Source organism: Cavia porcellus, unplaced genomic scaffold (assembly GCF_034190915.1).
Source record: "Cavia porcellus strain 051 isolate PalLab524CR breed Dunkin Hartley unplaced genomic scaffold, mCavPor4.1 scaffold_16, whole genome shotgun sequence".
In the NCBI taxonomy this organism is placed as follows: Eukaryota; Metazoa; Chordata; class Mammalia; order Rodentia; family Caviidae; genus Cavia; species Cavia porcellus.
The window spans coordinates 28677192-29251137 of NW_026947499.1; the positions used below are offsets into that span (position 1 = coordinate 28677192).

A 573946-nucleotide genomic window follows, 5' to 3' on the forward strand; every position below is an offset into this window, starting at 1 on the left:
GGAAGAGTCATTGGTGGTAGCCATAATTTACGGAGTGTTTGCCATAGGACACGTGGCATATGTGTGGGATCTTTGTGTTTCTGCAACCTTGTGAGGAACACATCATGATTCACGTTTTACAGACAGGAGGTTGAAATGCTGAGAAGATAAGTGATGTCCCCAGGGTCAAACAACTAATAAATGTGAGGCAAAGTTGGACTCCAGTCTTAGTCACTTTCTGCGTTGCTGAGGCAAAATAGCTGACACTCAAAATTAAAGGAGGAAAGGTTTATTTCAGCTCATGGCTTGTAGAGGTTCCAATGCATAGCTGACTGGTTCCAAGGCAGGGTGGCGTGGAAAGGGAGCATCTCAGAGGAGAAACATTCCATGGCAGGAAAGGCAGAAGGCAGCACCCAGCAAGCATCAGCAGCAAGCTCCCTGTCCCTTTTATCGCATCCAGGCCACAAGCCTTTGAGGTGGCGCTGCACAAACCCAGGACAGGGATTCCCGTTACCCACACCTAGAACTACAATAAACCCATTAGTGAACTAACCCAGTATCACACGACTTAACTCCAATACCACATCTTTAATTCACATTCTCACACTCTAGGCCCACTTCCAAAAAAACCCACCTAGGAGTACATTGGACTCTGGGGAGACATCTAGATACGAGCCATAATGTCATTCTGGCCCTCCCAAAATTCATGCTAAAACTATATTTTTCATCCTCAAGGGATGGCCCAGGTTCTACAACATTTTAAATAAACTTTTATGTAGGAATAGACTTAGATTTCAGACAAGTCGTGAGGATGGTACAAGACGTTCTAGCTGCTACTGCTTTGATTCTAAGTGTTCCCAAAAGACCCAAGTGATAAAAGATTGGTCCTCCGTGTGATGCTGTTAAGTAGTGAAACCTTTAGGGGTGGGGCTTGCTGAGGAGTCTTTAGCTGATTGGCAGTTTGTCCTTGAAGGGCTGGTGGGACCCAGACGCTTCCTTTTCTTTCTCACTTCTTGTCTATGAGGCCAGAGGTGTTGCTCTATTGCTTGTTTCTACTATGAACTCTGCTTCCTCACAGGCTCCAAGCAATGGAACTAACTGATTATGGGCCGGAACCTCCAAAACCATGAGCCCAAACATTTTTATTTTATGAGTTGATTTATCTCAAGTATTTAATATAGTGATAAAAAGTTAACACACAAACATAACACTAGTCTCTCCCTTTATTGTCTCACATTAGCATGATCTACTCGGCAGAAACAATGAATCAATGCATTATTGTCAACTAAAGTCCACAGTTTAGATTTCTTTCATTTTTTACTAAATGTCCTGTTTCAGTTTTGTTATTCCATCTTAGTTACTTGTCTCTGAGACACAATACCTGACACTCACAACTTCAAGAAGGAAAGGTTCATTTTGGCTCACAGTTTGTAGAAGTTTCAGTCCACAGTTGGCTGGCTCCAAATCAGGGTGACATGGCAGGGGGCAGGGCAGCAGAGAAAGAGTTCATGACCGGCAGCAGGAAGCAGAGAGATTGAAAGAGAAGGGAGGGAAATACATCCTTGTAGGCCACACTCCCAGTGACCCACCTCTTCCAATCAAGTTTCACCTCCCTACATCACATTTACCTACAAACTCATTAGTGGGCTAATTCACTCATGAGTATCATGACCCCATGATCCAGTCATCCCTCAGAAACCTCAACTAAGGGAGCATAAAGTTTTGAGGGACATCTAGATATAAACCAAAACACCACCCAAGATACTATAGTCCACCTAACTGCTCATACCTACTTAGAGTCCTTTGGGCTGTGATGATATCTCAAAATTTGTTTCTTGCTTTTTACTCTTTTTTTATCTTTGGAATGTTTTGTTTTGCCAGTAGAGGGTATTTTGTTTTGGATGACCTTATAATTTTGAGGAGTACTGGTCAGGTGTTTAATGTAAAGCTCCTCAGTGGAGACTGAGCTGGTGTTTTCTTGCGGTTATCCTGAGTGCTAGGATTATTTCCAAAAGACGAAAAATATTTCCAAAAGATGAGAAATATAAAATAAGTGGCGGCCTTTATTCTGAGAACACGGACAGAGATGACCGGGACCCCCACCGCTGGCGTCTGGCGATCTCTCTGGGGACACGTGGCATGGGAGCATGTAAATAGCCTCGGTTTGGGGTGGAACCTAAGGCGGGCATTAGGGATGCACAGGTAGCCCATTGGTCCTAGGTTTGGCGCCATATGTAAATTTCCAGGGGCGGGAAGATGGCGTCACAGGTAACTTCCTAGGGGCAGGGGAGATAGGGACTTCCTGCTTCCGGTTGAGGTTTTCCTGGCTACAGTGTCTTGTCTGGGCCAAAGCCCTTTCACTAAGTAGTAGGTTTTTGAGAAGGTGATCATAGAGATAAAGTGCCCTACTTATCCATCAGATCCAGGGGACGTACTACAGCCCAGCCGCGATCGCCTGGCTCTGGCAGTGTCTGAAGGGTTCTCCCTAGTAAGGCGCTCTTCCCTCTCCTGTTCCTCTGTGTCCCCCTTTGGAGAGAGTCACTAGGCACAGTCTCCACTCCTGGAGGGGGATTATTTATGCTCTACCTCCTTAATGGTAGAATAGAGACATACGTCTTTTGGAATTCTCTGCACAGGAGCTCTCCTGGTCTATACTTATTTCACTTGTTGATATCAGTAATGGACTCACGAATACTTGCTTCATATTTTAGCTTAATCTAGTATCACTTTGCCATCATCCCGCTTATCAGTGGTTTTGCTTTCCTTGGTTTCAGTGATCTGTAGTCAGCTGCAGCCCAAAAATGTTACACAGAAAATTCCAGAAATAAACAATTGGTAAGTTTTCGATTGCACTTTTCTGAGCAGCCTGGGGAAGTCTGCCATGATCTAGTTGCCACACACCTGGGATATGAATTGTCCTCTTTGTCCAAACTGTGTGTGCCACCTGTCCACCAGTAGCCTTCTTGGTTATCAGATTCACTGTCAGTTTCCCAGGGCTTGTGTTTGAGTCACCCTTATTTTATTAAATAATGACCCCAACATTCCACAGAAGTGATGCTGACCATCTGAATATGCCAGGGCGAAGCTGTGAATGTTCTCCACTTAATAAAGAAAGAAAAAGAAGTTGCATACTGAGATTACAAAGATCCACTGTATGGTCAGATATTTGGGAAGAGAGACTGAGGAAGGAGAAGAAAGACTGACCACATTCTCATAACTCTTATTACAATATAGTGCTACTATAATTCTCCTATTTTATTGTAATTATTGTTTTATTATTAGTTACCATTTTTAATTTCTACTTTACTTAATTTATAAATTAAACTGTATTGTAGTATATGATGAGGTACCGGCATCCACTAGCATCTTGGATTGTACTCCCCATGGGTAAGTGGTACCTGAGAAGGCTTGACTTTACATCTGAGGCTGCCGCTGAGGCATCAAAGCTGCATAGTTTCAGGCAGACAACTCTGCTCTGCGTGTCTCTCACCATTCTCAGGGTAGGATGCTCTCACTGGCCTGGGAAGTTGTTCCCACAGCAACAGCAGAAGCACAAAAGAGTGAATGAGAATGACAAGGCCTCCAGAGGCACCAGCTCAGAGCTAGTGCTCAGTGGTTTCTGCCTCATGCAGTTGGCCAAAGAAAGTCACGTAGTCAAACTCAACATCAAAGAGTGAGGAATTGGCTCCTTCCTTTTACTGGAGAGGGATGAGCAGCTGGTATTCCAGAACAATAATCTACCAGATTATTTCCTCTTGAGGATTACTTTTAAATGTTCCAGTGCTGGATGTGTAGCTTAGTGGCAAAACATTTGCTTAGTATTCCTCATCCTGTGTATGATCCCAACTCTATCCCTACCCCCACCCAAAAAGATAAACGAAGAGATTTCTGAGGTCTTTGAATTTTCCACAATAAGCATGTAGAAATTCCAGAGGCTAATGATCTGTTGGTCTCAGTATCCCTGTTCCCTCCCAACCTGCGTAGTCACTAGACTATGTTTCCCAGCAACCCTTGTGTAGGTGGTACCACCTGACTCATTCCAGCCAATGAAATGAAACCAAGAGTCAAGCATTACTTCCTGGCAAAGACAGTTAAGGATGAGTATACTTTTTGTTGCTTTCTATCTTCAAGTGTTTGTTGAATGCAGAAAATCTAGTGAAGCTCTCCAAAGTCCTTGGGGATGAGAGGCTATCAGATGAAAGGGCTTAGATCTCTAAAGGACTGTTGGTACAGAAGCCCCTCAAACCCATACTGCTTTGGCTTTCTTTGACACATTATATGGTGCCATGTCACTGAGACTTGGAATAGTTTACTGTAGGTGTTACCATATCATGACTAAAATAATTTTTCTTCCCGGTGGCCACTAACATTAGTTGACTCCTTTGGATTTACTTGATAAAGTGTAATCTCTAAGATTTTATACCTGAGTGTTCATTTTTGACAAGTGATCTGAGAGCCTACTGACACCTATGTACTGACTATTCCCAGCTTTGGCTGTTTGATTGATTTTTGCCTTCAGGAGTCATTCTTTCTCTTAACTGATATGATTCTGCAAGAGGCAACTTCCCTTCCTAGGCTCTAGGGATAGACTATGTGACTTAGGCTAAAACCATAAAGTCTCGTGTTCTTCCAGCCACAGGTTCACAGGTGGGCATGTGACATAAGTGAATTTAAATTTCATCTTAGGATGTTGGCTGGGAAACTTATAATGAGGCTCTGGCTTTCTTACAAGACATTGAGAGAGAAGGTGACAATCAGGGGAAGCACAGGCAGCCATCCCTCAGTCACAAGGAAGCTGGTCTTAGGAGAGAGCTTACACTAAGGATAGCAAAACAGAGCAGGTCCCTGGCAGCACTGTCGAACAGCTGGACGAGGGAGGCCTTGGCTGACATCTGTATATCTTTTATAGTTTAGCCCACTTAGCTCGCTCTTCATTACTTATCCCCAAACTATTTGCAGTGGAGCCAGCCTGTACCACTTTTATAATCAAATAAAGCATGTTAATCATGAAATACTAAATGCCATTAAAATAAGTGTTCTTCAGAGATTACTTCTGGTTGTAAAGTTTGCAGTTTATGAGGCCCACAATGAATCTCTGGCACTTAAAGTGTTTATAGTAATCTATACATAGAAGTAAGTATCTATTTTTCTTGATAGCCAAAGAGGTTCTCTAATTATTTGAAGACTTCAGGCCAGAAGATGATAAATACTCGTTAAAGGAAATGCTGACCCTCCTGTACCAGGGCAAACCCTTCCATGGCTCTCATCGCTTTTCATGGATTCTATAAGTTGGCTTAGTAACCTCTCTGACTTTATTAGATATATGCCTTACCCCCTTGCCCTGGGCTGAACATTAAATTCTCAGAGTTCATTTCTGCCCCAGGACCTTAGAACTTGCTACTATCTTTGTACATATGCTCTTCTCTTAACTTCTCTTTGATATCCTTCCTCCAATCGCAGCTTATTCTCAGAGTTCTTTTGTAACAGCCAGCTAACAGTATCTCTCTCTTTCTGACATACTTTACAAAACAACATTTTATTTATTCACTTGTCATCTCCAGTTCCTTCAAAAATAAGAGCTCTTCAAGAACAGAACCCTTGCCTCTATTCTGATGCTCCCCAAATCCCTAGCACCGGGCCCAGTGCCTGACACACAGCTAGCCATGAGTAAAAAGTAGAACCTTAGAACCAAAATGGAGGTAGCAGTGTCCTTTGAAGAGGGGTGGGGAATGGAAGGGACTTGAAATGTGGTCATGGTGGAAAGACTGGGAATTTATGGGACAGAGGATGATGTGGCAGGGAGCTGGGGGCGGCTGCTTCCTGGGAATTCTTTTCTGGGATTATTCAGAGTATTTCAAAAAGGAATGGTGTGTGTGTGTGTGTGTGTGTGTGTGTGTGTGTGTGTGTGGTGTGCGCGCGCGCGCACATATCTAATCTGCATGTGAAAAATAACAGACCAACATTAGAAACTTCAAGGTGCATTTCACCTCATTTTCTCCTAAATGATGATACTTTGGGGTCTTCCCCAAAATTTTTCTCCCCCCACAGACTACTCCCCAAAGTTGCTGTCTGACAGCATCTACTTGGGGGAGAGGGAACAAAAGGGCGCCAGGCATTTGCAGTTAAGCATCATTGTTACTTTTCACTTCCCCTTCAGAGATGGGAATAAACACAGTTCCCTAATTCAGAAGAAATGAAAACGATTTTTCTTTGTGCTGCTGGGTAACTCCCCAGTGCCCACTCCTGCTAGCTCAGATCCGGTAGCCTCTGTAGATCTGGGGAGACTTCTCAATCAGATGTTGTTATTGTATGCAAATCTCAAAGCAGATATTCCAAAGAACAGATCTGTTGAATCTCTCTTTGGTTTTTTTTAAATTGAGAGTCAGAACATGTGATCTGAACTCACCCTGCTTTTCCCCATTCTTCATTTGTCTGTTCCTAGCACACAGGGGAAACAAAAGGTACTTTTTTAAAGATTTAATTTTCAGGAAGGTAATGCGAGGGGGGCCATTGAAGCTGGAAACTGACCATGTGTGCAAGGCTGGGTCATGGCCGTCTGGAGAACAAAGAGCACCCAGGGAACACCACCTGAAGAAGCTGCCTCAGCCCAGAGAACACCTAGCCCTAAGACGATCTAAACAGTGGGTTGCTAGGACAACAGGGTGTCATGTGACATTAAGTTGCTAAAAGGTATAAATATACGCCCCTGCGATGAGGGTCAGTTCCTTTCCTCCCATCAAGACAGTAAGGACGGCACCTGGCACAGCTTTGTCTCTTCTTTATTTTCTCATCCTCTCTCGGTCCTTCATCCAAGGAACCTCAAAAGCAGCAATAGGTTGCAGCAAAAATAATGTTAGGTTGAACTGATGTTTCACGGAGCTGCGTTGGAATCTGTTGTTCATGACACCTCTTCCTGATGCATTGAAAGAAGCAGTAAAGCGTCGAAGTGGTGTGGAGATAGCAGTCATCAGCCGGCAAGGGATGCAGGGACTTTTTCTGCTTTTCTTCTCCTGATTCAAACCCCTCATTGTCCTCTTGCTGGAGAGGAGTCAGCCTCGCATGTAGCTGCTTGTGCCTGAGGTTGCATTTTACTCTGCCCCCTCTCATCCACCCTCTCTCTCCAGGTTACTTGTCTATTTGTGAGGTCATTTGGCTGATCTGACCCTTGCTATCGCTCGTGGGTTGTTTCTTAAGCTCTTGTTTCTTTGCTGGATCCTGGATGGAAAGAGAAATAACCATCACATTTCATTGAGGAGATTTAATCTAGAAATAGTCAATATTTGCTCAGAAAGTGATTTATTACCTTTCATGCCATGATTAAAGTTTAACTTTCATCGAACAACTGCTCTATCTATATAGGGGAAAATAAACATTTGGGGACATGTGTGACAGCTCTTTCACTGGTCTCCCCACAGTCTCTCTACCCTCTTCCACGAACCCATTCTGTTCAGTTTTTTAAACAAAACAATATAGCCACACCCGATGCCCATCTAGTACATGCAGTGGTTTTCTATTCCCCTCACACCTTAAGGTCTCGCAGAGTCCAGCTCTTCTTGGACATTCCTGCCCTCAACTCAGCTGCTATGTTTGAGGTTGATGGGGCAGACACCAGGCATATCTGTGAGAGGTCAGCTACAGAAACAATACCCCTGGTGTGGAGTGTTGCAAAGTAAGGACATTAGAGGAATCGGAACATGTCCATTTGTGGGAGAAGCTGGGCGGTAAAGGTCTGTAAAGGGACGCTGAGGATGGACAGTGACCACTGGCAGTGAGGCAGAGCCTGCAAAGGATCTGAAAGCACTGTGTGCCCTTCAGGTGCCAGGGTGCCACGAAAGGCTGACATGTGTTGATTCTCCACCACTACTGCCTCTGTGGGTTGGCAGCTGTGTGTCTGGATATAGGTTTGATGTCACTGCCAGTCTACTTGTCACTAACAACCCCTTAAGATCACAATGGCTGTGGTTTCCTGTGAGACCCCCTGCGTCTCAAACAGCTTCATTTTGGGCAGTTTTCATCCAGAACCACGTGGGGAAGGAGGCTTGAGAGACAGAGCTCCTGGCAATAGCTGAGCGAGGAGCTGCAGAATTGTCCCAAAGGGTGGGATGGAGTATAGAACAAGAGACTCGTCCCTGTGTTCAAGGAATGAGGGACGGGCAGAGAGGCCCACAGAGGTCCTGGGGCAGGTCTGATGAGTGTGTGTGACGTCATCTTCCCTTCCCACATGTTCAGGGAGGCTGCCAGCCCTTGACACACAGTGCACAGTGGCTTCCATCGATTCTCTTCCTCCTTTTCCCTCTCCCTGCCTCCCTTCCTTCCTCTCTCCCTTCTTTCCTGCTGGATGTCTTCAATTTGCTGGAAGTTGGCACAGCCCAGCACATATTTGCATTTTATTACAAGGAGACAGGAGTTTCTAAAAGACATCCTGATCTAGCCAACTCCTCTTTTTTACATTAACTGTCAATCTTATACAACAATGCTTCCTTACTGTGAATAAAGCGACCTAGGAAATATATATATATATTTACAACCCACAGGCTCCTTCCAGCTCCACATACTCATTTTGTAGAGAAAAAATAAAAGCAGAAGGACAGAAGTCTCAGTAGGTGAAGGGTTGAGTACGTGCCCGTCTCCCCAAGTATCCTTTGCCCAAGAATGTCTTCACCAGCAACAGCCATCATTGATCTTTGAGGCTTCCCTTTTCACGTCTACATTTCAGAGGGCAAGATGAGGTGAGTCTTCGGGCTGTGGTACAGTTTCTCATGGAGTGGCTGTGTCTTGGTTGGAGTCACCTCTGATCAGGGACTGATTCTGTTCCGGAATTTAATTCTATAATTCATTTGGGTGAGGTCAATATATTCAGGTACCATTGCAGTTACCAAAGTCAAGCTCAGCCTGGGTAATGTAACAAATTAGATCCTGTCTCAAAATAAAATACTAAAAAAATAAAAAATATTTTTAAAAATGGCTGGAGACAGAGCATATGAAGAGCATGTGAAGGCCCTGGATTCAATCCCTATAAAAAAATACATATTTTCAATCAGCCCAGTATACACACACATACACACACACACACACACATGCACACAAACACACATACACCTCTAAAAAATGTCTCACAAAAAAATACTCGAAACTTGCTGTGTCTGATTCACTCTTATGAATTTTATTATGTTTTCTTTCTCTTTATTATTTAAAAATGCAGCTAGCAATTATCTTTGTGTATTCTATGACCTACCAATTGGCGGTGAGGCTCAGACTGAAGAGTATCATGTAGCACTTCTCTATCTACAACCTAGGGGTCTTCAAAAAGAAAACACAAAAAGGAATTTAACCACAAGAAAGTCACTTGTGATGCTCTGGAACTGAGTGGAGAGTGTCACAGTGTATCCAGGGTGAGTTCAACAGTGCCATAGCCTGCGTGGGCTATTCCTGTGGCACCATGGAGCTCACTTTTCTAAGAACTGCAACAATCACATTTGCTAGCGAGGGGTAATTGCTGTCATTACACTGAGCTGAGATGGAGAGTAAAAGAAAAAAAAAATTAAAAGAAGCCTAATAACACGGTGGAAATGAGTAGATGAATGTGGGTGGTGGGAAGGAGTCTTTTGCCAGAGGTCTCGCCCTGAGCACAGCAGAAGGGAGACCCATTATTTTAGCAGCTGGAGGCATCAGCAGGATGAGGAGGGAACATCTGCCACTCATATTGAGTGACCACGGAGCATAAGATAGTTCAGTCATCCCTGGAGGAAAACTTGCACGGGGCTTTTCCAGCAAGGGCTGAGAGGGGTCTGAACATTAGGGTCAGACACCTCTCTCCCTAATCAACCAAGTGTCATCACAACAAATGAGAAAAATCACATTGCAGACTACAAGGGCCCAGGTGGGACACCACCGGCAGAATCCTGTGCCCTGTGAAGAGACAGCAGAGACACAGAAGACTATTTTGCATTTGGGAGCCTCAGGCAGGATGTGGGCTTCTCTTTTCCATCTGCCTTGGATTAAACACATGGAGATAATAAATCACAAGTGCACGTTTGGGTGCACTTGTCTCGAGATGCTTTGATGAATTAAGTGATCATGTTGGGTAGGCCCAGGGCCAAGGAAGTGAATGCAGCTTCTAGGAGCTGAGATCAACCTCTGGTCAATAGTCAGCAAGACCCCAGGCCAGGAGGAACTGCATACCACAGCAGCAAGTCTGCTTGGAAGCAGATTCATCCAACCCCACACCCTCACTGAGACAAAAATCCCTGGCTGACACTTGTTTGTAGCCTCGTGAGACTCCACAGCAACTTTGAGATGACATATGTGTTAGTATAAACTGCAAATGTGTCGTCATATTGTTACACAGTGATAATGAATGCAAAAGTCTCCATGCCCCTCCCCGAGGTGCAGGTTGCAATGAAGAAATTCAATTCCATCAGGTGACAAGTCTCCCCCAGTTTAAGTGCTAGTGATGGATAACTACTCCCACCCCACTCTCAGATGGGAAAAATGACCAGCAGTGGAAGGTTTTTTTGATCTAAACAATCTGTGGCATTTGTATTGAAATTCCAGAGTCTTGGGAAATCACTTTCTCTCATGCACATTTCTTGGTTGTACGCGTGATCAGAAGAGTCACAAAGACTCCCAAGTGGCCTGTTGGTTGTAGCAACATTTCTTGAGCAAGGGTAGATAGGGGAAGTTTCCTGATCGTGCGCTCCATGTCCACATGGATGACAACTGGACTGACAGAGTTACAGAGAAGAGCCAGCTTAGGGGAGAAGTCAGATACCGCAAACAGCCCTGGGGCCCACTGTGACCTCTGGAGAACTTTTGTCCCTGGCCCAGTCACCTGACAAGGTAGCATTTGCATGTGGCTTCTGTTTCCATAGTCCTCACAGTGCCTGGGCCCTCAAGAGGAGGAAGCAAAACAGGCATGCTTTTCAAGGCGTCGAGCATGGAAAAGCTTTTGTCCAAAGCTCTTGTTTAGAGAAATTAAGGCCTGGGTGACCCAGGCTATCATTTGTTTGCTTCCTCTCATTTCTATTTAAAGCAATTTATAAGGAAAGTCTTCCAGCAATGTCCAGACTCCTCCTACTCCCACAAGGGCCTTTTAAAATTTTTATTTTTGACTGTGTTAAAGGGAGGGAAGATCATTATCCAGAGAGCAGCCAGATTCTCTTTCACAAGGTCAGAGGGTTATGTCACCTCCCTGTTTATCCCAGCCTGGTTTCCTCTTGTCCTCAGGACAAAGATTCTGGTTTTCCCACATAGCCTCCAGACCCTCCTGCGTGCTAGACAGCATCTACCGCCACTGACCTACAAGGCTCAGCCCCCACGACCTCTTAAGCTTTTTTTTCTTTTTCAAGTTTGAGACAGGTTCTCACTATCTTTGCCTAAAGGGACCTTGAACTTGGATCCTCCTGCCTCAGTCTCCTAAGGAGCAGGGATTATAGGAATCCACCACCATACCCAGCCACACAGCACAATTTTAATTAAATAATTAATTACTCATGAAGACTCCACTAAGTTATTCTGTGAAGTTGTAGTTATCTGCCTGCTCCCACTGATACAATCTTTCATGTAGGCCCCACGTAACCCCCAGGGGATATTCACTAAGTAAATGGCCACAGGAGTGAAGGGATCCAGGAATAGGCCAGGAAATGGGAATCAGAGTACAGTAGTTGCTTAAGCACTCACTTGGCCCCTGGAGGGACCTTGAGGGGTCATTTCCTCATCCTAAGATAATGACTATGTTAGGTTTAGAAGCTAGACTGTGATTCCCTACAGGGGAGAGATGTCTGGTCAGGTTTAAAGACCAACTCTGCGGAATGTCATAAAGACAGTGAGTTGGGGGGTGATGTTTGCTGGTTACAGAAACAGGAAGGAGGATTGCTGGACTGGAGCAGTTCCAACCCCCAATCTGGACTAACACGCCGCAGAAGTAGCTGAGTGTGTGCCTCTCTGGAGCAGTGTTTTCCACTTGAGAGTGGTAAGGGTTCCAGGACTTCTGGTCTCCCACTGGGCCCAGTGCTTGGTTCTTTCTGAAGATGATTCTCGAGCAGAGAAAGTGCTGGACATGTGTGTGTCTCCAAGCCCAGGAGAGGGGCCGCCGGGCCTGTCAGCCTCACTGTGGACCTCACTCATTTCTGTTGTCTGCAGCCCCCCCTTCTGATCTTATCTACGTCCCATCATCATGGCTGTGGTGGTGAATCACCCCAGCCTTCTAGAGGACAGGACTAAGAGTTTGAGAGAAATAACTTTGCCTAAGACCATGTGAACCATGTTAGAAGTGAGATTCAGGGAAAGAAAGGTTGAAATGGAAAAACAAGGAATTAAGATACATTATGTACAAGTACAAATTCCCTATGAATAATACGATCAATATACAGACAAACATACACTAATAAAAAAATAAAGTTTGAAAGAACTGATGTGAGATTCAGGCTGAGTGTGGCGGCACACATCTTCAATCCCAGTGCTGAGGAAGCCTGAGGCAAGACAACTCCAAGTTTGAGCCCAGCCTGAGCAGCTTAGCAAGACCCTGTCTCAGAATTAAAAATAAAAAGGACTGGGGATGTGGCTCAGTAGAAGGACATGTGTGTAAGTTCTTTCCTTGCAACTGTATTCCAGACCTGAAATCACTAACTTAATGTGGTCCACTTGAGTGATTGTTAGGGTTAGAGAAAAACCTGTTGTCCTTCACACACACACACACACACACACACACACACACACACACCAATCCTGATGTATGAAATTCTTTTAAGAAGAGTGAAACCTTCTTTTTTATAATCAGGCATACAATTTAAAATTCAGGCATTTGTGGGAGAGTTGATCTGCCAACAAATTCACACTAAAATGTAAATGATTGACATGACATCTTTTTAAATGAGAGTAGCTCTGAATTAAAGTAGGAAAATATGGAGAAGAAGAATTTGTGCCTAAAGGGCTGAAGAAGTAAAGGAAGGTAGAAGGGGAGAGGAAGAGAGAAAAGGAGAAAGACAAGAGAAAAATATTAGGAAACGGAGAAAAGAATCCTTCACAGATTGGCAGTATTGCTTAGAAGTGGCTTCTTTTCCACAGAAATGGCAGGTTTGAGCAGAGATCTGAATGGTGAGAAGTCAGAAAATGCCCTCAGAAAACAGAAATCCAGCAAAGGAAACAGGAGAACAGAACTCTGGAGCTTGGTGTTGGCGTAGTCTAGATGACCTGGGCTTGGTGAGTGGACAGAGGGAGGAGCTCGTAGCACGAGGTAAGTTGGAAAGAGAATTTTAATGTTTCTCTTTTGCATGCTTAAATATTTCCTCTGTTATCTTGTTTAATTCAGCAACCCATGGCCCAGAAGACAGGAATTAGGGAACAAGCTCTTGACCCAGAATGGCTGGGTTCAATTCAGTTTCAGGACTTACTTCACAAATGACTTATTGTTCTGCATTGGTTAAAATGAGACCAACCTTCTCCTTCGTAAATACTTGGGAGAGATTTAATGATACAGTTAACACACTTAATGTGATAGTGGGCACACGGTAAGCAGTTAATAAGTGCAGCTTGCTATTATGTTTATTTGATACAGTCTAGCTGCTTATTAGGAAGAGCATTTCGGTGTGGCTATAAACCTCCTGAGACTGATTCTGTGTCTTGGCAGATGAATGATTTCCTTTTAGTGCCTGCCACATTCACAGTACTCAATAAATACTTAAGGAGTGAATGGAAACATGAATGAAGGTGCCAGGACCAGGCAGAAATAGAGAAAGGGCATAAAACCGTGTGTGGAAGAGTGTGAAGATAATTTGGGAGGCCCCGAGGAGCTATGGAAAGTTTCTGAGTAGACAGGATTGTCAGTTGAAGGAGGAAGGACTTGAAAACAGGACAAAGAGTTGGTAAGAGACACTTGTTTTGGGTGCGGAGGAAGAGCGGGGTCCCACAGAAGAGGGAAGATTTCCTTTGGACTCACTGCTGTTTTAGAGGTTGCCATCACCCTAGGCCAGGTGTGATGTGCTGGTCTGCCACCCTCATCCTAGTCTCCTGGGTTGCTCTATTCCTTTCATTCCTTGTTAGTCCCCTTTCCAATTGTCCTGCACTCCCAGCCTGAAGAATTATATAAAAGGCTCCATCTGATTTTGTGAGAGCCCCATGTGATCTTGCAAGGCAGAAAGGTCCTGGCCTTCAGTGACCCCAAGACCACCCACGTTGAGAGCTGGTGAGTTGGCCTTTCCAGTCCTTAGCTGCTTGATGACTGGAGGCAGAGAGCGGAAGAGGCAGCCTCTGGTCAATGTTGTTAGCTCTGGTTTCTTCTGCTTCTCAGCTATTCTTCTATCTCTGCTCAGCTATTCTTCTATCCCTGGCCTGCTGGTGCTGGTCTCTGTCTCCTGGTGCTGAGCCACAGCAAAATCTACTGGTTCTTCCCTTTTCCCTCTAGCAGCCAGAAGGTGGTGTGCTTTGATTGACAGCCACAGCTGCAACTGGCCTGGGCACCAGAAGCTGCCTCTGCCACAAAAAAGCTTGAATTTGGACCAACTTGGACCAATCAGTAGGTTTGAATTTGGACCAATCGGTGGGTTCAAATTTAGCTCACAGGCTTGCTCCAGCCACTGCTCAAGTTGGTTTAGGAGGGGGTAGGACATGTGTGATGATATTCCCTACCTGTGATGCTGCACAACAGTGTTCAACAACAGTGTTCCCAGAACATCTGCAATTCTAACTCTGCATTATTCTGGGTGTGTACACATAATGAGTCTCTTAAAATGAGCTCTAAACAGTCAGGAGCGCCAGCCTGAATAATTTGGGAGATGCCACTGACTGGCTTCCAGCGGTGGCATCAGGAAACACACCGGTAATAACAACTGGAAGGAATCTGCAACATTTGCCTGGGAGCCTCAGAGCTGTAACAGCAAGGGCTGAGAGCCACTGACACTAAAGTCCCCAATTCCTCTAGCAGAGCTATACTTCGCTGATTTGCAGTTTTCATCTACATCAAGCAAAAGAATCCTCAACTGACTGGCAATAGCTCCAGGAGGGGGCATACTTCCCTGCTCCCCTACAGCCTACCATCAAAGCACTCAGCACAAGCCAGGGGTTGGAAGAGCTACTAGACAGATGCAGCATTGCAGTATATAGCAGCAAACAAAATGGCACAGGAGACTTCCTGTTTTGGAATATTCTCTGGACCACCCTCCCTGCAGGGTTTTTCACTGGCTACCCATTGCCTGAAGTGTTTGATCTCAGAACATCTGGTAGCTCTTTCTCTCTGCAGTATCCCCAAGTTCTGTTTGGCCAAGGATGTAATTCTCCATTCTGAGGCCCAGATCACCTCACTGACTTGTGCACAGCCCAAGCTCATTAGGAATCTCAACTGCTGCACAGGCAGCAAGCATGGAGCAGCAGGGACCTGGCAGTGAGGTTTTTGTCCCGTAAAAGGATGCAGCCTTCGAGGAACACTTGTGGTTTTAAACAGAAATTTTTCTTTCTTTTATGCTTGACAGTTTTTTTGCTGTTTTGTTTTGGTTTCTTTCCAGTGCTGGGGGTTGAACCCAGGACTTCATACATGCTAGCATGCCTTTACTACTGAGCTATATAACCCCCCAACCCTTTGCCTTCCTTTAGATTATCTTATGGAAGACAGTCCTAGAGACAATCTTTGCTCCTCAGGCTCTTTGCTATCTTTTTCCCTCATTCATCTGTTCGACACATACCTATAGAGCAGTGTCTGTGACTGAGTGGAGTTGCTGGGGAACACATTCTAGACCTGCCTGCTACGGATTGTGCCATGGTGAAGATCATCGTGCCCTCGGTATTGCCAACGCAGTGAATCCTAAGCCCTCAGATGTTACTGAAGGGCATGTGCTCTTACCTCGCAAAAGGCTTTGCTGCAGGATTAAATCCAGCCACAGAAGTTTAGAATTTGAAAGGACCTAGGGGAGCAGCTCAATCAATTCCTTCATTAATTAGTGGCAGAAAGTAAGATTTAAAAAGCTTAACAGACTTGCCTACAGTTAGTTAGCAATCCCAAAGCCAGCAAGTCACAGCTAATGCTGTTTCTTGTTTTTTACATCCCAGAACCATTCTCCTTCCATCATGCCTTCCGTGATATATAGACCCTTTAATGATGACAATGCTCAGTATTTATTGAGTGCTGCTTACGTGTCAAACTGTTGTAAGTGCTTTTAATACAGTACAATCTTGTTCTCAGCAATCCCATTAGCACTACTGAGAGTGAGCCAAGGCGCAGAGTTCACACCACTCACCTAGTCCTAGTCCTCCTAAGTCCCTTTGACTCCCAAACCAGTCCTCTGGGCCACACTTCCTGGCTTTTTTTTTCTTAAGTGACTCTAACCAGACTTGGTGTAGAAATATGTTCCTACACTTGTATTTAAAGGCTTCTACACTGAACATAATTTTAGGGCTATTAAATTCAAAACATGGTATTATGCTTTCAGCAGGTCTTTTAAAGTGCTGCATTGCTATATATACAGTTGCCATTAAAGTTTGCAAAGCTTTGCTGATGTAACCAAGATGAAAAACCTTACATTATGATGCAAGTAATAATGAGCAGAAACTGCTTCTTGGTTACAAGTTGAGTGTACTGCATGACAGAATGAGCTGTGCAGTTTGCTTTCAAAGCAACCATAGTTCAGGGACAGGAAAATTTAATGGAAACTGATTTCAAGAGTGTGACATGTAATGAGTACAAGTGAGGGGTGTTTTGCTGTTCCAGAAATCTTCCCATTGGGGTTATTGTCATTTTCATTTGTGATTAATTTCCCAGTTTAAACTTCTCTCCTTGCCTCTTTCCCTTCATATTTTATGGTCCAGGGGTTCTCTGAGTAGGAAGTCCCAGTAAAACATAGAATCTAAAACAAGTAAGACCAGTCTGTTCTCTCATTGGTTTTTTTTCTTGGAAACTGCAATCAAAATAAACTCTGGAGAGCTCAAACTTTAATGTATGCTTCTCAGCAACAGCTCCCTTACGGATGGAAAGTAGAAAAGCCAGTAAGAGGAACATTAGGAAACTTCCGGATACTCTGGAGTTTTAATCTATTATCAGGAGCAGCTTGAGCCCAGAGTCATTTAAATCCTCTGGTGGAGGAGGGTAGAAAACACAAGTATTCGCAAGGGATCCCTACAGGGCTAAGCACAAATGGGTTGCTATTTGTTTTCTGTTCGTTGTAATGATTACAGCCTGGTGATAGTATTTAGCGACAGGCTCTAGCAGTTAAGTTATGACAACTTCATCACTGTCATTAACGCCTTTTGTTTGCAGTGAACATGGAAAGCTGTTCAGTATTGAGTCCAGGGATGAAAGGGGGAGGGGTGAAGAAAGCGAAACAGCAAAGGGAGAGCACCAGGCAAGAGAAGTTCACGCATTATTAATACCAGAGGAAATACCCCTGGGTAATTAAGTCAGCTGACCTACGCTGTGTGGGGGTTGGTGAGAGGGCCAAATTTTGGATTGTCCTTTCTCCTAGAAAAGTAATTGCTTGTTTATAAATGTTCATCATTTTTTTGCCATTTTGGTTTCTAGAGATGCCCTCAGGGAGATGGTATTTTTAGTAAGGGGTCTTTCTCTTTAAGTATAATGGCTGTGAATAACTAATTTTAGTATCTTCTCTAGAACTTATGGGCAGAATGCAGCAAAATAAATAGAGGAAGTGCAGTGACCTTTGCTGTAGATCAGGCAAGGCTGAGTTTTGTGTGCATTTCCCCATCTCACTTCTCGACAGTCCGGGATAGATAGCCTCATGGCCACTGAGCCTGAGAACAACAACAGAGAGGCAAAATATGTGCACCGAGCTAGTTATCAGAGAGCAGAGATTTGAATTCCTGTGTCTCCTTCCAAACTTACTTGTGTGGTAAGGGCTGCTGGAAAAAACAAACAGCAAACAAACAACAACAACAAATATATACATACATATATATTAATTTAAAGAGGACCAAGACAATGTAGTCAGGAATATGTATTTATTTTATGATGTTATCTTGTGAAAGCATAGATGATAAAAAAGATATACTGGAAGAATCTGTATTAATTAAATCACAAACATACAGTAAGTTTTTTTTGGAACTTACCCCTCCTTCTCCTCCTGGAATGACCCTTGACAACACATTCTACCTTCCTGTTCTGAGGCCAAAAATATAAAGGGTGGCTTTTACATATCTCTGTTTGATTAACACTGTATATTCATTCATTTGGTGCCTACTTTCTGCGGCAGACCACGCTCCTCTAACTCACATTCCTACTTCTTATAGCCTTCTTGTCCTTTTCTGGACAACTTGATGCATATTGTGTTTTGGATCCTGAGAAATGGCTGGTAAAACTAGCCAATTGGGAGGGCAGGCTTAGCAGGAAAACAGAACAAGGCAGGTAGGTGGCTGGGTGGCACAAAAACAAGGATTCCTGTGATGACAGAATAACGCTTCTGCTATGACGTTCTATGAACTATCCAAAAATTGGCTGTAACCATTTCTCAGGGGTCCTGTTAACGCTCTAAGCAATGGATAAAACATTCACTCTCTTCTAGCCAGGGGTAGACTCGGTGCAATGCTGCCAATCAGAGGAACTCAAGAGATTCCCAGTTTAGACTTCTTCAAAATTCCTGGGGTCACTTTAGCCTGAGGGCCACGTGGGCTGTGACCGTACACCGCTGTAGAAAAACAAGAAGCAACTGAAAAACCCCAGCCAGAGTGGGGAGCAATGAGAAAAGACACCAACCCTGAGGACCAGGAAGCTGGAAATTCCCTGCTGCCTTGGTGTCTGGGCTCTGGCTTTCCCACTTCTCTAAAACCATCCCCTGCAGTAAGAGGTGCTCCCTAATTGTCTTTGGAAATGACTGTAAAAGCACAGGTCCAGGATACGCTGACGCTAAATGATCATTTAACCTAACCCGCTTTCTCACCTCAGTGCGAGCGAGTGGACCTTGAGCAGACAGTGCTTCCAAGATTAGGCTCCCCAAGAGCAGCTGGGCTTCTCGGGGGAGCTCTCAGGGCACTGTGTCCCGCCAGAAACAGAACTTTCTCAAGCTTTTAGATTTCTCACCGCTGGGCTTACAGTAGGGGGTGTCATTCAGGGTCTTTAGCCAGGCTGTGGGCGCGGCCCGCTGGGGAGGGGCCATAGGTGGCTCCGACGGTCGCCAAAGCTTCCGCATCACCTGCGTGGACAGGTGGGGCCACCCCAGTCCTGGCGGAGGATGCTGAAGACCACCGTCCAGTTTGAGGGCGTCGGTGTCCCAGGCACAGAGACCTTCCCGGTGCCCCGGGGGTGGGGTGGGCATCCGGCCCAGAGGAGAGGGCGGGCGAGCGAGCGCCAGGAGCCGGGGCGGGAAGTCGGGGCGCGGGCGAGGAGGAGGAGGAGGAGGGGAAGAGAGAGGAAGTCCCTCGCGGCACCCCGAGAGGCGGGCGGGCGGGCGGGCGGCCGGCGGCTGACGGGGAGCCCGCGGGGTCCGGGTCTGCAGGCGAGGCGCCGCCCGGGCGCTCCCTGCCGACCCTCGCGGAAGGGGCGGGGGCGGCGCGTGCGCCGGGCGGGCGGGCGGGCGGGCGGCGCGCAGGGGCGGGGCGGGGCGCGCGGGGTCCCCGGCGGGCGCGCGGGGGGAGGGGGCTGCCCCGGGGCGGCCCCCCACGTGGTGGCGCGGCGCGGCGGGCGGCGGCGGCGAGAGCGCGTCCCGTGCCGGTCCCCGGGAGCCGCCGCCGCCGCCGCCGCTCGCCAACATGGCGGACCTGGAGGCCGTGCTGGCCGATGTCAGCTACCTGATGGCCATGGAGAAAAGCAAGGCGACGCCGGCCGCCCGCGCCAGCAAGAAGATCGTGCTGCCCGAGCCCAGGTACCGACGCCCGCGGCCCGCGCCGCCGCTGCTCTCCCCCGCGGCCGCCGGCGACCCCCTGCGTCCCGCCCCGCAGGTCGAGGGTCGCGCGCCCCGCCGCCCTCGGCCGGTGACTCGGGCCAGGGCCTCGCCGTGCCGGTCCCTGCAGTCGGGCTGCCAGGGCTGTTGGGAGCGCGCGGCAAAGTGCTCGGCGCGCGGCGAGCGCTCCGGCCGAGAGGCTGGGATGCGGTTGTGACCTGGCTGGACCAGTCGCGTCCGTGCCGCCCTCCCCTGCCCCTTCCCTGCTTATCCATTTAGTTTCATCTCTACGGTCCTCCCTGTTCCGTTGCTGTAGCTCGCTCTTGCCCCAACCCAGAGCTGCTTTCCAGCCCAGCTGGGTTACACTTGCTGCCCCATCTCTTGACCTCCCTCTACCCCCATACTTAGGGTCCTATACTCAGTGCTTGTCCTTCCCTAGAGTGCCACCCTTCTCATTCCTTTCTGGGTGCCTAGTGCCCTCTCTGCTGCCCCCCTTTTCCAACTCCAGCCTCTTCTTGCTCACTCTGACTTCGGAGATGGAGAGTGCAGGCTTGGCTGGTCTTTTGTCCCAGGTGCTTGTCTAGGCATCTTCCCAGTCTCCTGTCCTCTCATACCCTGGCAGGGAAGAGTGGGTTTTGACCCACTCAGTTTTTGGTTTGGGTACAAAGTGTGTCACTTGAGCAGCTTTCTTCAACTTGTGCATCTTCTGTGACACTTTCTTTGGAACGTTGAAATAAGATTCATTTGAACATGTTAAATGGGGTGATGACAGAAATTTAGTGTTAAACCACCAGGAGGGACCCCATGGAATTGGCGAACAAGTTGTCATTTGCTCTCAAATGATTTAATACAGATTTTACTAAGGTTTTGGTTAATTTTAGGGTTTTACCAGTTTATGGTATTAGCAATACCACATGTTCATGAGGTTAGTAGTTTCAGTGAGTGTGCCAGAGAGAATCATTGTTGAGTTTAGTTTTCTAGCTCTTTTACTAGTTAACACTATCATTAGTTACACAGCTAGTGTGGCACCCTGATGCTATATAGCTCTTGGTGGAACCCTTGGTATAAAGAGGCATCATCTTTATAGTGAATTTGAAACCTTGCAGTTCTGTAAAATGTTGGAATTTCGAAAAAAGGTGTTTTGTATTTGAAATTCTCAATCACAAGATTGCCCTAATGCTACCTAGATATAAGGAAAAAGAATCATTAGTACCAAGTGATCATAGATTATTTTCTACAAGTGCATGCATAAGCTTCATTATATAGGAAAAAAGTCAGCTCCTTTGAGTACTTTTATTTTGTGCCACGTCAAATTTTGTGAACAAAAAAAAAAAAACAAATTTTGTGATGAAGACATGCTAGGGAGGTGTTTCTTGGCTTCTTGTCTCTCCTTAGCCCCTGCCTCCTGTTGACTGGCAGGGTGTGTTGCTCTTTACTAAGCGGTACAAGTGGTGAGAATCAGGGAAACGTGCTGACTTTTGTGGAGTGTTGTGAATTAAACACTCTTGGAGTTTAACATATCTGATACTAACTGAAAAGTAAGAGCTTTTAAAAATTTCTGACAAATGGGAAACTCAGAGAACAAAAACAAGCTTCCCCAGATCAAACCTGAATTTCATTTTAAAAACAACAAAACTACATTTCTATACATGTGAAATAAAATGCTTAATTTCTTTTTTCTCCTGCTTTCCTATGACCCTACTCCACCCTCAAGCAGGGGGTTTCTATGTGTGCTTTCTATATATAAGATCAAGAAATCTCAACTCAGGTGCAATTTGGGGGGAGTTGGGGGTTGTATATTACTAAAACTAGGAACTTGGGACTTTTTTTCTGTATTTTGAACTTTATGTGACTTCTGCTTTTTACGTTGTCTTAAGAACAACATACGTATGTGCTTAGGGCATTCACTTTCCTGTATAAATGCCCTTGTGTTTGGTGATATTCTTTGGTAATGCTTTCTTTTTTAGGGAGAATTGGTGATGATGAGCTTTATTTCTCTTGATATTTTAGAATGGAGAAATGTCAGCTGGGGAGTAATTGTAGAAAACAGCCTTTTGGTAATTGTTATCTTGTTGCTGTTTTTTAAATGGACTCTTGAATTTGCCATTGGACTCTTGTTCTGGGATTCTAATTCATTTTGTATTTGTCTCAAGGGCTTTGGCTTTAGTTTTGTAATATAACCATTTACATAGCAACAGTCAGTCCTTGTGTTGTGTTAGGATTGGGTTACATTGAAATTATCAGATAAAGCATCCTGCAAATAGGCTACCTGGTTATTTTGGAAATGGTGTGGTTGGAAGATTTCTAGATCCCATAAGCAAGTTTATTTCATGTTAAAAAGCCTCAGCATTAATGACTCAAAAAGCTAGTGTGACTTCACTCTGTTGGTAAAGGATGCGGTTAGATCTTTTCTGATGAGTTTCTATCTCAGCTTCATTTTGGAATGAGCTATGTGGATCACCAGTCTTTGGTGTTCTTGAAAAAGTTGTTTAGATTTTGATTCCTTGTATTTCAATGAGAAGCATACATTTAACTTGCCACTGGGCTGTCACCATTCATTTTTTATTTCCAGCTAATCATTTGTAGTCACTATAATATTCTTTGTTTTGGTTGTTTTGCCTTTTCTGCAGTTTTAAACAGCAAAGCAGCCGAACTAGATACTATCAGGCAAGTTTAAATGGAACACCAGTCTGCTGGGGCGCTGCCTCCTGTGCCTGTTACAGGAGTCTCAGAAAGTGGAACATTCAGCCCAAGGGAGATTTTGCTTCTCTGAGCTGGCAAGAAGCAAACATTTTGTTATGTTGACACATTATTCAATTAATGAACCAATGAGCATAAATCCTCTAAAAGCTGACTGTTCAAATTATATACCTACTCTAGTTGACTGAAACATGTGTTGAACTAATGGGGCTGATAATGGTACCTATTGGGAGTGGTAAACTGATCTGTGAACTCAGTTACTGTGTAGGATCAGTTAAAACAGAAGCCTTGAGATTTATGTACCAGTTGTGTCCCCCCCCCCCGTGTTAGAAAAGAAGCACTACTTTGATTTAAGTGGAATCTAATTTATAAGCAAGGCATACATAAAGGGTCAATGACTTAAACCTGAGTCTGATTAAGAGTGCTTTCCCTTAGGTTTCATTACCCTATTAGCCTTTTTCAAAAAGAATGAAGTTGAATTGACTGGAAATCACGCATGGTTGAAAGAAGTTGAGTGATTCAGCACTTGATCGATTCACTGGAGGTTCATCTCTGTTTTTTTTGGGGGGGGGGACATTGAAAATTGTGCTTTACCTATTACAAAGCTTGTTATGTCACGTACTCCTACGCTAATAGGAAGATCTGAGAAGAACATGCCTAATAGCTTTATATTGTTACTGTTTATTATCCTAATTCAGTACATAGATGCAGAGCCACTGCTGTGAGCTAGGGAGGGGACACATTATGATGAACCCCATCACAGCTAAACACAAACGAACGCAGAAAGATGCGGTTGAACGCAGAAAGATAGCTTTCAAGTACAGCTACTTGAAGATTCTGTTTAACTACCAGTATGGACAAGTAGCCTTTGGATGACTTTTATGACTCTTTACTCGTGGAATACATAGTTTGCAAAGTGCTAATGATTTCCTTTGAAGAACTATCCAGACATGGTCAAATAGTGATATGGTAGTATGCATTTTCCTTTTTATAAGCCTGTCATGTGCAGTAACATTATAATTTCTATCCGGAAATGGAGTTAATTCTGTAATTTGCTAACTAATTGGTGAGCAAGTGATGGATAATTTGAAGTCATCATCCCCTCTTAGGTTTTAGGGTGTTCCTTGAAGGCACTGTCCTGAGTCAACAGCCTAACTGAGAACTGAAGAGTAGGTTTAAAAGAATGCATAGAGCTGGGGACGTGGCTCAGTGGTACAACACTTACCTAGTGTGTGTGAGGCCTTCAGTTTATCCCCAAGAACTGAAAAAAAAGAAAAGAATATCCTTTAGAAGAAAAGATCTTATCTATCGATCTTTTGAGAGAGAGTCTCATATGTAGCACAGGTAGCCTCAAACTTATAACAGTCTTTCTGCCTCATCCTTCCAAGTGCTAGAATTACAGGCACACACCAAACCTGGCAGCAAATTCTCTTTATTATTGATAGGATTATTTCTGTGTCTCAAACAGCAGAGGTGTTCTTTTTCACTAAGGTACACTTTCAAAAGGCGATTTGTTCTGACCTTTCAGTTATTATTTTGTTCTTGGTTGAAGTTAATTTGTGCCAGTGCCTTGAAGCTGGAAGGGCTGCCTGGAGCTGCCAGTTCTTAGAAACAGATGTTCTAGTACCATCAGTGTTGGACCTAACTTAGCCCCAGTGGAGCATTGTGAAGCGCTGTGAATTGAGGGCTCTGTAGATGTCTTTGAGGTACAGGCAGTTCTGGCTTTTACACAATCTGTTCTTAGACATGGCCTCTTCAAGTGTTTCCCTAGTACATTGAAGTTGGCTTTGGCAGACACCCATGTGAGCAACAGTGGGAACTCTCAGAGGGAAGACAGTGCAGGTCTTTTTTAGTCTGGATGGATGGCGTGTAGGTTAGTGGGCAAAAGATGAGAAGCAGGCCTCCTAGGGGCTAGTAAGGGGAGGAAAGGCCTAACGTCGTCTATAGTATGGTGACAGGGCAATTGCCCTTTCCTGAGAGCTTATCCTCTCTGCCTGGCAGGTCCTCTTTACCTACTGGGTGAGCAGCATTTGTCATTTTTTAGAAGGAGCGGTTGGATGCTCAGGGTAGGTAGAGAAGGAAGCCCAGGTAATAGCAGATGGCAGCAGTGATGAGCTGGAAGCCTGGGTATCCCCAGTCTGAGTGCCTTCCACCTTGCAGAGCCACTTAACCAAGACAAGCAGTGTGTACCCTGGTCTCTTATTCTGCACGGGGTGGATAAAACGTAAGACTTTATTATTTAGGGGGAGATCATATTTCAGAGAATCTCAAGTCAGCGGTTATTGCAGCCTTTGAAAAGTCAAGCCTGTCCTCAGAGACTGATAAAGAACAACAATTCCTCCAGGACCTGTGAAAACAGTAATTATGATTAAGTGAAAAAGCAGTCAGCTCCTTATTTCCCATGAGGAGCGTGAGGGTTAAATGCTTGTTCTGTTTAACACAAGAATGCAATCTTGCTGGTGTTAATGAGAAATTGTATGATAGAATGCCATGTCTTCCAAACAGCCTTTCTTTTTGGCTGGGTTCTTATTCAGAAAGAAAGAGGACCCTAATCTGCCCCCTTTCCATTTTTGAGAAAATAATAAAAAGGAAAAACAATATGTTTGGCTTTATTTGCAATAAAAATCACTTTCTTATTTAGTCTTCTTTTGTTAATAAGGTAATATATCTGAAGACCACTTGAAAATGTATTTTATGAGCGTGATTATCTTTGTCCTTATTCTCTGGACATTGGCAATGAGAAAATGGAAATGGCAAATCTGGCAGATTTTACTGCGTTACTAAATCATTTATATCGTATGTAATTTGCACGCGTATGGGCCTGGGTATCCCAGGCCTACCTTCTCTTCTCTATTTCTCACTTCTTTATTTTCTCCTTTCTATTTTTATCATTGGTGAGAAGTTGGGACCCCCTGGGCCTTTTTTGGTTGTTCTGTGACTCCAAAATATGCAGAAGTAATAAGTTGGTTTCTCATATCCTGTAAATGTCTCTTCTAATTTTGGAAGTCTTCCTTTGGGTTATCTGTGCCTTGGCTGGATCATAAGCAAACATGAGATACTACAACCTTATGCTATTAACATGCAATCTGCCAATATCTGAGGAAAACCAGGATGAATCATTTAGTTTTAGAAGAAGTTCAGTGGAGGATAGCATGACAATATTCTGTCTCTTAGACACTTGGTAACTGGTAAAGGTTCTTGGACCTGGCCTTGAATCTGTATTCTTGTTTGCTAACTTTTCCTTCTTCAGGGGTCTCAGGGACAGGAAGAGGTGATTTTATGGAAGTGGCCAGACAGAATACTGGGTTATCATGGCTGGGCCCTCTTTTTCCTGTGCCATCCCTACTGCCTGCCATATCATAGTAAAAGACAAGGTTTTGGATCAGAAGCCAGCACATACAGATCTAATTCCATGAGCACCTTGTCATGAGACTTTGGTAAATCATTTAAATTCAGTATATTCATTTCATATCATAAGATGTCCTGGTAAAAATCTCTCTTGAGCATTTTTATCCATACATTTGTAAAGAGATGAAGACATTAAAGACTACACATATCGAATTTCACAGACAGGTAAGAAAAAGATTGGAGGAAATATTAGAAAGCCTGATTCTTCTTTACACCATTAGAGGTGGTCATTAAGATTGAGTGCAATATATGTTGTAAATGCACCTTAAAACCGCACAAAATGGTGATTGAAAGAAGGCAGGATTGTGAGGATACCCTGACCCTGTGTGCTTCTCAAAAGCAGATTAGGCTGGGACCTTTGGAAAGCAGAACTGCTGGCTGACTAGGGCGGAAAAGAGCAAAGTTGACCTCAAACCCATATTTCTCCTTGATTTTCTTCCTCAAGCTGCTTGCTATTGCATTGTGTGTCTAGAACCTTCCCTACATAATGCTTTACCTAGCTCCTTTTATTCCTTCTTTCTTACTTCCATCTATCCATCCATCCATCCATCCACCCAATGAACACGGGGCATTGGAGCTCTCAGTGCTTGAGAATTCCCAGACATGCTACTCTTAAGTATGTGTAACCAGACAATTAGGAGGGCTGACTCATTCCCTAGAGGTCTTTGCTTCAGTAACATGAACAGAAAATCATAATGCAAGCACAGCTGGCTCCAGTGTATTGAGCAGGAGGTGATTCATCCTAGTTTTCCTTAGACATTAGCAGATTGCATATTAATAGCATAAGGTTGTAATATCTCATGTTTGCAAGGATCTTGGCGGGCATCCAGGATAGACACACATTGATGAGTGACTTTCTTCAGGTATCACGCCAGGGCACCTTTGATGAGCATCTTTGGGAACTATAGTCTTAGAAAGCCATACCCTAATACATTCTAGGTACTGATCTATAAAATAAGGTCTGCCCTTCACAAATGTGACAAATACCATACATTTGAAAGCCAGCTTCCCTAGCCCCTAGTGGCTTTTATGGAAGGCTATCCTCTAGTCACTCCTTGTGCTCTATTATGAAGTCTGCATACTACTGTATAATCTACTTAGCTCATCAGTCAGAACATTGCCCAGCTAAATGAGAACATTAAAATTCATGATAACATTCAAAAAGATCTATTATTTATTATAATTAATTTATTAATGACAAAACTAGTAATAAACCTTATTTCAAGTGTACAGTTGAGTCCCTCTAAAGCTCTATTTTAGGGAGAATTGTTTTTGCCCTTTGATTTAAAATTCATGATGGCAATTTGATTAGGAATCAATGTTTGCCTTGGCCAGAGTTAAGCATGAGGGGTTACATAGGCACCATGACAACTCTGGCTGTTGAGTGCTGAGTATATGAGCCAAAAATTTTAGGAGGAAGGTGAGCTATAATGCAGTGAAGTCACCTTCTGAAGATGTCAGGGGGTATGGTTCATATATTCCAAAACATGAAATCCTACTAGCCAGGGAAGACAGCAGTTGTCTTTAATTTCAGCAGTAATGTATTCTTGAATAATATACTCTTAATATTTGTGCTTTGTGTGATTAAGTCAGACCATTGATCTTTATTATCTTATATAGGTAAAGTAAGTTGGATTAGGTTTTCAGATTGTTTCTACTAAATTTTCTGCATCTGTTTGCTTTTGATAAAGGTTTATGTTAAAAATGAATGTAAGTTACATGGATTGGTCTTCACACAGCTGTTAAATACAGGAGGCTTTCATTTTGCTTTGTGAATCTCTAAGGCTGTGATGATATTTTGGCTATATCTTCTTTTAAAAATGTGAGGGAGGGGAGGGGAAAAATAAAGGAATGTGATACGGCTCAGTAACAGAGCACTTGCCTTAGCGTGCACAAGACTCTGGATTCCAAGGCCAGCAAAAAACGTGTTTGATGATAGTGGAACTAATCCTAATGGGTAAAGAAGGTCAAGGGTCTTTACATCTTTAATGTGGTCTTACATTTTTTTCCAATAAATTTATTCTTTCTTACATTATAATGATGCCCTAACCGGGAAAAAGGATAGGCAAAAAATCTTGTCATCATATTTTAAGTATAGAAGAGATTGCAAAGTATTTATATTCTCTACTGTATTCCATTTTGGACCGGCTTCGTTCTGTTATTGTGGTTGTTTTTGTTTCCTTCTGGTGGCAGAGAAAAGACGTTTATTTATGTAAAACAACCCAATTAGAATCTAAATGAGAATTGGTGTAGCAAGGAAAAGTTATTTCTGCAAAGATATTTAATACTGACTTTGCTGCTTTCTCCCAATTGAAAACTCTTGACAGTCTTTGTAAACAGGGTGTTTTGTTTTGTTTGTTTTGTTTTGTTTTGTTGTACTGAAGCTTGAACCCAGGACCTTCATACTGAACCCCAGCTTTTTAAAATTTTTTATTTTGTGGTAAGGTATTGCCAAGTCCCTAAATTGTCCAGGTGGGGTTTGAACTTGTAGTCCTCTTGCCTCAGGCTGTAAGAGTGCTGAGATTACAGGTATGCACCATCTTGCATGCCTGGCTGTTAACAAAGATTTTTTTTTAGGGTTAATCCTTTGGGTGACTGACTTTAAACTCCATGTGGAAAACTAGCTAGTATCTCTACATTGCTGTCCTTTAAATAAAATGACCTGCTTAATGTTTGTCTTGGTTACTTTTCTCTTGTTGCTAAGACAAAATACCTGACACCTAAAGTTGAAGAAGGAAAGGTTTATTTAGTTCACAATTTGTAGAGGTTTCAGTCTATAATTGGCTGGCTCCAAGGCAGGGTAGCACATGGAAGACAGTAAAAGCAACAAGGGAGTTTAACAGCATGTTTCTGCTTCTTTTATGTTTTATCTAGACTACCAGGATTAGGGCAGTGCCAAACCAGTCAAAGAACTGATTTAGCAATCACACACCTTTAATCTCAACATCACACACTCTGGATTCAGCTACCTGTGAAAATGCCTACACATCCTTGAGGCTTTGGGGGACATCTAGACACAACCATAACAATGCTGTGTCAAATGTTTTGAGAAAGAAAAAAAATCAGGTTTCTTAATAGGAAAAATTTATTTCAGTGGAAACTCCATCGTTTTAGAATTCTAAGATACACATTATAGTCTACTTTTATCTTGTGACTCACTGGAGTAGCAGGCATGATGATAGAACAGGCAGAAAAAGGCAGACGTGTAAAGTGTTTCTACCAGAACTAGGAAATAGATTCCAGACTCAGGCTGTGCATTAGTCAGAATCATGGTCATTGTGATGTGAGGCTGAGTTGCAGAACTCTATTAGGTCTGTAGATGGACATGTTAACTTGTCAAGCCCAATGATAATTGGTGACAGTTTATTTCATAGATTTGAAATTAGAATTAATTAATTAGAGATAGATTGGTTTTGAATTCCTGGACCATAAGTATTCCACTTTTTTGTTTTAACTAATTCACTTTTATTTTTAAAATTAGTCTTATGGTACATTTTAGATAGACATAATGTTCCCAGACATCATAGCGAATTTGCACCTGAATGTAATGCTTCTTGATTTTTCTTTTTTTCCCAGTCCCCTCTCTTCCAACCTCTCTTTCCCTCTTTATTTACAAAAGCTTTGTTTCCATTTTATCCTTCTCTTTTCTTTTCTTTCCTCTCTCCTTTTCTTATTCCCATTTCTATTTAAACATTAACTTTTTATTTCCCAATATCTATACATTTTGGTCCTTATTTACCCTTTTAGTTTCTCATACCAGAAAAATAATTCACTAGTTAAACATGTGTGTCCTATTTATTTCACATAAATACATTGTCTCAAGGTATGTCCATTTAGCTAGCAATGTCTCAAATTTGTCCTTCTTTATGGCAGAGTAGTAATCCATTGTATAAAGAATTACATCATCCATTCATATGCATTTGGGCTGTGACCAAGATTTAGCTATTACAAACTCTAACATTATATACATGGTTGTGCGTATATTGGTGTGGCATAATGCATTTAATTCTTCTGGGAAGATGCCAAGAAGGGGAATAGCTGGGTTGAATGGAACCTTTAGTTACAGTTTTTGGAGGAAACTTCACACTGATTTTCACAGTGTTGCACCAGTCTACACTCCCACCAACAGTGGAGAAGGGTTTTTTTTTTCCCATAGCCTTTCCAGCATTTGTTATTGGTTGACTTCTTGATATAATAGTCATTCTTTCTGGGGTGAGATGGAATCTCAACGTTGTTTTAATTTGCATCTCTAAATGATCAGTAACATTGAACATTTTTTCATATACTTATTTGCCATTTATACTTCTTTGAGAAGTATAAGTGTTTTTAAATTTGGGGAATCTGATTTTTTTAAGTTCTTTATATATTCTAAATATTAGTCCTTTGAGGAGCAGCTAGCAAGAATCTTTTCCCACATTGTGTTTTGTCTCTTCACTCTGTTGGTAGTTTCTTTTGCTATACAAAAACTTTTTAAAAAGATGAGATCCCAGTTGTTGATTCTTTGTATATTTCCGGTGTAGCTGGAGATTTGTTCATAAAGTCTTTGCCTACACCTGTCTTCAAGAGTTCTGCTTAAGCAATCCTGAGCAGCTGGTACTGTAACAGGCCTGTATTCACTAGTATTTGCTTTATAGTTTTATATACATATTCCTTTTAGTTTTGACAATTTCAAAAAATATTCCAGAGATGTTCTGGGGAAAAACTGGCTTTCTTCTTAGTGTCCTTACTGGATTTGGGAGTGGCTGTTAGACTTTTAGATTTAGAAATGAGATTTTGCTACTGGATTGAGCCTTGTATGTCTGTTATTGCAAAACTCACCTCTTAGGTCCTCTCTTTACAGGACAGTGGTTCTAATTTTAAATACAATTCCTTTTGAGAGTTTCAGGAAGTTAGTGGTCTCTACTCCCCAGTGTACATTAACTCACCCTGTAGATTTGCTGAGAAGCCAGATTCTACTTAGAATGTCAGGTTTACTATTTTACATTAAACATGGATTCTGCCTGTGCTTAGACTCTTGAAGTTCGTGTGACTCAAGGCTGCCCTCGTGGGAAGTGGAGTGGCCATCAGAATTGACCATCAGAAGGTGGCATAGCAATCATGGACCATGGTTGATCGTCAGGTGGTTGTAGTGTCTATGTCTTCAGTGCCATAGTAGAGTGAACTGAGTCATTGCCTCCTAGGGTGGCTTTATGCAGATGTAGAGAGCACTTGAACCCTGATAGTGGGTGGCTTCTGTGACAGCATGGCTTCCCATATTTGCATGGCTCTGTTCTCCTCTACTAGCTAAGATAATACTGTCAGTGACATTACCTCCAAAGCGATCTACCCCAAGGACCCTTGGCATTTCTCTGCCATTTGTGGTGTTATTGATACAATGTTTTTATTCACAGAGGACACGCATTTTCCCTTATTTAGAGATTCTTGGAAATGGATCCATAATAATATCACTATTTCTGGAGGAGGAAACTCAGGTTCAGGGACAAATTCCCTGCACAAGGTCACATTGATAACAAGAGGCACAGCCAAGGCCAAGACCAGGCCTTCTTTTTCCAAATTCTGTGTATTTCAAAAGGCTTCAGAGCCCAGCTACCTGTAGTCCCAGCACTCAGGAGGATGAGGCAGGAGGATTTCTGCAAGTTCCAGGCCAGCCTTAACTAATAGTGATGCTGTCTCATAAACCAAAATAAATAAAATAAAATAAAGCTGTGTGATGATAACCCCCACCCCGCCCATATATACACACTTTGGTACTAGAGGTTGAACCCAGGTCTTTTTGCTGAGCTATATTTCCAGCCCTTTAAAATTTTTTTCCTGGCTGGGAGAAGAACCAAAAAGCCAAACCCCTCCTGTGAGCCAGCCAGCATGTAGGCTGGAAGACAAGAAGAACCAAGCCCTCTCCCTCCCACACCCCCATAAGTGGCCTTCAGCTAATTCTGAGGAACACAGCCTGAGATGATAGCTACTGAAGTTAAAAAAAAAAAGAATAATGTTTGTATTGATTGATTGACTTTGCAGGCCTAAAGCCAGTAGTCTGAGCATCTATTTAGAAAATAAAAATATTCAATATAGCAACTATGGGAATTTCCTTATCTCTTGTTTTTGAAATCCAGTATTGTTCTCATTGTTTTGTTTGGTTTTGTTTTATTGTTTTGTTTTATTCCCTTTAAAAGAAAAAAGAAAAGGAAAAAAAAAATAAATATGGGGCAGAAGTTCTTGGTCTCAGCTCCCAGAGAATCTTGAATTCTGCTAGAGAGTTTTGATCCTTATGGAGCCCTAAAATTATGAAAAATAAAAAAAAATGTTTTTCTTTGGAGTCAGGATTTTTTTAAATTACTAAATTACCCAGGCTGAGCTTGAATTTGAGATTGTTTTGCCTCAGCCTCCCAGAGTGCTGGGATTATAGGTATTCACAACTATACCCTGCTATCTACTCTTATTGTAAGAGAAAAAGTTTGAATTTGGGTAGAAAAACATAATCAGTTTCAGACATTAGTGTCAGTTGGAAAATGTGTCATCTTCATGCAATAAAATTTATTTGTTAGGGGCGGGGGATTTAGCTCAGTGGCATAGAAGCCTGCCTGGCAAGCACAAGGTCATGAGTTCAATCCCCCACACCACAAAAAAAAAAAAAAAAAAAAGTTATTTGGTATAGAAATCTGATCAGGTACTCTGGTAGCATAATTTCATTGTGCACTTTGTATTAGTCATAATAAATAACTCACTAGAAGATAAGATGTCATAATTCCCTAAAAGATAGATTTCATGTTAAATAACAGGATAGTAATACTAATGACAATGTTATAAGTTGGGAAAAGCTAGATGTCAAAGATTATTAAATATTTTAAAACTTAAACATTTTTGTGATTTCAGGTACAGCCATAGTTTATTTTATTTATTTTTTTGCAGTGCTGCAGATGGAACTTAGGGCTTCATACATGCTAGGAATGTACTATACCACGGAGTTATATCCCCAGCCCTATTCTTGTTTTTAAAAACAAAATCAGAATTTTTTCTCTCTCTCTGTCAGTAGGTAGTGGGTATCCTTGACTTGAACATACTTGTCAGTAACTCTAGATACATAAGGGATTTTTTAGTGTTAAATTTGATGCTTCTTAATGGTGCTAAAACATTAATGGGCCATGTTTTGTGTTTAAACTTTATACAGAAAGGTTGTTGAGACTGTGCTGCAGTATTTATCAGGAACACATTAGTGAATTCAGTTGTGACTGGCCTCCTTTACCGAGTGATACTTTTTGAGCTTTTCCTTGTTGGTAATATGCGTGTCTGTTTCTCTTGTCTGGGTTACTGTATGATAGATGTGTCAGGACTATGATTTACCCAGCCCTGTGTTTGTCTCCCAAGTGCTATCACAGTCAAAATTTTTTATATGTATATTTGATCCTAGGTGTGAAACTTTCTCTAGAAGTACTAAGAAATAAATAAAACATGAGCATTTTCAATCTTGCATGACAGTGTCGAATTATTGTCTGTACTTTAAGGATAAGTAGAACTGCAAAGAAATTTGAGGCCTCAGTCAGAAATCTTATTGTTAGCAGTGATGTTATTGATAGTTTGAAATTGTTTCATATAGACTATATGGAAACAGTTGGATAAAGCAAAAAAATTGTTATTGTTAATAACTAAAATTTTAATTGTAAATGAAAAGATACATGAGTTAAGTAAAAACCCTGTAAGGTTAAAGTTTGAATTGAAAAGCCATTAGAAATTTGAATTTTGTTCCTTTTCAAATATTTACAGTTCTAGCCCTTGAAGAGCCCAAGAGGATTGGGGATATTAGCTCAGTGGCACAAGCATCTGCCTGACAAGTGCAAGGTCCTGAGTTCAATTTCTGGTGTCAAAAAAAAAAATATGAAAAGCCCAAGAAATAGTTGCACTCCTCTCCCACTATCCTGTGCAGCAGCAACCTTGTGCAGGGCCTGCACTGCAGGAGGCTACCTGCTGTATCAGAAAACACCAGAGCCGCCAGAGAGTAGGATTGTCATGTCTGACAGACTCAGGTCCCACCAGTCAAAGGTGGGACCATGTAAACATTGAAATAGTGTACTGTAAACATTGAAATAGTGTACTATCTGTAGTTGATTAAAATTCTCTGAAAATATGCAGACCCAAAGAAGATACTGGCATCTGAAAATGCCCAGTGCTAACCCCTAGCACCTGTGAATATGTCATTCAAAGGAGTATCACAGTTGCTGATGGAATTAAGGCAGCTAAAGTGCAGTTTAGGACAGTGATGGCAAATGTATGGCATGCATGTTACTGTGTTTTTCTTTTAAGGATAAAAGATGTTAGTGTAGAGTTGTTTTTTTCTAAACTAAAATCTCAGAACTCAGGTTTAATTGCAATGTAGGAACTTTGTGATAGTAAGTGGGTTTTGGGTTGCAGTTTGGTGCTTGGTCTCTAAAAGGTTTAGGGTAAAGAGAGGTTCCTCTAAGTGTGTCAGAGTGATCCAGTATGGGGCCATGGACCAAAGAAGATGGGCAGCCTCTGGAGAAAGAAGGGAGATGGGATGTCTGGGATGTCCTAAGATTAGCCTCCACAGAGAAGCCCTGACGCTGATGTGAGCCAAGTGTGACCTCTTGCAGACCTTTGACCTACAGTCTCTAAGGTAATAGCTTTCTGTTGTTTTAAGCCACCCACATTATGGTAATCTGTTACAGCAGCCATAGTAAACGGAAATGATCTCAAAAAAAAAAAAGTGATCCCCAAACAAAATGGAACAAAACCCATTATTCATCCCCTCTGGCAGTAACACTGAGCACTGACTCTCTGAAAAGTAGCAATGAAAAGGTAAAGGATTGTTTATCCTACGTCTCCATTCAAGCTACATTAGGGAAACTAAGAAGCTCTAGTTGATGAGAGCAGTTCTTTACTGAAGAATTGCAGCAGATGAATGGTATTTTCAAAAATCACAATTTGAAAACAATATCGATTGGGACAGAGATCATCAATGTGTGAAATCACTAAATGAAATGCAATGGGGAATTTCAAACTGGGAGATCAGATGGTCAATGGAATTTTCTAAGTAGCTTTCATACCACTATTATGAAATAACTTAAGTGCTTCTTTATGCAAAGCCACATAAAATACTCAGACTGCCTCATAAGTATGCCTGCCCACAAAAGGTGGACTTGAACATGACCCAGGCTTTTAGCACTCTCAGTTTATAGGAAATGAGGAGTTAGAATAAACTAAATGACCTCACTAGAGGCACGCAGCCAGGTACAGAGTGGGGATGGCCTCTGGTTCTTATCCTTAAATCCATGAAATGATGAGGAAAGGTAGGTGGTAGGGATAGTGATCAAAACAGGTTTAAGAGATACAGAAGTTAATAACAATCAGATGAATGTGTGGACCTTGATCAGCTCCTGATTCAAGCCTACCAGCTACACAAAAGCCAACTCTGAGAGAATCATGGGAATTTGAACCATGAGTAGGCAGTGATTATGTAAGGAAAGTGTCTACAATTTTTAGAAATATGAACTGAAGTTGTAAGAGTAAAATAATATTTGATCTGAGATTTATTTCAAAATGCTTTAAAAGATGGAGAAGAGGGGTGAATAAATAGAGCAGTCTAAAATCTTAAAAACTGCTAATGACCCATGTTTAGTGATGGGTTAAAGAAGTTTGGTATCTGCACTGTTTTGTGTGTTTGAAAATTCTTTTTTTATTCTCCTAGGCTGGGTATGGAACCTAGCGTCCTATGCTACTAGGCAAATGCTCTACCCTTGATTACATCTCCAATCCCTCGCTTGAAAATAGCAGAGTAGGTGTCTGCTTGTGAAGACAACAGCTTTCTTTCCTCAGGGACACAGGAACCTCAGTTGTCCTGGTAGCACGTGGAAAAGCACTGGTGACTTAGGATATCAATTCCTATGACAGCATCATACACAACTAAAATGTACCACTTTGGAAATGACTTCGGTGAAGGGAAGGTGAATGTGCTTCTTGGAAACTGCATTCAATGACTCAAAAAGAGACTGTACTACTGATCAGAAAAATGTGGGGAGTTTTAACAAACCCATCTGAAAATCAGAGTCCGAATGCAACTAGTGTAGACCCATTTACAGCCGCTGGGCTGTAAATGAGGAAACAAGGACAGCAAGAAGGTGACCAAGAGGAGAAAACAGGAGGTGGCTTGGTGTGAGGCCCTGGGTTCCATCCATGGCACTGTAAGAGAAAACAAACAAAAACCAAACATAGTTAGAAGGAAACTGCCCATTTACGTCCTGAGTACAAGACTTCACTGAATTTTATTCAGGTCATATTTGTTAAATCATAGCTCTGGTGTTTAAACATACTAGGAAAAACAGTAATAGCCTTACTATTCTCCAGATGTACTGTGCACACTTCATAAAGCTTTGCAATATCAATCTTATTAAACATCTTACTAAGATTACCCCTTTAAAATTAAAAATGTTTTCCTAATGTTACTATAAATTACCTCCTCAATAAGTAATTATTACCAGGACCAGTAACTCCCCAGTATAAATGGGGAGTTATAATCTATTACTTGATGGGAAGATGCAGTATTAACTTAGATGAGCTGGGTGTGGTGGCACACTCCTGTAATCCCACTACTCTGGAGGCTGAGGCAGGAGGATCGTTGTGAATTTGAGACCGGCCTGGGCTACAAAGTGAGCCCAAGGCCAGCCTGAACTATGTAGTGAGACCCTGTCTCAAAAAGACTATATATATATATATATTTTTTTTTTTAACATAGATGTCAGTTCCCCTCAAATCAGCCTGTAAATTCTAAATCAAAATCTAAATGAGAACTCTGAAGAATCTAATAAACTAATTATTGTTGAGCTAGAAGAGAAAAGGAGAAAAATAATAAATAGAATTTTGAATAAGTAAAGTAATGGGAATCTGCCCTACCATTCATAAGTTGAGCTAGTAATTATGAGTAAAACAGTAAATATACATATAAAAAATAAAAATTGTGTGAATTTTATTTATGAATAAACACTTGCTTTGAGTATAGGGGAAAAGGAAGGGTATAATAACTGGCTATCACAAAGTAGCCGTATAATTCCTCCACACTGTACATAAAAATTCCGGAGTGTTTAATGAGATCATCACAAGAATATTAAAAATACTAGAGTATGAGGGAATATATTTTGTTGCTCTCAGGCCTTCCTTAAGCAAACCCCAAACCTAGAAACCAAAAGGAGGCGATTAATGGATTTGAAGACACAATTCAACAGTTCTCTTGTGACAAATTTACTGTCAAATTAAAAGACAAGCACAAGTTGAATATCCCTAATATGCTTGGGATCAAGTGTATTGGATTTTAGATATTTTAAAAATTTTGGAATATTTGAGGTACATAATAAGGTACTTTACAGGTGAGACCCAAGTCTAACTAAGAAATTCATTTGTTTTATTTACTTCATATGCATACAGCCTGAATGAATTTTATGAACTATTTTAAATGCATCTGCATTTTGAGTGCTAACTCGTGAAGTCAAGTGACAAATTTTCCATTTGTGGTCGCTTTGTGAGCACCCACATAGTTTCAGATTTTAAAGCATTTTGGATTTTTTGATTAAGGATGCCCAACCTGTAATAGAAAATAAAATTACATTGGCTGATTTTCTGTGGAGCATATTTTAGTTTATAAGTCTTTTACTGTAGAAACTGCTCCTTTATTAAAATTTCAGCCTGGCTCACGTCAGCCTAGAGATGAGAGGTGGGCAGGAGGTTCCGTGTGTGCTCAGGTGTCAAGGATTATGGCAGATTCTGTCAGGTAAGTCCATGTTCATGCTGGTCTCATTTCATCTGTCAGTCCTTGGGAAGGAAGTGATTGCTTTAAAAAGGCATAAAAACTAGATGTGAATGTCATGAGTGGCATTTTAGGAATCCTCACATATTTGCAAAAATAAGTTGAGTCCAAAAGTGGAAGATACCATTGTGGGCTGGCAGTTTTCTCTGTATTTAAGTTGCTGTCATTCTTTGTCCACATGATCCAGGACCGTGGTACAATGATGGAGGACATTTTAGAGACGAGTCCCCAGACTGCAACCTGAAATGCACTTATTTATTGCAAAATGCCAACACTGCAATTAAACCCTAATATTGAGGTGTTAGTTTAAAAAAATAACTCATACATTAACATCTTTTGTCTTAGAGAAACAACACGCACGCCATACGATCGCCACCTCTGCTAATATGGCTGGGGATGCCCTTTGCCTGAGTCCCCCTTGCAGTCTCACTTCAGACCTTCCAGGTGTACACCCTCAGCAGCTGCAGTTCAGCTAGAGTGGGTTGGAACTTGTGGAGCCTACATCCACACTGCATTGGTGCTGTTTCCTTACTCCATGGCCACCACCTTTCACCTGGTCTCCTTCAGGGCATGGAGAGTCAGGCTCAGGGCCAGGAACTAATATGGATGAAGCGTGTGTCATCTGAATGGATGAATAGAGAACTAAATGAATGTCTTTCTTTTCCTTCCAATGAAAATATTAATAATCAATCTAAGGCATAGCCCGTATCTAAAGTATTTGACTCTTCAGAAGTAGTATGGCAAGGGTTTGATTCTTGAGGCTGGCATAGTGCCAGGAATTCCTGAATTAATTTGAATGCACGAAAATATTGTGTAGGTTAAAACATTTTTATAGATTTGGCATTGTAACTTTTTTTTTTAACTACAAAAATAGTTTTCCTAAACAATGCTGGAGTGAGTAGCTTATATGAGATCAATGCTAGCAGAGGAAAAAGCATGATTTACTTTGGATTAATGAAACGTGCAACAAGAATCAGCTGGAGTTAAGGGTGAGAAGGTGGAGGTAAAAGCCTAAAAGCAGGGTGGCAATCCTATGGCATGCATATCACTTATTAAGACAAAAGATGTTAATGTATGAGTTGTTGCTCCTAAACTAAAACCTCCAAAATTTAGGCTTAATTGCAGTGGTGTCAGTTTGCAATGAATACAAGTGGGTTTTGCCCCATAGCTTGGGCACTGATCTCTGAAAGGTTCTCCATCACTAGTCTAAAGTCTTGGGGAAATCTTTTCTGAGACACTCTTGTTTTGAAAACTGAGGTTGAAAGCTCTGCATAGCTGTAATAGGTCAGGTTTGAAATCTGACCTTTCTGGTTTTGAATTTCCTTTTCAGACCAGGATGATTTGAGAAACTTAGATAAAGGAAACTTTGTGTTCTTTGAGATTTTATTGAGAGGCCATTTCTATTAGTTAGGGTGTGGACTAAATTACTATAACAAAGAGATCCCAGACTGCAGTGGAACAAAGTCTAGGGACACACCAGTCGCCCCAGGATCTCTGGGGAAGGGGCTAGGTATCACTATTTTTAAAGCTCTTCCTGGATGACCCTAAAGTTTCCCTAAGGTTGAAAACTACTTGTTTCAAATTGTCTGAGTAGGGAAAGGAGTCCACTCTGCACCCCAGGACTCCACCGTGCTGGGTTCTGCCTTCCAGGTCTGGTCCAAGCAGGCTCCTCAGCCCAGGCTGTTTCTAGGTTGGGAGGGGTAAGGAAAAGGTGGAGAGACAGCAGACAGTTTCCTTTTAGGGAAGTAATGGTTAAGTAGCATACATCAGTTCTCTTTAGCTGCAGTTGGTGAGAACTAGATCACCGGACCTTCCTTCAAGGGAGGCTGAGATCTGTGGGATTAGCCTGCATGGCCACATTGCCTGCTACTTCTTCAGGTGGAAAGGATGTCATTATTGATAGATGGAAGAGTATAATGGGTTAGCACCCATTAACCAAAGTTGAACTTATTCTCAGTTATCAACGACCAACCCTGCAACTGAACAGATTTCCTACCTGTGGTTGTGTACATGTGAGATATCACACACACGGATACATCCAAACCATTGGATAGCTGCAGACACTCAAATGGTTGTTGGATCCTTTAGTTTTTTTTGATAAAGTCTATATCTGACATTCCTTGCAATTGTCGTGGTAGGAGTAATTTGAGGACTGGGGGTATAGCTCAGTGGTAGAGCATTTGCCTAGCATACATGAGGCCCTGGGTTTCATTGCCAAGCTGTAAAAAAAAAAAAGATTTAAGAATGAAAAGATTGTGCTTGGTTGTTTCCTCATTTATTTGGGCTCAGTGGCCCACGCCTGTAAAGCTCAGCATTCTAGGAGGCTAAGCAGCTAATGCAGGAGGATTGTAAGTCCAAACCCAGCTTGGACAATTTAATGACTTAGCAAAACCTTTCTCAAAATAGAAAAGGTCTGGGGATGCAGCTTTGTGTGCAGTCCATAGTACTAAAAACAAAGGTGTAGAATCTGATGAAATGAAGAGTAAATGGGCATATTCTGTTTGATAGGAGCACAGGCTCACATTTTTAGAGCCTCCTTTTCATTATCTCCCTCAGTGTACCCTTAATGTAGAAGTCACTCTTCGCAACAAATTTACTGTTACTGAATAGTATTACTCAGCTTATTCATTCTTTTTTTCTGGTACTAGGATTGAACCCAAGGCCTTGAAACTTAGCTATAGTCCCAGCTCTTTTAATTTTTTGTATTTTTAGTTAGTGCCTTGCTAACTTGTTCCAGACTGGGCTCAAACTTGGAAATTCTCTTGCCTCATCCTTCCACAGTGTGGGGTTTACAGCTGTGCACTACCATGCTGGCTCATCTTTCTGTGTTCTTGTGCCAGAATACTTCTAGACTCACACAGACCGTTAGCAGATATTAACTGGTAAGACTTTGATGGGGCTATATCATTTCATGGAATTTATTTAGAAAATGGTACCCAGTTATTCCCTTCCTTGTGGGCATTTTGTGGTGACACACTGAGTCCTTTGGTGTGGGTAGTGGTGCCAGTGGGGATTGAGTGCTAGGATGGTGGTAATGTCCCTCAGGAGTTCTCAAGTGTTGTGGAGACAAGACTTCAGTGATTATGATGTGAGGGTGGTAGGATGATGAGAGACACCCCGCAGTGGATGGACGCCAAGGGACTCACCCCTGAGGAGCGAGGGAGGCTCCATTGTGTTGGTGCTCCAAGGACTGAATCTGGGAGGGTGAGTGGGAGGTTTTTGTGTTCCAGGGGAAAAAAAAGGCACTGGAGGGAATGATGTTTACAGAATGACCGCGTTGTGAACCAGCCTATTTCTTTCATGGAATGAAAGAATCAAGTGTGGCCACCATGTGAGAAACATAGAGGCAAGATGGGGCTGCCAGGCCCTGGGAAAAGCTCCCTCTAGGTGCTCTAGGGGATTGGGATGTTGGGCAAAACAAGAGGCCCCTGGAATCTTCTAAATAAGATAATTGCATGGTTAGATTTAAATTTTAGAAAATTGCTCTTGGAAAAGAAGAGAAGGCCGCGACCCCCTCCTACGTGTCTTCTTGTCTCTGCACTCTCTCCTTTAATGTTTATTCCATGCAGACAATACAGCCATAGACTAGAGCTGCTTATGCATTATTGCTGCTTTAAAAGGATTTTTGATAAAAAGATGACTGTATCCTAATACGATTATTGTGACCACCTGAAAGAGATAGTTCAAATTATGAGTTTTTAGTATCTTTAATTAAACTGATAACCTCATAAATTTGTTGATCCTTTAACTAGGGTGTGATTGGGGATGATAATTTATATGTGAGTTCTGCTTTTCAGGCCAGTTAAATCCCTTCCATATCCAGTTATATACCTCAAAGAAAAGAGGCATTAAGGACAAAATGTGGATTTTTCAAAATATTGTAGGAACAACACAAAGGAATTTAAAGTCACAGACAACTTAATTGGGTTGTGATCTTCTGAATGTAGATGGACCTGTGCTGAACTGTTTAATGCTATGCAAATTGTATCAGAGATTTTGCTGCCAAAGGCCTGGTGAACTGAGGAAACTTGGGCCAGCTGACACTGATGCTAATGAGATACTTTGACAGACTGCTTCAGAGTCTATGTGGCATAGTCTAGTGATTTAAAGTCTAGTGTGGGAAGTTTTTATTGTCACTTTGGATTGTGCAGCTCTATTCCGGGGGCTTAATGAGCAGTTTTTGGAAAATATCTAGCAACTGTATATGAAAAAAAAAAGCAGTGTCATTTTGAGGCTCTTGAATCTTGGTGTGACTGCTGAGCCACCTTTTAAAAAATCTTCCTTTTGTTTTCATAGTGGTTAGGAATGGTAACACCTCTCATTTGGGACTGCTTGTAGGTTTATAAACCATTTTTATTATATTGCTTGACCTTTACAAATACCTTTGTGCAGCTACATTTTTAAAAATATAGAACATAGTTGAAGTATTTGTTAAGTACATTTTATTTGGATCTTATTTGCAAATTGAAATAAAGCAAGCGTATAGAATATGGAGTCTTTTAATTATGGGTGGTATTTAGTCCTGTCCTAAATATTATAATTTCTCTGCAGTGCTGAAGGTGGACTGCCCAGCCTGCCATCCCTTGGCCATTTGGGAGCAGATGTCTAGTGGCTGGTCTTTCAGCCACTTCAGTTTTAGAAGCTTAAAAAATTATATAAGAGTTAGTTGTTTACCCTCCGTTCATACAGCATTATCCCAGTAGGCCATGACAAGGGAGGATTGCTGTATCTCTAACCAATTGGTGTGTGCAGAAGGAGAGAATAGTCATGTAAAATTGATGTTACCTTCCCCTGGATTATTCAGCTGCCAATACATGGCCTGTTTAGTTTCCTTTAGACTTCCTATTCCCTTGTTTTGAAGCATGCCTAGACAGAATATATTACCTGTGACTATTACTCTAGGTAAGAAGTCTGAAAAAAACAATATCAGATAGTCAATTCATATTTACATTTCTCCAATTTTCTAAGTTTTTGGTACCAGGAATTGAACTCAGGACCTTGCACTTGTCAGGCAGGTGCTGAGCTGCTGAGCTATATCCCTGGCCCCCAGTTTTCTAAGTTTTTAATAATTTGAACTAGTTTAAAACAGAATCCTTATATTTTCTTAGTTATTATTTCTTTCAGGTCTTTTGGATCTGAAGTTTCCACTGCCAGCATTATTCTCTCTGGATATATTTTGTCAAAAGCATTGGGTCAGGGGCTGGGGATTTAGCTCAGCGGCATAAGCGCCTGACTTGCAAGCAGGCAGTCGTGAGTTCGATCCCCGGTACCGATAAAAAGGGAAAAAGACAAAAAAAAAAAAAAAAAAAAGCATTGGGTCATTTGTCATGTAGCTTTCTGCACCTAGGATTTTGCTGATTTGTATCCTACGATAAAATTTTTTTAAAAGAGCAAAATGAAACAAATAGCTTTATTGAGGTACTTAACCTAAAATGAAATGCATGGGTTTCCAGTGTACTATGCAGTAAGTTTTGTCTATAATTATGAAGTCATTATTAAAATTAAGGTAATGAGCATACATGTTAATATCATCTTCCCAGCTATTCTCAGTTCTCTGACACTGGGGGTCCTACAATTCATTTTGATCCTGACACTATCTTAAATTGGTACAGATTTCACAGATTAAGTACTCAGTTCCATAAGACCGCCCCACTTCAGATGCCAGCTGAAACTGGGGTTCCTAGGCTCCCACACTTTTGCCCAGCTAACTGGGTATGGTTTCTTCTGTTGATCCTCTTAGGTATAATATTTAACTTGAATGACACGTAGGACTCAGGAAGGTGCTGCACTTATGATTGGCTTTATCCCTATGAAAGACACATCACAGGAACAGCAAAATGGAAGAGATCCATAGGGCCAGGTCTTGGGGGAGAAGAGGGCATACAGCATCTGTGCCTGTCTGAGCCATCATGCTCCCAGCATGCAGTTGTGTTTACCAACCCCAAACATTTGTAAAACTCTTCTTAGTAAAGTAGACATGATTACTTAAAGAAAGCTTTGGCTCTTGATAATGGAACTGTCTTCAGCACCTATGTGCCTGAGGTCAAGGATAGTCATGGGGCTCTTGGTTCCTTTGACGATCAGCACCATTCTAGAAGCTTTCCAGGGGCTCAATAAGAGTCGGCTCATTAGCATAAAGTTTGATGTGGTTGAAAAGGGCTTCTTGTAAACAAAAGGATCTTCTATCACTTGAAATCCTAGGATTTTAAGAACCCTTGGGTTCAGGAACCAGGAATAAATACCATATACTCTGTACTTTGTACATGCATATGTGTGTGTGTGTATGAAAGAGAGAGCAGCCTCAAAACACTTACCCTGTTTCTTTGTAATCAAGAACTGAGTACCAATATATACCTTTTGGGAGTGGGGCTAGAATTTTGGTTTATTGAATTCAGCATAGTTATTTTGAGATCAGTCTATGTTGTTTAATGTATCAATAGTCAATTCCATTTTTATTGCCAAGTGGTAGTTCATTATATTGATATTCAAAATTATTTTTGCATTCATCTACTGTGAACATTTGCATTGTTTTCGATTTTAACCATCCCAGATAAAGTAGTTAAAATATTCATGTAAAAATATTTATAGGGTTCTATGCTTTCATTTTCTGGGCTGAATACTTGGGAATAGGGTAGTTGGATCATATGGTACATATAGTTTAACGTTTCAGAAACTGTCAAAGCATATGATTTTATATTCCCTCTAGCAGTGTATGAGAATTCCAGTTATTCCATATACTTGCCGAAGTTTGGTATACTCTTGTCCATTTTAGCCACTCTAATGGTGCATGTAGATGTAGTAGAATCTCATGGTGGTTTTAATTTGTTTTGTCCTAGTGATTAAATTTTTTTTTTGTCCTTTTTTTTTTTATCGGTACCTGGGATCGAACTCGCGACCGCCTGCTTGCAAGGCAGGCGCTTATGCCGCTGAGCTAAATCCCCAGCCCCAGTGATGAATATTTTTTAAAATTTTATTTAAGGAGAAAAAAAAAATAGAAAAAGGGTATAGGGGCTGGGGATTTAGCTCAGCAGCATAAGCACCTGCCTTGCAAGCAGGCGGTCGTGAGTTCGATCCTTGGTACCGATAAAAATGAAAAAGAAAAAGAAAAAGGGTACAAGTTATACAGAATTTCAGAAAAAATAGTAGGAACTCACTAGTTAATAGATTACATATTGTCATCTTAGAAATAGTTGTTCAACTTATAAAATTAAAGCATATAAAGTGGATATTTCAGACAGTGAGACTGCAAACAGTTCTGTTCAGTGATTCAACAGAACTCAGTAATATGGTTATCTATCTTATACACTTAAATATACATGCAATTATATCCTTTAGAGCACTTTCTTTTCCTCTCTTTTGTACAGTGACAGTTACACATTTTGGATTTTATTACTCCCACAGTTCTTATTACTTTTTTTGAAGAGAATAAAACCAAACGTGACATAACAAAACAGTCAGTCAAATCAAAAGGATGGACATAATACATAAAGTAAAAACAAAATACAAGGTGATCAACAGTGGTTACCATGTTGCCTCTTGCTATGTTAAAAAGACTTTAGTCACTTATTCCCCTCTCCCATATTCTTTGTCCCTTATATATGCAAGCATATATAGGAGGCCCAGCTTCCTTCCCTGTCGGCCACAGTCTGATTGAATTGCGCCGGCTAGGTGTTCCCGCCCACCGCAGTTTACCAGGGAGTTAGGGACCGGGCAGCCTATGCGGGGGCCCGCTCCTCCAGGTCAACCTACCCCTACCAAAAGGCTTCAGCGCTAGGGTGCACCTTCAGGCACTGGGACCTGCGTTGTGCTAGACCTACTGGGTCTTACCAATCCTGCTTGAGAGGGAGATATGTGACCTAAGTCACTACAGCTCCCTGTTCCAGCAAGTCGGCCTGGTCCCAGAATGTCCTCTGTTGATGCCTCCTAGACCGTGGGAGAGTCCCAGTTTCCCTCACTCACCGGAGGTCCATGCACGGCTCCCCGCCCGCCCAGCTCTTAACTCTGTTCACCGATTCCTGTTCTCAGTGCTTTTGCATGTCTCTCTCCCTGCGGAGCCGATTCAGATGCAGCAGCGGCAGCAGGAAAGCCAAATTACGGCTTTCAATGGCGCAGGCTCCAGCTTCCACGCTCAGGCTTTATCTGTTCCTGTTAGAGCACCAGGATTGCATTCCCAGTTGGTATCTCTCAGCCCAGTTCGTTCTTGGGTCAGCAGGGTATATCTCCTCTTGGTTTGGATTCCACCCTCCGCACCATTCCTGGATTCTAAACTGGATCTCGCAGAGAGTCTGCGTAGCTGCTGCTATCTGTCCGCCATGTTCTCTGGATCTCACCATTCCTGAATTCTAAGCTGGCTAACTCAGAGAGCCTCCATAGCTGCTGTTATCTATCCGCCATGTTCTCCCGGAAGTCTCCTAGTGATTAATATTGTTATGTTTCTTTTCACATGTTTATTTGTTATCCACATACCTTCTTTGATGAAGTGTCTGTTCAAATCATTTGCTCAGTGTCTTAATTACTTTTCTTGTTGCTAAGACAAAATACTTGATATCTTAAGTTAAAGAAGAAAACGTTTATTTGGCTCACAGTTTTTAGAGATTTCAGTCCACAGTCAGCTGGCTCTAAGGTGGGATGGCATGACGGAGGGGCATCACAGAGGATAATAGTATACCAAACTATGTCAGGGAGACAAGAGCACATAAACTCTCTCTCTGTCCCTTATATTTTATGCAGGCTACCAACCCTAGGGCATGTGTAGTACTCATACTCTTAATCCCAGCCAAAACTGTGTGAGACCAATCAGTGCACTGATTTAGTAATCACATATCTTTGATCCCAGGACCACACACTTTAGATCCAGCCGCCTCTGCAAAGTGGTAACTATATGAGGCTTTGGGGGGACATTTAGACACAAACCATAACACTCAGCTCTAATTAGTTTTTTTAGGTTTTTGTTCTTGACTACATAAAGTTCTTTCTATATGTCAGATACTAATCAGATATATTTTTTGCCAGTACTGTCTCAGTCTGTGACATATTTTTTCATTCTCTTAAGTGCTTTTTTAGGGCCAGAACTTTTTAAGTTTTGGTGAAATCCAACTTCTGTTTTTCTCTCATTGTTCATACTTTTACTATCATTTTTTAACCCAGTCACAAAGATTCTATGGTATGTTTCCTTAAAAAAGATTTGTAGTTCTGTGGTTTATATTTAAATCTAATGTATCTCAAATTCCTTTTTGTATGTAGCATTGAATACCAGCCATGTCAATTAAAACACAAAATATTAAAAATGCAAATAAAATTTGAATAGTGAAAAATTCTAGGTAGAATATCATAGTCAAGAATCATAAGAAAAATAAAGATATAAACCGAGAATGGACCTTTCATTATTAGAGAGGAAATTAGATTTTTTGAATATAAAATTCTATTCCGGGCAGACTCAAGTAAAAATACATATTTAAAAATCTAACTATAATGTATAGGAGGGGAATAGTAAAAATCATAACATAACAGGAATTGTGTCTAAGAGGTAAATAAGAAAAACTCCAGAATGGAATAGGTAGTAAATTGCTAAATTTGCTTAGTAGGATTCTAAAATGTTTCTGGATGTTTAGGAGAAAAATGATAGGTCAAGATAGGTGAAAAACCAATAATAATAATATGTGAAATTGGGGCTGGGGATTTAGCTCAGTGGCATAAGCGCCTGCCTTGTAAAGCAGGCAGTCGTGAGTTCAATCCCCGGTACTGATAAAAAGGAAAAAGACAAAAAAAAAAAAATAATAATAATAATATGTGAAATGTTACACAGTAAGTGAAACTTTTAATTCATGGAAGAAGATTGTCAGTCTTCATAAGAAAGTAAGATCATCTACAAATAGATTAGACTTGGGGATTTAGTTCAGCAGCATAAGCACCAACCTTGCAAATAGATTAGACTTAGTTGAACTCAGCCTGTCTCAGTTAAAATAATGTGACAATATGAAAATTGAGTGATGAACATTTTAAAACCTACTTTTTACTTTTATATTACTTGAATTTCAAGCATCTATTTGAAAATCTTATCGTTAGCAGTTTCAAGACAAAATTTAACTCTTAGTTAAAATATCTGAGATAGAAGGATATTTAAAACTAGGTATAACTAAGTAGGAACAGCCACTGGTTAAGGTAGTGTTTCGTTATCATTATTGACATGGCTGTTTCTGGCACAGAGCAACTTTTTAAAAACTATGCTTTGTAGTAGGTTTGAAAAATAAACCCTACATCTTTATACTTATTTTTATTGAACTCATGATTTGCTTAGTAATCACCATGATCCAAATTTTGGTATAAACTTTATGCATATTTGACTCGTGGCACTCTTATCATTAATGTGTGCAAGACTCTTCTATAGTCACTGAATCATTAATTCATTTTCCATAATGTAATAAATACTTCTGGAACCATCATCAAACATACAAATAAGGATATTGAGACTATTTCTTCCTATTTATAAGTTCTTTCCTATTTCTTTTTTTTTTTGTTTTTTTCGTTTTTATCGGTACCAGGAATCGAACTCACGACTGCCTGCTTGCAAGGTAGGCGCTTATGCCGCTGAGCTAAATCCCCAGCCCCCAAGTTCTTTCCTATTTCATCCTCTGGCTTTCTGTTCTTTTCTACCTGATTGCAAAATTTCCTGTAGAGCTGTAGTCATCCACACAGTGCACCAACATTATGCCACAGGTAAGGAATACTTGGCATAAAGATCAATGGACTGATAAAGAGTCCAGACATGAAACTTCATATTTATACTCAGTTGAATGTTGAAGATATGCCAAGGCAATTCAGTGGCAGAAAGGATGGGAATTTCAACAAATGGTGATGGAACAACTGGATATCCATAAACACAAACAAAATGAAACTTAGATACTACCTTCTACCATCCCAAAACAAATAAAACTGCATTGTGGAGCTACATTAAATGCAAAACCTACACCACTTCTAGAAAAAAATTGAGAATAAAATCTTGTGATGTCTGACTAGGCAAAGATTTCTTAGACACCAAAACCACAATTCATGAAAGAGAAATATTAATACATTGAGTTTAATCAGGATTCAAAAAATTTTGCCTTTTTTTTGTGTGTGTGTGGGCTGGCGGAGGTCCCGTCAGCCAGGGAGAAGCAGCAGAGAAGCCATGCGGCCTTCTTGTGTGTCCCTGGAGGCCCTGTGGGCTGGGGAAACAGCAAGGAAGCCTTGCAGCCTCCCTGTGTGCCAGTGAAGACCTTGCCGGCCAAGGAGAAACAGCCCAGAAGCCGTACAGCCTCCCCGAGGGACAGCAGAGACCCTGTCAGCTGAGGAGAAGCAGCAAGGAGGCTGTGCGACCTCCCTGTGTGCCAGCAGAGGCCCTGTTGGCCAGGAAGAAGCAGCAAGGAAACTGCAGACTCCCTGAGGCACAGTGGAGGCCTGGTCAGCCGGGTAGCAGCAGCAAGGGAACCGTGCTGTCTCCCTGTGTGCTGGCACCTCCACCTCCCGCCCCACTCCCTCACCTAACAACCCATAAGCAACCAGATGCCACACAGGCTGAGATGATGATAACTGAAGTAGGGAAGTAACCTGACATTTATGTTGTTTGATTGACTTTGCAGGCCTGGGGCCAGTAGTCTGGGCAACTATTTAGAGGATCACAATATGCAAAACAGTAATGATTGTGGATTCCTTAATGTCCTATCACTGTTTCATTTTATTTCATTTTACTGTTCTGTTTTACTCCCATTAAAATAATAATAAAGGCATAAAGCTGTTTAAATATTCAAAAAAAGACAACATACTGTATATTTTTATGTACATAAGAAGTTTAGAACTAGAGCATGTAATCTGTGGTGATAGAAAGCAGGACAGTGGTGACCTAGATTCTGGAATATGGGGAGATTGACTACAAAAGGGCATGTTTTTGGGTGACAGAGGTTTTCACATAAAATAATACTTACCAGGGTAAATACAACTGTCAAAAACTCATTTAGTAGTATACTAAAACATACATTTAGTTACCTATAAATTATGCCTTAATGTGTTTTTTAAAAAGCAATGCTAAATTGTTCCACCACTGCTGGGTAACAGGGATTCAGTTTTCTACTTATTCCAGTTGGGTAAACACTTCTGGGGCTGTCTTATTAAAAAGTCCATCCTTTCTTCATTTTTTTTGTCTTGTCACTCCTCATATATATCAAAGTTCAGTGTATGGCTGGCTCAGTTTATTTGCTGTCCCTTCCATATCAGGTTGCTTTGTTTTACCTATCTGAATTATTTTATCTTCAGAGTAAGTTCCAGTATCTTTATTCTCTTCTCTTCAGGAATGTTTTGGCTATTCTTGAGCCTATGCAGATATAAATTGCAGAAAAAGTTTATGTTTCTACATTCTGTGAAAAATGCTGCTGGAAAATTGATGGGAATTGCATTGACTTTATAGTTAGATTTCGATTAGATGTTGAATTTTTATAATATGTTTTTCTGTTCATAACTGTGGTATATCTTTGTGTTTATTTAATCTCCTTTAATACCTCTCAATATGATTTGTTATTTTCCCATAAACTTCTTGCACATATTCTGAAAGATTTTAATTTCCAGGAAATTGATGTTTTAAAATTTTTATCTCAAGTGAAATCTTTCTAATTAGATTTCTTGTGGCTTATTGTTGGTATAAAGCAATATGACTTTATCAAATATTAGTTATATAGCTAGAGAACTTTTGCCTTTATCTAAAGAGGTGTTTCTTAATTGAGCATAATTTGTATGGTACATGTTTGAGCACACATGGGGCTGGTGTGCCTGTGTGTATTTATATGTATACACACACACACACACTTATGTATTTGTGGGCATTTTACAGAGTGGTGATACTGAGGGAGAGTTTCAAGGTCCTTAAGTTCTTTTCTGTAGTTGAGTCTTTAAATACAAGGTTGGCCTTGCGTCGCAGTAGAGGGTGGTGGCTGGAGCCATGAAGTTGCCAGCTGTTGGTCTCTCAACTGTTTTGTGCAGCCCTGGTGACCACTGGAGGGTCTCTCTCAAGAAGTTAATTCTCCTAGGGGTGATTACTCATGCTGCGGGCTATGTTGGTAACAGTGTGCCACTCCTGTTTTTCAGTATCCGGAGCGTGATGCAGAAATATCTTGAAGAGAGAAATGAAATAACCTTTGACAAGATTTTCAATCAGAAAATCGGTGAGTCCTGCTTGGTCATCTGGCATACTGTAATTGCATAGTGAAATCAGGTGATGCCATAGTAGCTTGTAAGTAGAGTCCCTAATCCTCTTGATATCCATTTTAGTTAAAGGTAGGAAAGAAGGTCATTTCATGTAATTAGTGTGGTGCTTTATGATTACTTACATTCCTACTGACATATGAATAATAAGCTATTGGGAATCAGACTAGATTGACTCTGAATTTTAAGGGTGGGATACAGGAGCGGGTTTCCCTAATCAAACATACTAGGTTCATCCCTTGGTGAATACAAAGCTAAGTAAGCACACCTTATTTACTCAGGTAAGAGTGAAGAAAGGTTTATTTCTTGTAGCAAGTAAGGAGAGCACTGAGGCTAATTCCCAGAGCAGGGTTCTGAGGAAACGTACCTGGATTCACATTGGAGAGACCCATTGTCATGGCGGGGGCATGTTCCAGGGTGTGCTCTTGGCTGTCATCTTTCTTCATTCCTCACATGTTCAAAGATAGGAGACAGGAATATGCCCCAGGATTTGGCATTATAATGAGATTGTTCGCTTTTTTGCTGTACTGGGAGTTGAACCCAGCACTTTTGCACTGAGCTATATTTCTAGCTCTTTTTAATTTTTAGTTTTGAGACAGGGTCTTCCTAAGTTGCTTAGTTGCTGTGCTTGAACTTGCAGTCTTACTCTTCAGCCTCCCAGAGTGTTGACATAACGGGTGCATGCCACCATGCCTGGATAGTGAGATTACATTAAGCAAAGTTTATTCACTAGAAGAATAACTGGGTATTCTTGTAGTTCCTTGTAATTTTCTCTGGAAGGCCTTATTTGAAACCCAAAAAAATCAGCATTTGAAGGGCTGTCAGCAGCTGTCTAGGGCTGCTTTTATTTTCAACAACCATGCTTAATGGTAAGGTTCCTGCCCAGCAGCTACCAAAAGGATGTGATACTGGAGACCAGATGATCCAACCAGACAAGATGCTGTGTTTGGATCCATTACCAGCCATTCACTTTGGGACCCATGTCCTTGGACTCAAGAGCCCCAGCTTCTCTCCTGCTGCTCTGCCCTTACGGTCACAGGGTTGGCATGGGTTTCTGTGAGCATCATGCTTCTCTGAAAGTGGGCTTCTTCAAAGTGCAGGGCATGGATCCTTTGATGCCATCAGTTTTCATGGCAGGTGGTTTTGCCTGCTGTTCCTTATAATCAAGACTACTTGCTTGACTCCGTTTGTGTGGATCCCTTCAGTCTTGGCTATGCAGGTCACAGGGACTCCCCTTTGAGCCCCAATAAGTGGGGGACCATCTCTCATAGGCCAGTGTGGGTCTTGGACCCTGCAGATGTGTCTTGATGTAGGGGACTTCGTAGTTTTGTAGCAAGTAGTGCTTAGAGAAATTAGGGTGGCCTAGGAATTGCTTTAGTGTAGAGTTTTAAGGCCTATGAAGAAATGAGGTGTTATGTTTTCATTTGACTTCTAAAACCTGTCTGTTTACAAATGACTCTTATCAAGGTTAGGTAAGACCTATAGTTTACATGCTTTGTTTTTCCTTTTTCATTCCCCAAAGATAGTTCCTACTGTCCAGAAATTTCCTAAACTATTTTATTTGTCCATCTATCTGGAGCAATGAGATAAACTCATAATTGTAGGATTTTTGCATGACTTCAGCATTGGGAAATTGGGTGTTCCTTTCTTTGCCCCTTGCTTAGCTCCCACAATCACTTAGGCAGTTTGTTGGGAAGCTGAGGGTCTGGAGTAAATCAGTTGTATCCTAAGAAATTAAAGTTCTCTGAAACTCCACTGTTGTGTATACATAGCCATGGATTCTATATTCCATCAACCATGGATTAAAAGTATGTGTGCATGTGTATATTAAAAGAATTTAATATGCACTAGACAGATATTCTTGTCATTATTCCCTAAACTACAATCTAACATCTATTCTCCTGGCATTTACATTTTATTAGGCACAGTAAGTAATCCAGAGATGATTTAAAGTGTACGGGAGGATGCATGTAAGTTCTATGCAAGTACTGCACCATTTTAAATAAGGGTTTTGAGCATTTGTGAATGTTGGTACCCACAGAGTGTCTTGAAACCACTTCCTCTGGGATAGTAAGGGACAGCTGCCTTTCTATTTCCATGAATAATACGTAGATCTTTTTGAGACAGTATTCTTTAAGGTCTTTCTAGGCTGGTTTTTAATTTAGAAATGAGGAAAAATAGATCCAGGAAAGGGACGTGACTTGCTCTGATACTTAGAATTTTAAATAAGGGATTATGATGGATTTTTTAAAAAGAATTCATATCTACTAGAAACCAGTGTGGAAAGTCTTTGGATTTTTGTAAATTCACTTTATTTTTCAAGAATAGGCCTAGTTTTCAGGAATTAGTTCATGAAGCTACATCCATAGATGTAGTTGCTGTTTCTTCTCCCACTTCTCTTCCTTCTCCTTTTTATTTTTGATGATATTGGAGGTCAAAGCAGGGCCTTTGCACTGAGATGTACTTCTAATACTTTTTAATTTTTTACTTTGAAACTTGCTCGGTGGGGATTTAGCTCAGAGGCACAAGCACCTGCCTGACAAGCGTGAGGTCATGAGTTCAATCCCTGGTGCCCAAAAAAAAAAAAAAAAAAGTATGCAGAGTATAGTTTCACTGCCCTAAAAAGAAACTTCCTTAATTGATGAGCAGAATTTGTATGGTACAGGTTTGAGCATATGTGGGACTAATTGTACATGAGAGTGTGTGTGTGCGTGTGTGTGTGTGCGCGTGTGAATTGCCCAGACTGGACTTGAAGTTGGCAGTCTTTCTGCTCCAGCCTCCTAGAGTCAAAATGAGGCAGAGAAGCAGGTGAGCAATGACCTGTTTGTGTTCTGGGAAAGCTATTGGCCCCTTGCCACATTGAATACTGCATCTGGGTCCTCTGAATGCTGTTGGAATAAAGTAAAAGGCTTTCCTCTCTCTAGCTGGTGCTGATGCTTATTATTTTCATGACGTTTAGCTAATTCTGATTTCTCCTTTTCTTCTATTGGACTGAAGACTACAAAGTAATTTACCTTTGACAGAGAAAGGAAAATTATGCATTTGTTAGTTGAAAATTTCCAATTTATTTTTATAGCTTTATTGAGCTGTATTTCACATCAAATAAAGTCCATCCCCTGAAAGTACATAGTTCTGTAGATGTCAATATACTCACACAATTGTGCAACTCTCTGCACAGTCTAATTTTAGAACATTTTCATGACTCTCAGCAGAAGCTCTATATCCATTACCTGTCCCTGGTTGTCCCTGCCCCTTGCCTCACTCATCTGCTTTCTGTCCTTGTAGTTTTGCCTGGGCACATGCAGAGATGGCCTCATACAAAAAGTAGCTTTCACATTCAGCACCTCTCAGCGTGATGCTCTCAAGGTCTGTCTGTGCGGTAGCATGGGTTGGAACTCTATTCTTTTCTGCAGTAGACTAATACCCTACTGTGAACATACTATATTTTGTTTACCTAATGTCAGTTGATGGATATTTGAATTGTTTCTGTTTCTGGGCTGTTTTGGATTAGTGCTGCTAGGAAAGGAATGGGCTTTTGCCATTACTGAGCAAAGATTCCCTGTGAGAACATAGCTGGCAGACGGTGACAAACCTGCTTCCCCTGCACTTGTTCTAGCTTTTTGCAGTGCACCAAGGATTCTTTCTCCGTGTTTCTGTTCCCCTGTCCCTCCTGTAACCCTTTTCCTGTCTGCCATACCTTCAACACACATCCAGACCCCAAATGTCTTTTTTGTCGTATGGGTTGAAATCTGATCAGACCCTGTCCCCAGAACTTTTGATCTGACCATCAAATGGTGTAGCATGCTCAGCTATATATCCTCAAGAAATTTATCATCAGCAACATTGATAGGTTGTGCATTTTATCTCTAACAAGCAGTTAAATGATTTTAAATGGTTTAAATGCATAATTGTTTCTTGGCTTCTCTCTAGTGTGTGACCACAGAGTTTCTAGGAGAGGCTGAGTCTATACTCAAGTGGTCATGGTCACAGGAGAGGAGACACAGCTGGCTTCATGTCTGCGAGAGCTGTAGACCAAGCCTTCTACTTGGTTGCCCAGCCCCTCCTTCCATTCTTCCTTTTATACCTGGGATTAAGAATGAGGGAAGAGTGGAAGGCAGGTTGTGATAGGTGCATTTGTCTGACTTTGAAAGTCTTCTTTCTGTTCCTGTCCTCCACCCTCCTGTCTGTCTTTCTAGGTTCTTCTGTCTGATTCTTCCAGGACTGACTTTCTACTTTTCCATTTATTTAGCCTTGCTCCTTCCTGCTTTTCTGTTGCTTTTCTGTGGTTCTCTTTCCCCTCTTCTCTCCCCCTTCCCCTCAGCTCCTTTTTTCTCCTGTAACCACCAAGATCTCCCATGCACAGGATCACTGAGATATCTGGAGATTGCCCTCCATGCGTGCTGTGGCTGATTTGTATAAATGTGTTATGACAGAGACATAGTGCATACCTATAATCCCAGGGCTTCAGAAGGCTGAGGTAGGAGAATAGCAGGTTTGAGATCCCTAAGTAATTTAACTACTTAGTAAGACCTTGTCTCAGAATGAATGAATAAAATAAAAATTTTAAAGAGTGGAACAAAGTCTTTCAGGTACTTGGCCTCTGAGACTTCACTGAGAAAACCAGTGATCTGCAGAACTGATGGCTCCTTTGCCAGGGAGTTGCTGATCATTAGTTTCTTTTTCTATAAAAGAGGGAATAATGGTGGTGCCACTCTGTAGACCATGGTGAAGATTCAGCAGGTAATGTGTGTGAAGCCTTGGATAATATGTGCCTCTTGGTACATGCTTGGTGAATGCACTGTCCAGTGGAATTGCTTATTTAAAAACTTTTCCATCATCACAAAAGTGAACCAAAGTATCTGCCCATCTACATATACCCATAACTACACAGATTTGTATCACCTAGATTCAACGTTCTGTTTTTCTGTTCTTTTTTGTTGCTGAAATATTTTTAAACTATCAGCAAATAGCTCATAGCATTTCAGCCCTGCCTATCACTAAAACATGCAAGCACTTTCTTATATAACTTTTATACTAGTGGTAAACCCGTGGCACCAGTGTTATTGTGTTTTTCTTTTAAGACAAAAAATGTTCCTATAAAGTTGTTTTTTCTACACTAAAACCTCAATATTCAGGTTTAATTGCAGCGTTGGCACTTTGCAATAAAGTAAGTGGGTTTGGGGTTGCAGTTTGATACTAGGTCTCTGAAGGATTTGCCATCAACTGCTCTATACTTTCACCCATCATGATGATTTCAGTGTACTCTAATACTGAGTTTATGTTCAAAGTTTTTTAGAGATCTCTAAAATACCCTTTTACTCTTGGTTTGTAATCAGAATCCAAATACCTTTCTCATATTGTAATTGGTAGTTATGTCACTTTGACTGCAAAACAGCCCCAGCACACAAACACATGTTGAGTTATTGTGTCATAGCAGGTTCCACCTCCTGGTGTCCGTCTTTTCTCGTGGTATCGTTAGAATTATACTTCTGTTTCCAGTATTTCCTATGGACTCACAGTCGGCTCCAACAGCTCAGTTAGCTATACTTGGAGTGTTTTTGATGAGGTAGAATCATAGTGGTGCTGGACACTTCACAAATGGGGCATGGGACACCCAGGGTTTCTCTTGTCACTTCTTAACTTGGGCTTAACTTCCTCATTCTATGTTATCTGCTCTTTGTATCGCTTTCATTGAGGGTCTTTGTCTAAAGCAATTACTTTATTAGGGAGTTGCAAAATAACGAGTGTCTTACATTATACTGTTTTCTCAGCACTTGTCAGTTTTACTATTGAGTTGACTTGAAATAATAGTTTTGCTGTAGGAAGGGCAAATGTTGTGGAGGGGGCAGGAGTCTAAAACAACCCCATGGACTTGGCCTCCTGGTGTTACTTTGTGAATAACTGCTGACAGAGAACATGTATCTGTAAGTAAGAATGTTGTTTGGTTGGCTTTGTCTGCTCACATGAGCCTTGAGGAAGTGGCAGGTGTCCTTGAGTGGGCAGCAGAAGAGACATTGGAAGCAGCAGACAGATTCCAGACAGTGCTGCTGGCTTTGTAGTAGCAGGGCACCACACAGGAAAGGAAATGTGGGTATTCAGTAAAAACTGAGAGTTTCTGGCCAGTATATAATGGAACAGAGACCTCAGCCCTGCAGCTAGAGTGGGCAGAATTCTGTCAACAATTTGAATGGCTTTGCAGGCAGATTCCTCCCCAGAGCTTCTAGATCAGTGATGGCAAACCTTTTAGAGGTTTCAGTAATAACAAACAGTCCCTCTGCGGCACACGTTCAATAGGTTCACCAACACTGCTCTAGGTAAAAATCCAAATTGGCCCACACCTTGAAATTGGCCACGTGAGGCCCTAAGCAAAAACCTAGCTAAGAATGGTTGGGCATCTGATCTACACTTGGACATCTGATCTACAAATTGGGAGATCATAAAGGGATGCTGTTTTTAAGTCTCTTAAGTTTGTGGTGATCTGTTACATAAACAGTGGTAGAAAACTACAATGAGGATAAATATTGCATTAATTGTGAATGTTTAAAATAAAGAGATTAAATGATGGCTACTTCTATCTTCCTCTTCTCCACTGTGATAAATTAACTAATGGTCAACTTATAACACCCAGCTGAACTCAATCAGTGCAGTCCCAGGAGTGGAAGGCCCACCTAAGGGTTGTTGCCAACAGCATAAAAAAAAAAAAAACTAGAGAGGAAGATGGTATGCTGTTGATTCTTCTGGAGAGGCTGGATTTCCTGATATGAACTCAGCTATTTTCATCATTGGAGGACCTTGGGTCTTCGCTGTCACTAAGGATAGCTGCAGAGTTGGGAAAGCTCTGGTCCTTACTGTGAGCATCCCTTTCTGGCTCCAGTGTAGATGTCTCAGCCTGGTGGCAAAATTTTTCATCCTGTTGGTATACTTTGTAGCTTCCACCACTGACCTTTGGGCCTCCCAGTGCAGATCCTTGATACAGAGTTGGGTGAGACACTCCTGGGCTCCAGATTTCCAGTTGGACTCGTGCAGGACATTGCTATGGAATCCAGGCCTTCAGCTGGATTATTTGGGTCTCTAGTGCATGGGCAGATCTCTTGCACTCTTCTGCGTTTGGCTTTTTGGGTGAATATTGTAAAATACTCCTATAAATTACATGTCGTGTATTAAATCTATTTCCTTGCAAACCCTTACTGTAATATCTGTCTCATATAGGAATTATAAACCTTAATAGATGTCAATTAAGTTGATTACTAATTTGCTGTCAGTAAAACTTGTAGGTTTAAACATTGATGTGGGATTCTTGGTTTGGCTCATTGAAAGGAAAAAGATGGCTTTAAAGGGATATTGGCTGTGGCATAGACAGTGATATCAATTTGACAGTTACAGCTAAGATTATTTGGTTTTTTCTTCTGTAAAATATGCTCGAGTTGTAGTTTCATCATGTACAAGTGAGGCACATGGCATTTGATAAGTTCCATCCGTTCATGGAAAATCTACTTAAGCTTCTCTGTCTGCATATTCATTCCTGTTAAACAGAAATGTTTCAAATTATAAGGAGATTGTAAAATATATACTTAATACATGAAGTGTACAAATTTATTCTCATGTATAAAATCATAGTTAATGAAATATTACATCACATGTTGCCATGAAAGGCATTTTATCCTACAACCCTGACTTCTGTGCTTAGTCCGAAGTTAGAATATTAATCTGCTGGATTTGTGTGAAATAATTTTGCGTTAGGGTTAGGGTCCAATACAAGATTTTTTGATAGAGAAAAACTGTGATTTTTACTTTTTAAAAAAGACATTTATTGAGATATAGTTTATGTGCTTAAAATTTATTATAGGTATATAGTTGGATGGTTTTTGTAAAATTCTAGAGTTGTGCAACCATCATCACAATCCAATTTAAAAACATTTCTGTACCTTAAATACCTATCACAGTCACTCCTTGTACCATTCTCAGGCCCAGGCAACCATGAATCTGCCCTTAGGTTTACCTTTTCTGGGCATATCATAAAAATAGAATCATATAATATGTACTTTATAATCTGGCTTCTTTAAATCAGCATAACTTTTTTTTGTTTTTTTGTTTTATTTCTTTGTTTTGGAGACAGGGTCTTGCTATGTAGCTAAAACTGACCTTAAACTCACCACGTAGCCCAGGCTAGTCTTGAACTCATGATCCTTCTGCCTCAGCTGCCCAGGTACTGTACCACTGTACTTAGCTTTAGCATTAGGTTTTCAGTTCTCATCCATGTTTTTGTGTGCCTCTTCCCGTACTACTTCTTGTTCGTCTAAGAATAGCATTTCATTACATAGACATAACCACATTTATTTATCCAATCACTAGTTGTTGGACAAATGGATTATTTCCACATTGGTCTATTGTGAACAAAACTGCTATGAAGGCTTCTACGTACAAGGTTTTTGTGATAAAGCGTTTTCATTTCTCTTGAGTATATATTTAGGAGTAGGATTGCTGGGTTGTATGGTACATTCATGCTTAGCTTCTTAAGAAATTACCAAGTTTCTTTCCACAGTGGCTGTATTCTTTCACATTCTCATCAGATGATGGAGGCCAGGATTGATCTTTGTCCTCTCCACTTGCTGTTCCATTCATTTTGACCATAGCCACTCCGATGACATGGAGCAGTAACTCACCATGATTTTGTCTGTAACCCTCAGTTAATGATACTGAACATGTCTGTGTCTGTTAACCATTTGTGTATGTTCTGTGGTGAAATATCTATTTAACTCTTTTGCCCATTTAAAACTTGGTTTGTCTTTAGCTACTTTCTTTACCACTTATGTGATTTACACAGATTTTCTTTTATTGATGGCCTTTTTCATTTTCTTAATGATAACTTCTGAAACATAAAAGGTTTTAATATTGATGAAGTTCAACAATTTTTTTCTTCTTTCATGAATCATATTTTGGTGTCATATCTGAGAAATTTTGCCTAACTGAAATCCATAAAGATTTTCTTGCAGAAATTTATTTTAGCTCTTATCTTGTGTCTTTGGTTGATTTTGAGTAAATTTTTATTGCTAGTGTGACATAAAGGTCTAAAATGGCCCCCCACCCTCTGCTGAGGGTTAAGCCAGAGCCTTCACACTGAGCTACAAATCAGCCCTTTTAAAATTTTTGAGACAAGGCCTTCTTAAGTCCCTAAATTTTTGATCCTCTTGCCTCAGCTTCTCAGAGTGCTGGCTGGAACCAAAGGTGTGTGCCACCCATACCTCGCTAAAACAGTTCTTTTTTAAATGTAGATGTCTAAGGGGCTGGGGATTTGGCTCAGCGGCATAAGCACCTGTCTTTCAAGCAGGCAGTCGTGAGTTCGATCTCTGGTACCGATAAAAAAGAAAAAGACCAAAAAAAAAAAAAAAAGTAGATGTCTACCTCTCTGAAAACTGCTTGTTAAAAAGCTTTCTTTTCACCATTGGATTGTCTTTGACGTTTTTGTTGGAAATTAGTGGACAATAAATGTCAGGATTTGCTCTGAATTTTGTTTTATTTATCTATAGGTTCATCCTTATCTCAATATAATATACTATTCAATTACCACAGCTTTAGAGCAAGTTTTAAAATTGGGGATAAAAATCCCCACTTGATACCATGTCATCTTCCCTCCCCCTACCCCCTAAAAAGTTGTTTTTGACTGTTTTGGGTCCTTGTTATTTCCATATGAATTTTTTTGTGTCAGATTTTCAATTTTTGCAAAATAAATCCTGCTGGGATTTTGATAACAATGGCCTTGACTCTGTATAGCAAGAGAGTTAACAATAATAAGTCAGAAAAAAGTGAGGCATCTCTACTTTTCATTTCTCTCTCCCTGCCTTGTAGTTTTCGGTAGTGTACTTTTTATTAAATTTATTCCTGATTTTTTTTTTTGTAATAGGAATCAGTCTCAGGACCTTGCGCTTGCTAGGCAGCTGCTATGCCACTGAGCCATTTACCCAGCCCTTGCTCCTGAGTTTTTAATCTTTTTTATGACCTTGTCAATAAAATTGGTTTTTTGTTTCATTTTGGTTTATTGCTGGTACATGGAAATGGAAGGCATTTTTATTTTTACATAGTGATCTTGTATCCTGTAATCTTTCTGAACTAGTGTCTTAGTTCTAGAAAGTTTGTGTGTGTGTTTAGTGGGGATACTTTAGGATTTTTTACTGTCTCAATCAATTTTACTTCTTTCTTTCCAATCTGGGATGTTTATTTCTTTTCAATTTTTACTTTTCACTTAATTTCTTAAGTATTTTTTATGTTGGCCTCTGTTATACTTAGCGTGATTTAAAAGACCATTTACCTGACCATGGCCTTTGAAAACAAAGAATGATAAAAAGAATACATTGGTAGAACAGAAATTATTGTCTTACAGTGTTCTTTTTTTTTAACAAAGAAAACAGTTCCTGTAGAAATAAAGGTGGGTATAGATACATCCATATGTGCTTATTTTAAAAAGTGGCACCAGACCACAAATACACTAAAACAACAGGTGCAGAAGGAACACAAATGACACAAACATTTGAGGATTACTTTTTTTGGTCATTTTTAATGAACAAATCTGTGAATCCCTTTTATAATTTACAGAATTATTGCTTGCTATATTTTGTACTTTAAAACAAAATAGTTGGTTAGAATCTGAAAACATGTATAGCTTCAGACTCAGGCTGCGGTTCAGTGATGGCAAATGAAACACTTCTGCACATGACGCAGTGAGGGAAATCCTTTCCAGGGAACCAGCTTCCTTCATTGTTTTTTCCCTTTTGTCAGCACCTTTGCTTAAGGTGCTGTTGGTTTCTGTTTAATGGCTGGTCTTCTCACCCCATCTTATCTATAAAGCTTTGTCCAACTTAGAGCAGTCACCTGCAGGGGAAGGAAAATCTGGGGCCCCATTCAGGTCTACGGCCATTGTCCATGCCTTTGTGGAGACTCTTAGTGTGGGAAAGAGTTAAAGATCCATTTGTGCTTTCAAACAGTAGCGATAAACACTTGACTAAGCATAGCTAATTGGATTTTCAGTTGAAAAGGCAAGGCAGCAACAGGCAGCAAGCCTTAGGGGAAACCGAGGTAAATTAGGGTCACCAATTCTGCACAGTTGCCACTTGAGTTTCCAAATAAAAAACGCTGCCTAGGGAGGAAAGGCACTGGGGAAGAGTGAAAAGCTGTTACTTCAAAACCTCCTGGCAAGGCAGTCTTTCCAGCTGACTTCGTTCTCTGCGCTGGCTTGAGCAAACCCAGAAGTCATTTCCCAGTGTTGGCATCTGTGGAGGATGGGGGAGGTGGCTGGCTGCTTTGTGCTGCAGCCTCTGTACCTCTAAAAATGTAGGACATCTGCAAGATTTAGGGTGCAAAGAGTAAACAGAGGATAAAAAGACTGTGCCAGTTCTATAAAAAAAAACTTGCCTTAAAAAAAATCATCATTCAAGTTTTGGAAGCAGCCATAGTTATTACTGCTTCTAAAAAAAAAAAAAAAAAAACAAAACAAAACAGAAGGTACATTTTATCGGTATAGTCTTAAACAGCCATCTACTTACAGCCAGAACTGTAGGAACACTGGTAGATCATCACTGGACCTTTCCTCTGCAGGCTGCCAAATCTATATTATCTTTCCAAAATTACATTTCATTTTCCTAGAGCTATTATATTCCATGATTGATAGGAATTGCTATTAGGTTAACACACTGATGACTGTCTGTCTACTAAACATCCCAGTGTCTGTTTCGTATGCTAGGAAGACAATGAAGCCAGGTTCATATAACTCCCAATAAGCCAAGCCTAGAGTGGAAGTCATCCTGGATTAGAGGTCACGTATGCTTGCTTGGCATGTGCCTGTAAGCCCAGGTACTTGGGAGACTGAGGTAGGAGGATCTCACATTCAAACCTAGCCTGGGTAATTTACTAAGATGCTATCTCAAAATACAAAATAAAAAAGGCTGAGGATGGAGTTAGGTTCCATAGTCAGTAGCACGAAACAGAATCAGAGGAATAAGCTGAGAATTGTAGCGTGGTGATAGGGTACATGGATATGTGAGGTCCTGGGTTCAATTCCCAACTGGGAAAAAAAAACCCCAAACCAAAAAAGTCATATGTTTCTTGTACCTGTGAACAGCAAGAATTAAATGTAGAAATTGGCATACATGTGGCCTTGTCCCCCTCCCCATTCTTCCTTCCCTCTTTCCATTAACATATCAACGATACAACTCCTATTCAATATATAATGGTCCTGAAATCCAGAATCTGGGGCAGTGCACAAAGATCTCTCTGTAGCCGGTCTACTTTATTTGTTTTGCTGAATGAGACGTTCACTATCAGATATGTTTTCAGTGCTTTGCTGAGAATGACTCATTAAACAAAAAGGCACACAGCAAGGACTGAGCATCAGGCCGCCACAGGTTCCCATGCCCAGCAAGCACTCCCCTGCAGAACATGAGTGGCCAAGTACACGTGTGTGAAACAAACAGACCTCAGGCATTGCAGTAAGTTGCTGTGATCCATGGAAAGGGCTGCTGGTTATTTTCTTAGATCCCAAGGCAGATGTTGAGAAACGTTCTTAGCCAAGAGGTAACCTTACAGAGCAGCCAGCATCTGCTGTCACACTGGACTTGGTAGCTCTCTCCCTGCCAGAGACACGTATTTTAGGAAAAAATGTATATGCCATACCAACGTTAACAAATGTGGGGTTTTAAATCTGCATTGCCAGAAAATGCCAAGCAGCTGTGAGCCATCACCTCTGCTGTTCACACTGACATTGAGCGGTGATTAGACCTTTCCAGGGCCCTTCAGTGGGTTAGGAAATTGAAAGTGGTGGCGGACTGTTGTGAAATATGGCCAGGTTTCAGCTGCTTTGGAAATAACCTTTTCTGAGGACTGTATCCCTTATTACTGATTTATTTTAGTATTTCTGTTTCTAGTCAAAATCAAAACTGAGGGATTTAGAGATAAGTGATTAGTAATTTGGTTTGAAATTTATTTCTATAAATGTAGTTGTTCATTGAAAAATGTAACTGGGCACCACACATTCTTCTGGGTTGATTTTGTTGTTGTTGTTTTAAATTTGTTTTTGTTTTTTGCCATATTGGGATTAAACCCAGAGTGAGCCCGTACTCTTGCTAGTACAAGGAATGCCTTAGTGAACAAAAGATGAAAAACATGCCATTGTGGAGCTAACATGCTGGGGGGTGATGAGGGGAGCAGCAGATAAGCTCTGTCCCCAGCAGGCACATATTTGGAGAGCAGAAGGCCTCCAAGAGAGGCAGGCAGGAGGGCTGGCATGTGTGATATTTTGCAATGGACTACTGTGAGGAGGCATGACTTGGAAAGGGCAGCTGTGCAGAGACCCTTTGTGTTTAGGTAGGGGACACTAATATGCACGGTGCAGCTATGAGCAGGGCAGAGACCTCTGGGGCTCCTGGAGCTGGAGTCAGATGGTAAAGGAATAGTGGGAGAGCAGGGGTCACAATGCTGGCAGCCTCGAGAGAAGGAAGGGCAGGCGCAGCTTTGGGAAAGCCCTGGGCACTGCTCTGGGGATTGTGATTCTCTCTGGTAGTGATAAAACCTGGGATACCACAGTCTGACTCAGCTTCTGTGGAGGACTCAGCTGGAGAGGATGGATCTGGGGAAACCACAAGTAAGCCAGAATCCCAGACAGACCTTGCTGGCTCTTGGACCAGGAGGGTAGTGGGGGGATAGTAAGAAGTCACTGAATTCTAAATTTGGGAAAGGGAACCTGGAGGGTTTGTAAGAAATTATATTACAATACCAGAATTGGTAGTGGAGTAGGGGTGTGGTGGGGAAGTGAACATGGCATTACCAGTTCTGTAAGAGTTGGGAGGTAAAGGAAAGGCTCCCACAAGAGGCGGGGTGTGTGGGGCGGAGATTTTGTTTATCCTCTTGGCATTAGGGTGACTTGATTGGGAGCGCTGTCGTATCTCCTGTGCATTCTGCTAATGCACTGCCTTTGGGTCAGTAGGATGCTAAGAGCTTTGGCTTACCCTGACAACTTTCTGCTCAGATAGAGAAAGAAGCTTCTTTGCCTATAGGTCAGCAGGGCAGGCAGAGTGCTCCTGTCCCTAATAGACTGTTTGTACTGCAAGGATGAAAAGAAAAGTACCAGAACAACTTTATAAAGTAGCGAATGTTCTTACCTTGTAGAATGTTCTTACTTCCAAAGGAGTTGTTCACTGCTTTGAGTGTGGGTGAATGATTACATTTTTTAAAAAAATCATTGTTAGTCTACAGAGTTTGCTCTTTAGGAATTCACTTTTTATCTTACACTTAATGACTGTTAATGACTGTTTAAGAAGATGAAAAATAGTTTTCTTTTGTGGTGTCTACAGTTAAGTTGACCAAAGAGTTCAGAAGAACTTGAATAGAATAACTGAGTGGGAACATTGATTTGGGGCCGTTTGGTTGTTGCTTTTCAGCTTATTATTTCAGAATATGCCTGGTTTCTTCTTCACTAGGAACCAAAGATGTAAGAATCTAATTATTACAGGTTTTTCCTTCTTTACTTAAAAATATGCTCTATATTTGTATTCTTCTTAAAACAATTTTATGGATATTGAATATGCATAAATAAAAAGCATTCATTTGAAGCATAGTTTGAGCTTTGACAAGTGCGTACACCATGTACCTGCCACTATAATCCATATATAGATCAGTGGCATCATTTAAAAAGTACCCTCTGGCCCCAACCCAGGCAGCCAGGGTCTGCTTTCACTCACAGTAGATGGTGTTTACTCCTGCCAGAACTTCACATAGATAGACTCAAACATTATATGCTTCTTTGTGTCTGGTGCATCTGGCTCAGTGTAACAGCCTGGAGAACCATCCACGTTGCTGCTTGTTGGAGGATTTAGTTTCTCTTATTGCTGAGTGATTCTTTTGAAAAATTGACCCTTTTACCATTATGAAACATCCTCCTTTATCTGGTAATACATTGTTTTGAGGGCTGCTTTGTCTACCACAATCACTCCAGGTTTCTTGGTGTTTAATTTGCACATTCATTCTTCTTTATTATTTTACTTGCAAAGTATATCTGTATTTAATGTGTTTTTATTACAGGCAGACTATAGGTGAGACTAGTTTTGTTTTTTTTTTAAATCCAGGCAATCTTTGCCTTTTAATTTAGAATGCACAGGTTGTTTACAGTTAAATGGTTGTTAGACTAGTTGGATTTTACCCTCACATCCTTCTCATTGGTTTCTGTTTATTTCTTCTCTTCTTCTTCTTCTTCTTCCTCCTCCTCCTCCTCCTCCTTTCTCTTCTTCCTCCTCTTCTTCTTCTTCCACCTCCTCCTCCTCCTTCTCCTCTTCTTGTAGTACTTAGAACTGAATATATTTTAGTATGGGAAGTTGTTGCTACTGCTGACTTATTGGATGTGCCTCTTTATTTTATTTATTTTTTGATATTTCTGAGGAGCTTGGCTTGCCCGAGCTCCTGCTACCTTCACTCATAGAGATGCCTTGCTCCATTTGAGTCCCGTCCCAGCCTTGCATAGCAGAAAGTACCTATGAGGGAGAGCCAGGCCAGCCAGGAGCCTCCTAGTTTATTTCCTTTATCATACCACTGCAGTCATTTCCATGCCTGCAGACATCTCTGTTGTCCAGGTTTTCTAGTTGTGTATGGGGGAAGAGTAAGCCTGCTGCTTATTGTCTTGCACCCTGAAATGTAATCTTATTTTATTATTATTTCTGTGTGGTGCTGAAGATTGAATTTAGGGTTTTTGGATTGAGCTACATTCCCAGTCCTTTTTATTTGAGACACCAACTCACTAATGCCCAAGCTAGGCTTTAACTTGAAATCTCCTAACTCAGCTTCCCAGAGTGTTGAGATTACAGATGTGTGCCATCACACCTGGCTTGTAATTTTGTTTTTGAGATAAAATATTTGGGTCTGGTGAGCAAGTAAGTTAAGTATTGGACACTGGGGCTCCATGTAAGGTCTTGGGCATACAGCACCCCTGCCATAACTTCACAGAACACGGAAACAAAGACTGTTTCACTGCCCTGCAGCAGTGCAGGGAAAGCCACGAAACAGCAGCTCTGAGCAAAGTGTGTGTGCAGTTTGTGATGGTCACTGTGTTCAGACTCCCAGGTGCCCAGTGCTCTGCTCCATGTGATCTCACATGGTCTTCAGGGTGACTCTCTGTGTATCACTGTTAGTCCCCTTGCCAGGGGAAGGAGGTGGGGAGGCAGAGTGACTCATAGATATGATGGGCTAGAGTCCACTTTGTAGAGGAGCTAGGAGTCTGTGCACTTCAGGGCTCATGCTCCTACATGCTTTGGAAAGCTACTAATCTGATAACATTTTTGAAGCCTTCCCTCCAGCTCTGTGGATAAAATGTCTTAGGGGTTAATAGAGGATTTAGGCTCCCTAGTGCCAGGACTTCCGCTTGCTGCAGGACCAAATGGTAGGATTGAGCTACAAGAATGGTTCCTCCCCCTCCATCTTTTCCATACCTCTGTTCTTTCTTTCTTTCCTCTTTCCTTTCCCTTAACAATTCATCCTTCTTCTACCTGACCTAAGAGTAAATCATACAGTGACTAAGAAGAAGACAGAGGCATATTTTATGCATGATAGGACCCAGGACCATAGGTAGTAAGGGAGTCAACCAAAACCACACAGTTCACTGGTATACAGCATGGGCCAAAATTTAGGGTGCACCACCATGTACCCTGTAAGAGGTCAGCTGATATGGGGACATTGTGACATCATATCGGTAAGATAGAACCATCTTGTCAGTGCCACAGAAACAGGAAAGAACAGGTGGCACGAAGAAGACCAAAAGACATGACTTAGGGTAGTTGTTGAAGGTACATTTCTTTTAGTGACCAAGAGAGAAAAATTTTCCCATGAAGACCAAGAGAAAGAGTATCCTACTGGAGTAGGGGAAAGTGCCGTCATGAGCTGGGGCAAGAGAAGATGCAATGTGTTGGGAAATAACCACCCAGCCAGGTGACAGCGCCACCTGAGTGAGGTGGAGGGTGGGGCTGAGAGCGAGTGTCCAGGGAGGCCTTGGTAGGTACATTTTGAGCAGATCCAAATTATGTTTTGAAGTCATTTTAGCCACTTCAGAGAAGGGATTGTTGGGGTCTAGGTGGGGGAGTGGAAGCAGGGACCATCCTCCATGACCCATGGAGATGCAGGGAGAGGTGAGTTTGGGATGAGTCCTGGGCCAGAACCTTGGCTGACTAGGGAAAGTGGGGAGACAGTATCCGGGGAATGTAAATTCCATCTGAAGGGGCAGGTAGTTTGGTGGAGGCTGATTAGTTTCTATAATTTAAGGGAATAGATTCTATGAAATGTATATCCTTAAATTATTGAAAACTTTGGAAAGACAGAAACTAGCTGAAGTACAGAAAGCTGTAAGGGAACAAAGACACGGGGCAGTGGCAGAATCCACATGCGCTCTTCCAGCCTTAGCGTCACAGCTCATTTCTGACGCATGGTTCTTCCCTGTACGTGGATAACCTTTTGGGTAACACACTGCCCATGCCTCCACGAGAACAAGTCCTACGCCTCACTGGTTGTCCCTTGGTCAAAAGAAAACTCTGAATGAAGAAACCGACACATACATCTGCATAGGTGAATAATGCACATGTGCATGACACACATATTCACACATATGCAGTCGGTACACACACACAGGCACTTCTGGCCCACTTTCCTGCTTTTCTGGGTGGTGATCTCCATGCCTCCCAGGATCCAAAACACTGGCGCCTTGTTGATACCTCTTTCCCCTTGTCACACTTGCCCTGTCGTTTTTCCTCTCCACTGCTGCCACCTTAGCACATGGCATCGTTCTGCCGACCTAGATATTCAGGACCTTCCTCGCTGGCTATCCTATTTTATTTAATTTTTTCTTTCTGCACCCCTTTCCTAAGTGTTATGCAGTAATCTGAAAGCATGCTCATATTCTAAACCTGTCTTTGGCCTCCACCATGAGATAAAGAACCACTTGTCTCTGTCCTCTGTCACCAGAAGCAGCCTCCACCTTCTTTCCTATGTCTTCTATCCCGGTACTCACCTACAGCTGCCTCCCTGTCTTGAGTCCCGGTACTCACTGCCTCTTGCCTGACTCTTCCTTTCGCACTGTATCTCTCTCAAGCTGTTAACTTCCATCTGGCGCTTCTCTCAAAGACTCACTTCTTGAGGGATGGCTTATAGTCCCTTCTTTCCCACTGTAAATATGATCATCCCCTCCATATCTGCAGGATATTCATTTGTAAACTCAGAAGCAACTACGTACTGAAAGCATTTTTCAAGCATTGCATCTGTACTGAACAGGTACTGACTTTTCTCTCATTACTTCCCAAATAGTACAGTATAAAAATCCTTTGTGTAGCGTCTACATTGTATTCGGTGATATAAGTAATTTAGAGATGAATTAAAGCTTCAGGAGGATGTGGGTAAGTTATATACAGCACTGCACTACTTAATATAAGAGAATTGAGCATCTGTGGATTTTAGTATGAATAGGGGTCCTGGACCTCATCTCTCATGGGTGGATACCAGGGGACAATGGAAGCTGCTTTTCTGATGCTCCAGGGGCACTGTCTGGAGCCAGTAATTTCATTTGGCACTTATTGTGGAAAACAGCATTTCTAGGTTCCTTTTTGATGTCATTTCCTTAACTGAAGAATAAATTCTTGGATGCTAAACATAGTCTCTTAGGCTATTTCTTTGTAATTCCATAGAGTCCAGCTTAGCCTTTTAAAAACACATCAGAAGAACTGACTCTATTTTTGGTTGATTTTCTATTTCAGTATGAAATGATTTTAACTGCCATCAGTATAAAAGTTTTATTTATAGCATTTGGTACAGAGTGTGTGTGTGTGTGTGGTGTGGTTTTCTTAGGTTGAAAACTGCTGTGTGGAGGTGCTAGCCTGTAGGTGAGAAGATGAACATCCCTGGAAGTGCTGAGAAGAGCTGAGCACCTGTTCTGAGTAAGCAGGCCATGGGAAAGTACCTGTGTCCCTTGTCCTCCTCAAAGAGAAGAAGGAATACATCATTGATACGGACTGTGTTGCTTCTACTGGGAACATCTCTACTTCTGGGATATGTAAAACACTAGATGTAACTACTGTACCTTCAAAAGGTTTTCAGCATCTGGGCTCAGTAGTATATGCTTGTAATCCCAGCTTCAGGAGGCTGAATCAAGAGAATTGTTGCAAGTTCGAGACCAGGCTGGGCTACAAAGTGAGCTCAAGGCCAGTCAGAACTACATAGAGAGACCTTGTCTCAAAAAGATAAAGAAAAAAAAGTTTTCACCAAACTCTCTACAGGTGTTCATAGACCACTATGTGACTTTAGAAAAACACCACTTCTGCCATTTAATAGACCAATTACTGTTTTCCACTGGTGTGAGTTAAAATAAATTGGGTCAAAATCATCAGAGATACCTCCTCATCGCTCTAGTAAGTAGTCATTGTATCTTCATTAAATGTCACAGTAATTATGAAAAGATCTCCAGCCTTGAGTTGCTTGAGGAAATACAGTACCAGGGAGGTGGCATGAAACTTGATGTGCACTCAGAGTTGGCCTTTCCACCACTCCCTGGATACCAGTGGCCACCATACCTCCTGCATTCACTGTTAAGATTTTGTTCGAGTCTCACATTGTTAACCTCTTCACATTCTAATAGAAATATTCTGGGGGTGGATGTAAGCAGGCATTACTAGTATGCAATGTCACACTAAATTATCTATTTTAGGTTAGGTTAGGAAACGGGATGAGGTTCAAGAGCCATCTGGGGACAGCCATGCTAGCAGATCAGTGTCATATTGCAGAGAGCCTTAGGGAGGGAGAAGGGGGTATGAAATCATAATACCAAATCTCACCTTTGCCCAGGGCCTTTCGTTTCAGGAGCAAGTGTCCCTTAGCCCAGGATTTGACATCAGTTTTTAGTTTTTATAAAACAATTACTCATTTGTATTAAAAACTATTCCCTAGCAGGCTTTTTGGCACTTGGGGATTGTCAGCGAAGACTGAGTATTGAGTAACTGGTGCACTGGCCCCCTTTTGTGTGATCCCTCTGTGGGCTGGGTGCAGCCTGGCCTCTGGGCACATCGGAGTCCTCCTTAGCAAGAAGCGCCCTGCCCACCAGCCCTGTGGGGACTTGCCCTCTTTGGATGTCCCAAGCTCTCCTTATCTCAGCTTAGGTCTCCGGCCTGTGAGCACTTGTGTAATTTTTCTCTCTCCTACTTCTCTTGGATCCATTCTCTTCATTCAGCTTGCATGTGAACCCTCTGTGGCTGTTCCCAGGCCACACTTAGTACATATTCAGTGTGTGGTGAGCTGATCTGGTGCAGCTAGTCTGCTAGAGGGTGGAGAGACAAGCAGACAAGCGACCCCTTCCCTTATGTGGGCCACCTAAGTTGAGGAGCCTCCCTTAGTGCACACCAAGCTGTCTGTTCCAAGCTGTGCCATGTAGAACAGGATAGTGTTAGAGATGTTTCTGTCTACCTCAGGGACATGCCAGGAAACCAGAGATGGCCACATAGATTACCTAGAATGGGTTGGGGTATCTCCCTGCCAAGTACCTGAGAGGTAGTGTCTTAGTCACTTTCTTGTCACCTGGACAAAATGCCGGCTGCCTCTAACTCAAAGGAGAGGGTTATGTTGACTCCTGTTTTCAGTTTGCAGTTAGCTGGCTGTGAGGCAGAAAGGGCGTGGGGAGACACCTGGCAGAGGAAAGCTGCTCACATCAGGGTGGCCAAGAAGCAGGGAGCAAGGGTCCTGTAGAGGAAACATGTTTATATCATGGCACCTCGGAAGCAGGGAAGCAAGGAGCCCAGGAAAGAGATGCACCCTCCCAGGCCACACCCGTGATGAATCCACAGCTGTGTATAGTGCTTCAGGATCTAGTCACCTTCCAAAAGGCCCACCTCTGGGCACAAGAAGCTTTGGGGGACACTCTCAATGTAAACCAACTACTCATCAACCCCTGCTAGAAGTGACATAGCATGTCCCCTCAAAGATGCAACGAAGCAGTAACAGGATTGCCCTGGTGCAGGCAGGTAGGTGTGTCATGTGACTAGGAAGATTAGGAGGGGCAGGAGGGAAACTTCATTCCTTTTAATGTATTTTTAAAATTTAGAACCATACTCTCTGTTCATAAAATAAAAAGAGTGTTGCACCAAAGTGGGACAAAGTCTTCAAGACAGTAAGAGGCCAGTGCTGCGGGAACACAGATGAGGCATGATGCCCCCAGCTGGGAAGAAGTGTCATTCAGAGATGGCTGCAGCAGGGAAGGCTGCTTGTGGTCCCAAGGGGAAAGTCTGGCTGTAGCCAGGCAATATTTGGCGTAGGGGTAGGGGGGCTGCTATGAGAAAAGAATGGGCAAGTTAGATGGATGAGAATTGCAAGGGGGTGGAAAAAGATGAGTCCCGAGAGCTAGAGTGTCATGCGAAGATGGAGGTGGGGTACACAGTAAACACGGTACCTGAATACAGTGTGGGGAGCACCATGTGCATTCTCACAGGGGAGGCAGGGGCAGAACAAGATGTGTGTCACTGTGGTGCAGACCGAGGGAAATGAGTCTTGGTCACTGTGTTTTTCTGCACTAGTGAAAAGTTTAAAAGCTTGGGAATGGCATGATCAGATCTTGGGCAGCAGCATGAAAGGTACATTGGAAAAGAGCTTGGCCAAGTGCTGGGAGTCTTATGAAGATGCTGTTACATAATGTAAGGAAGCAGTGCTGTTTGTTTGAGGTTTCAGCCTCTCACCCTACAAAGTGAATTTTGCTTTAATTCAAGGCAGCTAAGCGTTACGTTTTCGTGTGAGTCTCCAATCAGATTACAGTGGCTTTATGAACCCCTTTATTTTGCATGTGTAGTATCATGCCATAAATGTAAGATTCTCTTTCGTTTTCAGTAAGCTTTTATTGAAATATAACACGTTTGGAAAAGTGTTCGAACCATAGGTTCATAGCCTCATGAACTATCATAAAGAAATACACACGTATGGGTTGGTTGGCTCCTGCTGTTTCTTCCTTGTTAGGATCGTGGTGAGACTCAGCATGTTCACTCCCTCTCCCTGTTCTGCCCTGGCCACATTGAGATGTGATGTTCACTCCTGCCCTAAGTTTGTTTAGTCCGTGGTTTTAGAGCAATCTTTGGAAATTGTAAGTCAGATGGCTTATTTGAATGATACTTCTTTTTCATCTTAAGTTATTTTAAATCTCTATTTAATTGTCAGTTTGATTTTTGCTACCAGATATACATAGAACAATGACAAATGAAAAAAATTGACCACAATCTGGAAATAGTATCTGCCAGAGATTTTTTTGAGGAAATAGTTTAAGAATCCAGCCCTTGGAAGAGTTTTTAGATCGAATTTTGTACATCTCACATTTCCCTCATAGTCTCAGTTTCTTCTGTTCTGTTCTGAGTTCTGAGCCAGCTGCTTGGAACATTCCATGGATTTTTCTTTGGCCGTGTACATTGCCATTTGTGCTTTTCTTCATTGCATTCTTAATGTTTGGGCACCTGAATCTCTCTATTATCTAAATTGATGATCCGATTAATTTAAGAATATTTTGTTGATACTTTGGAAGAATGTGTGTGCTGAATTTAAATTGGGAGCAGAATGGGTAACTGGAGTTTTAGAAGTCCACACACCTATTTACAGTGTTCCTGTGTTCTTATTTATAATTTTTCATGCTATACAATTCTAAGTGAAAGCCCCTCTCATAAATGTGTACAATTATTATCAGTCAAAAAATTTTTTTTAAAAAGTGAAAGTTCTGATCAGATAAAGTTAAATGAAAATATATTTATAGTTTACATGATTACAATTAAATATTCACTTCAATTTGAACTTACTTACTCCTGTTGGAACTTGAGGAACTGAAAGGGAATTTTACTTATTGGGCAAAACTCAGCCAGAAGGGACATGACAGGCTATGGGAGTTTCCAATTTTTACATCTGTGTGTTTTTCTTTCTTTATTAGTTTACCTTTTCTAATTGTCATTTAAAATTTGCTTTATTTTTACTTCTAAAGAACAACTCTGGGTGCTTCTGCCCTCTATTACCAAGGGCCTTTGTAATTACTGGAGTCCTATGCCAGTGTATGCAAATAACTTTATCTCTATACATACATAACGCACATTTCTGGTTAGATTTATGCCTGGATGCTGCATTTGTTTCATTTTACATTGTACTATTGTTCAAATGTTACATTTTTCATTGTTTGAAGTGAGGGGGAATATTTGAAGGGGGTTAGTGGCAATGTGTCTTTTACTGTAATGTTTTTGCATTTATTGTATATTTTGACTCAACTTCATATAGAGATATACTTGTACTGATTTACTACAGGAATTGACTTGTGCTGTTACAGAGGCTGAAAATTCCCACAATATGTTGTCTGCAGGCTGGAGAAACAGAAGAAGTCCAGCAGTTTAGTCTCTGTTTGAAGGCCTGAGGTTTAGGGGAGTTGATGGTATAACACCCTGTTCAAGATCAAAAGCTTGAGAATGGGGGCAGTCCTGCTGGTGTAAGTCATGGCATCCCAAGAGAACCAGGAGCTCTGATGTCTAAGCACAGGAGGAGGTGGACACTCCAACTCAGGGATACAGAGTTCACCTTTCCTTCACCCCTTATCTCATGGCTACAGGGCCCCAATCGTCTTGAGGGTACACTGATGAGGGAGTTCTTACCACCTGCTGACTCAAATGTTGCTCTTTTCCAAAAGTACCATCCCAGCCACAGCTGGAAATAGTGCCCTGCCACCTTTCTGGGTATTGCTTAACCTAATCAAACTGACATCTAAAATTAAGCATCATCATAAGTATGACATCTTATTGTACTCTGGCAAGCTGAGGCAGGAGGATCACAAGTGCAAGTCCAGCTGGGCAACTCAGTGCAAAAGCCCTGGCTTTAATCCCCAGTACTACAGAAAAATGAAAAATAAATTTAAATAAAGGAAGGTGCAAAAATATAGAATTCCATATGTATGAAATTCTAGAACAGGCAGAATTGATCTGTGCTTTTAAAAAAATCAGAAAAGCACTTTCCTGTATGATCATAAAATTGATCAGGCATGAAACATTGCAGGGATGGAAATACTCTGTCTTTCAACAGAGCTAGGAGTTGTATGGGTTAATACATTTTATTCAGACTTAAATTATGTACAATACTATAAGTAAACTTACCTTCAAAAAAGAACTGAAGACAAGTATTAACCCTAGCCAGTAGGTTTGCTTTTCCACAGTTTGTAGTTCTGGAACTACTTAGAATGTTTATGAGGTGTACACAAGTGAGCCAACACTTGGAGGATTTGAGAGCCTGCTTGCACAAGAGTGTTAAAATGTAGAATGACAGCAGAATGTTCACAGCATTTGAATGGGAATAATGTGAATGCATTGCTTTAGACAGACAGATAAATGTGCACATAGATAAACTCATGGATACCTCTTTACTCGTTTCATTAAGAAGGCCTAGCTGGGTGTGGTGGCACATGCCTATAATCCCAGCACTTGGGAGGCTGAGGCAGAGGATTGGTGTGTGTTCAAGACCAGCCTGGACCACAAAGTGAGCTCAAGGCCAGTCTGAACTGCATAGAGAGACTCTGTCTCAAAAAGACAGAAGAAGAAGAAGAGGGGGAGGAAGAGGAGAAGACAACAACCACCTAGAAGCAGTGACACACCAATAGCAGTGAACACTCTAGTGTCCAAATTTTGGTTTCTGAATACCATTCTTTAGAAACTAGGTGTTGTAGTGAGGGATTGCAAGAAAAATGATTACATAGAGGACACAAAATTTATAGTATTATTTATAATAGTCACCCCAGCAGTCAAATACAAAGGAAGTACAGGATATCTGTACACACACTAAAGACCTAGAAATCCAGCCTAGGGTCTGGATCCCATGGCCATAACCTGCCTGAGTTCAGCTGAAAACCCATACCAATGCCTTCCCTGAGTCCCACTGGAGGCCTAGAGCCCAAGACAATGACTCACACAAGTCCGTTTCATGGATCTGTGCTGAAAAGGCCCAAGGGTCAATAGTGAAAACTAGAAAATCCGTGCCAGCATGATAAAGGATCTGTGCCAGTAGGTTGAGGGAGCCAGGAAGCACTGGAGCCAAGAAGCAATGCTCAAAGTAAGAAACAGGGCTCCCCTAAAAAGTACCACAGCCGTCCTCAGCGACAGTGAGGTCCTGAGCTCCTCTAATGATCAGAACAGCCATGTTCATATCAGGAAGCCAGTGTGACAAGCTTCTCCTGGAGACCTAATAGCACACATCTTCCTCTCCAGAACCAGAAAGTGATGTTCAAAGTAAGAAACAGCACACCCAAAGTGAACTGCAGCCATTCTCAAAAACAAAGTCTCAAGCTCCTTTGATGATAAAAACTATCAAGTTCATATCAGGAAAGAACTTCACAAGCTCCCTCAGAAGAAGCAACAGCAACAAGAGAACCAACACCACCACTGAGAACCAACAAGACTAAATCTTCTCCAGTTCTTCTTTTATGCTGGAAACAATCCTCAAGTGGGCCCGCTACTTAGCACCACAGTGATTCGGTTCCGCAGGAGTTAAGTAGACCACCAGTTTTTAATGCAGTACACTAGGATTCACTGCAGGAAAGGTTGAGTCAGTAACAATTCAAACTTTAAACATGTGATGCCAGAGAAGATGCACTTTAAAAATGATAGAAAGATGGCCAGGAGTAGTGGTACACACCTAAAATCCCAGCACTCAGTAGGCTGAAGTAGGAGGCTCACTGCAAGTTCAGGGCCAGCTTGGGCCACAAAGTGAGTGCATGGCCAGTCTGAACTATAGAGCAAAACTCTGTCTCAAAAAGATTAAAAAAAAAAAAAAAAAGAGAGAGAAAGAGAGATAGGGAGATAGCCACATAAGAACCAGATTATTAGGGCTTCTATGAGAGAAGGCTAGGATAGTTTGAACATCAGAGTAAATAATAGTGGACCAAGAGTGCAGCTCAGTGGAAAAGCACTTGTCCAGTATATATGAGAACCTGGGTTCCATCCTCAGCACGATAAAAAGTAAAATAAAATAGATATGGTAGTAATGGATTATAACTCATTAGCTAACTTAAGGATTCATGAATCCATACCATCATAAATAAACTGGGAGAAGGACAAGCTTATTCTTTTATTCAAATGCCAACCAAAAAATTTAAAAGAAATGGAGTCAGAAAATCAATGAGGCCTGCTGGCTGTCATTGGGAACCCGCTCACCCAAAGGCAGCATGGGCCAGGAGAAGCAGCCAGCCACACCATCATACACCCACCTGGCTGCCATTGAGACCCACCTAGCAACAGCCAGCATAGGCCAGGAGAAGAAGCTTCCCTGATCTTGGACACCCATCAAGGAAGCCTAGTATAGCCATGAGGGTCTGGGGAATCCCACCCCATGCCCCACTGCCTCCCTGGGCAACCTAGGTTCTGAGAAACTCAAGTGCCTGGCCTATTCCCCTAAACTGTTGATGGGCAGCCAATGTGGGAAGTACCTGGGGCCCCACAACCAGCTCATCTGGAGGAATCTAGGAAAATGCCAAGATGAAGGAGCAAAATGCAATCTCAGACCTCCAGCCCACACAGAACAAGTCAAAGATATAGACATGGAAGAACTTGGAAATCACACACCTGAAATTTCTGAAATGATAGCAGCTGAAGTCAAGAAAGAACTTCATGAGGCTATAAAAAATCAGAAATACTATCTCAAGAAGAAATGATGGCCATAATGAAAGAATTGCTGATCACATCTAAAGAAGACATAGATTTAAAAAACAGAGGGACATAAAAAATGAGGAGAACCTTGAATGAACTAGGAAAGAACTAGAATGCATAAAGCAGATTCAAAGAAATATCCAGGAAATTGAAAACTTCATTGAAAGCTGGCAAAACTGAACACAACTGAAGGTAGACTTTCAACACAACTGAAGGTAGATCTTGAAGACAGGATTTCAGAGATCATGAAAGGAAAAGTCTCTTAAAAATAACAAGGAACTAGGAAATAACAATTCAACAGCTGTAAGATGACACAAAGAAAAATAATTCAAGGCTGTTAAGTGCCAGCAAAAAAGCAGGAGTCAACACAAATGACATAAAAAGACTATTTACAGAAGTAATAGCATAAAACTTCCCAAGCATGGGAAGAAGACCTGACATACAGATAAGTGAGGCATATAGCACTCCAACTAGCCATAACCAAAATAAATCTACACTCAGACATGATAATCAAGATCCCAGAAATTCAGCACAAGAACAGAATATTAAAGCTGTTAAGGAAAAGAAAGCCAATCAGAATCATGGCAGACTTCTCAACACAAACCAAGTCAAGAAGATCTTGAAGTGAAGTGTTTCAAGCCCTTAAAGAAAACAACTTCCAATCCAGAGTGATGTATCCTACAAAACTCTTTCATAAATAATGGAGAGATAAGATGCCATAGCCAAGAACTACTGAAGGAATTCATGACCACCAAACCAATCCTACAAAGAGTACTGAAGGATATACTAGAGAGAGTTAAAGATGACCACAGTTCCAGGAACAGCAGCAGAGGGATTACTGAACAGGGCAGGCAACTGAATGGAGGGGAAAGTAGGAAGCTAATGATAGGAAAATAACATGGAAGAGATGAACCAACGCATGTTAGTCATAACAATTAATGTAGCTGGCCTCAGTTCACCAAGAAAAAGAAACACAAGCAGAGTGGATCAAGAAACAAGATCCATCAGTAAACTGTACACAAGAAACACATTTAATTTAAAAGGATATTCGTATACTGAAAGTAAAAGGAGAAAAAACAATGCTCTGTGCAACAGGGAACAAAAAAAAAAAAAAAAAAAAAGAGGGGGTAGATTGCCCATCAACCCCAGAATGGAAAAGAAAGATGTGATATTTTTATACAATGGAGAGCTACTCAGCTATAAAGAAGGATAATCTTGAGGCCTTGCAGGTAAATGGATGCAACTTGAGATCATGCTCATGGGTGAAATGGTTCAAACTCAAAAGGGTGAACACTGTGTTGTCTCCCTAGTATAAAAAACTGAAAGGGTTAGTGGGATTCAAAGTGTACAATAGATATTATGAAAGTGAAAGGGGAGGAAACGGCTAAAAAAGGAAGGAACAACTGGGGTGGAGGAAAGGAGAAAAAGAAGGGAAAAGATAGGTAGATAGATAATATACATATGTGTGTGTGTGTGTGTGTGTGTATATGATAGATAATTATACTGCTAATCTCTGTTAGCCCAACAAAGAGAACCGTTTGTACATGCATTGTTTGATCATTTTTTAGTATGTGTCTGATAATCCGAACAACTACTTTGAAGACAACAGTACACAATACATTAACCATTGTTAATCCCCTAATATTCTGTTGGTATTCCATGTGATCACTTTTACTTTTTTTCTTTCGTTTTGTTTTAAAAGAAAATCAATGAGTACTAAAACTAAGAAGTAAAGTTTGATGATGAACAGAATATTTATATGCTGCCAGAATTAACTCCCACAAGCTGCCTGTTATTTACAAAGGAAAAGTCACACTGGAGAACCTAGCAAACATCCATTTGAAGCAACTGATCAAAATTAACAATCATAAATACTGAGGCAAAGCAACAGCACAACACATTAAGAACAATACAATGTGTCATCTTCAGCCTTCCTGGCGATCACACAAGATCTGAGCCTTAGCTAAGAGGAAACATTAAAACAAAGTAAAGGGACATTTTACGAAATGATTGTCCTGTCTTCTTTTAAAACATTAATATCAAGAAACCCAGGAGATTAAATATATGACAAATAATGTAGGTATGATTCTGGATTAGAAAAATGACCAAGGGAACACTTAGAGAGCCACTGTTGGAATGTGAATTAGATGACAGTAGCTCATCAGTGAAAAATTCCCTGATTTTAAACACTGTACTGTGGGTGTCTAAGAGAATGCCATGTTCTGAAGACATACAGACCGAAATAGAGAACAGTCAAGAGGCGTGATGTCTGCAGCCACCCAAAAAAATCATAACGAAAGAGAAACAAAGCTAACAAGATAAGATGTATACTAAGAAGCAGCAAGATGTACACTAAGAAGCAGCTTACAGTGTGCATAGTTCTTTATGAATAGTCTCTTAAATTAAAGTTACAGTACATCGGGGCTGGGGATTTAGCTCAGTGGCATAAGCACCTGCCTTGCAAGCAGGTGGTAGTGAGTTCGATCCCCAGTACCGATAAAAAAGAAAAAGACCAAAAAAAAAAAAAAAAAAAGTAAAGGTACAGTACATCAAAATATAAAAGTTTCAAGAAGAAAAGATAAGCTAGACATTGTGGTACATGCCTGTAATCCCAGTACTCAAGAGGCTGAGGCAGGATTGCCTCAAGTTCAAAGCCAGCCTGGACTACATGGTGAGACCCTGTCTCAAAAAAAATACAAAAGGAGATGGAGACAGAGACGGAAAAAAATAAAATAAGATTACAAAAAGAAGTGCCACTATTTTATATATGAAAAATCTGATGGAAATAAATCCATCTTTGACGACAGGAGTGTTCATGTCTCTGGATTTATTTTTGCTTAGGATTTTTTTGAGCTGTGGGTATGTAGACTTGTATTAATTAATATAACTTACTCAAATGACAACCTTACATAAGTGTTGGTGTATGTTATTTATTTGTAGGAAAATGGATGCATCTTGAGACCATAATGTTAAATGAAGTAAATCAAGTACATAAGCTTAAATATCACATGGTTTCTGTCATATGGGGAACCCAAAATATAAATAAAGAGTGAAATAAAAGGTAGATAATCAAAAGTAGGAAAGAAATTGGTCTTTCTAAATGGGAAGGAGATTAAGAGATGGAGGGAAGAGAGTGGAAGGGAATGGAAAAAGAACCAAGATGTCGTTACGTGCCTGGACCAACTCCACAAAAGGAGTGTAATCATGTAATGCACACATGTACTAATACAAAATAAAAATAACAGCTCAAACTCTGTTTAGTTACTGGGAAAGAAGTTGTTATGCTAGGAAAAAAATAACTAAACTGTGGCTATGAACAATTAAAAATTTTATGAGACTGGTAATAGAAAGGATTACTATCAACTTGATTTTCCAAATGTTTATATTTATTCCTTTTATAATTAACAATTTCCTAACCACATAAAAACTAGAATTTTTGGTACTGGAAAAAAGCATAAGAGAATCTTAAATCCTTGAACACATATAATAAAGTAGAAATGCTGGTATAATTTAACCAGAGCAATGCTTGTAAAGTTCACTATAAACTCAAATCTGAGAGGGAGGAAAAGGAGCTTAAATGTAATAAATTAAAATTACAAGATGTGACTAAAACATTCAGCGTTTAAATTTTTTAAATATTGCAGTAAAGACACACTGCCAGTAGTCCCCCTCAAAATACTTCCCCTTGCTTCAGACACATTTATTCCTTCATTCTTGCCACTTTGTGATAGAATTCTGGAAGCTGCCTTTGTAAAGTGTGATAAAAGGGCTAGGGATGTTCAATCTCTGGTACCAAAAGAAAAAAAAAAAAGAATAGTTAAAAAATCCTACATACATTCCAGGCATGGTGGCTCATGCCTGTAATCCCAGCCCTCGGGAGACTGAGACAGGAGGATCCTCACAAGTTCGAGACCAGCCTGGGCTACATAATGAGCAGAAGGCCAGCCCGATCTGCATAGAGACCCTGTTGCAAAAAAAAAAAAAAAGGTGTGGTAAAAATACAGTGAAGACTTTGGCCAGGTGCTAGCAAGTGAAAAGGCAGGCTTGTAAAACCATTGCAGTGTGTCCTCATCCATCTTATTCACTGAATCTGGCACCGTATAACTTCTGGCTCTCCCCCAAAGTCAAAATGATCACGAAAGGGAAAGTTTTGAATCAATCAAAGTCTTTAAGGCAGCCATCACAATGTAAATAAAGACATTCATGAGTGAGGACTTTTACAGCTGCTTGACAAAGTGATGTTAATGGGATAAACAGGTAGAGCAAGGGCAAGTACTTTAAGAGAATAAATGGCAATGTGTCTTTCACTATATTTTTTAAAATCTTAAATATACACCATCCTTTTCAATTATACATACCTTATATATCCTGTTGATTTTGTTTCTTGAAGAACCTACTAACATACTTACATGGCAGGCTATATCTCTGATTTATTTTGTTGCAATGCTGAATAACATCCCTTTTTTTTTTTTTGGTCTTTTTCGTTTTTATCGGTACCGGGGATCGAACTCACGACTGCCTGCTTGCAAGGCAGGCGCTTATGCCGCTGAGCTAAATCTCCAGCCCCGAATAACATACCATTTTGTGAAAATACTATTGATCCCTGTTTGAATGTCCACCTTGTGTTCTTTGATACTGTGATTTGAGGAACTATTTTCAAGAAGATAGTGTGTAATCTACTAGCAGGTAATTTCTTACTGTTACGTTTTTTTGTTTTGTTTTGTTTTGTTTTGTTTTGTAGTTCTGTATTGCGTGTACCCTTACGCCGCTTTGGTTTGTTTTGTGTTTTTCTCTTTTTCCTCTTAAATAAATAAAAAAAAAAGAAAATACTATTGATAGACTTATTTCACATTTTCAGATAAGTACCTAATAGAAGAGCTGCATGTTTAGTTTTATAAGAAACCTTCAACTGTTTTTGAAAAAACTACATTCTATGAGTGTTCAAAGTCTGTAGAGGATTGCTCCAAGACATAGAACCAGTAGTGTGTGTATATGCATTCATAAAGAGATTTTAATATGAGTATTAAATCTCCTGTGATAATGGAGACTGGTCTGTCTAAGGTCTTCCTCTGCAGGCCGGCAGGCCTATAATCCAAGAGAACTGATGGGGTAGGTGAAATCTAAAGGCAGACTGCTAGGGAATTCCCCCATCTAAGAGAGTTGGTTTTTCAGTTCTGCTGTGGCATTTAACTGATTAGATGCAACCCACCCACCTTATGGAGGGCAGTCTGCATACTTAAAGTTTATAGATAAATTAATCTCCTCCCCAAACATTCTCCAAGTTGATAAATCAAATTAACCATTACAAGTCTAGCCCATGTCAAATTGGCATTCATCCATATCTCTCTCCATTATAATTAATCTCTAAATAAAGACAATATATCAAGGTCATTCTTCTGCCTAATACAATACAACTGTTCTTCATACAGTCAAAAGTACATTAGCCCTTTTCCCATATGGAGAGAGAAGGTCCTTGGCTGATGTTTCCTTTTCTCCGTGATGATCCTGCAACCTAAAAACTATGATGTAAAGTTAGCAGTACTTAATGCTGTGCTATGAAGTCAGGTTAATGTAACATGTTTATGTTACATGCTAGGAAGGTGCAAGAGGGAAGAAAACAAAGGTGTTTGTTTAATATCCATATATAAAATAAGGAGGAAATACTTGTGACAGTCACAGTGTTTTTTTGTAGCTGGTCACCTGGTCATATCGCATGTTCATAGCTGCCCTTCCTTCACAACCCATTCCGTGTTCCCTTTGCTATCTGAAAGCACCTCTAAGGATTGTGGCTCTGTACCATTAGAGTGATGGCACCTTCATCCCTGAAGGATCTGAGCCATTAGCAGTCCTGCCTGAATTGGATTGTAGTTTTCTACTGGCTTGAAGCACAGGACAAGATCATACCAATGTCTGAAGGGATCCCAGAGGCAATTTTCTTCACCTCTGCTATGAAGCTGAAGTCTGATTTCACCTGTGGTCAGTACCAGCTGCTCAGCTAGGAGAGTCAGTGGCTTCTTTGCTGGCTGATTCAAAGGCAGGAGGAACCCGCAGCCTTGTAGGTCCTCCTGAGCCAACACTGATGGTCAGTATTTGTGACCTTGGAGATCTACCCCATTCTGCATGGGGTAGTCGACACTGACCTGATGACCATATGCTGAGCTCTTTCCTATGCTTACTGGGTAGGACCTTCAGAGCTCATTCCTTGCAAAGTGTCCAAATTTAAGAGTTCTGCGTTTTTCTCCATTCTGCTTTTAGATTTTTTTTTTCTCTTTCTAAAAGTGATTTATAAGAGGTTTTGTTTGTTAGCTTGCTTACTTGCCTGAATGTATACAGACAAGGTACTTTTTCAGATTTAGGTTTTGTAATGTATCCCAGTGTAGGCAAGTCTGTTCTCTTCACAGTGTCTTTGAAAAGCAAAAATTTGTTGGGGATTTAGCTCAGTGGCGTAAGCACCTGCTTGGCAAGCACAAGGTCATGAGTTCGATCCTCGGTACCAAAAAAAGAAAAAAGAAAAGCAGAAGTTTTATACTGTGGTATTATCATATTTACCATACTCTCAAGAAATCCACAAAAATATTTTTGTGAAGATATGTTATATACATACATACATACATACATATTCATATGCTAGAAACATAATAATTTTAGCCTTATAGTTTATTTGGTGATAGTTCTTAGTTTAGTCTTATGCCAATACCACACTATATATTGGTTCCTGTACTATTCCACAGTATCCCTACACTATGGAATCTTGAAATTCCATAGTATAAGTTATGAAGCTTCTTTCTCAGGATATTTTGGGTTATTTATTTGCTTATTTGTTGTGTTTCCATCTAAGTGTTAGAGTCCAATTTGTCAGTTTTTAAAAAAGGCTACTGGAGTTATGATTGCAATTGCATTAGTCACAGATTAATTTGGAAGCAATTAACACAAGCAGTACTGAGTCTTCTTATGTATGAATTTCGTATTTCTATGTACTTAGACCAGTGATATTTCGTAGTGTTTAGTAGAGTGGATCTTGCTTATCTCTTGCTTATTTATTTCCAAGTATTGATTTTTCTTTGACATTATTGCAAACGGACCGGCTTTTTAAATTCTACCTTAATATTATGTACTGTGAGTATACAGGAGTTTCACTGAGTCTTATCACATCCTGTGCCTTGCTAACACTTGTATATATTCTAGAAGCTACTTCAGAGGTAGGGTTTACTGTGTAGCTAACCAGGCTGACTGAGAATGGCATCAGTTTTAACTCTTCTTTTTCAATTTGAGTAAGCATTATTTCATTTCTTACCTAATTGCACTCACCAGGACCTCCAGTGCAATATTCAATAGGAGTAACATTACACATTCTTGCCCCTTTCGCTTCTCCCCTTTTTCCCGCTTCTCCCCCTCCCCTTCCTTTCTTATTAGTACATGTTAGTAATACAGAACAGCAAGGTTCATTTTAGAAATCAGTACATGTGCATAACATATTGATAATTTTTAATCCCTTTGTTTTCCTCTTCCCTACCCTTTCCATCCCCTTCCACACCTCTTAAAGCCTACTTTGTAGTTTCCTGTCATCATTCATTCATTCCTTTATTTATTTATACTGCAGATTTCCTGTAAGCAAAAACATGGAGTATTTAACTTTCCAAGTCTGGCTTATTTCGCTTAATGTGGTGGTCACTTTCCATTTTCCTGAAAATGACAGGATCTTGTTTTTCTTTATGGCTGAATAATACTCACATTTTTCTTTGTCTGTGTTGTTGACAGGCAGGTACTCTGTTTCCACAGCTTAGCTATTGTGGATTGTGCTGCTGTAAATATGAATGAGCACGTATTGCTGTCATAGCCTTTCTTAGCCATATAAATTTTAACTTTCTCATCTCACGACTCAGAAGGGTCTCACTGGTTCTTCTATCTGAAATACACGTCTTCTGCCTAAGACCATCCTCTCAGCATCATATTTAATTCCTTGATGCCTTTACCACAAGCAATATTTGCTGTGCATCTCTTACACTACTCTTTATTTCTCTGGGGTGAAAAGCACCCTCTGTCTTGCCCATTTCATCTGTGGTGCACAGCCCAGTAGCTCTTTGTAGACACTCAGTAGATGTTTTGTAGAATCAGCCAGTATTGGTAGGAAATTTTAGTACACAATTCATCTTTTCAGTGTTTTAATCTCCTGGGAAAAACTGAGAATAGGTATTTTTTGTTGCAAAATATATTTCTCTTTCCTACTTTCTAATTTTTTTTTTTTTGTACTAGGAATTGAACTCAAGACCTCATGCTTGCAAGGCAGGTTGAGCAGTATCACTGGCCCAACTTTCTGATTTTTTTAAAGGAGGTCAAGATTTAGAATTTCTCATAGAAGCTACATGCATTTAAAGCTGGCAAAAGCTCTTAGCATATAATATTTTTAAAAAACAGTATAATTCTTTGTACTAAATTTTGTAAAATGCTATAGTAGCAAATTGAGATAGTTTGCTATTCCCAAGTGTCATATACAACCAGGAAATTTTCAGGAGTCCAGATATAGAAACAAGACACAGCATTTCCACAGTTATTTAGTCAGCAGTACTGAGTCACTATTTTTATTTTTTAAAATCTGGAGAATGTTAATGATGAAGTGAGCTTTTCAGGTGAAGTATAGTGGCACCTTGTTTCATGACTTGTTCCATGATTTTGGGGAACACGGCTGTGATTGTGTTTGTGTAGAGAAGATGGCCATGATAGTGTTTGTCACCTGATGGAGAGTTTGTGAAGGGAAGCAAAATTAAACTGAGCAGTTTTGTTTGCAAACTGAGTTGTTTACAAACAGAAGTGTTAATGAACCAGAGTATTACAGTGTTCCCTTATTTTTACCCTTTAGTTTTTGCTCTGATTTTCTCTTTGTGTAATTTAAAGTTGATGAAGGTAAATTTCTTTCAGCCTAGAACACAGTGATCTAGGATTTATTCAAAGTGCAAAGTATCTTTCCTTTTGCTCCATTTAAACAGCTTCATTTAAATGACTGTTGGAAAGTAAAGCTTCAGTTTATGTACTGACGTGATGAAAAATACAGTTCTTTTTTCCTGTAGTATATTGAAATAATTTGTTGGCTTACTGTATACCTTAGTGGTGGAAATTGTGTTAAAGAAGTAGATGAAAACATTCGCAGGTGAATGATCATTTATTCATTTATCCTACCCACTCCTTCCCTGGTCCCCCCTGTCTCTTCCCTTTTCCTTGCTCCCTTCATCCTTCCATCCTTTGTTCTCTCCTCGTGGTTTTTCTGGGTGCTGCATAAAACACCGTGGCCCTTCATTTGCAGCCAACATTGTGGTGGGGAGGTAGACATCAAGGACGTAAAAGTGTGGTAGTGATGAGTTTTGTTGGTGTAAGTGTTATAAACAGAGAGCGAGTGTGTGTGTGTGTGTGTGTGTGTGTGTGTGTGTGTGTGTATGAGAGAGAAATGAGAGAGCATAAGATTCAGAAAGGCCTCATTTAAACAAGGAGGATTAAACAGAGCTGGGCGAGCCCAGCAGGTCCAGGGCAGGAGTGTGCTAGAGATAAGGGCATAGCAGGTAAGAAACTCAGAGAAGGCAAAGTGCTTGGGCTTAGAGGAACTAGAGTGTGGCCTGTAGGAAGTGATGAGCCCAGGAGAGAGCTGTGGGCTGAGGAAACAGCTTCATCACTAGATCCCAGAGGACATGGTGGGCTGTGACAGGCATCCCAGTGTCATTCCAAGTGCAGTCAAAAGCAGAGGGGCCAGCCAAGGATTTAGCTCAGCTGTGTAAGCACCTGCCTGTTGCAAGTTCCATCCCCAGTACAAAAAAAAATAAAAAGCAAGCAAAGGATCCATTGTGTGGTTCTTTCGCTCTGCCATTTAGATGTTTCAAGAACATTTCTGCTATAATGAAAATACCTAAATCCAAATTTTCACTTCCAAAGAGAAAAAGAAGTACATGAAACAAAACCCAGCAACATTGGAAGAAAGATGAACACAACCCCCGTCACAGATGGAGATTCCAGTACTTGCCAGATGGGTGACAGGGAATGAGTAGTCAGATGTCTAGTAAGAGCACAGAGGATGGGTAAGGGTTAATTACTTCCTGCTGTTCAGCGAAACTTGCACCCTTCAAAAGAACAGTGTGGCTCTAAAATCAAACCAGTAAATTTAAAAGTTTTGACATCATACTGAGTATGTTCCTTACTGTAACAGAGTTAAGTGGAAATCAGTATCTGAAGAATATCCCAAATATTCAGAAGTTAGACTACTCACTTCAGAATGACTCATGCATCAAAGAAGAAATGACAAAGGAAATGAGGAATTCCTTAGAATGAAAGAAAATGAAAAGACAACCAAAATATTAGCTGGGTGGGCAGCCTACCTCTGTAATCTCATACTCTGGGAGACTGAGGCAGAAGGATCGCAAATTTGAACCCAGCCTAGGAAACTTTGTGACTTAATGAAACCCTGACTCACGATTTTTAAAAAGGGGAGTGGGGGCTCTGGACACAGCTCAGTGAGAAGGCCCTGGGTTCAATCCCCAGTACTGAATATATGAACACACAAGCAAAGCACTGTGCCCTCTGTTCCTCCTGTTTCTTGCTCCCTTCCTCTGTCAGGCCACTGCAGTGTCTCTATGAGACTAGTAAGGCCGTGTGCTCCATGCTTCCCCTACCCCAGGGGCAGCCTGGCCTTGCCAGTCTCACCAAGCATCTGAACTCTTTCCTTCAGTCTGATGAACACACACTGACCATTCGCAAAGGTCATGTTCCATAACTGTGGGGGGGAATTCATGGCACAGAAATACACAAGTTCCAATTGAGAATCCCCACGCTAATGTTAATAAAAATCTTGTCACAGTTGCTTCACTTTTCTGAGACTATGCCCAGAGAATTCTCACACACCTTCTCCCTACATTTTAGACTTTTTGTGACTGTTTCTTCAGTTCCCTTCTGTGGCTTCTGTTTCTATTAACAGTCCCTTAGTTGCTATGGCTTCTTAGAGTTTTGCAGTCTTCTTCTGTCCACCAGGATCCTGGAATTAATTTGTTCTGTTCATTTAGGCCCAACATGTGGGACATTTTGCTGGACACTAGTCTTGCAATGGGTGGGAAACTTAACCAGATAATTAAAGAGTGGTGAATATTTAGCGAGGGATATTGAGGAACTGTGGAACGAGATATTCATTCAGTAAGTATTCATTGACCTCATGTGTACCATGGAATGTGCAGTATCATCCAAATCAACTTTACGTGGAAAGGGAAAGGTGGATTTCATTGTGAGGGCTGAGTTAGGCGTCTTTAGGCTTGAGAGTAGGGGTTGGTGTTCTAGAGGCAGGTTATTGTCTCCAGGTAAGGCATGCTGTCATAAAAGAGCAAAGAAGGACATGAGAGTCAGCAGTCTGCCCTGGCTGAGGCATTTGGTGGGACATTAGGGAATGAGGGGCAAGAGAAGGATCTAGAAAGGTCATGAATATTCTCTCTCCTTAGGAAGCTCAGCTCTGCTTCCTCAGGCCCTGTGTTTGTCAGCTCGTGGCACTACTCTCCAGCCCTTCTGCGTTCCCAGTCTTCTTTTCTGCTTTGGTCATTATTCTTTGGCTGTAATTACTACAGTGACCAGGGAGGGGCCCCAAGTGGTAGTGACCTTGAGCAAGTGCTGCTGATGGCGCATTTTTAAAACACAGGCTTCTGAGCAGAGAAGGGTCCCAAATCTGGGAGCCAGAGTATAGACTCTCTTACCTGGAGCCATTAGGTTTCATTGGCCTCTTGAAATCCTGGTTTTTGTTTCATATGTATATGGCAGGGGTGGAGAGATTGAGGCATAAACTCATTGGTTCTGAAGATATACTCTATGGGATAAAATTTCAATTTAGTTCCCATCCTGAATTCTTGTATTCTTTTCCTTCAGGTTTCTTGCTATTCAAAGATTTTTGTTTGAATGAAATTAATGAAGCTGTACCTCAGGTGAAGTTTTATGAAGAGGTAAGAAGTAACTTATCCTGAGATTTTATTTCAGAAAACATATTGTAACTGTGCTTTGGGAAATATTAAGACTATAAAGCATCTTCCACATATTTAGAAACTAATTAAAAGTCATTAGCAATGCAAAATATAATACATAATTTATCTGAGATGCTGACAGCAGCTACAGAGGACCAGGCATGTTATTAAAATCATATTCCTAAAGGCTTTGGCATATAGTGGGAGCAATGAGGAAGAGCTGAATTTCCAGAGATAGAAGATCCTTTATAAGTGCACTAAAGATTACCAGCAACTTTATCTCCAGTAAAGGCTAATTCTGAAGATGTGAATCACACCCCAGAGCTGCTCCTGGGTCTGGGAGAGAAGTTGGCAGAGATTTCTGGTCATACTAGAGTAACAATTATAGACAGGTGGAATGAGTTGGGATTGCAAATACAGAAATGGTGAAATCTGCAGCTGGAGAAGGACTGAAGTCTTTGGAATGCAGAAAGTCAGCTGTACAGAGATAAGTGGGCTTAACAGCTACAAACGTACTAGAGACAGAAGGCCGAAAACAGGACAGGCAAGAGAGGACAGTCCTCAGGGAGTAGTCGGCTGACAGCTACTTGTGTTAGCTGGACTAGCTGTTAACTCATGATGCATTGGGCAGAAGGAAATTCTGGCACAAGAGAATTCAGGCCTGGCCCTGGGCCGGAAGTTACTTTTGGGAGACAAACAGACCAGAAGAGGTTTCTGGAACTAAACTAAAAATCATATGGAGCTGGGTGTTTCGATGCATGCACGTGGTCCCAGGACTCTGGGAAGCTGAAGCAAGTTTGAGCCCAGACTGGAGTTGTGCAACACTTTCACAATAAAAAATACAAAAATGAATAGGGAGCGTAGCTCCATGTGGAGGCCTCTAGGTTCAGTCCCCAGTATGGCTCAGTCAATCAATCAGCCAATCAAACCGGACTGGAGGGATCCCAGGTAGGTGTTTAGTTTCATTCCTAAGACACATGCCAAGGTCTGAAGCTGAGTGGGGTGGGGGACCAAGAGCTAAAACAGGAACTTCTCTATGAAAGAACTGGATGTAATGCTAAGGAGACAGAGATCCATGGAGGATTATGAACAATATGCAAAAACTTTGCCATGTCAAATACACAGCAGAAAATTACTAGACTTGCTATAAGGCAAAATGTCTGACTCCTAAGCAAAGTGACAGAAGATGTTGTTTCTGTGGCTCTGGGCACTAGAGGTAGTTATCAAATACTTTAAAATAACCATGAATAATACATTCAGTAAAAGGTGGGAAAACAGATCTCAGCATAATTTGAAATTATTATAAAGAGCTGAATGGGAACAGATAGAACAGATAGTACAGTATTTGAAGTTGGAACTTAATGGTTAGGTGAAGCACAAGCTAAGATAATACATAGGAAGGGAAATCGGGAGATAGCCTCAGACCAAAGCAAAGATAGGAAAGAATAGAGAAAGAAATAGATAAGAATATTAAAGATATGTTTAAAGGCCTAATGCATGTAGAATTAGAGTTCCAGAAAAGAAAGAATAGGGTAGAAGCGATATTTGAAGAGACAATACTAAAAATTTTACAAAATGGTGAAAAACAGATACTTAAAATTCAAAGAAGCTTAAAATCCATGCCTGCCACTCATCACTAGACAGAATGAATACAAAGGACACATGCCTGTGCACATCAGTGTGAAGCCACAGAAACTTAGAACGAGAAAATCTGAAAAGGATGCCGAGGGAGTCACGTTACTTTTAAAGGAGCAGCAGTTAGAGTGACTGTGACACAGAAGGGAAGCCACAGCACTGGGCTAGGTGATGAATCAGCCACCTTTAAAGTACTGGAAGAAAACTCTTGCAGTCTAGAATGCTATTCTCAGTCAGATTTTCCTTTAAAAGGGAAAGAGAATTAAGAAATGTTCATACAAAACAACAAAAAGCAAACAAAAAAACAAGAGAATTTGTCAGTAGTAGACCTGCATTGCCAAGTAGTGCAACTGAGATACAGGGAGATACTTTAGGCAGACAGGAAGTGATCCTGTGGATATGCAGAAGGGAAGGATGAGCGACATGGGTGAGTCTGCATGTGAAATGTAACTGAGCCATGACATTTCAAACAGTGACATGTTTCTAGAGTGTATAGTGTGTGACAGTCACACAAAAGGCAAAAGACGACTTACCAAGATAAACTATGTTAAAATCCTAGGATTATTGGTGGGAATAATGAAAGTAATCATCTGCATTAGGTTGTACTCAGTATGTCTAATAAGTTAAAAGAGAAAAGTAGGATAAAAGCCATTTGATTGATCAAAAAGAGGTCATAGAGGAATAAAAAGGGCCACAGAATTGATAGCTCAAATTGAAAACAGAACAGAGTAGTATGATAGCTTAAATATAGTTACCTTTCATGTAAATGAACTAAATACACCAAAGTAAAAGACTTGAGTTTTTCAGACTGGATTGACAAATGAATCCCTTTTATATACCACTTGTAGGAAAAATACTTCTGTAGAAGGAAGGATGGATGATTATGCTATAATGTACATACTCTATCAGCACTAATCAGGTGAACTACCTGGTTATGCTACTTTGAAATAAAGACAGATGTCCTTGATGATAAAAGGGTTGATCCAACTGCTTTCCCAATCTTAGGTCTGTATGTTACAAATAACACAACTTCAAAGTATATAATGCAAACATAAGCAGATACAAAACAAAACCACAACTCTAGTAAGAAACACTAACATACTCCCTTAAAGAACTTAAAAGAAACAAAATCATTAATAAAGACTGGGAAGCTCTTAATAAAGCAATGAGTAAAATTGACATATGTAGAAGCTGCACCTAGCAAAAGTAGCATTCATTCAACGTTCTTTTTTTTTTTTTTTTTTTTTTTTTTGAGACAGGGTCTCTCTGTGCAGTTCGGGCAGGCCTTGAGCTCACTTTGTAGCCCAGGGTGGTATTGAACTTGGAATGATCCTCCTGCCTCAGCCTCCCAAATGCTGGGATTACAGGCGTGAGCATTCACATTCTTTGAATTACATGCAGAATAGTTTTCAAAATAGATCATGTGTTGGTTCCTTTAGAAATTTATAAATTTCAAGATTGAAATAGCTCAGAGTATCTTTTCTGACCACAATAAAATTAAGCTCAAAGAAATCCTTATGTGCCTGGAAATGAATACACCTTGAAATAATTTTAAGTCAAAGGAGGAATTAAAATAGAAATTAGGAAATACTTTAAAATATTTTTAATAAACAACATATACTATTATTAACATCATGTGTTTTTACCCTAAATCATTTAAATGATCCAAAGAAAATGTAGCATAGTGATGCCTGTAGTCTTTGTGCATATTTGAAAATTGAGAAGAAATTCCTTTCCTTCAAGATTTTTAGAGATACAGATACAGATAGGAAAATGTCATGTTTTTTCATACTTTAGAAACTGTATTAATGTATCTTCAGAAAAAATGGTCAAATTATGCCATACATTTGACATCATGTAGAAAGGTAATATGAACCCAAAAAGATTTTACTTGGTATAAAGTTAACCTTATTGTTTGCATCTGAATCCTAATCAGGCATTTTATCTAAAGAAGTATCACAGCTTGAACTGTCAAAAAAATTTTTTCTTTCCTATGTTCCTAAAAGCTTCACCTCTCCAACTTCAGCATGTACTAAGTCACCTTGTCAAATGCTGAGAAATCTCCTTAAGCAGATAACTGGGTAGAACAGATGGGCCATCTACATGGTAACTTAAGTACACACTTCTTTGAGTGTGCTGGTGCCTTGTTGGCGTGCATTCGTCTGAACTTTAAGCACTGGTGTTTCACCTTGTCAGCTTCCCTCCCGTCTCTTCTCACCTCTCTTCTGATTTGGCCCATGGTGGACCTGGCTTATCAAATGACTCCCTGGGAAGATGCTCCACTGCTCCTTGGCAGCTTGCCCTCTGTTCTTTGGAGGATGCCATCTGACCTTGGGACTCAAGTACAACTCTGTCAACTCTGAAGCATTGACATTCTCAGTTATTCTTCTTTGGCCCCTGCTTTTGTCACTGTAGTAGATTCTTTAATTTCTGGTTGGTTTTGACCCCAGGTTTCAGATTTTACCTGTGTCTTGATGTGGTACATTTTGTAATTACATTTCTACTTTTTCATGTCCCCAGATTTGTCACAGTGCACTCCCTTTTTCTATACATGAGAGTCCTAGTTGCTTGTTGCAGTGCTTAGTTATCTCTTATATGACTTGTTGCCTCCTTCTTCCTTTCTCTCTCATGATATCCAACATCGAACTTCCCCTCCAGCCAGACCTGACCAGCCAGTGTTCCCTGGGACCTCCCGATCCGTTCTTGTTCTGTCATTGTAGAGTGTATTGTGCCTTCCCACCCTGGATGCTACAGCTTCTTCCAGCCATTGAGATGAGTTGCTTTTCAGAGCCAGCTCAGCAGGGAAGGTCTCTGCACCCTTTTCCATCCTGGTGTGCATCCTTCTCTGCCTCACAGTTTGTGGTTTGTGCTGTCCTGTCCTGTATTCTCGGTCCTTGCTTCTCCTATGCATGATGAATTTTTCACTTCACCCATTATTGGACATGTTGACAAAAGGCCTCACCGGGACCCAGCTATGGCCTTGTCCCTCCCTTACTATGGGATACTGGCAAGTCTCTTGGAACCTCTGTCTGTTTCAGACCTTGGTCAGTACCCATCTCAGAGATGTCCTCCTTGCCCTTGAGGGGCCCACAGTATGCAGACATGAGATCAGAGCTCCAGGTCATCATCTCCTGCCTACCTCACAGGCTAATTGGGGCTCATACTGGACACTGAATGAAAAGTTACTATAGACTGTGTCATGTCTATGGTGTTCTGTTCAGGCATAGGAGGGCCATGTGACACAGGGGTCAAGAGTTCCACCTCTGAGCTCAGACCACCTGGGCTCGAACTCTGCCACTTACTAACTGTGCATCCTGGGTGACCTTTCAGCTTCTCTGCACCTGGGCTTCCTACGCCAGAATCAGAGCAAAGGCTGTGCTGTCCCAAAGTGGTGGCTCATGTGTGCCGCCCACAGCTGCTACTCAATGTATTGGCTTATGCACCCCCAGTTCCAGTTAGATTTTGAAGATGTGTATTTGCACAAATTCATATATTATGGCTAGATTTGAGAATTAATTGCAGAGAAGAGACAAGTATAATATCAGAGACAAAGTTAATGTGTGGACTTCTTGCACTCGCTTAACTAGCATTAATTGAACATCGGTGTCCTGCCAAGCATTGTTTGAATGGACGAGAGATAAAGTCCTTGCTGTCTTTCAATTTATGTGCCAATCAAGAGATGCAGACAGTACACAAATGATAAACAGGGACTGTGTCTGGAAGAAAGAACTGCTGAGCAGCAACTCAGAGCTTGGTGTGAAGTAGTGTGCTAGCCATTCTAGACGGGTGAGTCAGTGCCCATCTGAGCAGGTAGATTGAATAAGGAGGCTGGTGTCTTGAAGGTAACCTCAGAAAGTGTTTTAGGTTGAAGTCATGGCTAAGACAGCCCTTACCACAGCAGGGAAGATACAGCAGGTGAAGAAGATTAGCAGAGGATGGTATAGTGAAGGACAGGGTGGCCAACTAGTGTGGCATGACCTTGGGTTGAAGAGAGACATGGTTATTTAGGGGGTAAGACAGAGTAATGAATTCAAATTTTATTCCAAAACCTATGGAAAACATTGCACAGGGGAGTGTTAGGTGCAGTGTCTATTAAGTCAGGTGTCGATATGATAGATTGAGATCTGGTACTTAACACTGGTTTTTATACGTAGTTAGCCTGTCAGTTGAGGAGAAAAGGTTAAAGTCTCCATCTGTCTGCTACTTCTTTTTATTTTATCACCTTGGTGAGGGCTGGTACTATGAAGCTCTGTGAGCAGATGCATAAATGTTTCTGATTGTTATGTCTTTCCGTGTGAACTGTCCCTCTTTATTTCTGATTGATCTCTGGTAATAAATAGTCTGTTTGCAGTCAGCTTCCCTGGATCATCCTACCATGTCAGTCTTCTTGTGCTTACTGTTTTCACGATGCATCTTCCCCATCTGTCTACTTTTAATCTCTTATATATAAGTTGTTTATTTTAGATAGATACAGAAAAGGCTTGGTTATTTTTCCTTCATTCTGACAGGTTCTGCTATTTTATTTTATTGTGTTTTGTTTTGTTTTGTTTTGAGTGCTAGGGGTTGAACCAACCCAGGGCCTTCATCCTAAACTACATTCCCTAAACTTTTTTTATTTTTTGAGAAAGGTTTCACAAAGTTTCCCAGTCTTGGCTTGAACCTGTAGTCTTCTGCCTCAGCTTCCCAGCATTCTAGGATGGCATGGATCACTCTGTCTGGTTGATAATTCTATTTTTTAGTGGATGAATTTTAGATAAAAGGCATGTTTTACTTCTTTTTTCTCCTCTAGGACTGTATGTATGTTTAATCTTTAACCCTGATGGATCATTCATTTTTTTCCTCCAAGTCTTTTTTCTTATTCCAGATCAAATAATTTCTATGGATCTTTCTTCAGAATCATTCAACTATTTTATTCTGTCTGGGCTGCTGTTCTGTCCATTCATTAAATGTTTTATTTTAGACACAGTGTTTTTACTTCTGAAATTTTCATTTAGTTCCTTTTGTACTTGCTATTTCTTCCTCTGTTTCCCTAAATTTCCTCTGTTTCCTGTATTTTTCTTTATTACATGAATGGTTTCTGTCAGGTCCTTTGAGTTATGTCCAGTTAGAATAGCTGCTTTGAAGTCTGTGTCTAATAACCCTGGCATCTGTGTCTCCTGGATGTTTGCATGATGCTTTGCATTCCTGGATATGGAGTACACTGTGCTGTTTCTTCTGTATAGAATACCATTAGATTGTACCTTGAACAGGGTGACAGGTGGGTAAAGAAGCTCTAAACTCTTGTTATGCTTCTCCAAAGGGAATGAGTATTCTTGCTTCAGCAGCCAGCTGATCTGGCTCACCCATACCCAGGCCTCTTTCCCTCCACAGTAGGTGGCAGCTGTACCTTCTGTAGTTCTTCAGTTTCTCCTGAGCTGCTGGAGTCCACCATGCCCCTGTGTCATCCAGGTCCACCAGAGATTTCAACAGAATTTGCTGATGGAACTTTGGAGCTTCCCCTCTGTGGCTCTATTTTCTTTTCTTTTCTTTTCTTTTTTTAAATTTTATTTAAGGAGAAAAAGAAAAAAAAAAAACAGAAAAAGGGTACAAGTTATACAGAATTTCAGAAAAAATAAACAATAAGAAAGCACTAGTTAATAGATTACATATTGTAATCTTAGAAATAGTTGTTTGGGGCTGGGAACTTAGCTCAGCAGCATAAGCACCTGCCTTGCAAGCAGGAGGTCGTGAGTTCGATCCCTGGTACCAATAAAAATGAAAAAGACAAAAAAAAAAAAAAAAAGAAATAGTTGTTCAAGTTACAAAATTGAAGCATATTAAAGTGGACTTTCAAACAGTGAGACTGTAAACAGTTCTGTTCAGTGATCCAACAAAACTCAGTAATATGGTTATCTATCTTATACACTTAAATATATATGCAGTTGTATCCTTTAGAGCACCTTTTTTCCCTCTCTTTTGTACAATAACAATTACACATTTGGGGTTTTATTACTCCCACAGTTCTTATTACTTTTTTTGAAGAGAGTAAAACCAAATGTGACATAACAGAACAGAGTCAGTCAAATCAAAAGGATGGACATAATACATAATGTAAAAACAAAATACAAGGTGATCAACAATGATTACCATAATGCCTCTTGCTATCTTAAAAAGAATTGGGTATATCATCATTTATAATAAAATTGAACAAAACAGTAAAGAATAAAACCAAAACATTGGAGACATTACAGGACTTCAAAAGAAGATAATAGTCAACCAAAATGGGCGTCATAATGAATCTGATTGTCTTCACAGTTGTTGTCTATGCTTTCGAACTTGGTACTATCAAGCAAAACAGAATAAAGGAAAATCAGTCAAAACAAGATGGTGAGAGCAATACAGGGTTTCAAATCAAGTTAATAGGAAATCAAAGTGGGTTATTACAATATATCCTGCTATTTTTATTTATTTTTTCTTTAATTAAAAACATAAAAATAAAAAAGTAAATAATAAAAAAGGAGATTGAGATAAAAGAGGGCATAACAACAAAACAGCACAGGTCAAAACATAACCATTTAAGCAAAATAGTGTTTCACCACAAGATATCCCAACATAAAAGTACTTACCATAGTGTCTCTTTCCTTGAAATCTTTGAGTATAACTTTGTAGCACCAAACATATCAAGACAATGTAAAACCATTCAAGAGAATGACAGTATTACAGGGTATGTAGAACCAACTATCAGAAAATGAACAATGGTTTCTGTATAATCTCCTTTCTATAAAAGTTTTTGTTTCTATTATCACATATAATAAAATCCAATAAAATACAACCTGTTAAGACCGATGGAGACAGAAGAATAAAAGTTTGATGGACTTCAAAACAAGATGATACTAAATCAGCACTTAGCTATTATGATGTCTTGTTTTCTCCAAAATAGCTGTTCCTACCATCCAGCCTTCTCTGCCTCATTTCTGTTGAGCTCTTTTTCTGTCTTTAGTTGTCCGTTTGTCTTCTTCATTTCGCTTTCTGCTCCATTCATTGTGGCCTCTCTGCCACTGTTTCTGGAATCTTGGTATTTTTCTTTTTTAGAATATCCTGCACTATTCTCTGTAGAGTTGAATTGGTGGTTGCAAATTCCCCCAGTTCCTCTTTATCCTGGAAGCATCTTATTTTTCCATCAATTTCTAGGGACAGTTGTGCAGGATATATCAATCTTGGCTGGAGGTTATTATCTTTCAAAGCTTGTATTATTTCCCCCTACGCTCTTCGTGATTTGATGGTTTGTGCCGAGAAGTCTGCTGTAATTCTTCCCTTGTAAGTGATCTGTTTCTTGTCTTTGACGGCTTTTAATATTCTGTTCTTATATTGGATTTCTGGAATTTTGATTATTATATGCCTGGATGTAGCTCTGTTTGGGTTGTAGGTGGCTGGGTTCCTGTAGGCCTGAGTATCTTTACCTTTTGCTAAATTAGGGAAATTCTCCTGGATTATTTCTGTGAATAGCTTTTGTAGTTCACTTGTTTGTGTCCCTATCTCTTCTTTTATGTTCTTAATTCTTGTTATAGATCATATCATCTTCCAGCCTTTGTATTATTGCTGTTTGTTTCCTTGTTATTTTTAAGAAGTTTTTCATTTCATGCTCCCACATTACAAATCTGTCCTCCAGTTCAGATAATCTATCCTTAGTTTCTTTCAAGCTGTTATGCCACTTTTCGATAGAGTTTTTAGTTTCCTGGTAATCTCCTTGAACCTACTTCACATATTCTATGTTTTCTCTATTTTCTCCATCAAACAATTCTCCCCTTTTTTCTGTTCTTCCATTCCACCATCTGTTTTTTCTTGGGCGGTGCTTAGCATTTCTCTAACTATTCTACTTATTTCTTGCTTTATTTCATTAAATACTTCACTTTTGAACTCATCTATGAGGCTCCGGAGATACCTCTTTTTGTCTATTGGTGCCATGTCTGATATTGCATGTTTTCTGTCCTCATTCTCCTTTGCATTTACCTTTCCTGGATCAGGGTTCTCAGGATTGGGGACTGAGGACCCTTTCTTGTTGCTCCCTCTTCCCATACTTTTTGTTACTTCCATACAAGCATATATAGGAGACCCAGTTTCTTTCTTTGTAGATTACAGTTTGAATTGTGCCGGCTAGGTCTTCCCGCCCACTGCAGTGTACTAGGGAGACACAGACCTGGGCAGCCTCTCCTGGGCCTGCCCCTCCAGGTCAACCTACTGAAGGCTTCACTGCTAGGGTGTACCACCAGGTGCTGGGACCTGGTTTGGGCTAGCCTACTGGGTCTTAGTCCGCGGCGTCACCCAGGCCAAGTGCTCCGCACCAATCCCACTTGAGAGGGGAATATGCGACTAAAGTCACTGCAACATCCTATTCTGGCTAGTGTGCCCAGTCCCAGAATGTCCTCTTTTGGAGCCTCCTAGTCTATGGAAGGGTCCCCATTCCTCTCACTCACTGCAGGTCAATGCAGCTCCCCACCAGTCCTGCTCTCAACTCGGTTCACTGATTTCCACCCTCAGAGCTTTCGCGCGTCTCTCTCCCTGCTGTGCCGCTTTGGACACAGCGGCGGTGGCATGAAATTCAAATCGTGGCTTCCAGATGCACGGGTTCCAGCTTCAGCACTGAGATTTTATCTGTTCTGGTTATAGCACTGGGATTGCATTTCTAGTTGGTTTCTCTCAGCTTAATTCATTCCTGGGTCGGCAGGGTATATCTCCCCTTGCTTAGGACTCCTCACACCACACCATTCCAGGATTCTAAACTGGGTATCTCAGAGAGCCTCCGTAGCTGCTGTTATCTATCTGCCATGTTCTCCCTGTGGCTGTATTTTCAAAAATACCTGCTTTTGTAGCTCTGTTGTCTTTGGACTTGTGGTCACACTCCAATGGCCATATGCACTTGCATTTCCTATATGCCCAGGGTTGCTTATTGTCATCTCAGGAGGATTGTTCGGGTAGGAGCTAGTTGGTTCTTGCCAGAAGCAGAGGCTGGATTTGTACTTTATTTCAAAATAAAGCAAACATGATTTGTTGGTGAATTAGATATAGAAGACAGTGATGTCTTCTACTTGCTAGAGTGTAGGCAAAAGAGTAGAATCAGTGGTGATCATTCACTTTTCTTGCAAAAGGGAGAATGGTTATAGCTCAAAGATGACTGCTGAGGGTGTATGTACAGTAACTGCAGTATAGTAGGAGGATATAGAAATCAAAGGTTTCATTTAGATGTGTTAAATTTCATACACTTTCTATATATTCAACTGGAAATGTCAAATACATGGTTGGATATTTGAAATCTTGAGCTCATGGGTAGCAGATTGAGTCCTCAGAATATAACTGGTATTTGAAACTACAGGGCTAAAAAGCTTTGTCCAGGGAGAGTATGGCTTTCACAAAGTGCTGTCCAACAGTGTTCTCAGAGATACTTTGGTGTTCAGAGGTCAAGCAGAGGAAGAAGGACAACCTGCAGTGGAGATCAAGAAGCAGGAACAGGACCAAACCCCTGGCAGTGCAATCTCAGGAGTCACAGGAGCAGGGTGCATGGATAGCAGGGGTATACAGCTGAGTTCAGAGCCAGTCAGGAGTAGGTGGAACAAAGTGCAAAGGGAAGGGCCTGGAAGCAAGCCCAGCAGAAGCCCTGCGAGAGCTGTGGACCAAAGGTGACTGCCCTCAGGGCCATGGGTATGTCGGCTGCATGGTCAGCCTTGGTCTGTGGCTCCATCAGAGGGGAAGGGACAGCACCATCAGTGACTGTTCATTACTTAGGCAGCATTCCTGTGGCTATGGACCCCACATGCCTGCTCAGGTGTCTGAGCAACCTGACTCCCAGAATCTGAGGTGGTTTGGGCTATGTGTATGTTGCAATAAGGATGTTCTGTTTCAAACTACTTGATAGTTGATTTCATGTTCTTTAGTTGGTGGTCTTAGTGATAGTAGAAAAATAAATGCTAGCTAGGCATGGTGGTTGTACATCCATAATCTCAGCACTAAGAAGGCTGAGGCAAGAGAATTTCCACAAGTTCAAAGCCAGCCTGAGAGTCTATCTCAAAAAAAAAAAAAAAAAAAAAAAAAAAGAGCTGGCTTACAAATAGAGACACTCTAGTCTTTTTTTCTTTTTCTCTTGACTGTAACAAAGTTTTATTAAAACTAGGAAAAGAAATGGGTTCTATATAGAGAGTAAAAGATGTATGTTCTACAGTGTGAAGATGGGCCACCATGGATAGAGAACAGTTACTAAAACTCAGTAGTGACTGCTCTTGTATCACCTACTCCTCAGGCTGATGTCAGATCTGGGACAACTATAGAAACCTCCAGTTCTCACAAGAAGTCTAGTGCAGGGCCTTGGGAAGTATTCCACATGTATGTGTTCAGAATTTTGTAATTAACAGATCACATGTACTTCACTAGCCAGCTTTGCCTTACTCTAACCTCCTGTCTCATTTCCCTCGGAGAGACACAAATCTCTCAGGGTACTGAGGTTATAGAGACTTCTGTCTTCTGTAGCTTCTTCTAACTGCAAGGTGCTGTGGGCCCTACCCACTGGGAATCATGTGCTTTCCAATGCTCTTTGGATATTGTGGCTTGTTGGCTGAGTCAAAGGGAAAAATCTGTCAAAAAATAATGAGAAAAGAATTAGTGACCATTGAGCTGCCTGTTTGATGGGAGCAAGAAATTTTACTATCAGTCCAAATATGATAAGCAGGTCATATTTCTACACTTCTTACAGAGAACAAAATACGGCAAAGAAGGATAAATTATCGAGAGCATGAGAGCAATAGCCTTAGGAAGATCCAATTAAAAATGGAGCCTCAATATAGGTCCCCATTTAAACTATGTGAATTAGAGTCACTAGTAACTGTGCTTACCTGTACCCTGAGCTATATGGAAGTCTTGCTTTTTGAAGAGAAGAGCCTTGAATCTTCCAGAGGTTCTACAGAATAGCTTGCTTCTTAGTCCTTTGAAAATTCTAGTGACCATTTCCCATGTAGAATTTTTATAGCTTGTCATTGCATTCCTTGAAGGACAACCAGAATCATTTCTCAGGCACTGGGAATAAGGATACAGTTTTAAAAAGCTTTAAAGCTGTCCTTCTTGCCTCTCTGTCAGCTTTTTTAATTTCCCAAGGAATTTTAGACATGTCTCTTTGGGATTCCTTACAATATGTAAGTGCAATCTGCTTGGGAAGATGGACTGGCTCTAAGAGTTGTAGAATCCTGCTTGTGTTTTAAAGATGATTGCTTGTTAGTCTGCAGAGTCCTTTCCAGATTGCTGCATGGGCATGTAATACCAGAAAGACATATTTGGAGTCTTTATAGATCAGTGATAAATAGCTTCACCACCATTGGTATAGTTCTATAGCCTAAAATCAATGCCTGAGTAAAAGCTATGAGCTCTCCCTTTTGAACAGAGTTCCCTGGGAGAAGTTGATCTCACTGGCCAATTGGGAACTGACAACTGCATAACCTGCCTTTTGATGACCTTGGGCAAAGCTACTTTCATCAGTGAACCACGCCTCCTCAGTGTCTTGAAGGGAGAGGGCACTGATGTCCTGCCTGGCTGCATAGGTTTGAGAGATTACTTGTTTAGAGTGGCAAATTTCTGGCCCTGTATCAAAGAGGCATGATTAGCAATAGTGCTAACCTCAGGGTTGTCTAAGACCCTGGCCTCATACTTGGCAAGCTGTCATCATGTTAACCACAAGTAATCTTTGGTCTCAAGAATCACTCTGACTTAGTGGGGAGTCAGGAATTCTAGTTTTTGTCCTAAAGTTAAGTTTTCATCTTCCTCCATTAGCACAGCTGTAGCTGCTACTGCCCTCAGTCAGATGGCCATCCAGCAGCTACTTTCTACCTTTTTGAAAAGTATGCCACTGGCAAACTCTGGTCTCTTCCTTTGTGTTCTTGTGCTCTGCTCTAAGAGTTACCTTTTTTGTTCCTCAGGTCAGAGTATCAGACTCAATTCCCTTTATGAAGACAGTATTGTAGTTTTGAACAGTATTTACTTAAGAAACTAGAATTGTCTGTATAGCTGGAATTTGGCTATTCATGGAAACTTACATAGAATGAGCATTTGTTTAACCAGATGTTAGTTTGCTCTATAGATCAAACTATAGTCTATGGGAGCATAGACTTACATCTTATTATACCTGTGTACAATGATATTAATTCCATGAAAGCTCACTATAGCTTGAGATTTTTCATAGATCAAGGCAGAAACCTTTACCTTTCATTCAGTAAATCTGTTTTAGAATTCTAGCATTTGGCATTAGCTTTTGAACCTACCTAAAATAAAACACAACTAAGCCCCAAATCCCTTATTTTCTAACTCTGCTCCAGAGTTTACTGTGTGGTTCCCATTACCTTGCAGTTGACATGTGAAGCTGGCATGGTGCTCATCTCTAGGAACCTGCTTTGCTGAGTTGACTTGGGATGGGTCAGCTCTGGCCCTTTGGTAACACCAGCATTGCTGGATTGGTGCTGCTGAGGCCATCTCTCCTCGAGTGAATATTAGCTCACCTCAGGCTCCCTGCTTTTATGTTGAGCTTTACTGTCTGTTCCAAAGGATTCTGTTCTAAGCCCTTGTAGTAATTCAAGTGTGAGTTTCAGCCATCACTGTGCCACAGCCAGGCCGAGGCTCTTCAGGACAGTTAGGATGATCCCAGTCACGTCCCAATACATAAACCAGCTACTCTTACTTAGGACCTCAGTGTTTCACATTCCTATCCCCCATCCTCCAAACACTCCTGAGCTCTGTCCTTATCTGTATCAGAAATTCTGATAGGATTTACTAGTTTTGATTCAAAACTATCAAAGCCACTCTATAAGTTAAAAAGATAACTTAGTTCTGTTTAGTGTATGTTGTCTCCTGTACTGGTCAGTCCCACCTCTTTTGATTCCAGCATGAAAGTCAATATAGTTGAGTGGCTGACTGTTAGAAACATGTTTTCTTCAAATAAATCATATGTGGAAATGTCATTATGTTGGAGATACTATCATCTGCCTTTGAGCTCCATATTTCATTTATGTTTCATTTTGACTTTTGTATTAAAAGCATTTCTGTAAATAAATAGGAACAATTTTCTGATCTAGGGTCTTCTGTTACCAGTTGGGACTATTTCCATATAAGGCAAATATTTCTATAATACATTTTGTATTTAACCTATCTTAATACCAACTAGATTAATTAATTTAAATTTAGTATTTGAAATATAGCATTAGAAGTAACCTCTGTGTTAATATGTTTGCTGGTATTTCTTTTTAATTAAATTTGTTGGTAAGTATAGCTATACATTCTGATCACTTTCATCACAGGGAATTTCATCATAGGGATACCTGTACATGATGTATCTTGATTCCTCTTTTTTTCTCTATTCCTTCCCCTCCCTTCAACTTCTCTTCCCCTCCTTATTTACAAAGCATCTTTTCCATTTTATCCTTATTTTCTCATTTTTTTCTTTTCCTTTCTTCCCTGCCCCAGTTCTCCTTTCTTTTGAACAATTTCTCCCTCTTTCACAATATCTATTGTATATTTGATTCTTATTTACACTTTTAGTTTCCTCACACCAGAGAGACAATGTGATTTTTACACGTGTGTCCTTTGGGGGAAAAGGAACACTTTTCCACAGCGTAGACTGTTATAGCTACCATGGAAATCAGTCTGGAGATTCCTCAAGAAACTAGAAGTAGAGGTCCCATTTGACCTATCTATTTCCCTTTTTGATATTTTCTGAAAAGAATTAAAAACATCATACCATGGCAATATATGCACATTCATATTTATAGCAGCACAATTTGTAATATCTAAACCTTGGAAATAACCCAAGGACCTGTCAACAGAGGAATGGTTAAAGAAGATACAGGTTTTTTTTTTAAATACAGTGGAGTACTACTCTGCACGAAGAAGGATAACCTTGAGATATTTCTAGTAAATGGATATACCTTGAGACCATACAAGTAAAATACATTGGACCCATTAATATTTTTATAGTTCTGAAAAACTATTGTGTGTGTGTGTTGGTGTGTGTGTGTTACTGGGCAAAGAAGCCTGGACATTTGCACTGAGCTACATCCTCAGCTCCACATTTTTTTTTTTTTTTTTTTTTTTTTTTTTTAATTGTAAGCCAGGGTCTTGCTAAGTCACTGAGGTGCCCTGGCTGGCTTAAACTTACAATCTTTTTGCTCAACTTCTCAAAGTACTGGGATTACAGGCATCACCACCACATCCGTCCTGAAAACAATTCTTTCATCTAGGTATTAACTCCTTCCTAAAATATTTATTTGCTTCAGTTGATTTTTAGAAATCAACTGACTATATTGATTGTCGGGAATCCTGAAAATATTTTTTTCTCCTGTTTTGAAACACTGTAACTGAGTGAGAACAAACCCCATCATAACTCAAAGCTGAATTACAGCCAAATTTAAATTATTTGTGCTTTGAGAAGAGAATTGGCAAGGACAAATGGTCCATGGCTGTGTGTTGTAAGATAATTGTAACCATGGTAGTGTTTGTTTTCTAATGTTATGTGTTGCTATTTTTTAGTGATGAGGTTGGTCATAGATAAAAACCCCATTTGTATGTTTCTAGTTAAATTTAAATCATTCCAACATCATTATTCCAACATTAGAGGTAGTCATTTCCTGTGGAATTGCTGGCTTGGTAATTTGCTTTATCTCGTGTGGAAGTGGTTTCTTGCCTCGATTACTTGTGTCTCTAAATAAAGTAAGTTTTCAGGAAAATGTATTCTAACAGTGATATCTCTTAAAAATCCAGATAAAGGAGTATGAGAAGCTTGATAGTGATAACGACCGCCTGTGTAGAAGTCGGCAGATTTATGACGCCTACATCATGAAGGAGCTTCTTTCTAATTCACACGTAAATATTACTTCTTGTTCAGTTGCTTTTGTATGACAACTGCAAGACTGCTTCAGTGGTTCCAGATTGAAGTCAGACAATAGGGAGATGTTTAAAAATTTTTGAATGCATATTCAGGGCAGAACCTATTTCTTTTTTCTTTATTCTGTCAGGTGCTTATTTTGGATACACAGTATCTCTTGCATCACAGTTACTTCATATATTTTTATACCCTGCTGCTTTTATTACAAAAAATTAATGAAATCATTAATTTAGAAAATCTCAATTCTAGACTTTTGGAAGGAAGTTAAGCTTTATTATTTTCTTTTTTATCTTTTTTTTTTTTTTATCGGTACCTGGGATCGAACCCACTACCGCCTGATTGCAAGGCAGGTGCTTATGCTACTAAGCTAAATCCCCAGCCCCACTGTATTATTTTCAATCTAGTTATGCTTTAACAATTAAGTTAATCAACTGACAAATATAAATCTTGAATTTTTTAAATAAGAATTATAATTACTATGTTAATTTTGTTCATCAAGTTAAATAATGGTTTTCCTTGAAAATCTGATAAACAGTCTAATTTGACCAACCATTAGTTAAACTCAGCTCTTAGGAAATTATTTTACCACCAGTAAGTAGAATAATTAATAATGAACATTTACGTGTAAAAGTCTATGTATTAATGTTGTATTTTCTAGAAATGGACTAACAGTCCTGGCCTACTCTGTCATGTACAGGGACCACTAGCCACCAGTGGCTATCAGAATTTGTTAGTTAAATCAGATGAAATTATACTTCCTTGATTCTCCTGAGCTACATGTAACTCAAGTGCTCCATAACCCCATGTACCATGGCTTCTTTATGGGATGGCACAGGAACACAGCATTTCTGTCATGGCAGAAAGGTCACAAAAGTGATGCACGGTAGTGCTTCTGCCTGTGATGGGTGATTACAGTGCTGCTACTTGAGTAACTGTGGCTAACGATGACACCTCTCGTAGCTCCATTGTTTCACTGTTCTTTGGACTCATGTTTCTTGCACACAAAAAAATTCTAAGCTGGAACTAACTGTTGATCCCAGTGCTTCCCTGTCATGCTGGAAAGGAGTGAGCTCTTAGAGAAGGCCAGTTGTTCACAGCAACTAAAGGGGTTTTGGCAGCGTGGTGTGGTATTAAAGCTGTTCTTATCTGGGCAAGGTGGTGCACACCTGTAACCTCAGTACTCAGAAAGTTAAAGCAGGAGTATCGCTACATGTTCGAGGCCAGCATGTGCTGCAACATGAGTTCAAGGCCAGCCTGAACTGCTGAGCAAAACCCTGTCTCAAAATAAAGCTGTTCTTACTGTGCATTGGTAAGGAGGGTGTAATTTGAAATTTTAGGGAGGATAAGTTTGTAATTCACATCTCTGGAAGTATCATTCTGCTTGCTTCAGCTCTGCTCTGCCAAAGCTGTAGTGAGATTTTCTTGAACCAGAATTTTTTAGCACTGTGGCTTGGCTCTGAAACCTGCCATTTAATTCTTAGGCACATGCTCATTCATTCATTTTCTCTGTTATGGGAGACATTTTTACATTTGTATAACTTTTACCAGCCAATGGAGGAAAGTGTGCATTAGGTGATGGTAGAGTTATTTAACCTTTATACTCACAGTAACCTCGGCCTCATGTGGGATTAGATGTCTCAAAGAGACCCTGTTGTGCTACTGTCACTCTGGGCACATTGACTGAGAACTCTGGACATCCAGATGGATAAATACGTGTGATTTCTCTACAAACAGATCTTAAAGAACACATACTAATATAATTACCATATATTACCATTTAGTAATTGTTGTATTAAATTGTCTGGTATGATATTGTATTATGTACAGAGATTTCTTACATTTCGTTCTTACTTAAAAAACATGCTTTTGATTTTTGAAAGCCATTCTCAAAGCAAGCTGTAGAGCACGTACAAAGTCACCTGTCCAAGAGGCAAGCGACATCAACTCTTTTTCAGGTAAGATAAGATTATCCCATTGGGATTTGGTGACATTCTTTCTTTGCGTGCAAATATACTAGAAAAATTACTTTGTAAGACCATTACATCACCTAAGCTGAAGCTTAGTATGACTTGCATTGAGTACCTTTCAGACTCAGGCTTTGCCTGAAAAGAACTACTGAAGCTTTCTAGCAACAAATGTTATGTGCTAGAAATCAAGTTATTGAAGAAGAAAGCTTTCCTTGTGTAACACTTTAATCTCTGTAATGTTCAGAGACTTTACAAGATTTATTTTGTAAGATAATGGGACTTGCAGTGATTTTCCAGAATCAAGAGTGAATGCTCAAATAACCTTGAGTCAACTGAGGAATTGTATTTGACCTTCACCATTTATATCCTGAGTATAATACAGTTGTACAGATTTAAATAATAAGACTCAGCTAAATGTACAACTAATAAGCCTACATATTTGCTATTGTTTAGATCAACAGAGGTTCTCCTCTTCGTCAAAGCCTTTTGCATCCTGTGTTTTCCATAGAGGAGCAATGATGTTTGCAAGGACATATTCTCCAATAAATAATATGCTTTTTATGTTTCTTAGACGCAAAGGAATGCCACTGAGGAATGTAATGATTTTCATAAGTGAAAATGATCAATTTGTTCTTTTTTGAATCATTCATCTGCAGTCAATTGATTTTTGATTTAATGTTATATGATAGTATTTATGCAAAATGAAGTTGATCGTTCTACAGAAAAAACACCATTTTACCTGTTAGAACATTTGGACAGTATTAAGTTGTGTATTACTCTTGTCAAAAGCACTAGATAGACTTGTCTGTAGAGGCCTGTGGGTTCTAAGCTTGATCTCTGAAGTGAGATGGCCCCAGTTATGTTTCTGCTGCAGTTTTCTGACTCCATGTTCTCACCTGTGAAGGGGAGGTGCCCTCAAGGCCTCCCCCTCGGAATTCTGAGATCTGGTGAGGAAAAGTGCACATGGGCTTCTTTGCCCTAGGCCTACCTACCCAAATGCTCCCCACTGTTAGCTGTTAGTGGGTATCTTTCCGTCAAAAAGTACAATGTGAATATTTGCTTTTTTTATCTCTGTATTTCTACCTCAGAATTTCATTTGTCAACTGACTTTGCTATGACATGCCGATAGCCCTGTAGTCATTGACATCTAACATTGTTAAATTGTACCTTATAGTTTATGCTGTGTTAGTCAGTTCTCCATTGTCCTATGTAAATAAAAATGGGTATATTTAGCCAGTTTGGAGACAAAGTCTAAGATCAATTGGCCTGGTCAAGTCAGCCTCTGAAGAGGGTCCCCTTGAGCTTGTTCGTGGGGGTATGGCATCATGATAGGAGCATGGAAGGAGAGATGACCTGGAGAAACAGAAAGCCACAGAGATAAGGGAAGGACTGGGCTTATTCTTTTGATTATCCTGTTTCTAGAGATACATTAATCTATAAAGTAGGTTGAAGTTTATAGTAATAAAAATGTTCCCCAAGTAAATATTTTTTATTAAATTCATTTTGTCATCAAGCTTAACTTTAGAATTAAGTGTTTGCATAGGTACACTTGGTAGTAGAGGCCAGAAAGGTCCTGGTTCTTGTTTGGATGCCAAGAAGTTCTTAAGGTACCCTTCTAAATGAGATCTAGCTTATTTGCCTCCACCTCCCCTTTTTGTGGTTCTGGGCATTAAACCCAGAACCACATCCGCAACCCTTTATTAAAAAATTTTTAATAAGACAGGGCCTCACTAAGTTGCCAGGTGCCCAGACTGAGCTTGACTTCATGGTCCTCCTTCCTCAGCCTCCTAGAGTGCTTGGATTTACAGGCATGTACCACCATGCTTGGCTTCTCCTTTTACAGATTAAGAGAACAGAGGACCTGAGAAAGGAGCAAGTGCTCATAATCCTACTGCCACCTCTGGTTCTTGCACTGCTCCCTGAGTATGTTGGTGGCTCTTTCTGCTGAAGCAATGCAGCGAGCTGGTTAGGAATTCCCAGAGACTGTTATTTTTACTCTTTAGCAGACAGTATGGGATATTTGACTGAATATGAAAGAAAAATACTAATTGATGTAATTGCTTTTATAAATTAGTCTGTAATACATAAATTTAGCATTTTTATAGACCTTTAAACAACTGATCTGCTTAGTATCTTCAAGTCTACAGAACCTTTTGTGACTTGCAGAGGACTTGGCTAGGATAGATGTGGCGTGGTGCCATGGAATCCTGGTGACTCAGAGCTGGAGAGGACTTCAGAGAGTTCAGTTTCCCTTTATACCAAGGAGGGAGCCAATTTCATGTGGCTTCAGGGGCCAGTCTCAGAGCCTTCTCCACACAGCAGTAGCCCTGTGAGGGGAAGGAGAAGAGGTTGGTATGTTCCCAGGGAGCCTCCTTTGCCAGTGTAGTTTCTTGTCTGCATCAAGAAATGAAATTCCCAGAAGTCTGGTCTTCTTGGTTTCTGAGGTCTTTTACTCTTACTCTGGTACATGCCATGATTGGTTGTTCTTTTTGTAAACATTCAGGATGATCCATAAAGTCACCAAAAAATTTTATGTTTTGCATTGTTCAGCAAACTTGGGTTGTCAAGATGTTTTCCAAAAAGATCTCACTGACTCTCAATTCAACTGTAAAAGAGTGCCTTACTTGATAATTTCATTGTTCCTGTTTGAAAGCTGCTCCCCTGAAACAGTTGGTGCTGCTTATTTGGTAATGGGTAAAATGGCACAGAACTGCAGTAGATTGCAGTTACTCTGAGGGTGAAAGCACTGTGCACATGAACCAGGAGCCTCTGGCTTCATCTCCATTAGCCATGAGCTTGCTCAGAGATCTCAAGGATGCTCCTGCCTGCAGTCCCAGAGCCTCCTCAGCAAGAGGCAGAGTGAGATTAACTCTCCTTCCTGGTTACCTTTAGTTCTATGATTGTAGGATGTAGAAAGTCAGTGAGTAAGACAGCCAGTTAAAATAACTATGGATTTATTTGCTTTGAGTTTTTAAAACTCAGTATGAATATAGATTACAAATGCTTTTAGTAGTTTATAACTCAGAGGACACACTACAAAATGAAAATACAGGGCACCCCTTTTCAAAAATTATCACGAATTTTTAAATAGTGATAGAGGAGCATTAAACACAATGCCAGGATCTTCAGAGTTACACACCCATGAAGCTGGCCCTGGTCATTTAAGAAATGTCTGTGACTTGCCTGGAGCCATGGTAGGCAACAGGGATGCAGTGATCTATGGTACAGACCATGCCCCTATCTTCATGGGACCTAGTAGTGGAGATAGCTATGAAATAAATATTCCCTGATGATGATTCTCCTAGTGAAAACTGGATAGGCAGTGCCAAGGACAAGGACATGGTGCCCTGGGGGTGCATCTCTGAACCTCACCTGGGCTGAGTCACTTAAGTTTGTATACTTCACTTTAATTTAGTTATGTTTATACAGTGTGGGATTTCTTTTCCATCCTTTCCAGCCATACATAGAAGAAATTTGTGAAAGTCTTCGAGGCAACATTTTCCAAAAATTTATGGAAAGGTATGTGATTTTATATACATATATGTATATATACATAATGCAATTTTATATACACATATGTATATATACATAATGGCCGTGACCTGTGTCTCAGCCTTTGTGTTAGACTATTTCCTCTATACTTTATAACTTGGGGTTTTTATAGCTCTGCATCCCTTTTGTCTTCAGTTCTTTAGCTTCAGTTGATCTAAAATTTAAATAGACAAGGGAACCTATGTTTTAAAAGTATTTTACTGGGAGGCCTGTGCTAATGCCAGGATGGCTGTAATTTATCAGATTCATTTCTTTGGATTAGGGAGGCATAGCTCTCAAAGGTAGACAAGCCTGAACACCTTCCTTCATGTACCGATGAAATTTAAGGGCATGAAAGTGTGTTAATGATTGTTTGCCCCATTAAAATACATAACAATTCTGTTTCTGTGGGTTACTCAATGCACAGAAGTGTTTGTCATATAACATTCTGTGATTTGCTGGTGGTATCTGAGGAAACGTTTGTCTCGTGTACTGTGTGGACACCCACCCATCAGTTCTTGTGTGGGGCATCCCTCTGACAGTACACTGTTGGAATTAGACTTCCTACAGATACTCTCCCTTCACTCTGACTATCCGTCTCTCCCTAAATGGGCCCATTTCTAAACAGATGACGCAATGAGTGTGTCTCATTGCTAGTGATGCGTGCAGCTGCTCAGTAATTATAGTTAAAGAATAGACACTGCTTTTCTGTAGTTTTTGTCTCCATGTATTCACAGGGCTAAAACAATTAAAAACTGTGTTGTGATTCTACTAGAGTTCAAGAGATAATTTTATCTTGGAGTGGAGTCAATACTTTGGAAAAGGAATATGCCTGCAAGTGATTATATTCTTCTGAGTCACAATGGAAATGGCCAGAAGGCAGCACAGGAAGGCCGAGGAAAGGGCTGCTGGGTCTGGACTAGCTTCCAGTGCTCTCAGATCTGTGATTGCCCACTTCTTGGGTCACCCTTGTGTTCATGTGATCCTTGGGAGATGGGAGAGATGTGCTAATCCAAAGCCAGGAGGCAGGTCTTCCCCTGATGGGTCGTAACGCCAAAGTACATCCTTCTGCCAACCCCAGGCTAGCTAATGTGTAGCCTTTTCCCTCCCCAAGTTAGCTGTCCCCGGTTCCAGAGTATGCAGGGGAAGGTGCTTGCATTTCAGGAAGCATGCAGTACCCTCCAAGGGTACTGTAAAGAGGGTCAAGGCACCCACGATTCCTTACCACAGCTCTGAGCACCAGGGTCTGTGAAAAAGTCGTATACGTGAGTCGTGAGTCCCGGGAAGTTCAGGGATACACTACAGATTTATAAAAATGGGAGACACCCAATGGCTGCTCCTGCAAGTACATGCCAGGAGAACTTGGAATTTCTCAGAAGATAATGTTAATTCACCACCTCATGGAGATGTTAGGAAAATCAATGAAATGCTCTTTAAAAATCACAAAGAGTTCTTATTTTGAGTTTTAATCTTATTAGCATTAGAAGTATTTGTAAAGGCTCCATATTTTTTAAAGTCCTATTAATTGAAATTTATAGGGAATTTTGGTAGTTGGGTGTTCTAGGCTTTCTCTGTGACACACTTTGTAGATATTCCTTCTGTCCTTTCTCACTTTGTTTTCCCCTTTTTTCCCTTTTTTTCACTCTTAAGTACAGTAAATTCTGTGTCTTTGTAAGAAGTCATGCGAGAGGCTACGTGAGATCCAGTTTTCACAAAGAAGTCTCTGCTTTTAAGGAGAATTCATTTAGGACTCTTTTTTTTTTCCTTTCATCTTTTCTTTCTCTTTATGTCTTGTACCTTTCCCTACCTTTCTGCCTTGCTCTCTCTCTCTCTCTCTCTCTCTCTCCCTCCCTCTCTCTTTCTCTTTCTCTCTTTATATATGATGTTGAGGATCAGATTTGGGCCCTTGTACATCCTAGGCAAGTGCCTTAGCACTGAACTATATCCTCAACCCCATAGTGTGCATTTATTTTGAACATTTATTTAATAATTAACTTACAGATATTTTGCTCATTAATTAAAAAGCAATCAAAACATCGTATTAACTAGATATTGGTAGTTATTTTTATCAATCTATGGTTGAAGAAAATACTTGCTGAGCAGTTTAGAAGCATGTCAGGGTGACACTGAATCTTGGGGTACTAATCTGAGGGCTTCCATTCCACATTGTATCTGCGAAACAATGCTAAATTTCGATTAAGGAGCCTAGGAGAAAAAAAGAAAAGAAGCCTGGAGCCTGTTCATCTGGGTTCACATGGGCTCCACCCTCTCTCTTACCATGTGACCTTGGCCAAGCCACTTGGTATTTGGCTGCCTGAATCTTATGCACTGTATGATGGGATCCCAGTAGTACCTGTCCTTAGAGCTGTAAGAAGGAGCAGATGTGCATGATCTGGCACATGGTAAGCACAGTATTTTAGTGCTTACTACTCTTATTAAAGTTATCTATAAACATTAATTTTTTGATTATTTAGATCTACACTGCCCAGTACAGTAGCCACTAGCCACGTAAGATACTGTGTGCTTGCTGGGCATGGTGGCACATGCCTGTAATCCTAGCACTCTGGAGGCTGAGGCAGGAGGATTGCTGCAAGTTCAAGAGCAGCTTGGGCTACACAATGAGTTCAAGGCCAGCGTGAACTATGCAGCAAGACCCTGTCTCAAAAACAAACAAACAAGACTCTGAGCAAGTAAAATGCAACTAGTCAAAATTCAAACGTACTATATGCAAAAGATACACTAGATTTCAAAGATCTTTGTATAAATTCATATGGGGTATGTGGATAAATTCATATTGATTATGTGTTGAAATGATCATTTTTTCATCCATTGGGTCAATGAAGTACAGTATGCTATATATGTGACTTGTGTTACCTCCCTGTTGCATAGTACTAAATCAGATAGAAATGTCAGCATAATTTATGACAGTTAAGGGAGATCTGAATCTTTCATTTGATTTGTAAAGTAAAGCAGTGATGAATGTTTTGTGAAAAAATGCTTGAGATAACTTGCCCTATTTGAGAACCAATACAAGTAATGCAATTCTAGTTTATTGTTCTACATGTACAGTTAATTTAATATTTCACTTCTCAGTAATTATTTGTGTTCTCTTTTAGTGACAAGTTCACTAGATTTTGTCAGTGGAAAAATGTAGAATTAAATATTCATGTGAGTATCATCTTTTTATTTTTTTTTCTTAAATTAAAAATTCTTTGGCTGGGGTCTGGGGATTTAGCTCAGTGGCATAAGAGCCCGCCTTGCAAGCAGGCAGTCGTGAGTTTGATCCCCGGTACTGATTAAAAAAAAAAAAAAAAATTCTTTGGCTGAACCTCATGAGAAAATATTCTAGAGCCTACTCCCCAAGGGTACACCGCCTAAGCGGATGTCCTCCGTGTAGTTCTGTGGCTTCAAACCCCTCCTCCCTGGCATTGTTGGAGTTTGAACTGTCTTCACACTGATAGATGAATGTGTGTATTTATGTATGAAAGGCTATTTTGAGCAGTAATTGATTGACCCTTTAACAAAAATAGTAGTCAAAATACAAACCTTAATACAACTTCTTGTCTTTTTCCATTCTTACCAAGTCCCTTTTCTTTTTCACGTTATCAAGTGTGATAACAAAAATTGAATGTAATAATAAAAGAATAGTGTCGCTTAGTAGTACAAGGTTTTTTTACTATTATTTGAAGAATGACAAAAAGCAGTCTTGAAACACAGGCGGCTTCCTAGCATGTTCCTCGGTTTCCTCAGCATCAGTACCTCTGGGCTGTCATCTTTCCTTCTCTGCAGCTGCACGTTTCCTCCTGCAGCCCTTCTGACCCCTTCACCAGCTCCCTCTCATAGGCTTGCCGCTGGGCCAAAAAATCAAAATTCAATGAATTGATCAGTTCATTGAATTTCCTGTCTCTCTCTTCCTTCTCTTCCTCCCTTCCTTCTTTGATTTTACTCAAAACAGTACTGTTGGAAGAAGAATTTTCTTTAACCTCCTTTTCCACCCTATGTCCTGGCAAGACTTAGGAAGAGGCTATGACACACATTTTAAAAATCCCTAACGTCTCTCATGGATCTTCTTTGTCTCTGCTCTGTGGGCAGACCTCGGGTGCTTGCAGACTGAACATCACCTGTGCAGTCTGGGGATCAGCGCTGGCTGATGTAGTATAGGATAGAAAAAATAAGGTACGTGAAAAGGAGACAAGGAAATCATAACTTTAAAAATTGTACTTATAAAAGGACTTTAGCATTCAGTAGTCAGCCAGGGTTACCCACGGCTATCCCATGTTAGCATTCCTTTGGTGAAGTTTAGACTTTTTTCCTACCAGACCCATTATACCCCCAAAGAATACCAAAAGTCTATAAATTGACTTAATTAAAAAATAAGGAACAGGAGCTTGATCCAAGATAAAGGAGCAGGTTGAGCAAACCCAGAAAAATATTTAAATTAACTATTTGTTAAAATTCACCCATATCTGTAAAATGGGCTAATGTCCCTTCGAGGGGTAGGCCACTTTTTCCCAGGCTTTTCTACTGTACATACATACATACATATCCCAAACTGAAATGTGTATCATTTCTCTGAACCCTGTAACTATACTCTTAAGTGCATCCTAAAATCTTTGCTAATAAATCCTTGTCATGTCTCTTACTGCTGTGTCCTAAAAATTTTTCCACAGTGAGAGTCACCAAACCTCCTACAGAAGAGTGGGTTAAGTTCCTTATTTTAGCATCAAAAATTTCTCAGATCCAGTACCAAGGTGATACTCTATGATGCTTCAAGTGTTGTGTGGGGAACCCTGAATCTTCACCCTGCATTTGCCAGGATACATCAGCAGTAGACATTTGCGATTGTCTGATGGCCCCTTGCCATGAATATAAGATTCGCTATCTGCCTTTGTGGCTTCTAATGCTATTAAAACTACCCAAGCACTGGAGCATTATTGAATGAGCAATTGCTGAAAAAAGGAAAGTGCCAATGAATAAAGCCTCTTTATGTTCCTTGCTCACATTTGGTCTTGTTTCATGCTCACATGTCCAGCACGAGTCCTCTTTCTTTGCTGATGTTATCAGTAAGAAATTCACATGGCCAGCATCTGTTGGGTTTTCTGATCAGCCAGTCACTGTCCTGAAGATAAAAATGCCCTTGACCTGGACTTTCATCTTCTATCCTGAGAGTTCCTAGAATTGTTGAATTGTTCCAAACTTTAGGGTTCACATGGCTGAAGTTGCTTCTCATTTCAACTAGAAATCCCACATATGCTAATCTCAGGGTATCGCAGTCTAAGATTTATAAGAGTAGAAAAAAGCCAACCAGCTGACTTGGCTCTCACTTTGTCCTCATCCCATTTGCCTCTACTTTGTGCCTCATGTCTTTGCACTGTGCAGTGGAGGTTACAGACAGTCTAACCCCCCTGTGCATTGCATCATGCAGTTTAAGCAGTTAGCTGTGCAAGAGGTCAATGCCCATATCCAAATTGCTCATGTATTTTGCATGAAAACAAATCTTTGTACTGATACGACTTTATGTGACTTCATGTTGTCATTTTGCACTTTGATTTCGCAGTTAACCATGAATGATTTCAGTGTACACAGGATTATTGGACGAGGAGGATTTGGTGAAGTATATGGTTGCAGGAAAGCAGACACTGGAAAAATGTAAGCCTTCCATCTTTATACATTTTACCAGAACTGTTAACATGATTTTATGTTTGCACCCATAGAAAATCCCTATACAGAAACATGGAAGTCCGTGATCTTTCTCTGGAAACAATTTGTCACAGAAAGAAATAGTCTATGCTGTTGAGCACAGTGAATGAGAATAGTAGGCCTGAACCATATCAGGGCTCATGGGAGTTAACAGTGACTATGTATGGAAGGCCCACGTTTCTTGGGCTGTGATCAGGAAGCAGGGCCCCAGAGATGAACAAGGACCAATTCCTAACAGCTGTGAGCCTGTGTGAGAGTTCCAGTCAGATCACACTGAAGAATTCTTTGCTTTGCACAAAAGAGATGACATTCTTTTCTAAACAAAGACCAACCTCTGTGCTTAAGTGTAGGCATTTGGGGATTACCTGCATTTCAGATGACAACGCCATGAATTAGTAATTTGGGTGCTGGAGGTGAGAGCCCCATGTCTGACAGTGGCAGTGATCATGGGGCTGCATCCCTCGCAAAGCCATTACCTGCATGAGACCAAGGTGAGGGCATTGAGTGCATGTGGACTTTGAGGGCATTAAGTGCCTTAGGATCTTCTGGGCAGGGTTCCTAAGCGTGGAGAAAATTGTTCTTTTTTAATTAGAAGTGAGCATATTCCTGAAGGGTAAAGAGAACAGAAACATGATTTGATAGACCCAGAACTACAATTGTGTTTAAGTGACAGGCATTTTGGAAGAATGGGCAAGGTGGAGTGGTAACTGAAGCACGGCTTGTAAGATGATTGAATCATCAAGGATGCTGTGGTGTCCCTCGCACCGGGTCTGCCTTACTGATCCATTCCCAGTACAGCCTGAAGGTTTTCCCCAGCTCTGCTCAGCATGCCTGGCCTTTGTTTTCAGGCAAGTTCTGTAGCAACCATTATTTGGAGTCTGAAATTGTCCTTCACTAATTTGTGTCACTGTTTTGGAGCTCTTTGCAAGGTGAGCAGAGGCCTGGCACTGAGTTGAAGCCTAGTGTCTGGGACAGCTCGGTGTCCTATGCAGGGCAAGGGTCCTGGAGTCACAGCAGCAAAGGCAGGTTGACTTTCCATTCCAGGTGTAGTTTGTGACCTGTGCCTCCACATCCTGGTCTGTAAGGAGGCAAATGAGAGTACTTTGTTGGAAGCATTAAATGAGATGACCAAACTTTGGAGCGTTCCTCTCTCCTAGTAATGCTAGAGCACAAAGCAGGTTTAGATACAGGGTCTTCTTCAACCCTGCCCTCTGCCTGAGAAGTTTTTCCCCATTCTCTCCTGGCTTAGTAGACTTTTGGTCCTAATTACTACAGTTTTCTTTTGCTTTTTTTTTTATCGGTACTAAGGATCAAACTCACCGCGTGCTTGCAAGGCAGGCGCTTAGGCTGCTATATCTTCATTAAGGATTTAGTTTTGCTTCATCATTGCAGCTTATGGAAGTACTTAAAACATCTAGTCTGGAAAAAGAAGATCTAGTCTGTCATATGATATCATCAAAGTAAATACCAGTTGATCTGTTTGTATGAAATTATTATTTTACTTCACCCTCAAAAACTACCAACATGTGGTCCACATTCTTTCTCTTGACCAGGCATGATGATACATGCCTTCTACTCCGGAAGCTAAAGCAGAAGAATTTAAAGCAGAGATTTGACACCAATCTGGGCAACACAGCAAAATACCGTCTAACCAGCAACAGTAAATTCTCTGTGTTGTATAGATGAGGTGTAAAGGGTTATCAGGAGTCACTCAGTAGGAAGTGGTCAGGCGTTATGTAATAGTTTTTCCGTCACTGGGCCAGACTATCTGACACCCAGTATTTAAGGAGGAGGGGTATAATTTGGCTCATGATTTCAAAGCTTTCAGTTCATAATCTCTGGCTGCAAGGCAGAAATAATGTGGAGGAAGACTGCAGTAAAGCAAAATGACTTATATCCCAGCATCTGGGAAGCAGAACACAGAGGAAAGGGTACCAGCAAGAAATACACCCTTGCAAGGGCCCAGTGACTATCTCCTTCAACTGGACCCCACTTTCCTGCAGCACATTCAACTATGAACATCAGTACATTAAGTATAGCACCCCTTGATTCAGTCATTTCTAGGAATCTCTTAATCCAGTCAGGATATCAAGTTTAACTGGCATGCCTTCACTCCTAGAAATCCTTATTTCATTTTTTAAACTTTTTTATCGATACACATTTGTCATACATGTTAATCGCATTCATCATAGGGAAGTTGTGGTGGTGGTGATGGTGGTGGTGACAGGGTCTCACTGTGTGGTTGGGGCTGGCCTCGAACTAGCGGCGATCTTCCTGCTTCAGATCCCAAGTGCTGGATTACAGGATGGCACATGTACACTGCCACACCCAGCAGAAAGTTGTACCTTAGAAACATATCTTAATTCTTTTCTTCCCTTCATTCTCCTCCCCTCCCTTTAACCCTTCTTCCTCTGCCATTTACCAAAGCCTTGTTTCCATATTTTTTCCTTCAATTCTCTTTTTTTTCCCCTTTTTCTCCAGACCATAACCTTAAATCAGACTCCCAAGTTTAAATGTGGCATTGTTTCTTTTGTGTGAGGAACCCGGAGGGTAAATAAAGAGCATAATGCAGGATAGAAACTGGAAAATTGGAAGAATGTGTTCAAATGGAAAAGTGAATACGAGAGAAGGGAGGGGGAAGGAGGAAAGGAGATAAAAAGCTCCCTGGAATCCTACTTCATTTTTACAGGCTGCAGGCTGCCAGGTAGGCCTTGCATGCGCTGGCTACACACCCACACCCCCAACCCAGGGAGCCACCACACACAGCCCCAGAGCTACGCAGTGGCTCTCAAAGGCTTCCTGGAGTGCATTTGCTCAGCTAGGGCCCAGGGCCTGCATGTCCTGTCTTCTGTGGTATGAAAACCGTCCTGGTAAAAGGTGGTACTAGAAGCAGAGTGAAACTTTTTAAAAGTTTCTCATCATAAAAATGAACTATTTAAAGAACATATCAATTCGTATATTCTCAGTATTTTATCTCATAATTAAGTATATGAATGTCTTGCGAATTGATTTACCTAAGAGCTCCTAGAAAAATGGATAAAATTGCCAAATTTGAACGTTTGTTTCTGTTTTTATGTAACATGGTAAGTTTTGATTAATAAAAAGTAAGTGGATTTTCTGTATTCCACCCCACTAAGATTCCTTCAGCCTGGGCTTGTAAAGTGGATCATCAACTTGGAATTTCTAGTTGTACACTGAGTTAGCAGTCCTGAAAAATTTATGGTCATTGCATACATTTCCTATTGGCTTTCTGTGTCCAATTGAAAAGCTTCCTGTCTTCTTTTACCTCTGATTATAGAATGTGTCAAAGAACTTTGTGTTTTCTTAATATGAGTTTGTTCCAAGTTCTTGAAAATCTTAAACTGTCAACTGGTCTTCTCAATTAACTTTAACCAATGACAGATATGAAAATCTTTTTCTTATTATTTAAAATATAATAAATTAAACATCAATTTAGCATCTTACACTTCGTATACTCTTATCAAAATTTGACTGCTACTCAATTCACAATTCCAGCCTCCTAAATATGATATATAGGCCTCCATTCCCAGTAGTATTAGGCAGGAGCAATAAACAAAATATTCATTTCAATAAGTTTACTTACAAGTATATTCATCTACATGTAATGATAGAAATATCTTAAGTACTACTCCTTTCCCATAGTACATAAGTGTCTGTATTTCTTATTTGGTGATTGGGTGGCATGTTATGTTTCAATTGTTTGTTTTTTGTTTGTTTTTTAGCATGATACTTGGGATTGTACTCAGCGCCTCACACTGAGCTACATCTCCAGCCAGTCTATTTTTAATTTTTAGTTTAATTTTTAATTTTAATTTAGGGTCTTTTTAAGTTGCTAGGCTGTGCTCAAACTCTGGATCCTTCTTCCTTAGCCTCCCAGAGTGCTGAGATTATAGGTATGCATACCATATTTGGCTCCATTTCACTTCTTTTAAACATTGCCTAAATCTCTAGGAACTCTCAGCAGTGTGACATGTTTCATTTATATCTTTCTAGATGTTTTAACAGTATAGATTTTTCCATAATCTTTATGCTTGCAGGTATGCAATGAAATGCTTGGATAAGAAAAGGATCAAGATGAAGCAAGGAGAAACATTAGCCTTAAATGAAAGGATTATGTTGTCTCTTGTCAGCACAGGAGTAAGTATCCAGTTTCCAGCTTTGCTTTTAAAAGTTATTTGTCTACTTTATAGAAGGATGTTTTGTTTATTTCTGCTGATTATGGAGCAGGGCAGTTCATAGATAGGGTGAGATTTGGTCCCTCCTTGTACAAGTTAGCAGAGCCCAGCCTCCTTCACTGTACACCGTGCCTTTTTCTTCAGTGCCTGTTGACTTGGCCCTGACTTCCTTCTCCACACAGTATACTCCACAGTACCTCTGTATAGTAGCTGAGATGGCAAAAAATAATCATAAAAGAAAAAAATCACTTTAATATAGTGGGGAGGTACATGACAGGGCGGGGACTTATCCTCAGGAAATGGAAGAAAGTAGCTCTTGTCTTCCACAAGCAAATGGAAAGGGAATGGCTTGGGATGGTCAAGTCTGAATAGAGTTGGCTCTCATCAATGTTCCCTTTGGACATGGCTTCCTCTCACCCTGTGTACTTGCTGCTTGGTCTCGCAGTCGATTTTGGTTTTTCCGTTCCCTGCACTGCATTTCTACCTCGTAGGCATTTTGTGTGTGTGTTGAGGTGTCATTTTTAGTGCAGAACTGGTAGAAACAAACTCTTACCCTGGGTCATCTTTACTTACAAAGCAGCTACCCATTCTGACTTCTCAACTTATGTGTATCATTGTCAGTGGACTCTGACGTGGGAGCTGAATGAATGGCATATTGAATACCCACACCAGCTGAGTTTATACCCAAAGAGATGGGAGTGGGTCTAAATTTTACTGCTAGATTCCTTGTGAGGTCACCTTCACCACAGGTAGAAAGCATAAAATTTTATTGGCTAATCCCAAGAATGCCTTTCAACTAGTAAGCAACTAGTAAGCATTTTAGAGTGATCTGTTTGCTTGCCCCCAGTCCCTAGATGCCCTGGCAGGACTCCCTTCACTGCATTGCTTTGTGAGCCAAGTGCTTTGGGTTTATCACGTGTACTTATTGTGTCATAGTTTGCATTATTCTAGCTTTCATTTTAATGCCTTAGAAGAGCTATTTTCTATCAGAACATGATAATCAAGCAGAACTGTAACAAATGGAAATGCCATGACTATAAATAATTTCTAACTATGTGTTTCTGCCTTCCAATATGTAGCTGTTAAGCCTTTCAAATAGGAGTCATTCTGTGTGTAACCAAGTGTATGCCTGACAGAAATGGGGATAGTGTGGATGCCTTTAGCTCCCAGCCTCTACTGCAATTGTCTGTGTCTTAAATTTCACCCATGCACATCCTCCCTGAAGACTTTTAAGTAATTACTACTGTGTTAATTTTTAATGAGTTATCCCAAGCCTTGGATAAGAAAGCCTATGTGAAAAATGTTTTGATGTGAAAAAAGTTTTTGTGTAACATTTTATTTATTTTATTCACATAAAGGAGAATATGGTTAAGCAGTTGTGGTCTAATTCTTCTCTGGTCTGATCTTAGAGAAGAACATTTTAAAATGAGGTTATGTTGAGCCACTAACTTTGAACTAATTTAAAAGAATTATTTCTGTTTTTCTTCAAACACTGAACCATGCATTATTTTAAAAATGTATACATAGGGAAGTAAATCTAAAGGGTTATAGTGAAGTTACTGGGGACTGTTTATTTGCTAATCAGAGGCCACTTTTGGTAGATTTTTAATGTTGTTTTGTTTAAATTGAGTTCATTAGGTAAAGCCCTGAGACAGCCTAGTCTGCGGAGTCTGGAGTGATGAGATGCTCCACATTCACCCCGATGATTTCTTTTTTTTTTTTTTTTTTTTGTACTTTTGTATTTTTACCGGTACCAGGGATCGAACTCACGACCACACACTTGTAAGGCAGGCGCTTACACCGCTGAGCTAAATCCCCAGCCCCCACCCCAATGATTTCTTTTGCGTTTGCTTTTAGTCATTGTCCCTGCAGGCTCCAGTGTTCCTGCCCCACTGTGGGCTAATAGGAATTACTGTATTGCTTTCTTCTGCCATGCTTGGGTAGTAGGAAGGGAAATGCGTGTGTCTGAGAACCAGGAAAGTATTTCCACAGCTGGGAAGAGCACTCAGCAGGTGCACAGACAAGGTCGTGTGGCTTCGTGGGCGGTACTGCCCAGTCCTTTCCAGAACCACAGTGAGCCCTGGAGGACATGGGTATTTCTGTGTGCTGGGATCCCAACCCCTCATCCAGCTGCCCAGAAGGGGACAAGGTGATAGCTTGCGAATACACAGATAAAGCCTATGAATGATTACTGGGGCTTGAGAGGCAGCTACCAAGGGAGAGGTGTATCTCCTGCAAGGCAAGGCTCTTGCTCACTCCTGGTAGGAAGTCCAGGTGGACCTTTACACCTCAGGGCCTGCACTACAAACTCAAGGGCATGTGCTCACCCAGCCCAGCACCAGGAAGGTCGCCCTGACCATGTCAGCTTTAGCTTTCATACCCTCAGGCTGCATTTTGATACTGGCTGCTGTTGTGTTCTGTTGTCCAGCACCTGTCCAGCCCCTGGAAAGGGGGATAGCGGGCTGTGGGTTTGGGGGGGGGGGCTGGTCTCTCTTCCTTGTTGCACTTTTACTTTGCACCATTTGTTGAGAAATACAATGGGACTCGCACTACAATAAAGGAAACAGGGTTTATTCTGTAGCTAGAGACAGTAGGGGAAGCAGCAGAACCCCATTTCCTCAATATGAGGACTGGGGTGCCTCCTCTGGAGAGTAGGGAGCAAGTGCACCATGGGATTCATGCAGAGCCAGAAAAGGAGAAAGGCGGCTTGTCCTCATAGGCTCACCCAGGTTGCCCTGGTGTTTGTTGAAATTGGGCTCCTTCCTTCCCACAGACGCTGCAGGACAAAGGCTCTGTCTCAATGTGTGGGCTGACTTACATAGTAGGTGCTTTGGCAGCCGTGAGCTTTCTTAAGTGGGTGTGTCACTGAGGGCCAGGAACATCCTCAGAGTGCAGCCTAGAGCTTTGAAAAACAGTGCCCATGCTTGTTCAAGTGGTGAGAGGTCAAGATTGAAGCCTGATCAGAAAGAGATCTCTGTAGAGCCTGGCTAGCTCTGGGCCAAGCAGAGACCTTGGCCAATGGGGAAACTCGCCTCGTAAGGAGAACTCTGGAGAGAGTGAGGAGGCATGGCATTTGTATCTTACTGGCCACCAGCTTTTCATGATCTCAAGCAATTTCTTTCTTTTTGGAGGAACCCTAATTTCCTTACCTGTAAAATAAAGAAGTTGCGACTTTTTTCTTTAAAACACTCTTCCTATTCAGATAGCCTGAGATTTCTAAGTCTAAAATTTATGTCCCATCACAGCGACATGGTGTTTTAAGCAGACTTTGATCTTTTGCTATTGCAACATATACCATCATGTTCAGAAATTTCCCCAGAAGGGTCTCCCTGTCCTCTGGTAATGTGGATGTAGTTGCCAGCTCAACCCAAGAACAATCTTGGCTTTACTGAGTTCTGGACCCACTATTTCTGTGCTCTGCAGATAAATTGCTTACAGATCAGGAGCAAGAGCCTTTGGGAAGCTGCATTAAGGAAAAGCCGTGACATCTGGAGGAGACAGCATCTTCACAGGTCACCAAGAGAGGCCTGGGTGGCACAGATGGGCATCAGGCAAGACAGGCAACCAGAAAAGCCCTGCAATCTTAGCAGAAAGATAGCACTACATTTTCTCTTCTTAGGCAAAATAAGTCTTTTTTAAATTTTTTAAAAAAATTTAGTACATATTTGTATACATAATAGTTGCATAATTCATTGTGGGGAATTGGTATATGTACATAACACCTCTCAATTCTTTTTTTTTTCTTTTTCCTCCTTCCCCTTCCCTCTTTTTTTGCCAGCATCAGAATCACTTACTTACATACAGAGTATATAAGTCCTTATAGAATTATCATACATTCAGATTAGCAACTGGACTAACTTGCCAAAAAAACATAAAAATACATAAAACCACTATGCTAACCAAGGTGCAGTTTTAGATACATTGTTCATACTAGATGACAGTAACTTTTTCTCTTTTTTTCTAGTGTTTGTATTTTAGGCAAAATAAATCTTGAAATTAGTAAATACCCTATCTCAATAGACCTTTAAGGAAAACTACACAAAATGAATTTTGTAATTCATTGGAGTAAATTTCTCAGGAAGATACATGGAAATTGAGATCCAACTTTATAAATCTTTATTATACAGAAATGTATCACCTCTAAGTTACCCTTAACATAGAGATTTTGATGGTCCAAATTCTGTTTAGAAATTATCCTTTGGAAATTTGAACTTTTTCCCTGGAATGTGCTGTATCTACTAAAGGACAGAGAGTCTCTGCTGTTGTTGAGTGAGGGTCACTCTAGTGGCAGTTTCACTGTATATAAAGCACCTCCATAGATTAGCGCTAGGTCTAGCAGTGCTAACAGTGTTCCAGCAGTTCCCCAATCCCCTCCCAGTCACAAGCCCCATCCCCAAGCCAATTGCTCTCCAGGTTGCCAACACCATGACTGAACTGTGCTAATTTGGTTTGAACTGTGTCTGAATGCACTTCTTTGTGCCCCATGCTCTCTGTGTCAAGCATGAGATGCATCTGTGTGGCTGCTCACAGCGGCCACTCATTCTGGTAGCTGAAGAGCAGGCAGCAAGCCCCTTTGGGCTCTGGGCCCAGATTTAGCTTGGGGCCTTATTTTGTACAGCCTACGAATTAAGAACGGTTTAAGGGATCCTAAGGTAAATAAGCAAGAAATAGACATGTGAGACTGCATGTGGTCTGCAAAACCTAAAATACTTGCTGTTTAACGTTTTTCAGACAATGTTTGCTGACCTGTTCTGCAGCATAATGTATAAATATACCACCTTAACCCACCTGTTCTGCTCTTGGTGGGCATCCCAGGTCTTCCTGCAGTCTTGCACAGGTGTCTTGGTACAGTAGATTGCAGGCTGTGCTAGATGACTACCCTGAAGTGGAGCTCCTAGTGCTCAGGGTTTGCAGTGATTCTCAGCCTTCAGGCTGAGGTGGTGGTACCATTGTACACTGCTATGTCCATATGTGGGAAGTTCCCTTCACTGAGGACCTTTCCAACACTTGGCAGATTCATTCTGAAAGTAGGCTGTTTGTGTGAGTTTCTGTGATAGCAGGTGTGGCTTTAATTTGCATGCCTTTGGAGACCACTGAGGTTGAGATCAGAGGCTTGTGGGCCAATTGTTATGCACTTGTGTGAAATGCCTCTGTATGAGTGAATTACTGTGCCACATTTCTGTTGGATTATTTGCCTTTTTCTTTTACTGATTGATAAAAGTTCTTTATATGTTGTAGGCACGAGTCCTTTGCTTATTTACAAATTACAGATACCCTGTCCCATTCTGTTGCTTGATTTTTCTCTTGTTTTCTGCTCAACAGAAATTTGTTTTGTCTTATTTTGTTTTGTGTGTTTTGTTTTGGTGCAAGGAATGAACTCACAGGCTCGTGCTTGCCAGGCAAGCACTGTGCCGCTGAGCTGTATCAGTTTTTAATTTTATTGTAGTCAAGTTTATCAAAAGGTTTATTGATACGGCCTGCTTTAGAAATCCTCACTTACCCTAAGATTTTGAAGATCACTGTCTTGTGTTTTCTCCTAGAAGGTACACAGTTTTATTTTTCCACGTTTACATCAACATCAAGTGGAGGTGATATTAGTGGATGGAGTGCGGTAGAGGTGACAGCTCATGTTTTTTGTATGTCACTTCAGTTGCTCCAGTACTGCTAAGTGAAAAGTCAGTATTTTCGGGGCTGGGGATTTAGCTCAGCGGCATAAGCGCCTGCCTTGCAAGCAGGCAGTCGTGAGTTCCATCCCCGGTACCGATAAAAACAAAAAAGACCAAAAAAAAAAAAAAAGTCAGTATTTTCCCTGCCCCATTGTGTCACCTTATCACAACTCAAGTTCCAGGGTAGGCATGACTCTGTTTCAGGATTCTCCATGCTGCTCCACTTGTACGCTTGCCTGCCATTAGGCCCACCCCACCTTGTCTGAATTACTACTGAGTTATAATAAGACTTGATCACTGCTACTCTTTAGTTTTTCAGCTTTTTCTTTAAGTGTATCTGAACTTTCTTGGTTGTTTACAATTCCATAAATGTTTGTAACAGCTTGTCAGTGTTCTGGGTTTTTTTTGGGGGGGGGGATTGTTTTTTGTCTTTTATTTTTGAGACAGGGTCTCTCTAGGCAGTTCAGGCTGGCCTTGAGCTCACTTTGTAGCCCAGGCTGGTCTAGAACTCGCAATGATCCTCCCACCTCAGCCTCCTGAGTGCTGGGATTACAGGCGTGAGCCACCACGCCTGGCTGTCAATGTTCATTTTAATTAAGATCATGTGGCATCTATAAATTAATTAGGGGAACATTGAGTTCTGATTATAATTAAGTTATTCATTCCCTAACCATGGTATATTTTTCCAGTTTTAAAAGTTAATTATTGGCGAGGCACATGCCTGTAATCCCAGCACTCGGGAGGCTGAGGCTGGAGGATCATTGCAAGTTTAAGACCAGCCTGGGCTACAAAGTGAGCACATGGCCAGCCTGAACTGCATAGCGAGACCCTATCTCAAAAGTAAAAAAAAAAAAGAAAAGAAAAGATAAAAAATAAGCTAATTATTTATTCACAGTGTTGCAAAACAGTAGCATAGATACTATTCCCTCCTGTAGTGTACCTCTAGTATAGTTATTCCAACTTCAGATACAGAGATGGATAAAGATGTTTGATACAGTGCTGGTCCATGAAAAGATTTATGAAATGAAATTTTTCCTGTGGAATCTGGAATCCTTTGAAACAGATGAGATTCTAACAGAGTTGGGATTGAGTGCAGGTGAGAGAGGGCCTTCATGTTCTTCTGCCCCGGTGACTCAGGTTGTGTCTTGTGCACGTCCTCATTACCAGACTTGCCTCACTGTGACCTCTGAGGTGACCACAGGGGTATCATGCATAGTTAGCAGGTGGAGCCAGCCACATCCACAGGGTGATGTCTGGTGTCACGTGTGCTCTCCAGGGCAGCCTTGCCCTGCTCATCAGCTTCTGTTCCTCCCTGCAGGACTGTCCTTTCATTGTCTGTATGACCTACGCCTTCCACACGCCTGATAAACTCTGCTTCATTCTTGACCTGATGAACGGTAAGCAAACCCAAAAAGCCCATCTCCTGAAAGACTGTACCCAAGGCTCCTTCTGGGCAGTGGACATCAAGGCCAGTGTTGAGGTCCTCTGTGGTGATCAGCTCCCACCCCATTTGAAGAAATCTTTTCCTTTAGTTTTCAGTCCAAATTCATTTTACAGCATTGCCTATGATTTCCCTCTAGGCCTGCCACCTGCCAGTCTCTTCCTAGGAAGTTGGATTTTTTGGAAAATATTTTCATAAATGCTGCCAGCGAAATTTGATTTTCTGGAATGCAGCTGGCCTAGGTCTTTAAATTAGCTTATTTCCTGGCCCTCCACTCTTAGGAATGAAACACCTCCCAAAAACATATGTTTTAAAACCAACTTTTAAGGGCTGACTTTTAGACCAGTACATGTTTTAGCTCGATGCTCTGCACCTTCTGAGTTGATGCTCTGCACCTTCTGAGTTGACAGAATCACCTTTCAAACTGAGCTATGGTCCAGATCATGCCAAAATGTCCAACTCGAAACGTTTCTTTCTAAAAGAACTGCCACGGTGCATGTTCAAAGTACAAGTAACAAGAAATTAAAAGGTAGATAAGTCAACCATTCAGATACCTAGTTTTTTTAAGTTCACTTGAAGTTCTAAGCGATTTAAAAACAATATTTATCTACAAACAGGAAAGAATTTCACAGACACAATGGTGAACCAAATCAGCACAGGTAATACATGGTCAAAAATATTTAAATACCATTTATCATAGTAAAAGATACATTGTCATTTATTCCCTTCAAAATGCTCTTCCTCACTTTAAACACACCCCACGGTTCTTGTCACTTTCTGAAGCAACTCTGGAGTCCTCATTCATGAGTGTCTTTATGAGGTATGAACCAGAAATTAAGTGACCACTGCGAAGTGCCATCCAGTGGAAGAGCAGGCCCATAGAAACATTACCATTTGTCTTCGTCCATGTTCTTTACCAGACCTGGCCCCGTGTGATTTCTGAGTCCTTCTCAAAGTCAAAGTGACCATGAAAGAAAAATGTTTTGAATCTATTCAGGACATTGAGGTAACCACAACAACTCAACTAACGGCACTCAAAGAAAGATTTCCAGAACTACTTTAGAAATGGCAGGAACAATCGAGTAAGCGTGTTTGAAGAATGGGAGAGTATTTTGAGGGAGATGAATGGCAATGTGTCTTTTAGTATAATAAATTTTTTAAGAATAAAATTTAAAACTCTCCACACTTTTCAGTCATACCATGTATTTGCTGCTCAGAACAGGAACTGCTTAGGACTGGACAGGGCAAAGAGTTGGGCTGAGGCCAATGCTGTGGCCAGAGAGGTCCTGGGGAGCTTTTGGGATATTGCAAATTCAGTCTTGAAGGAGGACAGGGATGCACCGGTGTTGGCGGAGTACTGCACCTGTAAACCCAGGGTGATGACATTGAAGACATTAATTTTGTAAATCAAGACTTTTCCCTATGGCTTATAAAAATATTCGCATGCTCTGCTGTAATTTGAGTCTGCATGATTATTTCCTTTTCCCAATATTATGAAACATTCCGAACATAGCAAAGTAGAAAGACTTACTGGGGACACTCAGACACTCATACCTGGGTTTTAATTTTGAACAAATTCAAATACTTTTACTGGGGACACTCTGACACTTACACCTGTTTAAATTTCACTGTATTTGCTTTATCAAATGTTTGTTAGTTTACCTGTCAGCAAGACATTCACTAAACTGTCTTGGAATCTCTGCAGAGATCGATTTAGTTATCACACAGTGTAAGTAATGCCAGTAAATCAGCTCGTCCTCCCTTTGATGCTGGGCTGCCAACCCAAGCAGAATTGCTCATTGCTCTGCTGTATCAACTCACCTGTCATTGCATTTAGTCTTCTGACGATCACGATTTCTCCGTAACGTTTAAATTTTGTACTTTACCAAACTACAAAAGGCAAGAACAGCATTCGCTTTCTCTGCTTCTGTCCTGACTACTTAGGATGGCAGTGATTTGTGTTCCCTTCAGAAAAACACACTGTGGATTAACATGTGCACCTGATTCCAGGTGGCGATTTACACTATCACCTCTCACAGCATGGGGTGTTTTCTGAGAAGGAGATGCGGTTTTATGCCACGGAAATCATTCTAGGGCTGGAGCACATGCACAACCGCTTCGTGGTCTATAGAGACTTGAAGGTGAGAATGGCAGATGTGCCGCTTCTGCATAATGGGCCCAGATTCCCCCAAGTCTCCCCTCCCCTAGCTGTGCTGTCCCTTCTGTTGTAGCCCTGTCACAGCCCAGACAAAGTCATTCTCTGTGTGGTGTTTGTCTCTCTGACCCATCTCTCAAGGACAGAACTCATGGGCATCCTTGTTGTGTGGTCAGCTTAGCCCCTGCTCTGGTGCCTGGCATAGCACTTAGGCCAGTCGGAAACTTAATAAGAAGAAATACTTTTGGTGTTGCCCATTTTATAATTACTTGTACTTCAATAAATCAGCAACTGATTTGGCTGTGGCTGTTTGTCAGAGCTGGAGATACTAAGATGAACAGGCTGAGCAAGTACAGTAGTACCTCAGTTCGTGAATGCCGTTATTTGCAAACAGTTTAGTTTGCAAACAGAAACATTTGGCAAAACTTTGTTTTTCTTTGCAAACTCTGCATTAGATGATGAACTCAACCATGACCATCTTTCCCAGACTCGTGGAATGAATTAAGTTTGTGAACTGCAGTGCCACTATTCTTTTGTTGTTGTCATTGTTGTTGTTGTGGGGTTGTTTGTCTGTTTTGTTTTGTTTTTGATACCGGGTATTGAGCTCAATTTATAAATGTACTTTTCTAACATTTTTTTCACAAAATATTTTGTGATTTTTAAAGATTTCTGCAGGATTAAATAATTATTTCATTAGTTTTCATGTGTGCATAAATAAAGAAAAATAGTATTTTTATTGAATTAGAAATAACTAGACATTGGTTGACTCATGACATTTTATTTCCTCATGTGGGTTTTACAGAAAATTGCTGCTGAAGGTCCATGAAGTGCTATTATAATACATTTTAATTTAAACCTATAACCGGTTTCTAATCATCTTTATGTCATATTTTTGTTTTCTAAGCTATTTAGTTGGCCTTGCTATTATTTAATTGCTTTTCAGATTGAATTGTAGTCACTCCTGATTAGTCATACTTCAGTTTTATAATAGCTTGCCATTATTTTTATTGTAAGCAAAACAATAGTTGATCTCCAGCAGAAAAATATTATTAAGATGACAGTAATTCAATGTATGTTAGAGAGAGGAGCTTTTTTTCCATGATTATGCTAAGTCTAATCCTAATAGATGCATTTCATCATAGTGGTAGTGAGAATCATATTTGGTCATTTGGTAGGCCTCTCGCTTGATGATGTACCAATAAACAGAAATGACATTTATCAGGATTGGTGTGGCAGTGTGGAACAGTTTGACTTCTTAGGTTAGCATCTGTATGTTCTTGCAAGGTTCCTTTCTGTTCTGTGCTATGTGACTGTGCTCTAAGGTCTTCTGATTCACCTAAGCCACACAGCAGGTGGCCCTGCTCCCTGTTGCCTGATCTGGCTACATTCTGGGCATGGAGTAAAGCAGTTGCTTGCTGTTACCTCTGATGAACTGTGCCCATGTGTCATTTTCCAAGGAGTAAAGTCTTTCATCTCTTTCACTGTCTTTCTTTGCTGAAATTAACATGAGCAATGTTGTTCTGTGTGCTCCCTGGTTCCATTGGGAGCATAGCTATAACTATGTTTAGGAACAAACTACCTCAAAGAGATATATTAGCAAACATGCATGCTCTGAGAAGGTCTCCAAGCCCCGTGGCCTGATGTGACTTCTGATGAGCGTCTTCTGTTTCCATTTAGCCTGCAAATATCCTCCTGGATGAGCATGGGCATGTCAGGATCTCCGATCTCGGTCTGGCCTGTGATTTTTCCAAAAAGAAGCCGCATGCAAGCGTGTAAGTGGCCCACCACTGTGTTGGCTGCCCTTTTCCTGCTGCAATTTATTTGTTCCATCAGATGCTGGCTTGGCCATTGTGTCCGACCCCCTTTCTTGCCCGCTGTGGTTTTCAAAAAGTGATAATGCCAGGTCAGGGGAGGATTCACCACTGAAGGTTTGGGAGTGGAGGGAAGAGTGGGATGCTTCAGGAGCGTGGGTTGCTCCATAGTGTAACTGGCCTGCTCAGGGAAGGTCAGTGGCAGTGATAGTGAACCTATGGCATGCATATTGCAGCAAGCCATTTGTGTCACAAAGGTTTAGCATCGCTGGTCTATCGGGAGAGTTTGGGCCTCAGGTAAAGAGCTGAATTCAAGCTGCCTGTGTGACCCTAAGCAAGACAGCTCACCTCTTCAACCCTCAGTCTTCTCTAGAGTGGCAGTAATAATTCTAAATCCCTTTACATTGTCATAAGGATAAATGCAGGAACTCAGGTGCCAAGGGAGAGGTACATAGCTGTAGACAGGGTCTAGGGGCCAAGTTTCCCTCTCTATCTTCTTTTGTTTTCTTTTTTTAAAAATGTTTCTCCTCTGAAGAGAAATCGGACATTTTCTTTCCTAAAGTGAAGAAACTAATCATTTACCTGCTTTTAATGTGGGTCACGTTATTGGATTCGGATGTTGCACCAGCCCTCCAGGTTACCATACAGAGGTAATTCCTGTTTTGTAGCTCGAGGCCAGTTCCTGGCACATCAGAGACACTGAACTGCTCCTGCTGGTGGCCCTGTTTGGTCAGTGCTAGTTGTTATGGCCCAAAGATGTCTCCTAACTCAGGAGCATGACAGGAGGCATGTTTAGGCAGCTCTCCAGCTCTACAGACATGAAATGGAGTCTGCCGCGCTGTTCAGTTCTGTTTCTTCGGTGTCAGTTCATCTGGGTGGAAAGTAGACATGTATACAGTTTGTGGTGAAGCAGACAGATTCTGCTTTGTCTTTTTAAATGTCACATTCTTACCGCTGCATCTCTTAAAATTACATTTTATTATCCCTCTTAAGCGAACATTGGTCTCTGTTGAATGGTCTCGAGGAAACTCCCTGGGGTCTCGCGTGCATCCATGCAGAAAATCAACTACAGAGTCATCGCTTTGTGTAACTAGAAGTAAAGTAATTCTGAATTGCAATATCTTATGTGGAACTGCATTAAAGTAAAATTCCCTTTTAAAGCTCTGCTCAAATGTTAATAGTGAATAGCAGCTTTTCTGTAAACATACTTCTTTCTACAGACTCTCGGATATGGCAATAAAAGCATTAGCATTTTGCCGGCACTTTCCAGTTATTAGGCTAGAGCCCATGGTTGTATAAGCTTCTCCCAGGGAGTTCCTCAGATGTTTTAAAGAGAGTCATTTGAATTTTTAATATCACAGCTATTTGGTATGTTAATTTCTTCAATTTACTGTAGTCATAACTATATGAACCCAAGCGTTCATAAGAGTTAATTTTCCAAAAGTATTACCTTCCAGACATGGGGCTATTTATTTCCTTTTACAGCCCAGCCTACTTCTTGCTCAAATTCATACCAGCTCTGAGAGGTGGGTTCTTCTGTCCATCTTGGGAAGCTCAGTATTTGAATGACATCGGTGAAGGGGTTGAATGAGAAGGCTGGTTTCATGTTAATTGTTAAGAGTGGTAACCATTACTTTAAAAAGCTAAGTGCACAATGAGATACTAATCTTTTGTGAGTCCAGGGCCTTCTCACTAAACCTCATCCTCAGCCTTTATTTTTTATTTTGAGACAAGGTCTTACCATATTGCCCAGGCTGAACTTGAACTTTCTATCCTCCTGCCTCAGCCTTCCAGAGTGCTGGAATTATGGGTGTCTGCCACCATGCCCGCCTCACATGCTACATTTTTAAAAGAAGGAGTTTTTTTATGACTAAGGACAAAGACTTCACATAGGGTTTAAATTTCTTCTCCAGGCTGTGTGAGCCTCATTTCTCTCTTCTGTAAAGAGGAGGGCACCATAGCATTGCCCTCCTGGGGCAGTGTGAAGTGAGGAGCCAATAAGTAATTCAGTATTTATTTCACACTCACTCTGGGTCAGGTACAGCAGTAAGACAGAATGAGTCCCTGATCTAGAACTAGAAGCCCAGGAAACTTTGTTCATTAAGTAACCAGCATGAGGGGAGGCAGTGGGGCCAGCAGCATTGACTGGGTGTCAGCTGTTCTAGGCTTCACTAGCAGCTCTAAATATATCTTCATGGAAGTCCCCATAAATCATGGGTCTGTTAACCACTTTCTATGGTATGTGAATTGAAGTCTTAAGAAATTAAGTCACTTGACCAAGGTCACATGACTGTTCATATTGTGAGCTGGAATTACAGCCCACCTGTTAGATGCCAAAGCCCACACTCTTTACTTTATGCGCCTGAACACCCTGTGGCTTTGAAATCATCTACAGTGCTAGGTTAAAGATTTTCATCCAGAATTTCACCTTGTACTTGGTCTCTCAGGTCTATTCAGAGCTATAGCTGTGATCCTCAGACTTCATCTGCTGGCTGTTCCATTGGTAGGGTAGTGTTGTGATTGAGGTTTGTGATCTGAGCTTAGACTTGGTCCATTTCATGACAGGATTACAAATAATTATAAACTTGATTCATTCAACTATGGAATACCCATAAGAATTTAAAGGAAAACTTTTGGAGTTGGACAGATTGTCAGTGACTAATTTGAGTCTTAGCATAAAATTTTATCTACAAACATAAAACTGCATGTCATGTCACAATGTCTTAAATGTTCAGATGTTCATCAGTATTAATAGTAATCCAAATCTTTAGCCAAATGCCATGAAGTATTAGTAGCTGCTGGTAGGCAGAATCAGAAAGCCACAGTGTAGGCAATTCAGTATTTTGCTTTACTTGTATCCAGTGTACATACTTAGAATTGCTCTGCACTAAGTGTTGTATTTATTCTTCTGGGTGTCTTTCTATTTTGAAGTTATGATTTGATCCTGAGAATTAGGGCTAAGTGGTCACCACAAAGGGCTTTTCCAGGCAACACTGAAAATTAAACCTTCGCGAAAAGGGTTTGGATGCCCTTGTAGAGATCCCTGACACACTCAGTGCGGCTCAGTGATCTTACCCTGGAGCTTCCCAGAGCGCTGCACCTTCATGACCCAAAGCCCATTGCTACGTTTTACTAAAGCTCTTTCAAAACATCCCTCCTAGACGGGCTACCGGGCTCTGTGGTGATCTGGGGTCCTTAGTCCAGGATGAGTTCCAGAGCAGAGCCTCAGCTGTACCTGAGCATGAGTATGTCACAGTGACTCTACCCACGTAAGAGAAGGGATTGAATCCCCAACATGGATTGAGCTTACTCTATACCAGCACCATTCTTAGCCTTGTCATATCTTTAATCCTCACAGCACCCCTGAGACGTAGAGGTAGGTAGCATCTTATTACTCGTTCTGTTGATGAGAAAAGTTAGGAGTGGAGAGGTTTCAGGGTATGTGAGAATGGTTTTTCCAAGCCCTCACCCCAATTGTATCTTAGCCCCTGAGAGCTCCTCTTGCCCCTCATGATGGAGCAGTGTGCACCCTCATCTCCCAGTGATCTGATGTAGAGCAAAGAACAGGTAAACAGTGGGAACCATATAAAAATAAGTATTCTCCCAAGAATTTCTCAGCATCCTCCTAATCATCTTCATGTGTACTTAGTACTGAGTCCTTAGACCTTTAGCAGGTACTAGAGCCTGATGTAGCATCGCTACCTCATGTCCTTAGGGCTTATGTCCCCAACCCCATCTCAGTCCCCTGGGCCCTTTTCACCTCAAGACCAAGCAGCCCCATCGTTGGCACATGTGAGCTCAGGAGGTAGCAGAGCAAGGAGTGAATGTCGTCTACCCTTAGGTGCACAGCACTGCAGCACAGTCACCTGCCTGCCTCCTCTCTGTCCTTCCCTAGTCCCCAGATAGCCTGTAGCAGTGGTCTTGAAAAGGCAGGAGAACTTTGACCCTTCATGGTGGAACAAAAGGGGCCAAAGAACTATGAGGTTCAGATCTCACCTCCTAAGTTGTTTATATGAATTTACATACTAACAAAGATAGAGAAGATTGGACATGCAGTGCAGTGTGTGTGTAGAAGCAGGGGTGTCCTCCGCTTGGTTGTTGCCTTCTCACATGGCACCTGTCTCTCCTGGTGGGTTGTCAAGTGTGTTGTCCTAAGGTGAACATGCTCTGATGATCACATGTCTTCTCCGCAGGGGCACCCATGGGTATATGGCTCCTGAGGTGCTACAGAAGGGGACGGCCTACGACAGCAGTGCTGACTGGTTCTCCCTGGGCTGTATGCTCTTCAAACTTCTGAGGGGGTGAGTGGAACCACCGTGCTGCCATATGCTTGGACCAAAATCAAATATGCTTTGGGCCAGGCTAGACTCAGTGCTAGAACACTGCCCTAGCACACTCAGTGCCCTGGGTCTCATCCCAGTACCAAAGGTAGGGAGCATTTAGACATTACTAGACCTTCATATCTGAAATCACACAGTGATACTCAAGCTGTGTGCTGCTCTGGAAGATGCCCTAGGCAGCTCTTTGTACCTTACAGCATGAGAGCTGCTTTGCTATAAGCTCCTAGATCAAAGCACAAGTGTCCCAGTATGGTTAACCCTAAAAAGAGACTGCTTTAGAGTGTTTTCATTAATAGATCATGTTCTGGAAGTAAGTACAATACTGTATTAAAATGTGGATAATTGAGGAAGATGGAATACTTTTTTGCCATGTCAACTCATTGCTAAGATTCTGTTTTGACCAAAAGCATCTTGAGGATTACCCAAAGAAAAACCAAGAACCAAAATAAACCTGCTTTAAAAGTTTGAATTTATTTGTAAACACACACTAATTTTTTAAAGTTGTTTTTAAAGTTAATGCAATACTTGACCTTGTTCTACGGTACTGGAGATGATGGGATAAAGCAGAGAAGATAGGGAAGGAAAACACTAAAGTTTTGTTCTCATATTGAACACTCAAGTTACGATGTTTCCATGAATTTTAAGAAGTTTTAGATTATTTTAAAGGTGAACTCAATCTTAAAAGAACCTAAACGTTTTTCATTCTTCTACACAAGATCCAGAAAGCACTTTACTTTGCAATTTCTTGGTCAGAATTTACCTGTACCGTTTCCTCAGTGAACAGTCCTGCAGAGCGGTTCTGTCTGCGTGCCTGTGGAGTCCTGCTGCATCTTCTGATTCTGTTTGATGTACTCTGAAAAGAGGCTGACTTCCACACACCCCAAAACCAGGGCCCAAACACTTACTCTGTTTCCTCGGGACACTGATAATTCGTCTGTTCTCTGCTCACCATGTTCACTGGGGATCTAAAATCATGTTACTGCTTAGAAAGTCGGGTCTGTTATTCCATAATCAAATCATTGCATTTGTGGAGCCTGCGTGGCTTTAATTCCTGTCTTCAGACTAGCTGACCTGATTAGAGAGTTTATGTAAAGCAAACTAGAGCAAGCCAATTCCCCGCCGAGAGCCTTTCTCCCTGATGGCGTCCATTACAAGTCCAGGGAGACACCAGGAGTCTTTGTTTCTGTCCCTGCGGATGTGGGGTCAGACATGAATCTATGCCTGCGGAGTCTGGGGTGAGGACAGACAGCATCAGCCAGCCCATCAGGGACCGCAGTCAGCAGTGAAATGTAACAGGGCGGTCCATGAAGACTTGCAGTTAGAGTTTTGTTTGCTTCTTTTGTTGTTCTGTTTGTAAAGATTTTGATGCATATAGGAGGATCTGGCATGGCACTACTTTCTTTTCTGAAAGATTGGAAGATTTTACACTTTAGGTCCAAACTGTGATTTGTGGCTGGTAAAGTAAATTTTCTTTTCTTACTTGGCCACAATCAGGTTGGGGGTAATACTGAATTGGAAGATATCAGTCTCCCTATGTAAAGTTCTGGATTGGACTTGTTGGGGGCATTACATACACTCTTCTGTTGATGGGAGCTCTGGCAGGCAAGAAGACACCAGAAGATGGCCCTAAGGACAGGATAGGAAGAGTGGTGACTGAGATAGAGAATGAGGCTTCTACAGAGAGGTTGAATGAGTCAACCACAGAATTTAGAGAACAGAACAATCAACTCCAGCATTTGGAAGGCCATCTTACTGAAGGAGTTGTTTTCATCATGCCTGACTGCAGAGGGCAGGCATGCTACACAGGGGGGAAACATTGCAGGTTGATCCAAGAATGTCCATTGACGTATTTGAGCATTCTCTCACAGATAAAAATCTCCCCATTGCTGCCTAGTGACCATGACCATGGATTGAGCCTAAAGTCAAGAATCCGTCAAGTATCTGACAGATAAGGACCAGGTGACTCTTCCCACCAAAATCTATGATGTTAGGCCATCCTTTCTATTACTTGTTCAAACGGCCTTCATGGAAAGGATACTGCACTCAGACCAATGAGCAGGAAATGTGTGTTGACTTAAGTGATTTAAATTAAAGTTGATAAATATATATTGAATATTTAGACTACACAAGAGACTGCTAGATGGGGGAGGAGTCCACCCACACAGGACAGAAGTCACATGAGCTATGCCAGTATGTATGGATGGGACACTAAGGACCAAGCTGCTGTTCTCCTTGTGCCCAGGAGTGGTGGGTGCCATGTTTCAGAAGGGCGTTTGCTGGGGGAAGAGAGAGGACTGGATCAGGGCCCTGAGGGGCCTCAAATGCCTTTATCTCATGGTCCCAGAGACTGAGGCTTTCCAGCCACGGAGTGACATAATCATTGGGAGATTTGTCAGGAAGAGAGATCAGACAGCAGCAGGCAGCATGCCGAGAGGGGAAGGCGTGGGAACCTTAGGGAAGGCACATCAGTGCAGGGATTGGCATGGGAGCAGTGGCAAAACAGCACTACCGGGTCAGCATCCCCGATGCCAGAGCCTTTCAGGATGCGTGGATATGGGAGGACAGGAGTTAAAGACGGTGCCACGAGAGTAACTGGGAGGGAAGAGAGTGCTAGCATTGCCAAACCAACAGTTGTAAATTGCAGAGGTTAGAGTAAACCAGTGTTCCCTCAGGCCTTTCGGGAGCAGATCCCTGTGATGGGACTGACAGGTGTGGCCACACACAGGAATCTTCATTCCCTGAACTGTGAATGCAGGAGAATACCAGCTGTGCCACTTGTCCCACTTCCTAATAAAAATCCGTGTGGAAAACCTCAACATGGTGTCAAGCAGCGCCCTGTGCATTCATACTTCATCTAGAAGGGTGCCCATCCCAGCAGCTGGCCTTTCTCTGACATGAGAAACACAAATGCGTGAAGCAGGAGGCTGAGTGGCTGGAGCACTGAGCCAGCACCTGTAGGGCTTCCTGATTTCTGGCATGGGACAGCCTGTCCCCTCTGCATCCTGACACTCATGGAGCAGAAGTAGCCAGATACCATACTGACAGCCCCCAGAGCTTGTGCCCAGACTTCAGGGAACATGTGACACTTCTTTGAGATATTTTTGGTTGCCATAACTTGGAGAAGAGCTGGGGTACAGGTCAGGGCTGCTGCTCAGCATCCCACAGTGCCCAGGGGCACCTCCCTGGACCTACCCCTATGTTGGCAGTGCTGAGATAAAGAATCCCACTCTAGGTGAAGACCCATCTCCCTGTTCCTGCACTGTTTAGTGATGTTGAGGCAGTAGTCACGAGGTATCGTTTGCAGTTCTTATTTCCTGTGATGTAGACTCTTCCCTCTGATCCTCTGCCAAACCACTATTCTGCGTAGCTTTTTGTGCCTGATACCCCAAAACAGAGGTGGCAAACCTACAGCATGAGTGCCACAGCAGTCTGTTCATATCATTGAAAACTCGAAAAGGTTCACCATCACTGCAGAAGGACAGCAGCAAGACACTGTCAGGCTCTAGAAGGTAGGTCTGCATTCCTAGGCTCACAGCAATGAATCAGGCCAGCCATACATCCTGTTTATGGATGTGGTCACCACATCTGTCTCACATGATTTTGCCAGATGTTTAAGAGCACCTGCTGCAAATCTGTGTGCATCGCTCTCATTATCCTCCATTTAAATTAAAGGTATCTGTTAAGGAAGAGAACTGAGGCAGCAGTGACCTCAATCGTAAGCTTGTTACTATTGATTATGCATGCCTGGAGATGTTATATGTCAGAAAGAGCCTGGATGGGTAGTGGGTTGAAGAGTTGACAGTTGCCTGGGGTTACTGCATTTGCTCTATCAGGGGGAAGAAAACAGGAATGTTTGCAACTGTTTTGGTAACTGTGGGCTCAGACTCAAAAGCCATGTTTGACAGAACATCCAATCTTTTTGGTATTCAAAAATTAATTTTTGATGTGAGCGTTTTTAATCTCTTGTCTTTAATTGTCTTGTCTTTAAGCTCACTGTGCACTGTGGATTTGATACACTAATGTGGAGTTTGTCTGTATTTCCTCATCCTGTTAGATGGTTTCCCACCCCCTCAGGAGCACATATTCCACTCTCCCACCATCTGTAATGTGGAAGCTGCACTTGACCACTGCACGTAGAACTCTGTTCCCACACTGTTCCCTGATGATGCTGAAATGTTGCTTGTGGTGCCCAGGGAACTTGGCTCTGCACTGAGAGATGGTGACAGGCCTGTTGGTGTCTCCTATTTAAAGCATGCTGCACCAGGGAGCAGCTGCCATCACACAAGATCTGTGAGCACCACGTGCCCCACTCGGAATGGAGATTATTACTATCAGAGGTTTTCTTTAACATTTTCCAAAATAGAAGCCAGATCACTGGCTTTGTTCACAAAGAATAATCAGGACTACATTGGAAACAGATGTGCATCAAGATCTTAACTCGAAAGCCCAAACTTTCTCCACAAGACAGCATAGAGTTGAATAGCTGAAAAGCAGTTTCTGATAATTCCTTATTGAGTAGAACATGGTAGTGCTATATTTATAAATGGAAATTTACAGGGCCTGGCCCCATGTGCTGGCAGTGTTTTTAGCACCACCAAGTTTCTAGTCCGTTTGCAGGCCTCCCTGAGGTCTTGTGAAAGGCTTTAAAGTTAGCCTGCATGTTCTCCTAGCTCAAGGTGTGGCCTTGCCTTCTGGCACCAGAGCAGGTGAAGACAAAAGGCTGTCATCACCCCTTTGTGTTGCTGCAACAGAATGCACTGGGAAATTGATGAGGGAAAGACATTTATTTGGCTCACAGTTCTGGAGTCTGTACTGCCCAAAGAGCATGGCACTGGCATTTGGTAAAGGCTTTTGTGCTGCTTCTTAACAGGATAGAGGATATCCCGGTGGGGCAGAGAGCAAGAGAAAGCCAAGGAAGCCAAACGCACTTTGTAACAAACCACTCCTGCCACAAATAACCCATTCCTCTGATAACTAACCCACCTCTGCAATGGCTAACACACACCTTGATAACTAACCCCATAACTGGCCTCAATCCATTCATGAAGATGGGATCATTGACACCTCATTACCTCTTAAAGGTCCCACCCCTCAATATCACCGTGGCAGTTAAATTTTACCAGGAGTTTTGGAGATGACATTCACATCAGGACAGGATCAAATTTTGGGCGGGGTCCTCTGGCTTTCCACAAAAGAGTCAGGTCAGGACAACTGGCCAGAATTGAAGATCTCCACTGGATCTTTTTTATATCTGAGAAACATTGTTGGTCAGGAACATAAGTATCAAGGAGAGAGACTCATTAATAAGATTTAGTAAACTTATATTCCCTTTCTCTAGAACAGTCAATGTGTTACTATTTCTGTGGATTTCATATAAAAGAAAATGATAAAAGCATGATTTTCTTTAACATTCACAATATCTTATAGATAACAAATAACCTCTTTTGCTTTCTAATGTAGTCCTTGTGCATTTTGCTCCATGGAAACAAAAATGAAAAGAATATTTCCAGTCAAAGTCTATTTTAAAAGACTACCAATGCTTGCTTAGTTCCAATTCTCATTTTGCTTTTCAGATTAATGCCTCTAAGAGATAGAAATCACTTTGTATTTCATTGCATGATGAGGAAAAAAATAAAGTATGAGAGTGCCCTCTGTTGTACAAAGAAAAAATTAAATTATTCTAAGCAATAAATCACCTCCCAAAGGAACAAGTCACTGCCTAACCCTACCAGCCCCAAAGCAGGAAGTGCCAGCAAAAGGACAAGTGACATTTCTGTTCTGTTTTTGAATCCCCTTACTTTGGGTGCTCACTATTCCATTCTATTTGGTGAAGTTAATGTTAAAATACTTCGCATAATACTTGCCTCAGGTTATGTCATAAATATCTTATCAATAGCCTGACAGGATTAGTCCTTCTACAGGCATTTGTTGCTTGCTGTAAGAAAATCACCTGTACCCCTTCTTTAACTTTCAAGTAAATAAAGAGGCTATGTTGTTCTGGTTTGTGTATTTAAAAGTGTCTGTTAATGATAGAATTTTCCTTAAAAGTCAGCTTTTACAGTTTTTAAAACATGACAGAGTAAGAGTAACTTGTTTTATGTAGTTTACCAAGCTAAAGATTCATTTTATAAAGTAAGTTGTCCCTGTTAATTTTACAAGTGTTTAACATAGTATGTGCCTACTGCTTGTCCTCTTGACGACCCACACACGCTTTGGTTTCTCTTGACCTTTTTAATTTCCCTTCCCTTCCTTCTGTGACGTGTGAGGCATGATCCTCATTTTTCAGATAAACACATTAGTACTGGTGGATGTCTCCTGGCTCACAGCCAGCAATCGTCTGGGTCATAACTTTTCTGGTTTTCCTGACTCCGAAGTCCAGGGTCCTGTGTGGACAAAACCTGAGTGGGAGCCCAGGTCCTCGGAGGCCTGGTGGTAGTCATTGTTTATCTCTGTTGCCACTAAAGATCAGTTACCCTTCCCAGCCTCTGGGTTGACTTCTCTTCATCTTGGTCTTGCTTTATTAGTTTGACTGCACTTCTGTGGGTAGTTTCAGGGACCAGTATCCACTTTCCTAAAAGAATTGCATTGAAGTTACTGTTCGCCTAAGCACTGATGACACGTTGTATAAATAACTCGCATTTTCATGATTTTCTGTTGACTGATACTACCCCTAATGATATTTTAATTGGAAAACCACATTCTAGTGCCACAGTTTCACTGACCTGAGGGTGAGGCAGATCAGTGAGATGGAATGTTATTTGTTCAGGCCTTCGTGTGTGTTATGTGGTCACTTAGTTTTTTCTGGAAATGATAAATGATTTTCACATTTCTGTAGTTTCACTTGATACTTTAACTCAAATATTAGTGCATTTGCTAATGTACATGATGCCATATTTTAATAGTGTTCTTTATTTCTACAGTCACAGCCCATTCAGGCAACATAAAACCAAAGATAAGCATGAGATAGACCGAATGACACTCACCGTGGTAAGCAGGTTAAAAACTATGTACTTCTTTGCCTCATGGTGTTTTCATGTTTTATTCCACTATTACTAAAATTACTCTGTTGTAGAAAGTAGGCTAAAAATAATATCTATTATATATAAATGTAAAAAGGATAAAAATTTGCCTTCCTGAAATAAATGAAGATAAAATTACAAGAAGAATTTTAAAAGGAAAATAAAAATGAGCTAGATTCCAGGGTAAAAATCAAAGTTTGCAAACAGAAAGCATAAAAAAGAAATGAAAAGCCAGGGATGTAGCTCAGTGGCAGAAGCACCTGCTTGGCAAGTGAGAGGTCCTGAGTTTGATTCCCGGTACCAAAAAAAAGAAAAGAAAAGAAAAAGAAGAAGAAAAAGAAGTCAAATAAAAGGGACAGTTACTATGATGCAGGCAAGGGAGGAGGCTCCTGAGTCTTCAGATCTGGCTCCAGCCTGTCGACTGGTTTTGAAACCAATTAGTAACCTTTATAAGTTTTTAACGTTTCTTTTTATGTTTATATGGCAGTAACCCACAGTGAATCTGCAGTCTTACAAGAAGTAGTGTCATGTCTGGTTGGTGTGAGAGTTTGTGAGGTCTGTCTCTTCTTTCCCCAGAATGTGGAGCTCCCAGACGCCTTTTCCCCCCAGCTGAGGTCGCTCCTGGAGGGCCTGCTGCAGCGTGAAGTGGGCAAGCGACTGGGTTGCCACGGAGGCGGGTAAGCCTGCTCCTGCCTTGCGTTTCCCTTACGTGGGAAGTGGAGCCATTATTGTTCATATAGCAGAAGGCGCTTCTAGGCCTTCTGATTTTGATCCAAGAGGGGAGAAATCACACAGGGAGTATAGGTATAATTCCCTGTGTTTTACAACTGAGAAGTTGAAGGAGTCAGTAACTTTTTAACTACAAAAATCAAATTTGTAGATGATGGAGATGAATTCTGATATTTTATAGTCCATCTTCAAAAGTTTTAGTCATGCTTATATTTGTGATTGTGGCGTGCTGGTGTTCTGATCAGGTTCCCACATACTTTCTCTCATCATCCATCTAACTACCATCTTACACATGCTTTCCATTCCCCACCACCACACCTCTAAAACCACCCCAACAGAAATACCGGGACAGCTTCTAGAGAAGAGTTTACACCAACTTCTTCCCATTTCTCCTCACGTAAGCTTGCCTTGCCTAGAACCTTTAACAACACGTTACTTATGTGTGCTACATGTTGTATATATGTATTTTTTTGTTATGTGCTGGGGATCGAACTCATAACCTTGGGCATGCCATCCAGGTACTTGTGCCACTGAGCCAAATCCCCAGCCTATATATGTATTCTTTAGAATAGCATGTATGTATGTATGTGTATTATACCTGTATAGTATATGTATGTTTTAGAGATAGCAAAATAATACACTTAAGTATATTTATTTACTTATCAGTAAGAGACTGCCTGTTCTTCCTGTAACAAATGAAGATTTAGCTTACTTGCCACACTCTTTGCAGCCTTCCTTTCCTCACCTCCCAAGAGTTGAAATAGTTTATTTGGTTCTTATGCTTACCTTATAGTTTTAAGTTATATATTTAGCCAGTTGTGCCTTTTCCATCAACAGTGAACAGTGTCCCTGGAAACCCCACTTGATGCTGGGGGAGGAGAGCAATCTTGATATTTTATCATTCATCGTCTGCTTCTCTCATCCATTTTTGTCATGTTATTTTTTATTTTTTCCATGTCAAGTTGACATGGTTTTCTCTCTGTTCTTGAGCAGAGTGAATCAAAAATCAGTCTCTGTGCTTTGCATGCATATCAGTTTGCTTCAGATGAAGAAGTAGTGTGTCCATGTTGTTCGTTCCATAGTTTCTACTTTTGCTTAATCTATCTTAAGGTCTGTGTGTGTGTCAGAGTTGCATGCTTTCACCTTTCCCTTATTTTTCTCTTATGGTGGACTCATTCTCCCAGCTCTGCTGAAAACAGAGCTCTCTCCTCTCTCCTTTCCCCGTCTTCTCCCTTCTCCTCTCTCCCCTCTCTACCCGCCTCACCCTTCTCCCCAGCCGCAGTCGCCATCATTCCTTCTCATGCTCCTCATTTGATTGCCATTTACTTGACCCCATGCTTTCTGGTTTTCAGGGTCCCTCCCTTCTAACTAGGATTTATCCCCAAGTCACTCCTTACAAAGATCTAGAAGAGGACGTGAGGGCGATCTGGCTGCGACACCTGTCACCCCATTGATCGCCAGGGTTGATTCAGCTATCTGGCAGGCTAGGCGGGTGTCCCCTTCCTCCCTCAGTGATCTACATGTGTCCCTCCCGAAGCTGCATGGTTGGCTGAAGGGAAAGACCACCCCGATAGAGGAGGACCATTCTTCGGTCAAGGGTATATAAGTAGCTGCACTCCCCTGCCAGAACCTCCAAACAAGCTCTCAAGAGAGATTATGAGAGACCCTAGTTCCTGAATCTTAGTTACTTGAAATGTCTTCCTGCTGTCTCCAAACATGGCTGCTCTCCACGCCTGATAGAGGATGCAAAATCAGTATTACTTTTACCTCAAAAGTTTGAAGATGGTGCCTTACTGCCCTCCAGCAAGCAGTGCTGGTCACTGAGCTCGGCTAACATATCCCTCGTGACGTCAGGCACTTCGGTTCCAAGACTCCTGTCCTTCAGTGTGAAGAATGCTCTTACTTTACTAACTTGACATTTCATTTCCTCTGTTTCTCTTAGAGCCCCTATTAACCCAATGTTGGGATTTCTTGAATGTTCTCAGATGCTCCTGATCTTGTGTTTTATCTTTTATCTTTCCTTTGGTTCTTTGTTTTGCTTTCTGATTTTTTACAATGTTCATCCTTAACTGATTTTTTTTAATCTTCAGCAAATTTCTTTTCTTAGAAATAGAAGCATTCAGAAATTCTACACCCTCCTAATCATCCCAATAAGGAGGTTTGGCTGTGGGCGTGTATATGTGTGCTGCATGCTCATACATACACCAGGGTCAGAGCCGCCCTTCACTGAGTTCTAGTCCTGTGTCCCCCAGACACACACACAGGCCCTGATGAGTTGGGAAGTCAGTGCATTGACCCTGTCCCCAGGGGAGCAGCTCTGCCACTCTGCCCTTAGTCACACTCCTTCGTCCACACAACCTGACAGCAAGGTGTGTAGGGTACTTGGATACATGGGCTTTCTGGAGCCAGAGTGCTTGTCATGGAGATATGAGAATAAAAAAAAAACAAATACAGGCAGAAAAGAGCCTGGACTGGGCCACATGCCTCAGGGAACCTGTGGAGGATGGAGCTGAGGAACAGCATTGAGCTGTGTGATACAGACTGGCCTGAGAGGAACCTGGTGGGGGTGCAGGGACATGGCCCTTGTCTCAACTTGCAACCTCGGTTCTGCATGCAATATGTCTTAGTTATGACCTAGGAGAAATTTGTTGTTTTAACCTCTAATCGAGTTTGGCATACACCATATTATTAGATTTCTAGTTTGCGCTTAAATACTTGGTGCTTCAGATTCCTATCATTTTCATGTTATTTTCTTCATCAGACTTGTAGTCATTTGCCATAAATTTCTTTAATTTGTGGATCTCCAGTTTAATTCTTACATAAATTACATTCTAACAGCCACATAATTATCATATATATACATATATGTAATTATCATACATAGGCATATTCTGCCCACCTTCAAGGTTTTTACATATAACATGTGTCTCCATGTGATATGTGAAACAGACATATGTATATGTCATACCTGTGAAAACTTCTACATTAGCACAAACTGGAAGAAGCGTCCCACATAAAGGATCATGTTCCAGGTGCAGCCTGCAATATTTCTAAACATTTCAAGACTTCCTGTGCTGCTCAGAAAGAAGCCTTCTTTATTTGCTTCCTTAAAGAGCTGGAAATAATCCCTGTGTTCTTAACAGGAGACCTTTTTTGCAAAGTCTCTGTTGTATTTCCAAATGCACACTCACCACTTTGAGGACTCTCTTTCTTCATCAGCGCACAGGAAGTGAAAGAGCACAGCTTCTTCAAGGGCATCGACTGGCAGCACGTCTACCTACAAAAGGTACCCCTTAGCCTCCCCCTTCTCCTCTCTGTCTCTCTCTCCATACTGCTGGCTTCCTGATTCCCCAGGGTTCCCACTCAGCTTCCCGTTTGCACAGAGTTCTGCAACCTAAGTGGCCAACTCCTAAGGGGCAGCTTTCGTCCTCCTCACTTCCTTGTATCTGCAGATTCCAAATCCACAGATTCAGCCCCATGGTGGAGCACATGCAGGAAGAAAACTGTATCTGTACCCAAGATGTGCAGACTTTTTCTTGTCATTATTCCTCCCACACAATATAGCATAACAGCTATTTACACAGCATTTTCAGTGTACTAAGCATAAGTAATCTAGAGATGATTTAAGTATATGGGAGGATTGCATAGGTCGTATGCAACTACTGTGCCATTGTAGATGAGAGGTTTGAACATGTGTGAATCTTGGTGTCCAGCTTGTCCTGAAGCCCATTCCCTACAATTACTGAGGGACAACTACAAAACTTCCAAAAATATCTTTTCTATAAATTTACCAAAAGTCCATGTAATCGAAACTTTGCTCATATTCTTAAATTCTTTGCTCAATATATAACCATATTTTTACACAGAGCTATGTAAAAAATATTCTGGACACTTCTAAGTTTATGTATATTTGCAAGCCCAGCACCACATAATTTTAAGAATTAGTATGTTTTTATATCCGCATAATTCCCTTTCCTTATTTCTTATTTTTGTATGTGTTTTGTGCTACACATGGAACCCAGGGCTTCGTGCATGCTACGTGCTCTACTCTTGAGCCATACCCCAGCCGCTTTCCTTATTGAAGCATTAATCTCATTAATACAGGAAACACCTCAAATTAAATTTTTTGAAAATATTGATTATCTTCCTGGACTCCTTTCTACCTGAATTCAGCCCTGCAGAGTGAGGACTTTCCCTAGTGAGGGGCACATGAGCTCCAAGTCCTGCTGGATTAGAATTTGTGCATGGCCGCACGTTCAGTGGCACTGCCAGATGACTCTGTGGTGGAGCTCTGTGTGGCCACAGCAGGTCCAAAGCATGTTGCAGCCATTGTCTGGAACCAGGCACTTCCTCAAAACTGAGGTGGGGGTGTGCAGTCTGGAAGTTCATCTTATTTAAAAATGATTTCGGATTTGGACTGAGTCTTTTTCCTTCAGTTTGCCTGCATCAGCAGTCTTCCCGGGGATTCCTCATTACCAGGGCTCATGTGTGACCGTGCAGTGTGGCTGTGGGCACTGAGTGGGGCACTGCTCAGCCAAGCAGATTGCGTAATGGGGAGCGGGGCATAAGGGCCCCTTGTAACTGTGCCCTGCTTCTCTGGCTCTTCCAGTACCCACCCCCCCTGATTCCTCCCCGGGGAGAAGTCAATGCTGCGGATGCTTTTGACATTGGCTCATTTGATGAAGAAGATACTAAAGGCATTAAGGTACATATTGGACAGTTTTTGTTTCATTTTCTTTTTTATTTTATGTGTGAAGTTTTGGTTGGGAATTGGTTAACTTAGTGATTATCTTAGAATTGGGCTCTTTGTAAAATGTAGCTTACAAATGAATATCCCTATTTGAGACTCTGTAATTTAAAGTCCTAAATTAGAATCCTGCCTGGGCAACTCAGGGAGACCTTGCCTTAAAATGAAAAATAAAAAGAACGGGGATGTAGTTCAGTGGGAAGGTCCTGGGTTCAATTCTTGGTGCTAGGGGAAAAAAGAGAAAAAAGATCTAAATTAGCTGGAAACCGTGCAAGGTGTCATTGTACTAATAATTTTATTTTCAGTGAATTACAAAATGGTCCAATTTTTATTGATTTGGAATGTTGTGATTGAAAGAAAACTTGAAGATATATAGAGCATGGAAAAACAACTCTGATCTCAAATATATTACACCTAGTGCAAAAGAGCCAGTTATTTGATCCTTATAGGTACTTGGATCTCCTTGTGTCAGGATGAAAAATGCAGTCGGTATGAATCATTTTGCATTTGTCAATCAAACGTGAAATAATCACCGTTTTTTACATCATCCTCTGCATTTTTCAAACTTCTGTTCACATCATTATTTTTCCAAGTAGAGACAAGACATAATTACATGTGGTGAGTCATGAGAGAAAAATCACTGTCTTTAAAATGGTAAGACAAAGTGTATCACTACATGTCACACTGTCATCTGTCCCAGCCCTGACAGCTTCTTCTGGTGTCCCCACCAGCTTGAACCCCCATCTCTTCTCAGCTGCCTGCTATTATCCTCTTCTGCAGATCCCTGCATTTGTCCCACAAAGAACCTCCTCCCACCAAAGACTGCCATGTTGTGGTAACACTCACCTGTCAGGGGTAAAGAAAAGGAGGGCTGTAAAAGGCAAGGGCCCAGCAAAAGTTGTTGCTAGAAACGTCCAGGACACCACGTAGGCAGTTAGGGGAGAAGTGGCACAGAAATGCCAGGTGCTTGGGTGGGTGGCTGGGGAAAGGGACAGCAGCTGGGTAGGGCTGGTGGTGGCATCACGAAAGGAGGGCTGAGCCAGAAAGACCAGTGGAATAATCTCAGGAGCAGCATCCAGGACATGGGGCTGGGTCCGGGCAAAGTGGGGAGAGCTGAGGGAATAGGGCAGGGGTAGGGAGCTGCTGAGCAGCTCAGAGATACGTGTCATCTGGGACACAGCTGTCCCAGGGACAGCAGTGCCCAGACCTGGCATCACTGGTCATCGCAGCGTCAGTGGTCAGCAGCTGTCAGGAGTGCAAGGCCTGCAGTGCAGTGGGCTGTGGGGAGCAAGCCACTGCCAGCCGTTTAAGGGGTTGCTGCTGTTGTGACAGAACCTTGTCATCATATGTGCTGCTCCCCATCCAGGGGACCAGAAATAAAACTATTATGTGGGATCTCACCTCAGACCTGCCATTTGGCAGCAGGAACCTTTTGGGAGCCTAGGTTTTCCCACCTGTAAAGTGGGTGGTATTGTTGTCAAGCTCGCTGTCAGCATAAATGAGATGACCTAAGCACAGAGTCGGCGCTTGACAAACTGTCTACTACCCCTGTAGTTTGGGGGACAAGGACAGGTGGAGGTGGAAGTCAGAAGTAGCGGGGACACAGCTTTGACTGTGGAGGCCTGTGTTTGTTTATTGTGGAACTTAGGGGTGTTGTGCCACTGAGCTACATCCCTAGGGCGCTTTTCATTTTTTGACATAGGGTCTCACTGTGTTGCCCAGCTGGGGCCAAACTTACTATCCTGCCTCAGCCTCCTGAGAAGTTGACATTATAAGCATGAGCACCACATCCATCCAAGCTACATCTTACAAAACAATCTGTTCATTAACTTTGTTAGGCAACCCAAAGAATATGAAGGTAAATGTGGCTTGGGCCACACCCTTTCCTGATGTGCACCTGTGCATCTGCACCTGTGTGCCCAGCACAGGCACCTGCAGGCTTGATGTCTTCACCTCCCAGCACACACTCACTCCCACTCACACACTGGTCCCGATCACAGACCACAGCTCCAGAGGATCTCTGCTCTGGGCCTGCTTTGGAAAGGGGCAAAGTTCTGCCTGTCCAGTAGACCACAAGATGGGACCTTGTTATGCCAGACGGTCAGACTGGAGAGGGAACGGCCCTGGAGGGGTCAACAGGACAGTGGCTTCTTGTGCTCCCTGATTTGCTGAGGCACCAGGCAGGCACCACCTCCTGTGCTGTCTTTTCCTTCTGAATACCTCCCTTCAGCACCTGTGCCCCTCTGGCTGCTCTCCCAGACAGAAGACAGCGTGTGAAGGAGGACATCAAGTCTCTCAAGAGGCTGTGCTTCCAACAGGATGTATTTCTGTCAGCCTTCTGCCATCCTTCTGATGGCTAAAACAACTTTTTTTCCACTCATTTTCAAAGTGCAGTCTCACTAAAAGGGCAGAATGAAGACTCTTTGAAGAAGCTGAGTAATCATTGAAAAGAAAAATGCTATCATTAAATGTAATTTGTATTACGGCAATTTTTGGAAGCTACGTTGCCTAAATGCCATGTGTTTTCTGCCTTCTATTTATACACATGATTGTGGTGTTTATTTGGAAGATTCAGGGGACATTAAATTCAGCCTGGTTTACTTTGTGTTTTTCTAACTTTATAGATTAACTGGAGGTAGGTTGGAAAGCCCTCATATGATAAGCATATTGTAATAAGTACATAGTTGTTCCTAACACTATCACTATACAGACCTGTTTTCCTGTATTTATAAATAATATTTCCTGATGATAATTAAAATTTTATTTAGTTACCAGAATCTTTTACTACTTCAGTAAAACAATGTGTATGTTAGTTTTCACTGACAAAAATACTGTGAAGATGGAACAGAAGATGAGGCCCAGTCTACCTGACCCACATCGAGCAAGGTGCCAGTGACTTGTGACCCTAAATTCCAGTGGCCTGGGTCCTGGTCAGTGGAGATTGTCACTACTGAAAGCTCTCAGTGATTATGGGCTGTCTGCTAGCTGTCCTCCTGTGTATGGTTGTGATGGTTACCATGGGTGTAGTGCTGCTGACCTGTTGTCTTTGAAAATATGCTAAATCACAAATATTTTGATTTCCTAATAAGCTGCTTGATTGCGACCAAGAGCTCTACAGGAACTTCCCATTAGTCATCTCTGAGCGCTGGCAGCAGGAAGTGACGGAGACAGTGTATGAAGCAGTAAACACAGACACTGATAAAATTGAAGCCAGGAAGAGAGCAAAAAATAAGCAACTTGGCCATGAGGAAGGTAAAAAGAGCTAATGGGTCCTGATACCTTTTAAATGCAGTGAATTTTCACAATTTCTTATGAAGCTAAAAAGAAAATCACTTTGGTCATAAAGTATTTTCCAGCAGAGAAAAAAATGCTGATCATTATTTTAGTTATGTGTGGATTAGGAGAGTTCAGTTAATATTTCAAAGTCTTTAGTCAACATGTAAACAAAACTGTATTGAGCCAGCCAGGCTCCTTTCCTGAGTCACCATCAGAGAGTCCTGGGAGCTAGGTAGGAAGCTCGTTCCTTGTGGATGCAGTGAGGCAAAGTTGGGAACAGGGCTCACCTCGCTGCTGTGTGCCCTGTGCCGCCACTCAGGGCACAGGATGGATGTTCTGCTGTCACCGTCTTGAGTGACTCAGAGTGCAAGCAAGTGCAAGTTTTTGAAGATGGATTTGCACATTCACTTTGCACTGTGCCCCTGACATGGATAGGATCCTGGGGAGGAACTTGGCATGATCTGTCACTTTTCAGGAGGGAGACGTTTGAGTACATTTATGTTACAAAATGTGTTAAGGAGTAGCCGAAGAGAATTTCCAAATGGAAAACAACATCAAGTATCAAAAATCACTCATTCTTGAGTCACTAAATATTGTTACTCTTGGTTTGTGTAAGATTTATTTATTTTCATAAGATGTTTAAATTTACTATAGCTGATGATCAAGGTAAGGTGTCATCTCATTTTCCCTCTCAGCTAAGACTCTACAAAGGTGAGATAACATATGCATAAGAAGGACCAAAGACACTTGCATTCCATTTGGAGGTTACACTGGTGGAGCCTCTTGGTGTCGGAGCCTCTGGTCCTTCTTGACACTTTCCCAGGGGCATTTATCACCTGCCTCGAACAGCGGCTTCAGTTCTGGGAGAGTTACTCCTTGTGTGGTTGCTGCCAGAGTATAACAAGGGAGCACTGCACCCCTTTAACTGCACCCCATCCCAGTTCTAAGCCTTTATGTGCAAGCTCAGAGTACTTGTCCCTTGGGGTCTCCCTGGTATACGCTTGCCGTGACAAATGTCCCAGAAAACTTGTACTGGCAGTCATTTGCCATGATGGTCCTAGGATCCTGACAAATTAAATCTGGGAAAAATATGGATCCTAATGACTGCTAAAATGTATTCTTTAATTAGAGCTGTAATTAGATAGAACAAATGAGTGAACTGACGTTCATGTATTACTAAATAATATAGTAACTACTTTATATATATAACTAGACCTTGGTTGATGATTTCAGAAATTTTTCTACAGAAAAATCTAGTGTAGGCTTAGATCTCTGGGGGGAGGGAGAGAAGATACTTATATTTTAAATACTTTGGAAAGATAAGCATGATTCCAGATTGAAAATGGCAGTGCCTCATGGCATACCTGGTTCCCATGACCCGCCCTGCCCCGCTTTTTCCCGAGTACTCTACCCTCCTGTGACCTAGCATGGCTTTGCCTCTTTGCTTATTGTCTGAAGCTCACACTAGACTGTGAGCTCCATGAGGCCAGGATTCTGTCTTTTTTGTACATTGCTGAATCCAGAATATGCCCAGCACTTGGGCTTTTACAGACTACAGACTACATGTTGAATGAATGATGAATGAGTATGTCAGTGACCAACTGATTTTAATACAATCATAAAGCTTTCTGTGAAGGCTAAAGATTCATCTTTTTTTTAAGAGATAGTATCTCAAACAGGTAGCAGGATTCAACTTGAGCGTGACTTGTCTCTGTACACAGCTGTGTGTCTGAGGAACAAGCCTGCTCTATGGCTGAGGAATGAGCCATGTTTGACCTTGTATCCCCTGGGCTGACTGAGACCAGAAAGTCCCCACTGTAGTAGTATTTATGGCTTGAAAGAGTAAAGGGCCGATCTCTGTGCTCAGAAAGGGCAAAGGTACTTGGAGGGAGCTCAGATTTACTCTCTGTTCTTCATTATTTATGTACAGTAAAAATAAGTTAATTAAAATAAAATTTAAAAGGTTTGGAATGACATTGGACCTCTCCAAGGAATAAATGAGCATGGGAAATTCGTTGGAATCCTGAGGATCAGCCGTGTAACACGTTAGTGGAGAAGGAGTTGGAAACCTGAGTTCCGACGCTCAGTTCCGACACGTCTAAGAGTGGAAACGGTGGTTTCTGTAGCGTTACAGAGGGGTGGCCTTCCCGAAAGCCTGCCGTCCTGTGGACTGAGAAGGTCCGGCCGCGGTAACTCTCGCTCTCTCCGCCCTCAGATTACGCCCTGGGCAAGGACTGCATCATGCACGGGCACATGCTGAAGCTGGGCAACCCCTTCCTCACGCAGTGGCAGCGCCGCTACTTCTACCTCTTCCCGAACAGGCTTGAGTGGAGAGGAGAGGGCGAATCACGGGTGAGTCCTGGGCGCGCCCAGCGCAGCCCCCGGCAGGCTGGGCACGAGGTGACCTCCTGTGCCCGCGCGTTCTCCAGAGCACCCCTTAAGCCCTGTGTCTCACTGTGTATCACAAGATCGTAGCAGCCGTACTTTCACCGGAAGACATCAGGCCGTGTAGTCTCTGGAAACGGCAAGTGTCTTTGAGAGGAAACCCAGTCCAGGGCCCGAGCCCTCAGGTGGGCTGAGAGTTGGCAGGTCAAGCAGCGGACAGCTGAAAAGGGGGCCAGACGGGCTCCCATCCACACTTAATGCCCCCAGACGTGGAGCCCTCTCCACTGCCTCTCTGAGCCTGTTTCCTCTTGTGGGAAACCAGAGAGACAGAAATCAGGAGGGCTACTCTAATTTTTATATGTTTATCTGAGGCCAGGCACTGTAAAACACACACACACCAAAAAAATCCCACAAACTTACGTCTATTTAGTGCACTACAAAGGTCATAGCTGGACAGATGTGAGTGTGAAGGGATGGGGACCCAGTCTGCCGTGCACTCGGTCTCTCATGTCAGTCAGATGAAGTGTCACTCGTGATACTTGACAGGGAGGTGAGGTCACCAAACCATACCTCCCCCTCACCTGGTTGGAATTGTGTGGATGGGTTCCATAGGAGGACACAGCACCCTCTAGGGCCACTTCCAGAGCGCACGCTGATGAACAAGAGGGGAAATTTTCTAATTCTGGCTGTATCTACTGACAACTCAGGTGGTGTTACTAAGTGGCTACCGTGTTTGGAGCCTGGGCTGGTTCCCATGCAAGGAGCCAACCCTCAGGGAGGGCAGTTTGTCTACGCTGGGGAGGACAGTGGTCTCCAGTGTCAGGCACAGAGTTTGTGTACTAGGTGGTGGGAATACTGCCTATTATTTCTCTTGGAAGTCAAAAGTGATGAATGGATAAAGAAATGTGGTTTTTGTATATAATGGAGTACTACTCTGCCATAAAGAAAGCTAAGCTTGGGATATTTCTGGCTAAATAGATGCACCTTAGGACCATACTCTTAACTGAAATAAATCACACCATGTTTAAATACCACATTATTTCTCTGATGTGAGAAACAGAAAGTGTAAATAAGGACCAAAATGTACAATAGATACTGGGAAATGAGAAAGGGATCAAGGAGAGGGGAAGGGGAAAGGAAGGAAAAGATAAGAAAAAAAGAATAGAGGGAAAAATTTGGAAACAATGGTTTTGTAAATAAGGAGAAGGGTTGAGAGAGGGGAGACCGTAACCCACAGTACAAATTTCCCTGATTGTTAACATATATCTTAAAGATACCAAAAATAGATAAACACAAAAGTAGGGAAGTGCGAGGCCCAGATCCTGTGCTTTGGACTTGGTATTGTTTTCTAATCCCTGCAGGAGAAGTTGCCATTTTGGTGCAAATGATTGTGACTGTGTGTACCGCATTCCTTTAAAAAGCAACACGATCTTCTCAATATTACTTGAGCCATAAATGTCATTTTTAAAACATTAATGCCCAGACCCAGATAGGTCTGGGTCTGAGTTGCAATTACTAAGACTGTTTTTCAGGACTCCTGAGTTCTAACTCAAGTGCTAGTATATATTGCGGTAACTCCTCCAAGTTCAGTCTGTACCTGGTAATGAGTGGACCTGGGTGTATTACTCACTTACTGCGTTGTCTAAATTGTCCCACTTTTCAGGATAATTGGCAACTTAAAAAAAACTTTAATATCATGTTAGATACAGAAACTTTCCTTGGTTTTTAAAAGATCCGTCATTTAGTACATAGGTTTATTTGTTAAGTATAAACAAGTAAAAAAGAAAGCTTGAGAGTTTATGATGGTATTGTTTTTCATTTAGGATTCCTGGAGTATTTATCCAAAAAAACATAAAATGGTAAGGAACTCATGACATTATAGCATTTACTTCATGTAATAACACTGACAATCTTTGAAGTATGTCACCTGTATTTCGAGCATCATTTTGATATTATTAAAATATTCTTAGCTTACACAAAAGCATCACCAAGCATTTTCTGAGTTGCTAGGTTACAGCTGAGCCACACCCTGGGTTTGAGGGACTCGTCTGCAGCACGCACTGCCCCCTGCTGACCATATGAAGAACAGCTAGTGAGGGGGGACAAGGAGCTCCTACAAGTCCTAAAATCGCGCAGAACCAGTTTGTGAGGAGGGAACACTTTGCTCTTTTGCCCTCTAGTAGAAACATTGCTTTCTTTGTAGTTTTTTCTGGAATGTTATAATTTGAACTTTTCTACATGTTCCTTATAGCTTTTTTTTCCTCACTTGTAAAATATCAAAGAAAAAATGCCATTTTTAAATTTGTTCTGAGTTCTTGCTGTCATTACTTATATATAACTTAAGAAATCATGAAATCAACTTTAAATCACTTATAATTTTTACTTTTATGGTTAGCAAAATTTACTGACCATGGAACAGATTCTCTCTGTGGAAGAAACTCAGATTAAAGACAAAAAGTGCATCTTGTTTAGAATAAAAGGAGGGAAGCAGTTTATCTTGCAATGTGAGGTGAGTTTTTATTTTTATTTATTTGCTCTTTAGGTGAAAGTTATTTAGTTACATAAATATTCAGTGAGGCTGACAGTTTGGTAACAGCGTTTTCTTACTGTATCATTTATCATTTATAAATTCAGCAAGAAATCCCTGAGGTATAAGATTTTCAGCAAATTAATAGTTACGTTTTAAAGAAGCAATTGTTAAAAAACGGAAGGGAAAAGTATGTGAAATAACTAAGTTAGCTTACCATGAAGCTGTCAGTGTGACTTCTCGAAGGAAAATTACTTTATTTTCCTGAAAATCATGTTCGATAAGCTTGACCTTGGTCCTTGCTTTTGCCTGCACACACCCTGTCCTGGGGATGGAGCCCGGGAGCGCCCTGCCGCGGCCTCCCTTTATTTTTGAGACAGGTTCTCACTAATTTGTCCAGGCTGGGCTCGAACTTGTGACATTTTGCACGTTGTAGCCCCACTTGACACCTCTTTAATAATAACTTCATTACTATCTCACACATGCGGAGGTGCTTTTTACTTGGGTCAAAACTCTCCCAATATGTTATGTTATACAGTGTTTGCTTTAAAAATAAAAATTAATCTGTAATGAAATCCAAGGCAGAGATTCTCATCTGGAGGTTGTAGGGGGCTTGGGGGGCAGGGTCCAGCTGGAGGGTCCCTCCACTCTAGTCACCCCGCTTTGTTAGTCGTGACTGGATCTGTTGGCAAATGGATCAACATGTCGCAACTCTCATGTTTGTGTTTCCCTCCAGAGCGACCCAGAGTTTGCACAGTGGAAGAAGGAGCTAACTGAGACCTTCACAGAGGCCCAGCGCTTGCTGCGCCGAGCTCCCAAGTTCCTCAACAAGGCCCGCTCCGGTGTGGTGGAACTGTCCAAGCCACCGCTGTGTCACAGAAATAGCAATGGCCTCTGACCCCAGGGCCCCAGGGCTTCCAGGAGGCTGCACTGGGTCTGAGCCACAACCAGATCTGCCAAAGAGCTGGCTCTGGGATGGGACAGGCCCCAAGCTGAGCGTGGACCCTGGGCCGCTGATGTCCCTGCAGGAGTGGGACTGTCCTCCACTGTGCTAGCTTCGCACTGCTGCTGGACAGTGTCTGTCTACACTGGGAACTACTGAAGAAAGCACAGCTCTTTTTCTTTGGTACATACCTATTTTGGTATCTATGAACTTAGAACTTGAAATGATTCCTACTTACTACTTAAATTTTTAAGTCTAACATCAAACATACCTTAGACTTTGCAGGATGGAATTAAAACACTTCAGTGTCAGGGAGTAGGTTGCCTCGTGCGTAGCCATATGTTGCTCGTCCGGGTCTCTGCACCCAGCTCCTGGAGGAGGCAGGCAGCAGAGTTCCTGTGTATACTCCCCACACACACACACAAGCCACTCGGCATCATCCCAGGGGCGGAAGCTGACATGTCCTGACAGCAGCTCTGGGGACCTGCACCTGCGCCACCTGCCTCCAGGGTCTGTTCCAAGAGCTGCCCGCCGAGTGGGGCCATCACCCCTGTAAGGGGTGTGGGATGGGCTGTTACTGCAGGACAGGCGGCAGCATTCCAGAAGGAAAGCAGCTTGCCAGGCTCGCAGGCTCCAGTCACTGCTCACCGCGGTGATGAGCTGGCCGTGGCCCCACACCAGCAGCTTGGACACAGGCATTCCGTTTCCCTCTGTGTCACCCGGGAAATGTGTCAGCAGTGTGAAAGAAGGAAAAGAACTGCTCAGTTTCAGATTTGACTGTGTTATAAAATGGATTTTATTTTTAAAAACAGTGCTGAGGAGCGAATGTGTCCAATGGACTAGCTGGATGGACTTCTGTCAGCCATCACTAGTGAGTAACACTTTGCACTGGGCTTTTGCACAACCCTGAGGGCGTTTAAGTAGGATTCCCCCAGCCCCACTGGTGTTCCCTCCTAGAGTTTGATGTCCCCGCTGCTGCTGTGCTGGGGATGCCCCCAAGCAGATACTGGGCTCCCAGAACCAGTGAAGGCCCCCACGTCATCAGCTAAAACATAATCATAATTTTAAAAGTCCATGTATTTGTCCAGTTCTTGGTATGGTTTTATCATATGTTTTTAAATTAACTACTCACAGAAGAAATAAGTGAACCTCATCATTATTTGGATCCTGTCCTCAGTATTTTAATGGTTCCAAACCGTCATTTTTGTATTTGTGTGCTGCAGTCTCTGAGAAAGTATATACTTTTTACTGAAATTATATTGTAAGAGTTTGGAAAGTAATTTAATGTGAAGAGGTCTATTGTTTTATAGGGAAAGACATCTGGGTGTTACTCATTTCATCCAGCTGGGCTTCAGTGCGCGTACTTGTTCTGCTGTTTCCCGTGTTGGAGGAGGGCTGTATTGTGCGTGTGTTCCACCTGTTTAAAAGGGAAGCATAGTATTCAGATTCTGTTACACACACACACACACACACAGACAGGCACACACACGCGCGCCTATGCGTGCGTGCTTATGCCACCGGAAACAGGAAGGCCCTTGCTATTGTGTCTGCCTGGCCCACTTGGATCGGTTGCAGCCATAGCTGCTTTAGAGGTCTTGTGGGTCACAAGCTCAGGGGCTTCAACCTGCGGAGAGAGCTGAGCCTCAGACAAAAGGCCTCCTGTCGGGGGAGCTCTGGCACCACGAGGGACCAAAGAATTTAGAAAAATTACCCAGCCTTCCCATCCTTGCTGTCCACTAGAGCCAATTCACATCTCTTTCAAAACTTATGTTTGCTCTAGAGCAAAAAAAAAGAAGCATGAATTAGAAGATCCCCTGAGAGTCTTCTGCCCCAAGCTTATGCTTCATAAATTTACAACTCCTAGGAGACAGCTGCGAAGTCTCCCTGGGTGTCGCTTGTCAGAGCTCTGCAAGAGACTAGGATGAGCTGTCTCCCTCTCAGGGAATCTGGTACCGCAGCCCCGTCTTCCACCGAATCGTTTGTGACCAGCCGGGGTACTGCAGGGCCCACAGCCAGGCCAGTGGGTTGGATGTATTACTGTGCTTGACTTGTTAAGAGAAGTTTTCAGTGTTCACAAAATGAATTCCCAGATGTTTGGCCCATTACACATTTTGTATCATTGAAAAGTTCAAAAGTCAGCCCAAGTTTTCACGTGACAGTAGATTTCTACAGTTGGGATGTTTTAACCTTGTTAAGGAAAATAATCAAGGTTGATATTTTTATAATGTTATAACAAGACTTGATTTCACAACTCAAATGAATCAAAGCAAAAAGTAAAAATAGGTTACTTGAAGCTGCTATATAACATATATGGAATAAATGAAGTTTATATGAATCCTAGTTCATTCTTTTTCTTCTTTTTTTCTTCATCTTTTTTGTTTTGTTTTGTTTTGCTTATTGTTGTCGTTTTGATAGAATGAGAGATTTGAATCAGTGTTTTTACTCTGAACTCTTGATTTTTTGAGACAGGGTCTAAGTCACTAAGTTGCCCGGGCTGAGCTCAAACCCATGGTCCCGCTGCGTCAGCCTCCCAGAGTGCTGGGCTGACAGGTGTGCACCAGCACGCCCGGCTGTATAATCATTTTAATTGAAAGTGGAGGAATATTGAACGGCACCAGAGAGATGGCAAGCAAAAAACAAAACCCCACCATTTAGGAAAAAGAAACCCAAAAATATGACCCTGGTATTCGAGTCTTTTCTATGCTACAGATTCCACAGGAGGCAACTGAATACTGTAATTGAATTGTGTTTACTGACATATTTTGGGGTCTTGTTGAGAAAACTTGAGCCCAATTCCGAGTGATGTGTTGTCCTTCAGTATTACCACTGACCCCCAGGGACAGGGAGGGAACCACCAGTGGGACAGTCTTGCAATTTGCCTTTCAAATGTTGCTTATATTTATAATTAAACATGCCTGAACCCTGCATTCTAAGCAGGCCATCCCGATAGTTGAAAGACCAGATATGGTCACCTAGAGAGTATATTTGTGAATCAGTACGTTCTACTTGGAAAAGCATATCCACTTTATTTTCAAAAGATTCAGTTTATGTTTAAAAGGCAGAACAGTAGCTCCATTAGACAGGGATTTGTGTCACTTAACACTTGGCACTTGGGCAACAGTCACCAAGTACTGCTGAGTTGCGTATGGAGGAGCGTGTTATTTGTGGGCATTTGAATGTATTTGAGGAAAGTAATAAGGGGAACCCATTGATTTATAGTTGGCAGCTTTAAAAAAAGTTGGCAGTTTAAGTACATGGGAACATTTTGCTACTTTTTTCTACAAAGAAAAAATTGAGAGCACTCTTGACTTTTCTGATTGTTTCAAGTGTGATATTTTGTTCAGGGCACCATAATCAGAAGAGTCTGGAGTAAGTTACCTGAGGCCATCTGCTTTTCCTGAAAGGAGACACATTTTCCTCTCACTTTAAACTACCTTTAAATAGGCCTGAAACCGTGTATGAGAGCTTTTGATTGCATATTCTAGACAGAGTGGTATTTTTGGAGGGGGCAGCGATTTAAATATACCTGAAAGGTTATGCTTGAAAATAATGTATTTGCTTTGATTATATGTTAATAAATTTAGGTTTGCAATCTGAACCTTTCTAATAAGAAATAGAACAAATCATTTAGGTCCCTACATTGTAACCCAGATAACCCCTTCCCAGAATAGCCCGGGAATGATAGAGAGGAAGTTGCAATGTGATTATGGTAACGCTTTTCCAGAAACCTAAAAAAAAAAAATCATTCGGAAAGAAAAAATGAAGGTCACTAAAACTTCTTAAACATTTGCTCATTTGTACAGTCATTTATTTCTAACATTAAACTTAAGATGATGTATTTTAGTAATTTTACTCATGTGAAAAATCAGAATTCAGTTTCATTGTCTTCCATATGATTTTTCATAGCTAAGTGTATAAGTAGAGGAAATTGTTGCTTTTCTAAGATAAATGGAAATTATGCTGTGGCAAGGCCATTCTCGTTTCGTTGGGCTACTTGTCGTTTATAAATTAGGTGAAGAAAGCTGGGTGTTTGTGGGTTTTGTTTCTGTTTTTGCTTTAAGTTTCAGTTGCGTGGGCTGGTTTTGAGCTTGTGATTCTCAGCCTCAGGGCCAGGTTTATTCTCAACCTGAAACCTGCTCTCTGATGCATTTTTCACTTGTGTCCCCAGGCCTGTTTTCTTTTTCCTTCTTGATCATGTCCAAATACAGTTTTTCAGCAAAGCCTCTGGGCATTATGGAAAGTGCCTTGCCTAATATCTGGCAAGATTTAGCTTAATCCACAGTTTGACAAATCTCATAAGACGGGCCCCACTGCCAATTAAAAATACTGTTCACCATTTCAAAATGTGCTCACAGATCAACGTATGGGATTTTTCTTGATATTTAAATTTCACTCAGAATTTGCAGTGGAGCCAAAACAACATTTGATCTTCCATTGGAATTGGTTTTGTAATGAATGTTTCATATTTTTAACACACATCAAGAAAAAACCAAAAGTTCAAAGCATGACCTTTTCCCTGTGCTATAAATCCATAAATTTGCTTTGAATGAAGTGTGTTTTAAATAAGCCTTACTTCATGTGATTGAACCCCACAGTTCTTTGCTCCGTCGTGTTCAGGGACCTGCCTGTGTCACTCAAGGACACTGGCTGCGTCCCCCCGCCCCCTGCGAGGGACTCAGTACTGTTGGCAGGAGAGGTGCTGGGCTCCATTGGGATCCCAGACAGCTGGGGCCCGGGGTGTTGCAGAAAGCAGCTGGGCAGAGGGAGAGGGGAGTGGATTGACTGGTAAAGTCATCCCCTTATACCACAGAGCACCGAGGAATTGACAGCTGGTGGCACAGTCCTTTCAATGACAAGAATGATTCCTGGGGCACGTGGGCACTGCATTTGTGAGGCTGGAGCTGCTGACCTGACGATGCTGTTCGCCTCCCAACAGGACTTTGTGCGGGAGCCACATGGCATCTGCACCTCCTCCTGCTCTGTTGTTGAAGGCACAGGGTCCCTGAGGTGTCCCGGGGGCTGGAATGCATGACCTGGCCAGTCACTGGGGGACCTCGTTAATGGACACTTTGAAGCTCCAGTAAAACCTGGGTGACATGGCCAGACAGTCTCACTGCTTATGCCTCACTGGGCCCAACAATGGCAGCAGCAGTTTAAATTTTTTTTAACTTTTTTTTTTTTTTTTTGGTCAGTACCAGGCATCGAACTCACGACTGGGTGCTTGCAAGGCAGGCGTTTATGCCGCTGAGCTAAATCCCCAGCCCCCAGCAGTTTAAATTTTTAAAGCTGCTTTTTTCTTGAAACTGTTAACTCCATATTGATATAAATTATCCAAGCCACATTTTTAAAAATTTTTGCTATGGAATGAATAAATGAAAGTTGAAATCTACTCCTCGGTTTCCTCGTGGCAGAGTGGGCTTCAGATTTCCGTGTCCTTTTCCAGGAGGGTGACTGGGTGCTCCCTCCTGCAGGTCCACAGGTGGCCAGACACACCATGGCCGTGGCAATGTTGACTCAAAAAGGCAAGACCCCAAATTTTAAATTGCCTTTATTAAAAACAAAAGTCTACAGAAAGTATATTTAAAAGGTATGCATTTCATCCAGAACAGGCAGGAAAAAAAATCTTTACTTTTGGAGTCAAGTATCATTCATGGAACTAGCACTCCAGGACCTAACAGTTTTAAAATCACCTCTGCAAACTACTGTCTCTATTTTTTATTCTGCCCTAAATCCAAAATGATTTTGTTGTCAGGATAAGGAACCAAGAAATATTCCCAATTGTGTGTTCATATTACAAAGGACTTGAAATTTAATATCTTTTTTGTTGATTATGTTCCAGGCTGCATATATTAAATGTGGTTTATAAGATAAACACTGGCCATTTATTTAAATCATTTTTCTGTGCTTTTAAGTATTTGGAAAAGATTTGGCTTATTCTTTGGTAACAAGGGTGGCTGAACCACATGTATATGGGATCTTTAATATGGAAATTTTTTTCTGTCCTTTTGAGACAAGGTCTCTCTATGCAGTTCAGGCTGACCTTGAGCTCACTGTGTAGTCCAGGCTGGTCTTGAATTTGCAATGATCCTCCTGACTCAGCCTCCCAGAGTGGTGAGATTACAGGCTTGGGCCACCACACCTGGCTAGCATGGAAACTTTCTATATTATCGAATCCATAGGTTTGGTTCATCAGAAACATTCCACATACTTTTTATTTGTTGTTTGTTTGTTTCTGGTACTAGGGATGAAACTCATGACTTCGAGCTTAGCAGGCAAGCACTTGAGCCACTGAGCTCAATCCCCAGCCCCTCTCTTTTTATTTGTATAGTTTGTTATTTAAAGAAATTTCTATCTTTCCTGTATTTCATGCAATAAAACTAAAATACTATCAATAGTAGTGTTGCAAATCTGCCTAGGTTTCAGTTGGAAATGACATCATAAATTGTAAGGTGCAGCTCTGCTGGCAGTCCTGACGGCACCAGATGACACCGAGTACTGCTGGCTGCCGACAGCTGACACTGAGCTGCTGGTCACTGCCAGTACCAGCCACACTGTCTGATGCTCGATGTGCCTGACACCAAGGTCAAGTCCGGTGAACAGTCTCCACTTCTGGTCTCCGGAGCTCTTTAGTGCTGAAAGTTCTGAGTGTTTGTTGCTCTTTCTTTTGAAATGACTGCTCTGTCCTCTCAGGATGAAAAATCCCAAATAGATTTATGGGACTTTTGCTGCCTACACTACTCAAGAAGTAAATCACAAGCGGGTCTCCAGGAACACCAAAGCGAGTCTTCATCTGCCACTGGCAAAGCCTCATACCCTCTCCACCTGTGCAAGGGAAAAGTGGGAACCGAGGGTTTCTAATCTTTCTCATTTCACCCTCAGAGATTTCATCTTCCTTAATCTTAGGGGAGCTGACAGGTGAAGCTGCATCTTCTGTAACTGCTTTAAAGCTGACCTGGGACCGTTGGACCCAGAGAAATAAAAATCTCTGGCTATTCCAGTGATACCATATTTCCCTGAAAATAAGACATAACTACAAAATAAGCCTTGGCACGATTTTTCAGGATGCTTGTAATATAAACCCTACCCCAAAGTAAGCCCCAGTCAAGATGTTCAGCCTGATGGGTGCATCTAGTCCATCTGCTGCAACATGTGATGGATGTATTGAATTATAGTATCAGTATATAATTAATATAAATTATTGACAATACTTCAAATAATACAACCTATATTTGTAAATACCTAAGCGGTGCTTTTGAAGAACAGGTATATGCCTATGTAAAGAGGTGAACTCAAGGTTTATTGCCAAATGGCCAGACAAGAAGAGTACAGACACAGCACACACACACCGTGTGCACTTGGTGACAAATGGACGTGCTTGTGTCTAATCTGGATCTTCGTAATTCAGTATGCCGTGTGCTGTAATGGGTGTACCTAGTGTACTCATATGAAATAAATGTTTTTGAATTTTGGCGGCTAGTGTTTTTCATTCTTTTGTGTGGATCATCATTCTTACCTGACGTCATTTTTTATTGCACTCCTGTCTCTTAAGTCCTCAATGTACACTTAATTTCATGGATACGTTGGGAAGCCCAGCTTGCAAGTGGTTGTGACTTGGGCGAAGAATTCGTGGAATAAAGTCACTGACAGCTTTGTGGCCAATGCACTGCAACCAGGTACATGGACCAGAGGCACCATTTTGTGGGACAGGACACCGAGGCTCAGGAGAGCTTAGGCTTCCTGGTCAAAATCAGAGTGATGGAGTGAAGGCTGAACAAAGGGCCTGTCTGCCTCCAGATTTTCTCTGTGTCTCCTCCACAAGGCTGCCTGCCTGGCCTAGGCCCAGGAGCATTTGGGGTGCTCACATTGCTGCTCCCTCCTAGCTACACCCTTCCAGCTACACCCAGTCTCCATCCAATCCTTCGGCTCCCATGCAGCCCTCGGTATGGAAGGTTGTCCTGCTATGCAGCATGGAGGAGAGCTCAGAATCAAAGCTACAGGTGACCAGTATTCTTAGTTCACCTGCCCCCTGACTCAGTTTTCTCATCTGTAAAATGGGCTCATAATATTGTCTGCCTCCCAGCATTCTTGTAAGACTTCCCTTATTTGGTCTGAATATTGAAAGCTCTACTGTTCTTGTTATTCTTGTTTTTATGGGTGGGAAATCCAGCATTTGGAGGAGTTGCCCTGCACAATTTAGGAGGGAAGGCTTCTTGGGCTGGTCTTTATTCCTCCCCATCCCTGTGGTCCTGCAACTCTAGAAGACATGTGCTCCTCCCCAGAAATCAGGCTTTCCACCACCCCACATTGCTTCTCAGAATGACAATAGAGCTCAACCAAAACAGCCCCCAAGATGCGTGGTAATTGCATGGTCACGCTGCCTGGTGTTTTTCTCCAAAAGCAGTAGGGTGCTTAATTGTTTGTCTTCCAAAGGATTTGCCAGCTGCTTCTTATTGACCTTAATTGTCTGAGTTAACCCCCAGACATTTTCTCCTTGAGTTTTTGATTTAAAGTAACTCAACTCATGGGAAGTTATAAATGCCATACTGAGAGTCCCATGGACCCTCCATGGTGTCCCCTGGTGTTGGCATCATTCAGGGTTACAACACATTCACAGCCAGATTGCTGACACAGTGTGTTACTGTCACCTGAGCTACAAGCCGGCCTTCAGAGCTGCACTTAGCTGCCTGCCACACACAGCTGATGCAGGGTCAGTGTGTTGGTTGCTGCTGTTAACACAGTTCCTTCTCATCCTCGTGGTTTATGGTGAAGTCCCTATTTGCTGGCCAAAGAAATTTCCTGGACTGGATGGGCCTCAGTTTATCTAACAGTTTTCCTGTGAGCATTCATATGGTTTCCTGCTGTTTGGGGATCATAAATAGCAGGACCCAGCCTGTCTTTGTGCACAGACGGCTGTGTACACAGGCGAGCATTTGGGAGTGTGGGTCCCTGCAGAAGGACCACTAGATAAAGCCTGCATCTGGTGTTCAGCACTCCTGTGCACACCGCCCAGTTCCCTGAGTGCTCCTGAGGGTGGGCCAGCACATCAAGCCCTCACACGCCTGTGGTAAGTGCTGTGCTGTCATGTCTGTAGAGAGGTGAAGTCACAAACTCATATCATACAAGTTGAAGTGGCATAGAGCTAGATCTCCTGCCTGGTCTGTGCTGTCACTGAGGCCAGGGGCAGGCTTCTGTTTCCCTCAGAGACACCGGGCCAGCCCCCATGCTCAGCACTCTGTCACCATCCCGAGGGGCTCCCTTCCTCCCCGTCCCCTTCCCAGAGGCCCTGGACCAGTGTGAGCCAGCTTCACCCTGAGTCAGGAGGAGTGCGGAGTCCAGGCCTTACCTTCCCCAAGGCAGCTGATGCCCTGGGGCCCGGGCCGACAGTGGGCCCAGCTGTGCTCACTCTTCAGGCTCTGAACTAAAGCGCAGCCAGAGCTCTCAAGTCAGGAGGTGCAGGACGGCGGGGTCCAGGCTGGATGGCTTCCCTGTGCAGGGGGCCTGGGGTGCAGGCTCTGGGCCCAAGTGCAGGCTAGCCCAGGCTTGTTGGTAGTAACTCTGCCATGTATCTGTTCAAGGCAGAGTCTCCGCCTCTCCCAAGAGCCTCCTAAAGGGCTGGACGATGAGTGCTTGAAAGGGCTTGGACTGGGCAAGTCTGAGCTAGTCAATGTACAGGGCCGGTCCAGTGCCCAGAGAGGGAAAGAGACGAGCCCGAGGTCACACAGCAAGGCCATGGGGGAGGAGAGCTCTCCTGACTCCTGCTCCAGGACTCTGCATCTCACTTGGTTCCCCCCACATCCTTTGTCCCTTCTCCCTTAGTTTCTGCTCTTCCACCTCCCTCCCTCTCCTCTTTTTCTCCCTCCCCTTCTTTCCCTCCTTCCCTCTTTCCTTCTCCCCTGTCCTACTGGTTTCAGCATTCCCTGAAACAGGTGCTATTATCCCATTTTACAGGTGAAGAAACTAGGGCTTGGGGTGCACAGCTTGTGATGGGGTGCACTAGGGCTTTCTAGGATTTCCTACTCGCCCTGATCACCAGAGACTCCACCAACTTCCTACTGGAGGAGAGATAGCGAAGGGTCCACTGGTCTGAGACAAAGCGTAACAATGCTAGTAATGACAATGACGACGACTGTGGAATTGTTATCTGCTTATAGTCATTGAGAAGTCAGTCTCTGCTAGATGTGATTTAGCAGAGACTGAGATTTATCCTCAACCCTGTGCAGTAGGCTGTACCCATTCTGTGAATGGGTAAATAGAGTTCCAGAGAAGTGAAGTGCATTACGTAAGGTCAGGGACATAGGAAGGAAGAAGCCCAGTGTGGGAGCAGGAGGCCCTGTCTTTAAAGCCTGTACCATATGCTTTACACCCTACTGGGTTGCTTGGTCCTCGGGGTTGTAATGGGTAGAATTAGCAGTCGTGCCTTTCTGCAGGGTGGTGGCATTGCTGAGACTCGGTGCTGAGCACCAGGTCTGAGGCATGGTGAGGACTCAGATGGGCTGGCTGTGACTGGCCGTCCTCAGGCCACAGGCTTCAGCCTCCAGGGGACAGGTCGATAGGTCGGGTGACCCTTACTGTAGTGAGACCGTTTGAGCACGGAAGGAGCACCGGCCTGGGGCCAGCCGGGCCTGGCTTTGGCGCTGGCTTCTCCCTTGCTAGCTGTGGGGCCTCCGGCCAGTCACTCACGGCCTTTCTGTGGTCTCACTTGGTGCCTTTGACCCTGCAGTTACCCCGTGGGACACCTTCAGGTGAGGTCTCTCTGACCACGCTGCTCCTCAGCTTGGGGACACTACCTGGAAGCTTCCCATCCAATGACCTGTTTCATCCCTAAAGTGTCCCGGTGGGGATGAGCCATTCCACTGTACAGCTGAGGAAGCTGGGGCTCACAGGGGCGATGCCTTCCCCTGGAGATTTCACGGCCTGACTGAGGCTATCTTCGGGTTTCACCTTCTGGTTCCTCCAGCTGTCCCCCTCTTCCACCCCACAGAGGCCTCGTGGTGCCCTTTTCCCTCTGCTGCTGGATCCAGTTAGTGTGGGACACCTCCACACCCAGCTCCTTCCTCTTGTAAATTCCCGCCACGTTGACAGGGTCGAGCCTCTGAGGAGTCCTGGAGGAAGCCAGCCTGCCCGAGCGTGCGGTCGCCCCACCCGATTTGCCCTTAGAGCCTTCTTCTCCCAGGACGTGTGCTTGTGGCCTGCAGAGCGCTGGGAGGGTCTGTTGCTGGCTTTCCAGCTGTTGGGGAGTGGGCATGGCTGCTGTTGAGCTGTGAAGAACTCAGCCGTGATTCATGGATGCCCACAGGTCGGGCCTTAGAGGAAGCACTCAGTTCCAGACGGCCGAGGCTGAGGTGCTATGGGAACTCTCTCCGAGCCAGGCAGGGGAGCAGTCGGTGCAGATGGGGTGCTGTGTGGAGCCCCAGGACAGCGGACCAGGTAGGAGCCATGAGAAGCGGTTTTGCTCCTCTGGGCTTTTCTGCATTTCTCTCCCTGCAGGTGGCCCCAGGCTTTTCGGCTCTTTCCTCTAGGCGGCCTCTGTCTTCACAGGGCCTGGACTGTAAATCTCTGGGTGAGGAAATGGGAACCAGATGTGCCAGTGTTATAAACTCTCATAATGCTGAGTAATTTGGCAACAGCACAGCTATTGTTGGAAAAAATACATGGCTATTAATAAATGCAGGAGGCCACAGTACTTGATAGCAATTGAACTCATGATGCAAAAGGAAAGCAACTAATCTCTCTCTCTCTCTCTCTCTCTCTCTCTCTCTCTCTCTCTCTCAACTGAGCAACAAGGGAAAACTTACCTTTACAGGTGAATTTGAACATCGCAGATTCTAAAGTTCCATAACTCTCTTGCTCTTTTTTTTCCCTCTCATTTCTTCCTTGTTCAAGTCTATTCAGATCCTATCCTGCCTCTTAGAAATCCTGGCTCTGCTACTCACTTCCTGTCAGGGGCCAGGCTGTGTAAAGAAATGGTGGGAAGCCAAGACGCTGTCCTGGTTTATGTCAGTGGCACCCTCCAAGCCTCATACAATCATGGACACAGCCAAATCTATGTTTGCGATTGGTTCATTGTCTAGCATTTGGATTGGCAGTGTGAGTGCTGCACCCACCCAGGGGTGGAGCCAGTATACAGTGTAAGGATGGCAAGAAGGCTTGTTATTCTCTTTTGCTATTCACCTTGCTTTCTTACAGAGGCCCAGCCATACCACCCTGCCACTTGGAGCCAACTAGTATGCACTACAATCTCCCATCTGTAAGAAATAAACATTCCCTTGCCTAACTTTGGGCATCAGGCATTTTGTCTCAACAAGGAGAGAGAAAAGTAACCAAGACAGATGCAGACCTAGGGCTGCATCTTGATGGCCATGTTGGCTTGCTCTGGGAAACAAAAGTATGCAGAAGGCTGTGTGCTCTCTGGCCGTGCAGGGAAGGCTCATAGTCACAGTACTCCCAGGACAACACATCTACTGAGGAAAATGAAGAATGCTACTCCTCTATTAAGCTGTGCAGATACAGGAGAGGGATTGGCCCCCACCCTTTTAACTTGTTCCCTTGTAAAGTTTAACCTGTTCCTTATTTTTCCAAATCTCTTTCAACTGTTTCATGAATAATGCATAATCCCTTCCCCCGTGCTTCATACTGGCTAATAAAAACGGATGAACCAACAGATCTTTGAGCATGTTCACTAGAAGCAAGTCCTTCCCTGCCCTCTTGCACCTTAAAATTTGTCTTTCTTTTATTCCCTGTTGCTCCCCATCTACCCACAAGTACCCAGGAGTCTGATGAGCCCTGGCAACCTCCTGTACCCCTTTAGGAAAGAAATTCCACCTTGCTGGGTGTGTTTCCTGCATGTTTACCTTGAGAGGTTTTGTGAGTTGGTAGGAGGAGCCATGGGAAGCCTTTACTTAGCAGTGTCTGGAACATCAATCACGTACGGTAATGGCTTTGTGAGTAGAAGGACCAAACATTCTCCAGGACACTGTTCCCTTGTACATCCAAGTCCCTCACCTCAGTGGCATCTGAGGTCTACCGTGATGTCCCTGGTTCTGAAGTAGGCTGGTGACAGATGCTGTGCCCTCCTTTCAGGGGAAAGGAAAGGGCCTCAGTTAAGAATCGCCACATCCAAGTGCCCCACCCGCTGCAGGATCCCTTGGCCATGGTCTTTTTCCTGATTATGGACCCGATTCTAGAGAGTGTCCTGCAGACACCAGAGTAGGACAACCCCCTGTGAGTGAAGGGTGCCCTCCTTGGGTCTGCAGGTGGTCAATCTTGACTCTGGCAAGCTTGTCTCAAGACCAGGCATTTAGCTGAGTATTTCCCGTGGAACCATCTCAGCAGTCCTCACAACTCTATGAACAGCTCTTGGAGGTTTTATGATTTCATTTAACAGATGGATAAACTGAGTCTCAGTAAGACTATGTGATTGGCTGAAAGACTGAGAGATGGGCATGTTTGTTCCATTGCCCATGTTCTAGCCCGTTCCGCCTCCCACTGCCTTGTGTGGCATCTCAGGGGTTTTGGCCTCCCTTAGGAAGACTTTGGCCACTGCTTCTGCCTCAGCAAATACAGAGGACTGTGGAGTGGGATTTTGTGTGCTAGCCACGCTTTGGAGGACCAGGGCAGAGGATACATGCTCCTGCTCTGGTCTCCCGAGTACCATCTTAGATTCATGAGCAGGGTGCCTCTCAGCAGCTCTCAGCTGTCCCCCTAATGCAGACAGGATTTAGGGGGTCTACCTGCGCCCCTTCTTGTAAAAAGCAATGGCCAATTCCCTTCCTGATTTTCCTGGGCGTTAGGGAGGTCAGGAAGGTGATGGTGGGTAGGATATTTTACAGAACAGCTGTGGAGAGTGGTGGACAGGAGAGAAACAGGAAACACCCGCCTAGAGAGTGACTTCCTATTTTGTTTTCTGTCCCCGCTAGGAAGAGGGTGGTCTCGTTCAGTGGTAACAGCCCTCAAGGCCTCTCCCTAGTAACTTCTAACAGAGAGAGGACTTCAAGCTCACAGGTAATGCATCTAATTAGAATCTAGTGAATTCTGGTGCTTATTTGTGTCTGTTTTCCAGACACAAACTGTGATAATGGATTCACAGTTAAGACAGTGCAATAATATTTCCTTGAACAATGTATTTATTTTCAAAAAAGAGATAAATGAGTCCATTTAGAAGAAAGCATGTCTGGGATCATAAGGATATGATGAATTTCCTAAAGATGCTATTTGAGGAACTGACTTCAGTGAAAGAACAGTTCTCATTTAGCACAGTCTGTTCACTGGCGCCTTCTCCAAGTCTGTTTTCTCACACACAGTGTACAAATGGTGACAGTAACAATAACAAACATTTACAATGATCATTTATGACATGAAAGAGGCTCAGTACATGATCACTGTGAATTTGTTTCTTTACAGTTCTGGAGCTTGGCAGTTCCAGATCTATGAGCCAGCAAAGTAGGTGTCATTCTGAGGCCTCTCCTCTGGGCAACTGTCATCTCTGCATGTTCACCTGATCTTTTCTTTGTGCAGATGTACAGAGGTAAATAAGTGAGCTGCATGGAATCACCTTTTGGGGGGATCCTGGGAATTGAACCCAGTGGTGCTCTACACTGAACTACATTCCCAGCCCTTTTCATATTTTATTTTGCAACAGGGTCTCACTAAGTTGTCCACATAGGACTTGAACTTGCAGTCTTCCTACCTCAGCCTCCTTCTGGGCTGGAATTACAGCTGTAACTGAGGGAAGAAATGGAGGGGGATGCATCTCAAAGTGTCTGCTCTGCCATGTGCCCAGGATGGGGAGAGGCTGAGTCTGGGCTGACCAGTGGGGTGAGGGGATAGAGAACTCAAGGAAAAGGTTTGCTCTTTGAACTCTGAAATAACCTTAAATCATAAGAAGGGCCTGACTTCTCAAATTTGCCATGCTGGGGAGGAAAATCAGAGATCTTACCAATTAAGGGAAACACTTTTTCTAAACTTTTTTTTTTATTGGTACCAGGGATCGAAATCACGATTGCACACTTGCAAGGCAGGCACTTATGCTGCTGAGCTAAATCCCCAGCCCTGGGAAACACTTTTTAAATTTTTTTTATTTTTTACCCTGAATTACTCAAGGATGCTGTGAATTTTTATGCTCAATTCCTTTCAGGTAAAGACAGAGATACTAGAAAGGACAACCTTGGCCCAAGAGAAAGTGATCAGTCACTTGGTCCATGGGAGACCTGGTGTGGTGTGGGTTTCAGAATGTGGCACTCTGGCTGGCTGCACTCCACTGGCTCCTGCTGCACAATGGGCTCCTGACTCAGTTGCACACCTGGCACAGCCTCTGCATGCCCAGCTGCTTCAGGACTCAGCATATGGTAAGTCATCAGAAGGCTGTGGGGACAGCTTAGAGTAGCTGGTCTACATCTCCAGGACTGAGTGTCCTGACAGGTGAAAAATCCCCCTTTTGGAAAATCTTTTGGAGAAGCCATTCAAGAGTAGAAACTTAGAATCCTCCTGCCTCAGCCTCCTAGAGTGCTGGGATTATACATGTGACCACCACATCCAACCAACCCTACTCTTTCAGTATCCCTTCAAGGGACTTAGTTCATGGCCACTGTTCTACCCAAAATGAATCAGCTTACCTACCGATTGCCTACCAAAGCCCAGTCTTGTACCTCCATGCATTTGTTTGAAATTTGTTCACTTCTAATGGCTTCTCTGTGCCTCCAAGCATCTATCTCTATGAGACCAGTTTTCTTCATCTCAGCCAAGACAACATATGGCAACACATAGAACGCAGAGGCAGACTCAAGTAAACAACTGCCTTGTGTTAAGTCAGACATTACATTTTTCGAGATTTAAAACGTTTCATTTTTGCAGAGGCAGACTCAAGTAAACAACTGCCTTGTGTTAAGTCAGACATTACATTTTTCGAGATTTAAAACAATAGTTTCATTTTTGTAATTTTTGAAAAAAAAATTTACATGATTTTGTAGTACCAGGTACAGTTTAATACACATTTTACATACTGTTCAGTTTTAATTAATTTGGTGAATATTGTGGTATATTATCTACTTACAGTAAAAGCTTTTGGGATCAGTAACTTCTCAAAGTATGAAAGAATCCTGAGACCAAAAACTTTGAGAGCCGCTGAGCTAGAAACGTATTTACACAAAAGGTAAGCAGAGATTTTGCCCAAGTGGTGAGATGTCTGACAATCTACTTCTCACTGTATGTTCCCCCCACCTTCGGTACTAAGGTTGAACCCAGGGCCTTCGCAGTGGGCTACATCCCTAGCCCTTCTATTTTGAGACAAGGTCTCTCTCGCTAAGGCGCTCTGTTGCCCAGGCTGGGCTTGAATTTGCGGTCTTCTTGTTTCAGTCTCAAACTTTTACGTTTGGCAAAGGCAGACCCTCCGGTTGTGTCGGGGTCTGCGCACAGCACTGGGCATGGCCGAGGCGCAGGAGCAGCGGCTGCAGCTGCAGAAGGACAACCGTGACGGCCGCCTGCGGAAGCAAGAGCTAGAGGAGCTGGTGCGCGGGCTGGAGGCCGAGAGCGAGAGCCTCGCCGGACGCCTGCACGAACTGCGCGAGCAGGAGCGCAGGTGCGCGGGGAGCGCCGCTCGGCGGAGCTGTAGGACTCGCGGGCGGCAGCCGAAGGCGACAGGGCCGCCTCGCCGGGCCCGCACGTTCCACCGAGGCTGCTGGACACTCGGACGACCCTGTCAGACGTCCGGGGAAAGGAAGGGGGGCGCCTGGCACGTCCCGAACCTGGCGAGTTCTGCTCCAACCCCGACCGCGCCGGTCCTTCCCGGGGAGACAGAAGTCGCAGGATCCTGAGGGCCCCGCGCCCTGGCTGTAGCACCGGCTTCAGTTTCCCTCCGCAGCCTACAGCGGAGGCGAAGTCAAGCGGCACCAGCCCTAAGAGCGGAGGCGCGCGAGGCGGTGAGGGAGCGCGCGGAGAGGGTGCAGAAACAGCTGGAGGCTGCGGAAAGGCGCAAAATGGAGCTGGTGAGGGGCGGGGCCGGCCGGCGGGGCGGGGCCAGCGGGCGGGCGGGGCGGGGCCTGGGTGAGGCGGAACCGGCGGAGAGCCCGGACCCCTCCCTCGCTCCTGTTCCTCAGGAGCAATGCAACCGGCAACTGCAGGAACAGTGGGAGGAGCTGTCAAGTCAGGTACCGCAAGGATGGGACGGTCTCTCTCTGGGTTCCTCGCGGAGGTTCCGCTCTGGTCCCAGTCCCCTAATACCCTTCTTTAGAACCAGTACGCACCCCCCCTCACAAGCCCCTCCCCCAGCTCTTTTACTATGGCGGGGAACAACTGAGTCAGCAGCGCGCAGAGCAGCAAGTGGGGACCCACCTGGTGGAGCTGCAGGTGCTTGGGCGGGGCCTGAAGGGTGGGACCTGAAGGGCGAGGCGGGGCCACGACCCCTGGGGGCTGGTGTGGGCGGGGCCCTGAGACACCTGTTGGCTGCGGGCGAGCGAGTCCCTGACTTTTCTTGGCTCCTCGCGTAGAAACAGCTGGAGCTGGTGGAGGCCAAGCACGCCATGCAGGCGGAGGGCCTGCGGCAGGTGCGAGTGGACGCGGGACCCTGGGGAGAGGCGCCTTCAGGTGTGAAGGAGCCTGGACAGTGCAGGCGGGTAGGGAGCGGTGTGTCCCCTGGAGTCTGATCGAGGCTCCGGTACCCCAGGACTCGCAGCGGACGGAGGAGGCCTGGGTCAGCTTCCAGGAGCAGAGCGGAGTCCTACAGGTGCGGTCGCTCTCCACCCTGAGAGCGGGTCACCCCCCATGACACTGCAGCCCTTCCCCTCCACCCCCAGATCTGAGGCGGTTGGCGCCGGGAGGCCTCCCCTCGCCCTGAGTCCTCACTCCCGCCCGCTCAGGAGCTGCAGGGGAAGGTGATGGAGGCGGCGGCTGCGCTGGACGCCTGGCGGGGCGGCTCGGAAACGTAAGCGAGTTAGTGCGTGCGGTGGGATGGCTGTCGGGGCCACCAGAGCCGATGGCCCATCTAAGTGCCTGCTTTTGCAGGTGGGATTCGCGGTCTCTCCAGGTGCAGGACTGCGCGGGCTCACTTATGGAGGAGGTGGCCAGGGCGGACTGCGTGAGCGCGGGTCGGGGCGGAAGGGCTGGAGCTGGAATCCAAGTCCTCCGGGGAAACCTGGGCCGCGCCGCTCCCGCCACCCCAGCACGGATGGCTCGCGGGCTCCTTTTCCCGCAGGAGAAGCGGCTGTTCTGCGGCACAGGCCCGGGGCGTCTCGGGTGAGCCGGGCGCCGACCCGTGGGCCGCCAATCCCTTCCCGGACCGTCCTCGGCCGCCCTTTTCTCTCTCCGTGCGCCTGCAGGGTGTGGCTCTGGGCGCGCTGCAGACCCGGTGCTGCCCCCCTCGGCTTCCTGGTGCTGCCGCTGCTCTACTTGAAGCCCCACGCCGTCCACCAGGGACTCTTGCCCTTCGGTTCCGACACCACCTTCAGCCGGCTGCTGCCTGCCTGGAGCGCATCACGCCAGCCGTGGCCGTCTGCACTTTGGTCTCCGACGTGGCTACAGGGGCGCCTGGGAGAGATGGCTGAGGTGTGTCCCTCGCGTGTCCCTCCGGACTGGCCAGGGCACCTCGGCTCAGAGGGTGGCAGTCCTTTCCGCCCGGGTCTCAGGAAGCCTGGCAGGTCTAGGGCCCGCCTTTCCCAGCCTCCTGCCGTTTCATTTTGTTTTTATGTCTTTTTAGTCTCCTGCTGTTGCACCTCAACCAACTCAGACACCGGTCAGCAATTTCTCACTGAACTCATTTGCCCCCGGTCTGAGCCTTGAGGAGTAGGGGTCCCTGGTGGGTGACGTCTTCCCGTGGATTCTGTGATTCCTTTTGCGTGTGGTCGTTCAGATCTTTGCAACCCCATTTCTTCTGGGTGGGTTCCCATCCCTTTGAGTCCCGCACACCTGCCTCCCTGTGGTGCCTTTAGCTGTCTGTGTGCCTGAGCACAGCCAGCAGTGAACACTCAGGATTTCGGGCTCTGTGGGTAATTTTCTTTTTGTTCATGAGAAATGTTCTTCGTGGAAGTGTACCATGAGTTTTGCTTTGCCTACGCCATACAGCTCTGCTTATTCTACAGTAGTGAAACTGTGAACAGGGAAATGCTCAGTGTATCTTTATGCATACACACAGTTTTTGCAATTATGTTTAAACTTTTTTGGAGGGTGGTACTGAGGATTGAATCCTGGATCTTCACATCAAGGTAGGTCCCTAGCTGAAACACGGCTTTGCTAAACTGGTAACTCTATATATACCCTTTCTTTTTGAGAAGAGGGTCTCCCTGAGTTGTCCCAGCTGGCCTTGAATTCCTAGATTTGAATGCTTTTTGCCTCATCCTCTGTAGTCATTGGGACTACAGGCTTGGGCTTCTCATCCAAATTTTTTCTAAGTACTTTTAATGTTGTACTTAGATCACTACAAATAAAGGGACTATTGGCACAGGAGGATGTACAGTATAGCTACCATATTTATTAATGCTTTATTTGATTCTTCTGTTCATTCCTATTTTTATCACTTTTTTTGCTTTTAAATGAACATTTTATATGGCTCCATTTTCCTTCCTTAGTGTATCAATTATACTTTTTTTTTGGCAGTACTGCAGAATAAACTCAGAGGCCTCAGTCATGCTAGGAAAGGGCTCTACCACTGTGCTACATCCTCAGGCTTTTAAAAAATATATATTAAGACATGGTCTCATTGAATTGACCAAATTGATCTTGAACTTGCACTCCTGTATCAGCCTCTGAAGAAGCTGGGATTACAGTCATGTATACCATGTCTGGCTATCCTTTTTTTAAAAACCATTTTTAGAAGGTGGCTATAAACTTTGCAATATATACTTACAACTATTTCAAGTCCACTTTCAAGTAATGCAAGCACCTTATGATAAAATAATCCTATTCTCTTCCATTTATCCCTTGTATTGCAGCTGATGTTTGTTCCTCTTGCACAAAATATAACTGAATATGTTGCTACTATGCTATTCCTATTTTGATTGGACTGTTAGATCAGTAAAAAAAAAAATACTTTTACCTGCACTCACTTACTTCCTAATACTCTTCTTTTCTTTATGTGAATGAATTTCTACCCACAGCAACTTTCCTCTCTCCACAGAACTTCTTTTGGCATTTCTTGAAAGGCAGGTTTACTGACAACATATTCTCTTTTTCCCAGGCACGATGGTGCATGGCTGAATCTCAGTACTCAAGAGACTGAGGTGGGAGGGTTGCTTGAGCTAGGGAATTGGAAACCAGACTGGGCAATAACAAAACCCAAAACCTTCAAATCGTGTCAGTTTTTGTTTGAGAAAGTCTTTGCTCTTTACTTGTTTTTGTTGTTGTTTGAGATAGGGTCTCACTTTGTAGTTCAGGCTACCTTGAATTTGCAACAATCCTCTTGCCTCAGCTCCTGGGTGCACCACAACTGGATGTCCTTTACTTTTGGAAAGTATTATTTCAGAATGTAGAATTCTACATTGGTGGGTTTTCTCCCAGTATTTTAAGCACTTCACTCCATTCTTGTTTTCACAGTTTCTGAAAAGCTGAATGTAAATCTGAACTTTGCTCCTGTACAGGGAAGGTGATTTTCCTCTGGCGTCTGTCAGATTAGTTGGTCTTTAATAGGGTGTGGTGGTACCTGCCTGTAATCCCAGCACTCTGGGAGTCTGAGGCAGGAAGATTAAGTTCAAACCCAGCCTGGGCAACTCAGGGAGACTCTGGTACTCCCCAGGACCATGAACCAATGCAAGAACAAGGAAGACCCACATGTTTTGTCTTTGATATCCTGAACTGTAAATGTGATATGCCCAGCTGTGGACATTTTGGTATTCACCCTGCCTGGTGTTCTTAAGAGAATCTGGGATCTGAGGTTTGTCTGACAGTGTTTGGAAGAAAATCTGTCATCTACATACTGTTTCTGTTCATCCTTTTCTTCCTCCTGGAGCTCCCATTATGAGTGCTATACCATTTTAGTTGACCTGCAGTTTTTGGGTGGTTCAATTTTTGGTTTTGCAGTTGGGAACTGAACCCAGGCTGTCCACATATAAACATGGAGCTTTGCCACTGAGCTATATCCCCAGCTCCTTGGCAGTTTCTATTTAGGGATCTTCAAGCTCAGAAATTCTCTCTTCAGCCATATCTAGTATGCTAATAAGCACATCGAAGACTTTCTTTATAGTTTTTCTCCTACGCACTTTCAGCCTATGCATTGAGCTGCATCCTTAGCCCATTTTTTAAAATTTTAAAGCAGAGTCTCACCAAATTGGCAGAGGAGGCTTCAACTTGCAATCCTCCTGCCTCATCCAGAATGCTGACATTACCAGCTTATGCCACTAGGTTTGGGTCCCATCATTCTTCCTTAGGATTTCTCTTTGCCCACATTGACCATAGGTTCTTGCATGCTGTGTGCTTTATATGTTATGGCCCATAGCATCTTAATCACAGCTGACTGAAAATTCATGTGTGGCAGTGTCATCATTCCTGCCTATCTTCCCTCCTATTTCTGGCTCTGGTTCTGATGCCTGGCTGGACCTGCATTGTTCCATTCTTTTGTCTTTCCTTGTACACATATGTCACATTGCTTTGATTAATAAAGCCCAGTTAAGTCTTGACATATGGGTTTCATTTTTCCTTACTAATGCAATATTTTAGTTTTTACTTTGTGGGAAAACAAAACAAATTTTCATAACAAAATTAAAGGTAACAATATTCAATGTATTAACTATTGTTATTCTATTAGTTAATCAGAGTACAAGATATGGGTATAAAAATTCTCCAATAGATATCGGCACAAATATTTTTTACAAACTAGTACAACAATATGGTATTTTTTTCTTCCTTTCTTCCATTTTCCCCCATCCTGATTCCTTTTTCGTTTTTTTTTTTTCCTTTTTCCTTTTTATCGGTACCGGGGATCAAACTCACGACTGCCTGCTTTCAAGGCAGGCGCTTATGCCGCTGAGCTAAACCCCTAGCCCCTCCTTTTTCCTTTTGAACAGTTTCTTATTTCACAGTATCTAGTATGTGTTTGGACTTTACTCTTTCAGCATTATACATCAGGAAGACAATATGATGTTTACATGTGTGAGTCTGATTTATTTCACTTATGAGTATGGTCTCTAGTTGTATCCACTTACCAATAAAAGTCTCAAGTTTATCCTTCTTTATGGCCAAGTAGTATTCCATTGTATAAAAAGACATTTAAAAAAAATTCCACAGCAGATGGCCATCTTTGTTTCCAAGATTTAGCTACTACAAATTGTGCTACTATACACATGAATGCACATATATTGCTGTTGTATGTTTTTATTTCTTCTGGGAAGATACCCAGAAGGGCAATAGCTGGGTTGAATGGGACCTCTTACCTTTTTTTTTTTTTTTTTTTTTTTTTTTTTTTTTGAGGAACCTCCATATTGATTTCCACAGTGGTTGTACCAGTCTGCATTCCCACCAACAGTAGAGAAGGGTCCCTTTCCCCCTACATTTCCTCCAGCATTTGTTATTGGTTAATGTTTTGATAATAACCATTCTTTCTGGAGATGGAATCTCAATTTTGTTTTAATATGCATCTCTCAAATGATCAACGATGTTGAACATTTTTCATGTATTTATTTTCCATTTGTATTTCTTCATCTGAGAACGGATTGAGCTAAAGACCATTTCTTCCAATTTCCTGGGGGGTTTTATCATTAATGGGTGTTGGACTTTGTCAAATGCTTTTTCTGCATCCACTGAAATAATTAGGTGATTTTTGTCCTTTGCTCTGTTGATATGGTGTATTACATTTATTGTGTATGCTGAACCAACCCTGCGTACCTGGAATGAACCCTATTTGGTCATGATGTATAATCATTTTTTTTTTTTATACCAGGGATTGAACTCAGGATGTCACGCTTGCCAGGCAGGTGCTTATGCCACTGAGCTAAATTCCTGGCCCTCTTGATGACTTTCTGTATTGTTTCCCAGTATTTTGAGGAGTTTGCATCTCTGTTCATTAGGGAGACTGGCCTATAATTCTCTTTTTAAACTGGATCCTTCTCTGGTTTTGGTATCAGGTAAAATACTTGCTTCTAGGAATGAGTTTGGGAGTTTTGCTTCCCTATTTCACTGAAAAGTTTGAGAAAAAAAAATCATCTGCACTGACACAGTCACTGTGCTGTCTCCCCATTAGTGTCCCCGTGGGGGCAGGGAATCTGATTTTGCCCTCTTGCTGTTGCTCACGTGCCCACAGTTGCTCCTGTCTAATAACAGGTGCTCAATAAACATTTGTTGGAATGAAAAAAAAGTTTGAGAAGTAGTGGCATTAGATCTTTAAATTTCTTGTAACTTAGCCCATCAGGACCTGGGCTTTTCTTTGTTGGTAGGGTTTTAAGTACATTTTCAATTATATTGACTGATACTGGATTAGAATTTTTACCTTTTTGATTCAGGTTTGGTAGTTCATATGTATCTAGATCCTTTCATCTGTGTTTTCCACTTCATTAGAATAAAGTTTCTTGAAGTAAGTATTGATGATCTGGATCTATTGTGATTTCACCTTTTTTGTTCCTAATTGCATGAATTTTTTTATGAGATTGGCTAAGGGTTTATCAGTTTTATTTAATCTTTCAAAGAACCAATTTTTTGATTCATTGATTCTTTGTATCGTTTTCTTAGTCTTTATTGCATTAACTTCTGATGTGACTTTTATAGTTTCTTCCCTCATACGAGCTTTGGACTTGTTCTAAAAGTTTGAGATTCAACATCAGGTTGAATTCATTCTGTCTTTCTGCTATGGCTATTCATTGTTATAAATTTCCTTTAGGACTGCTTTTTTTTAATTGATAAATTTGATAATTTGTTTTTGGTACTGAGGATCAAACTCATGACCTTGTGCTTGCCAGGCAGGCACTTACGCCACTAAGCTAAATCCCCAGCCCCCATCCTTTGGCCACAATCCTGTCTTCTAAGTCTGAAAGTCCTGAGGTAATTTTCACCAACTTTGAATTGAATTTTTGATTTCCTGGATATGTTTGAATCTGCTTCATGGATTCCTTGTCCTTTCCATGTTGAGCATTCATGGTTTCCATCATTTTCCTATGATCCTTTTTAAGAATCTATTTTAGACCTGCTGAATAAGTGTTTCATTACAGTCACCACTTTTTTTTACTTGGAAGATTACTTCTGATCTGATTTCTTCTATAGTCTTGTTCACCTGTTTTTGAACTGCTGCTGCTATCATTTCAGAAATCTCAGATGGGTGGCCTCTATTTTACCTCGTTGTCCCTTGCAGTTGTCCTGGATAGGCTGGAGGTCTAGGGTTGGGTTTTGCTTCTGTCTTGTCATTTTCTATTTTGTAATTTTTTTTTTTTTTGAGACAGGGTCTTGCTTATGTAATACAGGCTAGCTTTGAATCCACTACATAACCTAGGCTGGCCTTGAACCCACGGCAGTCCTCCTGTCTCAGCCTCCCAAGTGCTGGGACTGCAGGAATGTGCCACCACATGCAGCAGAAACAGCTATGTTTTGTCTTTTGTGTTCCCGTATAAATTTTATGTCAATTTCTACTACAAAACTTTCAGGACTTTTGATCAGTAATTGTGAAAAACCCACACGTCAATTTGGAAAGAATAGGTACATATACTTTTGTTTCTCTGGTTAGGCCTTCCTGTCAACATCTAGTTTTTTTTTTTTTTTTTTTCACATCTGAATCTTCCATGAGATCACTGATGTTTTCCATGCAGTCATATTCACACACATCATTGATTTTTGTAAAGTGACCTCTAATCTGTAAGCTTGATTGTAAGTTTGTCAGTTACACAAATACCATTTCTCTCAAATTTTTTGAGAGAGATTCTTGCTGTGTTGCCCAAGCTGCCCTCAAACTCCTGGGACCAAGGATCTAGACTGTTCACTCTGACATAACACAACACTGCATATGTGTTTTGTTCCTAGTTCAGGTGCTCTACCACTGAACACCAGTTCCAGCCTCCAAATTCTACCACATCCTCAGCAGTTTATGAATCTGAATGCTGAAGCAGTAATCTTTTAATAGCTCATGGATTTCTAAATGGCATAATGGCATTTTTAGTTCTTCAGGACTACAATTGCTACAATGTCAGACTACATTTTTTTTTTCTTCCAGTCTTGAGGATTGAACTTCATTCAGAGTCACATCCCCAGCCCTCTGAGACAGGGTCTCAAAACTTTCACCATGCTTGGTTCCAACATAGCACTTTGGTGGTTATTTTGTCCACACTGATTAAATCTTAAGAAACACATAATTATTACTTTATTATTTAGACACAAGAAAATACATCATGTACCTATGTAACAAGACAGGTAGGGAATGTGTCCAGTGCAAGGATTCACACCTGTGCATAGAGATGATTGTCTACTCAGTCTCTGGTGACACCAAAGCATCACCACATGTGGTTCTTTTTCCTATAGAACAACTCTGCTGTGTGAAATGGCCAGGCTACTGGTTGGGAGCCTCTTGAGGGCCAGCTGGGGGGCAGAGATGCTCAAAGACTCCATGATTGTAGATATCTTTTGGGAGGGACTACTGGGCTCTAGAAGGACCCCTCTCAGTAGGGGATGTCATTTTGATAGTACTGGATCATGTCGTAGGTCCGGCTCCTGAAAGGTGAGGGATGGAGAGTGAAAGGAAGCTATGTCTGCACCTTTCCACATACCTAGAGCCCCTATGTTCTCCCAGTGCACACATCTGTTTTGCCATAGACAGACCTGCCTCATTCAGCTGCCCAGCCCCTTTCACTGACTTGGCAATGCTGCTGGATGCTTCTATCCCTGGGCACTCCCTGCATTCACCTTGAACTAGCTCCTGTCTCTCCAGCCTCACGGTCCAGCCTGAGCTGGCCCTTCTCTACTTAGGAACAGGTTCTCCACTTCTTTTGAGGCTCATTCAGCAGTTCCACAGCAATATAGCCTGTGGTCCCAGCCTCCTTTGCCCTTATCTTTAGGGGTTCCTTCTGCTGAGAGTTCCCAGATTCTCACAGCCGCTTCCTTCACCCACCTGCTGGAGTTACCTTCCCCTTGTTGTCAAAGCCACCTCTGATTCTCACACCTACACAAGCACAGTCTGGGCTCTGCCTTTAGTACCTGCACCTAGCAGTTCCTCCCTCTCCACATGCCTATCACAGCACTGACTGACAGACTGACCCCACCCTATCTTCTAGTCACTGTTCCTCCCTCCCTGCTCCTGGGTGTAGGAAAGTCATCCTCCCTCCCTGCTCCTGGGTGCTCTGTGCACCCAGACCTCCTTGACCCCAGGTGGGTACAGCTTTCTAACATCAGCTTCTGCCATGTGTTCACCTCAGCATTTCCCCACCCCCTCTAAATCAGCACCTATTGCTCCCCTGAAACTCCCATGAGAGAAGTGGCTTGGGGACTCCAAGACCCCTAATGCCTATCCAGGATTGCTAAGTGCACAAGAGAAGGGCAGGTGAGATGACTTGCCTGTTGCTAAGGAAGCAATTCTGGATGACCTTCATGATGAAATTTGCAGCCTCTCGCTCAGTCATGTTGGGGCTAAATCTGTGCCTGGAGAAAGACCACAAAGGGGTTGTTACTGGCTTTCATTGCTTACCACATGGCAGCCCATCTCAGGTCAGGCAGAATTCTGTGTTTGTGGGAATATATATATCTGAAGGCTGTGTCCTGAAAATGTACCATCCAGAGTCCAAAAGCTGATGGTGTGGAGTGTTATCTCCTGGGCCCAGGTGTCCTATGGCTGGGTGGGAAAGAAGTCAGCAACCACAGCCCTGGGGCTGAGGACTGTTTTGGTATCCTCAAGGAACTAAAGGACAGCTACACATCCCCAGCACAGCTAGAAAAAGCTAGGACATCCCACCAAGATGGCTTGGTACATCCCATCCAGGAACACTATCACTGGAGTGCCAAGGTAGTGACACTCCAAAGGTTCTCATCTTGGGTGAAGCCTTGGCCAATAGCTGTCCTTCAAATTTCCTCTGTATCTGCTGAGGAACCTACTTTAAAAGCTTGATTGTCTGGCCACGGAAGCAGGGCAGGCCCGTATCCAACATGAGAGTGACGAGAGAGACCACTGCGTCCATGTAAGGCCTGTGGAGAGATGGCAAAGGGAAAGGTAATCCCGAGCCCAGTGACCCATGACAGTCCTGCTGGATTTTTCCCTCCATGGCAGCCTGTGTCACATGCAATCTGCTGTTGACTGTTACCACTGCTGTGTGGTCTTGGTCAGGTGACATATCTTGTGAAACCAGCAGAACACAAGTCTCCAGCATGCAGATTTTGGGGGTGGCTCAGGTTATGAAGGGTGAATGTGATGCCCAAAATGAGAGGAGAATGCAGATAGCAGCTAGAGGCGCAGGTTGACAGGAAAATGCTGCTACAGGTGAGCACAGAGAGGCAACTCTGACTCCCTTTTCCTTGCCACCTTTGAGGGGCTGTCCGCCCTGTAGGCCTCCATGCTCACCGCACAGCCAGATAGCCACGGACACACATTTCCATGAACCACTTGAATGGGGTGGCCTCCATCTTGCCTCCCATGATCATCACCATTTCGTCTGTCAGCTTGATGTCAGGTTCCCAGCCCAGGTTGCCACCTGGTGAGCTTTCAAACATGAAGCCAAAGTCTGCAAGACACCAAGGGCTCCCCTGTAACTAGGGCAGATGGGAGGGCAGACAGAGATAAGAGCAGTCTCTAATCAAAGAATGGAAAAGGATTCAAGACACTAGGAATTCCCACAAGCAGGCCACAGGCCGTGCTTTCTTGGGGACAGTGTGGGAGCGGCAGGTAGAGGAAGGAGAGCTGGAAGTGGAGCCGGGTACCAAGCTGGAGCAGAGAGGCAGTGCTGAGCCTGGACAACCCTAGCTCCACTGGCTCTAGCTTCTGACCCAGAGCTCTGCAGGCACACTCACCCCCAGCTTCCTGGCCCCAGGACAGCCGGCTGGCTGAACCTTAGAGCTGGACATGAATGCTCAACCTGACCCTCCCGCCTGGGTGACCCAAGCATGCCCATTCTACTCGGGGGAACCTGGACAGTGAAGGGAGAGGAAGGTGGTACTGTGGCCTGGCTGACCGATGTGGATGATGTGGCCCTTCTTGTCCAGCATGATGTTGCCGTTGTGTCTGTCCTTGATCTGCAGCAGGAACAGCAAGAGGCTGTAGGCGGCCATGCTTCGGATAAAATTGTAGCGTGCCTGTGTATAGAGAACCATGGGCTCCCAATAGCTCTGGCTGGGGGAGATCTCTCTGTGGCTCTGCCCTCCAGCTTGTAGGTGCTCTACCCAGCTGTGCCCACTCTGGAAGCAGAGCTTAGTGGTATGTGGAGTACAGGAGCAGCACCCTTTTCTCCTGTACCAGGATTTGCTTTCTCCTGGGGAGTCCAGCTCTTCCCTGTGATATCCAGGGAAGATGACCTGCTGTGATTCTCTAAACACAAGACTCTGAAAAGGAGGAGAAGGGAAGGAAGCAGGTGCTGACCAACAGATAGTGAGAGGGATGTGACCAGAGTACAGACAAGCTGGGGGCTGAGGCCCTGCCTGTTCCTTACCTGCTGGAAGGCCAAGGTGGACTCATCACCATACTGGCGGGTGAAATAGTCATACATGCCGAAGTCCGTCTGGCGGCCAAGCTGGTCCCGGGAGGTGCAGTCAGGGATGCACTCAATTACCCCACACTAGGGAGGGATGGAGAAGGGAGGAAGGGCAAGTCTTGAAGACTGCTAGATTGAGAGGAACTGGCAGTCTCTGCTGGGCTCCTACTCAGGAAACTTACCCCAGGAGCAGTAGCCACCACACGATATGGAAAAACAAAAAGATCCAGGCCAACTAGCTGGAAGATGTTCTTGAAGAGGTCAATGATTTGCAGGGCCAGCATGTCCTGGGAACCAGAGAGGCACAGGATGGGGTCCACTGTCCCCTCTGAACTTGGCCAACCAAACTGCCACAGGCCCTCGAGGCTCACCTATAGGGCAAAGGCTAAGTGGCCAGAGAAGGAAATGGGCGAGGCCAGGAGTCTGGAGGGCCTTGCCTCAGTGCACCTGGGGCTGTGCTTAGCCTGGAGGGCATGTGAGGAGGGGACTTCCCTGCCTCAGGACTCTTCCCTCCGAGTTGACACTGGAGGGTGACTGGAAGGAGAGGCCTCTGGGTTTGGCAGAAGCCCAGTTTACCCCATAAATACCTGAACCAAATAAGGGGAAGCAAAGATTCATGTTTTTGTATGTGAGGTTCCCCTCTTTGGTGTGCTTGGAGCCTGACCCTAGGCCTGCTCTGTCACCTGCCGGCAGTCGTCCCCCACTTTGAAGATAGCTGCCTGCCAACAGATCTTCTGGCCGTCAGCCTCCTGACTGCAGCCCTCATCCTCCGAGTCTGTGCGGCACCGCAGACCTGTGCATGGGGCAGAGAGGCCATTTGTTAGCCAGAGGGCAGGAAGAAGCCCTGAGAGTATACAGCAACCTCTGTTCATATTCCTAGAAAAAAACCCAGGACGCTTGGGGGTCACTTCTGTAGTTTGAAGACTAAGAGGCCTGGGAAGACCTAAGAAATGTCATGGGTGACATGGGTGAGTCAGGAGCCTTTTTCCTAAGAACATTTTGGCTTAAGTTGAACTAAAAAAAAAAAAAAGCCTGCCCTCCCCCCCCCTTTTAAATTTTGTAGTAGTGGGGACTGATCCCAGACCTTCACATTGATTATTGAGCTCCATCCCATTCAAGTACTAGGGGCGAAATCCAGGATGTTTGCACTGAACTATATTCCCAAATCCTTTTTAAACATTTTTCTTTTTATATTGACACAGGGTCTCACTAAATTGCCTGAGCTAGGCTCTAACATGTTATCTTCATTAGTGTCCCAGAATGCTAGGATTACAGGCATACACCAATACTCTGGAAACAGATGTAATTAAGTTAAGATGAGGTTTGTTGAATTAGAAATCCTTATAAGAAGGAAACTGGGACACAGACCCACACAGGAGAAGGACATGTGGAGAGAGAGGCAGAAGCTGGGGATACAGTGTGAACCAAGGAACAGCAGGGCTGCTGGTAATCGTAAGCTGGAAGAGGCAAGAAAGGATCCTGCCTCAGAGCCGCAGCCCTGCTGACACCTTTTTGATGGATTTCTGGCCTCCCAGAATACTGTTTTGTTACTGAAGCTGCCCACCTGATGCTCATTTGTGCAGCAGTCCCAGAAAACTAGAAAGCCCCCAAAGGCCTGGACCACTTGCCCTCACAAGGAGCCTCCTAGACACACCAGCTAACTTCCAGGACAGGCAGGTCTGTCACTGCACACAAGGTCCCTACCATCTCAAAGGAGCGGTGAGACTGCAGGCAGATGGACAGACACCATCTTTTACAAGGAACTAGCAATAAACTGTGCTGAAAGAAACCAGTGTTGGCAAAGAGTTTACATCTCAAACTAAAGCAGAACTTTTCACTGACCTTCTTTTTCAAGTTCACTGACTCCACATCGTTTCACTTTAAATTTGGCCAGATATGGGGCTTTTGCAGCACTAAAACAGAGACACACACAGGACTCATGATACAGCATATAAAACCCCCCAAGCAGGGCAGCAGGACTGGCACTCACCTCTGCATGGGTGTCCCTGACTTGTAGTCAATGTCTAGCACAATGGCTTCAGGGTTACTGGGCAGGTAGCAGCCTGTGCAGGGACAGAGGGAAGGCAAACAATGGTGCCACATGTGACAAAGGAGAAGCCACAACCAGTTCCCAGTGCAGACTTTACATGCAGGGTCCACCCTGCAGTCACTCTGCTCCCAGAGGAGCCTCTGCTCCTCTGTGACACAAGTAACTTTACTGTGATAGAATAGGTCCATCCTCTGTAGCTCTATGATGGTTCAAGATTTTTCTGGACCTGACAAAGCCACCAATCCCTGGAGATACTTCTCTAAGAGGATGTACTGAATCTTAGCCTCATAGACACAGCCTTGCTGTTCCTCAGTGGCACAAGGCCTTTTCTGCTGTCCCTGAGAGGCTTCCCACCTACCTCTGCCCACCCTACCTCTCCACCACCCCTCCTATTCCAGTTTTGAGCTTGCCTCATAACTAGGGCTCCCCTTTCTCAGTAAAAGCACCAATAGGAGGACTAGAGGAAGCCTATTCCTGTGGCACTGATAGCGCTAGGGCCAAAGTGTTTGTCTGGGAGGCGGGAAGCTGGCCATGCTCTTGTTTCTATGCCTGCCCCACATACCCAGAGAGAGCTGTGGCTCCCCCCATGTTTGCTGGCCTCCCAAGGCCGCCTGCTTACCTGGCTGTACCTTCACTTCAGACAGGGCCGAAAGACAAGCTTTTTTCCTCTCATCACCTTTAGGGTAGGGCCTGAGGAGACAAAAATGCTTCGCTCGCTCTTCTGTAGAACTACCTTCTAATTTTCCAATTCTAAGATTCCCTTCCCATTCTTCTCTTCCCAGTACCAGCTACTCCTGGCCTTGTCGGGCTCAAGCTGCCAGGAAACCATGTGCAGCGGTGCCTGCCCCAGACTCCTCACTAGGGAGCCAAAATGGAGCTGTTGTCAGGCTCTGCCCCTTGTCCATGTGTGGTGTGTGAGTTGCTGTCTGACGCACTGGGCACACAGACAGCAGCAGGGACTGACAACTCTGGGTTCAATCTGTATCTGTAATTTACTTGCTGCATCACTTTGGGCAGGGCCCTCAGACATCCTGCCTTAGAATGAGGATGGCACTGGGTGACTACAGTCATGTGTCTATCACATGATAATGCCCAGGAAATGTTATCTCCTTGCTTTTGTTTGAAACTAGAATGGCCCCCAAAGCCTGGTTGAAGCTTGTGTTGAAGGCTTGATCCCCAGTTTGGTGCTACTGGGAGACGGTAGAGACCTGTAAGAGGAGAGGCTTAATGGAATGTTTGAGGACATTAAAACACCCCTTTGACACCAACTCTAATTTCAGGCTAACAGAAGATGAGCAGTTTCCTCTGTTATGTGCTTACCCCATGAGGTGTTGCCTCATCTTAGGCCCAAGAGTAAAAAGGCCACTGACCATGGATTGAAACCTTTAATACTATCAACCAAAATAAACTTTTCCCTTTTTGTTGCTAGAAATTAAACCTAAACATGCTCTACCCCCACCCCTCTCCTTAAGTTGATTTTCCCTAGTATCTTCTTACAGTGAGGTAAACCTAACACACTTCCCCAATCTTCTGTCTTTGTGACACAAAGGTGCCAGCATTGCTGTTCTGCTCAGTACCCAACCCAGGAAGGGGACACTGAGACATGATCGGGCCTCATGGTTACCAAGATGGGAGCAGCCTTCACATTGGAGACAACCTGAGGAATAAGGCTGAGAAATGCTGTGCTCAGTTCTCCCCTGCCTGGGCCACCCTGGGCATGTGGCCAAATGATTCCAGGGCCCCATGCCACACATGGACAATACCACTGACAACCAAGCATGGTGTCAGATCCATATGCACCGAGTGTCCAGGCCAATGCCGATCAGGACCATGGGCATTTGCTTTTCCAGACTATAGGGAAGACAGAGTGGCCTGAGGGATGAGGTATGGAATGAAACAAAGATGTGTTTCCTTAAAGGCAATGGGTGTGCATGCTTGAATGACCCAGAACACAGCTCCTCAACCTTTGTTGTGCACCAGAATCAGCAGAGGCTTCATCCTGCTCTCCTGGTTGGGGTGGGAAATAAGGGCAGGCACAAGTAAAATTTCAACAAGGAGCAGGAATAGTTAGGTGAGATCCCTGGGAATGGTTTCTGAAGTGCTTTTACTTACTTGATAATTGCTGATACATTGGTGATCTTATTAAAGAAATCAAATTCTCGCTGATAGAAATCCTTAGCTGGACCCGACAGGGAGCCTGTAATCTCTTCCACTAACTGTTCCAGAAGGTCGCCAATGTCCGCTGAGGAGGAGACAGAGAGACTGGGTCCCTGTGGCTGCCACAGGGGTATTCAGGGGAAGCCACATATTTCTGCCAGCACTCAGGCTGGGGGCTTCCCAGCACCCAGCTGTGGTGTGTGGAGTGTAATATGTGGATGGTTAGGAGGCTACCACACACCATTGTCCTCCCTGTTGACACTGCCATGCTAGTGGGAAAGATGATGGGGCCTGCATGGAACTCCAGGCAGGCAGAGGTGTCCCACTGGTCATAGATTCTTCACTGCTGCTTACTTGCAGTAAGAAAAAAAATAATTCAGTGTCACTTGGGCATGTACCTAGAGAAACAGTACAAATTAATTTTATTAAACTCTACCCTAAGGGCTTGTCGTTTCAATATTTGTATGATGAAACAGGATGCATGTACAGTGCTCCTGCTAGATTTGAAGCCCACATGTCCTGAGAAGCACCTGTCACTGAAATTCAAGCGGAACTTGCCCCTTTTTGTATCGAACATCATTTTCTCCCTCTCCCTTCTCGTCTAGGATGGGCAATCAGTAGCCTCACTCAGACTAGCATCACCACAAATGTCTGTGGAGTGTGTTGTGCTATGATGTCATAACATCACTAGGTGATAGGAAGTTTAAGCTCAATTATTATTGTACAGGATCACTGTTGTATATGTGAACTGTCACTGACAATTGTTATGGGGCATATGACAGTACTGCATAATGAAATGTGTTAATATTTCAAAGATTGGGATGCTCACTGTCTATATTTTTATAAATGATCACTGTTGGGTTTATAAACGCCTGCCCAGGACTGGAGGTGTCATTCACTGATAAAACATTTCTTTATCATGTTTGAGGCTGTGTGTTCCATCCCCAGCACCACCACCTGATCACCAACTCACAAAAGCTTGTGTGGGTACAGGTGTGAGGAAAACCAAAGGATCTGAATGGTACACAGACAAAGAGCTCTCAGGTGGTTTTTCATATGCCTCTCTGCCATTAACCTTTAACAAACTACTATGTGTAGGGTTTGGTGTTGCATCAAGAATATCCACAATAATCTGTAAGACTACTAAAATACTCCTGCCTGTTCCAACTGCATGCTTGTGTGAAGCTGAATTTCCATCCTTGCATTTCCTACAATTTCCTTCAACAAAAACAACATACAGTACAACAGTTTAAGAGCAGAAGCAGGAAAAAAAAAAAAAGCGATTTCAGCTGTTTTCTATTAAGCCAGACTGGGCTGGGAGGGGGGTAGAGGGCTGAGACTGAGACTTGTGAAACCATAAAGCAATGCTATTCTGTATCTGTTTTTTAAAAGGAAAATTAATTTTCATGAGACATGTTTTTATGTTAACATGTAATAAATAGACTTAGCTTTCAAAAATTCCTCTTTTATTTCAACATACATGAAGAGATGGGCAGCTGTTTTGAAGAGAACTAGAGACACCATGTTAGCCATTGTTGATTTTCCTATTGTCTGGTTTTGAAGGTCTATAATGTCTTCATCACTCTGTTCAGATCAGTTTTATACTATATTGTTTTGTATGAATTCATTGTGTGTGCAGATACAGAAAACTAGAAGAAAACAAGAGATATTATAGTAGCCACTGTAGATCTCCAGTTGTCTTGCTTTGATGTCTGTATCATTTACATTGTTTTCTTCTGATCTGCTTTGTTCTGTTTTGTTATGTTTAGTTTTACCCCCTTTTAAAATAAAAAAAATTCCTCTTTTAATTGCTAATCCTAGTTAACACTGATAGCTAATGCCCACATAAACCAAGGCTCTTTGAGAGTCTCAATAATTGTAAGGCTATGAGGGGCCCAGAGGTTACCCTGAGAAGCACTGTGCAGGGCTAACCACCCGTCCTCACAGAGTCATAGACTGTATCAGACCCAGGATGACTCTGACAGTATAATGGAACAAGCAGCTGCCCAGCAGGGGACTCACACTCTTGAGGGCTGCAGGTGCCTGGGTGGTGTTTACAAAGGCTGTTAAATGGCGAGAACTGCCTCATCAAAGGCTGGGAAGCAGAATGGTCTACTGAGTGGGTAATATAACCAAGGGCTCAAGAGACCAGAGAAGGGTCAGGGCAGCGGCCAAAGATGGGAAGACAGAAGACAAAGAGAAAGAAGACAAGATACTCACGGTCTTTCTGGTGCCCCTCTTCATCTAGGTAGATGTTAGTTTTCATGTTCCAGATAAACTGGTGTGCCAGAAGCTGGGATCTAGATGCTGCCCACAGAATATATTCACGTACATAGCCCATCTGCAGGAGAACAAAGTCCCTGTCAGCCAGTGCTTGGGCTCCCTTCTCTACCAGGCCAGATCCCTTTATACCAGTGCAGGAGCTAACTCCCAGTGCTTGGCTGTATGGCTCGCTCTGTGTGGGTGACCTCTCCAGGGTCAGTAGCAAGTGTTGTACAGGGGTAGGCCAACCTAGATGGCTGGGACTCAAGGGGGTGAAGTCTCCAAAACAGGCCTGAGTCAGTGTTGTTCTCCTTACTTCTCCTGGATTTAAAAATGACTCTCAAACCAATTTCTGTTCTTTGCAAATACAAGAAACCAGCAGGTAGGTATCAAAATCTCACTTGTGCTGGGTGTGGTGGTGCGCATCTGTAATCCTAGCACTCAGGACGCTGAGACAGAATCACTGTGAGTTTGAGGCCGGCCTAGGTTACATAGTGAGAACCTGTCTCAAAAAAAAAAAGCAAAGCTCATTTGTAAGCAAATTGTTTTTGTTTTTGTTTTTGTCTTTTTTAAAATCCATACCAGGGAAGCAAATTGTTTAGAACGATTTCCTAAGTGAGGGACAGGTTCCAGAAGGCTCTATTTAATGCACAGCTACTTCCTGAAGGAGTTTTGCCCTCTCTTTTTTGTTTTCGGTCCTTTCCTACCACTCAGCTGGTAAGCCTTGTTTTGTTCCTATTTTTCTGAGGTATGAAAAATACTGGGTGATAACTGTAATAACAAATTACTTTTCTGTTTTATCCTATAAATAGTATTAATATCCTAATAATAAACATAGCATTTACTGGTTTCAAAATAGCAGTGCCAATATTGTTATTACCAATATGATTACTGAAAACTGGTTTGAATGATTTTGCCTTTTGTCCTGGGATATTTTCCAGGGAAATACAATCAGATGGAACCCAGTACTGAACTATATCCCCAGCCATTTTCAATTTACTTGTTTTTATTTCAGGGCAGGGTCCTGCTAAATTTCCCAGACTGGCCTCAAACTTCCTATCCTCCTGCCTCAGCCTCCTTACTAGCTGAAATTACAGGCATAAGCTACCACACCTGGCAGGTAACTCTAGTTTTAATGATCATGCCCTATGTTTAAAAAAGAGGCTGGCTTCTCAGGAAAGACTCCCAGAAGAGAGCCTTTCACTCCTTGCAGCAGCTTGTGGCCACCCATCTGATACAATAGTCTTTGGATGTATGTTTCCAGAGTGGATGGGTAAGTGACTTAACACAGGAAATATTTCAAGTAACTCACTCTTATAGCTGCCCCCAATTCTAGGCCAGCAGATAGATCTACAGGTAAACTGAAATACTCAGCCATCAATGCATTTGGATACAGATTTGTTTTATAATAATATAAACACTGACAGAATTTCAAAGTCAAAATACTACTTCTCTATCCTGTTCTCCTTTCTCTGGCTACTTTTTTTTTTTTTTTAAAAGACTGGGTCTTGCTATGCTTGCCATGTTACTCAGGCTGGCCTCAAACTTCTGGGCTTAAATGATCCTTTTTTTTTTTCTTCCTTAAAAAAATAGTGGTTCTGGGGATCAAATGCAGGACCTTGTGCATACAAGGCAATCACACTACCACTGAGCCACATCCCCAGCCCCTAAATGACCCTCTTGCTCCGACGTAGTTGGGTCTATAGGCTCAGATCACCACGCCCAGCTCTATTTTTCCTTGTTAGAAAAAAGTGTAAATAAATATATATATATGTATTTATTATTTGTACAAATATTCTTTAAAAATGGAAAAGAAGAAAGCAATAAAACCAGCTGAATCTTGAGTTGGTATAACTACAAAGTTCATCCTTTATGAGAATTTAAAACACAAACTCTAACTATACATCCAGAGTGGGAAATACTATTTGTTAAGGACAAAATAGCAAACCTATCCAAACTTGTTTTTGGCAATCATACTGGTGCAGTGCTGATATTGTTATTAAGTACTATATATGATAGGATATTAATTACTTTATCATAGGATAAAGAAAAAAGAAGAAAAACTCACATAGTTAGCACCCAACATTTTCAGTATTAAAATACTCAAACACAGAATCAAATACAGTTTTGTTTTTGTTTTTTGTTTTTAAAAACCACCTGTTATCCTACATTGGAAATGGGAGCATCAGTGTAATCTCCTTCTAAGATGGAAAGACCTAGAAAGGAGGACAACTCAGTGGCAGTGAGCAGTCTCAGCATTCAAAGTAAGGCATCTCTGTAACAGTTCCCACTAAAATGAACCAGACTTCTTCATAAACTTGGTTGATTCGAGGTATGTGACACAAAAACAGTAAGAACCTGGAATATCTTATTCTGGAAAAAAAGGAGGCTCTCAAACAATAAAAATCAAAGAGCAGAGCAGACAATCTGAGGTTACCTGCTGTTGGAAAGGTACTTATCAGAAGAGGACAGGATTGTAGCTCAGTGGTACAGCACTTGAGTAACACACAGGTTTGATCCCCAGTACCACAAAACAAAACCAGAGTGATACAAATGAAGAAGTGCAAATTCATGTTTTTTTTTTGGAAAAAAGAAAAACTACTGGTCACCTTTGAGTAATGCTACAGAATTAACTCATTGTTTTGAAAACTAGAAAATAAACAGAAAAATTGAACCCAGGTCCTTCACAGTGAGATATACTCCCAGCCTTTTTGTATTTTGAGACAGGATCTTGATAAGTTGCTAAGTTGCCATGGCTGGGTTTGAATTTCTAATCCCTTTGCCTCTGCCTCCCAGAGTACTGGGATTTAAAGGTGTGTGTTACACGTGGCAAGGTGGTTTTGTTTTTTTAAGCAACTCATGAAGTACACACAAAATGAAGAAAGTGCAGTCTACTGCACTGGCTGTGCTAACTGCAGCAGCTGAGCCCCCGTGTGCTCGATGCTGTGCCCATGGACACGCGGCCATGTTCTAGTGTTCACAATCATTCATACAGAGACCCTGGGCACTGGCGCCTGTTCCATTCCTCCTTTGGATCAGGTCCTTCTGCTAGGCTTGCATGGAAGCAAAGTGCTAAGCAGAAAAGAGAGAACATAGTTGGTGAGAGGGGCAGAAGGGGAAGGGAGGCAGCTTCCTGCAGACAAGATGCCTCTTGGCAGTCCCACAGGTGTTGGCACCAGTGTTAGGGCCCCAGCGAGGTGAATGTGGCTCCATGTGTATCACTAGATTGGAGTGTTGGCAGCCACCTAACTGGCAGCGAGTGGTTCCATGGGACCTTTTCAAAGAGAAGAGGCTGACTGGGCTCTAGAAACTCTTTGGTCTCTGCAACCTCGATGGAGCACATGCCAGTCTGTGGAGAAGACTTTCAGCCCCAGGGCTCACGGCCACTGTGGCTAGTTCAAGCAGTGAGAGCCAGCCTGCCTGGGTAGAGGAGGCTGAGTCGGGATGTGGGAGTCTGGTGCTCACTGAAGCCAGGGCTGATAGCTCCCTATGGGTGGGTGGTAATGGGCTGGTTATGATCACGCTGGCAGGTGATTCTCTACCATGCCCAGTGCTACACACTTTGTGTGCATGTGCTTTTTTATGAGCTGCAGTATGCCCCACAAATTCACATGTTGAAATACTTCTGAATGGGATTATGTTTGGACACAAGGCCCTTAATGAGATTATTAAGATGAAATGAAGGTAGGCATGGTGGTATCCACTTGTAATCCCAGAACTCTGGGAAGTTGGGGCAGGAGGAAGGCAAGTTCAAGCCCAGACTGGGCAATTTAGCAACTTACCAAGAACTTGTCTCAAAATTTTAAAAAGGGACTGGAATGTATCTCAATCCCTTAGGCCCTAGGTTAAATTACTAGCACCTCGAAGGAAAAAAAAGGTGGGGAGGGGTCATTAGGGTGAATCCCAATCCAGGATGACTGGTGTACTTATAAGACAAAGACCCAAAGATGGGCATCATGTGAAGACAGAAAAAGATACCACCTATAAGCCAAGGAAGAAAACAGCCCTGCTAACACCTGGGTCTTACTTGTATGAAAATTAATGACCACCTGCTCTGTGATACTGCTATAGAAGCCTGAGTAGACTAATACATCTGTCTTTGTCTAATCGTCACTTCTGCCCACTAGAGACAGGAAATTTGGTTCAGTGGATTTATGTGGCCTGGAAACAGAATGCCTGCTCTGAGGAAGGGACAGTCAAAGCCCCAGAGCCCATCCACTGAGAGCCTGACTGAGCCCCAGGGTGGGGCAACAGGAACACAGGGACTGTGGTTGTGGCTAAACAGCTTGCTCCAAAGGGAAGTCCCACAGAGCCTGTGACAGCTGGGGACTAGGTTGAGTCTCCAGGGTAGGAATGTGCACAGCTGCAGGAGGCAGAAGATGGCCTGTGTCGGCACAATCTTACCTTGTCATACCGGAGGGCCTGCACAATCTGGGGGATGTAGAACAAGATGGCATCCTGCACAGGAAAAGAAATGATTAGGAACCTTAAGGTTACAACAACCAACACAATCAGTCTAGAGCAGTGATGCGAACCTTTTAGAGCTTTCGATGGTAAGAGTCACCTTACAGCTTGTGTGCTACAGGTTCACCACCACTGGTCTAGTGCCTCACCCAATGCAGTGACAGGCACTAGAATCTGTCTGTTCCTCTCATCCCATAGACGCTACCCACCTCAGAGCACCCTTGCAGGACTGAGAACTGGGAAAGGCCCAGAGGATGGCAAGAAAAGTGATGAATGCTTGAAACATGATAGATGGTAAAAAGCAGAAGCAGCAAGTCTCCCTCACTTACAAGGAGAGGAGTCCATCTCAGGGAAATAAGCTGAGTGAGTTAGAGCAGAGGTGCTGGGCTATAGTGACTGAGACTTCAGAACATTCTGTAGACCCTACCCCCATTCTTTACTATTGGCCCCCAGTGTTCACTATGGAGCCAGGTATGATGCGACATGCCTGCAATTCCAGCACTCTGGGATGCTGAGGCACGAACATTGCAAGTTTGGGCCCAAACTGAGAAACCGCAAGACCCTCAAAATAAAAAAAAAAAATTTTTTTTAAAGGATTGGGTATATAGCTTAGTGCAAAAACTTATATTCAATATCCACTATCAGGAAAAAAAATGAATTTGCTGTTGAGGTAAGAGGCATAGGAACACTGTCAATGGGAAGTCTGCTCATTCCTATAATCAAACTTAAGTAAACTTTCTATTTAACTCAAACATGTAATAAAAGCTAAAAACAAATATGACTAGAAAACACATTTGAATTAGAATTAAATCCATCTTCTATAACTACTTTAACAAAAATGAGGAACCAAGACATGTTCTAGGATGGCAGAGTTAGGTTCCTCCCAGTTTGACAATCAAGTTATGTCTTCTCTCTCCATTGGACAGTGCTACCCAAGACTCACCGGGGGGAAGGACCGCAGGACTTTCACCCCATATTGTGCTGTGAGAGGATGCGGAGGGTACATGCTGGAGAAGTAGGAGAGGCCAGTGGGTGGGTCTGTGGGTGCCCAGCACAGCACATGACTGAGCTCTGGAGCATCGGCATCGATGGTGTGCCAGGTCACAAGGAACTAGGGAGAAAGAGAGGAGATGAGTGGCTTAGGCAGTTCCTGGGGCCATCTGGGAATCTCCAACCCATGGCACAGATTACAAGGATGGACATTAAAAGTAATGATCACAAACCATTAATAACTATGCAGCAAATGTTTCTGATGCACTGTATCATAGTATGATTGCAAATAGGTTGAAGTACCTTAGAATTTTCCTACCATAAACATAATAAATGCTACACACTAGAAATGGAAAATGCAGGAAGTTAAGATACTCCTGACCCTGAGGTCACCCAGGCTGTATTCCTGCCTGGCTCTGGTGTCCATGTGTCCCAGGTCCAGTTCTAGATTCAGTATGAACCCAGGCCAGGTAGGGGGTTATACTACCTTAATAGCTTCAGGGACATCACTAACAGCTCCAGGGTCCAACCGAACAAGACGAGTCACTTCATTCCCAATGGCTTCTGTGTTCTTGAACCTACAGCACACAGGGCATGAGCAGCATGGCCTTAGCAGCAGATATTCCCTCACAGCCATAGAACTGAGAGGGAAATGCAGAACTAGAGGGATTCAGAGCTGTCTCAGTGACATCTAAAGGTTGTCTGCTGCTAATACATTAGTCTGAACACAAGTGTTTGACAAAGAGTAGCATTAATAGGTCAACTATGAGGAAACACCAGAACTTCCTTAAACAGGAATTAACCTATGCTCAGCATTTACAGGGCTTCTTTGTAGAGTCCTTGTCTTTTGAACCCTGTCTTTTACTCCTTTTCAGTAGTATACTCCTATATCCTGGTCCCTCACGTCAGTGTCTTTTTTTTTGAGACAAGGTCTTGCTGTGTAGTTCAGGTTAGCCTTGAACTCACTGCGTAGCTCAAGCTGACCTCGAACTTGCAATCATTCTCCTGCCTTAGCCTCTTGGGTGCTGGAATTATAGACAAGCCACAACACATGGATTAGGTTAGTGTCTTAGTCCACAGTCCTAGGCCACGAGACACATCACATGGTGACAGGGCAGACATGAGTTTGTAGATGTTACTGCCTCTAAGCTACTGCAAGGAACATTTTTCATAAGCACTGTGCTTTTGAAACAATACAAGAGCACCAATCTATGGTTTTGCTGAAGCCGAGACTAGGGCCAGTATGAAGAAGCAGTAAAGAAGTCAGTTTGGGCTTCTAGTGAAGAAACATCTGCTTCAGATGCATCCACAGGGGTTGGGGGACCATCTACAGGGACTATGTCACAGCTCATAGGACACTGGCTGCCAGCTGTAGCACAAGTCTCCTTTGAGTGGCCTGTACTGGAAGATGATTTCTGGGAAGAAACACAAACTCTCTACCAGCCTATTTCTATAGCCCGTCTCTCTGAGGCAGTAATATTCATGAACTGACAGCGGCCCTAAATTCACTCTGACATTATTTCCTCAGGGTCTGGGTGCTCTAGCACCCCAACCAGGACTGTGACAAGAACAAAAGACTCACTATAACTGTAGCACTAAGTAACTATCTTAGAAGTCTGCATGCCTGACGCCTTCCCACATGTCATAATGTGAAGGCCACATTATGCTCCTTAGCACACAGGACACAGCCACTGGGGCCCTGTACTGGACCTCTAAGGAGACAGGGTGACCCAGAGACCCACCTGGCTGGCAGCTGCACGGCCAAGTGAGGAGAGATGCTCCAGGCAAGGTTGACATTGTCCTTCCACTGCTTCTCACTCAGGCTGATGTACTTGGACCTCCAGTTGGCTACGCTATTCTCTCCAGCCTGGTCTAGCTCCAGCTCTGGGGCTGACAGCGGGTTGTACCAAGTGATGAGACGCTCTATCTCAGTAGCCTGGTGGACCAGACACAATTCCCAATGCACCTTCTGCAGGTGCCCACATGCTACCCTGGCCCCAAGGTGCTGTGTTGACACAATGCAAGTAGTGGCTACAGCCATGGGCCTTACCAACAGGGACAGCAGCAATGTCCGGCGCTTCATATAGTACTTGTGGAGCTGGGAGCCCCGGTTGGTTTTCTTAGACATCCCTAGGGAAAAAACGCAAAGCATACAAATGTGATCTCTGGAGGTTACCTGACTGCCCTGTGTTTTTAGAAGCTAAAAGAAGCTTTTGGTCCCACCATCTGAGCATTTATCAGGTCACTACAATGGAGACTCAGATGTGACACACATTGAAGCAAACCTGTCACCAACCTGACTTCTTGGAAATTGTTGACATGCCACTGGACAAGGGGTACGTGTTGATCCAACCTTGTGTGGCCTGTTGTCGAGAGCCCACAGTTATATCCAGGTTGCTCCGGGTATCCTGATTATCTGGAAGCAAATACATCATTGATTCTGGGATGAGCAACTCAAGAAATGGCATCCTGAAGAGAAGCTTGAATTTTTACAGAAGGTAAAGTACAATTGGCAGCATTAGAATGGACAGAGGACTGCAGAATAAACTCTTCCAGACAGCAAGTTTTTCAAACATCTGACACATTTTATTCTAACCATTCTAGAAGGAAATATTTCTAAAATTTATTTCTGGTGGCTTTCAAACTACATAAAACAAAGACAGTGGTACCTCAGTTCACAAACTTAATTCTTTCCGCAATTCTGTTTGCAAACCAAATTGGACAAAAACCAAAATCAAATTCAATGGTTAGGTTCAGTGTTGACCTTACAGAGAAATTTGATTCAGTTCACAACCAATTTGTTTTGCAACCCAAACTGTGGAAAGAATTAAGGTCGTGAACCAAGGTACCACGATACCATCATTCTTTTTTTTTTTTGTCTTTTTCCTTTTTATCGGTACCGGGGATCGAACTAACGACTGCCTGCTTACAAGGCAGGCGCTTATGCCGCTGAGCTAAATCCCCAGCCCCTTAAGGTTTTTTTTTTTTTTTTTTGTCTTTTTCATTTTTATTGGTACCAGGGATTGAACTCACGACCACACACTTGCAAGGCAGGTGCTTATGCCACTGAGCTATATCCCCAGCCCCAGTACCATCATTTTTTTTTCACTCCCCTGGTCACCTAGTCCTGGGGATTGAACCCAAGGCCTGCACACAAGATACCTCCCTAGACTTTTTTAAACTTTGAGACAGGAATTTACTAAGTTGTTAAGTTGCCCATGTTGGGCTTGAACTTGTGATTCTCCTGCCTCAGCCTCCTAAAGTTGGCCACCATGCCCAGTTCCATCATTTTCTTGATAGATGGTGACCTCATCTTGGACTAGAGGATAAACAGCAGCCAGGTAGGCAGCAGGCCACTGATGACAAAGACAGCACACAGCTGGGCCCTAAACACTCTGCTGCCAGCTCCAACAGGGGTGTCCACAGTGTACCCCTGTCCTGCCCCCTGCCCTCCCAAGCAGCTTCACTGCTGGCGGCAAGGCTCACCCGGGGGAACAAGCTGGCTGGCTGTCAGGTACTTCTTATCTGAGAACATTGCCGTCCAGAATTTAATCATTATGCTTATGTCTTCACGCAGCCTCTTTTCTCCTTGCGTAGGGAACTTTGGGGGACAACTACAAATAATCAGAGGATAAGAATTAAGTGTCTGGAGTAAGGAATGCCAGTTTTATAATGTAATGAGAGGTGACATAAGTAATTCCTTAATGTTAATAGGTTGACCCAGAACTGGTTATCAGCAACAATGACCTCAATGATGCCCATGGGAAAGTGCAGTGGTTTTAAGAGAAGCCTCCTACCAGCCCCTGCAACAGCTATAGCTTCTGGCTGAGTAGTGAACTTATGGCAGATCATGACAACTGAACTATGTACAGTAACAGAGCTCCATGCATATTCTATCTCTCTTTCTCTGTCTACTCCCATACCCTTCTCACCCAGTTCCCCTACCTCCCCATCCAAATTACCCCACCCCATTGCCCAGACTGATTTCAAACTCCTGGGCTCCAGAAGTCCTTCAACCTCAACCCCCTGAGGTGCTGGGACAATGGGGACACACCACAGAGTACAGCTGCATTTCATCTTTTAAACTAGCTGAAAGGAAAATATGCATACACCTGGGGAGTCTTAAGTACACACACTTGTGGACACACACACACACACACACACACACAGACACACAGGAAAAGGCCTAAGGATATTCAAATCCTGCAGCACCAGGACTACTGAACAACAAGGTTAGTGAACACAAACTGCGCAAACTGCTGTTCTATGAGTGACCTCCTCCTGTGACAAAAGGCCCTAGGGTAGGGCTGTCCCCAGACACACCTCAGTGACACTGGTGAGTACCTGAAGTAGTCGAAGGCGGTGGAGTAGATCTTTTCACGAAGTACATTGCGAATGGTTGCATTTGGAACGACATCAGCATGCAGGAGGGACAACCCCAGGGTCAGCAGTCTAGGAAAGAGCCCCAGGCTTGGTCAGAGTGGGGAACTTGGCCTAGGCCTGAGCCTCAAGGGATGCCAGGCACCTAAGTAAGCCTTACAGCCCCTGAGATCACAGCATGTTTCTGAATGGCAGAGCGGAGACAGAAGCAGCAGCCAGGAGATTACCATTCATAGATTTCTTGTACCCAAAATGTCTCAGGAAAGATTATTTTTTTATAACACTGGGGGTCAAACCCTTGGACTTCCCCATACTAGGTGACTAATTTACCACAGAAGTATAGCTTTTCCTAGTCAAAGAGAGATTTCTATTTCTTCTTCTTTTTTTAATGGTATGGGAGATTCAACCCAGGGCCTTTGCCCTGAGTTAACATCCCTGGCCCCTTTTAACATTCTTTTTTTAATCTATCTAATTTATCGATCTATGTATGATTTTGAGACAAACTTGTTTTGAACTCATTATGTAGCCCAGACAGGATTCAAACTCATTGGTGATCCCCTTCAGTGCCACCATATACAGCTTAATTTTATTTTTTATCTTGATTCAGGGTTATTAAATTGGTCTAGGCTGGGCTCAAACCTCCTGTCTCTGCCTTCCAGAATGTTGGGATTATAAGCACATGCCACCATACCCTGCTAAGATTTTATTTAAACCTTCAGTTTTATAAAGAAAAATGAATAACTTGTATGCTAGTTTGTTTGGGTTACAAACTTCAGCCTTCTAAACTAGCTGTTGTTTAATTCCCGAGGTAGTTACCTGAAGTTGTGACACAGGGGGAATATTTAATTCAAGTTTTTTTTAAAAAGGAGGTGGGCTGGAACATGCCCATAATGCCTGTACTCTGGGAAGCTGAGGCAAGAGGATCACAAATTCCACGCGGACCTGGGCAACTCTGAGACCCTGTCTCAAACAAAACAAAACAGTCTCGGGGGTGCAGCTTAGTGGTAAAACTGCTTGCCTAATAAGTGTGAAGACCTGAGTTTGATCTCTAGTAGCACAAAAAACAAAACAAAACAAAAAAAAATAGCACAAGAAAATAATTTCCCAAGCACCTGGTTTCTGCTACTCTAGCTCCTGGGCAAGGTGATATGAGGGATGTTGGGGAGTTTCCTGTCTGCAGGGAACTTATAATTCAGGGTGGATTGGGGAGATCAGGAGTCCAGCTGGTGGGAAGACACAGAAATCTTTATATAGTAAAAATCCACGGACTTCCGGGAGAACATGGCAGATAGATAGCAGCAGCTTCAGATGCTCTCTGAGAAACCGCACTTAAAATCCAGGAATGGTGCCGGGCGAGAAGTCCTAAGCAAGGGGAGATATACTTTGCCAACCCAGGAACGAACTAAACTAAGAGAAACCAACTAAAAACACAATCCTGGTGATAAAAACAGGAACAGATAAGGTTTCTGCATGGAAGATGGAGTCCGTGCCACTGGAAGCCATGATTTGAATTTCCTGCAGCCACTACTGTGTCCCAATCGGCACGGCAAGGAGAGAGGCACGAAAGCTCTGAGAGTGGGAAGTGGTGAATGGAGTTGAGAGCAGGACTGGCTGGGAGCCCTGCATCGACCTGCGGGTGAGTGAGCGGATCGGGGACCCTTCCATAGAGTAGGTGGCTTCAACAAAGGATATACTGGGACCAGGCAGACTAGCCGGAACTGGACGCTGCAGTGACTTCAGTCACATATTCCCCTCTCAAGCGCGACTGGTGGGGAGTGCCTGGCTTGGGTGACACCGCTGAGTAAGACCCAGTAAGCTAGCCCAAACCAGGTCCCAGCACCTGGAGGTGCACCTTAGCAGTGAAGCCTTCACTAGGTTGACCTGGAGGGGTGGGCCCAGCATAGGCTGCCCAGGTCTGTGTCTCCCTACTACACTGCAGTAGATGGGGACACCTAGCCAGCGCAATTCAAACAAACTGTAACCGACAAAGAAAGAAACTGGGCCTCCTATATAAGCTTGTGTAAAAGGAACAAAAAATATGGAAAGAGGGAGCAACAAGAAAGGGTCCTCGGCCCCCAATTCTGAGAAACATGCAATATCAGACACGGCACCAATAGACATAAAGCGATATCTCTGGAGCCTCATAGACGAGTTCAGGAATGAAGTTATTAATGACCTAAAGCAAGATATAAGTAGAACAGTTAGAGAAATGCTAAGCACTGACCAAGAAAAAACAGATGGTGGAATGGAAGAACAGAAAAAAAGGGGAGAATTGTTTGATGGAGAAAATAGAGAAAATAGAATATGTGAAGCAGGTTCAAAGAGATTACCAGGAAACTAAAAACTCTATCAAAAACTGGCATAACAGCTTGAAAGAAACTAAGGATAGATTATCTGAACTGGAGGGCAGACTTGTAATATGGGAGCATGAAATAAAAAACTTCTTAAAAATAACAAAAAAACAAACAGCAATAATACAAAAACTAGAAGATGATAAGAAGATCTATAACTTAAGAATTAAGAACATAAAAGAAGAAGTAGGGACACAAACAAATGGACTACAAAAGCTATTCACAGAAATAATCCAAGAGAATTTCCCTAATTTAGCAAATGGTTAAGATACTCAGATGTATGAAGCATACAGGACCCCAGCTACCTACAACCCAAACAGAGCTACACCCAGGCTATAATAATCAAAATTCCAGAAATCCAATATAAGAACAGAATATTAAAAGCCGTCAGAGACAAGAAACAGATCACTTACAAGGGAACATCCATCAGGATTACAGCAGACTTCTCGGCACAAACCATCAAATCACGAAGAGCGTGGGGGGAAATAATTCAAGCTTTGAAAGATACTAATCTCCACCCAAGATTGATATATCCTGCACAACTGTCCCTAGAAATTGATGGCAAATAAGATGCTTCCAGGATGAAGAGGAACTAGGGGAATTTGCAACCACCAATTCAACTCTACAGAGAATACTGCAGGATATTCTAAAAAAGGAAAATACCAAGATTCCAGAAATAGTGGCAGAGAGGCCACAATGAATGGAGCAGAAAGCGAAATGAAGAAGACAAACTGACAAGAAATGACAGAAAAAGAGCTCAACAGAAATGAGGCAGAGATTGGATGGTACGAACAGCTATTTTGGAGAAAACAAGACATCAAAATAGCTAGTGCTGATTTAGTATCACCTTGTTTTGAAGTCCCATCAAACTTGTATTCTTCTGTCTCCATCAGTCTTAACATGTTCTATCTTATTGGATTTTATTATATGTGATAATATAAACAAAAACTTTTATAGACAAGGAGATTATACAGAAACCATTGTTCATTTTCTGTTAGTTGATTCTAAATACCCTGTAATACTGTCATTCTCTTGAATGGTTTTACATTGTCTTGATATGTTTGATGCTACAGTATACGAAGTTATACTCAAAGATTTCAAGGAAAGAGACACTATGGTAACTATTTTATGTCAGGATATCTTGTGGTGAAACACTATTTTGCTTAAATGGTTATGTTTTGATCTGTGCTGTTCTGTTGTTACGCCCTCTTTTATCTCAATCCCCCCTTTTTTTAATTATTTACTTTTTTATTTTTATCTTTTTAATTAAGGGAAAAATAAATAAAAAATAGCAGGATACATTATAGTAGCCTACTTTGATATCCTATTAACTTGATTTAAAATCCTGTATTGCCCTCTCCATCTTGTTTTGGCTGATTTTCCCCTATTCTGCTTTGCTTGATAGTACCAAGTTCGAAAGTATAGGCAACAACTGTGAAGACAAGAAGATTCATTATGACACCCATTCTGGTTGACTATTATCATCTTTTAAAGTCCTAAAATGTCTCCAATGCTTTGGTTTTATTCTTTACTGTTTTGTTCAATTTAATTATAACTGATGATATAGGCAATTCTTCTTAAAATAGCAAGAGGCAGTATGGTAACCATTGTTAGTCACCTTGTATTTTGTTTTTTACATTATCTATTATGTCCATCCTTTTAATTTGACTGACTCTGTTCTGATATGTTGCATTTGGTTTTATTCTCTTCAAAAAAAGTAGTAAGAACTGTGGGAGCAATAAAACCCAAAATGTGTAACTGTCATTATACAAAAGAAAAGAAAGTGCTCTAAAGGTTATAACTGCATATATGTTTAAGTGTATAAGATAGATAATCATATTACTGAGTTTTTTTGATCATTGAACAAAACTGTTTGTACTCTCACTGTTTGAAAGTCCACTTTATATGCTTTAATTTTGTAACCTGAACAACGATTTCTAAGATGAGAATATGTAATCTATTAACTAGTGATTTCTTACTGTTTGTTTTTTAAATTTTGTATTACTTGTATCCTTTTTCTATTTTTCTCCTTAAATTAAAAAAAAATCCATAGAAATTCCACAAAAAGAAGGATCTACTGCTAATGAGGGTTCTTCTCTCAGAAGGACAGAAACTCAGCCATTAAGAGGTTTGGCAGCAAGACAGCCTTGAGGAAAAGCAGTTTCTCAAGTGGCAGGAGCAGAGTACGAGGGGTTACAGGGAAGTGCCTGTAGGAATCAGTACCAGGGGTTGGGAAGATCATGGACAACAGGCTGGGCTCAGGTTTGGTTCAGGGGGAAGGGTATAGTGCAACAAGACTGCCCCAAAGGCCATCTTGGGGCTAGGGATTTAGCTTAGTGGCGTAAGCGCCTGCTTGGCAAGCATAAGGTTGTAAGTTCAATCCCCTGGGAAAAAAAAAGGCCATTTTTCCAAAGACACAGGCACCAACCAGCACTCCTCATGTGAGCCACAGGACCTGTGATAGGAACATTGTTACAGTGAGGTAGCTGCTTGGTGCCAGTGGATGTGGTGAGGGTGAATTGAGGCTGGGTTGTGAAAGCAGGCAAGAGCAGCCAGATATGTTACAGGGGAAACCAAAACTACCTGCATCTGGATACACAAGAAGGGACAGGACAGGAAGCCATCCCAGAGGGCAGGAGGGGAGAACAAGAGGAGGGAGCTGTGTAGGCAAGGTGACTTTCCTATGTGTGTTTTTGTGGGTGGCTCACCCTCCAGGTCAGCTGCTCACCAAGTGTCAGTGAAGGCAGACAGGAAATATGTGCTCATTGCTGTGGCAATTGTATACTGCTGGGGTGGTCAAATGCAGACCATATTCTAATAATTTATTTTTGTTGCCTTTTATAAATGCATAGGATATGACAGATTGCATATTAACAATAACAGAACTGGACTTTCCCTGCAAATGGTGTGAGAAGCATGGACCCCAGAAAGCAGTCAGAAGACTACAGGAACATGGTCTACAGCTCAGAGACAGGCGGTCAGAGCAAGCAGCAGGAGCAAAAGCATGAACTGCAGCTAGGCAAGGGCAAATCCTGGGTACCACAGTTCTGGAACAGAGGCTGGAAAAGGCCAAGTTCTAGGAAGAAGTCCAGACAAGAGGAATCGGGGTGGGAGATGCTGTAACCAGTCAAGAGCTCACTGCCGCATGCAGCTTGGAAGGATGTCCCTGACAAGCTCAACCTGAACATTTTGGGAAACCTATACAAGGTTTTCTCTAGACTATATGCAAGTACCCATATTCCCCATACTGCCTGACATGATACACCCATGCCCTGATGCCAATGACAGGAATTCCTATGCTCCCAGGAGGAAAGCACTCACTTGAACCGGGGCCCAATGGCTGCCACATGCCGATTCATGCTTCCCTTGGCCCCGCCAATGTTTAGGGACATGGAGCGCTGTAGCAGGCTGGAGAAGATCTCTACTTGGTCAGAGCTGCAGTACTTGGCAATCTCAAACCGCTGCACCAGGAACTGGTTAGACAAGAAGAAAAACACTATGGTGACAGAGGTGAGCCAGCCTGACTTCAGGGCCAGTGAGGTCAGCTGGGAATGGAGGAGGGCTAAAACAGTCATGCCCTCTCTCTCAGGTCACATCCCCAGGCTAATAGCCCCAGGCAAAGCCTTGACCCCCACAATGCAGGTGGCAGGAGCATAGTAGAATGCAGGGACAGATACGCACATCAATCCAGATATAGTGGGGGGTGACTTCCGGGGGGCAGGGTCTGGGCTGACTCGCTTCTGATGCTGCCAGAGGGTCTGCTTCCTTTGTCTCTGCAGAAAACAGGCCAAATTTCTGCTCCACTGTCATGTGCCAGGCCCCTGCCATCTCCCGCATAAACTGCAAGTACAAACAAATATAGGTTAGCTCCTCTAGGAAGCATGGGAGATTATTGTTTAAATTATAAAAGGAATATACAACCATTTGATACAATTTAGAAACTGCGTAAAGTATGAAGAATAAAGAAAGTGCATTCATGACCCACTTTCCAGGGCTCAGCCACATTAGTGTCTGGGGTGTTTTCTTCTAGCCTTTTATCAGGCTAGGTTCTTTTCATTCCAGTTCATGGTGCTCTATGGGTTTTGGACAGGATCTATCCTGGAGAATCTTTAACAATCCTGATAACTGCCTGTGATTGAGGAGGTAAGGTTGCTTGCTTGGGGCCTGTTAAGTTGGTAAAGGAAGAGCTGAGTTTCTGGCACTAGATCCTTCTTCTTTTTTCTTCATCCTATAACAGGTCCTACCAATTTCATCCTACCAAATGGATCATGTGATCTAGGAAAGCAAGGGAAGCCTGCAACTCCATGGTTCAAGCTGCTCCCTTGGGCCCACCCACACTCAGGCCCTCTTCTATGCAGAGGGATGATAGGTGCCCAGGTGGAGCAGAGGAGCGGCCTAGAAGACATGCAGATACTGGCAAGAGTGAAGGGGTGCCAGCTCATTCTTGGAAAGCAAATTTTCAGGTTTTTCAGATGGCAGGCAGAAAGAAGGACCTGGTGTCTGGACCAGTAGAGTACCCATCCTTCTGTTGGCCCAAAAATGCCACAAGTGAATGGTAAGGGCCACAGACAAGACATAAGCTACCGATATGGGACACTGAAGAACAATAAGGAGAAAACAGCAGTGTGAGTGGTCGAGTTTGAGAGGACATTTTAAACAGGGTGACTAAGGAAAGCCCTGGCAGGAAGAGGACATCTGGAGACAACCAGAAGGGAGGTATACAGCCACTTGAGATAAGGAACCAGGTGATACAACTCAGGTGGGAACAGGCCCAGAAGGACAGGAGCCATGAGACTGAGTGTGGCCACAATAGAACAACCCAGGGGAGTGAGGGGTCCAAAGGCAGGGTGGGCAGGAGCTCTTAGGTCACAAAATTGAGTCTGCCCTTCAGGCAGCTCAAGCAAAAGCAGTGGGCATGACAGGTCTAAGGAATGAAAGGGACCCGATGTGACCCAGGTTTTACCTAGAGGCTGATGCACGTGGAGAGGGCCAAGGGAAGCAGGGGACTAGGGAATACCTCTAAAGTCCAGGGCATAGATGGAAGAGGCTAGGATTGAGGGACAGCTTGGAATCCTGAGATGTGGCTCATTTTGCGAAGTACAATAGAAAGGATTCAGGGATGGCAAAAAGGCACTTGGTCTGAGAAGAGAGAAGGATGACAATGGCATTTACAACAATGGGGGACGGGTAACCAGGGGGGGTGGCATCTGGAGCAGAGTGTGGGGTGTCTGCTGAGGGGTGCTGGTCAGCTAACCACATGGAATTTAGGGGTGGGGGCCAGAAGAATACCTAGACTAGGATGTGAGGGCTGGGATAGGTGATGGTGCCAGCAAAATTGTCCTGATGGGCAAGAGGGGCCCTAAAACACCTGTGTTATTCAGAAGGATGAGAGGACTACAAAAATTACAGGAGTCCTCGGGAGGAACAGTTAGGTGCCAGAACAAGTTCTTTCAGGATCTAAAGCTCTAAAGGGGGTTGTGAGTCGTTTTCTATCTAATTCTCCTCCCATCACATGGGCCCTATTAGGTGAGAGCAGTGCTCCATCCTCTCTGCTCCATCCTCAGACCTCCTCCAACCACACATCCTGAGGATGGACAGGGATCAGAGGTTCAAGGGCACCACAGCCCTGGGACAATCTGTGGCTTGATTATGGTGGTCAGAAACTGTCCTGATCCTGTCTTATGAAATGGGCTGGAGCTGTTCATAGACACGAATCTTAGGAGAAACAACAGGTTCTTCCTAATTCTTTCCATCACCTCCTTCTCCTCAAGCAAAGTTGGGAGAGGGGTCATGAAAAGGATTCTGATGCCATTTTGAAGAAGTCTTATTCATACCCATTTCTGAGCTATTCCAGGCTTTGTTAAGGGTATTTATTTATTTTAAGACTACCCCGAGTCTTTGGGAAAGGAACACAGCAATGCTGTGAGTTCAATTCCCAGTACCCACCCACCCCCCCAAAAAACATAGGGACAGAGTCCAAACCACTTAAATTAAATAGCTAAAAGAATAAATACCATCTCTGGACAAATAAACTGAAAACACATCAGTGTAATATCTTAAAAAGATTTTCATTACAATTGTAACCTCTCCTCATCCTCCTTGACCTCAACTCTCAGCACCGAAAAAAGATAAAAAATAGAAAAAAATGAAAAAAAGCAAAAGACACACAAACATGGAAAAATTCCTCACAGAAATAGAGAAAACAATCCTAAACTTCAAATGGAACCAGAAGAGACCTTAAATGGCAAAAACAATCTTGGGCTGCAACAGTAAAGCAAGAAGCATCACAATACTTGCCTTTAAGAAAAATGAATGCAACTGGAGGCCATAATGCTTAAATATTGCATGATTTCTCTTATGTGGAAAAGCTGAATTATAAATAAAGAGCAAAATAAAAGAGATAACAGGAAGTAAGGAGATAGATCAAGGGAGAACAACAAGAGATGGAGGGAAGGGATTGTGAAGGGAGGGAGCGGGAATGACAAAAGAATTAAAATGTGTTATATAAAAATGCCAACTCCACACAAGGAGTTTATAAATATTATGTACCATCAACATGTACAATGAATAAATCAAAAGCAGCCAAAAGAAAAATACTGAGAAAGAATGCAAGCCAAAAGACAATTTAAAAATATATAAGCTAATATGCTTTTAGCAATAAACAGCCAACCTAAAATATTAGTCCAGAAAGAATATTCAAATATATCAAAATGAAGGTAATCCATAAGATAAGTGAGTTTATTTCCAGTAAGAGTACATAACAGGAAATACTAAAGAAAATTCTTTAGGGTGAAAATAATTATAAATTTGTGCATATAGAAAACTTCTGAAGACTGTAAAAATGAAAAATATTTGTATAAATTTATGAGGCTTTTAAAAATCTTTTTCTTAATTTTTGAGGGTTTTTTTTTTACTTTCTGAACAAAAGGAACTTTATAATGTATAACATATGTAATAGTAAAATAAATGAAAACAAAACACAGACTGGAGGGAGAAATTAGGTATATAAAGCAATGTGTGAACAAAATGGCAGGATCACCATCCTTTAGAGAGAGTTCCTTTCTGCCAATACCAACTGTCTTGGCAGCAGTGAGCACTTACTGGATGCATCCTTGAACACAGATGCCCTTGTTATTATTCTCACTATGAGGAACCTATGTGACACAGCTCTGGAGTCAGAGCACTGCAAGCCACAGCATGGCTTCAGAGGACCTCCTGCATACTTGGCATGAGAGCAGAGATGGCCAGACTGGAAACCTGTGCAGCCCTTGGTCCCAGAGAGTGGATCCTGTGGGTACACAGCCCAGGACCCCAGTCATCTTCCTCTTCCGAGAAGCAGGACTGCGTCTCACTCACTCACTGAGTGCTCTCTCACAAAAGTTCACTGGACCCAAATGGTTCCTTAGAGCTATGAATAGTGTCAGTGATATGAACCCTAGGTGGCTATAAAATATCAGGCAAATGCAAGGCATTACAATTACTGCCACCATCACCTGCCAGACACATTCTAATGCCACCTCTGGAAACACTTCAATTTCCCTCAAGAAACAAGACAAGAAGACCACTTTGACTACTTATCTCAGATGGTCTTAAGAAAGAGGGAGAGAAAAAAATCCCCCACATCAAATTCTGTTACTTAAAAGTTAACAAGGTCCAAAGATATAGCTCAGTGGCACAGTACCTGCCTGGCAAGCACAAAGTCCTGAGTTCAATTCCTGGTACCACACACACACACACAAAAAGTTAACAGGATCTTTGAAAAATAAATAGTTTTTAGGTGTTCATTTAATCAGCTTGATTGTTTTTAAATGGTTAGATGTTCTCAGCTGAAAGGGGAGTACAGGTTAAGCAACCCTAATATGAAAATCTGAAAAACCCCAAATCCTCAAAAAAGTTTTTGAGTGCTGATATGAAGCCAGTTGAAAATTCTACACCTGGAACTCATGTAATGAGCCAGAATAAAAAGGCAGGTACCCTAACAATATTGTAAAAAATTTCCCTCAGCCTATGTGCATAAGGTATACACAAAGCGTAAATCAATTTTGTGTTTAGATCTGGCTCCCACCTGAGATGTCTCATTATATATGCAAACATTCCAAAATCTGAAAAAAAAAAATCCAGAATCATTTGATGAGGGATACTTAGCCTGTATAATCTTGTCTATAAGTCTTACACCATACAAACTTCAAAAATACAGATTCAGGGAAAGGTGGCTGCTCTCAAAGTACAGAGGCCAAAAAACCCCATCTTCATCGACAAATGCACATGTGCACCATCAGAGCCACAACAGCTTCAACTGACAATCTTCCAATTTCAATATCGAAAGCTTTTGAAAAAACACCAGTTCTACAAAAACCAATCTAACATACACTATGTTCTGTGTTCCCACATTTGTGTAGTCAGACACAAACACCACAATCTGTGAGGAAGACCAAAGCTTCAGAGGATGACAGACTTGCCAGGATCTTGCCAGGGCAACCACTTTCCATCTCACAACAGGCCTGCACTAAGGGTCAGTTTCTTACCGGCACTTCCACTGCGTTCTTGCCAGCCAGCAGCCACTCCCAGCAGGCCAAGGCGGTCTCCATGCCATGCTCATTGAACATCCGAAGTGGACCCCAACACAGATGATGGAGAAGCTGCGGGTCACAATCTGGAACCAAAAGTAGGTTATTCAGAGGCCTTTGACCCTGGCTGAATCTGAAGCCAGCTTCTCCAGGTTGACAGGACAGTCAGCTCCAGCTGGGTCCAACAGTGGCCTTTTACTTACTTTCCACTCATGGGAGAAGTCACAGAGGGCTCACCTGGGGAGCATCACTTTTTCTTTAGCAAGGACTCCAATTTGTTAAGAACCACTTCAGCAAACATTCACTGAGAAGTGACCCAGAATTTCCAGGGCTTATGTGCATTACCTTTGCTACTAATGAGCATCGCAGTCAGCTTGAACATGGCCTGTGTGTAGTGCTGAGGATTATTGTGGTCCAAAGCTGTATTCAAATCCTGAACCATCATTTTGTTCAGGTCAGACATCTGGCCTGTGGCATCTGAAAACCGAATCATTCCATACACCTGCAAGAAGCACATTCATCAGCAGCCAGCATCTGGTGAGGCCCTGGTAGCCACCTATGTTCACGGTAAGACCAGCAAGTGTGTTTGTGCGTGTGCATGCACACACATACATGTGTATTGGCCAGAGATTGAACATAGGACCACATGATAAACACATTTTACCACTGCAGCCCCTCACAGATTTTTCTAAAAGAACTTCTCTTCTAGAAATGCCTATTAGCATCCCCCCTATAGCAGGTGTTCCTTGAGGGTGGAGACTTGGTCTATTTTTGTGCCCAACGTGATGCCCATGGTCTCACCCCTGAAAGGACTACATAAACGTGGACTAGATAAGTGAAATTCTTCTAAACTCAACAATTCAAACAATATCAGCTACGCCTTTTTTGTTTGTTTGAAGTAGAGGGGACTAAACTCAGAGCCTCATGCATGTTAGGCAAACATTTTACTGCTGAGCTGCCTCATTGTCTTTAAAGGCAGATATAACTTTTTCCCAGGTAGTGCAGTTTTCTGATTTATAAACTGTAAAGAAGATCTGACTGTTTCAAAAAAATAATGATCTCCCAAATTTAGACCTCCCTATGCCACCATGGTATTCAAATCAACGTAGCAGACTCTCAGCAATTCCCAGAATGTGGACAACAGCCATTCAGCAAAGAGCCAGGGATGGTGGTACATGCCTGCAACCCCAGCACACAGGAGGCTGAAGCTGGAGGATTGTGTGAATTCAAGTACATAGGGAACTCTGTGCTTAAAAAAAACAAAAACCACAAGTACTCAGCGTGGGTTCTATTTGTGAAGATTCATAACTGAAGAACAGTCATTGGAATAAACAAGTGGCAGAGTATTCTGGGGGTCGAGAGGAGCCACCCTCAGATCAGGCTACTGACAAATCTGCACAACTGTCAATAGTGTCAATGAGTTTCTGTGCTTTATGGATGAGGGAACCGAGGCCTAGAGAGGTGAAGCAACTAGTCAGAGTGAAATAAACTGCAGTATGGTGGGTGACAGCTTTCAAAGTAGAGGGGACAGAGGTTGCTCCCAAAGCTGTTCTGCCTGACTGTGGGAAGTTACTTAAATTCAGGAACCTTTGTTTTTTTTTTATCTGTATAACCATAATCATAGTATGTACATCTCAGCCAGTACTCAGAAGATGTATGGCACTCAACAAGTGTTTGCTACTACTTTAAAAAAAAGCCAAAACCCAGAATGACTCAGCATAGTCAGAATATGCATATGTGAAGTAGATGCCTCAGAATATACTAATAGTGTCAGCCCCATGCTCCTTAAGACCCCTAAAATAAGCATATTTCACATTGCTCAGACCCATTACTTATGTTCCACAAAAAAAGAGCCAACTAGTATCAGCCCAAGAGGATGCTCTAGCCCTTGGACACTGTGGTGACAAAATTACCTCGCCTGCATAGCGGTTGCGCAAATTCAGGGAAGCCATGAAATTGGAGTAATCTTTCTTCACACAGGCCGGGCGCTCAGTTAGCTGAGTTGCCTACAGAAAAACAGTAAAAATTATTGCAGACTGTCAAAAAAATACCTTTTTCCATACACACAATGACTAAAGAGAAGTCTAATTAAGAAGTTGAGTTCAAGCTGGGTGTGGTAACACGCACCTGTAATCCCAGCACTCTAGGAGGCTGAAGCATTGTGAATTTGAACCCATCCTTGGCAATTTAGAGACAGCAAGACCCTGTCTCAAAATAAAAACTAAGAAACAAGGCAAACAGACATAGCTTATCAATCTCTAGTACAAAAAAAAAAAAAAAATGTCTGGAAAGATATGTTCCCTGAACATGAAGGCATCTCTACTTCCTCTCAGGAGCCTCAGTCTCCCAAGTCCTCCCACTTCTGGACCCAGGGCCCCAACTGTTTCTGGGGACTGTTTCTCCTCCTAACACAGGTTTTTCCTTGCATTCTACTCTGTAGCTCCTGGTCAGCCAGTGGCTCACATTTAAAAGGCCAAGCAGCACACATTTTCCCTTTAGCATAATTTACTACAAATTGAAACAACCCATTTTTACTTTATGAAATACAGATGTTACTAAAAAAAATGAAGAATTTCTCAATTGTTACAGTTTGGAGAGATTTTATTTACTGGGAGAGTAGGTATAATGGAGGTTAGGGAAGAAAATACATATTTGGGTAAAAAAACCAAAACACAACAAGAAGAAAATTACATGGTTCTTGTATAGTAATATTAAACCAACTTATTAAAAAACAGTCACATAGCTGGGTGCAGTAGAGGCTAAGGCAGAACAGTAAGTTTGAGGCTAGCGTGGGCAATTTAGTGAGACTGTCTCAAAAAATAAAAAGGGTTAAGAGTATAGCTCAGTGCTACCGTGTCCCTGGTTCAGTACCCAGTACCAAACGTAACAAAAATCAGACAAAAATCTGTATGTTTTTTGCAGACAGTGTGGCTTTTGCCATCAAGCAGGCCTGCACTCAAGCCTGGCTTGACACTGATCATCTGTGAAACTTGGAGAAGGCATTTAGTGTCTCTCAACTTCACTGTGCTCCTCTGAAGAGCAGGATAAAGCCAGATATTGTAGCACATGCTTGTAGTCCTAGCACTCTAGGAGACTGAGGCAGGAAGATCCTGAGTTTAAGCCTGGCTCAGGCAGTTTAATAACTAAATGAGACCCTGTCTCAGATAAAAAAAGAGCTGGGATATAGCTCAAATATGAAGGCCGTGGGTTTAATCCCCAGTACAAAGAAAAAAAAAGAGGTAAGTGGGGACAACTGCCCCTCTCACACAGCTGTCCCAGGTAGTAGGGTCAAGGCAGTAAATTACACAAAGCCCTCAGAACAAATGGCACCAGATGAGCCAAAGTGCACGTCAGATCTCTCCCTTCTGAAGGGAGAAATTGCTCTCTTGTGCCCAGAATCGCCAGTGTAAGTCAGCCAGAGGACAGTATAGTAGGCACCAAGAGACTACATAATGCAGAAGGATTCTGCATAGGTTTCCTGTTGCAGATCTCTGATACCCTGCTGCTGAGACTGCTCTTTGAGAATGTCTTCTCAAAGTATCATATGAGGGGAGATGTTGCAAGGATGCTGCACTCTCTTGTGCTTTCTATGGGGCAAAAGCATCTTAGGTTCTTGAACACAACTAACAGTTGGATGCACAACTAAATGTATCATTCTCTGTTTAGCATCAGAGGGTAAAACTTAACTTACATTTAACTTTTTGAGAACAAAAATTAAAATATTTTAGACCAAATAGGTCTTTCAGAAGTCAGCTGGCCTGCGCCTAGAAAAGCATTGTGTGTGTGTGCGTGTGTGTGTGTGTGTGTGTGTGGAACAGGGAACTGAACCCAGAACCTCTGCACATTCAAGCCCTATTTATCTTTTTATTTTTTGAGACAATATTGATAAGTTGCCACATAGCCAGGCTTACTTACAATCCTCCTGCCTCAGCCTTTGAGGACTGGCACTACTGGTATCCAAATCACTTTTTGAAGGGCTACTCTTCACCATGAGCACTCTCAATCTGTAAGTTCTTCTGGCCTGTCTGTGTCCTCCAAGCAGTAAAGAGGCCCAGGTGAGGGCACTGATCCCACTGTGCACTGTTAACACAGGAAGCCTGTGAGTGCTGGTGGCACATGGCTCAGCTGGCCACACATGCAGAGGTTGGAGAAGGTGCAGTGACCTGGAAGTGAGTGCTCTATGATGAAATGAAGTCTGAAGACAGGTGTTTTCCCTGGCATTGCCTTAGGCCCCCCACACACTCAGGCCTAGGAAAGGCTGCTTTCTTCCTGCCTGGGTTCCAGGGGTTCCTGCCATACTTTCTCCTGGATGCTTAATCTCTATCTCCCATATAAAACCCAAATCTGATGCTGAGAAAGTCAAAGAGCATATACCCTCACAAAACCCTGCTGCTGTTCAGGTTAACTGAGTCCTGAGTGAGGGGGTAATGGGCAGGGGCTGGAGTTGTTAGATGCCAAACACAGAGCTGCCAGGCCAGTCTCACCATTGGATGTAACTGCCTGCTCTAACTCTCATTTAACTTTTAGCTCTAATTTAACTCAACAGTACTTTGTTAACTTGCTATTCCCTAAATTAATCTGGAATAGAACAAGATGAAGCTGAAGTACATGTGTACAGTTCAGCACCCCAGGATTATCAGGAAGTCTGGTGAATGCTCCACATAAACACTGACTATGAAATGATGCTTTCCATGTCTAAGAGAGGTCAGTTGCCTTCTTCTTGGATATAGATACTCAAATCTAAATGTGATCTCAATAAATCAAACTTTGATCTCCATAATTCTATATATTAAAAACATAAGCACAATAAGGAAATGCCTCTTGTAATGGCTGATGTTATCTCCCACCTTCTTCCTTGTCTTCTTTTGTGGTACTAGGGATTAAGGGGGCTTTACATCTAGCCCTTATTTTATTTTTAATTTTGACCAGGTTCTTACTAAATTACTAAGCTGCCACTTCTTTTTTTTTTTTAACCTGGGTTTCACCCAATTCCTGTCAATTCCCATCACACACACATAACGTGTGGCAAAGGGAACTTCATAACATACTACACATACACTTGAGTCCTCCCACTCCTGTAATGCTGTGCCCATGGATTAAGGGAGTCACTGCTCTGCAGGAGGCTCATACATACCCCAAGAGTTGTGTTCTGCTTGTTGTAGCCAGCAAAGTGAAGGATGCTCTCAGTAGCCATGGCCAACCCTGTGTGCTGGGACAGTCCTGATACCCAGTTCTGATGTTTGTTCAGGTATTCCTGAAACAGGAAGAAAACATGCTATTTCACATAGAGGGAAAAATAAAACTTAAAAATAAGGTGTGGAGTACAAACAAAAATATCTGGGTATAATGGCACACCCCTATAATGCCAGCACTTTGGAGGCTGAGGCAGGAGGATCACTGCAAGTTCAAGGCCAACCTAGGCTACAAAATGAGTTAGTTCAAGGCCAACTTGAACATAGCAAAACTCTGTCTCAAAAAGACAAACAAACAAACAGTAAGATGTGCAGTAACAGAGGAAGCACTAAGTTTCAGTGTTGCATCTGCACCTCACTCCCCAATGGTGAGACAGTCAGTAAGGTCAAGACTGGCTGCTGCTCATCTATGAATGATGGCAAGGCCCAAGTCCCAGAGCTGCTGTCACATGATATGTGCACTTTCCCATAGTTAAGGGAGATGATCACTCGTTACTGAGCATCTACCACTTACAAGAGCTATGTTGGCTGCTGGGGACAAGCTGTAAGCTCTTGGTCTTGTGGACAGTGTGCAGCATTGTGGGCTGCAGCCTGCATACAGGCCTTGGTCATTGTCACAGCATCCTTGCTGCCCAAAGCAGCAGAGACAGACACCAAAAGCCCAGGACAAGAACCTGGGCTCCCCTGGATGGCCACTGGAGGAGGTGTTGTGGGCAAAGGGACCCCTGGCTGAGCCCAGAGGTAGAAGGTCGGCCTCCTGCTCTGGGGACCACAGGAGCTCATATCACTATAGCACCACCTATAGGAGGAAAGTTATGGGGTGGGGGGCAGGGTTTGGGAGGCTCTGGGCTAACAGAAACTTAACTCCCCATAGAAAAATACACATGACATGTACACACAAAACTATGCCACAGAAATCCATTCACAGACCCCATGGTTATGTAGAATAGTTAATGATCAAGTTTAAAAGGAAGTACACACACACAAAGGAAGTACACTGACCAGCTCTGCTATTAAAACTGGACCACTGTGTTGGGCACAGATGAGGGTAGACAGGAATTCTGAGGGTGGAGCGATGGGGGAGGAGAGATTGAGCAATGAGAGCTGTGTGATAGTGGGAGTTCAGAAAGGGTTGACTGCTGTGGAAAAGCAAAGTGGGGTCAGGGTGGATGCCAAGGGGGTACCTGGGGAAACAGCACTTCAAGTTCTAACATTTTCCACTTCTTTTCTAGGACAGGTTTACCTGAGAAAATGCTAGGGAAAACAAAAACTGTTCTCTACTGACTTTGTCAACTAAATCTTTTAGGAATTAAAGGGCTTTTCTCTTCTTTAGATTGCAGCCTACATGAAATAACAGCAACCAGACATTTCCTAAATATTAATAGTTGGAAAAGCTGCCACAGTTTGAAGAGTTCCAGTGTGCAAATTGAAAGCTACAAGGTATCAAATGATGGGGTGGCTTATTAACTAGGCCCAGTGGCTTTGTGCAGCTTAGCCTGTGGGTCCACTGGTCCCACCCCACCTCCATGCTGTTTAATTCCTTTGCAGAGAAAGGAAACTCACAGCAATCCTAGACACAGACCCCATGTTCAATGTACAATGCATTTCCAAACAGCCTTAAAGCCTCCTGGAGCTGGCTGCTCTACTGTTCCTGGATTCCACACCCAGAAACTATTTTTATGTTCTTCTTCTTTTTTTTTTTTTTTTTTTTTTTTTTGAGTTGGGATCTCACTATGTTACCCAGGTTGACCTCAAACTTGCAACCTTCCTGTCTCAACCTCCCAATTAATTGGTATTATAGGCATAAGCTATCAGGCCCAGACTCTAAAACATTTTTTGAATTGGTCTTGAAATGTAAGATCAATTTCTCAAGCTCCTCTCAACACACCTGCTCTTTACTAACCTAGATTCCTACTAGTGGTTTTTTTCTTATCTTTGGTCTGCCTCACACATTTTGTGTGAGGTACTAGTGATTGGACCCAGGTTTTCTATACCCTAGCTGTTTTATTTATTTTGAGACAGGTTCTCAGTAAGTCACTGAATTTTTTGGGGCGGGTATTGGAGATCAAATTCACAACCTCAGTACTTCCCAGGCTGGCCCTTGTGTTGCTGAGCTATGTCACCAGCCCTAATAAGTCACTAAATTGCCCAGGCTGGGCTTGAACTTTTGATCCTCCTGCCTCATTATTAGAGGTATGCACCACCACATCCAGCTTTTTGACCCCCTTTTACTCTCACATATTGTGGCATTTTTGTTTTGTCTGTTCGACTGTCTCTAGAACACTGGCTCACCTTTCAGTCATCCACATTTACAAGCCAGTACTTTTGTCTGAAAAAAAAACTCACATGTACCTACTCACGTACCTACATAGTCTTTTTCCAGGAAAAGCTTTACTAGGACACAGGTCCCTGATTCTACGTAAGGTGCACTTAATGCACTCAGCTTTCACACCTCTTCTACCTCCTTGTGGCCTCTCTGTCCACCACACGGCCTCCACTCATCTCACAAGCAGCCTCAAGTCCTGCCACAGACTTGGCACCTCATCTGGCTTAGATGGTCAGGTCTGAGCCTGCCCATGCTGGTGGCCACCTCTTCTCCTGCTGCCCTGTCCAGCACAGTCACTGATCAATGCTTCTAACAGAATAGCACAGTGAGGTCCTAGTATTGGGTATCCAGTACTGTCAGGCTCTAAACTTGACTAATATTCTTGGTCTCTGTTTATTTATCCTAGTGCCATTTGTATTTTGAGTTCACTGTGCTTGTGCAAAAGCTCTCTACACTGCTTAAAGGAGCCTATTGAGATTGCCTACATGTAACAGTACTCCACAATGAATGTAATTATTACGTATTGCAAACATGTATTAAACAAAATAAAAAATGATAAACACACACAAACATTGTCTTTTGATGATTTCAAGAAAGTACCTGTAGGTGGGACTTGGTGACCGTGGGTGCCCACTTCATGGCCTCCTGTAGGATCATTCCACAGCGTGCAGCAAAGTCCTTCACAATGCTCTGGAAGTAGGCGACAATGCTTTTTAAAAACTGAAGTCAGACTATCCGGACTGCTATACTTACTGACATGGGCTGAATTGCTTCTTTCCCCAAAAGATCAATGTTCATAAAACCCTAACTCCCAGAATGGTCATAAGATCAATGTTCATAAAACCCTAACTCCCAGAATAAAACTGCATTTGAAGATGGGACTTTGAAAGAGGCAACTAAATTTAAAAAGGCCTCGGGAATGGTCTCTAGTCTAATCTGGCTGGTATTCTTGTGAGAAGAGAAAATATGGACACCCAGATATAACAGGAATACATGCTCACAGATAGATCACGGAAGGACATACTGTAGTTAGAGGGCAGCCAACTCTGCAGACACCTTGATCTTGGACTTCAAGCACTCACAACCATGAGGAAATAATTTTCTGTTCCTTAAGCTATCCACTCTATATTACCTGGCACTGAACTATTAGTAGCCCTAATAGTCAGGTAATATATTACCTGAACTATTAGTAGCCCTAATAGTTCATGTTCTAACACCAAGGCTCCAGAGGACAGGAAGTCACATACACTGTGGTCTGTAATTCTTGCTCAAGGCTATGTGGCAGGACCTAAATCATGGAGCCACAGTGTGATACATCCTGCGTCAGTAACTGAAGGGCAGGTTGTCGTTGGTGGCAAATATCCTCACATGCACCGTATCACTATACAAGAACTCCCCAGAGACGATGGTCTGGCTCCTGCTCAGATTAACAGCTGAGTTAGGCTATGTCCTGCTCCAGGCTGAAGGAGCTTGGAGCTGAGCTGAGATGAGCTGAGTTGAGATGAGCTTTTGTCCTGCCACAGGAGGGGTTCTGAGTTAACTGAGTCAGGGAGAGGAGACACTCAGTTCCTTATTTGGAGTTACTTACTCTGCCTGTTGGTCAACACCAAAGCCATGTCACTCATTTACCACAATAGCAAAGGTGGTATGTTTTCAAGTGAATGTGTCTGTAAATCACAGGTGAAGAGGCAGACAAGGCTAGTGCTATTCCCTGCCCTCTGCGCAGGACCCCAATGTTGATCAGTTTCCTCACCACAGGGACAGAAGGATCCAGTAGTTGAGTACTTGTCCTGATATACTTAGGGAATAGCGAATACTTAGTGAAAACGGCCCTCAGTGTAGGGACCAGGTGGGGCCTACCTCTCGGGCTTCATATGTGTCAGGAACCGTGATCCGATAGGGTGCATCCGGGATGTCATAGTAGGGTTGGTCCTTATGAATATCCTGCAAACACAGTAACAGTCCTCTTCCAATGTACCTTTCTGCAATGGTTGTGGCCAAGTCTCTGACCAAGGGCAGCAGTACACTTGCCACCCCTTACCACCAGTGTCCCATACACAATGGTTCTCCAGACCTGGTACTGCTTACTGGGAAATACCAGGCAGGATTTGGGCTACTACCCACTCTGCCATGAGCAAATTCATCACTTACAGCATAAATTAGTCTCAGGCAATCACTACAGGAACACCTAATAACACAGGAAGACAGGATGCACTGGGAAGCCCAAGGTCGCTCAGGATACTCACAGCACTCAGCGACAGGGACAGAGTCTGCAGGATGTCCAGCATAGTCTTCAGTACAGTCCCACTCCAGAGCAAGTGGGGAAACCTACATTGAAAGCAGGCTCTCAGGGTCCAGGAATCAAGCTTTCCCAGGTGCCTAGCCTGCCCTGGTGGGGGTGGGGATAATGGGGGTGGACACCTCAGTCACCTTCCCCTGCACCAGCACAAGCCATATCTGCTCATGGCTGCTGAAGGTAGCACATTAGCACACCCCTCAGGCAGGCACCAGCCCTCACCAGGCTCTCACAGGAAGTGGACAGTACCTGGTCAGAATTAATTCCGAGGCCCAGCAAGTCCCATTCCTCAGAGCCAGACACACTCCAAGTGGCCTACCTCAACTCTTGATAATAACCGGCTGTCCTAGTTACACTAGTCAGGCCTTACCCTCTCTTTCCAAAGGAACAGTAATTAGGTAATTATTAGTAATCAGCTAGGGTTTCCTCACTTTCTCACATCATGGCACAAATAGAAAATGTGTGCATGTTACCCTAGGTTAATGATAGTGAACATTTTAGAGCTTTCAATGATACAAATGGCCTGCTGTGGCATGTGCCACAGGTTTGCCACCACTGCCTAGAGTAAAGAGAAAAAGCAACTAAAAGTAACAGGTGAGGATTCTGATGGCCCAGGACTAGAGGAGCAGCACCTTTGTGCAAACCTTAAACATTCATGGCCCACTGCTCAAAAACCCTGACTCAGACCCGTGCCACATGTGTGTAGGACTTGCTCTGGTTCTTTTTTTTTCTTTTTGAGACAGGATCTCACTATGCAGTTCAGGCTGGCCTTAAGCTGATTTTTTTAAAGCCCAGTCAGGTCTTGAATTTGCAACAATCCTCCTGCCTCAGCCTCCCAAGTGCTGGGATTGTTCTGGTTCTTGTAGCTCCTGACTGGCTTCTGCACCTCAGATGTTGCAGATACTTGGACCAAGCATGATAGATCTGTGGCAAGCTCCCAAAGCCCTGGACCTTTAGGGAATTGCAGGCAGGCTTATATACTACCAATGCCTTCACACCTCAGAGAGGGTAGAGCAGATCACCTGTGAAAGTTCTCATCGGAGTGGGGATATGTCCCAAGAGAGTATGCTTTGGTTCCCACCACACAGATAGAAAGAAAAGGTCGGTCTGCACTTTGCTCCTGAGAAGCCTACAGTTTACTCACTGTACTTAGCGAATGGTGACTGGACCCCAGGCTAAGACAGAATAGGATGGATCTTCCCATCATAGGTGGGATTAGAGGCACAAGGAGACGACTCCTATCAGCAAGAGAGGTACTGTAAAAATCCTCACCAGGCATGATGGTATACAACTATAACCCCAGCACACAGGTGGCTGATATAGGAGTGTTGTGAGTTCAAAGCCAGCGTGGGCTACATACTAAGCTCAAGGCTGGCCTGCACTATTACAGACTCTCCCCACAAAATCTCAATAGTTCAGAATTAACAGAGGTTTCTGGAGTAAATTCAGACTCTGAAGCAAACTCACTGACATTCTGTGGAAGGCTACATCACCCTTGAAAGTTTTTGTTCTAACTCCATTGTCTTCTGGATTGATGATGTAAGGATGAGCTCCCTTCACCCAAATCACAAACATTCACATAGAAGCACCAGTGGGAAATGGAACTCACTTGTCCACCAGACCAGAAAGGTACTTGTCCGCCACCCTCCTTATCCTCTTGTGAATGTGGTTGAAGTTCACCAGCAGAAACTGAGCATGTCGCTCCAGCTCCTCTTCATTTTCTTTTGTCTTGGCCTAGAGTTAGAAAAGAAGAGAGAATAGTAGCCCTGTGCGCTTCTCTACAGCAGGTGCTCACCCATCCTCTGAAGAGGCTTACTTTATCTGCCATCATGTTCAGGAAGGCATCAAACACTTTGTCTGCGACAGCAATCACACATTGCATCATCCCTGAAACAAAAAGGTTTCCATGGATCAGGCACAGCCACTCTAGTGTTGAACTCAAAGACTCAAGAGATCCTTCCACCTCAGCCTCCCAAGTAACTAGGAATACAGGCTCACAACGCCATGTTTGCTTTTGAATGATTCTAGACTTACAGCCAAGTGCAGAGACAGCAGTTCCATGCCCCCTTCACTGGTTTTCCTGTATATTAACATCTGCTATACAATCAGGTTGAATTTGGATGAACACAGATAAAACTGCTACTTAAATGTGAGGCATTATCTGAACTTCTCAGTTCTCCCACTCATGTTCCTTTTCTTTCTTTCTTTCTTTTTTTTTTTTTTTTTTTTTTGCGGTACCGGGGATTGAACTTACGACCTCGCACTTGCCAGGCAGGCGCTTATGCCGCTGAGCTAAATCCCCGGCCCTCATGTTCCTTTTCTGTTATAGGATTCAACTCTGGATACCACAAGGGATTTGCTCATCACTTCTAATCTGTGTTGATTCTTGGTCTGTCTTTGAACTTCATGATCGTGGTACTTTTGAAGGTCACAGATATTTTAAGTATCTGATACTTGCTCGTGATTAGACAAGGATCTTAGAGACTTCACTTCTATAGTCATATCAGATAAAGGGCCTATGATATTCATATCTTTATCATGATTGTACTTAACCTTGATCACTTGGTTTGAGTGACTATTTTTCCCTTTCAATGCTAGAATTGAGCCAACAAACTCACACTTGGGATCGGGAATTAAGTACCATCTCCTGAAGAGGATTTGCAGATGACACTTAAAAATCACAATAACTGATTAATAATTAGAAAAAATACTTTGAGATCATATAGACATCCAGTCTCTCTTAAAAATTTTGCCCACTAACTTTAGCATCCCTCTATAGATTCTGCCTATAGTAGTTACTTTTGCTGTCAGGAGGATTTCCTATTTCCCCTGCTCATTCTACTTTTGTTAACTGGATTGTGTAAGGAAAGGTTGTCCCTACTTCCTTTTTATTCAATAATCTGTTCAGCATGGACTCAATACTTATTGTACTCATTAGGTTAACTATTTTGTAGTTCAAATCATTCTAATTGAAGCTCTCAGGTAGGTTCCTATGTCCTGACATGTCTCTTATTAATTCTGTCTTTTCCTCTTTCTTGGCACATCCTTACTTCATGGTTCAGGCTGAGCAATCCTAATCTGAAAATCTGAAACACTACCAAAAACAAATGAAAAGCTACAAAATCTGAACATTGTAAGGGCCAACATGAGATTCAAAAACTTGCAGAGGTAAGCTGGTCACAGTGGTGCACACCTGTAATCCTAGCACTGTGAGAGGCTGAAGCAGAAGAATAGCAGGTTTAGCGGGGAGTGGTAATCCTAGCACTCAAAAGGCTGAGCAGGAGGATCGTTGTAAGTTCGAGACCAGCCTGGGCTACAAAGTGAGCCTAAGGCCAGCCTGAACTGCACAGTGAGACCTTGTCTCAAAAAGACCAAAAAAAAAAAAGAAAGAAAGAAAGAAAAGAAAAGAAAAAAGAATAGCAGGTTTGAGTCCAACCGGGGCAACTTAGTAACTTGGTGAGAGCTTTTGTCAAAATTTAAAAAGGGATGGAGATGTAGCTCAGTGAAAAGGCCCTGGCTTCAATCCCTACCATTCAAGCCATTATCACATGCACATATACACAAAAAAATCCTATAGTTTACACATTCCAGATGTTGGATTTTTGGATAAGGGTGCTAAACCAGTAAAGTCTATGCAAATATTGCAAAATGCAAAAATTCTGAAATCTGTAACATTTCTGGTTCCATGTATTTTGGGTGAGGAGTACTTAATCTGTTCTACAAAGTATTCCAAGCTCATTTTTGTATTTTCCTTAACTTATCCCTCCCTGGAGTCAACTACTTGTCCACGGAGTTCTGGTTCCTTTTACTGGAGAATGACATTTAGAAACCAAGATCTGAGCATGGGTTGTGATCACTGTATCAAGGGTGCAAAGCAGGATATTAAAAAGCATCAGAATGCAGTGAGAATCACAGTATGAATGAAAGAACTATAAGAAAATGCCACTTCATCCTCCACAACACTGTCCCTTCAGCCAGTGCCTTTCAGATGGCTCAACAATAGGCAGAGAGTAAGTAGGTATCGTCAGCATTGTAACCCAGGCCTAGTACACAGCCTGAGACATACAGTCTTTTCATAGCTATTTATTTCAAAAATGAAATAAATCTCAGCACAATGGAAAGTGATTAGTGTCCTAAACAGATGCCCAAGGGTAGATAATTTTTTTTCTTTCTTTTGTGTGTTTGTCGTACTGAAAATTGAACTGAGGGCCTTCTCACTAAGTTGCCTAAGAGTAACTCAAACTGTGATCCTTCTACCCAAACTCAGAATTACAGGTGTCAACACCCCACTGAGATTTTTTTCCCTTTTCAGCCTTCTACCCTTTTTCCCTTCTTTTCTTCTTTCTTCTCTGTCTCTCTCTGTCTCTCTGTCTCTCTCTCTCTCTCTCTCTCTCTCTCTTCTGTGTTTGGTTTGGTTTTTGTTTGGTTTGGTTTGGTTTGAGACCACATACACTCAGCTGGCATCTAACTTGCAGTGATCCTCCTGCTTCAGCCTCCTGAATGCTAGAATTTCAAGCATGTTCCACCAAACCTGGCTCCTTTCCCTCGCTGGGACTGCTTTCTTGAGAACTTGTTCAGAGGTTCTAGCAGAGTACCACATCTATTCTTACACCTTGACCAAAGATCATCCTCCTCTATCTGGGAAGGTCATCCTTTTCAACCAAGTACACAACTTCAAAGAGAAGCACCTGGAGTGGTGAGGGAGGAAGCAGACTCCCACAGAGCCAGCTAGATCAGCCAAATCAACTGAGGTGATCAATGGGGTGACACATCACAGCCAGTTCATCCTTGCAACCTTGAGACTGCCTCCTTAGGAGGCTGACTTGGGGACATGAAATTTAATTTAGGCTATTTGTTTAGTATATTTTTTCATATGTAACTTTATATATGAGGTAGATAAAAAACTGAATCTCTCAGTTATTAATAAATAATCAGATAGTGGTCAAATGCCAAAAAATATCACATAGTAGTAGCTAAGGAGATTTCTGCTTTTAAAAACAGCCATATTTTTTCTTGTATCTATAGCTAGCTCCAGATTACTGGTGAACTAACTATGCAACTGGCAGGTGAGCATCAAGCTCCTGGCTGCATTTCCAGGAGACCTGGCTTACACGTGCATGGGATAGATGGAGCTCACTCCTTCAGTAAGCCGCTAAATGTGTCACATACCCTCACTCTTAGTTAAAAAAAACTCACAAATAATGTGTCTCTGATGTTGTTTCCTTCCCATCTCTTTTAGCAAAGAAAATGAAAAGTAAATTCAATAGCTGCACCCTTATTGGCTTACACTAAGTACCATGCTCAGACCCAAAACAAATGATCAATTTAAAATCAGTACTTGGGAGATTGAGACAAGTGGACCATCATGAGTTCAAGGTCAGCCTAAGCTACAATAGTGGTGAATTCAAGGCCAGCCCGCACTACAAAGTGACATCCAGTCTCAAAACAAACAAACAAAAAAGAGAACAATGTAGAAGAGGATAGCACACTGAAAAAAAATGAAGGGTGCCTGTGAAGGCAAATCATTCTAAGTACCATCTGGTCTCCTCTGATGACAGCAACAGCAACTTGGAGCACAGAGAAAAGGGTAAGTGAGACATCCAGTTTCCAAAAGGGATCTGACTCCATCTGTATTCCCTTGGAAGCTGGAAAGACGTACTAGGCTCTTAGGTCTCTCAGGGGCTGGCAGTTTCAATTTTGTTGTTGTTGTAGTTGTTTGTGACAAGATCTTGCTAGATGATTCAGGCTGGTTTTGAATTCATTTAAGTAGCTCGGGCTGGTCTACAGCTTACAGTGATTCTCCTGCCTCAGCCTCCTGAGTGCTAGGATTATAAGCAGGCACCTACACTTGACTGTTGCCACTTATTCTGCCTCGTAGAACCAGAGTCTTTGAGTGAGCCAACTGTCTAGTACAAAAGAGCAAAAAATTATTGGTTGTTCTATAAATGAGAGTTGGAGTAAGGATGAGGGGAGTAAACCCATGAATAGCAGTTGGTGGTTAATAGCATCTCTCCCCAAAGTGGTCCAAGAACATGTGCATGAGACCTATCAGCATTCCCTGAACCCCAACCCTACTCCTGCTGGGAAGAGGCATCTAGCCTCAAGCAGGCTCCCAATCCCCACACACTGCCCGCAGAGAAAGCTTCCAGAATCCTTGCATTGTCCTTCCTGGCCAGCCCAACTGGCTCATGGCTGCAGAAACAAATGCATGCACAGAATTTCCTGACTGCTGTGAAATGTGCTACAAACAACTTATTAGAAGAAAGTTTTACATGAAGCAATATTTTGACATCTCTGAGATTATTCTTAAAAATATTTCTTTAAACACTGAATTTTCACAAGAGAAAAACAGCATCTAGTATCTGGAGATAATTTTTCCACTGGCAAGAATAAGTTGATAGATTCATCAGTGTCTGATGGCTTCTGGTATAGAAAAGACTGCTCATTAATTTTTGTACTTTATTAATACCAACTTATTAACCTTAAAAACTTGTCAGCATCCCTCAAAAAATTTACCCAGTTAATCAAAATTCATAAAGTCTACCAAATTCCCTTGCATGTTTAAACATTAATTGTTTTTTTGAGACAGGGTCCTGCTATGTAGTTCAGGCTGGCCTCCCTGCTATGTAGTTGGCCTCGAACTTACAGTTTCCTGAGTGCTGGGATACAGGCATGAACCACCGTGCCTGGTAACATAATTATAAACTTAATCTAATTATTCTAAGCATTTAATTTTAAATCAGAGGTCTAATATTTTAAAATCTCTTAAGTTTTCAAAAACATCTTTTAAATCAGACTTACCTGTGCCTTTCCACTGAAACTAGTAAAAATGTTAATTCTATGCATTTTAACTTTTTTTTTTTTTGCTGACTCCATTTTATATGTCTTTTCTTCTGCTTCATCTTCTTGGTTAAATTCTTGCAAAACTCAATTTAATGCTAGCTCTTTGTAATCTTAACAAATGATAGTATAAATAGCATTTAAGAAAACCCACAGATTTTTGTGTTCAATTTGATGACTTTTACATAGTGGTAAGACTTACGCAATCACCACCAAAATAAGATACTGAACATTTGCACTAATTGAGAGTTCCTTTAAGCCTCTTTCCAGTTTTTAATCTCTTCATCTTATTCTCCTCTTCATTTTGCCTTACTAGGAGTTTTGTAATATTTTTTTTGCTTTCCTAGAGTTTCTACTAGTTTTCTGTCTTTCCAGAAATTCGATCCTCTTGGCTGAGACTTGTGACAGCTGAGGCCTTTAGTGCAATCAAGAGTCTGAGAATATGTTGCACTGTGAGACACGTGTTCTGTACAGATTTTTATATTCTGAAATATTTCCAGAAATGATGGAGGTCCTATTTGGACAGGGTCCACTGAGCCTAGTCTGCCATTCTGGCATTCCTGCTAGGACTCAAGGCTTCCTCCAATGGGAGCTCCTCCTAATTGGCATGTGGAGACCTTCATGACAACAGATGTGTTTGCAGCCAGCTCTCTGTAGAGGCTGTGGCTCACAAAGTATCTTTAACTGGCTCATCTGGGGGACTCATCTGTCCATCACCCACTGGATGTTCCACCTACTCGCTCACTCTCTGTGCCACTTCCTCTGTTGTGGTTTGGTTCTGGAATATCTCTCAAAGCTTCAAGTGCTCAGAGGCTGGGCTTGTGGGAGAGGAATGGATTAGGGAGGCATTACAGTTGACCTATTAGAGGTAGAGACCAGTTAAAGGCAGATCACTGGGAGATGACCCAATGGTGCACTTCCTTCCCTACCCCTCCTTTTTTTTTTTTTTTTTTCTTTTGGTCTTTTTCGTTTTTATCAGTACCAGGGATCGAACTCATGACTGCCTGCTTGCAAGGCAGGCGCTTATGCCGCTGAGCTAAATCCCCAGCCCTACCCTTCCTTTCTATTGCTGCCTGTTGGCAGCCATGATGTGAGCAGTGCTTCCACTGTTATGCCTCTCTGCCATGGTTTTCTTCTTCTTCTTCTTTTTTTTTCTTTTGGCTTGGCATCAACTAACCATGGACTTGTCCCCTCCTTTAAATCGTGGGTATTGGGTGCTACTGTGTCTCAGCAACAAGAAAGTGACTAAGACATCCCTTAATGCTGGTGCTAGACATTTTCGTGGACTGTGTGGTTGTCTTCTGGTGTTTCTTCTTTCCTGCTTATGCCAAGAGAAACAACTATATGGCTTCATTTCATATAGTCTTACTGGAAGAAACCAGAACTATATATAAATTTGGCCCTGTTTCTATCAGGTCACCCAGATCAAAAATACTTGGGGGAAAAATACTGCATCTGTACCAAACACATACAGGCTTTTTTCCCCTTGTTATTATTCCCTAAATAACACAGTCTAACAACTATTTACATTGTTGTACTATGTACATTACTACTGTATTATTAGTAATCTAGAGATCATTTAAAGTATATGGGGGCATGAGCATGGGTTATATGCAAATACTATGCCATTTTATATAGGACTTAAACATCCTCAGATTTTGTTATTTGTTGAAGGTCCTGAAACCAGTACCCCTTGAATACAAAGAATGATTGTAATATATATATGTGTGTGTGTGTGTGTGTATATATATATATATATATATCCTTTTTAATAATCATCTTAGACATTTTATATTATAAACTCTGCTCCTTTTATAATATCATTATGCATTCGTAGCATTCCTACTCTAAACTTGCTTCAATCAAGCAAAAATTTTAAATGCTAATATATATGTTTATATTATAATGATTTATCTACTGGGGCTCCCTTTAAATTGGCTTCTTGGTTCTCTCAGCCTGATCCTGACATTCAAAGAGCAAATGCTCTCTAGCAAAAGCAAAACATTCCAGGTCCATCAACGGCCTTCTGAGGAGCTCTGATTCCTTGCAGCAAAGGATAGTATGAGGGTTCAACAGCTGGGCTGAAGTACATCTGAATAGAGATGGCAGGGTCCTTCTGCCTTAGGGCTCCTTGCAGAAGTAGAACAGCCAGAAATACTTATGTATGTATAAACTGACATTTTTTTATTTTTATTTGTAGTACTGTGGATTGAGCACCTAAAGAGTACTGAGCTGTATCTCCAGCCCTTTTTTCTGATGCTGTCACTTGGAGGGTCTTATTAAGTTGCTCAAATTGCCCTTAAACTTGGATCCTCCTGCCTCAGCCTCCTGAGTAGCTGGGATTATAGGTATGTGACACCATTCTTGGCTATAAGACATTTTTTAAAATTGCTATTTCCAATGTAGCATGTAGTTTCATAACTTTATTTTCATTGTGTAGACAGAAAATAGGAAGTACTACTTGCTTTTATTCTCTTATAGATCAATTCGTCATGAGACTACCAAAATAATGAACTTACCAGATTTGTCTTTCTGAATAGCTTTATCCTCAAAGTAGCAGAACATTACCTGGAATCGATCAGGATCTGTTGAACGTAGTACCCTAATATGGAGAACAGCTTTAACTAATTTGGAAAAATCCAGGTCCTTCCTATCACAAGAGACTGGAACTGATATGGATATCGTAGAGTATGGACACCCTCTGCCATTTACAAGGGACTTGGACTTTCCTTGGTGGGGGGTGATGTATGTATACCATCTATCCTAACATTCTCATATTTTTCAGCCCAAGAATCCCACATATCAAGGGTTGTGCACAAGAATTCCTAGTAACAGTGCTGACTGCAATACCCAAAAAGGAAACCATCTAAATGCCCACTGATAGAAAACTGGTCAGATAACTCAAAAGCACAGCCATTCAATGATATATCACACTTCCACTAAAACAAGAGGCAGTCCTGTATGTGCTGCTACAGGAAAACATCCAAGACATATCACTAAGTTAGAAAAGCAAACAGGTACAGCACAATACTAACGGTAGGCAGGTTTCCTAAAGGCCTTTTGCATTTGTTGAATATAGGTTTGCCCTTGCACAAAAAATGTGTAGAGGTTCTGCATAGTAGGAATGAGGGGCTGGCAAGAGCCTAGGAAAGTGAGATTTCCATTTTTTCACCTGTAAATTCTTCTGTACCATTTGTTGGTTTCATTTTTCTCTTTTTCACTCTGTGCATCATGGGCTTTTTAAATAGTAAAATATATCATGGGGGGATATATGAACAAAACATACACACTGAAACCCCTTCTAAAAGTGTGAAACTGGGACGGAATGGCAGAGCCAGGGGACAATGGAGAAGTGTGGAAATAAAGTATATCATGTGCATGCATGAATCTGCAAAAATGAAACTCACCTGTATAACCAAAAAAAAAAAAAAATGTTTAAAAACCCAGATAAAGTTTTCATAGTAAAACAGACTTACTAATAAAATATTTTCATGCATGAAGAAAAGAGCATGAAAGGCTCTGTAGGCAAGAAAGAGCAAAGGAAAAAAATATTTAACCTTCAGAAAAAAGGAAGAAAAGAAATTCATGTGCTTGTCCAACAGTTGCTTTAGAGAGCCATTCAGTGTTTTGGAAGCTCCCCTCAAAAGCAGGAGCTTGGAGTACATGGCCAAGGCTTCCACATTCGCCTCTCAAGCAGTTGCATCCACGATGTGCTCCAGGGGCTCTAAGCCTGCATTCTTGGGTGCTCACATGCATATGACTTTTACTTAACTTCTCACATTTTCCCCTGTATTGTGTTTAAAGTTTTCTTCAATACCAGTGGTTGGGAATCTAATCCAAATTCTTGAATAAAGGCTTCAGGGTTGCTTCTCTATGCTAAAATAGGGGTCTCAGGAACCTGCTGGTAGTCCAGAGTCCTGAGATCCTGAAAATTCTCAGGCATACTTTCAGGGAAGTGGGAGACAGTTCTTCTAGTCACATACACTAGCATTAAAATTACTAGTGGTTTCTTTTGGTTTTTTTTTGGGGGGGGGGTTGCCTGTTTTTTCTTTGAAAATGTACCTTTTGTTGGGGGGAAAAATACTGGAAAGAGCCAAACTAACATTCTACAGGGGATGATGGTGACATCAATAATTTTTGCTCCTCCAATTATCTGGCTGCTTCTTCTGGTCTTCATGTACAAGAGGTAGCAATGCTTAAGAGATCTCTTGGGTTTCAATTCACATCAAGGTTTATCATCTTGGGCCATTTACTTAACTTGTCTCAGTTTCTTATCTGTAAATGGATATATAATAGGACCAATCTATAGGTTTGTTGCACAGGGTTGTAAACTTAGCCCAGTACCTGGCATAGCAGAAGTACTCAATTCATGTCAGCTATGGCCATTATCATGACAGCAATTGTAAGTCACAGCAGTCACAGTGGTTAGTAGTAACAGCTACATCCTGCGCATCAGATCATCAGTAGCACTATTTTAGAGACTGATTGGTCCTATATCACACTAGTTATTTGCACTCAGCTGTGGTCTTGAAAACCAGCTCAGTGAGCATCCTGGGACCCTTCTCAATGAGGGCTGCTCCCCAGAGGGACGTCCAATCAGGTCATGGACTAAGTTTGTACTGTCAATTAAGACCACTCAGAAGCTTTCTTCCTATGAGAGAAAGAGGGATGATAATGGAATTTGGATGTGAGATGTTTCATTAGACATAGCATTTGTGCACATGAAAGAGGGCACAAGAGACAAGCAAAGTGTATTCTGTTAGTACGCTTTCTTTGAGGGGTCACTATGCAATTTAGGCTGGCCTTGAACTCACTATTTAGCCCAGTTTGGAATAGAACTCATGGCAATCTTCTGCCTCAAGCCTCCCAAGTGCTGGAATGGTCCATTAGTATGCTTTTTTAAAAAGCTTTCACATCTTGGAAGGAGTTGAAAAACATTCTCATGTGTAGAAAAGCACAAAAAATGTAAAACTCTGCTCTAACACAGATGGGCAGGACGTAGAGGCTCACGTACCGCATATATTCCAGCCGATACACAGACAACAGGTATGTTGACATGGCAAAGTCCAGCTTGTTGATAAGAGCAGACACTTCAGGAGGAGGGTCCAGCAGGTTGATGATTGTGCTTCGAAGTTCACTCAGCTCAGCCTAGAGGGAAAGAAACATTCCCAGACTCATGAGGGTATCTTCTTAGGACAGAGGCACCCTTGAGGATGGCAACACGTGTTCATAAGAACACTAAAAGGGTTTGGAGTGATCACTACACAAAGTTTGGTAAAAGTGAGAGGAGAATCCTTACAGGGGTGACTGTGTCATTTTTCATGGCTGAGTTGTACTGGAGAACTGACCGCAGAGGCTCTTTGCTAGGAAAGGTGAGCAGAGGAGACTTGGTGGCTATTTCACAGACCCCCTCATACCATTCTTCTGGCCACAGTCCTGCAAGAGAGTGAATATAAATGAGCAAGGGTGAGGGGTTTAGCTCAATGGTAAAATGCTTGACCAGCACATGTGAGGCCTTAGGTGCAGCCACTAAAGGAGAGAGAGAAAGAGACAGAGAGACACAGAGAGACAGAAATACAGAGAGAGATAGACAGACAGATAGACAGACAGAAAGAGAGAGGCTCAGTTGAGAAGCATTGCACTAGCACTGACTTTCTGGAGTCTTGGATCCTTTGTTTGGCATCATTATCCTAAGAGCCAGGTGTGGTAGCACATGCCTGTGATACCAGCACTCAGGGGGGTTGAAGCAACAGGACTGCCAGTTTGAGCTCAATCCTGGGCAAATTAGCAATTTAGTGAAACCTTGTCTCAAAATTTAAAAGGGGGCTTCAGGTGGGTTCCCAATTCCAACTATAATATGTCTATCTTGAAGGTTCACACTACTTTCTTTGAGTGTATACACACCCCTTTATACCTCTTATATAATCCCTTTATACCTCTTAAAAACCTCACGTTCCCTCTGGGAAGTGTAATGTTTATAAATACTTGTAGAAAGAAATAGTTGCATTGGACTCACTTTGAATGTGGTTGCTCTCGTAATTGGATGAGCCCCATCTTACCTGTTTCCCTTCTCCACCCTCTCTTCCCCAAGAGAGATCAGCTCCCTACCTGAGCCCTCCACGGCGAATCCCATCAGTACAGAGTACAGCCAGAAGTCCCGGAAGAGCTTCTGTAACCGAGGCTTAGCTTCCTTGATGGGTGGCAATCGTCGGGTAAGCTGATATGCCAAAGAGAGAGAACAGAAGTTATTTTTGCTCATAACATCCTAATACAAGTTAATATAGAATCAAGCACAGATTCACTCTTCAAGTGCATCCTCAGAGACTCAAGCAGTCAGGATAGGTAGGAAAAGGCACAATGAGCTGTTGCTACTGCCTCTCAATAATTTCATCAATTAGTAGTTAATTCATTCACTCATTGATTATCTAGCACAGCAAGGATTGTGACTGGGAGTTAAAAGCCCTATTCTTGCAGTCTAAGGGTTTTCTGTCTGGTTGGGAGACAGGTGGACAAATAATCACAGCAGGGTAAAGTTCCCAGAAAAGCTGTTAATGGGTTTCAGAGTAAAATCGGAGCCAGAAAGAAAAGAAAAACCTGTCCTATCATCAGGAGAACCAGGTCCAAAGCCTAGAGGGCATGGAGTGTGTAATGAGCAGGGGGGTAGTGCCAGGAAGAAGGAATGTAACCTGAGTGGCTAGAGATATTGTGAGAAATCTTGTGGATAGAGCACAAGAGGTGGCTTTGAAAAATCTCTTTTAGCAGTATGACTTTTTCAAACAATAATTTTGGGTAGAGTCCCAATATGGCAAACAGGTAAAAGCAGAGTTGCTTGGAGGTGTGAGCAGTCAAGTTTCCTTGCACTCTTGCTTGAGACCTGGTATGAGGCATGGCATGTCATCTCAGTTACATATAATGACTAAGTTTGTGCAAAAACACCCAACTGTCCTCACAGCACCTCCAGGACACTGAGCCTCGATACAGTAATGCAGTGAGGTACCCAAACACACAGGCATCAAATCTGGGCCAAGGACTCAGAGTGGGGAATAAATGAGGATACTCATTGTTGAGATACATTCACACAATGAAAGGATTATAGACTGTCAAAACACTTCCTGCAAAGTGACTTGACAATATGCATCAAACATTCTAAATGTCCCCCAAAATACTACACCCCAAATCCCATCTCTAGGAATCTATCAAAACAGTAAGGTAACCAAACAGTGGCACATGCCTGAAATGCCAGCACTCTACAAGGCTGAGACAGGAGAATCAGAGCCAGCCTGAGTAACTTATCAGACCTTGTCTCAAATTGTAAATTAAAAAAAAGTGCCAGGACACATAGGTATACATGATGTTGCACAACCATTAATATCAGTACTGTAAGGGACTGAGGCAAAAAGATCAAAAATTCAAGCCCAGCCTGGGCAACTTAGTGACTCAGTAAGAACTTGACTCAAAACATAGAGAAGGGCTGGGGGATGTAGCTCAGTAGTAGCGCACTTGTTTAGCATGTGTGACATGCTGAATTCGATCCCTACTACCTGCTGCCACACACATTCACAAACAGTTGATTCAAGCACAAAAGTGTTGTAATATTTGTTATAATAAAATAAATAGAAAAACATTAAATATCTACTTGAAAGAGGCCTTTAAATATGTACTAATATATTAGGAATCTTTTTTTTCTAAGACCATTTTATGACACAGGTATAAAAACATGTCAAGGAAAAATGCAAAATATGTTAATATTGATTTTAAAATATATACATAAGGATATATATGCATAGAATAAAAACAGTCATATATTCCTACTGATTCCTACAGTCATACAAAAAAACAGTCATATATTCCTACTGATTATTTCTGAGTGGCTTGATTCAGCATGGACTCTGGGAAGATATTAAGAAGGTGAGGAGTGCTAGAGAGGGCTAAGGGAAAGGGAAGCAGTAGATGGAGTCATAGGACAGGAAGCTGAAGGCTGCACAGGCCACTGATCACAAAAGGACAGTCAAGGTGGGCACGGTGGCCCATATCTAAAATCCCACCACTCTGGAGGCTGACGCAGGAGGATCACAAGTTTAATTGTAGCCTGGGTAATTAAGCAAGATTCAGTTCAAAAATAAAAAAGTAGCATAGTGTAAGAGCCCTGGGTTCAATTCCCAATAGCATAGATAAATAAATAAAGTGTTGACAAGGGGCTGCTACTTTGCCCGGTGGCCCAGAAAGACAGGTGTAAGTGACCAAGGGACTGCATAATCTAGAGATTCCAGGCAACAGTGGTGGTATGAAATTTCCACACTACAGACTTCAAGGTCTTTGTGGCTAAGAGGAGTGAGCCATTCTGCCTGGCTCCTTCAATGAGTTTTACATCAATAAGAGAAAATGACTGAACTCTCTAATTTGGGATCCTATTCCTCACTCTGTGAACTTCTGGGCTCCCACCTAAGTTCCCACTTGAAAGTGCCGTGTGGATGACCCCTAAGTTCCGACTCATCCTGGCCTACCAGTTCTCACCTCAGCTGAGTCTGCTCATGTACCCAAAAATGGAAAGGTAGTTTCAGAAAAGGTCCTAGCATCATACTGACATATTCAGAGATAAAGATAAGATGTGGCTGTGGTCAGCTGGGAGTTTGTTCAGGGAAATATTCCTATGCTTTAATAGAGACAAAAAGGAGCTTAGGGTAAGGCTACAAAAAGACTCATATGAGTTCCCTCTGGCTTCATATGATAGGGTAAGGTCTACAAATAGAAAAGGGGAAAAAATAAAGTTGATGACAAGTGAAAAGAGATGGACTGAAAAAAAAAGTCTAAAGAGATGTAACAGACAGATGCAATGCACAAACTCTAACTATGCTCAATTTAAAAAAAAGTTACAAGAGGCATTTTTGAAGCCATGCAGAAACCTGAGTGGAACTGAATATCTGATACACACAAGGACCATGATTTTTCCAGAAGTAATGGTGGTACAGTACAGGGCACAGAGTCTGCCATTTAAGTGACATATGATCCAAAGCCTAGGACTGAAGTGTTGCCACATCCACTGATCTTCAAATTCCTCCATCAGTGGCCAAGACCTCCACACACATATGTAATTAAGCAGATACAACAAAAGTATTAGCTGTTTTGTAAGCTGTTCACATATGGATGTGCATTATTCAACTCTTCCAACTTCTCTGCATGTTTTCTAAATTTCATATTCAAAAGTTGGAAAAAAATACCTAACCATCAAGCTTTGCAACAGGAACAAAAGCAACAGTGTATGCTGACAGATGGTACCACTTTACACTACAGGCCAAAACCACTCAGAATCTGTTACCTACAAACGGGGAACAGATTGAAAAATGTTAAAATATCAAGAAAGGTTGAAATCTGGTTTTATCAAGTGAGTTACATGAAAGGCTACATATGCATGAAATATCACAAGCTACTAATTTAAAAAAATAATGGAAGAGGGCTTGAAAGTAAACATCTTTGGTACACATCTGCCTAGCATGCATGTAGCCCTGGGTTCAATCCCCAGCATAACACACACGCACACAGCAATATATATTCATAGAAGAAATTCCAGCAAAGAAGTACAGTGTACAAAAGAAAGCCACATCGCCTCTCCAACTTTTTCTGTGAAAACATATGGATTCTGGGAAACGAGAAAGGCTACCATTTACTAACATTCATTCATGCCAGGTGTCCTTCTGTGCTTTCCACTCATTCCACTCAGTTTATTTTCATAATCATTTACTGCAGGAGATGTAATTATCACCTTCATTTTAGAGGAGAGAACCCTGAGTGTGTGATTTTAGCTAGGTGATTGGTGTGGCTTCATAAACAAGAGCAGAACAGCAGCCATGTGCCACTCTATAGGGATGATATGCCAAGCAGAAACAATAGCAAGTGTCAAAGTTCTCCTAGGGGCCAGGCTTAGCATGTGTGAGAACAGAAGAATTTGTGGAGCTGAGCAACCCCCAAGAAGAGTCTGGATGCAGGGAGTTTTCTTGAGTAGCATCATGGTATCCAGGCTGAGATGGATTAAGCAGAACAGATGAAACCTCTGACTAAAGCCAGAGTGCTACACTAAACACAAAGCCAACCACACCTTCCATGTCTTGAACATAATGGCCCTTGAAACACCAGAATCCCTCAACAGAAATATACAAGCTGGGCACAATGGCACATGCCTGCAATCCCAGCTAATGGGGAGGGCAAAGTAGAAAAATCACAGGTTTGTGGTCAGTCTGCACAAATTTCACAAGACCCTGTCTTAAAATAAAAATAAGATAAAAAGAGTTGGGGATATAGTTCAGTGGTAAAGTGCTTTCCTAGCATATATGAGACCCTAGACTCAATCCCCAGTACTGAAGAAAAAAATAGTTCCAATAAACAGTAACATACAGATGCCCACAGGCCTTCATGTATCCAGACTCCTGCTAAAGGCTGCGTTCTCCCTGTAGATGGCCTCCCAAACCAAACTGTGGTGCCAGAAGCAGGCCTCTGTGATAATATGATCTCGTAGTCAAGTAAGATTATTACTTTACCTCATAGAACTAAAAATAAATTAATTATAGCCCCACATATACAATGAATGCCAAGTGGACCTGGGTTTGGGAAGCATAACTGAGTAATATCCCTTTCTGTCCTACAACAGCCAAGAGAGCCGGTCAGTATGGTTTACCAAGGAACACAGTGACTTTTGACTGAAGAGAGGTCTATACCTCAGTCTATTTTATAAGTCATCAATCACCAATCTTATTTTCCCTCTACGTTGCACTAGGTAACAAGTTCATAGAAGGCTGGGGACCCACACCTGACAACCGAACCAGCCATGTCTTCCCTGGGCAAGGTCAGATGCTGCGATCACCCCAGATCAGAAAGACACAGTAGGAAGGCAGATGTGTGCTCTGGTCTCTCCTTTCTGGGGAGCACTACACCTAGCCCAGGGGCAATCTGGCCCCCAGAACTCTGTGAGCACTTTGGTTATGTGCGGGCTCCGGCAAGAACCGCCTCTGCACCCAGGCTGTGAGCGCACTTCCACACTGCAAGTCACATTCAAAACCTCAGTAGAACACAAACTGGAGCCTGGGAGTCACCAATCACTAAACAGTAATCAAAGGCACAGCTGAGGGTGTTTGTGCTGACAAAGCTAGTTGGGTGATGTTTGAATTGGGACATATTTACTTTGGAAAATATGCAATAACAATCTAGCACCAAAGTTCACATAGAAATCCCACTGGTGGCTGTTTTCATCTCTGTAATCCACTCCTCAGAAGCAAGGAGGTAAGTTCAGTTTCTAACATTTCTACAGATTATAAATTCTTGTTTTTGGTAACTATTTTTTCTAACATTTCTACAGATTATAAATTCTTATTTTAGAGATGGGCAACTGGTTCCTTTATTGAAGTACAAATTTAGAAGCTTTCTATACTACCTGAGAAGTGGGAAAATGTTCTTTTTTTAACCTGTCCATTATAAAGTTCTATCAATTCTATTATTGGGACAACTGACAAAACTGGAATAAAAACTGTGGAAGACATTAAAGTTCTACATCTATGTTAAATTATTCAAACTGGATAACTGTTCTATGATTATGTACTAGAATATTCTTGTTTTTTGACATTCCCTCTAAAGTATTACTTAATAAAGGTTAAAAGAACATGATATAAGAATTCTAATTTTAAATGGTTCAGAAAATAATGTGTGTGCATGTGTCTGTAGGAGTATGTATACATTTATATACCCACACATATAATGGAAAGATAAAGAATAAAATGTTCCAAAATATAAAAACATGTTTAATCTGGGGAATGGGGGTATAGACTGCTTTATGGTTTTATTCTTTTAACTTCCTCTAAATTTGGACTACTTCAAATTAAAATGTTTTCAAACTTCAAGGAGCTATTTCTCCAATTTTGCCTATTCTGTCTGGGCCTGAAGACAATGAGCCAGGAGAGATGATGGTTTTCAGGTACTCTGCTCTAATGCACAACCAAAAAGCCCAACCCCACACTTTAAGAAAGTGCCACACATTTCTAGAAAAACAAACTTTATATAATTTATCTTAAAAAACTATTGCTTCTCTTCAAAGACTGTAATCTGAAATTTAATACAACCTAGAGATAGTTTTTAAATGCCTCATAGTATTGTTAGTATACTAAATAACAGTAAAAGATTTACTTTTTAGATCTTTAATTTCTCCATCCATAGAAAATATCAGGTATTTTCTCTTTTCTCTGATAAGGAACAAATGAAAATTTTTTTGGCTTTTCATCAAACAATGCAAGAACAGGGTGTAATACAAATATACTCTCTGAATACTGGATAAGAACATAAGTATCTTCAGCCTGCTTTCTTATGTGGCCTCAGATTCATTTTCCTGAACACCTCCTAATTTGTCAGATTTTGTTTTTTTTTTAACCATATATATATTTTTTAATCTGTGAAGAATACTTAAGTGCAGTTTGTTGGGAGACTTTTACTAAGTTGCTCGTTTTCTCCCTCACCTCCCTTTTTTTTCTGGTACTGGGGACTGAACCTACTGCCTTCATACCGAGCTACTTTCCCAGACCTTTTTATTTTTTATTTTGAGGCACAGATTTGTTAAGTCACTAAGTTGCCCAAGCTGAGCTTGATCCCATCTCAGCCTATCCTACCTAGTATTAGGATTACAAGCATTTGCCATCATTCCTGGCTCTCCTAACTTGAAACTTGACAAAGTGTATTGCCACTGACACCCATGTCTGACTCTATGAGGGAAGTGGGCCCATTTCTACTTATAGGCACACACATTAGGAATCCTTTCTAGAAATTGTTTCACTGGTACAAACTATGTGCATGCCACTGCAGCCTCAGTGCAGTGCTAAGAGGGAAGGTTGGAAAAGATAATACATACTTTCAAAATCAGAAACTATGTGACTTTTTCTCTCCAAAACGTAATTCAAACAATTTTGGAGCTGATAATTTTAATAGTACTCTATATGGAGGACCCACAGAAAGAGATTGGCAGCAGCTGTTCCCCAAACCCAAGCAACTGGGGAGTGTCCAAGGCAAATAAAGCAAAGCATTTGACATAGGGAGTTTAGGATGACTCAACCAACTTGGTTCAAATCTAGTCACTGCCATTCATTCAGTCATTCATCGTGTGCTGGAGATCAAGTCAGGTCTCATGGATGCTGAGTAGGCAAGAGTAAGCTACTGAGCTACACCTCCAACCCAATCCATGCCATTTATTAATGCTAGGAGAGCAAAGCTAAATTATACAAAGTACCATGTAGAAACTAGCATCCAACAGAAACTCCATCAAGTCACTGCCTTTATTAGTATCAACAAAATTGAGAGCAGGGCTGGATGTGGTGGTTTACAGAATTACACACCTGTAATCGTACCACTAGGAAGGCTGAGGCAGGAAGACTGCCAAGAGTTCAAGGCCAGCCTGGGTTACATAGTGTGTTTAAGGCCCTGTCTCAAAAAACAGTATCAAAAAACTGAAATCAGTTCAAGTGGGGTATCCATACAGTTACAATGATTTATGAACTTTGTTTTACGTTTTGGGGGAAGATGGGCTATGTCTGTGTTTGTGTTTATCTAGGGAAGATGAATGTAGTTTTGTTCATCACCCAATGCCAAGTTTGCAAATAGAAGCAAAATTTTGCCACTTTTGTTTGTGAACCAAATTCTTTGCAAACAGAAGTGTTCCTAAACTGAGGATTATTATATTTCCCAAAAAGCTTCCATTTTTACAAGTTCAAATATTTAGCAGGGGCCAGTAACTTCTTTCTACCCGAGTTTGGCAGCAGTATGTAGGAAATGGTCACAGACACACAACAGATTTAACAAAACATAATTATTCTTTCTGGGATAATTAGAAGTTGGGATCATGTATTACCTGAGTGGGTGAACATATAAACAGCTACATTCACTCTGCAGTGAAACAAGGAAGCATCAGATAATAGATCATCTATTCAGGATGAAGATAATAACTTAGAAGTCAGTAAGAGCAAAACAAGGCCATTTAGTAGCCAAAAGTGATTTGACAAGTCAGGGCAAATCCTTCTTTGAACAAGGCAAAGGATGAGTAGAAAAAACAAGCTAACCAGAAATCTACAAGCCAATACAGGATTCCATTAAATATTACTTTGCTTACTTAACAAAAGGGAGTACCCCTCAGACCTTTAGGGAGAGTCTCCCTCCATGGGCCTCACTTCGGCTGCCTGGTGAGACTGAGTAGAAGGGGTAAAGTGGAGCAGCACGCCATGGTACACACCTAAAATCCCAATGCTCTGAGAGGCCGAGGCAGGATGGAAAGCTGGAGCTCAGATTGGGCAATGTGACAACTGAGCAAGACCCTGTCTCAAAAAAATAAAAGCGCAAAGTGCATTTGCAACAAATCATATAACTTAATTAGCCTCTGGGCCAGGGTCTCTTCATATCTCTCACCATACTGTGTTCTTCCTTCTAGTTTTAGCTCTGCCAAAATGAAATATCCATTCCATCTTCTCATTTCTCTCATTATAATATCCACATGTGATGGAAGCAAAGGTCTCAAAGATCAGCCAAATAATAAAAACCTAAGCACGCTCCTGCCTGCAGACTTTCACAAAGAAAACACAGTTACTAACGACTGGATTCCAGAAGAGGAGGAGGATGATGACTATCTGGATTTGGAAAAGTTACTCAGTGAGGATGATGACTACATTGACATCATAGATGCAGTTTCCCCAGGAGACTCAGAATTCAGTGCTAGAAACATCCTGCAGCTTTTCCATGGCAAGAGCCGGATCCAGCGCCTTAACATCCTCAACGCAAAGTTTGCTTTCAACCTCTACCGAGCATTGAAAGACCAAGCCAACTCTTTTGACAATATCTTTATAGCACCTGTTGGAATTTCTACTGCCATGGGAATGATTTCCTTAGGCCTCAGGGAACAGACCCATGAACAGGTGCACCTAGTTTTGCATTTTAAAGACTTTGTTAATGCTAGCAGCAAGTATGAGATTATGACCATCCATAATCTATTCCGTAAGCTAACTCATCGCCTCTTCAGGAGAAACTTTGGGTACACCCTTCAGTCAGTCAATAACCTTTATATCCAGAAGCAGTTTCCCATCCTGGATGACTTCAAAACTAAAGTCAGAGAATATTACTTTGCTGAAGCCCAAGCAGTTAACTTCTCAGACCCTGCCTTCATATCAAAAACCAATGATCAGATTCTGAAGCTTACCAAGGGTCTGATAAAAAAAGCTCTGGAAAACATAGATCCTGCTACTCAGATGATGATTTTGAATTGCATCTATTTCAAAGGTAAAAAGTAGCTTTATAGTTCCAAAAGCAAACTCACAATACACTTTCTCAGCATAGAGGCAAGACTGAATGGCAAGAATTGTATCCCAGCTATAATCTATCCAAGAAAACAAGATACAGGTCAACTCAGAGGCAGGGCCAATCATGAGAAGGTGACAGCTTCTGTATCCTAACTCTGAAAGAGGGCCTCACTAAATTATTAAATTGCCCATTCTAGGCTCAAACTTGTGATTCTCCTGCCACACAGCTTTTTAGAGTGCTGAGATTACCAGTATGCTCCACCATAGCTGGCTCCAAGGGCACTTTTTAAAGAGGTTACTAAAATCCACTCCACTCAACACCCACACACACAATTCCTGGAATCCTAGGAACAAATGGGTGTGGATTTGTCTGGGTTTAGTGGTGCATACCTGTAATCCCAGCCACGAAGTGGGCTAAGGCAAGGGGACTGCAAGCTCAAGGCTAGCCTGGACAACTCAGGAATACTCTGTGTCCAGAAAAAAAAAAAAGAGTAAGGCATGGATTTGTAAAATCCAAGCCTCCTACTGGAACCTGACCAAAAGAAGCCTCTAATTCATTCTCTAAACTTCAGGGCAGACGCATGGATAGCTTAGCACCAGAATTAATCACAGCAAAACACAGCCTTGCCTCCCTTTGCCACCAATGACTCCCAGTAAAATCTTCCTGCCCCAGAAACTGTATAACAAAGGAGAGAGGTCTTCTTGCTTCCTGCTTGATAAAGGTGGGGTCATGGCTCCTTCTGATCTGTTAGTACACCCTCTCTGTACCTAGGCTGAGGGCCTCCCAGCAGCTTCACAAGGCAGTATCCTACCAGGTGGGCTTCCAGGCAGTGCTAAAGAGGCTAAGAGTGCAAAGCAGCCTAGAATGCTGAGATCTGGGCCCTGGGCTTCTCCCAGAGCCAGGTACAATGCCAGCTACACTGTGGATGGAATCAAAGGCTGAGTGACAAACAGACTGGTGACAGAAACATACAGTACATACACATACATACACACACACACACAAACACATATATATACATACATGCATATATATATTACATGCAATATATATATATACCTTTTCATCACTGGTTGTTGTAAGTTTTGGAATGAGCAAACAAGAGACTAAGTCCTGGCCTCAGCCTTTCTCATTTATATGACCCTGAGCAAGACATTTAACAACTCTGTGACTCAGTTCCTTAAGTTTATTATGGAGGTGATAACACCTAGCCTCACAAGGCTGTGAGGAGAACCAAAGAGAGAGCAAAGAAACACATCCCATTGTGTGGCAAATAGGAAGAGCTCAATGAACTCCAAGTGAGTGAAAGTGTAGATTACAATATGAATATAACATTACATACAATATACATGTTATTACCAGTGACATTTATTTTACTTTCAGAAGCAATTAGTCTTTGCTTAAGCATAACTTCAGAATAGGTCAGAACATTTTGGCAGCGCCAAAGCTGTGGGTCTTACCAGTTTGTCTGGCATCCCAGGTTACCCAAGTACTGGCCAAGGTTCAGAAATAGGTGGCCATTTCAGTCAGCATGATGGAGGAATGACCAGGCATGGTCAGTTTATCTCCTAAACACAGTAACCCACATCACACTAAAATCTACAAATAGCAAATATATGCTGCCTTTCTCCATCAAACTAGAATAGTCAACCCCAATGCTAAGATTCAGAAAGGATCAAATGTTTGTGTCATTCAGTCTTTCATTAGTGCTTCTCAAAGGAGAGAAAGGTCTATAGTATAATTTTAATTTCTACTATCTAAATTAGTATTACTAATATGATTTTAATTTCAAACGTTACAATCAATTTGTTATAACCTCTGATGGGCTTCTCATCAGTGCTTAAAAAAAAGTCATTACCAACAGGGCCCAGGGCAGATGTCTGAGATACTGTACTTGTGGTTATACTAACCTGAGAAGAAAGCAGAGACATAGCTGGTTTCTAGGAATGTAAAGGACATGGATGCTACTAAATAACATCCCATACCACACAGAATTATCTGGTCCAAATGTCAAGGGTGCTGCAGCTGAGAAATTCTAGGTGAGCACAAAAAGCACAGCTATAGTGATGTGTAGGAAGAGCTATCTGGTGTTTAAACCTCCTCAAAAACACAGTTGCTACGAGTAGAAAATAAGACAATACAGGTAAGGTGCTTAGATAAAGGCCTGGCTTGTTATCAATTGTCAACTAGTCCCAATTACTGTTAGTTTCAAGCATCTTACAGCTGAAACAAATAGGAATTTACTCCTGGATACACATCTAAATCTATAGGGAAGATGTTGAGGATAACACTACATCACTCACATGTTCTGCCAATTGCTACAGCATCACAGTGTGAGGGACAAAAGCCACAAACACAGAGCCAAAAGAAGCTTATCTGGGCACATAACGAGCCAAAAGGAGCTACTCATTTTATAGATAAAGAAATGGAGGCCTAGGCAAGGTACAAGTCTTGCTAAGGTCAAAGACCGATTTAGTGTCTGATTTAGTGTCAAACGTTAGAATCAACGTTTAGATTGTCAAACAGACAATCTATTCCAGTCTGTTTAACCACTCTTGACAAAAATGCAAATTCTCAGCTCAAACCAGACCAGGGAATCAAAGACTTTGGGAATGGAACCTGTAGAGCCCTCCAGATTTGTACCATGCTGCAGGTGAGGATGACTTCTCAAAGGAACTCTCTAATCACTGCCTTACTCCTTGTGACTTTATAGGAAGCTGGGTGAACAAATTTCCAGTGGAAATGACACACAACCACAACTTCCGGCTAAATGAGCGAGAGGTGGTCAAGGTTTCCATGATGCAGACCAAGGGAAACTTCCTTGCAGCAACTGACCAGGAGCTAGACTGTGACGTGCTCCAGCTGGAGTATGTGGGGGGCATCAGCATGTTAATTGTAGTCCCACACAAGCTGTCAGGGCTGAAGACCCTTGAAGCACAGCTGACGCCCCAGGTGGTGGAACGGTGGCAAAAAAGCATGACAAACAGGTACTTTAGGGTGTTTGTTTTTTGACCTCTTGGAGGCTGAGAGTGTACAGTGTATTGGAATTCTAGTAATGTTTTTTAAAAGAGAAAAATATGCATGACTACCCAAGAACTGCCATATGGGGTCATTCTCTATTATTTCAGTTCAAATATCATCTTTGGTGAGAGAAAGTCAGAGACCACTTATGAGCAACACAGTTGCTCGTCTCTGGGCAGTTTCAGAGTGTAGGGGCAGATGGCTTGTAAATAATCCCCACTCTGCCACATATGGTTGCTCTGTACTTTAAGCACTAGTTTCATCAACCCTAAAATGGGGGGTGCAAGAGTGTTCCATTAAGTCCCAGGGTTAAGATGAGAAATAAATGCAGTAAGTGGTATCAACATCAAGTGTTCCCTTCCCAGTGATTGGAACCTAGGAGACATCCCAAAACTTAGGTTTTCCCTCCCCATCCAGAAATTCTGAGGTCCTCCTAACCCACTGAGGACTCATCGTTCATAATGTTCCTCCATTACTGTGTATTGTTCTATATTTACAACCGCAGATTTTAAAATTACTGAGATTATTATCGGATCATGGCAGAAAAAATGGAGAGGTTGGTTCACATTTCTGTTTTAATGGATAATGGCCAGGCCTATATCAAATATGAATCTGGTTTAGGGCTCCTTATAGAAGAATAAAGAAATGCAACAAAACTGAGAAGCAGGCCCTTAAGAGAAGCCTATCAATCAACAGGCCCTGTGGATGTTTCCTTAGAAATGTTCCTTCTATACCCACTTCCTCCCTAACCTCATGGACAATGATTTCCACCCTCACTCCAGGGAGGCCAAAGCAGCCTCTTGGTTCCGTTCCTAGTCCACCTGTGTACTGATAGGTATTTCCAGGACACCATTTCCATCCTGCTCTTTTCGGCTTTTCAGCCTGGCTCACAGATCCACTCTTCTTCGTCTGGGTTGCTTAGGTCCTCCTCCTTTCCACTCTCCTCCCATCTCTCCAGTCAATACAAAGCCCTATTTTCTTACCACAAGCCACACTCAGAGCTCTGGCTAACTTTTTTGCTCACGCAGTGATTCATTCCTATTGTTTAAACCTGGGCCATCTTACATGGATATCCCTTCTTCCACATCACTCTCCTGGTACAGTTCTAGTACTTACATCTGTTCTAGTCACTCAAATTTGTTTTCACCAATTCATAAATGGTGAGTCTTGGCCTGCCAAAAGGAAAGCAAGCTCTGATTAAAGGGGCTGCATCGTTTATCTCTTTGTCCCCTACTGAATGCCAAAATGGCTCCATGGCACTGTTTTTGTTCACCAAATTATACTACTGAATGGTTTGTTATAAAGACTGAAAATATTTAGCACTACCTGATGCATACATATTAAGGATTCTTTTTTTAAGTACACTGACCAGATATTCAACTTTTAAATTATCAAAATAACAAATGTCTGAAGTCAGAAGACCAGTCTCAATTTTACATATAGTCATCCTTCAGGATCTTCAAGAGGTTGGTTCCACAACCATCCCCCACTTTGGATGCCAAAATCAAATCCCTCATATAAAATGGAATAATATTTGCATGTAACTCTGTATATCCTCTCACAAATTTTAAATACTCTCTACCTTACTTATGATACCTAATAATGCAAATGCCACGTATATGATTGTGTTATATTGTTTAGGGAATAATGGGAGCAAAAAGTCTGTACAGGTCCAGTACAGATGCAATTTTCCTCCTAATATTTTCAGCCTCTGGTTGATGAAACCTGTGGAATACAAAGGGCTTACCATGACTGGAATTATAGTGGGGTGGTCTTTCTAAAATACCCCACTGAAAGTATTAAGATATAAATTTTTAACAAGAGCTACTGTGTCAGTTCTGTGATACATAAACCTATGGTAGGCTGTTCACATTTAATAAGAAAAACATGATTATTTTGTAATTCATGTTTCAACAAAACAAGGCCAAATTATCAAAATAACAAATGTTGGAAGTTAGGGGAACAAAAGCCTCAATTTTACATATAGTCATAAAATTCTTGTCTCTTCTTCCACCACTAGAACTCGAGAGGTACAAATGCCTAAATTCAAGCTGGAGAAGAACTACAATCTGGTGGAGGCCCTGAAGTCTATGGGGATCACAGATCTGTTTGACAAAAAAGGCAACATGTCAGGAATCTCAGATCAAAAGATCACCATTGACCTGGTAATGGCTCTCTCATGTGCACAGGTCCCCAAGCTCTGCCTCTGCATAGGCTCCATCTCCATCTGTCTTTCCCAGCCCAACACCATCCAGTTTGATTTTCCAAGTCAGGAGAGGCTGAGGGTACTCTTCTGGGCCTCGATGTGACACACAATGTAGTCAGTTCCACATGTGCTGGCCAGCAGAGTGGTGTGGATGTCAATTACTTACGGGGCAGGGTGGTCACAGGAAACAGCCTTGCAGTGAACCCCATTTCTAACATCCAAGTGAGGAGAGACACGTATATTAGTTTGCAAAATAGCTATGCCCAGCCAAATTATGGAAGACTCACTAAACACATAAAGAAAACCCACACTATACATGTCTAACTTAACAAACCAACAACAGGCACTTAGCAAAAGAGAAAGAACACCAGGAAAAATGTTGTGGCAAATGCAGACCCCTGTTTTCCTGGTGGATATGTGCCCCAGACTTTTAGGAGATTGGGCTAGGGTGATTGTCTTGGCTCCCAAGCCTTCTCAGACTATTGATATGGCCAAGAATGAACATAGTTCCAGAGTTTAAAGATTAAATACACAGCCTCTAAGCACAATTTTCATACTTACCAAATGAGAAAAAATATTTTCAAGGGTAATTTTGACCAGCTATGTTTTCTGCCTTACATGTGGTTTTAGGACCTTTACCCTAAATGAGATTAGATGCCATCACCTTGTATGTGCAAAACTACAGAATCTGACACTTTCCTTTCCAATTTCAAACAGTTCAAGCACCAAGGCACCATCACAGTGAACGAAGAGGGCACCCAAGCTGCAGCTGTGACCACAGTGGGATTCATGCCGTTGTCCACCCAAGTGCGTTTCACCGTGGACCGCCCCTTTCTGTTCCTGGTCTATGAGCACCGCACCAGTTGTCTACTTTTTATGGGGAGAGTGGCCAACCCTGCCAGATCTTAAAGGGACTAGTTTGGGTGCCTGACATGTTTTGAGAGCACTCTAACTCTGTTTTCATTGTACCAATGAGGGCAGTGATGTTTTGGCATCATTATTTACATGGTTCATAGTACTAATTTGAATTTGAAGCTCATATGGAAAAAGGAATTTTGCAATGGCTAAGAAGCTGGTTGGGATCAATTCTATACATAACAATGGCCTAAACCCACAGTGTTGGTATAACTACTGTGTCAGCTTTTCCTAGACAATCTTAGCAATAGACAGACTGCCTCATAGCAAACCTATGCAGTGCACCAGGAACGGAGGCCCTACTGTTGCATACTGTATATGGCTCTATTACCCAAAACCTTTCTCAATCAGGGCTCCTCAGCTAAACACAGATTACAGAAATAAACTGTAATCAGAGGCAGAGAGGGTCCAACTAGCACCATTCCCAATGCCCTAGGAGATGCAACTTTGAGACATACAGCAGTTGATGGGGGCACTGGAGCTTAATTCTTTCAAGGGCCCAATTTCCAAGTTTATGTAAATGTAATTTGCTTCACTGTTACTAAGAGGACAAAGTGTACACATGACCATGTCTTCTACCCTAAAGATAAATAAATATAGCCACATTTACTACTTTTTTGTTGTAATTTTTGTTTTAAAAGCTCAAGTAACAAAATCCAAACTCACAAGAAATAGCTCCAGGATAACCAAGGATCACAAAGTCACTCAGTGCTACATGGTAACTAATATGCTATAGCAAGGCTCATTCTTGAGACCAGGACTAGTCCTGGATATGATCTGCTCTGTCACACTACCCAATGGTTCCAGTCTTTACCTGGAAAGATCACTTGGCTGTGCATCCCTGAGACATGTTTCTGTGCTGGGTTTCATTTGACAAAGCCAGGAGACATCCTAGGAATATGTCTCTGGATCCTTCACTACCTGGATAAGGTACCGAAAATCTAAAAGGATTGCTCAGAATGCAAAAGCCAAAATATGCCTTCTGTGACAGGACTGTCCACTGTCACAGGAACAGGAGTCACAAGTTCTGTGCACACAGGTTGTTTCACACAAATGCCCACAACCTGGTGAGAGAAACTTAACTTTCCTCATGTCACAGGTAAGCAAGACAGGGCTGGAAGGGTTCTCAACTTTGCCCAAGATGTGGTTGTGCAGTGTGGTAAGGCTGAGGTTCACAGCCAGGCTGGCCTGACTCTACAGTCACCCAGGGAATCAACACAGAAGACTTTTGATCCCCCGAGATCAATTCTAGTAATGGAAGCAGCAGAATGGGAGCAACGGAATTATCTGCAGCAGGTCATCTCACTGAGAACTCAAAAAAACCCTAGGAAGTCACACTTTATTACTCCTTTTTGTAACTAGGGAAGGAAGCAACTAAAGCTCACAGAAAGAAAGTGATCGCTCTAGGCATAGATCTGACCACAGGCTGGTGGGTCCTGGAGCCTCCTTTTCCTTCTAATTCTCTTCACCTGCTCCCTTAGTAATTTCCTGTACCAGCTTCTACTCCAGCACTCTACTGAGAAAGGACAGAAGACTGAAGCCTCTTGAAAGGTGACATGGATGATGAGTTTCTGCTTTCATTTTTTCTCATATGTGCTTCAATAGTATGTTGTTTTGATTGTGGGACCAGCAACTAAATCCAGGACTTTGTGTATGGTAGGCAAGAGCTCTATCACTGAGCTGTATCTCCACCACACTTTTTTCTAGTGTTTATCCTGTATTTTTCACCTTGTTGGCTCCTCTTGCTCCTCCTATTTCTAAATACATTTATCTCAAAATTCTGCCTTTAAAAGCCGGGTGTGGAATATACATTTAGGAGTCCTAATATAGTCATGACATAGATACCACTATCATGGGAACAGAAGACAAAGTCACTGCTGGGCCTTTAACTGTTACTCATTAAAAGCACACTTTTGTGTTTTCTTCTGAGGCAGACAGAACCTTAAGCTGAGTTTTAAACCATAATAATTCTCCCTTTGAGGCTACAGATAGGTTATAATGAGCAACTAAAAGTAGAACAACGCTTGACCTTCATTTTGTATCATTTGTTAGTTAAAATTTTGGGTATAGATATGTTAATCATTCAGGAAAAGTTGACAAAACAAGCTTTACTAGCTCTAAATTTAGTCCACCTATCTCATAGCCCCCCTCCCCAGCAAGACTGAGGACAAGAAGATAAAAATAACTAATATAATTCTCAGGATTTACACAGGCTATTACCCTGCCCAGTTCCAGACCCCCTCCCTGAAGTGATGACTAAGTCTGCAGCCATTATCCTAAACCTAGGTCCCAGGCAAAGCAAAGCCTCACATGACTGAGACTACCACAAACAAATACAGTCAAGTCATGGGAACTCTATCACCTTTCAAGCCATAAAGATTCCTCCACAGCTACACAATTAGGAATAAGACAATAATCAACCAGACTAAAAAAACTGGCTCTGTACATGCTAAAGATTAAAACTGGACCCAAATCTTTCACCATACACTGAACTAAATTCAAAATGGATCAAAGATCTAAATATTAAAACAGAAACATTAAATCTGCTGGAAGACATAGTAAGTAGAACTCCTGAAGACATGGTGTAGGCAAAAACTTTATGAACAAAACTCCAATTGCACAGAACTGTCACAAAGAATCAACAACTGGGATTTCATCTTATTGAAAAGCTTTTGCACAGCAAGAGAAACCACCAACAGACTGAAAAGGCAACCTACAATGTGGGAGAAAATGTTTGCCAGCTGTTCCTCAGACAAAAGAGTAGTATCAAGAACATATAAAGAACTCAAAAAAATCAGTCCTCCCAGATTTAAAGACCCAATCCAAAAATGGGCATCTGAGATGAATACACATTTCTCAGATGAAGAAATACAAATGGAAAACAAATATATGAAAAAATGTTCAACATCATTGGTCACTCAAGAGATGCAAATTTAAGTAACTCTGAGATTCCACCTCACCCCAGAAACAATGGCTATTAACAAGAAATCAAACAATAATGAATGCTGGAGGGCCTGTGGGGGAAAAGGAACCCTTCTCTACTGTTGGTAGGAGTGTAGACTGGTGCAACCACTGTGGAAATCACCGTAAAGATTCCTCAAAAAACTAGGATTGGAGGTTCCATTTGACCCAGCTATTGCCTTTCTGGATATCTTCCCAGAAAAATTAAAAACATCATACCACAGCAATATATGTGCACCCATATTTATAGCTAGATCTTGGAAACAGTCTAAATGCCCATAAACTGAGGAATGGATAAAATATATGTGGTCTTTTTATACAGTGAAATATTACTTGGCCATAAAGAAGGATAAACTGAGACTTTTATAGGTAAATGAATGCAACTTGAGACCATACTCATAAGTGACATAAATCAGACACACATGTGTATAGACAGTTATACTACTGATTTCTCTGAGTTCATTGAAGAGAAAGGTTTGGGCTAGTATTGTTCAAACAATTAAATGCATGGGTAACTGATTTGAAAAAATAGTAACACACAATGTATATACCATTATTACCCCTAATTATTGTGCTTTGAAATTTTGTGGGGCTTTTTTTCTCTCTTTGAAATAAAATAAATTTGAAAAGGAAAAAAAATCAACTAGACCCGAGACCAATACAGTATCCCTAAAACTGATCTCTATTCTTTCATGAATGGGCCAGTCTGACCCATCACTTCAGATCCATGCTTCTTTTAGTTCCTCACACTGAAGTCTTTTTCCTCTCTTCTCTTATTTTCTATTTAGAGACCTGCATGATCTTTGTCAGAGCTATGTGACCCTTTACTTTTTCTTATTTTCCAATTAAAGCATTTGCCTGTAAATTCAAGCTGCTGCATTAATTTTAATTTCCATTATCAGTAAAGCAAGGGCCACACTAGCGAGTGACAATCCCAGCAACTCTGGAGGCTAATGTAACCGAATTGTATAAGCCCAAAACTCTGAGGCAACACAATGAGACTCCATCTCAAAAGAAACACAAGCCTCTGTATTTAGCCTTTTGCCGTGTCTGCCATCTTTCCAGAAAAGGGATCGTTTCACTTCCACTAGCCTACTGTTCCTCTGCTATTGCTGATTCACACCTCTTTATGGGTCATAGCCCTCCAAACTCCATCATTTTGTTCACTTATATCCACCTAGAATCCCTTCAATTCCCTCTTACATAAACCTATTTTTCAAGGCAGTTGAGTAGTCACTGCACAGGTTGTGAGCCAGGTTGCCTGGATCTGAATCCCAGTTCTGACATCTAGTAGCTACGAACTTTGAAACAAGTTTTCTGCCTCACTTTTCTTATCTGTAAAATGGGTATAGGAGCAGCACTCATCCTTCTGGATCCAACTAATGTCTGGAAAGAATCCAGATTAGTGCTTCATATTTACAGCCAGAGGGAGGTAAAGATTTATCTTAATCTAAGATAGCATCTCACCTAGGGGCTGCTAAATGGTGGGGAGGCCCAGGATAGGCTTGTCCCAATTAACTTCCTAACATAAAATGCAAAACCTTAAGAATACACATTTTCTTTTTCTTTTTTGTGTTGCTGGGGATTGAATCCAGTACCTTATGCATTCTCAGCAAACACTCTATGACTGAGTTATATACCTAGCCTAAATAGATGCACTTCTATGAAAAGGGAGTACACAGCTTTTAAAAGGGTACATGACCCAGAAAATGTTAATCCACAAATTTCACTGTACCGGTACTGAGAGTATGACTGTTAAGATTTTTTTCGGGGGGGAACCAGGAACTGAACTAAGGACCTCGTGCTTATCACAGTGCCTTGCCACTGAGCTGTATCCCAAGCACAGGGTATGACTGTAACAGAGAAAAATATTTTTAATTGGTTCATACTTCATTAATAACTCTGATGATCCCTTATTTACAGAATTAGCTGGGTCAATAGCTAACATGGACACGCAGGTTGTAAAACACACTCACACCAGAGATGCTGAAGTAAGAGATAAGTGATAAACAATTTTTCCCAATTATTGTCCTGAGAAGCCAAAAGGCCATAAATAACTACAAAAAGAAATGCAGAGAAAAGAAGGGACAAAAAGGGGAAGGGGGAGAGGGAAGTAACATGTGCTGGTTGAGACACTGCTCAGGATAGACTGTGAACCCAAATCCTAGGCAACTGGTGATGTGGGGAAGAACTCATCTCTGAATTAAGAATAAAAGCACACGGTTTCTCAAGTCTGCTATCTGTGTGTACAGGAACCCTCCGGCAAGAGTACGGATTAATGCCTTGCTTTTGTTGCCTCTGGAATCCAATTTTTGGGGGATCTGGACAAGTAAATTCATTTCTCACAATAAGTAACCTGTCTGAGACCACAAAAGCTGCCATTTACACAGGTAAATCTGCTCCAAGTGTAGTACAGGAACATTTTTTTGAGCAAGCAGCATTTTTTATTAAACCATTAATTTATGACAATAGCATGCTGAGGTCTCTAAGCTTTAGGTAATTTTCAAAATGCTTGTCATGTATAGTCGCACAGGTCTATACTCCTAATCAGCAGGCAAGATGACTGCACGTCTGAGGCCAGCCTGGGCAACAACATTAAGTTCCAGGCCAGCCTGAACTACATAGTAAGACTCTGTCTTACAAAAAAAAAAAAAAAAAAAAAGCAAAGCTAGTAACAATAACATAATTTAATCAATGACATTTCTGTGTATAAGTTGTAAGACAGAAATCAACAAATCTAAAAAGGAAAGGCCTCAGAGAACACATGACCTGACCTCCCAGATTCAGTCACTGGGAAGTAAATAGCTACAAAGATCCAAACACCTGGCTTCCTGTTCCAAATCTATTGGCTCTTTTACTCAACAAAGTAATCAGAGACAATGCAGTGTCAAAGATCCAAAATAGCGTCTTTCTCTTAAAAAAAAATTTTTTAAGTACAAAACATTAAAAAAAGAAAAAAAAAAAAAAAAACCACCACTTTTGCAAATCAGTTTCTCCCAGAAAGTCCAAGGGGTAACTACAAAGTAAATGTAGGAACCCATGAACCCTGTGCTCTTTGTTAAGCAACAAAATCAAATATTTGTTTTCTCCTCCATAATGTAACCATTAACTTTTGTTAAAAATATAATACTTATTCTATTCATATAAAAGTTCAGATGAGGGGGATTATTTGAGTGTTTCTGAGCTGGCACTGATAACCATTATAATTACACTGATTCTGCATGGAAAGACTCGAGCACTCATGCATCATCTACATGCAGGATCAGAAGTCTAACCTTGGCCCTCATGATCCTAAAACTCATGTGCTCCAGCAAACTTCATTCACCATTAAGTCCCAAACATACAAAGTGCTCCCACCAGGCAGTTTAGTGTGCACTTATTATAGTCTAAATGACTATGTCTAAACACATCTGAAAGCTCACAGAATTCTTGTGTTAAAGATTCTGGAACTCATTGACTGTCACCCTAGTCATTCTTCCTATCCTGCCCAAAACCTGCTCCTTCATGGAGTCTGCCTGGCTGATCGTTCTTCAACAGGGCCTAAGAGTGCCATGGGCTTTCATGTCTCTCCTCTTCTACATCACTCACCCTCTCTCCAATCCATGCTTTCAAGGTGTGGGAGTAGTGAGTTCCCCATCTAGATGACCAGGAGGTAGGACTCAAAGAAAGGAAATGATAGCTATACCTGGCTGTCATATGATAGTGGCTGAACCAGCAACATGTACAGAACTACCAGAATCTCAAAACAGCATTATTCTAAGGAATTTGCTGTGTATCACTCAAAACATGAATGCAGTATCCAGAATGTTTAAAACATTCAACTAATGAATACTTACCACAGCTATTACAGGAATAAGCACTCCCAAGTTTCCTGCACTGCTGGAAGCCTAGAAAAGAACAGAATTGATATCATTGGTGAGTATATGTTTTTGTTGTTATTGTTTTGGGTTTTTTTTTTTGTTTTGTTTTTAGGGTTTTGGTGGGGTTTTTTAGTTTCTTTATTTTTTTGTTTTTTGGGTTTGTTTGGGTTTTTTTGTTTTTGTTTAGATAGGATCTTGCTATGTAGCTCTGGCTGGCTGGCCTTGAACTCAGTACGTAGCTCAGGCTGGCCTTGAACTCAAGCAATCCTCCTGACTTGGCCCCATGTTTCTTTTATTTTTTTTAAAAAAAGGTGCTATATAAATCTGGAATTCTCTAATCTAAAAGAAATGAGAGACGTACACAGAGAGAAGTATGAAGATGCCCATTCATGGTATCTTTTTTTGGTGTGCTGAGCATTGAACCCAGGGTCTTATACATGCCAGGCTCTACCACTGAGCATATATACTCCTCGTTCTAACATAATGCTAATACTAAGAACTGGAATCAACTTAAATCATCAAATCAAATCAAATATAAATCATTGATTATATAATCATCATACCATTAACACGACAATTTTCTAAAACACAGTCACCTTGAAAAATTCTCTACAGCAAACATTAAATCAGAATTTATAAGTATTCTATGATTCAAACTCAATTATGTAATATGGATATGCATAAAGAGTTAAGGATGAGATGTGTCAAGATGCACCAGTGGTTTTTTTTTTTTTTTCTGAGTAAAAGGATTGTGGGTGCTTTTAATTATTTATAGGAATAGTTTTGTACAAACAAACATAAGTTCATTCAAACTTAGGGAAAAGTTGGGTGGTACTTAACAATAACCAAATAACTGGCTAGACGAAAAAATGTTGCTAAATTACATTAGATAATGATTTGTGAAAGTTCTGGAAGCATGCGTAAACATGTCCAATGCAGTTTCTGTGTTTATAATAGAGGCTGCAGCTGAGGGTGCTTTGTCCCCACCATGGTCAGGCCCTTTCCTCAGCACTTCCTGTGCATTAACTGCCAGTAAGGAGACTCACAGAGTAGCTTGCCAAAGCATACAGTCACTCAGTGGCAGGGGCAGAATTCTAAGCTGGATTTCCTGGGCTAGAGCTCTTGATTGATGGTGCTGCTCACTCCACTCTGAGAAACAATGGCCTCTGGGCTCCATGATGAAGTGAAACAACTAAGGTGTCTTAGTTTAGTTTATTACTCCTGCTTCTTGTCTTCAACAGGGTGGTTGAGTCAGCATCACATCAACGTTGCTCCAGGCTCCCCTTATTCTGAGAGGTCTTAGCTCAGCAGGAAAGCTCCAACTGCTCAATAAATACTTAAATAGAAACTATTTTGCAAACAACAAAAGTCATGGCTTTGCCAGGTAATACAAAAGGGCATCCCTGAGTTGCCTCCAGCCTGTGAAAGAAATACTGAATCCTGAGCCTTGGGACAGTGAAGAAATATGTAGCAAAAGAGGCAGCCGAGGGAAGGCCCTTAACAGGTTATAGTCTCCACCTTCTCAAGAGCTTAGTACATCCCTGTACAGCTGGCAAATCCCTTTCATCCCAATGCCTAAGGCCCTGCTATAAATGGGAGATCTTGTGTACTACAATGGCTTCATCTTGGAACTTGAGAAATTTATCACCGAATCACTGTCAGTGAGTTGAGCAGAACAAGGCTGTACTAGGACCAAGGGGCTTGGGATCCCTTTTCACATATACTACTTCCTCTTGGCCAAGACTTTCCCTTCATGCACCTGTGAATTTTTTTTTTCTTTTTTGTCTTTTTGCTTTTTATCGGTACCAGGGATCGAAGTCACGACCTGCAAGCAGGCACTTAGGCCACTGAGCTAAATCCCCAGCCCCTACACCTGTGAATTCTTCAGAGGGGAATTTCTGACCAACCCAATCTAAAAGTGCCTCTCCAAGTACAGTCCTGTTCTATTTGTCCATGAAATTCCGCAAGCAGGACCCCGTCTAATTCACATTTCTGTAACCCCCTCACCTCGAAGAAGGCTACAACTATAGACCTGGGTCAAATTCCAACCACTAGTTGTTTTTATCAATAATTTCAAAGCACAATCAGTTCATTCATGTATCGGCTACATCTGCTCTTAGCACAGTTGAGCTAAGTGTTGTAAAAGAGGTTCTTTTAGGCCTAAAGAGCCAAAAGTATTTACAATCTCACCTTTTACAGAAATGATGGGCTGACCTGAGCTATAATACCTCCCACACGGTTAAGTGTCTAGTAATTATCTGAAAATGGGGAGTAAGAGGAAACAACATAAGATGAAAATAGAGATCTATTAAACTGCCTGGCTCCCATATTGGGGTAAGAGACCTCCACTCCTCTGTCTTAACCTACTCACCTCACATAGAAGACATGATTTTTTGTTTTTCTTTGAGTACCTGCCTTCCTTGGACAGTCTGTGAGACTGGATCAAACCTGGTCCTTTTCATGTCACTATGTTCCCATGATAGGCCCTTAAGAGCCTTGCTAGGCCTTCCTTTCATCCCCAGTTTCCTGAGGTGAGAGAAGGGAAAAAGGGTCCAGGAGAAAGCCCATGCTAGGCTGCTGTCATCCTGTCACCTAGGTTGAGGGAGATGGCAGCCATGAGTAAAATGCAACCTTGTAGGGAAGCTGTTCATCCTGGAAATAGAATCCATCCCTTTCCTTTTTGCAGTCTCCAGATGCATTTAAATCATTATCAAACAACGTGTCACATTTCAGCCAAGATGGTGCCTCAAATCTCCAGCTCTGACCACCAAGGAAAAAGGTGCTAACAGAGATGGGCCCACTGACTCCTCCTTCCTACCTTCAGGGCAGGCCCCTTCTCACTCGCCCTCTCGCTGGCTCGCTTCCCCTCCAGCCCCAGCTGCACGAACAACTCCAGCAGGTTCATGAGCAGCTCGTCCACAAGATGCTCCTCCTGGATGTTAGCTGCAATGTTGGCCAGGGCATTAATCACCGCCAGGGAGCAGTGCCTGATGAGGAAGGAGCAAAGTAACAGCCACTGCTAGGCTCTCAATTGTGTACAGGGGAAGGTGCTGCCGTGGTGAAGCAAGCAGACTCCAGATGTGCTCAGCTGCCTCATCACATGGCTGTCTCAGTGCTGCCTGTGAACCAAAGAGCCCTCATGGGTGATGAACATACCATCTACGAACATGCCACCTACATGTCAAATGGCCCCTAAAAGAAAGTTAACTGTTAGAGAAAAAATGACTGGTCCTCTCTCCTGAGGTGCAGTGAGGACCTTTAGGGATCTGTTTCAGGAATCTGTATACCAGGGACCTGTGAAGGGCTCAAGATATTTCCCTCTGAATGTCAAGGGTCTACTGCACAGCCGAACATAAAAGTACTCATTCCCTGACATTTTCTTCTGGGCTCTACTTTGCTTCTCACATACAGGAACACCTTAATTCACCACTCATAACCCATAAAAGCTGATGATCAGCTTCTCCCCAGTGCCCTGGTCAGTATTAACTCACATAGAACACTCAGGAAGTGCTCTAGGGTCTGGGGAACAACTGCCTTTGGATTATGCTCAACCTCCAGTAAACTAAAATGAAGCTGGCATTGACTGTGCAGCCAGATAATTGTGAACCATCAAGGCTCACTAAGCTTCTGGAGCCCTCGAGGCAGCCAAACTCTGTCCATGGTCATATTGCATAACCCTGAATGAGTTGCTCAAGCCTTTAAGCCTTAGCTTATTCCTAAGAAAAACAAGGATAGTAATTCCTTCTCCATAGGCAAAAACTTTAAATAGCATATGAAGCACTAGGCATACTGCCTAATCCCCAAAATCAAAGAGCAAATGGTAGCCATAACAAAAGGTACTCCTTTTCCAGTTAGGTAGACACTTGGCAGGTCAAGGGCAAACAAAGTCAGCAAATGCTTCCAGGGTAAGGAAGAGGACAATTATTTTTGATGGCAGTAAGAGACAGGCTTTATGGAAGAAGAGACAATTTAAGCCAGAAGTTGAAGAACTGGTAGGAAAGAGACCAGGAGGTACTGTATACAGCAAAAGAAAAGAACAATAAGATGGACATGAGGGGTCACAGAGGGAGCCAGCACAAACAAAGACAAACAGCAGGCAGTGCCAGAGCAAGAATGCCCAGCAGACAACTCTCAGAGCAAGGAAGCAATGTAGGAGTAAAGATGTTTCAACTTAAGTGTTAGTTCTATTGCAGAAACCAGGACAGAAAGAAGGAAGACAGGTGAACTTGCCTAGGTCCCCAAAGCAGTCTTTATGTTGCTGAAATAGGTTAGGCTCACAATAGTGGGAGTGGGAAGGCAATGAGGTATAATGGTCCCCCTACTATCCACAGGAGACTGGTTCCCAGGCTCCCAATGATCCCAAAATCTGAGGACACCCAAGTCCCTTATACAAACTCGTATAGTATTTCCATATAGCCTAGGCAAATTCCTTGGAAAATTTAAATCATCTTGAGATTACCTACAATAATACCTAACACAATGGACATGCTATGCAAATACTTATTATGCTATACTGTTTAGGGAATAATGACAAGAAAAAGTCTCTACATGTTCACCACAGATAGAGGCTTTTTACCCCCACAAGTATTTCCCTCTATGGGTGGTCATAATCCTGTTCTCCAGACCACTAAACTGAGTTGGAGAGAATCTCAGAGAATGGCCTGGATTTAACAGTCAAGTAGGGAAAAGTTCAGTGGCCGAGAACAGTAATAAAGGAGCTCTCTTTTGCTGTCACCTTTCTACCTTTGTTTGCCTTTTCTTCCTGTCTTCTCATTCAGTGACCTGACAAGTGCTTGTGAGATCTTCCAAACATGGAGATGTGTCCCTTCCTCTAGGCATTTCCAGGTAAAAACAAGGAACAAAGAAACATCTCTCAGCTATCAGGAAAAGACTTCAACAAATATAGGATGTTCGAGGACATACAATTTTTATTCCTTTAGACCCTCCAAATCCTATTTCTCTGAACCAATAAGGAAAGCATCAAAAATTCTTTCAGATACATAGACTTTAGGTTATACAATGAAGCACTTACTGCCAGGAAAACTAGAAAACTACCTAACATTTAAGTTTGGGACTGGATAGATAAATCTTGACAGAGCTATGTAATGAGATACCATGTGGCCACTGAAGGGTCACTCAGGGGAACACCCATGGCACAGTCGATGTGTCACTCCACAGAGGCTGGTCTCTTGGTTGTGCAGTGTGAGCCTGTTCAGAAAAGGAGGGGTGGGGAATGGGGCTACATGCACAGAGATGCCCTGTGGTTAGCTCTCTAAGATAGCCATATGTGGGTTTTCATTTCCCACCTTGTGTGTACAAAGATTTGTAAAGCATACAGTGCTTTTATGAGCAAAAGAACTTAGTTCAAAGACATTCTGAAGGGAGTTAAATGCTGTCAGGATCCAAAATGACAATGAAATAAGGAAGAATTACCTGTAGCCATGGTCTTTGTAATCTTTGGTGGCTGAATATACAACTGAGCTGGCCTTCACGCTGATCTGCTGGAAGAGATTCCACACTTCCTGATAAATGTATTGCTGGAAGACAGCAAGAAGCACTGTCACCATACCATGATTCCTTCACTAGGCCTCTTCTAGAACACAGAGAAGGCCCCTCTTGTTATCATCCAAAGAGAAAACTCTGGAATCTTGGGCCATAAAACACCATCATTTCCAATGAGGTTTCCATTGGAAATGAGGTATTCATTTCCAGTGACTTAAGAAAACCTCAAAAGCTAAAAGGGAAGCATTTCGATTTAATTCCTATTTATGTCATTTACACTGACAAGATATTAGTTTGAACATGCTTTTCCCAAGCATTCATGGAACCACTATATTATTCTCACTGTTCAGTATTGAAATAGTTGACAGCATTTAGCTCAGCTACAAGACAAATTTACTCTGTGATTTTCCATTTCTTGGAAGGTTAAGGTGGTTTTCACAGGGTTTTATGTCTCTGGTCTCACTGCAGGGCCCTTTCTTACATTTCCAGTGATAACCAAGCAGCCCAGCTGATCAATGATGAGTACATCAAGGGGCGAGGGGGGCTGGCAGAACTTCTGCTGCAGGATCTGCAGAATTGGCTCCATGACCTTTGGGGTGTCCCTCAGAGCCACTGCAATATGTCCCAAGGCCCGGATGGTGTGGTCAGGAATCAAGTGCGCATCCCTACAGCAGGGAAGAACACAGTTGTCTTAGGAACAGTCCTCTGGCATGCAGTAGTAAAATAAAACCCAGGGGTAATGATTTAGACCTTAATTTCACCACAGTCTTGAAGAAACATTCATCTGAAAAGGACAGCCCAAGACTTTTAATCAGTAAAAAACACAAAACCCAGGCACTATGCCAGGGCAAAGTTTTTCTCTACTCTTAAACAATGGTTCAAGGTATACATTCTGAGGTAGGTCATACTTTAAACCCATGAGAAACTCAGTGAAAGATGCTCAGATATACAAAATGTCAGGTAACCCAACTGAACCTACAGCATGTCCCTGAGGGATGGAAAGAACATACTTGTCACTTTCCTGGGAGATGTAGAGCCGGTTGGACAGGCTGGCCAGGAAGGCCTCCACAATCACTGGATCTACTGTCAAGCCAGCCTTCAGGCACCTGAGCAGTGAGAAAACCCACATGACATTAGTATCAGAACAATGAGATGTAGTTTCTCAGTTTTATTTTTCCTTTTCCTACAACACTGAGAGAATGAGACTCAAATTTCTACCCCAAAAATCTGAATGAAAAATTATTATATAGAATGTAAAGAACTGCTGCAGATTTTATCCACTTAATAAATACCTAAGCCAGAAACAATAACTTCAAAATTTTGCTCAGAACAGTTTTCTCCACAGTATCACACTTGCCCAAATTCCAATTTTAAATTTCTCATACTGTTCCTTAACAAAGTTATACACATACGCACACTCAGGATAGAGCTCAGTGTGAAGGCCCTGGGTTCAATCCCTACCAGTGGTGGAGGAATGGGGAGGAAGCTTTCAATATAAAACTTGTAACATTATAAATTCCCTTATTTTGTAATAGTCTCTGTCTCAAACACCATTTTCCTCACTCCCAGGTCAGCCCTCCCTCTACTCTGCCTCCCACCTGCAGATGTTGTCAATGGCGATGTCCCGGAGCTGCTCATACATGGAGGGCTGGCTCTTCTTGCTCGACATGACATTCAAGGTAGACTCGGAATGCTCATTGGTGACACTGATTTTGATATCATTGCCAGCAACTAAATGTAAAAGTTCAAATCTGTGTCTGATTAAGCGTGCACTTTCCATCCCCTTCATTGTCCAAAAACCTTTTAGCTTGTAAAAACAAGCACTCTAAAAACATCTGATCAAATACTTAAAAAATAAGACCAAAGGAAGGATGAAAGGAATGTTTAAGTGAGAAGAATACTTAGTTTACAAAGTGATCAACAGGTAAAAGCAGCAATTTCTTAATAAATCATTCAGAAATACTGACAAGTACCCATATGAATATAGCTCTGATAGTCCTACCTTAGGAATGATCTAACTATCATGCAAAAAGCAGTTAAAGATGGGAACTCCTCCCCAGTATGAAGCCTGGGGAAAGCTTTCAACTGCTCTGAGTTTGGGTTTCTTCATCTGAAAGGAAAAAGTAAATAGGCCCACCTTCACAGGGTCATGGGTAGGATAAGCAGAACTACATTAATATCTCTGGCACACAGAAGATTTTTAATGGGGATTACTGTTACATCACCAAATCTCCTCTGAGCCCATGTCCTCTCACAGGGCAATCGGGACCGGATGAAACTGTGCACATGAAGCTAGCAGTGGGGCATGCAGGACTTACACTTCACTATCACAGTGAGAGACTATGCCAACAAAAGATGTTAACTGGAGGGCAAGATGGGGGATGCAGCAAGAGAAAAGGAACCCAGGTAAGAGGAAACATTTAGGAAAAGACACAAGTAATGGGGAAGAGGAGGAATGGGCTTAATTACAGTCACAAAACTTGTATGGCTACACACTCATGGAGCCCCTTTTTGGGGCCTTATGGACAACACAAGGACTAAATGCTGGAGATAAGACCCTAGCTGCAGTCATCTATTACCTGTATGGTACTGACTGTGGTACTTATAAAGCTTCACCAGCACTGGGGATGGGATGACCAGGAAGTCTCGCAAGGATGGCGTAACAGAATGCACCACCATCGGGAACCTCTCACACAGGCGTCCCAAACCCTGCAACACACATCAACCCATCATGCAGCCCAGCAGAATCTATCTAAGGATAGTCGAAATCCTGATACGTTCAACCTTACAATTTCCAAGTTTGACCAAAACTTCTAAGGTCAAAGCTCCTGGAGGCCACTTGCCCCAGAGGCAGGCAGGAAAGGAGGATGATGTTAACTCCTCTCCAACCAAGGTAAATACATATCATTAAAGTGTTTTCATTCTTTTGGGAAAAAGGGAGAAAAGGTACAATATATGCTTTTTAAATAACTGGGAGATGTAATGACAGTATGATTTGCATCAAGGAAATAGTCTCAGCAGAACAGAGCTAAGCACTGTAGACAAAGATATCTTTCCATGATACCCTTTGGCATAGTAGCCATTTACCTATTGGCCTTAGGCACTGTCCTGCAAATTTGAGGCAGTCTCATAACAAAGAAGGACTTGAGGCCTCCTTCAAGGTCAGCTGCTTCTGCAGATCACTTTTAGAAATCCGTGCACCCTGTAGGGGGCACCCCATGCTCAATGATGAATTGTGTCCATAGCAGGCTCTAGTCAAAAGTTCATAAGGACAACTCAGACTACACGATCTTCAGTCTCTGCTGTTGGCGAATAAACCTGAGGAACATAGTAAGCAGGACACCCTGCAGATGGCTCAAGCATCAGGGACTGACCTGTAGGCAACACATAAGCAAAGGCAAATGTGCAATGATGACTTTGCTGGATGTCTTGGACTGCAGTTTCTCAGATAACTTGACGCAAAGATTTTCAGCACCTTAGTTCAAAATCAGAGGGTAAAAATGATTGGCAAAGTTCAATGTTTACCAATATTTTCTCTCTAGTTAATCACATAATTCACTTTAACTTGAGACATACTTGTTGCAGGTTTATTAATACCAGAAGAAGTCTGAAGGCAAGCATCCTACACTGTTTGTTACTTTTCTCTGCTGGCCCTAAACCTTCTTGTCTCAGTGTTCCACTATGCAAGAATACTTTCTATTCCACTCCTCCCCTGGATATATTCTTTATCTTCTAGCCCTAAGCCTTAAGAACCAGCAAGAAGCAGCAAAGATAACATATAGCCCTGCAGCCTTAGACATTTCCCCTCCTCCCAGGTCCAGTGTCCCCTACTGGAAAGTAGGATAGCACATGTCTAGGTTACGGCAAGAGCTGATACTCAGCTCTGCATGTGCCCAGAAGTGGCTATCCCTAATGTAACTGCCTGTGCTACTAACAAAGCCCCATATTCTAGAAGTCATTTTGGGTAGAAACACACTAGGACATGCCCAGGGCTCACAGAGGAAGGGAAGCAGCTTGGCTTTGTACAGTGCCAGGGATGCAACTCAGGCTCACCCTGCTCATCCTTCACAGCCCACACCATGAGGTCCACACAGGCAGCATTTGCCTGGCAGCGCAGTTTGAGGGGGCTCAGTTCATTGTGGATCCGATCTGCATCATGTAGAATTTTTTGGAGCTCTCCTTGGCTTGTGTTGAACTGTTCCAGCACAAAATCATGAATTTCTTTCACAAAAGAAGTAGGGAGGTCTGTGGCAAAGAGAGCAGGTACCAAAGTTGAAAATAAAACTGTACCTGAAAATAGGCAGTGGCTGTCAATGGCTATGGCCTTTCCTTCTTTAATAAAAAGAAAAGTAATGTTTGATGCTATTATAGTTCCAAGAACACCTTCTGGGAAGAGTTTGGACAGGCTGTGGATATACTCCTACATGCATACTATCCAGTGTGGGTCCTATGACAATTTCCCAGGAATGACAAAGCAATGCTTTATTTTTGTGAGTTTTTGTTGGTGGTTATACTGTTTTTGACTGTTTTGGGGATTAAACCTAGGGCCTCATGCATGCTAGAGAAGCATCCTATCACTTTTTCTCTTCAGGTTGTAACCAGTTTTTGCCCTGATCTTGTTACTGACAACTTACTCTTTTTCACATCAGAAAATATTTCCTATTGTCAGTGGAGCCAGTTTTCGTGATGATACATCCATTTTATATGTTTTTATATACTCAGGTTTTAGTATATTGCTTATAATTCCAGCACTTGAGTGGCACATACCTGTAATCACAACAGGACTGCCATGAGTTTGAGACCAGGTTGGACTACATACTGAGTTCAAGGCCAGCCTGAACTACACAGTGACACCCTATCTCAGAAAAAAGAAGAAGGAGAAGGAGGAAGAGGAGGAGGAGGAGGAGGAGAACAACAACAACAACAAAGAGGAGAAAGAAAAACGAATCGCTGACAGTACTAGATCACAAGATCATGAATGGATTTTTTTTTTCCTTAGTTTTCCTCCAACTTTCAGTCATGTGACCACATTGCTCATCTGTGGAATGTTTTGCTTCTATTTTTGGTTTTTTGAGATATACCTCACTATGTTGCCCAGGCTAGTGCTGCACTCCTGGATTCAAGCCATTTCCCTCACAAGTGGCTGGACTTACTGACATATGCCAATGTACTTAGCAAATACCAGCTTATAACTGAGTCAGGATTCCTACCTCCATACTTATATAAGCAGCTGCCAATATTCCTCACCTTTCATGTAATAAAGAGTGTCACGCAACATCTTGAACATGGTCAAGTAGAGGGGATCACTGAAGGTTGTGTAGTAGAGATCAGCACTGGGGTTGGCCTGCAAAGGAAACAAACATATGACCACAGACCAAAAACTCTTATGAGTGCCTTTGGTCTTGCATATGGAGGCCAAGCCAAGTAACTCTTACATTCATGACTTAGCAACCTAAACAGAGCAGCTATTTATCACGACTTATCACTCAGACACTTTAATTATTCTCTTCATCTCCTTAAGCATCAGGCCAAGGAAAACAGGAACTCATGCTTTGACACTGACAGAGAACAGTCATGTACATCCTCAAAGAAGAGCAGCCCTTGTGTAGCAGCAAGTTCACCATCATCAGCCAGAATAGGGACACGAGAGTGGAAGAGGTTAAGAGGTTACAAAGAAGCCACTAGACTAAGGATTAAACATTGTCTACCACTCTGAAGGTGAATACTACAGCCATAATATCTTCAAATTTACATCATATTCTATAATTAAAACTCATTTTAAACTATTTTCAGCAATCTAATTTGACATACATCACTGGGGAAATTTTTCACAGAAGGTCTAATGACTTAAGAGGCAGTTCCTAGTGTCTGTAGCTTGCCAGTTTAAAGAGGCTGCAGACTGGCAGGGCCAGAAGGAGTATGGTGTGTGAGATTGATGGAAGGTGAATCCTAAGGAGGGGAAAGGGTCACATGAAGAATATGAAAATGATGCAGAAGATATAAGTCACATCAGCCTTCTGGTAAGCACTAATAATAAGAACTCTTATTAAGTATTATCAAAGGGATCTGCAAATAATGTTGTTTTCCTTTAAAGCAATGGCAAAGTTTATTTGAAAAAGTAAAAGTGAAGAATGAGGGAGAAACTGCCTCTGCAGAGTGAGCTTGGGCTGAGTAAAAGAAGAAAGCACAAGATAAAAGAACATCCTGGAGAAAGCAGGGTGGGTTACCATGAGGAAAGTCACAATAGCCAAATTATGTCTTTTTAAACATCATCTCACACATTCCTCACAAGAACCTTGAAGGGCAAAGATGAAATATGAAGACTGGAAGAGGGGAGAGCTGCTCAGAGGTCTGACTCTGCAAGCTAAGGTAATAAAAAATATAAAGCCTGAGCGCTTTAAGTTCCACATCCACATGCAGTTCCTTAGTCAACATCAACCCAGAGGAAACCACACCCAGCACATACAATGACATATGCCCAGTTTTCTGGCAGTAGGTGCAAGGCAGGAGATAAAACAGTCTATAGCAGTGGTGACAAACCTATGGCATGCGTGCTGCAGTGGGCTGTTTATATCATTGAAAGCTCTAAAAGGTTTGTCATCACTGATCTGTAGCATGCATTGCTCCCTAGGATTTCCCTCTTTGCTTCATACCTGAGCCCCAACAGTATTAAGAACTATGCATTTCAGGATAAGGACAGAAAACTCACACTAGGTTTAAATAAGAAATCTGGGCCCAGCACAGAACCATGGCAATAATCAGTCTGACAGACAACAACTTCTCTGGATATTCACACTCAAAACAGGATCTGACTCAAATGTTTACTGAGACTAGGATCTCCAGCACACACACACACACCTAATGTTTTCACGAGTACATAAAACTGTGTTAAAGACAAAAGTTACCCACACATACATCACTTTCAGTTAGAAGCAAGGGCTTATATGTGCCTAGAAGGTGCAGTTACCAGCCTACAGAGGCAACTCTGGAAGTACCAAAGAAACAAACAAGATCAAAAACAGTCAGAAAGACCTGACTGGACTCCCAGATCCCAGTCCCACATGGGCATCTTAGTTAGCTCCCATAAACCTCTCTACCTTCTAGTTATGGAAGGAAACACCGAAAACTAGTCAGAAGCACTGTCAGGTATTTAAAAGAGCCAGAGATTATGCAGGTGCTCTGGTGCCAAGTATATTATTACTACATAGGACTGTGATTATGTTAGGCTGAAAACTCACTGCTAAACCCTTTTAACTCTAACCTGTACATGACTTTTTCCATTTTCTCCCTGCAAATGTTTAAATTAGGCTAATTTAGTGGCAATATCCTCAGAAGCAACATACCTCCATCACATTGGCTATAACAGTATCCAAGGATTTGAGGACAGGTTCCTCAACAATCTTCTTCACCTGTCAGAGAGACAAAGCCTTATGAAGCAAGTGACACAATGAGAGAGATAGGAACCTTAGTTACTTCCATCAAAGGACACATCATTTTGACAGATAAACCACAGTAGATCTACAGATGTAGCTCAGTGGTACCATGTGCTTAGCAAGCCCAAGGCTATGAGTTCAATGCCCAGCATTAAAAAAAATGTGACATAAACAATGGGCCAAAGACATACATAACCTTAAACCACATGCACAAAATGCCCTAATTCCTGGTATCACTTTTCTTACCCTAATAGAAATGACATTAAAAAACAAAGCAAAAGGACCAATGCTCCCAAATTTCTTGACATTTGGTTTTCATCTCCAGGATGTGGAAGTGTACAGAACATAGGCACTACTGACACTTTACGCTCTCAAAGGTAACATGTGCAACTCCCACCTGCTCCCTACTTCAACCTCCAGAATACTCTCAAAGCCAGTCTTCAGGTACTAATCTAACAATTCCTCCCTCTTCTCTAGGACCCTGTGCACTAGCTTGTCCAGCTACTAGATTCTCAAACTGGAGCACACACCACAATTTTTTTTGGAGGGGGCATGCTGAAGATCAAACCTATGGGCCTGGACATGCTAAGTTAGTGCTCCACCACTAAGGTATATCCCTAGCCCTAAAACTTATGTACCTACTTATTTTTTCTTTAATTCAGGCTATATGATCTTGCTATCTAACCCAGGCTGTCCTTGAACTTCCAAGTCCTTGAGACTATAGACACATGCCACCAGGTTCAGATAAGTTTCTAACAGAAGCAATTTCCTTTTACCTGTTCTGTGCACTACATTTAGTATAAGGATAAACTCTTTAGTCAACTGTAGAACTATTCAATAAATAATACCCCATCCCTGCAACTGTAGTACTTCACAAAGGTCATTTCCAAAATGTGTGGATAAGGATTATACACCAGACAAAGAAATGAAAAATTTTCTACAAAAAAAAAATCATAAACTTAAGGTATCCTAGAAAAAATACAATTGCTTCAACAAAGAATCTGAATGGATTTCTGACACAGGGAAAAAAAAAAAGATTTCTGACATAATACTACGAAGATTCTCTCTTTCTCTCCTCTCTCTCTCTCTCTCTCTCTCTCTCTCTCTCTCTCTCTCTCTCTCTTTCTCTCTGTCTCTCTCTCACCTCTCTCTCATTTTCTCATTTGTTTTGTGTTGTGGAGATTGAGCCCAGGACCTTCACAGTAAGCTAAAGCCCCTAAAGCCCTTCCCAGCTTTTTTCTTTTTCTTTTCTTTTTTGTCATTTTGTGATAAGGTTTCAGTATGTAGTTCAGGCTAGCACTGAAGTCACTTTGTAGCCCTGCCTGGCTTCAAACTCACAGCAATCCTCCTACGTCAGACTCCCATGTGTTAGGATCACAGGCATACACTGCCATACCCAGGTCCCATCTTTTTTTTTTTTTGAAACTAGATGTCACTGTTTCATTAAGTTGGCCAGGCTGGGCTTAAACTTGTAATCATGTTGCCTCAGCCTTCCAGAGTGCAGAGATTATAAGCATGCACCACCACACCCAGCTATTGGGAAGTCTCCACAACATTCTTGCTACAAGGATTAAATAAGAAGGTAATACATGACTCAGTGAATATTATTCTCCTTCCTTCCTTTACAAATTGAAAACTTTTAGTTTATTTCGTTTGTTTGTTTGTCTGTTTGTTTTTGAGACAGGGTATCATTATTTAGTTTAGGCTGGCCTTGAACCCACTTAAATACCTGGGTACCAGGCTGGCCTCAAATGCACAGTGATTCTCCTACTTTAGCCTCCTGAGCACTAGGATTACAGATATGAGTCATCACACCTAGCCAGACTTCTAAATTGTGCTTGGCATGTATTCACAAAAAATTTTAAGCAAATAAATTACATTTGGAAATACTGCAATTTAACTGTACTGCAAAGTACAATTTAAGTATCTCTATTTAGAAATCCACAATACTCCAAAGCACAAAACTTTTGTTAATGCTAACATGTTGCCACTAATAGAAAATTCCACACCTGATTCCATGTGATCAATCATATAAAAGTTATTGTGTAAGACAGACTTGGTGGCACACAGCTATAGTTCCTTTTTTTTTTTTTAGTTGGAGAGTCAAGTTCTTTATTTGTTTTACATGAAAACAGAGTATCTGGGAAAAGAAGGGAAAACAAGAAGGGAATAATAAGCCAGCTGCTTAGATTTTTCTAAGTCAGAATGAAGACAGCTGCCTCTGGACATGGGATCTGAGTCCCCACAGCACCACAGTGAGTGTAACTTAAGATGAACCAGTTATTTGCAAGGTTAAGATAGGAGGATGCCTTGAGTTCAGGAGTTTGAAGTCAGCTGGGCAACACAGCAAGACCTCACCTCAAAAAAAAAAAACAAAAAAAAAAAACATTACCTTCAGACTATCTGTATATGGTTTATAGAAAAGAAAAATGAACATGATGTTTACATTTAAATCCTATCACTAAGATAGCTCATTATATACATGTAAAATTTAAAATTCCAAAATCTGAATTCCTTTTGCTTCCAAGAACTTCAAATGGCAAATAAATTGTACTGCAGTTTTTCTCTTAAAAAAGACAGGTTTCCAGTTTTTCTCTTAAAAAACACAGATTTCCACCACTAATTTATATTCCCATAGTCTGTTTATCCATCAACGCTCTGCTTACCAAGTTTAAGAGTTCCCGAAGCATTTCTAGTGGAATATTAAACTCTTTATAGGTGATGCCATTGAACAGAGGAGAGACAGAGAAGCTGGAGCTGATCGTGGAAAAGTAGTACTCAGGCTCTAGGGCAGTCCCATCAGGCAAGCAAGAGGCTAGCAGGAAAAAGAAGAAAAAACTGGAAAGTTAGATAAGGGTACACACAACTGGTCCATTTCCTCATTGAGTCCCCCCAGTGATGAACAAAGACATAGATTTTGCTTTTATTTTTACTCTAGTTCCCTTATTTGTAGCACTACGGATCAAATCCAAGAGCATTCTATCACATAGCTATACTCCTAGCCCTTTTATATTTAGGCAAAGTCTTGGTAAGTTAGCATTTCCTTCAGTCTCTTGAGCAGCTGAGATTTATAGGCATGTACCCCATACCTGGCTACTTGCTTGTTTTCAAATTATGAAGTAAAGACTGGATTGCAAATCTTAGGCGAGTGCCTCACAACAAAAGTTCGAATATTACTGTTGCCTCTTGTTTTCAACAGATAGCATCATAATGTGAGAGAAGTGAGAAAAAGAAATTACATTTTTTAAAGGCTGAGAGATGTGAAAGTTTGAAGTCTACAAGAGCCCAAAGATGTTTCACTACCAAAATCCACTCTACTAGAGCTTTCAAAATCAGGCATTACAGTTCAACTGATACTTTTATAAGATGAAACTGTTTTGGAAATACATGGTGGTAATGGGTTACACAATATTATGAATACATTTTATAGCAGTTCAAATGGTAACATAGTTTAACACAATAAAAAAATAGAAAAAAGTCAAAACAATTCAGTCATCTGATGCTTATTAATAAAACCAAATGCAAATATCTGTCTGAAAATCCATTTAAGAGTCTAATGTTCTACTGACTGAGCTAGCCAGGTGCCTGTTAAAAATCCATTAAAATCTTCTGACATAGGAGTTGGGGATTTACTTCAATGGTACAGTACTTGCTTAGCAAGTGCAAGACCATGGTTCAGTCCTCAGTAAGAAAAAATCATAATACATAAAAATTTTAAAACTTTGAAGGCAAGGGAAAAAAAGTCAGGCAAGGTGGCACGCCCCTGTAATTGTATCACTTGGGAGGCTTGCTACGAGTTCGAGGCCAGCCTAGGCTACAAGTTAGTTCAAGGCCAGCCTGAGCTTTTTCTCTGAAAAAGATAAAAAATAAAATAAAAAAGCAAAAAAAAAAATCAAAACAAGGTAAAACATTTTAACATAAAACTATCACTCAAAAATAAGTATATGTTCATATTAAAAGTGACAAAATATTAATCTATAAAATTCCAATAACAAACTGCGTAACTTTTTCTCAAGTATTACTTTAGAGCATACACAAAAAAATTGTCAGAGCAGGGCATATAGTGTTATAGCACTAGTCATGTGCTGCTGAACTAATGGTAGATATAAACCAGCAACATACAACAGAAAGGGACGAGCAAATGGTACATCAAAGGGTTGAGATGCTGGAGGACCAATGTAAGAACTGATAGAACCAACAAGAGAAGACTAGAAGGTGAGAACAACAGTTTAAAAGCAGAAAACAGGTAATAAAGGAAGGAGATCACGAGCTAAGGAAATATCCAGATGTGTATCAGAAGATGAGGTTAAGTGTTGTATGATTCGGCCAGTATGCAGCAGGCACTAACAGAGGCAAAAAATAGGAACTGCCAGAACCAACAACCTAAAATTTGGGACTAAGTCCCAACTTGCAGGGGTACCACTGCAAGTTGTTAAGCCACGAAGTGCCTTTAAAAATTCTTTTAAAAATTTATACAGAGCTATTAAAGAGAGCCTGGAAAGGGACAGACCAACTATAAGAAGAGTCCAAGATCTAACTATTATAAATTGTGCTACTATAGACATGGACAAGCATATAAGATGATTTTAACTCTTTTGAGAAGATACTTGGAAAGGGAATAGCTGGATCAAATGGAATTTCTATTTTTAATCTTTTGAGGAATCACTACAGTGATTTCCATAGTGGCTATACTAGTTTACATTCCCACCAAAAGTTCTTAAAAAGTTCTTTTCTTCCCCCATATTCTCACTGGCATTTATTATTAGATATTTTTGATGACAGCCAATCTTCCTAAGGTAAAATGGTATCTCAGTGTAGATTTGGGGTTTTATTGTTTTGTTTTGTTTTGATTTTTGAGAGGCTATAGGAATCAAACTCAGGACCTCATGCTTGCCTGGGAAGCAACATGACACTGAGCTATATACCTGACTCTCTCAATGTAATTTTAATTTGCATGTCTCTGATGGCCAGGCCAGAGATGATGAGCATTTTTTCATGTTTTTATTGGCTATCTGTACTTCTTCAGAGAAGTGTCTATTCACTAGAGTTGCAGACTTTTGTCTTTTATTTTTAGGGGTCTCATCATGTATATCTATCAGCAGATGAACAGACAAGGAAAATGTGGTATTTATCCACAACTGTTTTTTTACTGTCATAAAAAAGATAAACATGAGGCCATGATAGGTTAGTAAATGCATGCAATTTGAGAACATAATGATAAGTAAAGTAAGTCAAACACACAAGCTCAAACATTGCACAGTTTCTCTCATATGGAAAACACATATATGCTCACATGGTGTACATACACACAAAGAACAAAATAGAAAAGAAATAAATAGGAGGAAAAAGTTCCTATACATCCTATATGATTTTTAAACATATGATAACTTGTTTCACTTATATTATTAATTTATCTTAGAAAACAAAGTTTTGGGGACTGGGAATTTAGCTCAGTGGCATAAGTGCCTACCTGGCGAGTGCAAGGTCACAAGTTCAATCCTGGTATCACCAAAAAAAGTTTTGAGTTATCTTCTATGTGTTTCTTTTTTGTAAGAATTTTTTGGCTCAGGGCCAGGGATTTGGCTCAGCAGCATAGATGCCTGCCTTAAAAGCACATGGTAATGAGTTGAATCCCCAGTACAAAAAAAAAAAAAAATTTTTTTTTATGGCTCAATCCTGTGGTATAGCCTCGGTACCTCACTCAGAGCCTGGCAGGGCCCCACCCAGCATCCATCATCATCAGAGAACCCCAGGAAGGTCTGAGCCTAGCAACCCCCAAGTGGCCTAGAGCCGCCTGCACGCCACCTCGTGAGCCAAAAGTATGTACAGCATGTTCCATCCTGCAGTGCAGCCTCAGTACTAGCTTGGAGCCTGGTAGGACCCTGCTCAGCATCCCCCATCACCAGAGGACCCTTGGGAATGTCCTTTCAGGCCTAGTTGGGCCCCACCCAGCAACCCAAGTAGATGGGAAACACCTGGTAAGACCTGACTAATGACCTCCACTCAACTGGGGAAAATCCCTGCAAAAGGGATATTCTCAACCCAAGAAACAATTGAAACCTTGCCTTTCACTCCCCTAAGAGAATACAGAAAATGACAAAACAAAAGACCAAAATGCAATCTCAAATCTCCAGCCCATCCCAAGACATGGACATAGAAGAAAATGTAAGCCATATACCTGAAATCTCCTGAAATGATAGCAACTAAAGTAAAGAAACAACTCCAGGAAACTATAAAAGAGTTCAGATCAGAAATAATTTCCCAGGTAAAAAAAGAAATGATAAGCATAATGAAAGAAATGTTGAACACATCCAAAGAAGACATAGTTTAAAAATTAGACGAGCATTGCAAAAAGATGGAAACCTTGAATAAACAAAGAGAATGCATGAAACAAATTCAAAGAGATATCCAGGAAGTCAAAAATTCCACTGAAAGTTGGCAAAACTGCCTCAATGAAAGTGAAAACAGACTTTCAGACCTTGAAGGCAAGATAATGAACAGGAAAGGAAAGATCTCTTAAAAATAATAAGGAATCAGGAAATAACAATTCAACAGCTGCAAGATGATGCAAAGAAAAACAACATGAGATTGATAGGTATACACAAATGATATCAAAAGACTATTTACAGAAGTGATAGACAAAAATCTTCCAAATGCAGGAATGGAAATTGACATACAGATAAGTGAAGCATATAGAACTCCAAAGAGCCACAACTGAAATAAAACTATACCCAGACATATAATAATCAACATCCCAGAAATTCAACGTAAGAATAGACTATTAAAAGCTGTTAGAGAAAAGAGATCACTAAAGGAAAGCCTATCAGAATCACAGCAGACTTCTCAACACTAACAATGAAGTCAAGAAGAGCATGGAGTGAAATATTTCAGATCCTAAAGGAAAATAACTTCCAACCCAGATTGATGTACCCTGAAAAACTGTCCTTCAAAATTGGTGGACAAATAAGATACTTCCACAACAAAGAACAGCTGAAGAACTTTCATGACCACCAAACCAACCCCGCAAAGAATACTGAAAGACATTCTAGAAAGACACAGGAAATAAACCACTAAGCAAGGCAAACAAAGGGGAAAGGTAAAGAGCCAACAGCAACAAGATTACATGACAAAAATAAACCAATATATATCAGTTATAACCATTTAATCTCAATTCACCAATTAAAAGAAACAGACTGGCAGAATGGATCAAGAAACAACACCCAACCATATGCTGTACACAGGAAACCCACCTAACCAAAAGAAAACTCATAGACTGAAAGTCGAAGGATGGAAAACAATACTTCATGCCATGGAAACCCATAAAAAATTGGGTTTTAAGGTCTCCCATTATGATTATGTTATTGCTTATTTGACTTTTCCTTTCTATGAATATTTGTTTTGTATAGCTGGATGCTCCTAAATTTGGTGCATATATATTTAAGATTGCTATCTCTTCCTCTTAGAGTTTTTCCGTAACTAGTATGTAGTGACTTTATTTCTTTTGATCATTCTTAGTTTGAAGTTCACATTGCCTGCAAATAGAATAGCTGCCCCTGCTTTTTTATGGGTTCCCTGTGGTGGGAGTGTAGACTGGTACAACCACTGTGGAAGTCAGTCTGAAGGTTCCTCAAAAAGCTGGGATTGAAAGTCCCATTGGACCCAGCTACTCCACTTCTGGGCATATTCTCAGAAGAATTAAAATCATATCATAATGATATATGTATACCCATGTTTATAGCAGCACAATTTGTAACAGCCAGATCTTGGAAACAACCTAAATGCCCATTAAGTGAGGAATGGATAAAAAAGAAGTGATACTTTTATACAATGGAGTACTACTCACTATAAAGAATGATCACTAAGATTTTTATAGGTAAATAGATGCAACTTGAGACCATATTCATAAGTGAAATAAATCAAACTCACATGTGTAAATATCCTATTGTCTCCCTAATATAAGAAATGGTAAGAGTATATTAAGATACAAAATCCTCAATTAATATAGCAAAATGGTAAGAATCTGCTCAAATGGGGGAAAAAATATCCCCCATTTGAAAAAATATTTAGGCTGTTACCTAAATATCTCAGAGAAAAGAAGAAAAAAGAAAAGAAAAAAATACCTAAATTTGTATAAAGACACTTAAGATGATTGTGCCACAAATTCTGTAAGTTCTTGGAACAAAACAGTTAACATTCATAGGATTGGAACAATTTTGCGTGTTTGTGTCTGGTAATCTGAGGAACTATTCTGAAGATTACTATGTAAAATAACCACCTTAGTTTGTTCCTACCACCTTGTTTTGAAGGCCCATTTCATCGTTTGAGGCTCTTTGCTCTTGATGTCTTTTTTGTTTCTTGTTTTCCTAGTTATCTGTTTTATTTTTATTTTGTTTTTCCCTCTAACGCAGAAAGGATAGATGTACACATAGAGGCTTATACATGCCTAGAACTTCTCCTAAACAGTTTATGAGAATAAATTATATTATGCATGATGACATGAACAGCTACTTTGAAGGAAAAGAGACATTATGATATCCACTGCTGATTTCCTAAACATGCTGTGAAATCCAGTAATGCTTTTATTCTTTGTTTAGCGTGCTTTTAGTCTGTTTTGTATTATTTAACTTCAACATACATGAAAGTATGGTCAGCTATTTTGAAGAGAACAAGACACATTACGGTAGCCATTGTTGATTTTCCTATTGTCTGGTTTTTGAAGGCCTTCATTATTCTGTTTTGATCAGTTTTATACTATTTTTTTATTAACTCATTGTGTGTGAAGATATAAACAACTATTTAGAAAAAAACAAGAGATATTATGGTAGCCACTGTTGACCTCCTGATGTCTTGCTTTGAAATCCTGTGTCACTTACATTGTTTTCTTCTGATCTGCTTTGTTCTGTTTTGTTTTACCCTCTTTAAAGTATTTTTAAAAAATATTTTGACTCATGTCTTGTACTCTGAGTAACTACTCTGAAAATAATGATATATGGTGTATTAACTATTGTTATTCTCTTATTTTTTTGTTATGAAATTTTGTTTTCATAAAATAAAAGTCCAAGTCAAACAGAAGATATACGAGCAAGCATGGAAGAGAATAGTATATAGTCTTCTTATCTCTATGAGGTATATTTCAAAGAGCAGATGCATCTTTCTTCTGCTCACCAGCTAATTGGCAGAGTCTGTGATGGGTCTACTGAAGAGACATACGGTGTGTTCCCATCTGGTTAATTAGTAGATGTGTTTAAAGGACATAGGGTGGGGCAGGGGTGTCCTTCCCACTAAAGGCAGATGGAGAGCTATTTACCAGAGAAAGAGAAATCTTTAAAGATTCATCAAAGCTGTCCTCTGATGCCCCCAGAACAGCCATATGATAAAGGGGTTTAGAGGCTAGAGGATATATTTTACACACTACATACAAGCTGCCTGCACTTATTTGAGTTCAGATACTACCTCTCCCTTTTTAAATTTCCCTCAATATTATCTCGAGACATGTTCTTTTAACAATTGGCATCATCTAAAAATGAGAACGACTACATTATGAGGCACAAAATTCTGGTTTCCCCACTTTCTGTCACTTAATCTAGGTTTCACTTTCCTCAAGGATAAGATAGAGGTACGTTTGGCATGTGTCTTGTGGGAAAACAGGGAATTTTTTCTTTTCTTTTCCTTTTTTTTGGTCTTTTTGAGACAGAGTCTCACTATGTAGTCCAGTCTGGCCTTGGACTCACTTTGTAGCCCACGCTGGTCTCAAACTCACAATGATCCTCCTGCCTCAAGCCTACTAAATACTGGGATTACAGGCATGCAGCACCATAGCTATCTCTTAAAACAGGATATTAACATAAATCAAATTCAGTAATTATATAAAAGTACTTTTCAAGTAGTAAAGCTCTGTAAAAAGTAGTATTATCACATACAGTATCTATATTCTTAATTGCCTTAATAAAAAATAAAAGTAGTATCTACCTTCTGCTTGAAAAACCAGTGTTTTCATAGTAGTTAATACACAAAAATTCTAATGTAGGCATTTAGGGGTTTACAAATTACTTTCTGTACTTTTCTCTATCTATAAAATATTTGGCAATTAAATTTAAAGAAATTTAAATGAAAAAAGAAATGCTTTCTAAAAGATTGTCGCTGTTGGGGCTAGGGATTTAGCTCAGCGGCATAAGCGCCTGCCTTGCAAGCATGCAGTTGTGAGTTCGATCACCGGTACCCATAAAAAAATTTTTTTCTAAAAAGACTGTTGCTGTGGATCCATGACAACAAAGAATACCAGCAGCCTTAACATCACAAGAAGTCACTGTAAACCTCCTGTCCAAGTACCAAGTCAATATTCTTAGCATAGAGGTGGCGTCTACCTTCAAAGTAGTGAAAAGCAGATCCTCCAGGGGAGCTGGGAGGGGGCATGCCACGTTCTGGGCTGACCTGAAACACACAGATCAGAAAAGGCTAGTGATACCCCAGTCAGGTTTGCCTTAGAAACATTCTCCTCATAGACCAGTTTGTACTTTAAGTCCTGGTTTAAGCTTCACCCTCTGAACCCTGCCACATTACAGCATTCTCTGCTATATACTTTATGGCTAGTCTTTCTTTCTAAACTGCATATTTTATAGTAAATTATTAAGCTGAGTTGTTTTTAGTGCTTATGACTTCATCTTTTTTGCATGACCCAAGTAGATACTTTTTTTTTGCAGAAGGGACAATCAAACCCAGGAGCCTGTGAGTGCTAGGCAAGCACTCTATCACTGAGCTATACCCACAGCTCACTGTTACAGACTTCTTAAATGCACCAATTATTTCCTGCTCAGAATTGTTTGGCACCCAAATGCCACAAAGCAAGTACTTCATGACTATGAAATCCCTTATGAATGTTAAAAAAAGGACAAGTCAAGTATTTGTACTAAAGAGAATGCTAATAAGAAGCTTGAATGTTCCTTAAATTTTCTCCAAGGATACACACGTGGTATTTTCTTCATTTACAAAAACCTTCTCCCCTGCTCTTCTCCAGGAAGCCCAGCCTTACCTGAGAGATACTGGACACACTGCTGGTTTTTCTCTTCAGGGTGCCCTCCTGACAGACAGTCAGAAGATTGCTGGGTAGGATGGAGCGGAAGTCATTGAAGGACCGCCTTCGGACACCTTCCAGCTCTTCTGGGATCCGAAGGGAGTGAGGAAGGACTTTGGGAAAGAGCTTCGAGAGGAGAGACTCTTCAGTGTTGCTGTAACGCCCAAAGGCTCTCGAGATTCCTATCAGGCACGGGATCGCATACTTGCAAAGATATTCTAGAAGACCAGGTGAGAATGTAATATGAGATAATTACCTGTGAGAAGCCCACACTGTATTAACTTGTGGATGATGTTTCACAAGCCACCCAGCAACAAATGTAAAGACACACAATAATGAATGGGTTGATCCACAAATAACAGTATCAATACCAAGTGCTGTCACTGACAATAACTTCAGACTGTCTCTATAACAGCTACTTTTCTTGGGAGGTCTTGATCTATTCATAACCACCCAAATCAATAATACAGTTATTACGTTATCAGGTGCTTTGACTCACTTACACAATATACCTCCTTGGATCATACTGGTAGCCTTATTTATAATACGGGAAAATTTGATTTTTGGAAATCAACTGAACTACCCACATATATTTACATGTGAAAAAACTGAGTGTTAGAAGGGAAAGTTTGCCATCAGATATTTGTGTGGAAAACTATGTTTATGACTCCAATGGCCTCTCGATACATTAACATATAACAAATATAATATAGAAAAGGAACCTAATATAGAAAAGTTTTCAACCATCAGGTGCATATAGGTACCAAAAAACAGAAAAAAATACAGTCTAGAAAAAAATAAGGGAAATAGTAATCACTGGAAAGAGTAGAGAACGGGAGAAAAAGAGAGAAAAAGGAAGAAAATAAAAAGAGAAAGGCTTAAAGATCTATAGTCGTACCTTTTTCCTGAATCTCCAAGGCCTGGCACATTCCCAAAAGAACATGCAAAACCTGCAGCAGTGTCTCTAAGATCTGTAACAATCAAGGAAAATAAACAAATTTATAAATAAAACCAGATAAATAAAATAAAAATTCAAGCCAGGCATGATGGCACATGCCTGTAATACCAGCACTTTGGAGGCTGAGGCAGCAAGATCACTGCAAGTTCAAGACCATCCTGGGCTGTAAAGACCAGCCTGAACTGGATAGTGAGACTGTCTCAAAAAGACAGTCAATTAATTAAATTAAATTTGAAAGTTTTAGACATTATCTTGACCAACCCCACTCCTCTACAACAGTTGTATCAAGAATCAACCAGCTGACCTTCAGGGACAAAAGCCCTCCCTCTCTGTGCTGGTATAGGTTCCCTCCTTACAATGGGTCAATATCGTCCTCTTGGGGCTTTACCCTTTGGCCTTTGGAGCCACTTCTTCCTCCATGTTCTATAAAGATGTAATAGTCTCTCAAATCTTCTCTTCTTGCGGCTAAATATTCCTGGTTCTTTTCAATGTTATTCTTTATAATCACAAGTTATTTACAACATTGACTGTCTGCCTCAAAATTTACTGTAATCCAGTTTGTCTACTTCTTCCTGGAAATGTAGTGTTCACAATAAAATACATTTTAACATAAAAAGGCTCCAGAAAATCAAGAGAAATTGGCAGCTGAGCATAGCAACATAAACCTGTAATCCTAGATACTCAGGAGGCTGGTATAAGAAAAACACAAGGTAAGGCCAGGCTAGGCAACTGAGTAAGGCCTTGTCTTAAAGTTTTTAATTTTTGAGCACTTGCCAGGCATGCACAAGACCTCAAGTTCAATATCCAGAATCAGAGAGAGAGATAGAGAGAATCATCAAATTTATCAAAACTCCTAGATATTTATGTATGCACCATTAGCTTTTCAGTAATCACTCTGTAATCACATCACACTGCTAGGTTAAACAGCATATAGTAGATAAAAAATTTAAATGTCTCACACATGCTGCTCTTAAATTTTGAAACCTCTACATATGTAAATGTTTACAAACCCATATGTATGGGTTTGTGGGGTTTTTATAGGGGTTTGGTTGTGTTTTTGTTGTTTTGCTCTGTTTGTGGCAGTACTGGGGACTGCAACCAGGTCTTGTACATGCACTTGTTTTGTGTGTATGGCAGAGTCTCACTAAGTTGCCCAGGCTGGTCTCGAACTTTCATTCCTGCCTCAGCTTTCTGAGTAGCTGAGATTACAAACACACGTGTCCAGCAGCAGTTAGTGATATTTAGCTTTGCATTTATCCCTATAAATGTTCGCAGTACTATAATCCCAGCAACTTGGCAGGCTGAGGCAAGAGGATCACCAGTTCAAACAGTGTGGGCAATTCAGCAAGACTCTGTCTCAAAATAAAAAAATAAGCCAGGCATAGTAGCACACAACTTGAATCCCAAACTCTCAAGGGCCAAAGGAGGCTCACAAATTCAATACCAGCCTGGACAACTAATTGACTTGACAAGAACTTGTCACAGCTAAAAAAAATTTTAGAAGAGCTAGGCATGTTGCTCAGGGCCAAGAACTTGGATTCCACCTGTACTGCTCCCAAATTAATTAATCAATTATTAATTAATGGCTAGGGATGTAATCCAGTGCTAGAGCACTTACCTAGCATATATGAGGCCCTATGTTCAATCGCCAGTACTATAAAAAACAGCTCCTGATATTAGCTTTAGCTCATTCAACTAGTCTTCAATTCCCAATGTTGTATCTTAAACAAATGAGATCAACTTGTTCTATTGGAAGCACTGGCCTATTTTGTTCCAATAGTTGGAGGCAGACACTCAGAATCTCCTACCAGGAAGATACCTTACTGCTCTGGGATGTTCCTTCAGGTAGTTCCAAAAACCCTATAAATCATTTTGGAACTAAGACTATATAATTGATTCAGGATGTTAAGAGAGGCAGTTACCCACTGTTTTCATTAAGATCAAACAGACTGCAACTACCTCATTTTTTCTCAACTACTAGTCTTGAAAACCCAGGCAAAGAAAATGAAATACATCCAATTGCTCATAAGCAACCAAATTCCCCATATTTTCTTAATGTTAAATAAAGCTAAATAACCTCTTAAAGCATAAAAAGAAATACAAGTTGAGCATCCCTACCCCAAATGTTTGGGATTAGAAGTGTTTTAAATTTTGGACTTTTTCAGATTTTAGAGTAATTAATTGCATATACATAATGAGTTATCTTGAGGATGGGACTCACGCCTTAACAAGAAAATCACGTGTAGTAACTTTACACAATATTTTAAATGTGTCTTCATTTTTAATGCAGTCTGTCAAATGAGGTCAGATGTAAAATTTCCCACTTGTTGGAGCTCAAAGTTTCAGATTTTGAAGCCCTTTGCATTTTGGGTTTTTAAATTAGAGATTTTCAACCTGTACTTTTCCCCATTTCATATATTAAAGTCATTTCATAATCTTCATTGACATCTTTATTTTGATATATTTTATTACAAAGCCCTTCATATCTGACTTTTTGATAAAAACACCTAAGTTTAATATATTTAGTTACGTCTTTAACCAACCTATAAATAAATGAAAAATCCAAATTGGAAAGAACTCAAAATGCATTGCTAACTGTGATCACTATATAGGCACACAACTAAGCACTCCTTGGCAAGACAGCATATAAAAAATGGCTTTTGTGCCGGGCATGGTGGCTCACGCCTGTAATCCCAGCACTCAGGAGGCTGAGGTAGGAGGATCTTTGTGAGTTCGAGACCAGCCTGGGCTACAAAGTGAGCTCAAGGCCAGCCTGAACTGCATAGCGAGACCCTATCTCAAAAAGACAAAAAAAAAAAAAAAAAAGGCTTTTGAAATGATAAATTTAATTATTTAATTAAGGAAAAGTTTAAGCTATGGTCATAGTCTTTGTTTAAAAAGGAAAGAAATATGAAATATTTATTGCCATGATTTCCAACAAAATTAACAAAACTAAGTCTGGGCACCCAAGGGTACAAGTTTCAGCTACACAGAAATTCTCTTATACGAATAACTCTAAGTGTCAACCTACAGGAAGACAAATGAGCTGCCTCAGCCTTTGTCTACCTACCTATCTCAGGGCTTTGGGGAGCATTAAGTAAGACTCATGGGATACTGAAAAAAATACTATAAGCTACTTCTTAGGAGTATTACTAACAGTATGAAATTATAAAAACCAATCACACTTCAATTTTCCTTCATTTCATCATTCTGGGACTTTTTTTTTCCCATCTAATGGCACTGTATAAGTTTCTACATACTTACCTCATCCCTAAGTGAAGGGTCCCTATAAGCCACATCAGACAGCAAAGTAACTAGGCAGAAGCTGAAGCTCTCTGCCACTGGGAGCATACCTAAAGATGTGAAGACACAAATTAAATAATCAGAAATAAGACACAAGGTCACACCAATTTCAGTACGTTTCAACTCAGTGTCATGCCAAGGGACTAGTTTATAGTGGCTGCTTTGGGTTTCAATAGAACAGGTAGGAGCCCAACATGTTTGCTGAGAAATATTTCTACCTTTCTTTTATAAAATGTTTTGGGGGCAGTGGATTTAGCTTGGTGGTGTAAGTGCCTGCCTGGCAAGTGTGAGGTGGTAAATTCAATTCCCAGTACCAAAAAAAGGAAAGAAAAGAAAAATGTTTTGAGGGCCAGGATTTAGCTCAGTAGCACAGTGCCTGCAAGTTCTATTTCCAACACCAAAAAAAAACTTAAATGAATGCTTCCTGAGGCAATTTATAATTGGTGATTATAGAACTTCTCAACATGACAGATTGTTTTTTATTCCCTACTTAAATAAAAGTGAGAAATCAATCTTGATAGAGCAAAGATGGCACAAGGAAAGTTGTAAAATACATATTATAACTTTAAATTGATTGAAATATTTATTTTCTTTCCTGCTTTGTTTTGATAAATAGGGAAAATGCTAATAAAGAGTTTCCAAAGATTTGATGTATTCTGCATAAGATTTGTTTTGTTTTGGTTCAGTTTTGTGGTACTGGAAATGAAAGCCAGGTCCTCTAGCATGCTATGTAAGTGCCCTACTACTGAAGCACTCAAGCCCCACCCTCATAAACTTTTAAATTCTTGTAATGCTAAGCCTCCTAACAGGGAGGTTCTTAGGCACCCTTAAGAGCTAGAGGCAGTACTCTGCTTTCTATTTTTTTTTTTTTTTTTTTTTTTTTTTTTGGTGCTGGAGCTTATACTGAAGACCTTTGTGCCCTTTCTTCATTTTTTTTTTTTATTTTCAGACAAGAACTCACCAAGTTACTAAATTGCCTAACTGCTCTGACTTTCAATCCTCTCGCATCTCCTAGAGTTCTCAGAGCACAGGTATTCATCATCATGCCCAGGCACACTAATGTTCTTACACAAGTGATTTCTGAAATTTTTTTATTTTGTTGGGTTGTTTTGTTTTTGTTAGGCAGGGTCTCAAAATGTAGTTCAGGCTGGCCTTGAACTCACTATGTAGTTCAGCTTGCCCTCGAACTCATAGCAATACTCCTGCTTCAGTCTCTTAAGTGCTGGGATTATAGGCATGCACCACCATGCCTGGCTGAAAATTTTTATATCCCTGACAGTGTTACAAATAATATTGAAATTTTCATCCCAATATGAATCCATCTAAACAGAAGTGTTTTGAAATTTTAAAAAAAGAAATCAAGCTAAACACAGTGATACATACCTACAGTCCCAGCTACCAGTATTTGGAAGGTTGAAAAGAGAGAATCCCTTGCAATTCTGTGAGCCCTACCTCAAAAAAAAAAAAAGGCAAAGAAAAAAGAAAGCAGAAAACAGACTCAAAACCTAATGATATTCTGCTCCTCAAATTACATAACATAGTGATGGCTACAGACATCTGACTTTAAGGTAATGACATTCTATCTGACTTGCCATCCTTACAATTTCAGGATACATGTACAATTTGGGATCTCAAAACCCACAGGTTAAAAGGTACAGAGGACCTGTGTGGCTGTTTCAAAAAAGACAGAAGGAAAAAAGGAGGGAAGAGAAGAAAATAGGACAGTGAAAGGAAGCAGAGGCATAGACTAACAGTCTCACTCTGACTATAAATAGGACCAATATAAAAAGAGGCACACATGAATTTCAGTTCTAAAAGTATAAAGTTTAACTGAAACTTAGCTGCAACAAAATGATAAAACTACTTATAGTTAACATCATGGTTAAGCTCAAACATCTGTCTCATCCCTTTGGAACTGCAGTGATGCAATATGGACAACTGAATTCCTCCAGGAGTGAGTCTATAAATCTAAGCTTAGGGGAACAGTGGCAAACCTATAGCACTCATGCCAATAGTGGACTTTTACCATAGAAACCTCTAAAAATTTCACCATCACTGGTTTAGGGGGGAAGCATGTGAACTAATACCATCCAACGATATATGAAAAAAGATTTGTAAATATCCTAAAGTTCTTGCTCACTCTCAGAAGAGTAAAGCAGAAAGCTGCTGGCCCAGCCTCCACTCTCTCTCTCTCTCTACTAAGGGCTCTAGATAACAATAAACTCAGCCCACTCTGCTGCAATTACTTGTTCCATAACCAGCAGTGGGACCAACTAAAAGCTTCCTAACTAGATGTTAGTATAAATAAACACTTGATCTTTGAATATGCCAAACATACTTTTCTTTACATTCAGAGAAATATTACACAAATTACCTCTGCTTTTCCATGCTGTGTTTTCTTCTACCCAATACACTTTTGGAAGACCTTTGAGAAGTCGAAGAAGGTAAGGAACCACACAATCCTTGTGCTTTAAAAAAAAATTATATTTAGTAAGTGATTGATTGGCTTTTTCACATAGATTAAGGTTTATGCAAAGCATATTCACATCCTAATCACCTAAAAGATACTGTTAGAATAATGTGTATATATAAGTTCACATGACATCACATTCTTACTGTTTTCACACAGCAGAATCCAGAGGATGCCACATCAGTCTGCATAACAAAGGCCTAAGAGAAGCACTCCATTCTGCTTTCTGGAGCTGAGTGTCCAGCCTACTTGGGCCTGCTCTACGGGCTTGGCTCCAGTGAGGGCCTCTCCACAAGGAATGTGTGATATACGTAAAGCTGCCTTCAGTGAAAGGAATTTGAACAGCCCCAAACTAACTCATGGCCTCAAAAATAAAGATGTATTAAATTTTTTTGTTTGATGTTTCTTCTTGCTCCTCTCAAGTTGAGCATTAGATTTATTGCAACATTACCCCAATGAAAAAAATTACTTTCCTCTAATTTCCAAACAAGTCAATATAACTTCATATTCTTCCATCACTGATTTTTGGTTATTTCCTTATTTGTAGCTGCTCCAGTTGAAGATTAGATAAGCATGCTCCAGACAAGATGATGTGATATTCTGACTAAGAACACCATGTTCTTAGTGATGGTTTTAAAAATATGGCTACAAGTTCTTTGACGTTCTTCCCACCTAAAGGTAGAATTCTAATTCACTTCCTAGTAAAAAATGGACTGCCTTAGTTACTTCTAGCCTAGCATATATAGAAAGCAAAAATGCAATTCTGACTTCTAAGACTAGACTAAAAAAGGCAATGCAGTTTATACCTGGCCTTTTCTCAGGACACTAGTACTGAGATCCAAACATAATGCTGTAAGAAGGCCTAGGCCATGTAGAGAGGCCATGTACACAGGCATGCCCTGGCCAAAACCCAGGGATAAATCCCCAGACATGAGCCTTCAGGTGATTCCACCCCCAGCTTTCAAGCCACCCCAAGTGACACCCAGTGGAATAGACAGTGACTCATGTAAGCAGATTCATAAGCCAAAAATAAAAAATAAGTAATTGTTAATAAACTATCAAGTTTGGGGGAAGCTGGAGTTTTTTTGGGAGGGGGGGTTATGCCACAATAGATAACCCAAACAAATAGAAATTTTTCTTTAGGAAAAACAGAACAATTTTTCCTCAAAACAATAAAAGGCAGCTGCCTAGAATTCTAATACACCAAAGGACACAAAACTCTAAAGGCCCAGGAATGGTGATACACACTTATTATCTCAGTATGCTGGGAAGCTGAAGCAGAAGAATCCCAAGTTTGCAATTTATCAACTTAGATCTTGTCTCAAAAGTAAATAAATAGGGGCTGGGGATTTAGCTCAGCGGCATAAACGCCTGCCTTGCAAACGGGCAGTCAGTCGTGAGTTCGATCCCTGGTGCTGATAAAAACAAAAAAGACAAAACAAAACAAACAAACAAACAAAAAAGTAAATAGATAAATAATTTTTAAAAAAAATAAAAAGGGTTCAGTTTGTACTTCAGTGCAAAGGCCAGAGAACCAAGCTTATGCTGGGGGGGCATAAAATTATTTCTCAAAGAAGCTTAACTTACTCTTTGGTTAAAACAAAGAATTTTTATTGATTGTACAATATATTATATTTACAGTTTTAAAAATTCCTAGGAAGGTAACATTAAGATGTCTCATTCCCATCTTTCATGTACCTTACCTCAACCTTTCCCTTAAATCTCATTGATTAGGTTGGGGTGCATTCTTCTAGCATTGTATTAGGTAAATATAAGTAGAGACAAATGCAAATTCTCCCACCACCTTTATACCGCAGAAGCTAATTTAGTAAAAGACTTACTTGAAGATCAGATTCAATGAGAAAAATGCCCAATGCGATAACTGCATCTCTTCGTCTTTCATCTAGTTGGAAGATCCCATGGAAATCTACTGGACACATGCAAAGCAGCTTCTGGACCTAGAAGATAAAATACATGTGTGTAAGCCACATTAAGAATCAATCAGGCTCATAAAAGCCCAATGAGTCCATATAACCAATAAAACACTTTTTTTCAATTCAAAAGTCATACTAGCCAGGCACGGCAGTACACATCCATAGTCACAGCTGCTCAGAAACTGAGGCTCCTATGAAGACTGCAAATTTAAGGCCATGCTGGCCAAGTTAGTGAGCTCTGTGTCCAAATAAAAATAAAAAGCAAAGCACCAGGGATACGAATCAGTGGGTTCAATTTCCAGTTCAATTTCCAGTTCTAAAAAAAAATCATAAAAATGGGGCTTGGAGGTATAACCCACAGGAAGATCACTTGCCTAGAATGCAAGCCCTTGGTTTAATCCCAGAATGTGGGGGCAAAATTACGAAAAGGACATTTCCAGCTATTAAAGTAATTATACACATGACCACAAAATACATATGTTCTGAGGAACATGTGCTGATGATTATAATGATGTACATATACATCATTATATATATGGGGGCTCAATGTCTAAAATCTGTGTTTTGGTTATAGCAAAGACCAGGGTCCCCTCAATAGGTTCTCATCCCTACCTACAGTAATTATGTAGTAATAATTTTTCTGAGGAATATTTTTAAAAATTAAGTGTGCTGCCTAACATGCATGAATCAGTAGGTCTGACTCCAAGTACTGAAAAAAAAAGTATTTGAAAAACAATTGGGGAACTATATATAGATACAACAAAGAGTCAATAAATAATACCCATTTTTATCAGCTATATCACAGTAGTGCCTAGCAGAAGACAGCAAGCAAAGCAATTTATTAGATAAATGGAAAAATCAGGACTATCTTCCAAACATAACAACAACCCCTACCCTTGTAAAAGGAACTGAAAATCTGGACTTAATATGAACACAAGTGAAGACAAGCTTGAGAATCTACCATAAAAAGCATAGGAAACACGAGGACCCTGGCCCTGCTCTTCTGCAATAGATTCAATGAAAAGTTATTTACTGACATTCATATGCTCATTGTGGTAACATTTTTAGTTAAGTATCAAGTGTATTACTTATGGCTTTCCTTTGAAAATTCATTAGGAAATTACCACCATAATTTTTTTTTCAGTGCTAGGAATCAATTGCAGGGCATGCAAGCAAGTACTCTAGCACTGAGCTACATCCTCATCCCTTTTTCATTTCAAGATAACATCTCAGTAAGTTTCCCAAGCCTCAAACTGAGATTCTCGTGATTAGCTTGAATTGCAGGCATTCACCACCACACACAGCATACAGTATTTTTAAAGTATACATTTTTAAATGTATACTTTAAATGTATTTTTTAAAAATACATTTTAGAGAAAAATGTTCCTTGTGTAATCAGAAAAAAAGTTAAGTTAAAATAATAGTATCTACATACAGAGAAATCCAAGCTTTTAATGATTAGTGCTTAGACAAAAGAGCATAACATAACAGGTAAGAACAGAAATGCAGTTTTCCTCCATAAGGAAAATGTAATTCACAGTCAGAGAGACAAATAAAATACAAAGAGAGCTAGAGAACAAACACAAGAGTAATAATTTCAGGGACTTCAGCTACTTCCAAGATCTCACCAATGAATCACTATTCACATCTTCATAGAAGGAGTAGTCACTCCAAAAAAAAAAATACAGAGATTTTTGTTTGTTTTTGAGAATCAAACTGAAGGTCTCACAGGTGAGGCAAGTATTCTGAGTTTTAGACCAAGCCCTTCAGGATTTTTTATTTTTCTTGAGACAGGGACTCACTATGTAGTACAAGTTGGCCTTGAACTCAAAGCAATCCTCCTGCCTCAGCCTTCCAAGTACTGGGATTACAAATGTGTACTCTCCAGGGATTTTTAAATCCCTGTAAATAAAAAATTGAAAAGAAGACTCACAAAAGATTAACTAATTCAATGAGATTTAAATAATGTTGACTGAGTCAATATCGAACAGAAGGAAAAAACTCAGGACCCTAATAAGGTCTACGTCCTTTGCTTTGTCCCATGCACTATTTTATCAATACCCTGCTCCAAACACAGAAGATACACTATCCTACATAGTTGGGAGGTGATGCTAACATAAGGAACAGTGTGGAGACTCAGAAACATACCAAAACTGGTGCAGTATAGTTATTAAATATGACAAACGGTAGCTGTACAAAAAAAATAGCTCATCAATAGTCCTACATGCCCAGGCATATCCACCTATATTTTTGTTTATTGTAATACTGAAGATTGAATCTAGGGCCTCACATATTCTAAGCAAGCACTCCATTACTGAGCTAAATTCCCATTTGATATTGACTCACTTATCAACAATAATTTAATCTCGTTGACTTAACCTGTTGTGATTACTATGTATTTTTCAGAAGGGTCTTGCTGTGCTGCCCAGGATGATGTCAAACTCCTGGGCACAAGTGATCTATTTTTGCCTAGAAAAATATGAATCTCCTATGAACTGAGATTCTAGGTAGATACCACTGTGCTCAAATATACTTAAAAGTTTAGATTTCTTTGCTGTCAGTGTTTTTCTCTACCTTTAGAGATTTCTTTGGGGGCAGGGTAAGGGTCATACTTGGGTTTTTGTTGTATATAAGTCTAATGTTGATAACTTTTATTTTGTTTTGTGGATTTTTTTTCTTTTTCGGAGTTGACAACTCTTAGCTAGTAAAGAAATCCACATTTTTTTTTCTTTTTCATTTTTATCGGTACCAGGGATCGAACTCACAACTGCCTGCTTGCAAGGCAGGTGCTTATGCCGCTGAGCTAAATCCCCAGCCCCAAGAAATCCACAGTTGAGTCAGATATCTTGGCTCTGACATAGGCCAGCTGGTGGCAAGCAGATCTTTATGGGACTACAGGGCATAATGTGTCTGATGCAAAGGCATAGCCACTATCTGGAGTTAGTATGCAACATTACAGAAGCATTTTCCAAGCTACTCATCTTCAGTGATATCCTTCAGAGTCAGTCAAGAGACATGACAGTCAGTCAAGTCACTGGGTCTTTTAATTTACTCATTCACTATTTACTGGACACAAATGCCATGAGGCACTGCCCTGGGTGCTGTGGATGCAGAGCAAAGTAGACATCTTAAAGAGGGCCCTGGCTCTCATTCTAGACAAATAAATGAGAGTGTAATGACAAATATAAAATAAAAATAAAAGGTTCAGTTCTCCCTATAGAAAATAAGAGAAAAAAATATCCTTCATTCCCTCTGTAAGCATTTACTTCATAAAACTTAAAATTGTATGAACTTCCTCTTTTCTTTGAAATGATTCTAAATCGTTTTGAAGACTAAGCAAGTCTTTGATCTACAAATGTTTTTCTCAGTGACCTAGGAGTCACCTGTTTGAAATGCAAACATCCCAGTTTCCCAGGAGATCAGAGCCTAACTTCCCTAGATATCTCACTCCAAGATGCAAAACAACCTCATGTCTTAAAGGTATGAAAAGTTTTTCCTCTGGACAAGGCCAAACGACTAACACAGATGGTCACCCCATGTGTTGATCAGTTTTCTCTTATTGCTGGGACAAAATATCCAACACCCAAAGTTAAAGGAAGAAAGGTTTACTTATCTCACAGTTTGTGGAGGTTTCAGTCCATACTCAGCTGGCTGCAAAGCCAAGTGGCATGTGGCAAAGGGCAACAGTTCATGGCAGCAGAAAACAGCAAAAGCAGTAAGAGCAAACAGGGAGGAGCATGGAGAAAAGATTCCTTCTGTCCCTTACATTGTATGTAGGCCACCCATCTGAGGATGGGTACAGCACTCACACCCTTAATCCCAACATTGGACCATGAATCAATCACAAATTCTATAAGTTTTCTCCCATGACTATATGAGGCTTTGGGGAGGACATCCAGACACAAACCATAAAACCCCAATTACAATAATGTTGGGATGAACTATGTGCAACATGTGGTACTCAATCTTGTATTATTTAAGTTAATAAATATATATAACAGGTTGTACCTATTTGGAAAGGATAAGAATTGTTTCAGCCTTCGCACTCTCTCAGCAGACTGCCCGTGGTTGTATCACATTTTGGTTTAATGCTTATTCAGTTATAAAGATATAAAGATGTTTTCTTTTTCTAGTACCTTTATGGACAGTATTCCTGGGTTGGAAGATTTTCTTTTTAAGTATAGTTCCCTATCAATGGTACTTGAAACATTACATTTTTGTTTTTTGTTTTTGTTTCTAAGACAGGGTCTCACTATGTAGTTCAGCCTTGAACTCATAACAGACATCCTGCCATAGCCTCACAAATGCCAGAATTACTAGCATGTGCCACCACACCAAGCAGAAGATTACTTTTGATGGGGTGATCAGAGTGTCTAGAAGCTGTCCATTAAACTGGAGATCTGAAAAAGATGGAAGCATTCAGAATATATCAGGAAAGAGCACTGGATGTGGGAAAGAGTATACGGACATCAAAATATTCAAGTCCAGGCAAAGATAGTCTCCACAGGGCTCCACAGGCCAGACTGGCATATAGATTGTAGTCTAATAACATTGGAGATGGGCAAAGAGGCCTTAGTGACTCTTGAGTTTAGAACTGAGGTTTAAAAGAATCCCTCTAGTTAGTGCACAGAAAATGGATCTTGGAGAACAAAAATGATAGCAACAGAGAAATAGTCAAGAAACCCTAAAGAAGTCCAGGCAAAGATGGTTATGACCTGAATGAACTGAGACAGAACGACCAACTCAAGATGTTCTGGAAGATTTGATGATAAGTGGGAAAGGGACGTGAAGTAAGGATTATTTTACTTGCCTCTTTGTCACACTAAAAATATCCAAAGGTCAACATCCAGGACAGGAAGTGAGGTATAGAAACATGCCATGCAAGTAGTAGCTAAATGAGTATTTATTCTGGAGATCATTGGGTTAATAATAGTAAACACAACTGCTATTTTCAGCTCCTCCTACCAACTACTGGGGACTGAAAGCAAGGCATCTGCACTAAGCTACATCCCTAGCTCTTTCATTTTTTTTTTAATTTTAAGACAGGATCTCACTAAATTGCTAAATTGCTCAGGCTGGGCTCAAATATATAATCCTTCTGCCTCAGTCTCCCAGAATGCTGGGATTTTACACGTTGAGCCACAATACCTGGCATTTCCTTAGTTATTTGAATGACTTCAGTAACATCAACAATGCCAGCTACTCCACTACTAAGGAAAATGACTAATACATGTATCTGCCCTCTCAGTCCCTCCAAGACATCAATCATCACTTACGATCTTTGGATTCTTGTTTGTGACACCATTGACATGAATGAAAGAATGCACAGACAAAAGACATGTTTACTCTCCCCTGGCATTAGATCCTGAGATCTACTCATAGTTTGTAAATAGACTTGACACAGACCAGTGCAACAAGTTCTCCCAATATTCCTCTCTCCTACGGGTGTGGGAGGAACCAGCCTCTCCTGGCACTTACCCAGAGACCAAAGGTTAGCTCCAAGGCCTCCTCTTTTATGTAAGAATAGATTTTCCCTTAAAAAGCAGGTGCTTTGGGGTGGGTTGAGTTAGATTTTTGTTTGCTTATTTCTTTGTTTTTTAGGTATTAGCACATTCTTATCTGGAAACCAACACTGCAAATGGACACAGAACTGAGTAAGAATTCAGTATAAGCCCAGGGAATGTGGTACACGCCTATAATCCCAGAATTTGGGAGCCTGAGGCAGAAGGATCATTGCAAGTTTCAGGCCAACCTGAGCTATAAAATGAGCTATAAACTAGCCTAGACTGCATAGTGAGATGCAGTTTTAAAAAAAAGAATTCAGCATCATCACCATGTCTAAACCTTAAGTTTCTGCAGCTGTCACCCCACCAAGAGAGAGATCTGAAGACAGCACAATTTTTAGGACTCAGATCCTTGTCTCTTTGGAGTGCCAAGGTCCATGCCCTCTAACTTCAAGTATCTAGACAGTACTCTGAGCTACTGTGACTTCAGACCTTCCATACCCACTCAATTAAAAATATTTAAATAGAAATTATTTCTGGGGGCTGGGGATTTAGCTCAGTGGTTTAAGTGCCTGCCTAGCAAGCACGAGGTCATGAGTTCAATCCCAGGCACCAAAAAAAAATTATTTCTGACAATTAAAGAGATTACACTAAAGGTTGAACCTGTGGTTTTAAAATGTAAAGGGGAAGTCAGGCATGATGGTACATGTCTGGATTCCCAACAGTGAGGAGGCTCCCTGCAATTTCAAGGCCAACCTAGTCTACACAGTGAGTTCAAGGCAAGCCTGAACTACATAGTGAGATCCTAGCTCAAAAAACCAAAAAATGAATGAATGGATGGATGGATGAATAATGTGAAGGGAAAACATCAAACAGAATAAACCCAAAGAACTAGAAAATGAACCAGTGACTTATGAACTTAAGAATAGTAGAGTAAGCAGAGAAATAGCCATCCCAAAGATGTGTTAATCCTGAATTGGTAAATACATCATTTTACATGGCAAAAGAGATCTGAAAATTTTACTAACTCAAGCACTCTGAAATGAAGAAACTATCCTAGATTGTTAATGCACATAATATAATCACAAAGGTCCTTAAAAGTAAAAGGCAGAGCGGGCTGGGGATTTAGCTTAGCGGCATAAGCACCTGCCTTTCAAGTGTGTGGTCGTGAGTTCAATCCCCCGTACTGATAAAAAAGAAAAAGACAAAAAAAAAGTAAAAGGCAGAAAGGGAAGTCACAACAATGAGCTATAAGGTCAACCCACCATAGCTGCCTTTGAAGATGAAGGGACCATGAACCAAAGAATGAATATTCTAGAAGTCTGCCTACAGAAAATGGAAAGGCCTGGAAATAAGTTCTCATTTAGAGTCTCTAGAAAAATAAGCCACACACCATCACCTGTTAGCCCTGAGACCTATGTCAGGTTTCTATTCTATGAAATTGCAAAACAATAAACGTGTTGCTCTAAACCACTATGATTATGGCTTTCATTATTAAAGCAGCACCAAGAAACTAGTACCAGTGTCATAGAATACCAAACGAAACTCAAAGCTTGGATTGTCTAAGAAAAAAAAAAATGAGTAACCAGATTACAAGTAATATTTATTTCCTTTTTTTTCCTGTTTTCCACATTTTCTATAAAGAACACTGAAAACTTCAGATCAAAAAAAAAATTACATTGTAGAAATAACATTACCATTATAAATGTTGGGGCTGGGGATTTAGTTCAGTGGCATAAGCGCCTGCCTTGCAAGCAGGCAGTCACGAGTTCGATCCCTGGTACTGATAAAAAAGAAAAAAGAATGCCTCACCATTATAAACGTTGTCATTCTTATTTGTAAAGGGCAACAACATTTATACTTTTAGAGCTCAGAAAATAAGAAAAGCATATATTTTAATAAATAGAATTCAGATAATTCAAGACCAACGAACGTAAAATGGGCAGAAGACCTGGATCAAACAAACAAAATAAATATTTTCTGTATGCAATGGTTCTTTAAGTTCTTTAGTTTCAATATTTTATTATCAATAATACTTCTATTTAAATAAAAACTTCAATCTAAATAGAATGGCATTTGTTTTTTAAACTGGACAAGACATGCAGCTCTTTTGGCCCCAACTTAAGACTTCCTATGGCTCCAACAACACACACTGAGATACAAAATGCCACAAGAGACTCAGATACATAAAGTTAAATCTCATAAAACTATCTTGAAAATATTTCATAGCTCCATGTAGATAAAAAGGCAAATCTGTAATTTATTAACCCCCCCAAATCACAGAAAAAAAAAACAGAATATAGCATAGAGCTTTCCATGGAATAATTTCTACAAAGAAATACAAGTTCAACTCTTACACTGAAATGATGCCCAAGATGTCACATGACATCTCTGAAATGCAAGCAGAATAGGCACTGGGCTGGAAGAGGTCATACAGGTTCACTTACCAAATGTTCATTTTCAGGCAGTTCATGTGTTCTCCTATCCTAGTTTTATAGATTACTAAGCCTACATAGGTTAAGTACAAGTGAGGCAACAGGCTCTTCATTTGACTCTGACTTTTGGCCCTCTGTTCTCTAATATTACTATTTCTAGCTCATACACCTTCAACACTTCTCCAATTAAATCTCAACCCACACTCTCAGCCTGGCAGCTTCTATACATTCAGGTCTCTATAAATCAACTTTCACTTCTTGTCAGGACTTTTTCATGGTTTTCATCCATCTACACCATTTTACCCAAACTCCTATAAAAAAAAGTTTACCCATTCTTCCAAAATCCATGTCAATTGTCTCTTGCTTCTTTAACTTTTTCAGATCCTAGGAACTTCAAAGAATCTATTATATCTCTCAATGGCTAACATGGAATTTTGTACTTCTCTTGGAATAATTATCTTTCTTATAGTTTATTTTGGAATTGCTTGTGTACTTATCTACTGCTCATTTTAGATGGGACTATGAGCTTCTCATCATTGTATATCAGTATACCCTACACATCAGAACTGTAATGTTAAACTACTTAGTGGAATGAAAGTGACCAATGTTACAGATCTTTGATGAGATAAGGAAAGAAAAGAGATATAAGAACATTAGAACTCAGCTTCCTAGTGCAGGGTTAACTATGCTCTGATACCTATCCTGTAATTAGCACAGAAGTCCTCCTTTACTCACAGGGACATGTTTGAAGACATGCTGTGGATGCCTGAAACTGCAGACAGTACTGAAACCTTTAATCGAATGTCTTTCTCATCTTTTTTTTTTTCTTTTTGCGACAAGATCTCACTATGTAGCCCAGACTAGCCTCAAACTCTTGGTGAGCTTCCTGTCTCAGCCTTCCAAGTTCTGAGATTACTAGTGTATACCACACACAGGTTGTCTTTCTCATCTTAACTAAGCACTTATCATGAACTGTGACGATAACTTTTATAGTTTGGAGCAACAGCAAAACTAACAAATTTCTTTTTCTTTCTTCATTTCATGGATAGATTTGATTTATTGTAGGATCTTAGTAGTTACAGCATGGAGGAGAGAAAAAAATGGCGGCTTGCTAGGGGCCTGAGTGCAGAGTCTGCGGAGAAATCAGGTCAGATGCTAGAATATGACAACATGGAGAGGGCCAGGCGAATGGATAACGATTCTTATTAACCAAAGAGGTAACCAAGGGAAAAATAAAAACTAGAAAGAGGAAGGAAAGGTGCAGTGGAGAGCTGAAGCCTGACAGGCTCACTGAGCCCCGTTCAGCGCCTGTACTAGGCACCTAGGAAATCCAAGGTCGCGCTGAGACCGTGGCTGCCGGTAACAGGAGTCGGTGACCCTTAACGGAAGGATGTGGCACAGTGAGCAGTGGATCTAAGGGGAAAAGCTATATTAGCTCTTGGTGACTACTGGAAATTGAGACCTGGGGCCCTGCAAAGCAGCCAAAGCCACCTGGCCGTGCCGGAGTAGACTGCATGAAGCTCCTGGGCCCGTATGCCGGATACTGCGCAGTTTTCTGACTGATCCATGCTGTGCTGGGAACGCAGTGAAGACACACGGAACCATGTGCAGTGAACCCAAGAGGAAGATCTGCATTGAGTCCGGGTGAGTACTAGGGACTGGGTCTGCGGCTGCTGTCACTGGCTGGAGGACATCTTGGAGTTGGGCAGAGCCCTGTGCTGCGGTGACATCAGTCCGAAGCCCCTGGTGCAGAGAGAACTGGCAGAGTCTGCTGGGGCGGAACAACGCCTCTGGTTGGGACCCAACAAGCAGATACAAAATTGTTGAGACTCTGTGACATCTACAAGGTACAGCCTAACTTGCAGATTGACTGGCACAGAGACTAGAGGCTAGCCTGCACCGTCCCTGCATCCCTGCCTATACCTCAGATAACAGCAAATTGGGGAGGGCAGCCAAAACTCTAGTCAGCACGCTTCAGAAGACCCTAAGCAATACGGAGAGGGCCAAAGACCCCCAGGACACACAGTCTGAAAGAAACCAGAAATATGACAAGAGATAAAAATTTTTAAAAATCTCCAGCTGCCGAACCTGGGAAAATAAGCCCAGGAGAAGTAAATACAAAAGAGAACCAGCACAGTAACTATCCAATACTAGACATAGCATCAGCCGATATAAAGAAATACCTTCATGACCTCACAGACAAATTTAAAACTGTACTTCTGATCCAAGTGAGACAAGATATAAAGAGATTAACTAAAGAAATGATAAGCCCCACCCAAGAGAACACAAATGGAAGAACGGAGGAAATCAGAAAAGAAAGAGAAACCTCTGATGAATTTAAACATAACCTAGAATACATGAAACAGATCCAAAGAGATTACCAGGAAACTAAAAACTCCATTGAAAACTGGCAAAATGCCTTGACAGAAACTAAAGTTAACCTTTTGAAAGTTAAAGAGAGACTTATGATATATGGTCAGGAAAAAAAAGACCTCTTAAAAATAACTAGGAACCAAAAAGAAACAATTCAAAGGCTAGAAGACAACAAAAGGATACATAAGTTAAGAATAAAGCACCTGAGCGAGGAAGCAGGAGTAACCAAAAATGAACTACAAAGAATATTCACATATATTAAAAAAAAACTTCCCAAGCATAGGAAAAAGAAATGATATCCAGATAAATGAGGGATACAGAACTCTAGCCACCTACAACCAAAACAGATTTACACCCAGACATATAATAATCAAGATTCCAGAAATCCACCAAAAGAACGGAATACCAAAAGCAGCCAGGTAAAAGAAGCAGATTACCTACAATGGGAAAATTATCAAAATAACAGCAGACTTATCAACACAAACTCTCAAATTGAGAAGAGCCTGGGGAGAAATTATCCAAGCCCTAAAAGAAAATAATTTGCAACCAAGACTGATGTACCCAGAAAAACTCTCTCTCAAAATTAATGGAGAAATAAGATGTTTCAAGACAAGGAGGAACTGTGGGAGTTCATGGCCAGCAACTCAACCCTACAGAGAGTGCTGAAGGACATTCCACAAAGAAAGAGGAAGGGATACCAGGATTCCAGCAACAGTGGCAGAGAGGCCTCAAGGAACGGGGCAGACAGTGGAATGAGGGAATAAGGTAGACAAATTATAGCAGTAAAGTGGAGTAGCAGACATGAGGCAGAGACGGTAAGCTATAATCTTTAATATACATAGCCTTGATACACTAAAATAAAAAAAAAACAGGCAGATTGTATTAGGAGACAGGCTCCATCGAGATGCTCTGAATGGGAAATACAGTCAACCTGAAGCAGGGTTAATAAACTGAAACTCAAAGATGAGAAAGCGAAGCTATATGCAACAGGAAACCAGAAAGAAATAGGGACAACTCATCCAGCAGCCACAGATAGATTGGAAAGCTATGACACTTTTGGGCAGTGTAGAACTATACAGCTGAAAGGAAGGAAAACCCTATGACTTTAGTGAGTAAAGCAGTACAGCTCAAGATCAAGCTCAGGGATAGAAAGGTTCAGCAGCACTCAGACAACAGGCTGGCCCCTAATCTAAAAACTAAAGGGGCTAGTGAGACCCAAAACATACAAAGCATCCTGAGAAAGGGAAAGGTAAAAAAATAGCCTAAAAAGGGAAGGCAGAGGTCATTGTTAATAGTGTATCAGGATTTAAGTCACAGGAGTCTTATAGCTCTGTTTAGTTTGAATTTATTTTGTTCCGGTGTGTCCACTCATACCAGATTTGAGGGCACAGACATGTAACCCAAAAATAACAGGTTACACCATGGTAACTATCCTTAATTTCCTATTAACTTAAACTGAAACCTGAATTACTTACACTGTCTTACTATGACTGATCTTATTTGAATCTGGTTTGTTAGACTGCAGTTTTACCTTGGCTGATTTTATTCGAATTTGGTATGCTTGATAGTATCAAGTCTAAAAGTAGAGGCAACTACTCTAAAGATGACAAGATGTAAAAGATATCCTTTCCGGTTTTGATTATTAACCACTCTCAAGTTCTACAATGTTTTCAAAGTTGTGTTTTTATAAAAATAGCTATGTAATACTATGCTTAACTATATTAAGCCTGATGATCTATTGAAAATAACAAGAGAAAGCATAGTAACTACGGTAGATCACCTAATATTGTAGTCTTATGTGTCTTTTTCATTGCATGTTTTTCTAGGAATTTGTTTTGCTGTCTTGTTGTGATTTGGTTTTCCCTATAATACAGAGAGGATAGATATATATGTAGAAATTCACACATGGGAAGAATTTTTTAAACTATTTACAGGAACAGATTATATAATGCAAGTTTTAATGAACAGATACTCCGAAGATATACTAAGATATACTAATGCTAATTCTGTAGCATTATAATATAAAATCTAGCAATACTATTATTCACTGTTCAGAGTGATAGTAGTCTAGTCTTTTAAGTTCAATTTCAGCATATGTAAAGATAAGGACAGCTACTACAAAGAGAATGAAGGACACTATGGTAGTCATTAGTGTCTTCCCCAATGTCAGATCTTGAAGACCTAAAATGCCTTCATCATCCTGTAATGATTTGATTAGTTCTATAATATGCAGTATGTATTCAATGTGTGCAAAGATGGGGACAACTATTTGGAAGAAAACTAGAGACAATAAAATAAGACAGTGAAGATCTCCAGTGGACTTGCTTCGAAATCTGTATTTCTTTAAATTATTTCTTTTTGAACTGTTTTGTTCTGTTTTATATGTTTAATCTTACCTTCTTTAAGATAAAAAACAAGTGTGTAGGACTGATAACCATATTACTAAGTTTTTGTTGGATCACTGAGCAGAACTGTTGGCAGTGTCACTATTTTAACATCACTTTACATACTTTAATTTTGTAACCTGAACAACTATTTCTAAGATGACAATATGTAACTTATCAACTGGTGATTTCTTACTGTTTATTTTTCTGTAATTCTGTATTATTTCTACCTTTTTCTCCGTTTTTTTTTTTTTTTTTGGTTTTTTTTTTCTCTTTAAATAAAAAAAAATAGACAATAAAAAGTAGTCACAGCACACAATTTTTTTCTTTTCTTATAAAGCCAAGAATTTGCATCTTTTTATTTAAACAAAATACAGCTTCTTTTTGGCATATACAAATTGCCAACACCACTACTCTTGACCTTTAGGGCCATTATTAATAGTTACCCAAACATAAACACTTTGATACTGCAATATTTAACCTGATAACCAAAATGGCTACTAAGTGACTTAGAAGGCAGGTAACATATACAGTACAGAAACACTAGACAAACAGATGTTTCACATCCCAGGCAGGATGGAGCAGAACAATGTGAGATTTAATCATGCAATCCTAGCAGTATAAAATTCAAAACATGTTTAGTTTTGGACATTTCCATTTCATAGTTTTTGGTCAACAGTTGAACAACTGAAACCAAGAAATGGAATACCATGGATAAGGAAAAAAAAACTACATCCACAGGGTTCTGACATTCGACTAGTACTAAATAAATACCTGCTTCACTGAATGAATGGAGGGGTAGAAAAAGCAACACTCAAAAAAAAAAAAAAAAAAAACACTCAAATGAAATGAATCCCTCACAAGTCCTAGAATGTAGCAAAAATTCCAAAATTAATATAAATGACACAACATCTATTGTATAACACAAATCAGAAACCAAATGATTGAGGGTCTGGCATAAGGTCACGGATCTGATGCAAAATATTCTCAGAAACTGGACTCTAATGAGAATATCAGAAAATTAGAATCTGGGCCCCATCAAACTTGTCACACACATCTATAATGAAGAACTAGTTCTGGTAAGTATTATTCTCCAAATGAAAACAGCCAACTCTCATTAAATCTGTATCATATGCCAAGTACTGGTCTACATTAACTCATTTAATCCTTAAAACAACTTATTAGGTAGACATTATCATACAAATGAAGAAATGACTCCCAGAAGTCAAAGTCCTAATGCAGAATAAAGCTTTATAATCCCTTTTTTTTTTGGGGGGGGAGGAGAAAGGGGAAGAGATAGGGTCTTGCTATATAGTTCAGGTCAGTCTTGAATTCACTATGTAGCCCAAACTGACCTCAAACTTGAGGCAATCTTCCTGCCTCAGCCTCAGCAAATGCTGGCATTACAGATGTGCATTACCACACTTGGCTCTTATGTTGGATTTTTGAGGCAAAGACTTGCTAAGTAGCTCAGGATGACCTCATACTAACAGTGACAGTTCTCCTCAGCTTCCCAAGGGCTGGGATTACTGATGTATACTACCACACCTAGCTATAATCTTTTTTAAATGAGAACACCATTAAGTGATTTTTTCAGAATTTTATAACACAGTGGCAAATTGATGTTTTGGGGGCTGGGGATTTAGCTCAGCAGCCTGCCTTGCAAGCACACAGTCGTGAGTTTGATCCCCAGTACCAAAAAAAAAAAAAAAAAAAAAAAAAACAAAAAAATTGCTGTTTTTAGGTCACTATTATGGGTCAGTAAGCTCAAAACCCTCCAGAAATAAAAAAATGAAAATAACTTTGTTTATGGAACATGTTTGCAGGACATGATGATTACTTTCATCGTGGGGAATTGGTACATGCATGTAATACCTCAACTCTTCTTCCCCCTTCTGAGACCTCTATTTTATTAGGGGTTTTTTCCAACATCATGCTTATTTATTTTATAAGTTTCTACCAAATTAATTATCATAAACACAGACTAACGGCCAGACTAACAGGCCAAAAAATATATAAAACACGTAAGACAAATTATAATACTAAATCAAGGCACACTTTTAGATACATTGGTCATACCAGATTACAGTAAGTTTTTTTTTCTTTTTCCCCTCTATTGTGTCTTTTATTTTGACTTTATTTATACATTGGATTTCTCATATAACAGAAACAATGAGATATTTAAGCTTGTATATTGGATTTACTTCACTCAATATTACAGTCTCGAGGTGAATCCATTTTCCCATAAATGACTCAAATTTATGTTTTTTATGGCAAAGTAGTACTCAATTATTTATAAATACCATATTTTCTTTATCAATTCATCTGCTAATAAGACATATAGGCAGCTTCTAAGATTTAGCTAGTATGATTGTGTTGACTATAAATACAGATATGCATGTATCTCTGTAATATATCTTTAACTATTTTGGGAAGATATCAAAAAGGAGAATAGAGAAGTCAAATGGAATTTCTACTTTTAGTTTTTTGAGGAATCTCCATACTGATTTCCACAGTGGTTGTACTAGTTTACATTCCTACCAACAAAGGAGAACGGTTTCTTTTTCACAACAGCCTCTCCAAAATGTTACCATTTGATTTCTTGAAGACAGCCATTCTTTCTAGAGAACGACAGAATCTTAATGTTGTTTTAATTTGTATTTCTCAAATGACCAACAATGCTGATCATATTTTCTTATATTTATTGGCCATTTGTTCTTCTTCATCTGAGAAATATGTGTATTCATGTTAGATGCCCTTTTTTTACTGAGTCTTTAAATTTGAAGGTCTAATTTTTTTTTTTTTTTGGAGTTCTCTAAATATTCTGGATATTAGTCCTTTCTCTGAGGAGCAGCTGGCAAAGTTTTTTTTCCCATTCTGTAAGTTGTCTCTTCAATCTGTTGGTGTTTCCCTTGCTGTACCATAGTTTTTTTATTTGATGGGATCCCATTTGTTGATTCTTGGTATTATTTCTTATACAACTGGGGCTCTGTTCATAAAGTCTGCCTACACCTTTGTTGTTTAAAGAGTTTTACCTACTACTTTGAATTCCAGCAGATTAAGTGTTTCTGTTTTAATATTTAGATATTAGCTTCATTTGTGAGAGATATAGGTCTAGGTTTAGTCTTCAGCAGGTGGATAGCCAGTTTTCGCAGCACTACTTGTTAAAGAGGATACTTACTTCCAGTGAAAGTATTTGGCCCCTTGGTCAAAGATAACATAGCTGAATGTGCCTGTAGTTGTTTCTGTATTCTCTATTCTGTTCCACTGATCCATAAATCTGGATTTTTTTTGTTTTCGTTTTACTCAATATGATGCTAGTTGAATCACTTTGTAGTACAACTACAGCTTTGTAATATAACTTGAAGTCTGAGATTGTGATAACCCCTGCCTTGTCCTTGTTGTTCACAACTGCTTTTGCTAGTCTAGATCTCTTCTGGTACCATATGCAATTTAATATTGCTTTCTCCAGTTCTGTGAAGAATGCTATTGGTATTTTTATTAGGGTGTATTAAATCTACGTAACATAAGATGACAATATGTAATCTATTAACTAGTGATTTCCTACTGTTTATTTTTTCTGAAATTCTGTATAACTTGTACCCTTTTTCTGCTTTTTTTTTCTTTTTCTCCTTAAATAAAATTTAAAAAATAAATAAGTAAAATCTATGTAACAGTTTTAAAAGAATGGCCATTTTGACTGGCAGTTCTGCCTACGAACAGAGGATATCTTTCCATTTTCTGATGTCTTCTTTGACCTCCTTTTCAAAATACTGTCGTTTTCATGGAGGTCTTTTACTTCCTCAGGTTAATTCCTAAGTATTTCATTTTCCTTGGTGCTAATCTGAAAGGTATTATTTCCCTAATTTCTCTCTTGCCGAGTTTATTATCAGGGTATAGGAATGCTAGTGATTTGTGAGTGCTCATTTTATATCCTGCTATACTACTGAATTGTTTTTAATTCTAGGAGTCTTTCAGTGGAGTGTTAAGAATCTGTGTAGAGGAGCATGTCATCTACAAATAATAATGAAACTTCCTTCCCTTCTTATCCACATCATTTTTATTTCTTTCTGTTTTTTAACTGCTCTGGCTAATGTTTCAAGAAATATATTGAACTCAAAACCCTAACCCTAACCCTAATCCTGAACTATACACAGTGAGACCCTGTCTCAAAAAAGAAAAAAAAAAAAAAAAACTATACTGAACAGGAGTGGTGACAGTGGACATCCTTGTCTTGCTGCTTATTTTACAGGGAAAACTTTCAGTTTCTCCTTTAGTATGATGTTGGCTACTGATTTATTACAGATGGCTTTTATCAGGTTGAGATAAAGACATTCTGTACCTATTTTCTTTGGGATTTTTATCATGAAAGGGTTTAGATTTTGTCAAATATTTTTTCTGCATCTATTGTGATAATCATGAGATTTTCTGTGCTTGCTTCTGTTTATGTGGTATACTATATTTACTGATTTGCATATGCTGAACCATCCCTGGAATGAATCCTACTTGGTTATGATATACGATCTTTTTGCTGATTTACTGTTCTGTTTGCTAGTATCTTATTGAGAGTTTCGTATCTATGCTCATTAAAGAGATTGGTCTACAGTTCTCTTTTTTTGGCTGGCTCTTTTCTGCTTTTAGAATCAAGGTAATGGCTGCTTCCAGGAATGATATTGGGAATACTGTTTCCCTTAATGTTTTCATCAAAGAGTTTGAGGAGAGCATTTTGCTTTCAAATGCTCCCTATTCATTGAATAGCTATCTATTATTTCTCTGTTCTTCTTTTTCTCCACCTTCAAATAAACCGACTTATCTTAGTTTAAACTCAGTTTCTTTAATGTTTTACTGACACTAGGTTCACAATCACCAGGAGCTGCATTTCCCAGCACAGTAGAGGCTTCCAGTATGTGGATAAAGATGATGATGAGAGAAGAACAGCAGGTGTAGCTGAGCAGAGTAGATTTAAGGAAAACTCAGAATGCAAGAAACTAAGAGAAGCCAACAGCAGAAAACAGTCACATTATAAGTACCAAGACTGCAGTTGGTACTTATAGGGACGTCCATCCAAGTAATTTCCAAAAGCTGAAGATGGTTGCATGCAATCATCTGATCAAGTTGCATGCAAGCACTCATCAATAGGTGGGCAGACTGGTTATTAGTTGCAAGGAAATATGAAAAACGTATTTCTTGTCTCAAGAAAGCTGCAGCATATCTTTGCAAAGCCATGAAGCTGACACCTTTGAGCAGGCTTGCATGTCCTTGGAACTGCAGAGGGGTAGGCACATGAAACAGCTCCTCCTTATCCAGGAGAAGTGAACGAAGGCCCATCAGAACATGGGCAAAGACACATCTGTTCATCTCCACGCATCTCACAAACCCTCTGTGGAGGATGCAGGGGGCCAGAACCCCTTTTTGCTTAGAAGCAAGCCCTTCTACAGAGATATACCTCCCTGAAATTCAGGAGGTTTTTGATAGGGATTCAGACACACTGCTACATTTACTTCAGCAAAACATGAGCCAATGAAGCCACTGGAAGCAAAGCCCCCAAAAGATGACAAAACAGTTACAAAAGAGCAGGCAACCAAAATTGCAGACTTGAAGAGACATGGAATTCCTTGCAGCTGAGAATGAAAAATTAAGGAAAGAAAATAAACTACTACGGGCTGAAGAGGCCACACTTCTAAAAGGTTCAACAGTAAAAGAGCTGGATATAGATGTTGGTTTTGTGGCAAAATCAGAATGGAAGAGCTTGTGGAAGAGCTGAAAGGTTCTTGCCCTAGTATAAATTACTGTGCATGGCGGAAGCCAAAGTGGGAATGCTTACTGTGAGGATCACTTCCTCCTTCTTCCCTTTCAGCCTTGATTACGACTTCCTTTCCCATGCATTTGAAGAGAATGCCAATCAGTTCCTCACAAATCATCAATGCCCACCCCATCGCCATTTCTAATCAGAGGTCATATAACACTCTGCCCTTTCTGTATCTGGTGCGAGGTGAAAGCCAAACCCCTAAGGGTTGTAGGCTCTGCTCAGCATCCTCAATAAGGGCCACTTTCTCTTTCCTTTTGCTTCTCTATTGTGCCAGAAAACCCTAACAGTGACCACATTAAGAAAATGCTGTAGCCTCTTCAACCTGCCAGAAGTTTGCAGCAAATACGAAGGAAGCCAAGGACATTCTAATACCCCATCTTCCTCCCTTCTGAAAGGATCTGAGTAATTAAAATGGAAGGTCAATAGAGAGGTCAGAAAAGGAAAGAATTCAGTAACACAGTTAATCCAGAAAAAAAAAGTGGGAAAGCCACACACAAGGGCAGTCCTAGAATTGTCATTGTCTGGCTTCTGTGGGAGAGATGTATGGCCCAAATGTGGCAACAATCACTGCAAAGCACACTATGGCTCTGATTCTCTGAAACAGTTAATAATTTCCAGATTGGCTTTCTCTTGATCTAAATCAAATGGCTACCTGGAATAATACTTTCAAGCAACAAAAGACAGTATTTTTTGTATCTTCAGGGTTTAAATATATAAACATATGTATGTGTAATTAATCTATAACACCACAAATAATAATGTGAAACCTAAATAATACAGCGCCTTGAAGGGCTGCCTTATATTTGAAATAGCTCCATTGACCATATGCATTTTGTTGTTTGGGGGTTTGTTGTTGTTGTTGTTGTTGTTGTTGTTGTTGTTTTGGAACTGGGGATCAAACTCATGACCTTGTGTTTGCCAGGCAGGTACTTACGCTGCTGAGCTAAATTTCCAGCCACCATATGCATTTTGATACGTACATTTTGTTTAAAGAAGCCATGTAAGAAGCACACCTTTTAAGATGAAACTGTATGTGCCATACTTGCACTACTCATAATGATAACGGCAAGACTATCAGGAGAAATATTTATATTTATATATTATGAAAAAGGAAACAAATTATGAATTATGGTTTTAAAATAATTTACATAATTAATCAGGGTGCATTTTAAGTCGTCTGTTATATAACACATCATTTGAAAATACCAAAGAAGTGTCCTTTGTTTTTAATGATGTGTGTGAATGGAAGTAACACTAGCTGGCAGTACTTGATTGTAAGAAATCAATAAAGTAATTGTGTTTTTAAAAAAAGTTTGAGGAATGTTGGCATTAGATCTTCTCTAAAGTTCTTATAAAATTCAGCAGTGAATCTGTTGCGAACTAGGCTTTTCTTGGTTGGCCGTTTTTGTTCTTCAATTTCACTAATACTGAATTATTCAGGATTTTTATAAGTTCAGCTTTGGTAGTACATATGTAACCAGGAATCTATCCATTTCTTCTGAATTTTCCACTTTATTATAGTACAAGTTCTCAAGGTAGTTACTAATACTATGGATTTCAGCAGAATCTGTTGTGATTTCACCTTTTGCTTTTTTTTTTTTTTTTTTTTTTTTTTTTTTCCTGGGTAATGGAAATCATGCTCAGGACCCTGTGCTTGCCTGGCAGGCAACACTCTGCTGAGCTGTATCCCTGGCCTTTCCTTTGCATTTCTAATTGCACAGATTTGAGTCTTTCCTTATTTTGGTAAGCTTGCCTAAGGATTTGTCTATTTGTTTAATCTTGCAAAAAACCAGCTCTTCACTTATTATTTGTACTCTTTTAAGTCTCAATTTCATTTCTGCTCGTCTTTATTGCTCCCTTCCTTGTATCAGCTTCAGATTTGCATTGTTCTCACTTTCCTAGGACCTTGAAGTGCATCACAGGTTATTTATTTGAGCTTGCCATTTTTCTGATATGGTAACTCAATCCTACAATCCTCCCTCTTAAGCTGCTTTCATTTTGTCCCAATAGGTTCCAGTGTGTTGTACTGGCATCATCACTTGATTGCAGGAACTGTCTAATTTCTCCCTTAATTTCATCTGTATATTCAAGAGGGTATTATTTAATTTCCATGTGTTTGCAGATTTTTCTGTTCTTTTGCTACTCATATCTAGTTTCACGGACTATGATATGATAATATATATGTGATAATTTTGATTCTTTTGCATTTACTTAAGCATGCCTTATTGGCTAGTATGTAGTCTATTTTAGAGAATCCCATGTGCTGCTGAGAATATATATGCTGTTGCTGGATGGAATATTCTGAAGTTATCATCTGTTTGAAGGTTTGGTTCAACTCTGGTATTTCCTTATTGATTTTTAGGTTAGCTGATTTGTCCATATGTGACAGTGGGATATTGAGGTTCTCCTGTTACAAATGCATTTTTACAGATGTTTATCTGACTTTTCGATATTTATTTGATTTTTCATGTCCGTTATTGTTTATTTTACAAAGCTAGGTATGCCTGTGTTTGGTGCATATTATGTTTATAATTGTTACTTCTTCCTGTTGAATTGTTGCCTTACTCATATGTATGGTTCCTTGTTTCTTCTAATCAGTGTTGGCTTGAAATCCACTTTGTCTGAAATTAGAATAGCTACTCCTGCTTTTTTCCTGGGTTCCCATTGCATAAAGTACAGTAAATTCTTGACTTACAAACATTTGAGTTGCAAACTTTCAAAGGTGAACTGTGTAAGACTCACTTTGTCAGATATGAACAAGTCCAACATACAAAGAATTCTGCCAGAATGGAACTTGTTCATAAGTCAGGGATTCACTGTACTGTTTTTCATCCTTTTATTTTTAATCTATGAATTTCTTTTTGAAATAAATGTGTTGGATTTTGTTTCTTGATCCATTCTGACAATTTGTATCTTGAGGAATGTTGGCATTAGATCTTTTCTAAAGTTCTTATAGCATTCGGCAATGAATATGTTGGGAATTATGACTATTTACATGTAGAATTATCACTAAGAGAAACAGCACTGAATTATTCTTCTCACTGCATTATTTTCCTGTTGTTGATTCCCTTTCATCCTTTTGCTTAAATGCTCATCCCACCAGGTGGAATCATTCTTTTTGACTTACTGACATTATTGGATTCACTTCCTCTTTCAAGAACATCCTTGAGAATTTCTGTAATGCTGTTTTGGTGGTCAGGATTTTGGGGGTTTTTTTCTTTGTTTTTTGTTTTTTATTTTTTTTTTGCACCAGGGATCAAACTCATGACCTCACACCAGCCAGGCGGGCACCTCCAGCCTCCTTCATGAATTGCTTTAAGTGTTCCTTATCACAGAAATAACTTATTTCAGGCTGGGGATTTAGCTTAGCAGCATAAGCACTTGCCTGGCAAGCACGAAGTCCTGAGTTCAATCCCCAGTAACCAAAAAAAAAAAACTGATTTCCCTGTCAATTTGAAGGAACATTTTGCAGAATACCTAAGTCAAGGTTGTAAACTGTTATCTCTCAGGGCTTAAAACACTTCATTCTAAGCCTTTCCGGTTTTTAACATGTCTTGAAAAGTCCGTTGTAATTCTAATGGGTTTGCCTTTATATGTGATTGCCTTTCGCTAAACGCTTTTTTTTTTTGGTGCGGGGGGGGGGGGGGGGGGTAATATGGGGATGAGCTGATGACCTAGCGCTTGCCAGGCAGGCACTTATGCTGCTGAGCCAAATCCCCCACCCCTCACTAAAAGCTTTTAAGATTTTGTACCTGTGATGGACTTCTGGTATGTTGAATATAATGCAGCATGTAAAAGTTCTCATTCATTGTGGCTATATGGGATTCTATATGCCTCACTTAACTGTACGTTTATTTCTCTCCTATATTTGATAAGTTTTCTACCATTATTTCTATCAGTAGGATTTTTTTTATGCCATTTGTGTTGTTTTCTGGGCCAGATATATAGTTCAATGCCACTGTCTGCCTGGGAAGTGCAGTCCTGAGTTTGATTCCCGGTACCAAAACAAAACAAAACTGTGTTGTCTTCTGATTTTTCACTTATTCCAATTACTCTAAGGTTATTCTTCTTTGCTTCACCTAGTAGCTGTTGGTTCCACTTTTCATGTTCTCTTGTTTCTTTTAAGGTGTCTTTGAGTAGATGGCCTTTGAAGGCACCACTGTTGTCTCATTCTGTCCTCACACTGGTTGCTTCTGTTGTCTATACTTTCAATATAATTTTTAATCTTCCAGATTTCTGAATGAAACTTTTTCATAGACTCTAATTCTTGGCTAAACTGATCATTCATGTTTTGTATCATTTTGTTTAGCTCATCTGGCTTTTTAACAGTGTCTCTTGAAAGCCCCTGGATCATTTTAGTTGTTTCCATTATCTGTTTTATCTTCTGTGATCCTGCCAAGTACTTCTTGGACATGTTTTCTAACTTCCACTGTATCTTTCTGAGTAATTCAGGGTTGGGGGTGCTTATGCTACTCTCCCACTTTATGCCCACTGGATGAGCTTCAGGGAGTTGGGAGTTTTGGGAGGCATTTTGTTACCTTGGTTTGTCATGCTTCTACTGATTTTTTTGTTTCTTTTGTGCTAAGGTTTGTGGACACTTGGTAGTGTAAAGACATAGCTGTTAAGCAGGGCGTGGTGGCTCTTGCCTGTAATCCCAGCACTCGGGAGGCTGAGTCAGGAGAATCACTGCGAGTTCAAAACCAGCCTGGGCTACAAAGTGAGCTCAAGGCCAGTCTGAACTGCATAGCGTGAGACACTATCTCAAAAAAGACCAAAAAAAAAAAAAAAAAAAAAAGACATAGCTGTTAGAATAGAGATCTCTTTGGTCACTTTTCAGTGATACATTTTGGGCACTGCTAACTATAGTCCTTTGCCTCGGCCCCACAGTCTGGCCACCATGATTTGAGAAGGGAGGATGCCGTGTAAGTAACCCAATTGAGTCCTCCTAAAGGTAATTTGCTCACTTATAGAGAAGTAGAAACAATTATATGACCCTGGTAATACCAAGTGAATTATACAGTATTATTATGTTATGGCTTATATCTAGATGTTCTCACACTGGATTAAGTGTGTGTGAATGTAGATTAAGGACTTGGTAGCTGGATTAGTCCACTGACTGATTTATCATTATTATGGGTATGGATAATGGAAAACCCCACAGTATGAATGGTACCAATCAAAAAGGCTTATAGCCTGAATGGAATATAAAAGGAAAAGAAGGAAGGCAATCTCGCTACTTGCTGCTGCCTGCCTGCTCTGCCATGGACTGTGTATCCTCTGAAATACCATTCTGCCATGCCACCCTGGCTTGGAGACAGCCAACTACAGGCTGAAATCTCTAAAGACCATGAGCCAAAATAAACCTTTCTTCTTTTAACTTGTGTGTCATGTATTTTTTCCAGCAATGAGAAAGTAAGTAAAACACAGATCAAGGCAAATTGGACATTAACATACCATAGAAACAAATTACGTACCATTCTTAATCCTAGAGAAAAAATCCACAATTATGATGGCAACATTAAGACAACACAAGCATCAACTTACAGCTAACATGTACTAAATATGACAGCTATAGCTCCACTGATAGTACAAAAGAATTCAACAGTCAATGTATGGGGTTAACTAGCTATAGAAAGATTAATAGTTTTTAATGGTTATACTATTAAAGATGTAAAGTTTGAGAATGGGGCAGTGCAAGGAAACCTTAAACTATATGATATGAGAAAATAAAAACATGGCTGAATCAAGGAAGACAGATATTGGAGCTTCTCAGAGAAAATCAACTAAAAACACAGGTAACTGGAAGAAAGGGAGGACATACATCCTGATATCAAAATAAATCTAAAATAAAAGACATGTAGATCAAACAAAACATAGGCACAGGACTTTATAAAATGACAATCCATCCCACAGGGTTGTCCCTGGGTTTACCACTGGTGGGATCAAAGCAAGAACTGCCATCCCAGGAAATTAAAATAAAATAAACAATGGAAAGACTACAAAGGTATGGCAAATTCAATCCAAACAGGACAGACCTAGGATATAAGGTACCTTGCCTCTTCTGATTTCCTGCAAACAGAGGATTCTACACCCTGGCAACAAATTGTGCTGACCACCCAGGGGTGAGTGACTGCTCCCTCCTTGATGGGCTGTCAATTATTTTTTTTTCTTTTTATTTCTCTGTCAAGCACCATAACTGATAACTGGAACCTCTAGCAACAAGGTTAGGAACAGGCTACAGCATTGACGATTGCCACTGAAACATGACCCCTCCTGCCCTAGACTAGTACATGAGCAGAACTTGGACCATCCTGCAGGAGTGGGGACAAGTAGTGGAAATTAGCCCTTCCCTGCCCTGCGAACAGTGACTAGCAACATAAGTACCCTTAGGCCAGGAAGGCAGCACTCCCTCCTACCTGTGACCAACAGAGCAAGCAGCATGAAGTTGCAGGGACAAGGTGTGGGAAATAAGCACTCCCCAGCCTTGTGCCCAGTGATGCAAACACCCTTGGACTGGGAAGTTAGCACTCTCTCAAACTTGCAGGCATTTTAATATAGCATGGGACAAAGAGAGATGAGTGTGAGAGTCAGCAGTGTGGAATGGAGTGGCTGTACAAAGTTTGACAGGGGCCAACTGTAACAGGACTGGCAGCAGCCTTAGGCTGTCTCTGTCTGAGGGTGCCACAGGAACTAGAAGAGCAACACAGAGACCAACAGGATAAGGAGATGTGAGTAGGCCATCCAAACTGACCACAACCCCCACATCAGGAGGCCAAAATCAGCCCCACATCCAGTACTAATCCTACTGCAGACTTGGTGGGCCTCTGATTTGGACACTACCATAGAACAATGGACACCAGAGGAATTTTATTTAAATTTTTTTCCTTCTGTGTATCATTTTCCTTTTACTGTCTAGTTGGGTTTTTTGTTTTCTTTTTTAGGTTTATACATATATTTTTGTTCTATTCTATGTGTCTTTTCTCTCTCTTTCCTCAACTACCTCTTGATCTTGTATCTTCATGTAAATGAACTTTTCTGGTTTGCTTCAATAATCTCTTGCTTTCTCCTTCATTCTTTCTCTCTCACCCTCTTCTCCAGTTTCCCAAAGCTCACATGATCATCCTTAGTCTTCCAGCCTTGCTTCAACTATACTTCTCTTCATCTATCTCTCTGTTTTATCTCCTAAATCTCTTAAATTTCCCCACATAGGGTAAAATCACTCTACTAGGAAGAAACTCATTGCATACATGTTCCAGATTTATGTTAAGTATTGATATATAGCCATAGATCTTGTTCCTATGGTTAAAAGAACCAAATCAAGAATTACCTCAGTTTTTAGGCTATGCTTGATGCAGCTGTTATTGCTAACTGTAATATTTCAGCAAGGATGCCTTACTTGTTGTAATCAGCTGTTCTCCTTTCTGTAACACCACTGTGACGTGAGGTCAAAACCGTCACCATAGTCCAGCACCAAAGGACTGGGTGCTGAGCCAAATAGAGAGCAACATCTCATCCTCAATAAATTGGGAAAGTAGGATCTTGAGACAGACACAAAAACCAAGAACACAGGGTCAGGCATATAGCTCAGCAGCACAGGATCACCTTGTCGAATGTGAGGTCCTGAATTCAATTCCCAGTACCCACAAAAAAAAAAAAAAAAAAAATCCTACACACAGAAGATACTTCTAAACTTCTCAACTATATAGGAAGGAAGAGAAAAAAGTGGTACAAAATATCCTAGTTGGGGAGTAGTAGGGTGTTTATAGAATTAGGTAAAGGTAAGAGAAAAAACTGAAGAGAAATAGAAGATAAAAAGAAAAAATTATATGGGGAGTAAAAATGGTAGAAGAATTAACCAGGAAAGGAGGCAAAAATTTAAAAAAAAAGAGATAAAAAGCAAGGAAAAAATGACAAAGGAAAATTCTTCAAACCCCAATAAACTAGAGAAGGAAAGAAGAAAAAGAAAACTCCAAAAGACAATGCACATCCTCACATTCAAAAAAAAAATTTCTATGTGATTTTGAATGTATGGGTTTCTTCCTGGTGAAACAGTATCCAAGTCAAAACATGGCCTTGCTCATGCTGGTAGATCTGTGCTAGATGCAGATACTATCAAGCAGTGGGAATATACTGAGGGCACCAATTTGCAATTTTCACATCCAGAGCCACTCAGGTTAAACCTGGCCTTCACCTGTAGTGGTAGACCTATGTCCTTGAGCTCAAACCCCTCAGGAGGTCTCTTTACAGCCTGTGACTCCCTGACCACAGCCATCCCTTACAGTTTGTCTCTCATCCAGTCACTATGGGGAATATAACACTTGGAACCCCTAAAGTGAAAATTCTGGTAGCTGCTCTGAGTCCTGGGGTCAAACAATTAACCAGTTCTGTCCCAGAATGGCTGGTGTCCAACTAAGCACTCTCTCCAAGGATATATGGCATACACTTGGACTGCAGTCATTCACCAGGTGGTACCCACTGAAGGACTCATGTGGGAGCAGAATCCCACACTTTCCCTGCAGTTTAAAAACACCTGACACTAGCTCCATCACAACATTTCTCCCCGAAGACCTCTGGAGTTTCCAGCTTTCACTGTGTCCATAGATTCAATCTCCCTTTCCCACAAGCTATGGGCCAGAAGCTGAGGGAGAAGGGGCAGATTGTCCCTTCCCTCCTTTACACTGTGGTCTTCAGTTTCTCTGTAGGTTTTAATTTCCCTTTCAGATCTAGATCCCAGAGATCTAGTCTGTTTCCTCTCTCTCCTCCTTTCTCCCTCTTCCTCTCCCTCTCCCTCTCACTCTCCCTCCTCCTCCTCCTCCTCTTTCTTCTTCCTCTTCCCCAAGTTGTTATTTTCTAGTGTCTGGATTCCAAATCTCAGAGAGGCTAATGTGTTGCTTGTTACTACTCCACCATTTTCTCAGAAGCTTCAAAGTTTTTGTTGTTGTTTTGCATTTTGATTTTTTGAGACAAGATCTCAAATCTCAGAGACACTAAGGTGTTATTTGTTACTATTCCACCACCATTTTCCCAGAAGCTTCAAAGTTGTTGTTGTTGTTCTGTGTTTTGATTTTTTGAGACAAGATCTCACTCTGTAGCCTGGTACTGAACTCCCTATGGAGCCAAGGCTGCCCTCCAACTCATGGCAATCCACCTGCCTCAGTCTCCAGAGTGCTGAGATTACAGGCATGAGCCACACCTGGCATGGTTATTCTTATTTACAAGTAGGATCCACGGGGCTGGGGATTTAGCTCAGCAGCATAAGTGCCTGCCTTGCAAGCAGGCGGTCGTGAGTTCGATCCCTGGTACCGATAAAAAGAAAAAAGACCAAAAAAAAAAAAGTTTATTATAAAAAAGGGCTGGGGATTTAGCTCAGCGGCATAAGCGCCTGCCTTGCAAGCAGGCAGTCGTGAGTTCGATCCCCAGTACTGATAAAAAAAAGAAAAGGAAAAAAAAAAAAAAAACAAGTAGGATCGATCCACTCTTCCTCTCACTTTGATGTCAATAAACCAATTGATCAGAGAGAGGCAATAGGTATACTTACCTAGACTTTGGTAAGAATTCATGACAATATATTGACCCCAGACATATATCTCAATTGTGTGGATTTTGACTGCCAAGGTAAGGAAACAACAAATCAAGGACAAAATAAGATGCCCCTGTAAGTCTGGATGATTGAACAGAAAAATGTAAATAAGAATCAACCATAACAGAAGTCTAAGTAACATATAGAGTCAAAGTTAAGTCACATAATAGGATTATAAAACCTGGCTAATTAAAATTTTAAGAGTACAACTTGGTTATTGGAAACCTTGTTGAAGAGCCTTTCTGGAGAAACAAAATTCCCTGAGAACTAAACACTAAGAAGCTTTAAATATTTGTGGTAGGGTTTTTGTGTTTTGGTAAAACCATTTTTAATTGTTTTTCTCAAAGGTACTGCCCCCTTAAAGAACACTGAGTGTAAACTTAGATTTTCTAAGTAACTCAGAACCACTATGCTAGACAAAGGTGATTGTGACATGATAAACACAGAGTTAGAGACAGAGGTTTAAACATGTTCTTTTGGTCACATGCAGATGGATACATAACCTTCCAAAACATTAACATGGCTTTCTATGACATTCCATACAAACATCTTTTTTTTTTTTTCCTGTCTTTTTCCTTTTTATCGGTACCAGGGATCAAACTCACGACTGCCTACTTTCAAGGCAGGCGCTTATGCCGCTGAGCTAAACCCCCAGCCCCTTCCATACAAGCATCTTACATATGCTTTTTTTTTTTTTTTTTTTTTTTTTTTTTTGTCTTTTTTCTTTTTTATCGGTACAGGGGATGGAACTCATGACTGCCTGCTTGCAAGGCAGGCGCTTATGCTGCTGAGCTAAATCCCCATCCCCTTACATATACTTTTATATGCAATTAGTAAGTCAAAAGAACCCCCATTACTTGAGTCATGCTCAAGCCCCAGACAGGGGAAAGCACAGACAGATGTACACATCTGATTCCCACCACATCTGTTTTAATGGGTAATACTCCAGTAACCAGGAATGCTGCACAGTCAAGAAGTGCTGATTTTCAGTCCAGTTCTACTTTTACATAAATGACAAAAATCTACTTAAATATCTCTGCCTTCTTTCCTTCAGTAAAATGTGGACAAAATACTAAGTATACACACAGACAGAAACACAGAGTATCTTCCTTCTATCACAGAACTGTGCAAAATTGGTGTCATCCTTCCTGAGTCTCAAATTTTCTTACATATAAAAGGATGACCAGACAGTTTTGCAATGTTTGTTTTAGTAATGAAATCCTGTGACCTAAGAACTTCTACCTGCAGCTATGAGGGAATAACAGGATCTGGATTTATTTTCTTAGGAAAAGGGGTAAGTATATTAAATCAATGATTTCCTAATTCATCAAGCAGCACAAGACTGTAATATTTGACATAGAGGAAACAAAACTGAGTCCTACATTATTACCCTAGTTGTCAGCCAGAGATACATCTGGACTTCAAATAGGGAAGGGCATCCCCAGCAGATAGTAATCTCAGTAAACTGTGAAGACAGAAATGGGTATACAACAGCCAGGCATGGTAGCGAATGCCTTATAATACTAGCACTCGAGAGGCTGAGCCAGGAAGATTGCTGTCAGCTCGAGACAAGTCTGGGATACACAGTGAGTTCAAGGCCAACCTGGACTACACAGCTAGACCCTGTCTCACAAGAAGAAAGAAGAAAGAGAAGAAAAAAAGAAAGAAAGAAAGAAAGAAAGAAAGAAAGCAAGCAGGAGGAAGTGTACTGCAGCTGGAAATTCTGAGAAAAGCCAAGCAGAAATAAAACTCTGGAAATCTGCAGTAGAGTTCTCTTGAGTCTTGATGAAAACTAAGATACAAAAAAAAAAAAAAAAAGGAAGAAAGAAAGAAAGAAAAGAAAACTAAGATACACCAAATATGAGGTGACATCCATGAAGCTGAGCAAAGAACAGGGAGTTGTGAGCTGAATGGTTCTCAAGATTTACACAGAGCTGACAGAGTTTGAACTACCCTCAGAGGAGAAAAGCCTTTAAAACACTCAGTAGAGACTTCAGAAGGGTCACGCACACTATCCCCACAACAAAAGCTTTTTAGACTTGACTTAACAAAGTTTAAACATTAGCTTCATTGGGCTGGGGATTTAGCTCAGCAGCATGAGCATCTGCCTGGCAAGTGTGAGGTCATGAGTTCAATTCCCGGTACCACCAGAAAAAAAAAAAATTTAGCTTCATTGATTCTGATGGAGCACACCTGTAATCTCAACACTCAAGACCCTAAAGCAGGAGGATTACTACAAATTAAAGGCCAGCCTGGGCTAGTGAGTTCAAGTCCAGTCTGAATCAATACCAAGACACTGTCTTAGAAAAAAACAAATAATAATAACTAGCGTCAAGGACTGGTGTAATAACTCAGTGACAAAGCACTTGCCTAGCATATATAAAGTCTTGCATTTGATCCTCAGCAATGTGAAAAAAAAGAAAAACAAGCAAAACCCATAAACCATGACAGTAACAGAAAAAGCATTTAAAAAATTGTAAAACTTGTTTCTTTGTCCCTTTTTATGTCTTTTGCCCCCATGAACTGTTTCTCCTCTGGGATGCCCCTCTGCTATGCCACTTGGCTTGGAGCAACTGATTATAGACTAAACCCTTTACAAATTGAGCTAAATAAACATTTGCCTCTTTCAAAAAAATCATAATACTCAATTCGTGATAAAAAACATTCATCAAATGAGAAATATAGAGGATTTCTTCAACTTGGTAAAAGCCAGCTATGAAAAATTCACAGCTTTTTTTTTTTTTAAGACAGAATCTTGCCATTTAGTTGAGACTGGTCTTTAACTTGTGATCACTCTACCTCAGCCTCCCAAATACTAGGAGCTGCTGTCTTTCTTCAAGCTCACACATGGCAGATAAGCATAATCCCCAGCTCCTAGACTTTTTTTGTAGTGATGCTGGGGATTAAACCCAGGACTATATACATGCTAATCAATCAACACTCCAATACTCCCCACAGCACATTTAATAAAATAAAGTTTTCCCAATAACAGGAACAAGACATGGATGTGTCCATTCTTACCATCTCTAAGATTTTAGGCAGGACAGTTAGGAAAGAAAGTCAAATAAAAGACACCTTAAGTGGAAAAGTAGCAGTAAAATTATTTCTATTGCCAATGGCATGATCTGATATAAGGAAAACCCCAGTATAGACACATCTGTACAATAGTTCAGTGTTGGGGCTGGGAATTTAGCTCAGCAGCATAAGTGCCCGCCAGGCAAGCATGAGGTCATGAGCTCAATTCCTGGTACCAAAAAAAAAACAATATTTCAGTGTTAGAATACTTGCATAGCATACATGAGGTCCTGGGTTCAGCGCCCTGTACCATTAAAAGAAAGAAGAGAGATATTACGATTTGTGTCTAGACATCCCCCCAAAGCCTCATGCAATCATCAGGGCACTTTTTCAGAAGTGGCTAGATTTGGAGTATGTGACACTGGGATTGACTGATTCATGGCACAATGCTAGGATTAAACTGTGGCTGGAGGCGCCATCTGCTGAAGTCCAGGCCTCAAGATAAAGATGGAATGCCCAGGGGATAACTGGTATCACCTGGTCCAATAAAGTCCAGCGAGATATCAGTTATACTAGTGGTGACCAAGACCCCCTGACCCATCCCTTCCTAAAGAAAGTCTTAAAGGGGCTGGGGGTTTAGCTCAGCGGCATAAGTGCCTGCCTTGTAAGCAGGCAGTCGTGAGTTCGATCCCTGGTACCGATAAAAAATGAAAAAGACAAAAAAAAGAAAGTCTTTGTTTTTTCCATGTACACTTGCTATGTGATCCGCTTCTCCACTGGAGCAATAATTCCTAAGCAGCTATATTTGTAATCTTATTGGTTGATTTTTGACCCACTTTATACCCACCTCATAATTTTGATGCACAAAACTTTCTTTGAGAACTGTGCTCATTGACAACCTACTTTCTGGTCCCCTCCTATTTCAGGAGCTTTCTTTCTCAACAAAATTTTCCTATTCTTAAAAATACAGAGCTGAATACAGAGCTGGTGTATGGCTCTGTGGTAGACCATTTGCCTGGTATGCCTAAGGGCTTGGGTTCAATCCCAACACTGGACACTGGGTGGGACACTGAATTAGGAAGACAACTGACAACCTCCTCACTGGTTCTGCACCTGTACTTCAAAAATAAATGAATCCATAAATAAAGTTGCACTTAGAGGGAAATTTATATTTTTAAATTTTAGGAAGACACAAAATTCTTAAATCTCTCCAAAGATCTAACAGACTATTTCCCTAAGTGACTAAAGACATCTAGAGAAACAGTGCCTAACACTGATAGTAGGTGAGTTTTTTTGTTTGTTTTTGTTTTGTTTGGGAGTAGTGTTGTTTTGCTGTTCTGGGTACTGAATTTAGGGCCTTCACACTGAGTTACATTACCAGCCTTACCCCGCCCCTTGCCTTTTTTTTCTTAGTGTTGTTATTGTTCTGGGGATTAAACCAGGGCTTTTGCACTGAGCTACATCCTCAACCCTTGTTTTGTTTTTGTTGTCATCTGAGACAGGACCTCACTAAATTTCTAAATTGCCCAGGCTGGGCTCGAATTTGTGACTCTCCTGCACCAAATTTCTACTAACTGACATTTTATTTTATTTGTTAATAATATTTTAATTCTTCTGCAGTCTTCCAAAAGCTCTTAAACTGTTAAGTTGCTTATATGATAAAGTCCAAAACCATTCTTATGACCCACCCTGGGTGATCAGACCCAGCCTATTTTTGTGCTACCCTAGCTCCCACTGTGACCAGTATGGCTTTCTTCAAGATTATCCACTGAGTCAAAATTTTTCATGCTTATTCAAACAGAACTTTCTCAGACACCAGAGCCTAGCACAGTGCCTGGCACACAAGCGAAGACATAGTACATGAATAAATGTTGCAATCTTTTGTTTTCACAACAGCTTAGAGATCCTGAATCCTAGCTCCCAGATCAGCTCTAAACCAAAAACATTCAGAGAAAGAATAGCTTTCTATAGCAGAGATGGTTTCTCAGAACACAACAAATAAATGCAAATTAGACCTGAGAGACTTTTGCATCAATCTTGTCTTATTTGCCTGTTGGGGTCTGTACCTAGATTCCCAATCCCCCAAATGGGTACATAGGGAAGATTCAAAGGAATGAGACACGCTTTAGGGCTGCAGAAGGAGTGAAATCCTTAGCAGAGCATGAAACTCTGCTAGCTGGCTGGCAGACTGACCCTAGGCAGCCGGTATCTACTCAGAACAAGCAAGAACTTGCGTGGACAATGGAGGAAATCTGAACAGGATCTTGGGAGGGGTTCAAGGACCCCTCCTAACAACAGAGGATACTAATTAAGGAAAACTATCCAGAAAGTCCCTAGGTGGCCTCAGCTTCAGCCTATCTTTGCCCCTTGAGGTATCTCCTCATTCTCTGTTCAACCATGCCCAGCCACGCCACAGCACTGCTTCAACACTCTCCAACACTTGCCAGTTTCCAACACAAATGAAGTTAATGCTCTGACTGATCCAGCAATATTCACAAAAGGCCTTTTTCTTTTTCTAGTATACTAAGATATATTTAAAAAGCAAATGTAAAAGTAATACATTTCAAAAATTAAAATCAGTATTGGGCTGGACATAATGATTTATGACTATAATTCCACCAATCATGAAGCTCACAAGTTCAAGGCCAGCCTGAGCTACACAGCAAGATCCTGCCTCACAAAAACAATAAATAAATAAAAATTAAAATCAAGAAGCCACATCTCCATGGAGTATACACTACAAACATAGAAGTGACAGAATCCACAGTTAGAAATCAAAAATAGAACATTTCTATCTCCCCAGATGGTGGAGGGGAGCAGAGAAAAAAATTTACAAAGACACAGAGAAAAGGCAAACATCTACAAGCCAAAGCGAGAGGCTTCAGAAGAAACCAAAACTACTCACATTTGATATAGGACCTCTAGACTCCAGAACTGTAAAACAATTGCGTTGTGGTATAGCATCCCTAGCAAACCAATTTATTATTAATGTGGCAGGATTACAGGCAAGAATGTCTTTTTCTTCTAATTTCTTTTTAAAATATCCTGAATAATCTCTGCCAGCTCTCATTCACTCACCTCTTACTCTATGGATGGCTCTTTTAATATGGCCTCACAAATGAAAGATAGAGGATAGTATACTTTCAGCTTCATGATGCTAAAAACAAGCATGATTTCACTTCATAGCAGTCCATTCTAAATAATAACCTCGATAATCACGAATTGCAGAAAGCACTTTGCCCAAGGCATCTGAGCACACATTCCTCAGATTATAGAGTTAACAAGTTTACTTTCTGTCTGTCCATAATGCCACAGTGCCGAGCCACACTTAGCAGCACCTGCCTATAATCCCAGCTAGTGGCAGAGACAGGAGGACTGCCAAGAGTTCAAACACAACCTGGGCTACACAGTCCAGCCCGAACTACATAGGGAGACCCTGTCTCAGAAAAACAAAAATACTAGACTCTTTAGTCTTCAGACTCAAACTCTGATTTCTACTAGCCTGTTAGTCTTTTTCTGTGTTCCTGGTTCTTACTATCTTCAGAATGTTGCTGAGCTGCCCCAAAGAAGCTTCCTGCAGGGTCAGGGATGTAGCTCAGCAGCACAGAGCCTGCCTGGCAAGAATAAGGCCCTGAGTTCAATTCCCAGTAATTAAAAAAAAAAGCAGTAGCTTCCTCCTGGCTCTACCTGGCTTCCTCGCCTATTAAAATCAGTGACCTGTGCTTGCCTGCTCTCAAACTTATGCCTTAGCAATGGCAGCCCCAATCCTGTCCTAGACAAACCTGCAAAGTAAGCAGCATTCCTTGCCCTTCATTCCAGCTCGCATGCTCACTAGTCTTTGATCAGTCCTTTCCTCATATTCTAAAGTGTCTTCTCTCTTTCCTTCAGTTAGAATTCCAGGAATCCCCAGGTGTCTTAGCTAACTAGTGACCTAAGTTTTGTTAAGACAGAAAAAAATTTTTAATTAAAAAAAAAAAAGGTAAGAGTCTTATTGCCAGGGATTTAGCTCAGCGTCATAAGCACCTGCCTGGCAAGCATGAGGTTGTGAGTTCAATCCCCAGTACCCCTCCAAAAAAAGTCATTGTTTTGCCCAGGCTGCCTTAGCATTCTAGGTAGCTGACACTATAGATGTCTATCACTGCATATGGCTTTTTTTTTTCCATACTGGGGCATTTGCAGTGAACTACAATCTCCAGACATTTTTTAATTTTGAGACAAGGCCTTACTAAATTGCTCCGGTTGGGCTTGAACTTGTAAGGCTCCCAAGTGCTAAGATTACAGGTATGTACCTGGCTTTATTATACTGTTGAGAAGACATTCTTCAGGGCTGGGGATTTAGCTCAGCGAACCTGACTTGCAAGCAGGCGGTCGTGAGTTCAATCCCCGGTACCGATAAAAAAAAAAAAAAAAGGAAAGAGAAGACATTCTTCCTATCTGTTTTTCTCCTCTATATTCCTGAGGGATAGGGCAGAGGGCTTTACAATGTCCTGAGGTAGGATGTAATCCTAGGGGTAAGTCTCAGCAAGGAAATTCCAGCCTTAGGAGCAGCCTGGCAGGAAAACATCAAAACACAGTTATAAATCAAGAGGACAGATGTCCAAAGGTTTAGCTATTTGAACACAGCAGGAGTCTGTTCACCAGGCTTGGAATATAACAATAGATGAGAGAACTGGCAAAAAATCTTCACTCGTGGGTCACCTGAGCAACAAAATTAAGACTAGTATTTCTTCTTTGCCTGGGCTTTAGTGCATACCAATAAATGGTACTTCAATAAACATTTTCCAGGGCCAGGGATATAGCTCAGCAGCTCAAGTACCTGCCAGGCAAGGTCCTGGGTTCAATTCCCAGTACCAATGAAAAAACAAACAATCAAAATTTTCTGAATGAATAAATGAAGTAACTATAGAAAAAAATGTACTGAGTAATGATTGGTGTGGTGTCACCAATTGAGATTAGAGTGGAGACTAGAATAAATAAACACAACTGAGGCATGTAGAAGGACAAAAGAAAAGGTCTGTCATTAAGGTGCCTCAACTGCCACTAAAAGCATTTCTGGGGTGCCTGTATTACCAATCTCTGAACTCAGTTATCACGTACAGACCAGCAAACTGAGCTTCCCCAGGTTAATCCTATCTTACTGACCTAAGCCTCTCTCAGTCCTCTGGCAACTCTCTGGAATAAAACAGAAAAATAGACATGAGGGGGTTCATTTTTCAACACCCATCTCACCCTTAAGTCTCTATCTTTATTAATCCAGTTGAATACTCTGAAATTCCTATAGTCTTAGAAACCTCAAGAATTTTTCCTTAGGAATGCTTAAGTTTTCTGCCAACTGTTTTTGTTTTTGTTTTTGTTTTGTCATTTTCCTTTTTTTTTTTCCGGTACCAGGGATCGAACTCACTACTGCCTGCTTGCAAGGCAGGCGCTTATGCCGCTGAGCTAAATCCCCAACCTTTGCCAACTGTTTTAAAATAGAGAAATGTAGTAAGCAGACACGTATTACAGAACTAAATATATAGTAACAATGATCCCTGGCATAACAAAGTCCCAAGATCCTAGATGGCATAGTGGCACACACCTGTAATCCTAGCACTCAGGAAGCTGAGGCAGGAGGATCCCTGTGAAGTCAAGGTCAGCCTAACCTATGAAGTGAGATTTTGTTAAAAAAAAAAAAAAAGACCCAAGATGAGGATAAGTAGAATTCACATATATTTGATGGTATCAGCCACCTACAGAAGCCCCCTCCACAATATAAACTGTCTCAACCATTCCCCAAAATGCCTATACATATATAATTATAGACATGGCTAATTTTTATTATAGTGAGAGGCCATCTGCAAAGAAAAAAAGACAGATATTTTATAAAGAAATCAATGCCTGTGCTTCACTATGTTCTCTCTGTCCAGTGAGGGAAAACATCAATTTGTTCCTTGCCACAATAATAAAAAGTACAGTAATATGTGTGCAATGTTTGTGCCCAGAGAAGTTCAGCAAAAACTCAGGATCCAAGGTTTTTTTGAAAGCTGGTCACAGTCACTATCTACTAAGTACCAAAATGTCCATTTCCCAGCCAGGTGTGGTGACATACCTGTAATCCCAGCATTCTGGAGGCTGAGGCCAAAGGATCAAGACTTTTGAGGCCAGCCTAGGCTACACAGCAAATTCAAGGCTAGCCTATACAGTGAGACTCTATCTCAAACAAGCAAACAAATCCAAACTTCCAGAAGGAAAGCAGATGTTTGACATAAATCATATTGTAGATACAAGGATCCTGGGCACAGTGAACCACCATTATCAGTTAGAGAATGAAGGGAACAGTTCTGAATTCCCAGATGACAACCAAAGGCCAGACCTGCAAGCAGGCTCCTATAAAGACAGCAACCTCAGACCTGCTCTGTTAACTCTTCTGCACAGAACACTGGTAAATGTTGTCAGTAAGACTAAAGCACTTGCCAAAGTAATTGACATTAAGGAGCTGTCCAACTCAGGCAGCGTTAATTATAAAATATCTTGTAATCTTGATGAACACATGCTCTATTACTAAGCTATACCGTAAATCCCCATAATACACTTGTTACTAGAGGGGAAGACAGCAGGCAAGTTGAGTTCAAAGTGCAGTTCAAAGTGTACTTTTTCTTTCTTTTTTTTCCAAAGTGCACTTTAAGAATGGGAAAGGTTAGTATCATGGTTAAAATTACTGGACCATGATCTTAAAGATCACCCAATTCTCTGAACTCTCTTTTCTCCCTGAATCAAACAATCAAAATTTGATAGGCTTGTTGGTCCTACCAAAAATAAAAAAGAAGAAAATGTGCTCAGTACCAGACACAAGTTTAATTTAATAAACTAGCACTTTGGCCCATAACACATGGGCTCATCTAAAGACACTAGTGATCTTTTGTTGGATACCCAGAGACCTGACTTTATGTCATCTTGTTGATCTTCACTATATTCCAATCTAGTATCTGCTTTTTAAAAAAAGTGAAATTAGAGAGTCAGAATGGGAAACTGACCTGGTTCTATCATCCAAATTCATGTTCTTTGGGTTCAACTGTACTTTTTTTGGAGGGAGGGGGCTGAGGGTTGGACCTGGAAAGTACTGAGCTACCCCACCAGTTCCCTCCTCCACACACACTTTTTTTAAAATTTTGAGACACATTCTCACTAAATTGCCTAGGCTGGGCTTGAACTTGTAACCTCCTAGTTCAGCCTCTAAGCCACTGCATGTAATTTTTTTTTTTTTTTGAGAGGAGGTCTTGCTATGGTGCTCAGGTTGACTCTGAATTCCTGGCCTCATACTAGCCTCCTGCTTCAACTTTATGAGTAGCTGAGACTACAGGCACATGCCTCCATGTCCAGCTTGTACTTATTTAACTAAGAACCAGCCTGGCATCAGTCTCCCAAGACCTGTTCATCCTGAGGTAATAAAATCATACTTGAGACCCTACCAAGCCAAGGACTAGCTCACTCTGTCTAAATAGCTAAAATAACCTTTCAGCTTTATCCATCACCAGAATCACAAAACCACACCCAACTCCGCAGTCGTCTGCAGTCATCATTGCTCTTATCCTGTCAGAGAAGCCCTCTTCCCACGTGCAAAAAAAATTTAAGATAAACCACCCCACTCCTTCAGTGCTAACACTGTACTGAGATCTCATCACAAGCTGGTGAGCAGAGAAAGCTGACTATTTTTCATCTATTCTTGCCTAGCAATCATTAAAGCATTTCATACTTGAACTCATCACTGAGGGGTGGTGTCGCGAATCTCTAATCCCAGCATTTGAGAGGCTGAGGCAAGAGGATTACTGCAAATTCGAATCCAGCCTCGGCTACATGAGTTCAAGGCAGCCTACACCAGATAGCAAGACCCTGTCCAAAAAACAAAACAAAACAAAATACCACTCATTTACTCCTCAAGAACAGCCACACTACCGACAAGGAATCAGAGGCTCTGAGAATTCAAATAACTTGCCTAAAAGGATGTATAGCAAGTGACAGAAAGGTATCAAAATTTGTGTTCTTTCCACCACACCAGGCACAGGTCTGAGTTCCCTTTCATTTCAGGAATAAGGTAAGGATTCCTCCTGCAAGAGTGCTTTCTCTTCTGAAGCAAACCCAGTTCAGCAATGTCCACGACAGTTCACAGTTCCATCCCTGCCACTGTCCCTCCTTCAAACACACGATTTTTTAGCAAGTCTAATAGCTCAGACTCGTATAATAATAACGTGCAGTTGGTTTACAGTTCAGAAAGCACTTTCAGAAACAGTGATTCATCTGCCTTCACCATAATGGGCGAAGAGGACAAAGCATATCACATAAAAGCACCCCCGTTTCACAGAACATCTCCCCAAGGTCACCGAATAAAAAAAAAAAAAAAGACAGGAGAAAATCAGGACCAGAGGCCCAAGAAGCTGAGTGCTTGGCTCGTCTCACTGCTCTCAAGCGCCCACGGTACAGTCACCGCGCCAGCGAAGTCACAAGATACCATTTCACGCCCACCCATCCGCAGCGTCACCGCCCACCCTGCTGCCCCTCAGAGGTCGGCCACCCTCTTCACCAGCCCTGGCCTTATGGACCACCACAACTCCCCAAACCCCCCTGTAAGAGTCCTTCTCTGCCTGGAACCCCAGACTCGGCCTCCCTCAATCCCTCGCCCCGCCTTCCCGCTCCTGCGCCAGGGCCCGCCTCCTGTCAGCCGCGGCGGAACCCGCCCGGGTTACCTTTTCCAAGGATGCCGGTCTTTGCACGGCGAGGGAGCGGGCCAGTGACAGGACGGTATTGAAATAAAAGCCCCGAGAGGTGCTGGAGCCAGAGCTGGAGCTAAAGCTGGAGCCGGAGCCGCTCCCAGATCCCCGGGCCCCGGCCGTCGCCATCATCTCGCGCCCAGCGCCCCTGCCCACCGGCTCACCGGACCCCACCCGAGAGCGCCAGACCTCAGGGCGCAAGCGCATTCGCATCCTGCTTCCCCGCCACGTGACCTGCCTAGTCCTGACATTGGGTGGGGCGTGGCCGTGGGGGCGGTCCCACAGCTCCATGCGGGAAGAGGCGCCGAGAGGTTGGCCGCATTTTAGTGCGCCGGACGTGCATCACCCCCTGTTGCCGATCACTATGGTTGGCCCCAGAGGCGGGACTGTGACGTAATAAGCGCGGAAGGCGCTTGCTGTGCAACCCCAAAGTGGACAAACGGGGCGTGGCGCTGGCGGTTTAGGGACTGATCTTCTGGTTTTCAGACCCCGATTACCGTTGGCGATATGTCAGCGTACCCCAGAAGCTACAACCCTTTCGACGACGATGCGGAAGACGAAGATTCGCGGCAGGCTCCGGGGAGGGACACCCGTGACCTCCCCGACGGACTCGCCGCGCCCACAGACCGGCAACAGTACCTGCGGCAGGAGGTGCTGCGCAGGGCGGAGGCCACAGCAGCCAGTACCAGCCGGTCTCTGTCTCTCATGTACGAGTCCGAGAAGGTCGGGGTCGCCTCTTGTGAGGTGAGCCGGGGGCATGACGGAGCTAAACTGGGCAGCCTCTGCCTTGTCAAACGCGGTCGAAAAATATTTTTTCACAATCTTTTGAGAATCCTTGGGCCGAGGATTTAGCTCAGCGGTGTAAGTGCCTCCCTGGCAAGCTCGAGGTCATGAGTTCAATCCCTAGTACCGAAAGAAAAAAAAAAAAAAGAGAATCCTTGAATTGACTACTAAATGTTGTTATATGTAGTGCCTTGATGATTTGTAGTAATCTCTTAACTATGTAAACAGGTATGTTTCTGGAGTATTGAAAGAGACGGTTTACCTCAGAAATCTTCATGTATTATTCAATTTAGTTTTTCTCCTCTATGTCTAGTTCAGATTGTCCTGTCCAAGTAGGACAAATTCAAACATTAACCTGTAAAGAAACTTTAGACTGTTCCGGAGTGACTCAGAAGGAGTGAGGACTGTGTGCTGCAGATGTCAGGTGATGAATGGCCTTGAGTCCTTACCTCATCCTTCACCTCGTCTCCATAGCACTAGAAAGAATGTTGAAGTCCCCTTTGCACACTGCCGAATAAGCCAGAGCCTGAGTTTGATTGAACCTAAGGCCTTACTTTATTTCCTAAATTCTATACAGATGGCATGTGAGTTGGAACAGTCGCTTGCTCCATTTCATCTGTGTCAAATCTTTCTTTCCATCAGCATAGAACTTTCAGTGAGGATTATTCTTACCACATTCCCACCTTAGCCTACTAATGTTTGAACAGAGGGGGAAAAAAAGTCGTTTTGGTTTGTCTCTGCATAGCTCAGGCTGTCCTGAAATCAAAGATTCTCTTCTGTTTCAGCTTCCAGAGTGCTAAAATTAAAGGCATGTGACACCCTACCCAATTTGGGGGGAAAAGCTTACTAAATGAAAGAGATCTCTGATACATTGGCTAAGTATAATTTTACATATTTCGTAGTTTTGAAACGTAGTACGTGAAATTAAAGTGTCATCTTCCACTTCTCTGACGAAATTCATTCTCATCTGAGCACTCAAGGCGTAAAAAAAGTGTGAGTGCATAGATTAACTTCTCAAATAATCATCTGTGTCATTTCCCCACTTCTGCTTTCTTAGGTTATTCCTTTCCCCGTTTCTCTGGTAACATTATCCACCATTGATCTACCTTCCTGCCTTTAGTCGTCTTGGGAAGTTTTGCTTGTAGTTCTTTCCTCTTCTGTGGACTAGTTTTCTATATTTCAGGCCAAATGGGAAGTGTTGGCTTAGAATTGGAAGGATCACTTGAGGTTTTAAGGCCATGGTGAACTTGTCACTTGATTGAGGACCCCAAGGCCACGGAAGTCAACTAAGAACTATTTGAAGAGACATCTCTGAAAACTATGAGGAAAAAAGTGAAGTAGAAAATCAGAATGGCCAGGTGGTGGCACACACTTATAATCCCAGAAACTCAGGAGGTTGAGGCAGGAAAATTTCCATGAATTTGAGTCCATCCTGGGCGCTGTAGAGGGTTCAAAGCCAGACTGCACTGCATAGTGAGACCCTGTCTAAGAGAGAGAGAAAGAGAGAGAATCAGAGTGATGTAAAGTAGACTATTGTGATAGAAGATGAACTTGAATTGGCTTTGAAGGCTGAGTTTTAGGCACAAGGAGTGAAGATGAAGGATCCAGGGAGGAACAAAAAATATGTGAATGTGTTGGCCCAACAATGGGGTTCCTGAGCTCCTGTGCAGGGACACCATGGACAGGACTATTCAAAGCAAGAAGAAACAAATAAAACTTTTTAAAAGGGTGGGGGCGGGGAGGAAGCAGTTTAGGAGGTTTTGAAAAGAGGGAAAAGTCTGTTCTCATAACTCAGGAGGAAAAAACAAATATTATTATATTTGTGTGATATAAATTGTGGTTATATGTCCCATTATCTTCCAAAGTGGGGACTGTGACCACCAAGGCAGGGTGACACCTCTGATGTAGGGGGCTTGACCTGGGTGTTACTCAGAAAAGTACAGTACAACTAGCCAGGCAGCAGCCTGTCTCCCAAGGTGATTACATGTTGAATTTTTCCAGGATTAAATCAGTTCTCAATTATTAGAGACCCTGGGAGTCAGGAATGATCTTCGCCCCTATCATCACCCATATTCTACAACTGTCTTTGAGTCATTCTTTCATTTCCCTTCAATATTGGGAACCTGAACTTCTCTTGCAGAGTCTGGCACCCAGCAGGCCCCAGTTCCCCTGCTAACCTCCCAGCCTTGGTGGGTGCCTGCTGTATACCTGCTACTATGGAACATGCCAAATGCAGGTCACATTTTTGTAGAACTTTAAAGAGTTTATGAATACTAATTAGTTAGGAAGGTCATAATTCACTCTCAACTTGGCAGAAGTAGGAAAATTACTTAAGTCACCTCTAACAAAAGAGTTTGTTTCTGGAAAAGGCTGTGGCCACCAGTCATGACCACCAAAATCTAGAGGAGAAATAGAACAGGGAAGGTACCTGGCTCATCTGGTAAACAGTTTATGGAACTGCACAGATAATTTGTAGGCAGCTCACTCTCTGTCTGCTTAATAAGTGTCTTTTTTTCCCCTAAAGTTTAATTTTTTTGACGAAGACTCTAATTACATGGTTCAAAGTTCAAGACACAAATGGATTTAAAATCTCCACCCACTCCTTCCTTGGCCTTAGCTTCCTTCTTCCCTTAAGGCAGCCAGTTACCATTAGCTTAGTCAGATAGTCTATAAATAAAAACCACATATTATATAATTTTTTTGACACAGAGTTTCACTATGTAGTTCAGACTGTCCTTGAGGTCACTATGTAACCCATGCTGGCCTCAAACTTGTAGTAATACTCCTGCTTCAGCCTCCTGAGTGCTGGGATTATAGGCCTATGCAGAAATATTTATTTTTTTAACTTAAAGTTAAGCATTCTAGTCTGTATATTGCTTAATAGAATATAATATATAATAAACTCCTTTGTAGGAGGATGTTTTGTTTTGTGCTACCTGGAGATTGAACTCAGGATCTTCTTCATGAGTTCAGTCAGGCATGTACTCTGATGCTAAGCTATGTTCATTCCATCCCTTTTCATTTTTTATTTTGAGATAGGGTCTAGCTAAGTGCCCCAGGCTGATCTTGAATTTGTGATCTTCCTGCCTCAGCCTCAGAGTAGCTAAGATTATATGTGTAATTGTATGTGTGCCAAGCTTTTGGAGTGATTTTTTTAATGGCTACATTGTACTCCATTAAGCAAATGGCTTATATTTAAGAAGCCAGTCCCTTATAATGAGCACTGAATTATTTGCAACTTTTGGTGGGCCCGTTTTCATTCTATATGGACATGGTTTTTATACTTATTTTCACTATCCTGACTGAGGCTGCCCACCTGTGCAGGACACTGTGCTTCCCTTCTTGCTGTCTAGCATACTCCAATAAGGTTTTCAGGAGCCACCAACCAGCATTAAACTGGAGCCTGTATGGCTCTCACAGCAACACCAGTGGAAACAGACTGGTGTTTGGCAGTATTCAAGCATGATATGCTCAGCTCCACATCTGGCAAATCTTTCTTATGTTCATAGCAGTATTTTTCTATTACTTTACTGTCACCAAAGAACACTGAATGTTAGGTTCAGAAAAGAGGAGGTGGTCTGGGATGTACCTCAGCGATCTGGGATGTACCTCAGTGATAGAGTGCTTACTTAGCATGTGCAAGACCCTGTGTCCATCCCCAGTACTATTTTAAAAAATAAAAACTGATGGGAGAGACAAGAGCACTCATCCTAGCTCAGGAGTCATAGCCATCTACTCAGGATATCCCTGTAATTTAGAGTGGACACACTGCTATGAGTGATACCTTCATTTTTTAGAAAGTTGGTCTGGAGTAGCGTACTCCTGATATACTAGATTTCTTAACAAAAGTTGATAGATACTTGGGATGCCAAAACAGGAGGGTAGCAAGTTCTAGGCCAGCCTGGATAACTCAGCAAAATAAAATTTAAAAAGGACCAGAAGCTTAGTGGTAGAGTACTATGTAGCATTCATGAGACCCTGAGTTCAATCCCCAATACCACTGAAAAAAAGAAAGAAAGAAAGAAAAAGGAAAAGCTGATAGAAGGAGAAAGACAGTTGCAAAATCAAGTAATTTTCAGTAGATTTCTAAATGTCATTTGCTGAAGAGAAACAGTGTCTTTCATCTCATAGCCTTATACTCCCACCCTTCTCAACAAAATGTCCTCTTTTTATGCTGTGTGTGTTTGAAGGCAGCACGGTCCTGTCACTCAAGCATGGATGATTTTGGTCTCAGAAATCAAGCTGATACCGTGTGGTCCAAGGACTCGACCCAAAATCACAATGTTAACATAAATTGGCCTAGCCTAAGCACTCTGTCAAGTCAACAGAGATGTCCTAACCAGGCAGAATATTCCAAGGACAAGGAACCTAGCAAGAGCCAAGTTTGGGGTGTGGGGGAATAAACAGCCAGCACCTACTGAGTTAGTCCTTCACTCAGCCCCAGGTAAGCTTGTACATATGCAGTGACTCTGCATCTCCATCTTTGTCCTCAGTGATGTTTGTTTTTCTGATACTGGGAATCCAGGGAGTCCTGACCTGCATTTCCAGCCCCAACCTCACCCCTTTTTCAGACAAGGTCTTGCTAGGTTCCCAGGCCTCCCAGGTGGCTGGGATTACTAGCTTGTTTATTTGTTGTCACATGAGCAGCTTGTTTATTTTTTGTCATGCTGGGAATCAAACCCAAGTCCTCACACATGCTAGGCAAATGTTCTGTCACTGAACTACACCCACAGCCTTCAGTGGTTTTGTTATGTGACCTAAAATCCAATTTGAGTTTGAATCCACTCTGTACCACAACTACCAAAGTCAGACAGGACCCCAGCCTTGTACATGTTCCATGGTGCTCAGGTAGCCCTGCCAGTGATTCTATATGTGCATGCTGCCTTGGGAGGATAGAGACATGACAAAAATAAACCTCAAATGTCTAGATACTGATGCCAGATTAACATCTATCTACTGACCAATTAATACCTATTTAGTTAAAAGCTCAGAACGAGAACTTTAGTATCCAGGGAATAAAGAGGTCCATCTGATCCTGCAGGGTGGATGTAAGCTGTGATTGGGATCTGGTTGTCACTGCTGTCTTTGGAAGATCTTGGCATCATCTTCCTCAGTGTCTCCTGCTGGGGCCCACCAGGGATCCCCACCCTCTTCTCTTCTGTACTCACCGCAAAGTTCTACTTCCCCTCTAAGTTCCTGCAGCTGCCGCAACCTATTCAGGGCACAAGCTATTTGCTCTACCCTACCCCACTCCCTTGCTCTGCCCCCACCCTTTGCACTCCCTGACTACTCAACTTTCAGTCTGTACTCTAACCTTCTCAGGGACCCTCTCTGACACACACTGCCGTAAGCCAGGCCTGGGATCCTCGCCCAGGGACTCACCCTGGGCAAAGGAACAACCATGTATGTGTACAGGACCTGTCTTTCCTGTTACTCCATGAGACACTAAGTTCAATGAAGCAAAGACCCATCAGGACAGAGTGTGGGGGTTGTTTAGTTCACCCCTGAATCATTAGCACCTAGCAGAGAATAGGTGCTCAATAACATCTGTGAGTAGAGATCTTATTGTACTTACTCTTCTGTGGTGGAGTTTGCTTTGGGGTTTGGTTTGCAGTACTGGATATTGAACCCAGAACTTTCACACTGGGCTACACCCCCAGCCCCCTTTTTAAATTTGGAGACAAGATCTCACGAAATCATTAGGTTGCCCAGGCCAGGCTTGAACTTGAGCTCCTCCTGCCTCAGCCTCCTATAGTGCTTTGTAGTGATAGATAGATAGATAGATATTACATATATATATAAAATATATATATGTAATTTTTTTTCTTTTTGAGACAGTCTTGCTATGCAATTCAGGCTGGCCTTGAACTCATTTTGTAACTCTCAGTCTTGAACTTGTAACTATCTTCCTGCTTCAGCCTCCCAAGTGCTGGAATTACAGGTGCCGCCCTGGCTGCTCTGTGGTGTTATTTTTTTTTTAAAGAGATTAAGACAAAACAGGACATAACAAAGCTCTGTGGTGTTTTTAAAAAGCGTTCTACTGGCTAGGATCCCGTGATTTCTTCAGTTCCTCACAGTGACCTTGAACACAATCAGGGAAGGCGTCACCTTATTTCTGGTTCCCTTTGCCCGTGGATCTTTATCTACTTGTTTTCTGCTTCCCCTGCTCTCTTAGAGGCCAGGTTCATTGAGCAAAAAACCACAGCCAAAGAGGATTTAGGAAGCTGAAGATCAGTCTTTCTCTTTCCTCTCTCCCCCTCTCCTCCCGTTGACATACCACCAGCTCAAACAGGTCTGTTCTCTGACCTTATTTTTCCAGTTTTAATGTTAGGAAGCTACTTCAGAGTTCAGAGGAACAAGGTAGAAATCATCTGATCGTGGTAGGCTATATAGCTCAGCAGCACAGCACCTACCTGGCAAGCACAAGACCCTGAGTTCGATTTCTGGCACCAAAAAAAGAAATCATATGGTCACTTGTAAAGTAAGCACTTTATAAGTTGAACCCTAACACAGAGGGCACTCTCCTGAGCTCAGTTCTGTCATAACCACCCTGGTTGCTTCAGTGACCTTATTCTCATAGGGACAAATGGAGATATATGACATGGCCTGCCTGTGGGAGATGGGAGCGTGGCTTGGGACCAGAAGTGTTTGAGGACCATCTTCAAAACGCCTGGGCTGGCAGGGCTTGACCAACCCATTCTTTTTTTTTTTTTTTTTTTTTTTTGGTCTTTTTGTTTTTAATGGTACCAGGGATAGAACTCACGACTGGCTGCTTGCAAGGCAGGCGCTTATGCTGCTGAGCTAAATCCCCAGCCCCAACCAACCCATTCTTTTTTTTTTTTTTTTTTTTTTTTTTTTTTTTTTTTTTTTAAATTTTATTTAAGGAGAAAAGGAAAAAAAAAGCAGGGAAAGGGTACAAGTTATACAGATTTACAGAAAAAAAATGAACAGTAGGAAATCACTAGTTAATGGATTACATATTGTCATCTTAGAAATAATTGTTCAAGTCACAAAATTAAAGCTTGTAAAGTGGACATTCCATCAACGATATTGCAAACAGTTCTGTTCATTGATCCAATAAAACTCTGTGATATCATTTTCTATCTTATACACTTAAATATACACGCAGTTATATAGTTTGGAGCACTTTCTTTTCCTCTCTTTTGTACCATGACTATTACACATTTTGGGTTTCATTGCTCCCACGGTTCTTATTACTTTTTTGGAAGAGAGTAAAACCAAATGTGACATAACAGAACAGAATCGGTCAAGTCAAAAGGGTGGACATAATAGATAATGTAAAAACATAATACAAGGTGATCAACAATGGTTACCATAATGCCTCCCGCTATCTCTAATAGAATTGCCTATATCGTTAGTTATAATACAATTGAACAAAACAGTAAAGAATAAAACCAACAAAACCAAAACATTGGAGACATTGTAGGTCTTCAAAAGTAGATAAAAGTCAACAAGAATGGGCGTCATAATGAATCTCATTATCTTCACAGCTGATGCCTAAACTTTCGAACCTGATACTATCCAGCAAAACAGAATAGGGGAACATCAGTTAAAAACCAGATGGTGAGAGTAATACAGGGCTTTAAATCAAAGTAATGAAAAGTCAAAGTGGGTTACTATAATATATCCTGCTATTTTTTTCCTTTAACTAAAAGGATAAAGATAAAAAAGTAAATAATGGAGTGGAGATTGAGATAAAAGAGGGCATAACAACGAAACAGCGCAGATCAAAACATAACCATTTAAGCAGAATAGTGTTTCACCACCAGATAATTCTAACCTAAAAGTAGTTACTATATTGTCTTTTTTTGAAATCCTTGAGTACAACTTCGTATACTGTAGCATTAAGTATATCAAAACGATGTGAAACCATTCAAGAGAATGACAGCATTACAGAGTATTTAGAATTGACTAACAGAAAATGAATAATGGTTTCTGTATAATCTCCTTGTCTTTACAAGGTTTTTGCTTATACTATCGTACATAATAAAATCCAGTAAGATACAACCTATTTAGACCATTGGAGACAGAAGGACAAAAGCTAGATGAGACTTCAAAACAAGATGATACTAAATCAGTATTACCTATTAAGATGTCATTTTCTCCAAAATAGCTATTCCTATCATCCAATCTTCTCTGCCTCATTTCTGTTGAGCTCTTTTTCTGTCAGTAGCTGTCAGTTTGTCTTCTTTATTTTGTTCTCTGCTCCATTCGTTGTGGCCTCTCTGCCATTATTTCTGGATTCTTTGTATTTTTCTTTTTTTAGAATATCCTGCAATACTCTCTGTAGAGTTGAATTGGTGGTTGCAAATTCCCCCAGTTCCTCTTTATCCTGGAAGCACCTTGTTTTTCCATCAATTTCCAGGGACAGTTGTGCAGGATATCTCAATCTTGGCTGGAGATTATTATCTTTCAAAGCTTGAATTATTTCCCCCCATGCTCTTCGTGATTTGATGGTTTGTGCCGAGAAATCTGCTGTAATTCTGATGGGTGTTCCCTTGTAAGTGGTCTGTTTCTTGTCTCTGACAGCTTTTAATATTCTGTTCTTGTATTGAATTTCTGGAATTTTTATTATTATATGCCTGGGTGTTGGTCTGTTTGGGTTGTAGGTAGCTGGGGTCCTGTATGCCTCATACATCTGAGTATCTTTACCTTTTGCTAAATTAGGAAAATTCTCCTGGATTATTTCTGTGAGTAGCTTTTGTAGTTCACTTGTTTGTGTCCCTACTTCTTCTTTTATGTTCTTAATCCTTAAGTTATGGATCCTCTTATCATCTTCTTGTCTTTGTATTATTGCTGTTTGTTTCTTTGTTATTTTTAAGAAGTTTTTCATTTCATTCTCCCATATTACAAGTCTGCCCTCCAGTTCAGATAGTCTGTCCTTAGTTTCTTTCAAGCTGTTATGCCAGTCTTCTATAGACTTCTTGGTATCTTGGTAGTCCCTTTGAACCTGCTTCACGTATTCTATGGTTTCTCTGTTTTCTCCATCAAACAATTCTCCCCTTTTTTTCTGTTCTTCCATTCCACCGCCTGTTTTTTCTTGGGTGGTACTTAGCATTTCTCTAACTATTCTGCATACTTCTAGCTTCAGGTCGTTGATAACTTCATTCCTGAATTGGTCTATGAGGCTCTCTATATGGTGCCTTATGTATATTGGTGCGGTGTCTGCTATTGCCTGTTTCTCAGAATTGGGGGCCGAGGAGCCTTTCTTGTTGCTGCCTCTTCCCATGCTGCCTCTTCTTCTCTGTTCCTTATATATGCAAGCTTATATAAGAGGCCCAGCTTGTCTCCCAGTCAGCCACAGCCTGATCGAATTGCGCCAGTTAGGTGTTCCCGCTCACCGCTGCGCACCAGGGAGTTGCGGACCAGGCAGCCTACGCGGGAGTCGCCCCTCTGGGCCACCGTCAGGCTCTGGGATCTGGGTTGGGACAGCCTACCAGGTCCGCCGGCAGCGTCACGCAGGCCAGGCACTTTTCACCAATCCCGCCCAAGAGGGGGATGTGTGGCTGGAGTCGCCACCGCGCCCTGCTCCCGCAGGACTGCTCGGGCCCAGAAAGTCCTCCGCTGGAGTCAAACTGTGGTAGAGTGTCAGTTTCTCTCACTCACCTCACCACAAGTCAGTGCACGCCTCCCTGCCGTTCGCAGATTGCTGTTCTCAGAGCTTCTGCGTGTCTCTCTCCTTGCTGAGCCACTGTAAAGGCAGCCAGCCGCCGCGCGGCGGGAAACCCAAATAGCGGCTTACAGTGGCGCGGGGTCCAGCTCCACACCGAGGCTTTTCTGTTCCTGTTTTAGCACCAGGACTGCATTCCAAGTTGGTTTCTCTCAGCCCAGTTCGTTCCTGAGTCAGCAGAGCATATCTCCACCTGTTTATGTCTCCTTAGTCCGCACCATTCCTGGCTTCTGAGCCGAGTCTTTCAGAGAGCCTCCGGTAGTTGCTGTTATCTGTCCGCCATGTTCTCCCGGAAGTCAACCCATTCTTATAAAATATGGTGTTTGATGTCTATTTGTTCTGTCAAGCCTTCCTTGTTGGTTAGAACTAGATCACTGACACACTGAGTTCAGTCATTTCCTCTGCCTGCCAGGGAAGGATTTTAATAGAAGCCCTTCCTCTTTTGTTGACTTCATAACTTCCAGGGAACACCAGCTTCCAGCACACAGAAATTTCCAGAGACTAGGGCAGCAGTCCTTACCCCTGCCTTCAGCGAGGCACCTCTCTATACTTCCGTAATAACATCCACATTAGATGTCTGGTTTCCTCACCACTTACACAGAACACAAAGCCTTGAAAAAAAAAAAGTATCACTTATGAACAGAAGAAAATGAAATGTCGCTGCAAATTGGAGAAGGTTTTGTCAGCTACTTGTTACCCCTGCAACTTTCCAAATGGAAATGAGAAGGCTGAGGTAGGAAATGAGTGAAATGAGTAAGATAAGTCAAGCTGGGAAGTGCTGACTGTTAGAGAAACCAGAGACTTTGCTTGTAAGCTTTGGCCATGCACTAAAAGTCCCAAACCCAACCTCTGCTCTGAGGGTCTTTCCAGCTCAGATTTATGTTTTCTGCCTACTACAAAATAATCTAGCACTGGCTTATTAGAAATATGTCAAACCAGGCATGGTGGTGTACACTCAATCCCGGCACATGGGAGGCCGATGCAGGAGGATCACCTAGAATTCAAATCCAGAGTGGGCGACATAGTTCAAGACCACCCTGAACTACATAAGAAGGTTCTCTTAGAGGGAGGGATGAGGAGGAGTATGTATCAACTAAGTGTTTGGGTGTGTAGCTTAGTGATAAACCCCTTGCCTAGCATGCGTAAGTCCCTGGGGTACCATCCTGAGCAGCACAAAGACACACACACACACACACACACACACACACACACACACACACACGCAGAGGAGGAAAGAATGATCCAGGCATGGTGGTGCTTTCTTGTAATTTCAGAACTCTAGTAGGAGCATTGCAAGTTCAAGTCCAGCCTAATAAACATAGCAAGACCTTGTATCAAAATAGTCTGAGGAAGTAGCTTATTTAAAGGCCCTAGGTGCAATCACCATTACCAGAGGAAAAAAGGGAAAAAATGAGGAAGAGTGAAATCAAAATCAGCTTAAAATTGGTAAGTGGATGCTAGAGAAAATAATTTTCATACTAATTTGTAGCTATGCCTTGTTCCAGAAGAAACAGTTTCAACTTGTGAATTTACAATGACCTTTTTTTAAATTTTCAGCTTATATGTTTAAAATTTGTTTAGAGCTAGGTATGGTACCACACCTGTGTAATCAAGCACTCAGGAGGCTGACTGTTAGTTCAAGGCAGCCTGAGCCACATAGTTCAAGGCCGGCCTGAACTAAATAGTATGACCTTGTCTCCAAAAAAAAAAAAAATCTTCTGACTAGAAGGTGGCTCACAAGGGAGACAGCTGGAATGACTGCAAATCCTAAAATAGGTACTGAAGGGTGGGTGTGTAGCTGAGAAGTAGACTCTTCCCTAACATATATGAAGTCCTGGTTTGGATCCTTAGCACTGCAAATAAACAGGGACTGAAGCAAGTTTCGTACATGTCAGGGAGCCCATTAGTGTTGCTGTTGTGATGAGTTCACATCTGCATCCAGAGCCATCAGCTCTCCAGGAATATGGGTGAGGTTATTCGTGTATCAGTTTAGTTGGATACCTTTCTCTGCCCCTGACTACTACATTAACTTGATTGACATGTGGGCTGTCAATACTGCATAAATTGAGTCCCCACTAAATTACTACTACAGTCCTTGTGACCCCAGTACCTCAAAAGTCACAGCACAAAAAAAAATTTAAAAAAAAAGTCACAGGAAACAGCTGCTAAGTAGGTACCGGAGACTCAACTGAGCAAAAAGCAAGTCCCTGCCTAAGGAAACTTAAGTACTGTAGGTAGAACCAAAGCAAAAGGAGGGTGGAGAGGGGAGAGCTGTTGAAAGGAGTTCTACTCCAGAGAATGGAGACAGCTTCTCTGAAGAGATCCCTTTTGGCAGAGACCTGAATTAAATGAGAAACTTAGCCATTCAGGCAGAGAAAGTAACATTTGTTACAGTTTTTGAAGCTGAAACTGTGGACAGACTGTATCCTGACACTAATAGGACTCAGAAAAGATCATGAGATAAAATTTGAAGTTTTGACCAGGGCAACAGGCTCAGGTAGCCCACTGGGAACTCCTATAAAGGAAGGGCACAAGGGCTAGAGTCCAGGGGGCAGTGCCAGGTCCAAGCCTGTAAGGGTTATCAGGACTGGGGAGACTAAAGAGGGCCTGCTGTCCTGGACTCTGCTACCCACAGGCACACCCCCTCCATCCACTGTGAGCCTCTGAGCCAACCTCTTTGGCAAAGGGACTTAGTATGAAGAAAGCAAGTAGCGGTAAGGTAGGGAGGGCAAGACAAAGGAATGTTGTCAGAAAGTGTCAGTCCCCATATGTGCTTCCTGAATGTTTATGAAGAACTTGCTGGAAGGCAGAGGAAGCTACTGAAAGGCATAATGCAACTACTTGTTCTTCCCAGGAATTGGTCCGGCAGCGAGGAGTCTTAGAACGCACAGAGAAGATGGTAGACAAGATGGATCAAGACTTGAAGACCAGCCAGAGGCACATCAACAGCATTAAGAGTGTGTTTGGTGGGCTCGTCAATTACTTCAAATCCAAACCAGTAGAGACCCCAACTGAACAGAATGGCACGCTCACCCCGCAGACCAATAGCAGGTCAGTTCAGCTTCCTCCATCTGGATATAAGTAGGTTTAGTGTGAATAGCCAAAACTTTCAGGTCTATACTTTACCTGCTGTGGTGCTCAAATTGAAGATTTAGTTTTTCCCTCTCTCTAATGTTTTCATCATTCTAATCATAGTGTTCTTTAGTTTTATAGCCTGTTTCTTCCCTTTAACACAGAGAAATAATTTGTATAATGTAATTACATAGGTTATATAACTATATGGTTTGGTGGGGGGTTTTTTTGCTTGTTTGTTTGTTGTTTGGTGTTTTTGAGACAGTGTTTCACTGTGCAGTTCAGCTGGCCTTGAACTTAGTTTGTAGCCTGGGTTGCCCTTAAACTCACAGCAGTTCTCCTACCTCAGCCTCCCAAGCACTAGGATTACAAGCATGCACCACCACACCCAGTGGTTGTAAAACTTATCTCTTTTTGGGATAGGGATTTAGCTCGGTGGCATAAGCACCTGCAAGTACTCAGTCCTGAGTTCAATACCCGGTATGGATAAAAAAAACTTATCTCTTAATTCTGTAATGCAAAGGGGAGGAGACTTTCTTTTTTAGTGAGGCTGAAATTAAACCCAAGGCCTTCTACATGTTAGGTGAGCTGTCTACCACTGAATGCTCTATATCCCTTGCCCACAAAAGCTATTTTTTTAAAATATTTACAGATGTAGTAAAATTCATGCCTCTTGAATGGAAAGACAATGACTGTATGCCTATGTGTATACCACCCAGGTGAAGATGTAGGATGCTGATGGGAAGAAACTAGGAAAATATTACAAGCCTACAGGCATGGATGAAGGATCCTGTCGGGATTGCAAAACGGACAGGAGTCTTTGGAAGGCCTAGAGAGGAAATTACAAGGATGAGAAACCTCGGATGCATTAGCCAGATTTACAAGGGTTTATTTGTGCATTGGTTGAGTCATAATCACCTTCATTCCAGATTTTCCAGCTCAATTCCAATTTTAAATATTGTCCCTCTTGGGGCTGGGGATTTAGCTCAGCGGCATAAGTGCCTGCCTTGCAAGCAGGCAGTCGTGAGTTCGATCCCTGGTACCGAGAAAAAGGAAAAAGACCAAAAAAAAAAAAAATAAAATATTGTCCCTCTTTTACCCTAATTGAAGTTTGGCTTTTTTGAATTACATTTACCTGTAGGTTGCATGCCCCTCATCCAAAATGCTTGGGACCAGAAGTGTTTAGATTTCACGGTTGTATTAAGTTATGAAATATACATTAGTACTTGAACTTCTCTACACAGAAAATTAAAAATCTGTGAAATCTGCAACTTTCTGAATGCCAGCATTTTGCTCCTAAAGTTTCATGTTTTGGGCTAGAGGTATAGCCAAACAGCAGAGTACTTGCCTAGCGTGCATGAAGGCCTATGTTCAATTCCTAGCACCACAAAACAAACTTCCAGACTTTGAAACATTTCAGATTTTCAGCTTAGGGATTCCTCAGCCTGTAGCATAGGAGAAGATAGAATGTTCACTCATTTTGATCTAAACGGCCTTCTTACATAAAGTTAGGAGCACAGCAAGCCCTTGGAGGCATGGGAATCTGACAGACTTGTGACTAGTATGCGCCACATTCTCTGTGCCTCTTCTTGAGGCTCTTAGAGGACTTTACAGTTCCGAACACTGCTAGATAAGCATGAGTCCGATAGTATTCTTTGTTTTTAATTTTCATTTTTACAAGAACATGTTTGTAGTACATAATGATTACATTCATTATGGGGATTGGAATATGTACATAACACATCCTAATTCCTTTTATGTCTCCTTCAGTTTTCTTCTTTTGGAACATCTGGAAAACTCAAGGCTTTCTGACAAGGTCCTCTCACCAGTGAGGCAGCCATAGTATTTCACTGACCTGGGCCTAAAGGTACCCAAGGTCACTAATCTTCCCTAGCCTTCTGCTCATAGATCAACCCCAGTGAGTTGTAGTGTTCTTGTCATCACTTAGTACAAAAAAGCAAACTAATTATTTATTCATTCACTCATTTGCAGTGCCAGGGATTAGACTCAGGGGCACACTACCACTGAGCAATGCCCCTAGTTTTTTTTTATTTTGAGACAGGGCCTCACTAACTTAACCAGGCTGGACTTGAAATCTTCCTCCCTCCACCTCCTGAGTAAGTGGGATTACAGGTGTATGCCACCCCACCTGGCACAGAACTTTTAAGTGAAATAACTCAAGTTAGCCATTACCCAAATGTGTATCATGTAAGTCTGTGCAGCTTTGTAGGTGAGGCCACTTCAACAGCATTGCAAGGTTCCTTCCTACGTGTATCTTGAATACCCTTGTCTGCACACCTGCTATGTGGCTGGTAGTCAACACAGTGAGAGCACAGTTCTTTTGCTGGTATTGGGAGGCCAATGGTCAATACAGATGCCATAGAGTCCCCGAGAAAAGGAAGGATTGACCTTAGAGGAGAGGGAGATGGCACAAAAAAAGTGACCTTTTACCTGAAATCATGATGACAGATTAGTCTACCAGTGGAAGTGGGGCTTAGCAGCAAATGTGTGACTATCAGGAAAATCCAGGACTGTGAAGGGCAAAGGCTATATTTCAAAAGCACAGCAGCATTTCTAGGAGTAGCGCTGTGCAAAGAGGAAGGCAGAAATAAAGAACCGGGTGTGATAGTGTTCCAAAACTCCCACGGAGAGTATCAATTTAACCATCCAGCAGTTCGGCATATGGATGCAAAATAAAGACAGGAAGCTGTGCAGCTGAGGAGCTTTGGGATGACCCAGTGTTCTCTGTGGAACGAAAAGCATCATGTCCAAATGCTCATGGCTTTTAGTGGTGTCAAATCAGAGAGGTGGGTGGGGTCAAGGCAGAGTGATAGGAAAAAGAAACTTTGCAAGCATCATCTGTAATGAGAAACAGGATTATTGTACCAGGCACAAAGGCCTTTGGTTAACAATATAAGGATAGCTTGGTATATGCAAGGTTGACACCTTTATTGCAAGGCAGGCATAATTCTTTCTCAATCCCATGACCTCAGATGAGATGTTATCTCATATTTTAGCCCTGGAACCTCACAGATTATTGCTTGGGCCCCCATTCCAGTCATCAGCTTGAGGGCTATTCTCACTTTTGTGTTGCTGCTTTAGTGAGACTACCTGTGCCTCAGTCAGACTATCACATTCTTTTAGCCAATTAAGGGAACATCTGGTTCAATATAACCAGCTCTGCATATCTCAGTGAATAGAGTTGAACGAGAGGTTAGGGAAAGATCAAGTCTAGGGGTTTTGTTTCACCAAAGAGTGCATCTTGATGGTCTCCCATAATGGTGCACACCTGTCCATCCTAGCTACCCAGGAGGCTGAGGCAGGAGGATTACTTGAGAGCAGGAGTTCAAGTTTAGCCTGGGAAACAGAGATAGATCTCACCTCAAAAAGAAAAAGACATTAACTGTGGGCATGCTGTTACTGAGTAGAGATGGAGAACAGGCTATGGCTCCCCCCTACTCTTAGATAGAGGCACCTGTCATGCTCCTGTGGGTTCAGCGGAGTATCCAGTACACTCTGGTCAGTGCTTAAGTCCCAAGAGAAGTCCCTGTCTATAGTCAGAGTCACCAATTAAGGCTTGTGGGTTAGAAATTAAAACCAAAGATCTTTTCAGAGTATTTACCATGTATAATGAGAAGGGAAAGACAAAAAAAAATTTAGTGACAAACTCCAAAACATAAATACAGGCAAGCGTAGTGGTATGCACCTATAATGCTACCACTCAGAAAGCTGAAGAAGAATGATTGCCTCAAGTTGAAGGCCAGTCTGGGCTATAATGAATTTAATGTCAGCTTGAACTACACAATGAAACCCTGTCTTAAAAAAAATAGTAATAGTGGAATACAAGTTTTTGGTAATAGAGCTTTATTAATGAGAAAAATGAGCCTCTTTTCTTTTTGTTTCTTTTCTTTCTCCAGCACTGGGTATTGAATCCAGGGCCCTCATACTGTTATATCCCCAATGCTTTTTGTTTTCTGAGAACAGGGTCTTGCTAAATTGCCCAGCCTGGGCTCAAAGTTACAGCTCTCCTGCCTTAACCTTCCTCAGTGCTGGGATTACAGGCATGTGCCTTCACACCCAGTGAAAATTAAATTCTTGAGGTTCAAAACTAATGTTCCCTATTATCCAGTACAACAAAAATGGTGATCATCTCTGTAAAGGCCATTTGTTGCTTGTGGTTGCCCAAAAGCAAGTGATGGAATTTTATTTGTATATATTACCACAATTTTTTAAATTGGATTAAAAAAAGATCGTGGGCCAGCTTTGGCTCACAGGTCATAATTTGCTGAACTCTGGTCTAAAGTACCCATTTGGTGGTTTCATCTACTTTTTTGTTCACTTGTCCCAGGACTCCTCATTTGCCTATGCAAGGAGCACCCACTTCTAAGACAATAATCTTCTGAAGCTTGCCATGAAGCTGACTATGCACCCAAGAGGGGTTATCAAACCCTTGCTTTGGTCGGGAGTTTGGCACAGAGAAGGCATTTGATTTTCAGTTCACAGGCTTCATTTGAAAAGACTGATGACACTGTTGTAGGCATTTTTCCTTTTTAAATATTTTTTCCTTTTATCCAAAGATTGAAAGAAGCCATAAGTATAAGTAAAGAACAGGAGGAAAAGTACCAGGCCAGCCACCCAAACCTCCGGAAGCTGGATGATGTAGGTGAGTGGGGACCCTTGTGCACACATCTACATTTGGATCCTGAGGGGCCTCTGTATTAGACCTTGAGGGCTGTGGGAGCAGCTGCCTCTAGTGTGCAACAACTCCAGCTGCTAGCATCCCATGTGCTGGTTGAAAAGCCATGTGTGCTTTCACAAAACAGGGTATATGTTATATGAGGTTCCTTGTTCCCTCCCTCCACTATGGACAGTAGATTAAGGAAGTGGTGGCCTGTGTCCCCTTAAAAATGAGCCTGCCAGCCATTGGTTCCTATATAGATAGCTCTGAACTATTTCCTAGTGAAAAGCCTCCAACAAGAATAACTTCTCAGGGACCTAGGTGATAGGGCACATCTGTAATCCCAGTACTTGTTAGGATCACCAGGAGCTTGAGGCAAACCTGGACTATATAGAGAGACCCTGTCTCAAAAAAAAGAGAGAGAGAAAGAAAAAAAAAATTATCTCTCTGATTTTTGATGTATTGTATCCAAAAAAACATGACCATCATACAATAGAGAACATACAAAAATAAAAGAGCTGGGCATGGTGGCACATGCCTGTAATCTCAATATTCTGGTGGCCAAGACAGGGGAAGCACTGCAAGTAGGAGGCCAGACTGGACTGTATAGTAATTTCAATGCCTGCCTGAACTACATAGCAAGACCCTGCCTCAAAAATAAATAAATAAATAATAGAAGGGTCCAAGAGATGACAAGAGGAGAAGGGATGAGACAGGAAGAGGGTAAAAAAAGAATTAAGATATGTTGTGTACATGCATCAACTCCCCACAATGAAAGCAATCATTGTGCACTAATAAAAATAAATAAATAAAAGAATAGCCAGGTGTGGTGGCACATGCCTATAATCCCAGCACTCGGGGAGCTGAGACAAGAGGATCACTGCCAAGTTCAAGGCCAGCCTGGGCTATACAAGTGAGTTCGAGGCCAACCTGCACTTCATAGTAAGACTGTCTCAATAAAACAAAACAAAATAAAATAAGAATAACTCCTCTAGTAAGTATATTAGCCTTTAGAGTTGTCTACATCCTACACCCCAGACCCCATGAGTATGTCAGGTTGTAGACAAGGAAATTTACAGTTATAAGTAGAATTATAGTTGTTAATCAGCCAAACTTGAAATGGAAAAATTATTCTTTTAGGCCCAGTGTCCTCACAAAGGTTTGTAAGTGGAACGGGATGTGCAAGAGAGAATATTAGAAAGAGGTTCAAACCTGGTGCACTACTGGCTGTGAAAATCCAGGAAGCAGCCAGGTGCCAATATATGCACATGAAGCTGAAAAAGGCAAGGACTCTGATTCTCCCCAAAAGCCTCCAGAAAGAACACAACCCTGTTAATACCTTGAATTTAACCTGAGGCCCATTTTGAATTCCAACCTCCAGAGCTGAAAGATAAGTTTGTGGCCGTTTTTCATGGCCCCAGAAAGAGACTAATATAACTCCCAAGCTCGAGGAGAAGAAGAAGAAGCAGCATAGACAAGGTATGCAAGATAGGATATGAGCCAAATCATCTAAATAATATCAAATGATAAATTCAGAAACATCTTAAATGGGAAAGGAATTTAGGCCCCTAGAAGCCACCCTAGATTTTAGAAAGCCAGTCATATTGAAATGATGCTAAAACCCAAATACTGACTATGATACCCTAGTGGAAGACAAGACACATCCCAGGAACACCAGAACCTACTGTGGATTCAGGCCTGGTGGCACACATCTGTAATCCTAGTAGCCTGGGAGGCTGAAACAGGAGTATCATAATTTAGAGCCTAGCCTAGGCAATTTAGCAACTCATTGAGACCCTGTCTCAAAAAAAAAAAAAAAAAGAAAGAAAGAAAGAAAAAGATTGAAAATGTAATTCAGTGTGAAGGCCCTGGGTTCACTCCCCCATATTGCCAAAAAGAACCTACCGCATTATTCATAGTTGATAACAGCTGAGGGAGAAACCTGATGAAGAAAGACTCTGAGGTCAGGATAGATTAACATGGGCACAATTCATTCTAGAAAGGTAAACACAGCAGTACAAAGTGAGAGAAAATAAACTGCAAAGGGCCCAAGAAAACACACATCTGTGTTATAACCTGGAGATGTGAAATAAGATCCTGCATCCAAAAGAGTAGTTTTCATTTGGGGATATATGTTAATTTAAGAGACTTTAAGAAAAAAATTGATAGACTGGACATGGTGACACAGGCCTGTATTCTGAGCACTAGAGAAACTGAATGAGTTCAAGGCCAGCCTGGACTACATAACAAGACCCTGTCTCAAAAAAAAAAAAAAAAGAAAGAAAGAAAAAATCAACACTGTATGTGTAGACTAGAAGGTTAGTGCTAGAATAAATGTAGTTATGAAGGTTCCAAAGGTTCCACATCTGGAGATTCAACCAGTCATAAATCCACAATATTCTTACTGGAAAATTTGTGCCATACTAAACATGTAACAGACTTTTTAATTCTTGCCATTATTTCCTAAACAATGCTATTTAGCAGTATTTACATGGCACTTATATTACATATTACTAGTAATCTAGAGATAATTTAAACTACATGGGGGGACATACATGGCTTATATGCATAAGGAGCTTGGGCATCTTCACATTTGTATATCCAAAGAAGATCCCAGAACCAATTTCCCTCAGCTACAGAATATACACTAAATCCAGAAGGAGATGTTTCCTCCAAAAGAGGTAAATTGGGATGACAACTTTTTGTCTGTGTATGGAAACTGAAGTTCAAGGAACATTTTGGGGATCAAATGTGCATTACTTAAAATTTCTACTTTACTTACGTGAAAAGATAGACTACAAATAAATTTCTATACATGCCTTATGCCAGGGTTAAAAAAAAAAAAGAAATAAATTTCTAGAGGGTTGAGGTTATAGCTCAGTGGTAGAGCACTTTCTTAATATGAGAAAGGTCCTGAATTTGATGCTTAGAAAGAGAGTTTCAGAAAAGTAAAAACTCATCCCTATCCTAAACACAGCAACTTTTTGCCAGGCATGGTAGTACATGCCTATAATCCCAGCACTGTGGGAGGCTGAGGCAGAAGGATTGCCACAAGTTTGAGGCCCGCCTGGGCCTGAACTGCACAGCAAGATCCTGTCTAAAAAAGTTTTTTTAATTGAAACAAAGTCTCACTAAATTTTGAATTTGGGATCCTGCTACCTCAGCCTTCCAGAGTGCTGGCATGTGCCACCACACTCAGCTTAACTTTTATTTTGATTTGGTTTGGATTTGGGGTTTCATTTTTCTGTGTTTTGTTTTCTTGACAGGGACTCTCTATGCAGTTCAGGCTGGCCTTGAACTCACTGTGAAGCCCATACCAGTTTGAATTTACACCAATTGTCCTGACTCAGCCTCCCAAGTGCTGGGATATGCCACCATGCCCAGCTAGATTTGGGAATCTGAGATCTCCCAAGGACTAAGACAGAAGCTTAAGGCCTGACCTGCATCCATGGAAATGTCTCCCTCCTAACCACGAATCTGCCCTGGGCTCCTCCCTCATGCATTGTATCCTTTCCCACCCCAATCCCTCTGCATGGTCTCAGACCCAGCTACCTCAATCCTTCCACCCATCTCCCAAATTAAGAAAGAGTCATGAAAGGACTGGGGTAATATGATTGAATGGGGGATGTGGATTGACCATTCTCTTTCCGTTTCTTTCTAAATTCAGATTCCCAAACTAGCTCTTCTGTGAATACTGAAGCTTACCCAAAAAACCCGCACCTTCGAGCCTATCATCAGAAGATTGACAGCAACCTAGGTAAGACCGACAGCTGTGCCAGCCTCTGTAAGTCACTTGTCTTCCATGCACATGGAGCCACTAGTTAGCTGCTCTTGTCGCAGGTCATGCCCCACAGAATCACTCAGAAATCTATCCATTTCTCTGCTTTTATTTTCAGCCAGGTGTGGTGATACACACCTGTAATCCCAGCACTCAGAAAGCTAAAGCAAGAAGATCACTGTGAGTTCAAGGCCACATAGTGAGTTACATAGTGAGCTACATAGTGAGGTCAATCCCAGCCTGAACCAATAGCGAAACTCTGTCTCAAAAAAAAAAAGTCTGTTAGTCCTGCCAAGCCATCCCTACTTCTTACTTGGATTCTGCCAGCAGCAGGGATGAAAGAATCCCTACGAGATCCTTAGCAGTGCATCCTTATCCCACCACTTTCGCTGTCTTTCCCAACTGGCCACATAGTATTCCAGTTTCCTGCTCTGTGAAACCAGCTTCTCTGACAGATAGTGGTGGGAGGATTCCATAAACCAACACCATCAAGCACTTAGAAAAATGCCTGGCTTGGTAAGAGTTACCACTCATGTTAGCACATGGGCAGAGCAATCTTTCAGAAAAGAATTCAGATGGTGTGTTCTTCCAAAACACTCTCAAGGATCCCCCCCACAATTAGAATCCAGATTCCTTGGTCCAGCCCCTCCTACTCCCACCTTGCTTCCCTCTCATCGTGGGCTCCTGTGAGTCTTGTGATGCCAGTTATTTCCTTCTTATATCCCCATCTGCCTGGAGTATCCTGGGGGTTTTCTGGGAGTTTTTTGTCTTTTTTGAGATGGGGTCTTGCTATGCAGTTCAGGCTGGCCTTGAGCTTACTTTGTAGCCCAGGCTGGTCTCGAACTTGCAAGGATCCTCCCTCAGCCTCCAGATTGCTGGGATTACAGGCGTGAGCCACTCCACCTGGCTGGTTTTTCTGTTTTTAAGGTAGGTAGTAAGGATTGGACTCCGGAATTTATACCTGCCAGACATACATTCTAGCACTGAGATTAATCCCCAATCCCCCCCCCTTTTTTTTTTTTTTTTTTTTGTTGTTGTTGTTTTTAATTTTGGGCCAGTGTCTCACTAAGCAGCCCAGGCTAACTCAGCCTCCTAAATAGCTGGGATTGCTGATGTGCACCACCAGCACTGTTTCCATTATGTCACCACTTTATTCACAGGGAGCACTTGATTTTTTATTTTGCTTTGTTTTTGTTTTTGTTTTTGTTTTTGTTTTATTTGAGATAGGGTCCTCTATGTAGCCCAGGCTGGCCTTGAACTCAATGCATGGAGCCTGTCTGGCCTCCAACTCATGATCCTCCTGTATTCCTCCTTCCTTCCCAACTCTTTTTTTCTGTCCTTCTCGGATTAAATGATGGTTGTAGTCTAGTCTTTTTTCTCTTTGCTATGTTTATTGTGTTATATTTTATTTTGTTTTGTTTTGTTTTACAATACTGAGACCTAAATCTAGGGTCTTTGTACTGAGCTGTTTTCTCAACCTGTTTTTTATTTTTTATTTTGAGACAATGTCTCACCAACTCACTCCTGAATCAAGTTCCCAGAGTGCTGGGATTACAGGTGTGTGCTACTATGCCTATCTTTCTTTGGCCACACTTATAATACAGCACTATCAAACTCACAACCTTGTGCTTGCCAGGCAGGAGCTTATGCTACTGAGCTAAATCCTGGGCTCTGGCCACATTTTGTAGCTCTTTTAAGAGAAACAATTATAGTGTCAATAAATGTAATCCCAGGGCTGGGGATTTAGCTCAGCGACATAAGTGCCTGCCTTGCAAGTGTGTGGTCGTGAGTTCAATCCCCGGTACTGATAAAAAAGAAAAAGACAAAAAATAAAATAAATGTAATCCCTTTGAATATAAAGAATAAAAAGAATGTTTACACAAAACCTAGATTATAGAAGGTAGACATAAGTAAGAGCAAATAAAAGAACTGTATTTCCACCACCAGAGCCCACTATTTTTATCTTCCATGGGAATGTTAAAACTTTTGGGTTTGGGGATTTTTTTGTTTTTTTGTTTTTTGTTTTTTGAGATGGGGTCTTACTGTATTGCCCAGGTTACTCTTGTACTCCTGGATTCCAGTCATTGTTCCTCAACCTCCTGAATAAATTGGCCTATAGGCACATGACACCATGCGCACCTGTTAGCACCTTAGGCCTCATGGCAGGCTTTCCCACCAGCACCAAGGAGGGGAGCTCATCTCAGTACTTTGCACATCCACAGGCTTCTGTCCAAGCCTCGCCTACCCTTTGCCTTCATAGCCCAGGAAAACCTAGGCAGCCCTTCTGTCCCTGTGGACTCTACTATCTGAAGCCAGAGACTTCTTTTCTCTAATGCAGAAGGTGTATCTGCCCAGATCTGGCTATTCACATAAACCCAAAGAGGCTCCAAAGCCCCTTGTCCTTCATCAAGAGAAATGGAGTGGCAGCAAACCATATCTGCTAGCCGGGGAAGGGAGAAGGGAGACTAGGAAGGAAGCTGAGTTCAAGGAGTGAGCAAGATAAAGGCCAAGAAGTCACCACTGTAGGCTGTGCATTTGGCATTGAGGACTTGCCATTTACAAACTACCAAAGCACATGGTGCACAGCTAAGGCAGGAGGTAGGCAGCCAGCTCAGAGAACAACCAGCTGGCTCTGCTGACTCAGAGCTACATGAGCACTTCTATTCATACACCTCTTTCTTTCCCACTCTCCCCACCTCTCCACACTCCAGCAAGCCACCTCTGATTTCCACTTCTTTGCCTGGTGACGCTATCGTGATGGTGGTGGTGGTGGTGGTGGTGGTGGTGGTGGTGTTTTAATCTTAGTCTAGTTGTTTTCCTGGACATTGCTGCTTGAATCCTGAGAAACTTCCTGATGTCAGAGGTGACCACACAGATTTTACATGGCATACAAGGTCATGAGTTTCAGTAATCTCAGGAAGCACAGAAGCCAAGAATGGTAGTATATGCCTGTAATCTCAGGATTTTGGAAGCTGAGACAGGAGAATTACAAATTCAAGACCACCCTGAAATACAAAGTGAGTTTAAAGCTAGTCTTGATTTACATAGCAAGTCCTTGTTTTAAAAGGGGCGGGTAGGGATTTAACTCAGCAGCACAAGCGCCTGCCTTGCAAGCACACAGTCGTGAGTTCAATCTGCCCCCGGTACCAAAAAAAAAAAAAAAAACAACTAAACCAAGAAGCATAGAGCCAAAAACTAACTGAATATATAGGCTTGTGGGTCCAGTGATAAATACTTTTATCGTAACTGAGGGGGCTTACTTCTCCCTCACCTCTGGCACTTTCCTAGTATTCTCAATACAAGGACAGAGAGCAGACCTAGGTGCATCCCCCTCCTGAGTACACATGTATGTGCACAAAGGCACTGGAGCACACCCACTCTGTGACAAAACTAGGAAGGAGACTTGCCCACTCCCCTTTGGCAGAGACAGGTAAGACTCATCTCAGCTATCGGCAAGCCCTGCCAGGGAACACCAGAGTCCCTGAGTGTGTCTCCCCCTCATTCCCACCTTCTTTTCACATCATTTTAGGATTATGGATGTGCACTACCACACCTAGCTTTTTTTTCTTTTTTATCAGTACCTAGATTGAACTCATGACTGCCTGCTTGCAAGGTAGGCGCTTATGCCGCTGAACTAAATCCCCAGCCCTACACCCAGAATTCTTGACATCATTTTGTACCAAGTATACCTTTCACACTTCTAAGGCTAGCTAAGTCCTTATAGACATTGTCCCTCTTAAAAATCAATGTTGACTGAGCATGATGGCACACACACCTGTAGTTCCTACACTTGGGAGACTGAAGTAGAACAACTGCTGTGAGTTCAAGGCCAGCCTGAATTGCATAGTGAAACCCTGTCTCAAAAAGACACACACATACACACATACAAAAAAAAAAAAAAAAAAGAATATTAAACTGACCATAATGGCACATGCTATAGTCCCTTAAGGCAGGCGAGTCACTTGAGTTCAGGAGTACAGGACTAGCCTGGACAATATATTAAGACCTCATCTGAGAAACAAACAAAACTAGCAAAAAATGAATATTAAAACTGTGTGTAAGCCAGGTGTTATGGCACACACCTGTAATCCCAGCTCTCAGGAGGCTGAGGCAGGAGGATTTCCATGAGTTTGAGGCCAGCCTGGAATATAGGGTGAGACTTTGTCTCAAAAATAAATAAACAAAACTGAGTGTTTTGGTGCACACATGGAATACTGAGGCAGAAGGATTGCAAGTTCAAGCCCAGCTCAGGCAACTTAGCAAGACACTGTCTCAAGGTAAAAGTTAAAGGGATAGGGGTATAGCTTACTACAGACACTAAGGTCAATCCTCAGTACTACCCCTCCCCCCGCTAAAAGAAAAAATTCTGGAGGGCTAGGATTATGGCTCAGTGACACAGCACCCACCTGGCAAGTGGGAGGTCCTGAGTTCAATTTTCAGTACCAGAAAAAGAAAAAATCTGGAAAAGCCTAGAGAGAGAAGCACAGAAGTCAGAAGGATTCTACCATCTGAGTAGCAACTTACAGTCAGTCCGCTCTTAGGTATCTTCTGCTCACCTCAGCTCTGCTTGAGTCTTGGGCAGGCCAGAACCTGCCTCAAACACAGGGATAGAGTTTGAACTCAAACTCAATGGAACTGACCTGGATCCTCCAGGCTTCATCCTGTACTACCACACTTTACTCCTTTGGAACTAGGCTACTTACTCATCATGTTTAAACTTGAATTTCTATGATAATGGTGTAATCTATTGCAAGAGTCAAACTTTTGAAGGTAGGCGTTGTGGCGCACACCTTTAGTCCCAGCCCTCTGTGATGCTGAGTCAGCACTATCACAAGTTCAAACCCAGACTGGGCAACTTAGTGACTTAACAAGATTGTCTCTCAAAGTAATAATTAAAAAATGGCTGGGTATGTAGCCCAATGCAAAGGTCCTGCTTTCAATTCCGGGTACCACCATCATCAAGAAACAAAAAGAGAGAGTTGATCCTTTGGCAGAAGTTATGTATTTCAGTTAACCAGGGCTCAGCCTACTCAGATCCCCCCGCCCTTGGTTCTTTGACTTAGGGACCTTGAAATATAGATGCCTGTATACCTAGAATACTGTTGTCTTCCTGCCCACAAACTAAGCAAAAGAAGAGGGACTGGGGATGTAGCTCAGCAGGACAGTGCCTTCCTGACAAGCACAAGGTCATGAGTTTGATCCCCGGTATCAAAAGAAAAGCAAAAGAAACAGCCAAGTGTGGTTCCAAGAATTCAAGCAAACTGGACACTCAACATCTGTGTATTAATGAATCTGGAAAGTGGTAGCAGTGAATGAACAGATGTGGGAAAATATGTATTTAATAACAAAGGGTTTCCACAGTATTTGAGTCCTATAGAAACATCTCTAGTTCACTGTTTTCTGACAGAGTAGCCCACATAACAGGATAGGGACAGAGTCACCCTTCTCTTACCGCTTGCTAAGTGGGCTGGGGATGCATCTTCTGAGGAGAGCCTGAGGCTGGAGCAGAAGGTGCAGGGGCTCCAGCTAGACAGGGCTGTCCCTCAGATATGTTTCCAAATGGGGACTCCCCATGTTTACTGCTCTGATTCTGTGCCAGATCCACCTGGAGCTCAAGATGTAAGGAAGAAAAGTAGGCTCTGCTCAGTTCTATCACACTGTGGATTTTTTGGTGGCAAAGAACAGGCCAGCATGACAGGCGTGGTGGCATATGCTTATAGTCCCACCAACAGACAAGACTGAGGCAAAAGAATTTCTTGAGCCCGGGAGTTCCAGACCAGCTGGACAAGACAGTGACCAGTGTTCCTCTTCCATATCTTCACCATGAGGGATGGAAATAGAATGTTATTCAGGCTCTTCTGTTCTCTTTTCCTTCAGTACCAAGGGATCTTGAAATGTATAGCAATCTACTAGATCAGTGATGGCAAGTCTTTTAGAGACCAAATGCCAAATTGCAAACCAAAACCCACTTACTTATTGCAGACTGCCAGCACTGCATTAAACATGACTAGTGAGGTTTTAGCTTATAAAAAACAACTGTTGTCTGTTGCTCGGCTGCAGAGACAACTTTGCTCACGTGCTAACAGAGAGGGCTCTGTGTGCCCACCACAGCACACATGCTTAGGTTCACCACCACGCTACTGTGAGGTCCAAAAGTACCTGAAAATTTTGTACGTATATATGCATTTCTTCAAAACATTGAAAATAGCTGAGGATATAGTTCAGTGGTACAGAACTTGCCTACCAGGCAGGAGGCCCTGGGTTCTGTCATTACTACAAGGAAAAAAAACTAAAAAGACATTATAAGAGTGGTTATCTTGGCGTAGGTGAGCATTCTTTACATTAAAGCACATATTGCTTTTTTACGCCGTTGGTACTGGAGATTGAAACCTTCACAATGAATGACATCCCAAGCTCTTTTTATTTGGAAGAGAGGGTCTCGCTAAATCACAAAATGGCCCAGGCTGAGTGCAAACTTGTGATCTTCTGCCTCAGCCTCCCAGAGTGCTGGAATTACAGCTACGCACTACCATTCCTGGCTACATACTTTTTATTGGGTAAACATCTCACTTCCACATATTTTAGAAAGTGTAATCAAAGCTCTAGAGCTTAGCTTGTTTTAGGAGAAAGAAAACTCAATAATCCAAATGTAACTAATACCTGGGAGGGCCTAAGAAGTACTTCCACGTGCCGTTACTGCATTTGCTCAGACCTACATTCATTTCCTTCTCTCATAGATGAACTGTCCATGGGACTGGGCCGTCTGAAGGACATTGCTCTGGGGATGCAGACAGAAATTGAGGAGCAAGATGACATTCTTGACCGACTGACAACTAAAGTGGACAAGTTAGATATCAATATAAAAAGCACAGAAAAAAAAGTGCGACAGCTCTAAAGATAGAGAAGTAGTTCTACTTTATTATGATAATATTTGAAAGATCTTTTTAAACTCACAAGAAATTTCATTTATTATTTTAACATGCGTTTGCAAATGTTGTAACAGTAGGTCATAAGAGGTTTTTGTTGTGATGAAGAAATGTATGTCCATTTTGTCTTAAGGATGACACCTCTCTAAATTCTTTCAGCAGAATGTTGAGTTTGGTTCTGAGCACAGTAGCCCAGCTCCATGTATCTTAGGCCTTTGACTGCCATGCTGGAATGAGATGAACAAGTTACATTTTCATGGGTGTATGCAGACATACGGGCAGAATTTCAGCCTTGTGTTCACGACCCACTATTTTCCTGTTGGCTATATTTCTCATTCCCAGGCCTTGTGAGTTCAGTGTTATAGGACCTGCGGGTGGGGGTGGTAGGGGTCCTTCCCATGTACAGGAGACATCATACACACACACAAACACTAAGCACGTTGTGCTCCTCTCCTCTCCCTGGGAAGAATCCATGTTAGATCTGGAAGTGGAATGTCACATTCTTTGCTCTTTTGTTAACAGATGTCACCTTTTGCTCTCCTGCCCTCTGTCATTGGCATGCATTTTAGCAAGAGGACTTCAGTATAACACCTGGAAATGTACAGGGAATTGGGCAAAAACTTCCTCCCCATATGCTTTTGTCTCCATTTGTGGTTGGGAACAGATTCTCCACTGGCTCAAGGCCACCTGGCTGATCAGCAGGACACCCTGTGGAGATTTTGGGAATGGGACTATCTCACAGGTATGGACTAGCAGTGGCCTTCCTCCGCTAAGCCCTGCACCCCACCATTGCCAGGCTTCAGTGTAGCAGTGTTTGTTCGGTGCTGGGGCCTCCGGCACCATCAGCACTCCCACTGTTTTGTACTCTTTCAGGGTGACATTTGAATCATCATTTGGTTCCTTCCCACTCAGTTTTAGGACTGGAACTACACAAATAATGCTGACCTTGTGTGAAAGATTCGGCTAAAGAAAAACAAAAAAGCCCAGATATCATTTTAACTAGCTCAGCTGTTCTCTTTTTTCATTTTATAATCATCTCTAAGCATTCATTGCAGTTGACTTCCAGAATAAAATTGAGTTCAGTATCTCTATCAGAACCATTGAAGCCACAGAGCCCTTGTCTTTTTTAAAAAATAAGATATTTTGAAGGTAATAAAAGAGACTAATTTTAATGATGTCAAGAGGCTGAGAAAGGATCACCATGAATTCAGGGACAGCCTAGGCGTATAAGTGAGTTCAAGGCTAGCCTGCACTATATAGTGAGGACATCCTATCTCAAAAATAACAATAATAGTAAGTTGCCACACCTGTAATTCCAACATTCTAGGAGACTGAAGCAAAAGGATCAATTCCAACTTTGAGCAAACTCAGCCAGAGCAAATTAGCAACTTAGCAAGACCCTCTTTCTTTTTTTTTTTTTTTTTAGTCTTTTTCCTTTTTATTGGTATCGGGGATCGAACTCACAACTGCTTGCTTGCAAGGCAGGCGCTTATGCCACTGAGCTAAATCCCCAGCCCCAAGACCCTCTTTCTAAAAGTAAAAAACAGTAATAAAAAATAATGAAAAGGGCTAGGGATATAGCTCAGTACAAGGGGTCTGGGTTAAAAAAAGAAGAAGAAAAAGAACTCATCTTTTTTTTTTTTTTTTTTTTTTTAAGAACTCATCCTTATTGCCAGATGGGATCCACAAGACAAATTTCTATTTCTACAGTTTAGCTGAAAACAAACTGTGCCTTCAAATAAGTAGCTTTTCTAACTTTAGGGTGGTTATATACTAAGTGTGCTACTAACAAAAAAAAGTGCATTCTCTTTCAGAGCAGACTGTTTATAACATCTAGTACTTTCTAACAACAGCAAATGGAATGACCTCATGGATGTCTTTGTATCCTATAGAAATGGAGACCCGAATTTAAGTGGCGAGAAAAAAATACAGCAGTGCATTCTCTCTTGTTTTTGTGACTATATAATTTTAAATGTACCCTACACCAATTCAGTAAAATTCAGCTTTACCTACATAAACCTTTTCTGCAAGATTTTTAAAGTCGCCAGTGTTGTTAAGCATCTTTAGCTCTGATAAATGAAACGACTTGTGTAGAAATCGATGAGCCAGTCATTGGAAGTGCTCATTTTGCAGGGAAGGGATGGGGGGCTTTTTGTTATTCTGTATCAGGACAGCTTATATCTTCCTCCATGTCTTCAACTCTGCAGATGAGCATATTCCATAAAATAAAATGTGAAGTTTTTCAATCAAATTCTATCTCTTCATAGAGTTTTCAAGGAGTTAATGGAGGGGATCCTCCTTTGGGCCTTAGGCCTGATTTAGAAACCCTTTGGCTGGGGGCTGGGGATTTAGCTCAGCGGCATAAGCGCCTGCCTTGCAAGCAGGCAGTTGCAAGTTCAAGTTCAATCCCCTCCCGGTACTGATAAAAAAGAAAAAGACAAAAAAAAAAAAAAAAAAAAAAAAACCTTCTCCTGGAGTGTATAACTCAGTGGTAGAGCACTTACCCTTGCATGCATAAGGCCCTGGATTCTATCCCCAATCCTGCAAAAAGAAAAAACCTGCCCATAACATCAAGAACTTTTTGCAGTCTGTCTTCTAATTCTTCACTCCCTCTCCAGCAGGACCAAATATCTGCATATTTTTTCATTCCCTAGTCATCTGTCATCTATCTTAGTAAATGGTGCTGCCTCTCATCTAATACAATGGCTTGGCAAAAATTTTTGTCTTTTGTACCGGGAATTGGACACAGTGCCTTTGCACTGAGCTACATTCCCCAGCCCTTTTTAAAATTTTTTAAATTTCAAGAGTCACTAAGTTACCCATGCTGAACTCAACCTCGCAATCCTCCTGCTTCAAGCTTCCAAGTTCTGGCACTACAGTGCTGCACCACCATGCCTGACACTAAACAAAAAAAAAAAAAAAAAAACACCTGGCACTAAACAAAAAAACACAAACAAAAAAATTCAGACATAGTCTCCTAAGCCTCTAATTTGCCCTGGTTAGGCTCAATACAATTTTGAGCCTCATATATAGTCTATATGTCTTAGTGTCCCAGAGTGTGGGGATTACAGTTATGTGCCACCACACTTAGCTCATCTTGGAGATGTTTATCTATCAGTTGACTAGCTGCCTGTGTTCCAGAGACAACACTGGTTTTAGTGGATATCATCTTTGGACATCATTATAAATAAAAAATGATGAAGGTTTAAACATGAACACTGGACTTTTCCCTGTAAATTGGGAAAGGTCACAATGTTGGTTGTGAATGAGAAATGACATAAGAAGAGCAGGCAAGTACCTAAAAGAAAAGCATCAGGAGTCCAAGGACAAGGAGGCATTGATTGAGCCTAAATAAGAGTAAACATGGGGCTGGGGATTTAGCTCAGCAGCATAAGTGCCTGCCTTGCAAGCACATGGTCATGAGTTCAATCCCCAGCACCGATAAAAAGAAAAAAATAAGATTGACATGCTGAAATTTAGAATTTAAGAGGATCAAGGCGGGAGATTCTCATTGGCATAAACACCTGTCTGGCAAGCTCGGGGTCATGAGTTCAATCCCCAGTACCAAAAGACAAAAAATGTTAAGCTAGAATTTAAAAGGACCATAAACCTGGACATGGTGGTGCACACCTGTAATTCCAGCACTCAGGAGGCTGAGGCAGGAAGATCACCGTGAGTTTGAGGCCAGCCTGGGCTACATAAGTAAGTTCAATGTCAGCCTGCACTACATAGCAAGACCTTGTCTCAGGGAAAAAAAAAAAGTGTTTAGGCACTGAACTGAAGAAGAGCCCCAAACTAGAGGGGTAATAGGGTAAGAAGAGGAACGAGGATTTCCAGGCTTTAATGATTAGGTGATGAAGGATGACAGAGAGGTAGAAGTTGATGATAACACCCATGTTTCTCGCCAAAGAAGTTAGCAGTCATTATGTTTTTTGTTGTGTTTTTGCAGTACTGGAGATCAAATCCAGGGCCTCATATATAGTAAACATGCATTCTAGCATCCAGCTATTTTGTGTTTTGTTTTTTGAGACAGGGTATTGCTATGTAAATCAGGCTGGCTTTGATATCACTGTGTAGCTCAGGCTAGCCTTGAACTGAGGATTATCCTCCTGCCTCAGCCGCCCACGTGCTGAGACTACAGGCATGCACCACCACACCTGGTTTCTCAGCTCTTTTTTAAAAATTCTTTCTTTGAGACAGGGTCTTACTAAGTTGCCTTAGAGACATGTGCAGCAGCACACATCAGTAGTCCCAGTTGTGCAAGAGCTGACAGGAAGGTCAAGATCATCCTGGGCAACATGGCAAGATCCCATCTTAAAAAACAAGCCAAGCACGTAGCGCTGTGATAAACTGATTTCCTAGTGCAAATGAGACACTAGACTCGATCCTCAGCACCACAAAAAATTTTTTTAAAAAAATAAAGGCAGAATTCCAACAAGAGATGCTCATCATCCATCAACAAAAATACAAAAGTGAGCTGGGCGTGATGCCACACACACCTATAATCCCAGCACTCAGGAGACTGAGGCAGGAGGATCATTATGAATTGGAGACCACCCTGGGATACAAAGTGAACTCAAGGCCAACATGAACTGCACAGTAAGACCCTGTCTCAAAAAGGAAAAAAATAAACTACAAAAGTGCACTAGGGGCTGGGGATTTAGCTCAGTGGCATAAGCGCCTGCCTTGCCAGTGTGCGGTTGTGAGTTCGATCCCTGGTACTGATTTTTAAAAAAAGTGCACTAAAAGATTTCACGGAGTGGCATGGCTGCAGAGTGAATATGCAGCAAGAAGCAGGCAATTACTCTCCAAAATTTGGCTGTAAAGAAGAAAAAACTGAGGTGGAGATAGAGAACAGGATCATGAGAGAGATGGTGGTACGCTCCTATAATTCTAGCACTTGAGTGGCTGAGGCCAAAGGATCATGAGTTCCAGGCAAGCCAGGGCAGTTTAGCATGTATGTGTCTCAAAATAAATAAAAAGGGGAATCTGGGGATACAAATCAGTTTGAAAGTTTTAGGTTCAATCCCCAGTGCAAAAAGAAAAATGGGGGGAGAGAGGACCTTGTATAAGGGGAAAAGGGAAAAACATTAGGGAAAACTGGAGCCACATATTCAAAAAGAGAAAATTCTTTCCTCAAATAAAAGTGAAAAAAGTAGGTAGCCAGCCTGGACTACATAGTGAGATCCTGACTCCAAAAAAAAGACAGTAGGTATATAGGTATATGAGGACACATACTGTGAATCCTATAATATAATGAAGTGTACACACTGGGTGGATTTTGCAAAAGAAATTTGTCTCAGTTTCAAAAGCTGGAAATCAGCCCCATTGGTTCCTTCTGAGTGGAGAGAGCAAGCTCTGTTCCAGCCCTCTCCTTAGCCTGTAGAGGGCAGTCTCTGCCATCTCCCTGTATCTTTACATCATCTTTCCTATCTGTCCAAATGCACCCTTTTTAGGAGGATGCCAATTGTGATTTATTCAAGGCCCCATCACTAATCACAGCCTACTTTAAAACTGATTTTAAATTTTAGCTCAGTGGCATAAGTGCCTACCTGGCAAGCACAAGGTTGTGAGTTCAATTCCTGGTACCAAAAAGAAAAATAAAAAAATAAAATTGGTAGAAGATAGGAGAAATTAATCACCAAAGAATGACTATTGCAGACACAGCTGGGATAGGGGACCAAGCAGGATATGAGTAATTAACACATTTCACACATTTTTTAAAAAGTAATCGGTTTCATGGCTGCTTGGCATCATATATACCAGAAGCTCCCACAATTTGGCTGGAGTTTAAGAGATGACCTCTTAAGATAGGTGTGCTGATGCACACCTGTAATCCCAGCTCTCAAGAGGCTGATGCAAGACAATTGCCATGAGTTCAAGGCCAGTCTGGGGCTACATAGTTCAAGGCCAGCCTGAATTATATAATGAGACCTTGTTTCAAAATAACAACAACAAAATGACCAGGCCTTCCTGTCCCCGTGGCTAACTAGCAAACTCAAGGAAAGAAAATGAGAAGTCAGAACTCTGGCCTCAGGTCAAGGGTCCAGTTCCTTAACTAGGGTCAGAGAGCAGAAGTCCAGGTGCCAGAACTGTAGCTCAGATCAGAGGAAAGAAAGCAAACTACTTGTCACTGATCTTTGCACGTTAGTGCCTTTAATTCTCTCGAATCGCTCAAAGTCTAGGCAGGACTTGAAAGTAGGCTAAAAATTAAAAACAAAAAAAGTAGGCTAAGAGCAGGGAGGAAAGCAGATATGAAAGAAATTGCTCACTTTCAAGAGGCAGCCCTTTAAAGAGATACAGCACCCAGAGTTCAGATGTATACCTTTGAATCAGGAGTACCTCTGGGCCATTTAAAATCTTATCAAAACACTGACACTTTGGCAGCATATATACTAGAAATTAGCCGGATGTGGTGGCTCACGCCTGTAATCCCAGCACTTGGGAGGCTGAGGTGGGAGAATTGTTGCAAGTTCGAGACCAGCCTGGGCTACAAAGTGAGCTCAAGGCCAGCCTGAACTACATAGCAAGACCCATCTCAAAAAAGACAAAAAAAAAAAAAAAAGAAAGAAAGAAATTAAATGAAAACCAAACTATTGTGGAGTGGTTTGGCTTTTTTTTTTTTTAATATGTTTAGTTTCAGTTCTCTGAGATGTGTCTCTTAGTTACTTTTCTCATTGCTGAGACAAAATACCTAGTGCCCAAAGTTAAGAGAGGAAAGATTTATTTAGCTCACAATTTGTAGGAATTTCAGTCCATAATCAACAGACTCCGAGGCAGGGTGGCATAGCTGAGGAGAAGCATTCATGGCAGGCAGAAGGTAGCAAAGCAAGAAGGGACAAAACAAGCTTCTTTCTGTTCCTTATATTGCATCCAGGCTACTGAGATTAACGCAGTGCCAAACCAGTTGGCAGGCTGATTTAGTAATCACACACCCTTAGTCCCAGCATCCTTGATCCTGGCACCATGAATCAACCACACATTTCACATTCAACTACCTCTGAAAAAGCCCCATCTATGACTCTGTAAGGCTTTAGGAAGACATCTAGACACAGCCATAAGAATGGGGTGATGCTGGTCGTGTCATTACACCACTTAAAAACCTCTATTGGCTCCTGTCTTGGTTGTAACAGGTCAGCCAGAGAAGTCAGTTATCCAGCCTTAGGAGCACATGACACAATCTCTGTGGACAACCCCACACATGGTGGTCTCATGTCCACAGGAAGAGAGGTGAGTACTTTTTTACAAATACTAACCAAGATCATAAGAAATTTTCAATAAGAAGGCCGTAAATACACCCTTACAGCAAGAAATAGAATTTAAGGTGGAATGTGAGTTCTCTAAACATGGAAATTCAGAGCATTGTGCTACCACAGAGTAGGCATTAGTGAGTTTTTTGTTGAATGGATAGTAAGAGAAAGAAAGGATCACAGGTGTGTGTCACTGCCCTGGCAAAGCCACAGTCTTATTTGGAAAAAGTGAAATATGTGGTCCCACTCCTGTCATCCTTACTTTAGAAGTGGGTGTGTGACCCACTGTGATGGGGATGTGAAAGATGAGCTCTTACAAAGGTTTCTGAAGGAGTGGTCTTTGCTTTTAAAAAAGGAAACAGGATTTGGGCTTTCTATACACCTGTAATCTCAGCATTCTGGGAGACTGAGGCAAGAGGATCACAAATTCAAGCCTAGCCTAGGCAATTTAACAATTTAACAACACCCTTCTCAAAAAGGACTGTGGTGTGGCTCAGGGCAATGGCCCCAGTTCAACTCCTAGTACTGTGCCAAAAAAAAAAACCAGTCCCCTGGCCTGGACATCTTACATCTGCTACAGATTTTGCTATAGGAAATAGCAAATGCCCTTACTGCTTCAACTATTTTGAATTGGAGTTTCTAATATTGTACCTAAAAGCATAATCATGCTTTGTAATGCTTTTGCATCTTGGCTAATGAAGATGATTGCATAATGAATCCACAGTGAGCAGACTTTTATTAAGATCACTGAGTCACTCTGTTGTTGCAGGTATAGACTGATCTGATTGCCTAATCTCAGGAAGGCTGGGCCCTGACCTCAGTCATGACTTTTTTTTCTTTTTGAGACAGGATATCTCACTATGCAGTTCAGGCTGGTCTTGAGCTCACTTTGTAACTCAGGCTGGTCTCAAACTTGCAATAATCCTCCTGCCTCAGCTTCCCAAGTGCTGGGATTACAGGTTTGTGCCACTATGCTCTACCATGACTACTTTTTAAACAGTTTCGGCATTCATTTGACTGGGAAAAGTCCAGACAACCTGGGACTTTTTTTTTTTTAAACAGGGTCTTACTATGTATCTCAGGTTGGCCTTGAATTGCCTACTGTATGTAGCCTAGGATTGGAAAAATCCTCCTGCCTCAGCCTCCTGAGTGCTGTGATTATAGGCATGCACCATGATCTTGGATTTTATTAATATTTTGTGCTGGTGATCAAACCCAGGGCCTCTTGTTTACTAGACAGTCCAACACTGTGCTTAATCTTCAGCATCTTCTGAGGTTTAAACAAAAAATAAGGCTTCAGTTTTAGAAGGAAAGATATCCAGAGGAACTGCTCTGATAAAATAAAATGTGAATGGGGCTGGGGATTTAGCTCAGCGGCATAAGCGCCTGCCTTGCAAGCAGGCAGTCATGAGTTTGATCCCTGGTACCGATAAAAAGGAAAAAGACAAAAATAAAATGAAATAAAATGTGAAAATAGGGGCTCAAGTGGAAAAAAGAGTTCACGATTTTATACTGGTTTTTGTGGTTTTCAGCCTTAGGAAATTGGGATGGATTATGGAAATTAGAAGGATTTTGGCATGAAATAATGTCTGCTTTCTAAATCATTACAAGATTTTAGCCTTTTAAGAGATAAATACATAATGATCTATTATAAAATGCTTCTCCGGAGCTGGGGATTTAGCTCAGCGACATAAGCACCTGCCTTGCAAGCAGGCAGTCATGAGTTCAGTCCCTGATACCGATAAAAAGAAAAAAGAAAAAAAATTTTTTTAAAAAATGCTTCTCCTTGCCAGGTGTGGTGATGCACACCCATAATCCCAGCATTCAGGAGGTTAAGGATCACCTCGCTTGAGGCCAGACTGGGCTGCATAGAGTTTCATGTCAGTCTGGACTACATAGCAAGATCTTTCCTCCAAAAAATTCTGTTACTGTTACAAAATATTTAAGATAATCAACTATAAAAAGAGGACAGTCCCAGCATTCTGGGAGGCTGACACAGAAGGATAAAGAAAAAGGGGAGACTGTCTGGAGATGTCACTTAGTGTGAAGACTATAGATGAAATCCTCAGTACTGAAAAAAAAACATTTATTTTGGCTCACAATTTGGAGGTTTCAGTTTGTGGCTGGTTGGTCCTATGGCTTTTGAGCCTGTAGCAAGGCGGTGCATCATGGCGGAGCATATAGGATGGAGAAAGCCCCTTCACATCATGACCAAGAAAGAGAGAAAAAATAAAGGAGCAAGATTGCACTATTCCCTTCAAAGCCATGTCCCCAGTGACCTCCTCCCACCACCCTCCACCACCTCCCAAAAGTGCTAAGCTAAAGATATCTTTAAGCCTTGTACCTTCAGGAAACATTTCGGCTTTAATGTGAAGGTTGCTCTAGCAACCTTCACATAGAGATGGTGATCACAGATATTGATGCAGGCCTCTTAATAAATATTGAGCCATGGTTGTTTTTAGGCAAGGATTTCTGGTTATAGCTCTGTAATAATAATGACCATCTAACCAACTGTGGGGCATACGCCTCTGATACCAGCATCTCCACAGCACGGTGGAAAGGTCTGGCCAGAGGAGACTGCTCATGTCATGGTAGCTCAGGATCCTGAGGCAGGAGTTTTACTGAGTTTGAGGCCACCTTGAACTACATAGTGAATTTAAGGCCAGCCTAAACTATATAGCAAGACACTGTCTCAATCAATCACCATCTAGCCATCCATTATGGTATATAAATTATATAGCTTGAGTACTATGGCTTTGTTTTTTGTTTTTTTATTTTTTGCTATGGTTTTTGATCGAAAGGTATTTAAAATAGTGAGTCTCAAACCACTGCTATTACATAAAAGGAGGATCTCTGATGTAGGCAGATGTTCGTGGTGCATTAGGGCTGGGGATATAGTTCCATAGTTCAGCAGGCACAGCACCTACCTGGCAAGCATGAGGCCTGAGTTCAATTCCTGGTGCCAAATAAATAAATAAATAAAACCATAATGCATTAAGTCACTGCTGTCCTATTAATCACAAAGGTGAGAAGATCTATCTCTCAAATGGAAACTTGCTCCCAGGAAGTACAAGACTGGTTCACATTTGGATTAACTAGAAGAGCCAGGCATGGTAGCACATGCCTGTAATCCCAGTACTCAGGAGGCCGAAGCAGAAGGATAGCCACAAGTTCAACACCTTCCTGAACTACATGGTGAGTTCAAGGCCAGCCTGAACTACATAGCAAGACTCAGACACAGGAAGAAAAGGAAGGAAAGAAGGAAAGGAAGGAAGGAAGGAAGGAAGAAAAAGAAAGAAAGAAAGAAAGAAGAAAGAGAGCTGGGCGTGGTAGATCATGCCTGTAATCCCAGCACTCCGGAGGCTGAGGCAGGAGGATCATTGCAAGTTCAAGACCAGCCGGGGCTACAAAGTGAGCTCAAGGCCAGTCTGAACTGCATAGTGAGACCCTGTCTCAAAAAGACAAAAAAAAGAAAAGAAAAGAGAAAGAGATAGGGCTGGGGAATTTAGCTCAGTGGCTCAAGCACTTGCCTGGTAAGCGCAACATCCTGAGTTCAATCTCTAGTACCAAAAAAGAGGAAAAAGAAAAAAGAGAGAGAAAGAATTAACCAGCACTCTGGAAGGTGAGGCAGGAGGATCACAAATTTGAACCCAGCTTGAGCAACGTATCAATTTAGTGAGAACTTGTCTCAAAATAAAAAATGAAATAAAAAGGTCTGGGATGTAGTGTAATATGAAGGCCCTGGTTTCAATTTCTAATGCTGGGAGAAAAACAAAAACAAAAAAACTAATGATAGGCTCACTCTGACTTCCAATAAGAAAAATACAAAATAAAACTAAAGATTTTTTAACGTTTTGTTTTGTTTTGATGAAAGGGTCTCACTATATAGTTCAAACTGGCCTTGAACTCACTATGTAACCCAGGGTGGCCTTGAACTCTTTAAGTTCAAGGAGATCCTCCTACATCAGCCTCCTGAGTGCTGGGTTTACAAGCAGGCCCTACCATGCCTAGCTCCCGTCTCCTTCTGAGAAATGGAAAATACATTTCTCTGCTCCTCCTGAATTTATGCTTAGCTTATGAATCACTCTGCTCCGTGAAATGTGAGCAGATTTAGCATGTTTCTTCTCTGAAGGATTTAATAGCTGGTGCTACTAAATCAGTGTCTGCAGTTCTGCCCCTGCATTCAACTGCTTTGAAAGAGGAGGGCAGATGCTCCATTTGGTGTAGCCTCAGGATGGCAGAGCTTCTAGCTGCCTGGATCTCTGAGTCACTGCTTGGAGGAATGTTGCCCTGCCCCTGTCAGAAATAAACCTGTATGAAGCCTCTGCTCCTTGCCACTATAGATAAGGCTGGGAAAACAAGATTTTATTTAAACAGGGTCTCATTAAAATCCAGGGTAGCCTCGAATGTAACAGTCCTCCTGCTCAGTCTCCTGAGTGCTGGGGTTACAGGCATGTGTCACCATACTTGCTCTCTCAGCCCTTTTTAATGCAGCCCTGGCAGGCACATGTTTAGGTAGCACTGAGAATCACTGCTTTGTGCATTTCCAATGAGATAAAAGATCAGATGGTTTTTGTTGTGGGGTAGATAGTATTTGGCCTTTCCTCTGTTCTACAACCTAATCCTAATGATCAAGTCTTCCTTTATGGATAGCTTAGGGCACAAGATAAGGGAGCTCCGTGTGGCAATATATGTTGATAGTGCTGTGGAACAAATTACTATGGATCAGGCGCTAGGCTGTCTAGGATTGTTATGGTTTACAGCTGGAATCCCACTCCCACCCCGCTGCAGCCCAAAGCCTTCTGTGTTCAAAACTGGGGCTTTTGAAGGATAAGTCAATCAGGGTGGTGCTATAGCTACGTGTGACATTAGGAGGTAGGGCCTGGTCTGAAGAGGTGGGTCCTGGGGTCAGGGGCAGGGGAGGAAGGGTGTAACTAGCTCTCCAGTTACTCCTCTGACTCTGTTTCTTGGTGGCCATGATAGGAGCAGCTCTCCACTGCCCAGACCCTTCTACCATGTTGCAGCCTGTACAAGGACTGAAACTGACAAAAAGGTTCAAGTAATTAGTCCCAGTGATAAAAAAGCAACTAAGACAGGACTCACTACTATGAAACAGAGAATGGGATCAAACAGAAATGGAGTGTCATGCAAGCCAAAACTGAAAGTATCCATTGTGACTGTGTGATTAGTCAAGGCCCTTTTTTTTTTTTGTACCGGGGATTGAACTCACAATCTTTGTGCTTACCAGGGTAGCACTTTAAACCACTGAGCTAAATCCCCAGCCCAAAGCTCTTTTTCTTTTCTTTTTTTTTTTTTTGTATTTTTACCAGTACCAGGGATCAAACTCACCACTGCCTGCTTGCAAGGCAGGCACTTATGCTGCTAAGCTAAATCCCCAGCCCCCAAAGCTCTTTTTCAAGGAAGAGGTCTATCACAAATTGTGGTATGCCAGAGGCTAAGACAGAAGAATGGGAATCTGGACCCAATCTTGGTAACTCAGGAATTTAGTGAGGCTCTGTCTCAAAATAAAAAATACCTCAGTGCAAAATAAAAAATACCTGGGTTTAATTCCTAGTATTTTTTGGGGGCAAACACTGTGGTATATGTACTAGGTGTAGCACAAAGGCACACACTCAATATAGAAGACATTTTATTTGAAGTAAGCAAAAACAGTGACCCTAAGCTAAATGTAGCCCAGCAACATTTTATGTGTGTATGTGTGTGTGTGTGTGAGAGACAGAGAGACAGAGACAGATACAGATACAGGGTCTCACTATGTAAGTCAGGCTGTCCTTGAACTGACTATGTAGCCCAGGTTGGCCTTGACCTTGTGACAATCCTTCTGCCTCAGCCTTCCGAGTCTTCCAAGTGCTGGGATTACCACCACACCTGGCCTCATCAAAGCTTTATCATCATCATCATTATTATTATTATTATTATTAGGTACTGGGAATTGAACTCAGGGACTCACACTTGCCAGGTAGACTCTGTACCACTAAGCTGCATCCCCAGCCCTTTCCTAATCTTTTTTTTTTTTTAAATGCTTTTTGAGGGACTGGGGATTTAGCTCAGTGGCATAAGTACCTGCCTTGCAAGTGTGCAGTCATGAGTTTGATCCCTGGTACCAATTTAAAAAAAAAGAAAAAGAAAAAGCAATAAATAAATAAATAAATGTTTTTTGAATGGCTTGCTCTTTTTTTTGAAATTTCAAAAGACAATGTGAGGGGCTGGGGATTTAGCTCAGCGGCATAAGCTCCTGCCTTGCAAGCAGGCAGTCATGAGTTTGATCCCTGGTACCGGTAAAAATACAAAAAAAAACATATGAAAAAAGACAATGTGAATGTGAAATTCAGATTTCAAGGACCATTAATAAAATTATTGGATTAAAACTACACTTAACAAAAAAAAAGCTACACTTACCTACATCCACTAGGATAAAGTGACTTATGCTACTTTGCCTTTACAGCGACAACTATATGGGGCACTCTCATTCCTTTGTGCTGCAATTTAGCATAATACAAAGTCACAGTGAGGGAGTTATAATAGTGTTTCAAATCCCATATGTGCTAGAGGGTATAGCTCAGTAGTAGAGTGTATTCCTAGCATGTGCAAGGTCCTGAGTTCAATTTCTGGTACCAAAAAAAAAAAAAAAAGAAAAACGGAAGAAAAAAGGAAAGAGGAGAAAAAAGGGAAGGAGAGAGGGAAGCAGACAGGTACGTATTTATCTATTTTTATAGTACTGGCAGGGTCAAAGTGAAGGGTACTCTACCAATGAACTACATGCTAGCCTTTGTCATTCCTCAAGTCCGAGTCTAAATTGCCCAGGGTGGGCTCACACATGCGGTTGTCCTTCCTCTGCTTCCCAAGTGGCTAGGATTTTACATGTAGGCATCCACTATTGCACTCAGCTGGAAGTCACTTTCGTTTGTTTCTTTCTTTTTTTATGTAAACACTATTATGAAGTCCAGGATGGGCCCTAATTTACAATCCTCTTGTCTCACTCTTCTCAGCACTAGGATTATAGGAGGGCACACCATGCCTGGCTCGAAATTCACATTCAAAATATTTTTTTAAATTTACTTTTGAGACTGAGTATTACTATGTTGCCCAGACTGACCTGGAACTCTTGGTTTTATTGATTCTTGCCTTAGTTTCCCAAGTATCTAGGAGTACAAGTATACATTGCCATATCCAGTATGAATGTCACATTTTTTTCCCTAAGAGGAGGAAAATTTATTGGAGGAAAAGAATGATGAATTGGAATAGTTCCTGAGAGACACAGGAGGTCCTGAATGGGTTGCCAATGATGCCACTTCACAAAGGAAGTTTGTTTGTTTGTTTGAGACAGAGTCTCAATATGCAGTTCAAATTGACCTTGATATCACTATGTAAGTGAGGCTGGCTCTGAACTCACAGCCACCCTCCTGCTTCATCATCCCAAGTGGTGGGATTACAGTCATGTGCTACTATGCCCAGCCTTTTTACATCTAACTTTTATTACTATGCTATTTTCATAAATGTTTTGATTATACTTTTCTTCTGGGTGTTTAAGACTAAGTTAAAGGAACCTGTGTTCATCAAAATTAACATTTTGCTGCCTATCAAGGTCAGTTAAGTCTCCACAGGCATTACCTTTAGAACTACATACAAAGTCTCTCAGCTCATCTGTCAGTCTCAGCCATTAGGATGGGACATGATCTTGTCTGACCATGTTGCTTTCTATGAAGAAGCATGGAAGACTTTTCCCTCTTTGATGATCCTCTTTGGGCACATGGTACAAGTTGATTACTGTCCTGTAGGGTCCAGCAGCCTCCTTGTTCAGGAGATTGAGTGTTTCACCAAAGTTATAGATCTTGTAAAAAGGTCCCCTCATGTTCTGGGTCATCATTGACCTGGAAGGTCAGGTCCAAAATATTGGCTGTCTATTTAGCCCAGTTACATCTCTAATTTTAGTCCAATTGTTGAACACCCAGAAGAGATCAGTTACATCAGTATTACAGAAGGAGCAGTGAGTTTAACTGTTATAATCTCATCTAAATATCAAGCACTTTGAAATATAAAGTACAGCCAGAGGGTTATTATTTCTTTTTTTAGTTTTTAAATCGGTACCAGGGATGAAACACATGACTGCCTGTTTACAAGACAGGCACTTATGCCGCTGAGCTAAATCCCCAGGCCCAGGTTATTATTGCTTACCAACAATGGTTGTTTTAGTAGTTGAATCCCCACAGAGTGTTAACAGACAACAATTACAGAGTTTTACAGAAAAAAGTTGAGAGCAAAGGCTGTACATAGTATTTCAGTATGACAATCATGATGACACTATCTTTGCAACACACTTCAGTGTCCATCCTAGTACGAATGGCCTTTCTATTCAAACATGTCATCTGACCACAAGATATTAAATGACACAAAGAAACTCTAACTTAATTTGTTTCCTTCAATAGGATGTCATCCAAGAAGAATATACTTGTCTATAAATGTACCTTATAAGTTTATAATGTCTTTTAATTTTTAGTGTGTGAGCTGGGCACAGTTCCTGTAATCCCAGCACTCACGTGGCTGAGGTAGGATGATTGCCACAAATTTGAGGCCAACCTGGGTTACATAATGAATCCAAGGTCAGGCTGAACTATATGGCAAGGCTGTCTCAAAACACCTCAAACTTTTAGTATTTGACATTGTGTGAACTGCTTGATGCAGGAGCATCTCCAAGTGTAGTGACATATGTAACATACACATCACATAAGTTTTAAAAAACTATCATTTGACTGGTGATCTCATAGTGGCTTGACATGTACCTCTTGTCACAAGTAGCTGGACACAAGAGAAAGGCATATATCTGCATCTAAAAGGTAAGGTTGTCACCATAAACAATCCTGGTTTCTTTTTTTTCCTTTTTATTGGTACCAGGGATCGAACTCATGACCACCTGCTTGTAAGGCAGATGCTTATGCTGCTGAGCTAAATCCCCAGCCCCAGGTTGTCACCATAAACAATCCTGGTTTTACATCTTAGAAGATTTATACAACTGGAAGGCATGAATACATTTAGTACTCCATGAATTTAGCAATAAGGAGTGTCACAGGTACTTGAAAACCTTTGCTTGCCTAGCACATGGGTGAGATCCAGGGTAAGAAACTAAACACCATGAGAAAAGGAAAACAAAACAAATCAAAAAATGTATCTCTGTAGTTGTTCCATGCAGACTATGCAGTGAGGCTTATTCTTTGGTGAGTTCACACTTCGCACTGACTCCTCAAATAAGAGCAACTAAGTAGTATTAACAACATCTTTCTTTCTTTTTTTTTTTTTTTTTTTGTCTTTTTCCTTTTTATCGGTACCACGGATTGAACTCACGACTACCTGCTTGCAAGGCAGGCGCTTATGCCGCTGAGCTAAATCCCCAGCCCAGTAACATCTTTCAGTTCACCAATAAACAAGGCAAATCATTGAAAATCATTTGTCTTTTTTTTTTTTTTTTTTAGTACTGAGGGTTGAACCCCATTCATCCATGATGAGTTGCATTTCCTAGCTTTTTTTTAACTCTAAAAGTCTAAATTGCTACATTGCCTAAGCTGGACTTGAACTTGTGATCCTCCTCAGTCTTCCAGAGTGCTAGGATTAAGGAGGAATGCACATTTAAATTCACCCTGGAAAATTTAGTGAGACCCCTTTCAAAAAACAGCTGAGAATTTAGCTCAGTGACACAGGGCTTGCTCTCATGCAGAAGACCCTACATTCAATCTCTAGTACCATACATATACAAAAAAGTATATATACTCATGGACTGATACTGGTTTTAGCAATACTATCTAATGAAAGACATTTTCAAGATGAAATATATAAAATTTCATTATAGATGAGCATTATTACAACTCTACAAACAATAGGAAATAATATTTTTTTCCTTTCGTACTGAAGGGCTTTTCCACTGATCTATATCCCCAGACCTTTTTACATTTTTTTTTTTGAGGTGAGACCTTGCTATATCACTAAATTGTCTGCGCTGAGCTCAAATTTGTCATCCTCCTGCCTCAGATTCCCAAAGTGGTGGGATTGTAGGCACGTGCCATCTACACCTCATAGGAACATCAGTGTTGAATCCTAATTAAACAGATTGTTATCCCAAACAAAAGAATTCCATTCTTCTCTTTGGTGGGTTATAAAACAGCTTGTTAGTCTGAGGCCCTGAGCTTGATCCCTATCACTGCAAAAAAGAACAAAATTGCATACTCAATTACTATTATATGTTGAATTTAATCAATAAAGATTTGTAGAAAATTTTCTCATTGCACAAATACCTACATAACACCCACCATTTAGCCAGGTGTGGTTGTGGTGCATTCCTGTCATTCTAGTTGTTTAGGAGGCAGAGTGAGGCAAGAGAGATCATGAGTCCAAGGTGAGATGACAAACACATCTCAAAAAGGAAAAAAATGCTGGCCATGGTGGTGTAGACCTATAATCCCAGCATTTGGGGCATTGAAGCAAGAGGATTTGTGCTGAGTTCTCGGCCAGCTTGGGCTATAAAGTGAGTTGTAGTGAAACTATATCTCAAAACAACAAAAAAAATAAAAATAGAAGAGGAGAGAGAAGAAAGAAAGAAAAAAAAATCACTGAATAACATCCTTTATTCTCTTCTTGGTCCACAAAGCTAACATATATAGTAGCTGGCAATAAACATTCTCTGGCCTCTAGTTCAAAGAATTATGTAGAATTGATTTAAATGCAAGAAAGAATCAGTGACCCCTTGTGGAAGGATTATCCAGTTTAGAATTAATAAGGTATGTGTCAGTGTTCTGAAATCTAGGAATGTAGAAGACCAGATAATGAACTTGCATGTTGCAAGTTCCAGGAAAAGTCAATAGCAGAGATCCGGTTGTTTACCTGGGCACATACTAATAGATAACAGGACACAAATGAATCTTGTGTTACTCTAATAGCTTGCTCCCGTGTCTGAGTGAATAAAAGCGAAGTGAGCCAAATGCCCAGAGCTCTCTGTCCACTAGAGGCAGAAGCCCCTGGCCCCCACATTCTAAACTAAAGCTGGACAGCAAAGAAAAAAGAAAAATGAGTACACACAGAAAGCTTTCTCAACCAAGGTAATGGGATAGAATTTGTCAGTTAAAATATAGTATTATATCCCTTTATTGGAAATTCTGTTGTGCCTGTCTGGCGCTCAAATTAGTACCCAGTTGCTTTCTCATATGAAGATATTATCAAACATAATCCTTGATTTCCTCAGATGGGCACATTTGATGTAGAGAGTTGCGAGTGAGTGAGAAAGGAAGTTATACTTTCTTTTTTTTTTTTTTTTGGTACTGAGATTTGAACTCAGGGCCTTGTGCTTGGTAGGCAGGTACTGTACCACTGAGTTACATCTCTGGCACGAATGAGAAAGGGTTTGGAGAGTACCCAGGGCTCTGTTACATCCCCTAACACTTTCTCTATTTGGAGCTTTGTCTGTGTAGTTCTTTGTCCTTTAACTGTGGGAAAACATCTCATACATAGTGCATCCTTGAGAGACAATAAAAATGAGGGTGAAGAGCCCTGGTCCCCCTTCTCTTCTTCCTCCTCCTTCTTCCCCTTCTTTCTTCTTGCCCTCATCCCTAGTTGATATAGAAGTAGTGTACCCCTTATCAAAGATTGGTTAGACAGGCTGTGCTTTACAGAGAGCCCTTTGGGACATGTGCATTTCTAATTAATATTCATATATTAATATTCATCCTGACCCTAACAATCCACAACAAAATGTTCATGAACATAATGCTTTGGAGTATAAATTGCTTACAGGATTAAAATCCAATGTCATGTTCACATTGGGCTTGTTGGTGTCCTAGAAGCTTCACACTTACCATCTTTAAATGTTAAGCACTTGGCTGGGTCCTGACTTTTGCAGGGCAATATTTATTTATTTATTTATTTTTTATCAGTACCGGGGATCAAACTCACGACCGCCTGCTTGCAAGGCATGTGCTTATGCCACTGAGCTAAATCCCCAGCCCCGCAGGGCAATATTTAAATTTCCATGTTAATTTTCAAGAATTAACAGCTGAACAAGTATGACAGAATCAAGTGGCAAGACATCCTGAGATTACTGAAGATGCTATTAGGAACAGGTCCATACTCAGATCTGACCCCATAGTTAACTCTTCTGGACCAGTCTTATCAGCAAATAGCTTTCACAATGAAACAAGCCTAGGTAATTGTTCCTGAGGAAAGTATTCCCACTCAGTCCTTTTTACGCATTCTTCAGGGCTCATGGGAGCCTTATGTCCAATTCATATCTCAGTTACAAGAAGCTGTCAGCCAGGTGTGGTGGCTCACACCTGTAATCCCTGCATTTGGGAGGCTGAGGCAGGAGGATCCTTGCAAGTTCAAGACTAGCCTGGGCTACAAAGTGAGCTCAAGGCCAGCCTGAACTGTGTAGCAAGACCCGGTCTCAAAAAGACAAAAAACAAAACAAGAAGCTGTCCAACAACAGATACTGCATGCCCAAGCAGCAGAGATTGTGTTGTAGCTATCTTCTGAGAATGCTAATCAGTACTGTAAACAAGCATTCAGGTAGCTAAAAATCTTGGAAATTATTTGAAAGTATGCAAGACGTGGGTACCACAGTTCACAAGTTCTCTAGGTTTGCTTAAGCTATGTTTGGTTTAATTAAGCAAAATCAATCAAGCTTCATCAAAAATACAATGTTTTAACTGTGGCTAAACAGGGATTATCTGTAAATAGGACACTCAATCCCAGGCAGGACAGGATGTAACTGTCTCTCTCCTGGAGTGGAATGTGCTGAGCCCTTGTCTTCGATGTCAAAAAAGAAATTTATTGGGCTAATCAAGATTGCTCTAAATATTATCAAGATGGCACACCATTGGCAGAAAATAGGATGCAGGCCTGGCACCAGGCCCAATAAACAATGGAGGCATTCTCAGTGCAGGCTTAAGTGGATCTCAGGAGGATGGCCAAATCCCTTGTTACTGGAACCCTGGGAAATGTAGGAATTAGATCTTCCCACTGCTGAATGGATGACTTTGATTGGTGGAGGTAAACCTATCAAAATCTTCATTGAAATCTGGAGACCTCATCCTTTAGGTAATATGGGTCTAGTCTTTGGAAAAAGTAGATTAAGCCTACAGGGTATTGAAATACTTCCTGGGATTGATTCAGACAATTTGGGGAAAATTTTCTTTGTGTTTCAGTCATATGATGTTTGGGTTTTTGAACCAGGAGATCATATTGCCCAATTGATTCTTTTACCTATTGTCAAAACTAGAGCTTCTAGTGAAAACAGATCCAAGGAAATAAAAACCTGGCAGTCTGTCCATGAGGAGGTGTTCTTTACTCAAGATATTATAAGCCAGGGCTGGGGATTTAGCTCAGTGACATAAATGCCTGCCTGGCAAGTGCAAGGTCATGAGTTTGATCCCCAGTATCAAAAAATATATATATGTTACAGGCCACTGGGCCGTGTGTATGCTTAAGATTAAAGGAAAATGTTTCTGGGGGCTCATGGACACAGGTACAGACGTTTTGGTGATGGCTTCATCTCGGTGGCCATTTGTCTAGCCCATCTGAGCAGCACTCATCTTCTTGGTGGGACTGGAGTCACCCAGACAGGTCATGCAGAATGCTGCATCTCTGCCCTTTGTAGGCCATGATAAATTTAAGGGAGTCTTACAGTCATTTATTGCTGTCAATTTGTGGGGCAGGGATTTACTGAAAGAATGGTGGATTCAAATGACTAATAAGGCAATCCCACCTGTAGAAAGATGCAAAACACATGATATATTCTAAGACAAGGTCAGGGGAAAAAATCTATAAGGCAAACTTGAACTTATGGAAGTCTATCTCACTGGCCCCTACCAAAGGAGAAGCTCCTTCACTTACAAGAGTTCCTATAGAAGACAAACTTGTAGGCTGGTTTCTTACACAGGAGAAATAAGAGAATTTGCCTTTTCAGACCAGAAGTAGCTAACTGACAGGAAAGTAGAGTCGGACAGGAGGATCACTGCAAGATGAGGCCAGTCTGGGGGTACATAGTGAATTATAGGTCAACCTGAACTACATAGCAAAATCCTGTCTAAAAAAAAAAGTAAACATATTGAAGAAGAGATGACCAAACTATTAAAACTGTATTAGAAAATGGTTAGGTCGGCCAGGCATGGTGACGCACTCCTGTAGTCCCAACACTTGGGAGGCCTGAGGCAGGCGGATCCTTGCAAGTTCAAGATCAGCCTGGGGTACAAAGTGAGCCCAAGGTCAGCCTGAACTGCGTGGTGAGACCCCGTCTCAAAAAGACAAAAAAGGAAAATGATGAGGTCAGGCACAGTGGTGTGTCCCACACTCCCAGCTACTCAAGAGGCTGAGGTAGCAGGCTCACTTGAACCCAGGAGTTCAAGACCAGCCTGGGCAATGTAGTGAAATGCTGTATCAGAGTGAGGGTGGAGGGCTGTGCTTGAGGCCCTGGGTTCAATCCCTAATACTGAATAAAGAAAGGAAGGATGGGGGGCTGGGGATTTAGCAAAGCGGCATAAGCGCCTGCCTTGCAAGCAGGCAGTCGTGAGCTCCATCCCCAGTACCGATAAAAAGGAAAAGGACAAAAAAAAAAAAAAAAAGAAAGGAAGGAAGGATGGAAAGAACTTGGCAAGAGATAATATATTAAAATGAGCCTGGTACCAGTAAAAATACAAAAAAATACAAAAAAAAAAAAAAAAGAGCCAAGAGTGTTGGCATACTGAGGCAGGAGAATCACAAATTCAAACCTAGCCTGGGCAACCCAGCAGTAATTTAATGAGACTCTATCTCAAAAAATAGAAAGAACTGAGGATGTAATTTAGTGTGAAGTTCCCGAGTTTAATTTCCAGTACTACATGAAATGATCAGACTAAAGTCCAGTGCTTTTTTACAGCAGTCAAAGAGGCTCCTGGATGCCTGGCATGGTGGCTCATGCCTGTAAACTCAGGAATTCAGAAGGCTGAAGCAGGAGGATCACTACAAGTTCAAACCATCCTGGGCTACATAGTGAGTTCAAAGCCACCCTGGACTATATGGTGTAATGATTAATACACTGCATCAACTTGAGAAGTTTAGAAGCTTAACTAAGTAACTCAGCATTGTACATCTTAGGGTGTAGAAGACATGCTCTAGGGTGGCATGCCTTCTATTTTAGGCTTTAGGATGTTATAATGGTTGATTCATTGTATTAATTTGGACTGTTTAGAAGTTTAACTAAGTGACTCAGCAGGGGGCCCAGGTCCTCACTTTGTAAACATCCTGGGCCTGGCCTGTACAAGAGGAGAGCAGAGATGGTGTGAGTGCTATGCCCACCCTAGGGTGGGTAGCCTGCTTAGAATATAAAGGAGGAAAAAAGGCTTGCTTCCCACCCCATTTGCTCTTGCTGCTTTTGCTGTCTTTAAACCTCTACAAACTGTTAGCTAAATAGCCTTTCCCTCTTTAATTTTGGGTCTGGGAATTTAGCTCAGTGGCTCAAGCCCTTGTCTGGTAAGCATTAGGTTGTGAGTTCAATCTCCGGTAAAAGAAAATAAAAACCTCTTTAATTTTGGGTGTCAGGTATTTTGTCTCAGCAATAAGGAAAAAGTAATTGAGACATGCAGCAAGACCCTGTCTCACAAAACCAAAAGAAAAGAAAAGGACTCCTGGATAAGGTAGCTAAGTCTAAGTCAGAAACAGCATCTGTTACGCTTTATGTCTACATGTTTCCCTAGAGTCTCATGTCATGGCATGGCAAGGTGGGCTTTTCAGAGGCAGCTGAATCTAGAATTTGTGATTCACTCATGGTCCAGTGTTTCATGAGTCTCATACCCTCTTTAGGGCAGGTAGCTTGCATACAAAATAAGGGACAGAAGAGGTTTGTGTCTCCCTCCCTTCCTGTTTTTGCTGTCTTCTGCCCCCCATGAATTGCTCTCCTTTGTGAAGTCACCCTGCCTTGAATTTATGGATTAAAACCTCTACAAACTGTGAGCTAAGAACCTTTTGTCCTAAAACTTTGGGTGTCAGGCATTTTGTCTCAGCAATGAGGAAAGAAACTAAGACAGCATCTATGAAAGACATGACTTTGGCCAGGTGTGGTGGGACTCACTTGTACTACATGCTCAAGCCCAACCTGGACTACACAGTGAGTTCAAGGCCAGCCTGAACTACATAAGGAGACTCTGTCTTAAAAATAAATAAATAAAAGAATTGACTTTGAGGGGTAAAAGGGTGCTAGAGATGTGGAACTCAGGGCCTTAAACATGCTAGGCAAGAGCTAAACCACTGAGCTATATCCAACTCAGAAGTGATCACTGATAGTTTTGTACAGAAAATTATAATTGAGAGTGGGGGGACGCATGGTAGATTATTTGCCTAGTATGAATAAGGCCCTAGGTTCAATCCCTAACAATATACACACAGTTATAATTGGGATATGAATATTGTTTCATATGTATTATAGCAACAAATAATACAGTGAGAGTTAAAAAAGAAAAGCATCAGTGAACTGAATATCAGTTCTGGGGCATCTCAGTGACAGAACACTTGCCTAACACTTGCAAGGTCCTCAGTTCAATTCCCAGCCCTGAAAAGAAATTACTCAAAGTATGGACGAATAACGACGGAGAATAGATGAGTGGAAAAATTTATTGCATAGAAACACAAAGAAATTATGGAAGAAAATTAGTAAATGCAGTAGAAATGGAACAGGTCCACTAAATCTTTCTGTAGAGAGCATACGAGGACTGCTGATATCATCAATTCAATATAAATATATCATGTAACTCACCATCTACATTGTCATGTCTCTTCTATTCTTAGCATCACTGCTGTAAAGAAATCAAGGGCAGAAAGGAGGGACAGAAATTTGTTCTCTATGTCTTCAGTAAGAAAGCAATTTAGGAAGAATGCCAGGCCTTAACTTTGCCTGAAGGATTGGGCCTGGCCAGGTAGGGAGAAGGAAAAAGCCAATCATAGGTTCCAAAGTTGTAGCCTCTGCAGAGGCAGCATCAGGGATGGGAAATAAAGAATCTAGAGAAGCTGCTCAAAAAGTCTTTTTGGTTCAGTCCACACTGTTAGGTAATTATCTTACAAAAGAGAATCGAAGTATAATACCACCTGGAAAACCTAGGAATAAGCAAGGTAAAACAGAACCATAGACCTGGAGGTTACAGCCTTTCTTTCATGCTTTCATGCTGTGTCTCATTTCCATTTTGTTGTCTCTTAGTGTTGTGGTTTGGGATTGCAAAGAAAACAATTACAGATAGGACACATAGTTTATAGTGTTATTTATAATGGTCACCCAAGGAGTCAAATACAAACATAGTACAGGAAATCTGTCCACACACTAAAGACCTAGAAAATCTAGCCAAGGGGCTGGGGATTTAGCTCAGCGGCATAAGCACCTGCCTTGCAAGCAGGCAGTCGTGAGTTCAATCCCTGGTACCGGTAAAAATGAAAAAGACCAAAAAAAAAAAAAAAAGAAAATCTAGCCAAGGGTCTGGATCCCATGGCAATAAACCCTCATTAGTTCAGTTGAAGCCCTAGAGCCCATGACATTGCCTTCTACAAGTCCATCTGGGGACCTAGAGCTCACGACAATGACTCATGAAAGTCTGTTTCACATTTCTGTGCTGGGAAGGCCCCAGAGTCAGTGGTGGAAGCTAGAAAGTCTCTGCCAGTGGGATGAAGGATCTGTGCCAGTAGACTGAGTTTTGCACTGGCGCCAGGAAGTAACACTCATACTAAGAACCAGAACTTCCCCCCAAAATACCACACACATCTTCAGGGATGAGGTCCCGAGCTCCTCCTCCGAAGAGAACAGTCCTGAGCTCCTCCTCCAACAAAAACAGCCAAGTTCACATCAGGAAAGAAGCTTGACAAGCTCCTCCAGGAGAACCCACAACACTATTCTTCCTCTTCAGACCTCCTTTTTATGCTGGCAACTTTCTTAAGGTGAGCCATCTACACTCAGCATCATGCTGATTCAATTCAGCTGCTGTTTAAGTTGACCACCAGTTTTTAATCCACCACACCTAGTAAATACTGAATGAATGAATTTTTTGAAGGAAAGCTTTGTTTTGTTTTTTGTTTTTTTGGCCCAGGGATCAAACTCAGGACATTGCACTTACCAGGCAGGAACTTACACCACTGAGCTAAATCCCCAGCTCCTTTTTTTAAAGCTTGTCTCATGTGGCAAAAGATGACAAATATGTGTGTGTGGTATTGGGGATTGAACCCAGGCCCTTTGCCATGGTTGGATTTGAACTGGTGATCCTTCTGTCTTAGCCTCCCATAGTGTTGCCGTTAACAGCATGTAGTAGAGGGGAGGGAAAGGGAAGGGGAATTAATTAAGAAAAAAAAAGAAAAAAAGAAAGAAAAGAAACTAGCTGTAGTAGGTACATGTACCCACTCCCCAAGATGATTGTAAACTGCATGTACAGCAAACATGTACTAATAATAATTTTTTTTCTTTTTTGGTACCAGGGATCGAACTCATGACCTTGTGCTTGCCAAGCAGTTGTTTACACCACTGAGCTAAATCCCCAGACCCTAATAATTTTTTTTAAGTTTAAAAAATGTACCAGCATGACAAGGAAATATTTAAAATTTTTATTATAGGGGCTGGGGATTTAGCTCAGCGGCATAAGCGCCTGCCTTGCAAGCAGGCCAGTCGTGAGTTCGATCCCTGGTACTGATAAAAAGGAAAAAGACAAAAAAAAATTTTTTTTTATTATAAAAATTCCAGGGCCGCGGGTTTAGATTAGCAGCATAAGCAGCTGTCCTGGCAAGTGCTAGGTCTGAGTTCAATCCCCTGTACCAAAAAAAATAAAAATCCAAACATAATAATACATAATACATAATAATACAATTGAACACACACATACATACATCACCCAACTTTAACAGTATCAATAATACATAACCATTCTTGTTTTAGTCTATATCCTATTACCCTCTGGACTATTCCAGAGGAGTATTTTAATTTATCTTTAAGAAATCTTTTTTTGTGTGCATTGTTGGTACCAGTGATCAAACTTATGACCTGATGCTTGCCAGGCACTGAACTATATCCCTGGCCATATCTTTAAGAAATCTTAAAAAAGAAAGAAAGAGGGGCTGGAGATTTAGCTCAGTGGCATAAGCGCCTGCCTTGCAAGCAGGCAGTCATGAGTTTGATCCCTGGTACCGATAAAAAGACATAAATAAATAAAAAGAAAGATCTATAGTGGCTTAAGCCTGTAATCACAGCATTTGGGAAGTTGACCCAGGAGGACTGCAACAAGTTCAAAGCCTGGGTGCCATAATGAGTTTAAGGACAGCTTAAACTACAGAGTGAGATTGTTTAAAATATATATATATATAAAATCCTTACAGAGGAAAATAGCTATTTTGTCAGCAGAATTATGGTATCATCTGAAATCTAAGTCAACTGTGGGACAAATCTAGCTATCCTATTTATCCTATTTCAACACTAATACCTCTCCATCCCCCTCCCCCCAAAAAAGCTAATACCCTCTTCTGGGACCAAACTTTACTTTGAAAGGAAATGAGGGTGTGTCAGTAATGGAGAGTATGCTCAGCCTGTGCAAGGCCCTAGGTTCAATCTTCAGTCTTCAAAGTTACTTTCTTTTATTGGGAATGTAGACATGTGATACCATGCCCAGCTTCAAAAGTTAAAGGACTTCAGCGTTTTTTTTTTTTTTTTGCAGTAATGATTAGTCAATCTAGGGTCTGCCTTGCACTGAGCTATATCCTCAGCCCATTAATTTATTTTTTTCTTCAAGCCAGTTAATTTATTGTAGTGGAGTGGACTGAACCCAGGGCCTTCACACTAACCTACATTCCCAGCCCTTTTTTAGGTACCGGGGATTGAAGTCACGACCTCATGCATGCCAGGCAGGCTCTTCCGTTGCTGAGCTGTATCCAGCCCCACCAGCCCTTTTTGTGATAAGGTCTCATTTAAATTGCTAAATTTCCCACCCTGGGAAATTTAATTTGCGATTAAATTTGCAATTAATTTGCAATTAAATTTGCAAATCAAATTTGCAATTCTCCTATATCAGTCCCATCAGCTTTCTGAACACTTGAGATTAAAGGTGTTACCACATCGTTATTTCTCTCTCTCTTTTTTGAGACAGGGTTTTGCTTTGTACAGCAGGATGGCTCCAAACTCCTAGCAGTCTTCCTGCTTCTCGTGATCCTCCTGCACACACCTGTAATCCCAGCACTGGAAAGGCTGAGGCAAGAGGATTGAGGTCAGTTTGGGCTACATAGTGAGTTCAAGGCCAGCTTGCACTACAAAGTGAGATCCTGCCTAAAATGAAATAAAAAAAATTTGGGGGGGGTCTTTTTCTTTTTTATCGGTACCAGGGATTGAACCTCAGACTACCTGTTTGCAAGGCAGGCACTTATGCCACTGAGCTAAATCCCCAGCCCCAAATAAAATAAAATTTTGAGACAAAGTGTCCCTAAATCACTGACTTGCCCATGGTGGGCTCAAGCTTTTGATCAGCCTCCCAGAGTACTGAAAATGTCAACTGCCATCCTAAAAAAGTTACCCATGTGTTCAACTAAAGTGACTTTAACAGACTTGTTTTCTTCCCTGCAAAACAGAAAATGGCCTAAATTGTAGGTAGTTGCCAGTGTGAAATATGGGAGTTTGACCTCAAATCAAAAGACCTAGTTTAAGATTGCTAGAAATGCCTCTTATATATTATATAATTTGAACTACTTAAAATGTCTGAGGCTCTAGGTTACCTGTAAAAATTGTACTTCATGAAATGCTGGTTAGAGTAAATAAAACAATGGATTCTGTAAAGTTTTGTGATTTGAAAAGCACCATGTAATTTGGGTATTACTATGGAGTTCTTCAGTTAAGTGAAAGATGACAAATTTTGAGCTTACAAATTAGGAAAACAGTGATGTTACTGTCAGAAAAGGGGAAGCTGGAATGTAAAATTTAAGCCAAATGGACGGTTAAACAACAGGAACTATGGAGCGAATAAACTTTAGTTCCAAATATTATTTATATATATATATATATTTTTTTTTTTTTTTGAGATAGGGTCTTACTATACAGTTCAGACTAGCTTGAACTCACTTTGTAGCTCAGGCTGGCCTCCAATTCATAGCCATCCTCCTGCCTCTACCCCACTCTTCCTGCCTCTACCCCACCCCTGGCCCTAGTGCTAGGATTATAGGCATAAGCCCAGCTACCTTTTTTTGTTGTTATTATGAATCAAACCCACACTTGCCCGGTAGGCACTGTGCCAACTGAGCTATATCTCCAGTCCCCAGCTACCTTTTTAAAATACATATAGTAACTGAAAACAATTGCAGTCACCTTACTTCCTTGCCCTACCTTTGCTAAACTAAATTTTCATTTTTATCTGGCTTCTTCCCATTTTAGTCATCAAAATCCATTTATTCAGCATGAATAATGTGTTGGTTACTGTGGTGGGCACTAGGAATACAAAAAAAATAATAGTATAGTCTCCTCCCAAAATGGTCAGGTTAGGAAAGGAGAGGTGCTGTTAGGCAATTATAACAGATTGGGATAAGAATTAATTTAGGCTGTGATAACAGTGTTTCTCTAATAATCACAGGATATGATCAGTTTTCATTCTACTTTCAGAACATATGTTTTGAGTCACTAAAAGTGACCCTTAAGGTGTTCATAATAATTATTAATCTGAAGACAAAAATGCTACAGTGAATGAGAAGGTATGTTTGGAGAGGTAGAAGAAAATTATGTCAGTGTTACAGGAGTTAAAGGGGAAGGATTCTAGAAAAGAGATTTTCTGAACACATATGCCAGGTACATCAAGGAGAATGATAATTTTTATAAAGATCCCTAACAACCGTCACTAAAATCTTAGTCCTGGTCAAAGCAAGGATAAAAGCCAGATCAAGAAGACTGGGCCATCAGAGGGTGATGATGAAATGCTAGCAGTGAAATTTAGCAGTGAAAAGAAGATAGAAAATCAAGTGGAAATTTCTCTGTTGCTTACCCACCCATAGATTTTTTTTTTTGTCTTTTTCATTTTTATCGGTACCAGGGATCAAACTCACAATTGCCTGCTTGCAAGGCAGGTGCTTATGCCGCTGAGCTAAATCCCCAGTCCTCACCCATAGATTTTTTTCCCCCACTATTAGACTACGAAGTTAAAAACCCAGGTTGAGAGAGTGAATAATAATAATGGAAAACTCTTATAAGACTGCTTAGCATATGACAGCTACTATACCAAGCACTTTACATATATTGGCTTAATACATTTATTTCTACTTTGGAAGTACTGTTAATAACCCCAAGATGAGCCCATAGAATAATTAACGAGCCCAAGGTCACCCAGCCAGTCAACTAAGTCAAGATTTGAACTCAGTAGTGTTTCAAATTCTGTGCTACTCAAATTGCATCTGAGACTAATACAGTGTGAAAGTATCTTTAGGGAAGGTGAAAACGCAGTTATGCTGAGTTCACATTTCCCTTTAGCTTGCCCTAAGATAAGAGCTCACCTATCACCTCTCCATCTGGCCAAAATGAAATTCCATTGGTAGAGGGATGGCAGAGGAATTTAAGTATGATTTGTTTCTCTCGCTTTTATCACTTCTGGGACATGCTTTCTTATTTAGCCAATTGGGGTATATTACCAACAACCAAGTGCCAGTGACTTGATTTTTTTATAGTAGCCATTCATTTAACAAATATTTAGAAGTCCACTCAGAGGCAGACAAGACAAAAGCGAACATGACACGATCCCACTTTCTCAATTTCACCTTCAGATGAAGGCAGAAAGGAGAAAATTCGCTAGGAGAGCTCGGCCTAGCTGAATAAGCAAGGTGGATTGGAGGAAATTAACTGGGAGAGCGGGACGAATCCGGAGCAAGTGAAACGCCACGCCCTAGAGGCAAAAATTATTTGCATTTTACAACAGCAATTCACTACCCAAATTGGCCAGATTATCCCAGGCGATAGGCTTCTTATATCATTTTCTCTGAACAACTCAATCTTCACCTGCCCCTTGGGTCACCTAGCCATCCAAAGGTCACTTTAGTTCCCAGGGTCATCCCTTTCCTGAGCCACTTTGGTACAGTGGAGCCTATCCGCCATTCGTCTCCCTCGGCCAACCAGGTCACCTCAGTGCCACGCCTCCCCGCTGGCCTGGGGTTCAGCTTGCACTTTATGCTTTGTTCCCAGAAGTGGGTTTTCCAAATGAAGCTCCCCCTCCTGGCCCCAGCTGTTTTCGTGCCAGTACTGAGACCCGGTGGCTGCAGCGCCCCCGGTGGCGCACAGTGGCCCAGGAAGGGAGTGCCACCACCTCCTTAGCCTCCTCCCGGAACGCGGGAGGAGGCGCGAGGGGCGCACACCTAGATCGTCGCGATCGCGCTCCTGATTGGCTGCGTGAAATAACGTTACGGGGAGGACCCCGGCGGCCGCTGGGAGTCGGGCCTCGCTCATGCGCAGACAGAGGGCGCTGAGCGGAGGGGGAGGTGGCCGGCAGCTTGTCTCTCGTCCGCCATTTTGTTGCTGTGGCTATTGGGAACCGGCTGGGGAAAACCGCCCCGGTGGCGCGACGCTCTTTGGAGGCCCGAGCTTCGTGTAACAGAGGGATCGATGCAGATTCGTGGGGCTGTTGGAGCCGCCATTTTCCAGGCTGGGAGTCACTGGAGATACGCCGGGTAGCCTAAGAGCTCCGGGGCGGCCTCCGCTGCGGTTCGTTTTCTCCCGTTGAGACCCTTGGGCTCTGTCCCGTGTTTCCTGGACCGGCTGTCTCCGTGAGGCAGTCCCGGAGCAAGCGCAAGGCGGCGGAGGATGCTGCGGGCCCGGAGCGCAGAGGAAGGTGCTGGTCCGTCCCGCTAAACGCGCCTCGAGGTTGCCTAGAGGCCCTTTCACAGCCCTGAGCACTACGCAAAGGAACGGGCGAGAGCAGCCGACGCTCGGACCCGATACCATGTCCTCCGCTAGGTTCGACTCCTCGGACCGCTCTGCCTGGTATATGGGGCCGGTGTCTCGCCATGAGGCGCAGACCCGACTCCAAGGCCAGCGCCATGGCATGTTTCTGGTCCGCGACTCCTCCACCTGCCCCGGGGACTACGTGCTGTCGGTGTCAGAGAACTCGCGAGTCTCCCACTACATCATCAACTCCCTGCCCAACCGCCGTTTTAAGATCGGGGACCAGGAATTTGAAAATTTGCCAGCCTTGCTGGAATTTTACAAGATTCACTACCTGGACACCACCACCCTAATCGAGCCAGCGCCCAGGTAACGCGCGCAAGCCGCATGACCACTGAGGAGGGTCGGGAGTAGCTGGGATCGGTGCAAGACCGGGCGTGAGAATATAGGAAAAACCATTTTCCTCGATCTGAAATAGAAGGCATTCCGAAGGGATAGCTCATGTCAGGATCTGGATCTCTAGATGCGAGGATTCTGTTTATCGGTGGTTGCATAGTTCAGATGCATGCTTTTTTCTTTTGTCAGTTTAGTCAAATACGGTATTAATGCAGAAATTTGTTGTTGAGGTTCTTTTTGTTTTGTTTTAAAATAACCCATTTTTGGATTATTAGACTTGCTCGAGGCTCTGAAGGTAACCGTGGCATGTCTCCTCCCACCATTCCCGAAAATTCACGTACACACAAGTTTGCACACCGTTCGAGGTTCTTGATTCTTCCGCAGATCTCTGAACTGCAGGTTAAGATCTACTTGGAACAGCTGCCGGGTGAAAATGATGTAGCGTTTAGGAACAAAAATCTTTAACTGAAGTATCATAATTATTAACAGTATTAATATTCTGATGTCAAGTTTGAAGCAGCCAGACACCTGTCATCTCTAACTATACATACATTACAAAGAAAAAAAAGACGAATTGGTTTTAACTGGAATATTTTAAGGAAAGTTTGTAAACCACCCCCTCCCCGCGAACCATTAATATGTAGAGCTAAATCTGGGTAATTACAAAGGCACAATGATACTTAACCATAATTTTATCTTAGTTCGTTTTCACGTAATATATTAAATCTGAAGACATTGACATTTTAAAATTGAGTCCAAAGTGATACTGATCATCAAGTGTTCTTTCCCAGATAAAATGCCTTATTTTCTCATAAAATTCTATTGTTTAAATTATACCAAATGTGGGGTCGGGGATTTAGCTCAGCGGCATAAGCACCTGCCTTGCAAGTAGGCAGTCATGAGTTCCATTCCTGGTACCGGTAAAAACGACAAAGACCAAAAAAAAAAAAAAAAAATTATACCAAATGTGAGCAGAAAGATGCCTGAAATATTTAAAAATTACTTGTTTTTGAGATGATGAGGGACTAAAATTACTTGAAAGACCTGGCAAATGCTAAGCAGTTGTACTACAGAGTTACATCCCAGGCCTCCTAGACTTTCTTAAATAAAAGGTATTTTACTGTCCAGTTAATTTCTTAAAATATTAACAAACATTGATGTAGACTTTTCAAGATAAGCTATTTTGACAATAGATTTGCTAATGAGGTTTTTCTCTGGATTTTTACACATTAAAACTGAGGGGATTGTGTAATTCAGTGGTAGAATGCTTGCCTAACTAGCGTGTATTAGGCCCTGGATTCTATCCCCAATACCACAAAAAATAAGTAAATAAGTGAATAGAACTACTATAATTATGGACACCTACTGGAAGCGTAAGTTGCTTTGGTGAAGTAGAGGTAAAGAAGAAATAAAACCTTAACAGTTCAATAACTATAAGATTATCTGCTGTGATCCAAGTGGAGATTAAAAAGGGGAAAGAAGTGAATGTATATCAAATAATCAAGTACTAGAACACCACGAATCTTATTGGTGAAGGTCTTAGCACTACTGGTAGGTGTGGTCAGCTTTGCGTGCCGTGTAATTCCAGGTTGGAGAACATTAGAAACTACTGTAATGAAATTGGTAATATGCTTAACTAAATTACTCTTATTTGTGAGAGTGAATTATGTGATTAATTTCAGGCTTTTATTAAGCCATGCTATGTGCAAGGCATGTGCTTACATTGAAGTGTGACAGGTTTGTTAATACTGGGGTTCCGGGGGCTGGGGATTTAGCTCGGTGGCATAAGCGCCTGCCTTGCAAGCAGGCAGTCGTGAGTTTGAACCCTGGTACCAATAAAAAGGAAAAAGACCAAAAAAAAAAATACTGGGGTTCCAAAAAGTGAATTGATGGGTTGATCCCCCTTCTAGAGGAGAGAAAAGGGATATACAGTAGCTTCCTACTTTCTGCAAATCCAGATTATCCCTGCATATGTCTTCTAAGATACCAAATGTAACTTTCTGGTTTTGTCTTCTCTCCTTCCTTCAGTGAACCTCTACTAGGCTGCCCACTATTTTGGTAGCCATTCTTACCTATTTATACCTTTGCTTGAGCTATTGCAGTCCTGTGTCATGTTAGTAGTCCCTAGTTATGGTGATGTACAACTGTAATTCCAACACTTGGGAGGCTGAGGCAGAAGGATCACTGAGAATTCAAGGCAGCCTAAACTATATACTGAGTTCAAGGCCAGCCTGAGCTACATACAAAGACTCTTGTCTCAAAATGTGTGTGTATGGATGGTGGTGGTCGGGTGTGTTCAGACCCTACCCTGATGATTAGCTTTAATTGTTTGTTCTCAGGTCTGTCCTTGCCCCAGGCCTGTTGCTGTTTTCATTTTCTCCTGAGGATTACAATTCTGGTTGAATTGGCTCCTGATTAGAGTTACCTTGGTTATACAATAAATCGTCATCACTGTTGTAGTTCTGGGGATTAAACTCAGGAATCACTGAACTACATCTCTGGTTCTTTTTATTTTTAAATTTCAGCATCAGGGTCTTGCTAAGTTGCCCAGGTTGGCTCTAATTTGGAATCCTCCTGTGAGCCTCTGGAACAGCTGGAGTAACAGGCATGTGCCACCACACTAGGCTGTACTGAATCTTTTCTTGGCTTGGTTTGATTTAGTTTGGTTTGACTTAGTGTATGCATCTGTGTATTTGGATTGGGTTGGGTTGGGTTGGTTGGTTGTTTGGTTTTTTTGCTTTTGTTTTTGAGACAGGGCCTTGCTCTGTATAGTTCATGTTGGTCTTGAACTCACTTTAGCCCAGGCTGAGCTGGAACTCAACAGTGATCCTCCTTTGTCAGCGTCTGGAATGCTGGAATTACTGGGATAGGCCACCACATCCAGAAGAATATACTGTATCTTTTGATATGTCATTTTCAAGCCTGAAATTCCTAGGTCAGGTTTGACATATTATAGAAAGCTGATTGTGTGGCAGTGGTGCACCCCTGTACATGCAATGCCAGCTACCTAGGAAGCTGAGGCAGGAGGATCAACAGTGACTGCCTGGGCCGTTTAAGGAAACTATGTCTCAGATTAAAATAAAAAAAATTTTTTTAAAGTCTTCCCGTTGTACAAGGGGTGATCAAATTATAAAGTGAAGGTTTCCATTTATTTCAGTATTACAGTAAAGGATATGTTGCCTTTAATGCCCCTCATACTCCCTTTTGCTTCCAACATATGTATGTATTCCACTGTGAGAAAGAGTTCTGGAAGTCTTTTTCCTCGTCTTTACAAGGATGATGACTGCTGCTGCTGAGTGCCATCCAATGGCAAGACAGGCTTACAAAAGACACTGGTGCATCTTCATTCATTTTCCTCCTTGGATCTGGCACTATGGAACTCCTGGCTCTTCCTCAAAGTCAGAATAACTTTTTTTTTTGTCTTTTTGAGACAGGGTCTGTCTATACAGTTCAGGTTGGCCTTGAGCTCACTTTGTAGCCTAGGCTAGTCTCAAACTCACAGTGATCCTCCTGCCTCAATCTCTCAATGCTGGGGTGACAGGCATGAGCCACCACGCCCCGCTCAAAGTAACTATTAAAGATCAGTGTTTTGAATCATTTCCATAACCATGACAGCACAACTAAATACAAAGAAGAGGGCTTCACTGACAATAGGTTAAATGTGTTGAAATTAGGAGGACGGGCTATTTGGAGGAGCTTAATAATGTGTCCTCTACTATAATTTTTTGAAATTTCAACATTTACTATATATATATGTTTTTTTATTGTTGTTTCTTCCCCCTTTTTATCGGTACCGGGGATTGAACTCTTGACTGCCTGCTTGCAAGGCAGGTGCTTATGCCACTGAGCTAAATCTCGAGCCCTTTACTATATATTTTGATCACACCTCATTGCTCAAAGTTCAGTGATATTGGGTTCAATCCTAGTACTACACAAAAAAGAAAAACCTAGTGGTGGTCAAGCCTTGGCAAGTAAGAATTTAATATAATGTATCTTTCTCTTTCTTTCTTTCTCTCTCTCTCTCTCTCTCTCTCTCTCTCTCTCTCTCTTTCTTTCTGTCTCTGTCTCTGTCTCTGTCTCTGTCTCTGTCTCTGTCTCTCTTTCTTTTCCTGAAAGAGACAGAATCTCATAGTGGAGTCCAAGCTGACCTGCAAGTGCAATTCTCCTCAGTCTCCAGTGCTGGAGTTATAGGCTGGGTCACCAACCCAGCTCATATTCATATCCCAGACAAGATAAATTCAGTGGTTTAACTTTTCAGGCATTATTAACTGGGATTTTAAAGCCAGGGTTTTATGTCCCTTCCTTGGGCAGTAATTTATTTTAAATTTTGTTTTGCTTAGCTGAAATTTGTCATTGTGGCATTTTTCCTTACCCCCTGGAATGATTCTTGGTGTTCAATTTTTATTCACATTTGTAAGATTATCTCCCAGTTGGGTTCTATGTGATAGACATACTTTCTTCACCATGGAAATTATATTTTCTTGAAGGAAACAGTTAAGTACAAGATGAATGCATATTGTGAAGGGAATAAACCTAGGTTGAGAGAATATAACAGAAAATAGGATACCTGCCTAATGTAGTGTGACATGAGGCTAAGACCTAAGAAGCAAACTTCGGGAGGGCTTGGGCTGAGAAGAGGGAAAGAACTTTGAGCAAGGGGGTCCTATGAGAAGAGTTCAGAGATAATGGTCAAGTAAGGAAGTTGGATTTTGTTTAAAATACTTGGGCTTCTTGGCAAGAAATAATTTTAAAAGCTGGTGTGCCCTGAGGCTGGTACTGGGTCCTGGAGCAAAATTATGTTGACTGAAAGTAGAGCTGTGACTTGGAAATGTCTGTTTTGGAGATAAAAATTGAAGCTTATCAATAGGGGGCACGGGGGCATGATGGGAAAGGGAAGAAGCAGTGTTGATTTCGTATATTTACGAGGTTTATCTTCTTGTATAGTAGGCATTCCTTCTACCATTGAGCTGGACCCCCAGTGTGTTTATCTGTGGTATTGCTGTGGTGGTTTTAAAATTGAATCCCAGGTCGGGATGTAGCTCAGCAGCACAGTGCCTGCCTGGCAAGTGCAAGATCATGAGTTTGATTCCCAGTACCACCAAAAAAAAAAAAAAAAAAAAAGGAAGAAGAAAAGAAAGAATGAATGGATGAATTTAATCCCAAAAAAGTCCTATGTCAGATGGCTTTAGCTGATTTTGAGTGAACCTGAAAAATTTTTATGTATACGTGAAAGTATTTTAATACTGCACATCAGCTGACAAATAACAATCTTGTAATGATTTTCACCTTTACTTGAGTATATATACATTTATGATTTTATTTAGGACTGAACATGGTAGCATCATTCACCTGTATATAGTTGCAAGCTGCTTGAGAGGCTGAGGCAGAAAGATCTTTTGGGCCAGGATTTCAAGGCTAATGTGGGTAACAATGATGAGACTCTTTTGGGGCGGGGGAGGGGGTGTTAAATTGTAGGGTGAGCTTTAGTGGTTTTTTATTAAATAGGGTCCATTTTTCAGTTTTATGGGAGAATGTTTCAAAGGGTTTCTAGACTATTTAGATAGGAAATACATTTTTCCTGAAACTTGAAAATGAGTTTTGTACAGCTTACTTTCCTTTTAGAATTCTCTAGTTCTAGCTTGTATAGATAAATGCAAGTTAGGGGAAAAAAATAGTGAAAAAAAGCATTAAAAGCTAAGGAAAACACAAAAAGCTATGAGAATTGACCCTTTGAGAAAAATCGTATTACAATAGATACGAGCCGCTCAGTGACACAAGCAACCTGTCTGGCAAGCACAAGGTCCTGAGTTTGATTCTTGGTTCCCCCAAAAAACCCCAGGCAGACATTAAAGCTAGACATTAGCATCATATGAACTTGGTTTATGGAGTTGGATAGTTCTTGAAATGCTCCAGGAAGCTTATGAGTTAGAGTTTGTTTTGAAACATTAGGGGTAGAACCTGAGGTCTTCTACCACTGAGCTACAGCACCACCCCTTTTAAATTTTTATTTATTTATTTATAGTCTTACTAAGTTACTAAGGTACCCCGCAATAGGCTAAAATTTTTGGTCCTTGTTCCTAAGTCTCCCAGAGGTGCTGGGATTACAGGAGTCAGGTCTGATTTTTAGAAGGCCATTTCCATGCGTGGTAAAGTGGCTGTAGGAGACCTCTTCAAGACTGCTTAGTCTAATCTGAGAGTCCTCAGGCCCATTAAACAGGCTGTCACCGTGTCTCTTCCACACATTCCTTTTTCAAACTATTTAAAAACTCAAATCTGGATTTTTTTATCATTGAGATTAGGGAGAGATAATTACCAGTACTGTAATTTGGTCAGTGTAGAATTTGACACTGTGAATAACCCCCCTTGCATTTATCCTTACTGGTAGTTTAGATCATCTAAATTTGATTTAGGTGAGATACAAGAACTTTGTTTTGTCATTAGGATGAGAATAGAAACTTGTCCAGTTGAAGAGTTGTGCTCATTATATGTAAAGTACTAAAAGGCCATTTAACTTGTGACTTTCCTTCATTTAAAACTCAAATCCAGAGCTGGGATATTGCTTAGCAGTGGAGCACTTGCCTAGCTAGCATTTGTGAGGACCTGGTTTCAGTCCTCAGTCTCACACATACAAAAACCACACACACACTCATAGTCATTGAAATCCAGAGAACTTTTGCCTAAGAATTTTCACTTTGAAAGCTGGATATATTGTTCCTGTAGTCCCAGCACTTGGAGGCTAAGACAGGAAGATAGTTTGAGGTCAGTCAGGCAACACAGCATTCCTTGAGACTCAATCTCAAGGAATTTTCACTTTGATCTGAACTTTTATTATTTATAAGGGTCTTTAAGGCTTAAGTATTAATTTTTTCTGGTAGGCAAAGTGGGTCATTGTTTATTAATGGGAGAATAGATGATTATTTGCTAAAATAATAAATAAGGCCACCAGACATGTGTCAGGTGACCAGGAATGACAGTTGAGAATAGCCATGGAAGAATTATGAGATGAAGAGGTTTTGAAGTTGTACCATGTGGCATACAGGATCTCCTTTTTTTTTTTTTTTTTTTTTGAGACAGGCTCCTGGAGGCAGTTCTTCTGCCTCAGCTTCCCAAGTGCTGAGATATTATGGGTGTATGCCACTGTGCCCAGCTAATGTGTCTTTGTAACAGTTAAATTAGCTTGAGATATTTGGAGTGCCTGGACTTTTGTGCTTTCAGAAACAAAAAAAGGATAGAACTGAGTGTGGTGACAAACACCTCCCACTTGGGAGGTTGAGGCAGGAGGAGCACAAAACTTCCAGGCCAACCTGGACTACATAAAGTTCAAAGCCAGCCTAAACTACAAAACAAGACTTTGTCGAGAGAGAGAGAGAGAGAGAGAGAGAGAGAGAGAATGAATTGAGAAATGTTTCTGGTATATTGAAACCTATTATATACAAAAGCCCAAAACTATGTACAAGTCATGCAATGGGAAGAGAACGTATTTTTTGTCTGAGAAATTCAGTCTATTGAAAGAATTAAAAGTAAAAGGCCATGGTGGTAGCTGGGAAGCAAGGGAGAAGGCTTGAAAGAGGAGGTACTCTTTCAACTGATTTTTTTTTTTTCTTTTTCTTTTTTTGGTACCTGGAATCAAACTCATGGCCTCACACTTGACAGGCAAAGCACTTTGTGCCACTGAGCTATATCCCTGGCTCTTTCAACTGATTCTTGAAGGATGAAAACAGGTATATGAGGTGGAAAAGGTGTTGGCAGTGCCTGCTGGGAATGGCATAGAGTTGTCATTAATGTGAGTGATGGACAGGAAACTAAGTGGGAAGGGTAGAACTGATTTGTAAAGGGCATCCTGGACCTCTTAAAAGAGGTTGAAGATGGGACACCTTCTAGGTTCCTGCAAAGAATTGTCAGAATCAATTTCACATTTTTTCCCCTTTGTCATGCTGAGGATCAGTTTTACTTTTGGAAACTTCTTAGGATAGCACAGGATAGGAAGAACCTCTTACCATAGAGGACCATGAAAAGCTGAACTGAACTCAAATGGGTTAGGAATACCAAAAAATAGTAAAAAAGAGAAACCATAAATTGAGCCAATGGGAGAGGAGAGTGAACATGGGAAGGATATTTGTGGTTTCCTCTCCAGTGGCTGAGGTTGTAGCTCAGTAGTACAGCACCTGCCTGGTAGGTACAAAGCCCTGGATTCGATTCCTGGTACCCAAAAAAAGAGCAGCCCCCTGCCACCCTGTTCCTGTCTTGTGGTTTTGTTGTGGGGGTGGGGGCTGTGGCTCTGTTCTAGCCCTACATGCTAAGATGCTAGGCAAATACTCTACCACTGATCTGGGACCATCAGCTCAGAATTGTCGTCTTTTTTTTTTTTTTTAAATCAAGATGCTTAATACAAATGGACACTTTTCTATATTAAAATATTTTTTTAGATCTATGCTGGGATAAGAAAGAAGGAAAACGTTCATTGCCTGAATAAAGATAAATTGGAACCATCCACCAGTGATTAAACAGGCCTGGCCTTTCCCAGCACATTCTTTCAGCAGTTCTTGAATCAGGCTTTGGTAATGGTTCTACTGGTTAAGCCACCATTTAAAGAGGTGCAGATTATAGATGAAGCCCAGGATATGTTAATCTAATATAGATCCTGTGCTTCAGAGAAATTAAGGATTTTGGGGGGGGGGTGAGGGTTTTGGTTTGGGGGGGGTTATTTTTTATCTTTCTGAGACAGGTTTACTTTAGTTCAGGTTGGCCTTGAAGTCACTTTATGGCTCAGGTTGGCTTCAAACTTGGAGTAATTCTCCTGCTTTAGCCTCCCAAGTACTGGTATTATAGGTATGTGCTGTGCCTGGCCAAGGGCAGATAATGGTAAAATAGTTTTTCCAAAACTTTATGTATTTGTCGGGGCTGGTGATTTAGCTCAGCAGCATAAGCGCCTGCCTTACAAGCAGGCAGTTTTGAGTTTGATCCCTGATACTGATTTTTAAAAAAATGAGAAAAAAAAAACTTTATGTGTTTGTAACTTTCCAGAATATTTCTTAGGTGAAAAGGAACTTACACTGCTTTTATACATGGGATGTTTCTGGAGAGCAGGTATGTGTGTGTAGTGCTAGGGGTTGAACCTGGGTCCTTGTACGTGCTCTGCCACTGAGCTTCCAGCTGGGGCTTTTGCTTTTGTAGCTGACTCCAAGAAATGCATTCTACAAGTCAGTCAGCAAATATACACTGGTCTGTACAGCACAGTGAAGGCAGTGGTACCTTTGGGCTGCTGCTTTACATGAAAGAGCTTACCTGTGATTTTCACAGTGAAACTTTCATAGGTATTCATTTAATAGTTAGATGATGATTCTCATACAAGATGAAATGTAGGGTTTTTGGTGTTTTGTTTAATTTTTTTGTTTTGTTTTTGGAGCAAGTAAGCCCTTTTTTGGTTTTTATATTTTGAGGAACCAGAGACAAGTCTGTCAAGGCAAGTTGCAGGACGCAAACCATTAGATTAGACCTGGGCGGAAGAGTGTGTAGTGGTTGTAACAGGATCCAGAGGAAGACAGCTACTTAGCCTACTTAGATTAAAAAACAAATTCAAGTCAAGTAAAACAGTTTGGGTGGGTATGGGCATGCTTGTGTGCATGCATGTGTGCACACGAAGGACATGAAGTTTGCAAAGCTATACTCAGGATATTAATTTGTTATAGTCCAGACTGCAGAAGGTGCAGAGTGCTGCATGACAAAACTTTGGTCAACTCCTGTGAATAGAGAGAGAAATAATTCATTATAGAGTGAACTGATTTATGTTTGACAAACACTGACAATAGAGTAAGATTTTTCATAGAATAATTTTCTTTCTTAAGGTATCCAAGTCCACCAATGGGATCTGTCTCAACACCCAACCTGCCTACAGCAGAAGAAAATCTGGAATATGTTCGGACTCTCTATGATTTTCCTGGGAATGATGCTGAAGACCTGCCCTTTAAAAAGGGTGAGATCCTAGTGATAATAGAGAAGCCTGAAGAACAGTGGTGGAGTGCCCGAAACAAGGATGGCCGGGTTGGAATGATTCCTGTCCCTTATGTTGAAAAGCTTGTGAGATCCTCACCACATGGAAAGCATGGCAATAGGAATTCCAACAGTTACGGCATCCCAGAACCTGCTCATGCATATGCTCAACCTCAGACAACAACACCTCTACCTGCAGTTTCCAGTACTCCTGGGGCAGCGGTCAACCCTTTGCCCTCTACACAGAATGGACCTGTCTTTGCGAAAGCAATCCAGAAAAGAGTACCCTGTGCTTATGACAAGACTGCCTTGGCATTAGAGGTAAAATTTTGTGGTTCTTTTGACATTGGGTTTTTAATTTTAGGTTCTGCAAAGTAATGTCTGTCTGCTCATTTAAAGTTATATTTGTGGAAATTAGAGTACTGGGTGATTTTGGAAGATACACTGTTGGTGTTCCACTGATTTTTTTTTTTTTCCTTCCCATTAATATCCTTTTAGTGTCTATTAATTTTATAGAATACTGGGTTTCAAGGCAGGAATGGTGGTACATCCCCATAATCCCAGTATTCTGGGAAGGCTGAGGCAGGAGGATTACAATTTCAAGCCCAGGCCAGCCTGGGTGATTTTTGTGAGACTGTCTCAAATTACAAAAAGGAGTGGAGATGTGGATTAGTGTTTAATCCTTCTATGTTTAATCCCCAGTACCACAAAAAGAAAAAAAAAGGAGGGTTTTGATGTATTTTCTTGCATGCACATATTTTGATCATAGCCATCCTCTCATATTATCCTCCCTTACATTCCCCTCTCCTCTTCTTACTCTCTTTGCCGTATCTAATGGTCACTATTTTCGTGTCTTTTTTTAGATTCCAAATATTAGAGAAAAAGTACTTTTCACTGACTATCCTTCATATTACTTGTTTCTCTTAAGTTCTCCACTAGCTCATTCTTTTTTCTGCTCCCAAAGCTTTCATAGATTTATTTCAGCAGTTGTTAGTTTTCTTTCCTGTAAGGACAATCAGAAAGACCCATGACTTAGAGGAATATCAGCATACAGTTGCATAGCCACTTACCTGAATCCTTATTTCCAACATTGTGATCATTTGAGAAATAGGAATAAATATCTTAGAATTTATTTTCAATTAGAGGAATGTAAAATGTTATAATGTTTACAATGTCAGTTGTAAAATGTTATCAGCCCTTGCTACATATTTTATAAATTACCATAGCATGAAATAAGACTTCGGTCACCAAGTCATTTTCTTCTAACTAAATATTAACTGATTTTTAAAAAGATTTCAATGATTACTATTTTTCTATGGATCAATTATATTAAAAAGTCCTGAGGATCAGTGTTGATGAGCTTATGATGTCTGTTGAGACGGTTGATAAGTCCAGATAAATGACCGTGTTTGTCACAAATGCTACGGTGGCCTCAGAAGATAAAAAGGGGCAGATCTGAAAAATAGATTTTATTTTTATTTTTTTGTTTTTTTGAGACAGGGTTTAACTATGCAGTTCAGGCTGGCCTTGAACTCGAGGTGACCTTCCTGTCTCAGCCTCCCAAATGCTGGGATTTCAGGCATGAGCTACACTGCATGGCTTTAATACTTTTTTTGGTTAGTTTTTTTTTATTGAGGTATAAAATACATATAGTCAGATGGATCCAGAATATTGTATCAAAACATGGGACTAGATATCAGAAATCCTGACTCTTTTGCTTACTGTTTACATGGAGGAGATCTCTTCACTTCTGAGCTTCTTTGCCCTTTCCTGTAAAATGCAAATTGCTCTGGTTTGCAGTCTTTAGTAGGCTATTGTGAAAACCAAATAAAATGATGCTTGTTAAAATGCTTTGTAAACCACAAAGTGCTGTATAAATATCATAATATGATTACAGTTAAATATTCTTACTTACCATTAACAAACTATATATGTGTTAGAAAGAGATTAAGTTAGTGATAGTTTGCTGTATTCACCCCACAGTCAAAATAGGGAAGGGTTGAGAGCAGCCCTAGCATCACAGAAAGATGACTAGAGCCATTTGTTTCAAAAAAGCAAAACTTACACTACAAGACAGCTTGCGCACAGTTAAAAGTTAGGAATAATGTGTTTTATATATTATCTTTTCATTGGACAAAGAATAATATCTGAACTACACCTGAAAGTTTGATTTAGAATTGATATTACATTTTCCCTTGGTTTTGGCTGAAAGGAAAAAGACTGAATATCTGAGGCTTCCAACTGGCACCAGAGACTGAAGAGGGCCCAGGTGCTTTTATACATCTCAGCAGAACAGGAAAGAAACCAGAACAAGCTCCGCAGATAGAGAGTCCTAGCTGAGCAGGTCTTTCCCAGATTTCTCACTGCCACACAGACTTGTTCCATATAAGAGTGTATATACTTCTAGCCAGGCCTGCCCCTCAATATCTTTGAGTGACACAGATTCTTTGGACTCTTTTAGGCAATACTAGGTGTTGAACCCAGCCCTTTTTATTTTTTATTTTGAAACAAGGTCTTGCTGAGTCACTAAATTGCTCAGGTGAGCTTTAACTTGACAGTCCTCCTACCTCAGTCTCCCAGAGTGCTGGGATTACAGGCATGTGCCACCATAACTAGGCTCTGTAGACTTTTAATGCTGTCCAGTCTATGTAGTACTTCCAGCCTTTTGAAGCATTTTCACTTCTCTAACATTGGTAAGGTTTCAGTGTGTGTGACTTGTGTGTTAAAGTGGTTAGTTGTTGGCATACCAGGCTGAGACCCTGAGGATTGAGGCACCCACTGAGAATTTCAAGCACTTGTCTGGTCACTTCTGGTTCTAATCTAAGACTTGTTTTAGTGACCTGTATCTTCTGAGTGGATGAACATGTATGACAAAGTTGTTGAATTGCTTAGAGCATTTCAGGATACAAGCGGCTTGCTGTTGCATGTGTGCCATAGGTTTGCCAGCACTAGCTTAGAGTTTGGTGAGTAGGTACCTAACAGACTAGAAAAGCCTAATTAGTGATGCATATTTTAAGAGAATCTTCATACTTGGCTATTAGGTAGCCCACCTACTCTCTCAGACCCCAGAGAAAAGTCTTTAGACCTGAGCCTCCTTGTGCTACTAACCCAGTCATGAAAGCTTCATTACAGGCTTTTTAGTTCATTACTGAGAGAGTTAAAAGGAATTCAAGAATTACATGTTTGCCATACTCTACTTAATGGTATTTTTTCTGTGTATTAGATGAGACTTTGGACTCTAATGTAAGCAAATGTTTCTATGGTTATATTATCTTCTGAAAGTATGAGGAGAATTATGCCTGTCTGGCATTATTAAAAACAACTCTTGGGACTATTGCAATTAGGTTATCAGAAAGTATTAAAATTAAAATGAGAAAAAGGGAGATAAGTAGGACAAAATGTGCCAGTAACTGAAGCTTCCTTATTCCCCTTGACTATTCCAGAGACAAATGATAGAGCTTAGATAAACTGTATTTCTTAAATTAATTCGTATGGGGGGCTGGGGATTTAGCTCAGTGGCATAAGCAATTGCCTTGCAAGCGCATGGTCACAAGTTTGATCCCTGGTACCGATAAGAAAATAAAATAAATTAATTCGCATGGATTTTTTTATTAAGATTTGACTTTTGAAAGAGTTTTCCCACAAATAGAAATTTTTTCTTTCTTTTTTTTCCCCCCAGAAGTAGAAGTTTTTAAACTGGTCTATGCTTAGCAATTTTCCTCTCTTGCAGGTTACTTAAATTCTCTGAGCCTACCTAAGAGCAACCTGGCCTACAAGCTGATATTTGGCTAGGCATGGCTGCGCATGCCTGTAACCCCAGTAGGAGGACCCATAAATTCAGTCCCAGCCTGGGCGTTTTATTTTAGCTACTTGGTGAGACCAGTCTTAGAACAAAAAAAGGAGTGGAGGTGCAGTTCAGTGTGAAGACCCTCGCTTCAATCCCTACTACTGTACCACCAAAAAAAATTGATGTTTGTTCGTTAATTACCATCCATGTAACCAGCTGGTGGGGTGCATCTTTACATGCACCAAGAAACTTAACCATTTAGTGAAAGAATAAAGACAAACAAACAATGAGATTGGGAGGGTGAGTGGGGATGTGGGGGTTGGCAGATTGGTAATACTGATCTGAGAAGGAGATTTGAGCAATGAGTATTAACTGGGGAGAACTGGAGAAAGCATACCAAGTCAGGAGACTGGAGTAGCTGCAAGTACATGAGCACTGGGCATGTCAGGAAAAGGACAAAAGTAGCAGAGAAACAAAGCAGGAGAAATGGACTTTTCTTGTATCATAAAAGAACTAAACTGTTTGAGGCAAGAGGATCACCAAGAGTTCAAAGCCAGCCTGAATAAGATAGTGAGAGCTTGTTTTTAAAAATGGGATGCAAGGGGAGCTATGCTGAGGAGTGCACACAATTTTCCTTCATTGCTTTCATTTGAAGCATGAAATAGCCAGTTTCTCATAACTGATGGAAGTTCTGAAGTTGTAGATAATTGCCTATTTTGATTCATTAAAATTTAGAGCAAATGTTTGGTTTCTTTGATCATACTGACTTTTTTTTTTGTTTATTTTTTGATACTGGGAATCGAACTCACAACCCCAGGCTTGCAAGGCAGGCACTTAGGCTGCTGAGCTACAGCAGCTCCTTTTTTGGTACTGGATCAAACTCATGACCTTGTGCATGTTAGGCAGGTACTTAACACTGCTGAGCTACATCCCCAGCCCCTGGTTTCTCTGTAATATTGTCACATACTTAAATTCCAATATAGTTTCCTGACTAAAAAAAGAAACAGAAGCAATTCCTTAGCATCTTTAAAATTGCCAGCTGTGGTGGTGCATGCCTGTAATCCCAGCATTGGGAGGCTGAGGCAGGAGGATCATTGCAAGTTCAAGACCAGCCTGGGCTACAAAGTGAACTGAAGACCAGCCTCAACTGCATAGTGAAACCTTGCTTGTGGTTTGGGCTTCAGTTTGGTTTGGTTTAGCCATACTGAGCTTCATACTGAGTTAAATTCCTAGCTCATTTTTAATTTTTATTTTGAGGGGCTGGGGATTTAGCTCAGCGGCATAAGCGCCTGCCTTGCAAGCAGGCAGTCGTAAGTTCAATCCCTGGTACCGATAAAAACGAAAAAGACAAAAAAAAAAAAATTTATTTTGAGACAAGGTTTCACAGAATTGTCCTGGCCAGTTTGCAACTTCCAGACCTCCTGTCTTTGACTCCCAAAGTGCTGGAATTACAAGACTGTGCCACCAAGCCTATCAGTATATGAAGGTTTGTATCCAAGTGTCTAAATAGAGCCATTATCCCACTTCCCTGTATGATTTAGGGTAAGAAAATGGTGGTGACAGTCAGGAGCAGAAATAAATAAATTCTGTGGAAGAACAGTTTCTCAGGCCGCAAGTGAAACAAAGTGGCTAGAGATAGAATTGATAAAAATCAAAGAAAAAGACAAGTTGTATGGGACCAGGATATTGCTCAGTGGTGCAGCACCTGCCTTGCAAATGCAAGGCTATAAGTTTGATTCCTGGTACCAAAAAAGAAAATAGTTTTTTCAAAAAAAAGAAAAGTCCCTAAAAAACAAAAATACATTGTGACAATCCCTTGGGATCATTAAATCTAGCCATCTTTCTCATGCTTTTAGTCTTCTATAATGTTTGTCTTTCAATCTCAACTCATACACCCCTGAAAACAATTGCTCCTTCAATAAGTATCAAGTGCTTTTTATGTGACAGGCTAGGAATTTGGGATATGATCGCCTGTAATTCCAGCATTCGGGAGGTGGAGTTCAGCCTCCTGTGTGTGAGTTCAAGGCCACCCTGAACTACATGGGGGGAACCTCTGTCAAACAAAGAAATGAAAGGTTTCAGTCCTTGCAGAATTTAGAACATAGTCTTGTAAGGCAGTTTGTCCTGATGGCTCTGGTGGTTAACAACTTCTTGTAGCTCTAGCTGTCTACCAGTGAGAAACAGTTCACACCCATCCCCCTCTTAAATCTAGGAGTATCTGTGTTTGTGGCAGTTTCTTTTTTATTGTCTGGGCTAAGCACAGACTTTTGGGTTTAAGCAAGCCTCCAAAATACCTGAGATTGTAGATAATAGTCATGTGTCCCTATAGGCTCTAATACTTCAGATAAGATTTTTCCTTCTTACATATCATAGTCTCATTGGATCATATGTCAGACTTTTTTATTTTTTATTTTTGGTCTTTTTGAGATAAGATCTCACTATGCAGTTGAGGCTGGCCTTGAACTCACCTTGTAATCCAGACTGGTCTCAAACTCCCAATGCTTCTCTTGCCTCAGCCTCCTAAGTGCTGGGATTACAGACATGCACCACCATGCCCGGCTCCAGATAATTATTTTTTGTTTCGTTTTGTTTTTTGTCTTTTTAAGACAGGGTTTCACTATGCAGTTCAGGCTGGCCTTGAACTCTGTAGCCCAAGCTGGTCTCGAGCTTGCAGTGGTCCTCCTGCCTCAGGCCCCTAAGTGCTGGGATTATGGGTGTGCACCACCATGCCCAGCAGATAATTATTTTTTTAAAAGATTTTTGTTTTTTAAAGTTGGTATACTACCCACCCCCCCACTGCTAAATTTGACTGGCTTAAAAAAATAAAAATAAAAAGATTTTTGTTTTCTTAATGTATAAATTGGAAGAGAATAGTACCATGAAATTTGGAGCAAAGGCTTCACTGTAGTCTGATCATTGTACTGACCTCAGTTTTCAAATCTGGTAATAGCCATGTAATAACAACCATTAGCTAGGGGTGTCATAGTTTATTCTCATTCATGCCCCATGGGCCAGGTGGCATCAGCCACATTTTATACACTCAGAACTTGAGACCTGTGTAATTTGCTGGCGACCCCTCTCCCCCAGTAGTAGAGGAGTAAACTCAGGGCGTCACATTGAACTACATCTCTAGCCCTATTTTTACATTTTGGGAGAGTTCCACTGAGTTGCTTGGGCTGGGGTCCAACTTGTGGTCCTCCTGCCTTAGCTTTTCAAGTGGCTAGTAGTACAGGTATACATTACACCATGTCTGACCCTTGACCCATTTTTGAATTGGGTTTTATGTTTGGGGCAAGTTATTTTTTGTTTTGTTTTTAATTTGTTTTAGAGCTTCTTTATATAACCTGGATATTAAAGTCTTATCAGTCAAGCATATGACTTCCAAGTGTTATTTGTGTTCTGTAAATTAGTTGCCTTTTCTTCTTCTTTTTTTCCCCCTTTTCCTTGAGGCAGGGTCTCACTGTGTAGTATAGGCTGGCCTTGAACTTGCTTATGTAGCACTGACTGGCCTCAAAGCATGGTCCTCCTACCTCAGCCTCCTGAGTGCTGGGTTTATAGGCCTTTTCATTTTCTTGATAATGTTCTTTAATATACATTCTGATTTTTACTTATATCCATTTCATATTTTTTTGTCACTTGTGCCTTTTGTGTCATATCTAAGAGTTTATTGCCTGTGCATTGTATGTACCATTGTTGCCCCTATTGATGTGTTTTGAACTTCGTTGTAATTTTTTTTCTTTTTATCTTTGACATAAAATGGATTTATGGGAGGAAAAAAATTCATTGCCAAATTTAAAGTCAGAACATATACCATGTTCTCAGTTTTACAGTTTTAGCTCTTATATTTAAGCTATTGATTCATTTTAATTTTTTATGCACAGTATGAAATGGTACAAATTCTTTTGCAGTACAGTAATTCAGTTCTAGCACCATTCATTGATAAGAGTGTAGTCACAGTAATCAAGTATCAGTTGGCCATAGCTGGGTTTATTTCTGAACTCAGTTCCATTTTATTATTGTGTTTGTCTCCATATGATGACACCATGCTTTTTTTTTTCTTTTAATAACCCCACTGTTTCAATTAATTTATGTGGTAATTGTGAAGCCAGGAAGTAATGAGTCTTCTGACTTTGTTTGCAAGATTTTATTGATTTATGCCTTGCAAGTCCATAAGAATTTGAAGGTCACAGGCAAGCCCAGTGGCACAAGCCTATAATACCAGCTCTACAACAGGGCTAAGCAGGAGGATCACAAGTTTGAGGTCTGTGAGACCCTGACTCAAAATATATGAAAAAAAAACGAAAGGGATTGGGGATATAGCTCAGTGCTGTCTGGGTTCAGTCTCCAATCAGTACTGCCAGAAAAATTAAAGTTTGAGAGTCATCAGCTTTCCATTTCTGCAAAAGAAAAACTGAGATTAGGCAAGCCCCAACCAGCCTGATCCCAGTTTTCAGTATTAAAAAATCAGATAGTTTTCAGTTGTGAGTGAGACTTGGCTGCTACTCAGACAAGGGTTTGAGACTCTTGATTTGACAGCTTTGATTCAAATATAGATTAAAAAAGAACACAGACAAACGGTAAAAATGGATGAACCTAAGCACTCCGTAAAGGTCTAGGATGTTTTCTAATATATCCTTCCAGGTCCTGGCACATAGGTAGATGCTCAATAAATTTATTGAATGACTAAATGAATAAAGATCACAAATATCAGAATGATACCTGCCTCTTGATTTTATGTATTACATATGTCTTTATTTTAGGTCTTTTTAGAGTTATTTTAAACCGTTTTGTTGTGTAGGATATTGTTGTTAGTGTTTTGACAGGAGTCTCACTATATAATTGAGGTTGGCCTTGAACTCACTGTATTGCTCTCCTGCCTCAGCCTCCTGAGTACTGGGGTTACAGGTTTGCAACCCCCTGTGAGAAACTGATGAAAGCTGAGAATCTTCTATAGGAATGCAACACATACTAAAGCATTTACATACAGTTTTCTTATACCTTTAAGACATTGTGTGTTCAAGACCCATTCACATCACCCGCCATAACCATTGCACTCCTGATCTTCCTTTTATGTAACCTGAGAATCTGTAGTCTCAGAATGTCAGTATGAGAAATGGAGGCTGATTGGGGGAAGTCAAAATTGTTATGACAACTAGTGCTTGGTTGGGCTCTCTAAGGCAGTGGTTGCGAATCTATGACATACATTTCACTGAAGCTCTCAAAGGATTGCCATTGTTGGTCTAAGGCCTTGACTGCTCTTTGAATCAAATGTCAGAAGTTAGATAGTAGAGTTTCCAGGACACTGTCTGGATGAGTAGAGCTGTAGGAAACTTGCTGGCAGCAGAAAGTGCCCTTCTTTCCTTGCCATTGCCTGATCCACACTAGATTTTTTTTTTTTTTTTTTAAAAAGGACTTATGTCCCAAGTATATGTGCTTAATTTTATTTATTTTTATGTGTGTTCTCAGGATCAAGCCAGGGCCTTGCACCAGCCAGGCATATGCACTTATGCACTATACCCCCAGCCATTTTTTTTTTAAAGGCAGGGTCTTACTATATAGTTCAGGCTATCATATCTGGACAGTGGGATTATTTAATGTCTATCTTACAACAAAGAAAAGCTTCTTGAGTATAGAAACTGACCTCCTCCATGCAGTCAATGTTTATTAACCTTGAAGATTTTTTTGTTGTTTGTCTGTGGTGTTGGGGCTTGAACTCAGGACTTTGTGCATGTTAAGCAAGTGGTCCTGAGCTATATCACCAGCCCCTCTTTTCTTTTTTTTAAAATAAGGTCTCATAAGTTGTCCATGCCAATCTTCATCCTTCTGTACCAGCCTCCTGAGTAGTGAGATTGTCAGTGTGTGTTATTCCACCCTGCAGTAAATCTTTTTAAAGTTTTTAGGTAGCAACATGTGGAAAGTATTCTTCCCCCCCCCCCTTGGAGTAAGTAGCTACATTTATTGAAGACCACAGGACCCTAGTTGGAATAGGGAGAAGGGTGAAAAGGTGAAAGGAAAAGGGGATTGATAATGTAGGCATGTATAGACTGCCAGAATCACAAGTTGATTAAAGTGCGTGTTCTCAGAAGGCTTTAATACCTGGCACACCTTTTTCTCCATTTTCCCATTGTCTGTCTCAGCTGCTGTATCCATCACAGTAACTCATATACCCTCTTTTCAGGCCTCCCCATCATCTTTCATTCTAAAATGATATTTTTCCTGTCCCTGCATCGGTTTTTAGAGGACCCTGTTCAAAATCCACCAGTTAATGTGCCATGCTGATCCTAGATCTTCCCTTGGTGTTTTCAAAGGCGTGCTTAGTAGAGGTGAGAAAAAGGGAAGGAAGATGAGGAAGGAGCAAGATTGGTCTTGTAGTGCTGCCATTTACTTCATAGTTACTCTGGCTGAGACTTTCCTATGTGATACTTCATTTAAGTATTACAAGAACCTTCCAAAGTCAAAAGGAAACAGACTTAAAGCCACTTGAGCATTTCACCACAGTCATGGAAGTCACTAAAAATGACAGAACCAGAATATTTGTTCAGTCTGCCACCCTCCAAAGTTTGTGGCATGGACCACTATTCTACTTATACCTGTTTTAAGTAGACGGATCCTGTTGTTGCAGATCTTAGATCTCTGTTGTTAGTTATATCTGATACTCAAATTGTGTCTTTATCTAGACTATACAATATGGAACATAGAGCTTAACTGGGTGTGGTGGCACATCCCTGTATTCTCAGCACTCACGACACCAAGGCGGGAAGATTGCCAGGGAGATCACTGCAAGGTCGAGGCCAGCCTGCACTACAAAGCAAGACCCTGTCTCTAAAGTAAACAAACAACATAGCCCAGGATGCTAAGCAGAATAAACACTGCATTGGGTACTGTTACTGTCAAAGGGCCATCATGTGCTTGTAGCTTTAAAAGGCTGGAGTAAGAGTAGTCTTTAGGATTTGTGTCTGTATGGTACCAGATATTGAAACCAGAACCTGAGCTATATCTCCATCCTTTTTTATTTTTTTATTTTGAGATAGAGTCTCATTAAGTGGCCCAAGTTCATGTAGACTGGAGATTCTCCTACCTCGGCCTCCCAAGTTCCTGGGATTACAGGTGTGCACTACCATATCCCATTATTTAGACTTCTTAAGGATGCTTAACATTTTTTTCAAGTGTAGGAATGGAAGTCTGGTATTTCCTTGGTACCAGCTTGGATATTATAGCCAAAAGCCTGTAATGTGTGTTTTCACGTCTTGTGATGTTAAAAGAATGATACTTGCAGTATATCGTGTCCTTGGATCTGTCTTATAGCCTATATATGGAAAAGAGGTTTGGAAGTTGAGGAAGTGGAAAAGAAGACAGTGTGATTAGAGGGAAGGAGAAGATTGGTATGAAATGAGGCTAGAAATGGGAAGAGGCTGGGCTGGGGATTTAGCTCAGTGGTGTAAGTGCCTGCCTGGCAAGCATAAGGTCGTGAGTTCAGTCCCCGGTACCGTAAAAAAAAAATAAAAAGAAATGGGAAGAGGCAGGAGCCAGGATAAGATAGACTTGAAGATCAAAATTTTGATACTGCTCTCATGTAACCCTCTTCGGTTAGAGAGAGTTTTAAAAGTGGAGCAGCTAGGGACTGGGGATATAGTTCAGAGTTATAAGTGCCTGCCTGGCAAGTGCAAGGTTCTGACTTTGATTTCCAGTACCAAAGGAAAAAAAGGCAGCTAGCTAGATGCAGTGGTGTAAGCCCGTTATCCCAGCACTTGGGAGGCTGAGGCAGGAAGACTGGCGTGAGTTCCAGGCCAGCCTGGGCTACTATACAAGACCCTGTCTTTAAAAAAAGAAAGAAACAAACAAACAAAGGTAGAATAGCCAGCTATAATCCCAGCTGTTGGGGAGGCTGCGGGAGGAGAATCACAGTTTTTAGGTCAGCTTGGGCAACTTAGACTCTATCTCAAAATAAACTTATGTTTTAAAAATGGCCAGGAGTTGAATGCTTGCCTAGTGAGCACAGGCCATGAGTTAGTTAGTTAGCGCAAAGGGCATGAGGGTGGAGAAAAGACCTGTTTCTGTTTCTGTTCTGAAAGGTCAGTCTTACTGTCCTTAGCCCCTTGCATCTGCTACATCTCTCCTCCAGAATCATGGTTCTCTGCTCAGCTGTCTACCTCACTGTGGATAACAGATTAACTTAAACTAGTTTAACCTTTGATCACCCCAGAGACTTTGTGCTATACTAGGCCTTATGATTGTTTACTGGAGAAAATCTTACAAATGCATTGTGTTGAAGGTAATGAGTACAGAACCTTGATTCTCAGTGAAATGCTGCTGGAACAGCACGAGATGTGTTCAAAAGAACAGTAAATATGAAGGCCAGACATAGCCAGAGATGGTCCCTGGAATAGTTAAACAATTAAGTTACCACTTATCTAAACTTTATCCTTCCAACATCTGTTTCTGTTCTATGTAAAAGAAAAGACTCTAATAAAAAGGTAGAGAAAAATGTAATCAGGGCTTCAGTCCTAAAGATTATTGCCCCCTTGATCCCATAACTTTGCCTCTCTCCTGTTTTCTTTTTATCCACCGCACTTCATTTTTAGGACCTGTCTCCTCATAGAAACCAACACCTTAGCATCTTCAGGTATCAGTCTAGAAGTTTTCTTGTTCTCCTGATGCTGCAGACTTCCCCACAGAGGAATTCGTAAGATACTTGTAACATACGTGGAGTATAGAAAGCGCAAAGCAGGTTCCTTTCTTCCAAGGTGAAGAGGTAATGGTGCAAAAGTAGAGATGGAGCCTGAAGAACAGTTCAGCTCATCTTACAGAGGCTTGCTTTCCACAAATGTTGGTAGGATGTGCCTACCTGGCAGGATTATTTTAAGAGTATCACACTGAAGAAGGGCAGGCAAGGGAAAGGAGTGGGTGCACAGAGCCTCTGAGTGCCACAGAAAGTGAGCACTGTGATTGGGCCATCAGAAGGTAAATGGAAGCAGTAGGCAGAGTATGGGTGGAGAGGAGTTAGGATGATTAGACTGAGATAACATAGATAGCAGTAGGTGGCTCAGGGCTGCATGTGGCTGAGCTCGTAAAGACTGGGGGAACCAGATATAGTGGTTAGCAGGAGGCATGGCCCTTTCATAGTCTCTAGGCTTTGTGGATGAATTTACCCAAGTAGAGGTTAGAGATTGCTTGGAGCAAGATGTTTAGGAAGATAAGATTTGTTTTTCTGCTTTCTACCAGTTATCAGACTTGGTTATGGCAGATTAAATATATGCCCTTTGAGCACCTGGAGTCCAGTCCTCAGAGCACAGCAGCTTACTAGAAACCAGGAAAGTCCAGTGTGGCTCTTCCTAAGTTCTCTGTTACAACAACACAGTGGCAAGGGGAAAGCCAACAGTGCCCTTGTTACCAGGCTTGTTCATACTGCACGGCCCCCAGCTATGGCAGGTAGACTTCTAAATGTGCCTCCAAAAGTTTGGGCCCTGTCTGAGTCAATTTAGCAGAATCCTATCTCAAAATAAAAATAAAAGACTGGGGGTATAGCTCAGTGAAGAGCCCCTGAGTTCATAGAGAGGAGGATGTTAAACTGGTATCTTTAGCAGAAGCCCCCTTTCTTCTAAACAAAATATTATATGGAATCCTGGGCTATAAATACAAATGCATTTTATAAGTTACGATTTGTAAAAGTTGCTTTTTATTATTATTATTTTTTTTTTTAGTAGTGGTCGGCATTAAACCAAGGGTCTAGAGCAATGATGGTGAAACTTTTAGAACTTTTAAGATGGCATGTGTGCCATAGGTGTGCTACCACTGGCCTAGAGTGTGCTAAGTACACACTTTACTACTGAGACATGTATACCTCTAGCCCTAAAAATGACTTTAAAAAGCAGTGGAACTATTACAATAGGCAAAAATAAATGACAATAGCATGCTGGTTGTGGTGGCACATGGCTGTTATCCCAACACTCAGGAGACTGAGCCAAGAGAATACCTTGAGTTCAAGGCCAGCACTGGACTACATAGTGAGTTCAGGGTTAGCCTGAACTACATAGTCCCTGTCTCAAAAAAAATATTAAAAAGATCCTAATCAGACATTTGTTGGACCTTTAAAGCAACTCCCCTGAGCTTTGTGGTTTTGAAAACCACTTCCAAAATAAAATTCCTGCTTTTCATTGGTGAGCAGATCATCCTCTAACTGTTACCTATGCTCTGGCAATAGATAAATTCTCCCCACCCTGTGGTTTTAAAATGCTCAGAGCTGGACTTCGAAACCCAACAATTGCCCCACAAAGGGGATAGGGGAATGGATAACTTGGAGCCATCATTACTGCCCAGGGACTTTGATAATAACAGTTGTATCTCATGTAAATTTGGGTAGAATTTATTCCTCCCTTTTCTCCTTTTCCTTTCCTTTTAATTTGATAGTTTTTTTGGGTTTTTTTTTTTGAGACAGTGTCTCCCTATGTAGCCCAGGTTAGGCACAGATCTTCCTGCCTCAACCTCTTGAGTGCTGGGGTTACAAGAGTGTGCATCATGGGGCTGGAGATTTAGCTCAGCGGCATAAGCGCCTGCCTTGCAAGCAGGCAGTCGTGAGTTGGATCCCCGGTACCGATAAAAAGGAAAAAGACAAAAAAAAAAAGAGAGTGTGCATCATGCCTAGCTAGATTTTTAGTACACATTTTTGTGTGATGTGATTTCAACGAATGAGAGTCAAGTGTTCATTTCTCTCTTGTTGGGTTTAGTAGCCAATTGAGCAGGGGGTGCTTTGTGCTCAGAAGCTGCTTCTGGTATGCATTCTTGCCAATTAAATAATGTATTGGGCTCATTGTGTCTTTAGCATTGCATAATTTTTAGGTCATACACTGGGACAAGAAATTGAATAGTCTTTAAAAAATTAATCAAGCCAAGCATGGTGGCACATACCTATAAATCCCAGCACTCAAGAGGTTGAGGCAGGAGGATTGCCTCGAGTTTGAGGCTAACCTGAACTACATAGTGAAACTGTGTCTCAAACAACAACAACAAAAAAACTGACCTGTTCCTAAGTAATTACTAACTTTGTCTTTTTTTCTCCATTCCTGCAGGTTGGTGACATTGTAAAAGTCACAAGGATGAATATAAATGGCCAGTGGGAAGGCGAGGTGAATGGGCGCAAAGGGCTTTTCCCCTTTACGCATGTCAAAATCATTGACCCTCAAAACCCAGATGAAAATGAGTGATTGCTATTGCCCTGTTTTCCAGCTGCTTTGTTGTTCTGCCTGTCATAGTCTCCTTGAAGTGGAAAAGCATTCTCTCTCATAGGCAAGTTACACTGCATTGCCAGCGTCCAGCTTTCTGCAGGCTGGAGGTCTCTCATCCACATTTGGAATGCACACAGCGGCTGCCTTCTGGCGTTTGTATCATAGTCGTATCGTCAAAGAAGTAGCCGGTTTTAGAATTCTTCTGGATAACAAACTGGAAATACTGGTGGAAGCACACAAGTGGAGAGAAGTTGACAAGGAAAAGGTCTTCCTTCTCCTCCCTACCCTGATTGTACTTGGTACCAATTTGTCACGTTCGTCAGAGAAAGCTTGAGGCCACAGCAAGATCCTGTCTTATTGCTGTTTCAAAGAGCAGTGACTCTGCCACCAACTCGTTTTTCCTTGGACAACAGAGGAACCATAAGGAAGAGAGAATTCTGTCCTGAATCCCTCACATAAGGCTTTTCTATGCGTTTTCTTTGTTTTGGTTTGGTTTTGGAAGATGTGTCCTGAACAGATTTTTGAGTAGCAGGTTGGATTTTTGTGATAGCCCAAGGAATGACATGTGCCTCTGAGCTTCTATACTGAAGCTGCTGTAACTAAAAGAATATAGAAAGAACAACTCTGAAGCGGAGGCCTTTACTGTCTTGGTTGCCAGTCGTACCCTGTTTTGCCATGTAGCAAACACAAAATCAGCAGTCATAGTGTGCCAAGCTTTGCACACAGCCTCTTGGATTACTGTGTCCCAAAAGCATGAGAGTGGTGGGTGATTCTGGGAAACCTTTGCTTACTGATCTTGTTTGCCAGTGACAGAAGCAATGAGGAGGGGGGGAGCACTTAGCTAGTTTCTTCTCTAGCTTTTCAGTAAACATATCCCTTTAAGATATAGGACTAAAGTTTCTTGTAAAATTTAGGTTGTTCATAGGATCATTAGATTCATTAGTGAATCATTAAACTGGATCATTCGATCTCCTTGCAGAAGCCCACCCCAGTTCTCATGCTGCCAGAGAAAGATGGTGCTGTTCATGCTGGTTCCATGTTCCCAAGTAAAGGAAATGCAAGCTCAGAAAACTGGTTAGTACACTTGAGATGTAGTGTTGTAGTGAATAGGAAGAACCCTTAACCAATTTACCATTAACCACTCATCAATTTGTTAATCTGAAAACATTTTTCTCTTAGCTGAAAGGGGACTGTTTTTACAAGCCAGCTGGTACAAACGTGTGACCAGTCCCTCATCTGCACATGGCAGTCTAGAATTCTGGAACCTATATAGTTCAGTCCATTCTCCTTTTGGGACCTTGGTGAAGACTACCCTCAGCTCAATATGAATACATCAAACTTGGAAATGTAGCAACAACCTAGAAAGTAATTCTAACATTTATGAAGCGTCTGCTGCAACTGTGATCCTGTCTTTGGAGGTTTTGAGGATTGAAGCAATGTATTCTGGTGACAGAACCAGCAAAACCATGATATTTCTATTTATTTTTTTAGTTTCTCTGTAACTTGATATTTTGTCAGGTTGATAACTGCCATTTTAAAGAATCTTGAGAGCGTTCCTTTGGCAAAATCATGGTGAATTGGAAGAAACACCTCAGCTGCCTATATGTGGTTTTCTTAAAAAAGGCATAGAGGGGGCTGGGGATTTAGCTCAGCAGCATACGCACCCGCCTTGCAAGCAGGCGGTCATGAGTTCAATCCCCGGTACCGATAAAAATGAAAAAAAAAAAAAAAAAAAAAAAAAGGCATAGAGCTCCATGTTTCATTAACCAATGAAAGGTGTTGCCACCTTCTGTGCTGAAGCCAGTCCTCTTGCTCTTGCCTTTTCTGCCAAGGTCTGTTAAGTGGGGTTGTTCTCTTGCAGGCTCAGCCTGATACCCACAAGTGGTAGACATGTGACAGAGTCTCCAAACTCTTAGAAACAGTGCTTACCTTCTGGTAGTAACCTGGTTCATCCCTGCCTTGGTTGTTACTTGTACCTGGGTATTAGTGAAATACCCAGTGAAATAAAGTGAAATACATGTCTTCTTCAAAGAGGGCATGGGCCCTAAGGCCTTTCTAAACCAGATTGAGTTGAATTTCTTGACACCTTTTGATTACAACAGAAGGCTTACAGTACAAACAGTCAGTGGCCATTTTGGAATGCAGGGTGGGATGTCAGCCAGGGCTGCTGATCCACCCCTTGTGGAGCACTTGAGAATCAAAACACCAGATAAACCTAGAGTTTGGTTTTATGAGTTACTTTAAGCCCATGTAAATGTCTCCAGGGCTGCCTGGGAGATTATGAGCTTGGCATAACTTGAGCCTTGAGTTCTGAACTCTCAAGAGGATGTGCCAAAAGTAGTAATTTTTGACTTAGAACTTTATCAGTTTTTTAATCAAGCAGGGAAATTCCTCTTTCACACTAAATAATAGAAAGCAGCATCCCTGCATGGACTTCATACCCAGCTTCCTGCTGGTCTAGGAAGAGATTCATGCTTCATACAGCAGTGTGAATTTTAGCCAGGGGCAGGCTTTCTTTTATGATTGTTCATTGTTGCTACTTGCTCTGCTCAACTGTGTATAGAAAATATCTGGATGTTAAATTAACTCGCTATGGTTTTTCACCTGGAAATGAAACAAATTATATATAGGGGGCATTGACATTCTGATTAAAAACTTGCTTGTCCTGGGAAGAACCTCCAATACAGGAGACTTCCTTGTCATTTCTGCGCTGCATGGCACCACCTAATGACATGTTTAGCAAAAAGGAAGCATTGACCACCTGTTAGATGACCTTGGTCACCCAGACTTGACACCTCATATGCTGAAGGGAAGGAGGAAAAGACTGCTGCCCCTGCTTGGAGCTTCGTGCCCCTGGCCTTCCTTCACAGCTGTTTACAGACAAGGCAGGCCCGAGGTGAACGGCCAACTGCTCTTGTGACTTTGCTCAGAGGATTATGAACATTTTTTTTTTTTTTTTTGAAAAGGGATGATGTGTTTTTGTGCCAGGTGTGTATAATTTAATCCTTAATATTATGTTCATTAACCTCTTAAATGAGTGAATTCTTGATTGTTGTAACACAGTTTCTAAGACTAAATGCTTTCTGTGGACACCACTGAGCTCTGCCTCAAACTCCATCCTCTGGGACTGGAGAGCCATGTCGCCAGTAACTGCTGTCAGTGTGAACACTGAGCTGTTTGTGTGTTATAAAAGAAGTAGAAGGACAGTTCTCTGAGACAGGATCGTTGTCCCTGCAGGAGGAACAGTGGCCTTGCTTCTAGACGGTCTTCACTGTGTGTTTTAAAACAACAACAATGTAAAACTCTTTTGACCTGTAACTTAAAAATCATAAACTTCAGGCAATAATATTTTCTGTGTAAGCTTTTAAAATTATTTTTGGGATCATAGCTTGTTTTATTTTGTGCTATAAAATTAACAGTATTAAATGACTTATATTCTTAGAATACATTGAGTGTCCTTTCTTAACAGATTAGTGCCTTTTTATTTTTGTATTCTATTTTACGTTACTGGTCCCAGCATCAAACCCTTGTCTCCATGGCCTGTTTGTACATTGTCTCAATAAAACTTGCATCAGCCGGTGGTGGCAGCAGCGGCTTCAGTGTTTCAGTTTCTCCTCAGTCAGCCCCCACCAACCTCACCAGTAGTGCAAACCCGTGGCTTCTCAGAGACGTGCTTGTGTTGCTGCTGCTTCCTAAGAGCATCTTTTTGCCAGTCTCGGACATTTGGGGCCTTTCTCTGAAAGAGAAAGAATCTGCTAGTGAGATCCTGGTGCTGGGTCTTGGTCTTCTGAATATGGGGTAGTGGTTCCCACAGACTGAACCATCATAGAGAAATTGGGTGTTTTTCCTTCTAAGTACCCATAGATGAAAGCATCTAAGTATGTGCTGAGCATGGATTAACTAGAATTGTTTCAACCCAAGTCATGGAAGACAAACAGCTAGGTTCCTAGAGGGGCCTGTTTGTTTCGGGGGGTTTTTTGGTACTGGGGGTTGAACTGACAGCCTCGCATTTGCCAGGCAGGTGCTTATGCCACTGAGCTAAATCCCCAGCATAAATTGCCTTTCTTAAATACCTTTTATTTGTATTTCTTTTGATATGGCATCACTAAATTGCCCAGCTGGGCTTGAACTTGGGTGACTGCCTGAACCTCCAGTGTGCTGGGATTATAAACATGCAACACCACACCTGGCTTAAATTCTTTTCTGTTCCTGTCAATATGTGACTCCCCTGATGAGGGATAAATCATCAGAGGATACTTGTATTGGTAGGCTTGCCAAAGACCTCATACACTCCCTAAATTAGCCACCCTGTCCCTCATTTCTGTGCCTCCACTCTGAGCATAGTGTATGTTTGATTTCACATGATTGTGCTGTGTTCCATGCTTATTTCGCTGTGCAGTTCAGGCTGGCCTTGAGCTCACTTTAGCCTAGGCTGGTCTCCAACTCTCAATGATCCTCCTGCCTCAGCCTCCTGAGTGCTGGGATTACAGGTGTGAGCCACTACGCCCAGTGAGAACTCCCAGTTTTTATGGTAAAAACTTGAATAACCTATGCATTTTCCCCCCATATTGAGAAGTGGACACTGCCTTGAGCTCCATCCCCAGTCCACCCACCACCTCCCTTTTGTTTCACCTACCTCCCTTTTGAAATCTTATTTTGAGACAGGATCTTCCCAAATTGACCTTCCTATCTCAGACTCCTGAGTAGCTGGGATTATTGGCAAGCACCACCATGCCTGGCTTTCATACAGTATATAGAACTGCACTGCTAAAATGTAGTCCTTGTCGCCACCTTAGAGGATTCTGCAGAATTTGAGAGACATTAGTCTTAACTGGAAATATCAAGTCTGGAAGAAATTACATCCAGAAACATCTGTGAAGAATACCTTCAAGTTTGAAAAGGTATTAATAAGGTTGGGTCCCTCTATGGCAGGAGTGACCCTTAGGCTGCTGTGTGGGTGTTTCCTCTGCCTACCCCCCGCTAGGTTAGGTAAAACCTGATCTGAGACCAGCAACCAGGTCTAACAACCTACTCTGCAAAAAAAAAAAAAAAAAATGCCACCACCCTCGCCCCCACCCCTACCCAAGACTTGATGGCTCTCTGGAGTCCTCCTAATCTTTCATTCTGGGGGGCTTTCTAAAACATGCCAGCACACACACACACACACACACACACACACACACACACACGCTTTGTTATTTGACACTTTTATGTTTTTTTTTTTAATTAGTACATTTGCAATGTATGATTACATTCATTGTGGGGAGTTGTTATAAGTTGGTACAGGGCCAGGGATTTAGCTCGGCAGCATAAGTGCCTGTGTGCAAGGTTGAGAGTTCAGTCCCTGGTACCCCCCCAAAAAAAGATTGTGTGAGTCGGTACATAACAAGGGTGGAGAGGGAGATTGTTATTTTGTTTTGGGTTTTGGTTCCAGAAATTGAACTCATGATCTCACGCTTGCCAGGAAGGCACTTGTGCCACTGAGCTAAATCCTCAGCCCAGAAGAGGGGAATTCAGACAGGGTCTTCCTATGTAGTTCAGGCTGGCTGTAAACGCTGTATCCAGGGTAGCCTCAAGTTCTGGAACTAAAGCATTGTCCAGCACACCCAACTATAATACATGTTAATTCTTTTTGTATCCCCTCCACCTTCATTTCTTGGTCTCCTTCCCATTTGCAAAAGATCTGTTTCCTATTACCTTTTCTTTGCTCTTTATACTTTGGGTTTCTCATATAACCATGCAATATTTAACCTTGTGCATCTGATTTCACTTAACATGGTCTCAGGTGCATTCATTCTGAAATGGTCATTGCAGTCTTTTGCCCACACACTGATGCTGCTTAGTATAGACGGGACTCCTCTGCTCGCCCTGCCCTGGCAAGCTAGGGCTGCAGAGGTGCTGAGAGCTGCACCAAGTTTCTTGGCAGTTTTGGGAAGACTTCCTGGCTGCACTGAGGACTAGAAATGGAATCCTGGTGGAGGGAGCCTCCCTAGCTGAGGGAGACAGTTTCCTGCCTAAACCCCCAGTAATAGGGAATTGAACCCAGAGCCTCTGCACTGAGCCACATTCCCAACCCTTCCTTGTTTTGCTTTGCTTTGCTTTATTCTGAGAAAGGGTCTCAATAAATCACTGTATTGCTCAGCCAGAATTTGGCATCTCTGCTGCAGAGTAAACTGGGACTGTATGTATCACCACCGTGCTGGGCTTGAACGTTCTTAGTGGCCCCTTCCTCTGCTGAGTCAGGAGTCTAGGTCACCTCCAACCCCCTGAACACAACACCACTGACACTCCACCAGTGCTGCACAGTGGGGCTCTGCCCCCCCCCCAAATTCTGATTTCTTGGGTTCAAGCACTGAATTCCCCTTCCCTCACCCTGGAGATTAAACCCAGGGCCTTACTACTACATCCCCAGACCTTTCTTAAAAATTATTTTTTGATCCTCAGGTTCATAAGCGTGATGATTAGGTGTTCATGCTCCATGCATGATATGTGCCTCCTCTAACCTTGTTACGACATCGGCACATTACCCATCTGACGTGAAAAAAAAATTATTTTTTGAGTCAGGGCCTTGTTAAATTGCCCAAAGTGGCCATGGGTGGCGCCTAAGTTCGAAAAAAATCAAATAATCCAGACTGGGCTTTCGAGGTTGGTGAATCTCCTGCCTCAGCTATCCAGAGTGCTGGGGTTATTGGTGTGAAGCACAGGGAACGCTGAATTTTTTAACTAGTTTGCTCCAGCTTCTGCAAGCCTGGGTTTGGGTCTCCCTGTCAGGACCCTGTTTTCCTCTCTACCTCTGAGGGAGGAGGGCAGCCTGGCTTTACTAGACCCTAGTGCACCTGCAGAGACTTGTGCATCTGAGGCTGGAGGCCAACTGTTCCAGGTCCCTAGTCCTGAAATGTGATGTAGAATCTCCAGCGGCCGCACCCCAGGCGTGGCCCACCCCTACACTGCCTCGTTTTGGCTGGCCTGCCCTGGCGCCCTGGCGTGCTACTACCAGTGGTCCCCGCCCGGGAAGGCGACATTGTTTGAGAAAGGGCTACTGTGGAGAGAGGACTCTGTCTGAATTGGAAGTGAGAATGACTGCGCAGAGCTGAGGTGGGGGAGCGCACCGCTGTCCTAACCCTGTCTGCCCCTCAGACCCGAGAGGATTTAGCCACATTTCCTGCCTTCTCCACAGCCCATGGCTCCGGGTGAGGTGAGGCAGAGCAGGGCGATAGAGGAGGGACTTGGCGCTCCCCTCTCGCGTCCCCAAGAGCTGCCACATTTGCCTAGGCTTTCAGCCCCAAGTGACCTGTGCCCCCAGGAGAGGGCGCTGGAGCGGGGAGCTTTACCGATCAAGGCAGGCCTGGCCCTGGCCACAGAGAGGCCTGCAGGGGCTGGCTAAGGTGCAAGTCCGTGGAGGACCCCGGCCCAGTAGCCAGGGAGCGCCTCTGAACCTGCTGTTCAGGCTCGGGGGTCCGAAGGGCACAGGGAGCTGTGGTGCGACCAAATCCATGAAGGAAGTAGTGGATGTTCTGCTGCCTCCAGGGTGGGCGCCAAGAGGAACAAGGGCCTGGACAGAGCTGGGAAGACAGACCCAAGTGCTGGTGCCAGCGCTTTCTGGATGCCAGGTCACACCCTACCTGACCGCAAAGACCCTGCCAGAGAATTTGAGGAATTCCTCTGAGGTATCTTTCCTCTGGAGGAAAGACATCCATAGGATGCACTATTCAGAAGATGTCAGGGCAGTTGTATGGGCCTACAGTTCCAACTACTGGAAAACGGAGACAGGAGGATGACTTGAGCCCAGGAATTTGAGACCAGCCTGAGCAACACAGCCAAACTCCCCACACACAAACCCACCCCCCAAAAGATGAAAGAGCTCTTTCTACCATCTTGGTTATACTCCTCCAGAATAACCTTTTGTAGTTTATTGTATCTTTCCAGAGTTAGTCCGTTATTCCATTACATACAAGCAAGTACATCCCTGAACATATATATCCTCCTTCTCTCCCTCCCTTTTTTAGTCTTCCTCTCTCCAGGGTCTTCCCACTGAGCTACATCCTCAGCCGGTCCTTTCCTTCCTTCCTTCCTTCCTTCCTTCCTTCCTTCCTTCCTTCCTTCCTTCTTTTCTTCTTCTTCTTCTTCTTCTTCTTCTTCTTCTTCTTCTTCTTCTTCTTCTTCTTCTTCTTCCTCTCTCTCTCTCTCTCTCTCTCTCTCTCTCTCTCTCTCTCTTTCTTTCAAAAGGTTCTCACTGATTTTCTAAGTTCTCCAACTGGGTTTGAATTTTGATCTTCCCACCTCACCCACCCAGAATGCCCGGATTATAGGCATGCATTCAATTTTTTCTCTACCCACAGACAGCATACACTTCACTTTATTCCCCCAATCAATTTTAGAGATTGTTATGTATGTTATATCATATGTGTTTCTTTTTAGAGCTATATAGTATTTCATCTGATGAACGTACTGTCAAAAAGGACCTAAGTCATTAAAATGAGTTCCCCCGAGTGACATTTCTGAATCAACAGCTCTAAACATTTACAATTTTGAGAGCTGCCCTTTGTAGGGATTCCCTTTATTTTATTTTATTATTTTATTTTATTTTTGGTGCCAGGGATTTAATTCATAACTGCGTGCTTGCAAGGCAGGTGCTTATGCCACTGAGCTAAATCCCCAGCCCCTTCAATTTATATGTTCAACAGCAATATATTTTTAAAAAAATTAAACCAGGCCTGGTGGGGCATGCTTATAATCTCAACATTCTGAAGATTGAGGCAAGAGGATCAAAAATTTGAGCCCAGGCTGGGCAATTTAGTGACTCAGCAAAACCATCCCAAATTATAAAAAATAATGCTGTAGTAGTTTTTAAAAAATGTTTACAATGCAGTTATAAACCTCATCATGGGAGAACAGGAGTATTTTACCATTTGGCTGAGGCAACTTAGCCTAGCTCATCTGCTGAGAGTGTAGAAGTCGTTTATGTTTTCTTGTTTTTGTGACATGGTCTCACTAAAGTGGAGGCTGGCCTTGCATTCCCATGAGCTACACACCACCTGCCAATCTTTTTTTTTTTTTTTTTTTTTTTTAATGGTGGTACTGGGGGTAGAACAAACTCTCCCACCAAGCCATATCTCCAGCCCTTTTGTTTTTCACTTCTTTGTTCTTGCGATATTGGCAGTTGAACACTGAGCTATGTCTCTAATCTCTTCTTCTTTTTATTTTGAAAGCTTGTTTGGAGGTTCTAGCAGGGGAGCACAGCTATTCATACACCCTTGACGGAGACAGAGGTCCTCCTCTACCGAGACAGTCATCCTTGTCGACCCAGCGCGCAGCTTTGGGAGGCACACACGTGGGGCACTGAGGAAGGAAGGGGACACGTGCTTAGCCAGGTAGGCCAGCTGAATCAACCCTGGCAAGCAGAGGGAGACAGATGTCACAGCCAGATCCCCCTATACGTCCTATTTTATTTTTTAATTTTTAAAGTAAGATCTTGCTAAATCACTAGCCTCTCAGTGCTGGGATTACAGTTGTTACAGTTGTGCACCACTATACCTGGCTCCCAGGCCTTTTTCCTTTCTTTTTTTTTTTAAGGACAAATTGTTAAATTGTCCAGATAAGTAAGTAGGATTATATGTGACTGCAAGTAGCACTCAACACAGCTTGGATGGTGGCTATGCTGTACGAACACCTCGGTATTTCTTAGGGTTCTGTTAGATGGATTTCTCTCTGTCTAGAAATTCGCTGCCACCTCTGTGAAGTCTGCAGTTTTGCACCCATCCAGAACCCTTACACGTAGACAAAGCTCTGCTGACCCCTAGGGGGCGCCAGTGTAACACCAATATTAGCTATTAAACCTAATGTAGCTCAGGCTGGCCTCAAAACTCCAGACCCTGCCTCCACTTCCGGAGCACTGGAATTATAGGTGTGCATCAGCTAGCCCAATCCCAGTTCTCTCAGCTTGCTTGCTTTTTCTTCTTTCTTATTTTGTTTTGTGTTGTGTTATTTTGTTTTTAGTGCCAGGATTGAACTCAGACCTTCACACTGAGCTACATCCACAACACTTTTTTTTTTGTTTACTTTGTTGTTTCTTTTTTGAGACAGGGTCCTGCAGTTCAGGTTGACCTTGAACTAACTGAGTCTGCCAGACTGGTCTCAAAACTCAGTGATCCTCCTGCCTCAGCCTCCCAAGTACTGGGATTATAGACATGAGGCACCACGCCCAGCCACAAGACTTTTTTTTTTTAATATCAAGACAAGGTCTTATTAATTTTGATTCTCCCTGCCTCTACCTCCTAGAGTGCTAGGATTACAGGTGTGCACTATCTTGCCCAGAGCTAGTTTTTGTTTTGTTTTGTTTTGTTTTCTTAAACCTAAAAAGCACCATCCTGTATGCCCTAACTTGGAGACCCTCAGGAAGGGGGAAGGAGCACAACGGAAAATGGCAGTAGTGAGATGTAAGGAGCGCAGGAAAAAGCTGCTGTTGGATGATACGGTGCTCAGGCTGCTGGGTGCTCAGGCTGCTGACCTGTAGGGCTCAGCTCCTGCCCCTGACTGTAGGCTGATCCTCCCCACACTCAGTATCTTTTTTTTTCTTTCTGGACCCGGGAATCCAGCTTATGACCTCGAACTTGCCAGACAGGCGCTTATGCCACTGAGCCAAATCCCTGGCAGTCTCTCCAACCTCAGCAAACCTCATCATTCCTTTGAAGTCTCCACTGGGTCTGGGGTGGGGGCGCTCAGCCACATTAGGTCAACTCACTGAATTTAGCATTGTCAAGGCTGCTAGACTTTTATCAGAGTCAGAGACAGAATTATTCTGGAGCATACAGGACCTCAGGTCATCCAGGACACAGAACCCTCCTGGGTCCTCCTTCCTTTGACCACATATGTCACCCTCAAGCAAGAGGGCCCTTCGTGGGGCAGTTTTCCTAGCCTGCCTTTGGGTTTAGCTTTTGCTTTAGAATGATTTAGCAGCTTTTCCCTGTGGGGCAGCAGGAGCCCAGAGTCCAATCCCCAGGACCAATTGTATCGTGATGGACTTGCCCCACACCAGGGAGTCTCCACAGGATCGTGGCCTCCTCAGGGTCCCCGTACTGCCCTGTCTTTCCACTTTCATCTCTGGTACTCCAAACTCAGCAGCCCCCACCCAAATTCCTGAGTGCTCCCAATGGCCTGTTCCTGACTCTGCCTTGTTAGTGTCTTGTCAGCGATCCTGGGAGGTGGGCACTGCAGTCTCCTGCATGTGTCCTGGGGAAGTTGGAACAGAAGAGTTCACTGGCTGCCAGGATCACAGAGCAGAGCTTCTGCCTTTTACTGGTGATGCTATGGTCTTGGCTGATCCTGGACGGTCTCTCTCATACTCCCAACCCTCTATTTCATACTCCAGTGCAGCTGAGCCAGGCTGCCAGGGTTCAAGTCCCAACTGTGCCAAGAATTAGCTGTGTGACCTCGGGGAGTCCCTAACTTCTCTGAGCCTCAGTTTTCTCATCTGTAAAATGGATGCTCAAAAAGCTATTGTGAAGATTAAAAATAAAAATGTGTGAAGCCAGGGCCATGGCTATTTATGGGTCCCTGTTACCTTTCCCGATAGGGTGCAACTATGGAGGTGGGCACATTAGCAGCATGTGTGTGGAGCAAAAAGCTGGCTTGTTGGTGCCCAACGGCATCAGGCTCTGGCAGAGTCACCTGCCTAGTGATGAGGCCTTGCCAATGGCAGTGGCAACAATCAACAAGAGGTGGCTATGGAAGACTGATCTGAGTCGCACGTGGCCTCCAGCCATCTGCCCTGGATGTGACCCATGCAGACCTCAGTGGAGCCTCACTCCCGTCTGTAAAGTGAACTGAGAGGTGCAGGAGGGCAGTCCTGCCTCCCTCCCACCCCCAACAGAGTTGGTGGGCACCGTGTGTTTGATGGTAGATGTGACATCACTTCCCTGGTTGTGAGTGAGCCATTGTGTCAGTTCCCACATACTTAACTGCACAGGGATAGATTGGAAGAGATGGACCTAGTCAGGACAATGAAACCCGCCATCAGGTATGCAGAGGTTGGTCAGGGAGGGCTTCCTCGAGGAAGGAGCACAATTCCACGATTTACAGAGATCCAAAAAGTTCTCCTGGCGTAATGACAGGTGGGAAAAAGAAAACAGACTCTAAAACAGATCCTGTCGTGTGTGGGGAGACAGACGGGGCCCGGTGGAGCTGGTGAACAGGGAGACTGAACTCTTGCAAGCAGGCAGGGGAAGGACTCAGGGGCGAAAGGGAGCGATTTGGATTTTCTTTGTTGGAAAGGTTTCACGCAGAGATTCACCGTCCCCTACGCAGCCTGGGGACGGTTCGGAGACAATCCCAGCCGGCGTGTGGCCCAGTTTAGGGTCTCTCTGGGGTCGCAGGAATCCTCGAGGGTCCAGACCCGGCCTGGGCGCCCACGTCCAGAAGGGCAGTGTCCCACGTCCCGCGACTCTGAGCCGCACGCGGAGGTCCCGCCTCACCCCTGACCCCCGGCCACCCGCCGCCGCCCCAGGCCGGGGAGGTGCTGGGCGCCGCGGGCTCCGGCCGGCCGCAGTGTCGCCGCAGCGCCGGCCCCGCCCCCGCCGCGCCTCCCCGCACCCCACCCCCAGCGGCCGCGGCCCCGAGCGGCTCCAGAGCCCAGGCCCTCGCGGCGCCCAGGTGAGCGCCCGCTGCGGGGACCCTGGCCGTGGGACCCGGCTCCCACTCAGCTGCCCTGGCCACGTCGCTCCTTCGCCGCCGGGGCCAGCGGCGTGTTCTCGGATCTTGGACCCCGGGCCCGTGAGTGAGGGACAAGGGTCGTCAGCTGGGACCAAAGAGACAAGCTGGGATCTGGGGCGCCCCTTCCAACCTCTTCCCGCCGGCCCTTCCTCCCGGCTTCCAGCGGACCCTTCCAGCTCCCAGTCCCTTTCCTGGGCTGCCGGGTGTGGTGCGGGGACCAGAACGCAGAGAGCTACACGTGCAAAGGCAGGGAGAGTGGACAGAGGCCAGAGCCAGAGCTGCGCGGGAGGGGTGGCAGCGCAGCCCCCAAAACTTGTATTTCGGGCTGAGATGCTCAGAAGCCATCCTCTGTGCCTGCTACTCACTTAGGGCCCAAGCTGGGCGGGAGACCCCCCGGGGTGAAGAATGGGACCAGGAAGGGAGCGATTGGCCCGCCCTGGAGAGAAAGAGGTTCCTGGGGGCCTAGGAGTTCTTGGGGGGGGGGGAGCACCTGCATCTCTGAGAAGTGGAAATGATTCACTACCTGCCTCTCAGGCCCCTGGGAGGGATCATTGCCCCCTGGCTGGTAGTTAGCATTGGGCACTGTTAGAACTTTTCAGCAGGGGGACACTGGGAAGCAAAAACCCTGGGAACCACTTCCTACAGTGCTAAGAAAGACATTTGAGTTGGGTTGACTGGTCCCAAACTGACCTGGTACACTATAGGTACGAGTGGCCCTCCCAATTTTCCTGCTTCTGGGCACCTGGGAAGGCAAGAAGTGGGGGTTAATGGGCACTAACAGTGTTTGGGGTCTGTGGCCCAGCAGGGGAACCCTGAGTCCAGGCAGGAAGGGGGAGGCCAGGACTGAGCAACAGCTGAACCCCGGCTGGTGAGGGGTTCCCCAGTGCCTGGGGAAGGGGCAGGTGGTCACTGAGTTTCATATACATGCCTTGGTGACAAACAGGGAAAAGAGCAAAGGTACACTTAAATGGCTGTGGGTACCTACTTGCCTGTAATGTGTGTCTTTGGGGCAGGTAAGATCATTGGCCAGGTAGTGGGTGGCCCTTCCCAACCCTTGTCCTTCCTCCTTGGCCCCCTGGCCTCAGTACCTGTCCCCTGCCCTTCCTGGAGTCTTAGCTGGATCAAATGGACCTCAGCAGCACTTGAATTGGACTTCAGGGAGAAATTCCAGGGGAAACAGGCAGATGACAGTGAAGAGATCAGTTGTAAACAAAGTAGCTATACCTTTGCCTGAGCCCTTCCAAAGTCCACCTGTAAGCTGCATCTCCCAGAAGGCCCACCCTGTGGCCTTGAAACACCTTGGCTGCAGTGAGCTTTCTGCTGACCAGGTGTCCCATCCCCCAGAGTGCCTTGGAGGGCCTTAGGGTGATAGGTCACCTCCTGGGGCCCTGCCTATCTTAGAAGGAAGGTGAGGAGGAGGGTGGGAGGTCACTTGGATCCTCCCCATCTGCGGCTTGACTTTGATGAGATCTTGGCTCCTTGGTTCTGTCTGCTGCTCAGCATGGCCTCCGCACCACCAGCCCAGGGTGGGAGGCTAGGCTGTGGCTGCTGAGCACAGGCTGTGGCAGGGTTGTGTGCCTGGCTTCTCTTTCCCCCAACCCCATCAGTCCCAGGCTGGCTGCCTGCTCTTATTCACCAAGAAGCTGGGTTTCCCTGGGGACCAGTGGACTGGCCTAACCCCACCCCCAGCCCCTCATTGTTGCCCCAGCTCACACTAGGAGGAGAGGCGGAGGAGGAGGCTGGTCTGTCTCCTGGACCCCTGCCCTCCCTGCTCTGCCTCCAAGGCCAGGCACCCTCTATCCACTGCTGGGCTGTGAGCAAGGAGCAGTGGCTGCCCTCAGAAGAGGTGGGTGTCCAGGGATCATCAGCCAGGGTGGAGGCCAGGCCAGGGAGAATCCTATGTCCCTCCTATTGTAGGAAAGAGAACCCCAGGGACCAGGCAAGCTCTGGCTTGCCCAAAGTGACCTAGGTTTTAACCCAAGCACAGTGGCCTCCTGAGAAAATGGAGGGACTCAGAGCTTGATCCCAGACTGTGGGATTTGGAGAGAGGAAGTGGCAGGCTGCAGGCTTAGATTAGCAGAATTCAGGGAGAGTTAGGACAAGCCAGCTGCGGGACTGGGCAGCAGGGGTGGAGGTGGTGGCGGTGGGTGGTAGTCAATACTGGGACAGAAGAGATCCCCTTAGCCCACGCAAAGGCAAGAAGGGGCCTGAGGGGCTGAGCTGAGAGGGCCACAAAGGTGGGGTGCTTTCCAGGGTCCCTGGCATGCAACAGTTACAGCTCAAATGTAGGACTATTCTAGAAACTGCCTGTCATCGTTTCTACCTGCAAACTCCATCAAAGCCCTGTCCTTATGCTCCCAGTCTCCCCTGCAGGTCCTAGAGGCAGCCCCAGCTGGGATGGCCGCTCCAGCATCGCTAAGGGTCGCAGGGGATCCAGCCCCATGGGGGGCGCCCTAAGCTTCCCACAGCCCAACCATCTGTTCTTTTCGGCTGCCTGCCTCAGGACACTCACCATGGGCGGCTGCTTCTCTAAGCCCAAGCCAGGTACCTTCCTCCTCTGTCACTACCTCTGCCCTGCCTCCCTCCCTGCCTTCCTCCTCCACTGCCTTCCTCCCCTCCCCCTCTGCACTCAGCCAGCCTCCGAAGTAGGTCAGGCTAGGCAGGAGCCCGGAATGTTAATGCGCTGCTGGCCAGAGGAGGGTAGGAAGACCTCGAGAATTCCTGATCCCCCTCCAGTGGGTGCCCCTCTTTATTTGAAGCTTTGAGTGCTGTAGTGGGAATAGCAGCTGGATCCTTCTTGGGAAGGGAAGGAGATTTCTCTTGTTGCAGGACTGGCAAAGGGACTGTGTCCCCTAGAGCTGGAAGGGAACTGTAGAGATACCTCCAGCTGTTGTGTGACCGCTCTGTGCCTCAGTTTCCTTCTCTGAAAGATGAGCCTGCCTGCCTTGACCTGTCACAGGAGAATGTAGTGGGCAGGTCCCTACCTCTTTACCTCTTCTGACTGTAAGCTGCCACACTGGCCTCTCTGATCATGCGTTCTGTTTTGCACAGGAAATCTGTGCTCTCTATCCCAGGTAGCCCTAGTCAAGGCTAGAAACATTCCAGAGTGATGGGAGAATCCAGCTTTGCTCTCTAGGAGAGAACTATGTGTATGGGGCTCTCCCGCTGACCCCCACTTTTCCTCTTCCCTCCTCATAGCACCCAGGAAGGTAGGGTGTACAGTCATGTTACAGTTGAAGAAACTGAGGCCCAGAGAGGCCTCCAGAACCCAGCCTGTGCTCCACCCACCCCCACTCAGGCCACCTTGGCCTGGCCACCACACCCCGGCTCCCCTTACCTGATACCCATCGGCTCCATTACCTTGGAACTTGTGAACCTTTTCTCCTTTTCCTGGACCTGAGAACTTGAGGGCAGGAGGAGAGCTGTGATGCCCCCTCCCGCAGGGGGACCCACCTGCAAACTGTGCTCCCTCCCACCATGGCAGCCATGGCACCTGGGTCTGGGCTACATCCCACCACCCTCCCTGCTTTAAAGTATGGATTGTGCAAACTGCATCCATTGCCTTGGCCCCAGTCTTCTCCCCCTCAGAAGTGGACAGGAGGTGCTGGCTGGCCCCATCCTGGGTGTCTACAGGGCTGTTGAGCTGGCAGGAGGCCCTGGGCAGAAGATGCCACCTGCTGGTTCTTTTAGAGGACCCAAAAGACTAATCTGCCTTGGAGCCCTGGTCCTCAGGATTATTAGTATAAGGTTAGCTTTTTGTATTGTACCAGGAATTGAATTCAGAACCTTGCACTTGCCAGGCAAGGTGCTTGTGCCACTAAGCTATACCCCCAGCCCCTGGGGTCTTTTATTTTTATTTTTTTGTCTTTTTGAGACAGGGTCTTGTTATACAGTTCAGGCTGACCTTGAGCTCACTTTGTAGCCCAGGCTGGTCTCAAACTTGTAACAATCCTCTTGCCTCAGCCTCCTGAGTGGTGGGATCACAGGAGTGCACCACCACGCCTGGCTCAGGGTTAGTCATTCTTTTTTTTTTTTTTTTTTTTTTTTTTGTCTTTTTCGTTTTTGTCGGTACCAGGGATTGAACTCACGACTGCCTGCTTGCAAGGCAGGCGCTTATGCTGCTGAGCTAAATCCCCAGCCCCCGGGGTTAGTCATTCTTAACACCCAAAACGCAATGCTAAAAATTTGTGTTCTTGAGCCTGAATCCTGCTCTACTCCTTACTGGCTGTGTAGCCTAAGACAGGGAAACACCTCTCTAATCCTCCATGTTTATATGTATAAAATGGCACAATTACCAGTAATACCAGTACTTTGGGAGGCTGAGCAGGAAAATTGCAACTTTGAGCCAAGCCTAATGACTGCAGCTTAATGACTTAGTGAGACCTTGTCTCAAAATACAAAATAAAAAGGGCTGAATAAAAAAGAGACATAGCTCAGTTCAAAGGCCTTCAGTTCAATCCCCAGCACTGCCAGCAGGGTGTGTGTGCCTGCTACCTAATGGCTTTCCCTCTCTGCCGTGGCTGCCAGGAAGCTCGCAGCTAATTGATAAAATACTACTACCAGGTTGGGGGTGTGGCGTAGTGGTAGAGTATATGATTAGCATGTGAGAGGCCCTGAGTTCAGTTCTCAGCACCAAAAACTAACAAATGACCCCCAAAAACACTATAACCCAATTCCATCTGTTGAGCTTCTACTCTGCATTATATATTGTCTCTTTCAACATTCATTATCACCAAACAGGTAGACACTGTTCCTTTTTGAGGGACGGTGGGAGGGAAGTGCTGGGAATGAACTCAAGGTCTGGGGCATGCTATGCACATCTCCTGCCACGGAGCTGCACCCCAGCCTGGTCTCTCCATTTAATGACTAAGGCATCTTGGGGCCTATAAGGCAAGGCAGCTGGGAAGGAAGAGTTGGGGTGGATCTGGTTTGGGGACAAGCAGAGACCCTCCTCTTCACGCACTTTCTGCTGCTGCCCCGACTTGATGGCTTTCTGTTAGACTGCATCAGTCGGTGTGCTTTGGAGCCTTCTGGAAGGGAGTGGTGGAGAACAGCCGACTTGGCTGTCATCTGGTACCCCGCCAGGCTGTTCGATGGGCCCCTACAGTGCTCTTCGCTGATGTCAGCTGAGTCTACAGTGTTTTCCTTTTTAATTCTTCCAAAAACAATCTAACACTGTTATGTAAAGTATGGAAAATGGAGGGGAAATCCCTACTGGACAGGACAGCCTCCCTGAGCTAGAGGCTGGGACATCCAGATGCGGGGGAAGAGGGCGTGGTTTCCATCTCTGGTTTGGGAGTAGCTCAGCTTGAGAGGGGGACATGTAGGGGCCCTGCAGCCAGGAGAGAAAATACAGGAGCAGTGTATGGGTGGATGGGTAGCAGTTAGCAGAAGCTCAAGGACCTAAAGGATGGCAGCCCGGAACAAGCAGACAGCACTGGCAAAGGCCTTGAGTTGTGACTGAGCAGCCATGCAGCTTGTTTAGCGCTTCGTTCCTGGAGTATCAGGCCTGAGGTGGAGGGGCGGAGAGGTGAAGCCAGGGCAGGTCTGGAGGGGCCTGTCCCTTGGGAATCAAGAGGCAGCACCTGCCCCCACACGAGCCCATGCTGTGCCAAGGGCTTAGCCGCTGCCTCCTCAGTCTCCTCTGTGCTGCAGCAGCCCAGGAGGCCAGATTAGCACTGCTAAAAATTCTGTTTACTGTTCCCTTCTAATTAGAAAAATATCCCAGGCATACTGTAGGGAATTTGAAAAATCTGGAAAAGTATAAGAAGAATATGACAAACCAGGCAAAGTGGTGCAAGCCTGTAATTCCAGGGCTCTAGGAGGCTGAGGCAGGAGGATTGCAAGTTCCAGACCTCTTTAAAAAGGTGTGGGGGGGATGCTAAGGATGTAGTTCAGTGAGCTTAATCCCTGGTACAAAGAAAGAAAGAAAGAAAGAAAGAAAGAAAGAAAGAAAGAAAGAAAGAAGAAAGAAAGAAAGAAAGAAAGAAAGAAAGAAAGAAAGAAGGAAGAAAAGAAAGGAAGGAAGGAAGGAAGGAAGGAAGGAAGGAAGGAAGGAAGAAAAGAAAGGAAGGAAGGAAGGAAGGAAGGAAGGAAGGAAGGAAGGTCTGGGGATTTAGCTCAGCAGCATAAGCACCTGCCTTGCAAGCAGGCGGTCATGAGTTCAATCCCCGGTACCAATAAAAAAAAAAAAAAAGAAAAGAAAAAGAGAGGGAAAAAAGGCGATGGGGCCCTGCACCCTTTTTGCTATCCACATGCTCCCATGTGAATTTCATTCACAGGACTCCAACACCTGCACTTGAAGACACCAAAGCTCCAAGGTTCAGTAAATAATAAATCAATCTCAAAGTGGTGAGAATGGCTATTTTGGGAGGAGGGGGTACTTTGAGACAGGATCTCACTGTGTATTCCAGGCTGACCTCAAACTTACAGAAGTCTTCTTGCTTCAGCCTCCCAAGTGCTAGGATGTGCACTACTAAGCCCTTTAAGAATAGCTATTTTGCTGGGGGTTTAAGTGGCATAAGTGCTTGCCTGGCAACCTCAAGGTTATGAGTTTGATCCCCAGTACCAAAAAAAAAAAAAAAAAAGAATAGTTATTTTAAGAAGTGACATTGTGATTTCTTATTTATTTGTTTGTTTTTTGGTGCTGAAGATCAAATTCAGAGCCTTGTGCATGCTTTACAAGTGTTCTACCATTGAGCTATATGTTCTATTATAATTATTATTTTGGAGTGGGTACTGGGAATCAAACTCAGGACCTTGTGCTTGTCAGGTAGGTGCCTATGCTGCTGAACTATATCCCTGGCCTGAGCTGTATGGTCTATATGAGCTATATATAACAGCCCTGTCAACATGTTTTTCTTTCTTTCTTTTTTCTTTCTTTCTTTCTTTCTTTCTTTCTTTCTTTCTTTCTTTCTTTCTTTTTTCCTTTCTTCCTTCCTTCCTTTTTCCTTTTGTCTTTTGAGGCAGGATCTCACTATGCAGTTTAAGCTGAACTTGAACTCACTTTGTAACCCAGGCTAATCTCGAACTTGCAGTGATTCTCCTGCCTCAGCCTCCCAAGTGCTGGGATTACAGGCATGAGCCACTATGCCTAGCTCAACATGTTTCATGTTTTTATTTCTTTTTGTTTTTGATACCAGGGATTGAACCTAACCCTTTGAATTCTTATTTTGAGTCCAGTTGGCTAAGTTGCCCAGGCTGGACTCTAACTTTGCAGTCAATCCTGCCTCAGCCTCCCTTAGTGCTGGGTTTGTAGGCATGAGCCATTGTGCTGTTTCTTCTGCCTCTCTGCAGAGGGTGTAGAGAACTGTCTGGGGAGGGAGCAGGACAGGGTTGAGCGCTGCAGCCGCAGCAGGGCTGGCCTGTCCCCGAAGCTTGTGGGAAGGGAGGAGATGAGCCACTAGAGGGGCTCACAGCATGGCTTTGCCCACAGTGGAGCTCAAGATTGAGGTGGTGCTGCCTGAGAAGGAGCGGGGCAAGGACGAGCTCTCTGCCAGCGGGAAGGGAAGCCCCCGGGCCTACCAAGGCAATGGCACAGCCCGCCACTTCCATACCGAGGAGCGCCTGCCAGCCCCTCACTCCTACCCTGGCCCTCAGGACTGCGTGGAAGCTGCCGTCTGCCATGTCAAGGACCTAGAGAATGGCCAGTGGGTTCTGGGCTGGGAGGGAGGACATGAGGGTGGGAGGCTGCATAGCAGAGGCTACGGAGAAACCGGGAACCAGGTAGGGGCGGGTCTGGAGGGGCTAGGCACGACCAAGGGGTCACCGCCTCTGTGGCTTCTGTGGTCTGGGCCTACTCTGCAGAAGGCTGAACTCTGGGAAGAGGTGTCCCAGGCTGATGTCACTTGTCTGGCTTGGCCTCTGAGTGCAGCCCCTCTCCAGGATGCGGGAAGTGGAGCTGGGCTGGGGGAAGGTGTTGCTGGTGAAGGACAATGGGGAATTCCACGCCCTGGGCCATAAGTGCCCACACTACGGTGCACCTCTGGTGAAAGGTGAGACATCAGAGTGCACATGGAACAGGGGGCAGGGCCTCCCCAGAGGGCTTGGCCTTGGTGCCATTCCCCTCAGGCTGACCCGACCCATCCCTTGGCCCCAGAGTCCTCATGTATTAATGGGGTCTCCTGAACTGGAGACGACTGGGAGGTGCTGGGACACAGGTCTTTTGGGAGGAGCCCTGGCTGGTGGCTTCAGTTTAGCACCACCCTCTTTCAGGTGTGTTGTCGCGAGGCCGGGTACGCTGCCCCTGGCATGGTGCCTGCTTCAACATCAGTACTGGGGACCTGGAGGACTTCCCAGGCCTGGACAGTCTGCACAAGTTCCAGGTGGGGCTGAGAGTATAGTGTGGCTTGAGTGTAGAGTCAGGGGCTGGAATAGCCCAAAGTCTGATCTCGAGTGACATTGTCCTTGCAGGTGAAGATTGAGAAGGAGAAAGTGTATGTCCGTGCCAGCAAACAGGTGAAGGGGTGGCTCAGGGCTCAGGCACAGGTGGGGAGGGCACGGTGGGGTACTGGAAGGGAGCCTGGCATATGTGGCTGGGAACAGAGTAAGGGGCTGCATGGTGGAGATGAAGCAGCAGGACCCGGCCTGCTGGGATCACCCCAGTTGCCAGCTGCCCCACCCTCCCACCACTCAGGCCCTGCAGCTGCAGCGAAGAACCAAGGTGATGGCCAAGTGTATCTCTCCAAGTGCTGGGCACAGTGGCAGTACCAATGTGCTCATTGTGGGTGCAGGTTGGTGCCGGGGTCCTGAGGGTTAGTGTGGGTGTTGGGGCTAGAAGAGAAGTGGTCCCTGGCCCATGGCCCCTCCCTTCAGGCGCTGCTGGCCTGGTGTGCGCGGAGACACTGCGGCAGGAAGGCTTCTCAGACCGGATCGTCCTGTGCACGCTGGACAGGCATCTCCCCTATGACCGGCCGAAGCTTAGCAAGGTGGGGGTCAGGCAAGGGGGGAACAGACAGGGGATAGTCAGCATGCCTGCCTTGCAAGTGCGCAGTTGTGAGTTTGATCCCTGATACAAAAAAAAAAAAAAAAAAAAAAAAAGCCCAGGTCCTGATTCCTCTGATCCCTATCAGGGGACCTAGAACCTCAACTATCAGCTCTGAGAGGGAATGTCCGGCCAGCTCCCCTTTCCATTTACACCAGGTCCTTCTCTGGTACCCCCATAAGATCTGGATTTGTTGAGTTCTGTCCTACAGCCCCTAGTCATCCAGGGCTGGCCTCACCCTCCCTCGGCTCCATATCCTCTTCTGTAAAATGGAGCAGTGGCCACTTGGCCCTATGTCAAGTTGACTGTGTTCTGCAGTCTCTGGATGCACAGCCTGAACAGCTGGCCCTGAGGCCCAAGGAGTTCTTCCGGGCGTATGGCATCGAGGTGCTCACTGAGGCTCAGGTACGAGATTGTGGGTGGGACACAGGCCACGGAAAGTGTTAGTGGGCACCATGAAGAGCAAAGCCACTTGACCCCTAGGGGTGGTGGGGAGGTGCTCTTCCCTTTGAGGCCCACTGCCTGTGCCTGGGAGGCAACACTACCTTCTTCCTGGCAGGGTTCTGGATGCACCAGAGCCCCAGAGTGTAGGAAGCTAGGCAATCTGATCAGTGCTTGGAAAGGAGAGCCTGGTAGCATTTGGGCACATAGAGAGGGCTTGGAAGAGCAGGTGATGCCTGAAGCTTATTAAAGAATGAAGCTTCCGTGGGAACTGCTCAGAAGTCTCGCTGGGCTCTGGGCCTACTGCAGGACCTGGAAGTGGGTGGCAAGGCCCTGGTGCATGCCCAGGCCCACACTCTGCTCCTCGGGATTGCAGGTGGTCACAGTGGACGTGAGAAACAAGAAGGTCGTGTTTAAGGATGGCTTCAAGCTGGAGTACAGCAAGCTATTGCTAGCCCCTGGGAGCAGGTGGGAGGGTGTCTCCTGCCCTCCTCAGGCATTGGGTGGGATGCTGTTAGGATGAGGGGGGTCTCACTGATGCACCCTGTCTCAGCCCTAAAACCCTGAGCTGTAAAGGAAAAGAAGTGGAAAACGTGTTCACCATCCGCACTCCTGAGGATGCCAACCGTGTGGTGAGGCTGGCCCGGGGCCGCAATGCAGTCGTTGTGGGAGCCGGCTTCCTGGGTGAGCAAGGGGGAGTGGTAGGGATGGTGAGCAGGCTGTCTTAGCCAGTTCCAGGGTGCGCCAGCCCTGCCACCCTTGCTCACCACCCCAGGGATGGAGGTGGCCGCCTATTTGACTGAGAAGGCCCATTCAGTGTCTGTGGTGGAGCTGGAGGAGACACCCTTCAGGAAGTTCCTGGGGGAGCGTGTGGGTCGTGCCCTCCTGAAGGTGAGCCTGCCCCAGGCCTCAGCATGCCTCAGAACATGGGGAGTTCAGCCTCGTCCCCACCTGGGCTCTTACCCCCTGCCCATCCGCCATGCTGCCTGGACAGATGTTTGAGAACAACCGGGTGAAGTTCTACATGCAGACAGAGGTGTCAGAGCTTCGGGCTCAGGAGGGAAAGGTGAGCCCCTCTCTTGCCTCTCTGTTGCTGCTGCTTTCTGTCCCCTCTGCCTGTGCCCAGCTGGGTCCCTCTGATCATCCGCCCATTCCCCACAGCTGAAGGAAGTTGTGCTGAAGAGCAGCAAGGTTGTGCGGGCTGATGTCTGCGTGGTGGGCATTGGTGAGTCATTGGGTGAATGAACAGAGGCATGTACACATGCTCACAAATGAACTTGGGTTAGTCCCTTCCCCTCCCAGAGTCTCAGTTTCCACATCTATATAATGGGGACTCCAATGATACCCACTTTACAGAGTCATTGGGAAATGTGTACCCAGCTTAGCCCACTATTGCTGTGCCCCGTGAGGCCTGAAGAATACAGGCAAGCTTTAATTAGTCCCTACTCCGGCTGATGTAGCAGTTTGGGTGCCAGGCCAAAGCTTGGAGGTGGCTGCACAGGGGTTGGAGAGACACGTTGCACTGGCCCTCCCCAAGGGCTCATGGAGTACTTCTTGGAGGAGGTGATACATGAGGCCTGAAGGGAGGCATGAGAATTGGTGGAGGTGCAGGCAGACTCAGCAGGATGAGTGAAGGCTCTAGCACGGGAAGTCCAGGGACCCTACAGAGCAGATACAGCAGGTGAAGAGAATGGGGCATGGAAAGCAGGAGGAGTCCAGAGTGTGGATGTGGTGGTTTCTGTCCTGGTAGGTGCAGTGCCCGCCACAGGCTTCCTGAGGCAGAGCGGCATTGGTCTGGATTCTCGTGGCTTCATCCCCGTCAATAAGGTGGGGCTGAGTGGGACAGACAGGGTGCTGGGCTGGAGGTGGCTCAAGGTCCAGGTCAGCCCCTGTCCCACCCATGGAGCCCTGGCTTTCTCTCCACAGATGATGCAGACCAACATCCCAGGCGTGTTTGCAGCTGGTGATGCTGTTACCTTTCCCCTTGCCTGGAGGAACAATCGGAAAGTGAACATCCCACACTGGCAGATGGCTCATGCCCAGGGTATGCCAGCTCTGAGGCGGGTTCAGGGAGGAAGGTGTCCCAGGTCTCGGCCTTCCCCAGCCATGGCTTAGTTGCTGGTCTGGGGTCCTAGATGCCGTGTTAAACATTCAAGGCTCTGTGGTGGCCAGTCTGGCCAGTCTGGCCAGCCTCATCCAGGTGATTAAGCCAGTGCAGAGTCAATCTATTGGCTCATGTCTGGAGACAGAGACCTTTTTCTAGCACCCACTAGATATTCCACTTAGTCAGACACAGTCTCCCAATTCCGGCTGTCTTTCCATTAGTCTCAGCATTGCTTTCATCCACAGGACAGATTCCTCAGAATTCCTAATCACCCTGTGTAGTTACCCTGGAGAGGAGAGGTATTTAGTAGTCTAGCTTCCCACACAGTGCTTCTGTCTTCCTTGAGCCACTTGACTGTATCTGTGAACTCACTGGCCTCATCCAGTTCCCTGGAGGCAACTATTTAGCCTGTGCTCAGTAGTAACATTGTGCTTTCTATGGAATAGCTATCCCCTCCCTATATTTGGTGGCCATGAAGCTTCCTAAGTCCTACCCACTATACCTGATATGGGCCCCTAAGCAGCAGGTGACAGTAAGTTAATCACCTCAGCACCTCATGGAAAGGAGCACCAGATTCTCAGTCTGGGACACTCCTCCTTGCATTCATTAACAACTTTTTCTTCTACTTTGGTCATTATTTGAAGAGATCTTCTGCTGACTGAAATCCCACTCCTGGTACCAATTTTGGTTCTAGTCCATTTCTGTCCAAGTGTAAAGTTACTGCCAGATTGTAAAGAACCAAAGTTACTTCTCAATGAGATAACAAACAGATTTAGGATTTAATTGTGAGAGCCCAGGGATTCTCGTGTATATCCAGTTATGGGGTCTAGAGGGTCCCTACAGGCACTGAGAACCGACCCATGATATTTTCCTGGAACCCGGCATGCAGTTGTCATTTCTGCTTCCTTCCCGCTTGTGCTCTATTCTCCTCCCTTTTCAGACCTGATGTGTCAGATTAGTTCTCTGCATGCAAAGCTGAAATAGTGAAGCAGAGAATCGTGCCATCCCAACATTCAGATTTTTCGAAAGAGTGATCCTGCAGATGGGCTATGGGCTGAGCAATAGTGCACCTCTGGATCTGCAGGGAGTCCAGGAATAGCTACAGCTGGCAGAGGTCCCTAGAACGGTGGGGTAGGCAGTATTGGGGTGATGAGGGCCAGGGTCGGGGCTCTCACTTCCTGGGTTTCATAGGGCGAGTGGCGGCCCAGAACATGCTGGCGCAGGAAGCGGAAATCAGCACAGTGCCCTACCTGTGGACTGCCATGTTCGGCAAGAGCCTGCGCTATGCGGGTAACCCACTAGCCTTGCAGTGGGCGGGGCCCGGAGCACTTGGGGTGGGGCTTGTGGCTGGGGGGCCTGAAGAATCTTAGGGGTGGGGCCATGGCTGCATTGGAAGAAGCAGGTAAGAACTCTTTCTTTTTTTCTTTTCTTTTTTTTTTTTTTTTTTTTTTTTTTTTGAGACAGGGTCTCGCTATGCAGTTCAGGCTGGCCTTGAGCTCACTTTGTAGCCCAGGCTGGTCTTGAATTCGAAACGATCCTCCCACCTCAGCCTTCCGAGTGCTGGGATTACAGGCCTGAGCCACCACGCCTGGCTCAAGAACTCATTTTTGTATGGATAACCTAAAATAAGAAATAAGGAACCAGGGAGCTTGACCAGAAAGAAGTTAGGCACAGGGTGGGGAGCCTGTGAAGCCTCCAGCCCTAACACATCTCATTTGGGCACCACCCACCTGTCCTGCCCACAGGCTATGGAGAAGGCTTTGACGATGTCATCATCCAAGGCGACCTGGAGGAGCTGAAATTTGTGGCTTTTTATACCAAGTGAGAATGGTGGGGTTCAGGTTGCGGGGGAGGGGGACAGCTGGACCTCAGTGGTGAAGGGAGAATCATTCCAGAAAAGCTCTGCTCCTGAGGAGAAGACATTACCAAAACAGTGGGCCAAGGGCAAAGGGAGGCAGCTGGGCAGGAGGGAAGGTAAGCAGGTGGCAGTAATAACTGTCTGCCATCGCAGGGTTGTGGGAGAGTCAGTGCGTATTCTGAACCGTTCTTTGAGGTGGATGTTGATGCCCTGCTTTTACAGTGAGGAAAGTCACATCTGGAGAGATTGCCAGCTCAGGCCCAGCCCAAACTCTGCTGAGAGCTGGAGTTGTGCGTTGGGACAAACAGAGGACTGAATGCTCAGGGTATTTCTGTTTCCCAGGGCAAGATATTACCCTGGGCCTAGGTGGACAGGAGTGTGTCAGGGTCTTCAAGAAAGAATGTCAATGGGCAGTCTTTAGGCATAGGTACTCTATCTCCGCAGAGGCGACGAGGTGATTGCTGTGGCTAGCATGAACTACGATCCCATCGTATCCAAGGTGGCTGAGGTGCTGGCCTCTGGCCGTGCCATCCGGAAGCGGGAGGTGGAGTGAGTGTGGGTGTGGGAGGCTTTGGGTGGGGGAGGAAGTCCCCTGAAGGACGTAAACCAGCCAATCCATGGTCCTCCAGGGCCCACTCTTCCCCTCTTTGGTTTCCATCAGTCTGAAGTTTCCAGGGTTACAAGGCAGTGTGGAGCATAGATTGTGATCTGGGAGAAGGCTGGTGATATGTGCTCATGGAACAGAAAGGAAAGGGCTGTGTGCCTCAAGGAACAGCCAGTGTTGTAGGGAGGAGTCAAGGCCCACTGCTTGGGTGATCACTTTGCCTAGATACGTCATGGGATTTGCACTAATCCTGGTAGAAACTAGATGGGGAGACACACCTACAGAAGTACCTGGGTATACCCTGCAGAGATGTTGAGATGGTTGCTTGGGGTCTTGGAGGCACTGGCTATTGGCCATTACCCTTTTCCCAGCATGGTGCCAGTGAGAGACCTCCTGAGGCTTGAACTGTTTACAGAGAGCTCCCTGGGATTGGGGAAAGCCCAAAAGCTACTGGCGAGCTGGAGGACAGGGGTAGTCCTTCAGCTGGAAACAATGGAGGATCAAGAACAGACATGATGAATGACATTCTTTTTCCCTGGCCTTCTCTTTTTTTTCCTCTTGCCTTCCCAAAGGCTGTTTATGCTACACAGCAAGTACGTGTATTCTGTGTTCTTCGTGTTGACCATTTTGAGCCTTTACCCAATGATCTACCCACCCCCACAACCTGCCCAAATGAATTTCCCTGCTGGGTACCAGGATCTGACACAGAGCAATGACCCAGCTGTCTTCAAGAGTCAGCTATTCATGGTGCCTAGAGTGGGGAACCTGCTGTATTCTGTCCTGATCCCTCCTCCTCTCTGCAGGACTGGCGACATGTCTTGGCTCACTGGGAAAGGATCCTGAGCTCTTATACAGTGAATTTAGGCATGCACACTGGGACACCAGGGACAAAGGCCAACCCCTGGGAGCAGGTGCCAATTTCCAACTTCCCAGGATTTCCCAAGGCAGAAATGGAACCCTCCCAGTGCTTACCTTTGGCTGCCTGGCTCCTCTCTGGAAAGGCCTTTGCTACCTCCAGAAGATACTCACCCCACAAGGCCTCAGCTGCCACTGACAGCTGGCACTGGAGATGGGACAGGCCCAGCCTCTTTTTTCTTCTATTGGGACTGGTCCCCTGGACAACCCTGCAACATATTAGACATTATTTCAAAATAAAAATGCACACATTTGCAAATCAGTGTGACTCCAAGTGTAATTGGGTCACCAATGTGAGGGAAAAAGTACACCACAGGGAAAACACAACCAATTAATCTTTGCCTGTGAATGCCCAGAGGTAGGTAGCAACTGATTCCTTCCTCCCCTCGAGGTCAGGGAAGGCTTCTCTAGTATCTTTGGATCTTGATTTTTGAAGGAAAAGCACTCCAGGTAGAGGAAAAGCACTACGTGTGCAAAGGGCTTGAGACAAGAAATCCTGCTTCAGAGTTCAAAGTCAATTAATGCTTGAAAGTCTGTGTACATTTTTAGGGTTGTAGGTGCTATGTCCTGAAACAGACCTGTGCATCTCACAGCAGTTAAGTTTTCTGAATTCTCATTTGGGAGGCGAAGAAGCAAAGACTCTGCTGTTAATTAGGAATGAGAAAAGACGCTCATGCCAAGCTGCCTTCCAGCCAATAAGTACACCCAAGGGACAGGGGAGACTCGGGAAGAAACAAAAAGGGGATAGTTGGACCGCCTGCCATCCCGGAACCCTCCACTTGGGATCCTGGGAGAGACGGACGATGCATATGGGACCAACACGCGACTACAAAGCATGCTGGGAACTCCGCGCCAGTGGAGGCTGAGGGTCGGCTGGCGGCGTGAGCCTGGCAGCAGGCGGGAAGTGCGGTCCCAGCGGGTTTGGGGGCCAGACGACTTTACTGCCAGGGACATCCCGGCCCTGTACTTTCCGAAGTGTTATACAATCATTGCAAAGCTGTCCAATAGCCTAACATGTGACAGCAGTGTCGCCAGGGGCGCTAGGCTTGTCGGGACGTGCGGGCCGCTGAACGTCGGCGCTGGCCGGAAGTGCTGAGACATTGGCGCATGGCTTGTCGGGAAATGTGGTCCCTCGGGGCAGCCGCGGGCGGTGGCCTCAAGTCCTGCAGACCGGGCGGCCCATCGGGCGTGGACCCGGGATGGCTGGGCCAGGTGGCTCGGGGGGCCCGATCGGGGCCGGGGCCCTGGCAGGTGGAGCGCGCTCCAAGGTAGCTCCGAGCGTGGACTTTGACCATAGTTGCTCAGACAGTGTCGAGTACCTGACGCTCAACTTCGGGCCCTTCGAAACAGTGCATCGCTGGCGGCGCCTCCCGCCCTGCGACGAGTTCGTGGGTGCCCGGTACGGCGGGGTTCAGGGGATCCTGAAGGCACATGAAGGGCGGGGGTGTGATCTAACGAGGTCTCAGGGTGGGGGTCTGATGTCGTGACCCGAGTTGGGTGGCCCGGTATGGAAACTGCTAATCGGCTGATGGTGTCCCGGGCAGAGGAAGCAGTTCATTGGAGATCCAGAGCCAGGTCACCCTGGGCAGGGTATTAGAGCTCTTGTGTTTCTGAGGGTCCCATGAGCTTCGGTGGGGTAGTGTGAGGCATCTCCATATTCAGGGGTGTGTGGAGTTTAGGGGTCATGTGTAGGTGTTGGCAATTGACAAATGTTACCTAACTTCTGGGGCAGCCTCCACTTGTAGTCCCAGTTCTTGGGTGCCATCTAGTCAGGGCCTGACTTCACCACCTTCCACCCCTTCTTTCTTTCTAGGCGCAGCAAGCACACAGTGGTGGCCTATAAAGATGCCATCTATGTATTTGGTGGAGACAATGGGTGAGTGAGTCAAGGTGTTTAGACCATGTAGAGAGAAGTATTGTGGCCTGAGACTGGGCCTGTGACGCTCCTGTCTTTCCAGACGTTAACTAAGCACTCTAAGCTTTCATTGCCCCATCTGTGAGGCTTCTTTTAGTTACCTCTCAGGTCATGGGAGAGATTGCATGAGATTCTGCCTGCAAGATGCTCAGTGCAGCATTTGTTCAGTAGCATATACTCAGCATAAGGAAATACTCCCTTTGTTTTGAGTGAGTGAATGCAACTTTGAAAGAAATATAACTACTCTTGCTGCCTCCTCTACTAAGAAATTTTGTTTTCCTACTCGACCCTCTGGGCTTTGTCCACATGCTTCCTTTGTAGCCCAAAGGTATGGAGGACACGATTTTATTTATTTTGTGCACTTCTCACTTTTTGTGAGGGTTTTCCTGCATTGCTACAAGCTCCTGACAAATAACCTTCCTGGCAATGACCCTGTTTTCTGTGGATGGGCATACCTCCATTCGCAAGAACTGTCACCAAGTAAGTTGTGACTGATTTTACTGTGCTGAAGGTAGAGTTTACACATGGCTGAACTTCCCTACAAATCTTAGCCCTGCCTCTTAGCCCAAGCCTAAGCCCCAGGAAAGCCCTGGGCTTTTCTGCTTTAAAGCCCAGGAACAGTACTGGCACATAGGTCCTGCAGGAGTCTCCAGGGGAACCAGCTTGGGGTGATGGGGTAATCAGGATGCTACTAGGACGTGAAAACCAGTCAAAAGGGCTGTGATCCCCTGGCATCCAGCCCATCTCCTTCACAGTCTTTTCCCCCAGAAGCAGCCAGAGGTTTCATTTACCAGTGCAAATTACAGCATGACTTCCTTTGCTCAAAGCCCTGTGCTATTTCCCTACCTCTCTGAGTAAAAAGCTCAGGTCCTCATAATAGTCCATGGAGCCTATATGCTTGTTCTCAACCATTTCTCTGTTCCTCCCAGCCCCTCACTGTGCTGGACCATGCTGACTGCCTTGCTGCATTTGGATTGTCCCAAGTGTCCTCTTGCTCAGCTCTTTGCATTGGCTGTTTTCTCATTCTCACACTTCTATCTCTCTTATGTTGTGGATTATAAGGCCTTCCCCCACTTACCGCCCTTGCCTCTTTTCTTTTTTTTTTTTTTTCTTTCTTTCTTTCTTTTTTTTTTTTTTTTTTGTACCAGGGATTAAACTCATGATCTCGCGCTTGCCAAGCAGGCGCTTATGCTGCTGAGCTAAATCCCTGGTCCCCCTTACCTCTTAACTGCTGCACTTGTCTCTGAAGCTCACAGATGCTGGTTGTGATCTGTCTCCTCTGCCAAGGCAAGGCATATGTTCCTTTGGCCCCTGCATCCAACACCCAGACAACTCAATAAATGCTGAGAGATGAGGGAAGAGGTGTCTACCCACAGATGTTTACTGGAGCCTTTACAGGAATCTCCTGAATCAGAAAAGGCATTGGTATCTAGCACAGGACAGTGGGTGATAGGTGGAGGACCTCTCCTCAGATGTGTTTTGTAACAGGTAGTTTGCATGACAGCTACGAAGCATTAACCAGAAATGTTTTTTGCTACAGTGTATCAAAAGATTTTATGTATTAGGGCACCTTCCTTTCTACAGAATAGTCTGAGTTCTCTGGACAAGATTAACAGTGGGAAGCCAGGTAGTACATGCCTGAGAGAGAGAGAGAGACAGAGACAGAGACAGAGACAACAGTGGGGTAGGGTTTGAAAAGTGGGAAGAAAACTACCGTTAAAAAAAAGCTGACTGGTTAACATTAGTAACTTTAGGTTATTATTTTTTTTCCAAAGGTCAGGACAAAGGGAATTTCCATATTAACACAGATGTAGGTAGACTGGACTTTCCTTTTTGCAGGAAAAATTGATCTGTTTTGCAAATTACTTCCTTAAGAGTTTCAGTGTATAAGACATTTGGTGACTTCACTTTGATTTCACCTGAGCTTGTGGAGCCTAGAGCAGGGGCTCATTCCAAACAGTAGCCTCTCATATTTTTGTTTAACAGATGAGACACAGTATATAAATTTGTCTCAGTCAAGTTGCAATTTTGTAAAGACTGAGTAGAAAGACGGCTTCCTGGACAGGTGAGTTGGGAGTAATGAATGAGGAAGGGCAGGAATTAGTCCTAACACCATCTGCCAAGCTCCTGGCTTTTGGAGTGTTTGGCTTCAGACACAGCCTATAATTTCCTAGGCCATTTTCTTCCCTGTGAAATGGAGTGGATGGGAAGAACCTTGCTGCTGTACACTGAGAAGGATAGGGCAGCTGCACCAGGCACAGGACTGGCCTGACACAGGTGCTGGGCTCCAGGTGGTCTGTTCTCTTCCCTCACATGAACAAGGGCTAGGTGGTAACAGGTCAGTCCTGCAAGGTTGTACAGTGGCCAGTGGATTTGTTTCCCATTTTATTTTGTCTTTAATGTAGTTGGTACACTGGTTTTGCGATTAATAGGAGATGGCAGGAAGATCAGTGAGAAGCAGCCTTCCTTGACATTCGGGCCGGGGCCTCCTTGTGGTGGAGCAGCGTCAGAAGAAGGTGTTGAGATGCAGGGGTGGGGATTCTGGAGGCTGGGGTGACACGTGAGTGATAACCTGGCCTGTGAACTATTTCACATGTTCATGTCCACCTGGTGGGCTCCTGGCAGCTGTGGTTATGCTTTGGTCTTGACCCCATTGTCTGGAAGGCAGCCCCAGTGCCTGTATCAATTGGGGAGCTTCCTTGGTGGTCACCACTCTTGTCCCTTTGGTCAGTGGCAAGTTGCCTGGCCCTAGCCAGGCTCCAAGGGTCAGGGAGCCAGCCTAAAATGGTCCTTCCTGCTGCCCCCTCCAGGGGTACACACAGTGCCCATCTCCAGGGTCCTGGAGTGGCAACACACTGCAGAGCACACCCGGTCATCAACACCCTCTCTCTGGCTGCCTTCTAGGAAAACGATGCTCAATGACCTTCTGCGGTTCGACGTGAAGGATTGCTCCTGGTGCAGGTGGGCAGCCCCTGTGCTCCTAGACCCTGTTCTTCTCCCTGGGACACAGCAGCACAGGGTCACGATCATGGAGAAGTATCAAGGAAATAATGGGGGGCACTGGGTCTGGGTGTTTTCCTCCATTTCCTAGGTATCTACTGCAGCCACATCTGTGGTTGATTATTCCAAATCCTGCTAATTAAAGGGACCTGTTTGGTCCAGTTATAGGTTTCAACATTGTGTCCAGAAGAGCCACTCAGATCAATCCAGCCTCTCCAGATCAATCCAGAGAACTCCCACAGGCAGTGGGTCCCATATAAACTCCGCACCCTCACACACATGCTCTCTTCAGCTGTGTGGCCTTAGGCAGTAGACACCTGCTTGCTGTCTCTCAGCACTACCCAGAAGTACCTCACAGCTGAGGGAGCAATGGGGATCCTGGGATCAGGAGATCCTGGGCTTTCTGAGCTTACCATCGACTCACACAGGAACACAGGCCCACTGAGCCCCTTGTGGTGCCACACTCTGTGGCCTGTGGCCCATCCCCTTGGTCCTCTGGTGCGGTGGGGTCTTATTGTCCTTCTGACCAAGGAGGATGTCAGGGCTCAGGAGATCATGTGACTGACTAGGACCCTCAGCCAGCCAGGGCAGTTCCACATGAAATCATCCTCCATCTGTCCAGGAGCCCTAGTGGCACTGGAATGGCTGCAGAAGTGGGTATGTCATTTCTCACACACTTATACTTTTATAAGTGTTTTATAATGCAGCTGTTGATCAAAACTTACTAAAGTAGCTAGGCATGGTAACACATTCATGTAATCTTAGCATTGTGGGAGGCTGAGGCAAGAAGGATTACAAATTCCAGCCCAGCCTGGGCAAATTAGCCAGATTGTCTCAGAGTAAAAAAGATAACAAGAGCTGGGGATGTAACTTAGTGCTAAGGCCATAAGTTCATCCCTTGGTATTCACATCCCCCTGCCAAAAAAGCTAAAGTAGCCAGTTTACACTATAGACCCAGGCCTATAATCCCAGCTATTGGGAAGGCTGAGGCAGAAGGAGCACAAGTTCAAAGTCATTTTGGGCCACTCATTGAGACCCTGTCTCCAAAGGAAATGTTTTAAAAAGAGCTGAGGGATGTAGCTTAGTGTCAGAGCGCTATCTTAACATGCACTAGGCCTGGATTCATTGTCCAGTACTGAATTTTTTTTTTTTTTAACTCAAGCATAAAATTGGAGCTGAGTGCGGGGTGCACATCTATAATCCCAGCAATCTGAAGGCTGAGGGAGAATGAGTTTGAGGCCAGCCTGGGCTACATTGAAAACCCTGTCTCAGGAAACCAAAAGAAGCCAGGCATGGCGGCACATACTTGTAGCACTCAAGAGGCTGAGGCAGAAGGATCTTTGCAGGTCTGAGACCATCCTGGGCTCAAGGCCAGCCTGAACTGCATAGGGAGACCTTGACTCAAAAAGGCAAAAAAGAAAAGAAAAAAGAAACCAAAACAAACAATGAAAAAACACTAGAAATGAACAACCCTGTGGTAAGCAGTGTAAACGGGTTTTTAATTCAGTAAGTAAAATTTAGAAACCCTCTGCTGCAGAATACTGCCTTCGGCTAAAAAAGGTCCTAGCTGATGATCTTAGAGTGATTTGAGGACCTCCTAGTGACATTGTTTGGTTGAAAAAATAAATTACAAAATACCCACTGTATGATTCTTTTTTCTTTTTATACAGGGTCCCCACTGTGTAGTCCAGGCTTGGCTCAAACTCACAGCACTTCTCCTACCTCAGCCTCCTGAATGCTAGGATTATAGATCTGTATGCCTGGCTATTTTAGTTCCATGTTAAGACTTCCCAGCAGCATAGGTATGCCTAAGAGATGTAGAGGGAGGGCCTTCTGATGTTACCAGTGGTTTTCTGGCAGCAAAATTAAAAATTTCAGTGCTTGCTTTGTTTTCTCCTTATTGGTAATATCTTAAAAGTCTTTAGAATGAGAGGTGTCACCTTCAGGAAGCTTAAGTCCCTGGAAGTCAGCAGGCTGAATTGGGAGGATCACTTGAACTTACAAGTTCAAGGCCAGCCTGGCAGCATAACAAGACCCTGTCTCAAAAAATAACAATGTGAGTTCAGTGCAGTGGCACACACCTGTAGTCCCAGACACTAGAGAAGCTGAGACAGGAAGCGTGCAAGTTCAAGCCTCTCCTGGGTAATTTAGCAAGATCCTATCTCAGAATGAAATAAAAAGGACTGGGGATATAGCTCAGTGGTAGAACACTTGCCTAGCAAGGGTTTAGTACTATAAAAAGGAGAGAGGGAAGACATGAGCCTGGCAGGGGCTATCCTGTGGGGATGTGGACTTTCCAGTTGACTCCTGCTGACACTACCCCTGTGCCTACCCTAGGGCCTTTACCACCGGCACTCCACCAGCACCCCGCTACCACCACTCAGCTGTTGTCTACGGGAGCAGCATGTTTGTCTTTGGTAAGCAGCCCCTGCCTCCTGCCCCCTCTCAGAACAATGGATGCCCTAACTTCCCAACGTGGGTCTTCTCACATCTGGTGTTTTTCAGGGGCTCTGACCAGCCCCTCAGCTTTGTCCACTGGATACCCTAAGTTCTCGTACTGACTGCCCTGAGCTCTTGGTTGGTTGTCTGCTTGTGACAGCTGAGGCAGGAATCAGTGTCCTGCTCACTGTGTGGCTTGGAGCCCTGCAGAGAGGCCACAGGCAGTTGGTATCTCAGAGATTTGCAGATGAAGACTTGGGGTGTTTTTTGTTTTTTTTTTTTTGTCTTTTTCATTTTTATCGGTACCAGGGATCGAACTCACGACTGCCTGCTTGCAAGGCAGGCACTTATGCTGCTGAGCTAAATCCCCAGCCCCCAAAGCCTTGATTTTAAGTGAGGCCAGATTGTACCCCAGCTCCCAGGGTGTGAAGACTTCAGCAGTGCCATGGGCATGCCACTTGTACTTTCTCTTTACCCAGGGGGCTACACTGGAGACATTTATTCCAATTCTAACTTGAAGAATAAAAATGACCTGTTTGAATACAAGTTTGCAACTGGTCAGTGGACAGAGTGGAAGATTGAAGGACGGTGAGAGACTTTGCTGAGACCTGTGGGGCCACAAGGGGTCTCGGTGGTAGCTGGCCTGAATCTGGGGGAGGCCTGAGGCACTCAGCAAGTGGGGAGCTGGGAATGGGTGCTGATTCCCAGCCTGCTCCCAGCTGTGGATTCGCTTCTTTCAGAAGAGAGCTGGATGTGCTGCTTTGTGAGCGCCCTCTTGGATAGCATGGTGGCAGCTTGGAGAGGATGCTGTGCTTGTGTGGATACCAGAATTTCTTTTTTGAGGGGGGTAGGGATGGAGCCCACCGTCTTGTGTATGTGAGGCAAACACTCCATCATAGAATTGTGTTGCTAGTCATACATCTGAATTTTCTTTTTTTCTGTTTTCTGGGGACTGGGGATTAAGCCTAGGGCTTTCACATGGAAGTACATCTCCAGCCATTTTATTTATTTATGTATTATTTACTTTTTTAAATTTTGAGACAGGGTCTTTCTAAGTCACTAGTTGCTCAGGCTAAACTCTCAACTTGCTATCCTCCTGCCTCAGCCTCCCAGAGTGCTGGGATTATAGGCATGCACCACCATGCCTATGTATGAAGTTTTTTTATACAGTTACTGTCCAGGGCTCACAAACTATTGCTTGTTCCTGGTGTAGCAGCAGTGGTACTCGGAGCCCAGTGTCTGACAGATGTGACCCTAGTACCCCAGTTGTGGCATCTATTCCATTATGTGAGGCTCTGAGCTCCTAGTTGAGCTGGGGTACCTGTCTCCTCACTTCTTCCTTTGTACTCTAGCTTACCGGTTGCCAGGTCAGCCCATGGGGCCACAGTGTACAGTGACAAGCTATGGATCTTTGCTGGCTATGATGGCAATGCCAGGTAGGTGGTGGCCCAGCCTGTGTACCTAACCTCTGAGTCTACTTAGTTACAGAGCAAGCCTTCCCAGCATTTGAGGGTTCAGGCTGCAAAAGGCTGGCCTGGTGGATTTTGATGCATTCCTGAATTTGGGCAAATAGAGGTGAAATCTCTTGAGTGGAGCCTTCAGCCAATCACATAGCCTGTTGAATTACTAGATGAAAATATTTGGGGCCACAGGGAGGAGGGATGCTGAAGGGTCCAGAGAATGGGAAGGGGACAGCATCAGGGCTGAGACCCAGCCCTGTGTTTCTGCCTGTGTCACAGATTTTTTGCCTTAGTTTAGAAAATGTGTCACTCTGTATTTTTTTATTACAAGATAGTATGTGCTTATTCCAATTTTAGCATTACAGAAATTCCTAGTAACATAGTGGTAGTAGTTTCAGTAATATCCATGGTCTCCTCTCACCTTGGGGGATAGCTCAGTAAGGAGCTGGCCCTACCCCTTTGCCCCAGATACTGTGCATGAGGCTACTCATCCCTGTCTGGGCTAGAAGAGGGCTGGCACAGCTGGGGTTTGGTGTACTGAGACCTCATGACTGCACAATGGTCCACTAACCCACATGGCAGCTTGTTCTTCCCTGGAGCCAGATGCCCTGGCTGGGTACAGGTTAGGCCCACCCTCACAGCCAGACCCAACGCATCCTGACCCCTCTGTCCTAATGCAGGTTGAATGACATGTGGACGATTGGCCTGCAGGACCGGGAGCTCACATGCTGGGAGGAGGTGAGGGTCATAGGGGACCAGGGTCCTGGGGGAGCCCCAAGAGCCAGGGTAGGGTGGTGGCAAAGTCTTCCTTCTTCCCCTCACCAAAGCTTAACCTCACTTTTCTCTCTGAACTATTCAGCCCATAACAAGTTCTAGAAGTGGTTGCATAGGACTAAATATTCCAAGCCCTGTGGCTGGAGGAGCAGCTTAATGGTGCAATGTTTGCACATGCCCAAAGTCCTGGGTTCCACTGTAGTACTGTGTGCTCGTGTGCACATGTGCATGCACACACTCAAATACACAGACACAAACACACACACACACTGCTCTGGATGGACAGAGTGCCACATGTGACCAGTATGGTTTTGGTGGACTCTACCATTACTTAAACATAGCAAGGGCAGCCTGCTGTCCATTGTCCTGCTTCTGGGCTTTCATACCCTTGTAGAGATGTGTCATTAGGCCCTGATTGTTGATTGATTGATTGTGACAAGGTTTCACTGCATACTTAGGCTTGCCTTAAATAAATTATGTAGCACAGGCTGGCCTCACACTCATGGCAGTCCTCATGTCTCGGCTTCCCAAGTGCTAGAATTACAGTCATGTGCCACTGTACCTGAAAGCCCCTGGTGATTTAACCCTGAGGATTTTGACTCTAGCTTGTCAAAACAACTCATGTAAATGGGTGAGATGGGGCTATAAACTAGCCAAAATTTACTCTATCCATCCTCATTCACAAAATAGTTTTTTTCCAAGAATAAAACTTCCACCTCTGAGTGTATAGAAACATGAGTCCATCTGGGCATGGTAGTGCATGACCTTAATCCCAGCACTCTGGGAGGCTGAGGTGGGAGGATCACAAGTTGGAGTCCAGCATGGACAACTTGGCAACTTAGTGAGACCATGCCTCAAAACCTCAAAATATAAAAAGCGCTGATAAAGCCCTTGTATTAAATACACACACACACACACACACACACACACACACACACACACACACACAGAGGTCTTGTGAGGGCTCCGGGCTGAGCTGCCCTCACCTCTACCCCAGGTGGCCCAGAGTGGTGAGATCCCACCATCTTGCTGCAACTTCCCTGTGGCTGTGTGTCGGGACAAGATGTTTGTGTTCTCAGGACAGAGTGGAGCCAAGATAACCAACAACCTCTTCCAGTTTGAGTTCAAGGACAAGACGTGAGTGCCCTGGCCAGGGAGGGACACAGTGAATGGCCATGCCTGTGTCTGATAGCCATGACATCCAATTTTTCTGAGCTCCCACACAGAGCAAGAACATCAAGTCAAGAGCAGGCTCTTCAGGGTAAGGCTGCAGCTCTGCAAAGATGGGCTAGGGTCCCCAGTTGTCCCTCTCTCTGAGTATCCAGGACATGCTCTGCCTCTGGTGAGTGCCACCCAGAGGAAATATGGCTGGCACAGTTCTCATGATGGCAGACGACAAGAGAGGTACAGAGGCCCTGAATCTTCTGGTCTTTCCCCATCTTTGCTGCTGGCTCACTTTCACCCTTGAGCTTGAGCTGACCTCTGACCCTGGGAGCAAATGCAGAAAATGAATGAGGGCTTTGGAGGGGGTGCATGCATCCCTGCAAGTCATGCATCGTGGGCAGAGGGATCCCTGCTGGGTAATAAACAGATGGCCTAGCAAGGATCTGATTCAGTTCTTCAACTAACTTAATAAAAAAGGAGATTTGCTTGAAGGTGCTTGGAAGGTGCTGGGTGGAAGGTAGAGAATGCTATGAGAGGAGCATCAGAGTATGGGGCCCAGGCAGTTCCCAGGGAGGGACTCAGCTGCCAGGTGGCATACATGCAGCAAGTTGTAGTCACCTGTGTATCTCTGTACAGTCCTATTTCTCCAGAGGTTAGACAGTACCCTTCCTACCCTGTCACTGCTATCTGGGTGAATGTTAGGGCTTGGGCCAGCCCCCTTGGTGGACAGGATGGAGCCAGGCACAGCTAGTGCTACAGCTAAACATGGCACAGGACACTGGGCACATGTACTCCAGCACTCCCTTTGAACCCTGTTCTGGTTACCAGAGGGTCACAGGGAGACCTGTTGTGTGGAGGCCACAGGGGCATCACAGCCCTCACCCTTGCTCTGAACACTTATCATGTGTCCTCAGGTGGACACGAATCCCTACTGAGCACCTGCTCCGAGGCTCCCCACCACCCCCGCAGCGGCGCTATGGACACACCATGGTGGCCTTTGACCGCCACCTCTATGTGTTTGGGGGTGCGGCTGACAATACGTTGCCCAATGAACTGCATTGCTATGATGTGGACTTCCAGACCTGGGAGGTTGTCCAGCCCAGCTCTGACAGTGAGGTGAGTGTTGCCAGGCTGTGGGGTAGGAATCCCAGGGGGCTTCTAACTCCCTGGTTGCATGCCAACGGCTCCCACCAAGCTCCCACAGCCTCAGGGCCTTCCACTCCATATAGCCAAGAGGAGCAAGACCGGGATGCCCAGGCCCTCAGTCCTTTAGCCCCTTCTTCCTACAGCCTGCAGGTTTCCAGTGATTCACATCCTATTCTGTCTACTGTGCTACTATCCTGCAAACCTGGGGAGTCCTCTGAGTTCCCCAGCTAGGCTCCCTCATAGCGCTTCCCTTCTGAGTCTACAGCATTCTCTGGCAGGGATGATGGTCCACAACTTGCCCAGCCCTTGCTGCCTAGTCACATGCCTGCATGTCTCTCCCCACCAGGTCAGTGGGGCTGAGGTGCCTGAGCGAGCTTCCACTTCCGAGGAGGCACCCAGTCTGACCTCTGAGGAGCGGGCTGCCTTCAAGAAGTCCCGAGATGTATTTGGCCTGGACTTTGGTACCACCTCAGCCAAGCAGCCCACCCAGCCAGCCTCAGAGGTAAGGGCCAGGGACTCTCCTTAAGGCTTTATTACCCTGTGAAGGTCCCCACAGCCAGCCCATGAAGGAAGGCCTGTGATCAACCCTTCTCACAGATGGGGAGAACGAGGCCCTGAGAATCACTTACTCATGGTCACCTAGCAAAGGAGGCGTAGTTCTCAGAGCTCACACTCTGCTGCACTCAGTATAGCCCTGGGTCCCATCTGTGTCTGTGGCTGCATCCAAAAATCATCACCCCTCAAGGACTGGGCTCTGTGGTCCCTCCATGGCCATATGAAATCATGTCCTCACCCACAGCCTGGCCATGGCCAGCTTTACTGCTGGAGATCTTGCCCATCCCCAAACCCCTGCCTACATGTCACCCTCCCCAGCTGCCCAGCGGGAGACTCTTCCATGCAGCTGCTGTCATCTCTGATGCCATGTACATCTTCGGGGGTACTGTGGACAACAACATCCGCAGCGGGGAGATGTACAGGTTCCAGGTATGTGGCTCATGGGCCCCATGACAGGGAACCGAGGCCCAGCATGTGGTGGTAGGTTTGTCCAAGGGCAGAACCTGTTGGGATGGAAGCTCCCTGGCACGTTCAGTGGTGGGTGGGAGACAATGCTGAGGGCAGGCTGAGCTGACACTTAGGAGTTGGGGATCATCAGTGCAGCATGGAGAGGCATGGCAAGTGTTTCACAGCAGAGTTGGTAGAGAAAGTGAGCCGCATTGGTGTGACAATGGCTTCCTTGGCAGTTCCTTTCCAGGCCTGGAGGAGCAGGTGGTATCAGGGACCATGGGAATAGTGGGGTCAGGGTCAGCTCCTTGGAGGAGATGGGGATATGCTGATAGGCCCAGCAGAAGTACCTGGGTCAAGGCACAGGATAGAGACATCACAGCCCCACCAAAGCATGAGGGTCCAGCTGAAGGCAAGAATAGCAGTGGGAGTCCCCAGCTGGTATGAGCTGATGGGTGGGTACAGCAGTCAAGGTCCAAAGCAGGCAATGCCTGTAGGGCAGGAGGCAGCTGCTCCTCTCCTCAGTCAAGGGCTGGGCTGTGTGTGACACTGGGGTTTCCCTTCACAGTTTTCCTGCTACCCCAAGTGCACGCTGCATGAGGACTACGGGCGGCTGTGGGAGAGCCGCCAGTTCTGTGATGTAGAGTTTGTGCTGGGTGAGGTGGGTGGCTTTCCTCATGCCCATCTCCACTTGCTGTGTCTGCCTCAAAGGTCCAGCCAGTGGAACATTGGTCCTGCCCTGGGTATCGGGCCTCTGTCCCTTTGGGCAAGGTGCTAGTGTTCTTTACTCACATGCTGTTCTTTGCACAGAAGGAAGAGTGTGTACAGGGCCATGTGGCCATTGTCACTGCACGGAGCCGCTGGCTCCGCAGAAAGATCGTGCAGGCACGGGAGCGGCTGGCCCAGGTGAGGTCCCCCCAAGTAGGCAGCTGTGTCCATTGTTCCTTTGGTGTGCTCTTGAGCTTCCTTCTTTTCCCCACAGAACCTGGAAGAAGAGGCAGCCCCAGTACCCAGGGAGGCCTCTGGTGCAGCTGTGAGTGGGACAAGGCCACCCCTGCTGCGTGTGGCCATCCGGGAGGCTGAGGCCAGGCCCTTTGAGGTGCTCATGCAGTTCCTCTACACAGACAAGATTAAATACCCTCGGAAAGGTGTGCCTGGGATGTGGGTGGCATGGAACAAGGCTGGGGTGGGCAGCAGGGCCAAGGGGTACATGCTACTAGGCCTGCCTAACAGAAGGGCATCCTGAGGTTCAGAGGATCACACCTATGATCACACCCAGATATGGTCCAGACTATACCCATCTATAGAGGGAGTCCTAGGCCCTGCTCTAGGCCTGTCCCTCCTGGGTCCTTGAGGCTCAGGGCCTCTTGGGCACAGGCCATGTGGAGGATGTGCTGCTCATCATGGACGTGTACAAGTTGGCGCTGAGTTTCCAGTTGTGCCGCCTGGAGCAGCTATGCCGGCAGTACATCGAGGCCTCTGTGGATCTACAGAATGTGCTGGTTGTGTGTGAGAGTGCTGCCAGGCTGCAGCTGAGCCAGCTCAAGGTGCGGGCTGGGGTTGGTGCTGCAGCTGGGAGCATCTAACAGCTTGGGCCTGCCGGGGTTGGGAGGTTGGTGCTCAGGCTGGGTGCCCACCCTTCTCCCCACAGCAAGCCTCTTGCTTATCCCTGGCTGTGGCCTGACCTTGCTTGCCTGTCCCAGGAACACTGCCTGAACTTCGTGGTGAAGGAATCCCACTTCAACCAGGTGATCATGATGAAGGAGTTTGAGCACCTCTCGTCCCCACTAATTGTGGAGATTGTGCGGCGGAAGCAGCAGCCACCCCCTCGTACACCCTCAGACCAGCCTGTGGACATTGGTAGGAAAACCTTGTTCCTCTGTCCTGGGGAGGAAGGAGTGGTGTTCATCATGGGTAGGAATCTTGGGAGCCAGGGGGTTAGCCCCCATATGCTCTTGGGCCCAGGAACAGAGGTGGACAGAGGCACACAGGCTTCCTCAAAGACCTTCAACCTCCAGAGCTAGATCCCCTGAGCCCAGTTCTGGGATAGACGTGGCAGCTTTTTCTGGCTGGGCATCAGATCTGATGGTCAGCAGCAGTGATGAACTGCTGAGCTTCTCAGGCACAGTGAGGATGTCCTATCTCCTGGTACCTTCTTGTCCTGTTTAGAAAGGACACCAGACTCTTTCATTCACCCAGCTGTATGTGGGGCCTATGATGACTCCATTTGGTGACATCTGGAGACACTACAGACCACACAGTGGGTCATAGGGAACTCTCCCATGAGGGCCAGAGGGAGGGCCATGGATGGAAGGTCAGATGTGGGGGACTCAGTCCTGAGGGCTATTTAGGGACTATGGTGCTTCAGTTGGCCTGGGGTGCTGTCCCAGAGAACCCTTGCAGAGCAATGATGTGGGCAGAGAGGGCAGTACCTGTGAGATCCCAAGGCCACAAAGCAACCCCTTTGCTGAGGGTCTTCTGGGGGATGTGGGAGGGACTTACTCAGGATCCTTTCACATCCCCAGGCACATCTCTGATCCAGGACATGAAGGCATACCTGGAAGGCGCAGGTGCAGAGTTCTGTGACATCACGCTGCTGCTGGACGGACACCCACGGCCAGCCCACAAGGCTATCCTAGCTGCCCGCTCTAGGTGGGTTGAGGACCTATGCAGGGGGCCAGGGCTCAGGTGGTGACTTCCTTCTGCTCAGAACTGGCTGTCTGCCACTGTCTGTCTGCAGCTATTTTGAAGCCATGTTCCGGTCCTTCATGCCTGAGGATGGGCAGGTGAACATCTCCATTGGGGAGATGGTGCCCAGCAGGCAGGCCTTCCAGTCCATGCTACGCTACATCTACTATGGCGAGGTCAACATGCCCCCTGAAGACTCCCTGCATCCTCACACCCTAAGGGCGCTAACCTGGTCTCAGCTCAATCGCAGACTTTGCAAGTCAGCAGAGGACAGGAGGGGACCAACCTCTGCAGTGAATGAGGGCCCCAGCGCCAGCATCACTCCTGGCTCATCCCCTCAAGATCGCTTTGGTACCCAGCTGCCCTTATTTTGGCCCGGTGATCTTGGCCCAGCATCTCAATTCTGGAGAATTTCCCAGTGCCCAGCACTGTGTTTGATGTTCTCTAAAGCATGTGGGCAGCTGGCAGGGACAGGTTGGAAGCCAGAAGGAATGGGTGGTCCTTGAATCTCACAGAATAATGGGGTCAGTCATTGCTGAATGACAGGAGAGGGCAGACAGATGTGGAGTGATTCCTTGTACTCTACTCCTGGGGGGTTTGAATATGAGGTACCATGGAGAAATTCTGCAGATGTGCTATGGGACCGAGGGGATTTGTGGTTTTCTTTGGATTTTGAATGGAGCTTTTCAGCCCCTATGTGGTTTAGAACCTATGTAGAGAGCAACCCATTGTCTGGGCCTTGCTCCTGGGTGAGGAGGCAGCAGAAGGGGCAATTGGGCTTCCTTTGGCCAGAGGCTCCTTAACTAACTCCCAGCTACCTGTTTGCGGCCCCCTACTACTATGGCTTCTACAACAACCGGCTGCAGGCGTACTGCAAGCAGAACCTGGAGATGAATGTCACCGTGCAGAACGTGTTGCAGGTAGTGCTGGTGACACCAGTGGACCATGCCTTCCCCTCTACTGAGGTTGGGTCAGGGGGCCTCAAAAGTCCCTGCCATTTCAGATTCTGGAGGCAGCTGACAAGACACAGGCATTGGACATGAAGCGGCACTGCCTGCACATCATTGTGCACCAGTTCACCAAGGTCAGGCATGCCCAGCCCCAGTGCTCATGGCCTTAGCTCTCCTGTCAGGACACTGTGGGAGGAGGGGAGTCATAGGCCGTGGGCTGGGCTACACTGAGCTTCTCATTCACTGGCCTTTGCTCACCCTCATCCTCAGGGTCAGCCCAAGTCCTGTCCAGGCTGAGCTTCCAGAGGACTCAGCTGCCCACCTTGGCTCTTATGTGAATCTGGTTCATTGTGCAGGTCTCCAAGCTGCCCACACTCCGGATGCTGAGCCAGCAGCTGTTGCTGGACATCATAGACTCCCTGGCTTCTCATATTTCTGACAAGCAGTGTGCAGAGCTGGGTGCTGACATCTGAGGGTCCCTTCGGTACCCCACCAGCGTGGAAAATGCTGCCGCCTGCCTGCTTGGGCCACTGCAAGGACTGCCCTGTCCATGCCTCTGCCTACAGTGGGTGTTATCTGTGGGGCAAAGGCCAGGGTACTCAGAACCTCTTGAAGGGAGCTAAGGGTGGTTTGTAAGCCCCAAACACCTCTTTTCATTGAGGACACAGGATCCACAGGGAGTGGAGAGTAAGCCACCCTCTCCTTTCCTGATCAGGAAGCCAGGGCTCAATGACTGGGATACCACAGATGTACCCTGGTTAACACCCAGAACTGAGAAACCTGGAGTGTGGCTTTAGGAAGTTCAGCCTTGCTCCTAGGATGTGAATGTGTTGTGGATTCAGGCACTGGGTCCTGATACCAGAGGAGCATGAGGAAGGGGACTGGCAGTTGCTGTGTCCCATCCCCTAGGTCACTGAAGTGTCATGGGCTCTTCCTAATAGGAGCTTATGAATGGGAACAAGTGATATATGTCTGTCCTGAAGATGAATTCTGGAATGATGACCCCTGAGGTCTGTGCCCCACACACATGGCAGGCATGCTGGGCTGTGCCTAGCTTGGTTTTGCTAGCTTCTAGTGGGGCTGCAGGCTCCCAGCCTACTCACATGCACATCTGGGGCAGATAGAAGTGAGCAGAGAGGCCCTAATTATTTACTCTGTCACAGATATGCCTCCATTAAAGCCACAGCAATGCTACCTACATATGCCTCACTGGCACAATCTCCACTACTGACCGTTGCCTGCCTGCCTGCAGTGGACCATCTGTGCACCCCACTGGTTTGGTAGACCCTGGATGTGAGTCAGCCACTTCTATCAACCCTGTCAATAATTCCTGCCACCATTTGTTGCCACTCAGTAACATGGGGAGAGGGGTAATGGGAAATACCCAGCCTGGACCCTCACCTCCTGAGAGCCCTAGAGTAGCATGTGCTCTGCACCCCTCCTGTGCATCTCTGTTGGATTCTGAGTTTGCTCTTTCCTGCTACAGTAGAAATAAGGACAGGCCAGTGCCTCTTCCCATTACCCTAGAGTAAGCTCTATGTGAATCCATATTGATATGGGAGGCATAGTTCTGTGTTTCTGGGAACAAGAATGCAGGAACCCATTTTATGTTGTTTACCAGGAAGCCAGAGCTTACCTAAGGGAAATGACTGATTCTTTTCCTGGCTTTAGAGCTCTTTCCATTCCTGCTTGTGCTCCATTGCTGTGGGGCCCCAGATAGCTGCATACAGGTATCTGGCAGGTGGCAGGCTAGGTACCTTTAGCTAAAGGTAGCAAATCCGTAAGGCCAAACAGCCAGCCAATGGCTTGGTGCAAGATAAGGTGGGAAGTGAGTGATGTGTGGAATAGATGTCCCCTGAGGGACGTCCCCTGTGAGGAAGCAGGTGGCTAGGGTTACTGGACAGAGGCTGAACCGAGATGTACTGCTATGGGTGGGCAGCCAGGCCATGATTTTTTGTGTTTCACACAATCACCCACCCAGAGTTCCTGCAAAGCAGCCTCATTCAAATAGCCATCCTGGAGGTATCAGCTTGAAAGCTCCAGGAACAATCTATACCCTGTTCTCTGCTGACCCTCATAACTAGCTTCTCTATTATGTCTTTTGGACATGAGTAAATTTTTACACATCAGGGACCCTAAAAAGCAAATTTGAGAACAGGTGTAAGTTCTGGAACTAGGAAATCAGTAACGTTCCTTGGATTGTGTGGCTGGGGACCAGCAGGGGTTTCCCCATGGAGGGAGAATCAGTCCAGGAATCCAGCTGTTTACTTTAGTCACATCAGTGAAGACTTCCAGGTTCCCTTAAGATGAAGAAAGGACACTGAGGCTAGGCCCTTCATTCCTGTCTCCAGGATCTAGCCACCTGTTCCCATAAATTTTTTCTTGGCAACATCTTACCATCTTCTGAGTACAACACTGCCAGAAGGTTGATGACTGTCATTACTGTCCCTTTTTCTGACAAATGTGTTCAACCATGAGTGGTACAGGGAACTGCCTCTACATAAAAACAGTCTGGAGGGGCTGGGGATTTAGCTCAGTGGCATAAGCGCCTGCCTTGTAAGCAGGCAGTCGTGAGTTCGATCCCTGGTACCGATAAAAAGGAAAAAGACAAAAAAAAAAAGGTCTGGACTGGGTTTTCCGAGTAAGCTTAAAAGGGGCTCCCCTGCCTAAGGCTGTTGCAGGAAACAAGGATAGGTTTCCTGGCATTGTCTCGTGGCCTCGACCATTCTATCCCATAAGAACCCTGTGGAACAGTGTTGCCCAAGCACAGCCAGGGTGGCTGTCCCTTGTGCAGGACTGAGAGGTGGCTAAAAAGTAGGCTCTTCACAGCCTAGAGTTTAGATTACAGGATCTTAGTTCTCTAGAGGTTGCAGCCAGTTTGAGGGAGGGTGAGGAGACAAGCCATCATTCCTTGCTGAGCCAAACAGCAGCACGTCCTTCTAAAATCCACTTTATTATGGCACCTGATGGGTATGCTGGATGCAGTTCAGATCGGTCCCTCTCTAGGTAGATTGTGAGGAAGAGGGTACAGCTTTGATGGGTGGTCCCTCCCTCAGGCCATGCTGCTGCTCAGTTGCATAGCGAAGTCCTGCACATGCTCTTTTAGAGTCTGTCGGGCATCAGCCTGTGCCCGTTTCTCCCGTGCTCGCTCCTGCTGCAGCTTGGTCAGCCGCAGGCGCAGCCGCTGCTCTCGACGTTTACATGCCTGCAGCTGTCGCTGGGCCTTGTCCAGGGCATCAAGGGCCGCTTCAGCCCTCCGCTTCCAGAGCAGAGCACTACCCACCTGATAGCTGTGTTCATTCTGGATGTAGGCTCCAGCAGGTGGTGGCAGGCGCAACATGTAAGCTGAGGGAGAGACAGGCCGTGGCTCAAGAGGAGAGGGCTGCCGCTCGGGTGAGGGTTGGGTGCTACAGCCCGCTTCATCTGCTTGGGCACCTAGAGAGCCCAGAAGATCTGAGAAGGGGCTGCTAAGGCTAGGCTCCAGTCTCCCAGCTGGGGAGGCAGGCAATGTGGCAGGTGCTGAGGCCTCTTCCACAGGAAAGCAGGTGACATCAGCAGGAGGAGGTGGAGAAAATGGAGTTGTGGGCACTCGGCCTTCAGAGCAGCTGGAGGGAAGAGGGAAACAGACTGACAGCCCAGACTTAAGGCCTAGCACCACTTCATGTCCCTAACAGCTGGTCCCCTTCTACAGGGTCTGTACAGCAAGAACCCCATCCAGTCAGGTTGCAGGTAGAGACCCTAAAGCCCACTCCCTCAGGCTTGGAATGGGAGTGGGGCATGACCCCACCGATAGCACATACCGCTTCCTGCATCGCCGGAGCCGGCTGACATCGTGGGGCCCAGGGGGATAACTGTGCCCCTTGGTCTTGGTTGTCCGGCGCAACTTGGAGAAAGATTCAAATATGGTAGGCACTGCCCCTTCCTTCAGCCTGTGATACCCACTGTGGGGAAAAGCAGCCAGGATGAGATGGAGAAAGATGCTGCCTCCCTGGGCCAATTTGGCCTGGCAAGCCAATATGGGTTCCCCAGCACTAGGGCTGTGGGAAGCGGAAAGGCAAAACTGCAAACAGTTTGGAGCATGCCAAGTTAGGCAAAGTCCACTAAGCTTCTCCCTTGAGGCCTCCTCAAAGCTGGGGTGCACAGAAAAGCTCCCCAGTAGGGCTGGGCTGACAACCCAAGAATAAATTTGCTGGGACAACTGAGGCCAAACAGTGCCCGGAAACATGTTTCTCTGCTGTAACCAGCACAGTTATACTGGGAGTGGGTTTTATTGTAAACTGGGAAAAAGAAACAGCACCCTTCACACCAGGTTTGCCTGTCAGTCAGGACCTCCTCATCAGGATGTACAGCTCCCCCAGTCTGCCTCCTGGAATGATGCCCCACGCCCCGCCCCAATGCTGACTTGCAATGAGGCCCACCTGATTCCCACCAGCTCAAAGCAGTTCTCCTCGAAGTGTTTGGAGCAGAAGTAGATGTACTCAGAGGCCGGGTCCCACAGGCCCTGGCCGCTGGGGTCCAGCCGTTGACAATTGGCCAGCCACAAGCCGCGCCTCGGGTTGTCCTTCTTGGGAAGTCTGCAGAGCCACAAACCTGTGAGCGCCAGGCTGCCCGCAGCACTAGGTTCATATGCCCAAGCTCCCCAGGCAAAAAGAGCAAGGCCGGCACAAGCCGGCAGGAGACCTCCCAGGGACCGTGCCTGATAGGCACCACTCGTTTAGGCAAAGAGGAACCTCAGGCCTCGAGCAAACAGCTTGCTCAGCGTTATACAGCAAGCAAGACAATGAGAGCTGCAACTCCTAAGCGTCCGGTCCTCCTTTTCTGGACGGGATTTAGTCCCATCTGGAGTATCCCATTCACTTTCCTAATCTCAAGTCCAGGGGTAGTTTGGACCCGAGAACCGAGGGCAGCAAAGGCATAGCTGCGGCCCAATGCTGAGGGCAACCGTAGCGCATGCGCATGGGAGTCCTCGCGCACCAGCACGCACGCGCGCTGACCTGTGGAAGGAAATGCCGCGGTTGCGCGTCTCCCGTGTATCTCGTGTGCAGCAGCCGGCGGCAGAGCAGTGACGCGGCATCTGGGGAAGTTGGGGGAGGGCAGGTGGTAGGCAGCTGTCTGGGCCCAGAGTGGCCCCTTGCCTTCAGCCGCCACTCCCACCAGACCTCTAATCGGACCACCCCTGATCCGGTGTTGACCTAACCCCGTCCCAACCCGTTCTCTTAACTCCCGCTAGCCGAACTCACGGTCTCGCCATTGCTGCGTCGCTGAAATCTCGCGAGGGATGGAGCGCGGCGGAAATTAGTACCATAGAGACTCGAGCCGGCGGCTCTCGGCCCGGGGTGGGGCGGGGTGTGTGTGGCTGACCGGAAGAGTTTCTGGTTGGCTTACACCGGAGCCCATGGGAGCACGGGCGTGCGGTGTCTGTGTAGCTAGCCCTTCGGATTGCTCCGGCTTTGACCTATGTTGGTATTTTCACTTTCTGTCCAACGCTAATTCTTTCTAAACGCTCTGGCATGCTTGCAGCAGCCTCAACGGGGCATGGGAGGCAATAATGGTACCTTTGGAGTCTCTCAAATTGGCAGCCGGTTCTAGGAAGGCCCCCCGACCGGAAACATTACCGCCAAGAAAATTGGGAGAGAATTTAAAACAAAAAGAACCTGTGCTCGAAACTTACCCCTAGCCGGAGGTTGAGGTGTATACCTGTAATCCCAGCTATCCAGAGGTGAAGGCAGGAGGATCTTCAAGTTCGAGGCCAACCTGAGCTTAGTGACACCCTGCCTCAAAAAATAAGGGCTGGTATGTAACTCAGTGGGAGCATTCACTGGTTCAGTCTTTCGCAGCGGGGAAAAACAAAAAAACAATTCTCCGTCTGTTGGAGAGCAGTTGGTAACCCTCTGGTTCATTTGTAACGTGCAGAAGATTCTTTTGTACCTCCAAGAACTTGTGAAGAGTGGAAACAAACTAAGATGTGCATGAAAATGGAGTGTCAGGAACTGGGTTTGCACGAGCCTTGTGAAGAAATGAACCGGGATGCCACCAACCTTTTTCCTCAAGAGGAAGGTGTCAGCAGCCACTCCATAACATTGCATGTAAACCCCGCTTAACATAGTCGAGGCACTGTGTTCATCCTAATATCACAAAATAAAAAGGAAACCACATTTCTCTACCAGTCAAGTAAGACCCAGAGGACATAATGCTGAAGCTTACAGTATGTGGTGAAAAAAAAAAATACTGTTTTTAAAATTTTTACTAAGAAAGTACGTTGCTATTAATCCTCAATATACTTGCCCTTGCTTCATACACACATTTCACCATTCTTGCCAATTTGTGAAGCTGTTCTGGAAGTCCTTAACTTTAGTTGCACAGCCGTGGCTGCCTGCAAACTGAATCAATTCAAAATGGTTTACCTAAGAGCTGGGAGTGGTGGCCCACTCCTGTAATCTGAGCATGTGGGAAGCTGATTCAGGATTGCCATAACCAGACCCCATCTGGCACCTTGGCTCTAAAAAACAAGAGGTTTACCTTTCAGTCATTTTGACTTGAGGGAAGTCTCAGAAATCCCATGGTGCCAAATTCAGTGAAGATCTAAGAGATGAGGACATTCCATGTGTTTAAGAAACTGTTAGATGGCACTTGGCAGCAGCATTCACCATGTTTTGATCACTTATAAAACTGCTTAATGAAGTGGGAAGAACAATGGGATAAGTGTGTTCAAAATGAGTATTCTGAGAGACCATTTTTTTTTTAAAAGCCAGTCAAATTTAGCAGTGGGGGGGGGGTATACCAACTTTAGTGACACTAATAAGTTCTGATAACCCACTGCCATCGGACCAGCCAAGAGACCATTAATGACAGTGTTTTTTACTGCAATAATTTTGAAAAATCTTTATTTTTGAGACAAGATCTCACTGTGGAATTCAGGCTGGCCATGAACTCACTATATAGTCCAGGAAGGCCTCAAACTCATGGTGATCCTCCTGCCTCAGCCTCCCCAGTACTGGAATTAGAGGCGTCTACCACCATGCCCAGCTTTAAACCATATTTGCTCACAGTTCATTAAACGATTTTTTCCTGATTCCATTAGCCAATCATTTAGAAGTGTTTCTGAGAATGCAGTAATCAAATACATAAATTTGCCTAATAATTTCTTAGATTAAATTTGTCTTTTTGGGACAGAGTTTCAAAGTACAGTTCAGGCTGACCTTGAACTCACTTTGTAGCCCAAGCTGGCTTCAGACTAGCAATGATCCTCCTGCCTTAGCCTCCCAGTGCTGGGATTGCAGGTATGTGCCACAACACCCAGCCCATCAGAATTTTTTTAAGAGCTTTTGCCCTGATCTATACCCGCAACCCTGTATTTGACAGTCATCTCACTGTGAGGGCATTTATAACCACCACTATTTGCTTTTTATTTGTCCTTTTCTCTTTGAAAACTGTCCCCAAACCCTAGTCTCGAAAAGTCACTATTTTATAGTCTATAAGTTATAGCTTAGGGCCTTAGTTAGCAGTTACACTTTAAACAGCAAGTGAACTTGGACAAACCTCCCAAAAAGATCTCTATTCCCTTCATTGGCCATGAACTAGAGAAAAGGAAACAAATGGTTTTATCTCAAGGTGGACAGACTGCCTGATGCCCACCTCCTGTGACAGTTAACCGTGTGTATAAGGTTTTGTAACATTACAAAGCAATGATGGCGCTACAAAAGGTAGTAGCCACGGTAACCCCAACCTTGTGAACTCATACAGGGGTATAAAAGAAAACAAAGGAATCAGTGCCAGCCAGCAGGTTTGGTGGCCCAACATGATTTACCGCTGCAGTTTGAAATAAACTTTACTTGCTTCTGAAATCTCAATGTCTGGTGGGTAACTTTCTTGAACATAGTGTAACATCAGTAAGTCCTTAAGTGCACAGACTGGGCTTGAACTTGTGATTCTCCCACCTTGGGCTCCCAGAGTGATGGAATCACAGAAATGGGCCAGCATGCCTAGATAAGTATTATCCTACCTAGAAATCCACTTGGAAAACGCAGATATCTAAATAGAGAAATTATGTCACAGTACAGCACACAGCACGAACTATGAGTGAAAGCCTCAATATAGGAATTTTAATAGGTAAATACGTTGTGTAATGGTACAGTGAGTATAGGTAAGAAAGAAGACTTGATGGCTGCTCACTCCTCAGTATTCTTCTCCTTCTTCAGCCTCGGCTTCCACAGAATCCACGCCCACCTCTTCATAATCTTTCTCCAGCGCTGCCAGGTCCTCCCGGGCCTCAGAGAACTCCCCTTCCTCCATGCCTTCTCCCACGTACCAGTGCACAAAGGCCCGCTTGGCATACATGAGATCGAACTTGTGGTCCAGGCGGGCCCAGGCCTCAGCAATGGCAGTGGTGTTGCTCAGCATGCACACGGCCCGCTGCACCTTGGCCAGGTCTCCCCCTGGCACCACAGTGGGAGGCTGGTAGTTAATGCCCACCTGCCAGACAAAGAACAAAAACCTATTAGGAGGCTTGGATGACACCCAGAAATGGTGGCTACTTTTCCTCAACCACAAGACACTATAGGTTCCCTCTGATGACCAGCATCACTCCACAAAAGGCACCAAGCCCTTTGTGCTAGGCAGGGTGTCAGGACAGTGGGGTGGTGATGGCTCCAGAAAGAAGCAAACAGGCAAACAAGAGACTTGATGTGGCCATTGTGCCTTAGTCCCAAGTGGCCTGAAGGGCACAGCCCCAGCAGCTGTGACAGGTGATAGGTATTCAGGGAGAAAGGACTGTTTTCCCTCTGAAAATTACACTGCCTTGTATTATCTGTGGAATTTATTCTCCATAAGATTCAAGGAGATGGTGATGAATTTCTGCAGCTGAAAGCTTTCCACTCAAAGAGTCAGAGACCTGAACACAACTGTGGTGCCCCCTGGGAAGCTCATGTTCCCTGCTGACACAATAAAGACTATGGCTACAGCCACATGCAAAAGAAGTCACATGAATGTGCTGCATACTGGAAGGAGGTAGTCGACCTGTGTACTAATGAGGGCAGGAGGAGCATTCTGGTTTGGGAGCAAAAGGACCCATTTCAGGTTGAAGAATGAGAGATGAACATGACCACAGTTTGGGCAACTCTAGCATCAACTAGACCAGGACCAGCAATCTTGTTCTGCAGAGACACATTCTGCACTTCAGAGTTGTTCTTAGTGATGTAACAATTGCTCTACTGTGGATGCACTGTAAAAGCAGCCACAAAGAATCCCTAGGTGAACAGCTGGCATTTAGACCAAATGTTATTTACAAAACTAGGCAGCTGGTTTAACAATCATGAAAATGCCTGATCTGGAAGAAGACAATCCCAGTGCAGAAATGTCCTGGTGAGGAACCTACTGCAGTGAAGCTACCAGCAGCAAGGAGCAGCTAAACCAAAACCAAAGTTGGCATGAAAAACAAAGAACAGTGTCAAGACAAGAAGAATTGACAGGATCAGTACCTACTAATCCTCCGTGAAAAGTGACAGGAAGATTTCTTAGTGTTTTAATGGAAGAGCAGTACAAACTGTATTGGAAGCAAAATCTGGTCACAATTTATAGTGTGACAAGATATTGCTTCTTTAAGCACATATAAGATTTACGACACTTATTTTCGGTCAGGTGTGTGATACTAATTTCCACACACCTAGAGGATAAAGAGATGGATGACATTATAGTACTGCCTCAAATATATATCCCACATGAAGTACCAAATGTCCATGTAATTCCTACATTTTCAACACTAATCCCACCACCAGAGAGGGTCCTAAGGATCACCCCAGTCAGCAGGATGCCAGCTGTGAGGCATGGAAGAATTCAGTGGCACACTCAGCTTTGCCGTCTGGGCAAGTCCCCTGCCAGCCCTTAACAGCCATGGGGGTGCCATTCCTCTGACTCTCTACAGCCCCACAAATGGAAGAGCCCCCATCTCCCCCACAGGCATCCCCACCACTGCAGTGCAGCCTTCCGCCTTCCAGACATGAGCTCTGCCTTCTGCTAGGGAAACCACCTCATCTTTGGTTGTCAAGAGGGACAGCCAGGCGGATGCCACCCTCTGCAGCCCAATTCAGCATGAGTCACAATGGTGACTTCAAGTGGCCCCTGGCACCCTCAAGAAATCCTCCAGCAGAGGGCCCAGGCAGAAACCAGTGAAGCCCTAAGTCCCTGAAGGGTACCCCTACCCCTTGGGCACACCCTGGGTGCTGGACTAAGTACAGCCTGGAGGACCTAGCTGAGACCAGGGAGCAGAGCAATCTGCACTGGTCTTCCTCAGCTCCCTGAACCCCGCAGTTCACAATGACCACATCCCATCCTCCAACCTGGTCCCCCCTGGCTGTGATAGACGAAGACTAGTCTGCCACGCCAGCCCAGGCCAGTAAGTCCAGACCTGAAGTGCATCCTGATGAAAGGAGATTCAGGGTTCACACACTGTGAAGCTGACCCATGGCGGGACACAGGAGCCCAGAGGCTGAGGATCCCTGCTCAGACACAGTTGGTTGTCTGATGTCAGTGTGAACCAAAGCACAAAGTACTTCTGAGCAGGCTCAGCAGCCCCAAGGCTCCCCCAACGTGAGAAGGAACACCCAGCCTCATCAGCCCAGCGGGCTGCAGCCAGGGCTGGCCACAGTCACTCCAACTGGGATGGCAGGAGGACCACTCCCTTAGGAAGGAGGCTACCTGTGGACTACCTTAGGAGGCATCAGTAGCTCTGGGCATCCATCTCCAGAGCACAGACATAGAGAGGGGGGAGGGGAGGGAAGGGTAACAGATGCTAGGAGCCCTGCTTCCCTGAGGTCCACTGGGGAAGAAAAAAATGACATAGGGTCTTTATAAAAAAAAAAAAACACAAAAAACAAAACAAAACAAAAAGGCGCAGCTTTATGGATCATCTAACACTCAGGAGGCTGAGGTAAAAGGATCGCTGTGAGTGTGAGGCGAGAGTGGCCTACATCAGCGACTTCAAGGCCACCTAGCACTACATGAGGGCCTCATAAATACAAAGCAAGCAAACAAAAAACCACGCCCTATTCTGTTAACCATAGTTTTTCAAACATACCATGTCTTATTGTGTTAACCTAGTTTTTCAAACATTCAAGTACTGAAAAGATTTTCACTCTAGGTAACTAACTAAAGCACCAAAGGCCTACCCCAAGTGCAACAGACATTCTGCCTAAAGGATGTGGACCCCTTGGGCAACACAATTCTGCAGGGCTGCTGTATGTTGACAGGCACAATGACTCAACTCGACCCAGTCCTACCTTAAAACCAGTCGGGCACCAGTCCACAAACTGGATGGTGCGCTTGGTCTTGATGGTGGCGATGGCAGCGTTGACATCTTTGGGAACCACGTCTCCCCTGTACAACATGCAGCAAGCCATGTACTTGCCATGGCGAGGATCGCACTTCACCATCTGATTGGCTGGCTCGAAGCAAGCATTGGTGATCTCGGCCACTGACAGCTGCTCGTGGTAGGCCTTCTCGGCAGAGATGACCGGGGCGTAGGTGGCCAGGGGGAAGTGGATGCGGGGGTAGGGCACCAGGTTGGTCTGGAACTCTGTCAAGTCCACATTCAGGGCCCCGTCGAAGCGCAGGGAGGCCGTGATGGAGGACACGATCTGCCCGATCAGACGATTCAGGTTGGTGTAGGTGGGGCGTTCGATGTCCAGGTTGCGCCGACAGATGTCATAGATGGCTTCGTTGTCCACCATGAAGGCACAGTCAGAGTGTTCCAGGGTTGTGTGTGTGGTCAGGATGGAGTTGTAGGGCTCCACAACGGCCGTGGACACTTGAGGGGCTGGGTAAATGGCAAACTCCAGCTTGGACTTCTTGCCATAGTCCACCGAGAGCCGCTCCATGAGCAAAGATGCGAACCCAGAGCCGGTGCCACCTCCAAAGCTGTGGAAGATGAGGAAGCCCTGCAGGCCTGTGCACAGATCCGCCTGTGAGAAAGCAGACAACATGACCTGAAGCCTGCACGAGCCACACGCCAACCTCCAACAGACCCAGCTCACTTCTGTCTGCCTCTGCAAGCTGATATGCACTCACGGCCACTATGAACCTGAATCGCAAACAGAAGTGAGGACAGCCAGCCACTGAAGCACTAGGGGTGCTCTGCAACAGACATGACCCAGCAGGACCTCTGCAGACTCAGTCAGACTCCGGACTCTTTGTCTAACAGCCACCGAAGTCTGACCCCTTCATTGCCAAAGGCAGTGATGGCAAACATTCCAGAGCTTTCAATGGTAACAAACAGCCAGCTGGGCTGTGGCACACATGCTGTGGATTTGCCCTCATCAGCCTAAGGCCTACCCTCCTACCCAGAGCAATAGCCACACAATCCTGTCTCAGGGATCTTACCAGTTTGCGGATGCGGTCCAGAACCAGGTCCACGATCTCCTTGCCGATGGTGTAATGGCCTCTGGCATAATTATTGGCTGCATCTTCCTTCCCCGTGATCAGCTGCTCTGGGTGGAAGAGCTGCCTGTAGGTCCCCGTGCGCACTTCATCTACAAAGAGACCACGTGAGCTGTGAGCCTTGCAGGGCTGCTGCAGGCACCACGTAGACATGCTCGAGGATGCTTCTGCTCTACAAATGCACATTTCCTGACTGGAAGAAAGCACCTGACGGCTGTAATACATGTATACACATTTAATACCAGCACACATGTGAAACATCCAGCATTTGGGAGTCTAAGGAGAGAAGATCACTGAGAGTTCTACACCAACCTGGGCTACAGAGGAACTTCAAGGTCAGCCTGAACACAGGAGACCGTGTCCTCCCAAAAAACACTGCAAAGCACAAATGTAAGTGATGGCTCCCACAAGGTAACATCAACTCACAGTATAAATGCCAGCAGGACCATTTCATGTTGACAGGAAAAAATTACAGATGATTCTACAGGCAGTTAGCCCTTTCTTACCTAAGCTACATCAAAGAAAATAATTTGGAAGTTACAAGCTATACTCCTGGAATCCAAGCACTCTGAACCAGGAGGATCACAAGACAAGCCCAGCCTGGACAATGTTCCAGTTTAGCAAGATCCTGTCTCAAAAATTTTAAAAAGGGCTGGGGATGTAGCTCAATGAAAAGCCCTAGGTTCAATCAGCAGCACTTCAACAAAACATAAACGCTCAAACAAAGAACCTCCCAAATACCAGCTCAGTGTGTGTGTGATTTTGTATGGACAGTCTCATCACCGCACTCTGAATGGCTCGGGTCTTCCAGGCTGTAAAGTGACATTCTTTATCTCTTGGAAGCACTAAAAGGCTTCTCTTGCCCTTCCTCCTTTTCTTTTGTCCTTCCTCTTCATGCCTCTCTCTCTCTATTGAGTCATACTGAACATAAGGTCATTGTAGTGAGCTATATCATCAGTAGTTTTGTTTGTTTTGAGACTAGATTTCAGTAAGCTGTTAGAATTCCCAAGCTGGGGTCAAATTTCAGATCCCCTTGCCTCATCTTTTCTATCTCTTGGACTACTTTAGGCTTCTAACTATGAAGAACCAAATCTTATTTTCACAGCTAAGGCAGGTCCAGACCCTCATGCACTAGCACAAGCATCTCTACAGCATTCAAGAGGGATGTGAGGCCTGTGCTCACTGCACACAGTCTATATAGAAACCACCTGCCCAGGACAGAGGCAGCCAGGAGGGAATCTCTCCATGGCCCATCACCCTGATGGCAAAGCAGCTCTGCCCTGCAGGTCAAGGTTTCCTATGATGGGATCCTGAGCCCCAGAGTCAAGAACCTTTAATTGGGAACCTTGCAGCTTCTCACCCAACAGTGTCATCACGCAGGCTTTTATATCCTGTCCTTCTTGCAGGGTGACTCAAGGAGCCCACCTGTGGTGCTTTTCCAGGGCTCTCCCAACCTCCCTGGAAAGCCTCCCTCCAGGGCCCAAGCACCTACCTACCACCGTGGGTTCCAGGTCCACAAACACTGCTCTGGGCACGTGCTTGCCGGCCCCAGTCTCACTGAAGAATGTGTTGAACGAGTCGTCCCCGCCACCAATGGTTTTGTCACTAGGCATCTGACCATCAGGCTGGATTCCATGTTCAAGGCAGTACAATTCCCAGCAGGCATTGCCGATCTGGACACCTGCCTGCCCCACGTGGATAGAGATACACTCCCTCTGGGAACCAGAACAGAAATGTGAAACCCATTCGTCCCCACACCAATTCAAACTATACAAAATGCAAAGGAAATGGCCTGGGGAGTCAGCTCAGTGGCGCAGGTGCCTGCCTGGCAAGTGTGAGGTTGTGAGTTCCATCCCCAGTCCCCCCTCACCAAAAAAAAAGCAAGTGAGCCCTGATGTCATACACCAACATTTGTAAAATATTTGATTTCTAAGGCGATTGAAGAGGATATTAGAAAGTGGACAGATAGCCTGTGCTCTTGGGTAGGAAGAAGCAATACAGTGAAAATGGCTTCCAAATATGTTTTACAGTTTCAATGCAATCCCAGTCAAAAGTCCAAGAGCATATCTCACAGAATTAGAGAAAACAATCCTAAATTTCATTTGGAACCAGAAGAGACCTAGAATTGCAAAGGCAATCCTGGGCAACAAAGACAAGATGGGGCATCACAATTTCTGACTTGAAATTATACTATAAAGCTACAGTGATAAAAACAGTGTGATATGGCAAAAAACAGACCAAAAGATCAATGGAATAGATTAGAAGATGTAGCAACAACTGAAGACATACTAAGCCACCTTATCTTTGACAAAGTGCCAAACATATTCACATTAATAAATGGTGCTGGAAAAAGTGGTTCTATACAAGCCACAGATTAAAACTGGACCCATGTCTTTCACCATGTACTGGGCCAAAATGAGAATGGATCAAAAAATCTTAATATTAACATAGAAACATTAAATCTGCTGGAAGATAGAGTAGGTAAAGCTCTTGAAGACACTAGTGTAGGCAAAGACTTCATGAGCAAAACCCAGGTTGCACAGAAACTATTGCAAAGAATCAAGAAATGGGATCTCAGCCTAATGAAAAGGTTTTATACAGTAAGAGAAAAACATCAACAGAGTGAAGAGACAACCTAAAATGTGGGATAAAATGTTCGCCAGTTGTTCCTTAGACAAAGGATTACTATCCAGAACATAAAGAACTCAAAAAAAAAAAAATCAGTCCTCCCAGATTTAAAGACCCAATGCAAAGATGGGCAACTGAGATGAATACACGCTTCTCAGACGAGAAGCAAATAAATACATGAAAAAATGTTCACCGTCACTGGTTATTCGAGAGATGCAAATTAAAACAATATTGACATTCTACCTCATCCCAGAAAGAATGGCTAATATCAAGAAATTAACCAATAACAAATGCTGGAGGGCTGTAGAGAAAAAGGAACCCTTCTCCAGTGTTGGTGACAATGTATACTGGTGCAACCACTGTGGAAATCAGTGTGGAGATTCCTCAAAAACCTAGGATTGGAGTCCCATTTGACCTAGCTATTTCCCTCCTGGGTATCTTCTCAAAAGAATTAAAAACATCATACCACAGTGATACACGTGCACCCACGGTGATATATGTTCTGTTTATAGCAGAACAGTTTATAATTGCCTGATTTGGGAAACAACCTAAATGCCCATCGACTGAGGGATGCATAAAAAGATGTGGTATTTTTATACAATGGAGTGCTACTCAAACATAAAAAATGATAAACTGAACACTTTTATATGTAAATAAATGTACCCTGAGACTATACTCATTAGTGAAATAAATAATACACACATGTAAACATCTTGTTTCATTAGTGTGACAAGCTGAAAGAAAAACATGTAAATGTGCATTATATGTATATAGAAATAATTATGATAGTCATACTACTGATTTCTCTGAGTTCACTGAAGAAAAAGATTTGTACTAGTATTGTGTGGACAGTTGAAAGCAGATGTTTTGAGCTCTAGGTGAATGATCTGGGGATAACAATGTGCATTGTTATCCCCTGACTGACGTGCTTTGCAATTTTATTGTAGTTTGTTTCTGTTTGAATAAAATTGATTTGAAAAAAATTTGATTTCTAAAGAAAACACCGCATGAGCCTCTAATGATCATTGTATATAAACATCTGCCCATCCAACATGACTACAGACATACCTAAACTGGGAACAGAAGTAATCATTAATCTTCCTAGAAATTAAGATATTTAAAAATTAGTTCTGCTTATACTCCTCACACTCTGAGGCTGAGGGAGCAGGACTGAAAATTTCAGTCCACACTGGGCAACTCAGCAAGACCCAGTACCAAAGGGGCAAAATAAAAGAAAGCAAGAGGCTCTATATGAGGGTTCTGGATTCAACTAACAATACAGAAAGATATGTATCAATTGAGGAAATTTATTTCCACCCAAGGAACACATTTAACATTCTATCCTAAGCAATGGCTTAGAAAATCAGACAGAACATTTAAAAAGTTTTCACTGATTATGTGACAGGCTGTGCAAGATAGTGATTCCTCAGAGCAGGGAAACAGAAGTAAACCTGGATAACTCCAGATACCTCATGAGTCTCCAGACTACCTCACAGAGAGAGAGGGAAAGAGGGAGACAGAGAGACAGAGGAAGAGAGGGAGGGAAGAAAGGCAAACACAGCCCAGGAATCTCCCTGAATGGAGAAGAGAAACTGGTTGGTGTTCAGATAGTTAGAAACTGCAGGGCAGAACACATGAGACAGAGTGGCATACAAAGAGCTCTGTGCGAATCACTTCAGCCAAGCAATGACTCAGGCCACACCTGCCTTTATTTTAACCCATTGTAAGCCACTCTTGAGTTGACTTTTGGATGTCTTTAAGAGATTTTGATGTGCTATAAGGTTTGGGTTTTTTGCATGTGGATATCCAGTTCCAGTATATTTATTGAGGGTACAATCTTTTGTCCACTTCGTTGTTTCTGCATCTTTGCCAGAATCAATTGTCTGTTTTGTGGCTATTTTGGGACTTTATATTGGTACTTTGGTGATTTGTCTATCTTGATATCAATGCCATTTTGTCATGATTGGTGTAACTTTGTGGTAAGTGCTCGGACTGGGGAAGGTTTGGGCACTAATTTTGTTCCTTTATCAAAGTTGTTTAGACTATTCTGAATCTTTTCTATTTTTTCAGAGATGTAAGAATCAAAATGTTAATCTATGAAAAATGATATTGGCAGTTTGATAAGCGATTGTGTTTTCTGGTCTTTATTATTTTCTTCTATTTGTTGGTTTTATTCCATCTTTTATTTTTAATTTCTCAAGGAAAGATATGAGGATATTTCTTTTTTTGGGGTCTTTTTCATTTTTATCAGTACCAGGGATCAAACTCACGACTGCCTACTTGCAAGGCAGGTACTTATGCCACTGAGCTAAATCCCCAGCCCTGAGGATATTTCTTAACTTTCTTCTTTTCTAATAAATGTATTTGGTGTTAATAAAAAAAAAAAGCTTTGTGCAAATCAGCAGAGCCCAGAGCCCACCTGTTGTCTACAGCTGAAACCTGCTCAGCACAGAGAGACAGAGAGATAGAGATAGAGAGAGACAGACAGAGAGAGGCAGAGAGTGAGAGAGAGAGCGAGCTGCTGAGACCAGGCAGGCTGGGCTATCCTGGGGCTCACCTAAGGCATAGTACAGCTTGTGTTCCCCAAGTCATGGTGTAAAGAACTCCTGCCTCTCAGAGCATTGAGTGGAGTCCTTAGTAGTGGGGCTAAAGGAGCCGTACAGTAAAGGCTGCTCTGACCACATAGGAAAGCAGAAAAGCAAGTCTGACGGATCAAACTGACTCCTGGCAAATCAACCACATCTCAAAAAATGCCCATAAATATTTAAACATAAGTGGCCAAATGTATAACCAGCAATGTAAAATTCAAAATATCTGATATTCAATCTGAACCTCTTTGATACTAAAAATGGAAGGAAAAAAAAAATCACCATAATGAAGAAATGGCCACCAATAAAAACTGAGAAATAGAATATTAGAGAAAAAATAAGAATGACACAAATTTAATATTAAAAAAAAACCCACTAGGATGGGCTGGGGATTTAGCTCAGTGGCACAAGTGCTTGTCTGGCAAGTGCAAGCTCATGAGTTAGATTTTCAGTACCAAAACAACAACAAAAACAAAAAAACAAAAACCATTAAAATAACCCTAGGGCTTTGGATGTGTCTCAGTAGTAAAATATTTGAAAAAATGAAAACAACTACTCATTAAAGTAACATTGTCTGAAATGAAAAATATGACTGGCATTAATATCACACACTGAAGAAGACTGAGACTGATGAAAATTTTCTGGAAATAGTGGTGATGGTTTATGGTAACTGACTGTCATTGAATTGTATACTTGAATATATTTTTAAATTGTTTTGTTTTGCATTGTTTCATTTTTAGACAGGGTCTCTCAATGTAGCTCAGGCTGGCTTTGAATTTACTATGTAGCCCAGGCTGGTCTCAAACTCACAGAGATCCTCCTGTGTCAGCCTCCTGAGTCCTGGGATATAGAGTGCTAGGGTCATGAGCGTGCACCACCATGCCTGGCTGTATACTTTAATATAGATAGAATGGAAATTTTATGTCACTTGTGGCTTAGTTTTTTCTTTCTGCAGTGCTGGGAATGAACCCAGGTTCTTGCTATGATATGCAAGTGCTCTACCACTAAGCTACATTCTCAGCACTTATTATTATGTTTTAAAATTTTGAGACAGATTCTCCATGTCTCCTACTTCAGCCTCCTGCTCAACAGTTTGGGTAGCTGTAGTGGGACATGCCAGTTATCACAGTTACTCTGGAAGGTGAGCATAAAGCAGGCTGGGGAATGTAGCTTAGTGCAAACCCCCTGGGTTCACTTCTTAGTAGCACAAAAAAAAGAAAAAGAAAAAGAAAAAGAAAAAAAAAAAGGCAATGCGTTTAGAGCTATGGTACAAAGCCCTAGGTTTTTTTTGTTTGTTTGTTTGTTTTGTTTTGTTTTTTGTCTTTTTCATTTTTATTGGTACCAGGGATGGAACTCACAACTGCATACTTGCAAGGCAGGTGCTTATGCCGCTGAGCTAAATCCCCAGCCTCCAAAGCCCTAGGTTTGATAAGAGAAAAAGTTTTTTTTGAGGATCTTGAGTCTATGGTATGCCAGGAAGCCTTAAAAACTTTTTTTTACAGAAAATTACAAGGTTAATCTGAATTGTTACAAAAGTCACACGTCTTTTTTCATGAACTGTTTATTGCAGGGCTCAGAATCGAATCTATGCTAGGCAAGTGCTCTACTACAAAGCTATGTCCCCTACTTTTATTATTTCTTTAGGTATCAGGGGTCGAATTCATAACCTTATGGTTACCAGGCAAGTGCTTGAGCCACTGAGCTAATTTCCTGGCTCTGTCCCCTCCTTTTAGAAAACTTACTAGTATATGTATGTGATACATAGTGAACATATTTATCCTAGGGAATTGGGACATATGCATATCACATACTGATCTTTTTCACTTCCTTCCATCTCTCTCTCAATTCCCAGATCCTCTACCCAAGTCCACAAATTCTAGCTCCCTGTCTCCTATATTTCTTTTACTTTGCTTCTTCATTTATGCTTTGGGGAATCACACTTTTTGTAAAGTTTGGAAACCACTCACTTTCTAAGCGTTAGCTTGAAGAGGAAATTGAGGCTGAAATGACTGGCTGTGACAAGTGAACTGGAAGCTGGACATAGTATTACACTCCTGTAATCCTGGCACTCTGGGAAGCTGAGGTAGGGAGATGCAAATTTCAAGACTAGCATATACAATTGAAGAGAGACCGTATGTCAAATTTAAAAAATGGATTGGTGATGTAGATCAACAGGAAGGCTGGGGTTCAATCCCAAGACAAGACAAGACAAGACAAGACAAGACAAGACAAGACAAGACAAGACAAGACAAGGAGAATTCAAGGTGCCAGGGATTTTGTTCAGTGTCATAATAGCCTGCCTGGCAAACACAAGATTGTGAGTTCGACCCCTGGTACCAAAACAAAAACAAAAACAAAACAACAACGAAAACAAAAACAGAAAAGGAGAAACTGAAGAAGAAAAAAGGAAAAAAGGCAGGCAGGCAGGGGAGGTGATGGGAGAGAAGACAGAAAGAATGATGGATGGATAGATGGATGGATGGATGGGTGGATGGATGGATGGACAGGGACTTTGCAAATTCCTATAAAACAGTGTTTCTGGCCTCTCCCCACATAAGAATGTCTTTATGCAACTTTTATTAGATGTACAAAATGACAGGGGTGTTAGATTGGTCCCATTAATGTACAAACTATTAATGCACTGATTCAACAACTACCTAGCAAGTATCTATGAGCAGAGGATATTTAAAAAAGGAACAATGTAAAGGCAGAAACCTAACCTTCAAGGGAAGAACAGGAGTTCTCAAAAAAAAAAAAAAAAAAAAAAAAAAGAACAGGATTTCTCATTTATCAGTATGGAAAGAAATCTGAAAATATCTACAAAATCATCACATGCATTTCTGGAATCCCACATACAGCTACAGCTGCTCACAAGTTACCAGTTTCAGGTCTCCAGGTAAAGGACTAGAAACCACCAATGTATCTGGTGAAACAGGAGAGGGTGAATAATTTAGGGTAAGATGCAGGCACCCGCAGCTGCAAACAATGCAGATTTTCATATGCATAAGAAAGTAGACTTTTCTTTTCTCTCTTTTTTTCCTCCTTGAAACAGAGTCTGGCTTTGCATTGTAGGCTGGCCTCAAACTCACCACAATCCTCCAGGTTCAGCCTCCGAGTGTTACGACTACATGCATGCACCACCATGTCAGGGTCCTTGTTCGTTCTTCTTCCTCTCTACTCCCCTCCCCCACCTCCCCTCCTTTCAAGAAAGAGCGTCTCGCCATGTTTTCAGCTGGCCCCTAACACCTAGCCCACGCTATCTTCCAGCACCAGCGCCATGGTGGTGGAGCAGGTCACCTAGCATGACTTTTTCTACAATGAAAAAGCAAGATGCAAGTGTGTATGTGAGCAATCTCTGGTGCAAAAAACAAAAGGGAGCATAAACATACCTATTATTTTTTGATTAGTTTTCTTTAAAAAAACAAAGAGTAATATAAAATGAGAGCAACAACACAATACTGTAATGCACCTAACGGTAGTAGTTAGATTTTCCAACATGTATGATCTACCATTATCCTTACTTCAAGACCCACGGTCACCTCAGTGCCCTGGACCCACAGTGGATTCCCCCAAATCCTGCTGTCCCTCCCAACCATTCCAGGCCCGCTGTGCATGGCTCACCATGACGGTTCCCGCCGGGTACACCGCTCTGGCTTCTTCTCGCGCTCTTCTCCTCGTGCACGCACTGTGTGCGCAACCGCCCACTGCCACGCAGTATGCTGCATCCTGATTGGCTAATTGTCCATGGGACTGCTATTGGCTCAGACAATTTTAGGGCGGGCCCCATGCCAAAAACCTAATCGTGACTGCCCACTCACCACTGGTGACGTAACTTCTTCTGATTGGCTGTCTTTTTGGCGGGGAAGAGGTAACAGAACGAATTTTCTGGATTGTGTTGACTTGAACAAGTTGGTCTGGACCTGTGAGGTTCTTGCTGAGCAGCAGGAACGGCCACAGGGCCAAAAAGGAGTCCTTTCAAGACAGGAACATGTCAGAGTTGCGTATGCCACCAGACTGCGCTATGTGCTCAGTGTTAGGACAGAGCTTTACAGGACATAGGATGTTATGAAGGTTACCATGAAAGGACTTTGTGAGCTTAGACTCGTACAATGATGTACAAGGGCTCTGGGTAATTTTTTTTTTTTTTTTTTTTTGGAACCAGGATTCAAGCTTAGGACCTTGTGACTGTCAGTCAGGCGCTGTGTCTGCAGAGCTATCTCCTCAGCCATGGGCGCTCTTTTATGGTGTTGATGTTTGCATAGCCAGTTTGTAAGATTTTAAGTTCCGAGGTAACCTGCCTGGAACGAGATCATGGAGGTGGATTATCAGATGCAGTTCTAGGGTCAGGACATTAGCAAACAGCAAGGATTTAATCCTGTCTTCCCAGAGACTTTGAGACTTTTTTTTTTTTAAGACAGAGTCTCACTGTGTATTTCAGGCTGGTCTTGGACTCACTCTGTAGCCCATACAGATCTCTAACACGACTGATCATACTGCCTCAACCTCCCAAGTGCTGAGATTACAGGCCTGCACCACCATTCTTGGCTGAGACTTCTGAATGGGAGCTCCCCAAGGAAGACTTTTAAGATGTTTCCAGGCAACAGAGAGAGCTGGATGGAGAGGGCAAAGCAGGTGAAGACAGAGAAGAATGAGTACTGGAAAGTTCTTCAGGATACATGGACCATGGTGAAGACCATAGTGAAACTGTAAGTGTCAGTGCAGCTGGAGTGACTGTGGCTAGACCAAGGAGTTTGGCTTTGGGGCTGGAGGGTTACATAAGGAGACCTCATTAATGGCTGTTATAGGAAGCCAGACAGTTACCAACCATCTACACACACTTAGGTGAAAGGACAGGCGAAGTTTCCAAAGCTCCTGGAAAGGGGACTGATGGCCTCAATTCACCCCCCAAAACCACAGGACCCTGCCCACATTATTGCTGCAGGTCTGTGGGACAGTCTATTTTTATCCCTATGAGGTGGCACAACTCTTGCATTCTTAAGGTTCTAGCTAAGTCAAATAATTAAACTGACCAACGGATTAACAAAGACAAAGCACAAATTTTAATGGAAGGTTTTTTGTTTGTTTGTTTGTTTTTTTTTGGTCTTTTTCCTTTTTATCGGTACCAGGGATCAAACTCACGATTGCCTGCTTGCAAGGCAGGCGCTTATGCCGCTGAGCTAAATCCCCAGCCCCTTTAATGGAAGTTTTACATGGTACAGAAGCCTCTTAAAGAAATGAAGTGCAGGGCTGGGGATTTAGCTCAGCGGCATAAGGGCCTGCCTTGCAAGCAGACAGTCGTGAGTTCGATCCCAGGTACCGATAAAAAGGAAAAAGACAAAAAAACAAAACAAACAAAGAAATGAAGTGCTAATGAAGTTAAAGGCAGTTACTTATACAGTAATCCCTTTTTATCTTTGGCTTCACATTCTATGGTTTAAATTACCTCTGGTCAACTGTGATCTGAAAATGTTTACATAGAAAATTCCAGCTTGGTGTGATGGTACATGCTTTAATCCCAGGGCTCAGGAAGCTGAGGCAGTAGGATCACCATTGATTTTGAGTTCAGCGTGAGCTACATAGTAAGTTCAGAGTCAGCAGCACTACGTAGCCAGATTGTGACTTAAAAAAGGCAAAACATAATTCCAGAGAAAAGCAAATAAAAGGATATTGGTCATTATCTCATTAAAGTAGTCTGTTTAACATGAGAATAGTTCAGTCCTGCTAAGTACTTGATTGTCATTATTAGAAATGATGTTTAGGTAGGCTCCCATCTAAGGCCTCTGAATGGCGTGAAACATATTAGTATTTAATGAGAGACATATTTACAGAAATAAAAGAAAGAGATTAATAGCTGGAGCCAATATAAACTCAGTTTTGAGTCCAAAGTACCATCATTTGAGAAGGTTTAGGTTTGCAGTATTTCTGAGGCAGGATGTGATAATGTTTTTTTTTTTTGTCTTTTTCCTTGTATCAGTACTGGGGATCGAACTCACGACTGCCTGCTTGCAAGGCAGGCGCTTATGCCGCTGAGCTAAATCCCCCAAGGATGTGATAATGTTGATAAATTTCCTAGTTTGTAGTTTGACTATTTCTGATGATGTCATTGGGTTTTTGGGTAAACTTTTCAAGAGACTTATATAAAAATGGGCACGAAGGATGTCCATACATGACCTGTTGTGATTTCCCTGAAGTTTGTATCAATTTGTTAAGCTTTCATTCAGATTCAGGAAAATGGGCATTTAGCTCAGACCTTCAGGAAAATGGAAGTCTTAATTTTGTTTGTGTTTTGGCTAAGATAGGTCCTAAGTATGTTGCCCAGGCTCATCTACAACTTCTCAGCTCAAGTGATCCTTTATCTGTACCTCCAGAACAGGGATACCAGGCTTGTCTTAAGTATATTCACTAGTTGCACACCACCATAATCAATTTTAGAACATTTTTATCATCTGCAAAAGAAATCTATATTGTTGGCTGTCAATCCCTTATTGATCTGTCCCCCTATCACTAGACCACTTGTAATTTATTTTTGTCCCTTTAGATTTACCTATTCTGGATATTTCATATAAACAGAATCATAAAATATGTAGCCTTGTAATTGGTTCCGTTAATACAGAATACTTCCTCTGTTCTGTTCTGTTTTGTTTTGTTTGAGGCTGGTTTTGAACTCACTATTTAAGTCAGGCTAATCAAATTTGCAGTGATCTTTTTGCCTTAGACTCCCCTGTGCTGGAAATACAGGTGTACATCACCATGCCCAGTATCATGTAGTATATTTTAAAATTTGATCCACATATCAGTACTTTTCCTTTTTTTTTTAAGTATTGGGTATGGTGGCACATGCCTGTGATCCCAGAACTCAGGAGGCTGAGCCAGGAGGCTTGCCATCAATTCAAGGCTAGCCTAAATTACAGTTTTCACCCTGTCTCAAAAAAAGAAAAAAAAAATGCCAGGTGTGGTGGCTCACAACTGTAATCCCAGCACTTGGGAGGCTGAGACAGGAGGATTGTTGTGAGTTCGAAACCAGCCTAGGCTACAAAGTGAGCTCAAGGCCAGCCTGAACTGCATAGTGAAACCCTATCTCAAAAAGACAGAAAAAAAATTAGCATTATTAGGATATAATTTATATACCCTAAAATTTTCTCATTCATAGTTCTGTGTACAAGTTAATTATTTTTAGTATATTCATAGTAACACAACTATCACCATAATAAATTTTAAAACATTTTTTCACCCTATATTTTATCCCTCTTATTGCTGAGTAAGAGTCCATTGTTTAGACATACCACATCATGTTTATCCATTGGTGAGCACCTACTTTTTTGGCTGTTCTGAAGAGTGCTGCTATGAACATTTATGTATACATTTTAAGGTACATATATTTTTTCATTTCTTTTTACTGTATACCTAGGGGTGAAATTACTGGGTCATACAGTTATGATTAACTTTTTGATGTGGCACTAGAAAAACCACATGATATTTGTATCTTGATGTCTTACCTAACATTAATCATGTATGTTTTCATGAAATGTTCAATATTCTTTGAGTATGTGGTTTTTAATACTGGCAGAATTCAGACCAGGTGTTGTGGCACATGACTGTTATCCCAGTATTCAGGAGGGTGAGGCAGGAGGATCACCACAAATTTAAGGTCAGGTTATGCCACATAATGAGTTCAAGACCAGCATGAACTACGTAGTGAGACCCTGTCTCAAAACAAAACAAAACAAAACTACTAGCAGAATTCAAAACCTTAGTTTTTGAACATTTACCTTACTTCCTGTTGTAGCCCCCACACAAAGACCCCCCCCCATGAAAAACGGGGCAAGACTACGTCTTTTTTAAAAGAAGCCATTTTATTTTAGTTGGCCCAGCGACACAATGCAGATGGAATTTGCAAAGCTGTGCAACTGAGTTAGAATTTTGACTGACTTTTATAGTTCATTTATGATTAGCTCATTGATTATTAAGTATATAGGGATGAGAAACAGAAACAAGGTGGGCCTTTGTTCCCCTTTGCTTGAGATCAGAGGCATTTCACAGTGGGTGCCTAGCCAGTTCATAGCCCTTGGTCTGCCAATTCCAGGAACATTTGTCTCTCATAAAGGCAACAATGGTTGACAAAGCATCATTTGTATCTTACAAAGGGAACAAAGGTTGACACAACAAACAGGTTACTGGGGTGGTGGGGGAGGACCATACAGAACAGCATGACAACGCAGCCAGTTAATCTATAACTGTGTGGTTGGTGCTTGTGTAAGAATTTTGGCCCAGACGAGACACTGTAGCAGGTAAAGCCTTGGAGGTGGAACCAAGGAGCTTTATCTTCCCCGCCCCTAGGAATTTGCCTGTGGCATGAAATGAATACCAATGGGCTACCTGTGTATTCCTAATGCCCCATAGGCACCACCCCAAACCTAAGCTACATGTATGCCCCCACACTGTGTGTATGGCAGAGAGAAAGCCAGACTCCAGTGGTGGTGGTGGTGGGGTTGTTTTTCTCTCTCCCCATTCTCAGAATAAAGGCCTCTTTTATTTTATACTTCTCATCTTTTGGATGCACCACAATCTTATCACTTGGTTACTAGGGTAACAAGCTCAGCACAGAATGACAATACTGCTAATAACTATCCTTTTAACTATTTTTGCTAATAACTATCTTCTAATTGACTTTTAATTTTTCAGCATCTTAGTACAACATTTCCAATTTTCATTGCATTCCAGGGCATATTTTCAGGCATCAATCTTTTTTTTTTTTCAGGCATCAATCTTTTTATGAATCTGATTATTTCTATGGAGCAGGTTAATTAAAAGACTAGATCAAAGGGCACAGGTAGTTTTAGGGTTGAGTGCATAATGATAAATTGCTTTCCAAGGAAAGTTGTGACAATTTTCATTCTTGCAAGTAGAGTTTGAGAATGCTAGGTGTATGGCTCCTCATATTTTGTGTATGATGATCACCAAACCATGAGCATCAGAAGCATGAAGATGTCTTTGGCCCTGCATCCAGATTGTTGTGTAGGGTTTGTATTATGCAAATAAGTGGTAGCAAGTAGAGGTCTAGATTACTGCAAAGGCCACGGGACAGAGGAAAACACATGTACCGTGAGTTAAATGGCCCCACATGGAACCTGAAACTTACTGGAGGAAATGAGGAAGCCACAGTCCAAAGTCATTTAGGTGCAGATCCTTGTGGGTACTGTCTGAAGACTGGCAACAACTCTTTTATATGCCACTCTCTCTGAGCACCCTTCTTTATGCATAGCCCTGGAAGAATTACCTTCACCGAGCTGGCAAGGTCATCAAACTTTCTGTTTACCTCGATATCCTAAGAAGAAACCCATCACAAGGCAGTGTATGAATACTTTCTGATAAGTTGCTTATTTTTGTGTACACACACAATATTAAAGAAGCCTCTTTGGGCATTTCCCTCCTGTGCATGACAATCTCATACTACCTACCCTATTAAAACAGAGAAGAAATGGGAGTCAAAGGGAGGTTTGGGGGGGTGCTCTATTGATCTGGGGATCCTTTATATAGGTATATGCTATTTGTAATCTAACCTCAATCTATGTGCACTTTTTAGCATGCTAATTAAATTAGTAAGTCAAAAACAAAGGGATTGAGGACAAGAGAACTAGAACTTAAATATATTCTTGTGATATCTCTTTCCATTAGTCCAAAGCCGGTAATTAGCTTGCCTTGACCATATCCCTTCTGCCTCAGCAGAATCTTTCTCTGAAAGTTGTTCTATAGGGGCTAACATAAAAAATAAAAAATAGTATTATTTGAATATAATTTATACACATATTTTCAAGTAATTTATTATTATTTGAAATGGGGAGGGTCTCACTATGTTACCCAGGTTGGCGTTGAACTCCTGAGCTCAGGTAATCTACCTGCCTCAGCCACCTGAGTAGGTGAGACTACAGGTATACACCACCATACCTGGCTCTCTTTCATCTTCATAATGCCCCTGGGAGGTGTTTGTCAGACTCACTTCAAATATAGACAAGGCTGAACCCTATGAAGAGTTTGACTTGAACTATAAGGATTCATAGCATATCCCTCAAGGCTCAGGATAACATCTGGGCTAGTCATCTTAGACTAATGATTAACATTTAAAGAATAGAAACTAAGGGGCTGGGGATTTAGCTCAGCGGCATATGCGCCTGCCTTGCAAGCAGACAGTTGTGAGTTCGATCCCCGGTACCGATAAAAAAGAAAAAAAAAATAGAAACTAGAACATTAGATGTAGGTTACTGGTGATGATTCTCTGGTTAAGAATTTTTTTTTTTTTTGTACTGGGGATCAGACTTATGACCTTGTACTTTCCAGGCAGGTGCTGTGCTGCTGAGCTCTATCTCCAGCCCTGTTTCAGATTTTTGTGCAATATTTCACATTAATGAACCCAGGATTTGGTCTCAGGCTAGAACTGACTCCAAAGCCCGGTATTCCTGTTATACTACAGGTCTCAGCTAATACCGATGCATTGTACTGAATAAACGTGTACTTTAACAGGAGAGCTTCATATCCCACCCCACCTCCGCCTTTTTAAAGAATAGTATACAATGCTGACAAGCATTTTCAAAGCAGAAGAGGTGTAGCATGCTAATTGCTGGCTTTGGGCTAATGAAGAGATCAGTTGTCCCAAAATCTGAAAGATGTGGGATACATCTCTAGAAAGCCTATGACTCAAGTCTGGATTGAAATAAATCAAAGTTTAGCTCAGCATTTCTTTTAGTAATTTATATTTTTGAGGTTTGGGGTCGTAGCTTAGTGGTAGAGTGCTTGCCTACATGTGTTACATCCCAAGTATCACACATATACAAAAAATTCTAAGATTCTCAGCTTGCACATGCCATAATCCTAGTACTTGAGAGGATAAGGCCTCATATGAGGCCACCTTGGGCTACACAGTGAGTTCAAGACTGACCTGAACTGTATGTAGTGAGACCTTATCTCAAAAACAAAATATCAACACAAGTTTCTCTCATTCTTAGAAAAGAGTGACTTTTTCTGTATTAAAAAGGCAACACTGAACGAAAAGGAGTCCTAACCTCCCCTACAATTATACACATGAATCTCCCAGTGCCAGAATCTACCTGTAGGTGGTTTAGGTCAGGGATGGGACAAGGGTGGAAGGCAACCCTGCAGGTGCTGAGCCAGCAGATCTAAACATAAGTGGACTATGAGCATCAAGCCCCTAACCTCCACCTCTTTCTCCTTCAGCCATTGAAAAACTCAGGCAGGGGCACAGTGTGAGAGAGATCATAGCAAAGCTACCAGCCCAGAGTGGAAGCAGAGCTGGAGCTGTCTCACGACCTACATTTAGGCCTGGATTGGAACACTGACCATAGCACATGCTGTACCTGGGCAGGGCACTTTACTTCTGTAATCCTCACTTTCTGCGTCTAAAATAGAGATGATAGAAGCTCACAGGGCTTTTGGTGGATCAGAGAGAAGGCTTATAAAAGCTCTTACAGAGATATCCAGCAGTTCGAGGGCAGATGCTGTGTTGTCCTGGACAGACTTGAGGAGACCAAAGCAGCCTTCACTTTGCATGGGATTCCTGGATACCTAAGAATGAAATAAACACAAAGAACTGAGAGGAGCCAAGCCTAGGGAGGTTAGAGAACAACACGCAAGGGAAGGTGTACTCCTTATCTCTGATGACATGGTTAATGTGGTTAGCCCCACCATCTTAGCTGATCAAGTATCTCCACAGGGCAGAGTAGGGTGGGTGAGGCTCCTTACTGGATTGAGGAAGAGAGGAAAGCTGGACACCCACCCCCTGCCTGACTCTGTGCTAGGTACCAAAGCTACAGACAAAATATAACTGGCCCTAATGAGCTTACCCACTAGAGAGAAGGAAGGAGAAGGAAACATCAAACTCAGTGTAATAAGTTCAATGAAAGTGTATACCAATTCCAGCTGGGAAGAGAGGACGGACAGTAAAACCCCAGAGCTAAGCTTTGTAGGTGAGGGTACCAGTATTTCAGCAAGGGTAACAGGAGCAAAAGCAGAGGTAGAAAATAGTACAGTATGTGTGTGTGTGTGTGTGTATGTAAAGAATTCTGAGCACCCAGGGATGACATTGGTGAACTTGTCAGAGTCCAGATGCCCCACCATGTGCTATGAGTAATGAACTATGAAGCTTGGATTTATCAGAAGCAACAGTAAAGCAGGAATGCCAGGGGCATGTTTCTGGCTTAGAAAGATTATCAGATAGCAGGTAGACAGGAAGGAGTAGGTCTGGAGTAACTAGGGGGTCAACACATCCCGGACGAGAGGCAGACAGAAAAGGGAGAAGTCAGCGACCTAAGTACTTTCAGGAGGTGAGAGACTGCGGAGGGCAGATGTGGGGAAGGGAAACAGTCCGGCTTCTGACCTGGCTCTCCTTGCCAAGAGACAGCCCTCAGGAAGAGGTAATGTATAAATAAATAGGTACCTGTTTAAAAATGCAATTTAAAAATAAGAAATTGAACAGAACTGTCTCCAGTTTCACTGTATGAATGTCCACTTTATATGCTTTAATTTTTGTAATTTGGACAACTGTTTCTGGGAAGATAATATGTAACCTATTAACTGGTGATTTTTTACTGTATATATTTTTTTGAAATGCTGTATTATTTGTACCCTTTTACTGCTTTGTTTATGTCCTTTTTTTTTCTCTTTAAATAAAAAAATAAAATAAAAATAAGAAATTTTTTAGTGATGCCACTCAGGTTGGACTTTCACAGCTCCTTGTGTTTTGGGGAGCATCCACCAGATGGCAGAAAATGTGAATCCAAGCTTGAGAAAGCTCTGGGTTCCCGCAGTGGGGTGGGGGTGGGGATAAATGAGAAGCAGTGGGGACCCTGGAGTTGGGGAGCTAAGGGCCAAGCACAGACAGATGCCAGCCGCATCCAGGCCTGTGTTGTTGGCACACAGTTCTCTAGCACCTCCTTCACTTTCACGTAGCTGCCTCCCTTGTCTGTCTCCTGCACTGTCCTGCTCTGTGGTTCCCTCTGTCCCACAACCCTGGAGGAGGGGAATAGTGCTGGGTACACAGTCCTCAGTAGGTCCGGGCAGTGGCCATCCACTATACCTAGGCCAGAGGAAAAGCAGGGAAGAAGACAAAGGCAACCCTAGAGGTGCTCGGGCCCCTTCAGCAAACATCACTCATGCAAGACAGCAAGGAATTGTGGGCCAGCTTCCGGGAGGGGGGGGGTAAGGAGTAGTCTGAAGCTTGGTGTGAGCCAGGTGGGATGTGAGAGAGTGAATAGCAGGGGAAGGAAGGGTCAAGAGAGGAACCTGGAGGCCCCTCCCATCAGAGCTGTGAGGCCTGTGTGTACTGCTGCGCATCCACTGCCTCTGGGGTGGGGGCTGCAGTGGGGAATGAATCTAGGGAAACGGGCAGAGATAGGGCAGTTATGTGCTGGGGCCTCCCCCTTACCCCCACCATAGGAGGTCAGCACTCACGACAAGAATCCTTAGTGTCTGGTTGACCCGGAGATCCATCCCCAGGCTTAGTGCTCCCGCAGCAAAGATGCGGTTATTGCTGCAACATAAAAGACCTGCATCATACTGAGATACAGAATCCATCAAGGTGTCCATCAACAGATGAAAATGTGGTATACATCCACAATGGAGTATGATCCAATCATAAAGAAGGATAAAATTCTATAGTTGCCATTCACATGGGGGACATTATATTAAGTGAAATAGGCCAAGCACAGAAAGACAAGACCAGAGTATTTTGGGCTGGGGTGTAGCTCAGTGGTGGAGTGTTTGCCTAGCATGCACATATCCCTAGGTTCAATCCCCACCCAGTATCCCCCAAAACAAAAATCCCTGCATAGTCTCTCTCATATGTGAAAATGAAAACTTAAAACTAAAACTAAACCTGGGGCCAGAGATATAGCAATGGCATAAGTTCCTGCCTGGCAAGTACAAGGTCTTGACTTTAATTTCCAGTGGCAAAACAAAACAAAACAAAACAAAAACCCTAAACCTAGGATAGTGATTATTAGAGACTGAAAAGGTTATGGGGAAGAGGGAGGGTGGAAAAAGGTTGAATTTGATTGGTGCACATTACACGACGATATGAAGACATCATACCAAACCCCATTAATATAGATAATAAATATGTATTTATTTTAAAAGGACTTACACATCTTGCAGCCTTCCAAACATTTTCTCAGGGCTGATTTCTCCAGAGCCCTTGCTGGAGTTGCTGTTCCATCCTACAAGTTGAGCTTCACATACTAGCTTTCCACTTTTCCCCATGTGTAAAGATACAATACTGCCTCATTGGTCCTCCTAGTGTTACAGGAGACCATGCAACAAACAGACCTAGAGTGTGCCTCCTCCTGGTAGAGGCCAGCTGCTACTCCCGGGACCTTTAAAATTCAGCAGGTGCTCCCATGTGTTCTACCCAGCTAGCACCTCATGCCTATCACCATGACGTCTGTTTTAGAATGTCACCCCTCTCCCTTTCCACATCCTTTCCTCCTCCTCCTTCTCCTTCTGCTGAACCCAAACCCTGGCCTCATCTCTGAGCCACTCTGTCTCCAGAACCAGTCCACTCCTTTCTGACTTCCTACATCCAGCTCTTTACCTCTTAAGGCTGCCTCTAGCCTTGGCTTTTCCCATGGGGAAGTAAAGTGAGCTGGACTGAATGGGGTCTCCCTGTCCACAGCGGCAGCCCCCTGGGGAGGCAATCCATCATCTTCCTGGCCTCACCTCTTTTCACTGTGCTCGCCCCTGGCCTATTATCTACCAAATCTCAAGACACTGCCTGGTCTCGAGAAGCACCCTATACAGAGCAGACTCCTAGTAGCCATGTGCTGACGAAAGCATACCCACAGGCCCACCTGCCAGACTCTGCCTTGTCCTATTCAGACTGGGCTGCACTGAGAGGGCTAAAAGCTCACACAAGGAACCCACCCTGCACCAGGCCCTCTGACCCTGCTTTGTACACTGGTCCATGATCTTCAGCCAGCTGCCTGCACCATACGAATGATAAATGTCAATATACAAGTTATGATCTTTTTTTTTTTTTCGCGTACTGTATATTGAACTCAGGATCTCTCCATGACTTGTATCCCCAGCTCATTTTTAAATTTTGGGATAGGGTCTCGCCTTTAGAATACTGGGATTACCTGGCTATAAGTGATCATTTTAAGAGAGATGGGCAGAGCTGGGTGCTCTGGGATTGTGGCTCAACTTCCATCCTGGAGACATTGTGGTAGGTTCAGAAATTAAATGGAATAGCAGTAAAATTATGGTGCTTCTGTCTCTGGGCAGGGTAATCCTGTGCTTCTCACCTCATGTTGAGTTCCTCCAATACATTGTTGACTTTCAGGGCCTCAGCCACAGCCAGTGCTCCAAGGTCACCAAAGCCATTGTATGAGATGTCCAGAACTTTCAGAAAGATGTTTGCCTAGAGCAAAAGAATGAAGCCATGGGACCACATCTGATGGGGGAGAAGGCCACAGCCTCAGAGCCTAAAAGAGGTCCAAAAGAGGAAGACAGATGTGGGTGTGAATGACCTCAGAAACCAGGCAGCAGCAGGCCACAGACACAGTGATAAGATCCACACCCCTGTGGGAGCATCTCAAGTGCAAGGAACCCTCAGACAAGGAGTAGTCCCAGGGGCCCAGGGGCCAATGAAAGGCTACTGGATGAAACCTCTCCTAGGGACTGCTATGGGGAGAAAGGTACATCCTCTGGCAAGACTGAACCTGTCTGCCACCCTGTGTGGCAGGGCACCCATGTCAGTCCTTGTTCAAACAGATGAGGCAATGGCTAGTTTATCCTGAGGGGGACCACATAAAATTAGTTGGCACTGGAGACACTGAAGATGCCGGGATACACTGGTAAAGCTTAGTTGCCGATTTCTAAAACTGCTTCATAACCCACAAGGGAGTAGGTCAGATGTTTGAGGCGCACTAGCATGCAAAGGTGCAAGGGTGTCATTTCAGGAGAGCGTGTGTGTGTGTGTGTGTGTGTGTGTGTGTGTGTGTGTGTGAACTGTAAGCACACCAGAAGCACAGATGTCCCTACCAGGTGTCTATGATGTCTGGAAAAGGTGTTTGACCTTCAGCTGTGGACCTTTTAGTAAATGATATGAGAGTGGACATAGTGTATCTAGTCATTAAATGAGGCCAATGAAATAAAAGTAACCTAAAGAAATATCCTTTACTCTCTGTTTAAAAGATCTAAGGTTCATTTCTGGAGAGCAACAAAGACAAGGAGCTGGCACCCAGGAGACCTGCCCCAGGGGCTGACTTGGTAGGGGTCTCATACCTCCAATCCCCTGGCAAATGCTATAGCTCCTGGGCCTCGGAGGTGATTCCAGCTTATGTCAAGTTCTGTGAGTCCTGTGTTTTCTGCCAGTGCGGGTCCAAGGGTCTCTCCTTCAAGAACACCAAGAGAGATCTTCTTATTTTGTTTATTACTTCAAATATAGATACTGATGTCACTGTATTCCAGGGACTCTGCAGGCAGGAGGGTCACATATATGAACTTGATATGAGCCTTCCCTCCCCTCAAGGAACCCACAATTAAAGGGGAAGATTTAATACAAATTAAATCATACAAATTAAATCTATGAGTTCCTACAAACAGAGAGGAGTGGGAACAGAATAGTGACCTTGGTGGGGTCAGAGAAGTAAGGAAAGGAGCTAAGTTTGAACTGAGAAATCCATCACACATTCCACACACATGATGGACAGTAGATGCAGGAAAGTGGAAGATGTGCAGGCATGTGTGGAAATACACTCATGTCTGAAGCTGTGAGAGGAGGGAGGAAGCAGAGGCAACGAGACAGGGAGCGAGGGGCACTTCTTTTTTTTTTTTTTTTTTTTGGTCTTCTTCCTTTTTATCGGTACCGGGGATCGAACTCACGACTGCCTGCTTGCAAGGCAGGCGCTCATGCCGCTGAGCTAAATCCCCAGCCCCGAGGGGCACTTCTTGAGAGAGGCTGAAAGACCTTGAATACTGTGCCAAAGGAGCTCAGGCATGAGGAATCAGGGAGGGCTTTAGAAGTGACAGGCTAGGGGCTGGGGGTTTAGCTCGGCTGCATAAGCGCCTGCCTTGCAAGCAGGCAGTTGTGAGTTCGATCCCCGGTACCGATAAAAAGGAAAAAGACCAAAAAAAGAAGTGACAGGCTGGGATTAGCATTTCAACAAAATTTCTAGTTGCTGGCAGGCATTGGTAGAGACAGTGGCTGGGTGACTCAGCAGCTGGGAAGGGCTTATACCATAGGTCAGAGAAGAAAAGACTGGCACAGTTATGGAGAGGAGGCAAGAGTGACAGTGAAAAGAAAGGGGTGGTATGGGAATCCCTGGGATAGTTAACATATAAAATGGGGAAGAATCCTACTCCCAAGCCTTTTCTCCGTTCTGTCAGCACAAGACAGTCTGACCTTCCATTGCTCCCGTGCTCCAGCACTAACATGCCTTCCAGCTGACATCCTACTTAGGAACTTGGAACTCTATTCTACACCTGGTCACAGCTCCTCATCTTTCCAATCTGGGTTCACAGGTCAGGAAGCCTTGCTTGCCTGGTCAAGACCTCTTCCAGACTCTAGCCATTAGATCTCTTTCTGCCTGGCTGGTCTTTGTTAGCAGTTTAGGACTCCCATAAGGATTGGATTTGAACTTTCTTCAAAATCCAAGCACCTAGCACAAATCTAGTAAGACTGGTTTAGAGAAATATATACAAGACAAGTGATTGAAAGCTGGTGTGGTGGTACATGCCTGTAATCCCAACACTTGGAAAGTTGAGGTAGGAGGGTCAATGCAAGCCTGGCTACATACTGAGTTCAAGGCCAGCCTGCACTGCAAAGTGATAAAGTGAGACCCTGTCTCAAAAGAAAAGAAAAGAAAAAAACAAAACAAAACAAAAAAACCTAATGGATTAACTGATCAGGGTGCTCAGGGTACCTACTCTGCTGGCTAGCACACACTGTAGCAGAAGCATCTAGCACCTTGGAGAGCTCCCTGAGCAGCAGCAAATACTTCTAGCACTGCTCCCCTCTCAGATCAGGACTCAAAGCCTAGGGATGGATTTGATGCCCTTATCTTGTCAGATGTGAGTACTTCCTCCTTCCTCAGGCACTGCTGGGGCTAAAAGGGAAGGGAATGGCTTCCCACTTCATGGAGCATCACTTTCTTTGCTGAGCAGCTAGAGGTTGAGGAAGTTTTCTTTCATAGGTCTCCAACGGCCAATCTTTGGTCTCTATGACCCCTGCGGTTATCCTGTAAGGTAGGTGATATTGATGCTATGGACTAGGTGAGAAATCTGAGACCCAAAATTCTTCACCCTGCAAGGGAGTCAGGCATACGCTCATATCTCCACTTGGAGAAAAAATGGATTGCCTGAATCTGTCCTTTCCCAGGGCTCACATTGCCTCGCTTGTATGTACTGTGTGTTTGCCCACTGTTGTAGGGTCTTAGCTTTTGGCTGCTCCACTCTGGGTGCCTGTCTGGCAATTGTTCATTGCTAGTTTATAAAATAATTTTTGAGATAGGGTCATGCTAAGTTGCTAAAGTCCCCAGGCTGGGTTTGGACTTGTTTCTCCTGCCTCTGCTTCCCAGAGTGCTGGGATTCAGGCATGCACCACCTTACCAAGCTTTATACTTGGTATTTAAGTGTCACTCAGAAGTTCATGGGTTACAGGCTTGATTCCTAGGGTGCACAATTAAAAAGTGGTGAAGTCTTTAGATGGAGTCTAGTGGGAGGTTTTTAGGTCATTGATTGTTTGGTGGGTTCTAGAAGAGGATTATGGGATTCCATTATCCCTTCTGTTCCCCAGCCATGAGTTGAACACCTTTGCTCTGCCATATGTTCCAGCCTTGCCACAGCCCCAAAACGATGTGGCAAATCCATCATGGACTTCAAAACCACAGGTCAAAATATTCCTTTTCTAAGTGAATCATCTTAGATAATAGTATAGTACTAGAAAACTAATACACCCTCTGACCTCAGCGTCTTAGAGAGACACCAGTGCTTAGCCTATCAAAGTCTGAAGTGAGCCTCTCCTTGAATTTCATTGGCTTTCCACAATAATTTCCCTAGAAGGCATATTGGCTCTGGTAGTTAAGCTCCAGGACCAATTTTCATTTGCCAAGGCGGGTGTCATCCCAATCACTCTAAGTGGCTTGAGACACCCAAAAATTCAAAAACTTTCCAGATCAGACAATTATTCTGGGATATCCACTAAAATGAACAAGTATGTGCATTCCTCCAAGAATTTGGTCCATCAGGTCCAATGGCCCAAGGATCTGTATTTCTAAACCCAGGTTTAGGAGATGATCTTCTTTCTCCTCTTCCTCCTTTTTGTGGTATTGGGGATATAACCCAGGACTTTATAGACCATAGGCATGTAGTCTACTGAGGGAGACAACTCCAGTGACTTCCTTTGAATCCAAAACTTTGAGTGTCTGGAGACTCATTTCCTTATACTGATATGTAAAAAGTTGGCTAGGGTATTTTCTTCTCTCTTCAATTGGCTATAAGATTGCAAATAAGGCCAGCCAAGGTGCTAATATGCAATATCTATAGCCAACAGACAGTCCTGTTTCCTTGCATAGTGTTCTCCACAACACAGGATTGAGCACTTGACATGGTAGAGTAAATAGCTCCAGGAATGTCATCTGGGTAGAAGCCTCAAGATAAGAGGCTATGACTCCCCAGGACACAAGAGTTTGCATATCAGAAACCAAAGCAATTGCCCCCAAAACAATTCCACTGCTACCTTAATTGGATTATGTAAATTGATCCTTCTGCATATCTTTGTCTCTGCAATTTACAGAGATGCCAATCTAACACCTGGCCAGACAGCTCAAATTACTCACATCCTGCCACCCTATCACCCATCTGAGCCACCCTCTTTCTTCACAAGATAATAAATGCTGGGAGAGGCCTAGGATCAAGGCCTTTGTCCACATGTCCTTATGGGGATTGGATTTAGGTAGGACCCCTTGGCTGCCATTAACTTGGAATATGTCTTGGTGTTTTTATTCTCACGATGGGTTGCATTGGTGGTTGTAGACTGGGATTAATTTGGTGGGATTCCGATAACATTTCAATAGGATTACAAATATAACTTTTTGGATTGTGAAGAAAACTAGAAAGAGGATTACAATACTTGGATGATTCAACTCGATATTTGGGTTTATAATAGTCTATCACTGAGTTACATCTTAACCCTTTTTTCTATAGTTGAGAATGCATTTTGCTAAGTTGCCCAGACTGGTCCCGAACTTGTGATTCTCATGTCTCAGTCTTCTGAGTAGCTAAGATTACAGGCATGTTCTACCATTTCTACCATGCCTGGCTCTTGTTTATTTTTGTTTTTGTTTTTGTTTTGAGACAGTTGCTGTGTACTTCAGGCTAGCCTCGAATTCACTATGTAGCCAAGGCTGGCCTCAAATTCACAACAATCCTCCTACCTTAGCCTTCTGAGTGCTGAAATTACAGGTGTGTGCCACTATGCCCAACCTGGCTTTTGTTTTTAAAAACAAGGACCTCACTATGTAGCTCAGGCTGACCTTGAACTAAGGGGCTCAAGCAATCCTTCTGCCACCCCAAACAGCTGGGACTATCTATAGGTGCATACAACTACGTACACCGTCTAGGTGATTCTCATAACCGACAGGAACAAGCACAGGTGGAAGTTCATATTCGTGACAAAGCAGAAAACCTGTGCCAAGGCCCAGGGGCATGACAGTGCTGATATCAAAGAATCCCACGCATGTTTTTCACAGCTCTTAGAATAAAGTCATCGTGTCCTTACCATGATCTTCAGCTCAGCAGCCCCCTCTTGGCTCTCCATGCCATAGACTGGTCACTATCTTCTGGATCATGATCCACTCATGCTCGTTATTGTCAGTTTGGGAAACAGGCCTATATACTCATATTTCTCTCCTTGAAATTCCCTCCCTCTGGCCTTGCCACAGCCAATTTTTTCCTAGCCCATATATTTCTAGCTTAAATATCATTTCCTCATAGAGGTCTCCCTAGCCATCTCTAAACCAAGGGTCCCTATTTTTTACTAGAACCACATCTTGGGTTTTTTTTAACACCAACAATTACTGGTAATTATCATGTTAACATGTGCTTCTTGAGGTTTGGGGCTCTGTATTATTAGCAGCTAGACTTGTAGTAGCTAAATTGGTGTCAAACAGGGATAGCAACAGGCAATGAGATAGTTGAATGGATTAAGAGTTTTGGGTGGTTCAGCTGGGAGGGGAACGAGACAAAGTGGACGTGGGGAGCAGAAACCAGGCCACAGATGTTCTCTAGCGGATGCTCAGTGTGCTCCTTCTACTTCCCACCCCTGCCACCAGAGGAGGTTGACCTTTCATGTTCCATGGCAGTCCAGGCCAGGTATTACCTGCTTGGTCATTTAGCTGGTTATAGCTGAGATCCAGGGATTTCAGACCGGTATGGACCAGCAGGAGATCAGCAAGGTACTTGGCTGCCTGTTCTTCCAGGCCATTCCCTGCCAGCTTCATCTTCTGCACTGCCTGGTTCACTGTGAGGGCAGCACAAAGGGCCTGGACCCCTGGTGCTCCAAACTGGTTCTCCGACAGGTCAACATCTGGGGAACAGCACCACTCCTTGGTCAGTGGGAGCAAAAGGAAGCCACTTCCCTCCCACCACTTTCTCCATCTCCTAAAATTCCAGGCTGGAGGCAGAGGAAGAGGCTTTGTATTGGATAGTCCTGGGGTTACAGGGTAGCACCTTTGCTACCTGTTGGCTGGGTCCTCTTGGACCCCTGACTTCAACCTTCTTGTACCTTTATGAACTTCTCTGACAAGGGTTAAAACCACCTAGTTTGTGGTGCTGTGGGGAGGGGGAGTCATCCCACTGGTGCCTGGTGTCTGGCAGCGATATGATCTGCTCACAAGAGAGCCCTCTCTGCCCTATTGCCAGGGACTGGTAATACTAGTCCAAGTGGCCATCCAGAAGTACTTATGTGGGACCAAATACTCTGCTGACCTCTTCACATGTGCTGTTTCATTTAATGTTCACCACAATCCCAAGGGCTAAGTGGTATTGCTGGGGCCATCTCAGCGACTGGAAATGATCTTGGCAAAGTTGAGTTGGTTGTTCAGGTCAGTCTACTCTTCAGCAGCAGAGCTGGCATTTGGGTCCAACCTCACTAAATTCCCATGGTGTCCTCCCACCTCGCTGTCCATCCTATCTCTTTGCAAAGAAAGACTCTCCCAACCTGAATTCAGGTGCCGACTTTTACAAGTGTGTGTGTGTGTGTGTGTGTGTGTGTGTGTTTGTATGTGTGTCTGTCTGTATGTGCTCACCAGCAGAGCACGGAAGACATGTCAGGTTAGGAAAGGAGCAGAATCCAGCATTGGTCAGGATATGTAATGGGTCTAACTTCACCCCTATGTGCCCCACCCCATATCCCAGACATACTAGTTGGCCCCAAATCAGAAGGCCAGGTTTAGAGGAAGTGCATCTCTGGGGATAGGGAAGGCTCAAGCCTGCCCACTTGCCCCAGACTTAGCACCTACCAGATATGCTGCTGTTTTTGCTCAGGACATCTGCCAGGGCTTCTGCACCAGCCACACAGAGTCCATTGTCCCGAAGATCCAGTCGCTTGATATAAGGATTGGAGGTCAACATAGAAGCCAGAGCCTGAGCCCCCTGAGACAAAGCAGAAAATCCTGTAGTTTTGGTTCTTTCCAGGGCTGAGGACCCAGACACATCTGGCCACTTCCCTGGATTATGTTCCCAGGGCTCAGCCCACACATGTAACTTCCAAACAGAAAGCCTTCACTAGCCCCCATTCCCAAGGGGAAACCTGTATCTCCTGGGCTCTACCCAGAGCTCACCTCCCGGAGCTTTCTATAACCTTCCAGCACACTAGGAGCCTGCAGGTTTCCCAACCCTTATGATGATCTCTGTTGTGGCCTCTATGCTATTTCCCAGATGTGGGGAAGGGAATGCTGGCCCAGAAGGGAACACTAACAGTGAATGGAATGGACTCAAGGAGAGACACTCCCATGGCCACTATGTCCTGGGTCCTTCCTCTCCAAGCCAGGCTCCAGTGTCCTCCACAGATACCTGGGGTCCCAGGCCACGGTGCCGCAGGCTCAACTCTGCAGCATTTTCTTGGCGCAGAAAGCAGGAGACAGGCACAACATTAAAGGCCTGGCAAAACCCCAGGTAGAGGGTATCCTTGACCACTTCTCCAAGTCCAAGGGTACCTGGGAGGAGACAAGGAGACAAGTGTGGACTCCTTCACTGCCATATCCTCTGCCTCTTCACCTGACCTCTGTCACTATCTATCTTCTTTCTCCTCTAGAGGCACTTCTTGTATCATTGGGACTATTTCCACATTATTACAGATGAGGGTATCAAGGCTCACAGAAAGTAAATTCCTTCCCTAATTACACAGGAAGTCAGAGCCTGAGTTGGGACACTTCCTGTATGATGCTAAAATCCATGCTCTGTCTCCTGTCTCCCCATTACAGATAGCAATTTTTTGTTTGCTTTTTTGACATAGGGTCTCACTATGTAGATCAGGCTGACCTTGAACTAAAGAGATCCTCTTGCCTTAGCTTCCAAATTTCTGAGATCAGGCTTGTACCACCACACCCAGCCTGTGATGACAATGTTTTAATGAGCATTTTACCGAAAGAAAATCTTAAGTAATTCTAACTTCTATACATCCATTAGCTTAGATTTTCCTGCGGGTTAGGAAAACTCACCCCTGAACCTGTCTCAGGGTGGGACACCTCTTCCTACAGTTTGTTAGGGGATGTACTTAAGAGGCGTTCTGGAAATGTGTTCTTAATAGTGGAACTCCTGGTGCCTATAGGCATGGAGAGCACAGACATAAAGCGGCCACCGCTATTCCAAGGGTAACCCAAGGAAAAGCTCACGCCCCTTTCTGACACCCCTGCCCAGCATCCCTCAAGATAAGTCAAGCCTGACCCCCTACCGGGTACACCTTCTGTCTCAAAATCGGAGTCCGAATCTGCAACCGAGCCCTTTTCGGCCTCCGCAATCTCTGAAAAATCCCCAGCAGCCGCCTTCACTTCTTCCTCCGGTTCATTCTCTGCAGAATTCTCGCAAGGATCCTTCATAGCTACACCCATTTCGCAGTCTCCTACTCTGAAGCCTGGCGCCTCATATACGAAGCTGCTTGGAGGTGTGGGCGGACCCTCCTTCCTGAAAGACCAATAGAATGTCACTGTGCGCTCGCCCAGCCAATAAGATGTGCTTACGTCATGGTCTCCAGGGTAACTCGGTGTTGATGGTTGCCCCTGGAACGGCGGCTACTCTGTGGCTACCTTGAGCCAGCTGCTTGCCAGCACCGAGAGTGGGCGCCACTTGCACTGCGCAGGTCCTGACCTAGCCGGCGTTCATTTTTCCTCCTGCTCTGTAAACTTCCAACATTGCCCCATGTTCGCGACTGGGAAATACTCTGAGGATGGGGCACTGCTCTAGAAAGGTCAGAGGACCTTCAGAGTCACCTCACCTTGCTCTCTGAAACCTTACTCTCAGAGGAGCTCAGTTCTCTCTCATGCCTTTGCGATGTTCACCAGGACCGTCTCTCCCCAACTTTGTTTGCTGCACTTCAGAATCTGCAAATGTTAGCTCAGAGCCCATTTCTTCCTGAACCTTTCTTTAGGCCCTTTTGCGGGCTCCTACTGCCCGCACACAGGCCTCCCACAGCACTTGAAACTGCCCCCGTACAAGGAAGTGAAGCCAGAGGGCAAGAGGCAGCATTGTGTTGAGGGTCCGGCAGAGAGACTTTAGGGATTGGGACAAAAGGCAGGACAGCGAGAGGTTGGGACTGAGCCCAGAGCTAGAGTGGGGGTGCTGAATCTTTCCCTGAGTGGACGTGTCCCTTTAACAAAGGCTGGCCCAGCTCACTTGGGCGCTTCTTTGCCTCCTGTTTCAGCTGTGGTTGCAGCTGCTGTGCTGACTCATGCACTAGCAGCCAGCAGGAGCAGAAGCCCGAGCATGGGTTTTCTAGGAGCTGTGGCCAACTGGGGGCTTCTGGATTACAAAACAGAAAAGTATGTGCTGACCAGGAACTGGCGAGTGGGTGCCTTGCAAAGGCTGTTCCAGCTCGGAGTCGTGACCTATGTGGTGGGGTAAGGGCTCTTGGGAAGGGTGGTCAGAATGATCATGATTGGTTCTACTGGGCTGAGGATTGAGTGTCTGGCTTTTTACAGACCAGGCTGGTAGTGGTGGTGGTATAGTGCCAGGTAGTGGGGTGGGGGTAGACAGAAGGGCCTCTATTCATTCAAAGGCCAGTGGTATACACAAATAAGCCGTGTGCTTGTATTCCTATGTGCCTATCTGCCTCCTTTTTAAGGCCTTGTTGCCAGCCCTGTGTTGGGCTCTGGGCACAGAAGAGGCTAGTGGGGCAAGAAGTAGTAGTCTCTGACACTCTAGAGAGTTGGGTCACTGAGCCCCTGCCAGAGAGACCACCAGTTCTATCTGGGGGTCAGAGGAGTCTGTATAAGGACAGAGCTGGATCTATGGGGTAGGGCTTGGTTGTTGAAAGTGGTGGTTGTGGGTATTTCTGTCTGCGGGTGCTGGCTCCTTGGATGCCAAGCTGGCCTCTGGACTGTTCGGGGAGGTGAGGCTGGAGATGAAGCAGGGGCCCTCTGGCAGGCTGGAAGCATAGTGTGTGTGGGAGGGAGCTGATCTTGTAGGTGGCAGCCTGCTCTTCTACCACTCACTGTGTGCTAATCTCAACACACTGTACATCGCCTCTCTCCAGGTGGGCTCTCATTGCCAAAAAAGGCTACCAGGAATGGGACCTGGACCCTCAGATTTCTGTCATCACTAAACTCAAAGGGGTTTCTGTGACTCAGATCAAGGAGCTAGGGAACCGGCTGTGGGATGTGGCTGACTTCGTGAAGCCGCCGCAGGTGGGTCCCTGGTGCTGGTGCAGGGGGCACCCAACTTCACCTGCTGATGGCTCTGACAGCAAGCAGTCTTTGAGCAAATGTGTGCAAAAGAGGAGTGCAATGCCAGAAGGGCTTAGGGAGAAAGGTTGGAGAGATTTAGGAAGGGCTTCAAAGGAGAGTGGTCCCTGGACAGGGCTTTGAGGAATGAATAGGGAAGAGGTTTCTAGGCAGATAAAGAAATGGGAAACCAGGCTAGAGGAAATTCATTTTAAAAGATCATATCCAGGCCAGGTATGGTGATGGATGCCTGTAATCTCAACACTTAGGAGGCTGAGTCAGGAGGAATCACTGCAAATTCAAGGTCATCCTGAGCCATATAGTGAATACTGTCTCAAAAAACCAAAAATAATTAATTAAAAGACCACATCTGAAAAGAATTGGGATGTGTAGGACTCAAGGCTTGAGGTTGAATTTGGGGTGGGGGGGGATAGAGGTGTTTAGGGTCTAAAACTTCCTGAATTTTCCCTTTTACCCAGTGTACCACTATCAAGTGCTCTTCTGCTCTTTTAGGCTGTGTTCCTTCTCCCTCCACTCACCTGGCCCACAACCCCAGTCTCCAGCTCTGTGCTTCTGGTATCCAAATTGTAGCCTCACTGATCACCTGCCTAGAGAGGAGCTGCTTTCCATCCTGTTTAAGGAGAAATCATCTCCTTTTTCTGGAACCTTGGCTTCTTGTCCAATGAGGGCTGTGGCGTTCACCAGTGCAAAGCCAGAACCAGGATCCAACTTGACCCCTTCTTGTCCATTCCAACACTTTTTACTGCAGGTCCTGCAGGGGCCCTTTGACTCCTCTCCCTTGCTCCCTTCCCTAAGGTGCACACCACACAGTAGCCAGGCTGAGCCTTACAACTGACTTCATCAGAGCCTGCTAACTCCTGCTATCCATCCTTGGAAATCTCCCCTTCCATGATGGTGGCCACCAAGTCTCTCCCTTTCCAAATTTCACCGCCATACTTCACTGCTCTCTGCCAGCCTTACCTTCCCACCTCCAAATGTGTAGCACTGTCATGAGCAGCATTTTTCAATGTCTTTGGCCACTCGCTGATCACATGTAGAGCTTACTGTGTGCTGCCCCAGCCCCTGCTGTGCCAGGGCTTCTGTGCATGTGATGAGGGGTCCACGTCGCCTCAACTTGCCTCTAGCTCTTTTGTGCTTGGGACAAGAGGTTCATTGAGTCAATAAAAGTGAATGTGAGAATTAATTTGTGTCAAAGATGAACATGTACATGAGGCTCCTTGGACCCGAAACTACATGGGCATAGTGCCCAATACCTGTAACCCTAGCTATTTGGGAGACTGAGGCAGGAGGGCTGAAATTCAAGGCCAGCTTGGGCAACTAAAGTTGTAAAAGGAAGAGCTGGAGATTGGTTCAGTGCACCTTGGGCTCAGTCTCAGGAAAAAAGGGCCAGAAATTCAACGAGCCTCTCATTCTACTTCTACCCGCCTCATTAGATACGTTTCCTAGGAGACAGAGTTGGTGACAAGATGAGGCCAAGAAAACTTCCCTCACAAACTAGGCTTCTGGGAGGCTCTGGGTTTCATGGAACTGACCAAAACAAAATAAAACAAAAAACCTGGCAATCTGTTTCTGGCCTCTCCACTCGAAGGAACCTGCAGGGACCAACCTTGAGATTTACCTCCTAGGGAGAGAACGTGTTCTTCTTGGTGACCAATTTCCTTGTGACACCAACTCAAGTTCAGGGCAGATGTGCAGAGGTAAGTTTGCCTGGGAGCCTCCCAGGGGATTCATGCTTCCTTCCTTCAGCAGTCACAGCCCCACCTCCCTTTTCCTTCACAGGTGGCTGAAGGCTTGGCATGTGCTTTGTGCATCCCAGGCACCGGGCTACATCTTTCTGTAAATCACTTAGTCTTTACATAGACCCTTTCCCAGTAAAAATTGTGATTCCCACTGAAGAGGAGATGACTAGGGCTCAGTAAAGTTGAGTAACTTGCTCAAGGCCTCCAGGGCCTGTGGGTGACAGCACCTGGGCCCAAGTTTCCTTGAGATGTGGAGGGCTCCCTTCATCTTGGATCCACCTTTGGGTACTTTCCAGGTTGTCGGTGTGACACCTGAAGCAAGACTCATGTGGGCTCTAATAGCAAGAGGCAACAAGATGGGAGGTCACCTTCTCTTCTCTGTGCTGAGCCTCTACTACCAGCTTCCATTTTTGTGAGCAAACAGCACTCTTGCTTATAATTATGCTTATGTCTATATTGAAATATAGACCTGGACTAGGGTGGAAAGGGGGTAGCCTAAGATCTCAAGGACCCTGTGAGCCCTGCTCAGGAAGGAAGGCAGAAGAAAGCCACACATGGGTACTGGGATGGCCACTCTGTCTCTAGTACACTGGGATGGAGCACTCAGGCTGCCGGGTAGAGGTAGAGGGGGTGGTCACCATGGAGTCTAGTTGAAGGAGTTGTGACCAGGTTAGCCTGAGAAAGGACATTTTTAGACACAAATAAGGACTACAAATCAGGTGGCTCCACTCTGTCCTCTGGCTGCTGTTCACTAATCATATTTCTATCCTCCACAAAATCCTGTATCTCATCCAGAGTCCCTCAGTCCTTCTCAGACTCCTGTTGCTGTGTCCTTTTGGCTGCCCATGAACTGTGTGCCATGACAGTGGCGTGTCTGCGACAGTTTCCAAAAGTATAGACTGCTTTCCTTTCCAGTGTCCCAGAAAGCTTGCCCACCTTTGCCTCCTGTTTGTTTCCCATAGTGGTTGACTCTGTATAGACATGAAGAGAGAGAGCAGGGAAGGAACTAGCTTATGGTTCTCCTCAAAGTATGCGAGATCCTACTTCCCTACCTAGGCTTAGGGTCCTGCTGTTTGCTGGACACACCCTCTGGTCCCTGCCCTCTCATGCCAGAAATCATGAACTTATTGGGCAAGGCACCTTCTCCTTTCCTGTTCTGTTGTCTGAATTGAAGCTGAGGAGCCAGACCTTAGTCTTTTCCTTCCCTGCTGCCCCCTTTGGAGGAAACTGTCAGGAGCAAAGAGGTCTCACTCTGCCCTCGGAATACAGCACTATATTCCATCTGGCAACCCCACTGACCATCTCTACTTATTTGTACCCTCTAGCTTTCCCATGGGCTTCTAAACCTGGGTACCCTGGTGGCTAAAGCAGGGAGGATGGTATCTTTGTATACTGTAGGGCTGCATCCCTGGGCTGTTGGTGACTAGGGTCTCTTGTCCACTTCAGCACCCTTCTGTCCCACTGGCTAACTGCTGGGCTGACGAGGACTGCCCTGAAGGGGAGACCGGAACACACAGCCACGGTAACTGTGAGCAGCACTAGGACCCTGTATCTCTCTGTTCTACCAGTAAGCCCCAGCCCACACCCTCCCAGGCCCTGTGGGGATCTAGGGGCCTAGAGTTCATCTTGTGTTTTCAAGGCATAAAAACAGGTCAGTGTGTGGTGTTCAACGGCACCCATAGGACCTGTGAGATCCAGAGCTGGTGTCCAGTGGAGAATGGCACTGTGTCTACCACGTAAGTTTCCTCTCAAGCTCAGGGCAGGGCCCCAAATTGTGCAAAATTCTGGCAGTATACCCTCCACTTGCAGGAGGCCCCTGCTGATCCAGGCTGAGAATTTCACGCTGCTCATCAAAAACACCGTTACTTTCAGCAAGTTCAACTTCTCCAAGTAAGTGAGGCAGGTCCTGGCTGACCCAAGGTCCTTCAGGGTCTCCTGATTATCTAATCCTCACCCTTACCCCTCTCAGAACCAATTCTTTAGACACCTGGGATGCTACCTATTTCAAGCAGTGTCGCTATGATCCACTCTCCAGCCCTTACTGCCCTGTATTCCGCATCGGGGACCTTGTGACTGCAGCTGGAGGGGACTTTGAGGACCTAGCACTGACGGTAGGTCCTTGGGGTTCCTGAAGTGATCCGGGAGAGGGTTTTGGGTCCATTGGTGGAACATGAGATGTGTTGTGTGCAGGGTGGTGCTGTGAGCATCCGTGTCCACTGGGATTGTGATCTGGACACTGGGGGCTCTGACTGCTGGCCACACTACTCCTTCCAGTTGCAGGAGAGGAGCTACAACTTCAGGTGTGACCCCCCTGCTTTCTTGCTGTTCTTGGGCTTACATTCCTGTTGCCCATTTCCCTATGGCTGCCAAGATGAATCAAAACTGAGTCCTAGCCCTGTGCATGCTCCCGTGTGTGTCCTGGGGAATTTTCTTAGCCCTTTATCCTCCAGCACCGGTACCCTAATCCCAATCCATCTGTCCCTACTCCTTACCTAAAGCAGACTGCTCACCTCCAGACTCCAGGATAGTCTGTGCCCCTAACCACTTGGCCTCCAGCATCTCCCTTTCACAGCATAGGGGCTTTCATGGTTACTTTCTGCTTATAATTTTATCTAAAACTTTTCAAAGAAAATTTATAGAAAAGTTCAAAGAAAGCCAGGTGTGGTGGAACAGGTCTGTTATTTCAGCACTTTGGGAGTGCTTGCAATCCTATTTTGAGGCAGTAAGATGGCAAGTTTGAGCCCATCCCAGGAAAGTGACTTAATGAGATTTTATCTGAAGAAAAAAAAAAAAAAAACAGGAGGGGCTGGGGGATGTAGCTCAGTATGAAGATCCTGAGATTCAAAAAATATGAATGAATGAATGAAAAATTAGTACTGTGAATACCCATATACTCTTGCCCTGGGTTCATTACTTGTTACTGTTTTGCATTTGCTTTCTCTGTCTAGAGTGAGATAGATATATGTAGACAGATTGCAAATAAGAGCAGTTATGGGCTGGGTGGACCTCAGTGACAGAGCACTTGCCAACATTTACACAATCCTGGGTTCAATCTCCCACACCAAAACAAAAATAAAGAGGGAGAAAAAAGAAAGAAAGAAAGAAAGAAAGAAAGAAAGAAAGAAAGAAAGAAAGAAAGAAAGCTGTCCGAAAGAAAGCAGCAGACATGGGACACCCACTCTTCTTAACATTATCCTGAGATAAGAACCTTTTCCCATTTGACCACTATCCTAATGGCATACCCAAAAAATTAATATTGGCTGGGGCTGGGGATTTAGCTCAGCAGCATAAGCACCTGCCTTGTAAGTGTGCGGTCGTGAGTTCGATCCCTGGTACCAGTAAAAAAGAAAAAGACAAAAAAAAATTAATATTGGCAGATTAAACCTAATATTTGTATTTTTCCATATAGACCAATTGTGGTCCTAAATCTTTGTATTTTTCCAATCCAGGATGCACTCAAAGATCTTAAATTGCATTTATTGTCATGTCTTTAAATCTCCTAAGACATCCTGGGAACCTGCCACCTACCATCACCTTATACAAACCCCCATGTATGCATAGGGCTGCCATCAGGCCTGGGGATGATATAGGCATAGCTCGCTGAATCCTGCCAAATCTGGCTTTCCTTTTTTCCCAGCTCTTCACAACCTTGTGGTGCTGGCTCCCTGCCCTCACTGCTCCTCCCACCTGTGGGCCTTGGCTGGCGCTGCTTGCTCAGCCTGGACTTCCTTTAGGAACCCATCCATATGTTCCTTCTTCCGTTTCTAGGAGAGTGAATTCTTCCCTTGAGGCTCTCACAAGCCTCCTCCTTCCTTACCTCCAGCCTCCCTTTCTCCTCCCATCTCTTGTTGCTGCTCTGTATGTAGGGAGCCATCTGTCCCCGACCCCTCAGTAGGCAGGAAGCTCCTTTGACTCAGGTCCGGTGTGCTTTTTCCTTATATCCTTAGCAACTACTCAGGACCAAGATCCACGACTCAGGCTTGGGTAAGGGGTTTATGGAGTCAGTGGATAAGTAAGGCTGAAGCCCAGGAAAACCATCCCAGCCTGAGACTGGGCCCTTTCTCCTGCCCCCAGGACGGCCAGCCACTGGTGGGAGGCTCCAGGCGTGGAAGCTCGCAGTCTGCTTAAGCTCTACGGGATCCGCTTTGACATCCTTGTCACTGGGCAGGTAGGGATCGGGCCAGGGGAGAGGAGTATAGATAGGTGGGCCTGGAGGAAGTATATAGTGACAACTGTGGCCTGATAGGTTCATCCCAGCTCTCTCAGGCAGGAAAGTTCGGGCTCATCCCCACGGCCATCACAGTGGGCACTGGAGCAGCTTGGCTGGGTGTGGTGAGTCCGATAGCTCTCAGCTCCCTCAGGCTACGAGTGCCTGTCTGTCTGGCAAAGTACTCTATGACTGCAAATTGTGTCCTGGGGTGAGAGCTGGGGAAGTGGCAGGAGAGCAGGTTGGGGGTGGGACATAGCTTGACCTTGCCTCTTGCAGATCACCTTCCTCTGTGATCTGCTGCTGCTGTATGTGGACAGAGAAGCCCATTTCTACTGGAGGACAAAGTATGAGGAGGTGAGCTGCAAGTCTGCCTAGCCACTGGTTTTTGCCACACTTTGGGAGATTTCAGTCAGATCCCTGACCTGCTGTCTTTGTCTGCAGGCAAAAGCCCCAAAGGCGACTGCTAACCTTTCATGGACCAAGCCGGTTTTCACACCCACAACAAGTCCAGCTTTCCAGGTGCCTTAGATGGTGCCACCACCTGTCCTCACAACCTCTGTTTCTCGGTGCCTGACTTCAGTTCAAGGGTGCTCCTGTCTGGGCTTCAGCACCCACTTGCTGGCCTATTCCTGAGGTCTATAGCCACTCCATGTTTATTGGGGTTTGGGGAATGGGGATGGAAAAGGGTAGGGATCTTGGCTTAGGAACCTCAAGGATAGAGCCCTCAAAGGACTGGGATAAGAGTTGGAGGGAGAACTCTGCCCTTGAACTCCCAGGAAGACTGTCTCTCCTGGGTCTAGCCTTGGCAAGGTACTATCTTGGAAGATACAGAAACCAGTTTTGTGGCACAACATGAGCTATGGAGGTGAGTGAGCAGAGGCACCTGATTGCACCACAGTAGTGTTCAGCCTGTGAATTCCTGCCCTTCCCTGTGACAGCTCTTGGCTGTTACACAGTTGAGACAGAGAGGTATGGGCCTCAGTTGGTGGTCTTGAGTCTTCTGGTGTCTTCTCTATACTTCCTCGTAGTTCTTCCAGCCTAACCCCCTGGAAACTGACCACTAGGCTTCCTGAAGGCCCCAGGATAGAAAGCCCAAACATCTGGAACTTACTGCCTCCTAAGTCATACCTCTCTGGGTCCTCTAGGGACCTCTCTGACTATGCAGCCTAACCTGAGGCACACCAGAGACCCTGATCTTGATCTTAGGCAGAGTTCAGTGGCTACAAGGAATGTCTCTAATAAAGGATACTGAGGTTCCTCTGAAGGTTGGTCAGGTTCTGGTTCTATAATCCTCCTGGGAGCCTAAATCCTACCTGATAGAAATTTCTCTATGTCTTGGGACACACAGTAGCATGGGAGAGACAAGGCCGCAGGAACTAAACCCTCTCCTGGTTTCAGGGTGGGGCAGGGATTTGGGAGTACCCACCCCATGGAAGAAGTGAGAGGCTGCTTTCTCATGGTGGCCAGAGGCATGGTGGGAAGTGCTAGGGCTTGGGCTGAAGCTGGAATAGCATCTAGATCATCTGGCACTCACAGCCTCAATAAATCCTTTGAGGTCTCTGCTGCCCTTAACTCCTAAGGGTTTAATTTCCAGGGAAGTGGTCTCTAGAGGGCTAGGATGGGAAGTCATGGTCCAAAAGGCCTGGTTGTTGGAGGTTGTACCTGGTTGTCCTGGGGTTCAGAGAAAGGTGATGTCACTACTGGAGTAAAAGCTTGCCAAAGCCAGCAGCTTTCTATGTAGTCCTTACAGGGAAATGGGGAAGGGGAGGTGTCTGTAGTGGACACAGCACAGGCATGAGGACCCTAGCTGGGGGAGAATGCATCATGGGTCTAGGGCAGTGGTGGTGAACCTATAGCACACATTCTGCAGTGGGCACGCAGACCCTTTTCTGTCAGCACACAGTCAAGTCACCCCAGCATCTCCCCAGCAGCCAAGCATCAGTTAACAGTCAACACAGGGCCAGTGTTGGCACTTTCCAATGAATAAGTGGGTTTTGAGTTGCAGTATGGGCACTCAGTCTCTAAAATGTTCACCATCACTGGACAAGGGCTTATCCAGGAATTCCCTCATTCCTATATTGGGGATACCAAGTGGGCCAGAAGACAGTAGGCGCAGGCCCAAGGCACTTGTGCACTCATGCACAACTGTGTACCAGTCACATGTGCACCATCTCAGCCATTACCTCAAACCCTGGCAGGGTGGGCACAGACAAAAAGAAAATGAACCCAGACTTTGTTACAGGTGTCACCTCAGTCTGGACATGACTGTGTATCCACAGGGTAGAGTGTGGGTTATGCAGGCAAGTGCCTGAGGGTATTTGTGTGTCACATGTCTGTACAAATGTACCTCAGTGTTCTGGGGGCAGGCTTCAAGCACACACTGTCCTCTGGGGGCCTATTTCTTTTTCCAGGCAACCTTCTCATGGTATAGGCTCTGCTCCTTTGATCTACCTGATAAGGACATTTGGGGAGCCTCTTCTGACCCTCACCATGGTCCACTCCCCCTTCATCTGGTGTATGTAGCTCCCCTCTAATCTAGTCAGAAGGCACATTTCCTAAGGAAGGAGCTCAGACCCAGGACTGGCCATGTGGGTGATCCCAGAGCTAACTTTGCAGAACTTCAGCACCTTTGCTGCAGATTGGGGACAACCACCTGATTCCTAGGGGACAGGTAAGAACTCAGGGTCATAAAAAATGCCACTGTGGACATAGTGGTTGCCCATATGGCTGGCCAAGCAGTTATTATTGTGGATCCCTGCAGCTGCAACCCCTTCCCTCCCACCCTACCCTACCTGTTCAGTAGCTGGAGTTGGTCATACAAAGGAAAGTGCTGAGCAAACAGTCCACTGCATTAGTGCTGGTCGAGGTCCATTCCCTGAAGACCAGAAGCTCAGTACCTGGCATACAGTCCTAAGATCCTGAGACCTTCCCAACCTGGGCAGCTGTACACCTAAACTGCCCTGGATAAGAAGTGGCTCCTAGCTCCACTGGCCTCTCGAGGTGGGGGAGGGCAGAAGAATGACTTGGCTCAGACTCTCCACTACTCCATGCTGTTAGGTCCTTGGGCTGGTTCCTGGCTCACAGGCTGCACAGGCTGCACTGTCTCTTCCAGGCTGCCGCTGGGGAATACCACATAGCGTGTGGTGGTAGTCAGCCCCGGTGGTGGCTCCTGCTGGTTCTGTTTGCTGTGCCTGATGCCATAGCCGAAATACACAGCAAGTCCTGCAGGGGTGGTGATGAGCCTGAGAGGAGGTCCCAGCCTTGCCTACTGTCTTTTCCCCACCTTGCATGCACCCAGGGTGCTAGCCTGGCCCCTACTCACCAATCAGGAGCCAGATGGCAAAGCGCATCCACGTCAGGTAGCTCAGTTTCAGCATGAGGCAGATATTGAGGAGGATGCTCAGGGCTGGAGTCAGGGGCACCAAGGGGATCTGAGGGTGCAAGGGCAAGGCTGAACTCAGCTGTAGGAAAGAGCTGCCAGCCCAGGGCCTGACTTCACAAAAATTTCAGTCTCTCTTTGCTCTGGAGCTGTTGAAGACAACTTCCCTCAACATGCAGAAAGACAGATGGGCATGAGAATGGGTGAATGGGCCTCCCCAATGCCATGGACCTTTATTTGTTATGGGATGGAAGAGGAAGAGGCAAAGGGAGCTGGCTGGGCTGAGAATGAGCAAGGTTTGCTGGAAAGGTACCTGGAAAGTGTCTTGCCGGTGCTGTTGCTGATGAGCCCCCAGGACCAGGAGGCTGAGCAGAAATACCACACCACTAATAAGGAGCAGCAGGATGTAGCCCCACCGTGATAGGTATAGTACTGAGTCCCCAAAGGCCAGCACACAGTCCACCATGATAGCTGAGGCTACCAGGATGCCAAGTGCCCAAGTTACAGCAGTTCCAGGGCTGAGCCCTCCCAGGAAGCCGAGGTAGGGCTTCAGGGCTGGTCGCAGCTGCCCAGGTTCAGAGACTGAGGCCTGCACAGCACCCACTAGCTGTATATGGTCTGAGAAGGAGTCATACTTCTTGTCTGTGAGGTCAGGGCTGGCTGGGCCTGGTGAGCTGGGTGGAGATGACTTCTGGAAGCGCAACACAATGATGCTGGCAGCCACAAAGGTATAGGCCAGCAGAGTGCCGATGGACAGAAACTGGACTAGTGCCTCTAGGTCCAACAGCAGTGCCAGGAGTGCCATGAGGACCCCAAACACCAGAATGCCCATCACAGGCACCTGTGTTCGGGGGTGCACATGGGCAAACACCTGGAAGAAGAGCCCATCAGCGGCCATGGCATAGACGATGCGTGGCAAGGAGAAGAGGTTGCTGAGTAGGACGGTGTTCATGGCTGCAGCAAAGGGTAGGGGAACTATGAGCATGGTAAATAAGCCCATCATGGGCTGCTAGTGGGGCTGGGACATGGGTGGCTATGGGCATCAGTTTGTCAGGGATCTCAGTATGAGTATGTGTGGGGTACTGGATTGTCACTCGATCATTCAGGTCTGAGGCATTGCAGTTAGGATACGGGCCCATTGGGGAATCTGATGAAGCTGAGTCCTGCAGTCTAGGAAAGGACCTATAAGAACATGCCCAGAACTGATGTTCTATATACAACTTGAGAGTGGGGTCCTTTCTAACAAACTTGGGTGGAAAGTCTTAAAAATTAGCACTTTCCTGGGCCCATTATGTAACTGGTAACACTGAGGCCTGGAAGGAGGTGTGTTTTCTAAGAGGCTCAGGGAAGGACCACAATGCACTGTTCCCTCCCACCCTGCCTTGGAAGGGCCTCTTACCACAGATGGAGCCAGCTGCCACGATGAAGCCAGCCCAGTTATAGCCCCGCCGGTAGAAAGCATCAGCAAGTGCAGAGTCAGGGTCCAGGCTGTGCCAGGGCACCATGAGGGTCAGCACAGTAGAGACAAGGATATAGGCACCTGCTGCCAGGCCAAGGGAGATTGCGATGGCGATGGGCACAGCCCTTCGGGGGTTCTGGGCCTCCTCACTGGAGGCAGCAATGACATCAAAGCCCACAAAGGCATAGAAGCAGGTGGCAGTGCCTGCCATGATGCCAGAGAAGCCAAAAGGTGCAAAGCCACCCTCCTTAGCACTCCAGTTTTGGGGGTGGGCCAGGATGAAGCCCAGAATGATGATAAAGAGAATGACAATCAGGCTGATGGCTGAGAAGGTGTGGTTGAGCCAGGAGGAGACTCGGGCTCCACAGGAGACAAAGGCAGAAGCCACGAGTAGGATGCCAGCAGCCAGGAAATCTGGGTATTGGGCCAAAAAGGGGACATGCCAGACACCCACTTGAGACTCGGTGAGGTTTCGAATCCTGTGGCTAAAGATGGCATCCAGGTAGCCACTCCAGGCACGGGCCACTGCGGCGCCCCCGATGAGGTATTCCAGGAGCACATTCCAGCCTATTAGGAAGGCCCACACCTCCCCCATAGACACATAGGTGAATAGGTATGCAGAACCTGTGCGGGGCACTCGTGCTCCAAATTCTGCGTAGCACAGGGCTGCCAAAAGGGAGGCCACCGCGGCCAGGCCAAAGGACAAAAGCACAGCAGGGCCAGCCATGTCCTTGGCCACAGTGCCTGTGAGCACATAGAGGCCTGAGCCCACCATGCCACCCACACCCAGCAGGGTCAGATCCAGTGTGGACAGGCAGCGCCTCAGGGATGTCTCCATGCTGGACTCCTCCAGCGGCTTCAGTCGGTTCAGCTTCTGGCAGAAGCGTGCCAGGCTGGCAGCACTGGGCAGTCCTCGGGCCATGACGGGTGGCTAAGAAGAGTACCAAGCCAGCAGCTGGAACCTCCTACGACCAGACAGAGGGGACTGACAGGCTATCCAGACGGGTCCCAACCAGCTTTAGCCTCATCCTGAATCATACCAGTCTCCTCTTAGGGACCCTGAATACCTATGAGGAGGGCCTGATGTAGGGCTGGACTGGGGCAGGAGGTCACAGAGAAGCACGGAGGTCCTGTCTGCCTTCAGGAGAACCAGCTAGGTGGCCCTGAGGGTGGGGAGAAGCTAGCTCCTGAAAGCAAGAGAGGCTGGTAACAGCTTAATGGTCTAGATCCAAGAAAAAGATGAAATGCGGGGAGGTTTCCAAGGAACTGGGCCAGGCCTGCAGGACCCGGAACACAAGCGGCTCGGTAGCTCGGGGCGTGGCCTAAGAGGCCACCTGGCCTGGAAGGGTAGCAATCACCCGGCTGCTGCCAGGCGGCCGTCTCTGCTCACCTGGTCTCCAGGCAGGGGCGCCCTGGCCCTAAGCCCGGATCTGCAGCCAAAACCTATGTACCTCCCCTGTGCACCCAACATATCACCAAAGCCGGCCGAGCTAGCTCCTCTGCGACCCTGTCCCCAGTTACCCGAGCCTTAGGCTGTTTTCCGGGCCGGAACCCGTCCCCTGCAAGACCCGCTGCGACCCACCTGCTGTCTCCACTGCAGCAACCACGGCTCTGAGCGCTGTGCCCGCCCCGCCCGGTAGCACCGCCTGCGTGCAGCGCCTGCTCCCGCCCCCAGGCGCGCTGGATCCGGCACAGGCTGCACAGCTAGCGTCGCCTGCATGGTCTAGTAAAGCGTCCCACACTCTGGCCGCACACCCAGATAACCACCTTGCACAAACCTCCCATGTCCCCAGGAGCTTAATGGGCTCTAAAGTAGCCCCATCATTGGGACTAATTCACAGATGAGGAAGCGCCCTTCACTGGGGGCCAGATTAAGGTCCAGGTCTGGTGATAACCGAACCCAGTCTGCTTCCCCGCAGCAGATACCCTCCTTGATCCCCACACAAACACGTGAACCCCACCCAGACAAGCACTATCCAGGCCCTCAACACAGGGTAACTGGGGTCGGTGAGATGAGTGGATGGGTCTTGGTTGGTGGTGCTGGGCAATCCCTGGCTTCTTAACTACAATGGGATGTCAATGACCCACATATTGGTAAAAGAGTGCAATCTTATGGGAATTTTCTGTGAATTGGCAGAATTCACACTGGTTGCTCTGAGCCTGCAGCTATAAGATAATGTCTTGTAAACAGCCTACTGCAACCATCAGCAGTCTTCCAATGGAGGTGCACACCTAGAGCTCCTAAGAACACCTGGCAGGCCTTGCAGGACCCCAGGAGACCCTAAGAACAATTCCCACTCCAGAGATGCATATGTACTGAGTATTTCACCCCTGTGCCATCCCCATACCATGAGGAAGCCCATTTTCCACAACATGACCATCACAGATTCCCCTCAGGTTATTTCTGAGGCAGAGGGTGTCATTTTTCCTCCTCCTCACTTTGAAAGTTGGTGTGATAGGATGTTAACTTGTTCATAGCAAATTGACAACACAGACAAGCTAAGAAAAATCAAAGCAGACTCTCCCCATAACTTTCTGTTTCCAGGTTTCCAGCTGATTCATGGAATTCGATTTTAGGGGCACCTGCAGTTTGGGGAGCTAGTGACAGGATAGTCGACTCCCAGATGAGTTGGTGCTACGTGGAGCTCTATTTTAGCCAGCCCCTTTCGTCTCTTTTGATAAGTGGCTGATGTTATCATGGGGAACTTCTAGGATAGACTCCTACTTCCTATGGAGCATAGCTCTTGCTCCACCCCTGTGCTGCCTAAATATAACTAAGCAGATGTCTCTGGTCCTGAAATGCCTCCACAGAAAGTCTAGAAAAATGCATTTTGGACCAAAAAACTTAAACAATTTTATAATGGAATTTCCTCCAAGGCTTTACCAACTACCACTTCAGATATGAAATATTTTGGAACTCTGTCATTAATTGGCCAGAGAAGGTATCTCACTACACTCCCTGTCACTAGCACCAATACACTTCTAGACATTCAAGGCCAACTGTGATTGTGACATAATCATGACATTGAGGTCACTGTAGGGATGATGATGGGAGACTTCTGAGCCTTAGTGTTTTATTCACTGAAAGTAGGATTTGTATTTTCTTCTATGACAGGGACTTAAAAGACATTTTTGCAAACAAAAAAGTCCAATAACAACAACAAAATGCTTCATTGGGGCCTACAGACATTTAGTATGTTATTAAAAACAGACAACAGTTGACCTTCAATTTGTATCCTACTTGTTTTGTTCCTTGAATCCACCATTGGTAGCGTAAGATTTTATTTTTTATTAGTATATGTCTGGATATATAATAATCATATTCACCTGGGAGAATTGGCATAGATATATAAATCTTAATCACTTTTATTTCCCCTTTCCCTCTGTACCCGCTCATCTCCTGCTATCCCCAAATTCCTGTGGGTCAAATCCCTTCTCAGCTCTGGATGTTGAAAAGTTGGGAAACAAAGTTGATTAGCTCTGAATTTAAATTTTTAGATTTATTTATTGGTTTTTTAAGACTGAGTTTCACTGTATGACCCAGGCTGGTGTTGAATTTGCAGTGATTTTCCTGCCTCAGCCTATAATCCAGAGTGCTGGGATTATAGGCATGCACCACCACCACCACCTCCATGCTTAGTACCCTGAATATATATTAATCTCATCTTCCTGCAAGACTGAGAATACCAAGATAATAGATTTACAGGGATATTCAACTAGCCCCAAATGCTCCAGCCATTGTTATAAACCTGTGATTTCCTGGATTTCAAGAAAAGCAGAGTTCCACATGACTGGAATTACCACAAAAAAGTTTCCTGAAACTAGTACAACCCTTCAAACTATGAGGGTTCCTCTTACGGGAACCAAATTGCCTCTTAAATTATCAGGATTCAACCTAAGCTATAAAGCCAGGATTGAGATAATAATCAACTGAATCCTGACCCACCTCAGTTAATCTTAGCCCTCAGCAGGTGTGGTGGAGTTTGGGATGCTGAGGCATGAGGACTGTTGTGAGTTTGAGGCCAACCTAGGCCACATAGTAAGTTCAGGGCCAGTCTGAACTACATAGAGAAATATTATCTTAAAAAAAAAAAAAAAGACAAACCAAAAATCCCCAAATAACTCAAAACCCTAAAACCAACCTCCTGTGTTGGGCATGGTATCGCATACCTATGATTTAGCACTCAGGAGGCTGAGGCAGAAAAGTTTGAGGTGTTCAAGGCCAGCCTGGGAGTTTGAGGCCAGCCTGGCCTACACAGTCAGTCCAAGGCCAGCTTCCATTAAGTAGTGAGACCTTGTTTCAATAAACAAAAACAAAAATAAAACAAAACAAAATGAAACAAAGAGACAAAAATTGGCCTCCTGAGCTGGGTACTGTAATTTCCAGTGCCCTGGAAGGCTGAGTCAGTAGGATGGCAAGTTTGAGCCTAGCCTTGGCAGTTTAACAACTTAGCTAGACCCTGTCTCAAAAATAAAAGTGTCTGGGGGAAGAGGCTAGGGATATAGCTCAGTGCAAAAGCCCTGGGTACACTTCCTAGTACAGGAAAAAAAAAAAAAAAAAAAAAAAAACTATCCATAGTGTAGCACGAATCCAGCATGGATCCAAAATAAGGTGGTCTGCATGGAAGTAAGCAATGTGTAGACTCCTTCCTCTGGCCCACAGCCACCCTGGCTGACAGCTGCAGCTATTACAGGCTCAGGACAATTTATGCCTAGTGGAGGGGCTGTAGGACCTGGGTCTTCCTGACTTGGAGTGAGTGCAGTGGTTTCCTGCTGCCAAATTTAAGAAGTTTGGCCCAGAAGATAAAGCCTGGGCTTTTGTCAGGAACTCTGTGAGCCTAGATGGTTCAGAGAGGCAGAAAAATACACAAGAATCATAGGTGAAAGCCAGTAAGTGGCTCTGGGACCCCATCCCCCACCCCATTAAATGTCTGTTTTCCTTTTAGTTTGGGGGACAGCAACTCACTATGTAGTTCAGAGAAGCCTAGGCTGACCACAAATTTGTGTTGATCCTCCTGCCTCAGCCTCTTGAGTACTGGGATTACAGGTATGTACCACCCTGCGCAGCTAAATGTCCATCTTAAACTGATGATATGTACTATTTGCTCAGCTTCATTTGACATACATTGATATCATAAGTTCCTAATAAGTTACTAATTATATCATAAGTTCCTCTCTATGCTTACTGTGCACAGTGATTACATTCATTGTGAGGAGCTGGTACGTGTGCATAACGCATCTTAATTCATTTTAATTCTCCTTCCCTTCTCCTCCCTCCATCTTTTGGTCTCCTTCCCATTTGCAGAAGATCTAGTTTCCTATTATCTTTCTTTTATTTTGCTTTTTAAATTATTTATATGTTGGGTTTTTCATACAAAAGACACATGTGATATTTGAGCTTGACTTCCTAAAGGTCCAAACACAAAGCTGAGTGCAAAGCACGTGAGACAGAATAGTCAGGCCCTTCCATTAGCAAGTGCACATTTTCTTATGTAAGAGACTCACATTGTCTACACTGATGCTTCCTGCTCCAGGAGTAGGTGAGAGGGCAGGAACAGGATTCAATGTTGAATAGGGGCCAGGCCATGCTTCAAATGTAGGCATTAGACTTTCCTGATGACAGACAGAGTAGAAATCCACGAAACCTGTAAAGCCATTGAATAAGCAAAGGCTCTATCATGACTAAATTGGTTCTATACCTGGACAGTATGTTTACTATAAATGGGGTTACCAGCTGGGTCCTGGGGTGGAAGAAAAATGAGTGGAGAACAGGAAAAGAAGAGATTAACAAGAAGGACTGTGGAGTTGGAGAGGCTCACCCAAGGCATGGATGTTAAGTGGATGCATGTTCCAGCCATCTGGGATTCATGGGTAATGAAGAAGCCAATAGATTGTCGAGAGAAGGAGCTAAGCAGTCTGAGATGTTCCTGAGGATTTGAGCGGGTAGCTGTTGTTATTTTTACTCTCCAGTGTAGACAGTAAGGCCCCGGCATGGGATGATGCAGTAGACGGGCAGACAGAGCTTTCCAGCTGAGACAGCAAGGCCCCATGGTGCCTTGTGACAAAGCTTGATAAAAAGTACTTAAATGAATCAGAAGGTGAACATCTTTGAGATTTAGTAATTCTGTGAGGTTTCTGCATTACACTTATTATTAGGCATGATACTATTCTCTTGTTTTATTAAAGTTCAGGCAAAATGGTTAGGCTTTTATCTAAAGAAGGAATCAATAAAAATAAAACAGTGGTGTTGGATGTAGTGATACATACCTGTAATTCCTGCACTTGGGGAAGCAGAGGCAAGAGGAACACAGTTTGAGCCCAGTGTGGGCAATTTAGCAAGATACTGTCTCCTAGATAAATAAATAGGAGTAAGGACGTGGCTCAGTGCAAAAGCTCTGGGTTTAACCGCCAGTTCTGCAAAAATAAATAAAATATTAATAAAAAGACATAAACTAATCTAGAAATACTCTGAAAGAGTTCATTTGACCTCCAATTTGCAATACTGAGTCTCCTGCCTTGCAGCTAACTCATGCCCGTGAACACATTAGGGGAAAATGCAGCCTGCTACCCGGCTGCTACTTGCAGGGAGAATGTGAGCCAGGTCTCAGTTTGTTGGGCCTGGTCCCTGTGTGGAGGACACAGCAGGCATGCAGGGAACCCTTGCCCTGGAGGATGAACTTTTAAATACCAAGATGTATAAGTAAACAAATCCTTTAACATTGGGGGGGGGGGGTCTTTTTCTTTTTCTTTTTTTTTTTTTTTGAGACAGGGTTTCAGGCTAGCCTTGAACTCATTTTGTAGCCCATGCTGCCCTTGAACTCACAGTAATCCTCCTGCCTCAACCTTCTGAGAACTGGAATTACAGGGATGCACCACCATGCAAGGGTCTTTTTCTTAAAAGTAATGTGTAAGATTTGACATAACTGCTGGGTATAGTCTCACATGCTTGTAATCCCAGCACTTGGGAGGCTGAGGCAAGAGGATCGCTGTGAATTCAAGGTCAATCTGAACTGCACAGCAAAACCTTGTCTCCAAAATATAAGTAAATAAAAATAAATAAAAATAAAATTGAAAATATTTGACACAACTTATTTTTAAATATTTTTGCCATAAAATAAAAACACTGAGAAAAATCATCTTTAGTCATAGATAGCATGATCTTATGGAAAATCCTAGAGAATCTACAAAAACAAAGAAAAATATATTAGAACTAATAAATTCAACAAAGGTGCAGGATTTAAGACTAAGTTTCATACAAAAATTAATTGTATGTCTATACACTAGCAATGAAATATCCTGAAAAGAAATTAAGAAACAGGTAGGCCTGGTGACACACACTTGTAATCCCAGACCTCTGGAACGCTGAGGATTACAAATTTGAGCCCAGCCCAGGCAATCTAGGGAGACCTTGTCTCAAAATAAAAAATGAAAAGGGCTTGGACTGTAGCTCAGTGCAAAAGAGAACGAGAGAGAGAGAAAGAGAGAGAGAGAGAGAGAGAGGAATAAAGTATTTGGAATATATTTATAAAATACTTAGAATAAATTTAATGAAAGAAATATAAAATATGTACATTGAAAGCTACTAACATTCTCAAGTTAAAGGCAGTCTGTAAAATGGAAAGACATCCTATATTTATAGACTGGAGGTCTCTATTTTTCTTTTCCTTTTTTTTTTTTTTGTGTGTGTGTGTGTGTGTGTGTGTGTGTGTGTGTGTGTGTGTCGTGGGTATCGAATCCAGGGCCTCACACATAGTAGGCAAGTGTTCTACCACTGAGGTCAAACTCCAGCCCACCAGAAGGCTCTATTATTAAAATGTCAATATTCTCCAAACTGGAGATTCAGTGCAATTCCTACCAAAATTCAAAGCAATTCTCAAACATGTATAAACATGCAAAGGACCCAGAATAGACAAAATACTTTTGTAAAAACAAATTGGGCCAGATGTGGGGCGCACACTGGTAATCCTGTACTCAGAAAGCTGAGGCAGAAAGATCACTGTGAGTTTGACGATACGCTAGGCTGTAAATTCAAGGTCAGCCTGGACTACATAGCAAAACTTTGTCTAAAAAAAAAAAAAAAAAAGGAAGAGTCACAATTTCTGATTTCTACAATGGACCACAAAGATACAGTAACCAAGCTTGTGGTACTGCATACAGGTAGACATAGAAATTAATGATGTTGGGTTGGGGCTGTAGCTCAGTGGTACTGCTTACCTAGCATGCATGAGGTCCTGAGTTCAATCCCCAATATCACACACACACACACACACACACACATACACACACACACATTACTGAAGTAGAATTGAGACTGCAGAAATAAATCCTCACATATATGGCCAATTAATTTTTAAAAATAGTCTGTATCAGGGAGGCTTTAGATTCACAGCAATATGGAGTAGAAAGTACAGACAATTCCCAGGCAGTCCCTGCCCTGAGGTGTGCAGTCTGTCCTGCTCTTGATACCTAGCACCAGAATCATTGAACAAACCTATGCCGAGAGATCATTACTGCTCTGAGTCCACAGCAAGTATGTGGATTCACTCTTGGTGTTGCCTATGATGAGTTCCAATCAGTCTAAAATGACATGGATAAGGGGCTGGGGATTTAGCTCAGTGGCATAAGTGCCTGCCTTGCAAGTGCGCAATCATGAGTTTGATCCCTGGTACCAATTAAAAATAAAATAAAATAAAACATAGATACACAGAATAGTTTCATTGCTCTGAAAATCCTCTATGCTCCCTGTATTAATCCTCCCCACCCCAGACTCTGAAAACCTCTGTGATTTTTTATTGTCTCCATAGTTTTGCCTTTCCTAAAATGTCATATACTATAGTTAAAATTACATAGCAATTACATAGCAGATAGACTTTCAGATTAGCTTTTTTTCCTCACTTAGTAATTTTTTTTAAAGGCTCTTTCATGTCTTTGTTTTTTTTTTGTCTTTTTGAGGCAGGGTCTCTCTATGAAGTTCAGGCTGGCCTTGAGATCACTTTGTAACCCTGGCTGGTCTTGAACTTGCAACAATCCTCTTGCCTCACCCTCCTGAGTGCTGGGATTACAGGCATGAGCCACCATGCCAACCTTTTCTTTCATGTCTTTTTATGAAAGAATAATATTCAATTATCATTAAATTCTTCCATGAAAAGAACACTAGTGCATTGTTTGAATGTACTGCCATTTACTTATCTATTCACCTACTGAAGAATATCTCTGGTTGCTTCTAAGTTTTGGCAATTATAAATCATGATACTACAAACATCCATGTGCAAGTTTTGGTGTGGACATAAATTTTCAGATCATTTGTATAAATACCAAGAAGCATGATTGCTGGATTATATAGTAAGAATATGTTTACTTTTGTAAGAAACCGCCAAAATGTCTTCTAAAGTAGTTATATATTGTTGCATTTCCACAGACAACAAATTTCCATTCCTGCTGCTCCACATTCTTACCAACAATTGGCACTGGCAGTGTTCTAGATTTTGGCCATTGTGTTAGGTGTATAGTAGCACCTCATTGTTGTTTTATCTTGTATTTTTCTAATGACATTGTGTTCAGTATTTTCTCATACATTTACTCACCATCTATGTATCTTCATTTGTGAGATGTTTATAGGTTGTTAGCTATTTTTTTCCTTTGGTTTGGTGGTGGATGTCTGTAATTCCAACACTCTGGGAGGCTGAGGAAGGAGATAAAGATAAAGATGATATCTATATGTAATGCAATACTACTTGGCTATAAAAAATGACAAATTTGAGGCATTTGTAGAAAAATGGATGCACTGAAAAACATAATCCTGAGTGAAATAAATGAGATGCACAAGCTTTAATACAACATGTCTGCCATTTCAGTGAAAGCTAGTATAAAAAAAGAAAATGGTAAAAGTTGGATAGAAAGGCACAGGGGACAGATTTCACCCAGTAGAGAACTGGGCCAAGGGAATAAGGAAACAGAAAAGGAGGAAGGGAAGGGGAGAGAAGAACAAAGATGTGACAAGTACCAGAACCTAATAATCCTAATCAATGTATTTATTATAAGCCATAACATGTATTAAGACAAATAGAATCAACAGGTATAAAAAGGGTGATGGGGAAATAGAGGAGGTGGGGAGGAGGGAATGGGGAAGGGAATTAAAAAAAAAAGGCGCAATGTGAACACATTACCACTCCCCAAGATGATAAACTGCATGAATTACAAACACATACTAAAATAAAAATAAAATAAATAGAAATCTTTTGTTTTTCAAAGGACATCATTAAGAAAGCAAAAATATTTAGGATGTGTGAGGCCCTCTCTGCTCTCCTCTCCCCATAAAAACCAGAAAGAAAGTGAAAAGAGAAGCCACAGAATGGGAAAAAATATTGGCAAACTGTATATCTGATAGGAAATTACATTCAGACAACATAGAGAACTATTACAACTAAGCAACAAAAAAGATAAGCAATATAATTTAAAAATGGGCAAACAAACTAACATGGAGGTGGAGGTCAACCAGCTGGAACTGATGTCAGAGAGCTGAATTTGATCTGGATTACATTCAGTACAGGATAGAATATAAAATCAAGACTCATTGTCCTGATTCAGCAGACGAGCTGTCGCCACTGACTAAAGAAGAAAAAACTATGTCAGAGCAGTTAAAATCGCACATGCCACACTTGGGAAGAAATGATATTGCAAAAGGGAACTTTAATTCCTGAGAAATATAGGAAGTTGTCTTGCTAACAGTTCATGAGAAGAAAAAGGTTTGGCTTGAGTGATAAGGTAGTGATGCCTTTCATAAGAAGAGGATTAAGAAGGGAAGATATTATTATTGTTATTATTATTATTTTGTCTTTTTTTGACACACTTTTTTCTCACTATGCACTTCAGGTTAGCCTTGAACTCACTTTGTAGCCCAGGCTGGCTTCACACTTGCAATGATCCTCCTGCCTCGCCTCCCAGCCCAATATTATATTAATAAAATTCAAACAAAGATGGAATGTAAATAAAAAGATTTCAATATATATGCATATGCTTAGTTTATAATTTTAGGTAGGGAAGTCCCTTCACACTAATTTGCATCTGTTTTCTTTTTGTTATTATTGGGATAATAGATGTTCTGGCCTATAACAAAAATAAAATATTTAAGTGGGCCAAGGAGTTAAAACAAACAAACAAACAAACAAACAAACCATTTCTCCAAAGAAAGTATACAAATGTCCAGTAAACTCAGAAAAATATTCCTTTATATCATTGGTCATTAAAAATGAAAATCACCTGCTGTGAGACACCACTTTGAATTTTAGCATGCATATGGTAAAAAACTCAGATAATAACATGTGTTGGAAAGGATATGTTGATAGGAATGTAAGATGGCATAGTTGTCACTGCAAAGCGGGACCTGACACTGCAAAGAACCAGCTCTTATTCTCTTCACTTCTTTGTGCCTTCGATGAAAGAATTCAGTCAAGATACATAAGTGGCCATGCAGAGGTATGGGTGGAGCTTATTGAAGAGTAGATAAATAGGTATTTACACCTTCAAGAGAGAAGGGGGAAGTATCCCAGTCTGGGTTGGGATATCTCTTTATCTGCACAAGGGTTACTCATGGAGCTTAGGGAACCATGGTGATCATGCTGTTTATCAACTAATTTTCTTGGAGGTGACTGTGGAATTGCTAAATGTTTTCCTGGTTCTTTTCAGATGGTCATGTTCCCTCAGGGGGCTTAAGTAAGACACTTAGGAAAGTAATGTACAAATGATAAACTCTAAATCAGGTCTCAGCCCATGATGTATAGTTTTTAAAGAATGTCCTCCTTTCTGGTATCTTTGGGCCATAGGCTAGGACTATAGGCTATGTGCCTTGTTTTAGAAATACAGGCTCTATTTCTTTGGGTCTGAGACTTAATAAATGAATATAAATGTACTATAGACAGATCTTTGTTTCTTTATTTATAACTGAAAAAGCTTGCCATTTTGAGCTCCCTTTGTTTCTCAGACCTGCTGTTATCTAACTACCTGCCTAACATAGCTACTTTGGAAAATAGCAGGGCAAGTCCTTAAAATGGTAAGCGTTAACTTTCTGTATGACCTGGTGTGGTGGCACATGCCTGTAGTCTCAGCACTTTAGGGCTGAAGCAAGGACTGCAAATTTGAGCTCGATCTGGGCAATTTAGTGACTTGGCAAGACACTGTCTCAAGATTAACAAAGATGAGATGTAGGTTAGTGTGAAGGCCTGAGTTCAGTCTCCAGTATCAATAAAACAAAAAATCTGACACATAACAACAAAAACCAGTTTCTGGATCCCTTGCAGCTCGTCCCTCTGACATCTTTTCCCCCCTCCTTAGAGCTTGCTATTCTCATGGCAAATCCAGCTCAAACTCCGACACTCAAAGTCCCCCAGCATGTTGGCCCACATTACTTTTCCAAACTTTTCCCCCCTTTCTCTTCACCAGGAGCTGACATCCAAGCCCTGCCATCTTTTAAAAAACGTTCTCCAGTCCTGATATCGGCTACTGTGTCTGATCCTCCTGTGCTCCATCCCTCACCAGGTGCATATCTCCTGAAGAGGTGGTCCCACTGAGCCCACAGCAGTTGGGTGGGAGGGGAAAGGTCTCAGATCAGTTGAAGTGATCACTCCTGCTTCATTTGTCCTAGTGCTGTTAGACAAGCTAAGAAATCTCCATTGGATGCCTGTATTTTAAAAAAGTATTTTAAAACAGTAATTCAACTATCTCCTCTTTTTTCAGGCTGGGAATTGAACCCATGGCCTCGTTCATGATAGATAAGTGCTTTACCACTGAGCTGCCCCTCGAGTCCTTCTTTTAGCCCTTTTTTCCTTCCTTGCTTCCATCCTTCCTTCTTTCCTTTTCAAGTGCTGGGAACAGAACTGAGGGCTCACATACCCTAAGCAAGCCACTGAGCTACACCCTCCACCCTCCTTTAGCTGTTTCTCATAGTCTCTATATTTGACTCATTTTTGATCCTTTCTTCTCTATGAAAATTCCAGCTCCTCCAGGTTAGTCCATAAAATGAATAAGAAAAGGAGTACTTTCCTTACACAACAAGAATGAGTTTAAAATATCATTCTGGCCTATAGAATAGTTAAGTTTAAAACACTTGAAAAAACAGTAGGTGCATCTGGGTGTGGTGCGCACACCTGTAATCCAGCACTTGAGAGACTGAGGCGGGTAGATCACTGTGAGTTTGAGGCCAGCCTCGGCTACAAAGTGAGTTCCTGGTCAGCCTGAACAGCATAGTGAGACCCTTTTTTTTTAAAAAAAAGAAAGAAAAAGAAAAAGAAAGCAAAACAAAGATAAAAACAGGTACAGAATGAACTTCATGCTATTTCTTAAAGCGTAAGATGAAATTGCCATGTGAAAGACACAGTAACCTTATTCTCAAGGTTGAGAAGTTGAGCTAATACTTGTACAGAATTTGTTAAAATAACTCTTATCATCTAAGCCTCCTCACACAATTTAGTTGCTTCTTCTCACTATTCTTTGTCCAATCCAGTGTATAAGTAAATGTTTCTTTCATATCCTTATGAGACCTCTTGTGCCATGTAAAATTGGTATCAAATAATTGTGTATGCTCTTCTCCTATTAATCAGTTTTACTGTCAATTTAATTCTTAGTCTGAACTGGGACCTCCCCCACAAAAAGAAGTTGGAAGTGGACTTTTGCTATCCTTAGTTTCTAGTGAGGAGGATACAATCATAAAAAGCTCAGATGCACCCATTTGCTCAGAAGTTTTGTATGGGATTCTGAGAGAACTGACAAAAGCTAGCAGCAGTAGGAATTCTTTGTTTTGTTTTGAATTTGGTCTTTTTGAGACACGGTTTCACTATGCAGTTCAGACTGGTCTTGAAATAACTTTGTAGCCCAGGCTGGCCTCAAACTCACTGTGATCCTCCTGCCTCAACCTCCTGAGTGCTGGGATTACAAGCATGTGTCACCATGCCTGGCAGTAGTTGGAATTCTTACCAACTACAGTACTACTGTATATCTGTTTGGAGCACCTGATTACAGAGGCACCCGATCTCACAATCTCCTTTTGAATTCAAATTGTCAAGAGAAAAACATCTGTAAGAATTTATTCTTTGCCTCTTTACTCTTGCGGATTTGGTTCTGAGTATCCATTGCTTATTGTTCCATACTCTCCAGGGAATAGTCAGCATTTTCCCTGTCTTGACTTTTGTGTGGCTTATCATGAGAAGAAAAAGATAAGATTCTCCTTCGGCTTGGCTTTGTGAGCAGCACAGTTAGTCTTTCTAGTATCCACCAGCAGAAGGGTGCAGCTTGTCAAGCAGGCACCAGGCAGCTGGCCATCTGGAATCAGAAACACATGCCTCTTTGTCTGAAGGATTCAGCTCTTAGCGAGTTTGTTTTAATTATCTCGACCTCCCTTCCCTTGCTGACAATGACAATTTTTTCCTAGGCTATCTTGGGAGAGATTTTGGATTTTAAAGGTGATTACATCTTTTGCAGCTTTGTTGGGGCATACTTCTTGTGTCCATGGTTAGTTAAGCCACATGAAGCCTCTTGATTTTAAATCATTAAAAAGGTTTATTGAACTTGAGTCACAAATAAGTATTGACAATGTGGGCTTTTATGCCTAAAAGCCTTTTTTTCCCACTGCTGGGAATCAAACTCAGGGCCTTGTGCACACCAGGCAAAAGCTCTACCACTGAGAAAAGTATCCTTAATCCAAAATAATTGTCAGCATTTTTATCCTGAAGTAAAAAATCAAGCTGGGTATGGTGTGAGGCAGTTAGACATCAGCAGGACTGAGAAACAAAGAAAAAATTGTACTCTTTGCTGGTTATAGTTAAATAAACAAAGTCCTCAACGTATAATCATTTATTAATGCCAGGGATGGTAGCACATACCTGTAGTCCCAGGCTAAGCAGGAGGTTCACTATGAGTTTCAGACGAGCCTAGAGTACATAAGAAAACCCTGTCTCAAAAATAATCATTTATTGTTTTATTTAACTGTTTTATTGTTTTGATATGTTTAATCTTACCCTCTTTAAGATATAAAACAAGTGTGTAGGACTGATAACCATATTACTTTATGTTGGATCATTGAGCAGAACTGTTGGCAGTGTCACTATTTGAATGTCATTTTACATACTTTAATTTTGTAACCTGAACAGCTATTTCTAAGATGACAATATGTAACTTATCAACTGGCGATTTCTTACCGTTTATTTTTTTGTAATTCTGTATTATTTCTACCCTTTTTATTTTCATGTATTTTTTTTGTTTCTTTCTCTTTAAATAAAAAAAATGTAAAAAAAAATCATTTATTAGGTCTCAGACCCAAAACCACAAGGTCTCTATTTGTAGAACAAGTCATACAGCATTCCTGATTTCCACAGCCTATGACCCAATGATATTAGGAAAGGAAATATGCTCTTTTTTAAATTAAGTTTATTGATGCATTTTAGGTATATATAGTGATCACATTCATTATAGGGAATTTGTACCTGTACATGATATAACTTGATTCTTTTTTATTTTCCCATTCCCCTACCCTCCGTTTAATGTCTCTTTCCTTTCTTATTTATGAAAGCTTTAAATTAAAAAAAAAAAAGAGCTGGGGGTTTAGCTCAGCTGGCATAAATTCTGCTTGGCAAGCGCGAGGTCATGAGTTCAATCCCCAGTACCAACAAACAAACAAATGCACCAAAAAAAATTTTAATAAAAGGAAACATTCTTCAAAAACCCTCTTGCCTGGGGCTGAAACCTAATTTGGATTAGAACTTTTTCTTTCATAAATTTATTTCCTGGGACTGAGAATTTAGTTCAGTAGCTCAAGTGCTTGCTTAAGTACAAGGTCGTTAAGTTTGATCCCTGGTAACAAAAACAAAAACAAAAACTAGATTTCTAAAAAAAAAAAAAAAAAACAATTATTTCCTAAATTTCTTACATGATTAAGGGCCCTGAGGGAACACTGAGAAAATGAAAAACATTTGGCAGTTCCAAAGAGACCTTTAAAAAAATGCTGATAAGCATCGTAATCACCATCATTTCCTGAACCCCAGGAGTAATTTCTGTGCCTAAAAAAGGTACCCAAATCTTCATAGTGGTGTAGATGCCTACTGACACTGCCCACTTTCTTGCTTGAAGGTGTAAGTCTATAATAAACTCTATCTTTATATCTGCATAGCCACCTATGGTTTTGACTGAATTCTTTCATCAGTGGCTCATAAAACTGAGGAAAGCCAGGGACAAGTTCTTCACAGTGTCAGGATCCAGTTTCCCAGTGACACCAGGACTTGGGAAGTTGAGGCAGGAGGATCTTAAGTTTAAGCCCATGCTGGTCAACTTTGTGAGATTCTGTCTCAACTTTTAAAAATGGGCTGAGAATGTAGCTCAGTGAGACAGCACTGGGTTCAATCTCCAGTATAAAGAAAAAAGAAAAGAAGGAAGGAAAGAAGATAAAGGAAGGTATTAAATTATCTGCATACAGAGACGCATGTCTATAATCTCACTACTCAGGTGGGTTGGGCAAGAGAGAAGCACAAGTGAGTCTAGCCTCGGCAAGTTAATAAGTAATAGAAAAATCTGGGGGTATAGCACAGCACTCCCTGAATTCAATCTTCAGTATTACAAAAAATAAAAATAAATAAAGCACACAAATGCAGTAACAGTTAGCTTTAGGGCAAGATTAAAGAATAGAAATCAGAGCAAGATTAATCTGAGCAAGATTAAAGAATAGAAATCAGATTTCAGTAGTGGGGATCGAACACAGGGCCTCTGGGTATTAGCCAGGTGCTCTACGCAGTCCCCTTTAACTTCCTTTTCTGAACATAATTTTTAGAAAGCATGCCAGCCTTATCTCCAGATCAAAAATACACAGGCTACTTATGTAGATGCTGACAGCCAGAAAATAAACTGGACAGGGACTCTGGGAACATGCAAGAAAGTTTGCTTTATTCCATTATATTCCCGCCTACTTCCTGGGGCTCTGTAATTAGACTTAATCAGCTCTAGTTCTTCCTGTATCTTGGACACACACACACACACACACACACACAAGTTCATTGGAGTGTTTTTTTAAAAATGTCTGTTCATTTTGTATTTATTACTGTTTTTATTTATTTGTCTGTTTGTTTTTGGTACTGGGGATTGAACTCAGGATCTCGTGTTTACCAAGCAAGTGTTTGAGCCACTGAGCTAAATCTCCAGCTTGGAGTGTTGTTTTAATTTAGAAACTTTAAAATGAAGAGCACCCCTTTGATGATTGAGATGCAAGACAGAAATACAGATTAGATACAGATTTTATTACTATCAAGTCATGGAGAGATATATGATCATCAGAGAGACATATGGTCATCAGATGGGGTGTTAGGAGGTATCCTCAAAAAGAAGAAGGAAACCTCAAAACCACCCCCCCGCCCCAACACACACATACACACACACACACACACACAAGCACTTGCATCCCTTTCTGATGTATACTCATTTCAGGGTGTCACTGCCCAGAGGCAGGTTTATTAAGCACAATCAAGTAAATACACATTCGGAAAGGAGTTTAGCAAGTTTAAATATTGCATAGTTCCTTTTTTATGAGAAACCCAAATATAAAGAGCAAAATAAAAAATAGATGATAGGAAATAGCAAGATCTTTTGCATCTAGGAAAGGGGAAGGTGTATTTTAAAAACAAAAACCTAAGATGTGTTGTACACATGCACCAATTCTCCAAAGGGAATGTAATCCTTATATACTACAAACATTTAAAAAAAAAAATATATATATATATATTGGTCTTTTCTCAGTACCGGGGATCGAACTCATGACTGCCTGCTTGCAAGGCAGGTGCTTATGCCACTGAGCTAAATCCCTAGCCCCTTAAAAAATATTTTTAAAAAAAGAATATGGGTACTTACGGGTAAGGCACGTTATGGTCTATGGTGGAGGATATTTATGTAGTCTAGGGCATTTTTTTTTTTTTTTGAAGGTAGTAAAAATGCAACAGAACAAAACAGAACAAAGCCAATAGAGACAATGCAGTGAAATCGGTACAGAACTTCACAGCAGGATACCGGGACAACAGCAATAGGTACCATAGTATATCTCGTTATCTTCACAATAGTTGTCCAGTCAGGTATAGAAAAATCAAATAAAAAACATTGTAAAACCATTCGAAAAAGAATATTGAATAGTGTAATACAACTAATCGTAATGAAACAAAACAATGAAAAAAAAATTTGCCTTCAAACAGAAGATGGGAGGAAATCCCCCATATTTATTATATTGCATACGGTCATTCTCTCAAGTCATGTTTTCCAGTTGCTAACCCGGAGGGGGTGCGGGGGGTTGTTGGGATGTTTGAGCGCAGGAAGGCTCGCGGCTGCCGCTGACCGGTCTCCTCCTGGCTTGCGCCGGAGGGAGGTGCTTACCAAGAGGGCGGGTGAGTTGCCTTCTGCAGCCGCCTGGGTGCCACCATAGACTGTTCTCAGCAGCTGCGGCCTGGATCTCCTCCTAGCTGCCACCAGAGAGAGGCGCTAGGGCATGTTCTAGGGCAGGGTTTTTAAAACAGATAATCTAGGATGTGTATTCCTACTATTAGCAGACTAGGTTAAAATCAAAATATTTGCTTGTGCCAGGCGTGGTGGTGCACACTTGTAATCCCAGCACTCATGAGGCTGAGGCAGGAAGAGCACTGAAAGTTCATGGCTAGCCTGGGCTACAAAATGAGTTGAGGACCAGTTCAAAAAGACCAAAAAAAAAAAAAAAAAAAAATTTATGTGTTTAAAATTTAGAGATATGGCACCCAATTAATAATGCTGTTTCCTTAAGTGTGGAATCTATAGAATCTGTGAATTTATATTATCAGAAGAAAAGTATTAGGGCCCAGTTGGCTTGTATCTTAGAGTCTTACAAATTTAGGAATGATAAGCCAGGCCTAGGGGTGAATCAGCCATTGTAACTTTGGGTAACTTTGAATGTATTGTGAAGCTGCCATTTTCTTAATCTTACTAACAAATAAATTAGTCTTACTTTAATTATTATTGGTGGAAAATGAAATTAATGTATAATGTGCAGGAAAATTCTATGTTTCAATAGAAACTATACATAGTACATTGAAAGTGGATGTCAAGCAATGCCTTGTTCATTTACTTTAGGCTTTTTCCTCTCGATACACTCACTCTTGCACTTTTGTATATTCCACCAGTAAATGAAATTTCCAAGTTTTATCCCAATTTCTTGACTTGGAATCACTAAAAATGGAAATTATTGGGTCAGGGATCAACACATTCAGTGTTGATGTCTTGGCAACTTAGGGTTGAACACAGCACTGTAAAAAACAAAACAAAAACCTAAAATTACTAGTGAGGCACAGTGGCACACTGTTACAGTCCCAGCTATTCGGAAGACTTGGAAAGACCGATCAGTGGAGACCAGCCTGGGCAAGCTAGCAACTTAGCAAGACATTGTCTGAAAATAATAAAAATAAAAAATACAATGCCTGGGGATGTCCAGTACAAGCTCCAGGTTCAACAACCAGTTTTCCAGTTTTACCAACACCCTTGAAACAAAAACTTCCATTTTCTTAAATTCCTAGCAAGTAAAAACTGGACCACTTGACAAAAATGTCAGAGAAATCTCCACAACAGGTCAGGTTTGCACAACCTTTATGCCTGTTACTATAAAAGCCACTTGAAAAGTTCACCAGAACACCCAATGACATCTCCAGAGACACCCAAACTGCAAACGAGGAATTTTACTCACCACCAACTAAAAATGCTTCCAACCTAAATGTTCTCAATTGACTGTACTCTGGAATCAAAACTGGGTTGATACTGGCTCTCAGCACTAAATTTTCTCTTTTGTTTCCATAAAATGTCTTTTGTTAAATACTTGATTTTTTTAATATCATATAGGAGCATAACTTAGATGAGAGCCCACCAGTAGCATATCTTCTATAATGAGAATCAAGTACTTAACTATACTGAATATTCATGACCAAAAATCAGCCTCCACGAGAGAAGTCCATATACTTACATTTGCTCTTTTCTGGAATTTTTTATGTAACATTTTCAGACCACAATTAACCAGAGGTAACTGCAACCCTAGAGGCAAAGCCATGGATAAAAGGGGATTACTGTGCAAATAACTGACTCTAACCCTGAATTCACTATGTAGCCCAGCCTGGCCTCAAACTCATAGCAATCCTCCTGTCTCAGCCTCCCAAGGGCTGGGACTATAGGTGTGTGCTGCTATACCCAGCTCTAACTTTTTTAGCATCTCTTTTTAAGGGCTTCTGTGCCATGTAAAACTTGTGTTAAATAAACTTAAGTGCTTGGGCCTTTGTTAGTCATTCTGTCAATCTGATTCTTTGTCTCACCCAGGACTGTGAGGATGGACCAATTGTGCCACCCCATAGGGATAAAAATAGAATTCCCCACAGATTTGCAGCAGTAATCTAGGCAGTGTGCTTGGCAGGGAGGAGCAGAACCTGTGGGTTTGGGGGAATGAACCAAGGACATCATCCACCTTTCCAAGAGCCTGGCAAACCCTGAGGGGTGTGCAGATGGTAGGTAATTGGTTGGCTTCCTGAAACAGCTATTAACAAGGTTTCTTGCATCCATCTACCCCTGCCCCGACCACCTCACCCCACCTCAGCCAAGCCAAACTCCTTGGTCTGGCCACAGTCACTCCAGCCCTTTGGTGTCCTTCCAGGATCACGGTCTTTATCATGGTCCACATACCCTGCAGAACCTTTCAGTTCTCAGTCCTTTGCTCTGCCTGCTTTGTTCACTCCATCCAGCTCTCTCTGCTGCCTGGAAGCATCTTGAGATTCTTCCTCCTGGAGTTCCCACTTAAAAAGTCTCAGCCCGTTATGGTGGCAGATGCCTATAATCCCAGCCCTTGGGAGGCTGAGACAGGAGGATTGCTTTGAGGCCATCCTGGGCTACAAAATGTGTGCAAGGTCAGCCTGAATTGCATAGTGAAATTTTGTCTCAAAAACAAAAACAAAAACAAAAACAAAAAAGCAGTCTCAAAGAAGGCAGGATTAAACTCTTGCTCCCTGTTAACGTTTCTCGGTCCCACTTTGTGTGTGTGTGTGTCTTTCTGAGACAGGGTCTCGCTATGTAGTTCAGGCTGGCCCTGAGCTCACTTTGTAGCCCTACGTGCTCTCAAACTCGCAACGATCCTCCTACCTCAGCCTCCCACTGCACCCGGTTTCAGTTTCGTCCCTTGAACTGCATCTGGTGGTCCACAAACCACGTTCACCCACGAGGCATGTTACCTACGTGTTTAAAATGTTACCAGCTGGCTATGCAAACATCAACACCATAAAAGATTACCCAAAGCCCTTGTACGTCATTGCACGAGCCTACGCTCGCAGACATTTCATGGTGATCCTCATAACGTCCTACATCCTGTAAAGTTCAGTAATGAGACTGAAAACATACAGCAACTGGTGGCAGAAGCAACTGTAAATTGTCCCTGTCCCCTAAATTCAGTTCCTTCTTGGTCCCTGGCCCAGCGCCCACTCTTTCAGTCAACAGAGTCTGGAAAATTCCTTCCCAGTCAGTACTTCCCGCCAAAATGACAACCAATCAGAAGGATCATTTCACTAGTGAATGTGGCCTATCACGATCTGGTTTTTAGCCTGCGGCCCGCCCTATAGCTGTCGGAGCCAATGGCAGTTGCGTGGATGATGAGCCAATCAAGACGTGGCTTACTGCTTTGTGGCCGGCGGTTGAACACGCTCTGTGTGCTCGAGAGGAAGCGAGAGTTGTGTGTGAGCAACTGGAACCGTCATGGTGAGCTAGGACTAATGGGGTTGGGACGGTGGGGAGGCCCACTGTGGGCCCCAAGACACTGGTGAAGCCCTGGAGGGTTGGCTATGGCAGGTGGCGAGAGCGTCTTGTAGTAAGGACGGTGGAATATAGTACATGGTGGAAAATCTCGCTACCTCCAAGACTTACGCGGTTTTGTTTGGTTTTGTTTTGGGGTTCTTTTGGAGTCTCACTGTGTAGTTTAGGGTCTGGCCTCGAACTCGTGGTGTTCTTTCTGTAGCATTTCAGTACTGGGAGTACAGGCAGGCGGCTTGTGCTACCACGCCCGGCTGGATTATTCTGTTGTTGCTATTTTACACTTCCAGGGTGTTCTTTGGTTCTAAGCAAGACCAGTCAGACATGAATAGATATATTTATTCTTTCTGCCCTTTTTTTGCTTTTTGCTTTTCATTGTAAAAAGAAGCCCTACTAGGCTTCCTGGCATAGCGCCTGCAGTCCACGTGTTCAGGCGGCTGGTGCTAGAAGGTGATAGCAAAACCCTGAAAGAAAAAAAAAAAAGAAATAAAGGGAAGGGGAGGGGAGGGTGGGAAGGGAAGCTTCAGTAATCTTCTAGTTATCCATAGAAAGATCCACATTATTTTCAGCCACATAGTATTCCAGTGGGTGCCTGTACGTTAGTCAGCTAGTCCTTTGTTTAACTCTGGGTACTTCTGTTCATAATTGTTTACATGGAAACCAGCAGTGAGTAACCTGTTTGCTTGTGTTAAGTGTATGTGTGGGATTTTAGAAATGGATGTCTGTGATTTTTTAGTTATAGTCAGATTGCTTTTTATCACCAATAAATGAGAATTCCTGGTCTCCCTGTGAAGGGCAGGTTTTTGCCTTTGTTTCTTTTTTATGTCCCCAGATCATATATATCTTTCGGGTAATTGTTGAATCAGTACATCAATAGTCTACATATCAGTGAAACCAATCTAATGCATCTCTTCATATGTACCAACTATAAATGACATAAAGACAGTTTTATGTGGAGAGAGGCCAGAAAGACCCTTTAACAGGGCTTTGCAGTTTTACAGTTCACATTTCTCTCTGTCTGTGTCTGTCTGTCTGTCTGTCTCTCTGATAATGGGATTGAACCCAGGATCTTCACACTAATCTACATCTCCAGCCCATTATTTACTTTCGGTTTATTTACTTTGGGTTTTTGAGACAAGTTCTCACTATATGGTACAGATTGGCCTTGGACTCACTATAGTATAGATCCCAGGTTGGCTTTGAACTTGCAGTCATTGTCTTGCCTCAGCTTCAGAGTGCTGAGATTACAGGTGTGTGGCACCATGCCTGGTTCCATTTTTTATTATTCACTTTGAGACATGGTCTCTCTAAACTATTCAGGCGGGGCTTATTACAGTTATGGGGCACCACATCCAGCTTCTAGTCCAAGTTTCAGTTGTGGTCAGTTAACTGAGGTGAAGAGCTGTTCATTTTAACCTTAGTTTCTCCCTTGAAACTGAAATTAATAGTTCAGCAGCTTCCAAAATTTATAAAATGTATTATGACTCTATAACAATTTAGATTAACCTTGGTACTCTCCCTCTGTGAAAGTTGGTTTGGACACTTCTCTTACTGGCACAAAATGGGGCAAAGTGCCTCAAAAACATTTTTTGTTTTGTGGTGCTGCAGTGGATCTGAGGGCCTTATCCATACTAAGCAAGTACTCTAGTGCTCTAAATTTTGATTTTTTATTTTTTTGATGATAGTAAGGAATAAACCCAGGGCCTTTGCACTGAGAATTTGCAGTCTTTTTTATACTTAGTCTCCAGAGTAGCTGTGATTAAGCATATGCTACCATAGTTGCCCCAATTTTGGAGACAGGAGGTTGAGACAGGAGAATCATAAATTGGCCAGCCTGAACAATTTATAAGTACCTATCTCAAAATTAAAAGAAAAAAGGGCTTGGAATTAGCCCTGCAAAAGAAAAAAAAGTTAAAATGAATATGACATAAAATTTTGCATTTTACTCATTTTCAGGTATACAATTTAGTGACATCAAATAATATTATATAACTATAACCACTATTTCCAGGCTTTTTCATTAATCTCCATTCTCCTTCAAAGTGCAATACAGTATTAATTCCATTCATTGTATTTTTTGTAGAAAATGTGCTTTTTAATGGTAAAGTTTCATTTGGGTCTTTTTATAATAGGGCTGTTTTTTTGAGGGAGGGACTGGGAATTGGACTCAGGACCTTGTGCTTGCCAGGCTGTTGCCATGCCGCGGGCTATATGCTTGGCTCAGGTCTTTTTATATTAAACATGTATTTCACACTCATTTTTCCTACTATCTTGAACATATAGGTAGGTACTGGTATTGATATCAAGATAGACAAACCACCATTTAATACCCAACTTGACCGGTGGTATCATCTTTGTAATTTCTAGGTTCTTATTGGTGGCTATACTTTGTCCTTATAGTCATATTTTCCTTCTTTTTTTAGTATCTGGGAGGTTCAGATTGAATATCAAGTATTAGAAATTTACATTGCTGGTTATACATTTGGCCACATACCTTTAAATATTTATGGGCATTTCTTAGGGTGTGGTTCATTTGCCAGGAGTCAGTTTGATCCTTCAGACTTGCTTTTCTGCTTTCCTATGTGTGGTCAGAGCAGCCTTTACTGTAGGGCTTGTGTAGCCCCACTGCGAGGACTCCACTCAGTGCTCTGAGAGGCAGGAGTTCTTTACATCATGACTTGGGGAACACAAGCTGTTCTAGGTCTTAGGTGAACCCCAGGATTGCCCAGCCTGTCCTGCCTGGTCTCAGCAGCTCTCTCTCTCTCTCCCTCCCTCTCTCTCTCTCACTCTCTCATTCTCTCTCTCTCTCTGCCTCTGTCTCTCACCACATGCTGAGCAAGCTCAGCTGTAGACAACAGGTGGGCTCTGCTGATTTGCACAGAGCACTTTTTATTATTATTATTATTATTATTATTATGTATTTTCTATTTTTTTAACACCAAGTACAGCTATTAGAAAAGAAGAAAGTTATGAAATATCCTCATATCTTTCCTTGAGAAGTTACAAAGATGGAATAAACCAAAAACAGAAGAAAATAATAGACCAGAAAACACAATCACTTATCAAACTACCAATATCATTTTTCATAGATTAACATTTTGATTCTTACATTTCTGTTAAAATAGAAAAGATTCAGAATAGTCTAAACAACTTTGATAAAAGAACAAAATTAGAGGTGCAACCTTCCCCAGTACCAGCACTTATCACAAAGTTACACCAATCATGACAAAATGGTATTGATATCAAGATAGACAAACCACCAAAGTATCAATATAAAGTCCCAAAATAGCCACAAAACAGACAATTGATTCTGGCAAAGATGCAGAAACAACGAAGTGGACAAAAGATTGTACCCTCAATAAATATACTGGAACAACTGGATATCCACATGCAAAAAACCCAAACCTTATAGCACATCAAAATCTCTTAAAGACATCCAAAAGTCAACTCAGAATGGCTTACAATGGGTTAAAATAAAGGCAGGTGTGGCCTGAGTCATTGCTTGGCTGAAGTGATTCACACAGAGCTCTTTGTATGCCACTCTGTCTCATGTGTTCTGCCCTGCAGTTTCTAAGTATCTGAACACCAACCATTTTCTCTTCTCCATTCAGGGAGATTCCTGGGCTGTGTTTGCCTTTCTTCTCTCCCTCTCTTCCTCTGTCTCTCTGTCTCCCTCTTTCCCTCTCTCTCTGTGAGGTAGTGTGGAGACTCATGAGGTATCTGGGGTTATCCAGGTTTACTTCTGTTTCCCTGCTCTGAGGAATCACTGTCTTGCACTACCTGTCACACAATCAGTGTCAACTTCTTTAATATTCTGTCTGATTTTCTAAGCCATTGCTTTGGACAGAATATTAAATGTGTTCCTTGGGTAGAAATAAATTTGCTCAATTGGTATAAATTTTTCTGTATTGGTAATTGAATCTAGAACCCTCATACAGAGCCTCTTTTTTCCTTTTTTTTCCTTTTGATACCGAGTCACGCTAAGTTGCCCAGTGTGGACTGAAGATTTCAGTTCTCCTCTATCATAACCCAGTGTGGCTCCTGAGGTTCTTGGGGTTAAAGATCAGCAAGAGGTTGAGAAAAACAAAGAAAAGACAAAGCTGGGGTCAGGTGGAGCCCTTAATCGCCTGTTGGGAGGAAAAATACTGCCCAACCAATGCAGCATGTTTATGTATGCCCTCCAAAGGAAAATGTCAATTTCAAACCCACTGCCTAGCAACTTGTTTGCCTGGTAGGCCTGGGCCCCTTCTCTTCTTGGTGCTAGAACAACTTGTTTACATAGCTTGTTTTGGTCTCTGTTTTTTTCTGAGCTGGCTTGCTTTAGCCCCACACATGTGATCAATCTCCAGCTTCAAGGGTGCCCTACAGTCCTCCCTCAGCCTTTTAGAGTGTTAGGAGTATAGCTGGAGCTAAATTTAAATATCTTAATTGCTAGGAAGATTAATGACTTTCTGTTTCTAGTTTAGGTATATCTGTATTCATGTTGGATGGGCAGGTATTTGATATAAAATGATCATTGGAGGCTCATGAGGTGTTTTGTTTAGAAATCAAATTTTTTTCAAATCAATTTTATTCAAACATAAGAAAAAACTACAATAAAATTTCAAAACACATCAATCAGGGGGCAGCAGTGGTATATACGTTGCACATTGTCATCCCCAGATCATTCTCCCAGAGCACAAGACATCTATCTGCCTTAAAACTGTCGAAACAATACCAGTACAAATCTTTCTCTTCAGCGAACTCAATTCTCTATCTTAATTATTTCTGTATACATATACATGCACATTTAAATGTTTTTCTTTCAGCTTGTCACACTAAAGAAACAAGATGTTTACATGTGTGTCTTATTTCACTAATGAGTATAGTCTAAAGATACATTCATTTACCTATAAAAGTGTTCAGTTTATCATTCTTTATGTTTGAGTAGTACTCCATTGTATAAAAATACTACATCTTTTTATGCATCCCTCAGTCGATGGGCATTTAGGTTGTTTCCCAAATCAGGCAAATATAGACTGTTCTGCTATAAACAGCACATATATCACTGTGGGTACATGTATATCACTATGGTATGATGTTTTTAATTCTTTTGAGAAGATACACAGAAGGGAAATAGCTAGGTCAAATGCGACTTCAATCCCATTTGTTTTTTGAGGAGTCTCCACACTGATTTCCACAGTAGTTGCACCAGTCTGCATTGTTACCAACACTGGAGAAGGGTTCCTTTTTCTCCACAGTCCCTCCAGCATTTGTTATTGGTTAATTTCTTGATGTTAGCCATTCATTCTGGGATGAGGTAGAATGTCAATATTGTTTTAATTTGCATCTCTCGAATGACCAGTGATGGTGAACATTTTTTCATGTATTTATTTGCTTCTCAACTGAGAAGCATGTATTCATCTCAGATGCCCATCTTTGCATTGGGTCTTTAAATCTGGGAGGACTGATTTTTTTTTAATGCTTTATGTGTTCTGGATAGTAATCCTTTGTCTGAGGAACATCTGGCAAAATTTTCTCCCACGTTTTGGGTTGTCTCTTTACTCTGTTGGTGTTTTCTCTTACTGTGTAAAACCTTTTCATTAGGGTGAGATCCCATTTCTTGATTCTTTGCAATAGTTTCTGTGCAACCTGGGTTTTGCTCATGAAGTCTTTGCCTACACTAGTGTCTTTAAGAGCTTTACATACTGTGGGGCTGGGGATTTAGCTCAGTGGCATAAGTGCCTGCCTTACAAGCAGGCAGTCGTGAGTTTGATCCCTGGTACTGATAAAAAGGAAAAAAGGCAAAAAAAAAAATGAAAAAAAAAAAAAGAGCTTTACATACTCTATCTTCCAGCAGATTTAATGTTTCTATTTTAATATTAAGATCTTTGATCCATTCTCATTTTAGCCTAGTACATGGACCCTAGCCATGCAAGACATGGGTCCAGTTTTAATCTGTGGCTTGTGTAGAACTACTTTTTCCAGCACCATTTATTAAAGTGAATATGTCTGGCACCTTTGTCAAAGATAAGGTGGCTTAGTATGTCTGCAGTTGTTGCTACATCTTCTAATCTATTCCATTGATCTTCTGGTCTGTTTTTTTTTTTTTTTTTTTTTTTGGCCAGTACCACTCTGTTTATACCACAGTAACTTTATAGTATAATTTCAAGTCAGAAATTGCGATGCCCCATCTTGTCTTTGTTGCCCAGTATTGCCTTTAGAATTCTAGGTCTCTTCTGGTTCCAAATGAAATTTAGGATTGTTTTCTCTAATTCTATGAGATTTTCTCCAATTCTGTTGGACTTTTGACTGGGATTGCATTGAATCTGTATAACAGATTTGGAAGCCATTTTCACTGTATTGGTTCTTCCTACCCAAAAGCACAGGATATCTGTCCATTTTCTAATAATTCTCTTCAATCGCCTTAGAAATCAAATATTTTACAAATGTTGGTGTATGACATCAGGTCTCACTTGCTTTTTTTTGGTGAGGGGGGACTGGGGATGGAACTCACAACCTCACACTTGCCAGGCAGGCGCCTACGCCGCTGAGCTGACTCCCCAGGCCATTTCCTTTGCATTTTGTATAGTTTGAATTGGTGTGGGGACGAATGGGTTTCACATTTCTGTTCTGGTTCCCAGAGGGAGTGTATCTCTATCCACGTGGGGCAGGCAGGTGTCCAGATCGGCAATGCCTGCTGGGAATTGTACTGCCTTGAACATGGAATCCAGCCTGATGGTCAGATGCCTAGTGACAAAACCATTGGTGGCGGGGACGACTCGTTCAACACATTCTTCAGTGAGACTGGGGCCGGCAAGCACGTGCCCAGAGCAGTGTTTGTGGACCTGGAACCCACGGTGGTAGGTAGGTGCTTGGGCCCTGGAGGGAGGCTTTCCAGGGAGGTTGGGAGAGCCCTGGAAAAGCACCACAGGTGGGCTCCTTGAGTCACCCTGCAAGAAGGACAGGATATAAAAGCCTGCGTGATGACACTGTTGGGTGAGAAGCTGCAAGGTTCCCAATTAAAGGTTCTTGACTCTGGGGCTCAGGATCCCATCATAGGAAACCTTGACCTGCAGGGCAGAGCTGCTTTGCCATCAGGGTGATGGGCCATGGAGAGATTCCCTCCTGGCTGCCTCTGTCCTGGGCAGGTGGTTTCTATATAGACTGTGTGCAGTGAGCACAGGCCTCACATCCCTCTTGAATGCTGTAGAGATGCTTGTGCTAGTGCATGAGGGTCTGGACCTGCCTTAGCTGTGAAAATAAGATTTGGTTCTTCATAGTTAGAAGCCTAAAGTAGTCCAAGAGATAGAAAAGATGAGGCAAGGGGATCTGAAATTTGACCCCAGCTTGGGAATTCTAACAGCTTACTGAAATCTAGTCTCAAAACAAACAAAACTACTGATGATATAGCTCACTACAATGACCTTATGTTCAGTATGACTCAATAGAGAGAGAGAGGCATGAAGAGGAAGGACAAAAGAAAAGGAGGAAGGGCAAGAGAAGCCTTTTAGTGCTTCCAAGAGATAAAGAATGTCACTTTACAGCCTGGAAGACCCGAGCCATTCAGAGTGCGGTGATGAGACTGTCCATACAAAATCACACACACACTGAGCTGGTATTTGGGAGGTTCTTTGTTTGAGCGTTTATGTTTTGTTGAAGTGCTGCTGATTGAACCTAGGGCTTTTCATTGAGCTACATCCCCAGCCCTTTTTAAAATTTTTGAGACAGGATCTTGCTAAACTGGAACATTGTCCAGGCTGGGCTTGTCTTGTGATCCTCCTGGTTCAGAGTGCTTGGATTCCAGGAGTATAGCTTGTAACTTCCAAATTATTTTCTTTGATGTAGCTTAGGTAAGAAAGGGCTAACTGCCTGTAGAATCATCTGTAATTTTTTCCTGTCAACATGAAATGGTCCTGCTGGCATTTATACTGTGAGTTGATGTTACCTTGTGGGAGCCATCACTTACATTTGTGCTTTGCAGTGTTTTTTGGGAGGACAAGGTCTCCTGTGTTCAGGCTGACCTTGAAGTTCCTCTGTAGCCCAGGTTGGTGTAGAACTCTCAGTGATCTTCTCTCCTTAGACTCCCAAATGCTGGATGTTTCACGTGTGTGCTGGTATTAAATGTGTATACACGTATTACAGCCGTTAGATGCTTTCTTCCAGTCAGGAAATGTGCATTTGTAGAGCAGAAGCATCCTTGAGCATGTCTATGTGGTGCCTGCAGCAGCCCTGCAAGGCTCACAGCTCACGTGGTCTCTTTGTAGATGAAGTGCGCACGGGGACCTACAGGCAACTCTTCCACCCAGAGCAGCTGATCACGGGGAAGGAAGATGCAGCCAATAATTATGCCAGAGGCCATTACACCATCGGCAAGGAGATCGTGGACCTGGTTCTGGACCGCATCCGCAAACTGGTAAGATCCCTGAGACAGGATTGTGTGGCTATTGCTCTGGGTAGGAGGGTAGGCCTTAGGCTGATGAGGGCAAATCCACAGCATGTGTGCCACAGCCCAGCTGGCTGTTTGTTACCATTGAAAGCTCTGGAATGTTTGCCATCACTGCCTTTGGCAATGAAGGGGTCAGACTGCAGTGGCTTTTAGACAAAGAGTCCGGAGTCTGACTGAGTCTGCAGAGGTCTTGCTGGGTCATGTCTGTTGCAGAGCACCCCTAGTGCTTCAGTGGCTGGCTGTCTTCACTTCTGTTTGCGACTCAGGTTCATAGTGGCCGTGAGTGTATATCAGCTTGCAGAGGCAGACAGAAGCCAGCCGGGCCTGTTGGACGTTGGTGTGTGGCTCGTGCAGGCTTCGGGTCATGTTGTCTGCTTTCTCACAGGCGGATCTGTGCACAGGCCTGCAGGGCTTCCTCATCTTCCACAGCTTTGGAGGTGGCACCGGCTCTGGGTTCGCATCTTTGCTCATGGAGCGGCTCTCGGTGGACTATGGCAAGAAGTCCAAGCTGGAGTTTGCCATTTACCCAGCCCCTCAGGTGTCCACGGCCGTTGTGGAGCCCTACAACTCCATCCTGACCACGCACACAACCCTGGAACACTCTGACTGTGCCTTCATGGTGGACAACGAAGCCATCTATGACATCTGTCGGCGCAACCTGGACATCGAACGTCCCACCTACACCAACCTGAATCGTCTGATCGGGCAGATCGTGTCCTCCATCACGGCCTCCCTGCGCTTCGACGGGGCCCTGAATGTGGACTTGACAGAGTTCCAGACCAACCTGGTGCCTTACCCCCGCATCCACTTCCCCCTGGCCACCTACGCCCCGGTCATCTCTGCCGAGAAGGCCTACCACGAGCAGCTGTCAGTGGCCGAGATCACCAATGCTTGCTTCGAGCCAGCCAATCAGATGGTGAAGTGCGATCCTCGCCATGGCAAGTACATGGCTTGCTGCATGTTGTACAGGGGAGACGTGGTTCCCAAAGATGTCAACGCTGCCATCGCCACCATCAAGACCAAGCGCACCATCCAGTTTGTGGACTGGTGCCCGACTGGTTTTAAGGTAGGACTGGGTCGAGTTGAGTCATTGTGCCTGTCAACATACAGCAGCCCTGCAGAATTGTGTTGCCCAAGGGGCCCACATCCTTTAGGCAGAATGTCTGTTGCCCTTGGGGTAGGCCTTTGGTGCTTTAGTTAGTTACCTAGAGTGAAAATCTTTTCAGTACTTGAATGTTTGAAAAACTACCGTTAACACAATAAGACATGGTATGTTTGAAAAACTATGGTTAACGGAATAGGGCATGGTTTTTTGTTTGCTTGCTTTGTATTTATGCGGCTCTCATGTAGTGCTAGGTGGCCTTGAAGTCGCTGATGTAGGCCACTCTCGCCTCACACTCACAGCGATCCTTTTACCTCAGCCTCCTGAGTGTTAGATGATCCATAAAGCTGCGCCTTTTTGTTTTGTTTTGTTTTTTGTGTTTTTTATTTTTTTTATTAAGACTCTGAATCATTTTTTTTCTTCCCCAGTGGACCTCAGGGAAGCAGGGCTCCTAGCATCTGTTACCCTTCTCCACCCCTCCCCCCTCTCTATGTCTGTGCTCTGGAGATGGATGCCCAGAGCTACTGATGCCTCCTAAGGTAGTCCACAGGTAGCCTCCTTCCTAAGGGAGTGGTCCTCCTGCCATCCCAGTTGGAGTGACTGTGGCCAGCCCTGGCTGCAGCCCGCTGGGCTGATGAGGCTGGGTGTTCCTTCTCAGGTTGGGGGAGCCTTGGAGCTGCTGCGCCTGCTCAGAAGTGCTTTGTGCTTTGGTTCATACTGACATCAGACAACCAACTGTGTCTGAGCAGGGATCCTCAGCCTCTGGGCTCCTGTGTCCCGCCATGGGTCAGCTTCACAGTGTGTGAACCCTGAATCTCCTTTCATCAGGATGCACTTCAGGTCTGGACTCACTGGCCTGGGCTGGCGTGGCAGACTAGTCTTCCTCTATCACAGCCAGGGGGGACCAGGTTGGAGGATGGGATGTGGTCATTGTGAACTGCGGGGTTCAGGGAGCTGAGGAAGACCAGGGCAGATTGCTCTGCTCCTTGTTCTCAGCTAGGTCCTCCAGGCTATACTTAGTCCAGCACCCAGGGTGTGCCCAAGGGGTAGGGGTACCCTTCAGGGACTTAGGGCTTCACTGGTTCCTGCCTGGGCCCTCTGCTGGAGGATTTCTTGAGGATTCCAGGGGCCACTTGAAGTCACCATTGTGACTCATGCTGAATTGGGCTGCAGAGGGTGGCATCCGCCTGGCTGTCCCTCTTGACAACCAAAGATGAGGTGGTTTCCCTGGCAGAAGGCAGAGCTCATGTCTGGAAGGCGGAAGGCTGCACTGCAGTGGTGGGGATGCCTGTGGGGGAGACGGGGGCTCTTCCAGTTGTGGGGCTGTAGAGAGTCAGAGGAATGGCACCCCCATGGCTGTTAAGGGCTGGCAGGGGACTTGCCCAGACGGCAAAGCTGAGTCTGCCACTGAATTCTTCCATGCCTCACAGCTGTCATCCTGCTGACTGGGGTGATCCTTAGGACCCTTTATGGTGGTGGGATTAGTGTTGAAAATGTAGGAATTATATGGACATTTGGTACTTCCTGTGGGATATATATTTGAGGCAGTACTATAATGTCATCCATCTCTTTATCCTCTAGGTGTGTGGAAATTAGTATCACATACCTGACCGAAAATGTGTTGTAAATCTTTTATGTGCTTAAAGAAGCAATATCTTGTCACACTATAAATTGTGACCAGATTTTGCTTCCAATACAGTTTGTACTGCTCTTCCATTAAAACACTAAGAAATCTTCCTGTCACTTTTCACGGAGGATTAGTAGGTACTGATCCTGTCAATTCTTCTTGTCTTGACACTGTTCTTTGTTTTTCATGCCACCTTTGGTTTTGGTTTAGCTGCTCCTTGCTGCTGGTAGCTTCACTGCAGTAGGTTCCTCACCAGGACATTTCTGCACTGGGATTGTCTTCTTCCAGATCAGGCATTTTCATGATTGTTAAACCAGCTGCCTAGTTTTGTAAATAACATTGGGTCTAAATGCCAGCTGTTCACCTAGGGATTCTTTGTGGCTGCTTTTACAGTGCATCCACAGTAGAGCAATTGTTACATCACTAAGAACAACTCTGAAGTGCAGAATGTGTCTCTGCAGAACAAGATTGCTGGTCCTGCTCTAGTTGATGCTAGAGTTGCCCAAACTGTGTTCATGTTCATCTCTCATTCTTCAACCTGAAATGGGTCCTTTTGCTCCCAAACCAGAATGCTACTCCTGCCCTCATTAGTACACAGGTCGACTACCTCCTTCCAGTATGCAGCACATTCATGTGACTTCTTTTGCATGTGGCTGTAGCCATAGTCTTTATTGTGTCAGCAGGGAACATGAGCTTCCCAGGGGGCACCACAGTTGTGTTCAGGTCTCTGACTCTTTGAGTGGAAAGCTTTCAGCTGCAGAAATTCATCACCATCTCCTTGAATCTTATGGAGAATAAATTCCACAGGTAATACAAGGCAGTGTAATTTTCAGAGGGAAAACAGTCCTTTCTCCTTGAATACCTATCACCTGTCACAGCTGCTGGGGCTGTGCCCTTCAGGCCACTTGGGACTAAGGCACAATGGCCACATCAAGTGTCTTGTTTGCTTCTCTCTGGAGCCATCACCCCACTGTCCTGACACCCTGCCTAGCACAAAAGGCTTGGTGCCTTTTGTGGAGTGATGCTGGTCATCAGAGGGAACCTATAGTGTCTTGTGGTTGAGGAAAAGTAGCCACCATTTCTGGGTGTCATCCAAGCCTTCTAATAGGTTTTTGTTCCTTGTCTGGCAGGTGGGCATTAACTACCAGCCTCCCACTGTGGTGCCAGGGGGAGACCTGGCCAAGGTGCAGCGGGCCGTGTGCATGCTGAGCAACACCACTGCCATTGCTGAGGCCTGGGCCCGCCTGGACCACAAGTTCGATCTCATGTATGCCAAGCGGGCCTTTGTGCACTGGTACGTGGGAGAAGGCATGGAGGAAGGGGAGTTCTCTGAGGCCCGGGAGGACCTGGCAGCGCTGGAGAAAGATTATGAAGAGGTGGGCGTGGATTCTGTGGAAGCCGAGGCTGAAGAAGGAGAAGAATACTGAGGAGTGAGCAGCCATCAAGTCTTCTTTCTTACCTATACTCACTGTACCATTACACAACGTATTTACCTATTAAAATTCCTGTGTTGAGGCTTTCACTCATAGTTTGTGCTGTGTGCTGTACTGTGACATAATTTCCCTATTTAGATATATGAGTTTCTCCAAGTGGATTTCTGGGAGGGATAATTGCATTTCTGTGATTCCATCACTGTGGGAGCCCAAAGCAGGGAGGATTACAAGTTCAAGCCCAGTCTGTGCAACTTAATGGCTTAGTGAGACCCTGTCTCAAATAAGAGTGGTAGGGTAGCTCAGTGCAAATCCCCTAAAAGAATTATTCTAATGGGCTAGGTATTGTGGCACAGACCTGTAATTATAGCACTTAGAAGGCTGAGGTGGGATGATCACTGCTAGCTCAAGGCCAGCCTGAACTTCATAGTGAACATCTATCTCAAAAAGGTAAAAATTAATTTAAGAAATTTCACATGTTTATTTAGTTACTACATTATTCCTTGAAAGAGTTCTAAATGATTGGCTGAAAGAATCAGGAAAAAATCTTTTAGGAAGTGTGAACAACTACAGTTTAAATCTGAGCATGTTGGCAGATGCCTGTAATCCTAAATACTTGGGAAGCTGAGGCAGGATTACCGTAATCTTGAGGCCTTACTGAACTATAGAGTTCAAGGCCAGCCTGAAGTTCACAGCTTAAAGTGAGATCTTGTCTCCAAAAAAAAAAGTATGTGTGTGTGTGTATATATTTTAATTATTCCAGTAAAAGACACTGTGATTAATAAATCCCCTCAGTGTACATGTCCTAAAATGATGGGTCAAATGTGCAGTCAGTGGTTCTATTGATTTATGTCCCAGCACTCTTGAGACTGAGGCAGGAAGATTCCAAATTTTTGATCTAGTCTGGACAGTTACTAATTTAACAAGACATTGTCTTCAACCAAGGCCTGGGGATGTAGGTATTACTTTGTGGTACAGAGAGTACAGCCTTTGGAGTGTTACATCCCCTGGGCTGTCTGTCTTCCTTTTTGGGAAGTACTGGGGATTGAGCCCAGGGCCCTCACACTGAGCTTCATACCCAGCCCTTTTTGAGGCAGGGTCTTGCTATGGTGCCCATGCCCTCTTGAGCTTGCAGTCTTCCTGCTTCAGCCTCCCAGAACGCGGAGATTACAAGAGTTTGCCACTGAACCTGGTTTTCAGCCCTTTTTCATTTCTTCTTTTTCTCCCTTTCTTCACAAGGCCTTGCCATATAGTTTAGGCTAGCCTCCTGCCTATGCCTCCCAAGTGCTGTGATCACAGGTATGTGTCACCCTTCCTGGCTTCCCAACGCTTTTTAATTTTTTGAGATAGGGTCTAAGTTTCTAAGTTACTACATTGTCAGACATCCTGCTTTGGCCTGGAAATGGATACCATGACCCACAGAAGGTCACAGTACACCACCCTCAACCTCACTGTGCATGGTCATTTGGAGATACTGTTCTCCATCCATGCTCGCCCCGTGCCCTCCCTGGCCACCAATACTCTGAACAGTTCAGGCAGGGAACACTATATTTTTACCTTCAAAGGAATCTTTTTCACCTGTTTCTAAAAGATCTGGCAGTGTTCATACTCTTAGGCCCTGAAACCAGGATCAAGAAGGCAGTTAACTGGTTTTGGCCCCTTGTTTTAGCTACAACAGAACCAGGACTGGTGTATAGAACTCATTATAAATCTTTGCTTTTCTGTCTTTACAGGAGTCATTGAACCCAAGGCCTCACATGCTTAGTGCTCTCCCACTTAGCTACTTCCTTCCCTCTCATTTACTTTCTGAGGCAGGGTCTTGCCCAGTTGCCCAGACAGGCCTCAAGTTTGCAGTCCTGCCTTAGCCTCCTGAGCAGCTGGAATAACAAGCACGTGCCTCAACACCCAGCAATCTTTGTGCTTTAATACAATCTAAATTTTGATTGCCTGAACCAGGCCATCAGCTTTTAGAAAGGTTTACAGAAGGAAACAACATGCAGCCTCTGTTGAGAGAATGATGGCACCCAGAAGGTGGGCAAAGCAGTCTCTGCTCCCACACTATGTGCTGCTGCGAGAGGTGCTCTTCCCAGGTCCGCTCCCCTTGGGCAGCCTGGTAGCACTGGGCTGGCGGGGCATCCTCTGGCTTGATCCTTCTCGGCTGCTGCGTTCTACCAGTGTGGGTACTCCACCGAGAGCAGGGCCGCCTCTGTTCCTCCCTGAGAAGATAGAACCATGTGTTAGGAACCTGGGCAAGCTGTGCTACTGCCACACACCTACGTTATTTGGTTCCTTAAACTTTTTTTTTTTTTTTTTTGTCATTTTGAGAGCATCTCACTATGCAGTTCAGGCTGGTCTCAAACTTGCAACAGTTCTCCTGCCTCTGTCTCCCAAGTACTGGGATTACAGGCATGCACTAAGACATCAGACATCATTTATATCTGTTAGTGTGTAAACTATTACAGCCTAGGAGTCCTGAACCGCCTAAATTAGCATGTTCTAGAGAAAGCCCTTCAAAGTGTACATGATGCTTTCTAGGTCTCTCAGGGCCAGAGGAGGACAGCTTTGAAAGGACATACACTGTGGATCCATTTAGGGGAAGCAAGCCTAGTAGGTCTACTGTCCTGAACAGCATATGGAATCTCTATCCCTCGGCAGATGGCAGGAGGAACTCACTGTCTCCTCCAATGCATGCTATCACTGCTTCCTCAATCAGATTTGGACAAGAAGCAAAGCAATCATTAGGGACTAAAGCCAGGTTTCTGATTTTGAGAGCTCTTTCTAAATAGTTTTTTTCCCTTGTTTTCCTGGAGTACCCTTTAAACACAGTGCTCAAGCCTTTTACTCTTAGGTTTAGCTACTGATTCCATGATTGGGTTCCAGCAGAAGTTTCAATGATTGAAACTGTCTACTAGTTAGTCACCCAGATTAAACCCACTGGTATAGACCTTAATCTATACTTTGCTTTTTTTTTTCTTTTTTTCTTTTTTTTCCTTGCCTAGCATTACAAGGCCCTGGGGTCAATCCCCATCACTGGAAAAAAGTTCCAAACAACAACCCTTGAAGCTTCCAATTTACATTAATTTAAGGTGTTCATTCTAGGCACCAAAAGAAAGGATGGGGATGGAATACAGAGGTTGGAAGGATGGAATAGAAACACGTAAGATAGCAATGGAAAACAGCAACATGAGGCTTAGACTCACTGGGGAATGGTTCTAGGTGATAATTTTCCCTGTCTCTGAGAATGAAATTAATTACTCTGAACATTTGAGTTGTTCTTTTGTCTCCTGACTGGTTAATATTTGGAACCCTGCAAAGAATAAACAAGCTCACTGAGACTCGTGTTCCTCAACCACTTTCCCATGCCTGGACTCCCTGTCTTCTACCTTTCAGCTGTTGTAGGATGACATCCCCTCAGAATAACATTTGTCCTTTTCTTTAAACAGGAGGCACAATGGCAAACAGGATTGCAAGCTAGATTGTAGTTGTGTGATTCAGAGCACAGGATGCTGGACTTGGCTCATGCAGGCATTTGGGTGCCACCTCTGCACAGCTCTTAACTCCAAAATCAGAGACACTGATTGGCCACATAAGGGATACTTTGGAAGTCAGCAAACACAATAAATGAGATCTGATTTCTTTTTTGGTACCAGGAATCAAACTCAGAGCCTTGCATTTGTCAGGCAGGTGCTTACTAATTTTTTTGGGGGGGAGTACTGGGGATTGAACCCATAACTGTGTGCTTGCCAGCAGCACCAGCCAGCCACTTGTGCCACTGAACTAAATCCCTGGTCCCTTTTTTTTGGCCTTTTTGAGACAGGGTCTCGCTATGCAGTTCAGGCTGGCCTTGAACCACTTTGCAAACCAGGCTGGTCTCAAACTTGTATCCGTTCCCCTGCTTCAGCCTCCCGAGTGCTGGGATTACAGGTATATACTACCATGCCTGATGTTTACTGATTTATTTTTAAGATGTGCTCTATACATGGTTACAAGTCTGGACACCGGGCAGCCATATCCCTGTCTTCTTTGTTGCATTATCCAGGTAAAAAGGGAGCATTTTTTTTTTTGGTACTGGGAATCAAACTCATGACCGTGCACTTGCCAGGCAAGCACTGCGCCACTAACCTATATCTCCAGCCCCTAACCAGGTAACAGTACTGTTCCGATTGTTGGGTTAAAGATTATCTAAGCACTTCCCCAGCACTTGAAAAGTCTAACAACAAAAGCAGACTCGTTTATCCAGCTCTATATGATTCCTGGAACCTTTTGGAATCACTTGCTCCCACTGTCAGCTGGGACACTGTTATTTCAGGCTTCCTCGTGTTATGCATGGACAAGGAGGTCAAAAGTGTGGTTGTAGGCTCCAGGAGAATGGTCTGTAGTGACTTGATGGGGAGGCTCCAGCTGCGCCTTAAGATGGCAACACCAGCTTTGTCAAGCCCAGTCCCTGTGGCAGGGCTAAGGGTCAGAAGGGGTAGGAGGGTCATGGTAACTAATGCTCTCAGGCCAAATGTCCTCTTACAAAGACACACAAGCCTCAATGAATGTGCACAACACCCTGGCCTAGTCTCTTCAAAACTGAGTGCTTTTCACCATGAAACCGCCTGGTGACCCCTTAGCATTTTGTGATCCCATGAAGGAACAAAGCCCTAAAATATCCCAGTCTATCAGTCACCTGTTACGATCCAGGGAGTCTAAGAAGCCAGAGTGTGTGCCACGCCAGGAACTATTATTTACCTTTGTGAGCCTCAACTTACCATCCCCTGTAAACTTGGCTGGCTGGTGAGGCAGAGCTGGTGGGGTGTGAGGATTTATAAAGAACCCTAGTGTACCCAGGTGTGTTGGCATACACCTACAATCCTAGCTCCTCAAGAGACTGAGGCAGGAGGATCCTTCGAGTCTAGGAGTTCCAAGGTTAGCCTGGGTTATGTAACAAGATCTTGTCTAAACAAAAACAAAAAACAAACCCCACTGTGCCCTGCTTCTCTTATCCCCTCCTGTTGGTCCTGGTATGTGAACTTTCTTCTTTTATAGTGGGACCATGATCTCCTGGCAACATAGGCTAGGCAGATAAAAACAAAGAAGGGGACAAGGAGAGGCTGAGAATTATAGAGGCTGCAGGAAACCTAACAGGTCCTTCTCCAGGGCATACTGGAGGGAGGGTGAGGCAGCATCAGGTCTGTAGTACACTGTATAGCAGGAACATAGCAAGCCACCCCTAAAGCCTTTCCATATGTGCAAACTGCCCTGGTGGGGACCCATGAGCTCCTCAAGCAGAGCACACAGCTAAACTCCAAGGCAGGGGGCAGGGTCTGGTGACCAGGAAGGGTGGGCAGCCAGGGCAGCCCCAGATGATCTCTGCTGCATCAACTAGTACTGCTGCCCTCTGGTCACACAGTGACAGTGGTTTATTAATATTTCAAGAACATACACAGGCCTAGTGGCAAAGACAAATATACAGGATGGGTACCCACATGAGTACTACAAATCAGCCTAGAGCTGTGTCAGTGCTTCCAACAGGAATAGGACTGAAAGCACATATATAATTTAAAATTTTGTAGTAGTCATACTAAAAACAAACGAGAAGTTCTTTCAACCACATATTCTGATTAACCCAACTATTCAATATATAGTTAGCCCTCTCTGGGTTTCACATCTACAGGTTTAATCAACTATGGATCAAAAAATATTTGGGGAAAAATTGCACCTGTACTGAACATGTAGACTGTTCTCTGGACACCATTCCTTAAATGATAGGCTACTATAATATCACAGCATTTACATTAGAGTAAATATTATAAGTATTGTAGAGATTATACAGGAAAGCAAGGTGCAGTGGCCCACACTTATTGTCCAAACTACTCAGGAGGCTGACGTAGGAGAATCACGAGTTCAGGAGTTTGGGGTCAGCCTGGGCAAAATAAATGAGACTATCTCCAAGAAAAATCAATATAGGCTGGAAGTGTGGCTTAGTGGTAGCATATATAAGTCCTAGGTTCTATTCTCAGTACTATAAAGAAAAAAACCTAAAAGTCACTTTAAAGTTGTTAGATAATTTACATTTTAAAATGTATATTGGAGGACATGGACAAGTTATATGCAAATACTATATCATTTCATATAAAGAACTTGTCATGGATTCATGGCAGGGGTATGGGTATGTCCTGGAACCAAACCCTCACAAATACTGCAGGGTGACTGTTTTATCATTTCAGTATATAAGCAATATATATTCATAAGCTGTCACATTCATTTTTGTTCCAGTTTTTCAGTGTCCAGTGTGTACTTACACATGCAGTGTCCCTCAACTACATTGGCCGTACATAGCTCATGGCTCCCTTATTGGACAGCACAGCTGCATGGCACATATGGTTTCTGTACACCTAATTTCACCTTACATGTCTGGAGGAACAACTTCAAAATGTAGCTTCCTTAAAACTAATCAAAGAGTACTAGAATGAATTTAATTTTTTTCAATGACTATAGACCCTCACTGTGACTGTTACACTTCTGCCCTTCTGAGGCTTTTTGTTTTCCTCTTCAATATTGGGTATGATTCCCTGCAGGCCAGCGAGATGGCCCATTTTTTGTGCTTGTTGTAACTTACCGACTGAGGCCTGAATAAGGCTCAGGCCTATGGCCTGGAGCAACTTCATACTTGAGTAGATAGGAAACCTATGGGCAGCAACTCCAGTGGTCCTAAACTCGTATCACATTCCTACAACAGCATTACTTCAACTGTTCCCGTTATTTTCTCCACCCCAGCTTTAGTCATTTATGGGATGGTATATGTAGATGGATGCTGGAACAAACAGGCCTCAGAGATCTTTCTGAGCCTAACCTGGTGGCTTTTCAACTGAAACATGCTAACAGAGAGTATAGGCCTACCTCCTACTTCTGCTCTGCTCTCTTCTTCCCCCCACTAGGTATCTCCCCAGAACCTAAGTGTCCTCCCAGGATCAGGGCCTGGAATATGCTTTTTTTTTTTTTTTTTTTTTTTGGGATATGCTTTTATAGAACTGAGCCCCTGGCAGCCCACCATTCCAGTCCTCAAGCTTGAGGTTTCCTCAATTCCTTTGGAGACTCCATTCATTCACAGCATGTCCCCAATCCACCTAAGCTCTCTGTGCCTTGCTTCTATAATTCTCGACTCTCCACTTTCTCCCTCCCCCACCTGCCAGTGGCCTGAACACAATCCACACCACTATCCTGCATTCTGGCTGGCCTCTCAGCACCCCTTCTGATCCCTACCTGCTTAACCCTTACTGCTCTTGGGATGCTGAAGCCTCCTGTGACTGGGCAGGTCACATTTCCTCCCATCTCCACAGTGTCAGTTTATCTAGCCATCTCTCGCTAGACCCAAGTCATGTCCATTTCATGTTTCCTCTGTGCCAAGGGTTGTGCCCAGCATTGGGAGTCACTGAGTACCAACATCCTGTAGAGTGAGGAAACGCTGTTCTGTTTCTCCCTCCCTTTGAAAACTTACCAAGCAATTTCTCATCTCAGCCTGTAGTCTACTCTCCTCCCGGGCACTGCCCTGAGGTGCGCTGTGAGGGAAGGCTTAGAGGAGGGGGCAACTTCCACAGTCCTGAACCCCCAACCTCACCACACTTGGTGGCACATAGAAGGTCCCACAATCCAGGAATGAAGCATGAAAGGGGACTCAATTTGCAAGTGTGACTTTGGAACAAGCATGTACCATTTTTATGTGCCACCAAGAAGGCTGGGGGAAGGCACAGCATCCATCCCATCCTCCAGACCTACCACCCAGGGGTACCTAGGGGACAGCACCTAGGAGGCTGAAGTACTTCTCACAACTGAGGCTAAGTTCCCAACAGCACCCCCTGGCTGCCTATTCCCCAACCCTCAGCTTGCTGTCCTCAGGGAGGGTTGGGGCCTTTTACAACATACAAATTTCACCTACAAGAGTTAGCTTCTGGAATATAGAAGTGTTGGTCTCCTCCTTGACATTAGCCTGACTGCCTGTTGTAGAAATACTGTCGTTGATAAAGCCAGAAAGCATGACCTGGTTCTAAACTGTGGCAGATGCAGCCCACACGATCCTGCTCCTGCAGCTCAAAGCTGGTCTGGTCTTGAGAGGCAATTGACAGTTTCCATACACAAAACAGCACACCAAAACCCCCAGAGATAAGCTAATAAACGCAACCTGTGAAAGGAGAGAACAGGCAGCAAGAGAACCGGAGGGAAGCAGGGGGCCCTGGAGAGAGAGGCGAGTGCATGGCAGCTGGGCCGTGGAGCAGTACTGGAGAGGCCGCAGGCCGCAGGGCTGAGGAAAAGGAAGACCTTGCAGGGGGGGTACTGTTCCTGGCAGAGAAAGGAGGCCTCTGGAGGTCAGAGAAAGAGACACAAAGACAGCAGACAGAGGGTGGGTCAGTGAGAAGGCCTAAATGTCATTGCCCAGGTCTTTTTGGCCAGGACATGAGGGTTCCCAGGGTCCTGGCACATCTCCCCACAGGCCCACAGGGGCCCTGGCTTACCTTCTGCCCTTCTTCAGGATGCTTGTGTGGGTGTGTGAGTGTTTCCAGGCAAGGGACCCAACCCAGGTCCTCTTTCCATTTGCCTGGAAGGTTCCAGATAGCCACCCTGAGCAGAAGCTACACACTAGGATGACATGTTGGAGCAGCCACCAGAGGCAAAGTGGACATTTGCAATTGTCCATGGGAGGCCCAGCTGGCCAGAATCTGGGCACAGGTTGGGTACAAGAAAGGGGTGCCTACACTATTCTCGGACCCTGGAGGCTATAAATGCCAAGATATCAGGTACCAAAGCCACCTTTATTTCTGCAGAATGAAGGTATGAATGATGAGAGAAAAAGCTGGGGCAGTAAAACCCTATCCTACTTGGACCAGTCAACTCCCCGTTGAGAACACTTGATCTGCAAGTTCACTCCCAAGAATGCCTGGAACCTGACCTTGTATATCCCGGGAAGACAGAGCTCATAAGCCTGGCCATTCAAGAACCAAGCTGACACTGTGCCCTGCCACCCCTGCCACTCGGGGCTGGGAGCACGGGGCCCAGCTCTGACCTCGAGTCTCAGGCACGCTGGTGGTGGGCAGAGACATAGCTGCAGGGTCCTGGGCATCGCTCGCCAGCCTCTGCCCGGCGCACATAGACTTGAGCATCTGGAAGACGGCAAGAGGGGCCACGTTCAGATTCAGCAGGTCCACCAGGATCCTGGTGAGAACAAACACCGTGCTCAATGAGCCCGCTCCGCGGTGGGACAGAGCCTGCTCTAGCAAGCACGGACCTGCTGGGCCATCCGAAAAACTCTGACAAGGCGCGTGCGGGGCAGGCAGGTTTTCTAAACCAGCAGGCCCGCGCCAGAAGGGGCGTGAAAGCACAGAAGAGCGCGAGGCCCCCACCCGCACTTGCTCACTTGAACACGTCGGGGTCAATGGCGACGCCCGCTGCCTGTGCCAGCTCGTACAACTCCATCTCTTCGGCGCTCAGCACCTTCTTCCGCCGCAGCGCAAGCTTCTGAAGGGTCGCTGCCTCCAGCCCGCTGCCAGCCGCCGCCATCGCGGCTAACAGCGGGAGGGGGGGGGGGAGTGCTCCTGGCCCCGCCCTCCTCACAGAGGTAAGTCCCTGTGGCACCCTCTCCTGGCCGATCCTCTCCCTGCAGGGCCAACCCAGGAGTCATTCGATCTTTACAGATAGGCTTCTTGAGCGCTTACTAGGCTTACTAGCTGCTTACAGTGTGTCAGGCGTAGGGGATCTGTAGGAGAGCACAGAGCTCCGCTTCTTGCAGATCAGGCCTTCCGCACTAGACTGGACTGTTATGCTTCCTTTGGTAGCAACACCTAGGGAAGAGGCTGGTATATAGTAGGCGCTCAATAAATGAAGGGCATAAACTGTACAGTACTGTACAGATTCCCTACTAGGAAAGAGCGGTGGCAGGCCCTAATAAACGGCCTCTGTTTAAGCACACAGGAATCCCCTGCTACGGCAAAAACGCGTTAAGTCTAGGCCAAAGGGGAGTAAAGCCACCTCTGCGCATGCGCTCTTAGCACCCCTGCATCCAACGGGGCGGGCTTTTACTTTGCACACGCGCCTTTTGAGGTAGCCGAGCTAAGAATTGGGAGCAATTTTCCCGCCGGGTCGGGGGGGCGTGGCGTGGCGTTGCGCGCAGATTGATGACGACAGTTTGACGCCCGGCGGGTGAATGGCGGCTTTCAGTTTTAGGCCTGCGCTGTTGAAGGTCCCGCAGGTGAGTGGCTGAAGCCACGCGCGGGACAGTTCCGTGTCCCTGAGCTTCCTCGTGCCCCCGGAAGAGGCCGTCTTTCTTCCTCTGCGATCTCAGGGTTTCGGGCTGGGCACCGGCCACCCTACTGGGCTGGACCGATGGGGTCGAGGGAGGAGAGGGGCTCCGTCTGAGTCCTTATTACAATCTTCATACCACCCTTCCAGGCTCTGACATTGTGACACCTTCTCGCGCAACCCATACATCTCGTCTCGGTATGAGGTCGGTTAACATTCGCCTGATGAATTGAGGGAAGGAGAGGTTTGGGTTTAAGGTTCGATAAGCGGGTTGCGACTCCTGCCTTTTCTCTAATGTGACTGGACTTTTCTCAGCCACAGTTCATCTATCCTCTTTAATAGAGGAGTCTCAACGCTTTACCTCCATAGAAGATTTGTCAGCAACAAATTGGAGCATGCTGCTGCTTCTCATTGGCCAGAAGGTCTTGGCAGTTGGGCGAGACGTTTGGCCTCCTTGGCGTTGGCAAGGACCGGTGCTATCAGAAGAAATCCCAAAATAGAGTTCAAAGCAGTTCTTAAAGAAAGTGGATGTTGAAGGGGCGGGATGAAGCGAACCCTCTGTACACAGCATGCAAAGGGATATGATGAGGGGAGCGTGACCTTGACAGGATGAAAAAATGAGTGTTGGGAGGCACTGCCCTCTTCAGGGAAAGATCTGAGTTTGACAGGTCCAGACCTCATTCTTTCAGCTGCTGGTGATCCACCCTCCTTGAGCAAGAGATGCTTTTACTTCCCTTCTAACACATTGCCCTTATCAAACAGTCTTAGTTTTATGCTGCTTTGGTAAATTTGGGTTTGTTTAGTGTTTGGTTGACCAAGTACGTCAATACTGAGGCATTTTAGGTATTCCTTAACACTGAACTCGACAGCTAAAGTAAAGAATTTAAAAAATTTGGGAGATGTCCTCTTTGAAATGACAAAGACTTACATCTCCTTCTAACTGCTTTCCGGATCTCCTTGTGGCCAGCATCTCTCCCTCCATGTACTCTGCCAGTTGCCACCTCACTGTCTTCACATGTGCTAGATAAAACTGTGCCAGGAAAGATCACTGTCCCATCGATAGAATTCTGCATACTTCCTCTCTGCTCAGTCCAACTCTGGCTGTTTTTAGTTTCTGACCAGTTTGGGCAGAGATGTAGAAATCTGGAAATTTTCTGATGACCTGTTCAAAGGTTCTCTTGGCTTTTCTGCTTTCATTATTGCATAGAGCACAGGTGATGTGCTTTAACCACCTGCTTATGAGAAGTTTATGAGATTTATTTATTTGAATTTTGGTTCTGCTGTTTATTCTCTGGGTAGGGCAAGTGAGCTAGCCCCTTCTCCCTGTTTCCTCATCTGTGCTGACCTTATAAGATTGTTGTGATGATAATTATTTTTGTTTAATAAACTTAGCAGCTTAAAATACTACCCTTTTAGGGTGGCAGGAGGATTAAAAGTTCAAGCCCAGCCTGGGCAACTTCATGACTTAGTGCGACCTGTGTCAAAAAGGACAGGGGATGTATTTCAGTGTGAAGGCTTTGGGTTCAATCCTCAGCACCCCAAAACACAAACAAGAAACAGCACCATTTGTTATCTCCCAGATGTATAATCAGAAATCTAGGCAAGCCCAAGCTTGATTCTTTGCTTAGGGTATTACAAGTCAAAAAATCAGTGTGTTGGTGGCTTTGCTCTTATTTGCCCCCAAGTTTATTGAGGTTACTGACAGAAACCAGTTCCTTGGAGTTGTAGAACTGTCAGCTGGAGAGTGCCCTTAATTTTAAGGTCTGTTGACTTGAGACTTTAATCGCATCTGTAAAATCATGTTTGATTGAATAACCAAGGGATTGGAATGGGGGAAGCTATCTTTAGATTTCTGTATATCACAGAAGATAAAATGTGTAGAAGGAAATGTATAGAAAACACTCAGAACCAGTCCTGGCATGTATCAAGAGCTGTACAAACATTACCAAAGACCCCTGGTCTGAAGCTGGCCCATGGATTATATGAGAATGACATTTCTATAAAATATGGAATTGACAGTGTAGTGTGTGTTGAGTTATGCAAATATTCTCCTGGGCATTGTGGAACTCCATAATACTTTGTTGTGTGGCAGATATTGATATTTCACTCTTTTTTTTCCCCACAGTGATTTCTTAAGACCATTTTCAACTCTACAAGAAAGGCTACAATGGCATTCCCTCACCTACAACAGCCTAGCTCCCTACTGGTAAATATCAATTGCCTTTGAAGTGTCAGAGTGACAGTAGTTGTATAGCTGAGGAACTTGACAATTCTTTCTTGTTTCAAAGAATTCTAGTAGTTGCTTTTTAGGGACATGTGATAGGAATACCATAAGGCTCAGAGTTAGAGTGATTAAGCATGAATTTGCCTTTCTATTAGTATAGGACCTTGGATTTATTCAACCTCTGAGCTCTAGATATCCCAGCTACAAAATGAGTTAATTCAAATGCCATTTTCATACTTTGCAGAGTAGGGGGAAGAGTACATGAGAAAGCTGTGCATCAGAATGTTCATGATTCACAAATCCTTAAGCACATATGGAGTGTTCTAATAGCTATTATCAGTGAAAAATGGAGGGGGACTGCTGTGATGGGGGCATTTGAGATTGCATTTTAAGTACTAAAGATGATACTGAGAAATCAGGTCTGGGATGGTATTGGTGACAGATTTCTAATTTTAGTTCTCTAGAGTTGCTTTTTATAAACATTTATTAGTAAGGACATTTTTCCTTTGTATATATCACTAGAGCCAACAAGTCTGACCCATCACTTGAACAGCTCAGGCTTCTATCTGTGACTCAGAGCCTGTAATGTCCACCTGTGTTTGGAGGTGGGCAAGGTGTTAGACATCCTTGGGAAAAGCCCTATTGTTAATATTGAGCCTCTCAGGACTGGGGATTTAGCTCAGTGGCATAAATGCCTACCTGGCAAGTGCAAAGTTGTGAGTTCAATCCCCAATACCAAAAAAAAAAAAAAAAAAAAAAAATTGGGTCACACCACCTGATCTTAACTTGTTTACACAGAATTCTCTTCTCTATGGAGTCACTATGCCTTTACTATGTAGTCACTGTGCTTATTTTCCTCCATGACTTTGGGTAGATTTCCTCAATTTTTATGCTAAATATTTGCTCTTCTCTTTGCTGCCTTCATGATTAGTGTTTACTTGGATGAGGCTATGTATAGTTTTAGGCTATCTTATTTTTTATTTTTATTTTTATGTATTTATTTTTTTGGTACCAGGGGTCAAACTCATGACCTTGTGCCTGCCAAAGAGGCATTTATGCCACTGAGCTAAATCCCCAGCCAGAGCTTTGGTTTTTTTTTTTTTTTAATACTGGGGATCAAACTCATGACCTTGCACTTGCCAAGTAGGCACTTACACCACTGAGCTAAATCCCTGGCCCCTACTTTATTTTTTTAAGGCTGTCCTTTCTCTCTAACTCCTCCTTCCTACTAATTGAGAGAAAATGCTTCTGCTATAATCTTTGATTTCTTAGATATTCTCACTAATGATTATGGTAGTGTAATCATGGTTGGTGAGGTGGGAAGTGCTGATTCATACTGTACAGACTCAGCGAGTACTCGTAGACTACAAGAGGTAACCTGTACACTAGGGGTAGTCTGCTGGTTGTGGAGCTGACTGTGGTACTGAATCTCTGCTTATGGGTTGGTGGAGGTCTATTTGATTCTGATATTGCACAGTGCTCTGATTGTCTGAGGACCATGCTGAGAAGTAAGCCTGAGAAGAGCTAGTCTAAAGAGCATAGACCTATATCTTCTCCCTTTTAGTAGCATCCTCCGGGCCACTAACACATGTAGAACCTGATGTATGAGGTGCTGGGGAACCAGATCAGTGACTGTGTGTCTGACTCATGTCTATTGCTTAGATTATCATTTTGACTCAAGCTAGAATACCTGCAAAACATATAGAGAAAATATGTTTGTGATTTTTTTTTTTCCACTTTATTTCTTTAGGCTGACTCTATAAATAAGCCCTTTGCACAGAGGTGCCAAGACTTGGTAAAAGTCTTTGAGGATTTTCCAGCAAAGGTACAGCATCTCTCTTTGGGGCATGCCATATGCACACTTATTGTATATACCTATAGTGGATAGAGACCAGGAATTAATACACAGGATAATCCCCTACATCACAAAAAATGTATAACCCAAAATTTCAACAATGCCAAGGTAGAAAAACCCTATGGTAAATATTTTTTAAATATGTAGTTAATTTACAACTACTATACTTGTCAGGCCCAGGAAGTTGGCCTGAATAGGTTAATACCAAATGATACATAGTTTTGTTTCAGGGACTTCACTGAGAATGAGCAATATTGACCTATTTATTTATTTATTTATTTATTTTAATATTGACCTTTTTAGTAGCTCTCTTTAGATCAGAGGTTTGTATTGTTTTATTTGTTTAGGTGTTTTATGGTTTTTGGTTTTGTTTTATAGACAGGGTCTTGCTATGTAGCCCTGCCTTGAACTCATGACAGTCCCCTTTGCCTCAGCCTCCAAGTGCTAGGATTATAGGATAAGTCATCATGCCCAGCTGATTTTTTTTTTAAACTGCATTTTAAATCACAAGCTGGCTTATTTAACCAGCCTAAATATAAAGCAGTGTTGCTTGGTCTGCTCTGTAACCCCAGTAGAAGACCTCAAAAATGCTTTTCAACATTATACCAGCATTCCTGTGAGATAAGTGATCCTGTGAGTCTCTACCTGGAGTGATTTTTTCAGAGAGAGGTGGGGGGTACATGGTACAGAACAGCAGCTGGGATGGGAGTGGGCACTGGCCCTTGACAGATCTGCCTCCAGCCTCCCCGCACTGTTTCAGGAGCTGCACAGCATCTTCCCATTGCTGGTCGAGAGCATCTTCGGCAGTTTGGATGGCGTCCTTGTTGGCTGGAATCTCCGGTGCCTGCAGGGCCGTGTGAACCCTATAGAGTACAGCATTGTAATGGAATTTCTAGATCCTGGGTAGGTAGGTTGGCTGCCTATGCAGGGCTAGATACTTCCTTGTGATCTTGTTTTTAAATCACTCTACTTATTAAATTAAGAAATTGGAGTGAGATAGCTTGCAGTTCATTTGTGCTATTTTTTTTAAATTTTATATACAGTGGCCCAATGATGAAGTTGGTTTATAAGCTTCAAGCTGAAGACTATAAGTTTGACTTTCCTGTTTCCTACTTACCTGTAAGTAAACTATGATGGTGAGAGTGGTGTTTGAGGCTAATGGTCTGAAAAAGTGGCTCAGGTAGTAAGCAGGCAGGGGTCTAGAGGGGTGGTGGCCCGAGGCAGGAGGCAGGACCTAGAAGGCATCACAAATTAGAACTTGTAATAGCATCTTTTCAAAAGATTATTATAAACGCTGCCAGTAGAGAGGACACTATGGTTTGTTGCTGACCTACTGGCAGGCAGGGTGATGTGACAGGTTCTTTTCCTTTTCTGAGTCTGCCATCTTTCAGGAGCAAGTTGAGGAGTGACTTGCTCAGTGGATATGAGAGGCAAAGGAGAATGGGCTCAAAAGCACACTCCACCGTTCTCCTTCCTATTTGGACTTTTTGTGAGGATGACAAGAAAAATTCTAAGCAAAGTCTGTTATCTAAGTTCCAGAAGAAGGGTCCTGTCTCCACAGGCAGGTTCTAAATGCTAACCTCTTCCTCAGCAGCCTTCCCAAAGAGTTGCACTGCCTGGGGGGCACCATGCTGGTGCCTGCCTACAAGCCTATCTTCCTGTCTCTGCAGGGCCCGGTGAAGGCATCCATCCAGGAGCACATCCTCCCTGACAGCCCTCTGTATCATAACAAGGTCCAGTTTCCCCCGACTGGGGGCCTTGGCCTGAACTTGGCGCTTAGTATCCTTTGGTAGCCTGCAGGGTGGGGAGGCTGTCAGTGGTCGGCACATGTCATTGGAGGGTGGCCCACCAACCCTGTGTTTACTCCTTAACCCTGCCAACAGATCCGTTTGAGTATTACATATTCTACTTTGCTTTGAGCCTCATCACTCAGAAGGTACAGGAAGGATGCCTCTGAGTGCAGCTTGTTTATCACATCCTGCTGTGAAGGGTTGGGGCTTAACCTGAAGTGTCCCTGTGGTTACTTGTACCTGGAGGAGGCCAGGGTGGTGCCCAGAGCCCACACTAATGATGAGTTTGGTTTTTTAGCCACTGCCCGTGACCCTCCGTGTCCGTACTTCAGACTGTGCCTATTTCACCCTGGTGGACAGGTACCTGTCTTGGTTCCTGCCCACTGAAGGCAGTGTTCCCCCTCCACTCTCCACCAGCCCTGGTGGGGCCAGCCCATCACCAGCTCCCAGGTAAGGCTTCCTTGTTCATTAAGATGTGGCCCTTCTATGAGAGAGTTACCTGGTCATGGCCATCACCCATGGGGACATTGGTACCACCCTTTCTCCAAGATTGCCTAATTTTTCTTACACCTCATTTTGTAACACTGGCTATCCCAATGCAGCCATAAGAACATTTTGAGTTTGTCTCTAGTGGTCTGTGGCCATCACTGAGGCTGTCAGGTCTCTGACTTCATTGACAGCATGTATAACATACTTGGGTTCTATCTGTAGCAGTTCTCACTGCCGGTAGTGTCTAAGACCCACTGAGCCAGTGAGCAAGGTGAGGGTGTGGAAAGATTGTCCCATGTGGGCTTAGGGAGGGGAAGCAAGGCTGGAGAGAAGAGCCTTTATACTAGGCTACACAGGTTGAGCCTGACACTGGCACCTCAGTGTGAGGGTGAGTTGGGAGCTCGCTAGCTGGCTCCATGAGGCCTAGGTGGGCCCAGTGGCCAGCTCTTCTCTGGGAGCCCCTTCTGACCTGGCCCCTCTGCCCATTCCCTCTCTTCTTTGGACTGCTCCTTTCCTGGGAGGCTGTAGATGCTGGTTCAGCCCACACCTGTTGGCATATGCACATCGGGCTATGCCTTCACTTACACACATACATGTGATCCGGTGCTCTCAGAGAGGCTGCTAGGTGGTAACAGTGGGTGATGACCCTGGCATGGTGGTACTATTGCACCTGGGAAGGAAGACTTGGAGATGGGGTGGATTCATGCCCTTGAAGGCAGAATGCAGTTGCCAAGCAGTTTTCTTGATTGTTTCAACTTTTTATTTTGTAGTAATTTCAAATTTATAGGAAAGATGCCATGCATAATATAAAGAACTTTCATAGTCCTTTGACCCAGACTTCAGAAGTATTGACACTTTGCCGTGTCTCTTATCTTCTCTTCCACTTATCAGTACAGTATTTTACTACTCCTCAAGGGAGCTGTTAGAGCAAGTTACAGATGTGCCTTCCCAGACTTCTCTGTATTCCAGAGTGCATTTTCTAGAAGCTAGTACATTCTCCTCCATGACCTTGGTACTTCTGTCCACATCAGGAAGCCAATACTGCTACCACCTAATCCTCCAGCCATTTGTAGGGCTTATCGCCAGCTATTATCTGGCTAGGGTCTGGCATCAGACCATTGTGTGCAGTGGTCTTCTGGTGCCCTTCAGTTTTTATCTTTCCCAGCCTTGACCCCTTAAGTGCACAGGTTAACTGAAGATGCTCTTTTATGTGGGCTCTCTGGTGTTTGTCTGCTCATGACCAGGCCCATTTTGGGCTCTGTGGGCAGGAACACTGCTGTGGTGGCACCAGGTCCTTATCAAACACCCAGTCAGGAGATCTGTGATGTCTTTTTTTTTCTTTTCTTTTCTTTTTTTTTTTTTTTTTTGTCTTTTTCATTTTTATCAGTACCAGGGATCGAACTCATGACCGCACACTTGCAAAGAAGGCGCTTATGCTGCTGAGCTAAATCCCCAGCCCCTGTGATGTCCTTTTCCCCATTACTGATGACATAAGCTTGGAGTGTCAGCCTGGTTTTTATACTATAAATTTGTACTTTGTGCTTAAGTTAATACTGATGATTTAGTGGGAAGATATGTTGAGAGTATATAATTATCAATCATGTTAGCATCTTGGCCAAATCAGTTATTAATTGAGCAATTGCTGAATGTTTTTTTTTTTTTTTTTTTTTTAACTTCATCTCTCTTTAATTTGTTAAGTGGTAAGGAAGACTTTTCCCTGTTTGTTTATTCAAATATATCAGTGTAGACCTAGAAATCATTCTGTATGATTCAGTGTATTGTGATTGGTTACCCACATCATTATATTTGTGTCCAGATTGTCCCTGGCTTAGCCAGCAGAAATCCCTAACTGAGGCCTCTTTTTATGTCACCATCAGGACTCCAGCTATGCCCTTTGCCTCCTATGGCCTCCATCACACCAGCCTCCTGAAGCGACATATCTCTCATCAGACATCTGTGAACGCAGACCCTGCCTCCCAGGAGATCTGGAGGTCAGAAACTCTTCTCCAGGTGAGCTACTGAGAGAACTCTTGTTGTACTCTACTCAAAAAGCAAGGCCCCATGATGAAAAATGGGGCAAGACCCCAAGACAAATGGGGCAAGACGTCTTTTTAAAAGAAGCACGTTTATTTTAGCTGGCCCAGCGACACAGTGCAGATGGAATTTGCAAAGCTGTGCAACTGAGTTAGAGTTTTGATTGATTTTTATAGTTCATTTATGATTAGCTCATTGATCATTAAGTACATAGTGATGAGAAACAGAAATAAGGTGGGCCTTGTTCCCCTTTGCTTGAGGTCAGAGGCATTTTACAGTGGGTGGTTAGGCAATTTATAGCCCTTGGTCTGCCAATTCTAGGAACATTTGTCTCTCATAAATGGAACAATGGTTGACACAGCATCATTTGTCTCTCACAAGGGGAACAAAAGTTGACATAGCACACAGGTCAGTAAGGTGGGGGGAGGATGGCACGTTACAGAACAGCAGAACGACGCGGTTAGTTAATTTATAACTATGTGGTTGGTGCTTGGTTACTAGGGTAATGAGCTCAGTATAGAATGACAATATTATTAATGACTATCTTTTTAAGTAACTATTTTTGTTAATTATCTTTTAATCAATGATTTTAATTTTTAGCATCTTAGTATAACATTCCCCACTGATTTTTGTCAGTAAGCCAAATCATTAGCTCATGGAATTTTTAAGCAGTGGTATTTGTTTATAAATTTGTGTCCTTAAAACCATGAGTTTTATTGTTTGAACCTGGTCTTTGACATAATTTATTAATCTGTTTATAATGCAAGGTCCAATTGTTAAACAAGTAAGATTAACAGAGGTCTAGAGGCTGCTGTGATTAACGTTGTCAACCAGAGAGATAGAGAAAACCATCGCTCAAACCAATTCTGTTTAGCTTGTCTGGCTTGTTTTCATTCCTGTAGCCGCCTTTTAAGGCTGGCCATATTTTGTCTGATAACCCCAGAATGATTGGCATACAAACAACAATTTTTTCCTAATGCCAGACAGAGACCTCTTTTTTTTAGGAACAGGAGATCTAGACCCCGCCGGTTTTGTAAAACCATCTCAGTCAGTGAACTTAAGGAATCGTCTAATTTGGAGACAGAGTCACTAAGGGCTGCTAAATCTTGGTCAATGAGTGTACGTAGTGTCTATAATATTGGTCTTTTGACTATTAGGCTGGACACTCTTAAACTTATTGACCTTGTTACCTCAATTTTTAGAAATATAGGTAATAATATAGGATTTTTTCTTTATTTGGACCAGACTCTTTAAGTTAAAGCTAGGGAGCAAATGACTCTTATCATTATCTCTAGAGTATTAATACACTTGGAGAAAAATATGAACCAATATGCAAAGCTCAGGGTGCTGGGTGAACAGGTGATGCATAGAATATGGAGTTATGCCAGAAGTACAGGCAAACCAGGTTTCGTTGGGAGTAACAAGGTGCTGATTAGCAGGATACAAAAAATTATGAATCACACTGAAAAGGTTAGATTACAGAGTGCAGCATAAGGGGAAGTGTGCAAGGAGTAGGAGGCAGAGTAAACACAGGTTTCTGGAGCACCCTGTACATTGTCTAGTGTGAGCAGGGACTTAGCATCTCACCAACAAAAGGTGCGTCTGTACAGGAATTTAAAAGTTAATTTGCCATAAGCAATGTCTAGAGGCAAGAAGGGGCTAGAGATGGCACAGAAATTGCAAAGGGCAAAAAGGTCTCAGGAGTAGGAAGTCTAGTGGAGGAGAACAGAAGATGGGGTCTCTAGAGTGAGGAAAAAGGTAATGACCCCCTTTATTTTTCTGTCAAGGATATATAAATTTATAACCCCAATGTCTACAAAAATATTTTGTCTCTATGGACTGAACACCTATGATCAGAGGCTGGCTGTTGGTTTTGGGGGCAAAGATACCAGCCAGTGGACTATAATTTTTTTTGAATATATAAGTCTCTATTAGCAACCAATCAGGCAGCATGACATGTAAACCCAACAACATTTTTTTGTTTAATTTTTGTTGGGATGTTATCTAATAGGGAACATAAATCTATCTTAATTATCTCATAGACAGTAGCATTGGCTACCAATAATTTACCAGTGAAATAGTAATTTTAAGTTTTAAACAGTGGGTTACAAGGTATCTCCTTGGGGTGTCCATGAGGAATAACACCTAAGAACAAGATTATCAGATACATTTGGCAATCTTAAGCTTTAAAGAATCCTTAAAGGGAACAACAGTCCACTTATCTGTAGGTTGATCGCTGTCAGAGGCCAGAACTGGCTAGAAGTGGCAATGATGAATCGAGGCAGGCTTTTTGTGACTTTGACGGCAGTCAGAGTGCTGAGGACCACGGTGTAAGGGTCTTCTCACACGGTTTGAGAGACTCACAGTGATGTCTCTTGATGAGTAGTGTCCTAGGTTTTACTGCAGGACGTTTATCCTTAGGATGGGTTGCAGGCAGAGGTTGTTGTTCTCGGAATAACTGGTGGATGGAAGTCAGAGCTAGCTGAAGGGCCTGGAGGAACTTAACAAGATCTTGATTAGCCAGATCAGCTAATTTTTTTTTTTTTCAGAAATCTTAGGAATAAGAGGAGGAGGTCTCCCACATAGAACTTTAAAGGGGAAACAACTGCAACATAGGGGGTACATTGCGCACATAAGAGGGCAAAAGGAAGGAGACTCACCCAGTTCTCGCCAGTTTTTAATGCCATCTTAGTTATTACCATTTTTAATTCTGGTTTATTTTTTTTACTTGTCCTGAACTTTAAGGCCGGTAAGCACAATGGAGTTTTTAATCAATCTGCAAAGCTTGGGTTAGTTTTTGAGTTATCTGGGCTAGAAAAGCCGGGCCATTGTCAGACCCCATGGATAAAGGGAGGCCAAATTGGGGAAACTGCTATCAGGGCTGACTCAAGACTTAGTAGGAAAAGCTATCTATCAGTCCTCATTTTTTTAAAGTCTAGGCTTTTTTATTTTTGTGAACTCTATTTTTTAATGTTTTTTAGGCATAGTCCCACGATACCAAGTGGTTTTCATTTGTTGTGGTTGTTTAGGGTTTACCAACTGGCACTGAGGGCCTCTAAGGCTCACAGACTGAGTAAGCTTTGATAACTGAGGGATAAAGAAATGATCTCAAAAAGAGCAGCGAGTTTTGATCCTCCCATGTAAGCGGACTGATGAGCTTGTTGGATTAGTTTTTATCTCAAGACCTCGAAGAGGAGGACTCGATTATCAGGCAGTTGGTACCAGCCTCCAGGGATATCAGACTTTGCTTGGAGTTGAGCTGCCAAATGTAAGTCTTTTTGAGTGTAAAAGGGCTCTGACAGAGTGGGTGGAATCAGTAGCAATGTTGGGATTGTCTCAATCCCCACTGATTTTGTGGCTGCTTTTTGGGTAGCTGCATCTGTTAGATTATTTAATAGCCGTATTTCTTGGCATCTAAATGGCAGCTAACAAATCCAAAACTTGGGGAGCATTTTTATCTTTTGGCCCCCTTAAGTCAATGAACCTCATTCCTGATAAATGGCCCCATGAACATGGGCAGTAGCAAATGCATATCTGCTATCAGTCTGACAACTTGAGGGCTTCAGTGAGGGCAATGAGTTCAGCCCATTGGGCTGATGTTTTTGGCTCCAAGGTTTGTTCCCATAGAATCTGAGAATCTGTGACAGCGGCTCCCATGACCTGCTTACCTTGATAGATGTGACTGCTTCCATCAGAGAAATATGATGGAACTCCGGACAGTGGCTCGTCTGTCAAGTCTGGTCAAAGCCCCATGAAATGATCAGAGGGGCAAGGAGAGGTCATCATTAGGCAGCTGAATATCTGGGTTTAAAGACACTGTCCCCTTGAAACTGATGGTAGTCAGATCCAGAAGTAATGCCTGATAGGCAGCCATCCGTCCGGTGAAGCTTTGATGAGAGTCTCCAGTGAATGAGAGGAGATAATTTAAAGTTTTTGTCTAAATGTCACCTTTTGGGCCATTTTTACCAGGAGGGCCACCAAGGCAATCATCTGCAGGCAAGGCAGCCATCGGGCTGCCACATTATCAAGTCTCTTGGAAAGATAGGCAACAGGCCTTTGCCATGGTCCTAAACTCTGGGTCAGTACTCCTTTTGCTATCCCTTGTTTTTTATCAACATAGAGGGAAAGAGGTTTTTGCAACTTTGACAGAGCCAGAACTGGAGCTTAATATAACACTGTCTGCCTCCATTTCAGAACAGACTGTTGAGGAGGAAAGTGGAGAAAGGGAAACAAAAAGAATTCACATGTTATATACATGTACTAATTTCCCACAATGGATGTGATGGTTATGTCCTGCAAACATGTGCTACTAAAAATAAAAATTAAAAAAAAGAAAATAGCCCCTAACATGTTCAGCAAGTAGAGTGGACTCCTGAAGCATGAGGGTGGTTCTCAAATCCCATCAGCCTGTGAGTGTTTCTAAATGTCAGTATTTTCATGCTATGACATGTAGAAAATAGGTAAGAAATCTGTGCACACACACTGTGCACCCCTCACTGAACCCAGGATATCATACTCGCTAAGTAGTGCTCTATCAGTAAAGGTCTTGGCTGGCCCATTCTCTTACCAGTCCTGCCCCTCTGTGCAAAAGAGTAAATCAGTAGGTTCTGGTACAGGTTCTGGAGCTGACTCGGTAGCCACAGCATTACTGTCAGTTTTTTTGTGGGTACCAGAAATGGAACTCAAGACCTTGTACTTGCCAGGCAGGCACTGCACCACTTACCTATATACCTGGCACCCCCTTTATTTTATTTATCTATTTATTTTTGCTACGGAGGATTGAATTCAAATTTCACACATGCCAGGCAGGTATTAGTGCCGCTGAGCTAAATCCCCAGGCCCTTTTTTTGTTTTGTTTTTTTTTTTTGAGACAGGGTTTCACTATGTAGTTCACACTGGCCTTGAACTCACGATATAGCCTAGGCTGGCCTCAAACTTGCAGCAGTCCTCCTGCCTCAGCCTCCCAAATGCTGGGATTGCAGGTATGTGCCACCACGCCTGGCCCACAGCTTTGCTTTTGACAGCCCAAAACATAGGATGTAATTTGGTCTCCTTATATGAACATAA

The 573946-nt window shown here is 43.0% G+C and overlaps 16 protein-coding genes, 2 long non-coding RNA genes, 1 other non-coding gene and 1 pseudogene across 54 annotated transcripts in view; 12 read left to right on the plus strand and 8 right to left on the minus strand.

Moving 5' to 3' along the window:
• Positions 1-19568: 19568 nt before the first annotated feature.
• Positions 19569-166035, plus strand: Grk3 (G protein-coupled receptor kinase 3). Of its 2 annotated transcripts, XM_063226036.1 has the most exons (22): positions 19569-19775; positions 50821-50897; positions 89520-89593; positions 106010-106111; positions 108014-108088; positions 111558-111619; positions 114748-114799; positions 117189-117280; positions 121390-121489; positions 128512-128590; positions 130645-130775; positions 132467-132561; positions 136794-136901; positions 143861-143927; positions 144536-144636; positions 147908-147974; positions 149298-149393; positions 152525-152687; positions 154927-155063; positions 156920-156955; positions 157492-157605; positions 158360-166035. In XM_063226036.1, exons 1-22 carry the CDS (start codon positions 19663-19665, stop codon positions 158519-158521), a joined length of 2103 nt encoding a protein of 700 aa, XP_063082106.1. In that variant the 5' UTR covers positions 19569-19662; the 3' UTR covers positions 158522-166035. The 2 variants fall into 2 exon arrangements, with proteins under 2 accessions (XP_063082106.1, XP_063082107.1); XM_063226037.1 differs by lacking the exon at positions 156920-156955 and having other exon boundaries at positions 19574-19775.
• On the minus strand, positions 164920-170583 carry LOC134470690 (uncharacterized). Its single transcript, XR_010039748.1, has 2 exons — positions 170362-170583; positions 164920-170122 (listed from the first exon to the last, which is right to left on the minus strand). It is a non-coding gene; the product is annotated as an uncharacterized LOC134470690 (long non-coding RNA).
• Tmem191c (transmembrane protein 191C) lies at positions 166168-193150 on the plus strand. 7 transcript variants are annotated; one of them, XM_063226040.1, is made up of 11 exons: positions 166168-169993; positions 172483-172567; positions 172967-173910; positions 174617-175139; positions 175422-175545; positions 175657-175906; positions 176047-176103; positions 176223-176282; positions 176416-176480; positions 176561-177100; positions 190728-193150. In XM_063226040.1, exons 4-11 carry the CDS (start codon positions 174985-174987, stop codon positions 190776-190778), a joined length of 1302 nt encoding a protein of 433 aa, XP_063082110.1. In that variant the 5' UTR covers positions 166168-169993; positions 172483-172567; positions 172967-173910; positions 174617-174984; the 3' UTR covers positions 190779-193150. The 7 variants fall into 7 exon arrangements, with proteins under 7 accessions (XP_063082110.1, XP_063082109.1, XP_063082113.1 ...); XM_063226039.1 differs by lacking the exon at positions 190728-193150 and adding an exon at positions 177252-181835; XM_063226043.1 differs by lacking the exon at positions 190728-193150 and having other exon boundaries at positions 175657-175707; positions 175829-175906; positions 176561-176932.
• Positions 183792-332002, minus strand: Pi4ka (phosphatidylinositol 4-kinase alpha). The gene is made up of 55 exons (XM_063226035.1): positions 331770-332002; positions 291857-291973; positions 289920-290013; positions 287507-287595; positions 284183-284255; positions 283243-283502; positions 282578-282644; positions 274880-275028; positions 272124-272189; positions 270028-270124; positions 268834-269025; positions 268155-268255; positions 267360-267489; positions 266379-266511; positions 265791-265886; positions 265262-265445; positions 264712-264815; positions 262097-262265; positions 259255-259305; positions 237112-237220; positions 236303-236439; positions 236018-236151; positions 233523-233605; positions 225980-226050; positions 225773-225897; positions 224114-224195; positions 223728-223811; positions 222468-222557; positions 219484-219603; positions 216263-216355; positions 214695-214851; positions 214308-214435; positions 209464-209622; positions 209104-209255; positions 203396-203503; positions 202538-202665; positions 201348-201467; positions 201102-201181; positions 200794-200987; positions 199539-199629; positions 199005-199172; positions 198002-198055; positions 193556-193676; positions 191291-191420; positions 189798-189868; positions 189119-189191; positions 188971-189041; positions 187812-187921; positions 187311-187415; positions 187087-187212; positions 186613-186733; positions 186006-186165; positions 185543-185632; positions 185009-185092; positions 183792-184168 (listed from the first exon to the last, which is right to left on the minus strand). Exons 1-55 carry the CDS (start codon positions 331998-332000, stop codon positions 184117-184119), a joined length of 6384 nt encoding a protein of 2127 aa, XP_063082105.1. The 5' UTR covers positions 332001-332002; the 3' UTR covers positions 183792-184116.
• On the plus strand, positions 242137-253071 carry Serpind1 (serpin family D member 1). The gene is made up of 5 exons (XM_003478357.5): positions 242137-242274; positions 245453-246294; positions 249029-249302; positions 251357-251501; positions 252260-253071. Exons 2-5 carry the CDS (start codon positions 245469-245471, stop codon positions 252449-252451), a joined length of 1437 nt encoding a protein of 478 aa, XP_003478405.1. The 5' UTR covers positions 242137-242274; positions 245453-245468; the 3' UTR covers positions 252452-253071.
• LOC111753950 (nuclear receptor-binding factor 2-like) lies at positions 309765-310409 on the plus strand (annotated as a pseudogene).
• Positions 332003-332119: 117 nt separating the features above from the next.
• On the plus strand, positions 332120-388789 carry Snap29 (synaptosome associated protein 29). 3 transcript variants are annotated; one of them, XM_063226046.1, is made up of 5 exons: positions 332120-332537; positions 345122-345318; positions 349917-350002; positions 353685-353774; positions 382886-388789. In XM_063226046.1, exons 1-5 carry the CDS (start codon positions 332301-332303, stop codon positions 383038-383040), a joined length of 765 nt encoding a protein of 254 aa, XP_063082116.1. In that variant the 5' UTR covers positions 332120-332300; the 3' UTR covers positions 383041-388789. The 3 variants fall into 3 exon arrangements, with proteins under 3 accessions (XP_063082116.1, XP_063082117.1, XP_003478408.2); XM_063226047.1 differs by lacking the exon at positions 382886-388789 and adding an exon at positions 367855-369739 and having other exon boundaries at positions 332132-332537; XM_003478360.5 differs by lacking the exon at positions 382886-388789 and adding an exon at positions 360533-362739 and having other exon boundaries at positions 332141-332537.
• Positions 388790-391422: 2633 nt separating this feature from the next.
• Crkl (CRK like proto-oncogene, adaptor protein) lies at positions 391423-420854 on the plus strand. Its single transcript, XM_003478361.5, has 3 exons — positions 391423-392233; positions 402106-402571; positions 417104-420854. The coding sequence occupies exons 1-3, from the start codon at positions 391923-391925 to the stop codon at positions 417236-417238; spliced, it is 912 nt and encodes a 303-aa protein (XP_003478409.1). The 5' UTR covers positions 391423-391922; the 3' UTR covers positions 417239-420854.
• Positions 420855-423695: 2841 nt separating this feature from the next.
• LOC111754042 (small nucleolar RNA U13) lies at positions 423696-423796 on the plus strand. The gene has a single exon (XR_002788774.1). It is a non-coding gene; the product is annotated as a small nucleolar RNA U13 (small nucleolar RNA).
• A 6024-nt stretch (positions 423797-429820) lies between these two features.
• Positions 429821-445885, plus strand: Aifm3 (apoptosis inducing factor mitochondria associated 3). 15 transcript variants are annotated; one of them, XM_063226050.1, is made up of 22 exons: positions 429821-429907; positions 432329-432511; positions 436249-436287; positions 437403-437616; positions 437852-437961; positions 438182-438291; positions 438380-438424; positions 438603-438699; positions 438782-438894; positions 439269-439355; positions 439768-439859; positions 439945-440075; positions 440167-440282; positions 440386-440457; positions 440553-440616; positions 441142-441218; positions 441318-441435; positions 442687-442785; positions 443241-443316; positions 443798-443897; positions 444530-444550; positions 444761-445885. In XM_063226050.1, the coding sequence occupies exons 2-22, from the start codon at positions 432409-432411 to the stop codon at positions 445205-445207; spliced, it is 2331 nt and encodes a 776-aa protein (XP_063082120.1). In that variant the 5' UTR covers positions 429821-429907; positions 432329-432408; the 3' UTR covers positions 445208-445885. The 15 variants fall into 15 exon arrangements, with proteins under 15 accessions (XP_063082120.1, XP_063082119.1, XP_063082123.1 ...); XM_063226049.1 differs by having other exon boundaries at positions 429851-430027; XM_063226053.1 differs by having other exon boundaries at positions 429851-430027; positions 432341-432511.
• Positions 442905-445616, minus strand: LOC134470691 (uncharacterized). Its single transcript, XR_010039750.1, has 2 exons — positions 445451-445616; positions 442905-445081 (listed from the first exon to the last, which is right to left on the minus strand). It is a non-coding gene; the product is annotated as an uncharacterized LOC134470691 (long non-coding RNA).
• A 25-nt stretch (positions 445886-445910) lies between the features above and the next one.
• Positions 445911-462608, plus strand: Lztr1 (leucine zipper like post translational regulator 1). Of its 2 annotated transcripts, none has more exons than XR_010039749.1 (21): positions 445911-446271; positions 446686-446748; positions 449692-449748; positions 452125-452204; positions 452706-452814; positions 453579-453662; positions 454367-454424; positions 455458-455597; positions 456539-456740; positions 457117-457272; positions 457644-457754; positions 458341-458433; positions 458583-458678; positions 458755-458920; positions 459150-459319; positions 459476-459632; positions 460298-460424; positions 460513-460811; positions 461275-461380; positions 461464-461544; positions 461767-461874. XR_010039749.1 is itself a non-coding variant. In XM_003478365.5 (21 exons), exons 1-21 carry the CDS (start codon positions 446072-446074, stop codon positions 461881-461883), a joined length of 2523 nt encoding a protein of 840 aa, XP_003478413.1. In that variant the 5' UTR covers positions 445911-446071; the 3' UTR covers positions 461884-462608. The 2 variants fall into 2 exon arrangements, 1 of the variants encoding a protein (XP_003478413.1); XM_003478365.5 differs by having other exon boundaries at positions 460513-460662; positions 461767-462608.
• A 1736-nt stretch (positions 462609-464344) lies between these two features.
• Thap7 (THAP domain containing 7) lies at positions 464345-466754 on the minus strand. The gene is made up of 5 exons (XM_003478366.5): positions 466651-466754; positions 466405-466484; positions 465829-465984; positions 465211-465351; positions 464345-465015 (listed from the first exon to the last, which is right to left on the minus strand). The coding sequence occupies exons 2-5, from the start codon at positions 466482-466484 to the stop codon at positions 464463-464465; spliced, it is 930 nt and encodes a 309-aa protein (XP_003478414.1). The 5' UTR covers positions 466651-466754; the 3' UTR covers positions 464345-464462.
• Positions 466755-469490: 2736 nt separating this feature from the next.
• Positions 469491-482885, minus strand: LOC100731885 (tubulin alpha-3 chain). The gene is made up of 5 exons (XM_003478040.5): positions 482677-482885; positions 475332-475554; positions 473783-473931; positions 472684-473364; positions 469491-469882 (listed from the first exon to the last, which is right to left on the minus strand). Exons 1-5 carry the CDS (start codon positions 482677-482679, stop codon positions 469586-469588), a joined length of 1353 nt encoding a protein of 450 aa, XP_003478088.2. The 5' UTR covers positions 482680-482885; the 3' UTR covers positions 469491-469585.
• A 4004-nt stretch (positions 482886-486889) lies between these two features.
• Lrrc74b (leucine rich repeat containing 74B) lies at positions 486890-503212 on the minus strand. Of its 3 annotated transcripts, XM_013141530.3 has the most exons (9): positions 503015-503212; positions 502135-502277; positions 501582-501714; positions 500441-500647; positions 495346-495455; positions 494364-494479; positions 492517-492595; positions 490537-490632; positions 486890-488380 (listed from the first exon to the last, which is right to left on the minus strand). In XM_013141530.3, exons 1-9 carry the CDS (start codon positions 503169-503171, stop codon positions 488225-488227), a joined length of 1197 nt encoding a protein of 398 aa, XP_012996984.2. In that variant the 5' UTR covers positions 503172-503212; the 3' UTR covers positions 486890-488224. The 3 variants fall into 3 exon arrangements, with proteins under 3 accessions (XP_012996984.2, XP_063082137.1, XP_063082138.1); XM_063226067.1 differs by lacking the exon at positions 492517-492595; XM_063226068.1 differs by lacking the exon at positions 492517-492595 and having other exon boundaries at positions 488218-490632.
• Positions 503213-503949: 737 nt separating this feature from the next.
• Positions 503950-512232, plus strand: P2rx6 (purinergic receptor P2X 6). 4 transcript variants are annotated; one of them, XM_005007298.4, is made up of 12 exons: positions 503951-504176; positions 504812-504962; positions 506645-506716; positions 508205-508286; positions 508398-508494; positions 508568-508648; positions 508728-508869; positions 508949-509058; positions 510833-510926; positions 511025-511090; positions 511245-511322; positions 511410-512232. In XM_005007298.4, the coding sequence occupies exons 1-12, from the start codon at positions 504043-504045 to the stop codon at positions 511494-511496; spliced, it is 1194 nt and encodes a 397-aa protein (XP_005007355.1). In that variant the 5' UTR covers positions 503951-504042; the 3' UTR covers positions 511497-512232. The 4 variants fall into 4 exon arrangements, with proteins under 4 accessions (XP_023416522.1, XP_005007355.1, XP_063082140.1 ...); XM_005007299.4 differs by having other exon boundaries at positions 503952-504176; positions 508205-508280; XM_023560754.2 differs by lacking the exon at positions 511025-511090 and having other exon boundaries at positions 503950-504176.
• On the minus strand, positions 510220-517525 carry Slc7a4 (solute carrier family 7 member 4). 2 transcript variants are annotated; one of them, XM_013142095.3, is made up of 6 exons: positions 517389-517406; positions 516874-516993; positions 515747-516771; positions 514661-515301; positions 514291-514399; positions 510220-514190 (listed from the first exon to the last, which is right to left on the minus strand). In XM_013142095.3, the coding sequence occupies exons 3-6, from the start codon at positions 516726-516728 to the stop codon at positions 514009-514011; spliced, it is 1914 nt and encodes a 637-aa protein (XP_012997549.1). In that variant the 5' UTR covers positions 516729-516771; positions 516874-516993; positions 517389-517406; the 3' UTR covers positions 510220-514008. The 2 variants fall into 2 exon arrangements, with proteins under 2 accessions (XP_012997549.1, XP_005007362.1); XM_005007305.4 differs by lacking the exon at positions 516874-516993 and having other exon boundaries at positions 517389-517525.
• Positions 517526-537452: 19927 nt separating this feature from the next.
• LOC100732987 (tubulin alpha-3 chain) lies at positions 537453-550315 on the plus strand. The gene is made up of 5 exons (XM_003478044.5): positions 537453-537574; positions 544249-544471; positions 545872-546020; positions 546439-547119; positions 549913-550315. Exons 1-5 carry the CDS (start codon positions 537572-537574, stop codon positions 550207-550209), a joined length of 1353 nt encoding a protein of 450 aa, XP_003478092.3. The 5' UTR covers positions 537453-537571; the 3' UTR covers positions 550210-550315.
• Positions 550316-552110: 1795 nt separating this feature from the next.
• On the minus strand, positions 552111-559911 carry LOC100733272 (mitotic-spindle organizing protein 2B). The gene is given in 5 exon segments (XM_013142224.3): positions 552111-552428; positions 558377-558543; positions 558545-558554; positions 559256-559404; positions 559607-559911. Coding segments are annotated over 5 exon segments (627 nt in total). The 5' UTR covers positions 559750-559911; the 3' UTR covers positions 552111-552270.
• Positions 559912-560293: 382 nt separating this feature from the next.
• Positions 560294-573946, plus strand: part of Smpd4 (sphingomyelin phosphodiesterase 4) — a 29957-nt gene continuing 16304 nt past the window's right edge. For 2 of the 6 annotated variants that reach the window (XM_013141887.3, XM_013141891.3), the window contains exons 1-9: positions 560294-560437; positions 562613-562693; positions 564462-564536; positions 565327-565469; positions 565610-565685; positions 566237-566345; positions 566450-566502; positions 566655-566806; positions 568723-568855. In XM_013141887.3, coding sequence (XP_012997341.1) covers positions 562655-562693; positions 564462-564536; positions 565327-565469; positions 565610-565685; positions 566237-566345; positions 566450-566502; positions 566655-566806; positions 568723-568855 — 780 coding nt within the window. In that variant the 5' untranslated portion in view covers positions 560294-560437; positions 562613-562654. Of the gene's footprint in view, positions 560438-560492; positions 560693-562612; positions 562694-564461; positions 564537-565326; positions 565474-565609; positions 565686-566236; positions 566346-566449; positions 566503-566654; positions 566807-568722; positions 568856-573946 lie in introns of those variants that run through there. The other 4 variants (XM_063226071.1, XM_013141889.3, XM_013141890.3 and 1 more) reach the window with 4 other exon arrangements.

Coding starts and splice junctions, on each gene's coding strand:
- Grk3 (XM_063226036.1), top strand. CDS start 19,663: ATGGCGGACCTGGAGGCCGTGCTGGCCGATGTCAGCTACCTGATGGCC. Junction 117,281..121,389: donor AAAGCAGACACTGGAAAAAT/GTAAGCCTTCCA, acceptor TTATGCTTGCAG/GTATGCAATGAAATGCTTGG. Junction 149,394..152,524: donor AAGATACTAAAGGCATTAAG/GTACATATTGGA, acceptor TTTCCTAATAAG/CTGCTTGATTGCGACCAAGA.
- Tmem191c (XM_063226038.1), top strand. CDS start 174,985: ATGGCCGAGGCGCAGGAGCAGCGGCTGCAGCTGCAGAAGGACAACCGT. Junction 175,140..175,421: donor CTGCGCGAGCAGGAGCGCAG/GTGCGCGGGGAG, acceptor TTCCCTCCGCAG/CCTACAGCGGAGGCGAAGTC. Junction 176,283..176,415: donor AGCAGAGCGGAGTCCTACAG/GTGCGGTCGCTC, acceptor CCGCCCGCTCAG/GAGCTGCAGGGGAAGGTGAT.
- Serpind1 (XM_003478357.5), top strand. CDS start 245,469: ATGAAATATCCATTCCATCTTCTCATTTCTCTCATTATAATATCCACA. Junction 246,295..249,028: donor GAATTGCATCTATTTCAAAG/GTAAAAAGTAGC, acceptor GTGACTTTATAG/GAAGCTGGGTGAACAAATTT. Junction 251,502..252,259: donor AAAAGATCACCATTGACCTG/GTAATGGCTCTC, acceptor AATTTCAAACAG/TTCAAGCACCAAGGCACCAT.
- Pi4ka (XM_063226035.1), bottom strand. CDS start 332,000: ATGCGCTTGCGCCCTGAGGTCTGGCGCTCTCGGGTGGGGTCCGGTGAG. Junction 189,192..189,797: donor TGAAGTGAAGGTACAGCCAG/GTAAGCAGGCGG, acceptor GTCCCTGCACAG/GCTGCTACCTGCCCAGTAAC. Junction 184,169..185,008: donor AATTGCTTCCTTAGCAACAG/GCAAGTCATCTC, acceptor CTCACCTTTCAG/GAGCCGGACCTACGACATGA.
- Snap29 (XM_003478360.5), top strand. CDS start 332,301: ATGTCAGCGTACCCCAGAAGCTACAACCCTTTCGACGACGATGCGGAA. Junction 332,538..345,121: donor TCGGGGTCGCCTCTTGTGAG/GTGAGCCGGGGG, acceptor TGTTCTTCCCAG/GAATTGGTCCGGCAGCGAGG. Junction 345,319..349,916: donor ACCCCGCAGACCAATAGCAG/GTCAGTTCAGCT, acceptor TTTTATCCAAAG/ATTGAAAGAAGCCATAAGTA.
- Crkl (XM_003478361.5), top strand. CDS start 391,923: ATGTCCTCCGCTAGGTTCGACTCCTCGGACCGCTCTGCCTGGTATATG. Junction 392,234..402,105: donor CTAATCGAGCCAGCGCCCAG/GTAACGCGCGCA, acceptor TTCTTTCTTAAG/GTATCCAAGTCCACCAATGG. Junction 402,572..417,103: donor AGACTGCCTTGGCATTAGAG/GTAAAATTTTGT, acceptor CCATTCCTGCAG/GTTGGTGACATTGTAAAAGT.
- Aifm3 (XM_063226050.1), top strand. CDS start 432,409: ATGGGGGGCGCCCTAAGCTTCCCACAGCCCAACCATCTGTTCTTTTCG. Junction 440,076..440,166: donor TGTGGGAGCCGGCTTCCTGG/GTGAGCAAGGGG, acceptor TCACCACCCCAG/GGATGGAGGTGGCCGCCTAT. Junction 444,551..444,760: donor CTGTTTATGCTACACAGCAA/GTACGTGTATTC, acceptor TCCTCTCTGCAG/GACTGGCGACATGTCTTGGC.
- Lztr1 (XM_003478365.5), top strand. CDS start 446,072: ATGGCTGGGCCAGGTGGCTCGGGGGGCCCGATCGGGGCCGGGGCCCTG. Junction 452,815..453,578: donor GAGTGGAAGATTGAAGGACG/GTGAGAGACTTT, acceptor TTTGTACTCTAG/CTTACCGGTTGCCAGGTCAG. Junction 458,921..459,149: donor GATTAAATACCCTCGGAAAG/GTGTGCCTGGGA, acceptor TCTTGGGCACAG/GCCATGTGGAGGATGTGCTG.
- Thap7 (XM_003478366.5), bottom strand. CDS start 466,484: ATGCCGCGTCACTGCTCTGCCGCCGGCTGCTGCACACGAGATACACGG. Junction 465,985..466,404: donor CGCGGCATTTCCTTCCACAG/GTCAGCGCGCGT, acceptor GTGGCTCTGCAG/ACTTCCCAAGAAGGACAACC. Junction 465,352..465,828: donor TTTGAGCTGGTGGGAATCAG/GTGGGCCTCATT, acceptor TTTTCCCCACAG/TGGGTATCACAGGCTGAAGG.
- LOC100731885 (XM_003478040.5), bottom strand. Junction 473,365..473,782: donor TGGACCGCATCCGCAAACTG/GTAAGATCCCTG, acceptor GCTTTCTCACAG/GCGGATCTGTGCACAGGCCT. Junction 469,883..472,683: donor GGTGCCCGACTGGTTTTAAG/GTAGGACTGGGT, acceptor TTTGTCTGGCAG/GTGGGCATTAACTACCAGCC.
- Lrrc74b (XM_013141530.3), bottom strand. CDS start 503,171: ATGGGTGTAGCTATGAAGGATCCTTGCGAGAATTCTGCAGAGAATGAA. Junction 490,633..492,516: donor AGACACTAAGGATTCTTGTC/GTGAGTGCTGAC, acceptor TTTCATTCTTAG/GTATCCAGGAATCCCATGCA. Junction 488,381..490,536: donor TCGAACTGCTGGATATCTCT/GTAAGAGCTTTT, acceptor GTTTCTTCTTAG/GATATCGAGGTAAACAGAAA.
- P2rx6 (XM_005007298.4), top strand. CDS start 504,043: ATGGGTTTTCTAGGAGCTGTGGCCAACTGGGGGCTTCTGGATTACAAA. Junction 508,287..508,397: donor AACACACAGCCACGGTAACT/GTGAGCAGCACT, acceptor TGTGTTTTCAAG/GCATAAAAACAGGTCAGTGT. Junction 511,323..511,409: donor GGAGGACAAAGTATGAGGAG/GTGAGCTGCAAG, acceptor CTTTGTCTGCAG/GCAAAAGCCCCAAAGGCGAC.
- Slc7a4 (XM_005007305.4), bottom strand. CDS start 516,728: ATGGCCCGAGGACTGCCCAGTGCTGCCAGCCTGGCACGCTTCTGCCAG. Junction 515,302..515,746: donor GGCAGCTGGCTCCATCTGTG/GTAAGAGGCCCT, acceptor CCTTTGCTGCAG/CCATGAACACCGTCCTACTC. Junction 514,400..514,660: donor ACCGGCAAGACACTTTCCAG/GTACCTTTCCAG, acceptor TTGCACCCTCAG/ATCCCCTTGGTGCCCCTGAC.
- LOC100732987 (XM_003478044.5), top strand. Junction 544,472..545,871: donor CCTGGAACCCACGGTGGTAG/GTAGGTGCTTGG, acceptor GTCTCTTTGTAG/ATGAAGTGCGCACGGGGACC. Junction 547,120..549,912: donor GGTGCCCGACTGGTTTTAAG/GTAGGACTGGGT, acceptor CTTGTCTGGCAG/GTGGGCATTAACTACCAGCC.